The sequence below is a fragment of the Elgaria multicarinata genome, chromosome 2 (assembly GCF_023053635.1).
Source record: "Elgaria multicarinata webbii isolate HBS135686 ecotype San Diego chromosome 2, rElgMul1.1.pri, whole genome shotgun sequence".
Lineage (NCBI taxonomy): Eukaryota > Metazoa > Chordata > Lepidosauria > Squamata > Anguidae > Elgaria > Elgaria multicarinata.
The window spans coordinates 111,327,463-111,862,232 of record NC_086172.1 but is presented as its reverse complement, the minus strand read 5'-3'; the positions used below and the strand labels follow the sequence as shown (position 1 = coordinate 111,862,232).

General features: G+C 40.1%; 3 protein-coding genes, 1 long non-coding RNA gene and 1 pseudogene across 19 annotated transcripts; 2 read left to right on the top strand and 3 right to left on the bottom strand.

The window, feature by feature from the left end:
- Positions 1–56,143: 56,143 nt before the first annotated feature.
- Positions 56,144–409,985, top strand: SHANK2 (SH3 and multiple ankyrin repeat domains 2). 9 transcript variants are annotated; one of them, XM_063117402.1, is made up of 24 exons: positions 65,673–65,799; positions 84,240–84,411; positions 97,893–98,121; positions 104,238–104,441; positions 109,012–109,083; positions 110,673–110,781; positions 110,957–111,108; positions 112,356–112,523; positions 119,326–119,442; positions 128,959–129,036; positions 154,211–154,277; positions 191,747–192,053; positions 196,140–196,309; positions 215,709–215,822; positions 248,290–248,365; positions 273,051–273,133; positions 274,691–274,815; positions 351,017–351,152; positions 354,952–355,032; positions 382,336–382,466; positions 390,907–391,018; positions 392,946–395,358; positions 399,793–399,819; positions 406,985–407,063. In XM_063117402.1, exons 3-23 carry the CDS (start codon positions 97,918–97,920, stop codon positions 399,806–399,808), a joined length of 4,935 nt encoding a protein of 1,644 aa, XP_062973472.1. In that variant the 5' UTR covers positions 65,673–65,799; positions 84,240–84,411; positions 97,893–97,917; the 3' UTR covers positions 399,809–399,819; positions 406,985–407,063. The 9 variants fall into 9 exon arrangements, with proteins under 9 accessions (XP_062973467.1, XP_062973470.1, XP_062973472.1 ...); XM_063117397.1 differs by lacking the exons at positions 65,673–65,799; positions 399,793–399,819 and adding an exon at positions 56,144–56,214 and having other exon boundaries at positions 406,985–409,985; XM_063117398.1 differs by lacking the exon at positions 399,793–399,819 and having other exon boundaries at positions 84,240–84,364; positions 406,985–409,985.
- LOC134392787 (uncharacterized) lies at positions 363,431–365,570 on the top strand. The gene is made up of 3 exons (XR_010025060.1): positions 363,431–364,384; positions 364,928–364,998; positions 365,193–365,570. It is a non-coding gene; the product is annotated as an uncharacterized LOC134392787 (long non-coding RNA).
- A 12,524-nt stretch (positions 409,986–422,509) lies between the features above and the next one.
- CTTN (cortactin) lies at positions 422,510–461,643 on the bottom strand. Of its 3 annotated transcripts, none has more exons than XM_063117386.1 (16): positions 461,549–461,643; positions 456,579–456,662; positions 456,247–456,320; positions 451,159–451,288; positions 446,972–447,082; positions 444,481–444,535; positions 443,718–443,828; positions 442,041–442,151; positions 440,676–440,786; positions 436,643–436,698; positions 434,556–434,625; positions 433,494–433,642; positions 427,150–427,239; positions 426,661–426,844; positions 425,598–425,666; positions 422,510–424,338 (listed from the first exon to the last, which is right to left on the bottom strand). In XM_063117386.1, exons 2-16 carry the CDS (start codon positions 456,660–456,662, stop codon positions 424,202–424,204), a joined length of 1,542 nt encoding a protein of 513 aa, XP_062973456.1. In that variant the 5' UTR covers positions 461,549–461,643; the 3' UTR covers positions 422,510–424,201. The 3 variants fall into 3 exon arrangements, with proteins under 3 accessions (XP_062973456.1, XP_062973457.1, XP_062973458.1); XM_063117387.1 differs by lacking the exon at positions 461,549–461,643 and adding an exon at positions 461,451–461,530; XM_063117388.1 differs by lacking the exon at positions 461,549–461,643 and adding an exon at positions 438,251–438,361 and having other exon boundaries at positions 456,579–456,692.
- Positions 451,863–452,026, bottom strand: LOC134393865 (U2 spliceosomal RNA; annotated as a pseudogene).
- A 7,044-nt stretch (positions 461,644–468,687) lies between the features above and the next one.
- On the bottom strand, positions 468,688–530,139 carry PPFIA1 (PTPRF interacting protein alpha 1). 6 transcript variants are annotated; one of them, XM_063117385.1, is made up of 31 exons: positions 529,334–530,139; positions 527,840–528,103; positions 512,567–512,668; positions 509,265–509,429; positions 508,141–508,215; positions 506,765–506,866; positions 506,058–506,279; positions 504,642–504,788; positions 503,533–503,667; positions 502,616–502,699; positions 501,899–502,030; positions 501,315–501,377; positions 499,989–500,068; positions 499,699–499,846; positions 497,969–498,192; positions 495,589–495,823; positions 494,312–494,341; positions 492,162–492,313; positions 489,934–490,106; positions 488,378–488,471; positions 484,523–484,604; positions 484,165–484,365; positions 482,490–482,552; positions 481,721–481,747; positions 480,076–480,251; positions 479,851–479,948; positions 477,213–477,388; positions 476,611–476,679; positions 474,328–474,493; positions 471,937–472,007; positions 468,688–470,096 (listed from the first exon to the last, which is right to left on the bottom strand). In XM_063117385.1, the coding sequence occupies exons 2-30, from the start codon at positions 528,101–528,103 to the stop codon at positions 471,949–471,951; spliced, it is 3,744 nt and encodes a 1,247-aa protein (XP_062973455.1). In that variant the 5' UTR covers positions 529,334–530,139; the 3' UTR covers positions 468,688–470,096; positions 471,937–471,948. The 6 variants fall into 6 exon arrangements, with proteins under 6 accessions (XP_062973455.1, XP_062973449.1, XP_062973451.1 ...); XM_063117379.1 differs by lacking the exon at positions 481,721–481,747; XM_063117381.1 differs by lacking the exons at positions 481,721–481,747; positions 482,490–482,552 and having other exon boundaries at positions 529,334–530,138.
- Between the last annotated feature and the right edge of the window lie 4,631 nt (positions 530,140–534,770).

Here is a 534,770-nt window from a genome sequence, read left to right as displayed (position 1 = left end):
TTGGAACAAACTATGATGAAGCCACCCTGTCAGGTTCGGTCATCACAACAAGCCACCCCGAACAGCCCAACAACAAGCCATGGGTCTCAGAGTGGCTTGAGCATGTTTAACAAACTATGCCAGGTTCGGACACCACAACAAGCCACCCTTAAACAAACATGGCTGACCTGGAAGAACATTTCTGCTGGTGGAATGGAGGAAAGAAAAGGATTCTTGCCTCCCCCTGCAGTGCCCTATCTCAGGACCCTCCAGAATAGTAAGAGAGGGGGCACTGAGGGCTGCAGGGGGAAGATTGCCAGCCTTTCCGCCAGAGGGAGCATTCTGAGCAGCACTCCCCTCAGGGAAAGCTCCCGTTGGCGGAAGAGAAGGTCTGCTGATTTTCTCTTTCCCTGTTACTTAGTGTTTTGTGTACTTTCAGTGCAATGCAGTGACATGTCTACTTGGAAGTAAGCCCCACTGAGTTCAAAGGAACTTACTCCCAGGTAAGTTTATAGTGGATTGCAGCCTAAGTGGCTTTTAATTAACCTTCTGCTGCTGCCCTCATTAGGCAAAAGTAATGGTTGTTAAATAAATAATAATCCTTTCAAATATGCTATCATAATTATTGGGGCTTTTAATGAATGCATAATTAACCATGTAATGCTAATGTGACTTGCATTAATTGCATAGCAACAGGTTTATTTATTAAATAGATATGAATAAGCAACCAGAACAATCTGTTTTAATTTGTTTATGAAAAATCACTCTGGTGAATTCAAATGGAGTGTTAACGAAAAGCCATTTTGAGATTAAATTTGTTGCAAACCAAGTTGTCCTGGGCTTTGAATAATGCACCCAAGCTCAAAAAGAAACTATTTGTACTGTATCTACAAACAAGTAATATCTTCTTTATTGTGACCTGGATGTGAAAGAAATTCAGATCAAACAATACTTCTTTGTTGGGGAGAGGTATTTGTATTTGTAGGTATAAAGTTTATATACAGTTTATATTTGTAGGTTAGAAAGGTTACCTACAGTGAACTGGACTTGGGAAGAAGGTAGATTAGTATCTGTTAGTTGATCTCTGGGTGATACACAGTATATCTGCAAGGATTTCTTACTCTTTGGGAGTCATTCTATGCAGGTTTAGACAGAAAAAAGTCCTACAACTCCCAACATTCTCCAGTAAGCCATGCTGGCTGCGAACGCTAGGAGTTATAGGACTTTTTTCTGTCTAAACATGCATAGGATTGTGCCTATAATTGTTTAACAATAGTGAAAACAAAAAGGGTGTTCATGGTGATTGCAATTAGGTTCCCTAAATAGAGCTTTGTACCCCAGTGTCCATTCCTTGAAATGTTGAAAAAAAATGTATTTAAAATTAAAAGCAATATTCACTTTTGTTGTTTATTTGTTCAGTCGCTTCCGACTCTTCATGGACCAGCCCACGCCAGAGCTTTCTGTCAGCTGTCGCCACCCCTAGCTCCTCCAAGGTCAAGTCTGTCACCTCCAGAATTTCCTCCATCCGTTGGATAGTCTCAGCCTATATACCGGTGTGATCTTAGCTAGGTTCATTATAATACCAGGTCAGAGTATTTACCCATCAAGATCAATATTGTCGACTCTGCATGGCAGCAGCTTCCTGATCCTTTAAACAATGCCAATGATGGAACCAGGAGCCTTCTGCATGCAAAGCATATACTCTGGCCGTGAGCTGTAGGTCCTTCTTTAAGCCTGTCTTGCAGTACTTGTAGAATCCTCACTTTGTAAGTGGGCAAAACTATCTTGGTTCTTCCTACTAGCAGAGCAAAGGTTGCATTAAGCTATAAAGAAAAAAAATGCACACCATATTTTGCACTGTTGGTATCAGGGGTTGAGTTGCTGTTTTGTAAAGACTATCTATGACTATAGGGCCAATAGTGTTATGTAAGTTCTCCACCATTGCGGCACTGCAAAGTTTGCCATGCAAGCCTGCCAGTGTTGCACCAGAAAAAACTACAAAATGTATCCTAGGGCCTTGGAGAATGAATTGCCAATAGATTAAGACCATTCCATTGCTGGCCATACCGAAACAAATGGAATGTCGCCATGAAGTACCCAGACATGGGCCTTCTCGGTAGTGGCACCCACCATTTGGAAAACCCTCCTTTGCATGGTTCGGGTGGCAGAAAATGTGGCATCTTTTAAACACCTCCTGAAGACACACTTGTTCCCCCAGGATTTCCTTGGACCATAAGTCAACTAATTATGGCACTGCATTTTACTGCTCCATTTTACTTTTTCTTTACTGCAGTTGGAAGTGTTTTAACACTGTGTTTTTAATATTGTATTTTAATGTTGTGAACCACTGAGAGATTCTATTATAGTCAGTGGTATATAACTGTTACAAATAAATAAATAAATAAATAAATACAAATAGGTTAAGGCTGAAATCTGAAGGGCATTCATCAGGTGTCATTTCTGAATAATCATTTTTAGGATCACAATGTACATATTTCAGATTTCTATTCCTTTCATTTTTAAAGGTTTTCATAGCAGTTAAATCATTTTTAAATAACGCCATGACACTTATTTTCCTTTGATATTCACATTTAATTAATATCAGTAGTGGGATCAAGAGACCAATAAAAAACATTGCGATACACATTTTCACAAGTTCACTTTAAAAGGGCATATGTCAGTTGCCCCAAAGGAAATAATAAAGAGTTCAAATATGCTGCTGAACGTTGCATTGCCACACAATATGCCAACATGTATCAGTCATCTTGCTTTGAATTATTTACATTATGTGAATGGGAAAACGTTCTTGACTGGATGTAATGATGACTACTTTGACATTAGACATTTTCATGCCTGCAGTGAAGGCAAAATTATGTCACCCTTTCCTTCTCTAACTGGAACTCTATTTTAATGTCATACTAATAAATATTTTGGGCAGGGAAACGGACTCCCTTTAGGATCCATTGCCTGAAGCAGTTGCTTCATATGGCTTCACAAATGGCTGAGCCTGAGCTGCAATATAGTATCGTGCAATATTTGAGACATTCTCATATATTATAATAGCAAATGGTTGGTTAAAATGGCACCTTGACAGGGAGGAAAGAAAATTCATCAAAGGACTATTACCCCATCAAAAGAAGTTATATTTCTTTTGATGGTCAGATCTCTTGACCATTCCACTGATATTTGTAACTTGCCAAAACATAATGACCTCAAAGTCAGTGATGTATATTTACTATAAAACATCAAATAGTTTGAAATATATTTTTGAAATTTTCTAAATATGTTTTTAATATATAAACTAGTGAAGCAACATACTTTTTGGGCTTACCAAAGGTAAAACTTTACAGGGAAAGTGGCTATATTCAGATGTCACTTGCATGCTTTCCCATCTCCTTTGGTGCAGCCAAGAGAAAGTTTTAGAATATTTTACTTCTGTTTTTGATTAACTGTCACGTGTCTAATCCAAATCCAACAATTTCTGGTTAATCTTAACTATGGTTTGTTTAACCATGGTTTATGAAGCAGGCTTTTCCCAACAAACTACAGTTAAGCTTAACAAGAGTTCAGGGTTCCAACATAACAGTAAACTGTGGTTAATTAAAATGTAAACTCCTCTTCATGGCCGTGCCAGAGAAAGAATTAATGGAATCAAACTCCAAAAATCAAATTCATAATTGATTTAGTCATTAAAATGTTTACTTTTGAAATAAATGTACTAAAATATATGGAGTAATTTATACTTAATTTTAAAATATTTTCTTATTACCAGAGGAAAAACCTCTGAAGTCTTTGGGACAAGTTACTTCCCTTAGGAAAAAGGAAGGAGTTGTGTTTCAGAACAATAATTTCCCTACCAGTGTTTCAAATAAGCAGCACTGTCTTAATTGGAGGGGTGGGGAGACAAACAGGTAGCTACTTTGGGTGCCAAATTCCAGAAGGTGCCAAATGACTCCCCCTAGTGGCAGCAGCAGTCATATGGTGGTGATGGTGGCAGCAGCTGGCAGCCCTCTGCCTAGCCAGTGCCAGGACTTGCAGCAACATGCCCCTCTACTGCTGGGAGGAGGATGCACAGAGTGGCAAGCCAATGCCTAGATCTGAGGGGTTCTTAGAGCAAGGCATTGGTCTGTCCAGTGCTCCGGAGAGCTATGTCAGGTGTTCTCCTGTTGGAGAGTACCCAGCACAATTCCTTGGAGTGCCCCACCACCAGATGCCTAACTCTGAGAAGCCCTCAGAGCTAGGCAAGGGGTGGATAGGCTCCCTGGGAAGCCCCACCATCTCATTGCCTGCTGCAGCAAAAGTGGCCGGTGAGGCTCTCAAGAGAGCCCAGATGCCTTGTTGTGAGGGGTCTTTCCTCATAGTGAGGCATTCTGGGTAAGGTGACTTTAGAGTTTGTCCTGCAGCTCCCATCATCTGTCACCATGGGCTCTGCTGGCTAGGGTTGATTGCTGTTCTAGGCTAAAACATCTGGAGGGCTGCATGTTGCTCACTCCTGGTTTACAGTGAATTGCAGCACCTTTATTCTGTAATTCACTAGGTGATGCAATTCATTGGGGTCACTCACCATTGCTATCCCAAGCCAGATTAGACATGCTAGTTAGGACTGGTTCAGTTGACTTCCATCTCTTGGAGCTCCATCCAACGAGCGTTTCACTGCACGCTCGTTACTGAGCATTTGCGAATTACTCAAATGACATTGTCTGCCTCTTGCCTGTCTTCCACCCCTTCTGGCCATTATTGCGTCGCAAAAAAACCTCATTAAGTCCGGTTGCTGCTCTTTCCTACTGGACTGAATGGGGCTAATTACTTCCTGTTTTCAGGAAGCGACATGGGAGTAGTGACAGAAGAAGTGACGGGAGCCGCGCATTTGACTAGATGTGATGAAGCGTATAGTCTGATTACACTGCTACAAGCTGGAGTTCCCCCAGTGGTGCAGTTTGGCACTGGATGCTGGGCTTAAAAGTATTCTAATTTCTAAGGCAGAAAGGCACTTACCCCAGTGCCCAGCTGCAAGGGAGATGTTCATTTGTGAGCAGATGCCACATGGCTGAGAGAACAACTGTTTGGCCACTGAGTGAACAGAGTACTGAACTAGATAGACCCTTGGTCTGATCCAGCATGGCTCTTCTTATGTTCTTAACATTTAAATGACCCAATAATGTGGGTGGTAGCTGATCACATGTGTCTTTCCCATAGAATCAGTAACCCATTTGGTGAAGGCAATTGGCCTCTCCCAATCTGGTAGGGTCATTTAAATAATTTCCCCACTCAGCTCAGATTTCATTGAAAAGGAATGCAGCCATTCTACTCCCTTGTGGATGGAGTAGAATTACCGTATTTCTCCCCATCCCCCCATGTCTATATTCTGCAGACCGCTGGGTTCCTGTGCACCTTTGCTTTGATGCCCAAAGTTTTGGATGAGTGGGTAAAGGTTGAAAAGTAGACCCTTCAGGGGAAGGCAAGTAAAAGGAGCCCACAGGGGCATAAGTAGCATGAAATGTCACTCCACAGATTTTTAGATATAGTGCTAGGCTTGAGAATGGGACCTATTTGTGAAATTGTTGCTGTCCTTGTGACAGGACATGGTTCCAAGCCATAAAAGCACACACTATCTTTTGCCAGCATGCAACAGAGCGACTGAAGGGCCTCTAGCTTATCCAGTTAAATTGTCTACCTGAAATCTGCCACACTGTAGACTGAATAGTAATTCTTCTCCTCATGCTGGGCAGATGAGTATTTCAATTTCCTGGAGAATATTGCCATTTATCTGGCAGGTGTGTGGTATTTCAAAGGGGAACGGGCTGTGGAACAGGACCATGGAAACCACACATTCCCAAGCGGCCCAACAGTATGATGGTAATGTAGTTCTATAGGTAGCATGTGATATAGCAGCTTGATGAGAAATTAGACTTTGAGATTCTGTTGCAAAGACAACAGGTCAGAATCAGTCTGAGACAGGCAGGCAGCTCTCCACAGAACAAATAAATATCTTGAAAATACAGTTAAAGGAAATGACCCACATGCTGTGTCTATTCTTTTTTTAAAGTGTAGGCAGTACAGATCTTGCAGGGCAGCATCCATGAATACAATTTCAATAACTGTGCATGTTACTGGGAGGCTCCCCCTTCCCCCCCCCCTTTCTGAAAAAAAACAAGATTCAGTATTCAGAAGGCCTTCTTTGGTAGCTTATATTCATCAGACCAGCTGTGGCTGAGGTTTGAATTCTTTATGCTTAGAATATGAATCCGCATCTTGCAGCTGATTTCGTTTTCACCATGGAAGGCGCTTGATTATCTTCTGAATATATTCCTAAATAAAGCCACAAGTGGGATACTATTCAAAATTAACAGCTTGATATATTTTGAAACAAGAATTAAATATATGATGAGAACAGGGCAAAGAAAGAAAGACAGAAACTCAATCAGAGGTCTTTGATCTGGCAAATTTCTTTTTCAGCTGAGGACGTGTCCAGGCTTGTGCTCTTGTTTATTTTCACTTGTCCTTCACTCTCCTTCGTTCTCATGCATCCTCCTCCCATAATCATGGAGTTGGGGGGTGTTAACTATGTTCAAAGTTCAACTCCAACATCTACAAAAGGACAAGAAACAAATTATAGGAAAGACTGTCCTTTGACACTTTGGTTGATAGCTGCCAATCAAAGGTAGAGGATATTGGACTTAATAGACCAATGGTCTGACTCAGTATCGAGGCAGTTCAAAGGTAGGTCAGAAATTAAAAATAAATAATAAGAACAATTTGAAATCCGCACATTCAGGAGAACTATTTTAGGGATTGGATTCAGAATCTGCCTTCTACAACAGGAAGAGTCCTTCTGCAAGCATAAAACCTGCAAGACTTTGAAGAAATCTCACCCAGAGCATTTTCAGGGGAATGGAAGTAGCAAGGAAGTCCACCACAGTTGATCCAGAAGAAATCTAGATCACAGGGTTCAAAAGCTTTGACAAGGTGATGCTTTCTTAGTCAAGATTACATTTTTTTAATTCCCTCCTACATTTATTATGTACTGAAGAAATACATGAGTGTGTGTGAAATTCACAAGAGCTCTGGGTAGTAGTTGCCCCCTTTTGGTCTCAGATTATATGTGATTATTATGAAGTATAAGGCTGCAATCCAATATGATCCACCCTGGGCACTCTAAGCCTTCAAACTCGGAGGCTTATGAGTATCCAATGCAGAGCGGGAGATGCATGGCACGTCCTGCTCTGCATTTTAGCTAGACAGGCAATTTCGCCCATCTATTCACAGCTTCAGGTAGGGGGAGGGAAGGAGGATCTCCATGTCCCCAGTCTCCTCTCCACCCGCTGCTGGGAATGCCGCCTTTCACCACCTATGAGCTCAAATTTGCAAGCTTGTAGCAGCAGCTAGCACAGTTTTCTCTGTGCTAGTTGTGAAGGGACGAGGGAGGAGGCAGGGAGAGCAGTTTCTTGGCTCTGAGCTTGGAGCCCTCCCTCTGACCTTGGAGCCAGAAACAGAAATCTCCTGTGTTCTCACACATTGTCTAGGGGGCATATGATTGCTCTCTAAAAAAAAATAATGTAAGAGCTCTGATGGACCAGACCATGGGCCCATCGAGTTCAACATCCTGTTGTATCAGTGGTTACCCAAATGCTTCCGGGAAGTTCACAATCTGAGAGCAGCCATCTAGTTAGCTGTCTTGGCTAATAGCCACTGATGTGTACTATGAATTTGTCCAATACTGGACTACATGAACCAATGGTCTGACTCAGTGAGGCAGCTTCCTATATTCCCAACCACTTATTGTGGCAATTAATTCTATGCTTATGCACAGTGTAACGAAGTACCTTCCTCAAGTAACCAGATGTAAAACAAACATTCCAAAAACACACTTTTCCTTGTGCATGCAATATTTAATCATGAATACCGCCAAAAGCAGTCCCTGAAACTTGCTCAGTATCTTGCATTCCTCTCACTGAAGGCTTAAGTGGCATTCCTAGGGCAGTTTGCGCAGAAATGTTTGTAGAAAGCCATCGCTCAGTGAAATCAAGGTATACGTTACCCTGCAGCTTCCATGGCAGCCGGGTGCAAGATGTAATATTTTAGGCACACAGATGGTTCACGTACGTATGCCGGGCATATTGGTGAGTTGGGAGGAATGCCCCCCTACACAGCAGCTTTATTTTTTCCTGGCACTCTCGTAAACAACACTTTTTAATTGCATATCATATACTAAATCAGTAGTCTGGCTCACACACACAGCAAGCATTCAATTAGAATGACATGACCCAGAGATGCAAAGGGATTTCTTTCATTACCATCATTTTAATGCAGGGGAGAACACGAGCCACGTTTCCAAGGCAACCACCAATGCTAAGGGAGCCAAGCAGACTAAAGAGCAAGTTTTTCATGTGGAGGAAATCAGTTCAGAAAAAAAATGTTCTTTTAAAATGCACCCATGAAATGTAAAGCCTCCTTGCGGAAAATGAGCCAAGGGGGAAATGGCATGCTGCAAAGCTCAGGAAACACCAAGGGCCTTTCCGATCAATCAGTTTATACTTCAGTAAATAGGCAACTGTTAATACATTGTTGCATGAGCATCAAGGACAGTATTTGAAGATGCCATAAAAATAAACTGAAAATGCTGCATTCAAGATGTCTCTTCCTGAGGATCCTATCCACCTCCAAAAGCATTTGAGCCAGTGTGGTGTAGTGCCTAAGGTGTTGGACTGGGAGTCGGGAGATCTGGGTTCTAGCCCCCACTCAGCCATGGAAACCCATTGGGTGACTTTGGGCCAGTCACAGACTCTCAGCCCAACCTACCTCACAGGGTTGTTGTAGTGAGGATAGGAGGATTATGTATGGTGCCTTGGGTTCCTTGGAGGAAAAAATGCGGGATATAAATATAATAATAATAATAATGATGATGATGATGATAAGAGTCCTGTGAAAAGAGTTTTCTATTAAAAATTAAGGAAGACTAGGACACACTCATGTTTTGGTCAAAGGTTTCTAGCAAGCCACTATTACATTGTCTCCCTTATTTGTGTTTGCTAGTAGAACAAGCTAAACTTTTGAGCTGTAGAAAATACCTGTGGATAATAGTCATCATTAGGGTGCTCTCTAGGTTCTTCAGGGCCATATAATCCACTTAAATAACTTTGAAAGTGTAACTTCTTATAACATCAACGAGCTGAAAATGTAATTGTTGTTGCTGCATTAACATTCACATAAAAATAACAAGGATTTGGTGGGGGGAAGTTTTGAGTGTGTGAAGTAAACTTCGTATATTCTCTACATCTTCTGTGAACAATCACTGTAGTAAGAGTTTGCATAATTTGCATAGGTCTGTGCACAATAGATAGATAGATAGATGGATGTATGAGGACAGAGAGTGTCTTTTCTGTATTGCAAGTAGGGCCATCCCTACTATTATTTATTTATTTATTTATTTATTTATTTATTACATTTTTATACCGCCCAATAGCCGAAGCTCTCTGGGCGGTTCACAAAAATTAAAACCATCATAAAACAACCAACAACTTAAAATTCCCCAGCCGCCTCCTCCTCCTCCTCCGTCTCTTCTGGGCAGGTAGGCAGGAATCTACACCATTGTTTTGGGGGCGTACTGGAGGCGCATGCAAGCGCCTTCAGTACGACGTGTAGATTCCCCCTATATTCCATTTCTTCTCCCAACCACTCCTGGCAGTTCCCATCTTCCTGAGCAGGCACCTGGTGGTGGTTATGCTTGCTTTTGTTGATCAGCAATCTCAACCAGCACCTTCTCCCAATGCATGAACAGTGCCATTGGTAAAGGCCACTGCCTGATGAAGCAGGCCGAGAGGCAAGGAGCAGGCATTGCACTTGTGCTCTACTTATATAAGGGGTACCCAATGTGGAACCCACAGATACCCAAAAATATTAGGGCTGTGCAAGCGTTGGGTTAGGATTTCTGACGCCTCAGCAGCCCTTTTATTATGAATCCACCATTTAGTGCAGAGCCCTAGGATTCTGCAGAGGGGAAAGAGACTACAATAACTCCCAGCATGCACTGGGATGTTTTTGTTTTATTTCCCCCATCTTTTTTTTTTTAATATGAACTGTATGAACTGTATACAACTTTCTAGCAATTATACATGGGCTGCATCAAAAATGGACCAAATATCCAAATAAGTATCCATTTGAAATAGGTACAGTATATATCCGGTGTATATATACCACTCTTTCAAATAATGAAAGCGTTGTAAGGTTCTCTATCCATTGCATTATAGGATATGAGTCTTTATCCTTCCAGTATTGTAATATCAGTCTTTTAGCTGTGAAAAAGGTATGAACAACCCATTTAGGGTGACTATTTGTTAATTTCCATGAAGCAGGTTTTATTGCACTTTTGTTTCTTTTAAAAATGTTTTTTTAATTGTATTTTTATTCTTTTATTCGATTTGTCCACCACTCCATTCAAAATTCTTGAATGGGCTGTGGTATGTAAATATAGTAAATAAATAAATAATGATTCTCAGGTACCTCTAGCCATGGAGTTTGTGCTCATGGATGGTGGAAAACAACCATGGCAATACAGATTTGAGAGTTTGAGATCATTTATCATAGTAAACCCACATTTTGCTGCCAAACAGGTACCAACTATTCTTGGATGCCTGAATTTCCTAGATGTCTCCCATCTAGTTAGAATAAATGAAAAATGGGAGGTTTCATGTTAGACTCACAAGGAAAGATGCATTACTATGCAAGAATCTGAAGCTCTGCTAATGGAACTTGGACTCGTTTTACTAATACATTGTTTAAATGCAGTATTGGTTTTTCCTGTACAAACATTTCTGAAGAGACACTTAATCACTCAGCCTATTCCTAATGTGCATTCAATCACTAAATCAGGTAAATTGCTGAGTCAAACCAGTGCTGATTTAAGATTTAATGTAAAAGTTTAATTTTAGCTTTGGCTGGTTGTATTTTATGTTACTGTCTTCTATTCTTTTACAGGGGTATACATTCTTTCCCTACCCATCCCTGTCGAATTGTATGGTTTGCTTTAAAAGAGATGTTCTGCATGAAGTTTCATAATTGTGCGTCTTATTTTCTGGGCCTTGCAGATTTATTTGCATTTTAAGGCATCTGTGGAAAGTTTGGATTCAAGCTACTGAGCAAAGAAAGAAAGGAGGCACAGGACTAGAGATGTGAAGTCCAAGCCAACTTGTACATAATTACATTTTATGCTCCTAAGTAGCAAAGTGACTTTCAATCTGTAAAAAGTGCTAATATTGCATTAAAAAAACCCCATAAAACCCATCCCCGCCCCCAATGGCTTCAAAATGTCTGGAAATTTTACATCTCTACACAGGACAAGAGGGATAATCTCTCCCTTGCTCCCATACTGGAAAGAGGCACTATCTCAATCTGATACAACCAAACTCCCACTGATGTCAATAAGCCTACTCTAAGTATGACTAGGTCTGGATTCAACACATGAAGTTTATTATAGGGTGGAGAATGTCTAACCTATTTCAACTGTGGTTGAGTCCAAAAGGCTGCTTGTATGAACAGAAGCACCAATTTCTACAAATTCTCCCTTCCAACAGCAGCCTCTGAGCCATATCCCACACTATTTCCAATGATCTCCCAACCCTCAGAAGTGGCTTTTTAATCCTCCGCTGAAACACCAGAGCGAGGTTAGATGGTGGATAGAGCGTACTTGCCTCCCTCCAGCAAAAAAATTGGGGTAAGTCCTCAATTTTTTAAAAAAATGCAGCTTTGCACATTGCAAGGCTGTGAGGTGGCTGCTGCATCATATAACCAGCGCAGCGCCACTTCGCAGTGACAGCGGGGCTTTCAAATCATCTAGGCAGCCTCTTAGTGATCTTTAGAATTGAACCTGGGGTCTTCTGCATGCAAAATATGTGTTCCACAACTGAGCTACAGCCCCTCCCATGAATTTACTCAAGCAGAACTACACATGTGGTTATGGGAATCCAACCCAAAGTCTTCTTCAGGGTTCCCCAGAAAAATTATACAACAACGACCATTAAAAGAAAAGAAAAATTTAGTGCAAAGCTGAGGCAATAATAAGAACAGTATTTTCTAATGTTCCATTCAAATAAAAAGGAAGAAAGGAAGAAAAGAAACAACAATTATTCTGACAGGAGGGGGAGGGGGACAAATGACAACTCATACATTATCCTTCTAATTAATATTTACCTCACAGGCTGGCATATGTTACTGCAAATGAAAAATAAATGTCAGCTGAAAGGCACTAACCATCCAAATCAGCTGAAGGGGCACTTGCAACAGGAAGAATGATGAGGGCTTTGGTTAACTGCTAAAGGTCATTTGTGAGGGGATGTAAATGGTGCTAGGAATCACTGCCAGGTGCCAGCTTATGCTAAGCTATCCTGTTGATAAATCTGCATTGGGATATAGAACAAAACATCACATATTGATTTGTTTCATATTTTAAATATTTCTTACATTTCTACTGCAACTTTTTACCAACTGATCATCAAACACAGCGTATAATAAAAAATATGCTGCTACAACATTCAACAACAACAACATATCTAATTAGTAAATAAAGCAAATCCATATAAACAATTAAAAAAACTAATCACAAATCTTGTTTCTAAAAAGCATTTCTTAAACTTTAGGAAATTAGTAGCATAAAAATTACCAAGAGCACAATCTTATGCATGCTGAGACTGAAAAGAAGTCCTACTGCTCTCAGCAGGAACCCTCCCGCTGAATTTTCAACTGATACACAAATGGGTCGTTGCCAATGTGTGAAGCAGGTCTGTGGCCTCATCTACACCAAGCAGGATATTGCATTATGAACGTGGTATATAAAAGGCAGGTGCCACACACCATGCAGGATATAGTGGTATGAAAGCAGTATATGGTATGTGTCAATGGGCCCCAACAGTTGTCAGTGCACTTTAGTACCACTATAAACAGTAGTGTGGTTCCTGCCTTTTATATACGGCTTTCATACATACCACTTTCATAGTGGAATATCCTGCTTGGTGTCTCCTTTTGCAGAATGGAGTTCCCTTTTTTTTTTGTTAAAATACATCAACATCACATTAAAACAATCAATCGAAAAGAACGCGAAAGGAAAAAAAAGAAAAAATATTACATAAATTTGCTCAACTATTAACATTTGTAATTTATCATTATTCATAATCAAACAATACAATTGCTCCCCTTCACCCTTTGGGATCTATTCCTGCTTCCAAAATCTCATTACTTCTTCTGATGGTGGTTTTCCACTTCCCTTAGAGAACACATATACCAGGAACTGGAATGGAGTTCCAAAAGAAGCGTGCTACAGCCAAGAACATCCTGGTTTTAGCCCTCATGAATCTTGAATTTGACAGAGAAAGGTCATAGAAAGGGCATCGCAAGATCTTAAGCTATGGAGAAGTTAAAATGCCATCATGTGGATCAACCCCTACAAACATAAACCCTGCACATTGCCTGAAAAGTCTAAGCTACACACATTTTCAAAGCAGAATGGTAAGGCAACTCAATTTACAGCACAAATTCAAATATCCTGATATTACTTCAGAAATCCTGGCATTTCAGTATCGTTTGTCTATAATCATATGTGTACTTACCTAGCAAACACAGTGGAACTCAATGGAACTTACTTCTGAGTAAACGTTATAGGATCACTCTAAGCTTTGAATTTCAAAACATAAACATATGGTGGATAAATATAACTTTGCTTCTGAATGTGTGGTACAGATCAGTCTGGTTACCTTGCTGCTAAGGAATATTTGTGCCAGCAATGGCCTTATAGGCCCCTTCCAACTCTACTATTCTATGAAGGTACACCGCTCCAGATCAAGATATAAACAGTTATGTATCCTGGATTATCAGCATTGGCATTTGACCCTATTTTTCCACCTGAAATAAAAAAATAAGTGAGATCTGCCCCATAGTCATTTTTCTAATGACAACAGAAGTGGATTATAGGTAGGAAAATGGTAAGTCCTCCAAGCTTTGCTGTGACAGCTGTATGTTGCTTTGTGTTAAGAATAGTCATGTAGATAAAACTTTTACACTATCACTTTTCTGCCTCTTGCATTCTCAGCGCCTCCTTATCCCATACCCTTGCAATGAAGATAAGTTTCAAAGTTCTGTCGCAAAAGCATTTATCGTTGTCATACTGCAATTTTAATTTATCGTTCTTATTCTGTCCATGCCAGAATTTGTTAATTGCATAAATTGCTTTAGTTTATATGGGAAGCTGCCAAATGTGTCGCTTAGATTTTTAATTACTTTGGATAATGTTGGGAACTGCTAATAATATCTGACAGCAGTGTGGTTATTGCAAAGCTGATCATAGGAAACCAAGGCATTCCAAGCGTTCACAGGAAGAGTGATTAAACAATCAACTTCAGTATTTTTATGTTATGGGATTTCAAGTCATGCTTTGGAAAGTAATGATGATGTGCCCAAAGATGATTACCCAGGTAAGGATACTTTTTTTAATTATTTTTTTTTCAAAGAAACAATGAACAAATTTAAGTACAGCATATGTGAGTCAGTTTTTTTTTACCATCTTTCTGATCACACAGGATTTCTATTTGGTACAAGTGAGATTATCTGATAAAGATCTCATTCATCATCCTAACAGATTACACCATAGAGTTCCGTGTGACATGTATTCTTCTGAATATTAGCAAATTCATTAAATGGATACCATATTCCATAAAAACAAATCATTGTTGTTCTGCTATAACAGAGGTGGGCAACTTGTGACCCTCCATATGTTTTGGTCTTCAGTTACCATCAGCCCTAGCCAACATAGCCAACGGTGAGGGGAACTGTAGGCCAAAATATCGAGAAGGACACAAATTGCCCACCCCTGAATTATAGGCTATAAGCAGAATTGCAATTGACTTTCCACATTTCAGTGGATATTGTGACTACATCCCATTATGTTCCATCCACATTAGTGTCCTGCCTCAACTAAGTCCAGCTGTTTGTTATGCAAACACAAAGCTAATTGCAATAGAGAAGTCAAAGTGAGAGAATAGTCAAGCACAGTTTACCAGACAAACTTGGATTTTTGAGAGAGAAATCACAGATGTAGCCAAGGTTAACTACACAAGATGTCAATCAAGTATAATCAGAGTTCAAAGGTTGATATATGGAGGTCCTGGAAAGGTCTTACAGTGCTACTTACAAGACTGATTAAAAAAGGGGTGAAAGTGTGATAAAAACAGCACCCACCACAAAGAGGGTATTGAATGTGTGCTGACACTATAATGGCTTCATGTGCCTGATTGGTCACTGCCCATGTCAAAACCACACCTCTTTTTTAAAAATAACAATAGTGCTAAAGGGATCTACACCTCTGATAGATCTAATTTTCTACACTTCTGTCCTTCTCAAAAAGGTTAACCTTTCTGCAGTAAGAAACCTCCCCCCCCCCATTTAAACAGCACTAGGAAGACATGAGAGTATTACAAATGGATAACAACATTATGTAAAATGAGAGTGAATCATGGGCTATGGCAATTCCACACTAAATTTTGTCTGGAAGCAGCCTTACTTGTATATTCTCCATATCACCCTCAAACAACAGACATTTCTAGGGTGAAAGAATAATCAATCATGCCATAGATATGCACACAGATATACTGACCCACATTGATTGTCTGTTTTGCCTGTATAAGAAGTATCTGCTAATTCTACAACAACATCACCATATTTTGGGGCATCATGTCCTGATGTGAATGTATTATCTTTACTTCTTTGAATCAGAAGTATTAGACATAGATATATCACCACTTTCTAATGTGCATTTATTGAGCACTGAAAATGCATACCTTTGCTAAAATGCAAGGCTGTGTGATTACACAACCAAGTATTCTTAGCATATCTCTCTCTCTCTCTCTCTCTCTCTCTCTCTCTCGCTCTGTGTGTGTGTGTGTGTGTGTGTGTGTACGTACGTACGTGTGTGGTGGAGAACCAATTTGCCTGTTCTGTCAACTTTTTATAAGTGACATTTGCTGGTAGGTGAAAGGATTAAAATATGTTGACAAATCAATGAAGCAATACACATACACACAGCTTTACTGATTTCCTCAATTGAAGCAATCCACTGATTGCTTCAATCTACCAGCAGGTGTCAGACTTATACAAAGTTGACAGAACAAGCAAACACATTCTCCACTACATTTTTCAAAAGTTTTTACATGTTTACACAAAGTACAAGCAAAATGTTTACACAAATTCTATTTTAGAATTTTTTTCCCCTCGATTGAAAAAAAGATACAGTAAATTCATACATTTCATCGCATGTGTACATTTACATGTCTGAGTTGACATGGTGAATTTTGTAGCACAGATGAGAATTAGGCTAAGGACCCATTTAGCTTGTGGTCTAGTTTGGAAAGTTTTTTATGTAAGAAGCTTCAGCAGAGGATGGAAGCTAAGCCTGGCAGTTTTAGGAAAACGTGTTCCTAGGGGATGTTGGTGTTTATTTGTTTGTGTAGAAAGGATGTTGATTTTTATCAACTATGTTTAACTTGCTTGAAAATGCATTCAAACTTTCCTTGCTCTCTTCCTGGATCAATCCACTTTTTCATGGCAGCTCCAGATACAGGACATTTTTAAAAATGCAGAGGCTAATCTAGGGCTGAGCTGAAATTTCTCAGAAAAGAATTCTGGGGGATGCTGGCTAGAGGTGCCAGCAGGCATGGCTTCATTTGGGTGGGTCGGGCACAATGTGTCCAACTCTGACCAGGGCCGGGCAAAGCTGGTAATAGGCCTGGGCCAGATGGGAAATGCTCAAACTGCTCATTAAGTATTTTTAAAGTATTTTTAATCAGTTCTAAACACATATGAACTAGAATGATTTATAAAAATAGTAATGGCAAGCACTTTTATTCAAGATGTATATTAGACATCACTTCTTCACATTCAGAAATGCTTTACGTGCTTTTCTTTGGGCAAATTCATCAACAACAGAAAAATCAAGTAATTTTGCCTTGTCATTGTTAATGTTCAAAACTGCTAATCCATTCAAATGTTCTTGCACCATGACTTGATTCGTTTTAGGACACTGAGGGCCTTGCTAGCCCTACTTTTAAATCCCGGCGTGTGGAGGGGCCAGCCTGCACTAGAAGTAGCGTGGGCTGTCGCTCCTGTCTACACGCGACATGCGACGGGGTAAAGGAAAGCCCTGTTGCGTCGGCCATTTTTTTTACATTTAAAGGGGTAATGTGTGCAGGAGCACACCAACAATAAGGTAAGCTTTTTGTTTTTTTAAAAAAGGGTTTTTTTTTAAAAAAAAAGGTTCCCCCCCTGCCCCCGATTCCCCCCCTCGTGATGTCCGATGCCCCACCTGCCTGCCATGTCCAATGCCTCCCTGGTCACGGTCTCTGCTCCCCCCAGCCACGATCTCCCTCCCCCCCAGTGCAATGTACCCACCCTGGCTCCGTTCTTCCCCCCCTATCTCTCCCGCTGGATCCGCTCTCCCCCCCGGCCCCCATCTCCCCCCCGCAATTCCCCCCCCAGCCCTGATCTCCCTCCCCACGTGATTTCCCCCCCTGGCCCAATGGGCACAGCGCTCCTGTGGTGCGCTGTGCCCAGTGCGCGGCTTCTCCCAGCTACTCACGAGTAAGCCTCATAGCTGGGAAAAGCCACAGAATGGGCTAGAATTTGTGGCCTGGGGCTGCGGAAATACCAGGCCACAACCAGTGCCGGTTATCCTGGCCAAGGGAGGGTTTACCCTGGGCTGACCCCGGAATCCCCTGTGCATCATCTGGACGCACAGAGGTGAGCCCGGGCATCAGCCCGGACTAAACTCTCATCTAGCAACGGCCTGAAGCTCCCAAGCTCCGCTGGGTCTGTTTGCTAGTAATAACCAGACCATTCTATGCAGGCAACCATTTAACAAGTATCGAAGTAACTTCAAGACTAGAACTACTCTTTTATGTACGGCTGCCTCTCAGGAACATTTGAAAACCGCAGCTGATCCTGAATGCATCAGCAAAGTGGATGACAGGCATAAATTAGAGGGGCCACATAACACCAGTCCCCCACTCAAGATCAAAGTCTCTTCACAAAGCGTTCTAAGGGGTAAAATAAGCGGGAAAAGAGCCAGGATATTTTACTTCTCCTACAAAAAGTATAGGTTCTGATCAAGAGAGCACTGGAACACGTTCACAATACCCTCTTCTGACCCAGAATACATTCACTTATGTAGTTTGTGTATTTAATTTATTTATTTATATTTTTAAACTGCCCAATAACAGATGTTATCTGGCCAGATTACATTGATGGCCTTTTGGGAGGAAAGGTGGTATATAAATGTTAATAATAAATAACTAATTTCTTGATCAGCAGGAAAGAGAAGATGGTGCCTGCAATGACTCCGTATCCAGCCCATCCAGGGTGGAAGGAAGTCTCCATGACCACAGCCACAGCATGTGTGCACAGCCTGCCATTGCATGAACCAATCTCTGGGACTGCCGGTGTTGCACATATAACCAAGACGCTTTCCTGTTTTCAATAGTAGAGGAAACACATGGCAGACTGCAAACTGAGATCAGTTAAATATTAATTTGCCATTTCTGAAATTAAACAAGTGTCTCCTTTAAGAGGACCCATAGCTTTTAATTATGCAGTATAACCCAGCCCTTTCAGGCTTTCAAAGCACATCCATTTGTGTGATTGTTTTTGACAGTTGTCTTACTCCATTAAAGCTGACCAAGTATTTTACAGTGTGAAGTCCTCTAGGTAAAATATATCATCTCTTCTATGCTTTCCTTTTTGTTTTCAACAATTCTAAGGTTCTGTTTTCATTCTCAGCCCTACATTGCTGCATTGTGTAAAATATCTTACTTTCTTCAATGAATGAGTAATGCCACAATCCTGTGTGTACTGGAAACTTGCTTGCAAGTTTTTATGTTGTTGTTAATTTTTTTATAGGCTCTGAGAGAGTCTATATACAGGCTGGGTTCACACAACGTGACAACCCACACACAAAGTTGAGTATGGGTTGAGTGTGAGTTGTCGCTGAACATGAGTTATTGTTGAAACGTGGGTTGATGTGTTGTGTGAATCAGTTACACTAAAAAAATGGTTTGTTAACCACAAACAACCTATGAAGAGAACACATGGTTTGTGGATGGGTTGCGAATTGTACATTGTGGTTAACAAACCAAGGTTTACACAACACAACAACCCACATTTTAACAATAACCCACAGTTCAGCAACAACTCACACTCATTCCATACTTGAGTGTGGGTTGTCATATTGTGTGAACCCAGTCACAGGGCCTTGCTAGACCTACCTGAGATTCCGTGTGGGAGGAGAGGCCAGCCCGCGCTAGAAGTAGCACGGGCTGTCGCTCCTTTCCACATGTCAGACACGACGGGCTTCACGGAAGCCCCATCGCCTCCGCCATTTTCTTTTAGGTTTAAAGGAGCTGGATGTGCAGGAGCGCACCACCAAGTCAGGTAAGGCTTTTTTTTAAAGGGTTCCCCGCTCCCCCCATGCTCCGATTCCCCCATCCCCCGCGATCTCCGATTCCCCCCATCCCCCGCGATCTCCGATTCCCCCCATCCCCCGCGATCTCCGATTCCCCCCATCCCTCCTGGCTCCGGTTTCCGCCCCAACTCCCCACCCTGCCCTGATGGCCGCAGCTCTCCTGTGGAGCGCTGCACAACGCCGCCGCTTTCCCTGGCTACTCGCGAGTAAATACGGTAGCCTGGAAAAGCGGCAGAACAGGCTACACGCCTGCAGTCTCAGGCTCAGCCTGAGACTGCAAGAAATACCGGGCCACAACTGGTGCTGGTTATCCCGGGCCCAGGGAGGGTTACCCCTGCCTGAGCCTGGGATCCCCTGTGCATCATCTGGATGCACAGGGGCCAGGCCTGGGCTTGCACCAGGTTAAACCCTGGTCTAGCAATGGCCACAGTGTCTTCTACACATCTCAGTGATTCGCACATGGTGGCAAAATCATTGTTGGGTCCCATCAACTGCTGAAGCCATATGATATGTGTAGTATCCTTCGATGAGGACCTGGAGACTAGCAGCTACAGGCCTCTTAAAGGTATATACATCCACATATCACAATATGCACAAGATTTCAGAGTTGTAATGGCCTAAAACAGGCAACCACATCTCGTTTTTTTCTTTATTTAACTATAAGCACTGTGGGAGGAGGGGGAGAGATTTTTATTGCGACCTCAGTGCAACAAGAGCTTCAACCCCTCATTCTCAGAGCTTCAACCCCTCATTCTCCAGCCACAATCCTGATGAAAATCACCCCTGCCTCTGTGGAATTGCCCTTAAAAAAGAAGCAGCTCTCAATGGCACTGATAAGACCTGGTTTTCTAAGGGAGCCTCATTAAGGAAAAACCCTGCACTCTTACCAGACCTTTTTTGCCTTGGGTCTTTCCATGTTCTCTACAGGTTCCTTTAGACAGCAACCAACAGCGACCACGTGATCAAGGGCAATGCCAGAGGGGAGGCAAGGGGTACAAGCACCTCCCTAAACAAGGAGCTCACCACTCCACTCCCCATCCCATGGCTGAACTCCTGTCATTACCTGAAGAAAAGGCACTTTTCATATATACAACTGCATTAATCTATTATCATTTCTGTTGCTCTTCTACAGTTCAGATGTAGTTCTTCAGCCAACAAAGGCTACACATTTTGTAGGTACTGATATACTCCTCAAGATGTCAAAAGACCAGTGGCAATCCACTGAGGAGAAAAGGGGAACATCTGATATGCAGGAGCATTGACTTAATTTATTTTTAAAATACAGGGTGTTTAATAATAAAAAAGAAAAGAAAAGAAATTCTAACCACAAATTAATATTTTTCAAAATTAAAATTAATTCCCCCTTTTGTGGTGTAGGCCAAAAGTGACCTTTTCCTCATTTGTTTCAGAAATAAAGTTTGGAATGGAAATTTTAATGTGAAATATACCATTATTTTTCTTTCAGGTATCTTAACATATGGGACACATCTTGCCCACCTAGAGATATACTTTGCCCCTTCTGTGCTCCCCCAGAATTGTTTTTTCTGGTGCTGCCACTGCACGTGATTTGTAACTGAAAACATCCTCTCTGAGCAATGCTCCATAAAGTTCATTGAAACAATGCCATCTAGTGGTGGAATTAATCCCACGACTACTTTAAACTCTGCATTATCTCCATTAAAAAAAAAAAAGGCAAGATTACTGGGGGAAAGTGTGGGAGACATCTTGGAGGTTGGTGCTATCATGTAAAGAACACGCAAACTTCCATGAGTGGTCAATCATGAGGGTGCCATAAATCCCTCATGTAGAAAAGATCTCAGAGTAATCACAGTATCATGGTGAGTGTTGACAAGATCAGAGCTCTAGGGTACAGCAGCAATGGAAGAAACTATTGGTGGCACGACCGAAGTCAGGTCCCAATTATTTTGCCCATGCATTTGTACTGATATAAATGCAGCTTTATCGTTAGGTGGTCAGTCCCTTCCTTTGCAAAAGGAATTAAATTTAAATTTGAGCGATCTTTTGCTTCAAGGGTTTGTGACAGATGTTTAGATGGAACTCCTTCAGCTTCTTTTCGTTTCAGGGAATTGCATCGAACTAGTGTCTGCAAGATGTACCCTGTCAGCACCTATTATCTGTACTGGATCTTTCTTCCAGGTTTGCAACAGAAACATTGGTTTTCTTTTTGTCTTTTAAAACAATGCACCTTTGCTATAATAACAAGCAAATGCATTCAGTGAAAGCTGTAAATAAAGTAAAACTACACCTAGAACAAATACAGACAGAAAGACACAAAGGCTGTAAAAAACCTGGTAGGAGCTGTTTTATTCTGGATCTGGCCATAATACTATATATTGATGTTTTCTTTTATCTTTCTAACTCTTTGTGCCTGTGTGCTATTTTGTACAATTTGGTTGTGCATTGAAATGGAAATGTCTGGTTTCTCTTGTTTTCCTATCCTTTAAATATAACAATATTAAACATTTAAACAGAGCTCTTCATTTTCATTAATGGAAACAGACACCGGTTATTGAATTAACCATGCTTGCTTATCCCATTATTAATTTCTAGCTTCATAATGTTTATGCTTGAGTGGAAAACATTTCTGCTCATGGAAAAGGAGCCCCCAATTCCTGCCAATTGACCCTTCATGCTGTAGACCTATGCACTAAGCTGAACATTTTATCCCCATGTGCAGTATTCAATACAAGATGTCCAGGATCTCTGGAGTAGTTTTTTTTTTGGGGGGGGGGCTATAGAAGGAGAAGAGACCTGTTCTACATGCAAGAATCTGCCTGTTATTGTTAAGATTCAACCCATTCACTTGGAGGCAAGATCCAATAGGATTCCAAGTAAGTATGATTGGGATTGAATCCTTGATACCAGAAGCTTACCAATTCATTACCATAGCTAGGCATTTCTGAAGAGTGTTGTGGTGTTCTCCAGAATACTCTGTTAATAAATGCAGTTGATGCTTGGAAGAATTACTAATTACTGATTTATAAGTTACTTTCATTTTTTTTAAGGGAAATGTGTTTATAAACTGGAGAACTCCACCTATTCTCTACATTTATCCATTTCAAGCTTTGCTTTAGTTCTTCACACATATTCATTTTCCTGTGATCCTGTCCTTAAGTTCTTGAATGTAACCTATGTTTACCAGAGGGCTGACCATGGCTGATTGTATTTCATGTGTACTCAGTAAATAAATAGCAAGTTTGGAGTCATGTAAAAGACAGTCATGTTTTACCAAAAACACCACAGATGACATCATCACCTGCTTACTCTTTGATCCCTGTTTATCAATAGATAGAAACGCAAGACAAAAAAATAAAAATACAGGCTAGCCTCTGGACATCCCAGTGTTTTCTTAACCAGATATGAAGTCAATTTTAGCCAGGGTAACCCCCACCCCCACCACCTCACCCATCTCCCATGTCACATTGTAGTTCTGGAAGGTCTCCTGATCGTCAGGAGCAGCATTTTCACAGGTGCAAAGCATGGGTTTCCAATGTGACAGAGCGTTTCACAGGTGGAAGGCACAGATTTCCAATGTGAATGGTGGATAAAGGTTGCAAGTCTCTGAAGATGCCTTTTTCACAAATAGCACAGCTGATACCTGATACCATTTCCATGCGTGAATTCCATCCTCTGGATTGGGGAAACACTTTTCTACTGCAGAGAAGCTGTTTAGCTAACAGCTGTTTAAGGATGTAAGAGAAGGCACAGACTCCTGCAGATATGATGATGACCTAGTTTTGCATATCACTCAATTCAAAGACAAAAGAAGGTGAGAGTGTTTGAGAGAACAGGAAAGTGATTAATTGGCCTTTGCTACCCGCCCCAGAATGCTGAGTGAAATTGGAACAGTATTTTCCCAAAGCTAGAATCACAGAAAGCAGCAGCTGGGGCCCAGGCAGAGCAGAACTCTTAGAATCTGATATTTGAAATTTGACTGCCATTTGGCTGCATCACTCAGATTAAATAAAGTAATGGATTTGCGTGAATTTACTATTTCTCATATTAAACTTCAGCTTTTAGCTTCCCCATAAGGAACATCACTATAAGAACCATTTATCTGCATAAGCAAAAAGAACCGTAAAACTATCTAACAAGAAAGGCGAGATATAAATGTAACAATATATAAAAGGATTCTTGCGAACAGAAAACTGATGCTTGGAATATGAAATAAATTACGCAGTTTGGGCAACCTTGCATAAATGTATGCAATTTGCTTGCTCTACATTGCAATCCTATGCATGTTTACATGTAATTAAGTCCTTATTCCTAGGTAATTGTTCATTGGATTGCACCCTTTTTTTCTTTTCAGTATCAGGCAAAGACTTTTTCATTTTCCTAAGCTGTTTAGGTACAATTTTTATGTTGCTTTGGGGGGTGGGAGTGGCTTTTATTTGTTTATTTTTTATACTGCATTTTAATCATTTTATTCTTTCTTGCAATGTGATTGAAGGGAAGTTTAAATAATAGATAAATAAAATAGTAAAATACATCTTGTCCTCCTAACAAATTCAGTGAAGCACTTGATTACATTAATAAAAGGCTATGCTTCACAGTTCTCATAAAGACAGAAGCATATACCTTAACTGGAACATATAATCTATATTGTTAGACTACAACTCCCATCACACACAGAGCACTGGCCATGGTGACTGGGGCTGATGGGAGTTGGAATCCAATTTCTGGTGGACCATAGTTTCACCACTTCTGCTATATTGTAATAGAAAAGGTACATAGAAGAGATCTCATTAAAGATTTGTCAGTCTTCCTCTTTGGAGCCTTTAATAAGCCTCCTTCACAGCCTTATTATAACAAGCCCCTTTGGGCTATATGACATACATGTCCTCAGCATATAATACACAGTTTCAATATAATTGACCCGTTTTGAAAGTTGGTTTAAAAAAGAGAAAGGAAGAGCCCGAAAAAACATGTATGGAAATAAGGAAAGGGGCTCCTAAAGGTAATAGACCAAGTCCTAAAGTCCATGGATCCAAGTAAGTGACAAATATTTTAATGTTATTCAGCTGCCCAGTTCTATGTGAGATTCTCTGAGCATTTAAAAACAAACAAATAAACAGCAACTAAGCAGCACTGGGCAAAATGAACAGTATGTATTAATGCTTTGGGTATATAAACGTTAAAGTTGTTATGCAACTTAGAACAAAGATGAAATAAAAATTGTATTTTAAAAAATTGGTAGTGGGGCCCAAGAATTGTGTGCACCAAGTCCCTGGTTCAGCCCCCACTATCTCCAGTTTAAAAGGACCCCAAGAAGCAGGTTCGGAAAAGATCTTTGCTTGAGACTTTGAAAGTTCCTGCCATCAGAATAAACAGGACTAGATGATGGTCGAACAGTATGACTTGGCATAAGGCAGCTTCATATGTTCATTATTATAAGGTGATGTACAAATGATATTGGTCTTGGCATGCCTGTGGCACTCTTCAAAGTTGATTTACTGGAGAAGGGGAACACTTTGAAGTTGTTTGTGACACATGACATTGTGGCCAATTCACAGCAAAACTGTCGCTTCCCTCTGGAAAAGGCACAGTTTCTGAAACTCCCTTTACTGCATCCTTTTCCTAAAATGTGGCTCCTATATGGTTTTGTCACAGTGTGCCCTATCACCCCACATTACTGTGATATGGTAATGTTGTGGTCAAGTCTGTGGGACCACCCCAATTCACTCTTGTTACCCCAACTTTCCCACTGAGAAAATCCCAGGAGTGCTACAATGACCCCTCACAAATGCCACAGTACTGGGGACACTCATTCACCATAAGTAGCCTGCTCTTAATCTTTAACATAACCCCCTTGTTTCTGTGGTGTTTACTGGGAAGTAAGAAATAAATATTGCCCACCTGCAATGAATATTTAACATATCCCAATGTATACAGAGCCATGGTATCGTTAAAGGAGCTAAAATGGCTTGCTGGAAGAGATTCGTCAACTTAACAGTCTTCTGGAATTTAAGAAAGCCATAAAGACTGATTTCTTCTGGCAGGTATACCCAGTTGAATTTTAAGATGCCTTTTTAATAATGTGCTGCTTTTAATAATGTATTAGTTTTAAATGTTTTAATTAGTTATATGTATTTTATGGTGTTTGCATTTGTGTTGTACCCCGCCACGATCCAGAAGGAGAGGCGGGTAACAAATTAATAAAATTATTATTATTATTATTATTATTATTATTATTATTATTATTATTATTATTATGTGGTGTTTTTGGTAAAACATGACTGTCTTTTACATGACTCCAAACTTGCTATTTATTTACTGAGTACACATGAAATACAATCAGCCATGGTCAGCCCTCTGGAAAACATAGGCTATGTTCAAGGACTTAAGGGCAGGATCACATGAAAATAAATACGCCCGAAGAACTAAAGCAAAGCTTGAAATAGATAAAATGTAGAGAATAGGTGGAGTTCTAGTCCCCACTCAGCCATGGAAACCCACTGGGTGACTATGGGACAGTCACAGACTCTCAGCCCAACCGACCTCACAGGGTTGTTGTGAGGATAACATGGAGGGGAGGAGGCTTATGTATGCCACCTTGGGTTCCTTGGAGGAAAAAAGGTGGGATATAAATGTAATAAATAAATAAATAAATAAATAAATAAATAAATAAATAAATAAAGTCTAAGCTAATAAAACTAGGCTATTAACAGTACTCTGTTAATAAATGCAGTTGATGCTTGGAAGAACTACTAATTACTGATTTATAAGCTACTTTCATTTTTCTCTAAGGGATGTGTTTATAAACTGGAGAACTCCTACAGGAGCTAAAGACGTGAATTGCTTTAGCGCTATGGCGATATACCTAGTGTCAGTATGCATGGGATAGTTTAAAGGATTCATTGCAGGGGAAGAGTATTTATTCCTTACTTCCATGAACAGCCCCCCTGGACTGGCTCCTCCTTGTTACCATAGCAACCTGCTTATCCTCCTGGTCCAGGCAAGTGTGGTGGTGAGAAGGAGCAGCAGCAGATGCCATGCCTACTTGCTCACTGGCTCTCTGCCTGTTAAACAAACAAATAGGAGAAATATGAAAGAGAGAATGAGGCCATGGCTAGACCAGGCCTATATCCTGGGATCGTCCCAGGATCATCCCTGGGCATCCAAATGACACACAGGGGATCCTGGGAGCGGGCAGGGATGACCCCTCCATTTGCCTGCGATAATCCTTAGGTCTAGCTAAGGCCTGAGAAGCAATAGCACCTGGTGACAATGGTGGTGATGAGACTCACGGGTGGTAGACTCCCTGAGGGTGCTGGCACTGGTCGTGGGAGTTGCCAGTGCTGCACAATTGCTCTTACAGTATGCCAGGGAAGTAGGCCCTCATTGGTGCAGCGATTATTATGCCTCGTTGCTGTGCCAGTTCTCAAGGTAGGGGCTGTACTGCAGAAGAATGCATAGAAATGACCAAAACCTGATAAAACCTCCCATTGAATATTGGTGAATTAAGGGATAAATTGGTGAAATTATTTATAAAATGCAGGCTGTAGACCACTGTGTTCTCAGTCACTTTTCTTTGTGGTTTACAAGTGCATGCCTTAATATGATCGTGCAGGCATTTTGTTCTTTACATAGTTAAGAGAGAAAAATGATTTTACAAATATTGCTAAAGAAACCTGAACTGCCACTTGCTTGGGGCAGGGGTGGGGTGGGGGAAGAGAAAGCACAATAAAAAGTGTGCTGTAACCATTCTTAATTGTAGTCCACAATGTTTTTCATGTAGACTACATCATAACTGCACACAGCATCCTTGAAATGAAAAGAATGTTTTAAATATCTGTTGAAATAGCCTTAGGATAGAAGTACATGTTATGAGAAAAACAGTGTTTCCAATGCTTTAGATTTCTCTTAATATTATTTATTTATTACATTTTTATACCGCCCAATAGCCGAAGCTCTCTGGGCAGTTCACAAAAAATAATATTAATGCAGGGACTGGAAAGAGCACTTTGCAGCCTTGCAGGGGAGAAGGGGAGGGAATATTTAACCTTAGTATTGTCTCTAGATTCTCCTCTGTAAATATTCCTCCAAGGCTATTTTTGCTCCCTGCCAAGGTTTTAAGGCTGTCTGGCAAGAAAAGCAGACAACCTTTGGAGGTGTGTTTGGAAAGAGTTAAACACCTTCCTGCCATCCCACCTTCCTGCCATCCCATTCTCACCTGCAAATATCCCCTACTGCCATGAGTTAGTTTGTTTATTAAGATTCACCCAAGAACTTTCTCTCATTGATGTAGCATCTGTGTTTAATAGAAGTATAATTCTGAAAAGGCTTGGTAATAAGGAAGAAGATCCTGCATAGCATTTCTCCGATTAATATAGCAGTAAAAATATGTTTTCTTTTTACAATTTCAAACAAGAAAGCTAAGCTGGAAATGCTACTCTCCTGTTGATAAGCTAACTTATAGCACAACATTATCAACATGGCTAACTACAGTGCATACTGCATCATAGGCATAATTAATAGCTCATTACAGGGATGTTATTGCCTACCAAGTTCTGGAAAAGGTCAATACATTGCAGCCACTCTGAAAATTGGAGTATGCTTCACATAAATTCACTTTTAAGTTGTGCCCAGCTTTCTTCTGCATGATGTGAGGTTCATGCTAAATGTTACATGTAGACAGAAAGGTCAACTGAGGCAAAGGGTTACATTTTCTTACATTCCAGCAGACCTGAGAGACTGCTGTGGTGGAGCTGCTCACATGAATAACCAAGTTGACTATGAAGGAGGGCATATTTCTAAGCTCGTAAGTTACAAAATGGGACAGAACTAGCACGTTGTAGTGCTGATGTCTAGATATTTTGAGAAATGAGGACACAAGAAATAGAACATCAACTACATCTTCAGCATAAAATAGTGTGAAAACTGCTACCTGAGGCCCAACTCCATCTTAAGTCTAATCCTTACTAATGTGGTATACCTGTGTCTGGAATGTACCAGTTCAGACTGCAGGTGTGGGCTCATATACCAATGTTCCCCCCCTCTCTCACACACACACACATCAATGTCAGAGAGCCAGTGTGGTGTAGTGGCTAAAGTGTTGGACTGGGAGTCAGGAGATCTGAGTTCTAGTCCCCGCTCAGTCTTGGAAACCCACTCTCAGCCCAAGCTACCTCACAGGGTTGCTGTTGTGAGGATAAAATGTTGAAGAGGAGGATTATGTATGTCACCTTGGGTTCCTTGGAGGAAAAAAGGTGGGATATAAATGTAATAAATAAATAAATAAATAATGTCTAAGCTAGTAAAACTAGGCTAATTCTTCACTCTGACACTTAATTTTCTATGGGGAGCAATGTTGTTGTATGGAGAAGCATTCAACTGTGTGAGCCTCAGCCTGTTCTCTGATGTGGTACACCCCAGACACTGACATAGGTTTACCATCTCAATGAGCACTAGTCCTTAAAAGCAGGAATCCATGCTTGGCCAATGGCCACTCACAGGGTTTCTTTTATCGTATGGATTAGATAGGAGGCTCATTTACAGAAAACCCTCAAGTTGTTCCTTCCTCTTGCTTCAGCTTCAGATAAATTTATATCAGGAATGACCAAGTGGCAAGCCACAGACCACATTTTGCCCCATTATGGGTGTATGAGACTGAGGCCTTAGCTAGACCAGCAGTTATCCCGGGCTGATATCCAGGATCACCCCTGTGTGTCCAGATGATGCACAGGGGATCCTGGGATCAGGGAGGGATCATCCCTCCCTGACCCCGGGATAAAGCCCTACACTTTGGGCCCGGTTTTTCCCGCAGTCTTGGGCTAAACCCGAGACTGCAAGCGTGTGGCCCGTTTCCACGGCTTTTCCCGGCTCTGCGTGGTTACTTGCGCAGAGCCGGGAGACGTGCACAGGGTGCAGCGCTCCTCAGGAGCGATGCGCCCATTGGGGCTAGGGTGGGGGGCGCGGGGAAATCATTTTTTTTTTAAAAAAAAAAACCTTACCTTTCTGCTCCTGCACTCATGCGCAACCGGCCCTTTAAGAAAATTTTTTAAATGGCGGGCGCAACGCCTTTCTTCTTGAGCTCGTTGCGCCTTGCATGTAAATGAGGGCGAGATTTCATGTTATTCACAACGCAAGGTCTCCCCTCCTCTCCCCCGGATTTTCAGGTAGGTCTAGCAAAGGCCTGATTCTTACTGACAATCCTGCTTCTTGCTGGCAGGTAGCCTTCAACCCCAATTGGGAGACATTGCCAAAAGTGGTATGTGGTGGAATCCTGTACTGCTTTCAACTGGGCATGTTCCAATCCCATTGGGAAATTAGAGGCTGACCAGTTCCAGAAATGCTGGGCATTTCTACACCATGGGGGGAGGGGACAATGCCATACTTGCCTGCTTCTGGGATTGTCCCTGGGTGTCTATACGGAAGCACAACATCCCGAGAGGGAAGAGCGATGTCGCACCCATCATTTTTTTCCAAAAAAGACAGGGCCATAGCGCACTTGCGCTCCAGCACAAAAGTACGTTAAAAAAAAAAAGCCCTGACCCCACCCCACCCCTGATGTCCCTGGACTCCCCCCATCCCAGCTCCTTCCCTCTGCTGACCCCTGCTACTTGTGGGGAGGTGGGAAGAAGCTGGGGCAGGCATCCACACCACCTGCGGTCCTCAGGATTGTTCCGGGATTGTGGGGAAAAACAGGGGGAAAGTGGTCCCAGTTATCCCAGGGAAATGGAAGGATCATCCCTTCCTGCTCCCGGGATCCCCGTGTGTCATGTGGATGCACAGGGACGATCCCAGAATATAGGGCTGGTGTAGACATGCCCTCTGCTTTGCAGAGGCTTTGGAGCCGCTTTCTGATGGAAGGGGTGCCTGCAAGGATTCTTCAACTTAGATGGGCAAGACTCCCCATATGTCTTGCATGGGGAGCTGGCAATGGAACCAGGGATAAAGAGGATGCTCTGGCTTCTGTGCACTCAGGCCTCTAGGCTCAAAAGACTGGCTATAGACAGTGCTTGATGATCAAGGAGTAAAGTCTGATGTTGATTTGAGCTAAAAACTGGAATGAGTAAAGTACGCTGTGAATAAAATGGAGCTAATTTCTATTATCCATTCTGGTATTATTGACCATGTTACAACAACAACAACAACAACAACAACAACAGTGTACTGACTGAGCACCTGAGCATCCACTCATGTGTTTGCATCACTCTTTGTATTCTTAATTTTTTTGTCCATTTCCCACAAGGCAGAGCAGAGTAGGAGAGCAGCCACCCAGAACAGTTTGAGCTGTTTGGCGTTTTTTTTTTTTTTGTATTATTTATTTAGAACCTAAGAATATAAGAAAAGGCATGCTGATTCAGACCAAAGGTTTCTCTCCAAGATTACGTTCACACAGTGACCAACTTGTGGGGAAACCCACAAGTAAGACATCCTGCTGCTGGTCCCAGCAACTGATGTTCATAGGCCTCTAGTACTGGTGTATATAGGCTTCTGGTAATATTTAGCCATTAGTACTAGTACCCATTGTGTGTGGTAATGACATCATCACCATCCACACTACTTACATGTCTTATTAGTTTATTTATTAATGAAATGTGTTAAACCCTGCCTTTCCATCAAAAATGGCGCTGAAGACTTTAGGCTCTCCCACAGCATTGCTGGTATGGGAAATCAATGGAGGTCTCCTGAGGCTGTCTTCATGGTGCCGGGTTGGTGCTGTGTTCCTCAAAAACCCTGCACTTCCCCCACCCCCCACCCCCGCCTGGGTAATCCTGACACAGAGGAAGGAGCTTCAGCGGAAAGCCCCAGGGTGGGTACACAATTGCAGCAGTGTTGTAAAATCAATGCCACATCACCACCCACTCACCCCAGGGCTTTCTGAATGTTTAGACGGCCCCCTGGGAATGATTTATTTATGGCATTTTTATACCGCCCAATAGCCAAAGCTCCCTGGGCAGTTCACAAAAATAAAAACATTCGAAGTATAAAACACAGTATAAAAACATGATATAAAATACAAAAGCAGATGCAACAGATCCGAGACCAGGGGGGTCAATTCTAAAGCCCACAAGCAAATCTGGCCTACCGTGGTTCCCAGTCCTCTGGGGTTTCCGAGTTGGCCACACTGCTTCCCTTGGCTTCACCCCCTTCTCCAACTTTCAGTCATTTGATAGTTTCTCAGGGCCTTGCTAGACGAGGCCTTAGTGCGCTTTGAGGGCCGGTTTCCCTGCTGTGTGTCCACATGACGCACAGGGGAATTCGGCCCCAGGTCGCACCGAAGCCTCCCTTAACGTGCCATAAGCGAAGTTGCTTATGGCGTGCCTTTTCCGCAGCTCCGGCCTGAGGCTGCGGAACGTCTAGCAAAAAGCCATGGACAGCTTTTTGGCTGTGCCCATCAGGCCTGGGGGGGTGATCCCGGGGGGCGACACGGGAGAGGGGGAGGGAGGGCTGGCACAAGGTGACGAGGGGGAGGGAAGGCTGGCACAAGGCGACACGGGAGAGGGGGAGGGAGGGCGGGAAAAGAGGGGGCAGGGGGCTTAATTTTTTTAAAAAAACTTACCTTGTCCGCAGTTTTCGGGGCGCACATGGCCCCTTTAAAAAAAAATGGCCGACGCTGCAGGGCTTCCATCGTCCCTGCGCGTCAGCCGTCTAGGAGGCGGGGCAGCGCACGCTAAAGTTAACGCGCCGTCGCCCCACCTCCCTGCCGGCTTATCCGGCAGGGTCTAGCAAGGCCCTCAGTTTTTGCATGCCCCTCCTTCTAAAAGGTTTACATGCATCTCCTAAGGCTTAATTACTGGCAGTAAGAACTTTAAGCTAAAATAGGCTGGCATTTTTTTGCTCCTGTTTCGCTCTGCCTGACCCAACACTGGTATTCAAAGCACAAGAGCTTCCCTGAAATTGGCTGAAAGAGTTTCAACACTCCTGCCCTAGACCCTGCCATATATGCCCACTATAGCAACCGAGGATGCTGGAAACCCTTAAAAATATCAACCTATGGTCTTGGATGCGGCAATGGACATGTGTGGCGTTTCTTGTGAATGCTGTGAAGCATGGGGATTACATTTCCCAGCAGACTTGGATGCTTTCATGCATGTCTGAGTTCTTGCCATGGTGATGGCATTCGTTAGAAATTCACATAGAACTGAAAATATGTGGCTTTGAATGAATTTCCCAGGTGGCCATGGGGAAAAATACAGGCTTAATAAGGCATTTGTAGCCCATGCCACTTAAAAAAAAATATGCAGACATGCTGCTGACCCCTTTAAACACAGTACTTGGTAAGATTGTGCTTGCTGTTAGAATTGCCACCCTTGGACAAAACACTTTTAAAAGATCTTGAAATAATTTATAAGGTGACACAGAAAGACACAGGGAAAACATTTGAAAATACTCAAATTAAATAGGCCAGAATAAACCAGGGACTGTTTTACAAGAGCAGCTGAGTGCAGCACTGGATCCCAGATGGGCGAGTTGGAATAGACAGCAAGGTAAATGTAGTTAGGAAATGTCTAATGCCAAATATGTTCATAATTTATATTACAGTGGAACTACTATGTGAAGCCATTTTCTCCCCACCCATCCCCAAAAGTTTTAAATATGCTCAATATATGGCTCTTAAATAGATCCCTCTGGCTTAATCAAGGTCTGTGACTTCTATGGATGTTCATCTGCTTATTGAAAGCATTTCCTTGTCATGTAAGCATGGAATCAGATGAGGTTTTGCTTGTGATCTTACAATGGGGAATGTCTCAAAGCTAATGGAGAAACCCTTAAAATATACATTCAAAGAGAACCTATTGGCCAGAACCATTGGCCAGAACCAGTGACTAAACCCCAGCGATGGAAATCATGAAGTGGATTAAAGGAAATGGAAAAGTTCCTTTATTATTAAATAATATTGGCACTTCACAGCAAGAAAAGAGTACCTTTGGGGGGTGGGTGTTGTTGTTGTGTGTTTTTGTTTTTGTTTTTTTGCATAAGCTTTTGTAGTCCCCTTCACCAGATGCATCTGATGAAGTGGACTATAGTATACAAAAGCTTATGCTAGAATAAATTTGTTGGTCTTTAAAACACTTCAATTGTTTTTGCTACAGTAGACTCAAAGTTCCATCACACCGGGGTTAACGTGCTCTCTACCTTTGCTTTTACGCCCGTGATTTCATTCCTCAGTTACTTCCTCTTCCAAAAGAGGAAGTACACAACGAGCACGAGGCCCATTGAGTCTGCTGTTCTAATGGCGCTGACCCTGGATAATGCCCGGGTGTCTTAGAACTCCTCGAATATGTAGGTTTTGAGGCAGCAGGGGTGGCACATTAGGGATGAGAGTGGGGTCCACATGTGGCCCATGGGTCATGTGTCACCCACCCTACTTTAAATGCATTCACACATATGGGGCATGTCTACTAGTCTTTATTATGCAACCAAAATAGGTTTTAGACAATATCATCCACCACAGCATCAACAAAAGACATCTTACAGTACAATATATAACAGAACATTATCATAGTTTAGTCACAATGAGATATATTCATTGCAGTTCCGTTAACATATTGAAATAAAATTTTATGATGGCCCACCCTGAGCCGGGTCATTGTCCCCTACGCGGTTCTAAACTGAGCTGCTTTAACTGCAAACCTAGCCTTAGAGGTATGTCTACACCAGCCCTATATGCCGGGATCATTCCTGTGCATCATAATGCCACACAGGGGATCCCAGGAGCAGGCAGGGATGATCCCTCCATTTTCCTGGGATAACCCTTAGGTGTAGAAAGGGCCTGGATGTCACATCTCTTTTGGCTCACTGTTTCTCTCTTTTCTCCACAAAGACATTCACGCCCAATGAACGCACATTAAGATGGCCTATATTATTTGCTGTTTCTTAGAGAGTAGATTTAGTCTTTCTTTAGTGAGAAGAGGGTCCTAGTGTAAGGGTAACACTGTTCAGGAGTCTTTACCCAGTTATCCCTTATTGATGTGGGTCAAATACCTCAGTTTTTTCCATCCTCAACTTCAACAGACCAGCAGATATTTATACCCAAGGCATAGAATAGACAGTGTCAGGCGCTTATAAAAGAAATAAATAACAAACATTGATAGCTTTATCACACCAGCGTCATACTGTGCAATCACTGCGAATTGCATGCAAAGGACTCCGAAGTTTTCCAGTTTATAATCTGCTTTGACTGTGAAGTACTCCCGTACATCCTGCTTTAATTGTGCTATAAAGCCAAAAGACCCGACCTATTTTGCTACTACTTTTGGAGCGAATCATTTGTTGTTTTCTAAGCAGCCACTGGGGGCGCAGGAGCAGGATTTGATACTTCAGCTTCAAATTAAACAAATGCTTACATCTGCATAAGTTTTAAAGATAAAGACATCAAAACTGGCACAGTAATAGCTACTAAGCAGAGCTTTAAGCATACCAAATTTGAATCATATTGGGTTATCCGTTGATTTTTTATGATGTTTTTACATTTCCCCCCTTAAACCCTTTTCCTGGTATGCAAAGGATCTTAAGAGCGCTGCCGCCCAGGGTGTGATTTAGTTAACAACAACAACAACAACGACAGCTTTGCGCTGTAGGGGATAATTCGAGGAAAATAGGTACATGGGATGAAGCTCATACTATGCCAATCCAATCAGTTTAACAGTCCTTTTTCTTTCTTCTTTACTTTTTCCAATCTCTCCTTTCAGCTCTTTTGGATCTCTTATTCCCTTTCTCTCTCCTTCAACTCCCCTGGAATCTTCACCCCTTCCACTGAGAAGGCAGGCTTTGGTCCACTGAATTTCATGGAAGCTCATTGTCCCCATTGCTTTAGCTTCTTTAGATGAGCACGTTCTGCCCTCCCTTACATTGCCTGTAATTTAAATTCTTAATAGACACATGCATATTCTAATTTCTCCCCATTTTTCCAACTACACATTTCTCCCCTAACAACACTGTTAAACCTAATTAAACAAAACCAAGGAAAGCAACATAGTATAACATGTCCCTTCCACATGTGGAGAATCTTGAGGTTATAGATTCCCCCACGTCTTTGAATGTCTCTGTGGTACATATTGCTTGGCAAAATGTTGCAACATACAGCAGTGTTCACTTATCTATTTTGTATGTGAAGCACAGATTTTTCTCCAAAGTTATGCTTAATTGCTTGGATTGTTACAGACAGGCTAATAGCTCTAAAAGAGCCAGTTCTATATTATACTTTGGACACATTCCAGATCCATTAAACTCAATAGCAGTTCTGCCATTGAATGCAATATACTCTTTTGCGCCTATTATGGTTGCTAATATTAACTGGACATGGATGCTGAGGCAATTAGTATAATGTCTCAAACATGAAGGTTTACACTGAACACATACTTGTACTTCTCAGCTGGCTGCATTCATTAATGAGGCTATCATCCTTTCTATTGCTTAGCCTTGCATTTGGGCCTATTATCCAAATTCTAATAAATTAGTAAATATTATAATATCATAATATTATGAGTTTGAATGTGCTTTTGCATGCTTTATGGATTAAACCATTAATGCAGAATAACATTGTGTTAGTCATATGCTTGTTTTTCATGATTGCACACTGTAATTGGGTTGAGGCATTGAGAAGTTAATTTAATTATTTTGAACTGATTAGCATACATCAAATAAGAAATATCAAAGATGCAATAGATACGTGGATGTTCTTAGTTTCACTTATTTAGTACATTTAGTCCTATTTGTCCTCAAAAATTCAGGGTAGAGTATATGGTATGGCCATCTCAGAAGTTTGGAGTTTTAAAAACCTTTTGCAAATAGGGGTAGAAGGTTATTTCACCCTATCTATATGATCAAGAATAGATTCTACTCTTTCTACATGACCTAAAATATACATTTGAGTACCTGTGTGAGACAGATTTTCCTCCATAAGAAACCAAACACAGTCATACAATTAAACACTTTTTGAGACTGGAAGGGGAGAAGCTCTGCTTTTGAAAGTATAAAACTGGACAACTTGTGTTAATCAGAAGACACCTTAACCTACAGCTTTAACCATGGTGAATAAGGCTTTTTGCCTTAACCACCATGGCTAAAGCTGTGGTTTAAGGTGTCTTCTTAACAGGGCCTTAGAAATTCAGCCAATTCCATCACATCTAGGGCTTATCCTATTTTATCCCAACCCCCAGAATATTCCTGTAAAGTAGGTTAGAGAAATAGTAGTTTACCCAAATTTCCCTAGTGAGTTCCATTGTTAAGCAGGGACATTAACTTAATTATCCTTAGTCTTTGATTGGGTTCAGAGTCGACAGTTTAAATAATTGACGATTGGTTATTTAACCCAACATGGGCTATCATGTTGTGTGGAGGGAGATTTTTAAACAATGGTTGGCTATTTGTGCAGAGTTGGCTATTTGAACTACCACTGGTTATCGTGTTGTGTGGAGGGCACCATTGGTTATTTCCTCGGCCACCACTGGTGATTTTGTCAGCCACAGAGTTGCAAGGCAAGAGAGATCAAAGTGGTGGCTACCATTCTAGTCCAGCTGGTAGGATAGATTTTTGGCAGCAATGTCTGAGGGGATACTAGCGGGAGGATTGAGGGGGGAGAGAGAGCCTGGGATAAGCAAGTCAACTCAGAGTGGACTAATAGTCAACTCAACACTTATCCTAATCCACAGCACAGTTGATTATTATGTTGTGTGGGGAGTAACCCCTAGATAAACAACTGTCAAATTGATTATTAACTATCATGTTGTTTGAACACAGCCTAAGTGTGCTTCCAGAAAAGCTTTTAGCTTGCCATCACCCTGCCTCATTCACTAAATTGTGTGTGTGTGTGTGTGTCATCTTCTACTTGTAACCTTCCCACTGCTTCTTCCATCTTTTTTTGAACTGCAGAAAATCTGTTGAGAAACAAAAGAAAAAAATAGATGCACAGTGCCTTGTAATTCATAGCATTAGGAGCCCTCTGTCTGGAAGCACTCTGAATTTGACATTATATCCACTAGAGTACACTGGTTCTCAGGAGAACAGAACTTGCCAAAATTGGAACAAGGGAGCCAGATGGAGGCATTGTAAGGATGTCCTTAATTTTTGAGGTTTGGAACCAAGGGAAAGGGCTGAGCAGCCTGAAATGTAGATAGTGCCTGGAGGAACTACAGAGAGAGATGGAGGGAGGGAGGGAGAGAGAGAGGGGGGGAGGCAGGGAGGGAGAGAGAGAGAGAGAGCATTAAATACAACAGAGTAAAAAAAGAGAGCAAAAAGAGAGAACAAGCATAACAATTATACTGAAAAATAATAAGGGGCTTCAATGCAATATTCAATTGTCCAATGTGTTTTGGTAGAAAGCTTCACGAGGGGCACAAGAATTTAATTTGTTGAGTTATTCTGGTAAAGCGACTTTGGCATCAGGGCCATGGCTGAGCTTCTGCCCAAGCCTAATTGCAGAACCTGAAAATTTAGGGGTTCAAGAATTGTGCAGATGCCCCTTCTTGTCTTAAGTGATGGTGTGCAAACAGCTTGCTAAAATGCTTGGTCCATTTGGAAATTCAATTATGGGGCTAGGAAGTATTTAATTTATTTATGTGCTATACTTTTAAACTGTCCAATAACCAACGTTCTCTGGACAGTGTACAATACACTGAAAACACACCATATACCAACATACTGTACAAAGCTTTGTAAAATTGTAGGTCATATCCCATATATTTGATATCCAACTCCACTGAAATGTGTAGATTTTGCAGGTATATACCTTGTGATCACCTCTGTCTACACATCAGCCCTACTTTTTGCCAGTACACTTAGAGATTATGTAATAGAATCTGAGGTTTTTAATTTCAAAGGGAATCATGTGGACAACGGATGGGATACAACTGATTTGCACATTTCCCTGTGTTTGTGTCACAACTAGCTGCAAAATGTGCTCTTACAACTTTCCTAGTTCTCACAACAATCAGATGCTAAAGAGGTATTTTAGGACCTGTAGTGCTAAACCATAAATTGAGAAAAGGTTACGGTGTGCAGTAGATGCAAACTCTGTGTATTTGTGCCACTGCTGAAGTCACTGTTTTGTTTGTGTAGTTCATTTCATTTCCATACTGCCCAATAGCCGAACCCTTCCTGCTAGTATCTGCTCTGCCATTTCTACTAGCAAAGATGAGCACAGTCCCACAGACGCCAGTGTCATACACCCAGAAAAGCCAGATGTAGCTTTCCGTCCTTGTTTTCATATGATAAAAGTCAGTAGAGGGCTATTTCAGGTCATAGGCTGTTCCAAATTCTCACTTTCATTCAAAGTGTCATGCTACAACTCGAAATGACAGCATCCCATGACTCATCCTTGCAATAGCCCTAGTGAGTGAGTGAGTGAATGTTCCTGCTGATGATGGCATTTTTCTCAGTTGTATCTTAACTGGAGACACAAAGGACTAGGAGAGGCTTGAATTCATTCTTGATAAGGCATTTGTTGGTTAGTGTGCCATGCCAATCATATTGCCAAGGACTAGGTACTAGGAAAAGACCCAATCAACTCTTACTGCTTTACTGAACAGTTTCTGTATTTATCAATCAGAAGAGAATGAGAGAACTGATAAACCTTAGAAGGACCTGGACTTGGTGAATTTTGGGAGTTCATGTAAAATTTTGTATGACTACAAAACTGCTCTTTAATGGAGCCAAGCTCCCATCCCTACAATGCAACTGGTGCATAGACATACAACATAAACACCATAAAGTATCTGGGAAAAGTTATATACAATATTATAGCAAAATCTAAAAGGAGAATTTACAGAGCAGAAATTGATGACTGGTCTGGTCATTTCTGCAACATGTCCAAAGAATGTTATTTATGTATTTCACTTCTATGGTTTAAGGTAGGCAGGTGTTTTCACTGTAATCTAAACTCCCTAAGTAACAAAATAGAACACACACTCTTTTTCATAGCTGCTCCTATACTTTCACTCAAAGTGGAGGTGGGTGGAAGTATGGTATACAATTGAAAATACTATTGCACAGATAATTTAATATTTAGCATGGGCCTTAGAGACTTAAATTTAACATTTAGCATGAGTTTTTAGACTTGTGACCTCTGGGTGAATCCATGCCCTCATTAAAAAAACAGTAAAGCCTCCTATTTCTTTTAATAAACTTGTATTGCACTAATTGGGTTTAGCTAAATACTTCTGAAAAGTTGGTGGCCATATATTCAGGTAGTATCTCAACGGTCTGCTAATATCACCTACATATATTTTTATTTCCAATTCTGCCTGACATTACTTAATTGCAATACATTTGACCAACATCTTCATTTCATAGGTCTCTTTTTGTCATCTTTGCTGAGCAATTCATATCACTTGAAACAAAGAAAATGACAGGTCATGTATATATATATAAGAATAAATGGAGGGGAGAATTGAAGCAACATCACATCAATGCAACACTTAGGCTACAATTCAATACACATTTATGATGTAACTTTGCTAGCACAAATCTTCTACCATTTGCCAAAATTGTGTTTCATATATGTGCAAGTATCAGATCAAGTACTTTGATTCTGCTTATACAAGCAATTGCACAAGTCATTGCACAAGTCATTAAACAAGATCTTATTTGCGCTAGTTATGCTTGTTGTTTGCTAGCATTTGCACAAGTGTCACACTGCCACCTTTTGTACTTTGTCCATTAGCCTAACATTGCTCACAACCCTTATTTAGAAGTAAGTCTCTTTAAACGCAATAGCACTGTATCTGATGTTAGTATTAGTTATTACTATTTCATTTCTATACCACCCAATAGCAAAAGCTCCTTAAGCAATTCACAGAAATAAAAAAACTAAAGTAAAACACGATAAAATAATATAAAATCTTATCATACAAAATTTTAAACAACTAAAAACAACTAACAATACAATATTAGGACCCATTAAGTTAAGGGTGGGGAACTTTGAAAGGTCTAGGGGCCATTTTCGCACCTACACCCCATGGGTGCCCCAAATAAATATAATAAAACTTTTGAAATGGCATCCGTAAGAGCTAATTTTGACCCTTTTAGTGCTACATAGTGACTACGATAAATTATACTGTTGCACCATGTCCTGCTTTGTTGTCCCCTTGCCGACGGCTGATTGGCCACTGTGTGAACAGAGTGCTGGACTAGATGGACCCTTGGTCTGATCCAGCATGGCCCTTCTTATGTTCTTATACTGTGGTTATACCATCTATATAGCTTAGAAATGTGTATGTTTCTAAGGAGGATATTCTTAAAGGAAGGAAACTGTATGCAAACCAGACCTCACGGGTAAATTATAGAAAGTGAACAGCTGATTTGGGTTTTACCGTTCACATGAGTGAATTCCCTTTGGTAGAATTATGGCTCAATAATAAACCAAAGTAGAATGTTCATGTCACATTGATTATAATTTTTCATTGTGACAAGCTGTTTGCAAACCTGTTTGCAAGATGTCTATGTTTTTATTTGTGTTTTCATTTCAGAGCATAAGGAAATAAGATTCCTTGTCAGTATCACCATTACCGTCTAGAAAAATGTTCCCAATATATGAACTTACCAAATAATTCTTTATATTTATTCATATTCTTTGCTTGAATGTAAAAATCAAGATAGTTAATAGCACTTAGAAGAAGAAGAAGAAGAAGAAGAAGAAGAAGGGAAAAGTGAGAGAAATTGTTTAAAGTTCAAGGAGATTCCCATTAAATAATTGCCAAACAAAATTCAAGAAATGGTTAGATCTGAATAAACGACTGGTGAAAGTTGTTAATTCATTTACCATCTTTAGAAAACAGAGTAATAAGACAACACACCCATACAACTAGCAACAAATATCAGAATTTGTAGTAGGACCAGCATAAGACACGATGGCACCTGTGATCTGAGATGACACTCCTAAACTCTATGGCTGCGTCCAGATGTCATCCATGATGGGTTAATAAGCTACTCACAGTAACTTATTTTTTTAAATAGCCCATGATTCCCCACTACACAAGTGGGTTAATAAGCGTGTAATTTGACTCTCTCACACACACCGCCCCCTGTCTTGCAGCAGTCCTCCTGCCTGACCAGTGGCACGACTTCACCTCTGAAGCGCTGCAAATTTGCAGGCTTGGGACAAAACTTCATATACAGCCTCCCACAATCAGGATGCACCTGATGCACCATCAAACCCCTGCAGGATCATTCACCAAGGAGGGAAAATCTTGAGTGCACCAAAAAGGAGAAATTGGCTAGACCTTGGGGGTTTGCAGGATCAAGACAAAACTCAACACATAGCCACTCCTAGTCAGGAGGCATCTGATGCAGCATCAAACCCCAATGCATGTACTCCAGAGGAGCAAAAATCTCAGGTGCACCGCAAAGCAGCTCCAAACCTAGGGGTGGGGTTACAGGATTGGGACAAAACTTCATACACAGGCACCTATGTGTATCATCAAAACCCTGCACCCCCTAACACTGACAGCTAACAAGGAGCAGAGTGGCAGCAGGTTTAGCAAGCAAGCATCTCTGTAAAGGATGGTTCCACATTTCTCATAACAATATCGAGTGGAATGGGAACACATAGCAGGATTAAAAGCTACAATGAATGCTGTCTGGGCTAATGAGAAGATTTCTGCTGATAAGGTGAATGCCATTATTAGTAATAGTAAAATATTAGAAACTTTCTCACTTTAATTGCCATCATACCTGTATAGTCATTCCAGGGCTTTAACTGTGTAATGAGTATTGTTGTACAACAGAATTTTAGGATGACCTCATTTCTTTTCTTTCTTTTTGGTTTGGGGAAATTGCCAGCACTGGTAAAGGGTTAATAAGAAGCTAGTTTTGATCTCTAGCAAACAGCTTTCATATGTAAAACCACAGCAACAAAAGCATCCAGTCAGGTTTCCCATTGGCATGAAAGGAAGGACATCTGCTGCCTGGGTTAGAAGAAGGAAAGTCTACAGCTGACTAACTGCGTTCTCAGTAGAAAACATGGCTATAGTCATTGCATAGTAATAGTCTTGTGCTTTCAAGGGGCATGGGATACATTTGAAACCATGAAATTTCCTAATAACTATTTAATTATTAGATAAACATTAACAAACCCTGTCATTATTATGCCCTGATTTAGCAGCAATGTAAGGATGATTCAGCCTTTACCTGGGCGATATTGTTGCCAGTGGAACCATGTGGCTGTCTAAGTACACACTATGTTATTTCGTTATTTTTTTAATGTTATTTAGGCACAATTTTGTGCATGTTTAGACACAAAAAAGTCCCATAATGGTGGGAGTTGTAGGTCTTTTTCCTGGCTAAACATGCCTAGGATTGCACCCTTATTGTAAAAATTATTTCTCCCAGACAGGGTGAAAATCAATCAAACCACAGGGAGATTATATTACACATGTAGCTAGCTAATCATGTGGTTTTGCACCTCTAGTTATGCCACCAGGGTAATATCTGAAGCAGCACTTAGTACTCATTTACATTTAAGCATGTGCTTTATGTCTGCGTGTCACAATGACATCTGCACTGTTATTACATGATGAATACTTATCTATCATTATGAGGTCAGTGATCCTCATCTGAAGTTTAATTTTTGATGGACTTGATAATCTGAAGTTTAGGGTTTTTTTTATGAATTTCCTTCCAGAATGTGGCAGATCAAATAACTTTATCTATTGGGACACAATGATCTATTGGGATACATGATGCATAAAAATCATGTCACACTGACATTAGGGCCAGATCTACACCAAGTAGGATATGGCACTTTAAAATGGTTTGAAAACTGTATATGGAGTGTGTCCTGGGCCCAACAGTTGTCACTACCATTATAAAACCTTTTTAAAGTAGAAGTGTAGATCTAGGACATCAGCGGTTAATGTGGGAATTGGGGCTTAGTCATGATAAAACCAGTTTAATACAATATCTTTGCGGAATAAAGGTAAATATCAAATAAATCCTTTACTTATTTTATGCTAAAATATTAGATTATTATTATTATTATTATTATTATTATTATTATTATTATTATTATTATTACATATCAAGGAAAACCCAGGGAATTTCAGAACACGAGTGCCTTTGTCATATCTGTATACTTATTTATTACATTTCTATACTGCCAAATGGCCGAAGATCTCTGGACAGTTCACATTACTTGGCCCTGCAGTAGCTAGAAGTCCAAGATAGGCATAAATACTAGGGAATTTCAAAGGCCTGTGGCAGGAATGGGAAACCTCTGCCCATCCGCCAGAGGATCAGGGCAGATGGGAGTTGGCTATGCCATTGTCCCAACAACCCTACTTTAGTCAACAACTAGTGAACGGATGGCTTTCAGTGGGTGGGGAATAGCCCTTATGTTGATGCCTTTAAGCAAACTTACACATTTGTCAGAGATCTGGATACATTGTGCCTGCCCCTTTGGCACCCCTAAGCATGGCCCCTTTAAGGGAGGTGTCTGTCCACTCCATTTCCCTGAAGGGCAGCATGGGGCAGGCATATGGCTGTATTATTTGGTTTACTAATTTCCCCTCATGCTTCAAACTGTATTGACTGCAAAATTATGCACTGGTTAGGGAAGTCTGCTTCTAGTGACTGAAAATGTTAGAGGGGTCTGTCAACTCTGTTCCTCTGAGTGGATGGGGCTGGGGGGCTGCCCCACAGTAGGGGAAAAGGGGCATGCATATATAACTTTGACCTTGGCCTACTAATCTCTCATGGCTTCATACTGTATGGATGGCAAAGCTATATGCTGGTTAGGGAAATCTGCCACTTGTGGATGAAAATATTATTGCAAACTTCAAACACATGGACACATTTAAATTAACTGAAATTAATTAATGCATTTTTGGGGGGAGAACTTCTAATGTGTGTACACCTAGGATTCCCTTAGTATGCATGTCAAATTTTAAGTATCTAGATTTACGTCATGGCACTATGGTGGTAACAGATGGACGGACGGTCAGATAAACATTATTATATTACTATAGATGTTGTGCCACTACAGGAAAAAGGGAATGAGGATCATGAGGAATGTCTTTCCAAAGCTTTCTAGAGAAACCAAGCTGGACAGTTTTTGAAGCCAGAATACGTGTACCCAGTTTAACTAGACCAGTGTCATATTTTAATTATATGTGGGTAACTGGACCAGTTTAATCTCATTTATAGAATTGTATATAATATAAACTATATCAAAGGTAAGTCTCTAGGTACACTTTCACACTTTATACTGCACTACTAAAATAAGAAAGTTAATCTCCATGCTTTCTATAAAGTAGAGTTTGGGTATAGTAATATTTGCAGAAACAATTTATCCACAGTAAATTGATTCACAATAGCTGATGTAGTTGAACATTAAATATATTGCATCTTAAATGGAAATGCGTCCCTATGAATTGTTATCCCAAAGAAAGAATACAAATAATGATTCAGAGAATGAAAGTACATAAAAATCTGCCTTTCATAGCCATTCTGTTTTCAGACAGAAAACAACCATATAAAGGGAAATTAATGCTGCAACTTGCTTGCTGTTTTTGTTACTTTATTCTTTTTTCTTTTCACGTGGCATTACATATCCTGTGCTCATTATATTAGGAGTTAATCTTATATAAATGGCAAAAAGGGGCAAAATCAGATTGGAAACTTCATCTCTCATTTGCTTTCTTTTTCTCTCTTCTTGTGAGTTTCTAAGGGTGGAACAAAATGTCATATTGGCAAATGTATGTTCCCAAACTTGCATTTGCTGAAATATTGTAAATGCAGTCATGGGGAACACTTTCAGGGGAAGATCAGTGGGAGGAGGAGAGCATGGCTTAATGCCTTCCGTGCCTGCTGATGCTTTCTACAAATACACCCACCTACCCATCCTGCTGGACTGTTTCACCACCAGCTGGGCTTACTGGCTTGCAGATCCTAGCTGGGGGGCGGGGGGAGAACTGATTTAAAACAGTGCAGTGGACATTTGCACAGCATAATTTGTGGGCTGGGGATGAGGAGTGAGTTAAGCAACCCATTCCTGCTCACTAGTTCTGCCCTGCAAGTGCACCACTGCCCTGCCTTTGTCCTAAGAGGAAAATGTAGGGATGGGGAAGAAATTCCTCTCTCTCTCTCTCTCTCTCTCTCTCTCTCTCTCTCTCTCTCTCTCTCTCTCTCTCTCTCTCTGGTAATGCTTAGAAATAAGGATGTTTTAGGGAAAACGTGAATGTGAGGGAACTTGATCTTGGTAAAGGGGATGATGCATGAATTATTATGCTCCCACTCATAGTTACCAGCCCTGGATTAAGGTGTCTTATGCCCTACCTCCTGACACTGACACTGCCTCCTCCTGCACCTTGTTCCCCTTCTCCTGCCACCACTGTCTCTGCCACCTTGTGCCCTTTCCTGGCAGTGGGGCTCTTGCAAGAACTCGGCCAGCTAGAGCCCCAAAGCAGCAAAGCTAAGGCGAAGAAGGGGCATGCAGCGTAAGGGAAACATAAGGTGAGTGCCTCAGTTTGCCTCATGATAAAGCTGGCCCTGCCAGTTACAAGTATTTGTCTGTTATCTGTATTAGAATCAAGAAACTTTAACTGAGAAATCAGATGTCTGGTACAATATTATGAGATCTCATGCAGAGAACACTGTCAGGCTGCCAAACGGGTTCGTAGTTTCCAAATCAATGAGTGAGAATATTATGACGTGAAATGCTGCTGCTCAGGTTTCCAGTCACTCCATTCTCTCCCCCCCCCCCACCAGTCAGTCAGCATTCCATGGTCATTGAGCATGCTCAGTACCCTGTTTGGGATGGGAGGGGGTCAAAACCTCTCTCTTGGGTGGAGATAGTGCCATTTTGGCTACATAAGCAGCAAGGTCCACAGCCTGAACATTGAGGGAACAAGTAGGTCCTGCAACATCTGGAATGTTCCTATTCATTCATTGTTACAGTCACCATCCATGTCCTCCTCCACAATATATCATTCCATTCCCTTTCCCTACCAGTTTTCTGTCCTCCCCTCTGTCCCCTTCAGACACTAAGAAGCTCAGTCCTCAGTTTTTGGAATCCTGCCTTGTTATTTATTTATTATTATTTATTTATTTTGTATTTCTGCAAACCTTGGAGTTCCCCCAAGCCTACTGATACATCTCTCTTTTATGTATTATTATTATTATTATTATTATTATTATTATTATTATTATTATTATTATTATTATTATCTCTTTTATGTAAGTGGTGCCATTTTGGCTACATAAGCAATGACACTTACAATTGACCTTCGGAAATAGAGAGTACAAAATGTTGTATGGAGTGCTTGTGTTCAGCCACTTCATTCCATTCCCACTACTGCTCCGAGTTTTCTATCTCCCCACCTTCCCCAACACTTAGTCAAGAATCTGTGCCCATTGAGCATGCTTGATCCTCATTGGTTCTTTGATTTTTAAATGTATTTAATCATATAAAATTTACATAGATATCATCCAATATCCATTATCATCTGACAGTAGCCATCTTCAGCCATTCTTATCATCATGAAAGAACATGTGAGAAGATCAGCACCCCCTCCATGGAGGGCAATGTCTGAAACAGAGAGCTTCCTCTATCCGTGGGGGTTCTCTACACAATTAGGAACCCCGATTTTCCATGGATAGAGGAAATTGTTCCAACTTGTTCCAACTTCCACACATACAGGGTGACAGATGCAATGACTGGAGCGCGCCTCACCTCACATGTTCTTTCATCATGGGACGAAGAATACCTGGAGAGGGCTAAAGGGTTCAAATTAAAGGGGGAAAATGGGTATGGTAAGACATTATCACTAAATTTATCATTCAAAAATAATAACAAAAACATTTAATATTTCAACAAACCTGACTACTGACATTGGTTCTTCTCTAGCCCTCATATAGTAAGAATTTTATCATTATTACTGTTTTGTACCTCCACCCTTCCTTTAGGAATTCCCCCCTCTATTTTTGCTTGTTTGTCAGTTGTGGTAGACACACTGGTGCACTATCCCAGCTGCATTAAAACTGTGGATGTCGCCATTGATTTCTATGGGCAGTTTTAACTTCGTCCTTGGGGACATTTAAAAGTAGGTACTCCAGCTGCTCTATTCAATTTCACCTTCCCCCTGGTTTTCAATTTATTTCTCTTCAAGCCCCCAAGATAAATCAGGCTTGTAAGAGTATACTCAGCGCCACATTTTTCAGCCTAGTTATTGGGAACAAATAAGAGTCTGTTAAAAATATTGGATTGAATAAATAGGCTGCAGAATAATTCAGAGCACACACAGAACTCCGAGCAGTTGACTTCAGAGGTGCTCACTCAGAAACAGCATGGACTCATACATTTTCCCTTGGACTTTGAATTCATTAAGAAATATTTCTTTTGCTTTGAGAACAACAACAGATTTTGAATCAGTCCTTTATGGTTCAAAGGGCATTTTCTATAACTGATGAATAGATCCAAGAAATATCCTCTTCCTCTCCAAACACTAAATCTACAATTCAAAATATTGTGGTGTGAAATCCTGCAGTTCAATATTCCAGCCATTCCATTCCATTTCCCCTCCCTCCACAAAAGGCAGTCAGCACACCCCATTGACACTGAGCAAGAACTGGGCTGTTTGAGGGGATTTTCCCATCCTTCTTTGTCAACATACTTTTCTTTTTTTGAATTTTTTTGTGCTTATGGAAATATCAGGCTTTTCCTGTGTCTGTGTCAATCCATTCCTTTACATTTATGGAAGATAAAAGCTCCCTCCATAAATGTGCAGGGGTGGATTAACACAGAACCAGAGGTGTGTGTGCGTGTGTTTACGTAGGTGAATGGTTTGAGGGGGAAATTTAAAAACTTATAAAAAATCATTGGATGAAAGGATCTTGTTCAAACATGGCATGCCTAAAGCCCTACTTAAGAGCTATCATGGTGCCATGTTCAATCTCTTAATTTTTAAAAATGAAGGAGCTGTAAGCATTTTGGTCACATCCATCACATTGGCTGATGGGTCTGGGATTTTCCATGGTTTCCTACAAAGTTGTTGATTGTTTTGTTGGGACTTTGGCTGGGAAGAACAGGTGCAGTGATCCTATGTTGTTAAGTTTTATTAATTAGGATTTGGAGGAAAGGAAAGGAACCTCTTGTGTAAGCACTTGAGTCATTGCTGACTCCTAGAGGGACGCCTGCTTTCGCTGACGTTTTCTTGGCAGACTTTGTAGCGGGGTGGTTTGCCATTGCCTTCCCTTTCCCCCAGCTAGCTGGGTACTCATTTTACCGACCTCGGAAGGATGGAGGCTGCGTTGACCTGAGCCAGCTGCCTGAGAACCAGCTTCCGCTGGGATCAAACTCAGGCCGTGGGGAAGAGTTTCGGCTGCAGTAACTGCTGCTTACCACTCTGCGCCACATGAGGTTCTGATTTGGAGAGGGGGGATAAAATAACTGTGGTGTAGAGCGTGAAAATGGGGGACGTGCTATCTTTAAACGCTGAAGGGGGGGCAGCCTTGGCGATGCTTTTCCAACAAGGCATGGTGAAACGAGTGTGGGAAAGTTGGGAAGCTGGCTTGATTTTAAGCAAAGTGGTGGTGAAGAAAGTCAGCCCTGTGCTGTCACCTGGCTTAAAGTCCTCTTTGCTCCCCCCCCCCACTTTGGGGACTTACCCCAAACACTTTGGGGACTTCTGCGACATAAGGAAGTCCTGCCTGTGATTCCCCAAACTTTAACCATTGTGATCACTCCTATGTTGGGAACACTCTGTATAAATAAATAAATCAGGTCCTGAGTGGAGGTGCCCACATTCATCACCTGACAAGAACCAATGAAATGGAGGGGGAAGGAGGAGGGTGGGCACAATAGCAGGAGAGCAAACAAGTAAAAAGGGTATACTGGTATAGTGACTATCGTAAAAGGGGCCGCTGCTTGCCCCGCTAATGAAACAAATCAAAATTGCAGGTGCATAACAGGGGGGAAAAGTAGGTGTGATGGAGCTACATGTGGGCAGTACCAATGGTGTGTGTTTTCTTACTATTCAAATTGTCTAACTTCTCAGCAAGCAATAATTGAATAGTAAGGATGCACATGGTTTAATTTGTTTTTAACTGTGCATATTTATTGTTTTATACTGTATGTTTTTATTTGTACGCCGCTCTGAAATCTTAATGACATAGGGCGGGATATAAATGTTTTAAATAAATACATAAATAAAATAATGGCCCTACCTATATAGTTCCTGGATCTATACATTATTAGAGATACATGAGATGAACCCATTGGAAAGTTTCTGCTGGTAACATATTATGGTATTCTAAGGATGATTATTTGTGAATAAGGCAAGTGCTATATGCTACTATAGTTATGGGAACATTGGTGTTATACCACTGTGTTATCTGCAGTCAGATATATGTGCACAGGTCATATTTTACTTCTATGCATCACATATTTTCTGAAGAAAACGTCAGAGTAACATAGAAATTTCACATGACAATAATAATAGTGCAGTAATATGTTCAGCTGAAATCTGAGATGTTTGTTTACAATAATGCACTTATGTTCAGAGTTAATCATAAACCTGAAAGTGGGCCTCTGAGTGCTATTTTAATAGACATTCCTCTAAGCTTCTGTGTGCTGGGAACAGTGATAATATATGATAGAATAACTGAGATCAAGAGGAATTGGAGTGTGGTTGTAAACTGACTATCTGAATTGTTTGATGGTAAAAGAACCTGCCAAGCATTTTCAGACTGAGCTAAAAGTATACTATCGTGAAAACAATGGTATACTTTTCTTTATCATCCTGTTCATTGAGACAGACATTGATCAAGTACCAATATCCCAAAGCCTAAAAGGCAAAGAATGCATTCTGATAATGACCTTAACCAGTTTTCCTTGAAAACTGAATGCAAGCTTTTATTTATAACTGTTTGCACAATACAATATGTGTGCATGTGACTATATTTGTCCCTTTATTCAACTTTATCTTTATATCTATATATATGGGGATGTGATTATATTTTACATATCTCCTGAATCTTCTGCATTTTTACTACAATGCACTTCAGGTTCCACCAGAATAAAAAAGAACATTGAATTTTAATTTTTCCTCCCTCGCAGCTTTCAAGGCATTTGTTGAAAATGGAATACAAGGAATCCCTCTTCATGAGCCATGCTGTCCTATTTTCAGTAGGATCCCTAGAGTTATGAAACAGGATTCAGCCAGTCAGTTTCTTCTTGTCAACTGGGAAGGGAAAAAATGTTCAAATGCTTTAAAAATTAAAGACTTTGGTAAACCACTTTAGCTGGAATATAAATCTTAAATTTTAAAATGGATTCGTCTTTTATTTTCTGTTTATGATTTTTTGATAAATTTTCAAGCTACCTTTTGACTTTCAACACACAAAGAAATAAACAACTAATAGCAGGAGCAGAAATAATATGAAACAACTTGATACAGCCTTCCCCAACTTGGTGCCCCCGTGGTGAATGCATGCAAATGCATTTAATGCCTCTGTCTGTAGTTGTAATGGTATTTTCACTTTGCAGCGTACTTTGATCACTGCATTGTTTAATATTTTTTTATTATAGTAATTATGATTGTTATTATTTTGCATTGTTCTTAATACACATGGTGCTATATGGCACTCTTCTTTTTTGCATAAGCAAGATAAAACAAAACAGGTTACAGACGGTGGAGAGAAACAAGGATAAGAAAGAAGGAATGTAGCTACACTAGTGTTCAAAGTGGGAAGAGATGGGCTGGGATACCACCCGCTTTGTTTCTAAGCACCATCTGATGAGCGTTTTATTACACGCTCGTTACTGGGCACTCACAGAGTTTGCTCAGGTCCCTCACATGATGTCGTCTGCCTCCCACACGCCTTCCGCCTCTTTTGGCCTTCCTTGCGCGACAAAAAACCCTCTCATTAAGTCCGATGGATTTTTTAAACATGGAATTGCTGCTCTCTCCTGCTGTGTGCAGGAGAAGCAGTGCCATTAGAGCAGCAGACTCAATGGGCCTCCTGCTCGTTCTGTACTTTCTCTTTCGAAAAGAGGAAGTAACTGAGGAATGAAAACATCGACGGAGAAGTGAAGGTAGGGAGTGTGTTAACCCCCAGTGTGATTGAGCTTTCTGTTAGAACTATAGCCATCCCACTTTTTTTTTTTCAGGCAGACAAAAAAGAAAAGAAAAAAGAAACCAAACATGGAGGGGAAGAGGAGAAATGAGTGCAGGTCATGGACGACGTCATGTGAGTACCAGGCTGAAAAATTGCATACCAGGCATGGCGAGTGTGTGATAAATCGCTGGTGTAATGGAGCTCAAAATTGAGTCTGACCTTAACATCCCACTTCTTTTTTCTGCCACTCTGAAACTACCCCACTGATTTCCAAACCATCCCACTTCCCTCCTGCCCCTTTTTGGGCACTGAGTTACACTTAAACTTTATTGCTGTTGGGAGTGAAGGCTGTGAGGAGATTAAGCAAGGGCTCCACAAGAAAGGTCAAACTTGAGAAGGGTATTGTAGGAAAGGAGACACAGTACTACTATATAGATGTTCTAAAACAGAGTTCCAGGGAAAACAGGCAATGTGGGAAAATGGTGAAAGCCTTAGCGTTTATAGTGCATATGAACTCTCTAGCAAAGACAAGTACTGTATATCTGGCAGGGCAATGTGAGGAAATGCCAGGATTTATTCAAGCAGGAATATCTACTAAAAATCTCCCCCCACCCAAAAAAACCAGAAATATTGTCCTGCTGGATTTATCTAGTCCAGCATCATTATTTTTTGTAACAGCAGCCATCCAAACATCCTAGGAAGTTCAAAAACACAGCGGCTCCATCATTTGTCCCTATAACTGAGTTCTCTGAGGTATTACTGCTTCTTCTAAATATGATGGTTCATTTATATCAGGGCTTATATACCTAATAGTCCCTGAACAGATTGCCAAGGATGATAGGTCGTTTATCTCAATTTCTCCATCCCTCTTAATCTATGGATTCATACAATATTTACTATGTTTAAACCTTAGAGTGTTATCAAACATGATAATTTTATGAACAAAGCAAGTTATGCAACTCACATTTTAGGTTCCTATTTTATGGCTAACTAAAGGGAACTTCAGCAAGTTCCTGAAACATCCTAGAAGCCAGAAAAAGCAAAAGGAACTGGAAGCTAGTGTACGGAACAGCATAAAGACATTTGAAAAATATGTTCAAAAGTACATAAATCTATTAAATACATAAAACAAATAATACAACTTCTGTTCCTATTTGTAAGGAAGTTTAGGGAAATACCTAAATCTGTTCCTGTTTGTGGTCTGGAGTTTAGAGAAATTTGGTCCGAAGGAAAAGCTATTGAGATTTTATTTAGCTGGGGAAGACGTGGAATGGTAAGCAGCTGTATTCAATTGAAGAGCTATTCTTTGAAGAATGACATTTTATTCACTTTTGTACATTGTTTTTATTAATTATGATCTTCTTCTTCTTCTTCTTCTTCTTCTTCTTCTTCTTCTTCTTCTTCTTTTCATTTTGAAAGGTTGTCTCTAGTGGTAGTGTCAATCCCATGCCTATGCCATGGAAACCAGGCTACTGAGTTTCTTTTAGGTAGAGAGGATTTATCATATTGGCACCAATTAAAAGGTTTTATAGCTGAAGCAGCATTGCCTAATGGTGAGTTCTAATTGAGAACATTATTAAAGACTGTGGCAGTGAGTTCTATAGACTCAAGCCACAAAATTAAAAACAATAAAAATAATTTTAAAAGAAACATAGGTGGGATAATTGTTTTGTAGCATCTGGTGGTGGGATAACCTACAATGTTTCTTTCACATGTGGATTTTAGATTAGAACTACATTAACTGACTGCAACAGCATCTAACCAGAGCAAGCCCAGAAACACAGGACTTGATAGAACAAAACCCAAACTGTGAACACTGCACTCCCTCCCACCCATATATTATGATATGGTGACTCTATTGACACATTGGACACACTGAGCATGACTGATCTATCAGTAAAAGATACATTACATCAATAATTTTAATAGGAAATGGAAGAAATAACTATGCTGGCAACCTTACAAAGAACCTTACAAAGAATTAAAAAAACAAACCATTTTCTTCCATGGCTTCATTATTTCCAGACATTTTACATCTCCAGTCTTTCTGTAAAAGTCTTCTTATTAGAAATCATCTGGTGGAGTAAAGGCTGGGTAGCAATATAGAAACAACTTGTTTTAGCGAGCAATCCTAGGATGGTTTGGTTTCCCAGCTCCAAGACCAGGGACAAGGCTCGGACCTAAGAGGCAGGAAACTGTGCTCCCCATCCCTTCCTCTCATCCTCATAGTCAGTGCAGAGAGAACTGTGATGGCTACCTCTCTACTCTCAGAAACTGGAGCATGGGGGGGGGGGCGGTGAGGAGACTGGTGGGGGGGGGGCTGCAATATGATAGATCCTATGACCACCCCAGACTCTTCCTCTCCTGCTCCTCTCTAGCAGCTAGAATGCAGAGCTGAAGATCACCTCTGCTGTCTTCCAGCCCTGTACTGGAGGTTGCTGGCAATGCACCCTTAAATATTTTATTAAGCATTCTAAAAGAAAATATTCCATAATCTAAGAGAAAATAATCCAAAACTGTTGAATTGCTCCCCCCTTTTTTTTTGGTGGGGCAACAATAACAGTCCTTGGTGGATTTTTTAAAAAATATTATTTATTTATTTCATTTCTATACCGCCCAATAGCCGAAGCTCTCTGGGCGGTTCACAAAAATTAAAAACATGAAGCGCATAATAAAACAACCAACAATTTAAAAACACAAATACAAAATACAATATAAAAAGCACAACCAGGATAAAACCACACAGCAAAAATTGATATAGGTTAAAATATGAGATTAAAACAGCAGAGTTTAAATTTAAGTTAAATTAGGTGTTAAAATACTGAGAAAATAAAAAGGTCTTCAGCTGGCGACGAAAGAAAACAATGTAGGCGCCAAGCGAACCTCTCTGGGGAGCTCGTTCCACAGCTGGGGTGCCACAGCAGAGAAAGCCCTCCTCCTAGTAGCTACCTGCCTCACTTCCTTCAGCAGGGGCTCACGGAGAAGGACCCCTGTGGATGATCTTAAGGTCAGGGCAGGCACATATGGGAGGAGGCATTCCTTCAAATAACCTGGCCCCAAGCTGTTTAGGGCTTTGAATGTTAATACCAGCACTTTGAATCGGGCCCGTACCTGGACTGGCAGCCAATGAAAAAAACTGTTTTTCAAAGTTTTCAGATTCTTTTTCCTGGGCCTTCACATCTTTACTGAGGAGTGTGGTTTGGGACATCACCTGAGGCCCCACAAACAGGATGGGCTGTCCTGAAGGACCAAATTTAACCCTTCAGCCAGAGATTCCCTATTCCTGCCATACGTGCATTAAATCATGTGATATTCTAAGTGTGACAGTAAGGATACTATTGTTCTGAACACTCTTAATGCAGGATATAGTCATGGGAACATAGGAAGTCAGACTATTGGTTCATGTAGCTCAGTATTATCTACACTGACTGGTAGGATTTCAGGCAGAGGCCTTTGGTAGACTTAAATTGAGAAGCTGCGGATTGAATTTGGCACCTACTGCGTGCAAAGCATGTGTTCTGCCACTGAGCAATGGCCCTTAGGCTCACACATAATTCTAAGCTGAAAGTACAGCCAATTCAGGTTCTAACATATGAATTTAAGGCACAAGAAATGCACAAAAACCCATTTACGTCACAGTTGCAAATGCGCTATGAATGCCTTTTAATATGGAATGTCTCAATGAGTGTTGTTAATGTGCACAGAAAGCGGAAGCTAATCATTAAAAAATGTATACGTTCTAGTCTAGTCCATTTAGCCTTTATGTACAAGTGCAGGAAATGCCTACATGTACATTGATGGTGCTATATAAATAAATAAATAAATAATGCCTACAAACACACACACACACTAGAAGAAAAGAGTGTATTTTAGGAAAACACCTTTGGCTCCTACCCATATATACTGTACTGTGAATACTGGCCTCCTTCAGTGGGTAAGGAAAGGGATGTGCACAAGCTGACTTGAGAGCCATTTTTTGGGCAGAAAGGCGGGATATAAAATAAATAAATAAGCAACGATAACAGTCTGCCACTTTTTGTTCCTAGTTGAGGCGAGCAGTAAGGGAAACAAGAGGGCTGCTTCCCTTTAACTACAACTGCCCTTTCTGTGGAGAAATTATTTTTGCCAGCTGCGTGTGTACGTGTACTTGAAAGAAACGAGAGAAAGGCTGGCTTTCTCTTGTCATCTGTACCCTCAGGGAGTGTAGCCTCTCGCAACCGAGGCACGGTTCGCCTCGGCCGCGGAGTCCTTCTGCGTGTGCCTTCCTTTATCTGGGGTGAGCTGCTGGAAGTGAGGCGTGAACAGAGCTCTTCTCCCCTCAGGGGGGGCAAGCAGGAGAAGGAGCCGGGCACCGGTCGCCTGTTGTCACATTGCATCCATTTGCAGCGTGTGCACGGGAGCGCAGCGCCTAGCCTCTCTTGCTCTCTCTTCCCACCTCCATTTCCTTCTCTTTCCCAAGCGTGCGCTCCCAGCAAGTTGTAAGGCGCGCCGGCGTTTGCACCGCATTCTTCCACGTCCCCAGTCCACAACTTTTACGTTGTTGCTCCGCTAGGAAAACATGACGGATTACAAAAGCTACGGCGAAGGGAGCAGCCGAGCCAACCCTTCTGAGCTGAGACTGGGGTAGTAGTGAACGAGGGCGGGGAGGGAAAGGGGTGGGGAGACCGTCTCCGGCTGAAAAGACCGCCAACTAAGCCCGCGCCAGTTTGCTGCTGAAGCAGGTAAGAAGCTCCTTCTGCATTACAGTCCTCAGTTTGTTCTCTTCCGCCCCGCTGCTGGGGGGCGAAGTAAACAAATGCTCGTTTGGGTGTGTTTGTGAGATCTGCCTGCCTGCCTATCTGCTGGTTGTGGTGTTTGGGAGAACTGAGGTATTATCAGTTTTCAAAACATGGACTTTCTTGGTGAACTTTAAAACTGTAATTCTATGCACTCTTACTTGGGAGTAAGCCTTACTGGACTTAGTGAGACTGATTTCCCTGCAAAAAAATGTGTGAGCATGCAGTGCAATTCCCCCCCCCCCCCACGCTTTGGTGTTTATTTTCAGCCCCTCTTGACCGTACTTAAGAATGAAAATAGCGTTTTTATAACAATTGAAAAGAAGCGCCTCAGTTTTTAAACCGCAATTCTGTGCAAAGTAGCTTGAGAGCGTGATTGAAATTAGTCGGACTTCTTAGCGAAACAGATTTACTTTGGGGATGTAAAGTCCCATCGATTTCAAGTTGCAGGAAACAGTGTTTGGGGCATTTTAAATCAGGGTTGTTAAGAGGAGGTCTATCCGTGCTCTGTGTAAAGAGTGTGCTGTATGAATACAGCCTAAGTCACCACTGTTCTTTGTCAATGGGAGGAGGTAATAAAGCTATATTAATGTGTGTGTGTTTTAAATATACCACCGTGTAGCCTAATGTATGGATGTTGCCTCTGAAATACACATCTTTGTCCACTCTAAAAAAGGATGAAAACTGATTTGTGCTTAAGGTCCATACAAAAGGGAATGGTCTACCATATTTCTGATAGAAATATCTATCTATAAATACATGAACACACTTTTGCTCACCTGCTTAGAAAGGCTGAAAAATTAAACAGGAATTTTTTAATCCCATGTTTGTTCTTCCTTGTCTTTTAAGTTGTCTTTACCAATTGCTTTTGTTTTGGAAACAAACAATTCATTTCCCAGAGGGGTAGCTGTGTTAGTCTGTGGCAGCAAAAACAACAAAGAGTCTTGTGGCACCTTAAAGACTCAAACAAATTTATTCTGACATATGTTTTCAAGGACCTTCTTTGCTTCATCAGATGTGCATAATTCATACTGTGAAATAAGACCCACTGGAAGTAAGTCAGATAAAAAACAAACAAATGGGGAGTACACAGTGTGTACACTATAAGAAAACAGCAGGTGGCACCTCTTGAAGGGTGTACAATTTTAGCTAGGTACAATTTTATATGTAAAATGTTTGACACGGGAAGAATTGGTTTACTGGAGCCCTCAGTGATGGGGAAGCATTACCTATTGGATTTTTGCCTTTTATGTAGATGTTTGAGGTAAACAGTTTATGTCAGGAGGTTGTAAGCATAGGAAAAGATAGTGGACACTCCCAATATGGTTCCTACCATTTTTTTCTGGCAATGTTCTTGCATCTTTAAAAGCTAGGTGACATACAGAAATTTGACAGGCACAGGTTTTGCCATCATGAAATGCAATGTTGGGGAAATGATGGGAAATGCTTCCTGTCACACAGAAATGTTTGAACTACTCTGCCAGGGAAAAAAGTATAGCAGTTCTAGCTCCCAAAGCTGTCTTGTCATGTTAATAGTAGAAACTAATATTTGGTCTTCCATCTTTGACCTTAAGAGGTAATTTCTTTAGAAGAAATGAGAAGGTCATGAGAACAAAGAAAAATTGTTCATTTGAATTTTCACTTGAAAATTCAGTGTTTGGTGATGAGGCTTTAACTCTGAGAACTGCAAACAAACAATTAGCTTTATCTTCATGTTGCACTGTGAGTACATTTCCATTGCCTCACTCTATCAAGTGCTTGAGGAAAAACTTCGTATTTGTCATTAAGGAATTTGGGGTTTCCCTCATCTAGATATGGCATCCAGTTTAGCAACATGGAGGGGTGGTACTTGATGTTGGAACTTGTATGTGCGCGCGTGCATGTGTGTATCTTCTCCATTCAACTATGCCTAGTACAAAGGGACAAGAGAAAGTTACAGTTCTGCACAGTCCTTCAAATCTTGCTTCTGCTTCACTGCCTGGCTAGAGGCAATAGTGTGAGCAGTAAAACTTCCTGATATTTTTAGGTCACAGTACTCCATTAGTTGCATGTAATAATGCTGCTATCATTCACATTAACCAATAGACAAATCCATACTTTGAACAACCGAGTTGAGGTTTAGGCTGAATCAGTATGGTTCAGTGGCTAATAAGCTGGAAGATCAATGCACTCAACTTCCACAGAATGTGTCTTTTTATGGACAACTTGCTCAGAACTGAAACAAAATTGGACCATTTGCTAGAAGTGATGACGGCCATTTGCTAGAAGTGATGACATTACTACTTTATAGTGGTATTGAAGTGAACTGACAACTGTTGGGGCCCATGACACATCTACACCAAGCAGGATATAACACTAGCATGAGTTATGGGCCCCAACAGTTGTCAGTGCACTTCAATACCTCTATAAAGCAGTAGTGTAGATCCTGCCTCCATATACCGCTTTCATAGTGCTATATCCTACTTGGTGTAGATCTGGCCAATGTCAACGAATACTCTTATATTCTTATGGCCACCTCTTATACCAACCTCCCCACACCCAGGCCAGATCTATACTTCGTGTCATATCTATGTGATCCTTTCATGGTGACGCTGTATCCCTTTTGCACTGGTTAAACTGAGGGCCTCTCCAACATATGCAACAGAATGAAGGGGAAGGGGGTAGAATTCTGCAGTGATAGAATGAACAGTATCACTTCAGAATGTAGGTGTGAGAAAGAAGTTAATGAGGCAGAGACACAAGTATGGACTCCTTTTTTAGAAAGTTGTAACATACTAACTCCTGCATGATGTGTCCGTTCTTTCTATGCCTCTGTAGTTCTGTAGGAATTAATCCGGAAGGTGTGCCTAACCTCTATACCTCTATTTGGTTTTTTTTAATATTCTATTGTTTAAAACTTTTAGATTGTATTTTATCATCTTATATTTCATTGTTGTGAACTGCCCAGAGAGCTTCGGCTATTAGGCAGTATACAAATGCAATAAGTAAATATATACCAGGGTATTTAACTTCAGGCCTGTCTCAAACTGTCTCTCTGGGGTTCTCCAAAATGGCTATGCTTTCTCTCCATCCCCTTTCCCCTGCCTAATGATTGTTTGAGGTTTCCAGGCTTCTGTTAGATTTTTTCCTATTCTAAAAGGACGGAATGCCTCTCCTAAGCTTTAGTTAATGGCCGAAGAGCTTTAAGCTAAAATGGCTGGTAATTTGGCCCCATCCCTTTTCCTTCAGTCTCATCCACCACTGGAATGCAGCCCCTCAGAAGTTCTCCAAAATGAAAATTTGTCCTCAGGCTGATAGACTTCCACACCCCTGCTCTACACTCCTTTTAAGCACAGCTTCCTAACCATATTCACATAGGCGCCCTCGAATACTACATTGGCCCTGTTCAGAAGACACCTAAAGCACTACGGTTTAAGGTGTCGTCTGAACAGCGCCATTAAGTGGAGATAACTTTATTTATTTATTTATTACATTTTTATACTGCCCAATAGCCAAAGCTCTCTGGGCGGTTCACAAAAAAACTTGGAATTCTTCATGGGTTTTCTTACAGTGGCAGTAACTATACACTCTGATGGATGGAGGCCTTCTGCTGCAAAGAGAAAGGGTTCTTTCCTCACGTTATGTGAGGCCTACATCCCTTGGAAACCACAAAATGCTCCAGTCATGTATGTTAGTAAATCAGGGGGTCAATAAACCTCCTGCCTTTTCTGCTTTCAAGAAACTGAATTTGTTGGCTTTATAAGTCATAACCTGTTTGCTTTTGACTCCTACCTCAGTATGTCGAACAGAGGACGGGTTGAGGGGACTCTTGCAAATAGGCCCCCTGACAGGGTGTGTTTTCTTGACAGGTGCCCCCTGACCATTAGTGTTGGCCCTGCCATGTTTACAGGAACAGCTACTTCAGTTTGGCAAACACATTTTAAGTATATAACACTGTTTCTTAATCCTCATATTTTTTTATAGTTTGGAAATAAAGTGAACCCAGACTTCCCTTAACAGTAGGGAATGCTACTTCTGAATCATTCATTCACGTGGATACTGCATAGGGCTTATTGTCCATCTTTGCCTTATGACAACTTTTGGCTTGGTGTTTTGATAGAGAGGAGTGTAATGAGTAATCTTTCAAGCCCATTGATTGAAAAAGATAGTGATGTGATGATGGAATATGTAGCCCGAATGCTTATACTGCTTTGGATTGAAGAAAAAACATAATTCAAAGTATTCAAATTCTCTCTACTCACATAGGCCTTAGCTAGACCTAAGGTTTATCCTGGGATCGTCCCAGGGTCATCCCTGTTCATGTAAATGACACACAGGATATCCCGAGATCAGGCAAGGATGACCCCAGGACGATCCCGGGATAAACCTTAGGTCTAGCTAAGGCCTGTGTGAATAGAGAGAACTTGAATACTTTGAATTATGTTTTGCAAGTAGCCAATTTCATTGTGGAAAATCTCAGCCTAGGATTGTTTTTGTTTTTTTCTATAGAACCCATTGGTGCCAATGGGAACTTCTTTCCTAAGCTTTCTAGTTTCATAGGATGGTGAAATTGATCACTCTGATCACACTGGGGAGGGAAGAATTAAATCTCCCTTTCCTATGCTTTGAAAAGATCCTCCTCCACTTGTGCCTTTAATTAGGTAAGGAACAATGTGATATTTAGCTGCATGCTATTTAATAAAAGAACATCTACTTTTGCCCTCAGTATGTCTCACCAATGGAGCATGCACATGTCTGCTTGGAAGAAAGTTTTATTCATTGCAGGTGACCAGATATATGTGTAAAGTGGTTACAACTCTAAATTCTATTAGTCTTCCATATCAATTAGGAAAACAAAATATCACAGCTAACATAAATCTACAGGTGACAATGGAAAAAGAAATCTGATAACCTGGAACATCTGATACCCTTCAGATGTTTTGAACTTTAACTCCCATCAGCCCCAGCCTGCATGGCTAATGGCTAGGAATTCTGGGGGTTGTGGTGCAAAACATTTGGAAGGTACTAGATTGGGGAAGACTGAACTAGAATGTCTAATTTTGTGAGAAATATACAGTCATCCCCAAATTTCAGAACGTTGTTCTGAAATGAATTTTCATTACATTTCTCTTCAGGGATTTTACAGTTTCAGTGCGTATTAGCCTCAAATAAAAAAAAAAGGAGGGAGGCTGTCTTCTTAAACTGATAGAAATACTCGATTTGGATAGATTGGCACAAAAATTAGCATTGGGGGATTTTCAGCATTACTAAATATTAAAAAAATAGAGATAATAATGAAGCTGAAGTAATTAAAAAAACAACCCTTCTGTTGAAAGGATGAAAGGACTTTTACTACTATAAGAAACAACACATAGACTTAACCTGGATTTTTTTCTGCCTTAATATACTCTTTGAGTAGCATTGGAGGTTATTTTAATTTCTTAACTTAATTTTGTGAACCACTCAGAGAGCTTCGGCTATTGGGCAGTATAGAAATGCAATTAAAAAACAACAACTCTACTTCTGGTGCAAGGAGCTCATAGTGTTAATTTTGTTCTCCGATAGCTTACAGGGCCTGATTACCTTACTTTAAGCACAGAATGGTGCCTTCAGACCATTCTCCATGCATACAATAGCCCTGTTCAAACAGCAAATGTATTTAATGGTATATGATGAGGCATCTATGTTTTGCTTTTTTGAACAGGTCTATTAGGAAAAACATTGTTTATTTAAATTGTTTTTAGCTATTTACATTGTTTTATTTTTTTATGCTAAAAAGTTTATACTATTTTTGTTATGTTGTATTTTTATGAATTGTTGTAAACCACCCAGAGAGCTTCAGCTATGGGGTAGCATATAAATTAAATAAATAAACAAGCAAACAACAAAAATGTGTGAACACGTGGATGGAAGACTAGGATTGTGTCCGATGACCTTACCCTGACCTCTACACATTCTAACTGGAGGTCTGGATAGACCCATGACATGTAACAAACTATATGCAGGTAGGTTTGCTTCTTGTAGTTGGGGTCCTTGCAAAAGACCCAGGGTCCCTGATTGTATGTACACATCTGTACACATCTAAGCTCTGATCAGACCTCCAGATGAATTTGTAGAGGGCAGTGGGAGCACTCCCCCCCCTTTCCCTCCATGTGTTAATTCTGTACACACTTGGGCTGCATTTCTTGTGTTCATGTATAAGTAATGAATGTCCAAAGGGGAACTCCTGCTCTCCCTCATCCTATTTTTTTTTTTTTTTTTTGTAGAGGAAGGTATTTTTCTCATTGTTAATTTTCCTACTTTATATATTAATGGTATACAGAAACACAAGCAGTGCAAAATTACACGGGAAGAGCAATCCTATAGGTTTAGAAGAACGTTTTAAAGGATTTCCTAGAATGCCCCAACCTGCCTCCAGAACCCCTCTTTTCCCCCTTTCTGATATTGGAGAAGCACCAGCTGCAGAGGTTTCCATGGTGGTTGCGTGGGATTTTTGAGGTTGGATCTCTCCTTCCAAAGGGCAGACCTCTCTCTCTGCCCTTGGAGCGGGTGATCTGACATATCTTATGGCTCCTGGGAGGTTGTACCAGGATACATAGGATTGCAGCCTTCTTGTGTTTGTACACATAATTAAAATGCTTCAACATGTGAATCTGGTCATTATGTTTATTCCTTCTTTCTGTTTTTCTTTTTCTCTTATAGATATTCCTCTGAGTCAGTTTTGCTTCTTTTATTCTTACCTTTTTCTGTCTATCTCTCTTTTTCTTGTATCCAGTGTTTCTGTGTCCTTGAATGACCTTGTGCAGTTATGCAGGTTTATCAGGAGGGAGGGAGGGAAAAAATCAACACTGTGTATTGCAACAGTTTTCTCAAATGCTTCCTTTACAAAGAAGTAAATTGACACACACAAAAAAGGTCATGTCCTGGTTAATGTTTAATATAGTAAAGGACAGATGCTTATATGATGAAACTTAACAGTGATAGGGTACCTCAACACTCCCGTTTCCACATGTTCCGCTCTTATGTTGTCCACCTTGCTTTTGGTCTGGTGCACCACTGATTCCATCTTTGTGGCTCATGGATTTTAATGGCTAGAACGGGTGGGGCCTGCCAGATGTTTTGGCCTACAGCTCTCATTTGCCCTTGCCGGCCTAGGCAATGGCGAAGGATCATAAGAGCTCTACACTAATGCACCTAGAGGCCAAGAAGTTGCCTACCTCTGGGCTAGAGGAACAAAAGGCTTTGCCAGAGGATGACCATTGTCATAGGAAGAATTTAGGTCTTAAGTGCTTCAGGGATTTAGAGCTTTAGGGATTAATGCTGAATTTTTATCTGGATACCCAATTATAAAGAAATGAATGCGTGTGAGCATGTGCAAAATGACACCACCACCGCCACTCTCTCTCTCACACACACACACACTTGAGTAATCACAGCCAGGCTGACACATATCTTATATAGCAAGGAGAGGAGGAGGAGGAGAAAAGTATGATTTCCAGATATGTTGCAAACTGGTGCCTGTCACTTTGGAAATGAAGCATGGGTTGCTTTAAGAGTTGATTTGAAATTTGAGAATAGAATTGAGATTTCTTATTAGAAATTAGACATTGAAGGGCCTGGCTGCAAGGATAAGCCCCAAACGTATCTAGCCTCAGAGCAATTACATTCCCCGCCCCCCAAGGAAAGCTCACCATATACCAGATACCACATTAGGAGCTCATGGGTTGCTTTCCCAAGAAAGTTCAATAAGCTGCTTCTTCTGCTGAGAAAGAAGAGTGATGGTAAAAGTCAAGAGGCTTCCCTGCTGTATTTTCAGGGTGTGGGCCCCCAATCTGGATTGAAATACATTTCAGATTAGGGTCTATGGCTGCTTTTACTTAAACATAAAATAAAATAAAAATAAAAGTAGCTATTTTAAGCTATCTTCTTTGTTAAGTATTAACTCATTTCAGGTAGTTGTATTGATATTCTGGAAACAGGTGAATTTCCCATATGCTATACACAAGGTAAAGCATTTAGGGAAAGATGAAAACCCCCTCTCACAAATGACATTGTTCAAATATTGGTCCATCTCATAACTCCTAATGCCTGGTTCTGCAAAATTCAGCAAAGTGCTGAGAAGACAAAATGGACTCCACTGCTTCAGATTGTTGCTGGGGAAAATAATGTTTTTAATGACCCCATACAATCCAAGCTCTCTTCATATCGAAACTCTGCAGAAGAGGCTATGAGATTGCCTACCCTTTCTTCTTCAGGTGCTAGATGGTGATGATTTTTGGGTGACTATTCAAAATGGATATTCCTCCCTGTAGGCAGAAGTGGCACAGTTCATTCTGCTACTTCATTCCCAACTCATTATGCTGCCTCTCTTCATTTAAATGTGATGTGGGTAGGGAAAAAGATTTTATCTGTGTGCCATTGGATGCACCTGTCATCTCGTTTAAACTGTCCTCTACCGCTATGCATTAAATGGCATTTATATCGCACCTTTTTTCCTCCAAGGAACCCAAGGCAACATACATAATCCTCCTCCTCTCCATTTACCCTCGCAACAACAATCTTGTGAGGTAGGTTGAGCTGAGAGTCTGTGACTGCCGCAAAGTCAACTAGTCCAAGTGCAGACTAGAACCCAGATCTCCCGACTCTCAGTCCAACACTTTAGCCTAAGGTGACCATATGAAAAGGAAGACAGGGCTCCTGTATCTTTAACAGTTGCACAGAAAAGGGAATTTTAGCAGGTGTCATTTGTATATATGGAGAACCTGGTGAATCCCAACAGTTAAAGCTACACTAGCTATAGTAGAGTGGCCAGATACAAAACAGGGTAGGGCTTCTACAGCTTTAACTGTTGTGCTGAAGAGGAAATTTCACCAGGATTCCCATATATACAAATGACACCTGCTGAAATTCCCTTTACAATACAACTGTTAAAGATACAGGAGCCCTCTCTTCCTTTCATATGGTCACCCTGCTCTAGCCACTACAACCATACTGGCTCTCACTGGGTGTGAGCATGCTTCACAGGCAAATTCTGCTGTCTTGTCTGTCTCATGTTTATATTGGACTTTTGGCATGTTAGGCATGAACCAAGCTGACTCTCTGGTTCATATTAAGTAGAATGAAGTTCCCGAGTGCTTTGCCAATTTTTTTTCTTTTTTCTTTTCTTTTCTTCTTTCCTTCCCATTCTTCAATTCTAGATGCAGTTTTCCTTTCTCCACTACCTTGTTCCATTTACAAAGTCAGTATTCTACAGTCTACGCTATCTAGCCTCCCTTGGTGTTTCCATTGAGAAGAGCTGCACTTTCCTCACAGCCGTTTTCCGTCTAGTCCTACATATCACTTGGCTTTGATGTGTAGTGTGATTGGCAGAGGAGAGAGGAGGCTGGGCTACCAGACAACCTAGTTCAGGTTCATTGTTCTGTGTTTGCAGCTGGAATTCAGAGCTGTCCCTGGAAAGTTTTTTTTGTTTATATAAATACCTTTCCTCCTTCTTGTGCCAGCTCTGTTAGGAACTATTAGTTTGAAGATTTATCTCTTCGAGACATGTCACAGGTAAGATTTCTACATATCAGATGGATTGTTTGGGACAAGGAAGCTGAAAGATATGGGGGAGTAGAGGTGTATTCCTTCTCTCGACAAATGTATTTAAAGAATGGCCAAATGCATTACGCAAGCAGCACCAACATGATCTTCCTGGCTTCAGTTTTATTGATAGATTTTAATTTTGTTTGTTTTAAAGGTTGTGTGTGTCAGACAGAAGGACGCTTGTGTGTCTGGTGCCATTTTACAGACTGAAAGTCTCTTTGAAAGTGTTTGAGCAAATTCCTGATTCTGTTCAAGAAAGTGCCTTAACAAAACGACCATGTGATCGTTTGCATTTCTTTTCAGAATAAAGAACCTTTACAACCCCGCCAAGTGTTTAATCTTTTAGTAGGAGAAGAGGTGAGGGAATTATTTCTCTGTGACTTTTCTTCCCCCTTCAGACTTTGATGGTTTCCCATATGTACTCAAACACATGGAACCAAAGTTAATGGTTGCTAAAGGTGACCATTGTTTCCTTTGGCTGACTCAAAAGTTTTTTCTCTCTTCAAAATGAAATACACATATAACACAGTGCTTTTCATTACTTCAGACTTTTAGCTTTACTAATGTAGTTTTCTCTCTGTTGTGTGTAAAACTTTTATGACCAGTCAGGTGCAGCTGATTTTTGTAAGGTCAGTTTCTAGTTAAGTTAAATTGATCAGGAATTAATGTATTTTTACATTAAGGATACATTCCTAGGCATGTTTAGACAGAAAAAAAGTCCTACAGCACCCAGCATTCCCCTGGTTGGGGAATGCTGGGAGTTGTAGGACTTGTTTTCAATCTATACATGCATAGGATTACACTCTAAGTATTTCTACGTAGTTTAGTTCATTTCCATTATAGCCCATGTTTCAATATCTGTTGATGACTCTCTAGTTACATCAGTTATTATGTTATTAAATTACTAGTCTCCCTATGATGAAATGAGTAAAGCATAGATAGCACTTAATGTGTAAGTAGAAAGGAACTGCAGCAGAAGCCTGGGTGCCATGGAATCTTTCATAGAAGTCCCATGTTTTCATTCTAAGTGTATGATAACACGATGGTGTGAGAAAATCACCCTGCATGTGCTCCATAAACACTTCCCCCTTCTTACTGCATCACATATTTCAGAATTAGGACTGATATTGAAAGCAGATTCTGGTGCTGATTCTGGCACAATTGAAGCCCTTGATTAAGCAATCTTAATACATGGTGAACCTATGAGCCACATTACCAGCTGAAACATTGACTTAGCCCATATCTTGGCACAGTGTTAAATCAATTACCCATGAGTTAGGAGGTTTTGATGACATGCGGAAATCCACGTTTCTGCTTGTAACAAATTATATCCGTGGCGCAAACTGGACATTCAGTATGGCCAGTAAGCATTTGACCCTTCTCTTTTGAAGCAACTCTTGTTTCTAAGAGTCTGGTTTTTTGATGGAATAGCTTCCTGTGCTTTGTATTGTAACCTTCTGATGAATCATTCAACACCCATCCTGTGAAACTGAATGTATGCTGTATCATGATTCATTCTGATAATCAACACCAAGGGGATCAGTGACACTGAATGTTTTACTCTGGTATTTTTTAAGATTTTGCATTGTATGCTTCATTTTGTTTCCCCAGTGATTTTCTAACCAGCCATTTTAATATAATTCATTGATATTATGTTTTACAAGCAGAATGAAAAAGATTGTGTTGATTGATTTGTATACAGAATTTTTAGAAAAGAATCAGTTCCTAAGATACTACAATTGTTGCAAAGCTGGATTGTCCTTTCTCACTGTGTAAAAACTGCACAGAACCAAAAACCGCATGTTTTTGTTATTTGTGGGAATCTTCATTACTTTTCCCTGCTTCAGAGAGTTTTATTTCATATATCTTCCACTTCTTGAGGTAGCTTACAAAAATAATCATGCAAAAACATATTACAGTTTATCTACAACACTCTAAATATTTAAACAAACAACAATATCATTAAACAGTGTAGAACCACAACACTAATTTAAGCTATAAGTCATTCTCTGCTAAGAGAGAAAAACCCTTCTGAAGAGAGCAGCCTTCACCATTGCCCAAAAGAATGGCAATGAACTGGTCAAGACTGGGTGAAATCCAATGTTATGTAGGCTGATGTCCGCTCAACTGTCGGGATTTTTTCTCTCTGTCCTGTAGCCCCTGTGCCCTTACCTTCCAAGTCTCCAGAGCATATTTTGAGGGTGTAATGGAACAGGCAGTAGGAGAGGGAATTTCCCCCCTTCCATATTCACTGACACCTGTTCTGTCATTGGAAAACCTTTATTGGATTTGTCTTTTCTCGGAAGAGAGTTCCACAGGAAAGAGTACCATCACTGAGAAGGCTGTGGCCATTGTAGCTCTGAAAGAAGCGACAACTCTTTTATTTTTATTTATTTATTTATTTATTTATTATTGCATTTCTATCCTGCCTTTTTTTCCTCTAAGGTGGCATACATAATCCTTGTCCATTTTATCCTCACTACAACAACCCTGTGAGGTAGGCTGTGCTGAGAGTCTGTGACTGGCTCAAAGTCACCCAGTGGGTTTCCATTGCCGAGTGAGGACTAGAACCCGGATCTCCCGACTCCCAGTCCAACACTTTAGCCACTACACCACACCAGCTCTTCAGTGTCCCACACTTTAGTCACAGATCCTTTTATAGCAATCCTTGAATAATCTTAGGCAGTAGGAGAAGGTAGTATGGAAATTACAAGGAATTGAACACATAGTTGTAAGACCAAAGAGAGAGATCAATTTTGTTACTTATTGCTCAACAAAAGCTTGTTGAGTTGGTTGTTTGATTCTTGCTTTAGTGTGAGGGATTCTAGATTCAATTAAGAACCATACTGGATCAGACCAAGGGTCCATCTAGTTCAACATTCTATTCACTCAGTGGCCAACTAGCTGCCCATGGGAAACCCACAAGCTGGACATGAGTGCAATAACACTCTCCCACCCATGTTCCCCAGTCTGGTGTACATAGGCATACTGCCTCTGATACTGGAGGTAATAATAATAATAATAAAAAATAAAATTGATTTATGTAGCGCTTTCTAACAAAACACTACGAGATAAAATAGGTCAGCAGTTTACAAAAATGCAATAGATACAATAATTCTAATAAAAGACCTTAACTGGATTTAAAATATAACAATAAAACCTTAAAATAAAACCCATATAGAATGTGTCGTGGCCACCACAAGGAGGTAGCATATAGCCATCAGGACTAGTAGCTATCGATAGCCTTATCTTCCATGAATGCGTCCAATTGCTTTTTAAAGCCATTAAAAGTTGTGGCCATCACTCTCTATTGAATTCCATAGTTTTAATATGTGCTGTGTGAAGAATTCCTAGATAAGCCCCCACTTGGCACAAATTTACCTATTGGAGACCTCCATATACTTTTTAATGGAACATCTCAATTATATAGAACATGCTTTGTTTGTAGAAGGTACCAGGATCAACCCCCTGGCAACTCCATTTAAAAGCATCTCAGACAGTAGAATCAGGGAAAATCCTTGGAGAGCTTCTGCCAGTTGGATTTGATAATATTGGGTTATAGACCAGTGGCCTGACTCATAAGGCAGCTTCATATGTTTATATATTTGACAGCTTCTGCAATAAAGCATATCGCTTTTGAAAAATACCTATTCTGACAAAAGATATTAGAGGCGTTCTGCCTTGTTGGTCTCTGGTCAACAGCTGGTTAGCCACGATGTGAACAGGGTGCTGGACTAATGGACTCTTGGTCTGATCCATTGTAGCTCTTCTTATGTTCTTCTCTGCTGTGGCATCCTGGCTGTGGAATGAGCTCCCTAAGGAGGTTCGCCTGACATCTACTCTATATTCTTTTAGATGCCAGGTGAAGACCATTTTATTTTCTCAGCATTTTAAGTGTCTATTAACTTAATTTTGACTTCGCTGTTTTAAATTTGTGTTTTAAATCTGTATTAATTTCTCCATTGCTGCTCGATTTTATCCTTGTCACTAGAGGCCCAGCTGGACTCCGTGGCCTGGAGTACTTGGGGTCAGCTTAGTCTGAACCGCCAGCTACGGCCCTTCCTGGACAGGGACAACCTAGCCACAGTAGTCCATGCGCTGGTAACTTCCTGATTAGACTACTGTAATGCACTTTATGTGGGGCTGCCCTTGAAGATGACTCGGAAGTTGCAGCTAGTGCAAAATGCAGCAGCTACACTGCTCACCGGAACATCTTAAAAAGAGTATATAACACCAGTCTTAAAAGAATTGCAATGGCTGTCTATATGCTTCTGGTTGGAATTCAAGGTATTGGCAATGACATTTAAAACCCTAAATGGCTTGGGACCTCAGGACTTGAAGGAACAACTCTTCCTATATATGCCTGCCCAAGATTGAAGATCTATTAGAGGAGCCTTCCTCTGTGTCCCACCAATGCAAGGCATACATTATGGTGGGACATGGGAGAGGGCTTTCTCTGTTGTGGCACTGTGGTTGTGGAATACCCTCCCCTTGGAGGCTCAACTGGCGTTGATACTGGCTTCATTTTGGCACCAAGTTAAAACATGGCTTTGTATCAAGGCCTTTGAGGGCTAAATTCTCCATGGTTGCACATAGTTTTAATTGTTTTTAATTGTTTCTATTGCTTTTTAAAAAATTCTACTGGTTTTAAATTTTAACAATTTAATACATCTTTAGATGCGTATATTATTGTTTTACATTGTTCTGATTTTATCTGTACGCTGCCGTGAGATCCCTGTGACATAGGGCAGGATACAAACGTTTAAATAAATAAATAAATAAATAAATCATTTTAGCATCTGGCATGGACTATTGGTAGGCATTGCCAAAATTAGCACAGACAGAGTCAAGCCTACCTGTATTGAAAATAATATCAGAAGAAAACCAACAATTGAAAGAATGGGTTCTCTTGAAGTTTGTCCCCCTCCCCACATATAATTTTTAATTAAAATGCAAATGTGCAGGAAAATGGGAAAATATGTATCTTAGTGACTGTTTTAGAAGTGCTACTTTCAGAAGACGGATAGCAATCACTCCCCTGCCCCAATATTATTTAAGTGGGCAAATAAAGAAATTACTTGGCTACTTCAAAGAAGACATTTTTACTGTAGATATGAAGTGTTTTACTGAAGTTGGAGACATAATTAATTAACCTGCCCTCATAGCCATCCTGTTGCCCCACCTTCCTGTAGCTTCTACTTTTCTTTCTGGCTCAGTTCGCTTGATTTGTTTACTTTTTGGTTTCCTTACAGTCAATGTAAAGAAGGTTCCTTGGAATCTAAGTAGATTTGGCAATTTTGTGGGGATTGTCCAGTATCTCACCAAAATGGGTTTCTATGGGATCTGCATAATATAATGATTCATTGATCAGGGTTGGGCAGAAGATAGGTGCTTAGAACAAATTCCTGTATTCATAATGCTTTAATTCTAAGTACATGTTTTTTGTACCAGTTTCTGGTTGGTAGATCTTGGTGTTCTGTTAAAAACAACAACCAAGTACATCTTGCGAACAGACATTCTTTAATTTGTTCTCACATCCTAACTACATTTAGGCACAATTCATATGTTACCAGAGTGATATGGGAGATGGAGGTTAGTGGATCTTGGGATTCTAATAAAGATCTAATTATATTCTGCAATCCTGAAGTCTGCCAACCTTGATAAACAGTAGATGGTATGTCTGGAACTTTGAATCACATCCTGATATCAAACTGTTGTAAAATTTAACTACTGATTAAAGAAAGCCGAGGAATTCAGGTTAATATTTAGTTGTTAGGTAGTGATATCAGGGAAATGCCATTCTATTGACATTAGCACAGTTAGATATTGCCGTTTTTTAAAACAAGAAAATAGAGGCTAATCTGGCAGTTGAAACTCACATTACAGTTTCCTGATAAGGAATTACTAAAATCTTCTCATTTCTTAAGACACATCCAAATGTAATCTTTGAGGATGTATTTAAGGTATCCATATCACTGAAGTTTTGTTTAAAAGTTCTTCACCTTTCTCTTTGATTGGCTAAGGATGCAATTCAATGCGTGTTTAGATAGAACAATGTTCTGCAATCCGTACCATTGCTCATGCTTGCTGGGAAATGCTAGGAGGTGTAGAACTTTTTGTTGCTTAAACTTGCATAGGATTGTTCCCTAATTGATTGTCTATGAAAATGCACTGATATGTTTCACTCAGTACCACTGGATGAGCCAAATCTACAATAACCCATATAAAATTAATGAACTTAGAAATGCAGTCAGTCGTAAGCTGGTTTTACCCTCTTATTCCTAAAGTAAGCTATAAGAAGAATACATTAGGATATTACCTTGGGAGGGGCCATAGGTCAGTGTGATAGAGCACCTGCTTTGCATGCAGAAGGTCCCAGGTTTGATCCCCGGCTTCAACAGATAGGGTAAGGAAAGCATCTTGCCAAATCCTGGAGAGTTGCTGCCAGTCAGTGTTGACAATACTGGGCTAGATGAACCAATGGTCTGACTGAGTCAGCTTCCTATAAGGCAGCTTCCTATGCTCCTATGTACCTTGGTCATTGAGCAAAAAAGTTTGTGGATATCCTTAATGCAATACCTGTGTAAGTATTTTAACCTAGGGGTTTTAAGTGACTTGTTTGTTGCATAGTCATCTCAAACTTTGGAGCGCAATCCACGCAGTTCAGAAACTCCACCCAACCCTCTGGAGACACTGGGGGGGGGGGGTAGCGGGGGGGGTGGAGGGAAAGGGAAAGTTTGGTTGCTCAAGCTGGCATCTGTTTCTGCAACAATTGAATACAGTCCATTGAAGTGATAGCCCCAACCTCCAGGTGTGTGGAATGACCTTTTCAAAGAGATCTGCTTAGCATCTTTATTGTAAAAGCTTAGATGCCAAGTTAAGACCTTCCTTTTCCAGCAGGCATTTAATTTCAAATCTAGTGCTGTGATTATTAAGAAGTTTCTTGAATATTTTAAACATTTTTAAATATTTAATATTTTGATATTTTATTGCTTTGGTTGATTGCTCAATTTTTATTATTGTAAACTGAGTACATATCCCAGTTGGGTGGCATATACATTAAATAAATAATAAACAAACAAATAAATTTAATTTGTGTGAACTGCCCAGAGAGCTTGGGCTATTGGCCTGTATAAAAATGAAATGAATAAATAAATAAATAAATTCTGCATAAATCATCTCCCTCTGGAAATAGCTATGCTTGTATGAGCTGGTTGGGATGGAGTTCCTTTTCTCCCCCTCCCCATCCCTGGCCACACATGCATAGATGCATGTAGAGTGATCTGAGGACTTATTCAATAAACTTAGATGGAAGTAGAGTACACACTGAATGGGTGCTCAGTGCGCACCATCATACAGTTATTTACCTGTCCCTCTCCTTCACAGTGTAAGGGCCCACAAGATATTTCTACAAGGAGTAATTGCTGTAGAGTATCTTGTAGATGAGTATTGGAAGAGGCATGAAGCTTTTGTTGTGTTTTTTCAAGTGTGTGTGTGTGTGTTGGTGGAAGAAAGCATGGCCTTTAGCACTTGTCCACCTCTGGCACAATAGATTTTTTTTTTTAAAAAAAAGAAAGGCTGATTAGTTTACTAACTGAATTGGTTAATATATTGGAAATTGTATTATATAAAATTAATTATTTTCTGAAGGAATTAAAAGTAGTTCTGTTTTCTGGATGGCTGGTTTCTTTCCTTATTTTTACATTGTAATTGTTGAGGTTAAATGAGTATTATACTTTGAGAAGAAAAATCACTGTTAGTTATGTAACACACTGATTAAAAGAAGTAGAGCAGTGACTTAAATCTTTCCTTTTTTTAATATCACAATTTACTGAAGTTATCTTTGGGGAAATCTAACCTAGAATGCTAGAATTAATTCATCCATCCAAAAACAACTTCTGAGGCCATTATGGCTTGTAATACATTGTGCTTTTTAATTTTTGCAAACTGCTTGCTGTTGCACATGGGATATTGACCTTAATTACTTTTCAAAAGTAAATTATGGTTTAATAAAAACAATAAATATTGACCCACATTCTTGTTTTAACTTACTGTAATTCACTTGGTCTTCTACTAAGATGACATGAGTAAATTAATGCACTTACCAAAATGTGATCAGAGGGGAAAACAAATTGTTCATCTTAATAACGAAGTGGACATTTTGTGCACCTCCTGAGCTGCACTGGAAGAGCAACTCAGTACCCACATTATGCCAGGACTAGAGATTGGCTGCTGTTACATCTGCAAAATGGCCACCTTAACCAGTGCATACTCAGCCCAGGATGAGAGGGAAAAATAAAGAGCCAGAAAAAAAAAAGTGACATAAAAAATGACACCCACACCCACAGCATCCTAGAAACTCTGCCAGTGCCAACCAAGCAACAATACTCACCTGCAACACAGACACAGAAGAAGCCAATAAACTCATGGTGATGGGGTCACCCCAGCATCACTTGCCTCTGCATACAGCACAGTGTGTCCCAACTGCATCAGATTCACTGTCACAGCCAGCAATGACACTACTACTGTAAGTTTTCAAGCATCCTAGTATCAGGTAATTGCTTATATGAAAATAGTGTGTCTTGTCTGAACTTGTATTGCTCTAATACTTTTCCACCCACAACAATGGGACACACTCTTCTCCCGCACAAGGAGACACTGGTTGTGTTGCTCACAGCCACTCCTTTGGAGCACAACACACAAAGGAGTAGAAGGAGCAATATTCAGCAGTTGGAGATCATTTTTCTTGGAACAGGATGCACAATAGGTTTGTGAAGAGGAAAGAGAAAAATCTAAGAGACACACACAAGATAATGAATGAGAGAGAAGACTCAGTGGTGCCACCTGGGTGTTCAGCCAGGGCTTGTCTATACAGCTTGTTTACCCCAACCTAAATGCACATATTTGCATTTCAGGACACATGACACGGCCGTCCATTCGCCGTAGCAGCGGATTTTTAACTCGATAATCCGCATATTCGCATTTGTGATCTACTGCGACTTTTGGATCACATCCGAGTTTGCACCGCGTTATGGTTATGTGTTGTTGGGGGAGTTAAATCACATTTTGACATGCGGGCAGAGCTTTCAGGGTAGGACAAAGTGATTGGCTGATTCTCTGCCTTCCCACCAATTGCGTCCTCTGGCTGCCTCTTTCCTTCCTGTCGTTTTTCATGTTGAGTTAAGATGGAGCTTTTAAAATGAAAACAAAGAGGGGTGAACGGGCAGCGAGAGAGAGAAAATGTGTTCAGTCTCTCGCTCGCATCCTCCTCTGCTGCCTCATTCATTTCCCCACTTGTTTTTCCTCTTCTATGAATCTGTGGAGCTCCGCAGATAAAATTTATAGCTTGCCTCGTCTGTAATCCATAGCCTCAAATGTGCATATATGTGCATTTGCGCATTAATAGCTGCACTATAAAAAAAAATTCAGGAGATAAATTGCTGTTTATCTCCTGAAGAGTGTGACGCTCTTTACCTAGATTCGAATCAACGAAAATTTGGTTTAAAATTAAATGAGAAGCAATCCTGCTGTCATATAGACGGGGCCTCAGTGTTCTTAACTTAGCCTTCCTCCATCATGGTTGTAGTGGTGGTGGAGGGGAGACTGCAGATACTTCACCCTTGGTGACTGTAGTGAAACACTGTGTGTGCAGTGGCTGCTTTCTCTGCTCCGTTCATTTGGGATATGATCCTGCAAGGCAAACTTGCTCATGAGTATTTGGTCACCAGTTGCAATTTTTAGAGTGAAGTGCCTGGGGCCTCTGCCAAGAGAGCTGCTATGATCAAATTACTGCCTCATGTCCCATCTTCCATTTTTGAACAAGGTGTTGGATCAGATAGTGCCAAGTGTATTATAAGTTTTAGTGATTATAAGTTATTGTATTTTGTTATGTGTTCATAATTTTAGAGTTAATATTTTAACTGTGTTTATATGTTGTACTCTTTTATATGGGTTGTTAGCCTTCCTAGGCGCCTTGTGAGGAAGAGAGGGATATAAATAAAATAAAATAAATTATTTGGTTGGAGCTGAGTCAACCAAAATTTCCATATTTGTTTGTTTTTAATTTAAATATTTGTACACTACCTTTCTGGACAAAGTTGGAAGAAGGCAGTGAACAAAATACAACTATAAAAATAAAAAATAAACTGTAATATAATATTGTAATAAAACTTCAGACTACTTCATATTATAATAAAACTTTAAATATCTAAGAATACATTAAATATCATTCAGTTAATATGAGAAAATATTTCAAGAATTTAATGTCAATAGAACAGCATTTTTTTTAACATTGGTGGGCTTTCTAAGCTTTTTAAAATACCATAAGTGAGATCTCTTCATTGCTACCACTGCCACATGATAGACCTTTGCATGGTCACATTTGGATTGAGACTTAAGCCACCTGGGTTCTAGCAGTCAGTTTCATTGCTCAGGGGTCTCAGAAAGCCAGGAAGGTTTTGTACTCCATGTGGCTCTAATAGCTCTACCTGTCTCACTGTTTCAGTGGAATGAGGGCATTGGCAGGAGCACCAGCTGAATCATCTGGAAAATCCCCCAGAGCATTCATGAATCCTTTGGATTCCATAAGCCACCAAGAGTGGGACATCCTAATGTTAGTTACAGCCGATTCAGGGAGCAATCTGTCCATAACCATGGAGACACATTCACCTTCTCTACCACTGGCTCACTCCTCCCTACAGCAAACATCAGGTTGAGAGTATTGCTTGCCACATGTGTTGTGTCAGCAATGTATTGGCACAGCCCCATCGTTGTCGTGGTGGCCATAAGTCCTGAGCTGGTCCAGCCAAGGCAGCTCTGGCATGAACTTTGAAGTCCTGGGTTTCTCCAACACCACACTGGAAATCCAGTTCAGCTAGTGAAGTTGTTGGGCAACAAAGTGGGTAGTTCACCAGCAATATCCCTGTTCTATTTCTCTACCCAACTCCAGATACAAACACCCTCATCCAGTTCCCAGGTAGACTTGTTTCCTGATGAGAGGTGGAATTCTACATGTCTGGGCCACCCAGCTCTCCTGCCCAGGTCTCAGTTATGCCTGCTGGGTCAGCCCCCACATCCTCAATGAAACTGAATGTATGGACCAATACAAATAGATCTGGAAACCCACAGAATTTTGTGAAGACTAATCAAACCATTTAGCCAACTTTCATTTAGCCAGCATTCACACTAGTAAGAAACATTTTCACCAAATATTTGAAATGGTAGTCTAAGCAGGATTTAGCTTTTCATTATCTCCATGTTGTGTTCGCTCCTTTTTTTACCACAAAACCTTTGGGTTTTGAATATGGCATGATTCTTGATAACAGCATGAGTGCTATTTAACTTGTCAACCATCTGTGCAAAATGAATGGGCAGAATAAAATTATTGATCAGTGCAGGTCCACTAAAATCAATAAAGCTATGCATTAATAATTTATTGAACAAGAACTTTATAGTCTTTTTTAAATACACTGAGGTTTTGGACATTTTTATATTCTGGAAAGGGAATTAGTGGTGCAGTTTTGTATAATGCAGATCATAATTCAGAAAGAAGCACATTACTCCTTAATGCAGAATAAAGCATTCCATTTTGTCCAGTATCATTGTATAAATGTTTTCGGGAGATAGCTCGGACCTGGAATTGTTATGTAATGCCAAATCATTGTTTGCAAAATATCTTGCCATTTGGACTTGTTAAGGTTCTCATGTTTCACTTTCTCCTCCTTTCCCTAGTCTTTTGTTTCCCCAGAAAAACACCTTGCCCTTTCAATTGCTTCAAAAGAGCTTGTGTGTATGCTTTGGCTTTCACATGCCTGTACCATGGGAATGAGGAATTCTGTGCCTCCCAGAAAGGAAAAAGACATTTCATTTGCTTTTTAATGCATCAAGGAGTAGTGTGTTTCTTCCTGAATTATGATCTAAAGTGCATTATGTAAACTGCACCAACAGTTGCCTATTTTACTTGACTTTTTAAAATTAATATTTCTTTTATTTTTCCCACTGTTTATGTAGCCTATTTTTCCATTCTTGACAAATGCAAGTTTTTTTTTTTTTTATGAAACCCCACTGGAAAAATCAGTTTTGTTATTTAGGCCTTAGCTAGACCAGGCTTTATCATGGGGCAAACCCCGGGATCGTCCCTGTGCGTCCACATGATGCACAGGGGATCCCGGGATCAGGGAGGGATCATCCCTCCCTTGCCCAGGGATAGAGCCCTCCCCTTTGGGCCCAAGTTAGGACTGAGAGATACTGATGCCAGTACTACACTTCCCAGCATGCCTTTGGCAGCCCTCAGGTACCCATGTCCTTTGAGATGCGCTCTCCTCCTCTCGTGGCTGATGCTGCTCCGTTGACACAGCATTGAGGAGTAGCATCAATAAGGAGGGGAGGTAAGCGGCTGTCAGTGGACATGCACAACTCTGGCCAAGTCCTGCTGGGATTGCCTCAGCCCACACTTCTCACCCACAAAGTGCTCCATCAGGAGCCTGTACTGATGGGCCGGGACTGGGCCTTGTCAAACTTGTTTCTGGGCATGCACAGAATGCTTCCCTTTCCTCCTTCCTTCCCTCTTAAGAGTGAAGGCTGTGTGTGTGCTTCCCTCAGTTTCTGAGAACAGGACAGAGTGCTTTTGAGCATGTCCAGAGTTCAGCCTCTCAAAGACATGTTGTATCACAAAGACCTGTCTGGATGAACAGCATTAAGGCAGTACCATATGTGGAAGTGGGTAAAGGTTTCAGGACATACGTGACACACACATACTTCCTGCGTTATAGGTAAAGATATACAAGTCTATATCTAGTGTGGCTTTTTAGATGAGAACATAAAATACAATACCAAGTGAAAAATGTATATTTCCTTGTGCAAAGACATATTTCCCAATAAAATTCCAGAGACTGTAAACTCCTTTCTGTGAGTGTAAACTCTTTTTTGGTTTCATATTTACAGAAGGCAGTCAAACACCTGCAAACAGAGAGAGGCTTTGTTTTACACTGTGTGTGCAGTTCTTTATTGACTCCCTCCCTGACTTTGCAGAACACGCTTCTGTGCTGAATTAGCATATGCATGTTATTCTCTGCCACACACCCAACACAAATACTCTTGAAACTTAAGCTATAAAAGAACAACTTAAATTATCTATGTTGTTTAATATTTGACAACAATGCCTGTCTCAGACTCCTTAAGCTATAGCCATTCTCTAATTTCCAACTCCATTCTTTCACTTCTGATTTTTACTTTCTGTAGAAGCTTCTTAACAGACAGGCACACGGGCTTCAGTATCATCGTGTGCAGGGGACTATAGATGCCATGTGAAGAGTTTAAGTGCCATAGATTGCTATGAAATGTCTAATTTGTAAACCTCTATATTAGTATATTTTTAGACCTTTATATTAATCTTAGACTATGTGTGTAACTAATTAGATTTTTCTGTCTGGTGGGGGATTATCCTAGTTTTTTATATATATATGTGTGTCTGTCAGTGACTGGGGGATAAAGTATCTTTATTTTAATTTCCAATCTATTTTTTTTGTATATATAAAATATTCTATAAAAAAGATACTTAGGGGTCCCAAATAGATTGACCTATCTATAGTGGTATCTGAATGATCTGAGTACCCCCCAATGAGCTGGATTCCCAAAATTTGGTATATTACTCCATGATTCCTGAAAATGGGACATTTGTACATCTCTACTACAAAAAAGAAGATAAAGTATGCCCTCAAATTCTTATGGTATTTTCAAGCTATCCAAAAAGTGGAAGTTTTGTCCAAATATAGCCCAAGACTTGCTTATCACTGAAAATGTCTAAAAAGGAGAAATGTGTAAATCTCTTCCTAGAAATGGGATGCAACTACTTCTAGCTGAAGAAACATTGTCTATAGAAATATATGGAAATGGGACATCTTCACTGTTAAATGTCAAAACTTGGGCATGCTGTCTATGTCATAATAGAGACTGGCTTGCTAACACAGAAAACGTCAAGCTATCATGGCATGGAATATTGGATTGTGTGAATTCTGTTGCCTCTTCAGGTTTAGATTTGGAAGAGGGTTCCTACCAAGTTGCATCTGGAATCAAAGTTCTATACCTGCTGGGTTCCAGCTTCATTAACATTAATGCATTCCATTAACCGTTTTATGGTTAAGCAGCATGGTTTAGTGTGTTGTCTGAACTGGGCCAGTGTATGTTTGTGTGTGTCTGCATTTACACTTAAATAAACACATACATAGAGGTAGGATCCCATGCATATGGAATTTTTTTCTTTCTCTCTTCCCCTGCTTTGAATTCACCATGTGGAAGACAAAGGCCATGGCTAGACCTACGGGTTTAGCACGACGGAGGAGGGAGGATCTCACAATATGGTTATCGCAAGATCTCCCCCTCTGTCTACACACGGCGCGTGACGTCCTGGGATGAAGAGGATGTCGTGCCCGCCGTTAATTTTTTTAAAAGAAGACGGAGCGCACAAGCGCTAGTGAGCAGAAGGTGAGGTGTTTTGTTTTTTAAAAATTAATTTCCCCATTTACCCCACCCCCAATGGGCACAGGGCTCCTGAGGAGTTCTGTGCCCCATGCCCGGCTCCCAGCTCCTTGCGGTTACTCGCGAGGAGCCAGGACAACCCGTGACACCCGCCCATACGTTCCACAGTCTCATGGGAAAACCGTGATTAAAAGACCTGCTGATATCCCAGGCCAAGGGAGGGATCATCCCTCCCTGCTCCCAGGATGCCCTGTGCATCATGTGGATGCACAGGGATGATCTCGGGGCAATCTCTAGGATATCAGCTGGTCTAGCTATGCCCAAAGAGATTGTGATCAGGACATTGCACCAATATAAAAGATCTTTGAAATTCAGACAGAGTAAGAGAGTTTGAGTACATACTAATCTGACAAAAAATTCAATTATCAAATCCCAAATATGTTGGAAGCGAGTTCTGACAGAAGAGTTCTTGGAAGTTCATATTCTTGAGTTTTTGCTTGATGGATGCTTTAGCTTTCTTATATCGAAAACCAGCAAGAACATCCATCGAAAATCCCCAAAGATGTATTCAGTGCACACACATCCCCCCACCGCAAGTACTCCTGAATGAATCTGTAGATACCAAATCAACCAGCCTTGTTGAGTTTCCAGTATGGATATAAATTAATTTTACAAAAACGTTGGTTCTGCTTCTTACGTTATCTTGCATTGATAACTGCAGGATTTTACCTATTGGCCTTTGTGTTTCTTATCTTGCTTATATTGTTTCCATTCCAAACTCATCTGCTTGTGTGATTGATCTCAGTTGCTATTCTAATAATATTACTTCCTTTTATTCTGTCCTTCATTGACTTTCTTATGTTGCATTAATATGTTGAGATAGGATTGAGATATAAAATTATATCATCATTTCATTGTTACAAGTGTACATAATTTTATCTCTCCCGTAGGCTTGACTTGACTGTACTTTGTTCTCTTTGAAGAAACTCTTTATAGCTACTCTAGGGACTCTTTTGTTGAATTACGTTTCAAGGTAAACATATTATACATGTTGATGTGAGCGTTATTGACAGCAATAATGATTTCTGTAGTTCCCTCCTGTAAATTATGCCACTGACCCAGTCCTGAAATATGTTTCATGTATAGTTCAGGGTACCCTGATTTGTGGATTTCTATGATTTCCTTAACATGGTGACATTATTCATGAGAGTGAGCCACTTTTGTGATCTGTTAATGGAGGAAGAAATACTCCTCTACAGTGCCAAACTCATTTATATAGGTGTTGCTGGATTGAATCAATTCATGCTGCAGATGAGGGTGAATCAAATGTTTTAATGTCCAAACACTGCAATATAGCATGTAAACTTTTGTAAACCGCCCAGAGAGCTTCGGCTATGGGCCGGTATATAAATATAATTAAATAATAATAATAAACGAGAAGGTCTTTAAGTTTCTATCTGATATGCTGGTTTTTATCATTCAGGGAGTTTTATTTTTCATGTATTCATATATTAATAAACTGAGAATGACAGAAAGTTACAGGAAAATATAATTTCATGCCATTTGCAAGGATTAATTATTTTGTTCTTATGCTAATGAGGCTCTTATGCTGATTGCAATTAATGCTCTGTGGATGAATCTCAATTATCATTGCCTGTGACTGTGGGTTCATCTACACCTAGCAGGATATTGCACTATGAAAGTGGTATATAAAAGGCGGGAGCCACACTACTGCTCTATAAACCGCCCAGAGAGCTTCGGCTATTGGGCGGTATAAAAATGTAATAAATAAATAAATAAATAAATAAATAAAGGTATTGAAGTGCACTGACAACTGTTGGGGCCTATGACACATGCTATATACTGCTTTCATACCACTTTCATAGTGTTGTATCCTTCTTGGTGTAGATGTGGCATGGGCCCCTTCCCCCCATGCTAGTGGGATGCACCACTAGTGCAATGGCAGGCAAGCAGTTCCAGGGGCAGCTAGAAAGAGCGTAAATTCTCATTTCTGAAATGGAGCAGGTTAACAGCGCTTGAAGAAGGAAGCTCCACCTATCTGTCCTGATTGAGAAATAAGCATTTCTGTTTGTTTCCAGGGTTGCTTTTTTCACCACCAGTTTTATATTGCCTGAGTGGTGGGGTCCTGCTTGTATAGTAGATCGAGCAGGAGTGCAGTGGCAGTCTTGCATTCTGACCAGTGTCCTGTGCCCTCCAGTGGGATGCATAGAATCATAGAATAGTAGAGTTGGAAGGGGCCTATAAGGCCATCGAGTCCAACCCCCTGCTCAATGCAGGAATCCACCCTAAAGTATACCTGACAGATGGTTGTCCAGCTGCCACAGAAATATCTGAGGGTGGGGGTGGAGTGAGGTGGAGAAGTGGTCCCCTGCCTCATCCTGAGTCAAGGTTCTATGATCCTAAGAGTACCCAATTATTTCCTGCTACAGAAGTGAGTGGCAGTGGTTCATTCTATGGTAGAAATTGAAGTATTGATGTTAGGTATATTGTGATGCGAACAGAACCTGTTCTCCTCATAAACTTCTGCCATAGAAGTGAATAACAGCTATTTATTATTGCATTTATATCCCGCTTTTTTCCTCCTCCAAGGAACTCAAGGCAGCATACATAATCCTCCTCCTCTCCATTTTATCCTGACAACAACAACCCTGTGAAGTGGGTTGGGCTGAGAGTCTCTGACTAGCCCAAAGTCACCCAGAGGGTTTCCAGGGCCAAGTGGGGACTAGAACCCATATCTCTTGACTCCCAGTCCAACACTTTAGCCACTACACCATACTGGCTCTCACAGTATGCAGTTGCTTATATCAGTAAGTAACTTTGACCATGGCTGATGCTAATAAGTGTTTTCTATTAGCCATGAATGTGCAACCACTTTCTAATCCTGGTTTCAATACCTATACAGTAGCAATCCCTAGTTATTCTTAACCATCTATAAGTTCAAAGTGTAGGCCTTAATGTGTGTTGTTAGCTGGTAGAGGAAGGGCTATTCATGCAGAAGAGAAAAGTTGCTTATGGGAGGAAGTATTCTATCTCTTGGCCTAGTCCTATTCATTTAGCCAAGGTTAGAAAGCTGGAAGCATAATATATGTTCCCTTATGCTGAAATTGAATTTTTAATTAATTATTTTAATGTAAAGGTTATTTTAATGTGGGCCGACTTCTACCTCTTTTTTTATTTTGTCACCTTTGAACTGTTTGCAACCCTTAAGAATTTTTCTGAATACAGCATATTCCTTTTTTAAAATATCAGTTAATCAGTCACTTATTTGTGTATCATTTTCCATATACTGTATGGAAAAATAATATATTCCTCCATATTAAAGGGGGGAAATATCAGCAGAATATTTCCATTCGAGTCAGACTTCACAGAATCATAGAATAGTAGAGTTAGAAGGGGCCTATAAGGCCATCAAGTCCAAATCCCTGCAGAAACATCAATTCAGGTTTTCTGGGCTTAATAAGCCATATTTGAATGAGTGGTTGTGAGCCAGCTCCAGACACTCTTGGATGAGACAGATTATCTGGATCCATTTCAGTCGGGTTTCAGGCCTGGCTTTGGTACAGAAACAACCTTGGTCACCCTGTGTGATGAACTATGTTGGGGGAAAGATAAGAGTGCGACTCTTGATTCTCCTTGATCTCTCAGCGGCTTTCAATACCATTGATCATGGTATCCTTCTGGTACGACTGTCTGAGTTGGGAGTGGGAGGTACTGTATTGCAATGGTTCCACTCCTACTTGGTGGGTCGTCTCCAGAAGGTGGTGCTTGGGAAACATTGCTCAGCTCTGTGGATTCTCCAGTACAGGGTTCCATAGGGGTCAATTTTGTCCTCTATGCTGTTCAACATCTACATGAAACTGTTGAATGCGGAGAATCAATGGAGTCACACTCCTATCTTTTCCCCAACGTAGGTCATCACACAGGGTGACCATGGCTGTTTCCATACCTAAGCCAGGCCTGAAACCTGACTGAAATGGATCCAGATAATCTGTCTCATCCAAGAGTGTCTGGAGCTGGCTCGCAACCACTCACTCAAGTACGTTGATGACATGCAGCTCTATTTTTCCTTCTCATCTTCATCAGGTGAGGCTGTGGATGTGCTGAACTGGTGCCTGGTTGTGGCAGGGGACTGGATGAGGGCTAATAAACTGAAACTCAATCCAGACAAGACTGAGATGCTATAAGTGGGTGGTTCTTCTGCCTGGATGGAGGGTGTTCAACTTGTTCTGGATGGGGTTACACTCCCCCTGAAGGAGCAAGTTCATAGCTTGGGGGTTCTCCTAGAACCATCTTTGTCACTTGAGGCTCAGGTGGCCTCGGTGGCATGGAGTGCCTTCTACCGACTTCAGTTGGTGACCCAGCTACACCCCTCCCTGGACAGGGATAACCTGGCTTCAGTTGTCTATGCTCTAGTAACCTCCAGTTTAGGTTATTGCAATGCACTCTACATGGGGCTTCCTTTGAAGACAGTTAAGAAGCTGCAGCCTGTGCAAAATGCACAAGTGCCTTCTACCAACTTCAGTTGGTGACCCAGCTACGCCCCTCCCTGGACAGAGATAACGTGGCTTCAGTTGTCTATGCTTTAGTAACCTCCAGGTTAGATTATTGCAATGCACTCTACATGGGCTTCCTCTGAAGACAATTCAGAAGCTGCAGCCTGTGCAAAATGCAGCAGCCAGATTGATAACAGGGACCAGGAGGTTTGAACATATAAGACCAACTCTGGCCCGCTTGCATTGGCTGCCTGTATGTTTCCGAGCCCGATTCAAGGTACTGGTTTTAACCTGTAAAGCCTTTCACGACTCAGGACCACAATACCTAACGGAATGTCTTTCCTGACATGAACCCATACACTACACTCAACATCTAAGGTCCTCCTCTGGGTGCTACTCCATGGGGGGCTTGGAAGACAGCAAGGGAGAGGGCCTTTTCTGTGGTGGCCCCCCAATTATGGAATGATCTCCCCGACAAGGCCCACCTGGCACCAACATTACAATATTTTTGGTACCAGGTCAAGACCTTTCTCTTTTCCCAAGTATTTAGCAATATGTGATGAACTTAACCAATCCCCAATCTGCTTTTAGGTTTGGCTGACAGCTTATAGTTGTTTATAGTTAGATATATGTTTTTGTGTATACTGTATGTTTTTAAGGTTTAAAATTTTGTACATCATTTTTAATTGTTTTAATTTTATGTGAATTGCCCAAAGAGCTTCAGCTATGGGGCAATATAGAAATGATGATGATAATAATAATAATAATAATAATAATAATAATAATAATAATAATAATTTTCTCACAGCAAGAAAGTCTCTGTGTTTGGACGCCATGATAGTCAATGGTGGGTTAATAGTCAACTCCCAGTTGATTATTTTGCAGGTACTCCCCACATGATCAGAGAAATATCTACATGTGAGTTGGTTATAAGCAACTGTGAGTGGATTATTAAGCCAAGGTGCGTTGACTAACTCATCCCCTGCACTCCCTCCTCCGCTCAGTCCTCCCGCTTGTATCCTGTCATCCCTTTCTGCTGGCTTGAGTAGAGCGGCAGCAACCACTTTGCCCACTCTTGCCTATTGACTCTAGAGCCGACGAAAATAAACAATGGTGGTATAAGTATCCCACTCTGCACATTGTTTGTGATTGCATGGGTTATTTCGGCAAAATAACCCACTGTGGGTTTAAAAAATCTCACCATACAATATGATAACCTATGATGGGTTATTGTGTTGTCTGAACCCAGTCAGTGAAATTGTACCTAGAGAGAAAATAGAATTTCAGGACGCCAGTTCCTCCTTATAATAATTGCTGATTGATCCGGCATATACTGGATATTTTGTTCTTACTGATCAAACCTGTGCATGTTTACTGTGCATGTAAGTCTCATTCAGTTCAGTAGGATTTACTTTCAAGTAAATGTGCATAGGATTTCTTAATTCTTAATTAAGTGCAATTAAACACACTTCTATTAGTAATTATCTGCCATATAAAGAGAACTTGCACGTCATCAAATTAAGGAGCCTGATTGCATTCCAGATATTATATAGCACTTTTCCATATTTATGGCCTGATGTACGTAGAATAATTTACTTGATATATCCAGAATATGATCATCATAGATTTAATGAAAACAGGTGGTTCATTTGAATTGCATTGTCAAATACACACTAACGAAAATTAAAAACAAATTCAGACTTCTTGTGGGTACTATTTACAATTGATATGCAGCCCAGTTCTTTGGATGTTTGCTTAGAAGTCGGTCCTTCTGTGTTCAGTGGGGCTTACTACTAAGTAAATATGTGTAGGATTGGAGCCAAGTTATTTGGAATTCACCATATGACTTTTTCTAATATTAACTAAAATAATGGTAGGAAACTTTTAACTGTAGGTTTGATGGCTGCATACATCTAAAAATAAGAGCATAGCTTTTCACCCATTTTGTCAGCCATGTTCTGAGTTTCAAATAATTCAGTTAGCTCTGATTATGGTTTTTATTTGTGTATTTACTTATATTTATGCAGTTATTACATTTTTAAACTACCCATAACCAAAGTCCTGTGGACCATATACAAATTAAAACATAACATGTAACAATAAAACAAAGCAGATAAAAACAGGATAAAACCACCACCAGCACATAATAAAACCAAAAGTAAAACCAGCGTCAGGAATAAAACACTGTGAAGATATAAAAGCACTAAAACATGTAAAATGCCCGGGAAAATATCTAGAGTAAAAAATATAATAATGTAGGTGCCAGGAGAGCCTTTCTGCAGAGGACAATCAACAGATGGGGTGCACCCATTGTAAAGGCTGACTCTTCTTGCACCTACCTCATTTGACAGGGCCTGAGAGGATGAGGTCTGGGTAGGTAAATGTTGGAAAGGTGCTTCTTCAGATTACCTGACTCTAAGCCTTTTAGGGCGTTTACGTTAGGCTAGAAAATGGACGGCCTGTTAGTGCAGATGGCAAAGTATTGGCATAATGTGATTGTATTGGCTGGTTTCCCATTAACAATCTAACCACCCTGTTTTGGACTAGCTGATGTTCCAGGACTTTTTTTCCAAAAGTACCCCCACGTATAACACATTGCAGAAATCCAAATGGGAGATTATTGGAGCATGACTGTTGCAAGGCTTTCTCTCTCCAGATAGGTTTGTAGTTGGCATATTTTATATTAGAATCTCAGTTTATTCAGCTATCTCTGCTGCTTGCACGAGGTAACTTTTTAAAACCTTACTAAATATGAAAAAGGGTAGTGGACTCATTGGACCCATACAGGAGAAAATTTAAAAAGTGAATATTGCAGTGAAAAAATCGAGTCAAGTGGACTTCCTTTAAATTCATAAATCAATACTGTTTGATAGCAATTCTGTCAAAGAAGGAGTTTCTCAGGTGTCATCTATTTTTAGACTTTCAGTGCAATCCTACTCAGAAGTAAGCCCTTTTGAATTCACTGACAGTTAGTCCCATGTAAGTGTACACTGGATTACAGTCTCGGTCCATTGAATTTTTACCCACCTTATATCCAGAGGGAGACGCAGGTTGTTGTTGTTGTTGTTATTATTATTATTATTATTATTATTATTATTATTATTATTATTATTATTATTTATGGCTAAAGAGGAGTTCCAATCATTTTAAAAAGGAGACATTTATACAAAGTAGGACCTTCACTGTGATATGTTGAAGCTCTGGAGTGAGCTCTTTATGGAATTCAAGAGGGCCAGTTTTGGGTGGCTTTTGGACAGCTGCTTTGAGTTCTTTTTTTGCTCCTGAATTTATTTTGATGTAGTGTCTATATTCTTAGCATTTTATTTTGCTTTAATTTTATATTGTTTTATTGCATTTTTATTTTATTTATTTATTTATTGCATTTCTATACCACCCAATAGCCAAAAACTGCCATAAGCTAAGAAAAGTAATGTAAATAAATACACAAAAAGCAACTTTCAGTGCTTTCACTGCTTACTATAGATACACAACAATAGTGAAATAGGATGGAATTTGATACTGTAGGGTGCAATCTTTTGCATGTTTAGACAGAAAAAGGTCTGTAACTCCCGGAGTGCCCCAGCCAGCCATAGTGGGGCGTGCTGGGAATTGTAGGCCTTTTTTCCTGTCTAAACATGTATAGCAGTGTGCCTTTAAAAAATTTTTTTCTAGAACTGGGGTGGGGAACCTGTGGTGTTCCAGATGTTGTTGGATATCAACTCCCATCAGCGCCAGCCAGCATGGTCAATAGTCAGAGATTATGGCAATTGTGGCCCACCAACATTTGGAGTGACACAGTTTCTCTGTCTCTGCTGTAGAAAATAGAAGCCAGATGTTGCACATAATTTACAAAATATTAATCATTATTGTAAAAGAAAACAATCAGGGGAAAAACTTGTTGCAGTGTATCAAAAAATTATAACTAATGAACATTTGCAGAACCATGTAAATTATTGCTCACAAATGCGCAGAAGATCAAAACAGAGCCATCTGGACTGCTGCACAATCACACTGTTCGTTAAAATGAAGTGATCCAGAAAGTCATTTTATTTATAAACATCTGTTAAGAGTAAATTAATTGAATATTTGTGTATGTGTGGATTTTTCTGTTGACTACAGACATTTCATATTAGTTTGCCAGCTGACTAACCCAACATTGTCCTTCATTAATGAAAGATTAGAACCTAACATTTTCTGATTTTTGTCTCCTTAAGGCTATGACTATCTTTGGTCCTACAGAATTAATCCATGTTTCAAAGCTCTATGTGTTACAGGGTGATTCCACACAAGCAGATCTTCCTTGTTTCATTTTATGAAGCTCCGCACCCCAGACTGTTCCCACTCCTCATGATATAGAATTTCCCCTGATACTGAATTAAGGGGGGAAACTTTGCTAATGCAAGAATGTTTGCATGCATAAGGAGCTACCAGATTGGGGCAGAAGTGTATAGTCCCTAATTCTCTGAATCCTCTGACTTATGATGTATGTGTTTTCAAACATCTATTTGTCATATGCACACTTTACATTTTAGGCATACACTTAAAAGCATTAACATGTGAAGAGGTCCTTGGCAGACTTTTTGAGAGCCCAGGATCTGTAATTCTTGGCTCTACTTCTTTTGTTGTAAGGGCTTTTCACAATTGGGGTGTGGGTGGAAGTGGGGATTAGGGTTGTTGGGTGTGTGTATGAGGTTTGAACTGCTTTGCTTCATTTTCCAAGACAGAATAATTTTAAACATTCACCTTATCCATAGAGGTCTCTGCAGAAGAAGGTTCCTGAGTGGCTTCTTCTTGAGACAATCCTGAGGAAGAACCAGCACCATGGTCTTCAGTGTCCCAAGATACTTTTGATGGAAGTTGGGCTTTAAAGGCCAAAAAACAAGCACCTTGAATTGTGCTCAGAAACAAACTGCTAGCCAGTGGAGTTTTAATACTTCAATATTATGCTCATGGTAGCCAAATCCCAGTTGACAGCTTTACTGCTGTGTTTTGTAGTTTCGGGGCTGGCTTCAAGGGCATCCCCACATACAATGTGTTACAATAAGCCTAGTGAATAATAAAAATGACAATGCTGCCTTGTAGCAAAATATAGTATTAATACCTGAGAATTCGATCTAGAATGTGTAGTTGGCCATATTCAAGCTTCAAAGAGTAAAACAAAAAAGGTAGAACAGGGAAAGACAAAGTTTGATCTCAGTCAGAAAGACCCTTGTTCAAATCTCACTTCTGCCATGATTCTTTAGATAAGGTGCTATTTTCAGCTGCAAAAAATAATGCCCCACCTGCATAATGGAGATAACAAAGTTTACCTTGCTTACAGGGTTGTTAGTGATCATGCAATATATACAGTCTATTTTTTGTTAAATTTACTTTATTTATTAAGCAAAAAGATATATGTACAGAATATTCAAGAAATTACAGTTAAAAAAAATCTGAGGTGTTATACATTAGGGCCTTAGCTAGACCTAAGGTTTATCCTGGGATCGTCCCAGGGTCATCCCTGTTCATGTAAATGACACACAGGGGATCCAGGGATCAGGCAAGGACGACCCCGGGATGATCCCGGGATAACCCTTAGACCTAGGTCATCCTGCATAATGATCTATCACCGGCTGTGCCCAATCTTTGTTGCTTAAATGAAACCGGGGATATGGTAGGTTTCTTGGGAATACCAGGGCAACAGATGCCTTAAATGAAATGTCAAAATATATGAAATAATAACATAGATAAGACAGAATGTTATATTACATTTTTCATAGTCCTCTTCCATTTAATATATTGTAAAGTTATTTTGTCATTTTTTCTCAAGAGTCTTTGTTAAAGTAGTTCAGAAAAAGTCAACATATGAGTATAAATTCATAAGCATGAGTCCAAAAGAAGAAGAGGAAACTTCCTAACTTTAACAAAGGCATCTTTCAATTTGTACAGATGTAAAAAAATATCAAAGTGAATAACTACATCACTTAGCTATACTTCATATATACATGAGGTGTGATGTATTGAACTTGCTCTACGGTTATGTTTAATAGTTGTTAATAATCAGGAATAGATACCAGCACAGTTCAGCCCTTATTGTCTGTAGTTCTGTTAGGCTTTTACTCATGACAGTGTAAAGTTTTATCTTGCTTTCTCATTCTAGGATGTCTTTTTTTCTTTCACGTTACTGACATTTATGGAGCCTGCAAATGGCAAAGCAGCCATAAATGAGAACACCATGCTGCTTCTTAATCAGAAGCAATGGGTGGATGAAGCAATGTCTGATATGGGTTATAAATCTTCCTTTTCACCTTAGGTGTCATGGTATTATTGTAAGCTTTAAAGAGCTACAGGAAGCAGAATGCTATATTAAAATTGGCAATCAGTTAATACAGCAAGAAATAGCAAACATACAAAAATAACTTTTCATATATTACATACAAAAAATATGAAATTGCCTTGTGGGAATGTGGAGTGTGGGAAATAAGGTGGAAACAAGATTGGAATTTAAACAGGGCCACATCTATTAACAGATTTGCAGGAAGGGAAAACCTAACCGGGGATCTTCTCTAATCCGGCCTCTTGACATTGTTTTATCGAGCGAGACATTCACAGCCTGAGAGTGGTGGCAACATTTGCCATCTCCCAGGCTTCCCCCTTTTGGGGTAGGAAGACCTTCTGTGTTGACCCCCCCCCCTCGTGCCATAAAGCTCTGAGTGGGTGAGGGAGGTTGGCCTGAAAGGTAACCCTTATCCCTGCCAGCTGGGCTGTAAAACTCGCAGCTGGGGAGCCTCAGGTATTACTGATCACTGCAATGGTGCCTCTGAATGCTCACCAACCCTAACCTGCTCAAGATGCCCGCACATACCTGCCACAGGGAGTGACAAGCCTCTTGCTTAGTCGTTCTCCCCCCCCCCCCACCCCCTGCACAGGATCGCATCCAGCAGACCCTTCTACAGATCTACCAAATTCAAGCCGTTCCCAAGTTCCGACATTGTACCCTACCTTCCTATCATGCTCCCTCTGTGCTTCTACAATTGCCAGGTGTTGTGTGCTCCAATCTCCAAGTTTAATTAATTCATTATAATCTCCCAATCTATATTAATTTTTTCCAGGTACCCCTTAAGTGAGAGCATGCCCTTCTTACAGCTCATTCTATGAATCCAGCAAGACCATATACTCATCTACTCATGATTACCCATCTCTGTGAATTGGTCATGATCGCATTGCAATTCTGGGCTGCTGCCCAAGTGGGTGGGTACCTGCTACCTTCCCAGCTCACTCTGGGAATCCATGCTGTCCCCCCTCGCACTGGCCCGGGAATTAGCAGGATCACCTTGCAGTTCAGGGAGGCCGCCCAAGGGGGTACACACCATCTTCCCAGCTCACTCTGGGAATCCAGCCAGGAACTGCAACTGTTTAAAGAAGAAGAACATGCCAGGACATAATCCAGCACCAATACCCTTTGAGACATAGGGAAGATACCAAAGCTTTGACTACATAAAAAATGAGCCCTTTTCGGCTAAGAAGGTTGGGTGGGTAAATGAAGACATTCAGGGAGCAGCATTGCAGAAGCAACTTCTTCCCCTCCATATATGTGTTCATTATATGTGTAGGAACCCCATGAGTTCAGAAGAATATATACATTATAGTAATTGTGCATAGGGAGGGGAAGGAACCTGTTACCATGGTTCATCACTGTGTTTGCTGGAACCCCTTTTCACAGGCTAGGTATTGAGTTGTCCAATAAATTCCATGGGTTAATTGCACATTCACAGTCAAACTTGGCTGCAAATTTGGATTGGTTCACATAGAGCATAAATGCTACACTGAAATCAAAAGATATAACCGACCATTAATCACATCTTTCAGCTGATATAGCATGAATTCATGAAAATATCCCCAACAAGTGGATTATTAGTGTAAGGTGTTTATTAGTGTACTTGAAGATTCATTATCTTGGTACCACTACTCTGCTGCTAGCACTGGGTTTGCACTTTGCAAGTAGCAAACAACAACAACAACCATTCACCATTCTCCCACTGACCTCTTTTCCATTTAGCACAGCCATGGAGGGCACAGGATAATTAAGTCAATTTCATAAATCATGTCCACTGGACAATATCTATTCCTAGGACTTACTGATTTCAACCTCAAACTTGCTGTTAGATGGAGTAGAGGACATAGTGAATACGAAAAAACCCACAACTTCAAAGTCAATACAAAGCTGCAGAAATAGAATTCATAACTGACATTTATAATAAAAGTTCACTTTCACAAAAAGGTGGGGGGAAGCACAGTGCCTCTGTTAAGAGAATACCATAGAACACTGGTGTTGTACACTACTTTTTCCATTTACTCTAAATAAATAATGTTCATTCTCATCCTAGGATAGCATACCTTAAATGAGACGATTGTAATCTATAGGTAAAACATTCCAGGGCTGCAATCCTATATATATATATATATCCTGGGAGTAAGTCTTATTGAACTAAGTACGAATGACTTCAGAGTAAATATGCATACACATTTTTTTTTATTATTTATTACATTTTTATACCGCCCAATAGCTGAAACTCTCTGGGCGGTTCACAAAAATTTAAACCATTAAGAACATAATAAAACATCCAACAATCTAAAAACCCAAATACAAAATACAATATAAAAAGCACAACCAGGATAAAACCACACAGCAGAAATTGATATAGGATTAAAATACAGAATTAAACAGCAAAGTTTAAATTTAGGTGTTAAAATACTGAGAAAATAAAAAGGTCTTCAGCTGGCGACGAAAAAAATACAGTGTAGGTGCCAGGCGGACCTCTCTGGGGAGCTCGTTCCACAGCCGGGGTGCCACTGCGGAGAAAGCCCTCCTCCTAGTAGCCACCTGCCTCACTTCCTTCGGCAGGTGCTCACAGAGAAGGGCCCCTGTGGATGATCTTAATGTCCGGGCAGGTACATATGGGAGGAGGCACATGTGAACTTCTTTCCTTTTAAAGCTAACTATTACAGTTAGTGCTACTTGATGTTGCAGTCCCTTGAGGATGTTTGAAAAAAGCTTTTTTTTTTTTTTGTATTGCCATCAGTGGAGTGGGAGGGGTATTTCAGGGGAGAAATGGTGTATGTGTATGTTAACCCTCCCCTCCTGGAGCATGGTGTCCCCAATCTGAATCAGGGCCATGATTAAGCCTTTGGGAGAAATGCATATTTTTAGCCAGCGGGGTATTGTTGTTTATTTTTCTATGACTAAATCTGTGTAAAATTCCAGAAAGTAAAAATACTGTTCTGCAAGTCTGCGGAATCAGTGCGACTCAGGAAATGCCATCGCTGCGGAATCCACAGGGCTGATTCAGAGAAATCCAAACTTATTTTATTCCATTGCAGATTTCTCTTGATCTATATACACCACCATGGCTGCGCAGTTGCTCCCTGTTGTTTATATGGCGCAGCTGCCAACTCACAGCCACATTGTGTTATTCCCTGCAAAACCGCGTCTTTTTGATGTGTCGTTTTAGCATGACTTTTTACATTGCTCCAGTGTCACCACAGTTGTTTGTTTGTCTGTCAGTGGTAGCTTCAGTTCGGATTAAGAGAGTGGGTGTAGTTAGGGACGGATACCAGTGCAGGGTAGGCATGGGAATGCAGGGCAGGAGGCGGGGGGCAGGCTTGGCATGTACTGGCCGCCATGATGATATTAAAGTCTGGGAAACGAAAGTAAGGGCAGTTAAGATGGTTAATGCTGCTTCAATGAACTGAAGAAGCGGAGATGTGCTGCTACAGGCTTTCAAAGTTACGCAGAGTTACCAAAAAACAAGCAAAAGAAAGGTTTTCATGGTTTTTGGTCCCTCGATATTTGCTGCCCATTCCCGTTGTCTGATAGTGGCACTGCGATTTTTCCTGACTGGATAGCCCACATTCACTCATGCCATGTAACCCTATGAATGCCACTTCGCTGCAGCAATGCCGTGGGGTTTTGGGGAAATCAGTAGGCAAACCAGCATCATATAGATGGGGCCTTAGTTTCAAGGCCCTTGCTTGCTCTTCTGTGGGCATGCTCCAGTTTGTCAGTTTTAATGTTTGCAATTTCTACTCATGGAGAAAGACTGAATAGGGCTTCTGTGCTCATAATGCTGCTGTTTTACTCTGTACAGCACCATGTACATTGATGGTGCTATATAAATAAATAAATAAATAAATAAATAAATAAATAAATAATAATAATAATAATAATATAGATTAGACCTAAGTGACAGAGGATGTGGAGGACCCTGAGTATGGACATTCTGTTAAAAGAAAAAAGAAAAATCCGCTTACATACCCTGTTTTCCTTTATTTTGTAAGGCACGTCTAGTATGGCTCACTGATAAAATGTTTTTAGATGGACTATCACAAATACTTCCCTCTTGTAAGAAGCATAAAACAAAGTAGATATCACAAATAGCATTCTGTGTTACTTTCACACTGGGAAGCAGAACTTGAGCAGAATAATTTTTGTCGGTCCCTTTGTATTAGGATTGCCCTTTACCTTACAGTATATTAAAGTCTTTTTGGTATTTGCATATCTAAATATAGGCAATGGTTAAGAGGACAGACCTGAAAGATAATGTGCTTTTTCCTAGGTAATGAAGAGGAAAATTAATGGGGTAGAAGGGGGAATGGAGAAAAGGATGTTTCTGCAAAGTAAGACTATTTCAACCACTTATAAATAAAGAGTTTAGAAAGCATTCTTATTACTTGGGTTACCAAAGATCTTATGCATCACCTTCCCTGAAGTGCTCCCTTACCACCACTCTGCTCCACTCTCAGCTGATGGATTATGTGTGTCTGTTTGTGCGTGTGAGCGAGAGAGTAGGGGAGAGAGAGTAGGGGAGATAGTTGCCTCTGTGAGTGAATATCCTGCTCATTTTACGATGGCCCAGCTCACTTTTATCCGGGGGGGGGATCTAGCTTTGAAGAGGCCCTGGGCAAGTTGTTTCCTGGGTTCCTCCCACCTACCAGCCCACTGCTGGCCAACCAGCCCCCTCCTGTCTTTTTTTTAAACAACAACAATAACCTGGTGGTGGCAACATTGTCTCCTCCTAGCCAAGATCTGTATGGGCAAAAAATTGCTGCAGCACGTCCCATGGCACCCCATTTTTTTTTTAAAAAAAACACCTTTTCCTTACATGAGTAGCACAGATCTGAACAAATTAAACCCTGCCTTTGGGAAGATAAGACCAATGAAAGCACAGAAGCAGTGAAAGGGCAGACTTTATATTTCTATGTGCCCTCTTTGGTCATGTTTTGTGCATACTGACCAACAAAAATGTTCATTTGTCAAGCTGGCATCTGTGGAAGGGCAGGGAAACCAATGCAGCATTTGTGCCTTTTATTGACTTAAGGTACTTTAGAGAGCTGCATTAATCCACAGCTCAGTGAAGCATAAGAAAATGAAATACTCCCTCAAGGATTCCTTTGCTTAAAAGAAAGCCATTGTAAATTGGTTTCTCCTCAAAAGATGGGATTTTAGAGCAATATTTTAACATTCATTATTAAATATGGTTTTAGCATATCTGAAACAACAATATTCCAGCACCAGTGAAAAGTCTTAGAAGATGCTCCCCATGGACAGTATCCAATAGGTCTCTTTCATGCAGGCCAGCACCACTGGACCAGGTCTGCAAGTGGCCAAGGCCCACCAGTTCCGCTCCACAAGCGCCCCCTACCACTTGCAGAGGCAATGTAGCGTTTCCGGGGGCAAGCCCTGAAATGAGTGGAAATGAGCTGCCCAATTTTCACAGAAGCTATTCTTATAGTTTTCAGACCTTTGTTGCCCAACCTGATTTGTTAATTTCACCATCAGAGTAATGGACCACAAGTAATTTCTCTATATTGGCATTTGGTTTGCTATTTCCTTTTTCTAAGACGATGCTATAAAAAGATTCACATTTTAGAAATAGAGAAAAGAGTCCTAGACATTAGCTCCTTTCATACATTCAGTGAACGCATGTGTGTGAGGGGGACCAAAATCATGGCCACAATCCCCATGTTCATCTTGAATGCCCGCATGGATCATGCATACTGGCTGTGGAGACTGTAAAAATGAATGCCTGGAGGTCTGGATGGGATCTTATTTATTCATTCATTTATTTATTTATTTAAAACATTTGTATCCCGCCCTATATCACTAGGATCTCAGGGCAGCGTAAAGATAAAATTATATAATATAAAACAATAAATATACATAGCTAAAAACAAATTAAACCATTAATCAAGATCTTCCCCTTCCCACACCAGTATGTCCACTAAATGTCTAAAAGCGAATGTTCCTATCACTGACCTAAGACTACTCAGTGAAGTCATAAGAGAAATAAGGGATGAAGGATTGTGTCTCTGGTAGAGGACGTTTTGGATGCAGAAGGTCCCAGATTCAATCCCCAGCACTTCCAAGTAGGGGTAGGAAAGAATCTTGGAGAGCCATTGCCATTCACTGGTCTGACAGTGTAAGGCAGCTTCCTGTATTCAGATGAAAATCTTCTCCATCTGGTAACTTCACTGGTTCATGGAACATCATTAGTTCACTACTGATTGAACTAACCCTATCATTTTTCCTAATTTGTAATGATATTTGAATAGGGGGTGTGCTTTTGAGTTGCTTGCTCTAGCAGTTGTTAAGGAGTGTGGTCTTTTCATAGCTGTCTCTTTATAAAGGACAAATATAGCATTATATATGCCTCTCCTTATTCTTCCAGTGTTCGTCTTAAACAAATCAGGGTGAAATACATATGGGCTTTATATTTGCTTCCAAATACTGTTACATATTTTTCTATGGGTATGTGGTATTCCCAAATCTAATCTCCAGCATTGTCTACAAGAAGAATGCCTGGTGATCCGCTGTTTCATGTACAGATTCCCTACCCCTATTCCTGAAGACTTGTGAATGACGCAATCTCCCATATTTTATTGAACTTAAATATTTTTGTATCTGAGTAACACTTGTCTACCTCATAAAAATAACTTGGAATAGATTAGTTTTTTTTAAAAAAAAATTATTAAAGAACGCTCTCATTGTGCCTGGCTGAACTATGTGTAATTCCTTGTCCTTTGTATTTTTAGCCAAATGCAGTGAGAGGTACTGAACATGCCTCGCAGTCCAACATCAAGTGAAGATGAGATGGCTCAGAGTTTTTCAGATTATTCAGTGGAATCTGAATCGGACAGCTCCAAAGAAGAAACCATTTATGATACTATCAGGGCAACGGCGGAAAAACCAAGCAGCAGAATGGAAGACACCCAGAACAACACATTAGTGATACGGATTATAATACCAGACCTACAGCAAACGGTAAGGTGAACTCCATTACAAAGTTTATTGACCAAGACCATTAAGTATATTGAGCTGAAACAGTCGATTAAAATATGTTAAAGTCTTGTAAAGATTTGTAATGATAAAAGCACGGACTTAGTATTTTTGAACTATAGAATCAAGGAAGCATACACTGAAGCTGAAGAGCATGGAAATAATTTTGGACAGACTTTTTTTGCATTAAGTTAGATCAAATGTGTAATGTACTTTGTCCATGGTACTTTGAAAAGTATTCTGAAAGTCATTATGGAATACTGACATGCATTCTTTCTTTCATTTATTCATTCATATCAAACAAGAGCAAAATAGCTACTACAATACATGGGGAAAAATTCTCACCTTTCGTGACTTATTATGTACTCTGCTCCTTAACACATTTTTCAGGATCTGTTTAAAAGGACTGACATGTAGATTTTGAGCTCTTTTTAAAATTCTTAATAAAAGGGGAGAGTGTTCTGAATCCTTAATAAAGACTCTACTTCTTAAAAACATCTGTAGGGTGTACTGGGACTGAATAAAAGTTAACCAAAACTAAACAATGAGTGTGTTTTTCTTCTAAGCACTGAGCTGTGCACAGTCTATCAGATGAGATGAAAGGATATTTTTGGCTGACTAAAATGTGTATATGATCTCACCAATTTTCTGTTTCAATAATGTACTTTTGCTATTTTTCGATTGCTAATAGTGTTGAAAAGCTAATTAGATTTATTCATCTAAACAGTCGGGAATGTTTTTAGGTCTTCATTGAAATTTCACTCAGGTGCTTAGTTCAGTGTAGGCATGGGTAGGAACTTGAAGCTAGATTCAGAAAAAAGAAATTTAGGACTTAATTTAAGTATTTTTCAGTGTCATTGATGTCAATGAGAGAGTATATGCTTAACTCTTCCATTGAAACCAATTAGATGCCAAAGTACTTAAGTTTGGCTGAATCATGCCCTTATTATTGAGGCCTGCAAAATAACTCCACCATGCAAACCTGGTTAAGTTCACATTAATGATTTCAGCCTTGAACGTTTGCCAGGAGTTAATGATTCCCTTTGCTTGGACATGTGAGCTGTCTCAGATCATGATTAATCCTTTGGAAACAGTTTCCCAATTGCCTATATTTGCATTTTACAAAATTCTGGGAGACATCATTCTTTATCATAAGGCTCCTTTGTTGCTCCAGTAGTTTGTTGCATTATATGTAACTGCATTTTCCTTTTCTTTTGATTAAAATTACCAACCTAGGATAATATAAATCATGTTTGAAAGGTAATATTAGTGTTCTGTTCTGGCTAAATGCAGCAGTCAGCTTTTAGCATTCAGTGTGGCAAAATCTGAGAGTCCAATTGGACACAATTGCAGCAACCATATTGATTTTTTCACGTGTCTGTCTTATTCATGTATAAAGTGATGGATAAGTGGGAGGAATCTGATTTTTGTTTTTTACATCAAAAGCATGCATGGGTGAGGAGAGCTGAACCCTCTTCCTGCTTTACCTACTAATACACTGTTGCCTCAACACATTTCTCTTAATCAATGGTATACGTTGAGGTATAGTTGGAAAGCAAAGTATCCATCTGTGCATTCTTTTTATTGAAAAAACCTAGACTCCCCCATATATGAATGGGACAGAAACAAAGATAGACAAATGTTGTTGCTGCTGTCATGCCTAGTTTGACATTGAGAGTTCAATATCTTCCCCAGAGATAAAGGGAATGTTTCAGGTTCCTGCTTGAGACAGGGAGTGGATTGTTCAGTTGCTGCTGCCTGTAGAGAAATACTATCTAGCATTTTCCTTCTCCTCTGCTTCAGAATACATTGGTGATATAGCTGGATAGAAAGGGAGAAGATGACAACTAGTGCATAGCCATCTCTTTGGTATTTCCACTTAATGGGAAATCGATCCCCTTGACTTTCCAGAGAGTGTAGAAAGGACAAAGGATGCCAGCAGTGCTCCTTCTTCCTAGCTGGAAGCACACCCACCTGTCAGCTGGTTTCAGGCTTTTACCTCAGCTGGGGACAGCAGAAAATGACAGAGAAATATTGGGAAGCCTGGGGATGTCCAGCTGAATATGTTGAGGTGAAGATGTTGAATTTGTTAGTTCTGCCTTGTACTCCACTCCAATCTCATAATTCTCTAATTATGAAAGTTCAGGGCAAGTGCAGAAAATCAAATAGCTCTCCCAAGCATCATGAATAATCATCTTAATCAGTCTCAATATTCCACAAACCTTTAATAGAACTCCAAAAAACTCAGGTAAGGAAGTGTTATCTACTTCTTATTTTTGAGGAACATACAATAACATAAGCAAAGTAGAAAAGAAAATACTGTTACAGAGTTAGGAACTCACTGTCTTAATCACAAAGTAAGAGCCAGCATTGTATAGTTGTTAGTGTGTTGACCAAGAATGGGCAAAACTGGGTTCACATTTCAACTTATCCCTGAAGCTCCCATTGACACTAGATTAGCCCTATGGTATTGCCTGTTTTATCAGGCCCAGAGTGTCCAACCTTACGGAGGACAGTCCACTTGTTTGAAGGTATCCTCTACCTGAAGGGCTGACCAATGCTAGTCCAGTATAAAGATAAAGACCTACCAGAAGTGAAAGCATTGACCTTGAAATCACCCATCAGCAATTTGCATCTGGACAGAATACTGAGCAGGTAGACATATCACTACCTGGTAAGACTTCCCCACTATGGTGAGATATTTTCTATTTAAATATAATAGTATTTATTTTAAATTACATTATACACTAGTGTGTGCAAATTTTATCCACGTTTGTCCTCTGTTTTGGTGGTGCATTTCCATCCTTCTTCATGATTATAAATAGCCAACCTAGCTAGTGTTATTGGCTGCAGTATAAATACCTCAGCTAGAACTGTCTGAAATTCCCTTTTCTGACCATCACTCTTGTTGGTGAAGAGAAAAGACAGTGTACGATCCAAAGGGCATCTGGTTAGATCCTAGCAGTGACAGTCAAAGACATGGGGAGTTGAATAGTATTTCCGGTGCTGTTGTTCCCAGTCTGGTATAAAACGGCACTGTACATTCCATGCCAGGAGTAATTTTAGCCTGCCATTGAAAAATAAATTCCCATCCTGGCAACCAGGCATTCCGAGACCCAAATATTTGTTTACTTCTACATGCAGCCTTTTCCAATATGGAGAGTGGTTGTCATTGCGCAATCTGTGCTTACCACATAAAGGTCCCCTTTATGGCAGAAGCTGTGGAACCATCAGGGATGAGATATTAGCCTGATCTGGAGTGGGACTGGCAAACATCATGGCCCAATTATATCATTGGATCATTGCTACACTGGTTCCTGGGACTTCTAGAAGGTTACCTGCTCTCAAATTCATATCTGGCCACTTATTAGAGATAAAGCCTATGTGCATCTCCACATATTCATTAAGTTTTGGCTTAAGGATGACTTAATAACAATAGTATAAACATACTATATGTCCCCCCCGCCCAAATCAGTCTATAAATCAGTGAGGAATCAGTCCGTGCCACATTTCACAAGTTTTGATGCTGATCTACTTTATATTTCCCAGTCAAAGATAGTTTAATGAGTTGTACTTACAGCACAATCCTATATGTGTCTCCTCAGAAGTAAGGCTTGTTGAGTTCAGTGTGGATACTCCCAGGTAAGTATAGGATTGCAGTCAGGTTAATCTTTTAAAAGTCTATATATTTTCTATACAGCATATTGTAATTCAACATTCACTGTTCTTGAAATTACAATAGGTATCACTGAGCAGATAATCTACTGGGAATTTAGGGGGCACATACATTGCCTCCACAATGGTTCTTCAAGCAAGACAAACAACTCACATAGCTCAATTTTTGTATTCCTCTTTGGAATAATATTTTCCAATGTGCTCAAAATAAGTAAGCCCAACTCTTCTGGCATATTCACTGACATTGCGATTTCCTCTTTGGATACTAATTGACATTGTTTTGCTCTTCTTTTGGCCTACAGACAGTAATGATAGTTCATTCACTATATAAAAACAAATCTATTCTCTCTGTGGCTCAGAGGGCTAGTTTAGACCTGTCTACTCCATGGAAGAGTTATGTCTGCCAGCAAACATATTCATATATCACTACATTAAATGGGCTGCCTGCCTGAAGGTTAATAAGGCTGTTCAAGATGTATACCAAGGTGAAAATCATATTTGAGAGAGGTTGAAAACAAATGCACACAGCCTAGGAATCGATACAAAGTTCCTCCTTCTACATGTTATTTTCTTTTTCAACGTAGCTCATTCAAACAGTTTATGAAGGGAAGATTAAATCATACCCCACAAACCTCTGCCAGATGTGCAAGTGGACCCCCTTGTGCAAACTATCTTCACAATTAAGTTATACGTATGGCAGCTTGTGCAAGACTTGCTCTGTCCTTTACTTTAAGCATACTTAAGCCTCTGTGTGCATACTTTGAAAAACTTATTTGTAGATGTTTCTCTGTCGGAGCATCTCTGCTAATTTTGTTTGATCCCTAAAAAATCTAGGTCTTCTTTATAGAGAGAACATTTTAGTAGCTTTATTTATTTTTGGTAGTTTGTATGAAATGCCAGGATTCAGTACTTAAATCTCCCATTTAATTTTACTAAGGAAGTTTTGGCAATAGGTAATTTTGGTATGTTGAAGAAGCTAGTATCATTATTTTCTTCCTTCTATCTTTCTTTACCTATTTTATATTCCTAAATCCTTTCTTATTTCTTATTTATTTTGTCTATATGTTTCCTACATGAGCATGAAAACATTACTACTATAGTTATTAAAGAAGCCTAGAGTGGAGAGTTGGATCATACCTGATGTCTCTACTCCATTTCTACTATGCCTCAGAACTTATACGTATAATATATGTAGACTGTTTGGGACTTCTCTAAGCTTGATCCAAGGTTGGTCATTTTGCAGACAGAGCCTATAAATATAAAATTTGTACACATGTCATCTATGTTTGAAACAATTAGTGTGTGTGTGTGTGTGTGTTTGAGCATGTGTATGTGAGTGTAAGCATGTGTATGTGAGGGAGGGTATGTGATCATGGCAGCAGGCTCTCACCAATCTACATACAGTCATTAGAATTTTTATAGAGGGACCCCTCTTGTAACAAGGGTAAACATGAAAAGAGCCTGTAAATTCTGTTTGTACATGCAGAGGACCTCTAATAAACATCTATATATAGGAGGCAGTGCTTATGACTGTAATCTTGCTTTCCCATCCCGGCCCCACATGCATTTATTAGAACTTGAGGAAGAGGATAGACATTATATTGAATATTCATAATGGAGGAGATAGGGCAAGCAGGTATGATCCTTATCTTTCCTCTCTGTGTAGTCAGTAATCATGGTTGTAAAACATATGCACAGATCTAATGAGGTTGCAAGATTGCCCAGTGCACTGGTTGGCTGGAAAGAGCAGCACAGGGCTATCTTAGCTTAGAACAGCTGGGACCAATATTACTTTATGCTAATAATGTTATTCTTCTTTGTTATTCTTTGAAAGGTTGCTTATGTTGCCAGATTTTATATGTAAAATGGACAATTGACCTTTACTTAGATGTGACATGTATAAAATGCTCTAACTGGGATATGCATAGAAATCTAGAATTTCATCAACGGTTTCCTTAATGGTCTCCTACTGTTAACTTGTCCCAGACTTTACAAGTCACTCGTATCCTCACAACAGGTATATTTCCAGTGATAGGTCACTTTATGACTGAGCAGGGATTTGAACCCACATTTCTTTAATGAAGGCTGACACTGTATCCATTGCATCCACACTGGCTCTCTAGCCTAGTTTGAATAAATAAGTGTAAATGGTTATGTATTATCTTTAATGACATATCTAATATACACTGGGTTAGAAAGTATGAATACAGTATACCTGTGTAAAGGAGAAAAGATATTATGAAATATTTATTTTATGGGGATAAGCAAAATTGTCTGTTTTGGATAAAGCAAGAGGATTTATATCGAATAATCAAAATAACTACTACTCTGATGTAGGAATGCTAATATTATTCATGAGAATTATTATGTCCTATGTGTACTAATAATCTTTCTCTCTCTCTGTGTGTGTGTGTGTTGTTTTACAGAAATGTATTAGATTTAATCCTGAAGCTTCTGTGTGGGTAGCAAAGCAACGAATTCTTTGCACATTGAATCAAAGTTTGAAAGATGTTCTCAATTATGGGTTGTTCCAGCCTGCAAACAATGGAAGAGATGGGAAATTTTTGGATGAGGAACGACTTCTTTTGGAATATCCGCAACCTGTAAATAAAGGTGTTCCATCCTTAGAGGTAATTTAATGAACGATCCTTTGTTTAATGTTTGGAAACCAGCAACATTCAAGATAATTGTATAATGTAGATAGCAGCAGAAAAAGAACTAACTCATATCCTATGCATTACAAGGACGTTTCAAGCTGTTCTAAGCTAGAACTAGAGCAGTAGAAGAAGAGAGGATCTGGTGAAAGTTACATCTGAGAAAAAGGGGAGCTCACGATTGCCAATAACTGTTCATATGTAATGACTCACATGAATGACAGTTACATATTCCTGTTAGGGCTGGATTCATGCTTTTGGGGCCCTGGGCAAAGTGCCTTTGGTTCTCCCCCAACCCCCATGTTGGTAAGGTGGCCGCATTGATGACTCCTAAGGTAGACGAGTTGGTTCACGGAACATCAAAGAATGACAATAAAATTAAAATGTGTTCTAAGCCCCACTTTCCACCCCAAAACTAGCACAATGTAAAATACAAAGGTAAAATTTTGCTTAAAGGATGTTTTGTAAACATCTACTTTTTCTTAGATAAACAAGAAATAGGTTCCTTAATTAGCATCTATCAATGTTGGTAACAATGGGGTGGAAATTCACAATTCACTCCCATGGTGCTGTAGGACATATATTCTGCCAAGAATACAATTCCCAGACCGCAGTGACAGACAGGGAAGGAAGCTCCAGGCACAATGTGAAGAAAAAAGAAAAAAATATTTTTAGGTCTCTTGGGACAGCACATTGGTTGTACTACATGAATTTTATGTTCAGCTGGCTAATTTGTTACTAATTTGGTAGTTGCTATCTGTGTTCCAAGGAATAAGTGTTTAGACCAAAGAAGCAAACAGATACACACATATTGAAACCACAATTTAGAATTTAAGTTCTCCATTATCTTCATTCTAGTAGGTACTTCAGTATTTAACAGTTGAGAGGATTTGAGGGATAGCCTGTTATAGTAGCAGGGCCTATTCAACAGTAATCTCAAATCTGTTGGACGGTAGAAATAAATGCCTAGAACATGTAGTTGCTCGTTACTTATTCCCCATAATTCATCTGCCTTGTAGTAGTGTTCCTTCCAGGGGCACCACTTATCTGTTAGGATGAGAAGAAAACAATTGGACCAAGGCCGTTTCTACACCTGCCTTTTACCCCAGGATTGTCCCAGGATCATCCCTGTGCATGCAAATGACACACAGGGGATCCCGGGAGGAGGCAGGGATGATCCCTCCATTTTCCTGGGATAATCCTTAGGTGTAGAAAGGGCCCCAGTCTCATACACAAGTGAGGAGACATGCGGCAGGGTTTTGCTATTTTCTTGTTTTACTCTGTTCAGCACCATTATTATTATTATTTATTATTATTTATTTATATAGCACCATCAATGTACATGGTGCTATGTACACTGATGGTGCTATATAAATATATAAATAAATAAATAAATAAATAAATAATAATGAGAGGTTTGGGTAGTGGTGGGGTGTGGGGGTGGGTGGGGGAAGAAATAGGGCAGCAAGACTTTCTTTCTATAAAAGGAAAAGGTGGCAACCATAGTGGTCATTCTCCCCATCATCCATATTGAAGTATATGGTTTAAAAACTATAAGGAAATATGTTGAACCATAGTTTTTCTACCTCATCAATACATTGTGTTTTTTTTAATCCCATCTAGTAAACAGAAGTCTATTTTCATCTTGGGTCACAATGTATAATTACTAGTTCAGGGGAAATTGTAGCACAGTATGAACAGCATTGGCAGTAGAATTTTAATGAGAAATTCTTCAAAGAAAAGTAAAATGATTTGAAAAAGACGAATAGGATAAGAATATAGATATAATTTCAGACATAATTATGGCAGATGATGTACTTCCCTTCAAAAGACTACCACAGGTGTACTCTGGGAGTTTCCATTCTGGAGTACAGGATGACAAAAACTTGCAACTCCCCCTTCTCATTCATCTTTGCTGAAGGGGCTGGTGCTGTTGTTCCTCCTGAATAAGAATAGGTTTATTCTTTGTGGCCACATACTATTTATTTCTTGTCATGCTGCCATCTATTTGGAGCTGGAACTCAAAATTGGACCCGGAGGATGTTAACAACTACAGGCCGGTGGCTAATATCCCTTTCCTGGGCAAGGTGCTTGAGTGGGTGGTTGCAGGACAACTCCAGGCACTCTTGAATGAAACAGATTATCTAGATCCATTTCAATCGGGTTGCAGGCCTGGTTTTGGAACGGAAACTGCCTTGGTCGCCCTGTGGGATGACCTCTGTCGGGAGAGAGACAGGGGGAGTGTGACCCTGTTGGTTCTCCTGGACCTCTCAGCGGCCTTCAATACCATCGACCATGGTTTCTTTCTGGATAGGTTGTCTGAGCTGGGAGTTAGAGGTACTGCACTGCAGTGGTTCCGCTCCTACTTGGATGGCCGATTCCAGAAGGTGGTGCTGGGGGATTATTGCTCTGTGCCGTGGCTCCTAAGCCATGGGGTTCCACAGGGCTCTATCTTATCCCCTAGGCTGTTTAACATACACATGAAGCCGCTGGGGCAGGTTATCCGGAGATGTGGACTGAGGTGTCATCAATATGCGGATGATACCCAGCTCTACCTTTCCTTTTCATCAAATCCAGGTGAGGCAGTGACTGTTCTGAACCAGTGCCTGGGCACGGTAATGGACTGGATGAGGGCTAACAAACTGAGACTCAATCCAGACAAGATGGAGGTACTGTTAGCGGGTGGTTCATCTGTCCGGCGAGGTGATGTTTGCCCTGTCCTGGATGGGGTTGCACTCTCCCTAAAGGATCGTGTCCGTAGTTTGGGGGTGCTCTTGGATCCAGAACTGTCACTTGAGGCACAGGTGAACTCAGTGGCAAAGAGCACCTTTTATCAGCTTAGGTTGATATACCAACTGCGCCCTTATCTGGACAGAGATAGCCTAGCTACAGTTATCCATGCTCTGATAACCTCTCATTTGGATTACTGCAATGTGTTATACGTGGGGCTGCCTTTGAAAACGGTCCGGAAACTTCAACTGGTACAAAATAGGGCAGCACGTTTACTAACGGACTGGCCGGCGAGATCATATTACGCCAGTCCTTTTACAACTTCATTGGCTGCCAGTCCAGGTCCGGGCCCGATTCAAAGTGCTGGTATTGACATTTAAAGCCCTAAACGGTTTGTGGTCAGGTTATTTGAAGGAACGCCTCCTCCCATATGTACCTGCCCTTCTTCGTGAGCCCCTGCCAAAGGAAGTGAGGCAGGTGGCTACTAGGAGGAGGGCTTTCTCCGCTGTGGGACCACGGTTGTGGAATGAGCTCCCTAGAGAGGTCCGCCTGGCACCTACACTGTACTCCTTTCGTCGCCAGCTGAAGAACTTTTTATTCTCCCAGTATTTTAACACTTAATTTTAACTTAAATTTAAATTTTACTGTTTTAACTCTGTATTTTAATTTTATATCAATTTTGCTGTGTGGTTTTTATTCTGGTTGTGCTTTTTATATTGTATTGTGTATTTGTGCTTTTAACCTGTTGATTGTCTTGCTATGATTTTAATTTTTGTGAACCGCCCAGAGAGCTTCGGCTATTGGGCGGTATAGAAATGTAATAAATAAATAAATAAATAAATAAATAAATAAATAGAGCAGGCACCCTAATCTTCATGTCTATAGGGGGAGGGGGAGGCAACCTGGAGCCCTCCAGATGTTTTGGACTACGACGTCCATCAGCCCCTGACAGCATAGCTAATGGTCAAGAATGGCAGGGACTGTAGTCCAAAACAGTTGGACTGTGGCTCATTTGGCACATAGCCTGTGGTTAGAACCGAGAAACAAGGAACATAACTGATAAAACGGAGCCCATCTGATATCATTTAGCATGTGATATTGCACTTTTGCCATACATTTCTCCTTGGGGAGGATACCCAGATTTTGAGGCTTCACAGAGTTCTTCGGGCACAAGACTCCATCATGAAGCGCTCTTAGAGTATGAAAGTGCAAATACATTATCTATCAGATATCTAATAAAAGATACTGTTGAGCACTTAACTCCCACCTTTTTAATGGAAGAGTTAAGCACATGCACCCATGATACCAGACATTCATGGGTTTAATTCAAGGCGAAGCTTAACTGTGGTTTGGGTGACATCTGAATGGACAAATTATGTTTTGTGATCAGTTGGCAATTAGTTACCATGAATTAGTTACCATGGCTTGAAGTTTGTTTGCAAACCCTGATTTGATTTAATTATGGTTTGTCATGATGTCTGCAGTGACAGACCATAATTATGACTGATTCTCTGCATCTAGAGACCAATATATCTAGAAACTGGAATCAGTTAAGAAATGAAAGCATATAAGCAGTTTTAAACTATATTTTGTCTGTATGTATGGAAACTTAAACCATAGTTTTGGTTCTAAAGAACACCTAGTGCAGACTATTGTTTTGTGTGATTAAGCTGTAAGCTTTCTGTTAGATGTCCTGATAACTTGATGATTACGTGAGCTGACCCTCAAACCATTTCATGATTTACCTCTTGCTTTTAATAACACTTACCCAATCTCTGAAATGAAAAGTACTATTTTAATACTGTCACCTTTTCAGTTTCGATACAAGAAGAGGGTATACAGACAAATGAATCTTGATGAAAAGCATCTAGCTAAGCTTCATACGAAGGTATGTCCAAGTGCAGAGCAATGTATTAGAGACTACCAGAAAACAGTAATCACAGTGCATTTTATTGACCTTTAATTAAAATTCATTGATTTTAATAACAAATAAAATACTATACAGATTGCAACCTGGGTGTTAATAAGATCTGGTCCTGTGCACATTTATTCATTTATATAGTCTTTGGTCTTGTCTCAACAGAGAAAAGTGAATGGTTGAGCCTGAACCCCCTGAGTGCTAAAACTCAAGATCTATTCCCAGTCCCCTCCTGTTTACTGATCTAGTAGGAAATGGATCCCTTTTAACATGCCCTCATATTTATTTAGTTCATTACGTACAGACCCTGCCCTATCCCACAGACTCTGAACAAAATGCTGGAGCTCCAGGACACACCCAAATCCTCCAGTCATGTGTTGTAAATAGAAATGTGTATTTTGAATGTGTGATGGGACAATGGAGCTTTTGTGCCTATTTGTACTGCACTGGCAACATATTGCTCATACATATATGCCAGCATTAGGGTTGTAAAGGCCTGGGGGGGGACGACGACAGATTTTTTGAACAGTTTTAGATTATGGAATTATTATTATTGAAATTTAAGACAGAGTATTTATATATTGTCACCCAGCCTTTACTCCCCCGAAAATGATTCCTAAAAACTATGTAATTGTTTATAGAAAGCCTAGAGATGAAAATGTTTGGAAATAATGAAGCCATGGGGGTTAATGTTTCCCCCCCCCCCAATTTTCTTTGTAGGATTTCCAGCATAGTTAATTCTTTCTTAAAATTATTGAAATAAAGTACATTTTTACTGATAGACATTTATGCTGTTTCCCACCATTGTGCATTTTTGACTGCAAATGTGCACTCTTGACAATTTGGTTTTGTTCTATAGAGTCCTGTGTTTATAATGCTGTAGCAATTACTTAAGGTAGTCCTAATCTATCCAGACAATAATTACAAATTTACTGAGTTTACTTTTCAAATATAATGATAATTTTATGAGCAAACTAAGTTATATATAAAATAACTTTAGGAACAGAAAGTCTGATTTATGTTTCTGAATCAGCCCCCCCCCCCCCATGATCTCCAGATGTTTTGCACTACAGTGCCCAGCATTCCTGACCATTAGCCATATGCCTGAGGCTGATGGGAGCTGATATCCAAAATATCTGGAGGGCATTAGGGTGTGGAAGGTTGTCTTAAAGGAACAAAGTGACTTTAGGTCTATAAAGAGTGCTTAAAAATGCATTGCTTTCCCCCCCCCCCAATTTCCATTTTTTTCTGGGGGGAAAAACACACTCCACCCTTTTTTCCCCCAGGGCCTCAAAATTTCCAGAAATTTTACATCTCTAGCCAGGATGTGTATATACATATTATGTATGAAATTGTCTCTTGTGCACATTAGTTTGAAAGAAGCAATCCAGTTGTAAGTGGGCAGTAAGTGATAACTGAGATGTGCAATCTGTGTACTCCATGTATTCTCAGTATGCACAATTTTATTAATGTTTATACTTTTATGCATCTGAGAATTTTTCCTATAACTAAAATGTATATTTTATAGTAATAATGTTTTGCATAATGCTCTTTTCCAGACTAATTTTCGCAAATGTATGGACCATGTTCACCACCTCTCAGTTGAAAAACTAACAAAGATGCTGGACCGAGGACTTGATCCTAACTATCATGACTTAGAAAGTGGAGGTATGAAAAAAAAAAGACAACATTTACACATATTTAGTTAATTACAAACAAGAAATACTAAGCAGTGTGACGGGAGTTGGTAATAATCCATTATATTCCTGAGAAACAGAAGGATTACAAAATGCCATTTAAATATGAATTCTAGAACTTTTTTCCCCATTTTTGTCCATTTTAGAAACCCCACTAACTTTGGCAACCCAGCTTAGCAATACTGTTGAAGTAATCAAAGCTCTGAAAAATGGAGGAGCTCATTTAGATTTCAGAGCCAGAGATGGCATGACCGCTTTACACAAAGCAGCTAGAGCCAAGAACCAAGTAACCCTGAAGGTAAATTCTTTCGGAGGCATATTGTATGTTGTTTTATATAGAAGGGTGTATGAAGAGAAATGCTCTGAGTTAATTATCAGTGTCCTCAAAGGAACTTTTAATCTGCATATGGTCAGAGGTTTCTGTCTTTGGCTTTTGACTTTCAAGACTAGCTTTCAACAAAGAATTCATTATAGCAGAAAGAAAAGTGGAGGTAAAACTTTGCCGTGTTAGTTGACAGACAATGTAATATCTGTCTGTAGGAAATAGGAATATACAACAGCTGATTATCAGAGTTTGAAAGTGAGTATCAGTTTCAGTGACCTACCTTTTTTAAAAAAACCTTTAACATGGTTTTTTTTTTGGTTCTCTTTGCCCTTTGGGTTTCTTTTGCTTCCTTAATTTATCAGCGTTTGTAATCTGGCATGTTGTACAGAGTCTTATTGTAACTGAGTCAACGGGTTGGATCCAGATTTACATCGTATCAACTGTGCTGATGAAAGTGGTCTTCCTTGCTCTCTTCTTCCTATGGCAGCCTCTTCTGCTCTCTGAAAATACTACATGAGAGAGTCAAGAGACTATGCTGAATGGGGTGAACTGTAGAGTCGGCGGGGGAGGGGTAAGAATCCCAAAAAATCAGGCAGAAGGACCTGCTGCAAGTGGAGTGTTTCCTCTCGCAAAAAGTTCCTTTCTCTTGTGGAATATAGTTCTTGGATCCAACCCATAGAATTTTGAATAGATCTAGAAAGAGTGGTCTTTTGAATACCAGAATTATTAGAAACTAGATCATAAAATGGTGTAACTGGTCTTTCATTGAAAACTGGACAAGTCCTTCACATTACCTCATCCCAATTGAATTTCACTATAGAGTGACTAGACTTTGTAATGAAAAAAAGAAGAGGTGTATGGATTCTCTCTCCCCTCCACTCTCACCAAAACATATTTATTTGTAAATGAATCTTAATTATTTATTTGTAAATAAACTTATGATTGTAGCCTGGCACCCTAATCCTGAATATATGTAGTTGGAAGTAGGTCCTATTGATTACAGTGCACTATATTTACGAGTAAACAGTGTTATAACTCAGTACTTTGCATGTTTACTCAGTGAGAAGTATGGTTCGCTGTGTTCCATGAAACTTATTCTTAAGTATACGTAGGACTGCACTCTTAGTGTGCATGTTATGAGTGTGTATTGAAAAGATCACCTTTATTTAGTTATTAGCTTACATGTTCAAATATTCTTCAAAATGTACAATTACTTGCAGACTCTCTTAGAGCTTGGAGCATCTCCTAACTACAAAGATAGCTGTGGACTGACACCATTGTATCACACTGCTGTAGTTGGAGGGGATCCATATTGTTGTGAGCTGTTACTTCATGAACATGCTACTGTTGGTTGCAAAGATGAAAATGGATGGCAAGAGATTCACCAGGTAGGAGAGATGTCTTAAGAAAAGTGTATCTGTTCAGTGACTTCCCCCCCTTTGTAATCTATAACAATCTATGTAGTTACGAAGGAAAGAGATTCTAAATACATACCGTACTGAATCTGTTGAATTAATGTACTTTTAATAATGTTTCTTACTATGGAGGGACAACCTGTCTATATCCCTAAATGTATCCTGCCTATATCCCTAAATGTAAAAAAAATGAAGGTTTCTTGGCACTTTATGAATGAAGGCACTTTATGCATGCCACAAGGCATTCTCAACTATACAAACTTTTAACTGCTGCCACCAAAAATCAATCCTCTGTACCTTTTAGAAACTGTGAAGCTCAGTTTCTATGGTGTAGGCATCATATTGACACCACCACTAGAGTCAAGGTGGACTTTTTAAGATATTAAATGGAAAATAATGTTGTTTTTCAAATAATAGGATGTGATTGTGTAAATGTACTTAAGTTAAATATCCTTGGTTACTGTTTGTAAGATTGGGTTTCCCTAAACTCCACTCCACCCAGGCCCTCAAAACCACTAACAGATGCTGTTCAGCAAACTTCCTTTGCCTTTGGCTTCTAGGATGTTTTTTTTTATCTCAGGGCCTACTTGCTGAAGCCACCTCTGGACAGACCTCTGACTGCGTCCTTCTGGTGCTGGGTTCTCCACCTGCTTGAAACTTCACCACAACCACACAGCTTTCATCTCAGCTACTAGTTCTCGTATTCAGACCTTCCAGAGCCAAAACAGACATTACTTTAAAAATGTAGCTACAACCACTTCTTTTTAAGTTTTTACTCTTGAGTATGCACAGAGCCCTTGGTCTGGTCAAGACTAGCCAATAGGGCTTTTTTAAAAAAACCTTTCTCCCCTGCTTGATAAGGGATCAGAGTCTAGGCCTGCAATTTCTATTGCAAAATAGTGATCCATAACACAAATGGATTCTATTTTGCTGAAGAAATTGCAGGTGCAGGGATGGTGGGCCTGGATATGTTTAAAGCTCCCCAAACTAAGCTTCCAATCTAGATCAGGGGGCCCTGTGCTTACTGTACAGTAAAAATTAAAAAAAAGATGTAGGGGCTAGCTATGTCTTTTAACTAATGCCTGTTTTAGCCTTTGGAGGCCATAGCTACACGGGGCATATCCCGGGGTGATCCCTGGGATCGTCCCTGTGCATTCACATGACGCACAGGGGATCCCAGGATCAGGGAGGGATGATCCCTCCCTTGCCCCGGGATATGGCAGTACACTTTAGGCCCGCTTTTTCTGTGGTCTCAGGCTGATCCTGAGACCACGGAACGTGTGGGCGGGTGTCGCGGTTTGTCCTGGCTCCTCACGGTTACTCTGCGCCCATTGGGGGTGGGGTGGGGGAAGCAGGATTTTTTTTTTAAAAAAAAAACCCTACTTCCCTTTTGTGCACGAGCTCTCATGCGCTCCTTCCTCTTAAAAAAAATGGCGGGCGCGAAGTCCTCTCCCTTTGAGGTCGTCGCACACCGTGTGTCAACAGAGAGGGAGATCTCGCAATAAAAATATTGCGAGATCTTCACTCCTCCATCACACTAGACCAGTAGGTCTAGCTGAGGCCAGAATGAGCTTTTTCCTTCCCCAGCTTTGAACACTCTTTCAGCCAGCAACCATTCTGTCTCCTACTGTCCCACTGACACTACTGTCTTTGACAGACTTCCAACTGATGTTTTTTGAAATCTCTTGGCCAGCTGTCAATTAACTGGCCAATCCAATCCAAAGTAGCTTCTCTCAAAAGACATTTTAAAACTCAGCTTGAAGCCTCCCCTCATGGCAGCTATATTTCTTCATAGTTACTATGAAAGTTAATTTTAGTTAAAAACACACATACAAAAAACACTGAAGAACAATTAGACCATCTTTTACTAAAATCATAGAAGGTTATGAAACAAACTCCTACAATTTTTATTGTTACAAGTACTGACACTTGACCTTCATTGGTCTGCTAACAGCATACTTTTTTAGTGCATGCTCATTTCTTTAGTTTTGAACTGGCATCACTCTGCAGCAGAAGGCTATTTAAATTAGGGCAGAGCTGAAACTATTTAGCTTGCTTTGTGTTTTATTTTCATGAGTGTTGAAAAACATCATCTGTCTTTGGTGATTTTTGGCACTCATTGTAAATACATTCATGTTGCTTCATTGTTGTTCTTTTCTCTGCCATTTCCCTTCTTCTTTGCCCTTACTGTCTTCAGCCTCATTTGACCACACTACCATTATAGGAGGAGAATGGTTCCAAGAAGAAACAGCAGCAGCCAGGGGAAATAAATGGTGCAAAACAAAATTGAAACAATACAAATTTTCAATGTAGTAAAACTTTTTGAATAACTTCTTCTGTTGCATCAAATGTTCTTCTTTCAAACTAAATACTGAAATGTAGAGATTATATGGTACACCTTTACTTTAAAATGGCATTTTCCCTCCCCTTCTGGTCTTCTTTTTTGATAATGAAAAAAGCCTGTCTAAATCTCATTTACATGGGTAAAGCGGTGTAGATATATCAGATGAATGACAAATGAAAATAATGGGATAACACACAATTCCTGACATACCAGATGCTGTTTTCCTTTTATGTGCTGCAGTAAAAGGTGATCCTTTGGTATATTTTTACAAATCCCCGCGTTTGAGCCCATGAGTGGTGACAGAAAGTTAAGTGACCCTCTAAAGTGTCATGTGCCCCCTTTCTTTGTAAATGGTTCTCTGTCACTGTAACAGCTGAATATGCTTCAATATTTAACAACTGGAAACATCTGCTTTATTTGGTTAGAATGATAAAGCATTCTAAATCTCATCTCAGTGCTTCTGGTGCCCTCTTGAGCTACCCATTGGAATAACTCAATATTCGTTAGGCAGTGCTAAAGTTTGCTGAGCTCCATAACATCCATTACTCAGGCTGTCTTCACTGCTTTTAGAGCTGTAAATGCTACATGCCTGGGAAGTTCATATGCCTAAATTAGTCCCAACATGTTCTAATTAGTGGTTCTTTGCTCCAGCGAAGGGAATCAGTAACAGTTTCACAATCCCAGTTGCTATTTCTTCCAGTTCTGGAAACTAAATGCAGATAGTCCTTCAGTAGGAGCTAGTTAGGTTAGTCAGTGAGGGGAGCAGATTTATATAATTTTACATTTGGCCCTTAGGGCAGCTTCAGACTCTGTGGGGCAGACATGATTGCTGTGGGCATACTGGTGTAAAACCACTTTGTCTCACTCTGTGTTTTGTATATTGTGTGGTTTTGTGAAAGTGTATATGAGGGTTTTTTGTCAGGAGTGGAAAAATGATGGACTGATAAGACCTTTAGACTAATTTATCTTATGCTGACCTATCCTGGAAAGAAAATAGTGTAGAAAAATATATTGGGTCTGCTCATCATTCTTTTCAACCAGGAAAGATCCTAAGCTCATGTAATGGAACCACATTATTATACACTTGTACTTTACTTCTCATGAAAAGAACTTGGTTTTAGACCCATCCAGCATATTACCTCCATCTGCTTAAATATTTTTATACCCTCTGTTAAATCCAATTTTGCACTAGTAGACTTTCACTAATGCAACAGGACTTTCTCTCTCTGTCCTCCCCACTGAAGCCTTCTGTGTCTGCATTATGGGAGACCCCTCTTTCCCAGTTCTGTTAATGGAATTGCTTCTGACAGTGGAATGGCAATGTTGGATCCAACTTTCTGAAATTGTGCCATACCAAAATTTTAGCCCACTCCAAATCATGGCTGCCAGTCTTTGGTTTGTTTATATTGCTCCATTGCTCTTCCAAACTCAGCATCAAAGTTGTGACCCCTCTATAGAGGATGATGGAGGCCTCACATTGGGACAGATTAATGGTATTTTTTGAGGTGTGTGTATGTGTGTGTGTGTGTGTGTGTGTTTGCTTGCGTGAGTTTTCTTCATTGTATCTTCTTATACTAGTTGAACCTGATACATTTATTCATAATTTTCTGTTCAAAAGTCTCTGTGCTGGGAACTATTGCAATAATTTGAAAGCAGTCTTTTGTGGTTGTAATCTGAGACAAATCAGGTTGGTTTACATCAAGAATGTAGGCTAGTTGAGCACTACAGCTCAATAAGAACAAAGTCATCATTCAGAACAGTGAAAAGCAATCCCATTTTCTCATCAGTTGTGGAAAGTGTGGAATATCTTGGCACAGTGAAGAAACCATCGGTCACATCTTGGTTTTTACTAAAATGGTGCATGTGTGGGTGTGTGGGTGTGTATATATATTCACAGTTTTCCTTAGGAAGCTTTCCACTCTTCATTTTAATAATGATGAATAGGACACAATGGCCAACACTTAGGTGTTTTTAGACAATCTTAATTCCTGCTTATTTAATTAAGAATGATATTTTTATCTCAGGGCTGGGAGTACTAGAGGAGAAATTCAGGTTAGTCTTTATTTTCAAAGGTGGCATTATTTATCTGAACTGAATTAATCTTTTGAGTTTGTGATGCAAATAATAGTTTAACTGTTCCACCAAAGCAGCAAATTTTAATTGAATGGTGCTGCATAAAACCTACAACAAAATAATTTGTTAGCATGTTAATACATGCTAATTAAGAGGGGCAATACTCTAGAAGTATGTTCCCAAGACCAGATTTTTCAGTGGCAGTTGCATCCATACCAGAAAACCTATTGAAAATCACAGCATTGTTCAAGTAGATGTATTGCTGCTGCGGTCTGTGGTGGGTAGGAAGTGGAATAATGGTGGGAGAGAACATTTTTGCACCACGTTATTTCTTTTCAGGGTATTAGAAAGTATTTTGTGGTTCTGTAACCTGATTTCTCCCATGATGGAGTAGCCCCTAATATGTATGCATGTGGTCTGAAGACTATTGTTCATCTACCAACAATACTGCCATGAACTCACAGGAAGCTGGGAATTACAGGCAGGTGGGTAGGTAGATCCTACTTTAGAGCTTTCCTGCTTATAAAAAGTAAGCTACATGAGTTCTCTTATTTTGACATTGTGGAAGGCGTTACTCTGAGGCAGTGGTCCCCAAAGACTTTCTGGATTTCGAAATTGCACAAAAGCAGGTAGAAAATAGAAATGGAAATTACTAATTTTCAGTTGAGGTGTGTTCTTATTTTTGTGTAATTTCTTCATGGATTGCATATGTAATATATGAAAACTGTGGGTGTCAGAGAAATTTGATTCAAATGACTTTGGATTACTATGAATTCGATATCTGGATTCCACAGCGAACTTGTGTGGATTCTGTGTGCTTGAGGACAGTTTTTTTTTAACTTTCCAGAATTTATGCAAATTTGGTCATGCAAAAGTTACTGGAAAATACATTAATATATATGTCTTTAAAAAAAACAAAAAACAGCACAAACATTTTATACAGCTTCAGTTCCTCTTCAGCCTTTGCTGTGTAGCACAAAAACACATACAGAATAGATTAAACAAAATCTGCACATTCCTAATCAAAACACACTTTACTTACCATCATTATTGTGAATTTGTTACATCTACAATTCCTCTCTGCATGCTAGTAACATGCTGTCATCCACACCTTTGTAGTTTGTATTTTGGTTGCGGGGCAGAGAATTGCATTTCTAAGGGAAGCCATAATGATAAACTTTTGAAACATTTTAAATAAATGTTGATATTTGTCAACAACCCCCTTTAAAAACTCGATTCAGAAATATGATTGTTAGTGCCATCTGGTGGTCTTGGTGTTTTCTTCTGCATGCTCACGAGCGGATAATAAATACATCTCAGCCTCAATTTGTAGCGTAACCTACCTTCTGTAATTATAATTTTGTAGGTACATTGATACTTTTTATTTTTAATAGCTTACGTATGTACCTAAGATTTATTATAATGATAGGAATAACAAATTGTCTTACAGCTTTATCATAACTCACACAACTGTAGATTTACTTCTAGAATTATTATCAGTTACTACAATTCTGGCTTTTCTGGTTGTAGAGAAAAGTTTGAACAAGTGTCTTAAAGTCCCAGAGTCAAAAAGACTCACAAATCCCACATCATTGTTTATGATGTTAGTGTTAGTATTTAGTTATAGTGCCATTTTGGGCCAATTGGTGTAATAAACTTTCACATGATGGTCTTCCTGTTGATCCTGTTTGACCCAATTAATTATCCCATGGCTTATCAAATTGTGGGTTGTCATGACATCTGAATCCTACCCTATGGGTTAACTGTGGGTTATTAACCACAAAGACAACCCACGAGTTGTTGTTGGGCTGTGAACTGTGGGTTGTTCAAACCATGCACTTTTGTTAGGTCTGCACCCAGAATCATGGGTTCTGTGTGGATTGTTTCATCAGACTACAGAAGCTGCTCTTTGGTGTTTATCTTGATTGTAGTGATCATTCATTTATAAAATGTCTTCCATGTGTTTTCCTGATAAGAGGGATGAAGTTATATTTGATTTTGTTTAGTTTTTGATGGCATTTTCTAGAATGCTTAAGGAAACAGTGATGTTGAATTTCTGCTAGTTGTCTAATTGTTTCACCACCAAGCCATATGGAAAGAATGACCAGCCAGAAAGAACTTCAGGTGCTGCTGTTACAACCAACAACAACAGATAACCATTCCAATATGGAGTCTCAACTTACTAACATTTGGTAATAATATGTATCTCACTGAATACTATGAACACAAGCAAAGAGCTTGTGTTCATAGTATTCAGTATTCAAAGCTTCTGAGTAGATTACATAGTATGTAATTGAGATAGATTATGTTGTATAGTTGAGGTTTTGTAATTAAAATATGAACTTTATGTCTTTCTAGGCTTGTCGATATGGTCATGTCCAGCATTTAGAACATTTTCTGTTTTATGGAGCAGATATGGGAGCACAAAATGCCTCTGGAAACACAGCATTGCATATCTGTGCACTTTATAATGAGGTTAGTTATAATTTCACTGTTAACATAACAGATACTCGGAATTTTTCAGACAAGCTATGTAATATGGGTGTTGCTTGCTAGGGGTGTCACAAGATTTTGAACAATTCTCAAATCCTTATGAGCAGAATTGAGGAAGACACAGACTATCTCTTTGAACCCCACACTCCTCTCCATGGTTAAAGGCCAAAAAGCTTACCTTGGGAAAGGGGATGACAGAAGGGCAATCCACAGTGGAGGGTCTTTCTCCAACACAGTATGGGTTGGGACTAAAATTCCCAGAATCCTTGGTGGGAAACAGATGCTCTGCTTGTCATGCTCCCTATCCTACCCCCAAACAGAAGATGTTGTTGGGTGCTATAGGTTTTTTTTTCAAGTGTTTGAGTGGAACATTTGTAAAGCCTTGACCTTCTGATAGATTAGTTTTCTTCTTCCTCCTCCTCCTATTACTAACGTAATGATGATAATGATGTTGATGATGATTATTGCTGCTGCTGTTGCTACTACGACTACTATTGCAAGTTGATGAGAAGTGCTGCTGTTGGGGTGCCAGCCAGCCACTCATAGTTTCATACCCTCTTCGAGGATAATCCATCCCATTTTCTCTCCATTTGGTTTACTGTTCTCTAGAATTTTTCTAACTTATTTTTAATTGCACTTCTGCAAATTGATGGCTTTCTCAGAATTGCTGATATCTCCTTGTTGTGTGTGGATGGTACCATTTTGGCTACATAAGGATCCGCACATGGAGAATTGAGTTCCCTATTAGTATATAGGATATATATATATATATATATATATATATATGTCACACCTGCAAGAAAATGTTGTACTGTAGAGCACTTCTTTTCAAGGTTACAGCAAGCTAGCAAGTCCCCTTTTCAGGATACTCCATACTGTTCCCCACCCACCCCAACTCTTAGGAGTCCATGTCCATGAACATACTCACTCCTCATTGGGGGTTCTACAGGATTTTTGTAGTTCCGCAAATCTTGTGGTTCCCTCAACTCTGGTGATACTTCCCTCTTGTGCATTAATAATGACATAAGAAGAGCCATGCTGGATCAGACCAAGGGTCCATCTAGTCCAGCACTCAGTTCACACAGTGGCCAACCAGCTGTCATCCAGGGATCCACAAGCAGGACATGGTACAACAGCACTCTCCCACCCAAATTCACCACCAACTGGTGTATACAGGCTTACTGCCTCTGATACTGATGCTGTTTTAGTTAATAAAGAGCTCCACTCCAATAATCCATTCTCTATGTATAATGAGTTATTACCATAATTATTGTTAATTAAAAGTTACAATCTATTGACTAGCTCATATGGTTCTCAGAGTTGTTTACAATAATATTAAAGATTTTTTAAAAAGAAGCTGAAAGACAATTATAATTGTAATCTGATGTTTTTGACAAACCATTCATGACAAAACTCCAAGATGAGCAGTGATGTTTTTATTCTTGTTTGAGTGTGTAATACTATCTGTCTTATGGTGATAGCAGTTTTTAAACAATTAATATTTGGAAGTGCGTTTCAATGTGCCATATTATTTTATGATACCTAAACATAAATATGTGTTTTCTATGATACCAGAAAGTATCATAGAAAGGGAGGTTGTGGGCTCTCCCACACTAGAGGCATTCAAGAGGCAGCTGGACAATCATGCAGTATTTGGATGCAAGAATTGGTTCTAGGGCCATAGGAACTAGCTGACTAAAACTCAGGCCAGAACACACCTATATGAAAATGGAACTTCTTGGTTCCATTGGGATTTATTTACATCTGGTGCCAGGTGCTTGAATCATCCCTGGGCCATGCAAGACGAAGCTAAAGCAGCAGAGATTGATGAGTTAAGCAGTCTTGGCTAGATGAAATGCTAAAATCAGAGTAGTGCTCTGTGGGCAAAGGGATGAGGCAGTGTTCATGGCAGGACAGATCACAAAAGGGCAAGCTGAGAAGTAAGCAGACACAGAAAGCAGTCAGACAAGGGGGAAAAATGTTGAGAGGCCAAGGGCACAATCATATGGGTTGCACCCTTGTTAGATGGAAGCCTAACAGAGGCTTCCATGTATCCAATGCCCTGCTGGACTGCTGCTAACAGGGCGAGAGGAGGGACAGAGATTATTTTTGCCTTTCCATGCTCCTGGTGTTTTGTTTTTTCTCTAGATGGGCCTCTGAGTCCATCTAAAAGAGGCATGCTGGTAGGGGTGGAAAGGCCATAGGAAACCGTATCCTGCCCTTTCTTCTCCCTGCCCACTGGATGCCCCCTTTCTGACTTCTTCAAGGACCTGGCCACTTTTGTGACTTTGGAAATCAGCTGAAGTGGTTTTTTCCATGGCAGTTGCAAGGGGGCAAAGGACAGATCGTATTTCAGACCCCCCTTTCCGAGGTTGTAAACAGTGTCTACCGCTTCAGAGGAGGGTATTCCTGGGATTATAGAATTTCTCTCCCCTGACTTTACTTGGTTAGGGATTGTTCAGCATAAAGAATACAGCACTCCATGGTGATCATATAGAGGAAGTAGAAGTTATTGGTTCTCCCCAGTCACTATTTTCCAAGCTTAGAAGGAAAGTAGTAGAAAGCAAGTTAGCAATTTGCTTATAACAAGCATGTTTTGTATAAGTGGAGTGTAACATGAGATTATTTAAAATGACAGATCATTTTGATGTGATATCTAAAAATATAAATCCTTATTTGTGTCACATCAGGCTCTCTTTATTGGATATGCTAAAACCAATAGGTTTGATTATCATAAACTTATGACAAACAAGGCTTTAGTTTATTTTAGCATTTGATGTTTTACAACACTTCAATGCTGCATTGCATTAGAAATACACAAGTAATGAGGCCTGTTATAACTAGTGTAACATCTGTTAAAGCATCTGCTTCTTCATTAATTGCTACTTCAGTTGTAAGAACCTTGTCAAAGCAGATATCTTTCCTTTCCTTGGTATGTCTAAAATATCTCTTAATTTTGGAAAGGGTTGGTATTTGGAATATACTGTGCCAGTATGCTTTTTAAAAATGCCAGCGTCTACGTGTCAAAACTGGTATTAGTTATTAAAACTCTGATCCAGAACTTGCATAAGTAGCACACAGTGTTATTTGAGTTACTGCAGGAAAACAAGTGAAATAAAATCACCAATCATTTTGCATTGCACATTTTTGTACTCCGCCTTGAGATCTTAATGATATAGGGCGGGATACAAATGTTTTAAATAAAATAATATTTTTTAACACACACACACACACACACACTATCACACTTTAATCAATGGGGCAAAGTGCACACTTTTGAAAAATGTGCACAGAAATGCACAGTTTTTTCATTCGCAATGTGCACTTTTCCTATTTGCATGAATTGAAAAGCATGTCACAAACAAAAATGGGCGGGGTGTGTGTGAGCCAAAACAGGCTTGGATGTGAAGCCATCGCTGGTTCTCCCATCTTTAGGTGATCCTGCTGTCACATTCAACCCACATAGAATCATAGAATCATAGAATAGCAGAGTTGGAAGGGGCCTACAAGGCCATCGAGTCCAACCCCCTGCTCAATGCAGGAATCCACCCTAAAGCATCCCTGACAGATGCTTGTCCAGCTGCCTCTTGAATGCCTCTAGTGTGGGAGAGCCCACAACCTCCCTAGGTAGCTGATTCCACCGTCGCACTGCTCTAACAGTCAGGAAGTTTTTCCTGATGTCTAGCTGGAATCTGGCTTCCTTTAACTTGAGCCCGTTATTCCGTGTCCTGCTCTCTGGGAGGATCGAGAAGAGATCCTGGCCCTCCTCTGTGTGACAACCTTTTAAGTATTTGAAGAGTGCTATCATGTCTCCCCTCAATCTTCTCTTCTCCAGGCTAAACATGCCCAGTTCTTTCAGTCTCTCTTCATAGGGCTTTGTTTCTAGACCTCTGATCATCCATGGTTGCCCTCTTCTGAACACGCTCCAGCTTGTCTGCGTCCTTCTTGAATTGTGGAGCCCAGAACTGGACGCAGTACTCTAGATGAGGCCTAACCAGGGCCGAATAGAGAGGAACCAGTACCTCACGTGATTTGGAAGCTATACTTCTATTAATGCAGCCCAAAATAGCATTTGCCTTTCTTGCAGCCATATTGCACTGTTGGCTCATATTCAGCTTGTGATCTACAACAATTCCAAGATCTTTCTCGTTTGTAGTATTGCTGATATACACACATACATGTCACATGTCACATACATGTCACATGTCACAAACTAAAACTGGAAGTTATTTCAGCTAGAAACCATAATCTTTTTTTATTATTTATTTTTATTTATTTATTTATTACATTTTTATACTGCCCAATAGCCAAAGCTCTCTGGGCAGTTCACAAAAATTAAAACCATCAAGAACACAATAAAACATCCAACAATCTAAAAACCCAAATACAAAATACAATATAAAAAACACAACCAGGATAAAACCACACAGCAGAAATTGATATAGGATTAAAATACAGAATTAAAACAGCAAAGTTTAAATTTAGGTGTTAAAATACTGAGAAAATAAAAAGGTCTTCAGCTGGCGATGAAAAGAATACAGTGTAGGTGCCAGGCGGACCTCTCTGGGGAGCTCGTTCCACAGCCAGGGTGCCACAGCGGAGAAAGCCCTCCCCCTAGTAGCCACCTGCCTCACTTCCTTTGGCAGGGGCTCACGGAGAAGGGCCCCTGTAGATGATCTTAAGGTCCGGGCAGGTACATATGGAAGGAGGCGTTCCTTCAAATAACCTGGCCCCAAGCCGTTTAGGGCTTTGTATGTTAGTACCAGCACTTTGAATCGGGCCCGGACCGGCAGCCAATGAAGTTGTAAAAGGACTGGCATGATGTGATCTCGCTGGCCAGTCCCTGTTAGTAAACAGGCTGCCCTGTTTGGTACCAGCTGAAGTTTCCGGACCGTTTTCAAAGGCAGCCCCACGTATAATGCATTGCAGTAATCCAAACGAGAGGTTAACAGAGCATGGATAACTTTAGCTAGGCTATCTCCATCCAGATAAGGGCGCAGTTGGTATATCAGCCTAAGCTGATAAAAGGTGCTCTTTGCCACTGAGTTCACCTGTGCCTCTTGGATCTTCTGGATCCAAGAGCGCCCATCTCTACTATTTATTTCAATGTTTGAGGTCCTGTTTGGGGAGAAATCTCAGCCTAGTAAATATCTTGCGGGTGCATGTGCCCCCTCAGTTGTGGGGGAAAATAAGGTCTGATACAGGCTGTACCATGTTTGTTAAAACATTTTTCTTTTTCTGATCATAATTTTTTTATTTTTTCCAACAGCATCTAGACAGACATCACATATAATACATACAAACAAAGGTATACATACAACAACTACAATTACACTAAAAACTTTTAAGGGTGAGGTTAAGATATATTTTTCTTTTGCCCTCTTCATGCCAAAATGCCCGCTAATTTCTTAATTACCGTTTATATATCCATCCAATTCAATTTTTCTTATAATTTATCTGAGTGTCATACATTGGATTCACAGAGTTGTGCTTCTTTCCTCTCTTTCCCCATCTTAATAATAAAATCCACAAACAAGTACATCATTTTTCTCTGTCTCTTTCAAATATTCTATCAAAGGTTTCCATTCCAACATAAACATAGCTGTTGACCTTTCTCTCATTATCGCTGTAAGTTTTGCTATCTCTGCAAATTCCAACATACGTTGTTCGTGTTTCATTCTTCCAATTCTGTGCGAATATCAATCTTGCTGCTGTTACCATTTACAAAAACAAAGTTTCCCCCTTCTCTTTTATTTGTTTGTCCATTAGTCCAAGTAAGAAAGCTTCCGGTTTCATTTCCATGTTTGTCTTTAGTATTTTTTGAATTAAGGAATGTATTTGAGTCCAAAAAGTCTTGGCTTTTTGGACTCAAAAGTCCACCAAAGATGATAAAAGGTTCCTTCTTCTTTTTTACATTTCCAACACTTTCTTGAGGCCCCTTTAAACATTTTAACTAATTTTACAGGTGACATATACCATCTATACATCATCTTATAAAAAATCTCTTTAAGTTGATGCTGCAAAGGAAAAAAAAATACCAGTGATTATTGAAGTTGTTGTGGAGATAACCAGCTTAAAATAAATAGACATCCTAGATCAGGTATATTTTCTTCTTCAGCCTTGTTCAGGCATTCACCTGAACACAGGTCGGCTTAAGGAGTGTAGGGCACAGGGTGTGTGTTTGCAAGCCCTGCATGTGTCCTCTATAAACCTTTCCACATTTGGCACAAAGGTCTGAAAAGGATTTTAAGGGCCAATTCAAACATTACTTCAAGTTTGCATCTAGCAGCTTTAAATGTGTAACTTTTAATTTTTACTCTAGATTACGTGCAGGAGCCCTGATCCAGATCTTAAAAGACCCCACCCCCGTGCTAGGGTCCTGATTTGGACTGTCCCCCTGTGCATACTCAAGAATAAGAAAAAAAGAAAGGCATAACTGCTAGACACACATTTAAAGTAATGTTTGTTTTGGCTAACAAGCTTAGAAGTTTCAGAGCAACTGAGTACAGGTGCCTCTGCTCCCTACACAAACCTGGCCTATCCATGTTCAGGGGAATGTCTGTACATCAAAAGAGCATGGGAGGGGTGCAAAAAAGTTGAAGTCTCTTATAAGGCTCAGACTACTCTTTGGTAAGTAATAAGTGTCACCTGACCATCATTCTTTTCTTTTTAAAATAAAGCTGCTACCCTCAGGCATTTAACAAAACACATATCAAAAGCACACATAAACAAAGTAAAGAGAGTCTTCTATCGAGTGTTATTGATTTTCTTACAAAGATATTTATTTTTTTGAAAATAAATAAATGATGGTACTGTTGTGCACTAGGCTGTGTTGGAGTCTTCTCTGGCCCAACAAAATGTGTATATGGACAAGACAGAAGGGTCCTCAGCTCAGTTTTTCTTTGTTTGTTTTACTGATGTTTTCATTTATATAGCTTTTAAATATTGAGTTTGTTCTGACTCTATACTGTTAGCTTCACCCTACCCGGTGCCTGTTTACACTTCCCTGTGCCTGTTTGCATTCTCTTTCCCTCCTTATTGTTTACTACAACTTTATTAGATTGTAAGCCTATGCGGCAGGGTCTTGCTATTTACTGTGTAATCTGTACAGCACCATGTACATTGATGGTGCTATATAAATAAATAATAATAATAATAATTTAATAGCAAAGTATTTAGAGCTATTGTAGAGTGACCATATGAACCTGGTGAAATTTCCTCTTCATCACACTAGTTAAAGCTGCAGGTGCCCTGCCCCCTTTTAAATCTGGTCACTCTAGTATAGCTCCTGCTGCTTTAACTGTTGTGATGAAGAGGAAATTTCACCAGGTTCTCTATATATACAAATGACACCTGCTGAAATTCCCTTTTCTATGCAACTGTTAAAGATACAGGAGCCCTGTCCTCCTTTTCATGTGGTCACCCTAGCTATTGGTACTTGATACTAATGGGCATACATTATACTGCAGCAATTTTCAAACTTGGTTCCAGGGACCCATGGTGTTATTTTGGATTTTTATCAGGGTTCTCAGTAATGGTAGCCAAACTGTTTTGAAGGGCAGCTAATCCACCAATGCAAATATTCCTCTGTAATGTTTAGCTCTAAGGCAGTGTTGTTTTTTTATCTAGGATGCTCTCTTTGTACACAAAAAACAATGGTATGGAGGAACACCTTATATGATGTATGCGTATTCCCTAGAACCTTACCCAGAATCTTCTGCATTGTGCAGGGATTCTGTAGTGGAATGAAAGAGTGCAAAACCCTGTAGAACGTTTGAAAACTAGTATTACAGTTTATTACAACCTTGTAAAAAGAATTAAACATAGTACCAAGTGATTATTTAGGATGCATTTAAAGACCTGGTGCAGATTTTCCTGCAGCTTGCACTGACTCTTTACCACAATCTATCTGCCTCCACTCCAAGCCTAGTATCAAAGAAAGTGAATAAATTTCAGGTGCCCTTCTGAAATAGGTCATTTATTGTCACTTTGCATTTTTAGTTGCAGCAACCGTGCCTGCTTTGTCAGATGAAGAGAGGTGTGAACTTCCCTTGCATATTTCTTCTGCATCCATTTTCGATCAATAAACTGTCATTATTTTGCACAAGTGGATTTGTGTCATCCGAAGAATCTATTTGACTGGGACCTGACAGGATTAGGACCCCAGATCAATTAGAATCCCACCCTTCTTATAGGAGCCTGCACTTTCTAACAAAACATACTTCCCCGGGTGGCTACCAATTCTCTCTCATTGAATTGTTTCCCTTCACAAGACAGACAAGACACTTACAAGGTTGCTCCAGGACAAGAGTCTTCCCAATCTTTCCTATATCTGCTTCTCCAAGTCAATTACATTTTGGAATGGTTTGGCAAATGAAGTGGGATTTAGCTTGCAGTATCACACCAGTCTAGTTTACTTGATTAGGAAAAACATGTTCATATTGACACAAAGAGTTAAAAGACTCAAAGAATATAGGCAGTCAAGAAATGAAACTGAAAGCACTACTAACTTTTCTCTCTAGCTCTACATTGTTCATACTGTGCTCAGCTGGTTCTAAAAATGTTGCTAGGATGATATGATGGATGGCAGTTTCTCAAGAAAGGGCAAACTCTGACATTTTTCAAGACACCCATGACTTTTCTTAAAGGGATTGTTACGAAATAAAGATGTAACTTTTGGGGCATTGACCCTATTGGTGTCTAGGTAGCTGAACTAGAGTAAGATGCTAATTTTAAATCAGCCAATGATAACAAGACTCCTGTGAACAGGGCCAGATCTACACCAAGCAGGATATGATACTGTGAAAACCATATGAAAACTGCATATGGAGTGTGTCCTGGGCCCCAACAGTTGTCATCATCATCATCATCATTATTATTATTATTATTATTATTATTTATTTATTTATTTATATAGCACCATCAATGTACATGGTGCTGTACAGAGTAAAACAGTAAATAGCAAGACCCTGCCGCATAGGCTTACATTCTAATAAAATCATAATAAAACAATAAGGAGGGGAAGAGAATGCAAACAGGCACAGGGTAGGGTAAACAGGCACTGGGTAGGGTAAAACTAACAGTATAAAGTCAGAACAAAATCAAGTTTTAAAAGCTTTAGGAAAAAGAAAAGTTTTTAGCTGAGCTTTAAAAGCTACTTTAAAAGTCACTACTGTTATAAACCATTTCAAAGCAGTAGTGTAGATCCTGGCCAGGTCACCATGTTAGAGCTAATAACAACCTCAAGAGCATGATTAACATCTGGACCACAGTGGGGGGTTAGTAATAGTGCAACTTCGAGTGACACATTTAGCATCATTTCACTTGGCTCTAAGCACACATTGAATATCAACAGTATTACATGATTACAGAAAGTATCCTTCCCTAACTTGGTGCTTTCCAGCCAGTTGTGGACTGAAACATTTGGTGGTCACCAGGTTTGGGAAGGCTGGCATATAGGATTGCAAGATTGTAACAGATAATTTATTTTATTTACAGGATAGTTGTGCCAGAGTTTTGTTGTTACGGGGAGCCAACAAGGAATTAAAGAACTATAACAGCCAAACTCCATTTCAGGTAAAAAACAAATTCAACATGCAATGTTTCTATGTCTATATCTATATTGATTCCAATTGTGTATGCATTTGGGACAAAATGGGATACAAAAGTATGAATGCAGCAATCATATTATTTATTTATTTGTTACATTTGTACCCCACTCTTCCTTCAAGTTCAAGGACATCAAGGCAGCTTACATGAATTATATTTTGTATTCATAATAATCTTGTGATGTAGATTAGGCTGACAGCTGTTCTGCACATTACATGAAATGAAATAGCAGACTGAGGTGGTAGAATTCTGGACTATAATTTCTGACTTCAAGTTGGGGTTTATATTTTTGAATACTTGTCTACATAATGAATTATCTGCATCTACATAGGAGTCAAGACATTGGTCCATCTAGCCCAGTATGGCCACAATGACTGGCAGTGGCTCTCCAGGGTTTCAGGCAGGGATTTTTCCAGTCCTAGGTGGAGATACTGGGGATTTAAACCTGGGTCTTTCTGCACTCACCATCTTTATCATCAGGAACCACCAGAACCATCAGCTCTATCACCAAGAAACCACTCCATCTTGGAGCAGACCTTGAGGGGTTGCACCTGGTGTTTTACCATAGAGACAGATTGGGGATGGTGCTGGTGTACTGCCCACCCTGCTGACCAGCATCCTCACTGACAGAGGCAGTCTTTAGTGTGGTATTGGAGGAACCCAGGACAGTGGTTCTGCTGATTTTAACTTCCATGCTGAAGCTGTCTCTGGAGTTTCAGCTCAGGACTTCATGGCCTCCATAACAACCATGGGGCTGTCTCAGTTCATCATCGGCCCAACACATGAAGCAGGGCATACCCTTGATCTGGTTTTTGCTCTAAGTTGTGAAATGGGTTGTCTGGAAATTGAGGGATGGGTGAGAGTCCAAGTAACTTCATTGTCATGGTCAGACCATTTCCTGTTGAGATTTGAAGTTATTGTGCTACTTCCCTCTTGCAGGGGTGGGGGACCCATTCAGATGGTCTGTCTCAGGAGACTGATGGAATCCAGTGGATTCCTAAATGCTCTTGGGGATTTTCCAGTGGAGAGAGTTGGTGTTCCAACTGATGCCCTAACTTCACTGTGGAACAGTGAGATGCAGAGGGCCATCAACTTGATTGTACATGAGTGCCCTCTCCAGCGCTGTGGAGCCCGCTCTGCTCTTTGATATACTGGGGAGCTGCATTCAATAAAACAGGCTGAATATTGGCTAGATCACAAATGGCGTAAGACTCGAAGCGAAGATGACCGGACACGCCTATTGTGTGGCAGGGCAGGCAGCAAATGGGGCCCTTGCTCTGTTGAGGACCCACTGTGACTTTTTTGTATCACACTTTGAGGATAAAATCACTTGTCTCTACAGCAAACATGATGCTGTTGTTAGTGCAGTTCCAGTCGAGGTGTCTTCCCAATTTTGTGGCATCAGTTTAAGTTTCTGCAGCCTCATGAAGTGGACAAGGTGCTTGCAGCAGTGCAATCAACCATGTGCCCTCTCAAGCCCTGCCCTTACTGGCTAGTAAAAGCTAGCTGAGCAGGTATGACTGGGTGGGTCCAGGGAGTAAAGGACACATAGAAAGCGTGTTGTGCAAGGTTTGAAAAAGCAGCTGGTTTGCGCATTACTTTCTCTATTCCTTATCACTAATGAGGACTTGGATTAGTGGATTAACTTTATTTGTCGCATTCATGCAAAACCAAGGCATTTCAGACTTGAGCCCTGCTGGCTGAGTCTTCTGCCTGAACACTACACTCTGCTATCAAAGTACATACATAATCCTTGGCCCACAGTTTTGTGAGGCAGCAGGAGATGCCGGGGGCGGGGGGGGGGGAGAGATAATGCTTCATCTCCCCATTTGTTTGCAAGGGTGAGAATCTCTACAGTGGTTACAAACCCCCATCAAACTTGTAGAACCCCTAATATTGCTTCTTTTATATCTGCAAGCTCAGAAAGGTCCATATAAATATATAATTTTGCCTGCCACTTTAAATGCTTTTTCACACGTGACGCTTTGTGGCCATATTCAGATGAACAACAAACCATGATTTGTTAGGGGAATGTGCCTCAGGCTCACCCCTTCCTGGTTCTCCCTCCTTTGTAGATGAAGATAAGAGATTAGAAACTTCTGTTCACTGTTGGTATCATACTCCATATTCCACATCTTCTTTTGTCTGAATATGGGAAACTAATTTGTGCAAATCATCTTAATTAGCAAATCAGGATATCAATCCAGTCGTGAGGGGTTGTTTGAATGTTACGTCTGAATGTGGCCAGCAAAAGAAGTGGCAGAGAGGTATTTTCAAATTGAATGTATATTGTAGCTAATGGTTTTAAATTTGCATTACAGACACATGATAAAGCAAAATCCATTGATCTCATATATGAGATGCCTTACAAGATTGTGGAGAATGCTTGCATGTATGTGAAATGTTCATGGTGTATTCCTTGTAAAGCATACTAAGATGGGCTTCCTGTCTTGTGTGTTGTGGCTACGGAGATAAGCATGAATATGAATAAAGTAAGAAAGAAAAGACAATTGTTCTCAAACCCTACAGCGTTTGTCATTGTGTTAGGAAAAGCATGCGTGGGAGAATACGCACACATGCACACTCGCTCACTCCTACTCCCTTTTCAGAAACTGGTTTGTTAACTTGGTTGTTGTCGATGTGTGAAACCAATTCACTGAGAGGATGTTAAATCACACATTTTTTTGTTTTAGATGTTACGGGGGATAAAGAACAAAGAGTCATGAAATGGCAACACCCTAGTGTTTCTGATAACCTGTAGTTTGGCCCTTAATATACACTTTGTGGATGATTTACTAGGTGACATATCTGCAAGAGAAGAAGCTTTATAGGTAGTAAATGTAAATTATTTTAGTAAATCTATAAAATAAATTTATAGTGGCAACTGTATAATAAAGGAATGCAGTTAGGGTGAAGGCAGAAGTAATATAAAAAGGAGGTCAGAGCATTTTTTCCAGACACACTGTCAGTGTCTCTTCACAGCTAAACTGACAGGCAAGCATGCTGGCAAATGAAACTCTGGTTCAAACATTTCCCTACCAATACCTGAAACGTGAGATGTTTCATCTCAGGCATCCTGCTGCAGGGCAATTTGATAATTTTACCCAAGAGGAGGCAGATGAAGACACTCAGGCCTTAGCTAGACAAGGCTTTATCACAAGGCAAACCCCGGAATCGTCCCTGTGCATCCACATGACACACAGGGGATCCTGGGATCAGGGAGGGATGATCCCTCCCTTGCCCTGGGATAGAGCCCTCCACTTTGGGCCTGCTTTTTCTGCGGTCTCGGGCTGAGCCCGAGACTGCGGAACATGTGGCCCATTGCTGTGGTTTGACTCAGTTCCGCGCGAGCCGTGCACTGGTAGGGTAGGGTGAGGAGAGCGGGGAAATTAAGTTAAATTAAAAAAAGACCTACCTTAAGCGCACAAGCGTTTGTGCACTGCTTCTCCATTAAAAATTAAAAATGGTGGGTGCGACACCTCTCTTCCTGAGGTCGTTGCACCTCATGTGTAAATGGAGGAGGGATCTCGTGTTAATCGCAACGCGAGATCTTCCCTCCTCCATCCTGGATTATCAGGTAGGTCTAGCTAAGACTAGAGACAGCAGTGAGAGAGGAAGAGAATGAGGTGGGAGGAATAAGGTTGATAGATGATGATGATGATGATGATGTTTATATCCCACCTTTTTTCCTCCAAGGAACCCAAGGCAGAGAACATAATCCTTCTCCTCTCCATTTTATCCTCACAACAACAACAGCAACAGCAACCCTTTGAGGTAGGCTGGGCTGAGAGTCTGTGACAGGCCCAAAGTCACCCAGTGATTTCCATGGCCAAGTGGGGACTAGAACCCAGATCTCCTGACTCTCAGTCCAACACTCTAGCTACTACACTGCCACAGTTGATAAGTATACTTATCTGCTAGTTAAATTGAGTAGGCTTTCTGTAGATACGCCAAAACAGATTTATTTGCAGACCGGTGAGCCCTCATTTTTGATTACATCTATTTTCCTCAATTCATTGCCATCTGCTTTATTTTACTAACTCACTCGATGCAAATGATACTATTACAAAATTACAAGGGATCCTCTTGAGTTAATAGGATTTTTCATACTAAAATTATATTCCTGTAATCAGTGAACTCTTTGTAATATATCAAGTTCCCACATTTATTAGCTGTTATCAAATACTGCATTTAATTTATACAAGACCTCTAATTTAAAATACTCTTTTTGAAAAGAAAAGAGCAGTGGAAGGCTGAATTGTATTTGGTGTTTCTGTGTCTGTTGGGAAATCACTTTTGTCCTGTCTAACTAAAATTGGAAAATAGAGTTTTCATAATAGAAGGAAATGCAATACTAGATAAAAGGGTTCCACTTACTTTGATGAGATGAGGTCATGATAGTGGGGTTTCTCTACCACTAGCTGTAAATGGAAGGGCACTGAAATTACCTCCGACCATTAAATGAGATGACAGACAGTAAAAAGGTGATGATCATAGAAATGTTGAAGAGCTCCATTTCGGGTATTTCAAGCAGGAGTATCTCTAACATTAAAGAAGTTAGTTTCTTTCTGGTTCTGTACAATACCTAATATATATTTGTTTGGTCAATGTAAAATATATTAAATCTATTGCTGTTGCCCAATTGCATAATTTTTATTGATTAATTAACCTTTTAATAAATGTATTGATTCATCCATTACATTTAAATACATTTACCAAAACCTCAATATGAGGTGTCTTTTTGAAATATTAAAAATATGCAGAGTATCTTTCAATTTAATAAGTAGCAGATACCATTTTCTTTTAAATTCCATATTACAGTGGCAACCAAAACCAAATAAGCTGAAAATAAACCAGCGTGCTGTAGCTTCATTGCCAGATCCCGGTTTTTCAAGAGATCTTTGATGAGATGCTCTCACCGACCCTCCTTCTTTCAGTGAGCCCTCCTCACCACCACTGCTACATATTACCTATTTGTTCATTTGTCCAATAGGCACCCCCTGCTTCTAGGGATTGGCAGTGCCCCCTCCCCCCACTGTAATATGAACTTGGTGGGTGCTCAATGATGCCAACCCCTGACACTGGCCCTGCTTAGCTTGCAGCCCTAACAATCACAATTGCTCCATATGGTTAGTCATTCATAGTTGATTAATTTACCAACGAATCTACCAATTAATCTACCAATTTTTTTTTCATCCTTTATTAAAACCATTTTGTCAGGACACATGGAAATTCTGGGATCCTTCATGTGTAAGATGTTCTCCATTCACTTCAGTATCAAGAGAGTGAACATATAAAGATGCTTACCTGTTCAATTGTATGGAAAAGTCTATGTATTCTGCTTTGGAGTCATTTTTTGTTTCATAAGCTGTGAATACTAAACTTATTTCTAAAGATATATGCAAAAAAATTCCCCTAGCTTTTGAAAAATAGGATTTTAAAGTTCATTTGCAGTGGACATTGTTTTATTTGGGAGAATGTTTCCACATCCAGATTTTTTCCTCCATGTCCTTTTCTAGATACAGTTGTGTTTCACATTCTTGTTCCCTTAGATTTCCAAATGATAAGCTTTGTAGTTATGTGTGCATATATAGGGGTTGTGTAATACAGTTATTCCTAAGGCTGTGTACAGAGAATATTTGATAACCTAAACATGTTTACTTGGAAATTAGCTGCATTGAATTCAGTGGGTTTAATTGTGAATACAAATACATAGGACCTTTGGTCTCATCCAGTATGGCTCTTCTTATGTTCTTTTCAGATTTATCACCGTATTAGGGATTTTCTTGGGGGAAAGTAATATACCTCATACATTCTGTAACTTTCATGAGAATTGTACTTGGAAGTATGTATCTGAAAGATGAGATACCATACAATACTAGTGAGAACTGAGAGCTATATCCTTTGTGAGAGTTTGGGTTAGAAGTTAAAACCATTTTGTTGTTTATATTATATTGTCCAGTGACATCCGAGATGTCAGGTTAATTGTTGAAGTACAAAGGGTCTAGTGATAGCCAATTCACACAACCACAAATGTGGAAAAGGGATAGATCTTTAGAAAATTCCTTATCCCTATCCAGACACTTCTCCTCACATAATCATGGTTCTGGATCATGGGGAAAGCCTATGCACATTTGGTAGGCTTCGTTCTGCCTCTGCAAAGAAATCCCCAGAGCAGGATGGCAATGAGGATGTGATAATGAGGGTTGGAGCAGTGGGAGAGGCCCCAGTCATGCCATTGTCATGCCATTGTTCATTGCGTGAGTCAGAAATGACAGAAGAGCGCTTAGTCAAAATGGTTTATTCATGGGTTATTTCCTTGGCTTGTTGAGGAAGAGACAAGCCAGAGTTCCTGGTTCACACATAACAGCAGCCAGACTATGTTTAGCTGTTCCTCCTGCTTGCCACAGGGAATGATTGGACATGATGCTTTATTCAAGATAACCCGTGACTGTGAATTGGCTTATTATATTTACAGTGAAAGGAAATTTAAAGGAAGTTTTATTTAGCATTGCTTATATTTTCTTTTGAACCAAATTCAACTGGATTTTATGTTCTTTTGCTTTAAGATACTTTTCACAAAACAAAAGAAAAAAATGGAAAGTTAAACTCATAATGTATTTTCCTATTAGCTGTCTATCTCTTTTGTGTTTCATCTTGAGTTACAACCAGACTTAGTTTCAATTCACCCTCTTTTAAAATTACTGTTCAGTCATGTAAGTAGTAATAGGGATTATATAATCACTTGCCTTGATAGTTCTTTTCATTATGAACTAGATTTCTCTACAAAACCCCCCCGTAGTTCTAAATGTACATACATTACAGTATTTGCTCCTTTGTCCACATCTTAATTATTAAAATCAATTCATAAGGGATTTCAGAATGCATTTTTCTTGTGAATGGTTTGCTTGGTGGCATTTTAATCCAGCAAAAGGCATAGGAAGGCATAGGATACAGCCTTGTGTTTCTCATATTTAATTAAATAAGAGACATTAGGGTTTCATAAGCTTGGTGTTTATGTATCCTTATGGATACATTAAGGTTTTATTTATTTTTTAAGGTAAGTAATCTAAAATGAAATATTTGTATCTAACCTTCCCTCTCCAATTATATTTGGGCAAATAAATATATTAGTTCTGAGCCATTCTTAGGGTGCTTCCAGGCAAGGTTTTATCTCACCATTGCCCTGCCTCATTTATGGGATTTCACGGAGGATCAACTTTCCCATGTTTTCCCATCACTTCTTCCATACTTTTTCTTGCAGTGGAAAATCACTTAAGGAAGAAAAGATGGAATAGCGGCTCAGTGTCTTTGGACTGTTAGTGTCAGGACCGCTCCTTCTGGAAGTACCTTTATTTGCCTATTGATTTTAACGTATGAAGAGTAAGACTGCAGATTGCTAATTTTTATTTGACATATTATGTAGAATTATAGAATTCTGGAAGTCAGTCCTGATTCAGATAGACAAAACGGCAAACCATAATCTGCCATGGGAACCTTTAAGGGTATTGTTCTGTATCATGTGGGATTAACAGTTCCAGTAGGGGACTGGGAAAACCTCACTCAAGAGTGATTATTCGATATAATTTGGAAAATAAAGATACCTTACCAGTATTGGATTGTTAACTGACATCGCCAGTAGCTATTCTGGCAGCCTATACAGAGGGAGATGAGAAGGGAAGCAGGGCCATTCCACCAGTCTGCTGAAAGACTACTTAATTTTTTACTCTTCCTTTCCCATCCTCTTTTCCTTGTATATTGAGTCTTTTTTTAATTTTATAAGCCTGCAGGCAGGGGCTGTCTTTTTTTTAATTCTTTTTTTTTTTTTTTTACTAATTGCATATAAACTGTTCCAAGACACTTCTTTGGCTGAGGAGTGGGATTAAAAATTATGTATTAAATAAATAAATATTTTGAATATTTTATATGTGGACAAACTAACACATTTTCCTCAAGATGTTTGACAATTGGATTACAAATTTGTTGAGAAATAGAAGGAACAGGATTCAGTATAGCCATATGTAGTATGAGGAAAAATCCAAATCTCATGTTAGCTATGTTCTCAGTAATGGATTTATGATGATCTTGTGTTGAATTGGGATTTGCTGACTGAGAATTACATTAAATTCTTTAATATTGGGGCCAACTTCATGTTTCTGTGGGCCCCAGGCCTTAGTGTTTCCTCTCCCCACATACATCTTGCAGCTGCTAAAGATTTAGTCTAGCTGGTCTGCGTCTCGATCCTTCCTCCCATGTGGGTATGTATGAGGAGCAGCAGCAATGAAAACATTGATAGTAGCAGTGTCCTCTCCTTTTTGCAAATGCTACGGTGGGAGAGTGGTCAGTGGGGCTGTTCAGAGCACCTATTTGATGCAGGGGCAGGGGGAGTGGTGCCATTTGGCTCCCTTCTTGCTTTGCCACCTGAGGCGGGGGCTTCCTCCTGCTTCATGAGAGGGCTAGCCCTGCCTGTTCTAACCCATGGTCTGACTTTGTCCACTTGCACTTTGTAGCTACAGCTCCATCCTACCTCCCACCATATGGAGCACTGGGCCTTCCGTTTCCATGGGCTGCTCTGTTACTCAGCCTGACTTAACCCAGAATGCAGCTTCCCAGGTAGGTGCACTGCAGTATCTCCCTTTGGTCTCAGACAGGCGACAGTGTATCTAGACAGAGGGAAAGGCTTGGCCTTCCTGAGCAGCTGTTGCCTGAGCTTTGGAGGAGGAGAAGGTAGCCCAGGTCAGGCCATCAGGCTTTCCAAAATATTTCCTCTGACAGAAACCCACCTTAAAACCAGTATCAATAGTTGGCACTGGTCTCCTTGCTGAAGAGTTGACCCTGGCAGATGCCCAGCCATGCCAGTTGCTGACAGGAGGCCTGATTAAATCAGTATCGGATTCAGTTAAAATACATTTTCCTTTTCAACTTTCTACTGGTTTCACACACATCCAAAAGTAGCCCAAACACGCAAGACTTATATTATACTTAGGAGTTGACAAGTCTCCAGTGGCATAGTTCTATAACTGTAGACCAGTCACTTTGAATGCCTGTCTTCCCTAGCTTTTTGAATCTGGCATGTAGAGGCAGTATTGTTAAGAGGGTGCCCTCTGTCACACGTGGTAGAACAATAGAGGAAGCAGCAGTCTAAGTGAATATAGAGCATTCTGAGTGAAAAACCAGCATGCTGTGCTGTGCTTGAAAGATAATTAATGGACTCCAGATCCATCAGTACATCAAGATGTGAGATGTCATGTTATGTACAGGATATTGCAATACTTCCATTTTTATTGAAGGTGGGGAAAAACCCCAAAGGATTAATCACTCTATGGGTCAAACTACACAATATGTGTTGTGTACATAACTGTCTGTCTATTGTGTGTGAGAGAGAGTTTTTGTTGTTGCTGTTAAATAGTAGCCATGCACGGAAGTTGGGGAGATCAAATTGTGCAAATAGCAGCTTCCCTCCAGCATCAAATTGCAGCTTGGGAAGATTTTTGTCAGGACTGTGGCACAGGGGGAAAGGGTGGACCCCCTCATCCATGCTTTGCAATACTGTCCTGTCCTCCACCCCTTCCAGCTGCTACTTAATAACAAGACAGACACATTACATGAGATCATGCATTTAACGTTAATGTATAGTTTGCCTCCTTTCCCTCTAAAATAGTGGTTTTCAGACTACTTACTTTTAGACTTTGCATATATAGAATGCTGAGAAGCTTTGTTGTGATGGACAGGAAGGCTTGTCAGTCATTACTCATCTTCTTATTGATGAACCTCAGTTTGAAAACTTACGTTTGAAAGCATCCAAAAGTGGCTATTCTCAGATAGTCCTTGGATCACATTTGGCAGTAATTATATTTCTAAAGTGTCTCTGTACACCACTGAAATACAGTACATATTTATCTTCACAGAATTGCATAGTGAAAAGGCAGCTCTTTGAATAAGTAATATTGCAGTGTTTTAGCAAATGTAAACTAGTTTGATAAATAAATGTTGGACTTTTCCCATGATTTATATTTGCAGATGCTAAAACTAGTTGTTGAACAAATGTATAATATCTATTCTGAGACTACTGCCTGTCAATATCTGACTACAGATGGCACCATGAATCATAGCTTGAATAAAGAAAATGTTAGACGCTAAGCCAGAGTTGCTAGGAGAATTTTTGTGCACAGTATACCACATGTACTGCTAAATTTTGGAACAGTCTCAGTATGCATTCTGACTGAAAAATGTTCAGTGGTGGAAAAAAATCAAACTCAAAAGACCAGTAAAAGGAAGTCAACGCTAGCATGCTACGTATTATCAAGGATTTTCAGCCAGATAGCCTATTGAAAGCATCCAAAAGGTAAATACTCATCAAGAGCACAGCAGTCCAGGCAAGAGAACCAGGGCTGCACAGCAGAAATGAAAATTTAATTTGACAGGGGATGGGGTGATCGTGCAAACTATGTCTCTCACAGATGTTAAGTTAATCAAATTGCTAATAGTTTTCATTTCCTTGGATTATATCCATAGAAAAAGTTACATGTCTGTTTCAAAATTAAATATTTTAAAACTGTAAGCACTCCCCCACCCTGTGATTTCATTTTACTGATTGAGACTCAAATTTTGTACCATGGAGCCAGCTGTTAGTGTTAAAAATGTTGAGTACTGTTTAGTAGTGTTGTTTAACAACATCTCTGGTAGAATATTCTGGGACTAGAATATAGACAGTAGTAGAGTTGCAGTGTATAATCAAAACTCTGTATTAGGACAAGATAGTAGAATTTCTTGTTTTGAAAACTGTTGGAAAACTTTGCAAATACTTACATGTATAATAGCTATAAAATATCTAACATAAATATAATTCTCAGCTGACCAGTGGTTTTCAGATATTTCTTGTATGCTCTAGTTGTAATATGTGATTGGGACTCAAAATATATTATGGTAGGAAATTTAGCTGCTGAAGAACAACCACACAATAATGAATCTTTAAAGTTATATGCAAATATTTTACAAGTATAGGCATTTTATTTTGTTAGGATAGTCTAAAACTGTAGTTTAAAAGTGTAGATATAAGCTAAATATAGCTATGTTATACCAATGCACATTTCTTAAGACAGTCAAACAGGTTGCTTACTGTGTTGAATAAATGTGGTGTTATATTGTAACAGGTTTGAATATAACCTAGATATGTACTTTGAGTTAATATATCTAGAAGTTGAGGTACCCTAAAAGACGCAGACAAATATAAGATTTAAATTTACCAAATTAAGTTGAAGTTTGCTTTCTGAAAAGAAAGTGTGGCATATGAAATTCTACACTTTCATCTCTACGGCTATATTATTTTTGATGCATGGGCCTTGCAAGCTGGTTTGTCATGATTTAAGGTGGTAACCCTATATGGCTCTTCCACTGTCGTTCAACACAGAAAGACAGAGCTTGGAGAATATTACCACATTTTAGTGAGCTGTTGGGCTTCAGCATGAGTAGAGGAGCCCTTGAAGTGTCAATATTATTTGAATGATTATTTGATTCAGTAGCTACATTGTTTAATACTCACCTTATTGGGTGGACTTATGTAAATAAACAAATATCTAGATCTGATGAAAAAAGAGATAGTCAGACATCAGCATGCCATCATTCTAGATGACCTTCCCCAGTGGTTTTATATAGATGTTAAACCCTGGGCGACAGAGTTGATAACTGAAAAACCTTGTATGACAATTCCAGCACCAGGAACAACAGTGTCCCATCATCTTCTGGAACCTGTGTTCGTGAAAGGAGCAGTATGAGAAAGAAGCACTGACCCCAAACCCTAAACCAGGAAGGTGGACTAGAAAAATACAATAAACATTGATATTTATTTATTTATTTATTATTAACATTTATATACCGCCTTATCTGCTAAAATGCCATCAAGGCAGTATACAATTTAAAACAATAAATTTGTACAACAATATAAACAAGAAGATTAAAAACAATAAACACATTAAACCTACGGATTTGAAAGGCAAATTTGAAAAGATGTCATGCTCTTTCTAAAGGACAAGAAAATGGGGGGGGGGTAATCATGAGGGCTGGCATGCCTGACAAATGGGCCCATGCAAATAATGGTGCCCTCACAAGTATTTTTCTTGCAGATCTTAATACCTGGGAAGATTCATAGCAAGACAGGCAGTCCCTGAAGTATTGAGGTACTGAGAGGTCCAGGAGAATGAACAGGGTCATATTCTTGCAGTCCCTTTCCTGGCATAGGTTCAGGAAACTGGTTATCCACCAAGATGGCTAAAGAAGTTAAAGTCCCAAAAGCAGTCCGGAAATCAGTTTGAAATGGATCCAGATACTCGAGAAATAATTGCATTAAAGCTTTCATCTAACCGGTCTTTCTAGTCTTTTATCATCTGTTCAGTAATCTGAAACTCCTCCACAAATTCTGGAGTTCAGTGGAAACCAGCCGGAGATTGCTGCTTTATTACCTAGCTTAACACATGACCATTTTACTTCTCCTAAACTAACAATAAATCCATGTTGGATTTGGAAGTTATTTATTAGAAATGAACTTGTTATTTATTTCAAAGTCACTTTGGCCACCAGTTCTTGTTCCTAAAACTTTTATTATACTACATTTTTCTGTGGCATTATCTTGTTTTTAATGTAGTCAGGACTAGGAGTATCTGTGTGTCTCAGCCAGGACAAGATATGGATCTGAGTTGCAGGCAGCCTTTCAGTTTTCAGAAATGGTGGTCAGACATCTCTTTCTCCCGGAAAGTTAGGGGTTATCTAATACCTGCAACTCCTGTCTGTAACTCATTCAGTCTGCAGTCACCATTTTGAAACCAAGGCCTAATCTACACCTGCCAGTTATCCCAGGTTTAACTCTAGGTTGTCTAGATATAACGCCTAGCTAGTTGCTGGTGTAGATTGGGGCCTGCCCAGTTTCCCTTTGCTGATCTTTAATAAATATACAGTTTATATAAAACTGTATATTTTATACCATATACAGTTGTTTTATCTTGTTATGTCCCCCTTCCTTCACTCGCAACACCCATTGACATGTAAGGTCTTGCTGGGCCTTGCAGCCTCTTCTGGCTGGGGGTGAAGGAGGATGCTGGTCGGTCACCCCTCTGAACTGATGCTGTTGACAGGGACTGGGGTGGCACAGTCATGGGTAGTAGCAGCTCAGTATAGTCACTCAGGTATCTGACATACGCCCACAGCACACTCTGACAGCTTGTCTACATCATGGCTGAGGACGCTGCATGATAAAATAAAACTGCAGGAAGCAGGGACAGGGTATAAAAGAAGAAACAGAGAAGTGGGGAGGTGAGATGGGAAGGTAGATATGGAACAGAAAGAGACTAGAACATTGAAGATGGAAAAGAAAGGTGAAAGTCAGTGAGACAAATGACAAAGGAAGGATACTGAAAAATGTCAGAGGGCAGGAAGAAGGGACAGGGATTTGGAAAGAGATGGGATCCTGTGAAGGCTGTGAGAAAGTACAAGAGATAAGAGGAGATACCGAGTAGGAAGAAGGTAGAGTGAAGAGTCTGGAGAAGAGGAAAACAAGCCAGAGGTTTCACATACCTGTCCAGAGGCAGGGGAAGTCTCTGCATGTTTTTAGTCCCTGGGGAGAAAATAGCTGGCTCAAGACAGAGAAAGCTCTCATAGGTAACATCTCTCTGGCCTTAGGACTACTAGTCACTCAAATGCCAGAACTAGGAGGTCACTAGAGAGAACCTGAGTAGCAGCACATCTACTTCCTTTGAGCCAGTCTGGAGACCTTTGATACCCATCCAGGATACTCTTTTATAAGAGAAACATCAGGGGAATTGCAAGCAAAAAAATGCAACCACTAGCTAATATTCCTCATGATTGGAGTGCTACTTACCTTTATTCATGAAGAAGGTCTCTGCTTTAAGAAGCAGGAGATCAAATGAAAACTTATTTTCTTTTGATTGAACTTACCAGTGACATAGCAATTAAACCTCAATTTGAGCATATTTTGAACTTAGTGGTTTTATGGAATCCATGAAGCTAGGGGAGAGGGGTTGGCATGCCCCTTCCTAGTGACTCACTGACAGCATGAGTGTTTTTTTCTTAATTGTTTGCTGCTGGCAGCCGCCTATCTATGTATGTAGAAAAGTATGTTCATATTTGACCAGTTCTAAAGCAACTGCACTGGCTTTCAGTGAGCTTCCAGGCACCATTGAAAGTCCTGTTTTTACCTTTAAGTGCCTTACTTGCTTATGCTAATCATATTTTTGGGAGCCCTCCATCCCCTGTGAGTCCCTATGACCTTTATGCTCATCAGGATCAGTCCTCTTTTTTTTTATAGAATAGTGGAGTTGAAAGAGGCCTATAAGGCCATCGAGTCCAACCCCGTAAGAATGCCTTCATTGGGGTATGTACAGAGCAAGAGCAAAGCATAGGCTTCTCAGTAGTTTCCCCAAAATTATGCAGTATTTTACTAAGAAAAACCTATGTATTCCCAACTTACAGGCTTGTAGACATGTTTTTGAAATATTTTTGTATCTCTGAGAATGCAAGACTTCAAAGTTGTTTGTTTGTTTTGAAGAACCATCTTGGATTTTTGAACAGTTGACATTCTTATAGTAGATATGTTTTAGGGGAAAGGGTTGTTGGGTCTTGGTGACCTATTTGAAACCTTGTTCCTAATCCCTAACTTTTATTCCTGGTCTGTGCCCCCAACAATCCCACCCTCACTCCATTTCTTTTACCACGTCTGAAGACTAAGTTGGCATAATGTAGGGGGTGTTGTTGGGCAAAGAGGACAGGACTCCTGTACCTGGCAACTGAGGAAATTTGAGCAGATTGCATCTATTAATATTCCTTGTGCTACAGAGTGATTTAAGATACAGTAGCCCTGATGTCCTCTACATCTCATCATAGCTGGTCGGTTTTGTACCTCCTGACCACTACCTTAGAAATGGTGTTGACTTTCTCACCACATAATATTTTACTTTATTTATTGAAGTCTTTTTTGATTCTAACATGAAAAAATGGAATATAAAAACAATTTTGACATACAAAATGATACATTTCCCAGAAGAATTGAGCCAGAAATATGTGTTCTTTGTTTATTAAACAACCATACATTAATATTAAAATGATCTGAAATTATGTTAAGCTCTGGTACTGGCTCATTTCATTTTATTTTGCTTTTGGGGGGGGTATCTTTTATATCAACCAGAGATTAGAAACAGAGTACTTTTAATGATCACCAAACAATATCCAATTTGTATTCTTGAATTTGTTCTTCTTATAATATATCAGGTAATAGATATCACTTAGAACTTGTGCATTTCACCATATTATTATAATCAGTCACTATAGCATTGAGCTCATTTTACTAAAGACTGTGCAATTGCATACAGCTGGTTTTTAACAGAGTTTAGAGTTTATTAAACCAACAATACAAAGATATGCTTACTCTGCTTCCTTATACTTCAAAGGAAGTAATGCTTTCCATAAAATATTTGCATAATTTCATGGAATAGTATGGCCCGCTAGAAGAAACATTAGCACAGAACCAGGATGGAGATAAGGAGTCTCTTCCTCCCTCCTCCACGCAGCAGAATTGCTATTCTTCTACCAGTTACCTGAGTGATGTTTAGTTTTTTTAAACTCCAAAGTATGATTGTCACTTTTCATTTCCAACCCCTTTATATCTATATAAGAGTACGTTAGTGTAATGGTTATTACTAGAGATCTACTAGACCAATTTTGCTCATTTTTAAAAAAACTGTAGCTTGAGCAGTATAGACATGAAGAAAATGTTGAAAGTTTGAAAAAGTTCAGATCTCAAGCTTTAATAGCCAATCAGTATGTTTCTGTGCCCTGGCCAGGATCCTGAGGCAGTTGGATAACTACAGCTCCCATGTAGCTCTGCTGCTACACTGGGAGAAAAACACAAAAGCAGGGACAGAGAGACAGCCTTGGGCTTTGCGAGTTGATCCTGCTCTCGGAGTGGCCCTATTGGCAGCAGGGATAATGGTGAGGCAGCAGTAAATACTCTGAGGTGGTGAAGGAGAAAAAGAAGTGGTCCTAGGAAAAGCCAAGTTTTAAAATGTGGGGGGAGAGGGAAGGAGATGGGCTTGAGGCCTGAAGGGAAGAAGGGAATGTCATTCAGTGGCAACAGTAGGGTGACCGTATGAATAGTTATATAGAAAAGGGAATTCCAGCAGGTGACATCTGTATGCATGCAGCACCTGGTGAAATTGCCTCTTCATCACAACAGTTAAAGCTCCAGGAGCCCTGCAGTCTTTTGTATCTGGTCATGCCAGACAGGGCTCCTTCAGCTTTAACTGTTGTGGTGAAGAGGGAATTTCACCAGGTGCTGCATGCATACAAATGATACCGGCTGAAATTTTCTATACAACTCTTAAAGATACAGGAGCCCTGTCCTCCTTTCTATATGGTCACCCAAGCAACGGTTGTGGGGAGGCAAAAGGAAAAACTCCATGCTTGTGTTTAAGGAAAATAACCTTACGCTGTCATAACTGGATTTAAGGAACAGTATGTTTTGCCTTCAGACTGCTAGCACCCATGGCAACATGGGCTTTTCACTAGTAATTAAAACAGTCTTCATTGTTAGAACAATTGTGTGAATGATCGATCTGCAGGGCCAGGCAAGGGTGGATTGCTGGAGACACCAATATAGGGCATGTTAGATAAAGGTCTCAGCCCTGTACAAGAGCGCAGAAAGAGCAGGTAGCATTCATTTGATTTTGTCCAGCTCCTTTTGATTTCTATGGGACAAAGCAAATGGTTTGCATTCTGGACACGTCTGACTGAAGGCAAAACTTTTTTCTAATTTCAGACCCTGCCAATAATATATAGCCAGCTGTAACACACACATATGCACAGAACTCTTGAATATGTTGTTGTTGCTGCTATATTATTACATAAACTTATTTGTATATTACATGAAATAGGGCTCCATTTTTAAACATTCAAATTGCTTAAAATCTATGGGCAGTATCCAATTGGGCTCTTCTGCCCACAACATCTGTGATGTAGCGCTTCCAGGGGCAAGCCCCCAAAGGGCCAGAAACGCTCGTTTCTGAAAGGGGCAGGTTGTGCCTTTCAGAAACCAGCATTTCCGCTTGTTTCGGGCTTGCCCCCAGAAGCACTACATCGCAGCTGCAAGTGCTAGGGGTTACATGCAGACCGCAACCAGCGGTGCTCACCATCAGCGCAAGGCCCCTATTGGATCTTGCCCCATGTTGAATTGGGCTTCTGGCAAGGAATCTTCTGACAAAGTATAGTGAACTGGTATGATGCACAGAAAGCTCATGAAGCTTCTAATTGCTTAGCGGGAAGAGAACAGGAAGCTGTCAAACTGTTTGTAGTCCAGCTTCTGAAAAGTAAGGGGAAACTAGAACTTTGGCTGGGATTTATTCCATGAATAAATGGAATTCATGTGAGCTTGTGACCTCTGGCCATCCCTGCCAATTGAGCATTAGAGTGGAAGGGCCCTATGCTTGTATAGCACTGTCTTATGATTGGCAACTCTTGGTGTTCCCACCCATTTCTCACTGTGAAATGTGATGTCACTGAGGGGCATGACCTACTGACATATCGACATTGAGCACTTGGTGAAATTCACTCTCCCCTTATAGGTTCACTAAGAAACAGAAACCTAAAGGAAAGGTAGCCCAAATTGGTGGTTTGAGTAAAAGGTCAGGCGAATGATGGTTTTAATTTTTGTGAACCGCCCAGAGAGCTTCGGCTATTGGGCGGTATAAAAATGTAATAAATAAATAAATAAATAAATAAAATTGAGGGAACCGTTGCAATCCTTCTGAGAGAAGCAACTCGCCAAGCTGTATTTTGTTTTTATGTCACTTTTTATCTATCCTTTGCATGTTTTGGTGTTGATTTTGCTGGTCTGCGACCGTAATAAATAACAATGAAAATGAAATTGAGGGAACTGAAGGAGTGGGTTCTAAAGAAACCTCACAATGCTTAAAGTCAGGAGGGTCCATATGCTGTGGAGCACATGGGAAAATAGCAATGTTAGGGAAGGGCTAGCAAGGAGTCAGGGTGGCTTCATGATATGAAAAAAAGTAGGCAGGGCTCTGAAAAACATGGGTGGAAACATGGAGATGAACAACTTACATTTTATCTAGTCAGCCAATTATTTGGTTTCAGGCTTCTAGTAAATAATTAAATTACAAAGGAACGTAGCCTTTTCAAATGTCTGTCCAAGCTGCACAGACACTGAAATAATTGTGTTAAAATGTTGTATTTTTAATTACACTTAATACTCAGTCATGTTTTGTCAAAAGGTGTGAAAATATTTTCACCTTTTTTGTCATTTTACTATGATTACCTATTGCAGTCACATTCAAAGAAATTAAACTGAGATTGATGAGTCCTTTGGAAATGAGAGTGGCTGTCAAGTTCAGAAGTGAACACTACACTTCTTCCATTTTAATCTTTGAGCAGTCTTAATAAAAAAAACTCTTGGAGCTATAAAACATATTCACCATTTTTGTGGCTGAGATTTACTGCTTCACATAAAATATTCTATCATCTTAATAACATGTCTCAGATTTTATAGTTGTACCTCTTTGCTGTTTGTGTTCTGGGTGTTAAGAATGAGAGGTCGTGTTACTTAAAATAAATTGTTGTCGTTGGATGAGTGTGAGGTGATGATGAGCCTTTACTTACTATCTCTAAATGAATGTCACAGTACTTGAACTTGTGTGAATGGAACCTGCCAAAAGCAGCCTGAATTAAAACATGTTTATTTTGCACAGTTCCATTGCTACATAAGCTTGCAGCCCACAAAAAATCATGATGTACTTCTTAAAATTATGATACATTCATTGCTAAAGGTCAGGTTCAGATATACTTACATTGATTGACTGCTTATTTTATTGAGGTTAATTAATGTATTTGTGGAATGGAGTCCTATTTAGTTTGGATACATTTATAAAACTATCACAATGAGTAAAATTGTAATTATGCTTATTGCAGTGGGAATTGCCAAATAGTTCATTATCTCTGTACCTTAAGTATAATGCATGAGGCCCATTGGTGTATTAGCTACTTTGCACTAGAGTAGCTAGTGGCACAATATAAAAATGGAGCTTTTCAGTCTTTACCATGACAACATGGTCCCTGGCTGACAGGTTTGGTTTTGTTATATCTGTGAATGCTCTTCCTTATGTTGTTTCAGAGGATAAAAGTAACACAGCAATTAAGTGTTCCTTGAAGATGTCTTAGAGGTGAATGAAGCAAATTAAACATGAAGAAGCTTAGTATACCTTATATTTATTTTATGTATTTACTATACCTTTAAACTTCCCAATAACCAAAGTTCTCTAGGTGATGTACAATACATTAAAAGCATAAAATACAAATATTAAAACAAAAAATAAAACCAAATTAAAACCAGTAACAGGATAAATACTGAAAGCATTAAAAATAGTTCTTAAAGTGCCTGGGTTAAACCAGTCCTGTTTAGCATAGGGTAGCCAGATGGTCTTCATCTGAAAACATCACTGCTATATAGAATAATACTGCTCCCTTTGTTTTGATACCACAACTACATGATACTTTAAGATTTCAACTTTTTTAAAAAGTTGTTAAATCCAATGATTTCTGCACTATGTAATTTATAAGGCTGTAACCCAACAAAAGACATCTTAAGTTGACTGAGACCTTACCTAGACCTAAGATTTATCCCAGGATCGTCCTGGGGGTCATCCCTGCCTGCTCCCGGGATATCCTGTGTGTCATTTACATGAACAGGGATGACCTAGGTTGATCACGGGATAAACCTTAGGTCTAGCAAAGACCTGATTTTGGCCCCATTATTATGGGGCCAATATTATGCCATGTTTCTCGCCTGCCCAAGGGCCTCTACTTCCCTTGCTCGGCTTCGTCCATTCTCTTCTGCTGCCCCTTACGCCTGGAACGCTCTTCCAGAACATTTGAGAACTACAAGTTCAACCGCAGCTTTTAAAGCTCAACTAAAAACTTTTCTTTTTCCTAAAGCTTTTAAAACTTGATGTTGTGCAGACTTCTACTGTTACTTTCTACTGTTAGTTTTACCCTACCCTGTGCCTGCTTACCCTACCCTGTACCTGTTTGCATTCTCTTCCCCTCCTTATTGTTTTACTATGATTTTATTAGATTGTAAGCCTATGCGGCAGGGTCTTGCTATTTACTGTTTTACTCTGTACAGCACCATGTACACTGATGGTGCTATATAAATAAATAATAATAATAATAATAATTATTATTATTATTATTATTTATTTATATAGCACCATCAATGTACATGGTGCTGTACAGATTATACACAGTAAATAGCAAGACCCTGCCGCATAGGCTTACAATCTAATAAAGTTGCAGTAAACAATAAGGAGGGAAAGAGAATGCAAACAGGCACAGGGAAGTGTAAACAGGCACCAGGTAGGGTGAAGCTAACAGTATAGAGTCAGAACAAACTCAATATTTAAAAGCTATAGGGAAAAGAAAAGTTTTTAGCTGAGTTTTAAAAGCTGTGATTGAGTTGGTAGTTCTCAAGTGTTCTGGAAGAGCGTTCCAGGCGTAAGGGGCAGCAGAAGAAAAAGGACGAAGCCGAGTAAGGGAAGTGGAGGTCCTTGGGCAGGCGAGAAGCATGGCATCAGAGGAGCGGAGAGCACGAGCAGGGGAATAGTGTGAGATGAGAGAGGAGAGATAGGCAGGAGCTAGACCGTGAAAAGCTTTGAAGGTCAACAGGAGAAGTTTATATTGGATTCTGGAGTGAATTGGGAGCCAATGAAGAGATTTCAGAAGTGGAGTGACATGGTCAGAGCGGCGGGCCAAGAAGATGATCTTAGCGGCAGAGTGGTGGACAGAGACCAGCGGATTGATGTGAGATGAAGGAAGGCCAGAGAGAAGAAGGTTGCAGTAGTCCAACCGAGAGATAACCAGTGCGTGAACGAGAGTCTTGGCAGAATATTCTGATTCCACTGCACCTCACACACTCTCATGGCATTTGGTGTTTCATGCTGTAAAACCTGCATTTTTTCCAAGTCATTTTGTGGTGGGTTTTCCCATCACACCAGCTTCAGTGCAGTTTGGGAGTCTGGGTGACCTCACCTAGCATTACTGACTTCAGTGCGGGCTGTGGGGGAATAGCCTGATAGGAGGAAGGGAAAGCTGAATCATCAAAGGGTGGACCTGAGGAAATGAGGTCTCTTTTTGACCACCTTCCTGAAGACAAATGTGAACTCGCTCAGATTTTCTAAAGTGAGGCAACAAACACCTCCTGGCATATGGCATACTGCAATACAAAGGTGATTTGTTGACTCTTTTGTGCTTCAAGGACACAAAATAGAGCTTCACAAACTCTATATCAATGCAGAGAAGTCCAACTTGCAGTGCATTCAATTTATTGGGGTAATACTGGAACGCAGTATAAGTTGAGCCTTTCTTCTCCCACACTGCATATCAACATTGGCATGCCTGGGCCTGGCATGAGAACTAGCCATCCAAAGGGATGATACTGCTATGCATATTCAGAGGCTGCTTAGCATTATGGCAGCTACAACCGTTGTGATCTGTTCAGTGCATATGCAGATGTGAACTCTTCAAAACTGGTTTGTCTGTGCATTCAATCTGGCTTGGGATGCCATGCAGATGTGATTGAACATCTCAACTTCTGTGGCCATTTCTCCAGCTTGGAGGACAGATATCCCTACTTTTTAACAGGGCGTGGTGTTTTCTCCCTAATCCCCGTTACTAGTACTGGCTATGGATGCCACTTTGCCAGGCTAGGGTGCACACTGCGAGTGCATGTAGGCTTTGGAGAACTCATGGGGGGGAGCGTCCCGTGAGCTTGCCGAGCCCTGCTTGTGCAGCCCTGCTTCAAGGAGCCAGGCCGCATGAAACTTTGCTGAGTGCTAAGGAGGCTGCGCAAGTCGCCCGAGCCCTCAGCAAAGCTTACTTTCCAGGGCCTCCGGAAGGTGCACAATTCCTCTGGCCAATAATTGTGCACTTTCTGTAGGCCCACTTTGCTGTCCCCCCCCCCCCCCTGTGCCAATTTTGGCTTTAAAGGCCCTCTTAATGCAAGGTTAACAGGGCCTGTAAGGCCCCGATTGTCACCGGAGAAAAATATGCAATTTTGCCAAGTCTGGGGAAATTGCGTATTTTCCCCCTCCACTCTAATAGCAACGACTCTAATGCCTTGGGGAAATTGTCTGTTTCTCCCACACACACATACTGATGGGGGCCTTAAATGTCCTTCAAAGCCTCCATCGGTAAGGGGGGAAGAGAAACACAAAGTTGGGGAAATTGCGTATTTTCCCCTGCTATGTTAATGGTGGTTGCCATTAATGCAGCAGGCGAGAAGGGGCAAAGGGCATATGTCAGGGCAGACCCATGCCCCACCACTCACAAAGGCTTGAGAGCTATCATGCGCAGGCCTGTTCTAGTGCGAGGTGGGTCCTCTTGAGCCTATGAGAGCTGGATGTGGGGGGGGGGGGCGTCCTCTGCCTTTGTGGGCCCAGGTGGATTTTTAATCCAATACTAGGTGCATGGGATGTGGTCCAAGGATGAGTCCCAGCTTCATATCAACCTGCTGGACCTCTTGACTGTTCTGAAGGCCTTGAAAGCATTTGAGACAGAGCTATGCAGACACTTAGTTCAGATAGTATCTCACAACACCACTATTAACCAAACAAGCAAGGTAGACAAGAGCCTTCCTCCTCTTCAACCTCAAACTTCGGATTTATCACTGTTGCATCTCTCATTGTATCGTAATAGCGGTTCACTTAGCAGGGGTAGAGAACCTCCTTGCGGACCACCTCAGTCCAAATTATGCAGTGTCCCATGAGAGGACAGTAGTGCTGTCAGTGGTAAACATTTCACATGTGGGACACTCCTCAGATATACTTATTCACTTGAATGGAGAGCAGCAAATTAAGATTTTTCTCCAGCAGGGCAGGTGTGGACCCAGGATTGTTGGGGGAGGCCTTCCTTCCGGACGGGACTATTGCTTTACACCTTTCTATTCCCCCCCCCCCGCCCAAATACATCAAAGCTTATCAGATTTGCAGATGACACAAAATTGGATGGGATAGCTAATACCCTGGAAGACAGAAACAAACTTCAAAGCGATCTTGATAGGCTGGAGTGCTGGGCTGAAAACAACAGAATGAAATTTAACAGGGATAAATGCCAAGTTCTACATCTAGGAAATAGAAATCAAATGCACAGTTACAAGATGGGGGATACTTGGCTCAGCAATTCTACAAACGAGAAGGATCTTGGAATTGTTGTAGATCACAAGCTGAATTTGAGCCAACAGTGCAATATGGCTGCAAGAAAGGCAAATGCTATTTTGGGCTGCATTAATAGAAGTATAGCTTCCAAATCGCGCGAGGTACTGGTTCCTCTCTATTCGGCCCTGGTTAGGCCTTATCTAGAGTATTGTGTCCAGTTCTGAGCTCCACAATTCAAGAAGAATGCAGACAAGCTGGAGCGAGTTCAGAGGAGGGCAACCAGGATGATCAGGGGTCTGGAAACAAGGCCCTATAAAGAGAGACTGAAAGAACTGGGCATGTTTAGCCTGGAGAAGAGAAGATTGAGGGGAGACATGATAGCACTCTTCAAATACTTAAAAGGTTGTCACACAGAGGAGGGCCAGGATCTCTTCTCTATCCTCCCAGAGTGCAGGACACAGAATAACGGGTTCAAGTTAAAGGAAGCCAGATTCCAGCTGGACATCAGAAAAAACTTCCTGACTGTTAGAGCAGTACGACAATGAAATCAGTTACCTAGAGAGGTTGTGGGCTCTCCCACACTAGAGGCATTCAACCAGCTGGACAACCATCTGTCAGGGATGCTTTAGGGTGGATTCCTGCATTGAGCAGGCAGTTAGACTCTATAGCCTTGTAGGCCCCTTCCAACTCTGCTGTTCTATGGTTTTATGAAGGACGGGGAAAAGTTCAGAGTAGACGGGGAAAAATACCTGCTTGTCAGGTGGCCCCAGCAGCCTCTGTTTCCTGAACAGCATACTTTAATGTCACATGACAAACTACTTTTTGAAACTGATCAGTTTGTAATATGTCACTGGTAGCGGGGTGGGTGGGTATATAATCCTATGCTAAAGCAACAACCTCTACCTCTTCTCTGCTAGACATTTTTTAAATCTAAAGATCAATATTTGCCATAAGTTTATTGAGCCACAACGTTATAAAGTTCAAACTGAAACTGTTTTTTTAAAACTTTTGCAGTAACCTGGTTCACACATTAACACTAACCCATGGTTAAATAAACCATGGTTTAGCCTTGTTGAATTCTGGGTTGTTGTGATCTGTGAACCTTTTTAACCATGAACAAACCAGAAAACCCATGGTTTGTTGGGTTGTGAACTCTGGATCGTTTGCTGTGATGTGTGAACCTAGAATCATGGGTTGTTTCATTAGGCTATGAAGGCAGAGGGCAAGAGTGGTAAAAGCAAACAACCCCAGACACTACATGTCAGTACTATAGCCCTGCAAAGGCATTTAGGATACAGGAAGGGAGCAGGCAAAGGAGGAAGGAAGGAAACAATCCAAAGATTGAAAAAACAAGCCATGGTTTGTTCAATCATCTGCCAGATAGGGCAGTAAATAAGGTGTTAAATAAACCATGGATTAGCGTTATGTGTGAATTAATAAGATGTCCTTCTCCAGTGATTTTTTCTTGCTTTAAGATTGTAATTTGTTACTTGTTTCTCTATTGATGGAAAATACTGTTTTATATTGATGGAATAATATATCAATATTTGGAAATGCTGTTGCAAAATGTTCCTGTTAATTCTGTGGCCAGCAGAGACAAACTATTTTGATGAATTACCACTTGACCAAATGAGTTCTATTCTTTTAAAATAATGTTTCCAGAATTCAAAGCATCTGTTTTACAGGCAGCAAAAAGATGAGTTGCCAAAGGTGCAAAAATATATGGTCACCCAAGGATGTAATATTGAATAAGTATCTGATTCATACATGTCTGTATTTGTTCCTGGAATTTGAAACATATCATTTATACTTTTGTAAACCGCCTAGAGAGCTTCGGCTATGGGGCGGTATATAAATGCAATAAATAAATAAATTATAGGATGCATATTAAATATATCTGCTCTCTCATCTTTCAGGTGGCAATAATTGCTGGAAATTTTGAGCTTGCTGAATATATCAAGAATCACAAGGAAACTGATATTGGTATGTAAGATATATATCAACATGTAAACTAGGATTTCCATCCAATATTGTATAGAAGTAATTTCATAGAAATTAAAGGTATACCAGTTATAAGTGAAGAATATAGTACATTTGTGTTCTTGTGGAGATACAATTTCCCCCTGTCTTTTAAAATTTGAAGGAACAGGGAAAAGAAGTTAAGTTCCACCTCCGCATCAAATGAAGTAATTTTTAAGGAACATAGATCTATAACAAAACCATTAAAATCTAGGAAAATATTACTTTGAATTGGTGTTTGGGACCAACATTGTTTAGGGGGGACTTTCTTTCCTCTAACCTCCACTCTCAACAGCTGATCTCAAATGTGAAATTGTCAAATTTCTAACAAAAAAATGCATCTCATCACTGAAATTGGTCTCTATACTAGAGGGATTTGAGTCTAGCCAGTGAAACACCAACTTTAAAAAAAGGGGTGGAGGGTATCCAGGAAAGTACATAGTTAACTTAATAACTCTTCAGTGTAACATGATGGAAAGCATTAGTAAGATAAAATTATGAAGCACATAGAAGAGCAGTCTTGCTGGAAAAAAATCAGTGTGGCTTCTGCAAAGGTAAGTCCTGCATCCAATGTTTAGTGTTCTTTGGGAGCTATTGTAAACTTGAACTTTCAGACACCTTTTGACACAGCCCCTCACCAAAAACAACAGATATGTGATAAGACGACCTGCTGTCATGGATTCTCACCAAGCTAAAGAACAGAAAGCAGAGAGTGGGACAGTTCTCTCAATAGAGGGACGTAGTGTCTATATTGGAACCAGTGCTTTTCAACTTGTTTATAAATGGTCTGTAATAAGGGATCAGGTGGCCAAGTTTGCAAATGACACCAAATTATTCAAAGTGGTTAAAATCAAAGTAGACTGTGAAATAGTCTTACAAACATTGAGGGGGAATCTCCTCTACATTCACATATACACTGAAAGGATGTGAACTGACAGTGAGTAACAGGATAGAATTCTCGGGGTCATGGTGGATTGCTTAATAAAGATGTTGATCAATTTTGCAGGAGCTGTGAAGAAGATGAATTCTGTGCAAGGCGTTGTCCAGTATTGTAATGGCCTTATACAGAGCTGAAAAGTGTGCAGAAAGGGCATCCAAAATGATCAGGAGGGTAGAACACTTTCCCTATATGGAAAAGCTACAATGATTTGGGCTTTTTAGTTTAGAGAAAAATTACTGAAGGTTAACATCATAGAGGTTTATAAAATTATTTATAGTGTGAAGAAAGTCACTGGAGAGAAGTTTTTCTCCCTTTCTCATAATACTAGAGTTTTAGGCCATCTTTTCCCAACCTGTTGCACAACTGATGCTTTGGAATTCAACTTCTATCAGCCCCAGCCAGCATAGCCAATGATCTGGAATGCTGGAAGTTATAGTTCAAAATATATGAATAGCAACAGGTTGAGGAAGGATGCTTTAGGTAACCCATTGAAATGGATCAGCAGACAAAAGAAAGGTATACTTCTTGCTGCCCTGATGGAGACAGTGGTGAAACTACTACTGAAGAAGCTGTTAGATCTGTTGGTCTTAGAAAATTATCGCCCAGTATCAAATATGCAAGGTCTTGAAGTGAGTGTTATGTCTTCACCTTCACATAGTCTTGGAGGACACGTGGTTATTTAGATCAGCGGTGGGCAATCTTTTTGTCCCCAGGGGCTTTGTGTGATGCCAGATGGTGGGTCGGAGGCTGCAAACACTGTTTTCTCACTGCAAACAGTGAGAAAACAGCAATCTCTGCATTGGGATCATTGAGAGGCGGTGAGGTTAAAGCCTCTTCTCCTCATCAAGGTTGCAATTTTCTCTTGCTGTTAGGAGTTGAACAGTGATCTTTTCACTGCTGATCAACTGGGCTTCAGAGAAGCGTGAGTGGGGCTTCCCTGGTTTCCAGAAGGTTGCATGGAGAGAGGCCAAGGGTTACAGATCGCTCAACTGTGATTTAGATTCTTTCCAATATGCCTTCTGATCTAGGTTTGCAATAGAGTCTTCGTTGGTTGCTGTGATGGATGACTTGCACCAGGGAATCAACAGGATGGGATGTGCGGAGTGCAGCCTTGTTGGTTCTCCTAGACCTTTCTGCGGCTTTTGATACCATCAATCATGGTATCATAGGAACATAGAAAGTTTCCTTATACTGAGTCAGACCCTTGTCCATCTAGCCCAGTATTGTCAACATTGACTGGCAGCAACTGCTTTCCAAGGTTTCATGCAGGATCTTTTTCTAGCCCTACCTGGAGATACTAGGGATTGAACCTGGGACCTTCTGCATACAAAGCAGGTCCTTTCATTGTCTCATCAGGATTGGATTTGGAGGCATGGTATTGCAGTGGCTTCCATCCTCTCTGGTTAGATGGGTCCGGAAGGTGATGCTAGGGAACTTCAGTCCTACCCTTTGGCTCTTGCATGGTGCAAGGTTCAGTTCTGTTTCCCATGGTTTTTAAACATCTACATGAAACTGGAGAAGTCATCTGGTGGTTTGGCTGCAGTGTCATGAATATGAGGCTGTGGAAGTTCTGAACAAATGCCTAGAATCAATTTTAGGATGGATCAGAGCAAACAAGTTAAAGCTAAATTCTGATAAGATGGAAGTGGGTAGATTAGGAAATCTGCTGATCTGGATAGACATGGACAAATGGAGATGCAGTCCCATAAACAGTTTATGGGTTCTCTTGAATTTAGTGCCATCAGGGCCACACACACAAGGGGTGGCTTTTACACTGGGTGCCAGGCTGAACATCTTAAGTGTCAGCACCACGTCACACAAAATGCTGGGGCGGAGCGACTCCCATGCCCAACTTCCTGCTGATGTTGTGAAAAAGTGCATTCACACTTTTGTAGTTCACAAAAAATATTTTCTTTTTGATATATTTTTACCACTTGCATAATAGTGACCTGTTGTTTCTTTCCTCTATACCTGCTGACAGTGACCTTCAGTCAAATCCATATCATAGTCTGCATATTGTGAGGTTTGCTTACAACCCAAGAAAGATATATAAGGCTTAGATATTTTTTTAAAACTTTGGGTTAGGTCTAGACTTGCCCTTCCACAAATGGAAGAAATTCTTCCATCTGTGAAAGGGCCTGAGATCCAGTAGAGGCTTCCTTCTGGTACAGGGGGCTGCAAGTGGAAGGGGGATCTAAGAAAAAACCCTTCCTCTAGCAAGGGCATCCCATGAGTAGACATTTGCTCATGGATACCATGGATCCAACCCTTTATACAAGGAAAAACAGCAGCCCCAAATTATAGCAATTTTTCATCCTAGATATTTGTGCCAACCTGTAACGTTAAATTAAACATCCTGTAACGTGGACATTACAACAGAGGGCCTGTTTGGATGTTATTTCTGCCCATCCTTAAAGGACTGCTCTATGAGAGAGATCTTATGCAGGCTTCAGGCTCTCACACTTACCCCATACTCCGGGTTCCTCATCTGAATGTGGGGTCTCCCTGACCCTGGGTCATTAAACTCTCCAATAGAGAAACAGGCTAGGAGAGCATGTGAGCCTGAGTCCTGTTTGCAGTCTCTTCTCTTATAAGGAAGAAATAACATCCAAACGAGCCCTTGGTTTATGACGTTTTATACAACACTTGCTGTGGCCCACTGTAGGTATTTAGGGACTGAGAATTGCACTAGAAAGAAATTGGAAAATTTATGATATTGTCAGTTTCATACTGGAAGATCATATTATTCATTGGAAATATATGCTTCATAGAAAAAAGATAAAATATTAAGACCGAACATCATATTTCAAGTTTAATTATTTTATAATATGGTTTTGAAAGTACAAGTCATTTTTATTGTCATTTAAGACATCCTGGGCATGTCTACACCTCCTGGCGGAGGGGGGAGGATCTTGTGATTTGCTGATTGTGAGATCCTCCCCCTGCATTCACACGCGGCGCGCGACGTCCCAGGAGGAAGGAGGATGTTGTGCCCACCATTTTTTTTCAAAGAAAAGGAACTGGAGTGCACCTGCACTCCAGCGCAAAAGTACATTTGGGGGTTTTTTTAGAAAAAGGCCCGCTCCCCTCCACACCCACGATGGGCATGGAACACTTGAAGAGCTCCGGGCCCTGTGCCTGGTTCCCATCTCCTCACATTTACTTCCGAGGAGCCAGGAAGAAACCGGGATGGCCGCCCACACATCCCACAGTCTCAGGACACTCCCAAGACCGTGGGAAAAACCGGGGTAAAAGCCATCCCAATTATCCCGGGGAAATGGAGGGATCATCCCTCCATCATGTGGAAGCACAGGGATGATCCTGGGGTGATCCCCGGGATAAGACATGGTGTAGACATGCCCCTTGTCAACGTTACATACATTTCCTTTACAGGCATTTGTATTTTAAGCATCACACTAAGTATGACCTATAACCTTAAATTCTTTTAATCTCACATTCCCAATAATAAGCATTTATAAATATTACAAATGCATCAGAGCATCTTCTTTAATAACTAGGTACTGTCAATCATTATTGAGATGTGGGGAAAAATTCAGGTATTTTAAAACACACTGCTTGTATGGTTTCATTGTATTTACGTTTTGACAGAAATGTTGCATCTTTAAATACGGCACATGAGTAATGAACTGTACAGTAGCTAAGTCTTACTGATTGACATGTTGTTCTTTCTCTTCTCAATGCAATTAGTTGTAATATTTTATTTTTATTTATCTATTTATTTTTATTGAAAACTGAAGGGAAAGTAATGGATTAAAAACTGTGATGAATAGAAAAGTTAATCCCTGATTGTTTTCATCCAGTCTACAGCTGTCTGCGAGTAAATGAGCACAGAAGGTTTAGAAAGCATTTGCAATACAGCATTTACTATGGCTTCTATAGGATGGAGATACAAAAAACCAGCAATAATATATATAGGAGTCTTGAAGGTCTCTTTAAATACAGCTATGCACATACTAAATATGTTGCGAACCGAGGATCCTTTGACTTGGATAACCTATTTTTAAAATCTTCTTTTTATTTTGTTTTGCCTTGGCTCTTTGTGATGAGATGAATTATCAGATGGATTAAATGACATGGGTTGTTCCTCCTCAAGTGAACAAGGTTTGTTTTATCGTATACCTTCTCCTTCAGCAGCTCTCAAGATAGAAACAAGAGAGATTTTATTTTTAAATATGAAACACATTGAGGTGGTGGTGTGTGAGTTTGGTAGTTGATTAGCAGACTAACTAATACTTGGATACTGTTGCTAGGCTTCAAGTCAGAGTTCCTGTATTCCTCTATAATTATGCAGAGATGTGTATTTGTGATGGTTTGTGGGTGTTTTCAAGCATATATATATTTTGTAATTTTGTGTGTGTGTGTGTGTGTACCAAATGGCTGCTGATGCATTAAGGTTTTTCTTTATGTTATGTGCTTTTAATATGTGACATTTGCTTTGGAATAAAGAAAAGTATGTTGGTTTTCCAGAAATCAGGGCAATATACATACTGATGATGATGAAAAATACATTTTGTTTATATTTTGAAGGAATTGCTGCTGTTTATGCCCATTTGCTTTTTGAGGTCTTATTCTGAAACTGGTGTGATTGAGGTCAATATTGTTGAATCCTGAGCAAGAATTTAAATTAACTACCATCTGGTTTAATTCTATTCATTTATTTATAGCTTCTTTTTTTAAAGAACTGTTCAGCAGTGAGATTTCTTTACAAATCAGATTCTTGTAGACTATTGTATATGTTTCGTTTCCTCTCCATAAACCCCAGGTATAAACTAATAAAAAACAGAAACACAGCTTTTAAATAAAAGGGGTATAAATCCCTAACACAGTGAGCAGCATGTGTGAGTTGCTCTATTTTTATCTTGTCTTACTTAATAGAACTAAAAAGGGTAGCACAGAGCAAGCATGTATTGTAGCCATGTTCATTCACCATTTCAGTTATGAGTAATCTTAACCTTTATCCATATGCTACAGTGATTTTTTTGTGGCAAAGGAGAATTTTATTTCAATAATAACTAGAATAAGACTGGTACTGAAATCTTCTTGGTTTTATATTTTAGGTGTAAGAATTATGAATCCAAAATTGTTATCGGTTTAGTCATCTGTGGCCCTGTAAGAACAACCTTTTACAACTTTTATTTTGTGTCCAGTAATAATGTCTCTCAAAAGGAATTAACATGCATAGGAAAGTATCACCTGAATATCTAAAATAATTCTGTATTACATCAATAGATAAATATAACAATACTTGCAGTTATGAATTAAGGTAATATTAAATATAGAAAAACGTATTTGACATGCCAAAACATGTATATTAATTAACCAAGCTGGAAGGTAGATAAGCTATTTGTTCCTATCTTGTGTAGAATTCAGAATCTGAGAAAGGTACAAGAGTTCCTCTGTGTCACTGAACACATAAATAGTACTTTCCTAGTTCTGTATTATTTATGTCTTTTATTACATTTTTATCCTTCTTCCTTAAAGCAGATCAGGATGGTGTATATGCCCCCTCCTGTTTTATCCTCAGAAGAACCCTATGATGTAGCTTAGACAGGGGTAGAATGACTTGAACCATTAAACCTCTGTATTTAACATATAACGGTTTAAATAGTCCCTTCCTACAAATTAAGTAGGATTTACTTCTCTCCCTGCAATAGACTCTGGTCAAGTGGGAAGGTGATCCCTTCCTGTATAAGTTGGGGGTTTGGGTGCCAGCAGGAGTAGGGGCAAACTAGATGTGATCTTGTAGGCCGTTTGCATTTAAACATGGTACTGTCCCAGTCACACAGAAAGTAGGCGTTGGATCCAATTTTAAAATCAGAAGGTGTGTACAGATGAGGAACCCTTGCAGGCCTTCTCTCCAGGCACTTTTCTCCCAGTCAGGACTCTGATACTGGAATTGATCTTGGCTGAGAGAAAAACACTTTGGGAGAGGGGATGTAAGGAGCTAAGACACCAGAGCGGGGTTGGTTCAGTTCCCTTGACCCAGTTCTCTTTTTCTTTTAACTGTTTCTATATCTTGGGGGCAGTGCTATGTTTCAACACAGCAGCCATTTTCTTTAAAGCTATTACCAAATCCTTCCTCAGTGATTTTTAATCTTGAAATAACAAAAAGTTCTGTCTGCTTGTTTGGTGGAATGGAAGGTCTATAGTCAGACCAATTACTGTGGGGTATTTTTTCTGTTCAGTGATCCATAGCTGAAACCTGATATTCTGGCTTCTCTGTTAAGCTCCATGTGGTGGTCTTCAAGCTCATCCTTGTGCCATTTATTCCTCATCTTCTGGGCTCTATTCCCAGGTTTCTAACCTCTTTTTCATGTGTCTCTGATGCCTGTTGGTTTATAGACCCCTTTCTCACTCCACCTGAGATTATACCACAGGATTTGCTCTAATTGGTTAGTTTCCCTAAAAAATGCTAATAATACCATGAGACCTATCTCTCTTGTAGCTGATTCATCTCCTAGCTCCACCAACACAGAGCTTTGGATAAAATTAAACCAGGATTTTCAGAAGCATAGCTTTTCTTACTGGCTATGTTAAATTCAGTTTGTTTGTTTTTACTGTATGTGTGCCTTACATTAACTGTAGAATAAAATGGTCCTGAAGCTGCAAAAAAGGGGAAGAAGCAATTGCAAACATGCAGTAAATAATGAACAAAGGAAGCAAGGGGAGTTTAAGAATGTCCCCTTACCCACCCACATCCCACCCCATTCTATCTGTCCTGCACAGTTTTGTGGGTTTATCAATGCAGCCCAAACAAAAATATATGCCACAAAAAAGAAAAAAAGACAGAAAAGTCTTTTTCTGCAACAAGGTGATGACTTGTGCATCCCTAAACCAGCTTCCCACAACCCAGTGCCCTCCAGATATGTTATTACAACTCCCTTCATCCCCAGACAGGTATGGTGGGCACCAGGTTGGAGAAGGCTGCTCTAGACAAATGTCTAACAAAATGTTGAAAGGAATATTTTATTTATTTATTTATTTATTATTGCATTTATATACCGCCTTTTTTCCTCTAAGGAACCCAAGGCGGTGTACATAATCCTCCTCTTTCTCTCCATTTTATCCTCTCAACAACAACCCTGTGGGGTGGATTGGGCTGAAAGTCTATGACTGGCCCAAAGTCACCCAGTGGGTTTCCATGGCTGGGTGAGGATTAGAACCCGGATCTGCCGACTCCCAGTCCAACACTTTAGCCACTACACCACATTGGCTTTGTGAAAAATTATGATCTCCCTGTATTCCTGTTGGAATAAAATGTTCAGTAAAAATACGAGGAGCTGTTTTTTGTCATGTAATCAATGGCTCTAAAAATTATTAGATATAAACTTATAGGAGGGAAACTATCTGTATAGTTTGAACGTTGGTTTCTTACAAATGAAAAGATACAGGGCCTGCTCAGATGGCACTTCAGGCTCTGTGGTTAGCAAAACTGTGGTTCTCTGGGGTTAGCACTAACCATAAGTTGTGCTTTTGCACACAACACTTTAAGCCACGGTTAGAGCTGCTAACCCTGCTGCAGACAGTCTGACTGTGGTTAGTGAGTGAGCAGAGTTTAGCAAAACATCACACAAGACACATTAAACCTTGCTGCTTAACCAAAAGCTTTAACCAACAGATTTTAATGTCTTCTGAACAGGCCCACAGAAAATATAACCAGCATAAGCACTAATGAAATGGAGTGAACTAAATAGCAAATCATATGTGTGTGTTATAGATTATTTATTTATTTATTACATTTATATACCGCCCCATAGCCGAAGCTCTCTGGGCGGTTTACAAAATTTCTTCTTGTTTAAAATACGAGCTTTCAAACTCAAATTTATTATTATGTAGTATCTATATGAGTGCAGAATATTTAAAAAGCCTGTAGTGAACACACAGTCAATTATTGGAAAGCATTTAAGCAAAAATAAATAAATAAATAAAAAATGTGACTGTGGATTTTTAAAGAAATCTGTCAGTCATAAATGAATAGCTAAGGTTTTTGGTTGCATAGTTTTAAAAGGCCCATCAAGCCCCACAGTGAAATTTGAGATGGCAAGGCAGTAAAAGTGCTGCTTTGTGAGGCACCAGTTATTTTTATGCTTTGTGATAGTCCACTGACTTCAGAGAGCGCAGGATTAGTAACAAAAGAATTTCTGGACTGCAGTTATCTGAGGACATTGTATTTGGGACTTTGTACTGTTCTGAAATTGTAATTATTTTCTGTAATTTATTATGAATGTGAGAGTGATAACTTCATATGAAATAATGGACACCTTTCCTGGCTTTTGTTTCCAAGAAGAATGGACTTCACACAAGAAAGTCCATGGGGAGAGTTTTGTAATGAGGTGAAGAGGAATGAATCTAGAGAGACAAAAGTAGGGTAAAAACAACAATAAAATGAAAGGTATTATTTCAGTTTACTTTTGACGAACAAGAGCATACTTTCAGTGTATCTTCATAATGACTCTTAGTATTCTTATTGGACAGTCTGTGAAGCACTACATTGACACAACCCACTAAATTCATGTCATAGTAGGACATGATGGAGGGATTTGATGGCCATGGTTTTCTGTGTCTTTTAGGAAACAGGATATCTAACTATTTATGTATCACTTTGCTGAACAAGGGCAAGAAGAAGAATAGTTTTGGTACTGAATCCACACAGAATGTAATAATGTACTTACTTTGAAATGGACCAAGGCATTTGTACAATTGTACATCTCCAATATAGGGGATGGACATCTTTTAGGGTAGATGTCAGCATATGAAACATTCTGGGCCAAATGCAACTTAAAGGCAGCACCTGGCTGATCAATTGAACACTGAACATTCTGCCTCTTTGAACTGCTGCTTCAACCACAGCTTCAGTCTCTGTGCCTTCATGAATCCTGTTCTGTGAAAAGGGATGGAATGGGAGAATCACATAGATGGTTGTTCCCTATGTCACTTTCTGCTGCGAACTACAGGTGATTGGGGAGATGTGGATTGTTGATAAAAACAACCATTTACATCAATACTATTATTATTAATTAAACAGCTGTTGGTTTTGGCTCTGATGTTGTGACTCTACATGGTTCCACCTCTGACATCCACATTGTGAACATGGATGTCTGAAGAACAGCAGCCTATACTCACAGAGCTCTACATGTGTAGGTTTCCCCTCCTTAGATGTTCCTTTGCAGCACACTGTTGCAGAGAACACCAGCTTATTTCCATTTTGAATCCCCAAATGTTCACTTTTGGTTCCAATCTCCATTTTGTCTGGAAAGGTTATGTGGCAAAGTCTAATAAAGGAGTGTTTCATCCTATATGCTGTGGCTGAGGATTTCTTCGAATTTCTAATGCTTACTCTTCCTCCATTTCCTAATTCAATCAACACCTTTTTACACTGAAATCACTTTCAAAGCTTTAACATAACATAGATTCTGTCTTTCCTTATAAATCCTTGGGTGTTTTGGGGAGATGATATTTCTTCAGCTTTTCACCTTCTCTCACTGTTCTCTCTTGCCTCTATTTCTATTTCTGTCTTTTAATTAAAAAAAAATATATAAAAATCTTCACCTTCATCCTCCCCTGCTCTACATTTTTGCTAGACAGGCGATTGCATGAGGCATGAGGGAGGGGGAGGGATGGAGAAGGTGGAGGCTGGAGGATTTCTCTTGCCAGCCTTCCCAGTCTCCTCCTCTTCCCACCATAGGAATGCCCCCATTCTGTTCTCTTCAGGAATGGCGGCATGGTTCTCTCTGTGTCTGCTGCAAGGCAGTGTGGGAAGAGAGCTTGGACTCCTGAGTCCAAGGTCGGAGCTCTGTCTTTGGAATCCAGGAATTCAAACTATCCTGTTCCCACCCAGGCAATGTCTAGGGGGAGGGGTTCCCGCCCCAAACGCCTCAGCTTTGGAATTTTCCTGAATTGGGGGCCCATGCAGGTGCAGAGCCCATATTTGTGAATGCACAGATGTCTACTTGAAGAACTACAGTTACAGGTAAGCAACCAGGCTTTTCTGCAGAAGAGAAAGTAACTCATTAAAGTGGAGTGTGTTAACCAATTACCACAAGCACAAGACTTATTAATGTAACTCCAAACCATAATTTGGTGTTAGATGTGAACTTACTCATGGAAGAACAACCCTCGCTGAAAATAAAGGTAAAGGGAAGTCATTTCTCAGCAGACTTTTTAAAGGCATGATCCTATGCATGTTTAGACAGAAAAAAGTTCTGCAACTCCCAGCATTTGCTAACATGAATGGAGTCCACCCTTACTGATGTAAGAGTGTCCACAAGCATATAGATAGGGACAATCTGGTAGATATTATATGTTTGAATTTTTTTAAAAAAGACCTTTGACAAAATATCTCACCAAAGGCTCTTGAGTAAACTTGTCAGCCATACGATAAGAAGACAGGTCCTCTTATTGAATGTGAACTGGTTAAAGAGCAGGAATCAGAGGAAAGGGGTAAATCAAGAGTTTTCATAATGGAGGGAACTGAGCAGTGAGTTCTCCCAAGGGCCTGCTGGTGTTTAACACTAATCAGCAATCTGAAACGGGGGTGAGCAGTGAGGTAAATAAGTTTGTGGATGGCAGCAAATTATTGAGGAAATCCAAAGCAGCCTCTGAAGAACTCCAGAAAGATCTCTCCAAATAAATGGGTAGCAAAATGGCAAATGAGTTTCTATGTGAATGCAAGGAGATGTACATTGAATCAAAAGAACAGAATTTCATATATATGCTGATGGCATATGAACTGGAAGTGACTAACCAGGAACAGATCTTGATTTTGTGCTGGATAGCTCAGTGAAAGGGTGGAACACTGTGTGATAGCTATATATTAAAAAGGAAAAGTTGGAATGATAAGGGGAAACCTTGAAAAGAACTGCCCATACTATAATCCCTGTTGTCTTATTTGTTCATTACAGTTTTATATTGCCTTCCTCCAAGGAGCTCAGGGGCAGTTCTTGAATATCCCAAAAGGTTTCCCCCCACTTGTGAACTAGATTAGGCTGAGAGAAAGAGTGACTGTCCGAAGTCATGAAGTTCATGTCTATACCAGTGTTTATCCCAGGGATCATCCCTGTGCGTCCACATGAAGCACAGGGGATCCTGGGAGCAGGGAATGATGGTCCCTACATTTCCCCAGGATATCTGGGAAACACTTTTAGCCTGATTCTTTCCATGGGCGGTGTGTGGGAGCCCATCCTGGCTTCGTCCCGCCTCCTCGCGAGTAAATGCGAGGAGGCAGGAACCAGACATGGGGCATGGAGCTCTTCAGGTACTCTGTGCCCATCAGTGGTAGTGGGGAGCAGGAGCAGTTTGGGGGTCTTTTTTTACTTACAGTTTTGTTGGAGCGCAAGTGCTCTCATCTCTGTTAGAAAAAAGAAAATGGCGGGTCGTGACATCCCTCCTTCCTCCCAGGATGTTGTGCGCACGTGTGAACAAAGGATCTCGTGAGCAGAATATTGCAAGATTCTCCCTGCTCCCTCCCCTGGTGTAGACATCCCCTAAGTGAGCTTCATTACTGAGTTGGGATTTGAACCCAGTTATTTCTGCTCCTAGTTGGACAACGTAATCCCTGCACCATATTAGCTTCCTGGTTATGGGTTTCCCCTGTGGGAAAGAAGGTGGTGATTGAGAAGGACCCTCAATCTGATCCAGTAGGGCTTTTCCTATGTTCTTGCAACCCACCCACCCTTCAAGGATACTTTGAAGAACTTTACTGTGAAGTAGCTTGGATTATGGGTTGTCAGGATTTCATTTGTTGAGCGTTTTCTATTCTTGTTATAGTCTTTGTAATAAACGTCTGTAGTTGTACCATATTGTGTTTTTATTGCAATGTGCCGATTGCTTTGAGAACTGATTAGTTTTGTGAGAATTTCTCTTCTTGTCAGAAACTGTCATGACAATTCTTTAATGAGAAATTTTAAAAACCTCGTGGGTATTTAAACTTGTTTTATCTTTACCAGATAAACTTGTTCATGACCACATAGCAAAGAAGTAGCTTTTGTATAAATGAATAATGACAAAAAAAGCAAAGAATAATTTGGTGGGCAAACGGAATTACCAAACGTTTCATATAGCAGGGATTTTATTTGGAGGGGGTTGTTGACCATACCCCACCTCCACTTGATTGCTCAACTTCGCATGCCAGTGTGGTTTTGGAGATTAAAGACACCTTCAGTCTCTACTCCCCAACCTGGTGCCCTCCACAAGTTTTGGATTACAGGATTCCCAACCGCTGGCCATGCTGGGGCTGATGGGAGCTGAAGTCCACAGCACCTGGAGGACACACAGTTGGAGAAGATTGCCTTTCACATTAGATTAAAAATAATGGTTAGGCAGCCCCAGAGCTGGGTGCTTTTAAAATAGTTTTAATATTTTAAAAAATCTGAGCCCTCTTTTGAATACAGCTCAAGAAAGATGGACACATGGTCAGGTAAAGAATTACGATGATCTTAGAAATGGATAACTTAGTTTGTTGCTGCTCCATTAAATAATGCTTATAACAAATTCCAGTCTCATTTTATTCTCAGAGAGGTGTTGGGGAAATCAAGATTTTTAGGAATACCATTCAAACTCTGAAGCAGGCATTTGCTAAGCTCAGACTTTTTTTTTTTTAAAGAAGGGTTAGATCAGGACACATCATGTGATATTATCTGACATTACACAGTGCACCCATCACATTGTATCATCATTGAAACATTGTTCTCAATTTCCCCCTCCCTTCCACAATAGCTAAGTCAATGTGATTCTTGCAATTGTCCTCGAAACTAAGAAGGGACTGACTTTATCCATTATCTGATAAAAATAACTCTCCATATAAGGTTGCTGCCAGTTCTTAATTTTATGAATTGTTAATATTACTGGTGCTTTTTCTAGATGGTGTTTGTCAATATTTTTTTTGGTCAGGCTGGCTTAGTTTCCACGTTAATTAAAACTAGTTCTGCCTTCAGTTTATGATACATGAAACTGAAATTGTTATGTATGATAACGTAGTACATATGAGCTAATTACCTGTTATATGACCTATTATATGACCTATCATTATATTATGTCCACCCTAAGGTTTTTGACAACCTAATTCAGGCCAGCACAACTTCTGGCTTAGTATTATTATTGTTTCATTATTTATTACATTTCTATACAGCCCAATAGCCAAAGTTCTCTGGAAGGTTTACAAAAAGGTAAAAAACCATATCAATATAATATAAAACATAATATAAAAACCATTTACATAGAAACACAATTTAAAACAACCAACAATTTTAAACAACCACAATTTAAAACAACCAACAATGAGGGCGTGTCTACACCTCCCGGCAATCCGGGAGGGAGGGGGGAGGATCTCACGATACGCTAATTGCGAGATCCTCCCCCTGTGTTCACATGCGACACCCAACGTCCATGGAGGAAGGATGTCACACCTGCCATTTTTAAAAAGAATGCAGGAGCTGGAGAGCACCTGCACTCCAGCAAAAAAGTAAGTCAAAAAAGAAAAGAAAAAAACCCTGACCCCACACCCGATGGCCCCGGACTCTTCCCGTCCTGGCTCCTTCCCTGAGATGACCCCTGCTACTCGTAGGGAACAGGGAAGAAGCTGGGACAGCTGGCCACACCACCCGCAGTCCTCGGGATCGTCCCATGTCTGCAGGAAAAACTGAGAAAAAAGGGTATGGTGATAACCCAGGGAAATGGAGGGATCATCCCTCCCTGTTCCCGGGATCCCCTGTGCGTCATGTGGATGCACTGGGATGATCCCCGGGATATCGCCTGGTGTAGACATGACCTGAGGCTTTTACAGCGTCTCATTCCTCAAGTTTTGTTTTTTCAGCCTCTGAACCCATCTGGCTAACTTACCTCTTAGTGGATAGGAAGAGAGAGGTTTGTGGATTCAGTGGATCCACGTCTCCCCCCTCTCCACTCTGTTCTTCCTCCCTGACCCTCTTCCAAGGTTGCTGTTGAATCTTGGAAGTGTTGACTGCAAGGTTTTTAGGGGATCCCTGTTTGGATTTTCCCTTCCTGAGGTTGCAGTTGTTTCTACCAGCTCAGGAAGGGGTGGGGGGAATCCACAATATTCTATGGTCTCTGGCATGCTATTCCAGGAATCAGATGATTGCTCTGAGAAGGTTTTTTTTTTTTTTAACAGTTTGTGATATAGCATGGGTGTCTGCCATTCAGAGATTTTTTTTAAAGTAGACTTTTGGGGTTATCTAAAATAGTGGTTTTTTTCGATCCATGTAAACAATGTACTAACTTGTCGATTCTTGTTTGCAATCTCCAGTCATATTCTTACAAATTAACTGATATGCAGGTAATATGATGTGCATGATACAGCACTATAAAATTTTATGAACTGGATGTGCCACTAGTGGATGTTTATTTTGTTTTTGGAGTCAAAAAAAGAAAGACAAGCTCTGGTGCTTATAAAAATATTTTTTTTCTTTAATGAATACTTAGATAAGCATTTTTGGAGTGACATATTCTTACAATTTCTTACAATGACACTTTTTTATAGTGATGTATAAGCCATGTGGGCTTTCATTCAAAAACGAACTTAGACTTATAAGTAACATTTAAGAGAACTCATAAGCAACTACTCCACTCCGAAGAATCCTAAACGTACTTACAATTGCTGCCCCTCAGCCCTCAATACCCCATGCTGACAGTATACCCCATGAACCACTGAACCTCCATAGCTGCAGGGCTCCAGTGGTTGCTGGGCTCTGGAAATTCCCCCCACTGCTTCCCTCTTCCTACCTGGGGCTTGGAAAATTGCTGAGTGTCCCTAGGAAAATTACATGTCCCAAGGTTCCTGGTGCCGGGGTAGATGCTTCCAAGAACCAGGTAGACAGAGAGAGAGAGAGAGGAAAAAGGGGACAAGAAAACAAGAAAGAAGGTTCCTTTTATTTGGGCAGCTGCAGCCAGAGCCATGTAACGATGGGTGGAAGTGGGCAGGTGGAGAAGTCCACCCTTCACCCAATAGTTCATTTCCAGCTTGCACATGCACAATTCACATTCCAAACCAGGTAATTATGAAGTACAGCAACAGCACTACATTTTGTTTTGCCATGCATATCTAATTTCCCCAAACCTTTCAAGCAATGTTTACTAAGCTTTTTGTTCTTCTGCCTCCTCACATTAGCAGATATCCTCAGAACATATTTTCTCCCCTTCCACTTTCTCTTTTAATGATTGGTAGTTTCTTTTTCAATACTTTTTTTTTAAGTGAAATAATCTGTAGTATCTTGAGAAGAATAGTGAATTTAAACACCAAAATATATCTGTGTCTGCTGTGTTTAGAGACCGTCCTTGGGTCTGAGCAATTACTTTTTTTCTTTTTGGCCGATTAGTTTCTAGTCACGTTTCCTTAGTATATTTCAAAACTTTTATATAACAAGAATAAACTGATGTGTATTTCTAGTTCCTTACACAGATGTCCCATCTGACTTACAAATTTATAAATCTTAGGATTATTCTCTAGTTTAGAAAGCCAATCTGTCCAACTCATAATCTTCTAGAACTAATGTTAGAAAGAAAAATACAAGGAAAGATACAAATTAAAAGGTTGATGAATATATCAGTAAATCAGTATATTGTCTGTTCTGGGTTTGCCCTTTTTCTTATAGAAGATGGATGCCTCAATCAGATATGACTGCATCTTCATAAACTTTCTTAAAAAGATAAAATCCTGCCAATCAGATGCTTCTGTACATGTAGCAAAACAATGCTAAGCAAATCTATTTATAAAATGAATTATAAAATTCAGAGTGCAAGTTAACCTCAGTGTTATTTGTTATTTGTATGGTTGCATACTTCCCTCTCCCCCTTAATGGTTAAATTGTTTGTGTGTGTGTGTGTGTGTGTGTGTGTGTGTGTGTGTGTGTGCATAACATTACATTATATTATATCCAGCCTTTCAGTGGCCAAGTGGCATTCCTGAGGCAGTTTCCAAAAGAGGGAAAAATGGAAAAACAGATTAAAAAAATGAAATAGCACAAAACAGAATCATCATCATCATCCAATTAGTAAGCTTTACTATTTATCCAAAAGTTGGAATACTTTCAATTATCTTTCCAAAATTGAAATATGTATTCAAACTTACTGAACTACTTTGGCATGAAATATGTTATCCTGTATCTAGGAATGAAACTATATTATTAAATGTATGCAGCTGTAATCTAAAAGAAGGAACACTTAACATTTCAAGCTACAAAGTCTGGGCATATTTCAAAAGGTGCAACCTGCACCTATGAAAGTTTATTCAGGAGAAAGTCCCGTTTAATTCAATGGATTTACTCCCAAGTAAGTGTTCACAGGACCATAGGCTCTAACTGCACAATCCTATGCATGTCTATTCAAAAGTAGTTCAGTGGGACTTACTTCAGGTAAGTGTGCATAGGATTGCAACCTAACAGCAATCCTGGCAATGGTTGGGTAGGAGGTCAGAAGGTGGAGGAACCACCTTATCCAAAGCCCTGCTAGGCTTTAACTGACAAGGTGGAAGGGAGGAAGGAATGGATTTTTTCTTTTTTCCTTGTATCTTTTTTTAAAAAACCTTTATGTTAAAAAAAAGTCAACCTATTGTTTGCAATAGAATGGAAATTATATACCCAAGCTCCAGTACTGCTAAATATTCTACATAATTCCAGGGGTATGTCAAGAGAATGGGAAGACTTCCTTTAGTTCACCCTATCACTCTCACCCCAAAAGCCTTCTTTTGCATTTACCAACAACTGTAGAAGTTTCCACAGCAACTAGGAGTCCTGTGTGAGGTTTCCCAAGGAACTAGAATGATAGTTGTGAGGGCATATCTTCCTCTCCAAGGTTGAACCTGTCTCTCTGCCCTCAGAGGGATAAAACGAATACATCTTATGACTCCTTGGACATCCCAACAGGGACTGTTTGATTGCAGCCTAAGTGCTGAAAAAAAATCTTAGGCCATAGCTAGACCTAAGGTTTATCCCTGTATCGTCCAGGGGTCAAACCTGTTCACCTAGGTGACACACAGGGGAACCAGTGCTCAGGCAGGGGTGAACCCTGGATGATCCCAGGATAAACCTTAGGTCTAGCTGTGGCCTGTGTCTTAGTCGAATACTTCATCCCAGCACTAATATGAAGGGATGGGACCATAGCTCAGTGACAAAGTACATGTTTAGCTTGCAGAAGTCAATTTGCAAATACCTTACCAAGAGAGAGGGAGAGATTGTGCCTAGGATCACCTTCATTAAAATAGAAGGTGCAAACCTTTATTCTAAAGGAGGTGATCTGCAGTGCAATCCCTTTCTTTTCACAATTTACAAATACTTATTTGCTTAGAGAGGCAATGGATTCCTAATTGTTTAGGATCATTTATATGACCAAAACAGAAAGCACTGACCTTACTCTATCCCAGCATCATTTGACCTCAGTGACGTCATCGCACTCACTATGTGATCGCTGATTTGCTGGGATCACTCCAGGAAGTAGAGATGAGAAAACAGCACAGAACTAGGATCCCATGCTGCAAAAAGCTGCGAACATCACTGAAAAAGAAGGGAACTGTTTCAGCTTCTTAAATGTACAATGCTTGCCCCCTCAAAAGTTCATAATTAAACAGCCCTAGACTTTCCCCCTCACCATGGCCTAGTTTGGATATAATGAGAAACAATGCTTTGTCATCATATGCAGAAGCTTCAGGCTTGTCCACTGCTTCATCCCCTCTGATTTGGCACGGCCAAGTGGTGGAGATTGGGATCTTTCTTATTTAGTTTCAAGAATGCATGCTGATACTGGAAACAAAATAAAGGAGTTTAATGCCAATTCTGAAACCCCCAAGAGCTTAATCCAATGGACCACTGTGCCAGGATAAAACATTAGACCTACTGTTACAAATCGTCTAGTGTTGCACTTGTGAGTAAGACTCTTAGGACATTTTACCACATGACTTGTTGAAAACCTTGTATGAGTCATATGGGGTAGTTAGGAATTGTGATATAAACAGAGTAAAAGAATGACAACCCAAGTGTTACTATGTTCTTGTTGACAGCAGTGCCCTTTTGTGACTATTATTAACACAAAATATAAGAGTTCCAAGTGCCAAATCTCATAGATCAAATATGAGCAACCACCACAGAGCATGTGTAGAAACACAAGTGATAAGACTATGCCACACAGTTACCATGCAATTTGATTGGGCACCTCTAAACACTCCTCCCATCACATCCTACATGCCAGCTGAAAGAGGAAGAGTCAGAGGGAAGACCATAACCTAGTTTGGATGATAAACAATGCTTGGTCATCATATGGCACAGCCAAGGGGAGGAGATTGGAATCTTTCTTATTTGATTTCAGTTAACCACAGTTTAGCATTATGCCCTAAACTGTAGTTAATCTTATCTAGGATTAGGTGAAACAAGCTTCATAACTCATGGTTTGAAGTCGGATTGTTTCAATTATCCCAAATTAACCACAGTTTAGGACATGTCTAGATGAGAGCTTATCCTGGGGATTGCCCCAGGATCATCCCTGTGCATCCACATGACGTACAGGGGATCCCAGGGGCAGGGAGGGATGATCCCTTCATTTCCCTGGGATTACCGGGACAGCTTTTAGCCCAGTTTTTCCCACAGTCCTGGGAAAGGACTGCTGTCCTGGTTTTGTCTCGGCTCCTCGTGAGTAAATGTGAGGAGCTGGGAACCAGGCATGGGGGTGGGAAGGGGGAGCGGGATCATTTTTTAAAAAAACAACAACCCCAACCTTATTGTTGGAGCACTCGTGCGCTCATCTTCAATAATAATAATTTAAAAAAAACCAAAATGGCAGGCACGACGTCCTCCTTCCTCCCAGGACATCACACGATGCGTGTGGACTGAGGGTGAGGATCTCACAATCAGCATATCATGAGATCCTCCCTTCTCCTGGTGTAGACATGCCCGCAGTCTTCAAAGTTGGGTTGTTTCAGCTAGTCATAGTTTGTTTGGTGTGGATTTGGATTTCATGACAAGCTGTGATGACTCTAAAAAAGAAGCAAAAGCACCTGAATTCCTCTTTCTGTCTTCATGAGAGGAGAAGGGAGAGGAAATTCAGAAGCTCTCAGGGAGGCTAGGCTCTTGAAATGACATAACATATTTTATCATTATCTTTGGATGAGGCCTATGTATGAGAATCACATATATAAAGGATTCATGCAGCAAACATGATCTACAAAAAACATTTTCTCTACTTTCTACTTCTACTTCTACTTGTGGTCTGTTTTTGTTTCATCTAAACTGTCAGCAAAATTGCTACAGTATGTGTAGTTGCTGGTGTGGTGTAGTGGTTAGACTGTTGGACTATGACTGGAAAAACTCAGCTTCTAATCTCCACTCAGCCATAAAGCTAACTGGGTGACCTTGTTTCAGTCACTATCAAACTGACTTCTATTATGTATGCTACCCAGAGCTCCTTGGAGAAAAGGTGGGATATAAATATAATAAAGAAATAAATAACAATACTCATAAACCAATATTTCCTACAGACACCCATGGGATCAAGCTGTATCTTAGAAATTCTGTCAACGGTGAACTTACATATGAACTTCCTTGCTGAAATTTTATTTTGTGTCTCACATGAATATCTGGGTGCATCTATAACGTTTTTTAACTAAAATATATGACAAATTTATGAGGGGAAAGAATAATTAATGGAATCATCTTTCTTTACACTAATAATTTGTTAGTAATAAAAACTGTTAACCCAAGAACACAATCCTGTACTTGAGATCTGTCAGCTGAACAACCATAGAGTTTGGGGGAAGCCCTACTGCTCCAGTAGAACATTGGCTAAACCAATATCATAACCAATATACTAGTGGAACATCCCTGAACGAGCTTTCCATGCAGTGAAAATACATGGGGGAGTCATAGGTTGGGCAGAATAGTACAGGGGAGGTTCACACTAATCCTCTACCCCTTTCAATCCATGCCCATGCACCTGTTGACAGTACATCTTTACACCATCTTTACCTTGGACCTGGCACAAGAAATTTCCCTCATATCAATTCCATGTGTAGAGATGCCAGTTTTGTCTGCGTCTCCTAGTACTGTTTTGTCACTTGTCTGATCATGCAGAAGGGGGAGCCAGACCTTGTGCCTGGGAGGCAATCCCAAGCAGCAGTGGCCAGAGTCAGAAGTGTGCCTGAGCCATCTGCTGTTGCAAACAAATGACCTTTTGCCCACCTCTTAGCCCATGACTAAATTGGTGTCTGGGCTCTGGGGCTGTGTGGAGCACACCCATATTGGATGTAGTGACAAGAGGCAATTGCCAATACCCACCAGGGTCTGGAGAATGTCCTGGAGCAGATTCCAGAGCAGGCAGTGGGTGTGTTTGCTTCCCTAGAGGACTTGCAAGTGTTCGTGGAAGGTGGGATGAATGCAGTCCTTGTACATAGTGATCGACTGGTCCAGTGAAACAGAATTTGGGGGAGGGGCTCCAAGCAGTAGCGATCATGTGGGTATTGTTGCTCTTTCGTTCCTCATGCACAGTGCTTCGTTCCCATCTCCAGATTTGGTAAACCCCCCTTGTGAGCTTTTCAAGAAGCACAGTGTGGCCCTGGCTAGACCAGCAGGCCTATATCCCGGGATTGTCCCGGAATATGCTACAGGATTGCCTGGGCTTTGGCTGTTACCTCTGCCTGATTCTCTGCGCTTCTTTAGTGGTGAGGGTGTGGTGACATGACAGGCAGGCCCTCAGCTCATCCTGTGCAGATTTCCTCTGTGTTCCCTCTGTGTCCTTACTTTTTCCATGCATTGAATATATTCTCATGAAATTAATGTAAATTGTTGCTTCATTATCTCTCCCACTGAACATTTAAGAGAGAGCATGCAATTATTAAAAGTAATATATATACAAAGTTATTTTGACATGGGGTTGCTCCTTTGTTTCTTATTACTGCCATTGTATTCTTGCTTATAACATTTTTGTTATAGATGCATCATTTGAAGTCTGAGAATTTGAAAATGAAAAGCAGACAAGTAATTTATTTATTTTTTGCATATAGCAAAAAGTAAATTACAGTGCCTCCTACTATAAATAGGTTTAATTTCAATTCAGTTATTCATCCATCCCAAATTTCTTCACTTCCTCCTTCTCTCAATGGAGCTGACCATATAGAAAATTACAAATGCTACCAACCAACACCTACATATTTGTACAAAGATAACCCCGCAATACTGCTGTGAGGTTCTTTTTTTAATCATCTGTTATTTATACAAGTATGATTCATTCACAGTTATTTTTACAAAGGGAAATGCAGCCTACTAATACAGTTTAAAATGCTCTTATTTTAAGGATCAGAAAGGCCAGCATCTCAGGTTTTTGTTTTCTCCAATATTTTTCCCCAGAAGAAAGATGTGGATACGTTTGTGATTTAAACTGAACCTTCACTCTCAAAAACCAGATATCTTATTCTTCTCCTTCTCAAATGTGTTTTCTGTTTGATGGATCTTACCAAGAAAGTGAATTTCTACTAAGCAGTGATTATACAACTTGAGATCTGAAGCCCAAAGCTTGTTTTGGGAGATTGTTTGGAATCAACTCTGGAGCTTCATTAGCCTTCTTGAACAAAGGGGAAGTGCCAAGACGCCCTAGCCGATCCATAGCGACAAGCCACTGGCCCTGTGTGAGGCTTTTCCACCCCATCTCCTTGAGACAGGGAGGGCTGATTTTCATAAATCCCAAGCTGCCTGGGAGGGAAGAGAGTAAGGCAAACCCAAGCAATCTCCCTCAAAGGAGTGTAAGAGAGCATTATAGTAGGTAGTAGTAGCAGCCCTATGCTTTACTTTCCTTTTTATATGGTGTGACACCTCTGTCTTTTGAGAGGCACATCTGCCCTTGCTGCTGAGTAAATGGGCAAGATGTGGAACAACTTAGTGAAGAACCTTTCGGATTGACTCTGTCCACCCAGGCTAACTTCTGGGCAGACAGGTGTATAAAGGGATTCCTGTTCCAGCTTGAGCAATAACATATTCCTGAACTTTGATATGTTCCTATATCCTTGGTTATTCTTTGGTCATGACTTCTGGTTTGCTCCTCAGTCTTGCCTCCTTGATTGTTTTCTGGTCCCAAGTTCTGGCTTGCTCCTCAACCTTACCTTCTGGTTTGCCCTTTGATCCTGCTCTGGTTCTTAAACTCTGACTCCAAGCTTTCCTCATTGTTTCTGGCTCACCTCAGCAGTGAGCAATTAACAATTAACACAATCTAGCCTAGCAGTGTTGATTGTAATAGAAAAAGCGGCTCTTTTCATCAGATTGGGTTAAAAATGTAATTGTGCATATATCTATCCTCATCTATATTTTGTCTATTCATGTTTGATATAGGTAGGCAGATACTTAATATGCACATTCTTTGATTCCATTGAGTGATCTAAGGCAGATACCAGCATCTGCAAAACCTGGGCACTCTGCTGCCAAATATCATATTATTATTTATGCTAAGTACTTACCTGTTAAGTATATCTTTTGATCCAGAAATCAGCAGGAAAATTGTTCTTAATACACATTGATGAAAGCCTTTTTACACATCTACAGCTTTCCCACACACCACTATGGAGAGGTTTAAAAAGGATGGACACCTTTAGGTGTGCTGGCCGATAGTCACAGTGTCAGATTGCGTAAATATAGAAGATAGTTCAGCTCTGTATTTGCAATTGTTTCATAGATTTTTTTTTTTGGTAATGTTTTACTGTTGATGCCTTGTTATTGTATTGGCATTTTATTATATGAGCTATAATGTTGTAAACTGCCTTGAAAGGTGGCCTAGAAATATATACAAATAAATGAGTTTCTCTTCTACCGCTAGGGTTGTGAGTGTATCAGGACAAAAGACACTGTGTCAGTAGGAAAGCAACATTTTCCAGGGGCCACTGGAACCTGTTGTCCTGGTGCATTGCTACATAGCACAGCAGACATTGGAGAATGTCTTATCCCCTCCCCAGCAACTGGGGCAACATTGCTGCTGGTAGTCCAGCTAGTAAGTAGGGTTTAAATGGAAGGGAAGTGTGTTTGGGGAATATGGGAAGTTCAGTGGGAGGGATTGGATGGATGGGTAGGGGTAGTCTAGGAATTCTTCTCTGGTTCAGCTTTTAAACCAAACTAGAGAAAAATTGTATGGACCCTAATACTAATCTCTTACTTGACCCTATGGAACTTGTATTCATATCCCTGAATTATGCTTTTCTCAGCATCTCTATCTTTAATATATGCCTGGGGGATTCTTGTAGGCTTCTGGCTTTCAACAGTCTTTCTTTCTAATGCCGCATGCTGTTTATAACCAGCAGAACAGTGCTACTCTTTGAAATAAAATTGACTCTACCAACATTTTGAAGCGCAGATGCTTTGTCCTATTATTTACCAACCCAGCCTCACACATAAAGTAAAACAATATGGCATGCCATCAAGCAACACAGAATAAACTCTGAGCACCATATTTGAATTATTAAAAGCCTTTTTAATACCTGTACAATTGTTTTATTTATTTATTTAATATTTATATACCACTTAATATAATACATTAAATGCATTATTTAAAACAATTTCAGTTACAATAACTGTACGATACAAAGCAATACAAGGAACGGTAAGATGAGGCAGCATATGAGCAATTAATAACAAGCTAGAGAAAGCCTGGATAAACAAGTGTATTTTTAGAAGGCATTTTAACCATACCACCTTTTCTGATTCTTGAACTGCATGGTGGAAGGTATTCCAGGGGGTGGGCACCACCACTGAGAAGGCTGACTTTTGAGATATTACATAGTGACATTCTGTTAGTTGTGGAATAACCAACAAGGACTCCTATAAAAATCTTAAATGTTGGCTGAGTATGTATAGTAGGCAGTGGTCTCCTGGTCTCAAGTTGTTAAGGGAGTTGTATGTCAACAACATAACCTTGAAAAAAAGCTTGGTAGCTAATAGACAGCCAATGCAGTTCTTTTAGTATAGTGTAATGTGACATGGTTGAGTGTCCCACTTAGAACCATAGCTGATGCATTCTGCACTAGCTACAGGTTCTGAATGCAGAGTACATTACAGGAATCTAGTCGCAAAATTACCAGTGCATGAACTATCGTGGCTAGGCTATCCCTATCCAGGAGTGGGCATAGTTGGTGCTACTACCAAAGTTGGTAATGTATGTTCTGAATCACTGAGGTCACCTGGGCCTCCAGTGACAAAGATGTATCCAACAACAATAGATTTCAGTGACAATGAAAGTAAGGTAATGTCTACATAAGAGAAGATACCATGTTCATTTTATTCATAAAATGAATATACATTTGTTTCTCAGTTTGTTTGTCTTCTTCTACATCTAGAGATGTGAAGGCCTGCCAAAAAAAAAAAAAAAAACCTGGAAAAATTCAGAAAAAAACTCATTTTTTTTCTGAAGCCTATTTTGTTTTTTTCTGAAAAATTGAAAAAAATGAAGAAAAAAATAGATTATGGAATGTTTTATTTTACTATGATGAATAAATGTTTAAGACAAGGTGTTCATATATTTACTTCTCCAAATTATTTCTAAAAACTATGTACAGTAGCAGATTATTACAATTTCTGTGCACCAAGGACAAGGAAGTGCTAATATTGCATTTTTTCAATTTCCCCCCAAAATTCTGTTTTTTCCCGAAACCCCCCAGAAAAAATAAAATCTCCATGGCTTCAAAATTTCTAGAAATTTTACATCTCTATCCACATCTGATCTCTCCTCTCCCTTCACTTTCATCTTCAATCTAGTTGCTTTTCCTCCTAAGAGCACAAAATGCACTCAAATCTAATTACGTACTTTTGCTGAAAAAACCAGATGTAGCCCTACTATTTGATCATTGTGTCTTAGCAAATTGTCATTATACACAAATACAGCAAAAGGAGAAGGACAAAAAAAACCTATACAATTTAGAACTCTACTAATAGACCATTAAGAGTTGAATAATTTCCCACACAGTCTTTAAACTTCATGGCATGGTTATTTGATCAGAGAAAAAACATACTTACTCAAATGGTAATCATATTGATACAACCTGGCTTAGAATGTTTGATAAGCAAAGCTTTCAAGCTGAGCGATACAGCTGTCAGAATTGGACACATTGTGTTCACCCTTCCTGAGTTAAGTCATGCCTGCTGGTACCCCTAGGCACAACCCCTCCCATGGTGCACCCCTATAGTCCTCTGAGAGAGGGATCTGTCGACTCCATTTCCCTGAGGGGGGGGGGAACCCAGAGCAGGAATTAGGGGGCAGGCCTATAACTCTGTTCATCTACTAATCTCTCTCAGCTTCAAACTGAATGGATTGCAATGCTGAGTGCCAGCTAGGGAAGCCTGCCATAGTGGCTGAAGATGCTACTGTAGGCTTCAGTCACATGGGACACACTTAAATTAATTAAAATTACTGTGTTTTAAAACAAAAGTACTCTGAAATGCACATTCCTAGGGCTTCCTGAGTATACATGCTTCTGCTGCTAAGAACATTTTTAAATCAATAAATCAATGGTCTTGGAGTTATGTTGATGATGGACAGACAGAAACACATCTTCTTTTATGATTATAGATAAACATATGGTTAAAATTTGCTTGCTGCAGTTCTGAATCATCATGCCAGGTTTGGTTGCAATCAATGAAATGATAGGCCGCTATTTTGTTTCAAGACAGCAGACACAATTTTTTCATGGTGAAAATCTGGTTGCTGCAGTGCTGAATCAAGATGCAAACTTTGGTTGCAATCAATCAAATGGCATTGAAGCAGTAAGTCTTTTAAAAAAAATGTTTCAAGATGGCAGACGGATTTTTCACTATGCCTAAAACCATCCCAGAAAGAGGTAGAACAACTCTTAAAAGTTTCATAACAATCAGATTTATGGCTTTTAAGTCCATCAAGGACATACAAAAACACACTTCCTTTTATATTTCTCCCCTGTGCAGATAAAAGATATAGGCTGCAATAATATTTACACTTACTTGCAAGTAAGTCTACTTAAACTGGGTGGGCTTTATATTTTAATAAACCTGTAAGACTGCTTTGTGGATTTTATTTCAGTCTTAATGTAAAAGCCCAACTTCTGATAGCAGGAATTCTTCTTCCTTTGCAAAGAACTGTAGTTCTGTGTAGCTCTGCACTTTTGCAAAGAGCTTCCTTAACAGGTTGTTTATCCCATTGTTTTCTTCAGAACACTAAGGATGCAGTCGTATGCATGTTTAGACAGGAAAAAAAATCCCCATGCTCACTGGGGAATGTTGGGAGTTGTAGGAATTTATTTCTGTCCAAACATGCATAGGATTGTATCTTAAAACACTAATTTTAATGAACTTCTATTTGATTGTCCATATTACCGCTAAATTCTCAAATCCAAAGAGAGCGAGAATATGTATTCTTTCTCATTTTTGAGCTCATGTAGAGTAATTTTAGAGATTTATTTATTTATTGGAAATAAATAAATACATCTAGTAGATACATAGATGTGGCAGTTGCTGAAGGGCAAGGATTGGCAGCAATTTGTTGGAAGACAGAGCTGTGTGTCACAGTGCTTTTCTTGTGTTTCCCTAAGTTGGCCTGCTACCGTCAGGTTTGATATTGAAGTAAGATTCAAGTCTCAGTCTGTATGTGGAATGGGTGGGGCGCCATCTTGTCTTTGCCTTAGGCAATACAGTATTTTAGGCCAGCCCTGGATGCTAGATTCTTGTGCTGTGCCTGTCTTACCCTAAGTGTGTGCTACGTTTTGCGCAGCACTCCCTTGTAGCTTATTACAGGGCAAGATCAGCAAAATAGAGACACTCCTAAGCTTGAGTGGGTGGAGCTAGGGGTGAAGTCTGACAATTGAGTGGTGTGGCATGATGTGGTGGACAGTGGAATGAAAATGAAAATTAGGAGGGGAAGAGAACATATATTTTCTCTGGTTGTATTTTGCTGATATTGTTTATTAATAAATTAAGGGTGGTGGTAAAGGCTGAATGAAGCACTTACCTCCCTCAAACTCCTCCCACTCCTCTCTATCAGTTCCAGTTCTGACTTGCATTCAACCTATATCTTGCCCTGCACTCCACTACATTTTCCGTTTTTCTCCTCCTCTCTGTTTTTCCCAATCTCAGTTGAGTGGGTGAAGTAGAGAAAAGTAGCATCTAATAAAAGCATCTAATTTGTATTATGGAGGCTCTTGAAATGAAAGTTTAGAAGAAAAAATTCTGAATGTGCCTTGAAAAGAATACAGTCACGCCAGTTTCTTTGCTTTTATCAGTGACAACATGCAATTAAATGCTCAACGATTATAGCATTTAGCATTGCCATAAGGCGAAATATATCAATAGTAGAGAGGTTTATACCCTGGGCTTTAGATAACCTAGCCAGGGGTTGTGGTAGAAAGAAGCAGTTACATCTTTATAATAGAAATGAATGAAAGGTGTCCATTATACAGAAAATGGTCTGGGAAATGTGGCTGCCCCAGCTAAATTGGGTGATACAGAGGGCAAGAATGACATGCATGTATTTGTAACAAATAATGGAGGGTCTTCATTCTTTTCATATTTCAAGTGATTTCCATGTGTATTTCTGACCTCTAATTTCCTCTGACTATGCTGTGTGTATTTTTCATCCTGTTCAAAATCATTTTGCTGAATTATACAACAACTTAGTCCTTTAAAATAAACTCTTGTTGTTTATCCGTTCAGTCGCTTCCGACTCTAAACTTAATAATATCTTGTTTTGGGGAGTGGCTCTTTTCCATTGCAAACTAAGACCAACTTAAACTCTGTAAAATATTAAATGAATAAAAAACTGTTTCATTTATTTATGCTTGCTAATTCTTTACTTGTTACTTTTAGATGCAAAGGAGGGTAAAATATAGATTAAAATGTCTTTTCTCTCTCTCTCTCTCTCTCTGTTTATTCATGAGGGATTTGATCTTAGCAACTAAGAGATCCAGACTTTAACTTAGGTACCTTGCCAACCACAGGAAGTAGTACACTATTATTAGCAAATTATCCATTTATTCACATTTAGGACATTTGTTTTTATTAGATCACAAATCTAATTCTGCATATAGTACTACTGAAATTTTCTGTTGTTTTATATAGCTGTGCCTCAGTTTTGTGAAATACAATGTGTGACTTCTAATATACTATATATGGAAAGAGATACATTCCTTCCAGTTTCGGTTTCATTACCATTATCTCTTATGTTGCAGTCCTAAGTAAACTTATTTGGAAGAAAATTGTAATGCAAACAATAATATTTCAAGTGAGCATTTTATGACTGAACTATGAAGGACAATTGCATAGACATCCAAATGCATCCGTTGAAACTTCTCCCAAATGAAGCTTTTGAAAAGCTATAGAAGTTTTCATAATAAAGTGCATCTTTGTTAACTGTGTGGTAGAATATTTTCATAAAGTAGAGAAGAATTAGAAACAATTCTACTTTTTTAAAAAAACAAAATTAAATCTGGATTGGGAGGTTTCTTCAAATGTTTAGGGAGGGTTGAAACTTGGAAGCAGTTAATTGCATACCTACAGGGACTAACCACTGGAGACTAGAAAACATTACTAGAAACCAGCAAACGAGTATCGGGAAACATTTGGGGGCAGGCTGCTGCTGACTAAGCTTCACCAGGTCCAGAACTCCCACTGCTTTCAAAAAAAAAATTTCTTTAGCCTGTGAAATGCTGCCATGAGAGAAGATGAATGATGCTCCCCTCCCCCTCCAAATGTTAATTTTGACCCTACTTGGCTTGCGCTGCTTCTCCTCGCTTCAGTCATCCCTATTCTCTTACTCGTAAATGTCTCAGTTACAAAAGCAGGGGAATGTCTGAAAGACTGTGCCGGTGGTGTTCACATGACTAATACTATGAAAGATAGCAAGATTTTTTTGAGCCGCTCCAGTCTGCGCACAGTTGGCTGCCAGCTGACAGACAGAATGTGGGGTGGGCTTTGTCACCAGAATGCTGGGAACTGGGTGCCTGGCTATGCTTGTAGTTATACAGCGCACGGAAACCTGCTGCTTATGTCAGGGTGCAAGCAGTTAAAACACATAGAAACTGGGTAGCCTTTATTCCTTCCTCATTTCAGCCAAGGTTATATAATGAGGGGATTGCTGCTAAAGTAAAAGAGAAAATGAAGTCTTTGTTAAATGCCTTAACAAAGAAAGAAGGTAAGCACTGAGCGCAAAGCACTTGAGGCTTGAGAACTGCTATTTTCTTGTGCACGCTTAATATGATCTGCTTAGTTACTGTGTAATTATACTAAGTTCCTTCCGTATCTTTTCCAGAATTCCTTTATGTTAGGCTGTCCTTTTAGACAACTCATTATAAGGGCTTGCGTGTGACTTGTTCGTTCTGCGTGCCTCAGAGAAGCTTTGTGTTTCATTTTCGGAAAACGCTCTGTATGTATTTGAGTAAGCATAAGGAATTTATTGGGTTTATATTATTATTGAATGTTTGAGGGGGGGGGGAAATATTCCAATAGATTTTGATATAGTATTATTTAATTCATAAGCGGTGGTAATTACTTAGAAGCATGCTGTTAGTTCTTTTTTATATCTTTTCATCTGAACTATAATTTATTTTGAAAATCACTGAATATAAATGGAAGTCAATCCAGCAGAATTTAAAGAATTCATATTCTTGTTCTATAGCTTGTTTTTTTAAAAAATACAGTTAAATTTTATTACGAAAAACAAAATAAATAGTGCACGCAGGGAGCATATCGGAAGTATCTTTCCACTTGCAGTGTGCAAACTGACATGGGAAAGGGAAGAAAGCAGTTGTATAGTGGGGGAGATGCCTATACAATATTCATGGTATTTACACCTTACCTTAAAAAAAAGTAACTGTTTTAAATCTAGTCTTTAAAATAATGTTTTGTTACCATCGAGTGAAAATTAACTCAGAAACTATTAAAAGACCTTTACACTTGCCATATGGCGAGGGAAGGGAACCTGAATTCTGAAATATATAGAAATCACTTCGGTGTGGCTTTGTTTCTTCTGAAATTTGGAAGTCCTAATGTGGAAGTCATATATATAGCACAATCCGTGAATAAATTAAATTGGAGTATTTTGATTAAAACCATTTAATCTCATTTGTATGTTTGGTTGCCCTACACCTAAATTGAGATCCTTCCATAGGGTTGGATCCAAATTTGCCCTTCCATGAATGGAAGAGCAAGGGAGAGAGTTGGGATCTAGTGGAGGCTTCTTGCTAGATGAAGGGGGCAGGGTGGCAATTTTCTCTGATTTCCTGTTCCCCTATAGCCCACAGTGCTGCCTTCCACACTCTTCTGGCAGGCCCCTCTAGAACAGCATGAAAGTGGGTGCAGGGGGAAGAAACTTGGAGAAAATTCTTCCAGTATTTATTTATTTATTTATTACATTTTTATACCGCCCAATAGCCAAAGCTCTCCGGGCGGTTCACAAAAATTAAAACCATCAAGAACATAATCAAAACATCCAACAATCTAAAAACCCAAATAGAAAATACAATATAAAAAGCACAACCAGGATAAAACCACACAGCAGAAATTGATATAGGATTAAAATACAGAATTAAAACAGCAAAGTTTAAATTTAGGTGTTAAAATACTGAGAAAATAAAAAGGTCTTCAGCTGGTGACGAAAATAATACAGTGTAGGTGCCAGGCGGACCTCTCTGGGGAGCTCGTGCCACAGCCGGGGTGCCACAGCAGAGAAAGCCCTCCTCCTAGTAGCCACCTGCCTCACTTCCTTTGGCAGGGGCTCACGGAGAAGGACCCCTGTGGATGATCTTAATGTCCGGGCAGGTACATATGGAAAGAGGCGTTCCTTCAAATAACCTGGCCCCAAGCTGTTTAGGGCTTTGTATGTTAGTACCAGCACTTTGAATCGGGCCCGGACCTGGACTGGCAGCCAATGAAGTTGTAGAAGGACTGGCGTGATGTGATCTCGCCGGCCAGTCCCTGTTAGTAAACAGGTTGCCCTGTTTTGTATCAGCTGAAGTTTCCGGACCATTTTCAAAGGCAGCCCACAAGAGATTATCAGAGCATGGATAACTGTAGCTAGGCTATCTCTGTCCAGATAAGGGCGTAGTTGGTATATCAGCCTAAGCTCATAAAAGGTGCTTTTGTGTTGGTGGAACGTCTTTCAGTGCCAGCAGACCCCCCTGAGTGCAAGTATGGATCCAAACCGTTAACTTCAGTAGGCCTGAATCAAAGTCTGGGTTAAATGCCCTAGGGTTTTGTCCAAAGCATAAATGGAAACTTCACATAAAGCAGAATGAACATTTAGGGGATAAAGGTTCTATTCCACAAATTTGAAATATCATCAGTAATAATTTAAGGATATATCAGTATTTTCAAAATACTGTTCGAAAAGCTAGTGTAACGTAATATGTCATGAAATATATTCTGTTGAAAAATGAGACTTAACTCATTTTTCAAGGTTGGGCGGTATTGAAAAATGAGGTTAAATGGATGTACAATAGGATAATCAGTAAAAACTACAGTGAAGGGCCCTTTTTGTATAATGTAGATATGTATGCATTTGGAGCCAAGTGTATGGTGGGGCCGTGTACCTTATATTTTATTTATTTATCTATGTATACTCCATCTTTCAGCCTGCAAGGCCTATGAATGTACAAATAGGCATAAAGTATATATACAAATATAGCTACAAACTTACAAATATAATTTTTCTTTGCTTTTTTAAAAACAAAAAACAAACTAAACTCGAATTTACCTAATTGCTAAGTGGCTAAAACAGAGATTTGTTAACAGATCAAATAGAAGTGAAGTAATCATACTGATTGTAATCCACTCCTTTCATCATTATAACATTCTGTGTTTTCAGAATATTTCATGGTGGTATTTTTCTTATTTAAAATACAGAAGGAGGGAAGAAAAAGCATGTTCTAAATTTAACTTTGGGTAATTCAATTCCACGTAGTAGATGCATTCACACTTTCTAGGTCTATTGAGTCAATGACAATTTTGACATTGATTTCACTAGGATGTGGACTCCACCTACTCATCCATGTCAAGTAACAGCAGTTTATAAAGCTAAACAATCATGCATATTAGTCTTTCTGCATAAATACATTCCATCTGTGTTGGAGGAGGTAATTTTCACATCAAACAACCAACTTAGGTACCCATCACAACTACATGGGGAGGCTTGGTTTTGGTCTTCCGTGCAGCATCTTTTTAGTGAAACTTACAGTCTAGCTGGTGACAGCACAGTTACAAGGTTCACTTGGAAAAATCTTTTAGTGTTGATCTGCTGTTGCAAACTGGAGGGGGAGAGGCTTGCATATTGACTCCAGGAGCCCCCTCGGCACAATATACCCCATGCAGGATATTTAACCTGAGGCTGTGTGAGGCTTTTCCTGTCCAGCTTGTATTTTGACTGTAGGAACAGGCAAACAATCTTCTTAAATTTTCCATGCTCTCAACTGGTGCCACTGTTTAGAAGACCTTAATAACAGGAAGGTGTCATTATGATTTTGCTCTACAGTAATATACGTCCTTTCTGGTTTATTACATCTAAAAAGATTGTGCCTGGTGCAAATACCACTGTCAGTTATAGCTGTCTACCTATACTTGGGCCATATTGTCTCATTCATTAGGGAGAAAAAAGTTTTTTAAAGAACAACCTGACATTTGGTGCATATGTCATCGAATTATGAGAAAAATCTAAAAGCGGGACATTTTAAACTCTCTCTTTCAAAACTTGGTAACATAACCGCTAGGAATTGACTTTAGCAGAGATTTAAGCAGTAACACAGCGGCTTCAGCGTTTGATTCTTCTGTATGGTTATTGAGCTCTTGTCTCTCAGAGAAGAAAATATACTCACAACACGTATAGCTTTTCTTCAGTAAAGATTTTACTGAGGCATAACGTCTTCTGTACAAAATCATCCAGCATACAAAATATCACCATCCAGCATCCACCCACACCACCATTACATCTGTACAACTTTATATACATTTCATACAAGGTCTGCACACAGTTTCATCAGCCAATTATTCAATTAACAGTTGAGTCAGGAGGCCTTGACATTTTACAGTCCAGTAATGATGTGTAACACCTGTAGAGAATTGAGGATCCAGAGATTGTGCAAACGTCCAGTTTTTTCTTCTTCTTCCAGGGCTTAACCCTCTGTAGGTAAATTTTCCAGCCCTGACAATAACATTGACCAGCATTCTAGGAGAAAACAAGGCAAGGCACTGATCGAACTGGATTTGGGGCAGTAGAAGCATTCTCAGATTGGGGAGGTAGAGTTGCAATAGCAGACAGAGACCTGGTTTGCATGGTGGACTGCGGCATGTGCTGGCCATGATAGTGGTAAATGAGGATCAATGTCAAGTAGAGCAATGTTGGATGACTACCCCACTTGCCAAATTTAGGATTCAACTTTAATTCCCGTATTCGAAACCACTGAACAGTTTACCCAATGCAGCACTTTATGGTTTAGCTGATAGTCCTTAAATCTTACACTTCTAAACAACTTTATATGGAAATAACTGGAATGTTTTTTTTGGATATGTACTTTTTTTTAAAGTTAGGCTAGACAGTAATGTGAGCATGAATTTTACAATTCGTTCTGTGATGATTTAGTGACATTAAGTAAAATCCTCTGGCATGTGTTGTTGTGGACAGACAAATGGGAATGCATAAACACTGTAGTTTCTGCTAAAGAGGACCACAGATTTAGATGACTTTAAATCAGCATCTTGGGTAATACTCTTAATTCCAAGAGCTGCAGAAAATCCAATATTGTACTTACAAAAGAGGTGAGAACCCTTCCTTGATTTGAAGGCTTCTGTGGCATAGGTCAACATGCAACAACCAGCATGTTTTATAATCTGCCAATCTGCTATTCTGGGGAGAAAACTCAGTCTGATAACCTCAACAGCCTTATGCAAGTTAATTGTCTCTCATCTTTCAAAAAGAACAGTTAATTAAAAGCCTTGATTGGGTCTTCAAGTATCTTGTTCCCCTTCATCGTCTTCCTCTTGAGGAGATATCTATATGGACTGAAATGCCTCATTCAATCCTAATTATGTTATAGTTAAAAACTTCATGGCCAAGGGATAACCATGGATAGTCACTGTGTCAGTAAGATCTATCTGCCAGAAAATATATTTCCCAGGCAATGCAATCTGATGACTGGCTCATGCCCCTAGTGTGAATTGATGTGACATCAAAAGGCGAGCATGTAAGAAAAAAAAGTGACATGACATGAACACACAAGATTTGGTAAACGAAATCAATATTTTCTTGAAGCATTCTCTTTGTCACATCATGAGGTCTAGTCTTCTGTGCACGAACTGGTTACTCTGTTGTTTGACTTGGGCAAGGATGTGTCCAACCTTCTAGATACTGGACTCCAGCTGCCATCAGCCCCAGCCATCATGAACAATAGTCAGGGTTGATAGGAGTTGCAGCCAAACAACATCAGGAGGGCCACAACTTCCCCATCCTGGGCTAGGCACTGGTGTAATAATATTTGGTATTTATTTAGCACTTTGACTAACTTCTCACACATAGATCATCTCAGTAACCCCAAGCCAATGTTATAACCCAGCATATAACAGAGGCAGCTGTGGGGAACCTCTGTCAGCCTGAGAGCCAAATCCAATTTTGGGAAATCTCTTGGGGGCTGCATTCCAGTAAATGTGGCTAAAAATACAAAAATAATACCAGCATATTGTAGTTTAAAGCTTAAAAGGGAGTGGGGCTCAGGCATGGGGAAGTTAGTGTGGTTAGCTGGGCAATCCTGGAGGGCCAGATTGGGATCCCTAGAGGACAGGACTTCGTCCCCACCCCTGGCTTAAAGCCAACCCAGTGAGTTCATAGATGATGTGAGGTTTGAATTGCAGTCCATAGGTCATGTGCTAGTCCACATGGCCACAGCCCATTCGTTTTTTGACATTCAGTCCCTGGTCAGCTGCTGGAAACCTAGCCAGCAGGTCACCCTTCTCTTCTACTTAGTGGCCCGTAACACCTTCAGATGTAACACAAAAAATATGGTTTAGCATTATGTGCATGAGCCTTGGGCCCATGTGCTCCTTCTCACTCTCCTTTCCAGCATGACTGCAAGAAGATCACTTGCATTTCAATAAATCACCATTAATTATTACATCCAAACCTTAGAATTGTGATTGTTTTTACCTATGCTTTAGGGAAACAAGCCACAGTTTGAAGTTGGCTTAGTTCAATAAACCGTACTTAATTCTAAACAGTTTGTCATCATGACAAACTGTAGTTAGTTAATAATGGAAATGAAAGCTTTGAATCTCTTCATGGTGCCATAGTTTAGCATTATATAGGAATGATGCCATGATACTTTTCCCTACAGTCATTCAGGCCATGGCTAATCACTCCCCAAAAGGTTCAGGGGCTCACCACACCTAACAACCTCTGAATAACCAAGGGCAGAAAGAGAGAGAAGATCTTTTTCAGAAAAGTATTCAGCTAAGAATGGATACAGTTGTTTTCACTTACTATAATTAAAATGAATTGTGTTATTTACAACAATATATTAGCAGGGTTTTATTTCATACATATGTGATTATTTAAAGACCGAAACAAGTTGAATGTGATGACACATTTGTGGTTCCTTCCGCAGCAGTTCAGAACTCAGGCTTAGCAGGATCCAGAAGGTTCCATTCTGGCTCTAGATGGTCTGTTGTTGTTGTTTATTCATTCAGTCGCTTCCGACTGTTCCCTGATATTGTAAACTGATCTGAATTGTAAGGTGTATGTACCTTGAGTAGGCCTCTTTGAGTGCTATTTTTTATTGGTAGAAAGGTGGGGTACAAATAAAATAAATAAATAACATAGACATATTTATAAAATAAATAAATAATATAGACATCCTTACTAATTTGTGCTGGCATAGAGAGATTCTGAATCATTTGGAGAACAATGGGTGATAACCATTTATATATGTTACGAGCCCCATATGGAGCCACTAACCCAGAAGAAAGCAATTCCCTTTCATATATTTAGGGTAGTATAAATCTCTAAACTTGTGCTAAGGTAGAAAGAAAGGAAGGTTCTAGTTCTAGTATGTCAAAACTGCTCATCATACTACAAACCATTCAGTATATATTTTTATTAGATTTTGCACGTTTGTTGGTGAGTTCCACCACCAATTGCTTATTGTTCATAAGTCAAAGACTGTCAACAGTCACTGTTGAAAGTTAATTTCAAATTCTGGACTCTTACTGTGAGATATGATGTTACTCAGGTATTCAGTAATGTGAAGCTTCATCGCTTATTAATTCTCGTTTTTAAAAAGTGATTTCCTGTGGAAATTATATTTAATTTTAATTACCATTTAAATATAATTCTAGTGCTCATCTTGATTAGACAATCAGCTGAGGCATAGCTGCTTTCTTTTTTACATCATAATTGGAAGGGCACCATATATTGCTGATTTTTTTTTTAATGGGCTGATAAATGTGCCTAACATTAGATATGTCTACGAGAGAATAATTTTGTCTTCTTTCCCCTTTCAATTCAGTGCCATTTAGAGAGGCTCCTACGTACTCAAACAGAAGACGGAGGCCACAGACTACCTTGGCAACACCTCGTGTTTTGCTTCGGTCCAATAGTGATAACAATCTGAACATCAACATCCCTGACTGGTCAGCTTCCTCTTTAGCTTCTTCACACCGTAGCCTTTCGCCTCACCTACTCCAACAGATGCAGAATAATCCTAATGGAACTGTGAAAACTGTTGGGAGCTACACCTCAACCTCTCGGAGCCGCTCACCATCATTAAATAGATTAGGAGAAGATGCAAAGCGGCAGCAACACCGGCACATCAGGTGATCTTTCAATATTCCATTTTTAATTTTTTTGATTTTACTGTGATTTAAAAATGGTTTCTAATACAAGCTTGAATACAAATTAACCCTGCCCCCATGTCTCCTACCCTTCCTTCCACCATGTCCCTGTTTTCTTCCCACTGCCATCAGTGCTATTTATTTATTTATTTATTATTGCATTTATATCCCGCCTTTTTTCCTGCAAGGCACCCAAGACGGCGTACTTAATCCTTCTCCTCTCTACTTTATCCTCACAACAACAACCCTATGAGGTGGGTTGGGCTGAGAGTCTGTGACTGGCCCAAAGTCACCCAGTGGGTTTCCATGGCTGAATGGGGACTAGAACCCAGATCTCCCAACTTCCAGTCCGACACTCTAGCCACTACACCACACAATTAGACCCTTTCCAGGATTAATAGTAGCTTTGGGGGACAAATTTCATTTGCATTGTGGCTGGGAAGGAAAGGGTTATCTACCACCACCACCCCTGTATGTGGCTGTTATTTTGGAGGGGAAACACTCTAGATGCATTAAATTCATTCATACATTTTATAGTATACCTTGTTTGATCCTCAAACGAAAACTCATAAAGTTTGCTGTAAAACTCCACCTCTTTCCATGCCATTTCTGTGTATCTCTATGTAAATTTCTTTGTATCTATAAGGTGCATTCAGATCTTATAAGTTGTGAAAATTGCTAGAGCAAATTATTATTAGTATTAGGACAGAATAATTAATATTATCTGTTCTAACACTAGTTCTGACTGACTTTAGCTTTCACAACATCTTATAAGATTTTGACACCCCATATAGATACATAGTAATAAGTTTGCATATACTTTCTCAAATGCCATCTGTAATTTAGCCCCATTCCAACCCCAACCCCCGATATGTTCATGAGGTTGTAGACCAGGCTGAGGACCTTTGGTAAATCTGTCCTGTCACCCCCATGCTTGCTTGGGCCCTGCAGTTAACAAATCTCACCATAGGATATGGCATACCAGGTGTTGCACAAGCACATCATAAAGCAAAACATTTCTTTGGCATGGCACAGCTATGTGTAGCTTTCCATAGGTTAGACTTCCAAAAGGATTATGTTTACCTTAGTGCCAAGTCACAAACAGAGAATCATCCAATAATATATTAAGAAGAGAGAGGGAGAGTGCATATGTGCTTCAGTGGAAGGGGAATAATGGTTCATTCTTACTTGATTTTCCAGTTCTTATAAAGAGCTATTGGAAGATAATGACGACTATATTCCATATTAATAAAAACATGCCACTGCTGGCAAATTTCGAAGTTGCATCCATGTAAACTTGCAAAAATAAAAATAAACTCCAGTTAAATTCACTGCTGCTTGAGCAGGAATGATACTATGTGGCTTATTCTCTTTCCTTCCTCCTGTCCCATCTTAACTACTGGGGTAATACCCAGCATCCCATGTTCAAATTATTCCTAAGTGTATTGTTGTGCTCTTCTCTAATCAGTTATTTTTGTGAACCGCCCAGAGAGCTCTGGCTATTGGGCGGTATAGAAATGTAATAAATCAATCAATAAATATTTTATTGCAGATGTTCCATTGCAAATACGTTTAGCCTTTTATTCTGATCCACAGGGATGTCTAAATTATGTATTTCCCTCCACAGTTGTGACTCCCTTACCAGTGGTCATCCAACTTTTTAATTACTATTTTTATTTTAACCTGTGAACACTTGCACATGTGGTCAAACATCTTCTAGGCATGGTTCTTCACTAGGGAACATCAGCAACAAAATTAACTCCAGCAATATAGCCGTGGCTAGAATCTTCAAAAAGACCTTCTTAAGCTTAGGTACCTAACATCTTTTGGGATTCTCTGTGAGCTGCATTTTGCATTTATATAAAGTTTTTAAATAAATAAATAAATAAATAAATAAATAAATCCCCTTCTGTGCCAATTATAATTGCTGCAAATAAACAGTAATAATTGATCAGGATGATGGGTCCAAATGTTGTAAATTTGTTCAGCTTCTAGATGAATCATATAAAGGCTGTGTTGTTAGGCAATGTAGTCAGAATATTCCAAATGCTGACACCTGCCGCTTTCCAGTATGTAATTGAAATCAGACATTAGGAATGTTTACAGTAGGATCCACACATTTGTTTTCCTAAAAAAAGAAGCAAAACAGAATCTGGAAATAATGTTGCCTGATAAAATTTTGCAAAAATAAATATAATAATAATGTCAAAAATGGTGAAATCTACCAATGTTTTTAAAATGTACTGCATGAACCTAAATCTTAGATTGGAAAATTACTGATTCTTGAAGCATTCTTATGTTCACGTTCAGAGATCCTTTGCTTCCTAAATAATTGCTATAGTTCCCAGCTTCCTGTGCACATGCCTTCGATCTGATTTAATTGAGCCACATATGGAGCAAACTGGATGTTATACACAAATGTTAATGTTGTTCCCTGCCTCGATCCAGAGGGAGAGGCGGGTAAGAATTTATTTATTTATTTAATGAAGAACCTACAGATTAGAACAAAAAGCAGGAGGCTGCAGTTTTGAGTGAAGAACTGGTAGGGGGAGACAAGGTGCTTAACCCTTTCTCCACTTGTACTTTTTCACTCAGTACTCCCTAAACTGCTTTTCTACAAGTGCAGACATACCTCTGGACTCCCGTGTAGTGTGGTGTAAAAGCAGCTTGGAGAAAATATTTAAGCACAAAATAGGCAGTGCAGGATGTGATAGGCAGCACCTTGCAAGCTGTTACCCTTCCACTCAAAGTTTTATCCTCCCTGGGCTGCTTTTATTTTTAAAAAAATAGTAAGAGTTTATTATATACAATTGCATGCCATATGTCATTTGTCCTTACATTTCCTCTAAATCAGTGAAATTACTTGAACAAGTGCATAAAAGAACTGGGTTTTTTCACAGCATAGAGTTAAATTATGGAAGTCATTTTGGTTAATAATGTATACGGTTTTAGAAACCCGTAGATAATTGGGTTATATATCCATAGTAAGGATTATATATCCATATGTGGTGGATATGTCCTATTGTGTCACAGTTTTGGAACATAATATTTTCTGAAATGGCAAATATTATACTTCAAACCATGCATGTAACACCAGCGTTGGCCTTATTAACAATATGGGAAGAAGAAAATGCAAAAATGTCATCTAAGGACTTAATTGAGTTCATGCTGATGGCTGCCTGAAGAGTCATAACCAAAAGCTGGAGAACTGCAGAAATTCTAACGTTGAAATCATGCTATGTGAAATTATGGCAAATAGTCATTGTAGTAGAAATTAACATACCAACTGAAATTAGCTTAATGCCAAGTCAAAACATCTGATTTTTATAAAAGATCCTCAGATTATGGAAAAGGGACTAAATATAAGCTTGATATAGTGAAAAATTATAGAGAAGACTTCTAAGCAGCCCATAGACTTTACTTAAATCTTGGTCTGTAAACTCAAGTGGAAAAATACAAATAGAAGTTAAATGCACTACTCTCTGTCAATAATAAAATTTAAATTCAATGCATTTCTGTTTGTTTGTTTGTTTGTTTACTTCCTTTCTTTTTAAGTTTTATTTATTCTTGTTTGGTTGGTTGATTTTATTTTGGAAAACTAATGCAATCTTTTTTTAAAAAAAGAAAAGAAACCTGTAGATAAAATTTTTAGAAGGTAGGGACATTAAAAAGTTGGTCTGGGAACTAAACTTTGCCTGCCCTTTACAGTTTTGCCTCCCACCGTATTTCTGATGTAGTGTAACCATTAAGCACTACATGCACCTTAATCATATTCTCTCTCTCTCCCAGTGTGTCATTTTCTTTAACCAGTGGATTGGAAACCTGGAGTTTAGTTTCTGCCTTTTTGTGTTTGCTGTGAAAAAATTATTATAATTAACTGACCTTTTCTACTTTATTTGGTTTATTTGAAGGTTAAAAAGAGATGTCTAGGCTACCAGACAAGTGGTGCTTATGCAGGAGAAGATGTCTGCCTGCTGTGGCTTTATGACATGAGGAGGTGAGGGATGGTGGTGAAGATCCCTAGTCTAAAAGGTAAACTAATGCTGTTTCACTTTGCTTTCTTTCTAGTGCCAGTTATAACCCCAGTGCCAATAAGGATACTATATCTGCCTTGGATTATCAGGGTCAAAAACGCAAACTTTATAGTGCTGTACCTGGAAGACTATTTATTGTCGTGAAGCCATATCAACCTCAAGGAGATGGGGAGATTCATTTGCACAAAGGAGACAGGGTAAAAGGTCAGTCCTTTACTTCAAATGTTCCTGAATGACCATGTATTTCTTTTCATAGTTTAAACAGGAATCTGAACATATAACTTTGATGGTTCAGTTGCAGTTTTGAATCATTTAGGACAAAGGTTAATGTAGGTCAATTCCAGTTCAGGTAATGTACACTTGAATAACTGGTTTGATATCCCTCAAACGCATTTGAATTGGATCCCATAGCAATAAGTTCATATTGCAACAATACTAGCTTGTGCTGCAATAGATAAATGGATCTAGATTTATCACTGTGAGGCATGCCTTCAATTAAAGAATTAATAATTAGGTCACACTAAATATGTAATACTTATAATTTATATACAAAGAAGCTGCTTAAAATAATTAAAAGGAGAAACAGTTCACAGGAACACCATTAAAATATTGCATCCCAACTGTGGTATTACCAAGTAAAAACATACTAAGGATGCAATCCTAAACATCAGGGTTGAGCAAAGCATGGCCTGCAGACCATACTGCCTGCTGCAAAAATTTAGTGACAATCAGTGGTTTACCAGATTTTAGTGGTTAAGCATTGGTAAGAAACATCCAAAGTTGGAACACTATGGCCTTAGCTAGACTTAAGGTTTATCCTGGGATTGTCCCAGGGTCGTCCCTGTCTGCTCCCGGGATATCCTGTGTGTGTCATTTACATGAACAGGGATGACCCCGGGACGATCTTGGGATAAACCTTAGGTCTAGCTAAGTCCTATATCCAATAGGCCTTCAGGTTATTAACAGGGACTGGCCGGCGAGATCACATTACGCCAGTCCTTTTACAACTTCACTGGCTGCCAGTCCAGGTCCGGGCCCAATTCAAAGTGCTGGTATTAACATTTAAAGCCCTAAACGGTTTGGGGCCAGGTTATCTGAAGGAACGCCTCCTCCCATATGTACCTACCCGGACCTTAAGATCATCTACAGGGGGCCTTCTCCATGAGCCCCTGCCAAAGGAAGTGAGGCAGGTGGCTACTAGGAGGAGGGCTTTCTCCGCTGTGGCACCCCGGTTGTGGAACGAGCTCCCCAGAGAGGTCCGCTTGGCGCCTACACTGTACTGCTTTCGTCGCCAGCTGAAGACCTTTTTATTCACTCAGTATTTTAACACTTAATTTTAACTTAAATTTAAATTTTACTGTTTTAACTCTGTATTTTAATCCTATATCAACTTTGCTGTGTGGTTTTATCCTGGTTGCGCTTTTTATACTGTATTTCGTAATTGTGTTTTAAACTGTTGGGTGTTTTACTGTGGTTTTAATTTTTGTGAACCGCCCAGAGAGCTTCGGCTATTGGGCGGTATAAAAATGTAATAAATAAATAAATAAATAAATAAATGTGCTGTGGTCTTCATTACCTGTGCTGACTGACTAGTTCCTTCAGGCTGCATGCAGCCTGTACAAACAAAGAAGAGACAAACTCTCTTATCACTGTTCAGAAGTTCAGGCAATCTCTTCTTCCATTGCTAGGTGATAGTGGAGGTCTCCATGTTTTCCTAGCATCTCCTGACCTGCATATACCACTAGTGCTTATTCTTAGGCAACCTATTTCCCTAATGTCCTCCTTTTGCCATCAATTGAGCAAACTCTTTACTTTCAATTTCAGTTTTATGACTTTGTTGGACAACAACTTTAAAGCAACAGCACCCATATGTTGGGAAGGAAGAGATGCCTTAAATACAATCCCAACATTCCTCCAATGTGGTTTATTATACTTGTAGTACTTCTGCATGGGTGGGCTTTTGGAAAAGAGCAGCAGAGACCCTTGCATGTACAAAAGGTTGGATTAGGAGGTGACAACTAATATAAACTATATTAATTTAGTTTTCAGAGCAATGTAATTTTCCATTGTTTGGATATGTGGCACTAGCAGTACTAAGGAATCTTGGCCATGATGGTGAGGTGGAAGATTAGTCCATGAATGGCCCATCATTCGCTACATTCATGAAAATTATATTAATTATGTGCAAATAGAATATGCACTTTTCAGTGCAGTCCATGCTACTGTATTAGAAGTCTTTTCTTCTGTGCGAGCCCTTAACTGAATCATTCCTTGATTAGATACTAAAAATACTTTTGTGGTTATATATTTTCTCTGCAGAGATGGCAAGGCAAAACTTGAGGTCAAATGACCAAACATGACTGCTTAAAGAGCAGCACAGTTGAGGGGATAGTTGTACAGACTTGAAGGATGGTCAGCTAAACTTAATCTCTAATAATCATAGTACCAGACAGAAGGGAAAGACCTATATTAATAGAAGGAAGACTTGATTAAAACTGCTTGCAAACAGACGGATTGAACTAATATGTTCTAGCCAAACTTGGGAGGTTCTTGCATCTGTAATGTCTTACAAGCAGCAGGGCGATGAAAATGTGTGGCTGTGTGTAGAATGTTTGTATATGATGTTTATTGTTATGCAGTGTTTATTTTGTGTGGCCTCTGTGAAGTGACAATGTATCTGAGTAGGCTTGAAGTCTGCTTTTGTTATTGTCAAAGGCCTGTATAGTTGTTGCTTTGGGACATTCTGAAGGGGGAGAGAAAGAGAAACACTTTGAATGTTGTTATATGGGGCATGGATCAGGTAAGCTGATTGTGATTGGCTGGGGAGTCTAGCTTGGTAGAAAAGAGCGGTTGGGAAATGGCAATTGACAGTTGTGAGAGACAGTATGTGGTAGGGAGAAGGTCTATTGCCTAGTGTGTGGAGTTATAAAAGGATTAGGAGAAAGCTGACAAGAAAGTGAATAGCTAAGGCCTGGATATTAAGTTATTCTCTATCTGGGAGGAAATCATATGTGGCTGGTAGAGATGGATGTGCTGTCCCTCAAAGGGGTGAAAGGCTCGCTATACCGGCACGTTAATATCTAATCAAACACACGAGGCTGGAGAATGCTCTTAATCGTTTTTACTTCTGATACTGCAGTATGGGGGTGCTCTCCGGTTCTATAAAATGGAGGCACCCAGAACAAAGGAATCTTACAGTATATATATGCTCTGATTACACAGGGGGTGTTACTTTCTTTCTAACCCCTTGATTGGTTGGGGTGGGGTTAGCAAGTTAAATTACATTCAATTAGCAAGTTAAAGTGCACAATCTCAATGAGTCATAGGTTACATTTGATGCTCCACTGGTTGAAAGTTTTTCTCTTTGTGTGCTAGCACATGATGTCCACCATTAAGGAATGTTTGGCATGTTGCCACTTTTGGCAGAGGGGCGGTGGCAGAGGGACAGTTCTTAACTCTTTACCTGGCATATTACATTCTTTCACAAGATGAAATCCCCCCCTGCCACTATCAGATGGACTCACTCACGTCTGATTCATTGGACACTTGCCCCACCACTGCCGGCTCTGCTTGCAGCGCTGTGCAAACTTCTTTCAGTGCTCAGAGTGGCCTTAGCTAGACCAGGCTATATCCTGGGGCGAACCCCGGGATCGTCCCTGTGTGTCCACATGACACACGGGATCACGGGATCAGGGAGGGATCATCTCTCCCTTGCCCTGGAATAGAGCCCTCCCCTTTGGCCCCGTTTTTTTCATGGTCCCGGGCTGAGCCCAAGACCATGGAACATATGGCCCATTTCCACAGGCTTGACCCCGCTCCGCGTGATTACTTGCGCGGAGTCGGGAGCTGCGCCCATCAGGGTTAAGGTGGGGGGAGCGGGGAAACCAAATTTAATTTAAAAAAAACTAACCTCGTGCGCTGCCGTCGCTTTAAAAATTAAAAAATGGCGGGCGCGACGCCTCTCTTCCTGAGGTCATCGCGCCTTACGTGTTAACGGGGGAGAAGTCTCACGTTAATCCCAATGTGAGATCTCCCCTCCTCTGTCCCAGAACAAAAGGTAGGTCTAGCTAAGGCCAGAGTGTCCAGTGATATTGTGAGCTCATTTACCCTCGTCCAGAGCCTCCATTGTGCACAACAATAGAAGCCCCAAAGCAGTCATGCCTTAACTCTTGCATAAATGGGGCCTTTACAGCCGCCATTTACACAACATAGCAAATATGTAATTTCTGGACCTTCATTGTTGGACACAATGGAAGCTCCGGACAAGGGCAGGTAGCTGCCAGGTGCTCATTGGGCTGTGTGGGCATTTGAAGCACAGGCCCATGAGCATGCCACAGGCACCCTAACTGGGTCTTGGGGGTGGGGGTGGCGGATGCAGGGTTTTCTGTCGGACTTTTGGATCCAGTCAGGCACATGCAACATTTCTAGTGGCTGGTGAAGATCAGGTGTAGGGAGCAAGTGGCTGTGTTATGCCAGGAGGCTATTCTAAGATTTTACCAGAAGAAGGTTATACAAGCAGGGACTAAAAATCCAGGCCAGATCTTCACCAAGCAGGATATTTCACTATGAAAATGGTATGGAAGCGTTATATAAAAGACAGGAGTCACACTACTGCTTTATAGTGATATTGAAGTGCACTGACAACTGTTGGAACCCATTGACACATACATTATACAACTTTCATACTGCTATATCCTGCTTGGTGTGGCTCCTGCCTTTTATATACTGCTTTCATACCACTTTCATAGTGCAATATTCTGCTTGGTGTAGATGAGGCCCCAGATAAACTGTCCAAGCAACCAGTAATACAATGGGAGGAGCTTGGGTGTCAGAGGAAGACTGTACCCAAGAGCTGGACTTCCTTGTAAGTGTATTTGTCTGGAATGGAGATTTATGGAATTTGGCCTGAGGTAAAAGAAGTCATTAAGAATCTTGTAACAGCAACAGTATCTCTTGAGTCCTTAAGAATTGTCACTAAGCAGTCTTTTGAAAACCTCTAAGTAAATATTAGTTACCTCTTACGTACAAAATATCCCTTTAAAAATTACTTGTTTAATAGTTCATCTGATCTCTAGTGCTGGTGCCTGTCTCATGCCTAAACCTCTTATACCAGTTAGTGGAAGGTTTTAAAGTATTCTAACAGAACTGGTAGCAGCGGAAAAGGGTCAGCTTGTAGAACTCAGAGTGGGATTTCCACTCAGATGGGATTGCCCAGTGAAAGAGCAGTTTCTCCATGGGTGGTGGCAGTGTTGAGGAGAGGAAATCCCCCACAGGCTGCTAAGATCCACATTAATCTCTTAAAAAATAAAAATAGAATTTTGGTAGCACAATTCTATGTTGAGGCCACAGTTGCTGCCAAAGGACATCTTGCTTTCTCCAAGGCAAGCTGGACAATATAATATTCTCACTCTGTAGTCAGCTCAGAAACATTCTTATAATGCTAAAAGAACGAAAAATGTAGAAAAAGATGAACTGTTCACAAAGAGTAGATGGCAACTACTCAAAATTCCTTTCAATCATAATTCCTCACCTATAATTCCTTAGCAACTTCCCAGGGAAACAAGCAAGCAACATGTGGCAATGTTACTTCATCAAGGCTGCTTCCGCAATCCTTCCCTCCCCTTCTGCAAACCAAAGCAGGGTGTGTAAAAGGCATAGAAGTTACTTATTTGTATGCTATGCTTCTTATTCTGTTCTTAAGTTTATGGTGAAAGCGTACCTGTAGTTTGCAATTCATTGCCCAGAATGACTTCCTGTTGTGCACAAGCAATTCTGCTCACTTGACGAGGGAGCAGATTTCTGCAGATTCTCCTCTCAAGCTTCAGCCCCCTGCACCACTGGCCATGCCATTGCTGACAGTCCCCTAACTGAAAGGTGGATTTCCAGGGTTGCACGAAACTGGAAGGAAGGAGGGGGTGGGAAAGCCCCAATTTCTGAGCAGAACTCTCTTCACAAATGCCTGATCCAATTTAATATGTCCTGTTTGAGAAAGCTGTTGCTACTACCTGCTGAGAGAAGAAATCTTTTTTTGTCCTTCATTTGCTCTCTCATTGTTAGTATTCAAAGCAGATTATGCATTCTGCTGCCAAAATTATTCACTGCTTCTATTGCTCTGATCACATGATACACTTCCCCAAATCCCTTCCCTGGCTTCCTGCCTGTTTCAGATCCAGCACAAGATCCTTTTCCTTACTTTCAGAGCATTCCATAATGATGCCCTCCCCTCTCTTTCTACTCCTATATCTTGATACATCATGATATTCCTCCAACAGCACCATGTTCAGCCATCCAAAGTTTTCCTGCTTCCTCAAAAGACTCCACTCTTTTCTCCCTCGCTTCCCTGTATGCTTAGAACTGCCTCCCAGAATCCTATATGACGCCACCTCAGTTCCTTTCTTCAAATCTTTCCTCACAACCCATCTTCTCTATAAATCCCCTTCTCCAAAATATTTCTCTCCTGGCAGAACAGTCTTTGTTCATTTCCTAGTCATTCTGGCCCATCAGCTAATCTTACCAAATCGAAAATCTGGAAATAGGTATCAATGAATCTCCCTAACACAGAGGTTATCCACAGCTAGACCTAGCCAAACTGGTTTTGACCTCTTAAACCCTTCTCCTTTAAGAACCATAGTGTTGGAAGGGACCCCCGCACCCCTGGATAATTCAGTCCAACCCTAATCGCGCAACACTACTTACAGACGAAGGCTCATTTTGCCACAAGGAATGTAGTGTTGCAGGGGAGTTGTTGAACTCTACCTTTGATATGTTACTATGACAGCCTTGTTCAGCCTAGTGTCTATTCGAAACACATCCACTGTGCCTGCCAGCAAAATTGTGTGCTATTAGTAGCAGTATATATGTATGAGGATTTCATGTTTTTACAAGGATGATGGAGATTGAACAGCTGCACCAGTTAAGAGTGTTGTTAACACTGCAAGTGGTTGCTGTGCTGGGAAAGCAGTGCACAGGTCAGCCCATGCAGAAAATATTCATTGAAATGAAACAGTATGAAACAGTGGTAGGAAGTAGGAACGGACAAATCAATAAGTTTTGGTCCATATCAGTTTCATATGTATTCAAGCATAAGTCTGTTCCATTTAATTTCTGCATCAGTGATTTTAAAAAAAGCATAATTTTTCACATTTATTTTTGCATGCAGTTTCCTATAACATACACATTTGGTACATAATTCCCTTAATATACACATTTTTGTAAGTAACATTCTCTAATACTCACAATTTTATATGCAGTTTTCTCCAATATATATATGCTCTACAATATCTTTTTATATGCACTTTTGAACTGAGACCTGCATTGCAAAATTTGGAAAAAAAATGCATCCAAAAGGATAAATGTTTTCCAATCTGCATATTAGTCCAAGAAATACAAATTAGGTCAGTTTGTTTAAAAATGTGGACCAAACAAAATTATCTTCCATCCTGTTTTGTTGATGGCTTCTTTCTGATGTGAACAAGTAAAACAACCTCTAACCAGACAAAGCAATGGTCCCAACATGTTGAACCAGGGGTAGGCATTTTTGGGGAGCTTTACATTTGGCAAAATGTAAAGTACATCAGTACAAAATGGCTGCTATGGGAGATGTAGCAAAGGACAAATAACCTGCCCAAAAGATTGAGGATAAAGCAGAGTGGGGTCTGAGCCCCAACACATTAAACTCCTTTGAAGCCACAATTTTCAGCACCAACAAAATATTTCACAGAAATCCCAGTTGTTCATAAGAAAATACGTTGCTTTTTTTTTTTTAATTTGGAGGGGTAGGGCATCTAGTTGAGCACCATGTTTCCTACTTATCTGCTGATGGGACACTTACACTGGCATATATATGCCCAGCCCAAAAGTTGAGGAAAGAAAAAGATCCATTTCAGAAAGTAGTAGTAACTTTGCTTGTCACATTCCCAATATCCATGGCAACACTACTGACTTTCTCCAAATATGGGGCAGCACCTGCCACAGAAGAATATAAGAAGAGCCATGCTGGATCAGACTGTCATGGTCGTCTGAGAAGGAAATGGACTTTTTTATATATATATATATATAATTTTTTATTTTTTTCCTACAATACTTAAACATACACATTTACATTATCACAAAAAGAAATAAAAAAACATAACATACTACATAATATTGAAATGTTGAATACATAATATCTTATCTAAATAACATAATCAAACTTAACATATAAGTGCACCCCCCACCTCGGGATCTCATTCCTGATTCCAGAATCTCATACTTTCTTCTGCTGGTGGTTTCCCACTTCCCTTAGAAAACACAAATATTAGGAACTGTTTCCAAATTCCTTCAAAATCATTTGATTTAGCTAAACCTCTTCTCCATTTAATATTACATGTCAATTTATCATTAATAGCTATATCCCATACTTCTTTATACCATTCTTCAATAGAATATTCCCCTTGAATCTTCCAGTTCCTAGCTACAATCAATGTTGCTGCAGTCAGCAAATTCGTTATCAATTCCTTGATTTCCTTTTTACATTTTAAATCTTCAAATAGTGACAGTAATGCAACTTTTGGTGTTCGTTCTATCTTCATTTCCACAATTTCTTCAATCTCCAAAAACACCATCTTCCAAAATTTTTGAACATAGTCGCATTCCCACCACATATGTAAATACGTTCCTTTACCCCCACATCCTCTCCAACAGTTTGCTGATTGCTGATTATTTATCTTATTCAATCTAACTGGAGTTAGGTACCACCTCCATATAATTTAAAAATAATTCTCTTTTATTCTTACTGACATATTTCTCAACGCTCTTTGTTTCCATAGTCCCTCCCAGCCCTGTTGTCCTATTTGTACATTCAAATCTGTCTCCCAAACCATTTGGATAATTCGAGAAGGAAATGGACTTACCAGAGGCTGTACTCTCTCCTTCCTCTGAGGACATACCAGAGGCAGCGTTACAGGGAGAAAGGGGCCGTGCAGCCGAGAATAGGGTGACCATATTTTGGAAACCAAAAAGGAGGACAACATGGTTGCCGCCAAGGGGGCATGTCCAGTACCAAGGGGGTGTGCCCACCCGAACATAGCTTTGGTCACATATCTGATTTTACAGCACACATTTAAGACAAATCTGTTCTACATAACATCTTCATGTTAAAATCACTGAAATAAAGAACAAGTGAGAGATTCAATGTATCTGAAATTAACTTCACTCACTCCTATTTTTGTAGGTTTTGCTGTATTTTGAAGCTTTTGCTATACTCTGTGTGTTACATTCTCCCCTTCCCTCAAATATATTTTCTGACTGTATCTTCACTCATTGCATGCTGCTGTTGTTGTTAACAAGGTTTGCTACTGGCCCCAGATCTGTTTCAAATTTGGTATGGCTAAAGGTCTACCTAAAAGCTATCATGGTGCCAACTTTCAGCTCTTTATCTTTAAAAATGACAGTTTAAAAATAATAATTTTAAAACCTCATTTTTTAAAAAAATCCTAAAAAATCAATGGATGAACGTATCTGTTTCAAATTTGGTGTGGCTAAAGCTCTACCTAAATCCTATCACGGTACAAAGTTTCATCTCTTTATATTTAAAAATGATGATTTTAAAAATAATAATTTTAAAACCTCAATTTTTAAAAAATTCCTAAAAAATCAATGGATGAACAGATCTGTTTCAAATTTGGTATGACTAAAGCCCTTACTAAGAGCTACCATTGTGCCAAGTTTCATGTCTTTATCTTAAAAAATGACAGAGTTATAAGCATTTTTGTTAATTCTCATTAGAGCTGCTCTTTGGGGGGAAAATCCACATTTCCCCTTCCCCTCCCGGATTTGCCATCAAGAACCCGGACAAATCCGGGCAAATCTGGTCATATGGTCACCCTAGCCGAGAAGGATGCAGGCCCCTTGGAAGAGCTCAATGAAGGCCATAGTCCTTCACCTCCTGTCTCCAACAAAGCAGATTCTGAGCCAGAAGTAAGTCATCCACCCAGCCCTCAGGAAAGAAGGAGTTTGAGGCGTGCAGAGCAGGTCCAGCCAGTAAGAAAATGTCTGCGGCTGCAGAAATGTAATGCTGTGAACGCTGCACTTAAATAGCTGGCTGAGATGGAAGGCTCAGTAATGAGCCATAGCTGGTGATGGGTGGGTCCAGGCAGGAGCACAGCATAAAAAGGAACAACAGAAGCTGCCTGATGCTGGCAACAACTTTTGTGAAATTGCTAGGTCTGTTGCTTGCTCCTTGACTCAGGCCTTGGAATCTTTGTGACTTTGACCCCGGACTGAACTTTGGAACTCCTCTATATCTCTCTGCTATCTGGACTGTGACAACCGAGCATTTTGGACTTTTACGAGTTGCCTTCTCACTGTTTAGCAACCAAGAGCATCTCAGTTGGCTGCATTCCCGGAAAAGACTGATAAGCTGGCCGACTGCACAGGCAGGACGAGATAACCAGGCGAAACCCGACACAGACCAAGGGTCCATCTAATCCAGCATTCTGCTCATGCAGTGGCCAACCTTCTTCCCATGGAAAACCCTCAAGCAGGACATGAGTGCAACAGCACTCTCCCATCCATGATCCCTGGTGTACATGGGAATACTGGCTGTCATGCTGGAGGCAACATATAGCCATCAGGACTAGTAGAAATCAGTAATCCTTTATGAATTTGTCCAATCCACTTTTAAAGCCATGCAAATTGGTGGCCATGCAAAATTGTGGTGTTACATTGGCCATTCTTCAGTCCACTGGTAGACAGGCTGATCTTAGGGATATGTTGCATATTTTGTTAGAAGATCAACAATTTTGTATTTGAGTTCTTTGAGAACTGTAGGATGGCTATCATCTGGGCCTGATGATTTATTTACTTTCGATTTGTCGATAAGGTTGAGAGCTTCATATTTTGTCACCAACATTTGCCTCATTTCCTCAGACTCCTTTCCTGAAAACATCTGTTCAGGCACAGATTATCTGTCCTATATTTTCTGCAGTGAAGACAGATGAAAAGATTTCTTTCAGTTTCTCCACAATTTCCTTATCCTCCTTTAGTACTCCTTTAACTTCATTATCACCCAGTGGTCCAACTGCCTCCCTAGCTGGTTTCCTGCTTCTGATAGGTTTAAAGAATTCTTTATTGTTTCCCTTGATGTTGTTAGTGATATGCTCCTCAAAATGCTTTTTTGCATCTCTTATAGTTTGCTTGCATCTCCTTTGTGCAAGTGTGTGCTTCCTTTTGTTTTCCTCGTTTGGGCAGGACTTCCATTTTCTCAAGTAAGCTTTCTTTTCTCTAATACCTTCTTTGACATTGCTTGTTAACCATACTAGTGATCTCTTCGACTTGGTTCTACCTTTCCTAACCTGTGGCATACACTCTAGTGAAGCTGCTATTGTAGTTTTGAGAAACCTCCAAGCATTTTGATGGGAGATAATCCTCTTGACTCCCCCTTTCAACTTCCTTTTTACCAGTTCCCTCATTTTAGAGAAGTTTCCTCTTTTGACTATGACACTGTTGGATTTCCTTGGCAATTTTCCACTTAAGTATACATTAGGTCTGATAACACTGTGTTCACTGTTTCCGGTTGGTTCTACAACATTCACATCTATTACTAAGTCCTGAGTTATACCATTTAGGAATAAATCTAAGGTTGCCTCCCCTCTGGTCAGTTCCATGATCAACTGCTCTAGGGCACAGTTGTTTAGAGCATTGATTAATTTCACCTCTTTATTCTGATTGGAACATTTATTTATCCAGTCAGTGTGGAGGAAATTGATGTCACCTATGATTATAACACTTCCTCATTTGGAGGCCTCCCTGATTTCATTTTCTATCTCTAGAGCACCCTGAGCATTCTGGCCTGGGGGACGATAGCATGTCCCTAGTACTAAAGGAGCCTGGTAGTGTCACATACAGCACTTCAATGAAAGAATCTGTCTCATTTAAGTTTCTAGTCTGCTTGGCTCTATGCCCTTTTTGACATACAAAGCAACACCTCTTCCGGTATGTCTTCCGCTGTCCTTTGTATAGAGTGTATATCCAGAGATGACCATATCCCACTGGTTCTCTCCATTCCACCAGGTTTTGGTAATGTCCACTACATCTTGGTTCTCCTTTAAAAACACTCCCAGTTTTCTTGGAGGCTTCTACCATTTGCATAGAAACACCTATACATGATGTCCCTCTCCAGATGTCTCTGGGTGTGCATGTTCTGCTATGGTACTTCGGCGCATGTTCTGCTATGGTACTTAGGCCTCTTTGACTTGCTATCTTGTTTTACCACATGCTCATGGCCTATTTAATCCCCTTCTACATTTGGGCATCAGAAATATTTTCATCTTTACCCCCAAAAAATGATTGAACTTGAACTGGATGTTTCCCAGCTCCTGTTGGCTTTCCCCCAGGGTTCAGTTTAAAAGCTGCTCTGCGCACCTTTTTTATGTCTAGTCAAGGTGATGGGGAGACAGCCCCATGATGTCATCCAAACAGTACAGAACCTACCAGACACAAGAATTCCTCAATATTTTCCACTGGATGAACCAGTGTGTTGCAGGCAGAAAAGGCCAGAAAGCATCCCAATGTATAGGGTTTGGATCTCTTTATTCTCCTCTCACTCATTCACTTATTCACTCACCATGCTGCTCATAACCACCCTCCACCTTTTTGATAGGTCTCAGTGGGGATGGGTGGGTTGGTGCATATATAACCAATTTACAGTGTAATAAGTGTAAAGCATATTCCTCATAAACCTTTTAGAATAATGTAAGTTGGCTGTTGCTTTTTCTTCCTAATCCGTTGTTATGGGATGAATACATCAAATGATATGGGATACAAAGATTATTCAAAGAAAGCTGAAAGTGGGTCAAGTTCAGGTAAATATTTAAAAATGCACATGAAATTGTATTAATAGAATATGATGTAATCTAGCTAAAAGTGCCTGTTAGTTTTTACCATTAGTCATGCCCACTGACATCATTTGTGTCTATCACTCATGATATAAAGAAAACCACAGCTAACTTCTAAAAATAATCTTGATATTATTATCTTTTCCAAGTAATATTCTTAATCTAGATGGGCAATGGTCCATCCACTATAACATTTTTTCTTGTTCCATCCACTGTAACATTTTACCTTTAGTAGGTCTTCTACTTTGTTGCTCTTTTAAATTACCTTTTTTAACAATATGGATATATCTAGCTTACAGCTATCAAATAGTAGCACATGAGACAAACCTGACTCATAGTGACATGTTGTACTGGTTTGTTAAATGCCCCATTAAATATTACAATGTATTTTTGGAGTGTTTTGTTGGACACCTCCCATAAAACTCAGAGGATTTGGTTAATCAGGAATGATATTGCAACTGCTTACAAGCTAACTGTACTGTCTGATCAGGTGGTAGGCAATCACACACGGAGCTATTTATTTATTTATTTATTTATTTATTAAACTTATATACCACTCCCATAGCCAGGGCTCTCTGGGCGGTTTACAGAAATTCTAAAATTGAGGTAAAAACAAGTATACAAAATTTTAAACTCTAAAACACAGAACACACACACATAAAGCATTAAAAACCGATTAAAAACTAAACATGTGGGTAATTAGGATGTGCCGCCATATGCCTGGGCAAAGAGGAAAAAGAGACTGAAGGTAGACTGGCAGGCAAGAGAGAACATTTGTGTGTATGTATCTGTGAATGGGTGTGCATGTCTGTGTTTATATAGATATGTATGAATGTGTGTGTGTGCAGATGTCCTGCTTTTGCCCAACCATTTGACCTGGACCCACTCACTTTTCGTTCTGACCACACCTACTGTTGGAATGTAGATCCCAGCAAATTCCATACAACAGGATTGGCCCTAGTCATTTTGCTGCCTGAGGCAAGGACGAGATAACACTCTTACAAATGCTGACTGGGCTGGTAGTTGAATCTCTCTTACACACTGGCAGTGGAACAGCATCTTCACCACCATACCTGAAGGAAGTAAGAACATAACAACATAAGAGCCATGCTGGATCAGACAAAGGGTCCATCTAGTCCAGCAAAGGAATCAAGGCTGGAGTCAAGGCAAAACAGGCCGGGTTTCTTGGTCATGACAGGAGGAGTCCTTGCAGCTGGTTATACTTTTCATGATTCTGTTGTCTTTGGAAAGAATGGGCCCATTTCGAATTCAGATGGGCAGGTTTAGCCTATTTCTATTACCAGGCTCCCATTTCCTATATTTCCAGTCAACTACGGCCACTTCTAAAAAAGCCCTCCCTGGACCCTCTGGATCGTAACAACTTATCGACCAGTATCAAATCTTCTATTTCTGGGCAAGGTGATCGAGAGGGCGGTTGCTCACCAACTCCAAGCAGTTTGGGATGACACAGATTTTCTAGACCCATTTCAAATCGGCTTTAGAGCAGGATACGGAGTTGAGACCACTATGGTCGCCTTAGCAGATGATCTACGCCTTAGTATTGACAGGGGGAGTGTGTCCCTGCTGGTTCTCTTGGACCTCTCAGCGGCTTTCGATACCATAGACCATGGTATCCTTCTGGATCACCTGAGGGAATTGGGATTTGGAGGCAGTGTCCTTCGATGGTTCCAGTCCTACCTCTTCGGCAGGTTCCAGATGGTGATGCTTGGGGATAGCTGCTCCTCAAAAAAGGAGCTGCTGTGTGGCATACTGCAAGGTGCCATCCTTTCCCCAATGCTATTTAATATTTACACGAAACCGCTGGGAGAGATCATCCGGAGGCATGGGGCGGGGTGCTATCAGTATGCTGATGACACCCAAATATATTTCTCTATGCCTTCGACAACAGCTTCAGCTAAGGATAGTGTGTCTCCTATGAATGAATGCTTGGAGGCGGAAATGGGCTGGATGATGAAAAACAAACTGAAGCTGAATCCAGACAAGACAGAGGTGCTCTCTGTCAAAGGCCACAACCTGGGTTTGGAGGTGTGTCAACTGGTTCTGGATGGGGCTACACTCCCCCTGAAAGACTGTGTTCGCAGCTTGGGGGTGCTTCTGGATCAGTCGCTCCAAATAACAGCCCAGATAGATGTGACGGCCAGGAGTGCCTACTATCAGCTTCGGCTGATATGCCAGCTGCGCCCCTTCCTAGAGTTGGAAGACCTAAAGATGGTAGTGCACGCACTTGTAACTTCGAGGTTCAACTTCTGCAATGCTCTCTACATGGAGCTACCTCTGTGCCTAATCCAGAAACTTCAATTAGTCAAAAAATGGCAGCCAGGCTGGTCACTGGTACACCTAGGGCTGACCACATTACACCAGTTTTAAAATCTCTTCACTGGCTGCCGATTAGTTTCTGGGCAAAGTACAAAGTGTTGGTTATTACCTTTAAAGCCCTACATGGTTTGGGTCCAGGCTACCTGTGGGATCGCCTTCTCCCGTACAATCCGCACACTCAGGTCCTCTGGGAATAATCAACTTCAGCTAGCAAAAACTAGATTAATAACTGTTACCCAGAGGACCTTTTCTTCTGCTGCTCCCAGACTGTGGAATGGCCTGCCGGAGGAGATTCGTCAACTTGACAGTCTTTTAGAATTTAAGAAAGCAATAAAGACTTATCAATTCCGGCAGGCCTATCCAGTGAAATTTTAGAATGTTTTCAGGATGTTTTCAGGATGTTTTAAAGATGTTTTAATCATGTATGGTATGTTTTAATCCATTTTAATGTGTATTTTATATCATGTTTTTATAGTTTGAATTGTTTTAGTTTTTGTGAACCGCCCAGGGAGCTTCGGCTATTGGGCGATATAAAAATGCAATAATAATAACAACAACAACAACAACAACTATAGAATATTTGTAACTAGCAATGTCAGTTGCATTCAACAGCCAGGTCGCCATCCCTGAGCTGTGCCGTGCCATGCTGCAACCTGGTCTAAGCCGTCTACATTTGTTCTATACTATAGGTTAGACATTCAGATTAGAGCTGACTGTTCCTTTGGTTATTCAGTCCTTTCTTCTGTTCTGGAAAAGATAACAACCCATCTACAGTAAGTCAGTTTGCAACTCAGCCATATGTGTGAGGCACAGAGACTATGGCCATAGCTAGACCTAAGGTTTATCCCTGGATCGTCCAGGGGTCAAACCTGTTCACCTAGGTGGCACACAGGGGATCCAGTGCTGAGGCAGGGGCGAACCCCGGATGATCCCAGGATGAACCTGAGGTCTAGCTGTGGCCTATGAAGAAGAAAGAGGTTTCTACCTGTAACTGTAGTTCTTCTTTGTGGTCTTTGTGTTCCAAGGGGTTCCCGCTTATTCCTTCAATTCTTTGTCGACCACCATTGTGGCAGCATTTGATTGAAGAAACTTCTAGGTTTTCCTACCTTGCTGAGGAAAAATCTTGATGTTCTTCATTCTTCTCATTCTAGTATTTCTTCAGTCTTTTGGATTTTGCCTTTTTTACAACCCACCATCCGTCCTGGTTTAGGAGTCATGCTTGGTTTCAGTGTTGGCAGCAAAGGTTTTCTTGGTTCCGAGGCATCAATATTGGTTTCAATGAAGTGAGGGAATAAGCGGGAACCTGCTAGGGGCATGCACACTGGGATGGTGGGGGAGGATTCCCACCAACAACTCAGCTATAGAAGTTTACTGATTTGAGGCTCGGTGCAGGCACAGACCCATATGTATGAATGCACAGATGACCAGTTGAAGAATTATAGTTACATGTAGCAAACTGTTTCAACTCTGGGCTTAATCAATGAATATTGCTTCATTGTGCATCTGAAAAATGGGAACATTAGGATTGTGATGTGCATAAATGTTAAAAAAAATCTGTTTGCAATGCATCCAGAGAATGCTTGTTATAGGGTGGATTAAATAAGTAGCTAATTTTATTAATAAATATTCTAATGGACTCCATACAAAATAATACTACAAGGTGAATATTTGATAACTAGTGAAAGGGGTTATTTTAAATGATTCAGGAATCTGAATCCAAAGAATTGTGTCTGATAGATAGATAGAAGCTCCTTCATGCATTAATTGTGTGGAGGGGGCAACACATGATTAAGGGGAAGCAGGGCCACACTGCTGACCCCACCCCTAATGTTGTCTGGCTTCCTCTGAAGTTCATGTACTGAATCTAGAAGTCTGTAGGGGGAAAGTCTCGATGGGTAGACCTCTTTGTGTGTAAGCTTCCAAACTTGTTTGGTTCCAGGTTGAATGAAAGTCTACCTGTGTCATACTTTTCCTCCTCAAATGTCTGTGCTCAACTCAGCCCACTGCTCCTTAATCACAATGGGCTCTCTCCACAGAACTAGTGAAGAACAGCCATGTATATGTGCTGTGGTGTGTGTGTGTGTGTGTTTGAGAGAGAGAGATTTAGATCAGGACTGTCGTGAAAGGGGAGGGGCTTAACTGCTTTTCCCAAGTGTTGGTTTCCTTATGATAGTTGCCCCACAAAGAAGGCCAGTCCAAGACATTTTGCTGCCTTGGAGAAGCAAAAAGTGATGCACCCTTCCACATCTAGAAGCTCACCTGGCACCTACAATGTGGTCTTTTGGGTGCCAGGTAAAGACGCTTTTATTCAGCCAGGTTTTTTCATTCTCCAGTTTTTTGTGTGTGGTTTTTTTTAAAGTAGGCATTCTCCTGAATGCATGCCAGCTTAAAGTGAGCAGAGGTTCAGAACCATGAATGCTGGCCCCTCTCCCTACATCTCCAGATATGTTGGTCCCATCCCCCCTCATTTCAGACCTTGCGGTGTTGAATTGGCAAGGCCTGAAAGGGAATTCTGCTTGCATTTGCTTAAACTCCAGTAGAACTCTTTATGTGAATGGAAACCCTGCTAAGGCATTGTCTGCAATCACATGGAGAATTCTGCTCACGTTCAAATAAACATGAGTAGAACTCCCTTTCATACTTTGCTGAATCAACTGGAGGGGTCAGGGGTAGCACACCCATAGATGTAGGGGCCAAGGCCAGCGTGCATGGTCCCAACCCTCTACTCACTTTAAGCCCTCACACATTCAGGTGAATGCCTGAACAGGGTTAGCATTCTTGCATTTTTATATATTTACATGGCTGCTGGCTTTTACTCTGGATTTATTTTGTTGTTTTAAAGATTTTTCCACGTTGTTTTTTATTATGTTGTTATATTTTAAAGAAAGAAAGAATACCCAAGGTCAACCAAGTTATTTTGACACCTGAAGCAGAAAATGCCATCAACACATCGCCCCTCCCTGGGAATAAAAAATATATAATGACTAACTTAAACCCCTTTGATTTCAGTTGATCTCCTCTATGTATGATTATTAAGTCTGGATCCAACCCCAATAATAACAAACAATAATAATCATTTGCTGCCTTTCATGACACCAGATTTCAGCACTCTGCTTACCCTGTTTCCCCGAAAGTAAGACATCCCCTGAAAATAAGACCTACTTCCAGTTTTGCCTCTCGCTGTAATATAAGGCATCCCCCCGAAAATAAGACCTTCTTTTTGTTCAACAGTAAATGTGTACCGTATTCTTCTTCATGGAAAAATAAGACATCCCCTGAAAATAAGACCTAGCACATCTTTGGGAGCAAAAATTAATATAAGACACTGTCTTATTTTCGGGGAAACAGGGTAGTAGTAGGATCTAAAGCTACCATTTGCCCCATTAAGGAGCAATTCTGCAAGTGGCAGGAAACCAATTTTAGAACATTGCCTAAATTTTAGAAGAGCCTTTTAGGTTATCTTTATTTATTTATTTTTAAAATCTTTGGTAATGGCAAGGTTTTTTTCCTGCACTTCTTTGTGGCTCTCAGTTTCCCAGTGCTTGCTAAGTCAGGATCAATTTCAGACTTAACGCCTATGCCCATTTGTACCTTTACTCTTTTTAAAAGGTCACGCACTTCCCATTGTCATTTTCTTCTGCTGTGAAAATCAGCAGAATGTTGAAAAACATACTCCAGCTGTGTATACTTACTGTGGGTTATGTGAATATCCTTTATCAACCAAGGCTATTGCAGTTACAGAAACTGACCCAGATTCCAAGTCTCTGGCATTAACTATTAAGTACTGCATTTTCTTTTAGTATTATTAAATCTCTAAGTAATAAAGCTTGCAACCCAGTTTAGGATAGACTTAGCACTTGTAGGTCACAATTCATATAACACATACTTTGGAGTAGTCCCACTGAAGGCTCAATTGGAAGTTTCTATCAACACTATTGTGCATTAACTCATTTTATGGGTTCCATCATCAGGATTCACTGATGCATGGGAACGTGCTATTTTCCCCTATTAAAATATAATTATATTTTAAGTATAGCAGAAAAACAGAGTGTAATCATAGAATCTTGTTCACTTTGGAAAAAATACTTTTATAGTAAGTATGCTCACAAGCTACTTCTGCACCAATTTAGTCTTTTCTCTATTTTTTCCTGATTATCCACTACTTCTCTGCTAGTCCTTTATCAATCTGACTTTTGTTCAGTCTAAATTTTATACATTCATACAACTGCTTATTGTATCCTGTTATGTGTTTATTCCAACGTAAACAGAGGAAGTCTGGTTCTTTGTTGTAGAGTTACTATTTAAGCTTGTGAGTTACCATTTGGGCTTGTGCATCAAGGAAACATGGAAAAAAAACCAAAACTAACAGTGTCTTCCTATTTTATTCCTAGTTTTGAGTATTGGTGAGGGTGGATTCTGGGAAGGAAGCACTCGAGGACATGTTGGATGGTTTCCTGCGGAATGTGTTGAGGAAGTGCAGTGTAAACCAAATGAAAGCAAACCAGGTAAGATGATGCAATTAAATAATATCGCATATCAAATAAATATGTATACTATTTTCCCACATAAAATTGTAAATTTTCATATTTTATTGATGATATGACTTTGTCGCACTAGAATTAGTAGAGAGCCCTAGAGAAAATAATAATTTTATGGTTTTTTTTAAAAAAAAATATAGTTTTATAGGTATATTTTTTTCTACCAGTATATGACAACAACTTACAGCACAATCTTTTGTGTGTCTACACAGAATTAAGTCCCACTTAGTTCAGTGGGGCTTACTCCCAGGTAAGTGGGTATAGGATTGCAGCCTTAAAAGGCTTGGTTAAATATGTGGGGAAAGTTTGATGTTTCATCTACAAGAGAAATAAAGGATGTGAAGTTTTTCTCTAGAATAATACATATATTTCCTTTGATACATATTTAATACATGCCTTATGCAAAAGTTTTGATACAATGAGTACATCATTGGTAGTGATTCTCAATTATTATTTTTTAAGATATGCTTCCTCCCCTCCAAACTGCAAAAATGACACTTCCTTCATATTTAGCAACTAAGATTGACAAATATGTCTGCATTCATATTTCCCACATATTTCCGGTTAGATGGTATTTGGTTTTGTCACTTTTTCTAGTGTTAAATAAAAGTAGTTCGATGGTGTTTTAAATTTTTTAAGTTTGGAATTGAGAACTGTCATAGTCGATAACATTGACAAAATTGTGAAAAATGGGATATGAATTAGAAGCTCATGATTAAATTCACACACGACAGTTATTTATTTTCTGCATTAGAAGAAACTGCAATGTCGCATAATCTGTTTTCAAGCAATCAGTTGGACTGAACTAAATATACTAAATAATCCTGGGAAATGAATTAAGAAGAATAGCAAAAGGACTAGTGCTTGAATATCATCAACTGGGGCTATTAAAAGGATGTCAGCTGAGAAGGGTCAAAAACATGAATAAATTGAGAAAATTCACACTATGGTTCTCTGCAGTGTATCAAAGCTTCCACACACTTTAGAGATAAATACTCCAAGAGTTCCAAATAATATTGTAATATTCAGCATTTCTTTTGCACATCAATTCATTGTCTTCTAGAAAATTCTGTAAATGGAACTCAAATGCCTTTTTTGTGGAGTGGGGGAACCTCTTTCTAGCTAAATATATATGAGAATGACTATCAAGTTACAAACAAGGACAAGAAGGGTACAGTATGAACAGGTCATCCATGAAGGACTGGTGTTAAATTCCCCTCTAAGAGCTGTGGCTATCAGACTATATAACCCTAATTCTCTATGTTATAATGATGTAACTTTTCCTGTCACTTCTATTGGATGCTTGACTGTGAAATAGTTGCTTATCTGAATGCCCACATGTCATCACAAACTGCTTCCGTGTTTCTCTTCCAAAAATGTAGACAAATATTCTCTCTGTCTCAAAGACACATATATTATATTGTGAAAGCAGGCAACCCAGGAGTAAGGATAGGGGGGAAATTGTTTCACATTTTAATATGTACTGCACTAATACTCACTTCCCAAACTATGTGAACTGGAACACAATTATCCTATGGTTTTCACACTTCTCCCAAGTTTTCTGATTAAAAAAATGCATCAAAATAGCATACAAAAAGGCATATATTTGGGGATAACGCTTGTGTAGAAAAGACCCAAGCGATGCTGTGTCCACATGTTTTTAAAGAAATCAGATAGAGCATAAACTATTTGATAGTGCAAAATTCATGAGCAGGATAAATCTGTCCATACTTACAGCCTTGCAATAAGCACCTGCCAGACTACATTTGTATGGAGCAGAAGTTAGCCACATGCCGGAGCACTCTACATCACAAAACATCTCTTTGTCACTATAAACTGCAGCTTAACCACAGTTATTTTTCCATGTGATCATAATTAATGTCTATGATTAATTTAACAGTGAGTTTTAGGAATACAGTTATCCTGGAGCTACAGTATGCCCTTTATGGTTAAGAGAATCAGTAATATTTTAACAATGACATTTTTTCCACACCTACCATCTGTACTCTTTAAATCTATAGGCAGAAATGTAAGGGCGGTTTCAAAGCTTTCATGTCAAAATCTAAAATACCTTTACAAACTCAGACAACAGGGAAAGCAGGTGAAGATACAGAAAACTCCTATCTTACACTATGGTAGGGTGACCATATGAAAAGGAGGACAGGGCTCCTGTATCTTTAACAGTTGTATTGAAAAGGGAATTTCACCAGTTGTCATTTGTATATATAGAGAACCTGGTGAAATTTCCTCTTCATCATAACAGTTAAAGCAGCAGGAGCTATACTAGAGTGGCCAGATTTAAAAGAGGGCAGGGCACCTGTAGCTTTAACTGTTGTGATGAAGAGGAAATTTCACCAGGTTCTCCATATATACAAATGACACCTGCAGAAATTCTTTTTTCAATTCAACTGTTAAAGATACAAGAACCCTGTCCTCCTTTTCATATGGTCACCCTACACTATGGTGGCCTTGGTGATATTTCATCATGTGAAGTGGATGGGGCTGTACAGCCAAATCATTCTGACTGTGAGTGTGGGTGAGATTAGAGTTGCTACTTAAGTTGTTCTCTGTATTCAAAGGGCAGCTTACATTGATTTTTTTAATCACATCATGCTTATTCAGCATCATTGTAAACCAAACTGTAACTTTCTCAGTCAGGCCAAATCGCCAGGAAATGAGCCAAAATCCAGGGCTCCAAGCTGCTGAAAGCTTGGCAAGCTCCATCCCTCAGGCCGATTCTTCTGACATCCCTACTAGGGCTATCACCTCTTCTCCTTCCTGTCAAAGAGAAGTTATATGTTTAACAGATGCATAAGAAGCTGAAACTCATTGTATGCATCCTTCTCCAAGGCTGCGTCTTTTGACATTCTATCACACAGCTGCTAAGGACCCAAATTTTGTCAACATAAGATGTGGCAGCCTTATTACCATCTTGCAAAGACATGAGTATTTTCTCTACATTTTCAGGATCAGAATCCTATGGTGACTAGGTAAAGAGGCAACTAATTTTTAACAGTACTTTTCATCATAAATGCTATTATCAGGAAGTCTTCATTCATCTACATGCAGCCATTGTTGATTTGTTTTTTAAAAAGTTTCAAACAGGTAAATGTTGTACTTTAAAAACGCACACACTAAAATACCTCTCATCTTGCTTTATCCATCCATGAATGAAGAGATAAGGCAGTTGCACTGAAAACAGTTTTATTACATGGATACAGTTCACTTATGCTACCAAAGGAATGCCAAAAATGGATCATGAGGAAATTTCGCTACTGAAATATGAGGTCACTACTCATGTCCTTAGATGGTTGTCTTTTGGTGTTTAAAAACCCTTTTTAGCTTTTAAAGAATATTTATTTATTTATTTTATTTATTACATTTCTATACCGCCCAATAGCCGGAGCTCTCTATTTTATCTCTATTTTATAGAATGATCTATTTTATCTCTGGAGACTAGAGGTATATTATGATTGGCTGTCCACTCTGAATGATTGTAGGAGAAAACAAACTGAACTGAAGACACAAAAGAAATAATATAATATTATTTTAGGATATATTACCAACATCAATTTGACATCTGATAAAACAGAAGACATATTGTCAAGAATGAGCCATAGTAGTTTTCCCATTAACATTTCCAATCTTATATTGTTGTGTAAAGTGCTTTGGACTTGGTGGCGCTATATAAATAGTAAAGATCCTACGTTCTTGCTAAGAAGCCCTATTGAACCCAGTATTCAGGATGAGGCTTTGTAGGTTGTCCAGGTTACATCCAGTGATTCACTCTGTATCTTTAAATCCACAATTGTATCATAAGATGAGACAGCTGTCGCTTCTTCTACTCGTCTTGCTTCCAGTTCTTTTGTGTGCTTCTCCCTTGGCCAGCTATTTCTGGTTAGGTTGAAAGTATACTTTGTTGTTCATACAAGGAAGAGGTATATTGAAGTTGAACTTCAAAGTCTTTTCTCATAATGAATTAGCAATACATATTTGATCTTTCTTATAATTATGTATCACTGATCTCAATGGAGCTTATTCCTGTAAGTGTACACAAAATTGCAGCCTTGGGCTGTAAAGCTGTGTGTGTGTGTGTGTGTGTGTGTGTGTGTGTGTGTGTGTGTGTGTGTGTATATATATATGGGAATAAGCTCCATTGAATTTGGCAGGATTTACTTTAGAGTAAACATACATACGATTGAACTGGTAGTTAAACATTTAACTTAATATTTCTTATTGTTTTTGTGTGTGGATGCAATCTGTACAACTAAAAGTTAGGTTTAAAAGCCAAAATGAGCAAAACTTTCACCCTCCACTCCAGTCCTACGTGCACAAATCTTCCCATCTCAAACAGTGTATGGTCCTTTTTATTAGAAAATCGCAACCAAACGACAAACATTTGGGGCTCTAGTTTGACTCAAAACAAAATGTTATGATGAATTCCACCTCCTAATATATAACATGAATACTCCTTTTCAGGGTTCCAGCTAGCCATTCCTTCCTCTAAAGTACCATTCTATTCTCTTCCCATCCATTTTTCATTTTTCTTTAATTAACCCATAATTTGCCAGGCTGCATGCTTTGCATTTGCTGCAGCTGCTGCTTTGAATATGTGACTTCTGATTGGCCCAATTGTAGGTTGCTTTGTGATGTGTGAACCCGGACACTATGGATTGTTTCTGGGTTAAACAACCCAAAGTTAACAAACAATTAGTTTAACCCATGAATAACCCATAATGGTTTTCATATCATGAAGCAACCTATGATTTTGGATTAATCAATTAACCCATGATTTGCTACAATTATGTGTGAAAGGGCCTTTTTTGTGTAACACACTCACCGTTTGTCCTTCAGTAGAAGAGCTGACTCTTCACATCAGTCCCAACCTGCTCAGGTGACCAAATGCTTCCTTGTGAAGTGGCACAACTCATTTTCATGGTAGGAGGTAGGGGAAAAACAGAGAGTAGCAACATTCTGCCAAGGAACTTTAGACCTTGGAGCATGGAAGCCAGCTCCAATAGCCCTGCACCACTTTTTGGAACTGAGGAAAAAGCCATGACCTAGAGTCCTGAAAAGGCAGTTGTGTCAACTTGATGAAAGTATCTTGAGAAGACAAAGACTGCTTCCAGCTGAGGCTTTGCACTGCCTCATTCATGGATTTTTACGGGTGGTCCAGAGATTGTTGACTTCTGTTTGCAACCTTTCCATCTTCCCCCTCCCACACTGTTTTGGTCTTTTTACTTACCAGAGAAAATCTGTTAAGGACAGAAAAGCTGCACAGTGTCTAGGAGCCATCCGTCTGGAAGCACCCTTAGGATCTAGTATTGCAGCTTCCCTAATTAAGATGTTATGGATAAATTTTAACCAATGATTAAAGTTTTGCTGTGGACCAGATGACAAACCAGACATATGCGCCTTCATTAGAATGATTTCCAGTCCATTGCATTAAGGCAGAATTAATTAAGCCTTCAAGATGTTGGGGATTTCATTTTCTGCATAATGGAAACAGTGTTGTAGAACAGCTGAGTGCCAGTAATAATAGCACATCGAGCAGTTTCCCCTCTGGATTCGTTAGCATGCCAAGATAAAATTTACAAGTGTGTAATAACCACCCCAGTGCAGCAGTAAGAAATATACCTGTATTCACACACACGGACTAACAACTGTTGGATGGGGACAATGTAGATCAGGAAAATATATAGGGGATAAAGGGATAAAGCACTCCCTTCCCAAATAGGTTGCTGAGCAAATTGAGAACCCTCTGTGGTGACACATTAGTGGTGTGTGTGTTTTTAAAGTTGGGAGATCCAACTGTGAATGTCCTGCATATTATTTAGTTGGCCTTTGTATATTAATCAAGCAGAATTAAGAAAAAGCAATCTATTTAAATAGTTTGTAATACTTTAGTGCATTTCACCATTAGTGACTTTCCTGGTGATCTGAATTAAGCAAACATGGCTTCCAGGTATGGCCCCGTTTATAAAAGAGGACCTATCAGAGAGATAGCATTTTCAGATTGCTGCCTGTGTGATTTCTCTTCTTTTCCCTTACTGGGCCTGTTCAGATGTCACTTCAGGCTCTGTGGTTGGCGACACTGTGATTCGCTGGGGTTAGTGCTAACCACAAGCTATGCTATTGTACACAACACTTTAAGTATAAAGTGTTGGTTATCACCTTTAAAGCCCTGCATGGTTTGGGTCCAGGCTACCTGCGGGATCATCTTCTCCCATACAATTCGCCCCGCACACTCAGGTCCTCTGGGAAGAATCAACTTCAGTCAGTCAAAGTTAGGCTGACGGGTGTTACCCAGAGGACCTTCTCTTCTGCTGCTCCCAGACTGTGGAATGACTCATCAACTTGACAGTCTATTAGCATTTAAGAATTAAGAAGCATTTAAGACTGATCTCTTCCAGCAGGCCTATCCAGTGGAATTTTAGGATGTTTTTGAACTGTTTTTAGATGTTTTAACAATGTATATTATGTTCTTAATTCAATTTTATGCGTTTTGTATCTACTGTTGTTCCCCGCCTCGATCAAAATGGAGAGGTGGGTAAGAAATAAATATTGTTGTTGTTGTTATTATTCCATGGTTAGAACTGCTAACCCTGTTGCAGATGGTCCAACTGTGGTTAGTGAGTGAGTGAGTTAGAAAAATGCATTGCACATCATTATTATTATTATTATTATTATTATTATTATTATTATTATTATTATTATTTCTTACCTGCCTCTCCCTCTGGATCGAGGTGGGGAACAACATTGAATATAAAAATATAAAATACATAAAACTGATTAAAAACATAAAACCAATACATTATTAAAATTCTAATATATTTTAAGACATTTTAAAATTCTACTGGGTAGGCCTGCCAGAAGAGATCCGTCTTTATAACTTTTTTAAATTCACAAAGACTATTAAGCTGGCGGATCACTCCTGGCAGGCTATTCCACAGTCTGCGAGTGGCAGAAGAGAAGGGCCTCTGGGTAATGGTTGTCAGCCTAGTTTTGGCTAACTGAAGTAAATTCTTCCCAGAGGACCTGAGTGTGCGGGGCAGATTGTACAGGAGAAGGCGATCCCACAGGTAACCTGGACCCAAACCATGTAGGGTTTTAAAGGTAATAACCAACTCTTTATACTTTGCTCGGAAACTAATTGGCAGCCAGTGAAGTGATTTTAAAGTTGGTGTAATATGGTCACACCCTCAGTGTACCGGTGACCAACCTGACTGCCATATTTTGAACTCGTTGAAGTTTCCGGACTAGGCACAAGGTACCCCTACGTACAGCACATTGCAGAAGTCGAGCCTTGAAGTTACCAGCATGTGCACTACCATCTTTAGGTCTTCCAACTCTAGGAAGGGACACCTTAAACCCTACTGCTTAACCAAAAGCTTTAATCAGCAGAGTTGAAGGTGTCTTCTGAAAAGACCTACTCTCTCTAGAAGCAGAGGGAAGGTAAGCGAACAGCTATTCAGTCTGAGAACAAGTTAACAGTTAGCTCGCAATCTAGAGATTCCCCTTACTTTTACATCTGCTACTGAATTGGAAGATGAGGTAGCAGTGCTACTTGTGTCCATTTTTCTCAAGTTTTGTCACCTATCCTCTCTTCGCCTGCAGCACTGCACGCTTGAAGTCTTCTTCATTGCAGTAGGTTGGGAGGATGTGTAGATAGCAGGACTAGACAGCTGGCAAAATGGAAGTTGCCCCTTCTCCTAATTGAGCAGCAGATTTGATGATGAATGTAGTAATCTCTGGATTGTGATCTTGTAATGAAAGGCAAGTGGTTCCCATCCTATCTTGTCCTCTTTACAATCTTCTGGATTTAAGGTATTTAGGGGTGCCACTTGTTGTCCCAATTCTTTAATTCGTATTCCAGTTGTCCAGAAGAACATTGTTTAACAGTTAATTCTATAAGGTTGGCTGTATAGTCTTTTGCAGAAAAAACAGATCCTATGGCTTCTTAAAAATTAATACATTTATTATGGCACAAGATTTCATGGGTAATAATCTGTTTGGTCAGATGTGTAGCTGTAGTTACAATATATTTTGTTCTATCACTTCAGTTTTGTAGATGAGCACTAGATGGCATTGTTTATATACAAAGTAGAAGCAAATCAATATAATGTAGCAATGTATGAGAAATTGGTTTTTGATCAGGATTTACCCGGTTCACACCTTCTGGACTGAATATGGACTCTAATGCAATCTGAGGTTGGTCCATACATTTTGACTTACAATGCAATTCATGGACCAAAAAAGAAAAAAATGCACTTGACAGCATGTGTACATTTAAAAATGCACATGAAAAAATCATACTTTTGAAAAATGCACACAAATATGCTTTATTCAATAGGAGAAGAATGCATATATTTCAAAGGTGTGTACAATAGATGTGTACATTTGTGGGGAAATACATGGATTTTCATGTGAAAAGAAAAAAACAGTGCTCGCAGTCTGATACAGGCTTGAGTCAGAATGAACTTCAAGATAGAATTTGGAAAACTTCCGTGAGCTTATGCTTTGCTGATTCGTACATCCCTAGTAATACAATGCTTTTTCAGAGTATTCTTAGCTTTTGCCATATGCACATAAAAAGCAGTGAGAGCTCATCTAAAGTGTTTTAGAGTGTTAGTTATTCTTTTGAAGTAAAGGTTCGCAACTTGGGGTAAGGAGAGACAATGGTATAACTACTGATGCTGCAAATAGGTAAATAAGGAGCTATGAAAAGTATTTATTTATTCAATTTATATCCCATCTACATACAATTTTGCAATCTCTGGGAAAATAATGCAAAGTTATTCTTAAGGTATTTTTGTTTTAAGGATGGGGGTTGTAGGAACATATGAAACCAGTGGCCTTGCTTTCAGTGAGGCAATAAAACTAGTCTGTAGCAGGGGCTCACATGATGGAATGTCCCCTTGCAAAACAAAATTTACACCGAAGACTAATATATAAGATAGAAGGCAAGGCTAGTAACTTTCTCATTGGGATGTAGTTTTCCGCATGGAGGGATTTCTTTCTACAAAGGAGCATTCAGTCATGTGAGTCCCCACCTGCAGACTGAAATGATACAGCCCAGGCTCAGTGAGAGCTATGCCAATGTTCTTGCAGCACATGCATTGAATTCTAAAAGATTTCTAGGTTCTATTGAAAAAGATGTTTTTGACTTTTGAATTCTTGCAATGGTCTAGTACCTGCATATGTCCAATATAAACATTCTGCTTGCTGGGAATTGCATGCCTCTGGAGACCTGACAGTGGAAAGGTCAAGATCTGATGTGAGATGGATCTTTCTTGTTAATGGTCCCTTGGAGGCCTGCTATGATAAGTTTGCAAGACACTTTGAGAATAAAATTGCTCACCTTGATGCAAAAAGGTCACAGTGGTTCCTGGAGGGCACAAGGTCCCCATTTGCAGTGGAGAGTGTTAATAGATCTTTCATGAAAGAGCTCTGCTGGACAACTATTTGAGGACACAATGGAGGCTGCCTACACCCCCACAAATGGGCACAATTATGTGCTGTAGAGTATGCTAGGTCATCTTCACTTCGGTACTTGCACCATTTGCACTCTAGCCAACATTCAGCTTGTTTCATTGACCTACCAGGGAGTAGAAAGGGCTCCACAGCACCAGAGGGCACTCAGATGCAACCAAGTCGATGGCCCTCACTGGTTCCACAGTGTTACTAGCTCCTCAGCTGGATTTTAAAGCTTTTAAAACTTGATGTTGTGCAGACTTCTACTGTTACTTTCTACTGTTAGTTTTTCCCTACCCTGTGCCTGCTTACCCTTCCCTGTACCTGTTGGCATTCTCTTCCCCTCCTTATTGTTTTACTATGATTTTATTAGATTGTAAGCCTATGCGGCAGAGTCTTGCTATTTACTGTTTTACTCTGTACAGCACCATGTACATTGATGGTGCTATATAAATAAATAATAATAATAATAATAATAATAATAATAATAATAATAATAATAATACCAGCTTTATCCATTGGAAAATCCCCAAGAGCATTCAGAAATCCATTGGATTTCATCAGTCTCCTGGGGTGGATCATCTGAATGTGTCCACCACCCCTGTAGGAGGGAAGTAATACTAACAGCAAATTGTCTAGCCATGAGAAAGGGGTTACTTGGAAACCACCACCACCCATTTTCAGATCCCTCATCTCACAGCTTGGAATAAATACAGAATCAATGGTATTTCCTCCTTCATCTGCAGGGCTAATGACAAACTGAGACAGCCGCATGGTTGCCTTGGAGGCCATGAAGTTCTGACCTAAAGCTCCAGAGATAGCCTCAGCATGGAAATTAAAATCACCCAGAACCATTGTTCTGGGTTCTTCCAATACAATACTTGGTATGTGTCAGGCTTTGCTGGCTGACTAATGCTGCTTTCCCAGGAATAGCCGTAAATTTCCTGCTGATAAGCGGCAATAAACCCATCAAGGCCAGGAGAGACGGGAGGGAGGGATGAGGTAAAGTAGGGCTTGGGAATTTATTGGGTCTTCGAAGCTGATTCACTAAGGCAAAGAAGGGTCATTGTCCAGTCCAGGGTCCAAAATCCAAAGAAGACACGGTGCCCAGATGGGGCAAGGTTCAAGGTCTAGGAGCAGGTAAAAGAGCGCCAGCGGGTTGATCTGACGTTGCACTCAGTGCCGGCCTGTGGGATTCCAGCAGCTTTATCTCCAGCATCCTGGAGCAGCTGCTGTTAATTAGTCCCCAGTTTCCTGGCAGGCTTTCCCCCTTAAATGGGCCAACACTCTTCTCCATTGCTCTTTTACATTAAGCCTCCTTCGCTCTGCTGGGGTCAATGGGGCTTGGTCCCCTGAATCCGACAGAGGGGCTGTGGCAGGGCATTGGTCATTATCTGGCAGTGAGGGCTCCTGGGCTATTTCTGCGCTAGAACCCTCACCCGGATCTGCCACCTCTCCTTCCTCTTCATCCTCAGATGAATCTGAGGGAGGCATGACACTGTGATTACTGAAGTATAATTTGCTCTGTTTTCAAACAGATTTTCACCCAACCTTTACGCTGCTTCTTTAACTGCATAATTCTATAAGGGTTAGTGAATCCTGCTAATAAATAAGTATTGTTATTAGACTGTAATTTGTACTACATCTTTTCCACAAAGCAAGTAATATTTCTGTAAGGCAAAGAGCAATGGGTGGAGCTGGTGGGTCAACAGACTTTGGGAGTGGGGAAGAGTGGAGTGGAGCTTTAAGCACCTGATAATCTTGTGTGAATCTCCACTTCCTCCAATCAAGTTCTTTTCCATTTTTCCCCAGCTATATGTGATATTTTTCTATTTTAAATTAAGTTTATTTCCTAGTTGTTCCCAGGTCAAGTTATGAAGGACAAACTATACTAGATGTTAGTCGCACTACTTGGGCCTTAGCTAGACCAACCGGTCTAGCGGGACGGAGGGGTGAAGATCTCGCAATATTTTTATCACGAGATCTCCCCTCTGTTCACATGTTGTGCGTGACAACCTCAGAGGGAGAGGCGTTGCACCCGCCATTTTGTGTTTTTTCTTAAAGAAGAAGGTTTTTTTAAAAAAAATATTTTCCCCGCTCCCCCCACCCCACCTCCAATAGGCGGGTCCTGGCTCCTCGCGAGGAACCGCGACAAACCACAATGCCCGGTCACACATTCCTTGGTCTCAGGATCAGCCCAGGACCATTGAAAAAACAGGCTCAAAGGGTAGGGCAAGATCCCGGGGCAAGGGAGGGATCATCCCTCCCTGATCCTGGGATGCCCTGTGCATCGCCCCGTCTAGCTATGGCCTATGATGAGCATCATTGCAGAAGTATATTATTAAATGTGCTCGTTTTACACCCCTGTTCATTTGCTTCAGTTTAGTTTGCAGAAGCGAACTATGAGAATTAAGATTTCTCCTTGCTATATTGAGAATGTTCATGTTTCTTTCATAAGAGTGTCTGAACCAAATAAATGGAATTGGTTTTTTGTTTGTTTTGCAGCATTTCATTTCATCACACAAAAGATTAATGTTCCCAGGTGTTTAAATATCAAACTCAGCTTTGGACGAGCTGTGTCTTATTTTTGCTTGGCTCTTTAGTAGTAGAAGAGTCTCGCTGTGGGGAAATAGAGCAAAGCTAAACAGAGCAATATGTCCTAATTTCAAAGTATCCTTCTATTTGTAAGTGAGAGTGAACTAAGTTGGAGACAAATTGCTTCATCTAGTTTCCCTGCCATGACACACACAAAATGTTTTGGGAACAGGGATTCAGGTTACCGACTTTGAGAAGGCCAGCTTGTGGATAATTACTGGTTGTACAAACTGTTTTCTTTCTGCTTTGATTAGACAACAGAGAAGAGACCTTTTAAAAATCAGTCACTGCAATGACAAACCCAGTCATTAAAACCCAGTGAATGCTGTCATGGGAAAATACATCTAAGAGCAATTCCTTCTAGGACCTGGGTCCTAGAAGGGTCAACCAGCCCATCAGCTACATACCTATTAATATCAGAAGGCAATTGTCTATGTCTGTCTAAAAAGATCACAGAGAGTTCTGGAGTCAACTGGATCCGTACATTTCCAAGAACAGCCCCCAACTATTCTGAAGGTGTTAAACTTCAGTAACAATAACGTATGCCTTTAGTAGGCAGGTAATGATTGTTCATTGGCAAGAGAAGTGGAACTGTATGTGAAGACACAACATTTTTAGTACAGTGGGGCTGTTACGAAAGCTCATGTGTAGTTTGTCCCTTGAAATTCTCCCAGGTCAAGTTATGAGGGGCAAACTATGCTTGATGTTAGTCTCATGTTTGTTTAAATGTGCTTAACTTGGCTGCTTTTATTTGCAAAAACGGGGGAGGGGGAAAAGCAGTCATGGGATCCTGATCTGGAATGTACTCCTGAATCAGATTGGGGTCTGTGCTGTTTTCTGCTGAAAATTTCTGCCACTTAACTGTTTTTTGCCCCCAAACATACTGTTTACTGTTGCAAGTTACAGAGCTGATTGTATTCTAAAACCTTCTGGAAGATGGAATCATTAATCTTCTGCATAGATGACCTGTTGGTAGGCTGATGTGAACTGCAGGTTGACATGGAGAATAGATACAGGTGCATCTCATTTGTTGTTGCTGGAACAGTATGACCTTTAGAAGGTCATTGTGGCAAAATACATCTGCAATGCATTGACCAAGTATTACCTCTGAAATTATTCATTAATGGTCTTGGTTTGGGGCATTGTTATTAAGGGCACAATCCTACAGCTTGCACCCTCATTGCTTGGAAGCCCCTGAGCCTGGAGAATTCCAAGATTCCTATGCCCTGCTAGGCTAAAGCCAGCAGGGCAAAAGGAGCTGCAGAGGCAATCTACACCTGCAGCCCTTTGGGGAGTGGGGAGGGACGATCATGGAGCTTTACACTTCCGGGATCGTCCCTCAGGGACCACATGCCAGCGAGTTGTCCTGGAAGAATAAAATGGCCAGTATCATACTGCCCTTATACAAATGTATGGTGTGACCACACTTAAGAGTACTGTGTACAGTTCTGGTCACCACACCTAAAACAGGATATTATAGAGCTGGAAAAAGTGCAGAAAAGGGCAACTAAAATGATTAAGGGGCTGGAGCATCTCTCCTATGAGAGAAGGTTACATCAACTGGGATGGTTTAGCTTGGAAAAAAGGAGGCTAAGGGGGAGACATGATAGAGGTGTACGAAATTATGCATGGCATAGAGAATGTGGATAGGGAGATATTTTTCTCTCTCAAAACACTAGAACCCAGGGTCATCCCATGAAGCTGATTGGTGAGAGATCAAGGACAAATAAAAGGAAGTTCCTCTTCATACAGCGCATAGTTAAATTATGGAACTCACTACCACAAGATGTAATGATGGCCACCAATTTGGATGGCTTTAAAAGGGGGGGGTGGATAAATCCCTGGAGGCAAAGGCTATCAATGGCTAGTAGCCCTGATGGTTGTGTGCTGTCTCCAGTATTCGAGGCAGTAAGCCTGTGTGCACCAGTTGCTGGGGAACATGGGTGGGAGGGTGCTGTTGCACCATGTCCTGCTTGTTCATCCCTGGCGGATGGCTGGTTGGCCACTGTGTGAGCAGAGTGCTGGACTAGATGGACCCTTGGTTTGATCCAGCATCAGGGCACTTCTTATGTTCTTAAGTAAAGAGAGACGTTCCGGGGCACCTTTTTTGAAAAAAAAAAAAAAAAAGAGGAGGCATTTGTGGAATTGCATGAGCACAATCCTGCGTGAAGGTGAGATTTTTTAAAACACACACACACACACACACACACACACACCAAACTTGGTGCTGGAAGAAGCCAAGTGACATCCTAAAGATGGCAAAAATGCTCTCCCCCTCACCTCCAATGCCAATGGATTCCCCCTGCACAGCTCTGTGCCCATTTCCTGAGCCCTGCTAGTGGGGAAGAAGGAGGAGCCCTAGAGAGAGAGCCACACTGCCTGTGGAGCTCGGGATGGTCCTGAGACTGCGGGTAAAAAACAGGAAAAAAGCAGCCTAGCTTTTTTCCCAGGAGAACTGGGTGCTCGTCCCTGGTTCACCCCGGGATCAGCTGTGCGTCATTTGGACACACAGGAATGGCCTCATGACCACCCTGGGATAAATGGCAGGTGTAGACTAGGCCTTTGTTTCCCCATCCTCTGATATTTGGTTTTTCACTTAGACAGGCCTTTTAGCCCATCTAGTGAGGGTGCTGTGGAGGAGGAGGGAAAGAGGCTGGAGGAAGTTTAGAATAAATCATATCCTCACCTCTCTGGTCTACTGTCCTCCCTGCCCCTGGAATGCCCCTTTTCCAAAGTGTATTTTCTGACTCTAGAGTCTATCATGCATGACCTACTGTCACCTCTCATGTGTGTAAACTGCCCAGAGAGTTTCGGCTGTGGGCCGGTATATAAATGTAAATAAATAAATAAATAAATAAATAAATGTGGCAACTGCAATTTTAGGGGCTAATAACAACCTCTGAATGATATCACCTATGCAGTATGACCATATTGCAAAAGGATGCAAGAAGGTTTCCTTGTAGAACTTTTTTTTTTACTTAGAAGACTGCCAAATCTCCTAGATGTTCTGTAAGCCTTATTACGTACCTGTGAATTTGTATTTTGAATGTAGCACATCAGATCTGATGTGTATGTAATACCAGCAAAATGGCCATTGTTGTGATTCTGGTGGAGATAGCAGAGGAAGGTCAAGTATATTGCAGAGGCCAATAAGGAATATGATACTGTCCTGCATGCAAAGACAGAATGTACTCTGGGATCCCTGTCAGCAGAGGCAAGACTGCCTAATTGCTGCTGCAGACGACACGTTTTGCTCCAACCACAACACAGGCCATTTTTACACCTAAGGGTTATCCCAGGAAAATGGAGGGATCATCCCTGCCTGTTTCCGGGATCCTCTGTGTGGCATTTGGATGCACAGGAATGATCCTGGGATGATCCCGGGATATAGGGCTGGTGTAGACATGCCCACAGTCTGCAAGAGCAACATGTTTTCACCTTTACAAATCAGGTGGCTGCCAGTCACTTGAATTAGAAAAAAAATAAACTCTTTCAGGGATGCTACTTAGCTGGGGGAGAACCTTCCTTTGGCTCATGATTTTAGGGGAACCAGTGTTTGGGTACAGGTTTTGTTCTCATACCAACACCAGCCCTGAGAGAACTGGTTAATTTCACTTTTGTGCTAGGTTGCTCCATAGTGATTTCACTCCCATGACTTGGCCTTTTAGGATGCCACTATGATGAAGGGTAAGAGGACTTTACTTCTCTTGCTCCTTTCTATTGGTGACACCTTACCTTGAGTTCCTGCTTCAAGGCTGGGGCTACTTTTAAACAGTGTTGCTGTTTGACACAAGTCTTTCTTTGCTTCTCTTCATTAGCCATTGTAGTGTTCCTCAGCCAGAACCGCTCCTACTGCTAAAGAAACAGTTCTATCTGAGGATATTGCCATGGTTGCCGAAGGCAGGAAATAACTTTCCAGAGCTAGCAGTTGTTCTGAAGGATCCACCTCTCCTGTTGACCTACATAGACCTCCCACTTTTGACCACCCTGAGTTTTTACATTAGAGCAGTGCTGCTCATCCTACATTCAACGTGATTGGAAATGATATACCTAAAGAGGTTCATCTTGCTTGCCTAATGAGAACTATAATGTTTGAGTGGGCACTGATCTTGTATTAGTTGGGAATATCTGCAGTCTTTAGGAAAGCAAAGTCACTCCCGAAATGCTATGTTTAGCCTTGAGAAGAAAAGACTGAGGGGAGGCATGATAGCACTCTTCAAATACTTGAAAAGTTGCCACACAGAGGAGGGCCAGGATCTCTTCTCGATCATCCCAGAGTGCACGAAACGGAATAATAGGCTCAAGTTACAGGAAGCTAGATTCCATCTGGACATCAGGAAAAAATTCCTGACAGTTAGAGCAGTACGACAATGGAACCAATTACCCTAGGGAGGGCGTGGGCTCTCCCACAGTAGAGGCATTTAAAAGGCAGCTGGACAGCCATCTGTCAGGGATGCTTTAAGGTGGAATCCTGTATTAAGAAGGGGGTTGGACTCGATGGCCTCATAGGCACCTTCCAACTCTACTATTCTATGATAAATTGGCTTCTCTCTTGTTTTTGTATCAGAACTAGTAGTGAAATCATTACACCTTTTTCTTCAAACATCTTAAATCATGCTCTTCACCATCCCGTGAAGTTTAAGAAGAGTATCTGAATGCTCAGAATACATGCTGAGTCAGTGTATGTAATAGAAGTTAATGATTGTCACGCTACATTTTTCTACTAGCCCTGTTGAGACTTCTTATCAACGGTAACTATAAGGGGTCATATGCTGAGGACCAGCTGCTTTGGATTTTGTGGCCCTCGTGGGGTTTAAATTATTTCCATATATCGTTAACAGCATTACGAATTAGTGCTTGCTCCTGTGTCCTCTCCAAGGAACTGAGAAATACAACACATGTGTGTCCCAACTGCTTCTAGCAGCATAGCCTTCTGGCAGCATAGTCCCCCGACCCCCAAAATGAGACACAGTATGTCCTTTCAGTTGAAATGTTTTATTCACACTACTCTTCTCTTATTGTCCAGGATTACCTTCAGATCATTGGCATGTAAGTTGTTAACATACTAAATAAAGCCATGTGTTACGTAATGACGGCTTCTCGGAGTTTATAGCTATTAAGTGTGTCTGTAGCTCCACTGTCACTTGTATAAACTTCTTCTATGTATTTTCTGATGTACATTCATTAATTGTGTTGCTGGAGCTAAATGTATTTTGAAAGCACAAAGGATCACTTAGATGAAAAGTGCATTTGCAACAAGCCTTAGCGTGTGGCATAGTAAAGCCTTGCTGGTACTGTACCATAACTTTAATATACCTACTACTTATTTGCCTCTTTCTTTCAGAAAGAATAGGATATGGTGGGGCAAAATGCTTCACACCGTAGCCTAAAAATGAACACTTAGCAGGAAGCAAGCCCCAGTAATAAAGTAGTACTTTTGAATACCCACCCATACCTTTTTCTTTATCTTCTCTACTATTAATGGAATGCTGTTGTTGAGCATGTCACCTTCATGGTTGCTCCTCTCTAATTCCAGTTAATATCTGTACCTTTTCCACACATGGTTAGAGCAGGGAACACTGAGATGGTCTATTCAAAGCTGCTGCACCTTTCGGAGGCTCTGTGCTTCCATAAGTCTAACTGGGTGCAAGTATTCCTTTGGTATCAGTTTCTAATTGCTGTTTATCTTGTATCCAGTCATTCTCTCCCCCCCTCCCCCTGGCGATATGTAGGCTAGGACATGTAGCCTGCAATAAGTTTGCTGGTTCAACTGCCTCTCCCTGAGTTTTGTAGTTTCCATGGCTACTATAGCCATTCCCAGTATTTATTAATGTTTGAGGTCATGTCGATTTTGTTGCTCTTAATAAAATGCTTAGGATTGCTAGGTACTGTGCACAAAAAAACACAAGACTTATCTTTAGGATTAGAATCTAAAGGTAAAGTCATGGGTGGGGGAGTAGAGTAAAAGTTAAGGAGAATCAATTGGGGAAATCCACGGCCAATGGAAAGCTCTCTTCTTCTGTCCCATGCAGAATTAAAGCAGTTGGGGCAGACAGGCTGATCTACAGGCTTCATTTCTTCCCCTACACCCATCGCTTAGCTGCAGACAGCCAGGCAACATGAATGCTCTACCAGTATAGCATCACAGTCCCAGTCTGAATTGGGAGCCGCCCCAACAGCTATATCTAGTCCTTTATGAACAATGTGGGAGATCTAATAAACACATTTCCCTGTGTCTCATTTAGTTATACCCTTAGTGTTGGTAAATCTGTGTTTTGGAATTCCTCTGCCCCAGAGGAATTAAACCAGAGCAAGTAGATCATACGATTATCATATGGGTTACTAGCAGGCCATATATACTATATGTTTATGTTTATCATAGGGGAAATTATTGTGGTAGTAAAAGAAACTCTCTCAAGTAGAATTCATTGGAGGAAGTTATGATCCACTAGCAAAGTTGTAAACAAACCACTGTATAAATGTGTACATCTCTATCACTTCTTTAAGTTATATTTGATAGGCTATCTTCTTCCATCTCATTGATCTACATTCTCTTATCAATCAATGTTTAAAACAACCTTAATTACTTTATTCACCTGGTAACACTGTTAGCTTCACCCTACCCGGTGCCTGTTTACACTTCCCTGTGCCTGTTTGCATTCTCTTTCCCTCCTTATTGTTTACTACAACTTTATTAGATTGTAAGCCTATGCGGCAGGGTCTTGCTATTTACTGTGTGGTCTGTGCAGCACCATGTACATCGATGGTGCTATATAAATAAATAATAATAATAATAATAATTCTTTGGTCTTAAAAATATATGTATATACAAATACATATATTTGTATATATGAAGAACCTGGTGAAATTCCCACTTCATCACCACAGTTAAAGCTGCAGAAGCTATACTAGAGTAACCAGATTTAAAAGAGGGCAGGGCACCTGCAGCTTTAACTGCTGTGATGAAGAGGGAATTTCACCAGGTTCTTCATATATACAAATGACACCTGCTGAAATTCCCTTTTCTATGCAACTGTTAAAGATGCAGGAGCCCTGTCCTCCTCTTCATATGGTCACCCTAACTAAAGATCACATAGATGACCCCAGAAGTCTTGGAACATTGATGGACATGTAGAACTTTTTTGCTTCAATGAAAAATGTTGTTTGGTGAAAAACAATCACTGACTTGGAACAGAAGAAGCTCATCCCAACTATCAAGCATGGGGGTGGAAATGTTATGATACGGACCTGCTTTGCTGCCTCAGGACCTTACCATCATTGATGCAACCATGAATTCTGCAGTATATCAGAGGATTCTAGAGAAGAATTTCAGACTATTGGTCCATGAGCAGAAGATGAACCACAAGTGGGTCATGCAACAAGACAATGATCCTAAACTTACAAGCAAATCTATAAAAGAATGGCTGCAAAAGAAGAAATTTGATGTTTTAGAATGGCCTAGTCAAAGTCCAGATCTAAATCCCATCAAAATGTGGCAGGACCTGAAGTGTGCTGTTCATGCAAGGAAGCCCTCAAATGTCACTGAGGTGAAACAGTTCTGTAAGGAGGAATAAGCCAAAATTCTCCAAAACTGATGTGAAAGACTGATCAACAGTTACAGGATTGCTGCTCAAGGTACTGGATCTAAAGGTTTACATACTTTTTCTCACATGGATACTGAATGTTGAATCAGCTGTGGATAAATAAATGTTTGCCATTTGTTTAATCAGGTTATCTGTTGTTGTTTCTCTAGGATTATGGGGTTAGATTAAGATCTAATAACACTTTAGGTTGGAAATGTGATCCTCCTAAGGGGTTCGCAAACTTTTTCTCCGCACTGTAACCTAGCTCCTTTCCTCAATTGAAATGTCTTTTCTCTCTTGCCACTGATAAGTGGTATTGTTACATACTCTTATTTGTGACTGAAACTGGTGTTTTATACCAAAATGTTTCACATTTTAAAATCTGCTTGTGTGTGTGTGTGTTTTAAAAAATTCAAAGCTATAACATTTTAATTTAATTTTAATTTTAGATTTTTTTTCCAGTTATAAAATTTATAAACTGGATGTGTTACTTGTGGTAGTTTGTTTGACTTCTTTGATTAAAAAATATGTATTCTGCCCAGCTCAAGGCCAAAACATACATTATTTTGAATATGTATCTACCGTATTTCTTCGATTGTAAGACGCCATTGATTGTAAGACGCACACTAATTTCAGTACCATCAATAGAAAAAAAAAACCTAAGACACACTCCATTTTTAGAGATGTTTATATGGGGGGGGGGGGAAGTGCGTCTTAGAATTGAAGAAATAGGGTATGTCTTTTTCTCATTTTTATTCTAAAGTAAATGCAGGGCCCCAGGCTGGCATGGGGAGGACAGAGGAGCACACATGGTTCCTGTGCTTACTCTAGATGAAAAATGGGGGGTGGGGTGGGCAAAGTATAGCTGCTTGGTACAGATTTAAAGTAATGCCTGTTTTGGCCCACAGCACTGTGATGTGTGTGTGGGGACGACTGTTTTCTCTCCTTCCCTCCATGAGTGTTTGATGGTTTGTTATCTGTTGCATCCTACTCTTGAAGAGTGCAAGGAACAAAAAGCCTGTAGAAAACCGATATGTATTAAAATAATCTATTTGCTGTACATGCTTGTAAATCATTGCAGTTGAAACTAGGGAGTGTACTCTTACAGTTCTTGTTGAACTTCTACTGGTAACCTGAAATATTTTCTTTGGCAAGCAGTATCTCTGCTTGTGTTCAGATTCAATTGGACCCCTTTAGGTCTATAGGGATTTATGTTCTTACCCATACATTACTTATAATATTAATTTGTACCATCATCCATTCAAAAATGGTTTTTAAGTTGTATAGAAAAGAACATAGCAAAACATGTTGGAAATTATTATTTTTTAATAGAGCTGGCTTCTCTTAAGTTAATTTAGCATGAGTTGCTTTTCTTGCTCCAAGCAGTAATGATGACCTCACATCTGACTACTATTAAAACATTGACATTTACCACTTGGTGCAACTCTAAAATTAAGAAATGTCACAAATATATTATCCAGATCACAGTGGATATGCATCTTCTGCATAGTTTGAAAGAAATCTGTTTGGAACAAATAGTGTATTTTTTTTACTTAATATAATCAAAACCAGACCCCAGAAATCATCCCTACCAGGGGACAGGAGAACAGTGTGACAATATATATAGTGCTTGATTTGATTTGTGCATTCTAGACTGGGCTACATTGGGGCAGGTGTGCATGCTCTGCTGATGTACTTAATATTTTTCAAAACACTGTTATGGTAAAGAACGCATCCCCTTGAATTCAAGAGGAAGTTTGGGATTAGCTTTTCTTTCCCACTACCTCTACCAGGCTATTTTGTCTTGCAGCCTAAAGGGAAGTGAGAGGGCAAATAAACAGTGTGTGTACAACCAGTAATTTTCCTTTAAATTGCTCTTGTACCTAATTACAAAGTACTTTTGAACTTGGGAGAGCTTAAGAGTAGTTCGTGGTTTCTTGGGCCACTTCCTAAAAGGGAAACCCTGGAGTAAAAGCATGTGTGCATCCAGAATGTGCCCCTTGCATGTCCTAGCTATCAATTTTGAAGTGTGACATTTTATAGGTTTTGTTTGTTGACGTAACACATCTGATAAGACATTTTTTATTTCCATAAATTATGAGGATCAGAGACTGGTTCAGTGCCAATAAACCAAGTAAACTTATGATAGATCAAAGCTGATTTAAACCAAGGCATCTTTGGAGCATAGTCTAACTCTTAAGTATTGCTCTATGTCTTATGCTTCTTTATATGAGGCATGCCGTTTATGCAACAAGGAAACATGGAGATGTATTTCCTAAATCCTAAGGGGGGGGGGAAATCATTTGGAAACTATTATTTGGTGAGATACATTGCTAAATTCCATGTAAATGCCTTGGTACATATTTTTGCTCACTGCCATCTTGTAAACTCTTAGTTTTCTTAATAAAGCAAGTGTAGCTGCACTTCATAAAATACAACAGCACACACTTCTTACACCCTTGTACTAAACATATGTTGGAAACTTTAACCCATCTATATCATGTAGATACAATCAGAAATCACAATATTTGATTGCAACTCAGAAATAATATTTGTTGCAACTCAGATTTGAGTATTTAAGTAGATAAGAGGCAAACACCTCCTTTCTTATAGTACTAGTGGATTGAAAATAACCTCGTGTTTCAGAGGAGGAAATTAACATAGTGTTAAAGCCATGGCAAAACAAGCATATTTGGCATTTGTGGGAGGAGAGAGGATTTGCATTTGAAGTGCTTTAACTCCTAGCATGCACTCATCAAGGTTATTTTTATTATGGGCGTGTTAGAGACAGGGCAAGCAGAGTGGGTTTTCAAAGCTGCTAGAACAGATTTTGTTTGGCGTCGAACAACTAAAATGTAGAAACGATAGCTATTAGTAACACGGTACAGCTGGGCTGAATCATTCTTTTTCCTCTCTAATGGCATGCGTAATTGCTCTAGGTTTTCAGGCGTCCTTCACCCGCACTTATTTAGATTAGTGACTGATGCATTTCCATGGAAACCTTTACTAAAAGAGTGGGGAATCTGATGGTAGAGTGTGAAACTGGAAGGATATGGACTCTATTGCTGAGCCTATAACTTGCATAAAATAACTGAATTCTTGATTTACACTGATGTTTTGATCTCTGAAAGTTCTTCTCACATTCAGCATCATGATGGATTTAAAAGTCTGAAGCCTTTTCTCCTTCTTTTCAAAAGAGCTTTCACAGTAGGGCTGAGAAATTGAGTTCAAGTTAACTGGAAACTATGTTTTGTGTGTTGATGGTGATGCAAAAACACAACAAATAGAACTGAGATGGTTACATCTAAGTTAGAAATCATGGCTGAAAATTCAAGATTCAAGAAGAAAGTTCATTTTGGAGGTATTGTGTAACTTTGAAAAGTATAATAGTTGTGTGTGTGTGTATGAATGAAGGTGTAGGTGTGTATGAAGGTGTAGGTTAAAAACTAGATGTAAAAGTATAGTGATGTACTCTCCTTCTGTGTATGCTTCACATTGTAGTCCACTCCCTACAATCTTTTTAATTCTATTAATTTCTGTGAGAATTGCAGTTATAGGATTGCATTTATAGTTCCTTTAAACTATTTGGTATAATTGTTTTCAGTATAAAATGTATAAATATAGAATATTTTATAAATGAAGAAATATATGCAGGTCTTCATTGTCAAGAAACATTTACATTTTTAAAACAGGATTTCTGTATTTTTTCCAAGTTTATGTTCAAAATTATAGGAGATCATATTTTTGGAAAGAATAGCAAATATATTGTTTATGACTCCATGTGATCATTACGTTGACACTGTTGTTATCAACTCTGAACTATACATAAGTATTCATTTTTTTGTGGGGGTCTTGTACTGGATTTCTCAGCTAAACTAATACGATATCACTTCTGAAATAGTTATCAATAGTTATATGAACAATTTCTTTATTTTTTCCCAATAGTATTTTATTCACACATTTTTCTTTGACTAGTCAGCATTTAGAGTATTCTGGTTTATAAAGAAGCAATAATTTGGGGGATGTTCTTGGTTGAGTAAAATCTAAAGGCAATAAATACTTTTGTTTCCATTTTACACCAGTTTTTAGAATGTTTTTGATAACATTAAAGGATTCGAAAGTAGATACTAAGGTGCAAGGTTTCATCTTTTATAAGTTAATCCTTGACATGTTGGCAGTAACATATTGAATATTAATGCTGGAAAACTGTCCACTGTAAGTATTGTTACAGTGGAATGTAAAGCATTGTGCTTTAATTGTATAAAACGGTTGAGATCAATAATTCTAATTACTCTTCAAGGAGTTAAATAGTAGTCACATTATCATGTTAGCTGTACAACTGCATTAAAGAATGCTATAGTTATCTTTGAAGAGGTTTTCAGGCAGACATTAATTAGAAAAGCAGCTTTATTACAGAAGTACTCATAAACACTAACATGTTATCTCACTTAAAAAAATAACTACTTGGGTAGCATTTGTTGGATATTTAATAATTAAATGTTACTGTTTTTCTATGCAAAACTTCTATAGCTTAATTATCTAGTGTCTTTTTATTTTGAAATAATACTGCTGGGTGCTTGTTTTTAAAACCCCAATATTATGGCCAGTTCTGAATGTACAGGCATAGCAGGTTTTTTCATCCTCTTCCCCAAATGCTAGATTTCCATGTTTAAATAGCACTTGTTTTTTGGAGTGGGACATTTATATTTAGAGGTGATAGGAGACGGGAAACAGGAGAAATGACCCACTACATGCCCTATTGTATTTCTCTGATCCATAGCCTATGTATGTGTGGTAAAACAATCATTTGAGACTCTAGATATGATAAGCCTCATACCACAATTTCATATGAAAAAGCCATATTTAAGGAAAGCAATTGAGCAAGTTCAATAACTGTATAAAAGAATTGATCTCCCCACTATTTTAAAATGAAGTTAGTGGTAAAATAGATTAGCATTTCAATGTTTTGATTCTCGGTATTTCTAATCAAACTGTTGCCATTAATTCAAATTAAGCAACGAGGAGTAAAATGCTGTGGTAGTAGTTTAAATTACAAAAGTCTAATCTCTACTCTCTCTCTTTCTCCTCCATTTTATTTCTTAATGACAGCCCTTCCTTGTGCTCTGGCCATATAAACTTGGCTTGTTTTTTTCAAAATACTTTAAAAGCAGGCTTAGGTGTTTTATCTCTCTCTCTCCTTGACAGTTGTCAGTAGAATAATTAAAATACACAGTGTGAAACAGTGTGAAACACATCTGACTTGGGGATAACAGGATGTTGTCACTATTAATTGGTCCCTTACTGTGAGTACAACCCTACAGAGAATGACAGATAGTAATATCATGGGTGATACGTGAGAGTAGTGTCATGGGTGATACGTGAGAGGTGAATTGATTGCGGGAGTTGACCTTAAATGTGAATGTTTCATTCATGTTAATATCCAATAGATGGCATTTTCCTTTTGTGTATCAATGCCAATGCCACATTCAAGTATAATTGAGTGTGCTGAAACTAAAATAAAAAGGACACATAGTTCTTTAAGGTTTACAATTTACAAGATTAGCATAGCCAGTTTTGGGCTTTCTGGACCACCCAGATTGTGTGGATTATAGGAAAATACATTCAGTATGGAGATGATATGACTTAGTTTAGAAAGTATTTGTAGAAAACTTGCTTCTCTTAACCAAGCAGACGTTTCTTTTGGTTGTTGTGCATTTATCTGTACCAAAACCACATGGTGCTGAAAAGAAATTGTATTGCTTTGGAATCACAACTAATATGAAAAATGCAGTTCAGAATAGATGCTTTTTAAAGGAAGTTCCTTCTCTCCCCTCTTGGATAAACCCTTTAGGGATAGAATTTTCTAATTGGTTGGGTTGAGCTTGGGTGATACATGGTTATCCATATGAAATTTATTTATTTATTTTATTAAATGTCTCATAAAATACATTTCTCCAGGCATTTTACAATAATGATAAAAAATACAAATAAAATAATATATGGCACCCCTATATATTTTTTTAATCTTAACTTTTTTAATTGTAAACTGCCTTTTGGAGGCTTGCCCTAAAAGGCTGGATAGAAATAAATAAATCAAATAAATATCCAATATTAAAGGAGTAAGACTTCCATGCTCTCGGTGCCTTCAACTTAGATTGTAGTTGCTACTGCAAAAAAAGGACATACTATTGCATCCAAAATTCTCCAGTGCAAGGCTAACCCTGTGAGTTTTTGCTAAAACTAGAACATGATGTCGTGGGAACAAAATGCCCCAGAAACATGCACTCTCTGTGACTATTGTGCCTTGGAGATGGTCACTTAGTAATCTAGTGCCTGCATTGCTAGAGCTTCACTTAGCAGGCTTGCTGCAATTATTCATCTTAGTTGAGAGAGGTCCTTTGATGGTCCTGATACCTTACTTGAACAGGCACCTAAAGGCACCCTTGTACCATTGGTTTGAGGCTCCTGCCAGCTGTGTCTTTTCTACCTGCTGCTATGAATCTTATCCACTGATGCCTGCTTATTCATTGTATCTTCCCAGACCCATCCGCTATGTTTTCTTGAGGTCACCTTGGCTGTCTTGCATTGCTTAGGCCTCTGTGTCAACATGGAGAAATCCCATTTTGTACTGTCTGGCCTACCTCTACAGCAGGGCCTACCTGCCAGTAGATAGAGCCCCAGTCCTTGCTGGTACAGTACACAACATCTTTCACAGGAGCTCTATTTTGGCAGTCTCCATTTGGCCTGATGGGGGCGGCTATTACTGCAGTTACCCTGTCTCCCAAGCTATGCCTGAGAATCTACGGGATTGATTTCTTTGGACTTTTTGATACTGCTTAGATTCGCAGGACATCTCTCTCCTTCTGCCAGGGTTGGTCCATTGTTATCTTTCTTGGTGGACCAGCCACCAGAACTGCTTGCAAAGTCTCCCATTTACACTGCCATCCACGTTCTGTATAATCACCATAGACACATGTCCGTGAACATGTGTCACAATTCATGTCTGTTGTGTTTCTCAAAACCTTATTTGGAGGCAATAAAGAGGTCTGCCATGTAATCCAAAAAGCTTTATTCAGGCAATAAACATCTCTTCCCACCTAAAGAGCGTCTAACCTCTAGGAACTTTCCTCTAGGCAAAACTATGCAAGCTAAGCCAGACAATTGTCTTTTCAAGAAAAAGGGAATGCCTTTTTTCAGAATGCTTTAACTTCAGGGAGACTGGTTCCAAAGAAGCTTTTGGTGAGAAGCTAGCCGGGCCAACCTCCTCTCGTATTCCTTTAGCTCCATCCGTTTGAGTCTGCGGCGGACTCTAGGATCAGCTAGCTTTGAAGTGCCCTCCCCCTCTGAAGAATACTGATTTCCCACAGACTGTGTGTTGTTAATGTTTTCGTGATAAGGTCTGGCAAAGGTTCATTCCCAGCTGGTGAAGAGTCACCTCCCCCATTCCCCATGTAGGCCGATACATTTCTGGCACTGTCTCTTCTGCTTCAGAATCTGATTCCGATTGATTGCCTGAAACTCCTTCCCCCAGCCTAAGGGGAATGGTGAATGCATTCCTCTACAGCTTGGAGGGGCCACTGCTATATACCTTTCCCCTGATTTCATCAATAATGAGGATGCTCAAGAAGCCCCAGCACATGCATGGTAACCCTTTGGTGACATTAGCAAACTTGGTTTACCACTCTCCTCTTGTCTCACAGGAGATATCAGCTGTTGCTGCATGCACTGGACTTGATCTCTCAATAGCATAGGTGGGTTCATCATCTGAATCTGCAGCCCCTTTGCCTCATAGCTTGTTTAATACACCTCACACTGTCCTTGAGCTGGGCCTCCAGTGAATCTTAGATGTGGCACAGAAGCCATCTACCTGCTGATTCTACAACCTGAAGCAGGCCCTTTTCACTACATTTGTATCAGACAGCCTTGCTGTTTGCTCCCTTTTCTGCTGCACATCTTCATCTCTTTGCCTCGTGGTGCAGTAAATTGGCAGCTACGTCATATAACCAATGCAGTCCTGATTCACAGCCACCACAGTGCAAAGATGCCATTTAGACAGCCCCTTGGTATATGTTCACTGATTGCTGATGGAATTGAACTTTAAAATATGTATGTAATTTATAGAACAATATCCTGGCTCATGAACTCTAATTCAAGCAATCAGTTTGGCCAGAAAAAGTCCTGTGTGTGTGTGTGTGTGTGTGTGTGTGTGTGTGTGTGTGTGTGTCTGTCTGTCTGTCTGTCTGTCTCTGTCTCTGTCTCTGTCTCTCTCTCTCTCTCTCTCTCTCTCTCTCACACACACACACACACACACACACACACACACACACACAGGTCATGCACTGAGGGCTTTAGAAGCTACACAGCTTAGAACTTTGATACCAGTCTTCACCATATGTGTCCTGATTCAAAGGAGAAAGGTCAGGTGAGTGGACTAGCTGATCAGATTCTGCTCCAGTAAACTTAGAATCTCAGAACTGGGCAAGTTCTGGCCACTTCATCCTCCAGACTGTGTTTTGTATTTGTAAGTTTTTAGGGCCAAACTAGATATTCCCTGGATAGGTAGCTTACTGCTTCATGTCTTATTTTTTCTTACTACATTACAGGCATATGATGGGGCAATGCTTATAGGGACCACAATGCATGGGGAAGGAAGGCTTACTTATCGCCCCCTTTGTGCTCCTTAATATTCTGCTTTCCGCAGCAGCAGAAAATATAAATACTATTTGCAGTGTTCTTATTCACTATAAACCACTAAACTTTTCCCACAACTCTGACAACATATCCAATCAAAGATCAGCCCACAGTAGTTTCCTTGGTGACTAGCATACAGCTGCTGAAATGGACTGCAGTGCAAATGGTAGAAAAGGGGAAAGCAAAGCAGGAAACAATCCCTAGGAGTCACCATTTTCTTAAGTATATTACCTCTGTAAATTCTACAAATGTTTGTGGTCTTTTTGGATATCAAGTGCTGTAGTTAATACCTTTCAAGAAATGTTCTGTCTTGGGAATTGCTAGTGAATTACCCCAGTTTTAGGTTTAACAAGAGTTTAAATTGTAAGGACAGAAGCAAAATGTTTGAAAACATTACTAGTATTATGGTTATACCCTTTGAAGAACTAGATATAATTTCCTTTTAATCTGAACACATACCTTCTCTAAAGGAATGGCATGCTTTTTGCCTGTGGACGTTTTAAGAACAATATTCAAGACATTAGTAGTTTACTTATTCCAAATGCCTTTTGAGAATGTATTCGTCTGTTGCTTACTGTTTTGTTAAGATACTTGGCCAACACAGTATTGTACATGCACAGCAACCTTCTGCACCCTTCTCTACACAATCCACGTGTGTGGAAAAGGGTGCAGCAGGTTGTTGTGCATGTGCTTTCAGAGTAGAAGATTGAGGAGGTGGGGGGGGAAACAGTGATGTGCACTGCAGGTCAGCTGAGGAGGGGGCCTTGTGATATCAGTATAGAATGGGAGATGCAACAGAATGGGAGATGCAGTGGGAAAAGGTTTATACCTAAACAAGGAAACAACTAGGTTGACAATTCCACAGTCTGCAGATTGGACTTCCTGTTTTACAGGGAAATGGCAATGTTCCTGTAGTTAAGGTTGGAGAGTAGATAAAGTATTCTTCCATTATAAAGGGGTAATGGGGGATGTTTCACCAATCTTCCTGAAATGTACATGTGCCAGAAAGAATAGTTGGTTTTACGTACCCTGAACATTTCAAGAAGATAGGTGAAAGATTGAGGGAAGGAGGGGAGTTTAAAGTACAAAAGAAAAAATATATCTCTGAATCAAAATGGTTCTGATCATTTAGGCTGGTGATTTTTTTTATCCATGAAATTTGGAGTATTCAGCCCCTTACCCATTAATCCAGTGGTGGTAGGGTGACCATATGAAAAGGAGGACAGGGCTCCTGTATCTTTAACAGTAATCTAAAAAAGGGAATTGCAACAGGTGTCAATTGAAGTGGGTGAAATTCCTTCTTCATCACAACAGTTAAAGCTACACTAGCTATAGTAGAGTGGCCAGATACAAAAGAGGGCAGGGCTTCTGCAGCTTTAACTGTGTTGATGAAGAGAGAATTTCACCCACTTCAATTGACACCTGCTGAAATTCCCTTTTCTACATTACAGTTAAAGATACAGGAGCCCTGTCCTCCTTTTCATATGGTCACCCTAAGTGGTGGTGTCTTCTTCCTCCTTCATTGTAGTTGGTGGAATGACTTTTCTTTTTTTTTAATTCCCTTTGGTGTTTTTTTTAATTAATATTTATTCATCCTATTAGAGTGAATACAGAGGGCTTCTTCAGGGATAGTGCAACACATGCTCAGTAGCATCGCTCTCCTCCCTCCTGCCTCAGATAGAATAGAATGTTGAAAATAAAATAGCCACCTGCTTCCTTTAGCACAGACATTTCCTTAGTAGAATCATCAGTGTCTTCTCAGAAGTAGGTTCCATTGAGTGTGATGGTCTTACTCTCAGGTAAGTGTGTAGGGGATTGTAGCCTTTTAAAAACTGCCTGAAATCTTAAAAGTCGGAGAGTGAGAGATGTTACTGAAAATTTCCTCTCCTTTCCAGCATAATCCTATAATTAACAACTTGCTTACTGTGGCTGGATTCAGATGACATCATAAGCAACGGTTGCTTAATTGACCATCCATTGCGTTGCTTATTGTGTCATGTGGCAGGCAACACACAGTGCACACACAACCGAGAGTTTGCTATTTTGCCATTTTTAACAATGGAGAAAAGCAATGGGCTGCAACTTGATTATCCAAACGCCCGTTGCTTAATGTGTCATGGGGTGGGCTCCATTGCCTAATTGCATACGTCAAGTGCACTATTTCAGAAGCCCATAGAGTCCTCTGGTAAGAGTGACCAAAAACGCCCCAGCCGCTCTGCTCCAGATGCCAAAGCTGCATTCCGAACTCTGCCTAGCAACTCATGGCGGCCGCTTCCCCGTCTCCACCCTCAGCGCTCCTAAACAAAGAGCTGCATTCTGAAAGGAGCACCTTGGACTGCTGCAGCAGCAGTGGGGAATTGCTCGGCAGGAAATGCTCGGCAGGAAAGGCGGGGGGCTGGAGCTGGGTGTGGTGCCCGCGTGCACTCTTTGGCTGGGCTTTGCACAAGGCTTGGGGAAACATAGGCTAGCAGCGGAGCAGGTGGAGATGAGGAGGGGTGGTGGGCCAGGCAGTCTTGTGGGTTGCCGCCAGGTTGAGTGGCTGAGCAGGCATCCAGCAATGAAGGGGCATCAGCGGTCGTGGGTAGCTGGGAGCTACTGGGCAGGGGAGGCATGAACGGGGATAAGAGTGCAAAATCTGGCAGCCAGGCTGGTTAAGGGGCTCCCAAAGTGGTCTATTACTCCAGTACTTTGGGAGCTCCATTGGCTGCCAGTGGTTGGTAGGGTGCGCTTCAAAGTCTTACTAACTGTATATAAAGCCCTGCACTACTTAAGCCCTGGTTATTTGAGTGCCTGCCTCACCCCGGGGTCCCAGTACTAGCAGACTCGTTCACAGGAGCAAGGTGCCCTGATAGTCCCCGGCTACAAATTAGAATCTGAGGGGGCCAGGGCTTTTTCAGTTGTTGGACCCTGGCTATGGAACGATCTTCCAGTGGAAGTTAGACAGGCCCCCACTGTACACTATGTAAGGCATTTTTATTTACACAAGAGTTTGGGGGGTGGCGGCGGCTTGAACTTTAATGTGGACTCTGAGGGCTTTAAATGGTAAGCTTCCTTGTATTTAAACTGCTAAACTGTTTAAATTGTTTTATGTGTTTTATTGTAAAGCGCCACGATGCCGGAAATGGCAAGGTGTCGCTATAAAAATGTTTTAATAATAAATAAATATATCTCAATTTCTTGGTATGGGAGAGCTCAACTATCTCTGCTGTACAGCATCATTCACACACACACACACACACACGTGTGTATGTGTGTGTTTTCAGTCAGCCCACTTGAGCCTGTGGCGGACTCTGGGATCGGTCAACTCTGAAGTCCCTTCCCCTTCTGGCGAAAGTGGAGTTCCTACGGATTCTGAGTTGTTAGCATTCTCTCTGATAAAGTCCGGTAAAGATTCATCCTTGGCTCCTGAAAAGCCTATGAGAACCTCCTCCCCAGCTTCCTGTGTTGGCTGGTAAATTTCTAGTTCTGTTTCTTCTGGTTCAGGATCTGTTTCCGATTGATAACCTGAAACGCTTTCCCCCACACTAGGGAGAACAGGCCTGATCCTGACAATATGATGCATGTAACTGATGACCTAATTGGCCATACAGTATTGTCTGGATAGTTTTAATTTGGTAAAAAATGTAGAAATTATGGTTTTAAATGTCCAAACAAAGAGCCAAATTTGAGATGTAACATGAATCTACAATTCATTGTTCATGTTAACACCTTAAATGCCTTCCCTTGATAAAGAAGGGCAAAAGAGGTTCTGGTTCCGGTCACAGGTTCAAGAACACCCCTGTATCTATTATCTATCTGTCATGAAAGGCCAGCCATGTTATGATTTTACCTACTGCAGTTTAATTTAAACTAATGTTTGGAATTTCTTATTATATACTTGTGTGTAAATAATGCATTTGTCTGTCTTCATTAGCCTAAATTAATGATATTAGGTTATAGTAAATATTTGGACAATAGCACTGATGATTAACAGCATTCTCTTTTCAACCCCCCCCCCCCCGCTTTATGGCAATTCATAAAACAAGAGCACATTATTATTTCCTGGCCATAGAAAATTCTTATTAAACATATTCTGTCTTCATTTTGAACAGAAACCCGAGCAGATAGAACAAAGAAATTGTTTAGACATTATACTGTTGGATCATATGACAGCTTTGATGCTTTAAGGTAAGATGCCTTTCTTTTATTTCACAATATTTGGATTACATGTTTTTTTTAATACTTAAAAAACCCTTTCTGTTCAAGTGTAGGGTTGGTCATCAGAGCTCAGAGGGCTGTGTGCATCCTCCACTTGCTCTGTTTTTGTTTCATTGCACTTTTCCCTGGATAGAGGGTGGCCAAACATCTTTATAAAGTGAGCAGAGGATAATCCCAATATGTGTTCTAAATGTCCTGTTTGGAGGAAGGTTGTCTTGGCCAGATACTTCTCCAGGAACAGCAAAGTACTTCTGGGTTACCAGTCTGTAGTTTCTAGTAATGATGTCTGCAGGATAACTTTCTTGATAGTATTGATACATGAATGCTTGGAAGTTTAGCAAAGTAGCTCCTTTGTAGATAGATCATGTGAGGGACAGAAATGCCGGGCCTACAGTAGTATCCTCTCTGTAGTCAGAGAATTGCCTTTCGCTTCCCCCTTTTTTTATCTATCTCCTGTCAGTGCCTCTTTTAGGCTTGCATCCTAATGCCATTTGAAACCATCAAATTTCTATGCAGCTTGATACGCTTGTTTTGCTGACATTCCATCAGTCTCTCTAAAGGGCCCCATTGATCTCTCCCTATTTCCTACGTGTATTTTTGGGTTGTGGCAACCATGCAATAGGAAGAAGAGAAAATAATTCAGATTCTGAAACTTGAGTGATGTTACAGTTATTTGAGTAAATGAAGTTGAAATTAATGGTGTTGTTTTGATAACCTATCATTCAGCTGAAGTTCTCACTGTATGTGCAATTCAGTTGCAGCATGTGACATGCATGGCGCTTACTGCTCAAAGTAGATGGGTTGTACAAAGCATTTGTAACCTCATTCTCTTTCAACAGCAACATTTGCACATAACAGCAATATTAGCAGCTATTACAAAGTGCACTTGGAGATACTGTTAAATTTACAGGTGCAATTTTAATTTTAAAAACCTCTTGTGTCCATTATTCATTTGTTTCATTGATATTCTTCCATCCATCCCCTTCAAGCTTCACAACATCTGATGCACTAAGCTGAACGAAGTCCTTCAGTGATGTATTTTGGCCTGATTAGTGTTTTGACAACCCCACTGTTTTTGCAAATCTAGTTGGGCAGGCAAAAGGGGTATATTGAGCCTTGGTGTGCCACCATCCTTGACTAATGTACTGCAGTGGAGATGTGGGTCCCAAGTTCTGTAGGCCTGATTTAGTCCCGCTTCATTCTATGTATGTGAAACCTTGTGTTTTATTTAATTTATTGGTCATTTTAAATACTGGAAATGAGATGTTGTTTTTGGGGTCGCAGAACAAATATATGCTCAGAATGGATACAGAGTCATGGAATAACTGTTTGGTCAGCTGCCATAGGAAGAACGATACAAGCAGTTGTAAGATACTAAGACATTAAAACTGGGTTTCTTTTCATACCTAAAATTCTAACTATTTCAAATACAGTAAAGTATGTCTAAAATTCTGCATTTTAAAAGTATTTTAACATGAAAGTAAGGAATCTGGATTGAGGGCAACTGTTTGAAAACTGTAGAGGTCGGGAATATGATGTAAGACATAATATGATTATGCTTCCAAAGGCCCAGTCAATTCACCATCACCTGGAAAGGAAAGGGGAGCTGTGACAGCCAAACTCAGTGCAGGAAGAGTAGGAAGTCATAAGAACAGAAGAGGAGCCATGGTGGATCAGATCAAGGATCCATCCCTTCCAGCATTCTGTTCTCAATGTGGCCAACCAGCTACCTTTGGGAAACCTCTAAGCAGGACATGAGTGTGATAGCACCCTCCTAGTTGTGCAAATAGCACAACCTCCCAGTTGTATCAGAGCAAAGGATGCTGTAAAGAGAATTGTGATGTGTTTCCAGGAGGGGTTGGCACATTAAATTTGAGTCTCAAAGCCTAGAGAGTCCCTCTGTAAGTACCGCACTTCTGGTTAACTGGAAAATGGGGAACAGGCAACTAGCCTCTGAACATGGAGTTTTCATTTAGCTATCATGGCTAGTAGCTGTTGGTAGACCTACATGAATTTATCTAACTCTGTTTAAAGCACAGGTGGGCAACGAATGGCCTTCCAGACGTTTTGGTCTACAACTCTCATCAGTTTTGGCCAGTATAGCCATTGTTAAAGGAAGATGGGAGCTGTAGGCCAAAACATCTGGATCGCCACAAATTGCCCTCCCCTGATGTAAAGCCATTACTATTGGGGCTACAGGAGTGTCTGTGTTATGCCTTTAACTAAAGCCCCGTGCTTTCATAGAGCCTGCTGTCTATCTCTTATGCTAATCTTTGTCTTCCCCCCCCCTCATTTGGTGGTGGTGGTGGGGTGATTTGCAAGAGGTATCCTAGCACTATTTGACTGTAATCTCTTTTAAAGGTTCCTCTTTTTTTTAATGTCTCAGTGCTTTTGTGCTACATCCAACATTGCATGAATGGACTTAATGCTTGCACAATGGGGCTTCCCCCTTTCTCCTCCCCACTGCATCCCCCAAATCTGCTCTGACACTCAAGAGATAGGTGCAGGGAGGAGAAGCCTGGCACTGTTGGATTTTACCCCTTTTGCTCTTAATGTCTTAATTCTTCAGCTGTGTCTTTGTAAATTTGTATATAGTGGAATATTTATAAGGTGGGGCAGACTTTAATGATTCTTTAACTGTGACTTCATGGTGCTGGGTTGGCGCTGCTCCGCTGCCAAACCCCATGCTATCCCTGGTGCATGGTGGCAGCAAGTTGTCCTAATGAGAGGAGGCAGCACAGGGTTTCCAGCTGCTATTAGGCTTGCCAGGCCTGCCCCCTCCCACAGCTTCCAGCGACCAATAGGAGGCCACCTTCTGTCTGGGAATGCCCCCAGAGTGGCTCTGAGCAAGGACAGACCAGCAGAAGAGCTGGGCTGACCTCAGTTGGCTGTAAAAGTTGGGGTAAGTGGCGCGTATTTGCCTCTTCGCCCCGGGATGGCTTCGAATCTGCAGCTGCGTCGTCTGACTGATACAGCGTGGATTCGGAGCCACCACGGGACAAAGACAACATCGAGACATGCCCTAAGTGTGCTTCTTGATGGAGGGCTTTTAGCCAAAAGTCATTGTTCAGCTATTCCATCTTTTCTTTGTTAACGGATTTTTTCTGTTAAGAAAAAAGATGGAAGAAGTGTCAGGAAATCACAGGAAGGGTACAAATGGAAGGCAACGTCATCTGGATCCCCCACAAAATTCTGTGAATGAGACAGTGAGATTGCCATCTTTGCCTGGAAGCACCCTTAGCTGTTCTGCATTATTTATCTGGTGAAATACAGTCTTTTCTTTTCATTCACCATTTAGCAAGGGTTCAGGGAGCATGAGTTTGTTAGAGGCCTTCACAGCAGGAAAATGTTTAAATGCCAACTAAGGGTTCTTTGTATTGCTTCAAGCATTGTATTGTAGTCTCTCTCTCGTTACTTTCCTCTGTAGCCCTGCAAAGTTAGGTTTGTAAGAAAAGTATTATTAGTTGGGAGGAGAGCTTCCTGGTGAAATCTATGGCCACATGTCTGTTGCACCTGTTAATGAATAGTTGAAAGCATATGTTTGTTCAACACATTTTTTTCTTTTAACGATGTCATGGAGAAACTGACTTTCTCACAGAGTTCACACAACTCACTAATCCACCATGGTTTATTGTGTTGTCTGAAAGCACTGTATTTTCTGTAGGATAGATTAATGTGTTTTCTCAAAGCAGGGTGCTTTCCACAGGGTGGCTTGTTAATTATGTAGTGTGGTTAATTTTTTTTCAAACAAGCCACCTTGAGAACACGTACATCTTTTATTACTTTTGAATATTCTGTTTTTATGGCCTTTTTACTTCAAGAAGTCATTTATTATTTTGTTGTTTCTGCCTGTGTTTTGCAGTGTGTAGGGATGTAAGGATTTTGTTAAATCCATTCCGTCTATTTTCGCAGGTTGTCAGGCGTCTTTAGTCCCATCATATGCTCATTAATGGAATTAGATTTTTTAGGGATATATGAGAATTTTGTTACATTCTGCAAATGCACATTTGCACTAATACACACTTGTGCAACCCCAATCTCCCACCACCACCACCACCACCAAAAGTTAAAATAAAAGTCCACATGTCCATGGAATCCATGCTTCTTGGTAAAAGCCAGTCTACTGCAGAATCTGCAGGATGAATTAATAGAAATCCAAATTCATTTTAATCTGTTTCAGATTATTCTAACATCCCTAGATCTGTTACTTTCAGATGGATGCTGATGTCTAGATTCAGTTTAGTATTTGGCAAGGAGGAAATCTGTTTGCAGTTTGTTTTCTCTAGAAGTACTAAAATCCAATTTGCTAATAGCAAATTCCTTATCAGTGTGTGGATCTGTATGTAGCCAAAATGGCAACATCTGCATATGACAGAAGTATCAGGAGAGTAGGTTTTGCAAAAAATACCCTCTCCCTGTATTAAAAATAAAAACAAGGACTGTGCATAGGGGAGGGGGACAGAAAACTTTTGGCGGGGGGAGCATGGCTGGAACAAGGCATGGCTGGCCGGCTGGCTGGCACCCTGAACAGGAACATTACCTCTAGTCTTCCTTAAAATACTAGCCCTTCTCCCTATTAAGAGCTGCAGACAGAAGTCTGTTTAGGATTGTTTTGCCAATCAAGAGCTTTCAGTCCATATTAGTGAGCAGTGTTATTGCCTTTATTTGCATTAACAGTGAGCTACTGCTCACATGAGTACTGGTTGTTTTGAAAGACAAGACAGCACATACAGAAATCAGTACACATTGGGTTGAATCCAGACTAAGTTAGGTACACTTAATTGCTTTTAAATAAATGTAATGACTAAGGGCAAAACTACACATACTGCTAATTGCATAGGCGTAGCTGAGCCTGAAATTTTTCTTTACTCCAGCGTAACTGCACGTTATCATGATTTGGATCAGGACCAATTCACTCCAAAAGGGAGGGATTAAACCTTCCCCCTCCCCCAAATTCTATCCATTTTAAAAAAAGGGTCTCCATTGACTTCAGTTGAGACTTCTATTTTATTTTAAATACCCTCCCATGACGCATGTGTGGAATTTTGGGGGAAATGAGTGTGGGTGGGGAGTTTAATCCTTCCATCCAGGAGTCCATTGGTCCCAATCCAAATGTGTTGTTACATGTAGTAAAGAAAAATCCAGTGTCAGCTACGCCAATGGAACCAGTTAGCTAGGGAGGTTGTGGGCTCTCCCACACTAGAGGCATTCAAGAGGCAGCTGGACAACCATCTGTCAGGGATGCTTTAAGGTGGATTCCTGCATTGAGCAGGGGGTTGGACTCGATGGCCTTATATGCCTCTTCCAACTCTTCTGTTCTATGATTCTATGATAAACAGAACATATAATTTGGCCCTATTTTTCCTTTTGAATTTTAGTGGAACCTAAGTGCAACTAACTTATTCTAGATCCAATCTGTAGATCTTCAGTCAATTGTCCAGGGAAGCTATAGCTATCATGAAATGCCTGGTATAGAACTTTTTCAGCGGCAGTCCAACAGAGACCCATCCAAGCCCAATCCTGCAATAATGAAAACATATAAAAAGTAAATGAAAAGCTTTCTGTTTTCGGTGTTGGTTGCTCAGGCTTTTAAAATAAGCATGTTTGAACTGTTAAAAAATGCTGTATTTAGAAACAAAAATAGAGCGGTGAGAAGAATAAATAGAAAATATGTGTTCGGTTGAAACAATGGGGAGCACATGCTAATAGTGAAAATTAAAAGATTTGTGGGAAAGATTTACCATGAAAATTGACCTTGGAATGACTGTGTGATGTGCTGAGTTTGGTTATTTATAGTGAGGCTATTCAGACATAAGCAGTATTTTTGCCTAATGAGAATGAGGTTCAGATATGTCTGCTTCTTCCTCCCAAAGAGAGGCTGAGATTATAATCTTCTGATTCCAATTTGTGACAAACCACAGTTTTCCGTTTTGTCTGAATCTGCTAACCAGGTTTTCAAACACAGTTTCTAAAATAGAATTCAAACTAATCTACTGTGTTTCTGATTTTAGCATGATAAGACAAAGAAGCACACAAGCATGATGCTCATGCCTCTTCATGCTTGAAACTCTAAGCCCATTGTTTGGTGTTATGCCATAATAGCTTCATATCTTACTAATTCTCTGTCAAGAACCAACATTTAGTAGGGCAGTTAACCTGTCATGCAACAAATATACAGATGTAACGGTTGTTCTCCATTTTCATAATTAAGACCATATGAAATGCTACCTTACTTCCCTCTTGTTTTTCTTTTTTTCTTTTAGTAAGGTGGTGTAATTACTGTCTTCCAATAGTGAAAATTTATCTTTGTTCCACAAATGATGCATATTCATGTATGTCATTGGTTATTGAATTTTACCAAGTATTTATAATAATACATACCATTTATGTGTTAAATTTCATTATTCATTATTTTAATGTTCCTGCTAAGTGGAAGCTTCCTTCTTTCCCCTTTGTTTTTTGTTTTTAAAACCCCAAAGGCAGTAACAACCCCTCCCCTCACTAACTCAATGAGGACTGTGCATGCTCAATGACTTCCAGGAGGCCTAGGATGTTGAGTGCCATTGGGGGAAATGGGAAACTGGAGAGTTGGAGAGTACGTTCATCTGCTTGTAGCTTTTAGAAGGGAGGAGAGCATGACTGGCTGGTAACCCAAACTGACATTCTCCTGATAGGGAGTGAGGATACACTGCAGCATTTAATTGCAGATACCCCTTGTGAAATCTATTATGGAATTGGTCTAGAATGCTGCAGGTAAATTGATTGGTATTTTATAAATCACACCCTCTGCACCAGAAGCAAATTCATGCCAGAAGCAAAAAGAAAAATGGGACACCATACATTAAAATTTGAGAGTGTTATTAAAATTAAAATGGAAGAATGACAAACATTATACAAAGCCTCATGGAACAGAACAGTCATGATCACATGTCTAAAGCAAAGTAGGGATGAAGTCAATCTCGCCTCCCTCATGAGAGAGTTTCACAATAGGGGTGCTGCTACTGAAAAGGCTGTGGAACCAATTACCTAGGGAGGTCGTGGGCTCTCCCATTCTAGAGGCATTCAAGATGCAGCTGGAGAGCCATCTGTCAGGTAGGCTTTAATGTGGATTTCTGCAATGAGCAGGGGGTTGGATTCGATGGCCTTCTAGGCCCCTTCCAGCTCAACTATTCTGTGATTCTATGTCTCAAATACTCCCAATCTAGTCACTCTAGGTGGTGGGATATATAATGGCTTCCAGTGATTAATGTAAATTACAGGAGTTTCATATGGAAGGAGGGAGTCCTTCAGATTGACTGGTTCTAGACAACATAGAGAAACCATGAAACATATAGAGAAAACTATTTCTCAAAGAACTGCATCAGTGTATGGTGAATTTGGAAGTCCAAATCTTGGTATTAACTTTTAAATTCCTAAGTAGCCCAGATGTTATTGATATTTGAAACAATGCCTTCTCCAGGACAGGACAGGACAGGACAGGAGACTTCCCCTACCTGGTGCCCTCAAAATCTGATAGACTAAAACTCCCAGCATTCCCACCCAGCATAGCTATTGTAGGATGAAAATATGAAAAGGAGGACAAGGCTCCTGTATTTTTAACATTTGTATAGAAAATGGAATTTCAGCAGGTGTCATTTGTATGCATGCAGCATCTGGTGAAATTCCCTCTTTATCACAACATTTAAAGCTGCAGGAGCCCTGCCCTCTTTTGTATCTGGTCACTCTGGTATAGCTCCTGCAGCTTTCACTGTTGTGATGAAGAGGGAATTTCATGCATACAAATGACACCTGCTGAAATTCCCTTTTCTATACAACTGTTAAAAGATACAGGAGCCCTGTCCTCCTTTCCATATGGTCACCCTAGGCTATTGACCATGCTGGGTGGGAATGTTGGGAGTTGCAGCCCAATTCATCTGGAGGCACCAGGTTGGGGGAAACTGCAGTATAGTCTCTTTGGGAGGATCTGTTGTCGGTGACCCTATTGTCAAGGTTTTTGTGGATGGCGATCAGACCAGGGCCTTTTTACCTGCTCTCAGAAACAACTTTCCTACAAAGGCCCAGGTGATTATGTCCTCCTGCATGTTAAGGACTAAATCATTCCTTTTCAGAAAGGATTTTCCTGTTTAATGACTAAGGGGTGCTGATTTGAAGTGTTTTCATAATATTTTATTTATACTTTCATTTTTTGTTGTATTGTAATGTACAGTAAGCTATGGTTGACTGGGAAGTGAGATAAATATTATTAATGAATAATAATTCAGAAAGGGATTGTTTGAGCCATGTCACTTGGAGAAGCATTTTGCTACATTCCACTGTTAGTGCTGTCTTTGGGTTCTTACCTCTTTTTGTTCCTTTTAGGTCAGCTTCCTCCTAGAATTTGTCCCGGAAATGACTGGTAAAGCTGCTAGCCCTTTCCTAATTAGCACTCATCTTGATTGTTGCATTGCTTCCAGCATGCAAATGGATCTGATGTCTCTTAGCTGGTTAAGGGTGTCAGCAGTTCTGTTTCACTTCTCCGTTGTTTAAGTTATTTCAGGCTGTCTCATCCAAAAGCAATAAAAGTATGTTTGCAGAGATCACTCTACTTTATTGTTTATAAAGTTCTGCTTCATTTACAAGTTAGATCTATTTTCTCTTCCCATGAGGAGGATGTTCCATATCTTGCCCTGCAGCTGAGCAAGAAAAGACAAGTAGTGGTGTGGAATGGATAAGTAGGTTTGTAGCAATGGTGGCCCTCTTGGAATATGAGTTTTTGATATCACTATGATTTTGACAGTTGTTGCTTTGGGGGAAAAGGCAGAATACTACAATGCCCAAATTGTTCAGTGAGTGTTTCCCAAACATCATGTCAAAACATGCTTCTAAACTTACTCAACGGGAACAAAATTCTACAGCTTTTCACACCTAAGAATTTTCCTCTAGTGGGAGGAATGTTAGAGAGAAAATAACGTTCACTTCAGATTCATGAAATATAGAGCCAATTCAGTCAGTATCTGATACCTGATACGAATTTCATTTTGCTTTTGGAAATTTTGACTGTTGAGTTGGGGGTGTGGATTAATGTGGCCACTGAAGGAGATGCATGCATGATTGCTGGTGTGGCACAGCAAGATCATATGAAACCTAAAGACTTATGTTTGATAAGAGGTTTATAGTCCACAAACAACAAGAATTGGGGTGAGTTCCAGTGTAATCTTGTACTTGTGATTCTCTTGTATTTAAGTCCTCTCAAAGATTATCCCTGGACCTTTTCAAAAGACCTGGGTCTTATACAGCAATCCATACAAAGATGGCACCAGATATCCCAACAGAACTGTTCCAAATATAAATATACTTGGAAAGAGATTATTCACACTTGGTTTCCACTACTACTGTTTATGTTGATGAGACTACAAATGGTCACTTACGTTAGTGATACAAGGGTGTGTGACACGGAGAGAGTAGGAACAATGTTTGCAACTTATATGTCTCACTTCAGGATGACTTTTTCTCTTTTTTTCATATTATGTTGCTCCTTCCATAGCTTCTTTTTGTCCAATCAGTTCTTTATTGTACATTTTTAAATTAAAGCCAAGTGTTGAATCTTCACAAAATATACAACTAGAATTCCAGTGACTGCATATTTGTACAACTCTGTTTTTTTCTATATGATTAAAGAAGTTAGGGCCTGAAGGAACACTGAAGCTGTCAGCTGTTGTAGAGTCTTACATATTAGTACTTAGCTCGTATTGGTACCCCTCAAGTACTGCTGATCACTGTTGAAGTCCCTGAATAATTTTGGGGGCAGCGCAAAAGACCGTTCTGGAATGCTCAGTATTAGAATGGTAAAGTTCAATTGTTTACAGTACATCAGGTAATATGGGTGTGAAAACCAGCGTTTGGTGAAATAGTAGCTATGTTTTCTGTAGCAGCCAGGAAGGGGCAAAGAAAGGGCAATATATCTGGTGACATTATTAAGTGGATTTCTCAGAGGGGAGGGAAGAAAACATGAAGATATTGCACTCATATTCACCACTGGTATCACCTTTGTCCAGATAACTTGGGCAAAGTGGCTTATTTTTAGACTATGATACTCTTGTAACAGAGTGGATGACTGTAATGGTTGGTTGGGTGATAAAAGATGGGGAAAATGAGTGCACGCCATCTAGAAAAGTAGTTCAAAATGAGTAATGATGAGCTGGCCTACCAGTGTGTCAGAACAAGTATTTCAGCACCCTTTAAGTGTAATAGAGTTTTCAGATAACTTCTTTAGCTGCTATTTGGAGGCTTAACCACTCCACCAACCAATGCCACCAAACATTTACAAATATAAACCTCTTTTGCACATAGTAATACTTTAACAAAAGGGTCATATTGAGCAGAGGATGAATGGTGATGGGTCTGATCTCAATTCCACTGCCCAAACTGGATTGCCTATAAGTCCTGTTGTTAAAGCAAACTGTTCCTTCCACATACCTTTCCTACCTATAAGTGGGAACCTGTGGCCCTTGGCCTAATTTCAAAACCCCTCTGCATGCAATCAATTCAGACCTTTGGTAAGCGTGATCTCTCCCTTCCCTGGCAGCCCATTGCATGGGAAGGAAGAGAAAGAAAGAAAAAAGGGTGCAGCAGAAAGAAGAAAAGGGGTAATCCACGAATTTTTGGGCCTGGCCCAACTCACTGCTAGTTTCTGTCCCACCCACCAGTGACATACATCCCCTAACGGATTACCTATGAGGAAATGCAGCCCTTGACCCACCCACCCCAAAAGGTTGTCCATCTTGCTATAGGTTGACAACGGAGGGCCAGTTTGTACTTCTCTGGGGGTGCAGGGGTGGATTTCACCCTAAAGCCTGCAGTTATTGGTCCATGTCTTATAACCTTATCTGAATTACATTTTGATGATCTTCCAAACAGTAACACTTGATAATATATGTGATATCTCTAACCTTTGAAGTTTATATCTAAATTGGAAGGACGAGGCCAAAGGAGAAACTTAGAAATTAGGGATCTTGCAACTATGATTGGATTGTTTATATAAGAGCCTCTCCAGAAGACCTTAAGAACAAGGCTCATATGGGAGAAGGTGGTCTTTCAGGTAGCTTGGTCCCAAGCCCCATAGGGGCTTTATAGATCATAACCAGTGCTTTGAATTCTGCCTGGAAAACATACTGGCCACTAGTGAAGCCCCTGTAACAAGGGAGGTACATGTTCCCTGGAACCAGCCCCAGTCAATAGTCTGGCCGCAGCATTCTGAAGTTTTTGAACAGTTTTTGAAGGCTAGCCTTTCTCTATTCAGTTGTATACCAGCATACGTAATATTGTTCTGATACACCTGGCAGTATCTTTTTCGACATTATTGCTAATGTAAATTACATTGCACTACCCTAAGTGATTTCTGGCACAACACCAGTAGTGTTTGCTGGCATGACTGGTATCCCCAGAAAAACTTTTTGCATCAGCAAACACTATTGGTGTTGTGCTGGAGGTCATTTACAGTAGTGCAACATGCAGTAATTTATATTAGTGGCAGTGTCAAATAGGATACTGCCCACTGTGAAGGGTTTGGGGCCAAACATCATATATAAAAATACAGTTTAACTTCAGAAATGAGAGATTAATGTTAACTTGCCAAGGATTTTTGATTTTCTGATATATATTAAGATATATAATATCTTACAAAAAAAACCCTGACACTGAAATGTCTTGTGGAGTTAATTTATAGAGTTCTGCTTTTTAATTACAAAAGATTGTGTAAACATTATTTGAAGAGTTAATGCACACTGTCTTTGGAAAATGGTAGATAAAAGTAGCATTAATTGTGAGTGCTTTATTCTACTAATGGGGGAGAAATTGCTGAATGCTTAAAGAACACTTTTTCTGGCATTTATAAAAAGAAAACAAATTAGACAACGTCTCTCACTAATTTAGTATTTGTACTCACTCTAGTTATTGGCTATCCTCTGTTTTGGGCATGCATATTATTGTGACGAACTATTCTTGCTTTTGCTTGTATCGATCTCAGACTGGGGTCCTTGAGGATATGGACAGGTAGATGAGACTTGCCACTCCTGAGAGACTAAACCCAATTCTGGTTAGCATTGTCAGTGCCACCTTGGTCAAGAGATGGTTTAGAGCAGCCTTCCCCAACTTGTAATCCAGGCAGGTGTGGACTTGCTCCACTTCTGCATTCCGGGTTGTCAGGCTCAGAGTTGTCAGTGCAATTCTGAGACATCTCAAAGTCTGGAGTAATCCATACACAGGAACTGCTTGGTGCTGTCATAACCCTAGCAGATTTCGCCCATGTTGGACAGGGCCTGCAGGTACTCATTGGGCTCCTTGAGGTTGATGAAGTGCAGGGAATGCTTTTTCCAGGGGTCCCCATTGGAGACTGTGAAGTCAATGGCCACCATGAAGGTGATTTGTAAGCCACTGATAATGTAATCTAGGAGGTTGAGGACTTTTCCCACTTCCGCACTCCAGGTTGTTGAGCTCAAAATTACCAGCGAAATCATGAGGCATCTCAAAGTCTGGAGGAATCCTTGCATCACAACCAAAGGCCAGGAACTGTTTGTCGCTGACAAAATTCTGGCAGATTGGCTTTGATGGCTTGGACTGATGGGAGTCCAGGTCCAAAACATCTGGAGGACACACCGGGTTGGGGAAGGCTGGTTTAGAGTTAAGAGGCAGTGATTACAGTTCAATTCAGGAAATTATTCGTGTGAAGAGAGGATGGTTTATAGACACTTTTCTATTGTCCTCCTTTTTAGATATGTGAGTGAAGGCAGCAAATTTTGTGATTCTTCCTTCCCCCACCCTTTCAAAGCCTGATATCCCATGAACATTGGGTTTGAAACTAGTACCCATAATGCTTTTGTTTGGCTTTGTGCTCCATTCGGCATGATATCCATACTATTTTAGGAACAGACTATTGGTAGGGGGTGGAAGAAAGGAGGGGAATGGGACTTTTGTATTCATATAACCTGGTCTTCTTATATGAAGACATAAGCTCATGTACTTAGTCACATGGAAATACACATTTTTTTCAAGAGTGGTGGTCAAAATATAGCCTTAGGTTTCTGCACTGTTAGAAATTGGTATTTCAATCCTTTCAGTATATTTATTTATTGTATTTGTTGCATTTTGTACCCCCCAAAAGCTGAAGCTTTCTGGGTGGTTTACAAAAATTAAAACCGTGAAGACCATTCAAAATATAAAACAAATAGTATAAAAGCACAGTATAAAATGCAATATAAAAACACAGCCAGGATAAAACCAAGCAGCAATGCAGAAATTAATACAGATTTAAAATACAAATTTAAAACAGCAAGTTAAATTTAAGTTAATAGACTGTTAAAATACTTAGAAAATAAAAAGGTCTTCACCTGGAGTCTAAAAGAGTATAATGTAGGTGCCAGGAAATCCTCTCTAGGGAGCTCATTCCACAGCTGGGGTGCCACAACAGAGAAGGCCCTCCTCCTGCTCGCCACCAGCCTCACTTCCTTTGTCAGGGGCTCACAGAGAAGGACCCCCTATGGTAATATTAGGGTCCGGGCAGGTACATATGGGAGGAGGCGTTCCTTCAGATAGCCTGGCCCCAAGCCATTTAGGGCTTTGAATGTTAATACCAGCACTTTGATTTGGGTCTGGACCTGGACTGGCAGCCAGTGAAGCTGGAAAAGGACTGGTGTGATGTGGTCTTGTTGGCCATTCCCTTAGCAAATGTGCTGCCCTGTTTTGTACCAGCTGAAGTTTCCAGAGTGTTTTCAAAGGCAGCCCCACATATAACGCATTGCAGTAATCCAGATGAGAGGTTATCAGAGCATGGATAACTGTAGCTAGGCTATCTTTGTCCAGATAAGGGCGCAGTTGGTATATCAGCCTAAACTGATAAAAGGTGTTATTTGCCACTGAGTTCACCTGTGCCTCAAGTCATAGTTCTGGATCCAAGAACACCCATAAACTATGAACCCGATCCTTTAGGGGGAGTGCAACTCCCTCCAGAACAGGGTAAACAACACCTAGCCGGACAGGCAAACCCCCCGCTAACATTACTTCCATCTTGTCTGGATTGAGTCTCAGTTTGTTGGTCCTCGTCCAGTCCATTACCATGCTCAGGCACTCATTCACAACAGCCACCGCCTCACCTGAGTTTGATGAAAAGGAGTAGAGCTGGGTATTATCCACATATTGATGACACCTCAACGCACATCTCTGGATTATTTATTTATTACTTTTATATACTGCCCCATAGCCAAAGCTCTCTCCTAGCGATTTCATGTAAATGTTGAACAGCATAGAGGATAAAATAGAGGCCTGTGGAACCCCATGGCCTAAATGCCATGGCACAGAGCAATAATCCCCCAGCACCACCTTCTGGAATCAGCCATCCAAGTAGGAGCAGAACCACTGCAACACAGTGCCTCCAACTCCCAGCCCAGACAATCTATCCAAAAGGACACCATGGTCAATGGTATTGAAAGCCGCTGAGAGGTCCAAGAGAATCAACAGGGTCACACTCCCCCTGTCCCTCTCCTGGCAAATGTTATCCCACAGGGTGACCAATGCAGTTTCTGTTCAAAAACCAGGCCTGAAGCCTGATTGAAATGGATCTAGATAATCTGTTTCATTCAAGAGTGCCTGGAGTTGTCTTGCAAGTAGAACGTTAGATTGATAAAGATATAGCTATATTAGAGAGAACTTGTATTATCTAAATATGGCTTGTAATCAAATGCAAGTGCAGTATGAGTTCTTCAAGCTCTTCTTTTTTCCTGGATGATATTTTTCTATGCAATTTCCAAATCTTGCTTTTTTATATATTTAGTGAGATGATATCACCTCAATTATAATCACTTGTATTATTTGTGATGACAGGGTCTTTGGAGAAAAGATCACCAGTTCATTGTTGTGGGCTCTCTTGGAACACCAATTTCTAGTACCATTTCCAGTTGTCCATGTATTGCCATATGGCAATTTAACAAAGTCTCTGCAGATAATGAATATAAATTAGCCGAGATCATGTTCCAATTCCAAGTCTTACCATTTTGATAGCATTTTGACATGTCTATGCCTGCTTTCAGGGGATCTAATATGCTGTGGTCTATACCTAGCATATAGTGTGCTGTGGTTCATACCTAACCCATCCCAAGGAAGCAATCATAGTTTGCTATGACATTTTTGCCAAATAATTGGCTGATTTGAAATCCCATGTATCCAATATGTCTTGCATACCAAAGATGGAACAGAATCTAGGCCAGAAGCATATGTACTTGCTTTTGCTTGGGTCAATATTAGCCTGGGGTCTACGAGGATGTGGACAGGTAGATGGAGCTTGTCCCTCCTGAATGCATTCTAGGAGAATAAATTTCATTCAGGGCAGGAGATGGGTTTGTCTCCTTGAAAAGAGGTAGCAATTGCATCCCAATTCAGGAAACCTTGTGAAGTGAGGCTGTTTTCTAACCAGTTCTTTATGGGGGGTGGGGGGTGAGCATGTGTTGAGCACATGTTGTAGATCGATTTTAGCTTTTCTTCATTGAGACATCCTTCCCATGTCTATTTCAGCCTGCTTTCAGTTTGACTATGAGAGATGATTTTCATAGACATTTCTCAGCAGCCGTTGTAATTGTAGACAGTTATACACTTTTTTTATTAAGTATTGTGTTATCTGACATCTATAGGAAGCCTCTGGGTAAGTTTCTACAAAGCTTGGCATAAGATGGCATCAATGAGTTGTCAGGACCCCAACATGATCTTTGGTTCCAAGGACACTGTTATGTATTCAGGCCTCCCTTTAAGAGGTCCACACCCTGGTCACATGGCAATCGCTCAGAATCCCTCCCCCTCCCCAATTATTTATGTCTTTAAATGAATGGGAAATAATAGGCTAGGATCCAGATGAACATGCAAATGAACAGGTGGAAAACCCTGCCTTTGCAAAAATGGATTTCTAGTTTTCTGGATAAATGTGATAAATATACAAGATCAGTTTTCAGCAACCTTGAAATATACACAAAAATAAGAGGAAAGGTTTTACACATTCTGTGCTCAGATATCCCATATGTGACCTTAAATAGGCTAATACATTTTGCACCAGTTATACTAAATACACTTCAGTGGTGTTACATCCGCCCATGTATAGTGAATTTATAGTGAATGTATAGTAAATTCTAGAGGTTGAAAAGATGGATGGGAGTCGCAACCCCCCTTTCTGAAAAACACAACATTAAACCAGATCTATTTTATTTATTTATTTATTTATACATTATTTCTATCCTGCCTTTCTACAATGTAGTGTACTCAAGGGAGGTTACCATAACATGATAAATTTAAAAATTATCAATACAAGCCCATAATAAAACAGTAAAATCAGGGATCAAACATTAAAGAAGTCAAATTAGGAGAATATTTGCTTGAATAAAACCATCTTCATCTCTATCTTCATGTAGTAATAGGGCCAAGCTTACTTTCCTGGATAGCAAGGAAACACAGAACAGGGTCTTCTTGGGCAGGTTTGCCTTGGAGGAGGCAATTCTGAAGGTACCCTGGCTTATTGGCAGAAGACACTTCATTCTTAGACCTCACCAGATAAGCCCAATTAAAATTATTTTTTTCATACAATATTATTTCTTTAGTCAAAATAAGATGCAAGAAACAAAATTCTTCACTGACCAATCCTTAACCATGCTGTCTCAAATAAGCTAAGATTCATAATTTATCCAGTTGGAAATTACTGGATTTGCCTGTCCACCCCATCCTCTTTATTTCAGTGTGCATGTTTGTTCTCTGAGGGTAACAAAAGTCTTATCTGCCAGAATATGAATGAAAAAGGAGAGCAGATCTGAAAGTAATCCTACAACAAAGTGTCAGTTTTGCAGACTGCTGGGCCTTATTTAAGGCAGCAATAGATTCTAGGCATAAATGTGATTTTAAGGGCCACATGTCATGTGGGAGATCTGTGATTGGATCTGAAGGTATATCTTCCTCCTTCTGAAAATAGCTGGTGAGGGGGATCCCACTAGGGTGGCCATATGTCCTACCTTACAGAGGACAGTTGTTCATTTGAACAGCTGTCATGGGAAAGTTGCAGAAAAGGGCAACTAAAATGATCAAGGGGCTAGAGTAACTCCACTCTGAGGGAAAGTTGCAACAGCTGGGATTGTTTAGCTTGGAAAAAAGGATAAGAGGAGAGATGATAGAGATGTACAAATTATACATAGTATGGTGAATGTGGATAGGGAAACATTCTTCTCCCTCTTTCATAATACTAGAACCTGGGGATATCTCATGGTGGGAGATTCAGAACAGAAAAAAGGAAGTACTTCTTCATATAGTGTATAGTTAAACCATGGATTCATAAGATGTAGTGATGGCCACCAATTTGTATGGCTTTAAAAGGGGGTTGGATGAATTCCTGGAGAAAAAGACTATCAATGGCTACTAGTCCTGTTGGCTACCTCCAGGATCAGAGGCAGTAAGCTTATATACACCAGTTGCTGGGGAACATGGGTGGGAGGGTGCTGTTGCACCATGTCCTGCTTGTGGGTCTAGGTCGACAGCTGGTTGGCAACTGTATGAACCGAGTGCTAGACTAGATGGACCCCTGGTCTGTTTCAGCATGTCTCTTACATTGTTATGACAGTCCTCTATTTGAAGGGCTATCTAAGTCTAAGTCTGATTTAAAGATAAACAATGATGGCACTTTCAAGTCTAGGGTCTTGAAAGTACCATCAACAGTTAACACCTGGCCAGCTCAGACCTAGCAAGCACAGGACACCTGGCCACAGTATTCCCCACTACAATGAAATGCATTCTATTGTTTTCATTGAAAGATGGTTATTATTTCCATATTTACATCTATACATATAATATTTATGCAAATCTATTTTGCCCCCTGTTTTGGAAGTGCATTTCCTCCTTTTAGGTTAATGTCTAATTATTATTATTATTATTTATTTATTTATTTATTTATTTATTTATTTATTTATATAGCACCATTAATGTACATGGTGCTGTACAGAGTAAAACAATAAATAGCAAGACCCTGCCACATAGGCTTACATTCTAATAAAATCATAATAAAGCAATAAGGAGGGTAAGAGAATGCACCAAACAGGCAGTATAAAAGTCAGAACAATTCAAGTTTTAAAGTTTTTAGCCGAGCTTTAAAAGCTGCGATTGAACTTGTAGTTCTCAAATGTTCTGGAAGAGCGTTCCAGGCATAAGGGGCAGCCGAAGAAAATGGACGAAGCCGAGCAATGGAAGTGGAGACCCTTGGGCAGGTGAGAAACATGACATCAGAGGAGCGAAGAGCACGAGCGGGGCAGTAGTGTGAGATGAGAGAGGAAAGATAGGAAGGAGCTAGACAGTGAAAAGCTTTGTAGGTCAACAGGAGAAGTTTATATTGGATTCTACGTGGCCATCCTAACCATCTTCACCCCTGCAGCTGCACTGAGAGGGAAAAAAAATACATCTGGAGATCCAGTCATGGATCTCCAGCATAATATCTAGCTTGATTCTTGTTGCTGTGAAGTGCAAGGGGACACTTGATCAAGAACTGACAGCAGGACCCAGGTACTTTATCCTCTGTGCAACTATTGTAGCTTATATGAGTAAGGGGATGCTGGTGATAAGGTGATAATGCAGCTACTAGCACAGAAGGGATTAGGTGACAGAAGAACCAATGTGGTCCCAGATGGTCAAGTAGAACCTCTGAGACTGTTCTGAACAAGCTGCTGCTGCTCAGAGACAGACTGATGTGGTCTGACTGTCCGTCCCTTTTTACCTACTGGCCAGCATGACTGTCTACCGCTTTCCCAGCTTAGCTTGCCTTTAAAGTGCCAGCCCTAACAATTACCATTATCTGTGGTCTTCCAGCAAATAGAACTCGAAAGCTGAATTCTCTGATACACTGACATTTGGCCATCTGCAACAACAAAAGTATAGGTGTCTAGCAGTAGCTTCTTTCATTCTTTGGATCTAGAACCTTGATTTGTACTGCACTTACAGTGCAGTCCCACATACTCACAAGTAATTCCCATTGAAGTGTGGGACTTACACTCAGATAAGTATATATAGGATTGCATCCTTAGGAATGTAACGTCATATGCTAATCTTTGTTAAGTATTTGTATATATAAATTATTAATGCATCTGTACTACATGAAGTTATACAGTATCATCTGGTTTATTACCCCAGAACATGAGTACGGTTTCTTTGTCCTCTTTCTTGAACATTCCCTGGAATTTGGTTTTTTCTTCATTTTAACATATTACCTATTTTATTTTATTTATTACATTTCTATACCACCCTATAATTTAGCCCCTATGAGCGGTTTACAAAAATTGAAAAACATAAATATTAAATTACAATAAAAATATTAAAATACAGTGTAAAAATTTAAAACCGCTTATATGAACACACAAACAAACAGCATACAGAAGGACAACATACATCTAAAAGCAACATTGAGTTATCAGCCTAAAAGATGAATCCAAGATGAACTCATCACATTCTGCCAAATGCCTGAGAAAAGAGATCAGTCTTAACCTGGCACTGAAAAGATAACAATATTGGCACCCGGTGGGCCTCATTGGGGAGATCATTCCACAGTTGGGAGCCACCACTGACAAGGTCCTCTCTGTTGTTTCCACATTAGCATGTTTTTAATAAGAATAACATCCTATTTTCCCCAGATGCAAATATGCAATTGTTACAACAAAATAGCTTCTAAAATGCTGGTAAAAACATGCATGCAATGCTTCCTATTAAATAATGAAAGCTTCTCTTTCCCCCATTCTCAACTCCAGAACTGATTTTCCTCTTTTAACAGATTTCCAGAAGCAAACACTATTTTTAAAAGCAAACAAAAACAAACCGTAAACCCTGTCATATATGTATGCAATGAAGAAAATGTGTTGAACACTAGCTAAATAATAGTAAGTATTGCAGTGTCATTATACATTGCACAAACTTTGCTAATTTTATTCAGTATGGTTTCAGATCACCTGTGGCAACATGGATTCAGGTCAACCGTATTACCAACAACATATAAGATGGCAGGGAGAGACCGTATAAACACAGGCCTCCTTTATCAAGTCAGCCTTTCTTTCCTGTCAGCTCCAGCTGACCAAGCTTGTTTCCAGGTCAGCTGCAGTCTTTTTTTAAAGGAATAGGCTGCCACAGTATAGGACTGCTGTTTTCGCATCTCATTTAGTGCTGCGATGCTAGCAGCAACTCAGGTCAACTAGACTCAGGCTGCCATGGGGCCCACAATGGTGACTGAAAGCATGCATACATTGGAACCTGAAGCTATTGCAAGTTTGCTAGTTGTAATGAAGTTTCTAAATAGTTTGAGAATTGTGGCTTTATTTCCAATTTAGGACTAGGGACTGTGAATCTGTGGTGAGGGAGTGATTTTAATGCAGGATTGAATACACTATTGGGATTCAACAAATAATTAGTATTTCCTTCCTGAATTATTTCAGCGTCACGTTTTATATAATCAGATTGTGCAGCTAGATGATCAGTGCCCAGGGAAATGCAATCAATCAAATGCAGGGTCTATATTAATCTTGAAGTTGTTAATTATTAGGATTATACACTCATTCCTGAGTTCATTGCAATAGGGGGAAGGCTACAAATAGACACCTTTCCCCAACCCACAAGTGGCTTCAGAAACCCTATTTCTGTACATATATTATTCTGATGGTATTGTCTCAGGTGCTAAATGTTATAAAAGTCTGTAATATTGTTGGACTGTATTAGATTTGTACTCTTGCATGTATGATATATATTATTGGTTATTATAGTACCCAACATTGTGATTGTTAACCACTTCGAGACACATCAGTTGGTTTTATATATCCTTATAAATTGTAAATAAATGGGTTATTTGATAATTATCACCTTTTATTGGTGTTTGGAGTAGTTGTGTGCCTTTTTGGCACTTTATATAGTACTAAATAACTACTGCCTTCCATTACTTGTGTTTCTTTTGATAGATAGCAGACCTCTGCAAATCCAAACCAAAGATCTCTCTAATGGTTATCTAATATTATAGCATATTATAATTTGTCAGCATTTTTGAAAGAAGTTAGGGGACTGCAGTGTTGCATCCCTTGCTTTTCCTGCAATGTCTTATGGTACAATTGAATAGTTGTATAAGAGCATGGCTGGTATGTGTGACTTTCAAAGATATTTTTAAAATATCTCATCTACTGGAGAACCTTTCGGGAGGGATTTACATATTGTATCCCTACGTGTTCCAAATAGAACACTGTAAGTAAAACCTAGTTACATGATGACTAAATATTTAGCCCCTCCACCCAAGCTTAAATTCCATGAGTTAGAAGATGTTGCCAAGAAATCTCTTCCTCTGTTTTTGCACTCTAATGGTAGCATTGACAGGCATCCATTTGGTTATCAGACCTTGCTAGACTATAGATAACGTCAATGCTGTTATCAATAGATAACGGTACTTAATGATCTCAAAATGCCTCAGAAAAATGTGTATCCAAATTAAAGCAGAGTGTTTTCACTTTGGGGGACCAGAACTAAGCCTATAGTATCATTACTTTTCTGCTGCTTGAATAACATTTTTTTTAAATACTGATGATTATGATTTACATATTTTGTGTGTATTATGTGTGGCTTGATTGAGCTAAAAGGAGTAATAACATAGTACTGACTTCCTTTATAATGGAGAATGGAAGGTTATTGCATCCAAACCAAAGTTTCCTACCACATCTTACCTGTATGCCAAGGATTGGAACTTCAGTAGTTGCATTGCATGCATCTCTTAAGAGTGACCTCAGTGTACTCAGAGAAAGGAGAAGAGAGGCCATTTTGAAAAGTTTGCCCTCTTCTTGTATCCTGCTCCTCAAGTATTACCTACGAAGCTGTCCTTAGACCGGAGTTGTTCAATGAACCTGCATCCTCTCTGAAGTAGGGCTTGTCTGAAGGATTATGAATGAAAAACATGCACTATACTTCAATAGTATATTTTTTTCTGTTTGCATCACTAAGCTGGGATGACAAATTTATCATCATCCATCCTTATTTCTGTTAATAATGAACTTGATGATTCAGCAGGACAGTCAGTGAAAAGACCATCCACAGATGAGTTAGGGTAGGATTTCTGCATACATGGAGATTTTCCAGTTATGCAGAAAAAAATATTACTGTGTAAATTTAAAACATAAAAAGAAATTCAGACATGTCCAAATGAGGACTGAGGAGGTCCATCGTCCTCCAGGAGCCATAGAATATTGAAAGCAGTTAAGGTTTGATTGGGGTGGGCAGAGGGAATTGGAATTGGCCTACTTGAGCCCTAATGCATATTTATTTCAGATCCCAGTCTAGGATGGTATATACTTCTTATGCCTCTGTTCTGTTAAAAGAGTTAGGGCCCATTGGATTTGTTAAGATTGGAAGAAAGCCTTCTGTGTAATAAATCCTCTCTGAGAACTTTCAGCTGCAAAAGGGACAGAGCACCTAGCAACTTAAGATACTCTGGAATGGCGATGAAATCTGGGTCGGGATGAGCCACATATCCCCTGACTCCAGTTAATCCCCCACTTTTAAAAAAAAAACCTCCCATATAGAGTGTGGGAAAGAAGAGGCAGAACTACTCCCCTCCCTAACATTTACCACAGGTTCTGGCAGTTTCATCACCATCTAACCCCAAACCTCAGCGGTAAAAGTGCTGTCAGTGCTACTACTAGACTAACCCCAGTCACATGCTAGAAAGAGGAACAGACAGACTAGTATATCCCAATTGAACTGCTAATTGAGCTGACAGGATAATCAAAGGAATTACTTATTCTGGATGAAGGTGGTTATTTCAGATGTTGGTACAAAGCCCCTCCAGGTCCACAAGTCCCCCCCCCCCAAAAAAACATTGTTTTTCTGGGTAAAAGAGTTTGGCAGGAAAGAGAGTCCAGCCCACCTTGGTGCCATTGGTGGAACTGCTTTGAAATGTTGCAGAGTGCTCTCTAGGGAAAGAGGTACAAAATACTTAGGAAAGGAGGAGGTAAGAATGTATGGAACAAGTGTTTTCTGCACCTCTGCTGAAAATCCTGCTGATTTAAACTGCAGATTTTGCTTGGAATCCAATGGGATTAAGATCTTACTTCTGGGCTCTTAATCTAGACCCTATCAACATGCATTTCTGTAGCATCAATTAGGAACAAAAGGAAAGAAATCCTGGCCCTACAGCCGCTGGGGGACTAATAGCAGCTGGCTACTTGCCCTACTTCTCTCCCAGAAAGGACTCCATCATAACTGCCAGCTACTCTGTGGATTTCTGCCAAAGGATGCTGGCTATTTTGGGTCTGTTTGTGGAATGTTGAGGGGACTATCCATTTTTCGACTGCGAATTTAGAAATATTTGTGCAAGCTAACCATAGCCTTAGGGATATGATGGAAACCTAACTAAATAAGTGTCTGTAAATGGGTGCAGAATTGTATTCTTAGCTATCAGAACTGTGAACAGTAACAGCTGGTTACACTTTGCAAGAGAGATTCCAGAGTTTCCTTGCATTTCTATTATTACCAAAGCAGTGGTTTTATGCCACTGCACCACCATATTTTTGTAGCAGTTACTTCCTTTTTCTAAAGGGAGCATTGCCTACTGTATAAAAGAATTGAGTTTGTCCCTTAAAGCTGTGCATTAATAATTTCTCGAAAAATGGGTTGCTCTTTAAATATATAGCCATAATTTTATCTGATCTATTTTATCATAAAAATCTGAAGGTATTTCAACTGAAGTATCTTGAAGGTTCATCATTAGGGTTAGAAACTTAACTATAAACCTGTTATTTGAATAAGTGGAGTTTAAAAAAATCATCTATGCAAGTGTAATTAGCAGAAAAAATATAAAAACTTGCCTTCCTTTTCTTTTCTGTTCTTTTTAAAAAGAATATAATCTCATTAGCATTTCATTGTGCTAGCTTTCATCAACGTACTGTCATTTTTATGGGAAAAGGTGATCATGAACATACATGCCTTGTTACTATTTAAATTATGCAGATTCTTGATGCTGTGAAAATTTGTGCTCGATGACGCCAAAGCAGCTGCACGTTGTTAGCATTGTAGGCTGTCAGATGATCATGTGGGATTCTTGCAGCATGCAACATTCAATAGGATTGAAAAAGGGCTTTTGATGCAAGGCATAGCTTCTGAATATATTTGTGCCTTTTAGCTACTTATAACAGCAAACAAAGCTAACTTTAAATTTTAAAATGCTGCCTCATTTTTCTTCTGGTTGGTTTCATTTTGGCTTCACTAGAAGATGCATCTGGTACATCCACGATTGAGGAGTTTATTAATGCTACTGTCGTTCAGTTCACTTTCTTTTCTTTTAGACTCCTAGCTAGCACACAGATGACATGATCACGTATTTGTTCAGCCACCACCATGCATGGTTTCTTCCTCTGCTTTCTCTGCATTATTCCCTCCGTTAAGTTGCACTGTCATGTTCTCCCTTGCCATTAAGCCTTGTCTTTGTCTCTTTCCTTCTTCTTTTGTTTGCTGTTATATTTTCCCCATGTTTGGTTACTGCAATATTATTTGATTAACTGGCTGTGATGATGATGAACCTGCACACTGGAGGAGCAGCTACTACAGTGGTGATGAAGGGATGTAATAATGGTCGCTATCCTCGGAATTCTCTCTACAGTGACTGCATTATAGAAGAAAAGGCAGTGGTCCTGCAGAAAAAAGACAATGAAGGATTTGGGTTTGTGCTCAGAGGGGCCAAAGGTATGTGGATTTTCTGTATCTATTCGATTGGGTGAGTGCCTATGTGAAAGATGGCATGCATTTCTGAAAATAAACAGGCATTATTCCTTATGCATTTGGTTGCTAGACAACAGTGTTCTCTCTGTGCAGTAGTACTGACATGGATTTTACTGGTTTCTGATTGAGCAGTTTTGAGGGGTGTGTGTATTTAAAAAACATATATACCATAAATTTGCAGAATAATTTTGAGAGGGGGAGTTGCTTGGAAATTTCCTATATCTTACTGTGTAGTTTATCCAAACTGTATCATCCTTACTGAAACAAGTGACAAAATGGATTCAATTAAAGCATTAGTCTGTTAAAATTATTTGCCGAGTGGCATATTGACATTTTGCTTAAAATAGGTTTGTAGCTTGTTCAGGATGGAACTACTGCAGTTTTAGTATGAAAATCAGATCATTGTTATATCTTCAGAAACTGCATGTATGTTGAATGGCCTTTTGCTCTATGTTCTGTTTTGAAGGCTGCCTGGTTTCATGTGTTGTAATGTCCTAATCTTTTTCTTAATGCCACTGGTATATTTTTGTTAAAAGAAAAAAAAAGAAAGGGATCTTTTTAATGCTCTGCATTTTATTCATTTTGGGTTTCATTTTTTTAAAGTGGTGGTATATCCCAAGGCCAGCAACTAACACCCCTCAGTTGCTGGATGGGCTCTCCCTCACACTGACTGGCTTCAAGGAAAGGCTAGCCCATATGTTCTTTATGGAGGATCCTCCACACCCTTCCTCTGGGAATGCCATTTTTATCATTCCTTGCTGGAATGGCAAACAGTTATTGGGCTTTCCTATCTATGTAATAGTTTCTGATTAACCCTCCTGGCTAAATGCACGTTTTGATGGGGTCTTCTGGAAACCCAGTGACTTCATCACTGTGTCGATCAGCTGGCGCTGAGCTATCTATGCAGCAAACAGAGGTCCCTCGCTACATGTGTTAATTTCACATGGGCTGAGCTGTTTAGGTGGAATATTCATGTACCCTTTTAAAACACATGCTTATATCAAACTTCGTGTTTCACATATTGCACATGTGACTTGATATATATCAAACCATATATCTGTAAAGCATAACAGAGTATAGATTTGTAACATGTACATATGGTAGATCATACAGTATACAAATATGTACCTGATGCACAAACAAGTATGGTGTTGTACATTGAAATTAAATGGCTTCATAGCATTTTTGGTGGTAGCTGCTAGAAAGGCTTGAAAATTTTCAAATGCCTTAGTTATCCATGCACCTATCAAAAAATTAAATTAATGTTTTCAAATGCAATTTCTGTTCCATCAGATTGGTTGCATTTTTGGTTATATACCAAAGGCTGAGTATAATTTATTTGCTGACCAAATCCTAGTGATCATAAATATGCAAGAAAAAGATGGAGATCTATAGGGCAGGGGAGCATCTTGCTTAGTTAATTTCTATTCATGCATAAATCAGTTCATGAGATGATTAAACTTTATATTTTTAAAAGGTTGTTTTCCATTATTAAAAAGGTGTCATTTGTTATTCCCAAAGCTGATACACCTATTGAAGAATTCACCCCAACTCCAGCCTTTCCTGCTTTGCAGTACCTGGAATCAGTGGATGAAGGCGGGGTAGCATGGCAAGCAGGCTTGAGAACAGGAGACTTTTTGATTGAGGTAGGAGAATTTGGGGTAATTAATGTTTTCTTTCATGGAAAATACTGTATAATCATGTTGCAAAGTTTCCCAACAAACTGGTCATTCTAACTACTGGTAGAGATGCTGATACAGCAGTTTTGTACAACTCATATTTATTTACATATTCTTTTGTGACTCCATTATTCTAAATTTATTTTTGCCAAATTTACAAGATTGTATTGATATAAATGTGTATGTTTCTAGGCAATATGTTATTACATGTGAAAAGTCTCCATGGGAGAGGTAGTTAGATTGACTCTACTTTTTGTAGTTCTGGATAAATATAACTTTGAAGATGATTGAATAGGTGTTTAGTGCTGTATAATAACATTTAAAGAGTTGTGTTTTAATTATTAGCCTGATCTATCATGTATTTAGTAGCAAGTGGTGTTGTGGTGATATCCACTTTTCCATAGAGATAGTAACTTCATCTCTATGGTGACAGGGATTCTATTATTTCCTTGCCCCATCAAGATTGGTTTCATACATTCAATTTAATGGATAATAACCTAGATTGTTGGTCGGTTGTAGTCACTTAACAGTGCAAAGTGCAACAAGTGATTAGGTTCCAGAGAGTCAAATATGAATGACAAAATGTGTAAATGCAGTTCATAAAGGGGGGAGGAATGGGGGAATCATCTGAATTGGTACATCTTAAGGAATGCTGGAGATTGATTTAATGTTCCTGCTAATGAAAATTCTGTGAAACTAACTATGATTTGGATGGCCTTTCCATCAGTTGCAAGAGATTATCACACATCAATGTGTTATTGCTGTTATTACTGTATTGGCTTTGTAGCATATATCTGAACAAATGCAGATCATTTTGATATTTTGGTATTTATCTTGTCCATCAAACAAGGAATGGTGATATTGCATGCATTATTGTTTACTCATATAATTCTTAGATTTTTATTTGTTGAACTTAAGGCTGGTGGACAAAGGTTATTTTGGTACTTTTAAAGTACTTTTTTTCTCAAGCTTTGTGCTTATTTGTACAACATGTATGACAGCTGGAGTTATCAGATTTTTATTTTTTGAACTTGAGGCTGGTGGACAAAGGTTATTTTGGTACATATGGCATAAACATTTTGAGTACTTTCCCCCCTCAAGCTGTGTGCTTATTTGTACAACATGTATGACAGCTGGGTTAGGCGATCTGGCCATTTCCTCCTGTTCCATCAGTGAAGATATAATTAGTGAGCTTTCTTGTTTCCTTATATTTCATGTTAAGCTTGTGCATTTACATCAGCATTGGCTATAGGGTCAAGTGTCTCCTTGGTTGTATGGTTTTCAGCAGGTATATATGAGGAGTAGTATAATGCAAAACAAAATGTATGAGAAGTTTGCTTTATGGTCATAATTTCTTTCTGCATAGTTATGTTACATGCTTTATTGAGTACATACTTATATTACATACTTATATATGACAGATAACTTAATATTTAAAGTAGTTCCTTGAGAGTTTTTTGCATGGGTTTCAACACTTTAAACTTTAGGATAACTTCTACAATCTAAGCCTTTGATCTTGCTGCCACCCAATACATGCGTATTATTGGGCATGTAACAAGTGGTTCACCATCACTATTGTCATGATCTAAAGAGCTACATTTGGAATACCCTTGGCATAGCCTGTAGAATGTTCAGACTATTTTTTCTTTGAATAATAGCTGTGCAATCTGCCTTTGAATGTCCCCACAAAATGGCTTTGCTTTGTGGCATGGATAGACTGCTTTCAAGAAACACAAGCCCAAAGCTCCCCTTCATTTGTGGAAGTAGTTAGGTTTTTGGCTGCTGGCCAATGCTACAAACTGTAAATGTATGCCAGCACTGCAGTGCTGTTTCTTCAGTGATGCTAGAAGATACATAGGAACAAATATTTATAGCTGGGGTGCCAGTAAATGATAGAATGACAAAATAGGAATTAACAGTACTTAGGAAAGTAGAGGGGATTTTGAACGGGTCTGACAGAGGTCTTTTGACAAACAAGCAACATATTATTTAATTATGCTGAAGGTATATACACACAAACCAGAGTGGATTGATCTAAATTGCCAAGAACAAAGATCAATTGTAATTTATAACAAGTTTCCAATTTTAAAATTCCTTTATTTTCTAAATAAGCATGCATACTAACTGGTGGCTGTCTATAATAAGAAAAGAAGATATTTGTCTGACTGTCAGTTAACATTATATCTCCTTGAACATGAAACTTAGGCCGTCCCTGCCTGCTCCCAGGATATCCTGTGTGTTCATTTACATGAACAGGGATGACCCCAGGACGATCCCGGGATAAACCTTAGGTCTAGCTAAGGCCTAAGTTTCATGTTCAAGGAGATATAATGTTAACTGACAGTCAGACACATATCTTCTTTTCTTATTATAGACAGTTAAGGTCTCTGTCTTTTGAAACTTTCATATTAAAAGTGTGCACCTCAGGATTATTATTCCAGGCATTAATGGATTTTAATTAATTTTAATGTATCTGAACGCTACAGTGCCATCTCCAGTCATTAGGTGGCAGACTTCAGTAACCACCTCATAGTGTTCCAGTCAAGACAGGTTGAAGATAGGGGGGAATAATCCGAGACACAGAGTTGTATGGCAGCCCCCTTCTCCTGCTGCAGAGCAGCTTCCCCCCAGAGGAATGGGATGGGCCAGTACAATAAGCCAGGCAGTGAGCATGCAGATCACTCCCAGCACACACTGCAGCTCACAACAACTCACCCTGGCTTGTTTAAGCCATGGTGGCTTGTTTGACCATGCGAACTGGCCCATTCTTTCTTACTGCAAAGCTTGTTGTTTTGTATGGATTTTGTGTTTGTCATTCCTTTGAGGCAAGTACTACAGGTGCTGAATTAAGTATGGGCAGAAAATTCACTTCTATGTTTCTAAAACCTATTAGATAACCCTACACAGAAAATGGTAGATAATTAGAAACCTAATGGTTACTTTTGCCAGACTTATTAGTAGCTAATTTACAGTACAGATTAGAGTTGTGCACTGACCACAAGATTTGACTCTGACCCTGTTTTAGTGCTTTGGAAAATGGCCTGATTCTAGTCAGACCATTTTGGAGGTTGTCCTATTCAACTGAGGTACCAAACTCAAGTCGAGATATAGAAATCTGAGGTTTCGTACCTCCTATTGACTCTCATGGGACCTATTTAAAAATGGCTATTATATTTTTTTCTGTTTGTCAGAAGTGGATGAAGTTTGCAGGCATAGTAACCTTTAGGAGGGGAGTATGCCTGACAAATTTCAGAAAAGTAGGTGCAGTGGTTTTTATGATACACACACACATATATATATATGCCAATGTGGTGTAGTGGCTAAAGTGTTGACTGGGAGTCGGGAGATCTGGGTTCTTGTCCCCACTCATCCATGAAAGCTCACTGGGTGACGTTGGGCCAGTCACAGACTCTCAGCCCGACCTCCCTCACAATGTTGTTGTTGTGAGGATAGAAATGGAGAGGAGGAGGATTATGTACGCCACCTTGGGTTCATTGGAGGAAAAAAGGCGGGATATAAATGCAAGGGGGGGGAAATACCTTTATTTCTTGGCAGAATCAGGGTCAATTACTCATTCTGAGGGAGAACCAAGACTGCCACGGTCCAGATTGGATTTTTGTGCAACAGCAGTTTTTACATTGTAAGGTTATCAAAAGAAGGACATGTTATCCCACTAGGTTCCTTGAGGACCATTCTTCTGAAAATGATAGTCAGCATAGAGGTGGGCCCATGAAAAAAATTGCAACCTTTCAGAAGGATATATTCAACAGAAGAGGAGTCCTAAAATTGGTTTGTGTGTGTGTGGTGATTTGCTTCCCCTCCCCTTCCAATAGCTTTTTGTGAAATTCGTATAAAAATGGTAAACATCATAGAGATGTCTCCAGGAAAGAAACCTGTGAAGTTTCAGAAGGATAGGTGCTGGGGCTACAGACTTATGGTGATTAAAAACCAATTTAAAGCTTTCTTCATAGTGATGCCTTGTAGTGTTGGAAGAATGTCCATCTCACAGTCCCATCCATGCCTTCCCCAGAGCACAGATTTTGGAGAGCCCCTGGTAAAACGTGCCCTTTGATTTGAAAATGGACTTGTCAGTCACTCAACCCTGTGGAGGGAAGGAGGAAATCCAGTATTTCAGGAGTTCCCTCTGGCTGGCAAAACAACACAATTCGATACTATGGCTTGTGTGTTAAGTATCAGAGAGTGCACAATCCACGCTAACCCACACTCATTGGTTTTTGAACTGTGAGTTGGCCTGTTGTCTGAACACAGCCAGGGTGGCTTGTTAACCACACGCTATGGCTTGTTAACCATTCTGAACAACACAACAACAATCCATGGATTCTCAAGGTGGCATGTTCGAGAAAATAAGCAACACTGCATGGTTACCAAGCCATCCTGGCTGTGATCAGACAACATGCTATAACCCATAGTTCAACAAACAACCCGTGGTTCAAAACAACCAAACTCAGCCAATGGGTGGGTTAGTGTATTAAGCAAACAGCCCTGATACTACTTTACTAAAAGTTTTTCTTATACTTTCAAAGCAGAAATTATGGAGAGTGCTGCCACAAATGCAACATGTGGAAGTAAATACACCTCTCTAAGTCTCTGTAAAAATTAAATTTGCCTTGCCTTGTTTAAGTAACTAGTTAATCTGGCTAATTTGCAGGTGTTTCAATTTAAAGGTTTATTTCTGTCTGCATTCATGACTTTAGTAACAGAACATGTGAATAATACCTTAATCAAATGCAAATTTAATCTTTGCTATCATTAAAATCCCCTTCTGGACCACTTTGTTTATTGTTTATTGTTCCATGATTTGTATAAATAAAAACAGCAAAATGTTCATTTCAGCCCCAAAACTACTTTATTACATAAAATATATAGGCTGTCTTTGGGAGTATCTAGTTATTAAACAGCATCTTACTATGATGTTCGGTAATGTTTAGGGCAAAATCACATGGCTGGGTGGGAAATGGCTGAAGCAAAAGAAATCTATAGCATGATTTTAAGGTCTTCCATAAGCTGTTGCTGTCAGGAGGAGGGGGCATTCATAGAGTGTCATCAGACTAGTGTTTTATTGTACGCTCGTTACTGGCCACTCACTGTTTTTCGCAGGTCTTTTTATTTATTTATTTATTTATTACATTTATATACCGCCCCACAGCCGAAGCTCTCTGGGCGGTTTACAGCAGTTAAAAATGGTAAACATTAAAAAGTATACAAAATTTAAAAACCACCAAAAACATAAAAACAACAGTGTAAAAACAACAGTATCCATTTAAAAACAACAATTCTCGGGTCCATTAAAAACAAACTTAACGTTGTTAAATGCTGTTAAAATGCCTGGGAGAAGAGAAAATTCTTGACCTGGCGCCAAAAAGATAACAATGTTGGCGCCAGGCGAGCCTCATTGGGGAGCTCATTCCACAGTTGGGGGGCCACCACCGAGAAGGCCCTCTCCCTTGTTGCCATCCTCCGAGCTTCCCTCAGAGTAGGCACTTAGAGGAGGACCTTAGACGTTGAGCGCAGTGTATGGGTAGGTTCATGTCGGGAGAGGCATTCCATCAGGTATTGCGGTCCCAAGCCATGTGACATCAGCCTCTCGCCCATCTCCAGCTCCTTCTGCTCTATTTTCTGTGACAAAATAAGACCTGGTAAATCTGATATTTTTTTTAAGTGAAACTTGCTGCCATTTCCTGCTGTGTGCAGGAAAAGCAGTGTGATAAAAACGCCCACTGAATGGGCCATGTGGTCATTGCTGCTGCTACTTTCTTCCCCATGTGAAGAAAGCGAAAGCTGTTCATCCCTTTTGTGAGACAGAATAACAATGGTAGGGAAACGTGATCCCCCACCCAGTCTGATGATACTCCCAATATCTTGTCTGACAAATGGTAAATGGAAAAGCAGGGGGGAGGTGGGGATGGGGGTACAAATTCTTTTTTTTTTTACTATTCTCTTATCAATTAAAGCCTCAGAGTTTATTATGGAGTTAATATCCACCTTGAATCAACATCTTACTAAATTTCTGTTGTTGCCAACTTGGCTGCCCTCCTTTTTTGTGAAGCAAGCATCTCTTGAATTTTAAAAGAGGTTGGCAGAACTGTTTCTACTGAACTATTCCTGGATAGCAGATTTGGTGGCTCACCAAGACAAATGGAGGTCCCTTTCAGAAGTTTCTTTTAAAAGGCACAACTTTTAAATCTGCCTTAAGACGTGCAGGTATCACACGTCTTATATATCAAAATTGTACATATTGTGATCTTCCAATAGATGGCTTGGGTTTTTCTGTGAAAATATTTATGTGTGTGTACGCAGGCGCACCTTCTTTGTGACCTTTGTATACATCTTAAGAAGTGTTCTTATGATTTATATCTTCAAATGATGGTGCTACTGCCAGGCATTTAATGACATATGATGAGGCATTTATGTCAGTTGTTTTATGATGTCCAATATTCTATTATAACTGTCTTTAGCTCTTTTAATTTTTTTTAAAATGGATATTAATGATTTTCTGTTGTATTTTTATTATCTTTTATGGCTTGTAATTTTTGTGAATTGCCCAGAGAGCTTTGGCTGTTGGGTGGTACAGAAATTAAATAAATAAATAATAAAGCATCAAAAAGATTAAGATGTTATAAATCCATAAAAATAACATCACCAGATACACAAAAGACAAAATAAAATCACTGTAATCAGTAGAGCAGAATTGTAGCGAATCCAGGAAATTTAAAAGCCTAGTGTCTTAGCAGCCATGTGAAGGTATAAAGAGGCCTCACCTAGCCATTTTTTCCAGCAAGAGAGAAGTTATACTTGCAGAGTAAGGGACAAACTAGCCATGATGTTACATGCATGTACTAAAATGCAAATAGCAGCTGCTGGGGGCAGGGGTTGATAAGCTTTATTTATTTATTTATTTATTTATTTATTACATTTTTATACTGCCCAATAGCCGAAGCTCTCTGGGCGGTTCACAAAAATTAAAAGCATTATCCTGGGATCATCCCAGGGTCATCCCTGCCTGCTCCCGGGATCCCTGTGTGTCATTTACATGAACAGGGATGACTCCAGGACAATCCCGGGATAAACCTTAGGTCTAGCTAAGGCCTTAGCATCCTAGTCTTTTAGCTCTGCTGTTTTAAATCTGTATTTTAAATCTCTGCATTGCAGCTCAGATTTATTCTGGTTGTACTTTTTATATTGTGGTCCTACGATTCCATATTTTATATTTTATGCTGTATCTTATGTATTGAATTTTTGTGAACCACACCTCTGGCATCAGCCACCATTTGGAAATCCAGAATCAAAGCTAGATTTAAAAGTCCTCCCACAGAGCACATGTGTAGACCACCATAGAAATCTGTGTTCTGTGTTGTTTGATGTGCAGAAGCAGCACAGATCCTGTGGCATGCCTTTAGTCCATCCAGACATAAATGTGGTCAAGCTGGTTTAGGTGTGAAAATGTTGGCATCAAAGAGCAGGAGATTCACCATGTAGTCTCAGCCTCTGTAAGGCGGCTAAGAGTGAAAAGGAAAATCAAATTACAGTGAGAAGTAAAGAGGAGGCATTGGGTTGGAACTCTTTCCATGCAGATCAGAGGATTGTCTTTTGATGCTGAGTTGGCGCACGTTCCTCCTAAACCTAGCAGTTTCACTTACCCAGGGTGCCGTTGGGTAATCCCCATGCCAAGGAGGGAGCGTGGGGTACTGGAGCTGCCCCCCGCCCTGTTCCTGGCTTCCGGCGACCAATCACGATCGCCTTCTGGCAGAACCTCCCCATGGGTCAGCCATGGAGCAAGCTCAGATGGTGGAAGAGCTGGGATGACCTTGCTCCTATTGAAAAAAACCAGTTAAGTCCCTGACCTTTTTACCACGCAGCTTCACGGAAAAGCCCCATGGTGGTTGCAAATTTGCGGTTGTGTCATATAACTGATGTAGTGCAGATTTTCAGCCACTGCAGGACTTTGAGCGTGTATAGACACACACACACCCCAGCGAAAAGGCTAAAGGCCTCACTTGGCTTTCATCCTGTAATACTGTGCCAGTGTCCGCTGTTTTATTTTATTATAACTGTTTTTAACGCTTTTAATTTTATTTTATTTTTATTTTTTTGTGTTAAAGATGTTATGTTACATTTTTATTATCTTTTGTGGCTTGTAATTTTTGTGAATCACCCAGAGAACTTCAGCTTTTGGGTGGTACAGAAATTAATTAAATAAATAAATAATAAAGCATCAGAAAGATTTAAACGTTATAAATCCATAAAAATAACACCACCAAATACACAAAAGACAAAATAAAATCACTGTAATCAGTAGAGCAGAATTGTAGCATGTAACCTGCAAACCCAGGAAATTTAAAAGCCTGAAAGCTATTGCATGCACCATAGCAGTCCATGCCTAGGGGTACCAGTGGGCGTTGCCTCACTCAGACAGGGCAGGCAGAATGTGTCCAACTCTGTCAGCTGCATAATGTTGCTTGAAAGCTGCTTTGTATCAAACTAAGGGCTGTCCAAGCCATGCAAAGCTGAGTACACTCATTAGTAACAAATAAAACATGTATTTGTTGCACTTTATATAATTTAGGAACATAATCCAAAATCTTTGAACTTGCAGCCCCACATGCCTTTTGCAATATGGAATTATATTTAGAGACAAGATACAGACCTTTTTGGTTCTGTTTGTACACATGCAAGGATAACAAGCAAAAAATACTTACTTGAAGGATAAAGCTACAGTCCTATGAACAGTCATTTGGAAGCAGTCCTGTTGGAAAAACTGGCATTTGCTTCCATGTAAACTTGTATAGGAGAGGCCTATAAGCATCCAGAAATTTCTGGAAGAAAGAGCTGTTATTAACTAAACAGAATAGGGTTTCTCCATGAGATGGAAAGTAAATGTCCATTCTGTTTGGTTGGCAGAGTCATAAATATTCATAATTTTAGAACTGAACACACTGCAACGCTAAGGTAGTTGAAGGGCATAAAAACGGAATACAGAATCACCCAGATATGCTCAGTGGGTGATCCTGGGTGGGGGCGGGGGCGTATTTCTTTGATACCAATGCCTGAAATAAATTGCTAATTTCTGGGTCTGGTGTAAAGCCCACAATAATAAATAATATATGACTTTGTATAATTCTATAATGTTTTACCTCAGATATTTTTTGGCATAGAAAAGCTATCTTTAACTCAATATTTGTGTTGGCAGACTTGATTCAGTTTTAAGATACTTTGAATCAACATTAAGATACTCATATTTTTCTATTGTCTGAAATTCAGATTTTCTTTTCAACAAGATTATTTTTAAAAGATAATCTACTAGAACTGATAAAATTAACTTGTAAGTTGTTTTTGTTGTTTTAAAACAGCCTTGGTGGGCAACAACCCTCCAAATCTGTTGGACAACAATCATCCCCAGATAACCATGCTAGTCCAGTTGGAAAAGACTGCTTTAAAACCTTTTGTATCTACTCTGACAAGAGAGCTCTGTAAAATTCTGCCACTTCAGCCATCTTTAAAGTAAAAAAATGTACTGAATAGCTTGCTGAATCAGGCCATCTTTGTCATTGAAATAAAGAACTTTTGCAATATGTTCTGTAAGCAAACTCATTACTTGATACTGCATAATCTCCCTAATGAGATGACCAATCACCTGTATCTTTAATTAATTATATTGATGTTACAGATTCCCATTCTATATTGGGAAACATAAGAAAAGAATTATCAAAAATTATAATGTTGTTACAAAAGGATTTTTCTCTTTTAAATATTGTAGATTTTGTTTTCTTCATTCGTAACTTCATGATAACTTTTTCTGGAATTGTTATGTAGCCAAGAGGGTTGAATATTTTTTTTAAAAAGTATACCTGTTATATTTCAGAAACAGCTATTTTGCAAAATGATAAATTAGTCAGGTTTGCATGTACTTTTCATGGCTGCAAAACCTGATTATGATAATATTTGATGTAGTTGGCCTTATCTCTTGTTGCCAAGTGATAGAAAATCTTCAGTGACTCAGACGTTTACAGCATCACATGCTTTCCGTTAGGCATAAGGGTGAGCTGCCATCTTTCTTAAAGAAAAGTAAACTTCTATAATTTCATGTAGTATTGTTATTTCATGTCAAATTGTTGAATATTTATCTTGGGTTTTTTAAAGCCCTCATTTTAAAGAGGATTTACTTTCAGTTGCTATGATTATACAGTTTGCAGTGTAAAAATACAAGTCATGTCTTTGGATCAAAATGTTGTTAATTATGCATGTGTCATATAGTTCCTTGGTTTATAGAAATCAGGAAAAAAATCCATATCTTTGCAGACGTTATCTCTAGATGATTTTGAAGTTTCCCCGAGAGAAGCAAAACGCTTGAATCCCATGCTAGTGTAAAAGAAAAAAGAAAAGAAAAAAGAGCCTTTGGTTCAGGATCAGAAACATGACTAAGCAGTCTCCAGATAGTGTAAACAGGGCTTAAGATAATTCTCAAGCTTCTTTAGTTCATTCATTTTAAACTCTGCCTTGAAAAAATACCAATTGTTAATAAATACTTTGGCTGTTTTTTTTTTTTTGTTTGTTTGTTTTTAAAAAACACTTTCTGTTTAGGGCGTAATCCTGTGCACGTTCAGACAGGCCTATAGCTCCCAGTATGTCCCAGCCATTTTCTGTCTAAACATGCATAGGATTGCACTTTTAGTCTCATGCGAGTGGCTTGTGCTAGACATGTGATTATTTCTCCACCCCATCCCCTCTAAGGCCATGGCTAGACCAGGCCTATATCCCAGGATTGTCCCGGGATCATCCGTGTACATCCACATGACACACAGGGGATCTCGGGAGCGGGGGATTTCACCCTACCCTTCTATCCCGCTTTTTCCGCGGTCTCGGGATGATGGTGGCCGCGATGTCGTTCGCCATGTGTAAACCAGGGCGACAATCTCGTGATCATAAAATCGCGAGATCGCCCTCCAACCCCCTCGTCTAGCCATGGCCTAAATAACTGTGCACCCTATTTTTGGAATTCCCCTCACTTTCAAGAGCAGTTTGCCATGAAACAGTGTGAGCCTTGCTCTTTGGAGGAAAGAGTCTCTGGAGCTTATGGAGCTAATTTGATCCTTCTTCTAAAAGCAGTTTCAGGCTCAAGTTACAGGTAGTCAGATTCCGGCTGGACTTCCTGACTGTTAAAGCAGTACAACAATGGAACCAGTTACCTAGGGAGGTTGTGGGCTCTTCCACCCTAGAGGCATTCAAAAGGCAGCTGGACAACCATCTGTCAAGTATGCTGTAGGGTGGATTCCTGCATTGAGCAGGGGGTTGGACTCGATGGCCTTTTAGGCCCCTTCCAACTCTACTATTCTATGATTCTACCTTACAGACAAAAATGTAGTGTCTTCCTTCATGCCCATAGCATGGTTCCCATCTAGGAGGGGGAGCAGGTGGGATTTTTCCAAGCAAAACAAACAGATTTTTTTTTAAAAAAAAACTATCCCTTTTATATTTGATTCTCAGAGGCGGGGGGCTAAGTATAGGGGAAATCCAGCATCCAGTCAAGAAGAATTTTGAATTCTCTTAAGTTTCGCTCATACACAAATAGCAATATTTGTCATCCCCCATTAGCCTCTGATGGAAGTGGCTTAAAGAAGTCATGTATTTCTTCTTCCCCTCTCAAACAGTCTGTGTGCACCTGAAATGGCATGCAGCTTACAATATTGTTTCTTTGAAGATTATGGACAAAATGAGTTTTCCTTCTCTTGCTGGATGGAAGAAAGAATCCATGGCAGACAAAGGATTTTTTAAGAGAGAAAGTATGGGGTTTAGCCTGTTAAAATGATAATGTCATTGTTGTGTGCCGGGTGGGGTGGGGTGGCAGGACCCTGAAATTAATAGTTTTCCCCCTCATATTATTTCTTGCATGCATGCAACACAGTCTACAGTTTCTGTTATCAGAAATCAGCAACAGCCAGGGCAGCCAAAGGATTCCAATAGCTCTGAGACAATGTTAGTGTTTAGTGAGGGGTGGGTGGGTGGGTGTTTTCTGGCAACTTCTGAGTCAAATATGCTACTTTCAGAGCAAATTCCAAAATATTTGTTGCAGTTGTATTTGATTCCTTTTGACCACATTCTGATGCCCAAATCGTTTATTTGTTATGCCTTCACCAAATACGAAATGCACAGAATTACACTATACTTCATCACTGCAACATATCATATTTAAAATATCTAGTACAAATGCCAGGAAATAAAAAATTGGTAGAAACTTTGTCTATGCTGTCATACTGCTCCTGATGCAGCTAATATAATGTATTTGCACGGCTTAATGTAGCCTTGAATCAGAGAAAGTGAGAGAGATGCTCAGGGGGCTAGGTGGATTAAATGGCTTTGAGATTAGCAGTCTTCATGTCCAGACATGGGACTGGATTATTATTATTATTATTATTATTATTATTATTATTATTATTATTATTTTATTTATATAGCACCATCAATGTACATGGTGCTGTACAGAGTAAAACAGTAAATAGCAAGACTCTGCCGCATAGGCTTACAATCTAATAAAATCATAGTAAAACAATAAGGAGGGGAAGAGAATGCAAACAGGCACAGGGTAGGGTAAGCAGGCACAGGGTAGGGTAAAACTAACAGTATAAAGCCTCTATTGCTGGATGTGACAATCCAGCATTGGGAGCATGGTGCATAGCACTCATTTTTCAGTTCGGCAAGTAGTTCCCTGCAAGAATGACTGCTTCTGTGAATGGATCACCCCTGCTGAACTGTGTAAAGAATCACAGAATCATAGAATAGTAGAGTTGGAAGGGGCCTATAAGGCCATCGAGTTCAAAAGAGATTGTTAATCATCTGTACATGAGCGATCAATCCAAACTTTGGTTTCATGCTATTGGTTTGCTTAAGCCAAGTATTTTTAATTAATGAATTTGAACTCCCCCATTTTTGCTCATGCATCCGAATTTTCTTTATTTGAAGATTAATATACTTATCTAATGCTAACTGGACATTTCAGCATATCAAGCATAATAATGCAGTGTTCTCAAATTTTGAACTTGGGTCCCTTTTCTGAACTTACTTTGCCTTGGAGCCCTAGTAACAGAACATCCGTCATCTGTGTTCTATAGTTGAACAGTGTTCCATAGGTGAAGATGAGAATCTCCGTATGTACATACTGCCTGATACTACGTGCAAGAATCTAGTGATCAGGGTGAGAATTCAATACCGGCATTAGAAGAGGAACAGAACAGGACTAGGGGTGCTCTGGTAATCCACCATATTCAATTCCTGACATGGATATTACAGTTTTCACTTGTGTAGACAAATTATCTTGGACCCTTCATATGAGTCCAGTGCTATTCAGTTTAATTTCTGTCTGGAAAAATGTGCTCGTAACTGGATGCACATACTCTTTTGAGTGCTGAGGAATTGTGTACAAAGAGCCATGGTGAAAGTGACAGATTTCCCCTTACCTTTGCAGTGATTCCAGAAAAGCTGCATCACTATAGCTATGACATTTATGAGGGTTTTGAAAACCTCTTGTCAATTTCACCTTTATAGCAAAGGGCTTTTTCACAACTCACTGCATAGGTGGGATTGGGGGGGATTTGTCACTTTCACCACAGTTTTTTACACCTTGTGTGAGAACTAGATAATCGAAATTTTCACATTTACAATGCCAACCAACATGAACTTGTCATGCACTACATTGCACATATGATTGCACAATTATTCTTTCAGATTCTTTAAAAAAAAACCATGCAGAAGTTTGGTATGGCAGGGATATCTTTGATACTCCACGGCCTCTCTCTGAATATCAGCAAGCACAGGAACCCCTAAATAAAAATACAATAGATATGTAGGCAGCCAAGAGAACTTTGGTTTTGGTGTACTTGAAAGGCTACAAAGTGGAATACTAGCATTTCTTGTTTTAGCCAAGTCACATCACATTATCTCCTTGGATACTCTAATTAAGGGCATACGTACTTATCTCTTACACTTGAAAGACAGCAGTATATCTACAACATCATTTAACATCCATTTAGCCACACTGTCAGCATATTATCACCCAATTAACAACAAGCTGCTGTTGTAGTAGCCAATCTTCTAAATTTTTCAAAGGTCTAGTGGGCTCTTTATTCTCTTTCTGCTGCATCTGACGCCCTGTCCTTTTAGCCTTCAATAGCATTTTGAACCTTCTATTACCTGCAAGATACTTCCTTTAAATACCGTTGGATACTTTCCTATGAATGTGAATGTTTGATATAGAAAATTGAAGTTATTGATTTGCATGGCCCTATAGCACCACCAGTTCTGTATGTCTTGGACCAACCTTCACATAAGTGGATAAAAAGATTGGAAGAGGAAGATTGGTGGCTTGGAGCTAACAATGAGATAACTGTTCTCTCCAATGAAATCTGTCCATTCATATAACCCACTGGTGGTAATGGATCTGTCAAGGAGTTTGGAAGTTACAGAGGCTGAGGTTTTAATAATACCTGCAGGGTGTGTGTGGCTCTGGAAATATTCTACTGTTTGAAGATACACTATGCTAGTTTCTCTCTGTGTGTTATAGTTCTTGAGGATAGAGAGCTCCATTGTTTTGTTCTCCCATGTGACCTTAGGGGTCCTAAGCAGAGCAGTTTGGAGAATACTACATTAGTTCCCACACTGCCATGTAGTTTGCTCTAATTTCTAATAATGATAGCGATATAAAATGTAGGCAGCCTTACAAATAAATATAATCACTCAGCAACTCTGTTTAAGCTTATAGAAGGCTTCTGCATTCTCCACCATTTTGAGACAAATATCCCTAGGTTACATTAGATATTTGGGTGATTAGCACAATTCCTAGTTATTTAAAGGGCGCAGGACTGCAGCCATAGGCATCAATTACTCCCTGCTGGATACTTGCTTATTTCCTGAGCAAACCTGCAGACACAGTTTAGAGATAGACTTGTAATGATTGATTAGTAATTATATATTAAACTGTGTAAGTTTGTTGCATAAAAAGAACACAAACAAAATGTAGTATTCTCCAAAAGTAACGAAGGCTCTCTGACATTTCTTATTTGCTTATTAGCGTGATAATATTTCCAAAATCAAGATTCTTGATTAAAAGAAGTAGAATGTGTTGCAATATAAAAGTTTAAAAAGCTTTATGATGGTATAATTTGACACTTGAAAATGGCTTCTTCAGTTGCTTTTATGTGACATACTCTGAGTTTGCCACTTTAAATCTCTTTTAGTTTAGCACCTTGACTCTGGAGAATGGTAAACTGAAAAGGTGTGTGACAGTTGTTTGAAGCGCTTGTCTTTGCAAAACCTTATGCTAGCTAGTGCTGGTATACTTATTTGCCTGAGTTGGTGTCAATAGCAGATTGAGTCCTTTTAACATGCACCAAAGCCACTTTCTTGCCTCAAATTTTAAAAGAGATTTTTGTTCTTTGTGTGAAAATTCTAGCATACAGTAGAAGCCAAGTCAATTTTTGTCTAGTACAGAAAGATAAATGCTTTCTGAGGGAAAAGTTCATTTACAGTGCATTCCTATGCATGACTACTCATAGGTAAGCCCAATTGAGTTCAGTGGGACTTACTCCCAGTTAAGTGTGTATAGCAGAGGTATGCAATGTGGTTCTGGGGGGAATCCATATGCCCAAAGACACCTTCTTTGGCACTGGCCACATGCCCTCCCCTCCCCACTTAAAAAAAACAATAATGTGTTTTTTACTCACAATTGGGATTGCTGTGAAAAAGATTTCTGTTGGTGCTGAAAACAAGGGAGTTGTTTCGTTTTTGATGCTCAGAACCTGCCTCTGCCTTGTACTCAGTCTTTTGAGCAGGTTACTTGTCTTTGCCACACCTCCTATAGCAGCCATTTTGTAGTGGTATCCAGGCCAGTTTCTTAAAATTGCCAAATATGCCACGGCTCTAAAGATTGCCTATTTGGATTGCTGTCTTAATTGCTATATTTAACCCATGCTTGTTCTGCTATCTTGGTGCTGTGATTGGTAAATAAACTGTTAGTTCAGTGGAAATCACTGAACATAAAAAGTATTGTTGGATCTCTGTAAATGTGAGCATCTATAAAAGCACAAATTTAACTAGAATTTATATTGTAAAACAGTGATGTTTCTAGGCTTCATTCTTTTAGACATGTGGATGATGTTCAACTGCCTAAGCACTGGATTCCAGGCACACAGTTAGGGTACCAGTACTTGAATTAGAGAGGACTTGGATGCCCCGTTTTATAATGTCCTCACAACTCTTTTTAGAAGAGTATGGAACAGTGGCGTGATTTGTTTGAATATGGGGAAAGTCAGGTTGGGACTTCTGAATTCTCAAACTATCCCCCCCCCCCTATAATTCAGTCACTGTAGGGAATTAAGCTACCACAGGAACTGTAGCAAGAAAAGTTGTGTCATAAATAACTTTTTTCTCCTTCTTGTATGTGTAATCCACAAAAGCTTTTAACACAATAAATCTGTTACTCTGTTGCAAATAGGGGTGAACAATTTGCCAATTTCAGTTTCTCTCAGTTCTCATTTTTCCAATCTTAAATTTAGTTGATTCTAAACACTGAGATTTTAAAAAAAGTTTGCAAGAAAATTCATCTGCATTTTGTTTGAACCCTGATAGCTTTTAGACTTGGTACCATTAAAGAAAATCCTAGAGAGCCATTTGTTCTCTGTAGTCCTACTGTGAGTCAATTTTGGTACTGAAACCCTTTAATATGAGCACCATTAATTCTAAAGGAATTATTTAAGAGATAGTACAATGATGGAGTAGTGCATATTATATTAAATGGCTTCAACTGATTAAATGGTAAAATGACAGATTTGATAATTGCAGAAATCATTTATCATAGAATCCCATCACTATAGAATTGGAAGCCCCTGCAGGAGAAGCCCCCTCTGCTGAGGTAGAAATAATTAAATAATATCCAGTCCAGACAACTGTGTGTTCATGATATATGTTTCCTTAGCAGCTTATGATGATGGGGGTTCAACAACGTTTTTTGTTACTTCTCATCAGGGATAGATGAATTAGTCTATTTTTGGTCCATCTCACTTTTGCATAAGTTCACTCATAAATCCATTTCAGCCCATTTCACATTAATCTGAGAGGTTTTTTTAAAGATCAGCATGAAAACTTCATTTAAAGACATACTTAAATATGCATTTTGACTTTTCTTCCCTCACAAAATATGCATTTTGAAAATGAAAAAGTGTCAAATTCCAGGATCCCCACCTCATTTCACATTCTTTCTTCCAATTGGGAAGGTATTCCTTATATTTTACCTAAATTTCACTTTGTTCAAATTAAATGCATAGCACATTATTGAATTCTGATGAGTCCTGTTTACTGAATGCTTGTGGAAGGGAGAAGAGTCCCAAGTGATTCCCAGACACACAGAGTGGGTTTTCGTTTATGCATTTATTGAAATAATTTGAACTAATTTCTTGCCTTTTCTAGGTAGGACATGTTTTACATTATTTTCATTGTGGGATGCAGGAGTGGGTGGGAATCCATGGCATCTATTTTCTTTCTAAGGTGTTGTGGTTTTTTTTTTATCATAATGAGTGCATTTATCGTTGTCATTTCTCCCAAATTTTTGTTAGCATTTTTTTCATGGTATTAGCAATGGTTCAGGTAAACATTACCTGAAGAAAACGTTCTTTTTGCATAGGATCCCCCACCCAATTTTGGATGCATCCCTATACAACACAGTCCCTACTATTCAGGAGTGTGTGCCCCCCCCCGGCCCACTAGAGAAGGTTTTGGGTGTACAGGAGACTGCAGGGGGAAGGAGGAGAAAAAAAGATCAGTTGCGCGAGCAGCCTTTCACTCACAAAACAATTGCTTACAATCCTGTATCTCTTCTATTCCAGAACTGCTGTCACTTTTTGCATCTATTTTTGCATCTGTAACCACTCTATGAGTATTTCAGTGTGTTCTAGAAGCTGTTTTTCTTTTTCTGGAATTCAAATAGTGCAGGGCTGTTTAAATTTGTGGTTGTTTTTTTCTTTTCAAAAAGGCCACTCTGGAACAATACTGATTTTTAAAAAAAGTGAGCTTGCTTTTATAAACCTTTCTCTCCTTTTAACCCCATAATAATCCAACCTCCAAACTACCCCACATAGTTCATAGTTTGACTGAAAATACTAGCACTTGTTGTCTGCTTTCACAAGCCTGTCACTTCATTGCCTTTTTCAATGACAGTGTCATTGTAATCTTCTTGACTGTTGTCAATCCTGAACACGTTGTAGCCTATCTTTATTGCTTCACTTTAAAAAAATATGTTTCTGCCTGTTTATCACCATGCCTTGTGCAGCAAGGAACAATTTCCTTATTGTGTCTATATAAAACAAACTTGTCTCTCTTGAAATGTGAAGCATAAGATCATCTTCAAAGATAGATTCATTTAATTTTGGGGGGATTATTAAAATTTCCCTTTATGCCTCACCTTATACACTCTGTCATTTTGCTCTGTTTTATTTCTCTGTCATATGTTTGACATGTTTGAGGTTGATGATTGTTTCTCTCTTTCCCTCTTTGAATATATCAGTTTAATTTCAACATGTTCAAAAACTGTCATAGTTGGAATGTTTTGTTTCCAATAATGACAACCAGTGAGATGAAGTGGAGGAACTATTGGATTTGGACCAGGAAGGCTTTCATTTGAATCTATTAAGCCATGGAGTTTATTTGGGTAGCCTTGCGCTAGTAATTCTCTCTCAGCTTAACCTATCTTATTAGTGCTGGGCCAAAACCTGCCGCCTGTTTTCAGGAACTTTCTCTCTCCCTGCGAAAAAGGCATTTTTGTTGTTGTTGTTGTTGTTGTTGTTATTATTTATTTATTTATTTATTTATCATACTTATACTCCGCTCCTTAGCCAAAAAAGGCTCTCGGAGCGGCTTACACTTAGCAAAAAAGACAGTCCCTGCCCTCAGGCTTACAGTCTAATAAAGACATGACACACAAGGAAAAGGAGTCCAGGAGGGAGGGAGGGAGGAGAGAGAAAGAGAGAGAGAGAGAGAGAGAGTCAGTCCAAGAGGAGCAGGCCCCGATGTTACTTCTGCCTGCTCCTGTCCCCTCGGTCTTTCTTCTTCCCCACAGGGCCAAGATGGCAGTTTATTTGCAGGGAAAGGGAAACATTTGGAGAATTTTTCTTTTTGGGGAGGGAGAAAAAAGTATATCTGATTGCTGAGGGGCTTTCTTCCTATTTTGTAGTTTTTCAGAAATAATAATCCATCCCCTTCCTCCAGCATTTGGATGAACCCAGCAGTTCTTAGTGAATGCCTGTTGAAGACCATCCAGTCTCCAATAAGCATCTAGTAAGCACTCCTGGGCTCCTGAAAATGCTGGGGATATTTAAAAAGGAAGAAAGAAAACCTCTCAATAACTGGCTACATTTAAAAAGGTATGTGGAAAACTTGTCTCTCTCCCCAAGGAGAAAATTCTCAGTTCTCCCAGCCTCTTTCAATCAAGTTTTCATTTTCCCCCCTTCCCCTATGAAATGCTGAAAATGGAATAGTTGAAAGTTTCAGCACAGCACTAGTTTATATACAAACATTTATATTCTGCCTTTCCTCCCAAGAGCCCCAAGCAATGTACATGGTGCTATCTCCGTTTTTTTTAACAGAACGACCCGGTAAGTTAGGTTATCTTGAAAGCTGGTGACGATCCCAAGTGGGGATTTGAACCAAGGTCTCCTCCATCCTAATCTGACACTACATCACACTGACTGTTTTAAAGGATTGCTGCATGAAAAAAAGAAAAATGGGAAAGCCTCCATGTAATCTACCTCCTTGGAGAAAGGATGGGATACCAATGTAATAATAATAAATAATGGTGATAATATCTTACCTTCATCCTTTTTCTTCCCCTCCCCTATTTTTTCTGTGTAAATTAATTTAAAACAGTAGTTGTACAATTTTCAGGATTATTTCTATTTTTATTGCAAGTTATTTGAAGAATTCATTTGTAAAACAGTTGTTTTACAAATGAATTACAGTATAAAATCATAAACTAATAATCCAGATAGCATAGTGAAATTGAATTTAAAATAAAACTAATAAAATCAGTATTAGCCAAACAAATCAAACAATCATTTAGCAAACACTGATACCATGGTTTAAACATGTAAATATGTCATATAAGTATATCCTGATGGAAGTTAGGTTGGTTCCATCCTTACTGAGTTTTCGACAGGAGAGAGACTATGGCCTAATCTACACCAAGCAGGATATTACACTATGAAAGCAGTATATAAAAGGCAGGAGCCACACTACTGCTTTATAGCGGTATCGAAGTCCACTGACAACTGTTGGGGTCCATTGATGCATACCATATAACGCTTTTATATACCACTACTGCCTTTTATATATTGCTTTCATACCACTTTCATAATGCAGTATCCTGCTCGGTGTAGATTAGGCCTATGACTCAGTGGCAGAACACATGCTAGTCATGCAGCAAGTCCCAGGTTCAGTCCCAAGCATCTCCAGATAGAGCTGTAAATATTTCTACCTGAAGCCCTGGAGAACCACTGCTAGTCAGTGCTGACCTAAATGAGCCAGTGGTCTGAATCAGTATAAGGCAGCTTCCTATGTTTAAAATGAACAGATAGGCTCTACAAGGAGGGGCTGTAGCTCAGTGGTAGAGCATGTGCTTGGCATACAGAAGGTCCCAGGTTCAAGCTCCAGCATCTCTAGGTAGGGCTGGGAAAATCCTGTCTGAAAGCTTAGAGAGCTGATGCCAATAAAATGTTGACAGTACTGAACTAAATAGACCAGTGGTCTGACTCTGTATAAGGCAGCTTCCTATGTTCTGAGATAGACAGTATATGCTGCACTGTTTTGCCAGGCCTTTGGTGAATTTATTCAGGCTTATTTTAAAGACTTTTGCTCTGTTGTTTTAATTGTACACCACTCTGAGGGCCCTAGCGGTCAGTAAAGCAAATTATAACTACTACTACTACTACTACTACTACTACCACCACCACCACCACCACCACTATGAGCCTTCACTAAGACATCTTTCCCCATCAGCCAGCAGCATTAAGTAGGAAGGGGAAGCTCATGCCTTATAAACTTATTAGAAAACAATTGCAAAATGAATGGGATGTATGTGTCCACAAATGAATATTTAACTTAAAGGAATCTCAATAAATATTTGTTTCAAAACTGCTATTGTTTTCGGGAGCGGGTGGTGATGGTAGAGAATCTGTTAGATCTACTTTCTGTTTTTATGCTTTTTCAATCTGCAAAGTCAGTTGTTCAAGGATGTATAGTTGTGCTTCAGGGCTAAATTTGAAAGATATGATAGATGACTGTGCATGTACCTCCAGGAATGACAGTCATAGCTGAAAGCAGTACATTAATTTTAAATCATATATGGTGGCCTTAATGGGAAAATTTATGAACTTTAAATCAATGCCTAAATTGCAGTATATATGTGTGATATTAGACAAGCCGAACTGACTTTATTTTGAGTTCTAATTATTACCAGATACAAGCACTGACTTTTTAAAAATAATTATTCCTTTCTTACAACTTGCACCAAAATGTAAGAAGTTCATTCCAATCTCATTACTACAAAATATTTTTAAAGGCACTTTCAGATCAGTCATCAGTATATACACAATCCTTTATAATGGATGTGTAAGAAGATAAGAGTGACTGGACAACAAACAAAATGTGAGCATAATAGACTATAACAAATATTCTTGCTAGCAGCACTATTCCGCATTGCTAGTTTAGTAACTCAGAGCAACAGTCTCCTAGCAACGAGCATTGCGCTGTGTCACTAGCTGAGATGTAAGACTTGAGGAGGAGAAGGGGGATACAGGACAGCTGTTGCAGCTTTTAATGCTACCCACTGAACTAAGATGCAGCACACAATATGCATAAAACAGCAAACATCTAACTGATTGCCTCGCAGATATTGATCAATAAATTGATTCAGTTGGTAGAATAAGCCATCTCTCTTTAAATAATCAGAATCTGGAGGCATCTCTACCTTATCCTCATATGCAACAATATTACCTTTTATATAATTTAAGGGCTCAGTTCAGACAACACGTTAGTCAATGCAGTGTGAAAACTCCAATCAATAGTTGTGTTTTTAGGGAGTACTCCCCACGCAACGTGTTCTAACTCCACCATTGTGTGACTGTGGGCTACCATGGAGTTGAGTAAAATCCATCGTGACATTTGATTGACAGTTTCTCCGCCCTCTCTCCTCTCCTGGTCCTCCCGATGGTATCCCATCAGCCATTACTGCAAAAAAACAATCCTGATGGCTCCTTTCACCGCTCTTGCTAGGGAACTCTGTAGCCAGTGGGAAAAGTCAACTCAACAGAAAACTCCACGGAGCCCAACACACAACACAATGGTTGTGCAGGAACTCTCCTCTGCATAGCGTGGATATTCTTCATGGAATGTTTTCCAAAAAAACACTGTTGCATGGAGTTTTCCCACCAGACAACACATTTCTCAACGGTGGTGTAAAAACTCCACTGTGGAGTTCTAAAACCACTGTTGAGAAACATGTTTTCTGAACTGAACCAAAGTCATGCCTAATTATTTCTAGTGTTGTGTTAGACTGTGTTTCTTACACTGCAATATCTGGTCAATATCATGTCCTGAGGGATGTATGGACACAGGTTTTATGTTTTGTCAGCCTGTTATAATCTCTCCAGAATCTCTCTAAAGTTGTTCAGTTGTACTGAGCATAAGGGGAACCTCTCCCCAGAAAACATCACTTGAACCAGGATGCAGATGAAACAATGTCCACACTAAAACAATGCTCTTGGATCGCTGCATGCAAATAGCACTGGTATGCACTACATTTAATGTATGAATATCTCACATATTATGACATCAGGAAAAACTTCCTGATTGTTAGAGCAGTACAACAACAGAACCAGTTACCTAGGGAGGTCGTGAACGCTCCCACACTAGAGGCATTCAAGAGGCAGCTGGACAAGCTGGAGCGTGTTCAGGGGAGGGCAACCAGGATGATCAAGGGTCTGGAAACAAAGCCCTATGAAGAGAGACTGAAAGAACTGGGCATGTTTAGCCTGGAGAAGAGAAGATTGAGGGAAGACATGATAGCACTCTTCAAATACTTAAAAGGTTGTCACACAGAGGAGGGCCAGGATCTCTTCTCGATCATCCCAGAGTGCAGGACACGGAATAACGGGCTGAAGTTACAGGAAGTCAAATTCTGGCTGGACACAGGAAAAACTTCCTGACTGACCAGTTACCTAGGGAGGTCGTGAGCTCTCCCACACTAGAGGCATTCAAGAGGCAGCTGGACAAACATCTGTCAGGGATACTTTAAGGTGAATTCCTGCATTGAGCAGGGTGTTGGATCGATGGTCTTATAGGCCCCTTCCAACTCTACTATGATTCTTTGATTCTGTGTAAGTCTGCTTACCAACTCAACATCAGTTCAAATTCTATAAACTTTCCTCCACAATAGACCAGAGAACAATCCACAGTAATTTTAAGTGTGCTAAATTAAAGCACTAAGCTGAATTAAATCAAAACATTTGTACAGTGGTCTATTGCTATTGTTATATCCTCCCTGACTTACCCAAGTAGTGAGGTTCTAAGGGCAGTGTTAATGTGGCTTCCTTTAGGAGGAAAGATCACTATCGCGTTTTTATTATTATTTACAAATATACAAGCAGAGTGTAGGTAAACAGCATAAGTAATCCTAGTGTGCGGGTAATCCATGCCCTGACATAGATACTCAGAGAGAGATTCCTGCACTCCAAGGTGATTTGAGCTTACAGCTCAGTTCGTATGCGTGTGTGTCCCCCCACTCTGCTTCTGTCCTTCTAAAACAGCAGTTTCTTTCACACAAGACCTTAAGACAGGATCTACACTACTGCTTTAAAATGGTATATAACAGTAGTAGCAACCGTTGGGGGGCCAGGACACATTCCATATACAGTTTTCAAAACGTTTTCAAGGTGTCATATCCTGCTTGGTGTAGATCTGGCCTAAGGTGAATCCCTTGGCTGAGAGTATGGAAGGATGAGTCAAGCTCTTATAGAAGCTCGGATAGGTTTCACATTCTAGGGGTGTTTTCTGTAAATGTCAACCCTTAGCTCTTGTCAAGAGGATGTCCTGAGTCCTTAACAAACATTTTCCTTAACAGAGGATACGGCTCGAGTGGCTGGCCAAAATTCATAACAGTATATTATAGATGGTCCACAAGAAGGCAAAAGTAAGCAACTTTGGACATTCTCTAACTTACTGTGTTACCTCAGGGGTTTTGGGAAAATAGGTTTCACGAAGCACTGAAAAATATTGCATGTACACCAAATAATAGTATGTATAAATATTGCTTTACTGATACAATTTTTGTGTACATGCAGATGGAGGAACATTGTCTTAAAAACGAAAGACAGTTCAGAGAGATATTTGTTCATACAATTTGAGACACGATTCAGGATGTAATTTGAATACACTTTTTTTTAGGCTTGTTTTTATAGATGTATGTTGTCTTTGTGTATATTGTCTGTTTTATGTTGTTATGATTTTACATTCCTTAATTTTTTTAGATAGTCAGGCAAAGTTTGATTCTTGTTCATGATCCTTCCCTGATGACACTTATAAGGTTCTTTTCTAGCATAATGAAAAACTAGTTCTTTGGGGAAATGATTTTAGAAACAAGAAAGTTGCAGAATAATCTGCCCTTTGGTGCAATAGGTTGGATACAATGAATTCATAGTGAGTATGATGCATTCATTACATGCCACCTGCGCTTCATATGAATGTTGTGCAATTTAAGTGCAGATTTGTTCATTTCTTAAAAGGTTTCAGTTTAAGTCACTATGAATTTGACAGTTCTATTTAATGGTTTTATTTACTTTTTCTTTTCTTACATTTGTAGCATTCTTCCATGTTCATTTTATCATAGGATCCTGAATATATACAGTTTGTGAATGGTCTTTCTGTTTCTTCTGTCTCTTAAAACAATCTCTTATCATTTGGGTGTGAATTAAAATATGAATCTATTAGTCATTCCAAATTTGTGAGGAGGTGCATGGTGTCAAATGCAATGCTTTTGTATTTTGTGTAATTCTAATATTATGGTGCTTCATCACCTTTACCATAACATGGCAACAATTTCTAGAGGGTAGCTATATCAGGAAAAGCAGCAAAGAGTGTTATGACACCATAAAGACTAACAAATTTATCCTGGCATAAGCTTTCATGGACTATATATTATGTAGAGTTCCTTTTAAAATAATAATAATACGGGATTGGGGTGGGAATGTAAACAATGAAGTTAGAAGGAAATTAAATGCAAAAGGTACTGATAACAATTGCATTATTAATAGTGGTCATTTACAGTGCAGTTGTTGCTGATAACATACGTCTTGGCTCTAGGAAAGCCAATTAACACATGTAGAGTGATAAAAATCCATTATGTTGATTCAAGCTTCTGATGATAGAATTAAACCAGTTGATGAATTCTATCTCAGTAGTCTCTCACTCTAATCTCCCTTTGAAGTTTCTTTTCTCCACAGTGGCCACTCTAAGATCTGTGATAGGGCATGTCTACACCTAAGGGTGTAGAGGGAGGGAGAGGATCATGGATTTACCTGCTTCTGCGATCTTCCCCCAGCATCTTGATGGCTGCACGACATCCTGGAAGGGAAAAGGGATGTCATGGCAGCCATCACGTGGAAAAAGATAAGTAAAAAAACCTGCCTGTGCGCAAAAACACACACACACACACACACGCCATCCCAGGGATGAAAGGGTTGATCCGGGAGTGGCGGCCACACTGCCCACCCTCCTCGGGATGCTCCCAGGGCCACAGAAATATTGGGAAATCCGCGGTCCCAGATATCCCGGGGCAAGTCCCAGGTCGTCCTGGGTTGCCCTGTGCATCATATGGACGCCCGGGGATGACCTAGAGACAACCCCGGGATATCTGGCAGGTGTAGACATGTCCATAGAGTGTCCTAGGAGGCTGAAGTGTTCTACTGGTTTCTCAATACTGCCATGTCAGATTTGCCAGAGAGTCTGTTCTGTTCATCCCATGTAGAATCTAGAAGAGCACTGCTGACAGAAGATATTATATATCACATTAGAAGATGAATGAGTTTATATGCTATTTATATACATAACAGTAGATCCAATAGATTGGTACTAGTTTTCCTTGTGGGGCATCTATAAGAATATGGTCTTAGTGCTCTATTACTTTTGAATGGATGAAAGAAATGAGGTTATAGATATATGCTTATATAACATAACTTTCTAAATAATGTGCAGCAAGACTTTTGCTACTTGTATATATAAAATGACTATATGTTTGTGCCCCTGTAATGTTTTGTGAAAAACATGTTCAGCTGTATACCAAAAAGGTTTTACCTATTCATATGTAACATAATCAAATTAATATTACCAACGATTCTAAGAAGTCATGAGCACACAGCTGTTCCAGAATCGCATATGGGAAGGAGAAGATGTGTGTTCATGTGTAACTTAGATAGATATTTTTCCTTTACATAGATGGTTGTGGGGCTCCTGTAACCTTGTCTTCTGTGGTGGTGGTGGTGGTGGTTGTAACTTATTTATTTACTTATTACATTTATATACCGCCCCATAGCCGAAGCTCTCTGGACAGTTTACAAAGATTAAAAAGATTAGATTAAAAAGACTGAACATTAAAAATCAATATACAAAATTTAAAAACAAAAACATAAAAACTGCTAACATTTAAAACAATTTTTAAACACTCAGCCAGGCCAAAGCTCATTTTGGAGTTGGTTAAATGCCTGGGAGAAAAGGAAAGTCTTAACCTGGTGCTGAAAAGATAACAATGTTGGTGCCAGGCAGGCCTCATCGGGGAGATCATTCCATAATTGGGGGGCCATCACATAAAACACCTTCTCCCTTGTTGCCATCCTCCGAGTTTCCCTTGGAGTAGGCACCCAGAGGAGGACCTTAAATGTTGAGCATAGTATATGGGTAGGTTCATGTCGGAAGAGGCGTTTCATCAGGTATTGTGATTCCAAGCCATGTAAGGCTTTATAGGTTAAAACCAGCACCTTGAATCAGGCTCGAAAATGTACAAGCAGCCAATGCAAGCAGGCCAGAGTCGTCAGTTGCTGTATCCAAAACTGCTGGTGTGGTAGCACGACCCACTGTTAGCACAATGTGAAGTTAGTGGATCCTGCCAGAAGGTGGATCACCGCAGCAGTATTGTTGAACAGTTCGTTAATTTTAGACATGAAGGAAAATATTTCTTTAAGTATATACTTGTTAAGTATAATACTTAACAATGCAGCACACAGGTCAGAGCTCCACTTAATCATGAAGGTCATTGAGTGACCTTGGGCGAGTCACCATCTCCCTACAATCACACAGAAATTACAGACGGCCCAGACTTCATCACCAACCTTTCTGTATTTCCCACCACTGCTTGAAGAAGAAGATCTGTTAAGTCAAAACAAAACAAAAAAGATGGAATAGCGCTCGGAGATATCTAGAAGCACTCCTAGTTTTACCTACTGATCAGGTGAAGGGCCAAATAACATATTAGGCTTAATTTGGAGTGTGTAACTTCACTTTCTGGTTTTTGTTAAGTAACTACAGGAGCGGGGGCAATTTGCAGAGGGAAGGTCACTGTGCAAGGAGGAGAGGTTTATTCCATTTCCTCAGCATCTGCATCTTCCCAACCCTTCAAAAAAGCACACCTTCTCTATATGGCAAGGAGCATTAGTAAAAAAAAAAGTTCCCATTCACACTAATGGGAATTTTTAAATGAGTGTGCTGTATGTGTGGAGAGTGATCTTTTAGGGGTGCAGCCCCTCAAGAGACACTCTCATGTCTGTAATTATTTAAAGAAAAACAGATGGTGAATCTGCACCAAGCACAATGTGTACCATGGCTGTAAAATATGACATTGAAAAATATCCTTCAGATGACACGCTAGCCCATCATGGGTTGTTCCAGAAAATAAACCATCATGGGTTAACATGTTGTGTGAACCCAGTCATTATATCCCTTCTTTCCTCCAGGGGTTTTAGAACAATGAACATGGTGTCCCATTCTGCATTTTATCCACGTTGTTAGACTGATAGATAGTCACCATCATCTAAAGTAACCCCCTCCCATAGTATAGAACTTAAAGCTTTACTGCTTTAAATCGCAGCTTTTAAAGCTCAGCTAAAAACTTTTCTTTTTCCTAAAGCTTTTACAACTTGATGCTGTTTGGACTTTATACTGTTATACTGTTAGTTTTACCCTACCCTGCTCCTGTTTACCCTACCCAGTGCCTGTTTACCCTACCCAGTGCCTGTTTGCATTCTCTTCCCCTCCTTATCGCTCTACTATGATTTTAATAGAATGTAAGCCTATGCGGCTGGGTCTTGCTATTTACTGTTTTACGCTGTACAGCACCATGTACATAGATGGTGCTATATAAATAAATAATAATAATAATAATAATAATAATAATAATAATAATAATAACTGCATCACGGATTATAAGCATATTCAATAAACAAAAAACCTATGGTTTACAAAACAACGTTAAGGATGTACAGTTTTCAACCAAGCACCAAAAAGCAGTGAAATTGGGAGTTAAGGCTCATAAGCCTTAACGCCACATCCTCCCTAAGGAGGCAGAAAGTACCAGTGAAATTCTTATTCTCCCAAAGCAGATAAACCATGAGGACAGGATGGAGAATAGGATATGCAGAGGTGACTGTGGGGTTGTGGAAAACTGATGATGAACAACTAAGAGCCACCTACTTCTCTTTTTTTGTTTAGAACAGCCCTTCCCCAACCTGGTGCCCTCCAAAGGTGTTAGACTATAACTCCCATCATTGCAAGTCAGTATGTCCCATGGTCAGGGATGCTGCAACTTGTACTTTCAAACATCTGGAGGGCAGCAGGCTATTATATGCAGAGGTGACTGGCTGTAAAATATGGCATTGAAAAATATCCTTCAGACGACACTCTAGCCCATCATGGGTTGTTCCAAAAAATAAACCATCATGGGTTAACATGTTGTGTGAACCCAGTCATTATATCCCTTCTTTCCTCCAGGGGTTTTAGAACAATGAATATGGTGTCCCATTCTGCATTTTATCCACCATGTTAGACTGTGAGATAGTCACTATCATCTAAGGTAACCCCCTCCTTAAAGCTTTACTGCACCACGGATTATAAGCATATAATGTAGCTGGATATGTTATGTGAACAGTTTTGCTTTAAAAAAATCAGTTACCATATACAGTTCATTGAACTGCAACTTCAGAATTACTACTATAACCTTTGCTTGTAAACACGGCTTCCAGTTGTTCATTCCAAATTAAATTAGATTTATATTAAGTATTGATTTAATTGCTGAAATAGAATTATTATTCAGGTTACTCCAAGTTTCTCTGTTACTGCTTTTTTCTTTTCTTTTTTTGAAAAAGGCAGAAATAAGTTTTTAACTAAATCATAAAGCCAATAAAAGTCAAGGGCATTGGTCTTAAGGAAAACACAGAATGTAATTTTCTCACTGTCTGCCAGTTCATGTACATAAATGGAACTCCTCAAGTCCATGGGGCACTTATTGTAGAATGTGTTAAGTCGCCGTTTCACAAGTGGTGGGTGCAGCTTGCACAACAGAATCAGTGGGAGGGGCCACTTGCACAATAGAATCGGCAGGAGGGGACGCTTGCAAAATGGCCCCGTTGAATACTGCCCTTTGTTTTCACTATGTTTCAGGGAATCTTTTGTGTGCATAATGGGGATCCGGCAGTAATTCAGAAACACAGAGGAGAATGGGGAAACCCCTACATTACATTTCTCAGTTTACCCTGAGAAGCAGTGCAGAGTTTTGGATGGCATCCTAGAAAATAAATAAATCTGTGAGATTCTGTTCTGATTTTCCTTCTTAGTGCAGGCCCTAAGTACCCCACTTAGACCTAAAAGTTGGGGGTTCCTTGAAGAATAGGTTCAAGAAACTGCAGTTGGAACAGGAAACTGGGCATGTCTTGTGAATGCCCTTGGATGCACACTTTAAACTCATTCGATGCCAGCCTATATTTTAAAGATCTTGAACTAATAATATGCACACATGGCAGTATAGGACCTGGGTCATTAAAGGCTGAATCACACTTCCTTTTCTACACAAAATGGTCGTAGTATGTCAGTTTTGCAGGATGCTTTAATATGCCCTCACAAGATGCAAAATAATATTTACCTGAGGCAGGAGAGCACACATGTCACCACTGCGTTGTGCCCCCTCCATCCCTTCTTGTTGCTGTTTTTCTGCCTTCCAGCCACTGCACTGCCCCCTTCCTGCTACCGCGCCCCATCCTGTGCCCCATTCATGACTCCACACCCTTGCCCTTACTGCTGCTGCATTGCAACATCCCTTACTGCCACAGCATCGCACCAGAGGACAGGCAGGCTCTTCAGAAACCTGGCCAAAATGTCTCACTCTGAGAGGGCCCTTCCTCAGAGCCAGACATGAGAGGTAGGTCTCAGGAGATCACCTGTACAGGCAGTCTGCTGCAATACCCCTCTCACAATGCCTGGCTCTGAGGAAGGGTCCTCTCAGTGCCAGGTTTTTTCAGCCCGGACAGCTCTCTGAAGAACTTGTGCTGGCTGCTTCCTCCGGTTGCTCCAGAGAGCCCGGACAGCTGTTCTCTTGCTGTGGCATTCTTGTTATAGTGGGAGAGCGGGACAGGTGGGGCTTTCTGGAGTTCCCGCTTGCATCACGAAGCGTGAGGTTGTCCTGCTCTCTCACTGTGGCAAATATGGCAGGGGAACAGCTGGTGGGGTTCCTACAGCTGTTCCTCCTGCTCCACTGCCTGAGGTGGGGGTTCACCCAGCCTCACTATAGACGGTTAGCCTTGCCAGAGCAAATAAACTTCAGTACTTTAATCATGTGATAACCATCAGCTCTCACCCTATGAGGTCTCATTCACTCAATGTGTTCACTGCATCTGTGCTTAATTACCTTGGTGATTAGAAAAAGAACATATGAATCTGATCAAATTAGGAAGACTGAGAAGTATAGTTGAAAAGTAGACATCAATAGTTCATTGAATACAATAGACATCAATAGTTCATTGCGTCTATTGATGCAGAGAGATTTCACTATGGGATGCCATGGTATATTATTATTATTAATAATAATAATAATAATAATAAGAAGAAGAAGAAGTTCTAAATGTAAGGAAGATAATAATATGAACAAAATGATAAGAGTACATTTTTGTTATAATTAAGTAGAATAATATGCCTTACCTGTGGATTTGTTCACACCATACATTTAACAACCTTAGTTTCCCCTTATCTTTTGTCCTCTGTGATTTAATCATTCAGAGACTCACCATAAACATCTCCGTCTATGTTTCTTTCTTATGACACAAGGTTGATAAGGCCTTCTCCAGCTCAAGTGTAGCCCGTTAGTTCTTCATACTACCAAGTTTGAAATTTGCTTGCCTTTGAAGTCCCAAAACATGCTTGACAAGGAGATTAATCCAAAGGAACCACAGTAGCCAATAAAATTGTACCAGCACTTAAAATGTATCATTAGTACCATCTTTGTAATGGGAATGCCGTGTGTGTGTGTGTGTGTGTGTGTTTTAATGAATTGAAATATTGCTGGTTTTTTATCCCACATGTGAATAGCTTTCCCACTTTTTGCAGAGATGCAATTCTTTCCTTGTGTTCTGCCTGCTGCATTTTCTAATTAATAATAAACAGTAGTATGTGATAATTTGAAGTTTAATAGATTACTAGCTGTGGAAAGGATTTTGAGGGAATTGTATGATAAAAATTGATTCCATTCTGTCATTTCTATTTCACAAATGTGAACAAAATGAGAAACATAATGAACTTGAAATATAAATAGCTAGTCGTCTTCAATAATGATACACACTTCACTAGATCAGAACAAGCTTCTGGCTACTCCCCTAGTCACAGCACATGAAATTCACTGGAAGTGTGCATGATTTCCCTCCCCCAAACCCCATAACATATTGCATAGAATATAGCAGTAAATTAAATTGTTACAAGTAGAGTTTCAGTCCAAAAATGGGCACTGAAACTTTTTGAATGTATTCAGAAATAATCAAAGTGAGTGGATGTGGGCAGCTATTCAGGTTCTGTTAGGTTAGCTGATGTTTCCTTAAATGTGGTCTAGATTTTGCTATTTATAATTATTTATTTTATTGTATGATTATATGTGTGTAAAAGTTAAGACCATTTTAAATATAAAAATGTTAATTTTCCTGTCTTTTAAAATTATTTATAAGACTTGTGTATACTCTGTTAAGCATGATGCGCACACCACACACTCATAAACAAGTAACATAGGGTTTATTCAGACAGTACAAGTGCATTCAGTTAGACGACTTGAACCCTGCACCTGTTGTGATAGCAGTTTTTGGCAATCAAGCAGCTTCTCAAGCAATTGATGCAGCCTTTTTTCTTCTCCCATATGTAAGACACGCAAACCATAGAATGTTCAGTGCATTTAAGTCTAATTGAAATCAATAGAAACCATTTCCGCAATCCTATAATGGTTACATTCAATGGAGCAAGTAAGTTATTAATTATTAATTTATTACACTATATCTCACTTTTTCTTCAGGAAATTTGAAGTAGATTACTGGGGACGGGGACTGTCAGGCTGACACTTTGTCTCATGATCCAGTTGTCTATTCTTGTCTATTTGGGGGGAATAGGGATGGGGATGCCTGTCCATGCTACTTTTTTCCCAGTAGGGTGCCCACTTTTACTTCCTAAAATAAAAACTTACAAAAATTTGCTGTAGCCCTATTTTCTATACTCCTCAGAAAACAATCTGAGATTTACCAGGATATGACAAAGGTATGATTTCGTGAATCTTTTAAAACCTTTTAGAACCATGAGTTCACTCATAGCTTGATGAACTGTAATGAACTGTAATTAATTAATGAGCATTTAAGTTCAGGTGATTAATTCAAGTTTGTATCACAGTGCCATCAACTGGGTGATATAAACAAAAGACAAGTAGTGATACAATAATTCCATATCTAAAATGTTTTGTAGAACTTTTGGTATTTAAATTTTTGAAAGAATTTGGTAATATTTGTCCACAATTAAAATAATAGGATCTTAGCCACAGTCCTGAGAACTGTATGTTGCATGCAGAAGGTCTCAGACCATATTCTCTGTAATTCCCAGATAGGGCTGGGGAAGATCTCTGTCTAAAACCCTGGAGAGCTGTTGCCAGAGTAGTCAATAGTAGATGGATCAATGGTTTGAGTTGGTATAAGGTACTTTCCTATGTTCTTGATATCAGTAAGTAAATTAATTTTATGACATTGTCAGAGCAGATTTTTAACAGGAGATAATGCACAAAGAGTTCCTTTCAAACAAATTATTGCACTCTTACCTGCTGTCTTCCTTTTGACCCATGTGTGGACTCTGATGCTCCAGTCAAATAGAAGCCAGAGTTTAATTATCTTATTTTATTTAGTCTGCTCTCCAACTGAATAAAACTGGCCTGTGGTGAGGAAACAGCTGCAGACAGGATTAAAGAATTCAAAATAACTCATATGCTTGGATAGTGATCTGATTTATACAGTTTCTCCAAAATAGAAGAAAAATCATGGGAAACAGCATGGTGTATTACATTTTCTGGTTTGACTTCTCTTTTTAAACTTGTGTCTTCACTGAATACTGTTTAGCTACTTTCATAATTCATAGTAAAACAGAACTCTTAATTTAGTTATGATTTAATCCATTTTATATCATTCATATTTATGTAGGCCTTGAAAGCAATATAAGACTGGCTAATATGTATTTTATTGGTTTTGCTTTAATATTGATGGATTTATCCACTCATTGTTTCAAGTATTATGTGAAATAGAGTTTTGACTTTCCTCACTAATATCCAAAGCTTCCATGCTTCTTTGGATTCTAGCTCCTATTCCATCAGCCTCATTATCTTCCTTGTTTATCCACCTCCCTAACAGCACACAACCCCTTTTAGCCCTAGGCCAACCCTGTACAACTTGTGACCCAGTAACCCTCACGCAGCCCATGCCCCAGCTATGCATTATGGGCTGTCAGGTGCTTGGGTTTATCAGTTTATGTGTTAATGCAGTCTCAACATCAGCAAAAATAGGTGACTTATTGAGGTTGCTTTAGGTTTAGTAGGTAATACATTATACAGGCCTGCCATACATTCTGTGTGAGATTTTTCTTCAACCACTTTCTTTTAGCCTATTTTGCCCTTTTCTTTAGTTTGGTTTATATTTCCCCCCCCCCCAAATGGCCATTTCCAAAGAGTTTCAGGCAGATGACACTTATGGAAAATATGAAACACCCAATGCAAAAAAGGTGATCTATGACTGTTATGTATTGTATCGTGTTGACTAGGAGAATCAAACCAAAATGCAAAAAAGGTGATCTATGACTGTTATGTGTTGTATCATGTTGACTAGCAGAATCAAACCAAACAGTACTTGTCTCTAATATTTTGACATTCCCCGTATCCAATGTTTCTCAACAATTTTCTTCAATTGGACATCTCACATAATTGCTTTTTTAAGCCAACAGACAAAGGTTTTTCCCCCCCGTTAACACACTTCGTGTTATCCAGTTTTTGGCATCCAGTTGTTGATGTGCTTTATAAATAGTAAATATTGTTATTTATTTTATTTATTTTATTTGCAGTTTAAGTGTTATATTTACAATATAAATATATGGCATGAAGTATTTTAAACAGATATACATTTGCCTATAGATTCTGAAAGATTGCTTTGTTGAAATAATAATTAAATATGAGAGTATGGATTGATGGCAAGTTTCTTTTAATTAAAGAGTGACAGATTAGTCCATTTCAGCCCAAATGCTTTGAACATGCATAATCAGTTACGCAGGTGGCATTCTATGTGTGGCTTTTCTAAAGAGCAAGAAGTTCAGAATACCAGCATTTGAAAGAGTAGGAGGATATGGAGTGGAGGTGGTTGCAGACTGTAGAAATTATAGCTATGGCAACAGTGCCCCCTTCTTTTAATCCAATTGAATAAGCTTTGTATGTCTTTAAAATGAGTGTTAAACCTCTGCAGCAAATTAATATAAGCCCTTAATGAATTAAGATACAGCACTACATTTCCATGTTTACATTGCTTCCAATAAGGGTTGTTGCCATGAACATTTATAAACATTGCATAGTACCAAAAAGGCCCATACTTAAAGAGACAAAGTTATTATTAGGCCAAGGCTGACTTGATGTTGAAGTCAAGATGTCTACATGGTCAGAGTCTTAAGATGGATTGGAGGAAGATGTGCATATTTAAATACTACTACTAATCTTCTTACTGGTTTCACTACTGGAAAGCATGAGAGGAGGACACCTCAGCCCCCTCCTCATGTATTTCCATTGACCTGTATGTGTGGAGGGCAACAGTCTGAACAGGAGAGCTTCCTGTATCTGTGGAGGCTCTCCATGTGATCCAGAACTCTGGAAAATCAGTTTCCTGGATTACATGGAGAGCCTCCACGGATACAGGAGGCTCTCCTGTTCACACTGTTGCCCTCCAGATGTACAGGACAATGGATGAAACAATGGTGGGGGCATTCAATAAAGCCAGTGAAAAGGGCCTGAACAGGGCTTCTGTAACACACAGGTTTCAGGTTACACCTAGAACTGTTGGGCAAACAAACACGTATTGCTTTGTCTCCAACCTTAGGTGAAAAATGCAGGTTCCTTGGTAGACAGAGAGTAAAAGTAGCAGAAACATCAAAGTGGGAGATTTTGGGTGGTGTGCTAGGTAAAAAAAAGTCAATAGAGGCCAAATTGGAGGGAAGGAAAACCTTAAGAGTAAAGTCCAGTCTTCAGGTGGTAAATAATATTCATCTTCCTCCAGTTGTAGAATCCCATTCATTAATGGCTTTTCCAAATTACACATAAAACCATGCAATTTTCTGATAGAAAAACAGCTTATGTGGACTTCCACATGCTCCAACATATACACAGAGAGATGGAAGAAAACAAGAGCCACATCCAGTAGGACTGAACAGTACGCCAGGCAAGTATCAGGGTAGAAACCAGCATAGGTGTCCACCGCACATTTCATTAGGGTGTGCACCCATGAAATGTTATTTATTTCTTAAAGCCGAACATTTATTTATTTATAAAACACTGTAGCACTGATGCCCTACTTCATGTTCAGCTTGCCTGACCAAGGGAGGGCTATTGCATGTTGCGGGGGGATGAGGAGATGCTCCTCATGCCCCAGCATTGGTGGGGCTTTGTGGTGACATTGGCTGAAGGAGGGTGTTGCGAGGCAATATTAGCCTACGGGGGCCCTCCTCCTGGTCTCTTTGAAATGCAGCTTCTGGCAGAGAGGGTCCCAGCAGAGCGATTCCTTTTCGTTCCTGCTGCTGGGAGCAATGGTGTTCTCTCAGAGGCAGCAGTTCTTCAGCACAGTGGCGGAGCAGCAGCCATAGGGCAGTGCGTCTGGATCCCCCTCTGGATCCCTGCTCAATGCCCCCCTCAGTTCAGCACTTATTGCTTGGGACATTAGGGTGTGCCTGAGCACACCCTTTGCGCATGCCTAGGGAAACTAGACTGCTCTATTACAGATCCCTTAAGATATGTTCAATATATAGCAGCCAGAATGATTTGTGGGAATCCCTAAGGCCACTCACTGTAATTTAATTATTGTGTGAATGCAAGATACAACTGGCTTTCTGACAGACAAAATACTGCATGCAGGTTATATATGTTGAAGCACAATATCTCTGAGGCAGGTGCACAATATATAGACACTGGGCCAGTTCACATGATCACTATGGCTTAAACAAGCCATGGTGGACATAGCTTGTCTTGTTGTCTAATCATGGGTTATTTGAGGGTTGCTTAAGGCAGTGACTATTCAGATTGTACACACTGACACACACCATGACGTAAATAAGCCACTGTGGCTTGTTTAGGCTGCAGTGATAATTCAAACCAGGTTATTGTATCCACATCATACAATGACTACCCACTTCTTTTTTATTGTTTTTAAGACTTCTTACAAGTCCAACTTTAGATGCAATTGTATATTACAGAGATTTTGTATTGGTCTTAGTGTAAGGATGGACTTCATATTCAGGGCTCTATAATATCCTTTACACACTGTATACACTGTCTTTTGTAGGTGTGTGTGAGTGTGTGTGTGTATTTTCTGTTATTTCATTGCATGTGGACCTGTCAATTTTGTATTGAAGACCAGCATAGAAATATTATAAATAAAATGATGACGAAACCTGAGCTACAGGACATTACTGTGGTATTCCACAGTAAGGTCTTGTAGCACAGATTTCTTCGTCAAAGTCAGTCTGAGGCATAGTATACTATAAACTTTATAAATACATCTTATATTTGTTCCTTCAGGGCTTCTGTCAGAAGAAAGTCCAGTGTATTAGGGTCTCTACCAGGATTATTTAGTTGCTGACAAGATATTTTCACATTCTTTTCAGGAGGTGGAAGTTACTATGTGAACAAAAGTTTTCTCTCTTAAGGTCAGATGATGCCTTTGGTTGGAAGCCTGTAAAAACACATATGCTTCTTATTCCAGAGCGAGGTGCCAGAATTAATTTCATTGTGGGGAGGGCAGACAATATTACATGTTCACAGAATATGTACACTCTAAACAATAGAGAAGACATAAATATTCGGTGAGACCATAACTTACTGTATACAGCAATGTCTGCCAGATTAGACAATGAGCATTTTCTCTTTTAGTGTCGCCCTTTCCTTTCCAGCTTAACACAATGGTTTAGATATACTTGATTAACCAGAAGCAGTCTTTAGAAAGTATGCAAGCCATCATAACTCATGAGAATTCATGAAAAGAGAAGTGAAATGTACTCTGACCATTATTTTCCCAAAATGCATCCAGTGTTGAAGTACAGCTTTTTATAATATTGGAATTTCTCAATATGTCCTTTGCTATTATTTCTAAAACCAGAAATAAAAATACTATTTTTGCAATCTTATGACTTACAAAACTTGATCACCATAGTCTTGAGTTTTCCTCCTCATGCAGTTGGAGGGGAGCTGGCCTTGCTGGCCTCATCCCCTCTGCCCTGGCTGCATTGCCTAGTCCCACCACCCTCCACATGCTGAAGGCAAAACATCTGAGGAGGGAAGCCCACTGTAAACCTACTCTTGATAGGCTATCTCTGTCTAACTATCGACCTGTCTCTTTGTTGCCTTTTGTTTCAAAGATCCTGGAGCGTGTGGTCTACTCTCGTTGTCTTGATTTTCTTTCTAGTAACTCTGCTCTGGATCCTTTTCAATCTGGATTCCGTCCTTTGCATTCCACTGAAACAGCCCTTACTAATTTCCAATGATCTTCTTATTGCCAAGTCTAAAGGTCTTTATTCCGTTCTTATTCTCCTTGATCTAACTGCAGCCTTTGACACGGTTGATCATGATCTTCTTTTAGATTCCCTTCATGACCTCGGATTTTGTGGCTCTGTCTATAACTGGTTTGCCTCCTATCTAGCGGGTCGCTCTTTCAGCGTGTTGGCTAACGGCAGCTCGTCTTCTTCTTTTCCCCTTTCAGTAGGGGTTCCGCAAGGCTCGGTGCTTGGCCCGTTGTTGTTTTCTTTATACATGTTGCCCTTGGGTAATCTTATTCAGTCTCATGGCCTCCAATATCATCTGTATGCCGATGATACACAATTATATCTTTCATCTCCGGATCTTTCTCCAGATGTTCACGATCGTATCTCGGCATGTCTTTCAGATATCTCAGCTTGGTTGCTTCATCGTCGTTTGAAACTTAATATGGCAAAGACTGAATTGCTTGTTTTTCCTCCTAAACCTTCTCCTCATCTCTCATTCTCTCTTACTGTCAATGATGTTACACTTACTCCGGTCAAGGAAGCTCGTAGTCTTGGCTTTATATTTGATTCCTCGCTCTCCTTTATTCCTCATATTGAGGCAGTAGCTAAATCCTGTCGTTTTTTCCTGTATAATATTGCCAGGATTCGATCATTTTTGTCTGTCTCTTCTGCCAAGACTCTTGTTCATGCATAGGTTATTTCTCGGTTGGACTACTGCAACCTTCTTCTCACTGGCCTGCCTTCTTTCTCACATCAGTCCGTTGGTTTCTGTTCACCACCCTGCTGCTAAGATCATCTTCTTGGCTCGCCGCTCTGACCATGTTACTCCACTTCTGAAATCTCTTCATTGGCTTCCAATTCACTTCAGAATCCAATATAAACTTCTCCTGTTGACCTACAAAGCTTTTCACTGTCTAGCTCCTTCCTATCTCTCCTCTCTCATCTCACACTATTGCCCTGCTCGTGCTCTTCACTCCTCTGATGCCATGTTTCTCACCTGCCCAAGGGTCTCCACTTCCCTTGCTCGGCTTCGTCCATTTTCTTCAGCTGCCCCTTACGCCTGGAACGCTCTTCCAGAACATTTGAGAACTACAAGTTCAATCGCAGGTTTTAAAGCTCAGCTAAAAACTTTTCTTTTTCCTAAAGCTTTTAAAACTTGAATTGTTCTGACTTTTATACTGCCTGTTTGGTGCATTCTCTTACCCTCCTTATTGCTTTATTATGATTTTATTAGAATGTAAACCTATGCGGCAGGGTCTTGCTATTTATTGTTTTACTCTGTACAGCACTATGTACATTGATGGTGCTATATAAATAAATAAATAAATAATAATAATAATAATAATAATAATAATGGGTAGACATTCCCCATGTAGTTTAGAACACTAGCTGTGCACCATGTACGCTTATGGTGCTGTATGAATAAGAGCAGGAGACCTTTGCATAGGATGGCGAAGCTCAAAGATATTTAAAATTCACATTTAAAATATTTATTTTCATATATTTCAAATTGTTGTCCTTGAATGGCCGAATAAAATCCACTTACATCCCATTTTAAACACCTGCAAAAACAATGAATCATTCCTAATGACTGTATTGAAAGTCAACAGATTCTGGTTCTGCTTATCTGCAGAAAGTAAGCAAAATTAAGAATGCAGGCTGAAAAAAAGTCTTGTCCTGAGTTACTGGTTTAAACCCTGAGCTTTTATGTTATTGCAGTGTCGCAAAAGTAAAAAAGCTTTGTGGAACAGAAATATAAAATATTTCCTACAGACTGTGTTGCAATATGCATCTTTTAAAGGACATGCATCATTCTTACTGTGTTTGTTTTCATTTTGGATGATAAAAAAGGAACTGATAAAAAGCAGACAGTCACTTGAGATTTTTGGTTTTGTTATGCTCTGTCTAATGTAACCTTAAATATAAATCCAAAAGTGTTATTGGTATTTTAAATGAAAAATTTAACCTTGTGGTGTCCCCGCTGGAAGATTCCTCCTCAGCTGAAGAGCTGGAGGACCAGGAATTACCTGTCACCAGCAATGCCCAGGATCTGCCAGTAGACCAGGATGAGCCTGGGGTAACCACCATGACAGCATCACCTGTGGAGGGCGTGGACTCTGCCTCAGAGGTGGAGGCAGAGAAAACTCCCCAAGCCCTTGGGAAAGACACTGCCTGAAAAGACAGGCACTCAAAAGAAGTGCTAGACTGAACCAGAGGCCTCCTTGTGAGAAAAGGTCTATTTGTACCTATGAGGCCGTCTCAAAAGGAGGACCTCTTCACCTGCAGTCACTAAGAGCTCACAGCTGAGGCTCATCTGTGGCTCTGACAGTCTCTGCATTAGACCAGCAGTGTATGGCTGAGACAGTTGCTGGAAACAAAAGTTGAGCAGACCTTCCTGAATTCAGCTTCCATTTACCTGTGGATTGCTTCCTTGACTGCTTCCTGGCATGAGTATTTCTAGACTGAACTCTGACTCTCCTTCTGCCTGCACTTTGGGACTTTGTTTCATGTTAGACTCCACTGGACTAAACTCTGACCCTCCTGCCTCTTTTCTATTATGTTGCCTTGTAAACCTGTTGCCTGTAACCTGGACTGTTGAGACCTTTCCCTTTGCCCGATCCCTATTTGTGGTGATCATGTTGGAACTGCAACTACTATACTCAGGCTCTGGAAATGTGACAACCCATCCATATGTAATGCAGTGTAATTGTATTTTCTCTTGCGGTGCTGAAGAAGACAGCCATTACAGCAACAGTAGATTGGGATCTACAGGTTTGGAGTGATTCACAATAAATCAGCAAGGGTTTCTGTCTGCCACCTTTTTAACAATAATACCAACAAAAAGAGTCCCACACACTCCAAATTAGGCTTCTGAAACAAAGAAAACTGGTTTGGGGAAGGCTGAACCAGAAATGATTTATTGTGCAAAACAACTGTGAATTCAGTTCTGATATACAAACAGCATTTTGGGATGAGCATGCACTCAAAAGCACACTACTCTGTAAGTCTCTCCCCCAACCCACCACTATTTTACACCTGGCTCCATTTGGTGGACTTTAGTTAAAAAAAGAGCAAAAAGCAAAGTAGATCCACAAGCCTGAAGTTCGCCACCACTGCTCTAGGTAATTGCCAAGGTGAAACTGCTAGGATCCCAGGTCCAATAAAGCCTCCCCTCCTATCGACTCTGTTTTCCTCAACACTGTTACCAGCAATGTAATTGCTCCCACCAATATTTCTCAGTGGCAGTGCAAGTACATTGGAGAGGCATGTTAGCCCCAACGTAGGAGATAAGGAAAGGAGCTTTCTCTCCTAAGATAAAAGTCATCGTCTTGCTGCCCAAGCATGGAAACAAATGCTGGAAACAGGTCCAATAACTTCACTTGAAATTATACCATTTCAATGCACAAGGACTTCTCCCTGGATATTTGAGCTAGACTCCTTAAAATATAAGCAACCTCCCCAAGAGTCTCTGCATTCCCCCGTACCCCCAGCTGCTTTTCTTAGAACTGACTCGTCTTTTCAGGAATCTGCTGAGTAGTAGAGCCCAAATCACACAGAGATGATAGAAAGTTGACTCTGAGTTGGAACCTGTGGGATTTCTGAGCTCTAGGCTAAATATTTGTCTGACAGGAGAACCGAGTTGCACTTTACAATTTCCAAGTTTCTCTTTCGATCTTCCATTGGAAAAGGGTATGTTCTCAGAATTGGAAGAAATTCCTGAGGACAAATGCTAGAGAGGATGTTCGGTAAAATGATTAAGTGACAGACAAAATTCCAACTATCTAGCAATTCTCCTAAAAAGTACCTTCTGGCAAGACACAAACATATTTGAGAAAGTATTTTTGCTGAGTATCACTGTCTCAAGATACCACAGTGGCAAGTACATTTCTGAAGCTATGGTGACCCAGTGTGATGTATGGCTAGTGTGTCATATTTTTACTTTGTTAGGGACATTGGTTCAGATTCCTGCTCAACCAGAGGAATCCCTGGTTGGCGTTCTCCAAATATCTGAGAGATAACTAACCTCTCACTTATCGTGAGGATAATATGGGATAACCCTATGTATATACTAGATCATGTCAAAAGATTAATAGTTGTCATGTTTGTTTGCAAAGTCCAGTATCAGTCTCCATATATGGGAATCTAGCCAGGTCATAACCAAGATTTACCCAAGACATTTAGCATCTTGTTACAGCTTTATATCAGGGATCCTTTTCTTATGGGTCTTTTCACAAGTACTATTATGCTGCAATATAAAGCAGGGGACAACAGGTTGTGACCTTCTTGGCAACAGGTTGGCACCTTCAATTGGGCATGATAGTTCACTGACAGCTAGTGCACAGATTTCGACACTGGTGTGAAATACATCTCACTGATTCTGGGCAGCAGCATTCTGCACCAGCTTCTTTGTCCCACTAGGCCTCCCTCCTTCCAGATGGCAAAATAAGAGGTCTGTTTTTCAAGCAGCAACTTTTTTCATGAATCACCCTTGCCAATTTATTATTTATTTATTTATTTATTTAGAATATTTATATACCACTCCCCAATGAAAAATTTCGGAGTGGTATACAAGATAAAATGAAAATAAAAACAGAATAAAACAGTTAAAACAAAATTTAAAAGAAGCAAAAACAGAGATTCAAGGCTGCATATTAAGGAAAGGCTTCTTGGAATAAAGATGTTTTCAGGAGGCGCCAAAAGGGGTACAAGGTTGGAGCCTGCCTGACCTCCAGAGGCAGGGAATTCCATAGGAGGGGTGCCACCACGCTGAAGGCTCTTCCCCTGGTGAATTCCAATCGGAGGATGGATCTATGTGGAACCACCATGAGCAGGCCCTCGGATGACCTCAGTGACCGGGCAGGTTGGTAAGGGAGAAGGCGCTCTCTCAGGTATCCTGGTCCCTGGTTTAAGGTTCTTGTACACAAGTACAAGAACCTTAAACCTGGCCCGGTAGCGAATAGGCAGCCAGTGTAGTTCCCTCAGCAGTGGAGTTACATGCTGGAAAGGGGCAGCTCCAGACAACAGCCGAGCTGCAGCATTCTGCACTAGCTCCAGCTTCCGGAGCAGCTTCAAGGGCAGCCCCACATAGAGCGCGTTGCAGTAATCCAATTTGGCTCAGTACCACGGGAAGTATTTTAATATGTTGCTTTTTGGTTTTAAATTATGTATTGTTTGTATGTGTGTACATTTTGACAATAAATCTTTTGATCAATCTATTTAACAAGATGAAGGGCGTCTCTACATTAAGGAACAAACTCTGAACCCTTACTGGGGTTTCTTCTTCTGGAGTCTTTTCATGTTTACTACTGGCTCCTTTAGAATGGCAACCACGTGATTTTGAATTGAAAACTTCCCCTCTTGGCAATGCTACTGTGTTTAATGAAACAGCATCATCTAGTGACAGAATTATAATGCTATGCTGGTTTCACACACTGCTGACATCCCGTGATAATTTTAAATACTGTATTATCTGTATTTTTTAAAAAGTGAGATCACTTGGAAAAGCGTGGGAGATTGACAACATTGTTTAAAGGACCCACAAACTTCTGTGAGTGGCCAATCACAATCGTGCAATAAATCACTCATGTAGAGAAGCTCAAAGATGAAGAAGATTTAAATGTTGGAGCAAAGCAACAACATTTGTGATAAGTCATCTGAACCAGTGGGTGGCAATAGACAAAAAGGAACTTATTTTCTTCCTCCACTACTTTCTTCTTATAACTACTTTTTAATTTAGATTGCAACTCTCAGGCTTTCCTTCCTTCCTCCTCCTTTATTAGTAGTAAGTGTTCCTTTGTCTGAACAGTGCAACCATAATGGCTGCACTCAACCTTTACTTCAGAAACTCTTTGTTTTCCCTGGAACTATGAGCTCCTAATACAGTGCTGTTTGCTTTTGAAGTAGCAGTTCGTGTGCATTTCTTTCTATAGCATTTGCCTTGTACCAGTTACATGCTGAAACTACACAGCTATAACCAAATAAATATAAGTCTTGCATTAAGAACATGAAAAGCTATGAAGGATAGGTAGGTATATAATTGCTAGAATTATAATGTTCCTTAAGATGAAAAGATATTCAGGCTGCAATTCTATATACACACCTAGGAATAAATCCCATTGAGCTCAATAGGGCATATGTCTCAGTAGACACCTATAGGATCGCGCTTACATATCTTAATGAATTGTTTTGAATTTATTCTTTCAGAAATATTGTTAGCACTTAAATCCCCTTTTCTGTCTTACTTCCTCTCTCTCTCTCTCTCTCTCTCATGCTCTGTTAGTAATACAAAATATTTTTTCTGTTCATTCAGTAAATAAATATTTTGTATTTGGTGTTGTGAATGAGACAGTGTATCTAATTTCTGCAGTGCTAAATTTTGACATAGTGCTGCAGGCACCCAATTGATCCCAAACACAGACCTTAACAGCTTCTCCTACACTTGTTCTCTGCCACAGTGTCATTTACATCCTGCATATTTTAACTGAAGAAAGTTCTATTTTCAGAATCCATTTAGGCAGTGTAACAGCCAAATTTTAATATTTGTCCTTCAAATATTTGTTGTTTTAATATTGTATCTGCCTCCAGAAGCACATAGTCTATTAACCTTTATTTAATTGTTTATTTTCTATATTTACTTTTGTTGAGCAATGCATGTTGGAATAAATCTGCCTTTTGCATTCATAAATCACTTTGCAACTTAGGGCACAATCCCTATGCATGTTTAGGCAGGAAAAAAAGATTTCCCCCCTAAGCATGCATAGGATTGCACCCTTAAACTATAACTTGTGTTGTTTCTATAATGTCAGTACCCTCGCTTTTGGGGGGATGCAGTTTGCTATTGTGACATGTTATGCTTGAAAAGACCATTATTTGTGCTTCCCTCCTTCACACCTATATAAAACATGTGATACAGCCCTTTCAGAGAATTCAGAATGCAACAAAATTCATGCAAGTGTTTCATGTTGACTACAATCAATATGACTCCACAAGAGTGAATCAGAAACCAACAAAAGACATTAAGACAGAAAGCACAGAGTTCTTAACCTGGGGTCCATGGACACCCCTCCAAGGGGTCCATGAAAGTCAAATAAAAATTCATATTCACTATATTAAGGGAATCACTGGAGTTGATTTTTAAAATTTAAAAAGCTGTATCTTTAAAAGAACTCAGCGACCATTTTGAACTTTTGACCTCCATGTGCTCTCTCATGCTTTCCCTGATCCCTCCTGCCCAGCATGCCTGGAGCCTTGGAGGGAGAGAGAGAGAGAGAGAGAGAGAGAGAGAATTCCTTCTCTGCCTGCTGGCTCTCTCTGTGTGTCTACTCAGAAGTAAGTACCATTGAGGGCAATGTCTCTATGTCTTACTCCACTGAGGGGGGGCCTGGGAGGATTTCCTATCCCCCATCAGCTTGGATTGAGGGGTGGCAGCAAGAGAGGGAGGAATAGACGGACGTAGGAGATGGTGGAGGAGATTCCTGTTTAAGGACCCTGTGCTGGGAGAGGGATTCCTATGAGAAAGAGGGCCTTAGTTATTATTACTGCAGCTGTACCAGCCAAGGTTGGAGACTTCCGACCACCTTCTGACCACAATTTCAGAGTGTGGCTGAAGAGTGATGGGTTTACAGTGTGTGAATATGTGTTTGTGCGTATGTGGGTGCATATGGAGAAAGACGGGTGTGAGTGTTGTGAAAATGCCAAGAACTGTTGGTGCGCTGTATTTATTTGTTTTATCCATTATTTACAACAAGTCTGTTATTATTTATTGTTCAAAATTAGGGACTGGGTGCACGCAGTTTGAGTAGGGATGCATAAATAGAGAGAGAATAGAGAAAGTTAGGGTCTGGGGGCGTCAGTAAGGTAGAAAAGGTCTGGTGAAGCGAGCTATGGGTGCTCTGATTCCGTTTGCCACTACATACCTTTGTGAGTCAGGGCTTTCAGCACTTGTTTCTATCAAAACGAAAAGTCAAAATTGATTGTATGTCAAAGATGACATGTGTGTTACCTTGTCAAAGACCACTCCACAATTTCTTCTTCTTATTCAAGCCAAACAACAACCTTCTCATTGAAATGAACTTTTGAGCAGAATTAAAGTTTTGTTTTGTTTAATTTGCACATGATGATTGTATTTCATTTTTGTATGGAGTGGCCATTAATTTTTGCATGAAAAAGAGTGAGAAACATATTTTTTGTTAAGGTTGTTCACTTTATTCATACTTTGTGTATGTCATACACAGTATGAGGCAATCAATTTTCAATAATATAAAGTATATTCATCACATGCAAAGTTGAGTTTATGTGCTAATGTGCATTTTTCTAGGGAGGGGGTCCATAGTTTTCACCAGATTTTCAAAGGGGTCCATGACTCAAAAAAGGTTAAGAACCCAGCCTTGTGAAAAGAGTCTTGGCCCAAAAGACATCCGGACTTTCTGTGATTCTGCAGTAAAACTACATCAATAAAATCAACATCTTGTTATAATAGCATGCCTTATTTTGTCCAGACTTTATTATGTTATCATCACTGATAGAAAGATGTAGACCATCCTTTTAATGTGAACAAGAGTGCTTGCAAGCCTTGTCATCTTAAATAGTGTAATGTAAGCTGCCTATGACTACTTTTCGAAAACTGATTAAAAAATACTTTCCAACAAATCAGGCTTTTATCAACAAAATACCTCTATTGCTGTGGTTTACATCCTCATAATTTAAAAGTGGTATTTAAAGTGCACATGGTTTTTTTAGGAGCTCCACATGAACTATCACCCATCTGTTTAAGAGTCTGTACCCTGTCACATTGCTGAAGATCAATTGGAAGGCTCCAGATGGTAGCTCATTGGTTTTAACTCAAGGAATTGGGAGAAAGTGTTAAAAAAAAAACCATAATGCTGGACTTTATTTTTTCCCCTATGGTCAAAGCATCAAAGTAAAAACTAACAATATTTTAAGCTTATGGTAGAACCACAAGATGAGCTGTATAGTTGAGGCTGTTGTGTTTTTCTACCATCATAATGCATGCAAAATCTATTTATTATAACATCAAGACAATTTACCTTAAACAGAAATTTGGTATCTATCTGCTCAGAGGCTCAGTATCACCCAAGAAAAGGATGAGTCCAAACTTCTGGTCACCCCACTACAGTGAGAGCCTTTAGCACCCTCTTATATACCTTTCCAGACTGAGAATGTAACCCTCCCATCAATCCCAAATTCTGATAATGACTTTGACCACTTCTCTTGTCCCTCATCACATGGTCCTGGTCCTGCCAACCCTTTTAAGGCCTCAATTTCCTGCAGCCTCTTGATGAGACAACAGCCCTGTTTGCATGATCAGCAGTCAGCTAGCAAGCCACAATGGCTTGTTAGCTATGCTGCACATGCCAGCCCTATACCTGTGGGGATTTGCATAATTATCTTCAGAAGCACAGCTTGTTGTGTCATGTGAACTTGGCCAGGGTGGCTTGTTACTGTGGATAACATGCCACTCAGAACCCATGAGCTGTTGTAGGGTTCTAGGTGGCTTGTACCTATGGCAACAAGCCACCCTAGCCAGGTTCACACGACATGAGAAGCTGCACTGCCAAGGGTAATTATGCAAATCCACTGCATGTGACCGGCACACACAACACAGTAAACATGCTGCCTTGATTTGTTAACTGCCTAACAATTGTGCAAACCCAGTCAACATCTCTCCCTGTCAGGGGAATATGCCAGCTTGAATCTCATGCAGTATGCTCCCCAAGGTCCTGATATTTCTTTGCATTGTTGTAACCTGTTTTACATGTTTCCCCTCTCTACTTGACATGACATAGAACCATCCATGAGTGCTCATGCTATCAGCCACTTCCCCTAGGCCTCTAGCCCAGCCAGGACAAAAGATCCACAAGTTCAATCGCAGCTTTTAAAGCTCAGCTAAAAACTTTTCTTTTTCCTAAAGCTTTTACAACTTGATGCTGTTTGGACTTTATACTGTTATACTGTTAGTTTTACCCTACCCTGCGCCTGTTTACCCTACCCAGTGCCTGTTTGCATTCTCTTCCCCTCCTTATCGCTCTACTATGATTTTAATAGAATGTAAGCCTATGCGGCAGGGTCTTGCTATTTACTGTTTTACGCTGTACAGCACCATGTACATAGATGGTGCTATATAAAATAATAATAATAATAATAATAATAATAATAATAATAATAATAATAATAATAGGAATTTGATATTTTTTAATTGATGTGTAAGTCTCCCATGTTTCTAGTAATTTCTTTGCCCACCCAATACATACCTTCAGTTTCCCTTTTTGCTGGTTTATCTTGTGTCGCAATATCAAGAATATTACACAGATCTCTCTCTTTTACTGGACTTCAGAATATTAGAGGGTTATATAGTAGCCCATTTTATACAGTGGTGAGCCAAGTGTCATTACGTTATGTTCTGCTATTTGTCTACAAATATGAAGCAACTGTAGTTCATTGGCAGTGCTGGTAACTGTCAATGGTCACAGATACACCTGTAATCGCTTTCCTCCCAAATGCCTAAAAGATTCAGGTGGTTTATGTGGCTCAGGGCTTCTAAAAAGAAATCTGTTCTTTGAAGGCCAAGTGCATAGGAAACAAAATACATCAAAATATATCAAACAAAAAACACACTGACCACATCCTGACATTGTAATGGGAAACTATGGTTTAGCCTTACGTAAATGAGCCTTGGGCTCATATGCTGGCCTCTCCCTCTGCTGTAAGGAGGATATTGGAAGCTTTTGCTTCCATTTTTAACTAACTGTGGTTTATTGCTATGTCTGAACCCGGTCAAATTGTGTGTAGTCTTAACTATGAGTCATGCCCAGAATCACAATATGGATAAAATATGTAAACCTTATGACAAATTAGATGAAATGAACTCCAATAGAAAAAGACCCATATAAAATTAATATTTTTTCTTTAACCTGTTGCTTGCTGTTTTTTACATTATTGAATTATATACATTTCCATAATATACCAGAAAAATTAATCCATGTAGCAGTTTTGAAATTTGACAGGTGTTCATTCAATATCCTTGATGAATGACTTTGGCGCCTATCATTGTATTATGTATAAGATCATAATATACAAATACTAAATACAAGTGCCCTAAAATAAATATCGTTTCCCCATTACAGCTCAAACCTCAAACCTTCAAATCTTGTTTTCACAAAAAATGCAGTAGCATAAACCTTTGATAGTAGATTTTTAATAATTTAATTAAAATGTTATCTTGTATACTTAAATTATGTCTTGATTTTATTATTTACAATTTGTAAAATTTGATTATACTTTGACCCTTAATGACTACCGTTGTTTTAGCAAATGCACTGTTGCTTGTTTGGCATGGTATATGGGAGAGGGGCAACTAAACATATCAAATAAGTATGATTGAAGGATCATGTCTGCAACAAATACAGCTGAACCTGTTAGGCAAGTTCACATGTTTGGCAAGTTCAGAGGAGGATAGTAGTAATAAGATAGGGTGTGGTTAAAGATGGAAAGGATTGGCAAGGATGTGTGATCCACCATCCAAAGCCTTTTCACCAGAAGGGAACCTTATAGGGCAGATGAGTTCACCTGTCCAATGCAGGCAACAATATTTTCCTGCAGGATCTGCATGTGAGCCTGTGGGATTTCCCCATGGCTGGTGGGGCATAGCGGGCTGAAGCAGAGGCTTGGCACCCTCCTGGGGCAGGATGTGCTGGAATTTGCTATATTAGAATAGGGACAGTGAGCACTCTGCACCTTTTGGTGATTGACATATCCGGAGCACCTGGCTCCCGTGTCAGGATATGGTATGCCTTTGGAGACCCTCCTACCTCATCTACTCAGAGTCTTTGCGCCACCGGTCAGGGATGATGTGGGGCGGTCTCCCCGCACTTACAAAGTGTCACATAAGAAAGGGGACGGGTTTTCCCAACTCCTGGATTTGGAGAGTGGCTTGACCGTAAAGCCAGGCAAGTTGCCTGAAGGAAGGACACACAGATTCCCTCACTATCACATGCAGATCCAGGGAGGGGTTGAATCTCCCTTATTGTTTAAATAAAGAGGCTCTAGTTTATCCCAAGCTCTGGTGTGTGTGTCTTTATTCTATGCTTCCTTCTCCACTCGCAATAGAGTATGGAGGTTGCATGCCAGTGATGCAGGACTTGAAACAGATTGAAACTCTCCAGCTGGGTTCTAATACATTTTTGGCAATTAATCTTCATGCTAGAAATACATAGCTTGTATGTTGGACTTCAGAGTTTATTATTTTCATTTTTGTTTTGTTTTGTTTACGGCATTTCTATTTTGCCTATCCATTCATTATGGGCTGGTCAAAATTGTGCAAGACACTTTAAGATGCTATAATTTTTACAAAAATATTGTTAGAATTAAATAAATGTCATTATGAGTTGTCATTATTGTATGAGTTCTAAGTTTTTTAAAAATAAATAATGTGACACCCTGAAAGACCTATTTCAATGTTTGTCCTTAATAAAAATCCAGTTCTTATAGCTTTGTTCTTGTGGCTTTGATCTGAAGACACCTGTGCATCAGCGGAATGCACTTCTGCAAAGCCTTGAAGATTTTTCTAGCCCTCCTTCCCATTGAATCCCTTGCTTTCCCTGAAAAAATAATCCTAACAGCCAGGGGACCCTCTGGAACACTGTGGGGTGCAGAAGCAGGCGGCTGAGGCATGATCTTCCATGCATGCACAGAAGTGCCTTCTGCTTGTGTGCAGAGATCTTTGGATTCAAGCCAGCATATAAATCTAAATTATACATATAGAAGTGTGAGTTGCGAATGTGAATATAACAGCTAGAAGGATTTAATGCAATAAATTGTGTACACAGTAGAAACTATGTAAGGTTCACTGAGCTTTTTTTAGTAGCTGTTGCAATGCAATTTTAAGTCCTTGCCGTAGGCCTTTCTTGATCTCCTGCAAGCCTCCAGATGGGCTTCCGCTATGTCAAACAAAATCCATCTCCTTGCTTAGTTAAATTTAATGGTAACCCTCGGGTGAGATAGGAAAAAATTCTGGTTTTCTCCTAGGTGTCCAAGAGGACAGTCTTCACATCTGGGGTAGCGCCACCTCTTCATTGGAAGAAAGGGTCAATCATCTGACTTTACCATGGGAGGAGCTCCCAAACCTCCAAAAGCAGACATATCATTTGGACAGGAAGCAAGATTTTTACACTTAAAAAAAACCCTTTTACTTTTTTAGCTTTTCTTTCTGTAGAAAAGAGTTCAACTGAGGGACACCCATATGCATTTGCAAGTAAAAGAAATACTCATTTCAAAATAAGATAAAACTGTGTCATATAAAAGCACAAAATTCACACATTAGGAGTAATATAATTTATAAATTAGACATTTTTTAATTAATGAATATAAACAATGCTTTTTGATACTATTTAGCTTCTTAATTTTTTAAACTGTGTTTCTGCTGTCTGAATTTAGTGAACTTGGATCTGGTGAGATATTCACAAGGAGGTTAAACCAGTGCCTCCCGTGCAGGAGATACTATTCTAGGATTACAGCAGGGTCTATGGCTCTTAATGGAGAAATCTCCTAAATTCTACCAGGAAGAGGGGGAGTTTTGGGGAAAGAAATGGAGCCCTATTCAATCATGGGTCATGAAAGGCTGCTTCCAACAGAGCTCAAACCTTTGATCAAAGCCTTTGTCTTCTAGAGCTTTCTGAAGATAATCAAGGGGAGGGGACTACAGAGGAAAGGGCTTCTAGCTCTCAACCCAAAGGGGCCAAATCCTTTTTCTCCCAGATGCTATCAAAGCCATCCACAGCTTGAAATGCAGGTTTACATTTTGACTATGCGGTACAGCAGGAGTAGTCTTATCAGGTAGGTTGGGGGAAGACTCTCACCCAAATAAAGCAGTAAAGCCTACATTGTGACTAATTCTGTTAGGAACTGCTTTCATATTCCTTGGGTGCAGTGCCATTGCTCAATGATTCTTGCATCAAAAAACAAGAACATGCTTAAGTAGGGCTTGGAAGAGTTGGGCTATAGCAGTGCAAACTTCCATCTTCAGTTTCCTATTTGCCATCTCCATGTGCTTTTGTGCAGAAGAGGAATACTATCAAAACTCCAAACTTCGCAGCAGCCCTGTTGGCTGAGTCTCAGATGAATATGGGGATACGTTTCAGCTGTGAGAACATGTTGTGACATCCAACATAGCTGTATGAATGAATAGTTGATTGAGGAGTTGGGGAATGGACCCAGATGCTCTCCATGCAATCCTACACCCAAATTAGATGAGAGGAGCCTTCCAGTTCTAATTGATGAGAACACCAGGTATTAGTAATATGCAGGCTTTGTGGTGTCCTTTAAGCAGTCTTCTTGTTGAAGAAATAATAGAGCATATCCATCTTTAAAAAGCTTTAAAAAGATATACTGGATGCTTTGAGGTAATGGCAAAGGTTCCAGTTTATATGGTGAGAGGCGTGGTAACCACAGCAGCCTTTTGGGGAATGATTCTACTAGACCAGGGTTGGGCAACTTGTGGCCCTCCAGATGTTTTAGCCTACAAATCACATCATGTACTCAACAGCTAATGGGAGTTGTAGGCCAAAACACTTGAAGGGTTACAGGTTGTCCACCCCTGCTTTTGAGGCAAATTGTAAAACTAATATAAGGTGCAGCCTGATGTCCTCTGTTGATCCAGCTGTTAGCCAGAGGCTACTGTGGTGTCCTGATTTCCTGGGATGGCTTTTAGACAACAGGAGTTCCACCTTGACAATGTTATGCTTTTGAAAACCCAGATGTCAAAACTGCTATCTGTCAAAACTGTCAAAAGATGTACCCCTCACCTGAGAGAGGGGTACATCTTTACTTACCATAAATTTCCATTCTTCTGTGTATCCAGAGGTCAGTAGTGAGTGTTCAGGCAATCCAAGCCCATAAGCATATGTGGACGTGGTGGGTACGTTAAAAAAAAAGAGCCTCAAAATTACCTAAAGAACATTTATTTATTTATTTATTTATTTATTTATTACATTTTTATACCGCCCAATAGCCGAAGCTCTCTGGGCGGTTCACAAATAAACATGTTATGTTTATTTACAGAAACAGTGCAATTTCTTGCCTGACACATCTGAAGTATTTCTCAGAGAAAACCATTTGGGAAAGCAGTTTTGTAAGAGAAACAAAGTGACTACTGCTTCTGACAAAGAGTACGATATACTTGAAATTAGTGCTTCTGCCCAGAAGACGGAATAAAAATGCCTCCTCTCTTCCATATTCTTCAGAGTCTTGGGAGTGTGATTTTCAAATAGATCCTTAAAGCTGTATCAGGCTGGTAGATGCCATTTCAGGTTTCCCAGAATTCCTTATTCTATTGGCTGCAGCCATTTTATCTGATCTTCCAGTTCTATTCTGAGAAGGTGGAGAGCTTCTCCTCTTGGTAAAGTCAGAAGACTGAGCCTGTCTTCCAACCAGAAAATTGTACTATCCCTGGTGTAAAGTCTGCCCTCTGGATACCTAGAAGAATATAAATTTACCCTAAGAATATATACCCTAAGTTAGGGTGACCATATGAAAAGGAGGACAGGGCTCCTGTATCTTTAACAGTTGTACAGAAAAGGGAATTTCAGCAGGTGTTATTTGCATGCATGCAGCACCTGGTGAAATTCCCTCTTCATACAAGAGTTGAAGCTGCAGGAGACCTCCCTCTTGACCAGATACAAAAGAGGGCAGGGCTCCTGCAGCTTTAACTGTTGTTGTGAAGAGGGAATTTTACCAGGCGTTGAATGCATACAAATGTCACCTGCTGAAATTCCCTTTTCTCTACAACTGTTAAAGATACAGGAGCCCTGTCCTCCTTTCCATATGGTCACCCTATCCTAAGTTAAAAAATGTTTTCCCCATTGGATGCTCTTGCTCACCTGGGGAAAGCAGTATGAATAAGAGAGGGAGGTTATCTCAGAGCATCTTTGGTGACAGGCTACCGTACTTTTTTAAATGAGATGTCTGTATGAATTTTGAACAGGTGGTGCTTGTTTTAAGAATAACCAGCAGCATGAGCTGCAAAATCCATATTGGACATGTTTCAGCAAGCATCTTCGACAAAAAATCACATCCAAAAGCTTATTGGGTGACCTATCCGGCTGAAAATTGTGCTTTCCTCCACAATCATGAGGGAAACCATGCTGTTATTTAACTGAGACTAAGTATATAATGCTTAGTTAAGACTGGAATAATTGGGCATCTAGGGTTCTGGTTTAAAAAACCAAATTCAGTCTTTGATAATAATTTCCCATTAATTGCATCCAAGTGACATATTAGCAAAATTGGTTGTCATTTTCCTAAGAAAGAAAGTTAATCCAATTCTTTGCTTGCCATCACTTGGATCCTTTGTATTTTTCTTCTACTGCATGTGCCTGTCGGAAGCCAAAATCCCTCTTCTTAAGTAAAACATTGCCTAACAATTATTTCTCCTTGGCAGTTTAACCCAATTATGTGAAATGCTCCCTTCCCTCTGACTTGAATGGCTAAATCAGAGATAACTGTACCATATCTATGCTCACATAAATTAGAAATAATTCGTTAGTATGGTTTAAATAAGGAACAAATGAAAATAATCTGATTTCAGCAGTCTGTCATAGCCATAAGGATTGTAAAAACACTGCACTTGTCTTGACCTGGATTAGCACTTGATTAATTTAAACATTCTAAAATACCTTGACACAAAATACAACTTTAATAGCTTAATACAATTTGAATGAGATGTAAACTACTACTGTTGGCTACATATATGGGAGATCACTTTCTTTGTTCCCTTTGAAGCTGAAGGTCATTTCGCTTAACTCAGTATATTATAACATCCATTGATGCAGCTTTTCAAGCTAGATTTTCCCAGTAGAATCTAAAATGCATTTTAAATTAAGCTGAAGCTGTAATTGTATACTGTATATTCAACAATAGTAGCCAGAAAAATGGTTTCTTCTGTAGGACTGATGTATTCCATTCCCAGAAATGTTGGAAACATTTTGTGTACTAAGAATAATAAAGAATATTAGATAGCATCTTACTGGGAAGGACAAATCCAATTTTTTAGGCCAGTGATCTATGATAAATGTAATGGAACGTTTTATCTGAGATGTTTGGCATTGACATGTGTGCATCAAAATGCATTTCATGGAACTTTCATGTCAACGTGTTTATTTTGGAAGGATACTATTCTTATTCTATGGACAACACTATTTTCATTATTTTCTCAATTACTGCAACATTTATAATCCGAATTAATTATGACTAGTTTTATATTTATACCAGATGCTGCATGCATGGACCTTGGGGATATCTGCAAGAACTCAGTTATGCACCACTTCTGAATTCTAGACACAGCATAACATTTTATAAGAACTAACTTCCTAAGAGTTTCCAGACCAATTACCTAGGGAGGTTATAGGCTCTCCCACACTAGAGGCCTTCAAGATGCAGCTGGACAGCCCTCTGTCAGGGATGCTTTAAGGTGGATTCCTGCACTGAGCTGGGCATTGGACTCGATGGCCTTATAGGCTACTTCCAACTCTACTATTCTATGATTCAATGATATGCCTTTAAAGGTGTTATTTTAGCTCATTGCTGATCCCTGCCACCATCCACATCACCTCCCCTTTGCCTATGCCTTGCTTTTTGGTTATTGACACTTAAAGATCACCCTGTAATGCCACACTGGTGGGCACACTCAAGAGGCTTGGCCAGTGCTGCACTGCCAACCCCTGTTGTAGACTATGGGTTCTAGTACTGTCATGCTTTCAACAAGCTGCAATAACCGGGCTTGCAGAAGCCAGCAGCGTATCATATATTGGTCTGTGAAAGCCAGCTTAGTTCCATATGAATTCTACTGTGGTTAATGTAAAAGTCACTGTGGATAAGGATATTGGAGAAAACTGCAACAGATTCAAATGAATTTGGATTTCAATGAATCTGACATGCAGACAGCGGACTTTCTTTCCGACACAGATTCCATGGAATTGTGGAACAGTTTTGTTTTGTTTTTACTTTAGGGGGGGTTGCACAAATGTGAGCTAGCACTAACAAAATTCTCATGCATCCCCCCCCCCCAAAATCAAATCCTGTCATTGAGTGGATGATAGAATGAAAGGTGGCTGATAATCTGTGAAATGCAGACAGAATGGGTTTAACAAAATCCTATATTTAGATAAATTGATAATCAGAATCATTTCTTTTCATTTTAATCTTTAACTCTCCAGGTAAAGATAAATGAAATGTATAAAGAGAAACATCCCATAAATACTTCTCTAAAGCAAAAGTGGATAACCTTTTTTTTTATGGAGGGCCACATTCCCTTGTGGGTGATGTTTAACCCAACTTTGTGGGTGATGTTTGTGGGATTGCATGCTGGTGGTGAGTGGGGCCAGAGGCAGCCCATGCACACATTCTGGGCAAGTTTGTGCTGCACACATTCTGGGCAATGACATGCAAAGCCACCTTGAGAGTAAACCACCATGGGTTGGTTGTTGGCTCTCTAACCCCAAAAAACAACCACACACTCTGTGGCTTGCAGTAGCTTGTTCCCCCCTCATTCCTCCCACTAGATCCCACCATGTATTCCAGGCACTTTTATGGGACTCCTTCTTTCCTTGGTCCCTGTGTCAGCACCTTTCTGCAGTTGGTCCAATTACCAGCTCATGAGGGAAATCTTCCCTTACATCAGGTTGTCAAATGTAATAAATTTGCTGAGCCGTTATGAACATTGTAACAAACTTCCAATTGGGGTGGGGGGAGCGCAAAACCACCTGTCCGCTATTTAGCCAAGCATACCAATATCCCCTCTTGTCAATGTCCTTGTCAATTTTACCCTTCCCTTCTGTGCTTCCCTTGATAGCAAAACCCTTAAAACAAACAAAGAAAGCTGCTTTAGCTGCTGATGAAGTAAGCACACCCACCCACCCAAAATCCTTCCCAGCCACTATTGGCTCCCCTTTCCCACCTTCATGCTTATTGCTTCCCTTCACTGGTCTCCGTTGTTAGTTTTAAGATATACTTGTGGGTTAAAGAACTGTGGATCAGTGAAGATACACAAATGTCAAGGGAAAGATACGCAAACGTCAAGGCAGAGAAGTGAGGCAGATTGCTAAAACTATGCAAATTTCATGGTGCAGCAGTAAACCAGAGCGGAGAATTAAACAAACTGCATGGCAGAGCAGTGAGCTAAATTGCTAAAAAATACCACATTTCATGGCAGAGTAGTAAAGCTGAGGAGAAGATTACACAAATATCATAGAGGCAGACTTCCGCATCTGCACACTTGCACAAGTCCAGGGGAGGAGAAGGTTGTGTACATATTTGGGACACTCTCCAGTGTCATTTCTTCTTGAATTTAAGAGTGCAGAGTGGAAGGCAATGACAAGGGATGATAGAGGATGGTGGTAGCACTAGCAAGATCTTTAGGATGGGATGGGTGTTCACCATTCTTGCTGGGTGTTTCTCTAGCCATTCACAACAACCCACAATGGGGTTACCTTCCCGGGTTCATATGTCACAACAAGTCACCCTTAAAAACTTAGAGCAAGCCATGTTTTGGTTGTTTGTAAAAAAAAAATAAGCTACCCTGTGGAAATCACATCGGATTCAGACATCACGACAACCTGCCATGGCTGATCACCCATGGTAGGTTGATGTGTTGTGAACCAGGTCTCTCTCTCTCTCGCTCACTAATCCTGGGGTGGGAGAAAAGAGTGGAGAGAAAGAGAGAGAGAGAGAGATTGAATCTCTCTCATTCACACACATTCATCCACACCTGTGCTCATTCACCCACCTATCTGAACTGTTAGAGCAAGGATTTATCCAGACATACGGTCATTAACTTACCTCTTTGAGCTGTTAGAGCAGGGACAGAGAGATGTCACTTCATTTTTGAAGAGAAGAAGAAGGCTCTTTTCTCATCAAACATAGAAGTCAAGTGACCTTCCCAAACAGAGACAGTGTGATCTCTCTATCTTTGCTTTGGCACCTCCCTCCCACCAGGAAAGGTGATGCGAGTGAGGAGAGGCCACAGTCTGCATGGGAAACAACCACAGTCTGGCAGTTCCCCATCCTTCTAAATTAATGACAAGTATATACTTTTTTCGTCCTTTTCTATTTCAATATCTGTATTTCATTTCAGTTCATGTATACTTTATTGATGCCCACCCGTTTCTTCAGTGGCCTTCTAAAAACTTGCCCACATATGACACAACTGATATTTTTATATGTATGAAATAATGATTGACCTTCGTGTGGCAGACAGTTCAATAACTTGCATTCTGATTAACTGTTGCTGAGCTTGCTGTGTTTTGTGTGGTTTCCCTTTCTGCTAAGATAAAAGAAGACCTCATAAATGCATTAGCTTCACTGAATACAAAGCTTGAATTTGTTGCTATGGAACAAACCTCCCTAAGGGCAAACTGTAACATCCTATTGGTATTGCTAACTGAGGCATTAGATTCACACACACACTGAAGAAGTAAAGCATAGACCAAATGTTTCTTAGACTTTTTTTGTAATGTTATTCCCTCAAAAGTTAGCTAAGGTTATACTGAAGGCCATCACGATTCATCATGTTTTGTGGTTCATGACATTCCTTTTAGAGTAACATTTCTTTCCCAAATGGTTTACAAGTAAAATCTGGCATAACGAAAGGTTTTGCCTGTGGATGAACCCAGCTGTGACGCACATGAAAGGTTTACTTCACTAAACTGAATAAAAGGCAGCCTAACATGGACAGCCGCTGTGAGCTAATCTTGCGATGTTTGTAAGCAGTTATACTGCTGTAGTCTCCAAGTCTCCTTGTAGCTGGGTAGCGTGAAGGTAGTGGCAGTTGTGAATTTAGGCTGTTTTATTGAATTGAACAACTGCTTGTACATTTGAAAAATATGGTCAAAGACATAGGTCTTCAACCAGTGGGTCAAGACCCAGGGATGGGTTGCAAGGCCATCCCAGGTGGACCCCAGTAAAGAAGAATTCTGGGGTCTCGAATGCAGCACCCTTCGGCACAAAGGCCCCCTTGGGACTTTAGACTGTACCTGTGAAGCTCTCCACTCCCACCTCCCTTTAGAGGTTAGGTCACCAGGTTCTCCTTCCTGTTCTTGATCAGCTGTTCTATTTGTAGAAAGTGTAGGAAATAGTTTCTTCCTGACAGGGCTGACCTCCCCTGAAGCAGCCTGATGCAGGCGCATCAGGTGGCAAAATTTAGAAAGAGCAGCGGGAGCGGGATCATGGAGCCTGCAGGAGCACTCACCACTTCTTGGTCTTGCTGACAACCTGCAAGCAGCCAGCAGGACCAAGAAGCGTCCGCTGCCACAAGCCTCCCAGGTGGCTCCCACCCACCTGGATTTCTCATTTGGGCAGCCGGAAGGCCTGCCCACTGCCCCATGGTCCCAGCAGCCATGTGCTCGTGACCAGCGGGACCAAGAAGCAGTGAGTGCATCTGGCACCAGCTGCCCAAGCAAGCAGTCCGGGCAGTTGGGAGGTGCCTGAACAAGTGGCCACCTCTTGGTCTTGCCACGCACCTGCACACCTCCTGCCACCTGGACTACTCACTTAGGCAGCCAGTGGTACACTTTCCTCTGTCCCACTGCCTTCTGTTCCAACTGCTTGCCTGAAGAAGAGGCAGCAAGCTTTCCTGACTTGCCTGCCTCTCCTGGAGGTCTCGCGAGACTTCTTATTATTATTTATTTATTTATTTATTTATTTATATAGCACCATCAATGTACATGGTGCTATACAGAGTAAAACAGTAAATAGCAAGGCCCTGCCGCATAGGCTTACAATCTAATAAAGTCATAGTAAAACAATAAGGAGGGGAAGAGAATGCCAACAGGCACAGGGTAGGGTAAACAGGCACTGGGTAGGGTAAAACTAACAGTATAAAGTCAGAACAAAATCAAGTTTTAAAAGCTTTAGGAGAAAGAAAAGTTTTTAGCTGAGCTTTAAAAGCTGCGGTTGAACTTGTAGTTCTCAAATGTTCTGGAAGAGCATTCCAGGCGTAGGGGGCAGCCGAAGAAAATGGACGAAGCCGAGCAAGGGAAGTAGAGACCCTTGGGCAGGTGAGAGACATGGCATTAGAGGAGCGAAGAGCACGAGCGGGGCAATAGTATGAGATGAGAGAGGAAAGATAGGAAGGAGCTAGACAGTGAAAAGCTTTGTAGGTCAACAGGAGAAGTTTATATTGGATTCTGAAGTGAATTGGAAGCCAATGAAGAGATTTCAGAAGTGGAGTAACATGGTCAGAGCGGCGAGCCAAGAAGATGATCTTAGCAGCAGAGTGGTGAACAGAAACCAATGGACTGATGTGAGAAGAAGGAAGGCCAGTGAGAAGAAGGTTGCAGTAGTCCAACCGAGAAATAACCAATGCATGAACAAGAGTCTTGGCAGAAGAGACAGACAAAAATGATCGAATCCTGGCAATATTATACAGGAAAAAACGACACGATGAGGTGTCTGAAGTCTCGCAGGCTGTCAGATACTTCATCCCAGTACTCTTGTGAGACTTCCAGGAGAAGTGGGCAAGCCAGGGAGGGGCATGCTGTAAGTTTGCTGTTGGCTGCCCAGGTGGACAGTCTGGGTGGGTGGGAGGTGGACGGCAGGACCACAAGGTGGCTGCTCACTTAGGCATCTCCCAGTCACCTGGCTGCTTTCTTGGGCAGCCGGTGCTGGCCACACTCATGCTGCTAAGTAAGCATAGGGTTGCAGAGCACTTCTTTCCGGTTTGCTGTTTAGACTTCTCAAAGACCAAACTATTAAAAGTCAGTTCTATATGTGTTTACTCAGAAGGAAGCCTCTCTCTCTCTCTGATTCAATTCAAAGATAAGCATGCATCTGATTTTAGTATGACTTGGATGTAAATGCATTTGAAATCAATTGGAGTAAGGGAACCAGCAGATCTGTAGTTTATGAACTTGGAGATGCCCAACTTTGCATGATCAAAGTACAGGAAAAGTGATCCTTCACACTGGTGGACTATGAGGAAAAAGGTTTAAGAGGGGGGAATTTAAAAATTCCTAAAAAAAAAATCAAGAGACGAACCGATCTGATTCAAACGTAGCATGCTGAAAGCTCTACTTAAGAGCTCTCACTTTGCCAATTTTGATCTCTTTATCTTTAAACATTACACAAATGTAAGTATTTTGGTTAATTTCCATTTTAAAAATTCCTTAAAATCAAGGGACGAACTGATCTGATTCAAACTTGGGTTGGCTAAAGCCCTACTTAAGAGCTATCACCATGCCAAGTTAGAGCTCTTTATCTTTAAAAATTAAGCAGATGTAAGCATTTTGGTTACTTTGGAGCACAGGAGGGGACCTAAAAGTGTTCCCCATGTGCTCCAGTTGAAAGGATGTTTCTATGCGTGCAAAGGGATTTAAAAAAAAAACAACAACCCTGAAATGTATATGCTTTGATTAGGGGGTTGGGAAATTATTTAACTGTACAGCCTCCATTACCCCAGGGAGTCAGTGCAGTTAACTCTAAGATTAATATACCTTTGAAAAATTTAGTTATACTCGGCATGTGAAAGAGACTTTTCTGAAATGAAAGATAATATGTAAGGTGATGCTAACCAAAAAAAGCCAGCTAAAACGTTTTGAATTCTATAGTGTAGATCGATTTATAGGAATAGGCTGTGATTTGAGGAATATTCTAGTGTTGTTATTAGCTGCAACTAGGACTAGGCATGTCACATCATATCAAATGATACAATGCATATTTTCCCTGGCAGGATTTTGCTGATTTGTCATTCTGTGACATGCTGAGCCAGTTGTGGGTTGCGTTGGGTTTGTTTTTTTTAATTTGTCTTTTAGAATCAGGCTGTCATTGTAGATTTCAATAGAATATAGCATATTTCTCAAATGTTAGTAATGGAAAACAAGCTGTACGTGAATGCAGAATTGTTCTTGCAGTTCAAGAGACAGATACTCCATCATGAATATTGCAGCACAGTTCTATTTTTAAAACTGGTACTATCAGTAAAATAGTATTGCATTTATATTGAGGAAAAAGTTTTAATATTGGACAACTATAACTGCATGAAAACAATTCACCTCAAAAGCTGCTATAATTTATTTTTGTGACCCTCAAAGAAAATGTAAGCTGATATTGCTGTGCCTGCAGGGACACTTTTAAAAGAATGCACAATGTCAATCCTATTGTCTGGGTAATTCCTTTTTTAAAACATCTAATTGGACACTTTAAAATTATCTAACAATCAGAAGACTTTGATTTCAATCATTTTGCTTTCTTTAGATGAGCAATTTAGAACATACAGACAAGGATTCAGGCCACTTCTTCCTTAAATTAGCCAAGAACTTCTATTATGCTGAGCCATAATTAGGCACATATATATATATATATATATATATATATATATATATATATATATATATATCCATCTCTCAACAAGTTGAAAGAGCTGCTTAAGGGAAATAGAATGTTTGAGCTTAAGGTTCTAAAGTAGCTTCTACAGTACATTTCCTGTAAAGGTTGAGGAAAGGGTGGGAGGTTGTTAACTTTCTTTACTTGGGAAAGTAAGACCAGAGGAGGAATGATCTATTGCAGCATTGTTTTACTTAAATGCTGTCTCTTTTTTAATTTTTTTAAATTATTTTAACAGCTGCTTTTAAAATAATTTATACTGTTCGTTTCATTTATGGGAGGTTTAAAATTTATTTTTAAATGGTGAGCTAGCTTGAGTATGTAGAAAGGTGAAATATAAAATTATTGTAAAGAAATAAATGAAGAGGGTTCCTTACCTCAGTTATTCTAGAATACAGCCACTAGGTAGTTAACTGGGATGAGGTGGTAGGAGTATATATTGTCCCCAAACAGAAGAAAATATATTCTCAAATGTCTGAAAACCTTTTTTATTATGCCTCATACATTTTGGAAAGGAGTTTCCTTCCTCAATGGCTATTTATCTTTCCCCAAATATATTGCAGAAAATCTCTCCAAAGCTTCCTCTTTGTTAAAATGCTCCAAATGGTAAGCGTAATGGAGAACATTGTTTGTTGATGAAATCTCCAGATTGTATCCTGTTTCATTACTTTCTCAAAGCCAAATTGAAACTAAAACATTTCTCATTCATGGAGGACAGCTGAAATTATTCTTCAGCCTCTTATCACAACAACTGTAACCACTGGGGTTTTTTTTACAGCAAGTGCATTATTTTTCTAATTATACCCACTTTATAATCTCAAGGTTAATTTTGAGATTTTTTTTTGTTTTGCTTGCATAAACTAGGACCACAGTGCTACTAAATATAACCAAAAGAGGAGAATCTGACCCTACTTGGAGTTTGAAGTGATGTACAGTTGAAAGCAGGGTGCTTCTGCCCCATACGGCCACACCACCTCTGATATTGAAAGAGTCCACACTCTGTTTACAACCCCCTGAACCCCAAGGTTGTGAGTATCTGAAGCAGATGCTCTCCCTGTGGTCTCCCCAGTGTCTTTCTTCTCTCAAAGCTTCTATTTTCACTCAAAATGGCCTCACAAAACCCTCCTGCCATCTCATATGGCTGCTGCTTGGGGCCAAAAAGTTGCACTCCAGGCATCCTACAGGAGGCTACACTTTACAGCATTACATAAAGTCATGTATTCATCAGTTCACACAACTGTGTGTATTCATTTACAGCATGTACAGCTGTAGGCATGAACAGCATCCTTGATTAAGTAGGATTCTCATACACATGTACAAATCAGGTATGAATGCGCATAGTCAGAAGTCTGCTTCAGGCATTCGCCAAAGAGGGCTTTCCTGTAAGCGTGGAGGAGAAAGAGATATCCAGTCCAGCCCTGCTTCCTTCTCTCCTGACCTCCTCCTGTTCATTGGGAAGGTCTGCAAGAGGAATGTAAATGCACTTGGCTGAACATGCTTACACTGCTCCATGAGATCAAAGCAAACACATAATAACAGACCCAAAATATCCATGGAGATAAAGGCAACTCTACTAGATAGTTAAAACATATAGCAAGAGATAATAAAGGGGTGCCTAGTCCCCCCCCCTAAAAATCAGCAATGAAAACACCAGGTGGATCTCTATACTGCTAAGGCCTCCTCATGAGTAGCCACCTGTCGAATTGTAGTATGGGGACACTTAGAGCTGGCCTCTGATGATGATTTCGGGGCACATGTTTGGAAGAGTCAGTCCTTCAGATACTTTGACTCCCAGCAAGCCATGAAGGGTTTTATAATAGGTGAAAACCAGCACTTTGAATTCAGCCCAGGAAAAAAAGCCAGAGAGCCAGTGAAAATGATGCTGTGCTGGCATAGTATGATCTTAGCACCCAGTTTCAGTCAGTTTTCCTTCACCTGCATTCCAGTTGTCTCTCAGCTTGCTTCATTGCCCTCAATTCAGATGTATACCAGGAAGCAGATCAGGCTCTGCAATGTGGGGGAGTGTCAACTGCCTGAGTCATCACCATATTCAACAGAGTAACCTTCAACAGGAGCATCCAATGTACATGCCAGAAAATCCCTGAGGGCCCTCTGGAATCCATTAGCCTCAAGGCAGACCATCCTAGTATGTCCTCCAGCCTACCAGAGAGGTATAGTTACTATAAGCCTTAATATAATATAAGCCTTAAACTTCATATAAAATACATACTGTGCAACTCATCCTCTCTTTGTTTTTACTCCAAATTTAATGTGTGAGCCCTGATGGAGTATTTTTTTAACCCCTGCACTGGGGAAGGGGGATTTGGGGGAAAGCAAGCAGCTGAGGGAGATTTAAATCTCCCTTCCCTGTGTGCAGTGGTCCCAATCCTGACTGGGGCCCAAATACTCACTTTAGAATAAAAAACAAAGAGAAGCAGTGGCATGGTATAAGTGGAGAAAAGTGTTTCCGTAGTATATTAAAACCTTTCAATGTATACAGTGCAAAATAATAGGCTAGCATATGTCTTTAAATCTTAAATCTGCACTCTCTTATTGTTGTATCTTGCCATAGCCAGGGTGGAAACTCCAAAACTGATTGCCTGTATTAGGCTTGGGGGCAGTATCCATGCTCTGATAAACTCTTGTTTGGATTACTGCAATGTGTTATCAGTGGGGCTGCCTTTGCAAACAGTCAGGAAACAGGCAGTGAGATTGTTAACAGGGATTGCTAAAGCTGCAGTTGTTTATTTGTTGTTTCAGCCATCATGGTCATATCAACTTTACAGATGCAAAACTCTACAATGCAAAGAAGTAAAATACAAAAAGATACTAAAGGTTTTCATTAGAACGTGCCCACAAATATGTAAAAGTTCATTTTAATACAGAGAATTAAAATAAAGGACACTAAGAATAACAGACACTAAGAATTTATAGGGACTGGGCAATGTGATCATGTCATGTCATGCCAGTACTTTCCCAGCTGCACTGTGCTAGTCCATGTCCGAGCCCAATTCAAAGTGCTAGTATTAACATTCAAAGCCCTAAATGGCTTGGGGCCAGGTTATATGAAGGATCATCTAGCATATATGCCTACCTGCTTGGACTCTAAATTCATATTCAAGGGGCATCTCCAGGAGCCCCTGCCAAAGGAATTGAGGTGGATGGCCAGCAGGAAGACGGCCTTTTCTGCTGTGGAACTCTGGCTGTGGCATGAGCTTCCTAGAGAAATTCACCTGGCATCTACCTTGTACTCTTTCTGGTACCAGGTGAAGACTTTTTATTTTCCCAGCATTTTAGTATTCTAGTCTTTTATCTTTGCTGATTTAAATCACTGCATTGCTGCTAGGTTTTATTCTGCTTGTACTTACATACTGTTGTTTTAAGCTTCTATATTTATACTGTTTTTATGCCGTACTTTGTGCTTTTACTTTTAGTGAATTGCCCAGAGAGCTTTTGCTATTGGGCTTTATAGGAAGGAAGGAAGGAAGGAAGGAAGGAAGGAAGGAAGGAAGGAAGGAAGGAAGGAAGGAAAGAAAGAAAGAAAGAAAAAAAATCTGGTGAAAATACAGGGTTCTCTTCAAATTCCAAACATTACAATTTTTTTGACATCCCAAGCCATATTTTATGTTATTTGAGTAATCGTTAAAGGCCATCTCATTGGTATGGGCAATAACTGCAAACAAGAGTACAAAACGTAGAATCTTATTAGCTAAATAACAATTTCAGATTTATTTCTTAATCTTCATATTTTCAAAAAATGTAGACAATTTCTCTCAAAAAAATTCCGTGACCTGCTTTACACACCATGACAACCCACCATGGGTTGTCATGATGTTTGAATCTGGGGTGGCTTATTTTTCACGAACAATCCACCATGAGAACCCATGGCTTGTTGCGTTGTCCAGGCTGGGCTGTTTTTAGGGTGGCTTGCTGTGCCATTTGAGCTTGGCGGGCAAATTCATCATGGTTTGTCAGGAATGGCTAGAGAGCCCCTGCTACACCTCACAGTCTCGCTGGTGCCACTGCCATCCTCCCTCATCCCTTGTCAGTACCCTCCACCCCATGCTCCTAAAAGGCAAGAAGAAAGGACACTGAGGAGTGTCCCAGATGTGTTCACTGCCTCCCCCTACCACCACCCCCGGTCTTGCACAAGTGCACAGATGCCAAAGTCCACCTCTATGAAATTTGTGTAATTTCCCCCTCAGTGTAATTTCCCCCCTTCAGTATGAAGTTTGAATATTTTTAGTGGTCTGCCTCACTGCCCTGCCAGTTAATTTGTGTAATTTTTTCTTCAGCTTTACTGCTCTGCCTTGAAGTTTGTGTGTATGGACCAATCCCCTTCACTGCTCAGTGTATGTTTACCTTGAAATTTGTGTGCCTTTACTGATCCAGCTCACTGCTTTTTCTTGAAATTTGCGTACCTTTACTGATCCACCTCACTGCTCTGTAACCCTCATGTGTATTTGACAGCTAGCGACGGAAGCCAGTAGAGGGAAGCAACAAGCACAAACAGGTGGGGGGATCTCTGGCACTTGCAGGAGAAAGGTCTTTTTGGGCAGATATACTTACTTTGGGAGTAGGTAAAGCAGCCTTTTTTTAAAAAAAAAAAAGGTGTTTGCCATCAAAGAAAGTGCCAAAGGGGAGAATGAAATTGACAAGGACATTGACAAGAGGGAGATCTTGGTACACTTGGCTAAATAGTGAGCAGGCACCCAGACAGATAGATATATATGGAGCAGAGAAAATTAATTAAATTTGATGACCTGATGTGCATGTTTAGGAGTTTTCCTCTTGAATCAGCCACCAAGCAAATCAGTTGCAAAAAGGGTGCTAACATAGGGACGAAGGAAATGAGCAGTTCTGCCGCAAAAGTACCTGGGATACATGTTGGGAGTCAGCAGGAAGACTGAAGAGTGAAACAAGGCATGGTAAGCCACAGACCACTCAAATGTCTGTCAGATTAGTGAACCAACAATCATAAGAACATAAGAAGAGCTGATCAATTGATTGTTCAATTGATTGATTATTTGTTGTTTCAACCATCATGGTCATATCAACTTTACAGATGCAATACAGGTAAGCACACGAAAACTCTACAATACAAAGAAATAAAATACAAAATGATACTAAAAAGGTTTTCATTAGATGGTGCCCACAAATATGTAAAATTTCATTTTAATACAAAGAATTAAAATAAGAGACACTAAGAATTTACATTAAAAGGTCCATAAATGTATAAAAGTTATTGCTACTGATATGTTAACACTTCATGTTAAATTTCATCATTACAGTTCACCATTTTGACCTCTATGAGTGTGCTTACCTGTATTGCATCTGTAAAGTTGATATTACCATGATGGTTGAAACAACAAATAAAGAATAAGAAGAAAAGTTGATCAGACCAAGGGTCCATCTAGTCCAGCATTCTGGTCATACAGTGTCCAATCAGCTGCGTGTAGGAAACCCATAGGAAGCACATGAGTGTAACAGCACCCTCCTGACCATGTTCCCCAGCAATCAACCCATAGTGACTTATTCTCACAGTAGCTTAACATGATGTACGAACTCTGTCTCTTATCAGGAATTTTTTCTTTCATACTAAGTTTAGAACATAGTATTTCAGGGTCTATCCCCATGTTGCATGCTACAGGAGCAAGTTTGGAATCCTGCTGGTGTGCAAGAATTTGTATATGAAGATGCATATGTCATTTAATTATTTCATTTCTATACCATCCAATAGCTGAAGCTCTCTGGGCCGTTCATGTAGTTCTTCCCTAGATCTTGATGGAACTCTAGTCATCTTTGCTTGTAGATGGGAGGGCATTCGAAATCACAGAATGTGATGCAATAGAAAATAACATGTATTTGCTGCTCTGAAACATACTTCTTGTAAGACTTTAAGGGAAACTCATGTATATATTATCTCAATTTATCAGTAAAATGTGAAATTTACTATAGGTCATTTTGTAACAAAATCTTTCTGGGGTGATTGTTTTCCATAAACAGTTGAGAGATGCTAATTCATAACATTAGCCACTCTTGTTCTGCAGCTTTCTGTCTTAAAGGTTATAGAATGGCTGTGGCTGAAATTTGACAAGATCCACATAGACATTGGATTCCAATCGCCTGTAATGTTTACTGCTGTTTCTTTAGAAAATGGCTGCTTTTAAAAGTGCAAATTTATTCAGCCATGTCAGATGCAGCTCAGATGATAAGTTGTTCAAAATGTTGTATAGAATAATTTCTCACAGAGTGTTCCTTTGGCATTTTTATGAAGGTGGTCCATTTGTGTTAAGATCTTTCTTTTTTTTTCTAGTCCTTCTCAAAATTACCCATATTAGCACAAAATCTCTTTGTGTCCCTACTACCTGTGTCAACATCAATAGGATATCATTTTAAAAGATTTCCTGTGATGCTTATAATATTTATTTGTCTACAGAGTATTTTGTTGCCACTACTTGCAAACATAAATGCAGTAGCTGTTTTCAAATTTGGGGACCAATTTACAGCTAATCTTTTTGGTGAGAGGGAGAAAGGAAAATGTAGCTGTAATAGCAGCTGCTTTGTGTGTGGGCTGATGTATTAATGTATTAATCAAAACTCCCCATCTAGCCTGAAAAATATCTCCACACAGAGATTCTCACACCCTCCAAATGTAATGATTCTCTGGGTATAATGCTACTTTCCAAATGTCTGTCTGTCTACTGGTTTTCTAAATATATCTGGTCTGTACTTAATTGCAGCTTCCTGCCTGGTTTCTCAGTTGACGGGCAGTGTAAGAGCTTGTAATAGCAGTTTAAGTATCACCCACATCATCTGTTCTAGCCAACTACATTAGCTTTCCACTATGAAACTTAACTGACCGATTTCTGCACTTTCTCCCCCTACTACACAGATGGTGAATATGACTGAGGAAATCCCTTCTCCTGGTTTGGTAGCTTTTTCCTGTCTCGTGCACACAAGTTTTGGAAACCTTGCCATCTAAAAATGAAGCATGGATTTATTTATTTTTGCATATGATTCTAAGCTTTAGGATGGTCTCTAACGGAGGACTCGTCAAAATGAAGGAGGGGAAAAAACACTATCCGAATCCAATGAAAAAGAAGAGATAGTCTCTAGTGTTGGAAAATAGAAAAAGGTTTTTATTTTTTGTTACATATATCTTCAATCTTTAAAAATTGTATTGTTGTAAAAGGACTAATTGTATAAAAAGCTAGATGTTTCAGATCTCCCGATCCTACTTGCATTGAATTTTATCATAAATTGTATACACATTAACAACATTAAAATATGCAAAAAGCAAATGAAAAAAAGGGGGGAGGGAAGAGAGGATAGGAGGACAAGAGAAAAAGAGAGAAAAAGAAAAAGAAAACAAAGGAACAACATTGCTTTTACTTCCGTTTGTGGCAACCTCCCTCTTCCCTTGAATTACACTTGCCAACCCAAACTTTTTCGATCATTTACTTGTAGCCTACAATGTTGGCCTTGCAGTCAACCTTATTAGAATCACTGGCAAGCGCTTATCACTTATCAGCTCTATTTTGATTTGTTTTAATGGTAGGAAAAACCCCTTTTCACCTCTAGAATTTACTTACTTATATTCCTTTTCTGCTATGCTTTTAAATAAATATCTCCCTCTTTTTTTCTTTGATATATACATTACTCATAATGGGTTCTCCCCTTCTAACCTTAACCAATATTCTTACTAACCTTCTGAAAAGCATAGCAGAAAAGGAATATAAGTAAGTAAATTCTAGCGGTGAAAAAGGGTTTTTCCTTTTTCAATTTATGATAAAATTCAATGTAAGTATTGTATGGGTTGATAAAAAAGATTTTCATTTATTTGTAGCTCCTAAAGAAGGATCGGGAGATCCGAAACGTCGAGCTTCTTATACAATTAGTCCTTTTACAACAATACAATTTTTAAAGATTGAAGATATATGTAACATATATCTTATTTAACTACAAATTTTATATTCAAATTATGCTTTTAATTGTACTGAATTTTATTCTTTTATTAGAATAAAATTCTAATAAAATTTATTTATGGCTCTGTACAATAAATAAATAAAATAAATAAATAAAAATATTTCTTACCCACCTCTCCATTTTGATCGAGGCAGGGAACAACAGTAAACGGTAAAATACATAAAACTGAATTAAAACATAATATACATTGTTAAAACATTCTAAAAACATTCTAAAAACATCTTAAAATTCCACTGGATAGGCCTGCCGGAAGAGATCAGTCTTTATAGCTTTCTTGAATGCTAGTAGACAGTTAAGTTGATGAGTCTTCTCTGGCAGGCCATTCCACAGTCTGGGAGCAGCAGAAGAGAAGGTCCTCTGGGTAACAGTTGTTAATCTAGTTTTTGCTAGGTGAGGTAGATTTTTCCCAGAGGACCTGAATATGTGAGTTCAGTTGTATGGGAGAAGGCGACCCGGAGGTAGCCTGGACCCAAACCATGTAAAGCTTCAAAGGTAATAACCAACACTTTGCTCGGAAACTAATTGGCAGCCAGTGAAGAGATTTTAAAACTGGTGTAATATGGCCACCCTTAGGTGACAAGCCTGGCTGCCATATTTTGAACTAGTTGAAGTTTCCGGACTAGGCACAAAGGTAGCTCTCTCATTGCTGTGGTCAGAGGTTAGCCATCAGTCAACAGGGCTGAAAACTTGCATGCTGGGCTGTGTGCTAATAGCAATATTGCTGCTGTTATTTTTCACCTCTTTCTACTATCTTTGTCCCAACATGTTGCTTGTAAGCACTGAAGGCATTGGGCTGGATCCATTTCAAGGGCTAAGTAGGAGTTGGACAACTCTTTCTCCCAAAAACCCATCCCAGAAGGGATCTCGAGATGGGGCTTCCAGGCTGAGGTCCAGCTTAGGGCTGCATACCCAGGTCACAGGAGAGGCCACATGATGTTTGTTGATGAGGGAGGTTAAAACAAAAAGGCTAGTAAAGATGGACAAGATAAACGCTTGGGATTTTGTGAAAGTGAATAGAGAGAGGGTTTTTTTTATCCCTCTTTCATTTATCATCTCTCCCCTCCCTCACTAGAACCAAGGATCATCCATGAAACTAAATATTTAAAGCTCCAGTACAAATAAAAGGAAGTACTTCATACTGTGCCTACTTAAATTATAGAATTCACTACCACAAGATGTAGTGATGGCCACAAACTTGGAGGGCTTTAAAAAGAGATTAAACAAATTCATAGAGGATAGGGCTATCAATGACTACTAGTCATGATGAATATACGTTAGCTCCAGTATCAGAGGCAGTATGCCGCTGAATACCAGTTGCTAAGAAACGCGAGCAAGAGGGTGCTATAATTGTGATCATGTAGACGTAGGCACCGTGCGATCAGAATGCTGGACTAGATAGGCCTTTGGCTCTTCTTCTGTTCTTTTTGACTAAAGTGCAGTCTATGTTTAAAAATATTCTACTAGCTATGACAATTATCATCTTCCATCTGATATGTAAGAAAAAGTTTGGAATGCTGCAGTAGTCATCTCAGGTTATTCATTTCCAGGATTTTGAAATAGCAGCAAAAAAGAAATATCACAAAATCACTTATATGTGGAGGAGCCTTACAGTAATAACATCACATTAAAATTGCTAGGCAGATCTGAAGACAATTTTATTGGCAGAATTACCATTGAAATTATAGCACTGAATGATTCTTGCATTAAAACCTGCCAGTATTAATAAGTCACTTGTATTTCTTTCTGTGTACTGGTTAGAAAAGTATCTGTTTTTCCCGTATACAAGATAACCTTGTTACTCTTTATACATTCCCCTTGTGCAAGGAACAGAGGATTTGGTTGGTTGGTTGGTTCATTTGATTATTAAAATTTCAATAAAAGAGTTAATTTAAAAGTTAGCTTTTATGTGTGATAACAGGAAGGTTATTAAGTTAATATCAGTTTCCAAAATAAAAGTCATCAGTCTTGACTTCTGCCCTATGTAAATTGGTAGAAAGTATTATTATAAATAGAATTCCTAGAAGCTTGCTACACCTGACATGTGAAACAGAGACCCAGTTTGCATGATTATTTCCGTCCACCCAAACCGTGCATGTATCGGGGGGGATTAGTATAATTATCCTCAGCAGCACAGCTTGTCATGTTGTGTGAACCTACCCATGCTGAAGCCATAGGCTGTTGTAAAGTTCTGGGTGACTTGTTGACCTGACTGGGCTCACATGACACAACAAGCCACGCTGCCAGGGGTAATTAGGCAAATCTCCCCTCAGCATGCCACTGGCACATTCACCATGGCTTTTTAACCACCCTGCGATTGTGCAAACTGCGCCACAGCCTTGATATGGTTTTTATTTTGAAAGAAAAGCAGCTTTGGGAGGGGAATTCGGAACAAAGAAGTAGCATATGTGTGTTCATAACTCTTTTCCTACCCAGCTCTTTCTCCACTTCAGTTCGCTACCTCCACCTCATGGGGTTCCAAATGCCATTTGTTCCACTAGAGAAGAGAAGCACTGTATAGTGCTGCTTTCCTACCATCCCTCGTCTCAAAGCTACCTTTTAAAAATGAAAAGTGTTGTAGTGCTTGCAGATGCTTGTCAGTAACATGTAGTTAGCCCCTTTAAATATACCACGTTGAGAAACAATCAACATGCTTCCTGCAAGAGGAGGTCAGCCCTCACCAAAGTATTGGAAAGTTTTAATAGAAATGTAGGCAGAGGTATATATCCTATATCATCATATATTCTAATAGTGAACTCAATTTTACAAATGCTGGTCCTTATGTAGCCAAAACAGCACATCCATGCACAAGAGGGAGGCATCAGCAGGCTTGGGTAAACCCCAAGATTTGCAAAAGTACATAAAACTAGTATTTAGAAAAAAATGAATTAAGGAGACCCAAAAACAGCCCAGTGCGAACTGAGCATGTTCAGTTAGCACAGAACTCTTACTGATTGTTGGCACCTTATTTGGGTGTTCGATAAAGTATGTTGTTTAAACACCTTAGGAAAGGTAGCTGTTCAGCCCCATCCATCTCGTTCATCACTCTCATCACACTGAATGCATGGAGGGCAACTATCCATTATTATTATTATTATTATTATTATTATTATTATTATTATTATTTTATTTATTTATATAGCACCATCAATGTACATGGTGCTGTACAGAGTAAAACAGTAAATAGCAAATTTGAACAGGAGCACTCTATACTTTGTTGCAGGTCTGCCTTGTACTGTATGTGTCTGCATGAAACCCCTGAAACTTGGCAACCATGGAATAAGTTGAAGACCCTCAAGGGCATTTTGGAAAGTCATTGGATCCATCAGCATTTGGTTGCTGGTCCATTGTCCTTTAAGGGACCATACACTATAGTGATGTATGCCCACCTTCACCCAGTAATGATCTATATATGACAAGGAAATGTATTTATTAGTGATGGATGGAATCCCCATGACCCAATATGTAACTGGCTTGGACTTTCCAAGCTTTCGTGGAGGGTTCTCAAAGAGAGATTGAAAAAACGAAGCCCAGGGAAGCTCCACCCTAGCATTCCACTGTCACTAACTCTCCACCATTTCTGTTCTTCCTCAAACCTACCTTGCTATTGGGGCTGGCAATGGCAGAGACCTGATTGTTAAAATCCCCAACTTTCTGACTGCTATTGATGATTTTGAACATGGCTGGGAGCCTTGCTACTAGGAATTCTGTAAACTATCATTTTCAGTTCTGAAATAGAATTGAAATTTGGTTGAGTTTCAGAATGGAAACTGACATTTTTTGACAGCAATGGATGCTTTAAAAGTGAGACCTCCATTACTGCAAATCTGCTTCAACATTATTCCATGCCTTCACCACCAATGCAAGGGTAATATTGGCCAAGTTAAACCAGGCTCAAACTTCTGTAATAAGTTGTTGGGGGGGGGGGGTTCCTCAGTTTGGCATTCAGAATCTTCAAATATAGGACACCATTGCTAGTTGGTATTATATCTTCTAACTCATGATATCTCTCCTTTTTAACAAAGCTATTTTTCATGTTCAGTGATGGGCATATTTTTTCAGGTGTTTGGGGAGAAAAAAATGAAATAGTGCCTTGTATCAATTTGTTCATACTCCAAATGTTAAATAACATCATTATACATAATGATGCCAACAGATGGTGCACTTCTTAAACCATTTGTCACTTTTTATAGTAAAGAGTTCATGTGTGTGATTAATAGTCTGTCGATCTGCTGTAAAGCTGCATTTTCTCCTAAAATATTATAAAATGCACTCTAATAACTAATTTTTCATCATTCCAAATGTTCCAGATACTAAAAAGAAACACAGTGCTCATATATCTTTATTTAAATGATTTTATATTCTGAGGCTCAGAACCACCCGCTTTGCTACAATGTCTGTATGGAGGATCCTGAGACAGACATCATGATTCATTTAACTCAGTCTTCTCGATGGCTTCAGTTCGGAGGGGTCATGCCCCTGGACAATACAAGTGGCCTCAGTGCTGGTCTAGTTTCCTTTTCTCCAATTGGAATAGGCACTCGGATTGGGAGATGCTATACAGGACAGCTCAAGATTGGGAACGGGATCATACTGATACGTATGGTCATCAGTGCTATTACCAGAGGGCTGACTGCTATGATTGGGAGGTTTATCGATACTGACAACAGCCTCCCAATACCACCACTGGTGACCCAGATGCTGTCACTCTTTTCAATTCCAAAAGGACATTGGCACCACAATCCACTTGGTGCCTAGAGGTGTTAATTCACTTTCTGGACAACCACATTATATCATTTTGGAAGATATGCATAAGATCCCTCTTACCGTTGGGAAGATAGTCAAAGAGCCAACCAACCTTGATCCAAAGGAACAGCTGGTAAATAGCCACCTGGTTGCTCTCACAACTGAATACATACATGTTAAAAGACGACCACCCATGTGGTTTGACTTCCTGGCTTTCTTGACTTCCAAACCACACAAGCCATAGACTTTCCAGGGTGCCAGAAGTAGCTTGTATCCTTTGCCAGGAATTTAAAGAAAATTAATTAAATTATACTAAAATCAATGAACAAAATCCTTTGGCCTGTGCTTCCTTATTTCCTTTACACTGGATTCTTTCAAAGAGAGCAAAAGGTAAATAATTATATTTATACAGCAAAGGATACAGCCATTAACATTCCAGGAGTAATTAATGCCATACATCCCTACGAAAGCTGAAAATGAAATAAACAGTTTGTATTATTCCTCCTTCCCTCTTTCTTACCTCATGCCTACCCTATGTTTGGCTTGGCAAGGGAAAGTTGGTAGCTGTCCTTTTTGAGCTGAAAACTGCATAGAAAAATTTAGCAAGCTGGTGGATTTTTGCACATATTTTAATTTAATCCTGTCCCTTTTTGTTGTTGTTGTTTTCTTTCAGGTTAATAATGAAAATGTAGTAAAGGTTGGCCACAGGCAGGTGGTGAACATGATTCGGCAAGGAGGCAATCACTTAGTTCTTAAAGTTGTCACAGTAACCAGGAATCTTGATCCAGATGACACAGCCAGAAAGAAAGGTACATTCTTTTCATTGTTTTAACTGTTTCTCGTGTTTCTTCATAGAGAGAATGATTTGAATAATTGCTTATTATCATTTGAGTTCATGCTGCACAATGTGTGTCATTCCATTATTTAATATGCATAAAAGGGTTAATTTCTAAATTCAGAGAACACATGCAGTGGTATGGTAGGTGGTTGGAGAGTTTGTATGAATTTCCAACTACATGGGTGAGGCTAGTTTGATGGGTCTTTCCAAGTTGATTAGTGTCCTTACTCCTGTGGGTTGCCACATGGGTAGAATAATTCACATGCATTCCCCAGAAGTGTAGGATTGTACCACAGGGAAGCAGTTACCACGGTGCTAAGCATCTGTGTGAATGAGGACAAAGGCATAAGTAATTCAGGCCGTTTCCTGCATTGCTTCTTAAAGTCCCATATCTTAATATGCAGGCAGGCATCTTGCATTTTTTGCTGTCTCATATTCCCCCAGTCAATTTCCAGAGTTTTGCCACTGCTCTGAAAAAGACATATATTCCCCTTCTTCCTATATATTTCAATTATTATATTTTATGTTGCCAGTCCACTGACCCAATACTGTTTTCCATGCATCTTAAGTCCAGTAAGAAGCAGCCCTCAAAGTAAGCCAAAACCTGATCCTATTGAAACAGTGAGAGTTTTGTATTTGATGAAAGTTTGATTTCAATGTGTATAATAACAAGAAAAGAAATTACAGAATAGTGTGAAATATGGGGTCAGAGGAGAGAGTAGCCTTAAATGCCTGTAGAACTTCAGCTGCTGTCTCTTTAGTCAATGTGTATTCTGCATTGTGCATACTGTCTTGGTCATTTATAGAGAGGACAGTCCTAAAAAGAGAGAATATTCCAGCATTTCCAACATTAGAAAAAGAATGTTCTTTTTTTGTCAAGGTATCAGTACTTTGACTAGCTTTTCTCAAGCCTTTCTAATTCTCTGATCTAGTGGGGCTCATTGCAGTTGCCTTGTTCTGCAACAAGTTCCAGAGGGGTGACTATGTTAGTCTGTAGTAGCAAAAACAACAAAGAGTCTTGTGGTATGGTAAAGCCTAACAAATTTATCTATTTTGGTATAAGCTTTCGTGGATACTGTCCACTTCATCGGATGCATATAGTGTCGATCTCAAATTGGCAGATTTTTATACACGTGTGGGAGTGGAGGGGAACAGTGTTGGGGGGATTGAAATGCAAAAGAGTACAGACAGTTATAGCTATCTTAACAGTTGTCGTTCACAAGAAGTTGTTAGATGATAACACAGACATCATTGCAATGGTGAGCCAATTAACATATGTAGTGATATTTTTTATATATAAAAAAAACTTTATCCCTACTTAAAGCACAAGAAATAAAGTTGTCCAATTCTACATGTCCAATTTCACATTGGAATCTGACTTTGAAACAAGAATGGCCATTTAAAAGTAATTTAGAATGTTTTTACAGGTTGAAATATTCCCCCACTGGTTTCTGAGTATTGCCATTCCTTATGTCAGATTTGCATCCATTTATTCTTTTGTGTAGAGACTGGTCTGTTAGTCCTACGTAGAGTACAATGGGACATTGCTGGCAAATGATGACATATATAACATGGAGCATGAGCAGATGTGTGAACCACTAATATTGTGGATTGTCTGTTGTTGGTGGGTAAGCTTTTTAGGTTGGGTAGCTGTCTGTAAGCAACTCTGGGCGTACCACCCAGGGCCAATGAGAGGGAAAAACCTCGCAATGGAACCAGCTCCTGTAGCAGACCCAGATGGCAACACTACTATAGGACCTAATAATGCCATCCACATTTCAGCCGTGAGGCATTCGGTGATTGACCTTAAAGTGGCCATTCTTGAACAAAGGAATTTCAATGACAGATACCAATGAGAAATTGCTGAAGTACAATTTATTAAGAAATTCAACTGTATTTCCTATGGTTTTATTAAGGATAAAGTTTCTTTTTAAAAAATCACACTACTTATGTTAATTGGTTCACCATTGCAATGATGTCTGTGTTATCACCCAGCAACATTTTGTGAATGGCAACCATTAAGTTAATCACTTCTGGGAGCTGTCTTCACGGCACCGTGTTGGCACCACTCCACCACCATATCCTGCGGCCATTAGGCTTGTGGGGCCTGCCCTCTGCCTGAGTGGATGGCAACCAATCTGGGGTTGGCTGCCATCCACCCAGCCATACCTCCACCACGACTCTGGAGTAAGGATAGATGGCGGATGCACCGTATTCGCCTCGCTACAGAGAAAAAAGTCGGGGACTAACCCCAACTTTTTTTTCTCCTCAGCTTCACTAGAAAGCCCTGGGGTGGCTGTGCGGTGGCTGCTGCATCGTATAATCAACGCAGCAGTGGCACCACCCACCCATCCCAGGGCTTTCAATGTGTTTAGATAGCTACTTGTACTTCCCTGGATTTCAATTTTGCACTTCAGTATGGTAGTCAGGTCACCATTGCAATGATTGTGTTATCGCCCAAAGGCGTTAAGGTAAATATCACTAAAATTCCCTCTGATTTCATTGTTTATATCTCCCCTCCCCCTCCACCTATGTATATAGATCTTCCAATTTGAGGTTGACCCTTCATGCATTTGGCGTGGAGAATGTCCCTGAAAGCTTATGCCAGAAACGTAGTCTTTAAGATGCCACAAAACACTTTGATTTTTTTGTTCTGCAAATTTTTGAAAGTGATGATGAAGAAACTTACGAGCCAAGTGACAGCACTAGAAGCAAATTTTTGGCATTTGCTTCTAGTGGCTTTTATTTGTTGTTTATGTAGTCTAGAAATGGTGTGCCTACTCATTTGTAGTTCTCCACCTACAAATATGTCTGGTCAGAGATGCTGGCTATTTTATGTTTCTAAGAGTCCTAAGCATAAGATTGACTGAAATGTGCATGAGTCATTAAGCTATGCATATCTTGCTTTGCAAATGGCTGACAGGTGTGTGTGTGTGTGTGTGTGTGTTGCAATAACATAGTAAAGCCTATTTGCAAGAAGCTGATTTTGGCAGTATAGCAGGAAATCAGCATGTTAGGCTTTTGGAATGACAATGCTGAGCATTTGTCTCAAGTTTTAAGTTCTGAAATGGTTTACTGCTATGAGCTCAGCACAGCAAACGTATAATTGAAAATCTCTTATGTACACCTGGTACAAAATGGTGATATTTTTATATGGCAGGTACAGACATAAAATTATAGCCTTGTCTTGAAAGCTTCCGTGGCATATATGTCTAATTCAGCCTATTATTGAATGTAGTTTGGATCAGTTTCTTTTTGGTTTCTTTTTTAGTTCCATTTTGCAAGACTTGGAAGCAGTATTATAGAACTATAATTGTGGTTCTTCTGATCACTTTTTATTTCCCATCATGTTTTTGGTCAAATCCACTTGTGAGTCAGATAATTTTTAGGTTTTTTTTCTGCTGTCACATAAGTTGTTCATGTGAAGCTCTACATGGGATATAGAAATAGAGAGTTTATGGGCTTCTACAATACCATATCTCATATGCTTGCAGACATTGTAAGGTACAGTGACATAAGTTTAGTGGAAAACACAAATATATATTAATTGTTGCTGTGTGCTCCTTTCTTAAGTGTGGAAACTACTGTATGCAACTGCTAATCGTTGCTAGAGATCAATTAGTTGATTATTTTTTGGCACATTGAGAAATGTACATTTCCATTTAATTAGGAATGCATTTTTGGGGTTGAATTTGAATGATGCAGATATGAGCATACAGTATACTGGAGTGCTTTTACTTATCATGTATGTCCTTCTGTTTAATGCTAAGCCCCGCCACCTCCAAAACGGGCTCCAACAACTGCACTGACCTTGCGGTCTAAATCAATGACCTCAGAGCTTGAAGAGCTTGGTAAGAAAGTGTTGTTTTTTAATGAGCATGCTGCAAAAGTGGAGATGTAAACACAATATTACAGTGTTTGAAAGTGAACTGCACCCTGTACTGAAAGTTGTATTGAAAAGATTACATGGGAATGTTGCATTTCTAGATATTTCCAAGTGTGCATGATGAGCATGAAGGATCTTGTTTTTAGTTATTTCTGTTTCCAGCTCTGCGAGAGAATGTGTTTATCATTTATATACATTATTATTTTACACATTACCTAAAAGCTGTAACATATTTTATTAGCTTGCTTTTGTTTCCCAAGAAATCCATTTATCTAATATTGTTTTATTTTAAATTTCTGTGGCCTCTCATTAGTGGATAAAGGTAAGCAGCTAGCCCTCAATTGTTTAAAAGCTGAAAAGAAATAAAGCTTAGTAGCTGTAAGGCAGCTAGCTCTTATTGGAGTCCTTTGCCCTGATCCAGCAAAAGCAATTCATGAATGCAAATATGTGTCTGCTCTTAGATCTGCCCTACTACCAGATCAAAAGTGTATTTTCGAAGGGGAAACCTCCATCCAGCATCTGGGAAATGCTCAAATCTATGGTGCAGGAGCTCTAAGAGGTGACCAGTATTAATAGCTCTGGCAGTCCCAATCACTTGTAAGGCAGAGGGAGGGGGATTGGGGTGCTGAATTGATTCAGGGCTCCCTTCCCTGCTCCTGTGCACCTTACAGCTGACCTGGCATGAGATCATCTGTAAGGCAACGGAAGGCAGACTTCAAGGAATGTAGCACGTGGCAGATCACCTTCTACTATCCTCTTAGTTTGGGGTTCATCATTATTTGTTTATCTTGGTGAGATTTGCATGAACCTAAGAATTCTTTACCCTTTGGTTTGCTTATTTTTAATGATGAAAATATAGCTGTATAGTTGGATCTCTCTGTACGCTATTCCAATTGGAACGTTTCTGATATGAAGTCTCTAAAATAAGTTTGACGCTCTCCCACCTTTTAGTAATTGTTGCATGATTATCAGTTTAAATATAGGATAGCATGTTTGGATAGCATTAAGAGTGCCAATATTTAATATATGGTAATTTCCTTTAGAGGCTCTTATTGTGAGCCTACATGGTATTCATAACACTTGTTTTCTAACCATTTATATGTGTTAGTACTCATTTAGACTAAAGTCTATAGGAAGAAACCAGAGCTTCTGGATAATAAATCATGTTCAAAGAGAGCTGAAACATTTGGCAATATAAATTGCAGAGGTTCCTCAAGTAGGACTTACTTTCTGCGCAAATTTAATTGTTTAAATTTGGGTATTTATTGTCTATGAATTATCAGCATTTCCCCCCAGAAAGATTCCTTTTCTTTGTGCCATTTCTTGCTTTAATTAAGACCGCAAACCAGTGTCAATAAAAACTGTTTAGGATTTTGAGTGGCAGTGGTTGTTTTCTGCCCTTCAAGGCAGCCTAAAAAACATTTTAAATACTTGAAACTAGAGGGCTCGTTAGATGAGTATGGTTTGTTTGTTTTAATTTTGCCCTCCTCAAAATTCCCATGCTACTCATAAGAAACATTGTGAAGTTTTTGTATCATAGCACAGCCCTTTTAAATTCATCATGGAAAAATGGGAAAACTTCCAGACTTGCACTTCCACAAACAGAAGGTCTGTTTATGGAAGGGACAGCGATCCAGTGGAAGTTCTCTGCTGGAGGAAGAGGGGAGGTAATTCTCCCTTCTCTTGCTGCCCCCAGTAGCAGCTTCCACACTGTTCAGAGGGTCCTCCCAAACCTTCCAGAGCAACTTTTCAGGGGGTACAGAGGTCTGCCAGGGGAAGGAGGAATTGGAAGTCATCCCCATCCAACAGTGAGCATTCTATGAACAGAGTTCTGCTAACAGGAAGCCTTGATCCAGCCCAATGTAAGCTAATTATGTCTTACATCTGGGCAGAGAAGGTAATCACTAGGCTGACCTATTTAAGTGTCAAAATGTGGAGTACTAAATGTAACTGACTCCTCACATTGCTGTCTTTATAAGTCTTACCATCCTAGTCATGAACTATTTTGACATCCACAAAACAATTTTCCTTTACCACAGCTGCACCTCCTGTTGAACTCATTTCATTGCCCCCCAAATCATACAATCCCAAAATAATGACAATTCCTCTTCTGACTATAAATTGAAAGTAGGTCCTTTCTAATGCTCATTATGGATTGTCCTAGAGAATCTGCTTTTAATTTTGTTGGTATTTTTTCCCTGTGTGACTTTAGCCCTATTCAGGCGTTCATGACCCAGTAGATCAAACATGCAAGAAGGAAGAGCTCTCTAGTCCTTTACTCATAGAGGGCAACTGTCTGAAGAAGAGAGCCTCCTCTATCCATAGAGGTTCTTCACTGCTGGAAAATCCACGCTCTTGCTCATGTGGAGAGAGTCCATGGAGAAGAGGCTGTCCTCTTCTGACAGTCGCCCTCCATGAATAGAGAGCAACAAACGCCACAAGGGAGAGGGTTGGGGCTGGAGCGCTCTCCCCCCTCGCTTGATGGATCTACCCAATAAGTGAATGCCTGAATAGGGCATTTCTCAGAAAAAGAAAGTTCAACGGCAGGTCCAGGTCCAGGTAGGAAAACTGTTTCTTGGGTTTGAAAATAGTTCCTGAGTAGGATGCTAAGACCTATAAAGGCAACTATGCAAGGAATCAATCACTACACATTTTGGTACTTTAAATGAGTCAGCCTGGTAATTATGCCTCTCTGAGCAGGTGTAGCTCCTAATTAGGTCACATTTGTCCTAAATAAAAAACAACACAATCTCTTAGACTTTTAAAACTAGTGGGATAATTATTCATTATTTTATTCTTGAGAAGGTTAGCAGTGAAAGACTTTAAAGGGAAGCAAAAGGAACCAGATAAAATTAACCATAAAGGTAATATTTTCCTGATGATTTTAAGATAGAAATTGAGGGAAGTGATCCCCTTAAGTAACAGGTTATTTTTATGCAAATGAGGTACCTTGACATGATCAAACTTTGTCTAACAGCTTCAGATATACACTCCTGATGAGATCCAAAATACCATGGATGTACACATGAAGCTTAGTGTGAATAGGAGCTGCCCCATTGACCTCAGTCACATGCTAACTGCAAGCGAGAATCCCCCCCTGCCCCGATGTAGAAGTCAAGAGTGCAGCCCTGACGTTCAGGGAAAGAATTATACTGCCTGCAGTATCCTTGTATACCAACCAGTGCTGGTAAATATACTAATGCTGCAATCCTATGCAGGACAGTACTACTGAACTCAGTCGTATATACCTCTGAGGAAAACATTGCATAGGTTTGGGCTGTAGTGCAATAGTGCCTTTTTAGTAGACCACCTTCTGTTGGTATGAGTATACAAGCTTTCATGTTGCACAGAATAGTGGAAAATTAATTTGTATACGTGAAAATATTTTAATCACTTTAGCACAGAGTTAAAGATTATAAAGTTGGTCTCTGACTAGGATTCATGTGGTTGATTCCGTCTAGTTTGTTTCTGACACAAGGGGCTTATAAGACTTTGGAGTTAAGCAACTTGACCACATCTGTTTATTTATAATTGTGGTGGGATAGGTTTTGGATAGTCAAAATATGTAATGCAATATAATACACATTATTGAGCTGGGAATTGTAATCAATTGTGATACTCTAGGAAACCAAGACCACTGTATTCTCCCTAATAATGATCTCGTCGTAACCTGATAAGGCTTGAATGCTCTTTTATCGCCAGAAGCTGACCCAATAAAAGACATCACCTTATTTCTTTTGTATTTTTCCTTGTCTTGGATCAGCATAACTGCATGCTTAATCTAATTTAACTAATCAAATTCATTTCATCAATTAAATCTAACAAGTTCTATGAACTAAATATATTCTGTATTTTATTTCCTAATTTAAATCATTTTTTAAAATATTTTATTATTTATCTCCTTACTGTAAGGGAGTAAAAATTTAAAACATATTGTCCATATAGCTCAGTTCTGTCTACACTGATGGGTAATAGCTTTCCAGAATGTCAGGTGTCTTTCCTAGGCCTACATGGAGATGCCAGGATTGAAATTAGGACCTTCTGCATGTAAAGCAGGTGGTCACTATATATCTTTCACACTGTATTTATACTATGCCTCGTCTTACTATGTTCCTCCTCCTTTTTGTCTTTTTTTCTTTCTCTTCTAAGGCTGGGGAAGGGGGTTATCACCAAAATTTAGAGGATGGGTAAATTTGGGTGGGGAAGTTGGGTGGGGTGGGCTTACGTTAAAGGCAAGGTTGCCTAAGGTTGTTGGGTTTGGTTGGGTATTTTGTAAAACACTCTCATCCACCTTGTCTTTAAGATAAGCCTACCTTCCACTTGAAGGGTCTTGGATTTTGCTTGTCCTTGAAGATTACTGCAATTTCCCCCCGATACCATCAAATACTTCAGCACAGCACTAATTTCTTCATAGATATGTCCAATAATATTTATTAACTGCCTCGAGGCCCCATTAATAGTAATGATCGCTGGGATCCTGTGGGTTCACACAGCATGCTACCCAGTGGATTTTCTGCAGGATGGGTTAACGTGTTGTCTGAATGCAGTGTGTTTTCTGCAGAGTGGTTTTCATATTTTCTGAACACAGCGTGTTTTCCACAGGGTGGCTTGTTAACCATGTCGTTTGGTTTATCTTTTTCAAACAAGACAACATGAGAACCCATGCTTGTTGCTGGGCTGTTCGGGGTGCTTAACAAGGCATGCTGCATGGTTAACAAGCAACCCCGCAGAAAATGTTCTGCATTCAGACAACATGGTAACCCACCCTGCAAAAAAAAGCACTGTGTTTGAACAACAAGATAACCCACCCTACAGAAAACATGCTGCACGGTTCAACAACAACCAACACTGTGTGGGTTAGTGTGCTGTGTGAACCCAGCATGGGGTTATTTATGTTCAGACAAGGAGCTTCTGGTACTCCAGTGGATTTTTTTAAAACACCTGACTACCCCTTTCCGTGATGAATCGCAAACTTTTTTTTAAAACTCCCATCAGTTTCAAAACCATTGTACTATTTGGCATGTTAGGGGGTTGATGTGTTGAGGAACACTAGACCATTGGGCTTATGGAACTAATGAAATGATTCTTTGGGGGTGATGGCTCTTGCCCATAAATTTCTGTCCCCTATGGAATGGCTGTTAATCATCCTCTAATTTTATGTGCACCTTTTATAATCTGCAGGAAGATTATTAGGAACTAATGGCCTAACAAGTAATCACAATTCATTTCCTTTTAAATTCCAAGTGTGTTAAAATATATATTTTCCATGCCGCATTAATATTTTTAAAAATCTCAACTATGCTGTTTAATTTTTGAAACTAGATCTTGTTTTTAGGAATAGCAAATCAGGCATCCTCATTAGAGTTTAAACTTAGCCTGTCCCCTAATTGTTAATAATAATAATAATAATAATAATAATAATAATAATAATGGTAGTTTGAAAAAGACAGGCACGATGCTCAGTGCTGATACTCAAGACTCAAGCAGGGACTTAACATTTTAGAACGATCTTCTCTTCAGATTTGATTTATCATTCATTCCCTTTCTATTTCCAAGCTTCAGTACGGAAGAAGAAGGGTAAGGGGAAGCATTTTGTCTCTTGTTTTTCAATTATTTCTTTTTCTACACCTTTTCATATTAAAGGAGAATAACCAGTTGTCAATGGTCCAGTTTGTCAATCATTAAATAATTAATATGAATATGTTTTAGCTATTTAGATAATGAATTGCAAATGCATAAAATAACTAATTTCCATAGGAAATCATGTTTGAAATAAATGATCCCATTTCTTTCTTTTGTCTTGCCTCCTTCATCCCCACTTCCTTTCCCTTTATCTGTTTAAGATCCTTTCCAGTCGTTCCCCAGTCATTACCTCAAGGTTACTATGCTAACTCGCAACCATTTAGGGCTGTTTCATACATGGCATTTTCTTATACGAGGGAGCCTCCTGGTAAGGGAAAAATAAGCGCACACATGTTACGTTGTGTGTCTCTTCTGCTGTGGTTACATGTATTTGGAACCTCCTGCTGCAGCTTCACAACATGTGTAATCAAGGCAAAAGAGACATTTCGCAGCATTGTCATGCCCAACGCCATACATAGGTGTACACATTTTTCCCTATACTGAGGCTCCCTTCATGTCAGAATATCATGTGTAAAAGCAGCCCTATGCGAAACAGTGGCAAGTAACAAGAGTTTGGTGTAGTCCTGCATCACTTATTTCACTTGCCTGCTTAATGGCCAGTTGTTATTCATAGAACCACACTGCCTCTGTCTCAAAAAATAGGCACCTCACACACACCTTGAGTCTTTACCTGGAGAACTGCTGCTCTGCATAATTTCAGGTTTAACGTAGCGTCTTCCACACTGTCCCGTATGCATGGAATGCCCTCCCTGAACTGATCCATAAGGTCACGACTCTCCTCTCCTTTATCTCCTTGAGACCCACCTCTGCTGCAAAGCCTACTGAGCCTATTGCACGACTTGCAATGACTGATTGCTAAGTGAAAGGACAGATGGGGATTGTTGACATTTTGTAGTAAAATTAAATATATGTATATAAAGGTTGCATATATTTAGTGCACCCCCTTTTCTTCCCCACCCTTTGTATGTCACCTGCTTTCTTCAAGGCAGCAGGGAACCTGATTTTTTTTTTCATATGTGATTGCACAGCACACCACTAATCCTTTACGTGTCATAACAGTAGAAGAAATGAAGGGCAACTAATATAGGTTACAGAGTTGTGTAAAGCACTGAATTCAGTCACATTGTACAATAGTGAAGTGAAGGGGCTGAAATTATTTTTTCTTCTTTTGTTTTTGTTTGACACTTAAATCTTTTACCAGTACACTCTCTTCCTTTTGTTGATTATATTAACAGTGGCCAAGAGCTCCAATGACAGCTTTCCCTCAGTGCACTATCCCTCCAAGTGTTCTACAGAAACTAATATAGAATAAAACCTCTTCACCAGTTGTGAGCCCCCATGATTTGAAGACTTTGTAGTGTAGTTGAGTTATCCGATAAATGCTGAAGGGAGCATAAATGCTCTTGATACAGCCCTTAAAGTCAAGGACAATGTTTAGCCATGCACACCTGGGGCCACCACATGTTATAATGTTAGCATATGTATGCAGTGTACATATTAAAGAACACACTAAAAATAACATTGGTTTTGAAAGATGCGCACACTGATGTAAAAGTCATTTACTCATGCTTATACTTTAAAATACAGGTGTATCCTATAATCTGTAAAGCAGGCCTAACACATATAGAATTAATCTTATGCAAAGCTCCACTGTATTTTGCATAGAATTCAGTCTATGCAGGGGCTATCACACTCAGTTCAATGGCAGGCATACCTCCACAAGCTTTCCATCCATGACATTGAAGGGAGCCCCTTCTTGCACAGAACTCTGTGTCTGAATTGGAGCCCTGTATATACAATTGAGCCACTGGATCAGGGCTATGGTTTAGTCATATTACAAACAGTCACTAAAAAAGTCCTTAAAAGTATAAATCAACATTTATTACTTTTAACTTTTCTTCTGTATCTTGCACAGTATTACTAAAAATAATATCTCAGATGTAAAAAGTCCTTTTACATTGGTACTTTCCCTTTCATCATCTTTGCTGAACTCAAAATTAAGCCATCGGTCTTTAAAATGCTTACTTGCAGACTAGAAATGGCCTCCTTTGTGTGTGGGTGGATGGGGTGACAATACTTTGAAAAATCATTACACAATTGACACATAGCAGCCTGTGACATAATAAATTCAGGCCAGTGAAATGAGTAGGTCATGTGCTCCAGAGCAGGGCTAAAAAAATCTGGAAAAGGAGCAAAATAACAAATAAAAAGGAGGCATTTTGGTATTATTATTCATATAAAACATTTGTGTATGTTGTGTATCTCACACAATTTGAGAGGAATAAATTGCACATCAATGTATTTCCTCTCTATAATGCCTATATCTCTTTGGCCTGGTCCAGAGATAATTTACAGGCATAGTAGGCCCTGTATGTGTATGCATTCTCCCAACTTTTAATGACTTTCTCATTCATTTTAGTGGACAGATCCAATCTACATGCACAAGAAAATGCATATATAGACACGGTGTCTCCATTGAAATTAATGGTGAATTCCACCCTTATATCTGAGAGTGGGGGGTGGGGAAAATCAGGCAAAAGAATTAAACAGCTAGTAATGTAATTATTTCACTAATAGTAGTACAAATGGGAGTAGGATTTTATAAGTGGATGCATTCTATAATATTAATTCATCTTTAAAAATTAATGGGTCTCTCTATAGGTTCTTCAAATAAAACCTGAAACAATGAGGGTTTATGGAATTTCAGTAAATAATTGATTTTAGCAATTTGATTTGTGGGGTTTTATGCATAGATACTCTTGAATATTTTAAATGATTTATATTTTGCTTTCTGAAGTCACTCTATAAGTGCCAAATTTTATTCTAGCAAATAATTTGCTTTATCACACAATATCCTAGTTCTTGAAGCCTTAAATGTAACTTTTAAAAATAGCTTGATGGTTGTAGCTGTGCCTAAACTGGGTACTGTTCCATTCTCCATTTATAAGCTCTCCCAAAATCCATCCTGAACAAAAACAAATAACTAAGAATACATTTCCTTTTTCTTTTCTTTTTAATGCCAGATTGGTGGTTGCCAAAGACTTTTAGGTCTGAAACAGGAGTATTTTTGTCTGTTTCAAAGAAAAGCCTTACTCTATTTTTGTTGATCTTGCCCTTGAAGATATAAATATTCATTCCATAAGAATGATTAAGGTATCACTTGCACATGTAGATTAGATTATACTGCAATTTAATTTGAGATGAAGCACCCCAGAATAGAAGAATGTTTAATAGTGGTATCTCTTGAAAGAAAAGCTTCACTTTGTGACACTTAAAAGAGTAATATTTGTAGTCCATTCCATTTACAATGTCAATTTTTTCAGGGAAAAAGTATGAAATAGTGTCATTTGAAACAATGAAGACATAAAGTAAATCCAGCACATGAATTCCAAACATAACTGGGACTAAAATGTGGCCTCATGTGTGAAAAGGCTACACAATGCAGTTCTGGTTATTTCAACACTGTGGAATAGATCAAAAGTTTTCACAATAGAAATAAAGTGAAAACAAATACAGAACCGGCTCTGTAGAGATCACGCCTTCATATCTGAGGATAATTTTGGAAGAAGTTTTGGACAGAAGTTTTCAAGTCATCAGATACCTTACAGTACAAGATATCGATAACTATTCATGGAGCTACTGATTTTAACGTGGAACCTCTGAAGGATATTTGTGTAAGTGTTAAATGACGTTACCAAATGATAATTTTTAAATTAGGATTACAGCATTTCAGCTGTGTAGTATTAAGGTCTGATGGAGATGTGCTAGGTCACTGTTCTGTCTTGTCTTAGCTTATTATTATTATTATTATTATTATTATTATTATTATTATTATTATTATTATTATTATCCTACTGAGTTAAAGTCAGGTTTATATGAATTCAGCAAAGAACAGGATTCCACTTGTTTTCTAATGTATGTCAGTAAGAATGTGTGAATTAACTGGAGAAGAACAGTTTTGGGCGTGGGGGGAATACAAGAGATAAAATTTTCAAATCTTTTAAGTACTTTTTGGGAATTCACTCTCAATGAAATACTGTGTTCAGCTGCTCTGAAATATCAACATTTAATAATACATTTGAAAATATTAGCAGTAGTAGGCTTTTAAAGGTTCCATGCTGGCATTGTTATTGCTATTATGCACAGAATATTCATACAGTTATAAGTAGTCATGCAACCCCACATGTGAAGTACTTAGTTGTCTTTCTTCACTACAGAAAAAATAATTTTGGGTGATTTTGCCAGCCCAGTGAGGAAGCATTGCAGGAGAAAATAGAACAATGGAATCGTAAGTGTTCAAGAGAATCCTAAATTTGTGACCGTTGTGTGTAGAATTTTTGAGCAAGAACTTTTGAAATCGTTGGCTCAAAAAGTAGTAACTCAGTAAACACAATGGCTGTATTATGTCATTAAGATTTTCAGAATGTAAGGATTGTCTATTTAATGCATTTTCAACACACTTCATCTCTTTCTGTTTTTCAGGTCCCATGGTACAATATGGTCTAGGTGCTGCTGTGCCTTAACTTCAGTATGCCTACCTTTAAGGTACCTGGGATATGGACAGCATTCTCTCCTATCTTTAAAAACAACAACATCCTTTTCCCTGCTACTTCACTTTATTTTTCAGTTGTTAGTAATTCCATGTTCATTTCTGATGAAAATTGTAAAATAAATACATCTAGGCATCTTGTGGTTTGTTTTTATTTCCCTTGTTCAATACTACAAGTCAGTTCAAGTATTGTGGGATTACAAATATTACTTACTGTGTTGTGTGGAAAACTAATCCCAATTTCTAAATTACATTTCTTCAAATGCTGTTTTAAATTCAGCATATCTAAGTTGTTGCTTATCGTTCTCGTTTCTCAAAGCTCACCTTGTTTTAAGAATGGAAAAGTTTTTCTTATTTTGTTCTTGTTGCCCAAAACAGAAATACTTTAAATATAAAACATCTGTTCTACCTATAATGTAAAATACCACTTGCATTATAAGACTATAAACAAATGACACATCTGAGGGTATAATCACACATCACATTTTTTTCATTTGCCTTTGGGAATCTGGGTTGATATTGTATGTGATGAAATAAGGTATAATCTAGCATTACATAACAAGAATACTGTCACTATGATGTTGTCTTATTGTTCTTGGCAGGCTTTTTTTTATGCAGTTGACTAATTTGGTATCACGTTTCCTTTGGTTCATCTTTAGATACAAAACACGTATCAAAAAGTAAGAGTAGAATTAAATGATAACATGTTCATAAAATTTCCCAGTACAATAGAAACGGCAGGCAACATTAGCAAATATTTCAAAGAGGTAGGCAAGCTTAGGTTTGGCCAGCAAAAGGAGCAGTTGCAACCTCTAGATTTTATTCAAATGAACATCAAGTGGAAGGATGTTTAAATCACCCTATTGGACATCTTATTTGTAGTAAGAACTAGTCTTTGAAAATGCCAGCTGTATGTATCCAATATGCCCCAAAGAATCTCATCCGTTTCTACATATTAATGGTATAATACTTAACTAAAATGAAAATATTATATTTCAGCATTAAGGTGAAACTAGGTTACTAAGGCATACATTTTTCAGATAGCTTTTTAATTTGTAGCTCTTCGAAAAAATGTGTCATGTGATGTTTATAGATTTCCTGTAGATTGATCATTTTTAACACAAAATTGTACATAAAGAAGAATCTGTTCTTTTGCATCTTGAAATACCATATAAAAGAATAAGACTTTTATTACATTCTTTTTTGCATCTACAAAAGACATACAAAGTTAAGCAAATTAGCTAGAAACCAAAAATAGTATCGGTGGATATTTTTTATGAATAAATGTCATTAACAGTCTGATCCATAATCCATCTAAAATTAAACACAAGGTTTTGATCTTATTTAGTCATTTTGATTAACCATTGGAACCATATTGGCTGAAATCCAAGTATTCAATTTTTTACTGGGTTATAGAACCTGCTTAAATATGCCTTTTGTGATTTTGTAGACTACATCTTAATGTCTGGCATCTGTTTAAGAGTTGTTCTATGTCTGATGTTTATATCTTATATTTCTATTTTTCATTTAGAAGCTGCCTTAATTTGCCCAGTTGATTTGGATTTAAAATTAATGGTGTGTGTATATATGCATGTGCAATCTACAAACTATCTATTCTGGTGGAGACTTGGGCTAGATCTACACCTTGTGTAAAATCATTAGGAATGTGGAACAAAAAGCAGGAAATAACACTGTGAAAGCGGTATATGGAATGTGGATTGTGCCCCAGCACTTTAATACCGCTATAAAGCAGTAGTATAGATCTAGCCCTGGATTAGACATATATTGGACAGGAAAAAATACTACTTCAAATAAAATTATTTGTGCATTAAACACTTAAGAATTTGGATTTTGAGTTGAAACTATTACATTTAGAGCTGGCTGTTATTTGCATTGGCTGTTAATAGTTTGCTTTATTATATTGTCTCTATCAGTTACTTTTTGCTCAGTAAGAAACATCATGTCACAACCCTTGCTTTGATTAATATATTTGGGCAGAGACTTAAGGATTGCTTCCCTGTGTGCTCCAGAAGACTTCAGGTTTCCACTCAGCACAGCAGCCCATTATGTCCCCCTGAAAAGCCTCTTACGATGTTTGGAGACTCTCCAGTGCAGCATCGATCATAATCTGAAAGGCTGCAGCTGTAAGCAAAAATTAGCAATGTCCCACATGTGTTTGGAAACATTTCAATCATAACATAGGTCTCTTTGGTTTCTAGCCATAATTGTTCCTAGTAAAAATACTAGTTTGCAATGTCCCACTTACCCTCTTTTTGGTGGAAGGGGGGATCTTCCTGAAGCTTCATTTTGATTATAAGTCTCTTCCAATTACTAACAAAGAATTATTTCAGTATTGCGGACAATACCTTAAGGTTCCTATTTCTTCTTGCTTAATAATGAACATCTCAACAATATTAAAATCATCATATTTAAAATGTCTTACAAATGTTATGGGTACAACCAGCCAAAATAAAGCCACTTCGTTCCTATTCAGAAGTGTTACTAGGCAGTTAAAAGATTCAGGGTTCAGTCCCACAGAACACACATCTGCATGAAATGTGCGTATGTTGATTTATATCTATATATGCAAATTTAGAATTAAATATGTGGGTTTATTTAAATTTCACAGAAGGCAAAGTCAGCCAATTAATTTTGATTCCAAATAATCTCAAATAAAATAAATTCTTCAGTAAATTTGCACCTGCCCCAAATCAAGGGGAAAGGTTTTTTCTTTCCTTAATTGCCATACAGAGAGAGCTTTCCATATGTTTGTGGGGGTAGTGTTAATCCTTCCCTTACCAGCTGCAGCCCCCCTTGAAAATCCCATCCTACATGACAATTCAGCAAATAAAATCTTCCATTGGCACCAATGGTCAACCAGGGTTTTTGGAAATAGGTCTGGGCCACAGTAAGTAGATTCAGGGCTAGGTCCCCATAGGCCTAAGCCTAGCAATACCTCTGATCCTATGAGTTCCAGTGGGAAAATGAAGGGCATGCTTGAAGTTGCAATTTTGTGCATGCTTTCCTAGGAGTAAACATCATTACACTCAGTGGAACTTGCACCCCATTAAATATGCCTATGATTGGGCTGTATATTTCCTCTGTTGAAATCAATAGTACTTGAAAATGATGAACTTTGATTGGGACTGGCTACATTTTCTTCATCGTGTAACCCAAATCCTTTTCTCTTTCAATACCATTCCCTCCTACTCAACAGATTAAGTAGAGATCAGCAAGAAGCTTCTCCCCATTTGTGTTTTGATAAGAGCTTATCAAACTTCACACATTTCTTCGTAAATAAAAAAGGAGTTGAGGGTTTGTTTGTTTGTTTTTTAAAAAAGTGAATGTGGGAGAAAGTGAAGCTGACACATTCTCCACTGAGGCAGAGGGCTTTGAGTGCTTAACTCTTAGAAGTCTAGGTTTGATTAACTTGGGCTGTCAGTTATGTGACACAGCAGCCACCTCGCAGCCATTGTGGGGATTTCCTGCAAAGCTGTGAATTAAAAAAAGTTGGGGACTTACTCGACTTTTTCACTGGAGTGAGGTGAGTATAGCACAGTCACCATCTAACCTCTCTCTTGTGTTGCAGCGGAGACATTCCAAGGGATGGCAATCCCTGATTGGTCGCTGTCCGCCTGGGCAGAGGGCAGGGGGTGGGCCTGGTGAGCCGAATGGCCACCAGAAAGTCCGTGCCCTCCCTCTGTGTGGGGGTTAGCTGCTGCCATCCTGCAGCAGAGAAAGCGCAGGGTTTCCCTAAATGTGGTGGCAACCCGGCACTGTCAAGACAAGCCCCCCATGTAATCAAACATGTTTGTGACACTAGATCAGCATTGCCACCACTTCTTAATGAGAGGCTTCTTATCGTTAACAGCTAGTAGCAAGCAGGTAAAACATATTCCATGCTGGAAATAGCTGTATCTATTGGATTTATGCAATAAATAAATAAATTCAATGGGTACTGATAGGTGAAAATTTAGTTGGTTCATATTTTCAGAAGAACTTAACAAAATTTGCAAATTTCTTCATAAATGGGACTGAATGTGTTTTAATAACATTCAACTGGGGGAGGAACAGAAAAGGAAAAATTGGTCCATCCCTACTGTTCAGAGAGGGCTCATTTCTTCTGTGGTGTACATGCCCCTGCATACTGCTTTGCAACTGAAATGCCTGTCAGAAAAGGAGAATGATGACAGAGTTGTTGTGCCATAGATAATGAAATATGCACAGAATTTGCAAATCAGTTTTAATTGTGCACTTGTGTCCTAATATTTAGGTATAATTCAGTATTCTGTTAACGGCAATTATGGAGGGGCTGTTACTGAATTGTAGTTTTGTTTTGGTTTTTGGTTTTTGGTAACCTTATGTTACTCCAGGCAAATAGTAGATAGCGTTAGAGACTTCATTAGTTGATTTATTTTTTTAATTGCGAAGAAGTAGGAAGCACACTTCAATTGTAGTATTGAGCGGGAGGCGGAATTGGATTTTGTGATCTTACACTAACCTGAAACATGGGGTCTAGAACCCGAATGCTGCTTCACACATTTTCTCACCACATGCATATTTTTCCACTACTGTAGGGTTAAATTTATACAAAGCATTTTACATCATGAAAGGCTCACAGGCCAATACATTTTCAGCAAACTTCAAGATTCAGATTGTCAGCATTCATATGTGTTGGTGGGGGAATCACTTCACAAGTTCTACTTTTAAATGGAACTCTACTGTATTTTCCAAACATCAACATGCAGTGGAATAATATGTGCATGAATCATCCCCAGATGTGTACAGTACATAAGACGGGTGCACTGGGAAGTCATAATATGATGGTGCAATGGATATTGCACTCAGTTTTGTGTTACGTATTTTTCTTGGCAAAGTATTATCTGTATCTATCTTAGGTATTCAGAAACTTTCATCATATCTGAAGCAGCTTGAATAGTGTAAGAAGAAGGGGCATGATGCAAATGTGGGTCCAAATGCAGAGGAACAATTCAAGGCTCCAAGAAGTTCCGTAGTTGTGCTACTACGGCTGTTGCATTTCTAGCTGTATTTATTGTGCCCAAAGAACTCTCCATATATCTCGCAGCAAGAAGATCATGCCTACTTCTTCAATCCTGCTGTTCATATGGGGGGAAAGGGAAGAATATATAAGGAAAAGAAAATCCAATAGTGGAGATGAAAAATCTTGTGGGAGCTCAAAAGGAGGGACTCTTTGAAAGCTGCACATCTCGGGGGAGGGATCAGCTGCCAATACAAGTGGCAGGTAAGACTCAAGATGAGCATATGAGTCAACTATTCTCAGTGAATCAAGTTAAGTGTCTTTCTTTTAGCTAAAACCTCTGATTATTATAAAAAATGTACTGTAGCTTGTGCTTTTTCTGTGGACTTTCCACAACTAGGTTGCCCTTGCTGTTTTTCTGTGGACTTTAAAAATAAACAGTAAAGTCTATCCTGCATTTTCTGAGAAACTCGAAGCACAATAACCATATGAGTGTGACAGTGACTTCCGTGATGCAAGGAGCCAGCAGTACTCCAACACCATGATCCTACCCATGCATCTATGGAGCTGGTGTAGTCCTGACTTCTGGCAACATTTGACAGACATCTTGCCCAGAACAGACAGCTTACTCTGCAGGTCAGGGAATGAGCAAACTATGAATAACGAACACACGCATAAAAGATATGTCAAGTTTGTCACTCTGCTCACCAGAAGAAGTTACAACTTTTGATGCAGATCACCACATCAGAAAAGCATCACGCACATGAAGGTATCAAAACAATATACCCAGGTGTTCAACCAGTTGTTTACTTCATCACAGGAATGGAGACATCTGATTGCAGAGAGGAGAGAGACTGTGAAGTCTTATCACTGCCGCTTTGCTTTGAGCATTTTAACAGTCCAGGCATTGTCAAATAAAATAATGCCCTTACAGAAACAAAAGAACCCCAATTACACTGTCTGATTTTTTTTGTTTTTAATTCAAAAAACAGATAACACTATGGATGAAAAGCTAAAAGAGCAGTGGGGTCCAAAATTGCCAGATCTTTGATAGAGTCCTCTCTCTTTTCTTTTCTACATCTGTCTTCAAATGCATCTTTCTAGTTGAGAACTCTGAAAGACAGTTTAGAACAAATTAAAACTAGGGAATATTGATGAGGAAGCCGTGAGTCCAGATACTGTAAAACACATTAATACATTTTTAGAAACAGGCTGTGGAGTTAACAGCTGATCAGTTAGGTGGACTAATAAGTGATGGTGATGGAGGTCTGAGGCAGAGTGCAGACATAATGCTGTTGATTTCTTAATCGTGGTTAAGAGAGTAGGTGATGGCCATGGGCACATACACTCTGTCCTTTCTCCCCTTTTGTTTCAGGTATGACAATGTTCCCTGTCTCCCCTTGTCAGTTTTAACCATTTTTTAGCATTACATCTGGTTTGGTTTGGTTTTTTCTAATTTTTCACTATTTTAATTCATTTTAGAGTTGTTATGTTTTCCTTGTAATCGTATTAATGTGTTTTTGAATAGTATATCTGCTTTCCTAAAGAAAGTGAACTACTTTCTATTATTATTATTATTATTATTATTATTATTATTATTATTATTATTATCACCACCACCACCCTGTGGAGGCACTAAGCATGGTTATAAGCTTAACTCCAATTACTGTTTATCAGGATTTAAACCAGGTTTGAATCTGGTAAACCCTGGTTAAGATGGAAAGCTGTTTAGCATTAGCCATGGTCAGGTGATGATGCAAATGTAACACTAATAAACCAGGGGTGCAGAACCTCAGGCCTAGGGGCCAAATCTGCCCCTCCAGGATTCCCAGTGCAGCTCTCGGCGTTTCCCAGATAATCACGCCTCCCTCCCACCCTGTTTCCCCCAACTGCTGATAATTTGATGATTTCTCAGCTTTTGTGTGTTTTTCCCCCCATACTAAAAGGTTGAAAGACCTCTCCTAAGGCTTAGTTATTGACAGTAAAAGTTTTAAGATAAAATGGGCTGGCATATTTTTTTGGTGTTTTGGGCTTCTCCCCTTTGTCTTTGACCCCATCCCGTTTTTACCTTTGGCCCCACCCACCACTGGAGCGCAGCCCCAAGAGCTTCTCCAAAATGGAATTCAGCCTTCAGGCTGAAAGAGGTTCAGAACCCCTGTACTAAACCATAGGTAAACTGATTAAAGTAAATGTGAGAGAGCTCATGTGCCCACAGCTTGCTCCCAATCTCTTAACCATGATTAAGAGAGAATTGCTTCATAAAATTTGTTTCACTTTTTACAACCAAGAGAATCTAGTCACAAGATAGTGTTTTTGTCCTCATAGTGAAACCTAATCTGGAGAAGAATGTTTTTTAAGTTAACACACACACACACACACACACACACACACACACACACCCACCATGTTTGGTCCTTGGAGTATGCCTGGTTTATACCCCTGGTGAAAAGCCAGCCAAGGATGTGAGATTGAAGCACCAAATTCAGGAGAGAGGTTGAATTGATTTTAATCTTTCTAAGGATCATCCAATCCTGCTGTTGAGCAGCACAGTTTCTAGGCACACCAAACTTCCATTGCCTCCATTCTACCAAATGCACTTCTTCCACACCACCAACATAGCAGCCGGTGCCATCATCTTAACCAGTTCAAGTCCTGAATTTTATCAGGCCAATTTGCAGACAGCAAGACAAGGATCTCTCAAGCAGAGCCTGATGCATTCAACACAGTGATGTCCACCATTATCTCAAGTTGCCACAACCACTCTACATTGAATGAAAATCAGCTTAAGGTCATGCCTACAACATTATTTTTGTTCTCTGTGCCCCATATTAATATTAAATAAAGGCTGCAAATCCTAGTTATTGGAGGTGCTTGAACTCTTTGTTACTGTTAATGTTAACTCTTGATTTATCCCCTTCTTTGTTAACAGTCAGTTTAACAAATCATCCCAGCATCTATGAATGTATTCATGATTCACAAGTATTCAATAGTAGTGTCAGAATTTAAGTCCATTGGTTGTTTTAAACTGTTTACCCTGTTTGTTATTTGTGTTATTGGCCACCCATGCCATGTAACATTGTGTTTTCTCTCTGATTAGAAGGCTGAAAGTATTTACATAGGAAGAGATTACAACAAATAACGATGGTATTTCTGAGCAATAAACATTTATTTTAAAGTTTGTAAAATTGGATTCACAAGCAACTGGCAGATGAAACCATAAACATAAATAACAAACAATCCTGAACTATAACTTCACTTGCGTAATCAAAATAACTTGACTCACAAATCAACTGGGGGAGGGATACATTTTATTCTTTTAGATTATTTTATGAGTTCTACTATTTTTGATATTGGGTTGGTTCTGTTCTAAATGCTCAGAAAAGGAGGATTTTCAAATATGAAAGATGTCTGACTTCATATGACCAATAACATACCAATAATAAAATGCATTCTCTAAAACAGAGGTGGCTAGCTACAGTATTGTAAGAAGCCACTGTTCTCTATACACTGTTCCAAGGGGTCAGACTATATTTTGATGTCTAATCTAACCCTTTCATAGCTAGCCAGACTCTATATTCAGCATGACCTAGCAGAAAGGACTTCATAGTTACGGTGCACATATGCTGAGGCATGACTTGGGGTGTTACATTCAAAAGTGTGAGAGATCCATTCTGTAATAATCTGGAAGGCCTCTCACATGACAATTTTAAAAGCAATTTCCCTTTATATATAAAATATTACAAATTTGGTAGGCCAGTGGAGGCTGTGCAGAGAAATTTATATTTTGGGACACATCTTCCTCATCTTGGCTGACCCTGCTCAAAAAAATCAGTCAGAATCTTGAAAGTGATATTTGCTCAGGTGGTTATAACATCCCAGTTAAATCTGTGTGCCCTAGCAGAGAATTTTGGAAAGTGAATGTCTGGTCCTACACTGTAACTTTGTCTAAAAAATATTTGAATCACTGGTCACAGCTACTGCTGTGCTGGTGGAGCAAAGGTGGGAATAAAAATGCAAAAGCAGCAGGTATTACATTGAAATTACCTCATGAAGTCCCTTTTCAAAATATCCATGCACTGGAAGATCCAAGGTTTGCATGCCACTCTGTCCCCACATCCATTTTCATAAGGATCTCATACATCTTATATAAACACAACTTCATCCTCACTTTCCATAAACATGCAACTGGACAGTCTAACACAACACAAACAGAACATGAATACTTTGAATGTGAATACTTTAATTACCAGATAAAGAAATAATTAGTGCTTACAGCAGCATCATTATTGAGATAAATACTTTGTTATATTGAATCATGAAATGTACAATGCCCTTTAGATTATATTGCTAGTGGGCTCAAGATCTGAGGTGGTGAGATAGATTATGGTTATTGCTGGGAGTCACCCCAACATTCCTCTCTCGGCCCTAAAATATGAGGGATTATATCAAGGAACAATCAGTAAAAGAACATTATATTCATAATCTAACATATACACCTATGCCCCTCTGATGCAAATACACAACTCCAAATAAAGTTAATAAGAGCAGCATGTGGTGTGTGTCAATGAGCAGGAGTTACACCCAACCAAATACAAATGTTTGAGATTATATAAAGTAGGTGCTAATTACCTGGCACCAATCACACAGCAATCAGTTCGCCAAGAATGATCAGAAGTAGTTACTGTTATTTAATTGTTAGATTTAATAATGATAATGCTGTTCACACACAACTCTTGCTTGAGAGTGGGAAGTGTTGGATCTTGAAGCAGTGGTTATTATGATCATTCTAGTGAACATCTCAGATTAATGTAAATGGTGTAATTGTCCCAGAGGCAGATGGCTTATTTTATTTTTTCAACATAGGATGTTTTCTCATTCTTCACTAGCCTGCATAAGATATAGAAGTGCAGAACAGGCAATCTAATTAGAAAATGCATGCAATATATAATCATGTTCGGGGATACATTTGCTTCAGTGTAAATGTGAATTTAAATCACATACCTGGCTAAACGCCCTTATTTAATACTTAATATGTCTTTTTAAGCTATATCATACATGGAAAACATATGCTTATATTTCCCTTATAAAAGTGAGCAGGAAGTCAGCAGAAAAGCGCAAGGCAAATATTACCTTCAAAAAAAAGAAAAAGCATCCTGGTGAACAATGCCCTTGTGAATAATTACCTTCATTTTAGAAATAGCAGCAAGGAAATAAATGTATATAGAAAATGAAAAGCCTAAGAGACATTGTTCACAGGATAAATTTGATTGACTGTCACATTGACTTTGTGGCAATAGTTCTGGAAGGGGTTTAGGGGTGAGATGAAACGCCGGACAAAAGAGAAGATAGCAACCAGTGCTTCAAGGGCTGCCACACAAGCCAGTGGTGGAGCACATCTGACACCACAGGAAGCTCAGGTCGCTTGGACAATTGACCCAAAGTTCATCACAGAGATTTCTGACTGTGACATCACTACAATGCATAGGTGAGCTTTTTGATAGGTTCACAGACATTTACTGTCACAATCACAAAAAGGTGTATTGAAAGTTGTGCCTTGGGATCCAGCATAGTTGTATGTGTTATGGGTGCAGGACAGTGTGCATTGTATGAAATTTAAGAAATTTCAACTGGCACTTCCACTTTTCAGTCTCTAAATTTTAATCTGCCCTACTGTTTGCCCAAACACAAACACTCTGGTTTCCCAACTGGCTTCTTTCTGTGTGTTGTCCAATGTATGTAGATTCCTCCATCTTCCTGGCCTCAGATACAGTGGTTGTTGCTCCTCTATTTGATTGCCAGATGTCACTGGGGAGCAAGATGGGGAGGCTCCTGGATCTTCGGGGCAACCCAGGCACCAGAGAGGAAGTTCACCATCCACACCCGCAGAAGACCAAGAATCCTCAGTGCCAGCTTCTGATGAAGATTCACCAGCCAGAACTACAGAGAGTTGGCCATGGCCATTGTCATCGTCTGAAACACACAGCAATGTTGGGGAAGATTTTGAGGGATTTCCAACACCAGAGCGGACTCCACAGTGTACAATGGACATACAGTCTCCTGGCGATCAGTCTCTCAGTAGAACTCCCCAATATGAAAGTGACTCTCCTGAGGAGGGAAATGATGAAATGAACGAAGAGCACCACGGTGTTCAGCCTGTCCCTAGAGATCGGGGTTGGAGGGGGCAAACTCAGCTGACAGAGGGGGAGAGGTTATTGATGGAAACCAACAGTAGGATTGTGCAGCTGCTGGAAAACATAAAGAGAGAGCATGCACAGTCCATGGGTCTCATGTCACAGTCCATGGGCCGAATGGAGTTGCAGCTAGGCATTGTGGCAACGTCCACAAGAGCCATCCATAACTACCTGTCTGAGATTTTAGCTTTTCTCAAACAACCAAGGACACAGGTCCTTGAAACACGTATCTCCCAAAGAGCCACCCCTCATGTTGAGTTAACCAGTGCCTCAACGTGGACTGGTGAGGATGCAGTGGCAATGCCCACTGGATACTTACCAGGGGATGAAGGGATTAATGACTCTCAAGAAACACCACAAGCCACAGTGCCTCGTCGCAGTGGTCGAATGCAGAGAGCCATAACAGAGAGGGCCTCATTGCCCATGCCCATGCGTCAGGCAAAAGGGGGAGGGAAGAAGAAATAAATGATCACACTCGTGATAGTATTTTTAAGGGTTTTTTTTAATGTGCCTGTCCTTTTAATTCTTAGCCATAAGGCCATGAATGGCAGAACTTGACCATTTTTACATTTGGCTAACATTGTATTCTGGCTGACTAGATTAGTCTAACATTTTGTAGTTTATATTTGCATTGTTAACAATGTGTGCTGCTGGTATTTGAAGAACATTTGCTTCTGTTCCTTCACTTTAGCTTCATGAGAGCATTTTTTTACACTGTGCCAGACATTCATTGCTTTTCTTACAAATACAAATCATTTCTGGACACAGCTGTTTTTTGAGTTTTCTTTTTCCATTATTCCCCCCTCCCCTCATTCCCTCTGAGCAAGCATACTGAAGTTCTTGGTAAGTATGTGGGTCTTGGCAATATTCGCCTCAGAAATTGTGTTCAATCAGTCTCTGCCTGGTGTTTCTGGCATGCTGGCCTGAGGTGTTGGGGTTAGCCTGTAAGTGCCTTTTTGGATCATGATAATTCTTATCCTCTGTGGGTCTGACCAGATTAGTCTCTAGCCCATTGTGTGGAAATAACCAACATATCTTGGCTGGGTTGTGTAATAGGCAACGTGCCAGAACGATATTGCAGCATTTGTGACTTGTACAAAACTGTGCCAACAGATCTATCTAGGCACCTGAACAACAGTTTTGAAAGCTCCTTTTTTGTTGGGTCTTGGTGGGTAACATAATTATCCTGTGAGAGAGTTTGGAGATTTAGGAACAGAGAAAATGGCAATGTGTTTATTGTATATTAATCAGTTCTTGCAACAAATAAATATTATTTATAGATAAAACTATCCCTGATAATATCACAGATATTAATTATGCAAGCCAAAGCTATCACCTTCCTTGTAGCCAGACCTCCTCAGAATTTAAGAGTCATGACATGCTGTTGGGTACTGTGCCACAATGTCTGAAAACCAGTTTTGCATCACAGAAGTGTATGCATGGATAGTATAGAATTGCCTTGCCTTTTAGGCCACTTCATTTACTGGTGCTAGAGTGGTCTGAATGGAACCAGGGTGAATATAGCACACCAGGCAGCTAAACAATGTATTATGGGATGTGGGGGGATTCTTATTATGCTGGGACTGCCTCTATGGGACGGTTAACACAGTGGAACTCAAAATCATCTCTATGCATGTGAGGAGTACAGAGTGGCTACCTAAATGGTACCCTATATTATTATTTAAAGATCCTGTTTAATCAGCAAACTTGGCAGTGGCTGATACCACTGTTAAACTAACTTTCCTAAAGAGTCATAAGGGCATATTTGTCAAACCCATAATTAAATCTGGTTTGTGGATATATCTAAACTCTCTGTGGACCATAACGTCCACCCCACCCCACCCCCACTTTTTGAGACTGAAGAAAAATGGGAGTAGGAAGCATTTTGCTGCAGTACAAACCAGCCATAATGTGCTCCTTAGTGAAAGATTTGCTTGTGGCTGCTTTTTGCTAAATGACTGGGCTATGATGAAATGCAGCTGGTGTGGGCTAACCCCTGATGCAGGCACTTTGCAGGCGCAACGTAGGATTCAAAATATTTGTCCTGAGACAAACTAGATCTAGATGTACTCTTATTAAGAATACTTCCATGGGTTGGCTATCCTAACCACGTGCTGAAACATACCCTACCTGTCAGGTGTGGCTTTTCACACCTGCAATACCACTTGCGCCCCATCTGTGCCTGTTTTTTATTATTTTTTGTTTGTTTGTTTATTTAACATGTTATAGATACATTCATAAATAAATACGTTTCAAATTGAAGCATGTAAGAGTCATTCTCACTGATGCAAGAATACACATTTTTACAAAATTACGTAGTATTAAAATCAAGGGGGGAAAGTCAACTAGCAAGTGTGACAAACAAGCTCAATTTGACAGCCTTTGTTTTCAACATTGCTTTCCAACTCCTACACTGAAACAAGTTACACAGCTCTTTCAGAATTAGCCCTAAGCATCTTTTTCCCCTCATACTTTTTTGTATGTTTGAAAAGGGAAAGACATCAACAAACACCCATAGGACTGTTTCAGCCTAACTGTGCAATATAATGAAATGTTTTTGTTTGCATTATGTCACTCTAAAAGTGTGGTGGAACTGGGAGGGGGGCAGTTGTAGGGATTTTAAGAATTTGGCAAATATTGAAGAACCTATCAAAATGCTGCTGTAAATTTTAATTACTATTCAGTAACTTAAAACAAATAGAATATAACTATTGTTTAAAAGGTTGGATTTCCCTCCTAAATTTAATACATTAAGTGTATCGGGATTTACTACATCCCATTGTATAACTTCAGTATGCTGTTTTTTTAAAAATCAACGCAAAATTGCAAGCCTATAGGTATCTAGCAATGCTGTCAGAACTGCTGTTACAATTTCTGCTGAACTGAGGTACCCCTTTATACTTTGTAGTAATATATAGAATTCACTTCCCCATTCCAATTTGCTTCAGCTATGCTTGTCTATGATTAGAAAGGGTCACAGTATACCATTTTAGTGAGAGAAGCCATACTATAGGGCAAGGAGAAATGAGCTGACAACGATAAGGCTATAAGATCAACAAAAGATAGAGCTTCTCACTAACTCACTGTGTAGTGGCAATATCAGATTTTGTTAGAGTACTTGCAAACTGATATTGTGGTCCGATCCAGTGCTCGGATCAGACTTCCAGTACTGTCTTGCAAAATCAGTAGTTGAAGGTACGCATGGTTTTTATCATTTTCAAAGCAAATATTTCCATGCTTTAGTTTTTTCAAGTGTCCGTCAAAGCCTCTTCATTCTTTCCCTGTAGTTCTCATTGTCTGGCTAGTATATGGTTATGTGTGTCTGCTCAGTTACAAGAGTGATGAGTTTTTATGTGGAATTTTACATAATTTACAGACATTGAGTAACAAATATTTCTGATCTTCAAAATCTTTCACAATTGATCCCAAAAGGTTTTTGTGGGATCATTTACAGGGCTGGAGAGGCTTAATATGAAATCTTCCCTCTTGATGTTCTTGGTGGTGGATACACCAGCATACCCAAATGTCAAAGATGAAACGAGTAGGGTTTATGTTTCACTGCATATCAGAAAGACTTTTTTTATTACTGCTAAATGGAATATAAAGCTATGATATTGTTTTAATTTTGTTTAAACTAAGCAAACAAAAATTATAGAATATAGGAAGCAGATACTAATATTTGCTAATAATCCTGTCAGTTGCATTATTCAATTTCATAACATTAATAGTTGATCTAGAGCCTTCTATATGACTTAAGAATCTCCTTTTCCAGGACAGTTATCTTTTCAACTAGAGAAGTTAACTGTGATACACCATTGCCCTGATCCAGCTATACCTTGTGGGCAGAAGGGCTCTGACACACTCACAGAACTCACCCAGCTACAAGACCTTCCCTGTTCACTTCAGTGTTGGGGGAATCTCTGGTCTTGTGTGTAAAAAGATATGCACATGAATCTGCCCCTTCCACTGAAGTGAATTGAGAGATGCCCTAACATACAGGGGCCTCTTGTGCATATTGCCAGTACACATGGGGCTCTGGATCAGGGTGCATCTCTGCATTTATCTAGATTTGCTACATTAAAACCCATTTCCTTTTACTATTATCCCATTCTAAACCAGACTCTTAGAAGCTGAATATGCTCTTCACCAGTGAGAAACTGATAATCGTTCTCTAATTCCAACACTCTGCATGGGTGGAATTGCCTGTAGAAGATTAAGGTGGCTGTATTTAGTTGATAATTAATGAATCAGTTTTTTCTTTCTTAAAACACTTTGCAATGCAGGTATGCTATATTTAATTCTAGGGAAGTTAACCAGGAAAGTATGATGTCTTTAAGACTCCAGTTGTCGAAGAAGAGAAAAAAAGAATATTGGCAGTCTATGGAGTTATTTCCATTTGTTTCACAACTTTTTATGTATGCATTTATGCTGTGCTTCTAGAGCCCTATGGTTAGGATGGATGTTTCATTAATTTTAATATGATAACCTAGGATTGTTTGTTTGTTTTTGTTTTTTAAAAAGACATCCATAAAAAGTGCATATAATGAATCTGATTGCATGATCTAAATGTTGATACTGAAGGTGTGGCAAAGAAAGAATAAAGGACTATTTATTCTAGCATAGGTTGAATCCTACGCCAAGTGCAGAGACTAAATTGATTGTGATTTTAGATGAGTACGGCGAATCGCTTTCAGCATTAATACAAAGAGAATGGTAGCGGTCAATTGTAATGCTGTAATCCAATTGCAGTCTAACACTTTATTTGAAAATTCCTCTTGCGTCTTAAAAAGAATAACATTCAATAGTGGTTGCACTTATTTTGGTTTGTGCTTGTAATTTGGTGTGTCCCATATTGTACTGATTGTGTCCAAATTTTCTTGAGCTACAAAGGTTCTAGATATAAAATTAGTGTTGTTGGCTTCTTTTGTGCATTTCAAATTGAGGGCTGTTTCTCATCACAATTTTGTCCATGATGGGCTGCTTGCTTGCTTTTCTCTAGCCCAGATTAATTTTCCTATCTTTTGTCCATGCTGAAATGGTCATACCATGACTTCCACTATGATCTCAAATCACATTTGATAGCCATCACCCAACACACTCTTTGAATATTTTTTTTACACACTATAACACAATTGGAGTCCATGGTGGAAGTCTTCCATGACTATTTCCTCATAGACAAAAGCAGGGGTATTATACTCCGGGCTGAAAGAAAATGGTTCATTACTAGCAATGTGTTAATGAGAATCAGCCCTGAAGGATTAATTACCAGACTTATATGAAAATTCTAATGAAGATTTGAATTTTGCCTCATTTGGCCGAAACATAATGCACTTAATTAATATTTAGAAGTCAGAAAAAATGAAATTATGAAACACTTCCATATTTAAGATACTAAAAAGGTGCTATTAATGCAGTGCCAGATCACTTTGTCTCATAGCCTGACATCAAGAGGAGATTATGAAGCAATAGTATAAAGAGCACTTAACATATTTTTATTGTCTAAAATATCACTACAATTCTAGTGACTGTTGTGTGCAACAGTGCTCTGCAGGTGTACTATTTCTAAAGGTTTTCTTTCCATTTCTATATAGATATTTTCCCTTCACATTTTGAAGGTTTGAAGAAGAGGATTGTTTTTCGAGTCACCCTAAGTAAACATTAAATGCATGCAGGCTTAAAACTAAAGCATGCATGTTACGCAGCAGCAATAAAAGTGCTCGGCTTGCACGACTTACGATGCTCAAGCATTGCCTTGTTAAAATGCCAAAATCCCCTTTTTATTTGCATCTTTTTAAAAAGTTACATTCTTTATTTTACATTGCAATATTTAGATTTTCAGTCTTTGGACAAATTAGATTTATTTTAGCAAATAATTTTGTGTTTCAGATAAAGTTGATGAAATAGTACCAGTTTCCAAGCCATCAAGAATTCCAGACAATGCAGCTGTGGACTCAAGAGTGGCAACAATTAAACAGCGCCCTTCTAGTAGATGCTTTCCCTCAGCTACGGATATGAATGTGAGTGATGGCTGTAATAAATGTCCTTCAGAATTGTGATATTTTGACTGAATAAAGATATTTCCAGATTCCCTAAAATAGGGGATAATCCTCTAATCTTTCATATTCTTTCTTTTTATGCTGTTATCATTCATTATTCTAATTTGTGCCCGTGATCTCCTTCCACTGTGAAATGCCTCACAGCAAGGAATTAATGCTGCTATCCTATGGAAATGTACTTGGAAGCCAGTCCCAAGTCTATGTGAGGTACCACTGCTTAAATGCGATGCATTAGTCTTTGAGTTTTCTGTGTCTGTAAAATTAAGTCTTTGTTGCAGAATATTCTTGAACTGGATTTATAGCAATGGCATTCAGGTTTAAGCACCCCTAGATGGTTAACCTCTGAAGAGAACCTTAAAATCCACATCAAAATCTTGCTCATGGACTATTGCAGGGGTGTAGAAACTGTGGCCCTCCAGATGTTGCTGTACTACAGTTCCCATTATCCCTGGATGTTGAGCATTAGAGTCCAACAACATCTTGGAAAGCTCCAGATTCTCCACCTCCTGGTTTATTGTATTGTGGAATTGGAGTCATCTGCTCTAAGTTGATTTTTTGGGCATTTTGATTGGTAGTAGTCAGTTGGGAGTAAGTAATGATATCCCTCATGAGGGATGGCGTGCCAAATAACCATGAAACGGTGATTGCTCAACACTGGCATTGATTTTCTAGCTAGTCTTCAGTTTTCCCTTTTTCAATAAGTTTGTGGAAAGAGTGATCACTTCTCTGTATAATGTATGGTTTCCCAACTTGCTGTTGCTTTAAGGCTTCATCTCAGTTACAATCTACAAAGTGACGGGTGAGATTGTATCCTTTTCATCTTATTAAACATTTTGGGAACTTTTGCTACAGTGACTTTTAGGTGCTGGAGGCAGATGTATTTAGAACAGCTTGATAGGTTGGTTTTTGCAAATTCTGGAAAGTGCAGTGCTAGAAGGTAGGAACCTTCATTTGAAAGTGTACCATCATATCGTTAATCCTTTATCAAAGTTTTGAGACTGCACCGTGATTATTGTGAGGAGACTATCAATATACCAATGACACCAACGTTTACCTGTCCACCTCAATTTTTCCCTCTCAAACCCTTTGTTCCTAAATGGTTCCTACACAGAATGGCTGAGATAAGTGAAACTGAATTGAGGCAAGATTGTAGCAACAATGTTAGAAGCCTTATTTGATGGGCCCTTGTCTCCCAGATCTTTTTTCTGAAGTGTTTCTGGATCTAAGACTTTCAGTGCAATCCAAACCATATTTACTTAGAAGTAAATCCCTCTGCTTTCAATGGGTTTAGGATTGTACTCTTATGCTGTTGCATTCATACCTAGGATCCCAGGTACCCGAAGTGGCACAATCAGTGAAAGTCTGCTTCTGGGTAAGAGCAGGAGGGTGTTTGAATCTAGCTATGGTAGTATGAAAATGGGTTTCATAGGGTGATTATGCGTTGTGTAAAAAAATTCTTCACCTTGTTTGAATAACCTAACAACTATCAATTACCTTGTTTCTTCTCATCTAAAAATCCCAGCTGTTTAAGACCAACTTCCATCCCCCAGAGCATTTTGTACCTTCTTTAGATGTACTATATCAAGTGGTGAATAAATGTGGATACATTTATTGGTTTGGGGGTTTGAGGGTGTTGATCTTTAAAGCAAGAACTGAGTCTAGTGTTTGGGCTGGAGGACGGCCAGAACACCATTGTTAAAATGAAACACTTGTGAACTATTCTCAGGTCACATAGTAAAGCTATACATATGCGTGGCAGAGAACCATGAAATATATTTCCCCCATGGTTGTTTGCGGAGGCAAGTTGCATTTAAAACTGAAAGGTGCTTGCAGATTCAATAGTGTGATCTACTGCAGTCAAAACTTCCAAGAAACCTCTAGCTGTGTGCATAGTTCTCCTGCATATATGTATTTAATTTTGTGTGATCACAGACGTACCAATTATCTGCTAATGCATGGATAACACTTAGGCCTAATCTACACCAAGCAGGATATTGCACTAGGAAAGCAGTATGAAAGTGGTATATAGAAGGCAAGAGCCACACCAAGCTGGATATAGAGGTATGAAAGCAGTATATGGTATGTGTCAATGGGCCCCAACAGTTGTCAGTGCACTTCAATACCACTATTAAGCAGTAGTGTGGCTCCTGCCTTTATATACCGCATTCATAACACTTTCATAGTGCAATATCCTGCTTGGTGTAGATTAGGCCATAGTGAGCTGTATTTAGTATTGTTTCTGAAGGTATTCTGAGGGTATCCTTACTCTACTGTATGTCTGTGCTAATGCTGACCTTATGTATTTTTAAATCTTTGTTACAGTAACTATAAAGCTAACCAAAAAACAGATTTAGGGGAAATGTTGAAGAGATACATGGTAGAGAGACAGTGCCTAATCCTTTCCCTGCATGCCATTTCTCCATTCCATCATGTTTTGAATCCATGTGTTTTGAATTGTTCTGGAGAGAAACCTACATTGGAGGGGAATATTCTCACTCGGAATTAGGATACCTTGAACAAAATAGGAACTCCCTCTTCTCCGGGATGACAATAAGCAGAACAAAGTGATAACTTCCTGCTTCTGACACTAGCTTAGCTAGGTGACTTAGGATAGGATGGAAGGTTAGGAATGCTGGCAATTCATTGAAGATGGTTGTAGACTGTGAGTGCTTTGAGCTCTCACTCAAGGACAGCAGCAGCATCTCTTCAAGAATTGGCATTTGCCCATGGGACTCTAAGTCCAGTAAGCTCAGAGGGGACTCTCTGGCAGTGTGTGCCCTCTGTCTGGGCAGTGTGCTGGCAGTATGTTTTGAGGTGGTCATATGCACAAATTCTTCAAAGCCAATGGAGGGACAAGAAGATCTCACAGTGAATTCTGATAAACCCCACAGTTCCCTTAGGCCTACAGAGCCCCTCTTAGGGGAGAGCCTAGATCCATTCTGAGACCGCCACTTGGGTCTAGAGCCTAGGGATGGGTGAGAAACTTACTCTTACATTTTTAATGCATTTGCTCAATTCACATCTCCTGAACCTTTCAGTGAGCAGACAGAGTTGTGTTCCAAAATCCCAGTTTTTGCAAGCTTTCCAATACAGATCATCTCAGGAAAAATGCAAACAGAAATGTGTATATTAGGGCAATGTTTGCACAAAATACATATATTTGAGAAGATTTACACAAAACAGTATTTCAGCATTGTAAAGTACTTGAGAAATGTACATTTAAAATGTGCACAAAAATATGTACATTATGAAAAATGTGAACAAATTTCCAGACAGTTTTTTTTTATTGCAAGCTTATGCTTGAACGGGATTTAATGATTTTGATCTCAAATAAACAACATTCTTAGCAAGACCAAGATTTACAGGTTTGCCCATCCTTACTGGGACCCAGTTGCCCAGAAGACTAAGTAGTAAAATGGGAGAAAGGTGAACAGCAAAGGGGTCCTCGAGATAAGAGATCACCTAGCTCTACTGCTTTCCGTCCTCCTCCTTCTCCCATCGGGCCTGAACCTCTTCAAGGTGCCAGCACAGATCCACCACTGCAAGTGGGATCACAGTGGTAAAAGCATATGAACAAGAGACTGTGGTTCAGACTTTGCATTGTCAAAAATGGAATTTCACAATCTTCTTTGCCCCCATGGCCACAAGTGTACATGGATGGATGCCCAGCAGCCATGCTAGTATCCAGCAGGGCCCAACATGTCCCTTTTTATTGTCCCGCCCTTGGTTCTGCACACTTAATAGAAGGTGAAGACCCAATCCAATTGAATTTCTCATCCTATTGGAGATGGAGACATTATCCCACTCTCAAAACAAGAATCCTGAATAAGGTTTTCATAGTTCACATAGTTTTCCTGTCAGCAGGAATCTGAAGGAAAGCCTTCCGCTAACCCAACTTAACCCAGGGGTGCCATGGAAGCCTTCCCAAGACTCTTCCAAGTGATTGGATTAAATTTTAGTGGCTTTTGATTATCTGCTTAAGAAAGGAAGAAGGCACAGCACACTATTTCCAGATCTTAGCCATGAGTAGTTCATAAATGGAACAAATCTTCCCAAATACTTTAGAGACCTGCCAGCAGGGGGTCGAAATATTGATGATCCAGTTATAGCTCTGTTGTCCCAGGCACACAATCCAGTTGGATTGCAATGAATCCCTTAGGAATCCTAATGACAGGGGGAAGGAATCAAAGACCATAACAAAAATGGTCCAAGCCTCACTTGCATCGATTTTTTTTTTTTTTTTTTTTTGCTGAGCATCTTTGTGCATGTCAGGTTCCCCCCCCCTCATACTGCATCAATTCCTACAAGCAAGTTCAGATAGCATAGCCCTTGCTGCAGTGTTCATTGAAGGTGCAAAAGTGGACATTATTTAGTTGAAGTATTCACTTTAATTACCAAAATAGTTACAAGAAGAAATCTTTTGCTTTGAGCATGGTCAGTGGATATGAAATCCTAGCATGATCTCTTTACATCTTCTTACCTGTCTCTACATTTCTTGGTGACACTTTGAATGCAATATTGGTGGGATTCAAGGATAAAAAGAATCTTTTGTGTCACCCATTCCAAAGAAAGAAGAGAAGAAAAATCTCAGAGTTGGTTCTTTCAGGCCTCCAGTTTCTTTAGAGTAGGAGTATGAATCTGTGGCCCTCCAAATATTGTTGGACTCCAACTCCCATCAGCACCAGTCAATATGGACAATGTTCAGGAATTCTGGGAGTTGTAGTCCAACAACATTTGGAGGGCCACAGGTTCCCTACCCCTGTTTTAGAGCAAGCAAGCAACTCTATTACCATGCTCTTCACTGCAAGATCTGCAGGGCACTTGCAACTCCCAAACATCCCATTAGTGGCTCCCAAATACATTGCCAGTCCCTCTCCCTGCCTCTCTCTCTCTCTCTCTCTCTCTCTCTCTCTCTCTCTCTCTCTGAAACAGCCTTGGCAGCAGCACTGCTCCAGCGGAGGGAGCACCTCCAAGAAGGCTTTCCAGTGGTCATTGCCTTGGGCATCCAGGGCATGGTCACCAGATCCCATATGACCAAACTCACCAATGAGCTTCAAAGACAGACAGGAGGAAGGAATTAAAAAAAAGATATGGAAGCCTCAGCCAGCAGAGATTGTAGCAGTAGCAGCTTGCAGTTTATCTAAGGAGGAGGAGGAGGAGACTAGGAGCTAGTCAGTGACTGTCCCAGGCTCACCTCACTTGAACCTGAGCAGCTGGTTTTATTTTTGAAGAGGAGAAGGGGAGGGGGAGCTTGAGAGAGAGAGAGAGAGAGAGAGAGAGAGCACTTTCAGTTTTTGGGTGAAACTCAGGCCAAGCACTCAGGAACTAGCCACGCACACAATGGATATCTTAGTTGTGGAGAAAGAGGGAGGATTTGGCAAAGTGGGGCGGTTAGGGCAATTGCTTTGCTATACTATGTGCAGGTGGGGGGTATATATGTGTGTGCGTGCGCTCCCTCTGTACATAGAACATAGCTTGCTGGTATAGATGAAAATTCCTGGTGGAATACTTAAAAAAAAATAAACTAACATGGTGGTGGTTGCTGTGGGAGAGGAAAAATGAGTTGTATGGAAATGGGCATTGGGGAGCTGCTGTGCATTTGACGCGCTGTGCTGTGCTCTCTCACACACAGGCACACCCTACATAGGCACACATCATTCAGGAAAGGGGTCATTCCTATGGACCTTTGGTGCTGCTTCTTCCTGAGGAGAGGCTCTACCATCTGGAGGCTATGGAAATTGCTTGTTAGATTAGGTTCAAGGGTCTCAGCATGCCTGCTCATTTGTGCTACCCATGCACCTGGATATGAGATGCCCCCCTTCATTTGAGGGAGAGGTGATTGGAATTCAGAAAAAAAACCCGTGTTTGCATGCAGCCCACACCTTTGTCCCATTGGAGTTCAATGTGTTGATTGTTGTCACTGAGGGGACCAGCGAGATCTTCTAAAGGAAGAATGCATTCTAGTTTCTCTCTTTTCTGCCTCCCTAAATGCATCAGTACTATTATGCTTCTAATCGTCCTAATTGCATTGCATGTAGTCATGTGTTTTGCTTGTTTTATGGTCGTGTAATTTGTTATTCTATAATACTGTTTGAGTAATAAATGTATATTTTGTGATACCACTTTGTGTTAACTTGAGAGAAGTTTCAGGGACCACAACCCATATATATTAATTCTTGATGCCCAGAACACTCAGCCAGATTCATACATCTATCACTGAGTGGGGTCTCTCCTTTAAAGCTTTTATATTCTCTCTTGATCTGGTGAATCTCAGGTACACCTATTCAAGTTTGAGGAACAAGCTACTTGGATAGAGTAGGAAGGAGTTACCCATCTCACCCGGTCATAAGCAACAGGCTGACATACAGGGTTAGCATAAGGAAAGGCCTACACTTTCCTGCCCACCCTACATTTCTTTGGGGGTTAGTATTTGTTGTAGTCTCATTCATCACCTAGTACCAAAGGGCCAGTCCTGTGGCTATGACCTGAATTTCTCTGTGTTATCATTTCCCCAAGAAACCATATCTGTCAAGGGCGGGGGCAGGGGGGATGAACAATATAATTTTGCTTTTTAAAAAGGAAAAACAAGATTGTTTTCACCAAGGTTGGACTCTAGCACACTTAAAGGCTGTGAACCTGTTGTTTTCTTCTTTGTCTCTTTTGGATAGCACCTTATAGCTTACTTGTATATAACCTTTATTCCTATCTTCAGCTATTCAGGAGAGGTGTACAGGATAAATGATCAGATACATATCTTAGATATAATCCAGAATCTGGAGTCCTCTCTTGCTCTCTTTCAGCTTCTCTTGCTCTCTCTCTCTCTCTTTCTGTCTCTCTCTCTGTTCTACTTTAATGGCTTCTACCCTTGGGAACTTGCTAGTCATGTGTGACAACTTGCATGATCACTGCAGCTTGAACAAACCATTTTAAGCCACGGTACATGCTGGGTGCTATTTGCCTAATAACCTGTCCAGGTGCGGCTTGTTTTGTCCTCCAAACCTGGGCAGCATGGCATGTTTGAGGAAGAAGCAACCCACAAATAACCCAATTACAGGCTTGTTTAAGCCATGGTGATGGTGTGAACCTTGCCATTATGTATGACTCTGATCAGGGTCACACAATTGAAATGACCCATGGTGGCTTAAATAAGCCATCATGGTTTGTTTGTGGGTGCCTGCAAGCATTAGTTCCATAAAACAAGTCCCCCTCATAGGTTGTCATGTCATGCAAACCTGGTGAGGATGGGTTGGTGGCATGGTTAACAGTGATCCACAACCCTAAAACAGCTTATGGATTCTGAAGTTTGTTAACCACGCCAGCAGCTCACCATTACCAGGTTCATACAACACAACAACCTATGAGGGGGGGTTGGTTTACAGATTGGGCACCTATGGGCATTTACAAACCACAGTGGCTTATTTAAGCCACTATGAGTCATTTTGATTGTGCGAACCCAGCCAATGTGTGGCACCATTGGGAAAAGTGAATAGATCCTTACTTTTAAGTACCTTTTTTCAAGAGTGGTCTACCCATAAATATACACTGGACCGCCAATCTATATGAAGCCATTAATCAGGTTTTTCATCATCCCAATGGTCAGGTTCTGAACTGCTCCCACCTCTGCATAGCCTTGCTACTCCAGGCAGCTAATAGTTTGATAAGAGCCTCTAACAGCTCTGAAAGGGTTTTTTGCCGAGTAGCAACCGACCCATATGTTACAGAATGTGTATGGTCCACGCTCAAAGAATGACAGTTATAGGTATGAAACTGTTTTCTTGCATACATAGCTAATGTCATTCTTTCTCTTGAAGGTAATGTGCCTATATATAGAAATACTTCCCACTCTATCCCACACACCCATATCTAAAGTTCATTGGTACCTTCATTCACCAGTTTACCAGATATTCCCTGTATAGCTGTCTTGCTATGTGTAATATAGAAACAGCACTTCCAATTTCCCAAACGTGATGGAACAACTATTTTGGAAATATCACACTATTGGCCACATTATGTGTTTGTACCTTTTTTCTAGATTACCATTGTTTGAAGTGAAGATCAAAACTTTGGCCCAGGTTACATATTATCTTGCACAGTGTGGTTGCCATTATCTTCTGCAGCTGCTCCTATGCTTTTCCAATAACGTGTATATCTGGTTATGGCAGATTACATCACTGCAAAGCACTCTATTGATATCTGCCCCGGTGATGATCACTGAAGATGCAATCTGCTCTAATAACATAGTCAAAAACATATTTCCAAACTGGCGTGGGAGCATCAATGAAAATATGGGACCATCCTAGTGAAGGTATCATGTAAACAAGGCAGAAATGTAAGAATGAAGCAGAAGTTTATATATTTGGGTCTTTGGACATAATTTTTCTTTTTTGTTTTGTTTTCATAGTCTATGTATGATAGACAAGGGATTGCTGTGATGCCGCCTACAGTACCTGTGAGTCCTCAAGGCCCATTTCTGGGTGTACCACGAGGTACAGTGAGAAGACAAAAATCAATAGGTAAAATATCACTTTCTGCATATGTACTGGGTAGATCTTTCTTTTATTTTTTTACTATTGCTTATAGTGTTTTCTTCAAGTTTGCTTCAAATGCATTTATTCATGAATTAACATTTCCTTGATCAAATTTCATGTAACAAATAACCATTACATGTGAACACAGTGACTGGTTTAATGCAACATGACAACCACATTCAAGGTTGAATATAGGTTGAGATGTTGTGCGGCGTGAACCTAGCCATTCTAACAAACCATGGTCCGTTAAGTACAAACGACCCATGAAGAGAACCCATGGTTTGTTGTTGGGTTGTTAACTGTGGGTTGTTGTTGATTAACAAACCATGATGTGCTAGTGTGGCTAGGTTCACACAACACAACAGCCCACAGTTCAACAATAACGCATGGTTCAATGACAACCCATACTCAACCCGTACTCAACCTTGCATGTTGGTTGTCATGCTGTGTGTCTATTTATAAACTTGATGGAATATCTGAATTGAAATGTATACTCTTTACAATATTAGTCATTTATAATGTCATCTCTTGAGCACTTGCACACTTTAGTAAATATAGTCATTCAAAGACCAGTGTACAGAAGGCATTTAAACATATAAATTTGATAGGCAGACTGTCCCTATCAAGGGGCATTTAAACATATAGGGCCTGTTCAGACAACATGCTAAACCATGGTTAGGCCACTAACCTTTTTGCAGCAAATGGTTAGTAGGCATGTTTAAACCGTGGTTATGTAGCCACCATGGTTAGGAATGGCTCACACAACATACTAAGTCATGGTTCACCTGACACATTAAGCCATAATGTTTAGCTCAAAATGCTTAACCCCTGTGGCTTAGCGTGTTGTCTGAACAGGGTCAGAGACCTGATAGGCAAACTGTAACAAACTTGATAGGCATACTATCCCTATCAAGAATTTCAAAATCCAAACCAAATTGAATTTGCATTTTTCATTTATAAGTTCTTTGATTCAAAAATAGCTGTACTTGCATATTTGTACATTTTAGGATTCTAATCTTCACTTCTCTTTTTTTATTTCACAAGGCTAAATACTTACAAATAAAAGGAGAATAAAGAATGACAGTATTGATAAGAGTTACTCACACAGATTAATGTTTAAATAACATTATTTAATGTTACAAGCGCATTGTACATGTGTTTTATAATCTATTCAAAATAATGACAGTCAGCTGCTGAAATGTACATGTATATGTGTATCTAATTCTGTTAAATTTATCTACTTTATTGGAGAGGTTATTGGTTATATATAATAAGCAAGTTGCATATATTCAGCAGAATTAATAAAATATTTTGGTTTTTGAAAATGACTTCTTTAAATTATGTTTTATCCATATTGGAAACTGAATTCCATTTTTCATGCCCACTATCGCACATTTTATTTTTACAAGAATAGCAATGGCAAGAAAGGTCTGAAAAGAGATATTTAATAAAACGGTTTTTTATTAGATTTGATTGCTGAGACACAACACTTTTCTTGCCCTTTCTGCTCCTTTTGATGTGAGGGAATATTCAGTCCCTTGGTAAAATAATGTTTTTCTTCCTTGGAGCTCTCCACATAATTGTAGTTGAGGATCACCTAGTGTGAGAAATGTATATTCTCTGAACTTACATGGAATGGTGAATTATCCATAGCTAAGTTTTTTCGTGGAAGAACTACCTGTAGGGATGCCCAGTTGTCTGTAAACATATGTAAGAAAAAAACAGCAGATGGACACCTAGACAAACCCAGGTAGAAAGATCTGCAGAAGAGGAGCGCTAGACATAATTTTAAACCATACAATACATAGCATATGTAATACAATATTTGCTTTACCCTTTTTACTATGCTTTAGTGATTAATGCGTGCTATTTAAAGGACAATTTAAACATTGTAGTTTGTTGTTTTTTAAAGGGATAACAGAGGAAGAACGACAATTTTTGGCTCCCCCCATGCTAAAATTTACCAGAAGTTTATCCATGCCAGACACCTCTGAAGATATTCCTCCTCCACCACAGTCTTTACCACCATCACCACCACCACCTTCTCCTTCTCTTTACAACTGTCCCAAATCTCCAATGTCTAGAATATACGGAACTATTAAGCCTGCATTTAATCCGAATTCAGGTTCAAAAATGGCTATTTCAGGTAGATCTGAAAATATGGGAACGGTGATAAGGGACAAAGGCATATATTACCGGAGAGAGATGGACCGTTATTCTCTAGATTCTGAGGATTTATATAGCAGAAATGCCGCAACTCAGGCAAACTTCAGAAACAAGAGAGGTCAGATGCCAGAGAATCCATACTCTGAAGTCGGAAAAATAGCAAGCAAAGCAATGTATGTCCCAACCAAACCTGTGAGAAGGAAGGGAATGTTAGTAAAACAATCTAATGTTGAGGATAGTCCAGAAAAAACCTGCTCCATTCCAATTCCTACCATCATTGTTAAAGAGCCATCTACCAGTAGTAGCGGGAAGAGTAGTCAAGGAAGCAGCATGGAAATTGATCCACAGTCTTCAGAGCAACCAGGGCAACTCAGACCTGAAGATAACTTGTCTGTCAGTAGTCCATTTGCGGCAGCTATTGCTGGAGCAGTGAGAGACAGGGAGAAAAGATTAGAAGCCAGGCGGAACTCTCCAGCTTTTCTTTCCACAGATTTGGGAGATGAGGATGTTGGGCTAACACCTCCAACACCACGTATGAGACAGTCTAAGTACAATGAAGAAGTAGTGTTTGGTAACGAAGACAGTTTTAGGCAACTTGTATCAGCATCTCCTATCCCAGCACCAAGAGAGTCTGAAAACATTTTTAATAGTAATGAATCAAGTAATCAAAGTGATGCAAGGACACCTAATGCTTCAGCCCAAACAACAGCAGTTTCTGAAAACAATACATTGGCAACTCAGAATGCTGGTATGTCAAGTTTGGATAACTATGTTCATCCACTCACAGGGAAATTACTGGATCCAAATTCACCTTTAGCCCTGGCCCTTTCTGCCAGAGATCGGGCCATGAAAGAGCAAACCCAACAAATTCCAGGGAAAGGAGAGCCTGGCAAAGCGGACCTTAATAAACCACTTTACATAGATACGAAGATGAGGTCCAATATAGAAACGACATTTCCAGTGACAGCTACAATTGCTAGGCAAAATACGCGTGGTCCACTAAGAAGGCAGGAGACAGAGAACAAATATGAGACTGATACGGCGAAAGAGAGGAGGCCCGAAGAAAAAAAGAACATGCTGATAAATATTGTGGATACCTCACAACAAAAGTCAGCTGGTTTGCTCATGGTTCATACAGTAGACACAACGCAGTCCAGTGATACCCCTGAAAATGAAGAAGAAAGTGCTGAGGTGGATATGAATACTGAAAAGCCTGTACCGGAAGCACAAGAAAGTACAGAAACAGCAGAAAGTGGACTAGATGACACTGGCATTCCTGAGCCACCTGTATCTCCCTGCAAAACTATTGTAGCCATTGGCTCTGTCGATGATCCTATCATTTTGCCATTCCGTATCCCTCCACCCCCTTTAGCATCTGTTGATCTTGATGAAGATTTCATCTTTACTGAGCCATTACCTCCTCCTTTAGAATTTGCTAACAGTTTTGATATCCCTGATGACCATGCAGTTCCAGGCTCTGCACTAACAGACTTACTCAAACAGAGAAAAAATGGAACTCCATCCACTTCATTTAACCACATTCAGTCCTCAAATTCAATAGACAGTAAGAAACCAGTGGGTCTTTCCAACTGTTTGCCTGCCTCATTTTTACCACCCCCTGAAAATTTTGATAATGTCACTGACTCTGGGATTGAAGAGGTGGACAGTCGAAGCAGCAGTGACCATCACCTAGAGACAACCAGCACTATCTCAACTGTGTCCAGCATCTCTACCTTGTCCTCTGAAGGTGGTGAGAACTTGGATACTTGTACAGTCTATGCAGATGGGCAAACATTTCTGGTGGACAAACCCCCAGTACCTCCGAAGCCAAAAATGAAGCCCATAATCAACAAAAGCAATGCACTTTACAAGGATGCGCTAATCGAAGAAACTGTAGATAGTTTTGTTATTCCTCCCCCTGCTCCTCCCCCACCTCCTATCAGCGCACAGCCCAGTATGGCTAAAGTTGTACAGCAAAGGACCTCTAAGCTATGGGGCGATGTAACGGAGGTTAAAAGCCCAGTTCTCTCAGGCCCAAAGGCTAATGTTATTAGTGAATTGAACTCAATACTACAGCAAATGAACAGAGAAAAATCCTCAAAGCCAGGGGAAGCATTGGAGTCGCCTCCAGGAACAAAAAGTGCAAGTCTTAGTACAAGGTAAATGCAACTACAGTACTTTTTTTAAGTCTATGCTGCTTATAAGTTTCAGTTAGCTTTGCTTTCATCAAGCGCTGAATAAGAAATTGTTTTAAATAACATGTAACCCTCTGTTAAAAATGCGTGGTACTAATGCTACACTATTATTTTTTTACATTCTAAAAAATCTACAAAAGAAGGTAAACATATAATGCAGTAGCTAAATTTTGCCCTTCCATGTTTTCCTATGATAGATAGATAGATATTTGGTGGACAACATAGGGGCTGTGATTCAAAACCCTCATATGGTGTTCCATGCATGTACCAGGTTTTTGTGCTTCCCTTGCTGTCTGTCACACCCTCCAAAAAACAGCTCCTGAGCATCCAGACACACCCAGATCAGCATGGGGTGGTGCAGCTGTGGAGAAGAAGGAAATCAGCACTCCCCATGTGCTTTCTGCTCACACTGAGGGGTCTTTGGATCCCAGCCAAAACCTTATTTTGCTTTTTTTCTTAAAGAAAAATATATAGAAAGAAATACATCTTCTATCTGATGCAAAAGTTGTACTGCAGTTTGTGTTCCCTGAAACGTCATACCTTTGAATAGCAGAAATATGCATTTATTTCATGGACTTCAGTATTTGAAAGCAAGAAGATGCAGAAATAGGCTACTGCTTTTTTCTTTTCTTTTTTAAGGAAAAGGTTCAGGTACTCCAGTAAAGTGAGCAATATATGATTTGTGTATCGACGTATTTGGTTTTAATTGTTTGGAGAACAGTAGCAATGAAACGTGACCTTTAGCTTTTTCTAGGGTGGCCAGAGGCAAAAGATGACAAGGTTTCTTTGCCTCTTGTGATTGTGTAGAAGGTGGGATTTTGGCAGGTGCAGCTTGTCATGAGGGGTGGGAGCAGCTGCACTTTGAGAGCCAGTGTGGTGTAGTGGCTAAAGTGTCAGACTGGGAGTCGGGAGATCCAGGTTCTAGTCCCCACTCAGCCATGTAAGCCCACTGGGTGACTTTGGGCCAGTCACAGACTCTCAGCCCAACCCACCTCACAGGGTTGTTGTTGTGAGGATAAAATGGAGAGGAGGAGGATTATGTACGCCACCTTGGGTTCATTGGAGGAAAAAAGGCGGGATATAAATGCAATAATACATACATACATAGTTTGAAAAATTCCATTTTCTACACAGCTATTTAAGATCTGGGAAGCCTGTCCTTCCTTCCTCCTCATCAGTGCATAAAGGTGCCATGGCTTATACTGCATTACGCCTTAGAGAATGTTAAGAGCATGAGCCATGCTGGATAAGGCCTCCCTGATTTCGTTTTCCATCTCAAGGTCACCCTGCGCATTCTGGTCTGGGGGACGATAGTGCGTTCCTAGCACGAAATTAGTTTTGTGGCCCTGTATAGTCACCCACAGCATTTCTGTGGAAGAGTATGACCCATTTAGATGTTCTAGTCTACTTGACGCTATGCCCTCTTTGACATACAGACCAACACCCTTCCTTGCCCTTCCTTGTTGTTCCTGCAGAGTCTATATCCAAAGATGGCTGTATCCCACTGGTTCTCTCCATTCCACCAGGTTTCTATAATGCTCACTATGTCCAGGTTCTCCTTTAAGACTAAACACTCCAATTCTCCCATTTTGGCTCGGAGCCTTCTAGCATTTGCATAGAAACACCTATACATGATGTCCTTCCCCAGATGTCTGGCATGTGCGTTTTTCACTGTGGCACTGATGCATCTTTGATTGGCTACCATGCTCTATCATATACTCATGGCCTATTTTATCCCTTTCTACGTTTGGACAATCAAAAACGTTTTCATCGTCATCACCTTCAGATGATATAAGCAAAACTGGATTCTTCCCAACTCCTGTCAGCTTTCCCCCAATATTATCCACACTGGTGGAGCAGGAGAGCAAGACCAGCTGTATTCACTGTACTGTGTCCCATCTTCAACCAACCTGCCCTACAGCCGCTACCACTGAAAGCCTTCATTTGGCATGCTTATTTTTGAAATTGGCATTCTGAAATTTCTTGAGTCTTTGGAAGGGATTCTTCAGCTGACTATGAGATTGGTGATAGGTCTTTCAGCTTAAGAAAATTGTAGCCCAGGGGAAAGGAACATTACAGTGATGCTTGAAAGCAAAACCTGTGAACCTACCAGAACCAATTGATTAGCAATGTCTCAGGTCAGATCTTTACTAGATAGTTAAAGGTTTTATATAGTAGGGGAGAGGGACAAGCATCTCTCCACATCACAACACATCTTACACAATACAGATGACTCACAGGGATGCCCAGTTGTTGTGATTATTCTCTCTTGAAGTAGGGATGGCGATCACACAAGGAGGCAGTGTTGCATACAGGCCTCTGTTTGGAGCTCCTACATCACAAGTTATTTTAGGGATGAAAGGGGGCACTTCTGCTGCTCCATCACTGTATAAAGACTGTTGCTGCCCAATCAAAATCTCAACTATAAATGGATACCATAAAATTATATTTGTTCTATATGTGCACCTTGTGTGAATTCTTAATTGTTTTTCCATTGAGAAATAAGAGAGAGGTTCTTTATAAAGTATCTATTTTATTCAACCCAACCCCCAAATAACTTATGCAACTATGGATACATCTGCATACTAAGTATGTGTATTTATTTATTTTTATCCCCTCCCCCACAATCTAATGTTAGATTTGTAATATTAAAAGTCAAAACACCAAAGGTTTCTGTTATTCTGGAAAGCAAAAATCACACATTTAATCCTACAGAAATGTTCTCCTTGTTAGTTGTTAGGGTGCAATTCTGGGCATGTTTAGGCAGAAAAATGTCCCACATCCATCAGCCAGTCATGCTGGCTGGGGGATGCTGGAAGCTGTAGGACCTTTTTCTATCGAAACATGCCTAGGATTTCACCCTTACTAAAATTAATTTGTTTAAATTCCACTACAGGCAAGAATTAGCTCATATATGAGAAATGTGAGCATTCTCAATTTTTGTTCTATATCAGATATAACTTGTTTATCTTCATACCATTCTTAAGCATTTAGATGACCACCCTTTGCAAAATTATTCTTTAGTCAACTACTGTGACTCCCCAATCCATATTTTGTTCATATTTGTTGATATTAAGTTTATTCTTTGAAAACAAAATGGGTAGTAATGTGTTATTGTTCTTTTTTGACAAAAGAACAATTTAGTCCATGAGTGAATTCAATCCATAAGCATAAAAAATAAATGAGTCAAGTTGTTTGTTCTCTGTGCGCCAAAACCTGCTTTAATTTCTTTACGGAATGAAATCTAGTGTCCCCAACACGTCATTTTTGTTAAGTTTATCTTAGGCAAACAGCAAGTTGTGAAAACCTGCACAAGCTAGTTGCCACTGATTATGAGAGCGGCTGCTTGAGCGCCTTCCCCCCACCCTTTGTTAAAAACTCTGTACCTCCACTCCCAAATAAGTAGGTAAATAGATTAATGTTTAATCTGTCTCTGAACCAGATTGTTGCTTGGCAACAAAATAATCAAGGATCCAGTGGATAATGATAGTGGGGGATTCCACGCGTCGTACTGAGGCTGCTTCCATGCGCCCCCAGTGCGGCCCCCAAGCGATCGTGTAACTTGCCTGGAGAAGAGTCGAGGAAGAGGCGTCCTTGCCGCCACCCACCTACCTCCTCGCCAGCCGGGTCGACCCGGCCAGCGAGGAGGTAGGTGAGTGGCGGCGGCGGCAAGGACGCCTCTTCCTCGACTCTTCTCCAGGCAAGTTACACGATCGCTTGGGGGCCGCACTGGGGGCGCATGGAAGCGGCCTCAGTACGACGTGTGGAATCCCCCAGTATCAAGAGAATAAAGCAAGTGGCTATGAAGATGGAAAGAAAAAGCCACTGAACGGTTTAGAGAAGAATGAGCTTTGGTTTTTCCTGCAGGTTTATTGCTTCATTCTAATCTAGAATGCGATTGCTGCTCTAACAATGGAACGAATGAGCTTTAACAATAGTCACTGTGGTGCCAACCTGAAAAGGTTAACTGAATATCTCATTCAGGGTAGATTCTGTTCTTTTGATTCCCATTGGTGAATGCTAGGAATTTTTCTCCTTGTTACCTGGGTCCAGTCCTTACTGAATCCAGGGGATATTCAAGGTATTTCATTATCATTCATTAATGTACTGAATTGGGAAATCCTCAGTGTCAACATAATTTCACCACAGTCAGGTAAGTGAAAGATAAACCAAGACATTGATGGCATGAATTGGGACATTTTTAATTTAGCAATTTGAACTTCATAATTAAGTCATCAGTTAGGAATTTCTTTAAGTTAATCTTTGTGTCCATTACTGTCACTTCATCTTGTTAAATGTTTGTCGACCAACTTTGCAGATGCTTTTGCTTTGTAATTTTACAGTGTCTCAGTCATTCCATTTTGTCATTTTATTTGCTCTCATGACTGCCGTTAACAGAAGAGGGTCATGCTGAAGTGCCATGAAGTAAGTGACGACCAAAAGGCATAGAGTATTCTACATTGTGGCTTCTGTGTTTTGGGTTATTTTTTAAATCCATGCATTATACCACATTTGTTATTTTTTGTTTTGTTTTTTTATTTGTAATTTAGATTAGATCATTCTCCTATCCAGAAGTAGTAGCCATTTTGTAAAATAAACTCTGCATCTTCAACATTAGATGATCTCTTTTATATGTTTCAGTGGCATTCAGTAGGCAGTCTATGTAGGAATGAATGTAGGAGTGATAGAAGAATTTAAAGTATGGGGAATTGATGCAAATGATACATTTAGCGAAGGTTATTCATATCCCATTGAAATCAATAGGAGAATTAAATACTTGATATATGCTGCATTGTGCTTGTAGTAGTGAAGCTTTTGGCCTAGTGTGATGGCGTGGAATGTTGAGTTGTTCAGTGAGCTAAAAGGTTTTCAGTCTAGTTTCTGTGAGAGGAACTGAGAGTTAGTTTGGCTGGAATTACTAATTCACACTGGGCAGGACTGGAAAGAGGTCCTGGGATGCAGAGAAGCTAAAGGACAGGAAGCCCGGAGGCTGGAGAAAGGTTGCAGAGTAGCCAAGGCCCTGACAGAAGAATAAGTGGAAAGTGATGCTTGAGGAATGGAGCAAAGGTGACAGAATTACAACAATAAATGCTAATGAGAGAGAGGGGACTCTGATGAAATTTCACATTGCTTAAGACAGGAGTGATGTTATGGAGGTTAAAGGAGGAAGAATTTATTTATTTATTTATTTATTTATTACATTTTTATACCGCCCAATAGCCAAAGCTCTCTGAGAATGAGTGCTCGGTAGATTAATCAAGGGACATCATAGCAAGAAAGTGGTTCTTAGATCAAGAATCCAGACATGCCAGGAGAATTCTGCCAGCTGTGGTTTCCGCCCTTGCTGCAGCATTGTGATCTGGCAACAAGGAGCACCAGATAGTTGGATCAGAACCCTAGCATTGGGGATAGGGTTTTTTTAATATCCAGATTGAGCACCCTGAGACTACTCTAGAGTAAAAATTAAAACAAGACAACTATTAGACACAGATCTAAATGTCTGTTTTGACTAGGGTGACCATATTCTGGAAACCAAAAAGGAGGACAAAAAGGGGGCCGTGCCCACCAACATGTCCAGCCTCCAAGGGGGCGTGCCCACCCAAATACAGCCTTGGTCACATGTCTGATTTCACAGCACACAGTTAAGACAAACCTGTTCTACATAACATCTTAATGTTAAAAGTCACTGAAATAAAAAACAAGTGAGACATTCAGTGTATCTGAAATTAACTTCACTCCTACTTTTGTAGCTTTTGCTGTACCTGCCCCTGCGCCCGACGTGCCAGGGCCACCCACCCACCACCACACCAGTCCTACCCACTGCACCCGCTGCTTGTCGGCTGACGGCGATGCGCCACCTGTCCCAGAAGTCTCGAGAGAGACCCTGGAACCTATCCCAGAAATCCCGTGAGACATCTGGGAACTCATCCCAGAAGTTTCACGGTGCGTTGGCCTGCCGGCCAACCAGGCAAGCAACAGGTGTGGCAGGCAGGCAATGGGCATGGCAGGCAGGAAATGTGTCAGTTGTAGCATTGCGACCTGTAGCGCAATGAGGGCCAAGAAGCAGGGGATAGGAGAAACTGAACTACTAGTTAGTAGACATTATGAGAAAAGGGGAGGGGAGCAAGGAGAATAAGAAGATGCTTTTTACCAGGCCAGGTTACTTGTCCGTCTAGTCCAGGGCAGGATCTACACTACTGCTTTAAAACGGTTTATAACAGTAGTGACAATTGTTGAGGCTGAGGACACACTCCATATACAGTTTTCAAACCATTTTCACAGTGACATATCCTGCTTGGTGTAGATCTGGCCCAGTATTACCTACTCTGTTGAGCAGCAATTCTCTAAAGTCATTCATTTCAGCTGCACAAAGCAAGTGCTTTACTGCCTCCAAGCTGGGGTTACCTCAACAGCTTAACGTAATAGCTCCCTTTCCCTTACCAAGCCTGGCATCTTGGGTCAGCACCATTGGGCCCATGCTGATGGCCCAAGAATCCTCTGGGAGTCCCGCCACCCCAGCCACAGGAAGAAAGCCGATTTAGTGCTGCTACTAGTGTTCACTGTTTTAATTTCATCACTATCTCTGGAGCCCTGTCAGAGCCTTGCTCCAGAGTGATGCTCTGTCAGAGCCCCCGAGGGAATTAAAATGGCAGGCACCAGCGGAAGCATCAGACTGGCTTTTGGGGGCTGCTCCTGGTACCTACCGGCCTCAGGATAATGAGAGACATGCCCATTAGAGCTGCCACATACACTCAAAAAAGGCTTTGCTGATGCCACAGGAGGAGGGATTCAACCCTTTCTGAAATAGAGTGGAGTGGAGCTGCAGTTGCTATTGCTGCCTCAGGAGGGCTGCACCCGCTTCTTCTTCTCCACTACTGCCCAAGGAGGCAGTTTAGCCGCCTCTGCCACTGAGAGGCCTACCTGGAGAAGCTGCCAAGGCCCTGCCAAGCTTGACCCTGGCCCTGTTCCTTAAAATGCCAGTTTATATCCTTAGGTACACTTAACCTTAGGTACACTGTTGTAGAGATTACAGCAGGGATTCTTGTTCCACAACCATTTATGGGGGCACAAGACTTTGGGGCAGGGAGGGGGATCAAGATTGAGGCCTGGTGGGCTGGAGGTTCCCCATTCCTTCTCTACAGTCCACTGTGTAGGGTGACCATATGGAAAGGAGGACAGGGCTTCTGTGTCTTTAACAGTTGTGTAGAAAAGAGAATGTCAGCAGGTGTCATGTGTATGCATGCAGCACCTTGTGAAATTCCCTCTTCATCACAACAGTTAAAGCTGCAGGAGCCCTGCCCTCTTGGTCATACACAAAAGACGGCAGGGTTCCTGCAGCTTTAACTGTTGTGATGAAGAGGGAATTTCGCCAGGTGCTGCATGCATACACATGACACCTGTTAAAGACACAGGAGCCCTGTCCTCCTTTTCATATGGTCACCCTACTGCTGTGTCACTTGAAAATCTTTTCCAGGGGTTTTGTGGACTCTGCATCAGTGGGGGAGGTGGTGCTGGGGATAATTTTTTAAATCATCTTAAAAATAGCAACACGGAAGGTCAAACTAGGCATGATGTTAAATGTGTCCTTGCTTTTCAAGTGCACATTTTAAAAATACAAATAGTAGCTGCTTGCAGGAGGAGGAGCATAATTATCAGGATCACAGCAGGTGAGGAGGGGAGTTTAATCCTTTGATACCAATGGGGGATTTCTTTCCCATGCAAATAGCAACTAATTCTCCTTGTCTGTTGCAATCCCAATAATTATCACACCCCTGCAGCTGCTATTTGTACGTATCTAAAAAACGTGCATCTTAAATGCAAAGACAAATTTAATGTTGAAACTAGTTTGGCCTTAAGCCTGTAGTCATAAACTCACTTACTAGAGAGTAAATTCTATTGAGCTCAATTAGAATTTAGTTCTGAGTAAACATGTTTAGGATCATGTTGCACCTCTTAAAAGAATATAGAAAGTATTTTGTTGCAAAAGCAGATTTGGGGCAATAGGTTTGACTATGAGCATATGGCTTTTCCCAGCAGGACAAACTAGTGCATATTGTAACAGGCTGTCCAAAAGTAATTTTTGTTAAAATCTGAAATTTGCAGTGTGTTTAAATCCTGATGAAATGGTTCAAAATAATTTAGTATGGATTCATGCTTATAGACTGCTCATTTACTGGGATGTTTGGTGATCTAGCATAGTAATTATATACATTGTTAAAGAATATAGGGCAACATAATGTGTATTTCAATGAATGCTTGCAACAAAATACTACTCTACGCTGATTCCTAATAGAGTCAGCATTATTTTTTAAAATGTCTAACCTGTTTCTGAGCCATAAAATCTCAGGTAAAAATGGTCCCTGGCAATATAAAAGGCCATAATACAAAAGTAAATGTAAGCAAAAAGTATTATCCCAAGTCTAATAACCTTTTATTGACAATTTACCCCAAAGGCCACAATCAGAAATTGCTAGCATTCATTCTCAAAAAATAGTTTTTCCCAGCTATGAACACTGATTTATTTGATCATCCTAGAAGACAATCTTTTACTTCCCACTGCTCAGAATCAATGTTTTAAAATCTTCAGTGTAGTATTTTATTATTTTTGATCAATTTTTATAGCCGTGACTGCTCTCTGTTAAACAATTTAGCACAGCTTCTCTCTCGATGTCATTTACTACAATTAATTTTGCCAAATAATTCTTCTGGGTAAATAATTCCAAGATTGTTGTCAAGTGCCACATCCGTAATCTTTGTCTAGTGTTTTCTTCACAGTAATTGTAATGTAATTATCACATAAGCTGAAATCCAAAGAAACTATTTAGACATGTGGTGGGAATTGCTAGTGACTTTTCTTTGGAGTTTCCTGCAGCAATTTTGACTTTTTAAAAACTTCACAGCTGTTTTTATCTTTGGCAGTGGAAGAGTTGCAGCAAAAGCATCAAGATCGTGACCTGGTTTGCACTTAACGAGAAGCCAGCATGAGTGAATTTCCCTGTGGGGTTTCTTGTTGCAGCAACAGCTGCCATTTTGAATATTTCAGCCATGGCAGGGGCACACCATATATTGTCATAATGTGCAAACCCAGGGAGGGTGGATGGTTGACAAGCTACCCGCAACCCTAAAACAGCTCATGGGTTCTGTGTGCCTTTTCAGCCACCTCAACTACCCATCCTTGCCAAATTCTTAACAACAAGCTACAGTGAGCCCCCGCAGTGACTCAAATATTCAAAATGACTGTCACCACCACAACAAGAAGCTCTGTGGGGAAATTCACATTATGTGTGGCTTCTCATTATGTGTGAGCCAGGCCACATATCCCTTTTATGCGCCTAAATAGCTCCTTTGAATCATCGTCAAGGTAGCCTTTGAGTGGATTTTGATATAGGTTTTATTGCTCCTGAGTTACATTTTTCCCAGAGCCTGAGCTTGACTTGGTCATGGGTGTGTTTTTTCCAGAACAGGTTTTTATCATGTGATCACCTTGCCTCAAACACAAAATTTTAGGGAGGGTCCAGATAGTGTCATCTTCCATTTTTCAGAGGGGCTTGAGTGCATACACAGGTGCCCAATCCATGCTACATTAAAATCTTGGATTTTTTTCTTGATTTATATGGGCAGCTCTTACTCATGTCCCTGGGGCGTTTAAAAATAGCTTTTCAGTATGATCCAGGTAATGGTTGCAGGGCCAGCCCAATTCAGTTTGCTGCCTGTGGTGGAGGACAAGATGGCACCCCTCCCATTCAACTGCAAGCTGACCAGGCTGGCAGTTGAATCTTTGTTCAAATTGACAATGGGACAATAACCTCCATCACACCTGAGGGCAGCAGGTTAGCTTAAGGAGTGCAGGGTACACTACATGGCACACACAGTTCTGTCCTTCAAGAGCTTGCTGCCACCTCCCAGTACCTTGCTGTCTGAAGCTATCACCTCACTTTGCCTAATGGTAGGGCCAGGCCTGGATGCATTCTTTATATCTATGTGTCTCTTCCTCTGTCCTCTTTTGCTTCTTTCCCTCTGAGAAGGAAAGAGAGCAAAAGGCAACAGAGGAAGAGACACATCAATATAACTGCCTACTTTACTCTGTCCTCCTTATCTTGTCCCATGCTTCTTGCACTCTCATTCTCTCTCATCTAGTTTCTTCTGTTTAGAAGTGGTTTGGAAGCCTTCGGCTGCTTCATCTACACCATCCTCTTCACCATCAGATTCTATTCCCCGCTCCCACAGTTGTCTTTTTCAACTGATTCAGTGATTCATGTCTGAGTATGCTTAGTCCTCTTTGTCTTTGGAATATTTGCCCAATTGGGGATATATACTTCTGCAAACCTTGGGGTTCCTCAAAGCATGGTGATACCTCTCTTTATGGTATGGATGGTGATAATTTGGCTACATAGGTATTGGCATTCTCTTCCTGTATATTGGAACAAGAATATATGACAGTCAACAGTTCTGCTTGAATGTGTTTTCCTTTGTAAGCCATGTTTATGACTTGAGGTAAAGGTTGATTTAGCATTTAATTTAAAATAAAGTTGAAGCATAACTAATCATCCTTGCATTATGGCCAGGATCAGAAGAACTGCACAAATTATTGTTTTATATGTCAAAGAAACGTTGGGCTTATTTGTTTGTTTATTTGTTTGTTTGTCTCCTTTTTGACAAACTGCATGGAAACATTGGAACATAAAAAGAGAGCCAGTGTGGTTTAAGTGGCGAAAGTGTCAGACTGGGAGTCGGGAGATCTGGGTTCTAGTCCCCACTCGGCCATGGAAGCTCACTGGGTGACTTTGGGCCAGTTACAGACTCTCAAACCAGCCTACCTCACAGGGTTGTTGTTGTGAGGATAAAATGGAACGGAGGAAGAGGATTGTTTGCCGCCTTGGGTAGGGTGACCATATGAAAAGGAGGACTGGGTTCCTGTATCTTTTAACAGTTGCATAGAAAAGGGAATTTCAGCAGGTATTTGTATATATGGAGAACCTGGTGAAATTCCCTCTTCATCACCACAGTTAAAGCTGCAGGAGCTATACTAGAGTGACCAGATTTAAAAGAGGGCAGGGCACCTGCAGCTTTAACTGTGGTGATGAAGAGGAAATTTCACCAGGTTCACCATATATACAAATGACACCAGCTGAAATGTCCTTTTCAATACAACTGTTAAAGATACAGGAACCCTGTCCTCCTTTTCATACAGTCACCGTAGCCTTGGGTTACTTGGAGGAAAAAAGGCATGATATAAATGCAATAAATAAATAAATAGCAGCCTTATGCAGAGTCAGATTGTTCTCTTCTTCCTGTGTAGCTCCTGGAGGCATTATAAGACACGATTTGGGTCAAGCATTAGTGGCCAGAAATTAGTAATGTGAATGTTAATAGTGTATTTAACATTGCCTTTGGTTTTTTAAATATTTTTTAAAGTTGTTTGTAATTTTTCTGCTATTATTTTTTCATAAACTTGTGTGGGATTTCTTTAGCATTTATGACTTTTTAATACGTTATATATATTGCAGAAATGACACGAGTTAGCAATAAACTGAATCATCTATGCCATGTATGAAAAGTCTGAATATATTCTGTTCCTTTATGATTTCAGGAGCACAGAAGTCATGAGCACTGTCTCAGGTACTCGAAGTTCAACCATCACTTTTACTGTCCGGCCTGGGACTAGCCAGCCAATCACACTGCAGAGCAGATCCCCAGACTATGATAGTAGGACATCTGGAGCAAGACATGCTCCAAGCCCAGTGGTTTCACCAACAGAGATAAGTAAAGACATCATGCCAGCTCCTCTGACTGCTTCTGCTCCAGTTGCATCTCCTTCTCCAACTCTTTCTGATGTTTTTAGCCTACCCAGCCAGCCTCCTTCTGGGGACCTCTTCGCTTTGAACACAGGGCGCAGCAGGTCTCCTTCTCCCTCAATTTTGCAACAGCCAATCTCAAATAAGCCTTTTACAACTAAGCCTGTCCACCTGTGGACTAAACCAGATGTGGCAGATTGGCTGGAAAGTTTAAACCTAGGTGAACATAAAGAGACCTTTATGGATAATGAAATAGATGGCACTCACTTACCAAACCTTCAGAAGGAAGACTTGATAGACCTTGGAGTGACTAGAGTTGGTCACAGAATGAATATAGAAAGAGCCTTGAAACAGCTATTGGACAGATAAGAATGGCTGCTCTTGCCTCACAAACCTTTGTTATAAATAGAGATGGGCTGGTACTGAAACACCCCAAATGCCTTGACTCCCTAAGAGTACCACTAAATTAAAGCATCACTTAGTCCATGTAGTTTCTAATTTGCAACAGTGTTGGTTGTAGTTTAGTGCCCAACAGCAACCCTGAGTAAATTTTCATTAATGGGACCGTATATTACAAAAAAGAAGAAAAGTGGGGGAAAGGATAAGGAAAGGGAAAATTGCTACTTCCAAAAGTTATGTAAGCTCTGGTCATTGAAATTATTTTCAAAATTCCTTTCTTTTCTTTCTTTTGTTTACTTTTGTGCGGGGGGCAGGATATAATATTCATCCCTTGGTATTCTGCCCTTCAAAAATGCCCTTCTGCTTGAACAACAAAATGCCAGTTTCTTTTTGTTTTTAAAAATATATATTTCTCCCTTCACAATAAAATGTCACGTCTAGCCCTTTTTGTAATATCTGCTTCGTCCACCACTATTCCACATGCCCGTTACACTGTAAGTTAACTTCTCAGTGGGTTTTCCCATTTTGATTGTCAGTTCAGCCAACTAGTGTTTCATACTGCTGTTCACATTTTTCATGATGTATTTATGGCTTTTAAATTAAAAATCTGTACATTTGCAGGGTTCTCAAATCAGAGTTTTCACAAACTACTTTGTGACATCATATTGGTCTGATTATTATATTTCTTGGTTTCACAGTAATGACATTCGTTCTTGCCATCCAATGTCACTGTGTTGTCTGACTTCTAAGTCTTTATTTTTCCACTTATCCTTAGTGCCTTTCCAAGTTGCCAGACAGCTTTCATGCATGCTTTTTTTTCAAACATGGTATAGTAGAATGTGTGGAAGTTACGTGAAAGACCTATCCTAGCTTTCTATGGCAGGGAATAAACCACTTCTAAAAGACTGCGGTGGAAGACATCTGTTCACACTTAGATGATAATTCAATTTGAATTTCTCAAAGGCTTCTTTGTACAGGATTTGGGTAATAGATAAGTAATTTTATGACTTTTATTGTCACGTTTTCAAAATAGTAAAGACTATCAAGCCTGTTTCCTTCTAGCTTTCTGTCTTTTCATGGTTCTGAAAACCAGGGAACTAGAGATGTGTAGCAGGAAGTGACCTTTGCAGCTTTCTAGTATTAAGGAAGTGAAAGGTTTTGATAATGGCCCCAGTCCAGAGATCCTCTCGTACTGGAGAAGGGTGTATGACCATTACTACACTCAGTGCTCTTCCTTTTCCACTCTTCCTCCAAACAGAAGACCAGTGCTGACAAATATCCTGTAGGATGCAAGGGTGGGTTCCAAGATCTAGTGTGTCCGCCTTAAAGAGGTCGTCAGTGGGTGGTTTCTTCACCCAAGCACAGTTAGTTCCAGATCTTAAATAGCAATGCATAGGGTTGATCTTGGTGGATCAAAGTGATCACATGTGGAGGTGGGCTCAATTACAGCTGTGATCCAAAGGATTATATATAGATTATCTCAAAATTATCACTACTGTCATTCTGTATGTGGATGCACAAAGCCTTGTACAAGATATGTGTTTGATTAACTGCATGCAGGAGCTTCTCCTCTTTAAAGAAGCATCTTTAGATGGTTATCCGTACCTGCATGAGGAAGCTATCTTTTGCGGAATCCACATGGCAAAACCCATTTTCACATGCAGACATGTATCTTTAGGTCTTAGCTTTTGTCTTGGAGAGAGCAATCCTATGGTCTCTAGACAGTGTTTGTGGGGCCATAGGATTGTTCAGAGACAGCACTTTGAGACAGTGCTCCAACCTCAGAAGGGGAAGTCAGAGATCTGACCCCCTTCCCCCTTATAGCTGGTGTGGAAAGAATTGTGCTGGCTGGCTGGCTGCCCTCGGAGGTTGGGAACTCTAACTCAGAGAGGGGGAAATGGGGTGTTTCAGTGGGTATGGAAGGGGGGCCTGGAGATACACGCTATCCTGAGCTTTTGCGAGCCTCCTTCTCTCCCCCTCTGAAACACCTTTGCTAAACAAGCAAAAAAAGCACATCTAGTGAAAAATGCAGGGTGGAAGCAAAGATGACCACTGCCTCTCCTCCTGCCCTGCCTAAGGTGATATGATAGTAAGGCTCTGCATTCAGGGGCGTACAGTAACTGAGGGCACAAATCTGTGCATGTTTAGACAGAAAAAGTCCTACAATCTAAGCATTCCCCAGCCAACAGGGCATGCTGGGAGTTCTGGGAGGTTTCTTTTTTTTTGTCTAGACATGCATAGGATTGCCACCCTGATGTGCTAGGAAGAGGAATGTTTAAAAAGGATTGCCTGCAGTCTAAAACAAATTAACAAATGAAAACATAAATGTAGCATCTTTTGAAAAGTAGTTTAATAAAAATGGCGGATAGCTATTACAAATTAATAGCTTCAGTTTTTTTTTTAAAAAAAAATGTATTAATTTTTTACTTAACATCTAAGAATCCTGCAGGTTAATTCTTCATTGCCACATTTCAGGAGAATTCACTCATACTCACAACCTGTGTTCGGAGAAAGATGACAGGGTTAATATAAGATTGTATCCAGAGGTCAGAGTGCATAGTTATGGAGGTCAGAGTGCATATTCAGAATGGTAATCTTTTGTGGTATGTATATTTCTAGATTTGATAACTTTTATGAAGATTAACAATATTCCCTCAACTTACCCTCTCTCCCATAATTAGTAATACACATTAGGAATTTTGTGGTTCCCAACTTCCTGGAGAGTTTAGCCTTTACTAGAGGATTAAATGGTACATGGTTGCTCAGTCATCAAATCACTTAACTTTCAAAAGGCCTCCTATTTTTGGAAAGCATCTAAATTCTTTATTTAATCTATTCCAGCCTATCTCTAATTATAATTTTATTCTCTCACAATCAAGTGTCTAATTAGGTCTGCAACAGCCCTAGCATTAGTACATAAAGTTTAGCAATTTCAATATCTTTCTTTACTGCAAGTTTAAATAGTTGTACAGATAGTTTATAAGCACAATATTTTAAGAATATAAGTGGCTGGTCTACTAGGCAGCCTTTGTGCCACTTCAATGCTAGAAATTTAAAAAAATAAAACTTTTGTGGTTTACTACTATTTCTGTGGAATAATGATTAAGTCTTGACCTTTTTAAATCAACCTCATTTGGATGCATCTGAACCAGCAGAGCTGTGTTATATTTTCTATCTTTGCTAGAACTTCTTCTTCAGAAGATACGTGTTTCTTCAAACATGGTTACAATTAACAATGCAGTGGTTAATTATGAAAAACTAATATTCATCTCTTTTTCTTTCCCCTCCCCACTTCCTGCAAAAACTGGTCTTTTGACTTAACATCTGTTGTTGTACCCTTCACAGGATTCTATTTGCATTTGAAAGTTCCAAGTAACCTTGTAATTAAAATCTAGTTTAAATGCAAAACTACTGAAATTTCCATAATTACATGGATCTTTATGTAGAGAACGACATTCAAATATTCGGTGGCTACAAAAAGCCATCAAATATTTGGGGTAGGGGGAATGTAAAAAAGAAAAAGAAAATTCAGCCATCGTTGTCTTCCATTTGGTGATATTGCAGAATTCAGTAAATAAACCATGAACGCCATTGCTCCTTTTTGTTACTTTGAATGCAGTTGGTGTTACCTCTATAATATGTGCCAGAAAATACGTTAGGACAAATGGTAGGAAAAGAAAATAGGGGAAAATACTTTTAAGCTGCTGTTAATCATATCCTTTTACTGTTTAATATATGATGATGTAAACAAAGTTACAGAGGATGGTAATCCCTTGCTGAAAGGGGGTCTCTTGCATATGTATCTTTTTCAGGCACTTAAATAGTAGGTACAATATAATTATTAGAGAAGAGATTTAAACATCAAAGAGCTAATGAAATAGTTTATTTTTACATTGTGTCTTATGAACTAAAGAGTAATAGGGCCTGCGAGAAACTGCTTTTATCAATAAAATACACCTTTGCCAAGATGAAGTAGTCTTTAGCACTGTTTGATGGTTTTAACACAGAAAGCAATAGTAACAGATACAGAGTTGCCTCCTAACATTTTTCTCCATTTTGAAAATGTAGGGGGGGGCAGGGTTGGCCCTTTTAATGTCCTGCTACTATGATGGTGCAAAAATAAGGTGTTAGAGATAATCTTGTTATGATATTCCAGGTTTTAGGATATAACTTTTGTTTATATACTGTAATTTAAATAAATTGCATTTACATGCCTAGTTTCTGTAATATTTGTGTATACAATACCAAAATCACACAAGATGTAAATTGTGTATAACTGCACAGACTCCTTTCCCTGGGTGTCTAGGAAATTTTAAGTTTTAATTCATATATTATAAAATGACTATATGTGACTGTTGATTTTCAGAATTTACATATCACAAAAGCTAACTATTTGTGGTACTTAAGTTAATAAAAGTGATTTTCTGAGTTCCTTTTCAAACAAGCATTACCCAGTTGATCTGGCAATGACTCCTTGTATGAGCCTCTAATACTGATAATTTCCCATTACATTTTATTTTATTTTCTAGATAGTAATGTTTTTCGCTATGGGTTTGTGTAACAACTTGTGTTCACGTTATCTATGTTGCTGTAATTTTTGTGCTTTAATTCCTCTTATTTCAAATTGATTAAAGCAAAATTGAGCTCCTGTAACTTGCACTTTCCCTAATCCTTACAACTCTTGTATGGCAACCAAAATTACTGTAAGAAATAAATATAATATTGCACTAAGGTTGTGGTTCTGATTATAAACAGTAAATGCAGTCTGAATCTTTTGTTTTTCAAAAAAAGTTGCCAAACTTGCTATTTATTAATATTAAACAGCTTAAAAAACTAATTTCACCTACCTTTAAATTAGTTCCTATGAGATAGCTGAATTGGAGTTAGAGTTAAAGCATACTGAAATGTATCATTCTGAATGCCATATTTATACTTCAGATGAGAAATGTGTGTGTTGTAAAAACATGAGAGATAACATTTATTATGTTGGGCTGATTTGATTTCTTACTTTGAGGGCTATTTTATTAAGCATTTTTCTAAACATGAGGTTTTCCCTGTTTTGAGCTTCCCAAAGGAATATCGGTTGTCATTCCAGACATTAAATCATTACTTTGGTGACTTGCTAAAATGTTGTATAAGAACACACTTTATAGAGAAGAAGCAAGGGCCCCGATCAAGAGGTCCTCATGCACACCACCAGGCTGCACATGAGGATCAGCCCCACCACACAGATGGCTTACCTCTGCTGTAACCTCTGAGCATGCTGATCACTAGTTGGAGAAGTAACGGGGTTGCAAGATCCTGTTGGATGAAAGCTATCAAAGCAGATCGTTTGGGGCACTTGTTTTTCAGAGTGTATGCAGCACAGGTCCACAGTATTCTTCTACAGAGCTGAATGAGGAGCTGATGCCCCCCTGCACACATCCCTGCACACACCTTGTGCAGTCACTTTTTGCACACATGGAATTACTTTCTGAAGGAGTGATGAGGCAATAGAAGCCTGTTTCCAGATGCTGTTCATTTATCAGCCTGAAGGGGATGCCTTTGTCAGGGCTATGCTTCCCGTTACTAGGATTCTGCAGTTGGAGTGCATCAATAACTAAGGAATGGTTCCATTTTTCTTTCCAAAAGAAAAATGTTGAATATTTAAAATTCTCTGTCTTCATCTGATTCTCTCCCTTCACCCATGGTTTAAATGCTAAACATTTCTGGAAGCAAATGCCTTAACTGCCATTTAAATTTATTGAATTTTTTCTTTCATTTGTTGGACGCTTCACTTTTCTTCTATATGTGACTTTTTGATACATTGCCATTGTGAATAATATTCAAGAGATTCAGTAGCTTTGTTTTATGAAATGTTTTAATTTTTATTCAGCTATTCCAAGAACCAAGAGACATGGAGGTCTTTATATAGCTAGAGTTAGTCATAAATGCTTAAGTTAAAAGAGAGATTTAAAAAAAAAAAGGATTCCCACCATGCTATGAAACTGTGGTAGGGTTCCAAGTAGTAGCTTAACAAGTTTCCTGAATGAACAAGCTTTAACACAGAGATATTCCAAGTTGTACTGGTGGTTCCTCTTTTTCAATATTCCCATCTAACGGCAAAGGTCAAACTCAAGAACAGTACCAGCACAGGTCATAAGTTGTATACTGGAATTGTACATTACAGCACAGTAAAATAACAAAGTGTGAGCCTCGGATGCTTTGAACCTGACTTGTAAAAAATCATGTAACAAAATTATGTATTTTTAATGAAAAGGACCATTTCAACATCAATGTATTGTAGTTTACAGTGCCTTGTTTTATGATGAAGTCCAGCAGTGCAGAGCTAAAAACAATAATAAATTGCTTAATATTGAAAAATATCAAAATATTATTTTGCAGTCCTCTCACACTCACAAAACTGTGACTTGATGAGTCACCAAAGTGAAATAAAAAAATTTAAATAAAATTGTGTTTCAGTTGTTTCCCAGTAATAAATCTGTACATCTGTTCAATGCGTAAGGATATAATTTCTGTACTTTAATGCAGATAGACATGTAAGAATGTATGCTGTTATGTGTCAAACAACAGATCTTAAAAGATCATGCTGACTCCTAGTGGCATTTGCTGGAGAACGTCCCCGTGTGTAATTTATATAAAAGGTATCAAATGAATTTATAAAGATATCTGATTATTATTATTTTAAAACACCTCTTTATTATATTTTACTTACCTATTCTTTGAATATATATTTCCATGTTATTAAACTACCTGACAGCACAATCCTAAGCATGTTTACTCAGAAGTAAGTTCTACTAAGCTCAGTAGGAGTTATTCCCTCATTAGTGTGTTTAGGATTACAATCTTAGGGCTAAATGTGCGGGGATGCCATTGGATCCAACCCATGCAGTGCAATCCCATACATGACTACTAAGAAGTAAGCCCACTGAGTTCAAGGTGACTCTCAAAGAAGTACCGTATTTCTTCGATTGTAAGACGCCATCGATTGTAGGACGCATGCTAATTTCAGTACCACCAACAGAAAGAAAAAAAACCCTAAGACACACCGATTCTAAGACGCACCCCATTTTTAGAGATGTTTATATGGGAAAAAAAGTGTGTCTTAGAATTGAAGAAATAGGGTAAGTAGAGGGTTGCAGCTTTAGTTTCATTGTTTCAATTTGACAGTTAAATATATGATTTAGAATCTCCCATTGAAATGAGGGAGCCTCAAATGTTTTAAGGCAAGATCGAGGAAAATACTGACGTTTGAAACCTTGTTAGATCATCAAAATAAGCTGTGCATAAGATTGTGTACATATTACTGAAAGTTTATGTTGTATCTTCCCCATTCTTTGTTGGGAGAAGAAGAGGAAAAGAAAAGGAACATCCGCCTCAGGTTTCAGTTCCAAAACTGAACTCTCCATCCTAGTGAGGTGGTGTGCAATATGAGAGAAGTTTTGTAGGAGCAAACAGCAGTATACGGGAGCCAGGGCTCCCAGAGACCAGCGAGGGTACTTTTTGTTTAACAGGGATGCTTACTTCATCTACCGCCCACACACTCTTCAGAATTCCCTGTTCTCTTTGAGTTTAGCTGCAGTCTTCGCGCTACCTGAAGGAAATGGATTTTCCCAGCAACACTATATGGTTGTGAGCTAGTCCTGCTGTAACCCAAAGTATTTTGGCATGGCACAGTCTTGAATATATCCCAGCCTCTCCTCTCCCTATCCACCCTTCCTTTTTCTCTACCTCCAAGACTGCATTTATGATCTCAGGAAGCAGCCAGCACAGTTCTTTCTGCAACAACTGCAAAGGGGGCAAAGGTGACGGATCAGAACTCAGTCCCCCTCCCATAGGCGTGCGCAGTTCATTTCATTAGGGTGTGCACCTTAAAGGCCCCAATTAGAGCAGTGGGTGTTTTGTTTTGTTTTTGAGAAATTGTGCTTTCCAGGGCCTCCAGAAAATGCGTAATTCTCCCCCACCACGCTAATGGTGGCTGCCATTAGCATGGCCAGGGGGAAAGGGTGGAATTACACACTTTCCAGAGGCCCCAGAAAGCACACTCCAATTGGAGCAGGGAGGGCCAGGAAAGTGGAGGCTGCCCTGGGAAATTAGGGTGTGCCTGGGCACACCCCATGTGCATGCCTATGTCCCTTGAGGTTGTTGCAGTGTCTACAACCGGGACACTCCCTCAGGGACCATAGGATTGCTCTCTAACCGAGCCGTCCATTTGATCGTTAACCATCATAGCAGGTGCTTATTTTTTCAGTTACTGTGTTTTCTTTAGCTCTGAAATTCGATGGGCCATTTCAAACAACCCATCTCTGTGTATGTGTGTTTCATACATACACAGAGATGGGTATGTATGAAAGCAATATCATACATATCCAAGAGAGGAGGAGGAGTAAAGGCAAGAGGGTAGCCTCACGCAAGGGCTAAGAGCCAGTTGCTATTTCTTTAATTTAAAGAAGGGAGAATGAGATTGAACTAAGGTAAATGCTAGGAGAACCTGTCATAGTCACGTTAAGGTGACTACATTCATAAATTAAAAGAAACTCATGGTGGTCTAGCTGGTTCTCCATTTTATCTTCACAACATTGTGAGGTCTGCTAGGCTGGCAGATAACGACCCGACCAAGGTCATCTAGTTCCTTGGCTAATGCATTATACGTGGGTCTTGTTCACTTGTCTTGTATAACTTCCAGTGCAATCCTTGCCTACATGGCTACTCAAAGGTAAGTATCATTGAGTTCCTCCCAGTGCTGGCGACTTGCCACCCACATCCCTGCTGTTATATCTGATCAGACATAATAGTGGGGATTCCTCCAGGGGCTTGGAGGTTAAGCCCTGTCCCTTCGAGGAACTCGTAGCGGCTCCATGGACCAGATGTAGATTTTCTGCAGGCCAGAGATTGTACATCACTGTACATTTATTTATTTGTTTGTTTATTTATTTATTTCATTTATAGACCGCCCCATAGCCGAAGCTCTCTGGGCGGTTTTGAATATGCAACCCCCAATGGGGCTGCAGTGTGGTGTCTGAATCAGCCACCAGCAGTTTAAGCCATGGTGGGTTGCAATGCATTCTGGTTGCCACTGTGAATATTCAAGCAGTGGTTGTGGATGCTGCAGCTTATCAGGATGTGCGAACCTAGGATATTATTATTATTATTATTTATTTATATAGCACCATCAATGTACATGGTGCTGTACAGAGTAAAACAGTAAATAGCAAGACCCTGCTGCATAGGCTTACATTCTAATAAAATCATAATAAAACAATAAGGAGGGGAAGAGAATGCAAACAGGCACAGGGTAGGGTAAACAGGCACTGGGTAGGGTAAAATAGGATAGGTGGCTTGATGCCATAGTTAACAGGCCACCCCAGGATTCTGAGTGCTGTTGATTATGTGAACCAGGTCAGACTCTCAGCATGAGGGCCAGCTAGAGAGCTGCCCGTACGAGTGACCAATTACGCCAGTGTAGGTCCTATGCCTACCCAGCTATCAAAGAACTGTCAGCACACCAAACCACACAGCCCAATAGCTAGGACACTTTTGACCCAAGAAAGCCTCATTCTCTTCCCCTCCACCACCTTCCTCTGTTGCTGAAAGGCAGCCTCATTGCCTCCACTTTCATTGCACTCAAAGCTGCACAGATGAAGGAGAGCTACACACACACACACACACACACACACACACACACACACACACACACATACACACTAACCTCTCTCCAGCAAGTCCATTAGCTAGCCACACACCTCCATTCTTTTCCTTCCTTAACCCCATTTTCCTGAAAGATCCAGCCAGCTTTTATCTGCACCATATACCATCATTCCCCAAGTTTATGCATGGCTCCAGAGAGGCAAGCAGCTTGCTGATGGCCTCTGTTTGCTCACAAGCTCAGCTAGGTCCATTACCAGGCCCCTTCCCTGCCCATATCATTCGCCACATCTATCCTTCTTCTGCTCACTGCCAGGATTTCACACACATGCACAAACACACACACACACACACACACACACACGACCCTAAGCCATAGTTTTAAATGCTTCTGTCTTAATAATTAGAATTCTTCATTGACTAGAATTAATTGAGACTAAATTATTAGTTTGTATGCATTAATTTTAACCATTTGCATTCCTTTAGTCTGACCTTATGAATGTATGTTTTCAGTAAAGCACTCTGGGGTTAAACAACTGTGTCTTTTATTCTACAGATCCCCTCAATCCTTAAGGTGCCAGGCTTTGGGACGCTCAGTGCTCAACACTCAAAAGATCCCTCTAAGAGTCAGGGTTGCATTTCTGAAAGCCCGCATTCAGGTATACCTGTGTGTTAATGCTAATGGAGAGACTTGGTAATGGGTGCGTTGGCCTTGCATCCCAGCTGGGGTAAGAGAATGAAGAGCAGGGTTCTAAGAAGTGTTCACAACCTGCTCTTATATATTGTCTGTTACATTACTATCCTACCTTTTCTTCCAAGGAACCCAAGGCAATGCACATTATCCTCCCACTCCCTCATTTGATCCTCACAACAGCCCTGTGAGGTAGGTTAGGCTGAAAGTCAGTGACTGGCCCAAAGTCATGCAAAATGCCTTTCCACCATGATCCCCGTCACCAAAGTCGCACTTGTGTGCAACCCCAAGAGCAAAGTGATACAGTCCCACGCCATGGGCCCTATCATCTAATGACCGGTTCCCTATCAGAGATTTATATACTGGTGTTGGTGTACTGCAATCGGATGCAGAGAGAATAGAGGAGTCCAACTGCTACTTTTTATGGGTAGAGTGGGAAGTTGTCCATGGCAATGCATTTTGTCTTTCCATTGGTTCAAAATTTAACTTACACTAACACATTTGTTGATGCAATAACATGCTAGCAAAGGGTCTGGAAGTGGGTGTTTAGAAATCAGATTTCCCTAACACACACCTGTCTCCAGTGCCAATTAATTTTAGCCAGGATAATATTACACTACAAGTATCCATCAACATAGAGTCCCTGCTGATAGCAAATCTCCAAAATACTTAAGAGGAAATCCTAAAGCCCCCCAAGCCATGTCGTTGAAGCATAAGACTGTCCTGTACTCTGCTTGTCATATTAAAAAATGTTCTCTTAAATTGTTTTAAACAGTCCACAGAGAAGCATTCTATATACCTCTTGATATAAGCAATTTAAAACTCCTAATTTCTGAAAAGCAATCTTCACCCAGTAGTTCTGGGTACATAATTAACTTACTTAACTTAAAAGCATGACTAAAATCCACAAATAATTTGATAGCATTAATTTTAAAATGAGCCTACAACACATTATGGAAGATAATATTTATATTTGGAAAGGTAGTAGTACCAGCTGTGGGCTTTCATTCCCTTCCCATGGCCCAATTTATCCTGCTCTTGAGTAGCTATCATGTTAAAATCCAATTTATTTAATGTACTTACTGAATTAGTTCATTTTTCTTCCCTTTTAAGCTGAAACATAGCTTTGAAAAAGAACCCTATTATAGGAAGTAACTACTTCTATCCACTGAAAGAGAAAATTATAACACAGAAAGCGTTTGCTGTGGAAACATTTATAAGCAGTCCATCCCAAATTCACCAATCTCAAGGGTTTCACTTTCAGGGCGCTTCCAGATGGAGGGCTGAAAGCCCCACCAGTCAACAGGCGTTGGGCAGCTATTCTGTCTTTTCCTCCTTAATGGCTTCTTTTCTGGTAAAAGTTGGAAAACATGTTGGAGGGTTACAAATTCAAGACAACATTGTCTCAACCCTCCCTCGATAAAATTGCATGAATGAGGTACTGCAATGGCGGGGGGGGGGGGGGCACGGAATCTAATCTCGAATCACCTGAAGAACCTGAAATTTGTTTCCTGGGGGAGGGGGGGGGAGGAAGACCACACCAAGATGTGCAAGGACTAGCTATGCCCTGAGGAAAAAACAGGCTAACTGTACTATGAGAGATCTCTGACCCATTCGTTGTCATTCATTTGTTCTCAATCCCGAACCAATTTAGATATATCCCCACTATTGAATAGCCATTAAAAAGTAAATACATTGGGAAATAGACCACGTCCTTTATTAGTCTCCCCCAGCCTTAGGGCTTTATATAAAATAAATTGGATGCAAGAACATTCTTCACCATGTTCTTAAAGCTTACCATCTGTGCAAGCTAAAAATAAAAGTAGCAGCTTAAAGAGGGGCTTTGTAAAATGCAGCATGGAAACTCCTTAAAATTGGCTGGACAATTTTAAAAATATATACCTACTAGGCTACTCCCAGCACTGAGCATTGCTGTTATGACATTTCTCCGTTTTTCTTCACAGGTTATTGAAATTTTCAAGGGTTTTGGGGGGGAGGTATTTATTTGGAGAGGGGTGTTTGAGTGAGCAGTTGTACTGAAAAATCAGGAACAGCACAGGGAGCTGTTGTTATCGTTACATGGGAAATAATGAAAAGAAATTTCCTTCCTTTTAAGTTGCAATATCAGCAAATAAAGGAAGGTTGTGCTGAAGAAGCACCTAGCATTTTCAGAGTCCCCTCTTATGAAGCTATATTTTTGGGATCGCTGGCTAATGATGCATGGTCTGAGCTCCTCAAGAGTACATTTTGTGCTAGTCATGTCTACTAGGGAGGAGGATGAACGGGGTAATAACCACATTACTGTCAAGACTGGGTTCAAAATGGGCATACCTTTCATAGGCTACAGGTTACATAGGTTTGGCATAGCATAGGACAAGGATCCAGTCATTGGGCAGCCTGTCCACTGTCTAGTTCCTTAGCTGAGTCCATGTGCTGTGCTATCATTGGGAGTAGCAGAAGTCTAAGGCCCATCATAGCATGGGCTGATAAATAGTCCCCCTCCTGCAACCTGGTTGAATGGCCAGCACCCAAGCTGGGTTAGTACCTTGAAGATGTCCCAAAAGTTCCCTTGTATTGATCACCCCCTTTTACAAAGTGGGGTGCCACCAACCCTGGCTTATCCCCGAAATAGATCCAACCCAATTTATTTATTTATTTAATAATCCTCCTCCTCTCCATGTTATCTTCACAACAACAACCCTGTGAGGTAGGTTGGGCTGAGAGTATCTTTCAAGTCACCCACTGGGTTTCCGTGGCTGAGTGGGGACTAGAACCTGGATCTCCCGACTCCCAGTCCAACACCTTAGCCACTACACCACAATGCCTCCAGCACCATAAAGGGTCAGTGAAGCATACCCAATGTACCACCAAACCTCATGCAGTTCATCAAGCAGGACCCTTTGAAGATCATGGAGCCACACTTTAGTGCCAGTATCGGAGAGGTCAACACCATCAGGCCTAAATGTCAGGATGCTGTAACGTGCCATTCCCTGTAACTGACAGAAAGCAGTTTATAGCTTAGTTCATTTTCTTGCTGGCTCCATCCACTTCTGCAGGACTTGTGGCCCACCACCCCATCCATCTCTCTAAGAGGTCAGACCATGGGCCTTGCTAGACGAGGCTTTAGCCCAGTGCAAGCCCCGGGCTCACCCCTGTGCATCCAGATGACACACAGGGTATCCCAGGCTCAGGCAGGGGTGAACCCTCCCTGGGCCCAGGGTAACCGGCACCGCTTCTGGCCCTGTTTTTCCTGCGGTCTCAGACTGAGCCTGAGACCACAGGCATGTAGCCAGGTCCACCGCTTTTCTCGGCTACCGCATTTACTCCCGAGTAGCCGGGAAAAGCGGCGGACGGGCTGCAACGCTTCACAGGAGCGCTGTGGCCATCAGGGGTATGGTGGGGACATGGGGGGGTGGGAATCATGGCCTACAGGACATGGGGGCGGGAAACAGAGGCCAGGGGACATTGGGGGGAATTGCAGCCCGGGGGCCTCTGGGGGGCATCAGACATCGCGGGCAGGAGGATCAGACATTGCAGGCAGGCAAGGGAGGATCGCAGCCGGGGTGGGGAATCGGGGGCAGGGGAAGCGGGGAACCCATTAAAAAAAGGGGGGGAAGAACCTATCTTCATTGTTGGTGCGCTCCTGCGCACATGGCCCCTTTAAGAGAGAAAATAAAATGGCTGACGCGATGCGGTTTCCTTTACCCCGTCGCGTCAACATGTAGACTGGGGCAACAGCCTGCGCTAGCTGCAGCCCGGCTCACCCCTCTTCCTGACCGGACTTTCAGGTAGGTCTAGCAAAGCCCCATATGACAAGTGAAACTGGACTAGCATCTGACCTGCATCCCACCTGGCACACAAGAAAGATTGAAGCCTTTTCTCCTTCCAAGGTCATTCTTGTCCAGTAGGGTGACCCTGGTGTTTTGGTAGCTGTACAAAGTGCCAGTATCATCAGGTCCCCAAATCAAGCTGAATACCCAAGTAAAGGATCAGGGTATCAGGGCCTTTAGTCTTACCTTGCACCAAAGTTATGTGCCAACGCTTAGAAGGCCAACTCTATCTGTGGCCACTCATTCCAGAATGTGTTAAACGTTTCAAAGGTACCACAAGCAATGAAGCAGCCCATCTGCATGGCTTTGCCAGACTGACAGGTCATTGAATGTAAAGCCAAACAAGTTAAAGCCCAGATGATGGACTGGTAGCAGTCTGAAGGCAGATTGGATGCTGTGGGATGGCAGTGGCTAAAGACGTGAGTGGGGCACCTTTATGTGGCCTAGGACTGAACCAAAGAGTGAACAGGTAATCAAGGTAATCCTGGATGAAAGATCTGATGCCAGAAGTATTTTGGTCTTCAGCATGCTCTGATCATGTCTAGAAACTAGTGCAAGAATATTCTTGCAAAGTTTTCACCACTAAAGTTCAGCGTTACTAGCCAGCACAAGTTTTTGATCTTAAGGTTTTGATCATAAGAGTGCAGAAGTCATTCTACCCAATAAGGATAATCTGATTAGCACACAATGAAATCTGTCTCAGGACCTGGCTGCACATACACCTTAAGATAGTTAAAACACATGGATAACCTGTGCAAATGGTTCCAAAAGTTTATTTGAATATTTAATTTACAAAAAAAGAAAAAGAAATACAAGAATCATGTATCCTATGAGGTGTCCTATGCAAAACTGGGTAAGGTAAACTGCATATAAAATCCAGCCCAACCCAACATAATACTATTAATGCAATGGTGAGACAGAAAGGAACCAGTGGGAAAGATAATACAGTAAAAATGACATTCTTCTTGAAGATTGTCCCAACTAGCCAATTCCCCCTCCTCTTTTTCCCCAGCCCATGTCTTCTTCCTAGATACACTGTACACTGCCATTTGATAGAAAGGTTTTTATATTCCACTGGGCTTGATTAAGAGTCTCTCTCTCCCCACAACTTTTTTTTTCTTGTTCAGTTCCTCCCTGAAATTCTCCTTTCAAATAGAAATGGACAAGACACACACTGAACACACGTCTTTGGTAGGGATGCTTATTGGTGAAAATTAATAACTAGTTTTTTTTTAAATTCTATTCTGTTAATGGAGTGGCATGAGCTTCAGCTTCACATTTTGGCAAAAGGCAGTGATACCTATACTGCTTATTCCAAGTGTTACTGGCAGTTTCAGCTGAACATATAAAAACGTGGTAGTTTTCTGCACATTGCTTAGAAGTAGAGATTATCTCCATGGTTTTAAGCTACTCTTATTAACATTCCTTGACTCAAACATATATGGCTGCATAACAGTTTTGCTACACAGCAGTCTTTCCCTCCCTCCAAATCATATAAAACAATATCTGTAGAAACCATGATGCATGTACACAATCCACTGCTCATAGCGGCACTATGATCTGCAAGCAGCAGCACAGGCCTGAAGGCCAGCAAAAGGGTCCAAGGGAGACAAGTGGGTCTCTTCAAGTTGACAACAATAGAAACTTCTAAACAAACCTGGGTCAAAAAGCCTTCTGGGAAAAGTGACACAAGCAGAACCTGCGTTACGTTGTCGGAGGCCTCTCTTGAAGTGGGTATAAATGGGTAGCAAATGCTTATGGCCTGGCCTAAGGAGAACGTCTTTTGGATGAGTCCCACCAGAAATGAGATGCCCAAGAGAGCTTTCTGCTGGTTTGCACAGTTACTTCTCAAGAAAACGAGAAAAAAATAATACCTGCACTGCATCCTTCCTATTATCAATATTTTTAAAAAGAAGAACTTTTCCTGTTAAGTAATTGCCGTCAGTGCAACTCTCAGGGCTTCCTACTATCTTCCCCCATTCTTACTGGCAGTGTTCCCTATAAAGGGAAATGCAATATAAGCTTGCACAGCTAAGATCTGGAAAACGGACAATGTTTGATACAAGTGTAGCTGGACATAATCACTTGGGAATTCAGTACACGCACAGATACAAAATGAAACATGCATCACTGTCAGAAAGAGCTAAAAACTCCTTGAAAGAAATTATGACCACCACCACCAATTTGGCAAAAGAATCAGGAAAGCCCAATTTTCAAAATGCATTAAAAACCTATGGTAACAGGCTGTAGTGGGGAACGTAAGAGTTGCAATATATTAGCGATTTCTGAGCCCAAAAACATTTGTAAAAGCATCAGCAAAGTATCTTAAATATAAAAGGAATATGTATAGACCCCTGCATCCACCCACCCCAAAAGAACATGATTTGTAGTGTAATAAATCAGGTGAATGATCACGGTATTAAGGCATAAATGGCAGACATTATTTCCTATTGCCTCAGCTCAACATAATTAGCAGGGAACAGCCCATATCTGCCTTTGCACACTCCTCTCCACCAGCCGTCATCGATCATTTCAATGTTAGTGATGATGTCATCAGGATCAAAGGAAATCTCATCATCACCAGCTGTAGAGAGAGCAGACACAACCTTTCGTTAGTGTCTCATAGAGCACTGTTAACTGTGGTCAGGTCACACAGATCATACTAGTGCATCCCATTCAATGAGCCAGTTACCTGCACTCAAGAAGAATCCCCCCATTGATAGGAAAGGGAGAGGAGTACAAGAGGGCTTGGAACGCAAGCATGCAGGTGTGTGCAATGTTTAGATTCCACCCAAGATATGGGCCTTCCATGAGTATCACATTTCATAAGAAGCATGATTGAATCTTTCACCAAGGTGATGTACTTATAAGCAGAAGCTAGTGGAACAATCAATCAAATCCCAAGGTGCTTGTTTTGCACGTCAGGCCACAATGGCCTGGTTCAGACAACACGCTAAACCATGCTATTTTGTGGTTAAGCAGCATGGTTTAGCGTGGATAGCACCCCTGCAGTGGAAAGACCTATGAAGCAAATTCTAAAAGGTAGGGCAGGGACCCACCCTTTAGATCAGGACATGGAGCAGGATATTCTTGTGTGAACTGCCCAGAATCTATTGGTTTCTGAAATTTTACCAGGCATGGTCTACACACTTATCAGCAGTCTGCCTTATGTCTTAGATTTTTTTTTAAAAAAAAAAAGTAAAGAAAATAGAAAGCTGAAATTCTCATATGTGGAATTAACATTCAGTGCCAATTTCTGTGCTTGTCATTTTCTGTGGTGCAGCTAGATAATTTTAGGCCCTGGACCTAATGGTCTTATGGGAGCCCGCTTTATACAGGGTTGTGTATTACTTCACTTGTGAAGCACACAACTAACATTTATCTTTCCCGCCTCTCCAACTGCCATTCCACACTTTAAAACTGCTACTACATGCCTGATGGTATAACAAACACAAAACCAAAACTGTTTGCCAGCCGTGATTAAAAATAATAATAATACTCCGAGCATGTGTAGCTTCGCATGTTAAGCTCATGTAAATCATAGCACCACCATGACTGCAGGGATAAAATGTGAGTTTGTTCCTGCTGTCCTGATTTCTTCATTACCTGCCATTCTCTGGGTGGGGGCCTGGAAGGGTGGGCTGTGAGGCCCTGAACTTTGGCCCCAAGATCCAGCCCTAGGTGCCCCATTGGCCATTTGTATTCAGAGAACTGCAAAATTTAGAGAGCCTTGAAAATGTTCTGCTTCATAAAGTTCTGCAGTTACAAGACAGCGGCTATTCATGGCCAGCATATATACTGAAGATAGCCCATCACAAAATGAAGCTCTGCAGGATTGCTTACCAGCTTGATAATCATAGAGAGCTATTGCTGTTACTCCAAGGTCATTTTCATACTCATAAGTATTTTCATCTAAAGAGAAACAGACACATTACTATTGTAGAGTGCACAAAAGATGGATATATGGGTTCCCTAAACTCATGTACTAGCCTGTGGTCTGGCACTTAAAATAAGTCACCTCTGTAATCAATTGGTTCAACAGCAGAGCTTCCAATCACTGTCTACGGCTGTTTTTATTGCATGAAGTCGAGAACTGGTAAACTGATGCAATCCTAAACACACTTGCTAGACAGTAAGTCCCATGAACATAGGACAAACTTATTTCCAAGTGCTTAGATTTGTGCCACTAGTAAGCCTATATACACCAGTTGCTGGGGAACATGGATGGGAGGGTGCTGTTGCAGTGCTTGTGGGTCTCTCGTCAACAGCTGGTTGGCCACTGTGTACACAGAGTGCAGGACTAGATGAACCCTCAGCTTGACCTGTTATGGCTCTTCTTATGTTCTTATGTTTCACCACTAACAAGTGAAACCTTGCAAGCCAAGGTAGTGAGCATTTTCCCTAATTCCCTTTTTCAGAAAGCACTGTCCCATAATATTCCATTTATTACACTTGTATACTGGCCTTCCTCCAAGGAGCTTAATGTGGCTTCCCAGTATTGGCCCAGTATTGGGCAAAAGACAGAATACAAATAAATATAATCATAATCATAATAGTAGACACAGCATTGCTTAGCTTTAAAAGGTAAGGGAACGGCTACCTTCTGGGTCCTGCCAGCTGTTCAGTATTTCTAGTCTCAATATCTCAAACTACCAGATATCAGACCAAGAGGACAGGGCAGGGAGAATGTCATTGTGTTTCCCTTCCCTCTGCATCACCTCTCATGCTGCTCCAAAGGTTCCCCCCACCCCTGAATCCCACGTTGAAGGAGGAATCGCAAAGACTGCCTCCCCACCCTCTTCCTCCAGGGCAAGCAGAGCTCTGCTATGCACTGATCTGGATACAACCCTATGTTGCCTGATGCCATAATGGAAAGGGTCCTGGTGAGAAACAGAAGTTGTCAAACCTGCTTGATACTGGTTTCCTGCCCCGGCCACTTCATAAACTGTCTCAGATTCATACTGCGGTTCCCGCTGACTGATCGCTTCTTGATAGTCAGATTCCTCAGCTTTGCTATTGGTTTCTGGCTCATGTACAGTTGAGTAATTAGTGTTTGAATTCTTGTAGCCAGACTCAAGGGAAACAGCATCCTAAGGGAGTGAAAGGCAGCCATTACACAAACGCAAGACGACGTTCATATTTGATGTCACTACTAAAGGTGGACAGTTATTGCTGTCAATAGCCTGTTTATTATGTAAAAAGCACTGGAGAAAGGCTTCTTCTATTTCGGGACTGCAGAACCCCTTTCGATGTGAGGGACAAATTCCATTTTTGAGACAGGAGCGTGGCCATCTGGGGAATCCTTCAGTGCCAAATTGGGACCCCAGGAGGTCCAGTTTGGGTTCTTTGGGCCTGAGGCTCCAAACCCTTGTTCAATTTAATCTACTAAACTGACCTCATAGACGGGACTGGAAGGCACTTTTTCTTCCACTGGCTGAGGGGTGGGAGTTTGAGGAGGAGTTTGTTTCTTGACTTTGGCTTGTTCCTTTAGCAGAAAGAAAGAAAGAAAGAAAGAAAGAAAGAAAGAAAGAAAGAAAGAAAGAAAGAACAAATATGTATCAAAACAAGAACTGTAGCACGGACAACAAGAGGCAGTTTTTGAAACACACCAATATGCATCCCCCCTCAAGAGCCCTCAAGATTTAAAAATGGTGATTTGTGGGGAGAGAAGCTAGTTTTCTGCAGCTGGGTTAAACTAATCAATGGATCCACATTAACACTGCCCTAGCCTAAGACCAAAGGCAGCCAAAGTGGAGAGAATACTAAACAAAGACATCACCATACAGTAATGGGCTGGTTCATGTGCTTTGAAATCCTCCACGAGGTGTTGCCCAGTGACTACAGTCACAAGTAGCAAGGAACGTATGAGCCAGTGCCACCATATTGAGCGGTGCCACTTCCCAGCAGCAAGCTGCACAGATGGGGCAACACAATTTTCAGCTGCCCCACTCAATGTTGCCTCTTCGCCCCCCCCCCCCCCCACACACACAATGAAGCAGCCCCTTGTCAGTGTGGTTGGACTGGCTAGTGTGTTACTTTCTCTGCAGGGTCTTTCTGTAAGAAGAATTAGACAACATATAAACCAGACCCTCATCTTCTTCACACGTGCTCCATTCTTCATTTTATCCCTTTCTGCAGAAGCCAAGGATGATGTGCTGGTTTCCCCGGCATTCAGTCCAATTCACAAACCATGCTTCAAGATGCTATTTTAGCACTTGTTCATGAAGTATAACACACGCCGCAGTCAAATGCACCAAGCAAAATTTCCCTCCTCCTCCTTCAATACGGGGGCTAGCAGTGAATTTTACCTACACTAAACTTCTATATGTTATGCATTATCTTGATTTGTGAAACACAATGTGCAGAAACGTTAACTTTAAAAATTGCTTACCACAGGGAAAAGATACAGAGAGAGTAATCAATGGGGAGGAACAAGTCTGTAAAATGTCTTCCCTTGTCTGGTTAACCCGCTAACAAGGCAAGACATACTACAGGGCTGGGAAAAGAAGTGATTCCCATTTGTAGTCCCAGAGCTGTGGTCTGATGCACTAAATTGTTACCATGTGTGCTGGATGTGAGCATTACTGTACTGGTAAATTTTGTTTCACAGAGCACATACAATCTGTAGCAGACAGGCAAATTCCTTTTCACATTAATGGCTCAGTCAGGAGTCGGAGTGGGTGGCACTAGGCAGACCCATGCTGGGAGGTGCTGCCGGTAATTTTCTCCAGATTAAACTGCAGGGCTCTTTTTCTGACGAAAGACATTCCAAAAGAGGCAGACATCTAAGGGCAATAATCCAATATATCTTTGCTCATTAGAAATAAACACTAAATCACCCCCTTTCTTAGATTTAAATGATATTTTTTCCAGGAACACGGGAAAAAGCTTGGGAAAAAATGTATCAGTTTAGAACAAGAACACAGCCAAATTATTTTCATTAGTGGAATGCACCAAAGAGCTCCAGCTATTGGGCAGTATAGAAATGTAATAAATAAATAAATATAAATAAAGAGAAGCTGACACTTCCCATAAAAAGAAAAAGCCCAGTACATCCGTTCCAGCTGGCTCTGCATACTTTACAGAGGACTTGACTCTGCATTTTGCCAACTACTTAACTCAAACCTTGCAACCTCCCTTCCTTTCAATAGTTTTAATGGTGCAGCACAGTCCTGCGATTTGCTTCTCTGGACAATGACTCACAGGTTCAAGCTTTCAGGTCCCAGAGGAGTCAAAGCTGCTGCCTCCCAGTTAGAATCCAATCCCAATACATGGATTGTGTACATAAGATTCCATGCTGAACGGAGGGGGCTGAATTTCTCGGCTGCAAGCTGCCCAAGGGGATTATAGGATGCTAATGGCATTAAGGTTGCATGAGCATCTCCCAGTGGTTCAATAATAAAATGCTGACTGTAGTTCAGATCACGAACTTCTTATTGCACAATTTAGAATCAAACTAAAGAGAATAGGGAAGACCCACAGATCAGTTAGATATGAGCTCACTAATATTCCTAATGAATATGCAGTGGAAGTGAAGAATAGATTTAAGGGACTAGATTTAGTAGATAGGGTCCCGGAAGAACTATGGACAGAAGTTCGCAACATTGTCCAAGAGGTGGCAACAAAAAACATACCAAAGAAAAAGAAAACCAAGAAGGCAAGATGGCTGTCTGCTGAGACACTGGAAGTAGCCCAAGAAAGAAGGAAAACAAAAGGCAACAGTGATAGGGGGAGATATGCCCAATTAAATGCAAAATTCCAGAGGTTAGCCAGAAGAGAGATAAGGAATTATTTTTAAACAAGCAATGCGCGGAAGTGGAAGAAGACAATAGAATAAGAAGGACAAGAGACCTCTTCCAGAAAATTAGAAACATCGGAGGTAAATTCCAGGCAAAAATGGGTATGATCAAAAACAAAGATGGCAAGGACCTAACAGAAACAGAAGAGATCAAGAAAAGGTGGCAAGAATATACAGAAGATCTGTATAGGAAGGATAATAATATCAGGGATAGCTCAGACGGTGTGGTCAGTGAGTTAGAGCCAGACATCCTGAAGAGTGAGGTTGAATGGGCCTTAAGAAGCATTGCTAATAACAAGGCAGCAGGAGATGACGGTATCCCAGCTGAACTGTTTAAAATATTGCAAGATGATGCTGTCAAGGTGATGCATGCCATATGCCAGCAAATTTGGAAAACACAAGAATGGCCATCAGACTGGAAAAAATCAACTTATATCCCCATACCAAAAAAGGGAAACACTAAAGAATGTTCAAACTATCAGACAGTGGCACTTATTTCACATGCCAGCAAGGTAATGCTCAAGATCCTGCAAGGTAGACTCCAGCAATTCATGGAGCGAGAATTGCCAGATGTACAAGCTGGGTTTAGAAAAGGCAGAGGAACTAGAGACCAAATTGCCAATATCCGATGGATAATGGAGAAAGCCAGGGAGTTCCAGAAAAACATCTATTTCTGTTTTATTGACTATTCTAAAGCCTTTGACTGTGTGGATCATAACAAACTGTGGCAAGCTCTTGGTGGTATGGGGATACCAAGTCATCTTGTCCGCCTCCTGAGGAATCTGTATAACGAACAAGTAGCAACGGTAAGAACAGACCACGGAACAACGGACTGGTTTAAGATTGGGAAAGGAGTACGGCAGGGCTGTATACTCTCACCTTACCTATTCAACTTGTATGCAGAACACATCATGCGACGTGCTGGACTTGAGGAATCCAAGGCTGGAGTTAAAATCGCAGGAAGAAACATTAACAATCTCAGATATGCAGATGACACCACACTGATGGCTGAAAGCGAGGAGGAGCTGAGGAGCCTTATGACAAAGGTGAAAGAAGAAAGTGCAAAAGCTGGGTTGCAGTTAAACTTCAAAAAAAACAAGATTATGGCAACCAGCTTGATTGATAACTGGCAAATAGAGGGAGAAAACGTGGAGGCAGTGACAGACTTTGTATTTCTGGGCGCAAAGATTACTGCAGACGCTGACTGCAGCCAGGAAATCAGAAGACATTTACTTCTTGGGAGGAGAGCAATGACAAATCTTGATAAAATAGTTAAGAGCAGAGACACCACACTGACAACAAAGGTCCGCATAGTTAAAGCAATGGTATTCCCCGTAGTAACCTATGGCTGCGAGAGCTGGACCATAAGGAAGGCTGAGCGAAGGAAGATAGATGCTTTTGAACTGTGGTGTTGGAGGAAAATTCTGAGAGTGCCTTGGACTGCAAGAAGATCAAACCAGTCCATGCTCCAGGAAATAAAGCCAGACTGCTCACTTGAGGGAATGGTATTAAAGGCAAAACTGAAGTACTTTGGCCACATAATGAGAAGACAGGATACCCCGGAGAAGAGGCAGCTGCTAGGGAAAGTGGAAGGCAAAAGGAAGAGGGGCCGACCAAGGGCAAGATGGATGGATGATATTCTGGAGGTGACAGACTTGACCTTGGGGGAGCTAGGGGTGGCAACGGCCGACAGAAAGCTCTGGCGTGGGCTGGTCCATGAAGTCACGAAGAGTCGGAAGTGACTGAACGAATAAACAACAAGGGGATGGGGGGACCTGACAGAGGGCAGAACCACATTGTTGGTTCTAAGGAAATTAAAGCACACCTCTAAGGGCCAAAGCAGACGTTACATTTTCACTCCAGCGTAAGTACAGAGGTTGTGATTGGAATTGTGATCCTAGCAGGGGGGACTTCAGCTCTCCCCCTGTGGTCTCAACGTGGATGGGTGGGGATGTTTGCAATTTATATTAATAGTGATCTATTAAAGCAAATCACTTCCACTGTTGTTATAACTGCCTCTCCTTAATATAAACAGGGAATGTAAATGAGGAAATAAGAATTGGTCAAACAGGCAGAGATACAGAAAAAGAAAAATCAGTCAAAAGGGTAATTTGTGCTGCATAAAGAAACAAATACTGCCTAGATGTTTATTGAGTGTCACACGTGCAATGCTATTCATTCTATGCCATGGTGTTTTTGAAGAGACCTCTAAAATCCCCTAATTCATCTAATCTAATTCATCTAATTCATCTAATCCTTAGAATACAGCCCTAATTCTATGCCCACCTTTGCAGAATAAGCACTGGGCGGGTTCAGATGCAACAGCAAGAGCAAACCATAATTTACTAATCTGGGCAACCCAGAGGGAATCAGAATGAGCAGGGGAAGGAACGGATACTTAGACCTGATGGTCAAACTATGTTTCAGCTGTTGCATCTGAACCAGCCCAGTGAGGATTTAACACAGCTGGGCATAGAATTAGGGACATATTCAAGGGATGGGATGAATTAGGTAATTTTAGAGCTGTTATTTAAACACCATGACATAGAATATTTAGGGCTCATGCGTGATATCCAAACACCATTCAGGCAATACATAGCATAAATTACCCTTTCATGTAGCACAGATCACCCTTCTGACTGGTTTTTCTTTTTCTGGATCTCTGCCTGTTTAACCTTCTGTTCGGCACTAATAAACCCGTGAGGTCTGCAGGATCAGGACTACACTTCCTTGGCAGCCATCCCTAGTTGGGAGGTGGACAATCCACCTGCAAAATCCTGCACAATTTCACCTAGGGGAGAGAAAATCCTTGCACACCAAACAGGGCGGCACAAATAAACCTTTGGAAAATAAGCAACAGTAACAACAAAAAGATAAAAAAAAGAAAAGGAAATGGTCAAAAATGTGCATTTCTCTCAGCACAATTATGCACAATTGCACAGGTACAAATTTGCATAAATGTGAAGTTGCGCAATTGCAAATTTGTGCAAATTTGTACCTGCAAAATTTTCTGTCCCCTGGATGCAATTGCGCAGGATCGTGAAGGTGGATCAAGTACCTCCTAATTAGGGGAGGCTACCTATGAAGTATGTTCCTGATTCTGCAAACCTTCAATGGTTTATAGAGCACCAATCTTATTGTGTGACTCTATAGGTGAGCAATCCTGGGTGCCCAACAGATGACACGAAACCCACAGTGGGTCAAACAGCCCCTACTGCAGGCTGTGGGTTATTTCAGGCAAACAACCCATCGTGGGTGAAAAAATTCCTAACAGGTGACACAATAACCTGTGATGGGTTATTTAACCCATGATGGGTTATCCTGTCATCTGAACCCAATCCATTTCTATCACATGTAGTATTAGGATAACATTGGCTTTTAGAATTATTATTAGAAGTGCATAAAACCTCATAGAGCCAAGAAAAGATTTCTCAAAATGAATAGCCACCGATGGCTCAGAAACAAAATCCACAATGGCCACAAATATAGCTCAGATGCCTCTCAGTACATTCCTAATAATGACAGGTATTCTATGTTGATGGGTTCTAACAAGTTTTTTTAAATCCAATTTGTTAATACACTGTAGACATATAATAGCAAGCTGTGTTGTTTTAATTTCTCAGAATCTAAGATACTACATAGGGAAACAATGGTGCATTAAGTAAACCCCACAATCTAGTCTTTGACCTCTTCGGCATAGATATTCTAAGCATATTGCTATCTGAAAAGAGATTCCCCTCTGCCCAGCAATGTTCAGTCTTGGAAGAATTACTGCTTAATTAGCACAGAATCTGGAATCAGGTAGAGTTTAAGCAAGCTGACAAATCTCTTCAACCCTATTTTTTTCCTCTAAAGCAAGCTCTGTATCCTGCCCACAAGCATCCACTTCAACCAAAAGGTGGGGGAGGGGGAGAAGAGATAAGAAGATTAATTTCACTGACTTCCAGTGTCCGCCTAGCTTCCTCTTGTTCTTGCTTGTCCTGGGCCATTCTTTGAGCTCTTTCAACTTCCGCCTTCCTTCTGTCCTCCTGCTCTTTATCCTTTGCTAGATTTTCAAAGTTAGCTCTGATGTTGCTGGTTTTGGCATTCGCTGTAATATTAGAAATGCTAAATGTTCATTTTACAGGGTATTTTCTTAAGCAAATCTCCACAACATACAATTCCTGAGGTAACTGGCAATTAAAATGAAGCCTTGGGCCTAATCTACACCTGCCTGTTATCCCAGGGTCAGCTTGTGGTCATTCCTGTGCATCCAAATGACACACAGGGGATCCCTGGGTCCACCAGGGATGACCTCTCAGTTGACCTGGGATAACCAGGACTGCGGTTATCCCAATTTTTCCCACGGTCCTGGGACAACCCTGATTACTGCAGCAGTGTGGGTCCTCCCTCCTCCCCACAAGTAGCAGGGCTCTTCAAACGGGCATGGAGCTGTGCGGGGGGGGGGGACCCCATGCCCATCAGGTTGGGGGGGCAGCATTTTCACCAAACCTGGGATGGCTCTCGGCAGTTTTGGCACCGATTTTTTTTTAAAAAAAGTTAAATACTTACATTTGGCGCAGGATCGTGTAGATGAGGCCTAAGCAAATTCTTTACATGTATAAATGATCACAGTCATGTAATTCGCTGAGGAGCACAAATTGCTCACCTTCCCACTAGAAGCAGATGCTATGAACATCAGCACTGACTTTAAGTTTGAATTCAATGAGTGACTTAAATTTAGGAATTCAGGAGTTCCAGTAATATTGCTAAAGATAATTTGATACATTCTATTTAAATGATGCTCTCTTCCTCAGTTATTGCAGGCCCAAAGCAATTGCATCAAATGGTCTGTTGGATTTCAATTTCAGTAATACAAGTGTAAAAACTTAAAAAGCTATCTAGAAGCTTTTGATACTGACATAGTGAGAGACTGGTGATATTTAAGGTACCAAGCAAACTGAATTATCCAAGAAGGAAAATATTAAAGAAGGATATATTCAATACTTAAAATATAATCCTACCAGCTTCCACTGGCTTGGTCTTCTGGTACGTTGAAGACAATTTCTCAATATCTTCAAAAGTTGATGCATTCTTTCAAGTCGCAGATGGAATCAGGTTCACAGAAGAGACAAAAATTACATCACTAAATTTGACAATATGTGTAATCATTTACTTCCATTTTGCATTAAACCATCAGAAACACACACAACTTTTATTCAAACAAGTTATTTTTCTGTATCAGCTGTATGATCAAAAGGCCCAATTCACCAAACTAGACCCTTTTAATATATATATACAAGCTGTGCCTGTTCAAAAGTGAGATGCGTAATCAATGTAACAGAAACAAACAAACCAACAGAAAATACTGTGTCTCATGATAAGTAACAAGAGAAACCGAAATGTCATCTGACATTTGGCAAACTAGTAACAGATGCCAATTGGGACACAGGGAGATTTTTAATTTATAACTGTAATATGCAAGAACAATAGGGAAAACTCAAAGGTAAATTTTCACCAAGTAGAGAATTCAAGTTGTGCTTTCACAAGCCAAAAACAACCTAATGCAAAAGTCAGCAACTCCTGCTTCCAACAGCCAGTCGAGTAACTTCTCTCACACACAAAACACAAGCACACACAAACATTTTGACAGTAGCTGTGTGATGCGTAGGTATTACCAATGTTTTGTTTTATTTTGTTGTCTCCCTCTACATGCATGTTTTGGCATGTTTTGGCTGTCTTCCTGCTGCCCTCTCCAACCACCCAACCTTAGCAAGCAACAACTGGGTCCCTTTTCCAAGTGATTTTGGCAAGCGGTCAGGCACACTGCAAAACGAAGTACCAGCTTTCCACCATCTTCATTTCAGAAAAATGCCTCTGGAGCTACATAGGGCACAGAAGCATTCTCGGCAAATGAAGTTGGTGGAGGGCTGAAGACTGGCACTTCACTACACAACATGCCGGGCCACCTCCATTTTAAAGAAAAAACCATTTGTAAAAGAAAATTATTAGGGGCAGCGAACCTCCTGGACACCAAGAGAGATGTCTGTGGGTGCTGTGTTGGAATAGGCAGGCTTAGAATATGCACTATTTCCTCATATTTACCAACACAGTAACAGGATGGCCATATGAAGGGGCAGGGAATGGAGGATGCGGCTGAGGTTCCCCTCCACTGGCAAAGAGAGGCTCTGCTACTGAGGGGCATGTGTGCCTGCCCTGGAAAGGGCCCATGGGTAGGTCAAAACAAGCTTTGGAGCCACTTGATATGAAGTCCAGCTTGGAAAAAAGGAGGCTAAGGGGAGACATGATAGAGGTGTACAAAATTATGCATGGTATAGAGAATGTGGATAGGGAGACATTTTTCTCCCTCTCTCAAAATACTAGAACCTGGGTCAACCCATGAAGCTGATTGGTGGGAGATTCAGGACAAATAAGAGGAAGCACTTCTTCACACAGCGCATAGTTAAATTATGGAACTCACTACCACAGGATGTAGTGATGGCCACCACTTTGGATGGCTTTAAAAGGGGGTTGGATAAATTCCTGGAGGCAAAGGCTATCAATGGCTAGTAGCCCTGATGGTTGTGTGCTATCTCCAGTATTCGAGGCAGTAAGCCTGTGTGCACCAGTTGCTGGGGAACATTGGTAGGAGGGTGCTGTTGCACCATGTCCTGTTTGTTGGTCCCTGACTGATGGCTGGTTGGTCACTGTGTGAACAGAGTGCTGGACTAGATGGAGCCTTGGGCTGATCCAGCATGGTGCTTATGTTCTTATGTTCCCCCCTCCCTTTTACAGTGAATTTAACAAAACAGAACAGAAAATAAATTGTGGGGAAAACCCCACCACCACATTACATACATGGGAGTGTCATCATTTTTCCCCATTAGATACACCATTCTTAACAACAACAACAACAACAACAACAACTACTACTACAACAACAGAGTTATTCATTGGTTTCAAGAAAAGCAGACCAAATACCCATGTATTTATCCACTTGCAAGTCCATCTTTTAAGAAACACTGTAAAGACAGCCTTCGAAGAGCACAGCAACCTCTAGCGCAGGAACAGAATTTTAGATTCTTAAGGAAATTTCAATTTATGGTCCTACCTTATCCATCCTGTCCTTCTGCACACCGTATTTTCCTCCAAATCCTTTGGAATAGTCTAAAAAGAGGACCAAAAAACATCACTTTTGGTGGTGGTTTCTATCCTCCTTTTACATTTTATCAAATGCAGATGAGTACAATGAAGAGCTGCATGCACAGAGTTCCCAGTGACTGTGGCCAAGCAAAGTAAGCAGATGCAAAAAGCAGGCGGCCTATACTTTCAGACGTCAGTAGGAGCATGGGCAGGTGTGCAAGATAACACAAAGGGGCAGATCCATGCTTCCACATTCATTGGCAGAAAGGAAACTGTATGATGGTTGGCATGAACCAAGCAAAGAAAAAGCGGCTCTCCCTCAACCCACTGCGTCCCACCGTCCCTGTCCCATACCACGTCTATAGCACAGCCTTGGATTACTCTCTGTAGTTATACCAGTTTTGTAAATCAGGATATTCTGTACTCTCAGTAATGCTGAAATTTTAGGGTACCACAGGCCACTTCCGAGAATTTACCATTTCAAAAGAAAAAGTATTTTCAGTGCCATAAAGATATGGAAATATTGGCCATGTTACCTCATTAAAGATTGCCAGCAATACAACAATTAAAGTCAGGACATACAAGTTTCTACAAGACAAACACACTGAAGAAAAACATAAGGAGTGAAATAAGTTTTTAAAGGTTACTTTAGACTTGTTTTCTTGGCCTCATGGTTACCTTGCCTTATCTCAACAAAGAAGTTCTACGTAATGAGAGAGTTTGCGTATGTATGTGCGTGCCAGAAAACTGGAACCAAATCACCTTGGCCTACAATTTTAAATGAAGCTATTAATCCACATATTTTTATATTGATATATTGCACAAAGCAATAATCTAAAAAAAAAAAACCATCAAAATTTCCAATGGTTATATTTCCAATGAGAACAAGTATGACTTTAGTATAATACTGCAACATATGATGACTGCTAATCTTAGGAAAAACACATGCATGGAGCATTTAAAGGAGACATTAATATTTTGGTTTTTAAGCAGTAAATCGCCTTGATCATAAAGGTGAATATGGCTTCTTGTTACAACGGAAGAAACCTGAACTTAATTCTAACATGATGGATGCCCCAAGAGGCATTCCTGGAAAGGAGCAGAATGGCCCAGTGGCTGGGCTATGGTAAACTGTCAGGCTCCAAAGGCTCCCTCCTCCCTCCCCATCCCCTTTCCTTTTGTGTCATGTTTTATAGATTGTAAGCCTGTGGGCAGGGCCTGTCTTAAGAAATATTTTTGTAAGCCACCTTGAGAGCCTTCTTGGCTAAAGGGCGGGATAAAAGTGCTGTAATAAATAAAATAAATAAGCCGCATGGGGCACTCCAGACATACTGTGGAGTGCACATGCAAGGGATGCTAGTTCATGCTCCTGATGTGATGCCCACTGGCTTAAATCACTCAAGTTCAGTTAAAGATTGCATGGATGTATTTGCACAGAATGATTCAATGATATTTATATATATATATATATTTGCCATGGATTGCCTGTGGCACATGCAGGCCATTCAAAGTGAGCAACTTAAGTCTGCGTTAGAAGTGGCTGCTCTGGGTAAAGAGTTACAACTGGAAACCCTGCCTTGCTGCGACTCGTGTTTCGCTAGCTTCTCCTTGTAGTCAAACCCCACAGCTGATGGGTCCTGTCTCTCAGTTTGAACACCGAATTTCCCTCCGAAACCACTCTTATAGTCTGAGAAATCCAGGGTATGTGATAAGGGAAGAGAACCAAGAGTAGAGAAGGAAAGGGACGGGGAGGGGGAGAAGAGGAACATATTTAGATACAACATATACGAACCAAACCCAAACCCTTTAACGGCACCTCTGAAGTGTGCAAGGCAGGAAGAATTCAAAAACAGTTCTTACATAAAGATGTTAATAGATCACTTTGGTTAAAAAACAAACTACATATTGAGGAATATCATATGGTAGAGCCCTTTCTAGACCGTATCACTTCACACTGGAGCAGAGGGGTGGGTGGGGAAAAACACACAAATTTGAATGTTTTCCCCCATGCCAACAGATTTCCTGCATGCACAAAGCTTTAGGGTGGATTCCTGCATTGAGCAGGGGGGTTGGACTCAATGGTCTTATAGCCCCCTTCCAACTCTACTATTCTATGATTCTATGAAACATCAGGGAGAAGGCCATGCTAGAACCTTCTCTAATATACCAGTCGTTTTACAAGCAGAGAAAGTTTGTGACATGGGAAAGCATTCAGATGTGCAATTTCTTCCCAACCTACCCTACCGCAGTCTGAAGTAGTATAGTCCCATGTAATAGTTTGGAATATGCAGTTTGGCTCTAAAACTAGGAAGAATGCTTTCACAAGGTTCCACGTAACATACAAATGTTATTTACAGGCATGAGTGTAAAACAGCAAGTACGCACTCACATTTAGTCAGTGAAATATGAACCATAGATATACTAAAACATATTATTATTATTATTCTCTGCTATTTGTCCAATGCTGGGCCTCAAGGAGGCATTATAAAATTTAAAACATATACATGTACAACCTATAAATAGAAATATACAAAGTTAAAATATATTAAATATATTCCAAAAGTTTGAACTTTCATTTGGACCCTGTCCACATCAGGCTTTTAATCCCAGTTCAGTGCAAATTAGTCACACACGTAATATCCGTTAACTTGAAGTTTCAGCATTGCAAACAACTGCGTATTTAACAAGACACTTTTTGCATGATGAAATATAGATTGGCTTGATCCTTGCTGCAGCCCAGTCCATAAGAAAATAGCTGTAATTGCTGCTTCATCACAATCTGTCAGGCATTTAATATTCCTCTATCCATCTACTTTGGGTAGTATTGCACTGGCAATGTAATATCCCATATACAGAAAAACACTCCATGGTTAATTCACCCTTTGGTCATATGAAGTTACTGACTGTTAGTGACTGGGCAGAGGCAGCTCCTGGAAGCTGCCTCTGCCCAATGTTTCCCAGGTCCCCACTCCCATGTGCCACACCTGGGACCTTTCCTTATGGCCCTTTGGCCCTCAGGAGAGGCCACAAGGGATTGCACTAGGGACGAAGGATGGAGAACTGCCCTTGTGTGAGTATCCTCGCAGCTCTGCATACTGCCTATTATTTATTAGCAAGTTCTTCACATCTTGAAGAACTTGAAAAATCGTTTAATGGAACTGGAAGGCAGATTTGAATCCAAAGTTCCTCATGCATGAGTAAAACATAATTTTCAGGTATAGGGTGGATGCACCAATTTCTCCCTCCCGGATGCAGCCCCCAGAAAACCTATGCCAAAATATTTGGCACTCCAGAACAGTGTCAAATGTAACAAGGCACACACAGCCCTGCAGAAAAAGTGTCATGCAAAAGCAGAAGCAACTTTGTGCCAAGAAATAGTCAGCTACATCTGTTTAGCCTCATTCCAAATTCATTCATTCAAAGTATTTATAAATAGATTTCCTGCCCACCAGGGACCTTAAAGTAATGTACAATGTAAAACAACAATAAATAAAATTACAACAGAATAAAATCCATAACAAAATATTCTTTAAAACCAGAACAATATTAATATATACCAAAGACCCAAGTAAAGCAGTGCAGTTTGCCCAGCTATTTTTTATTTTTATGGTCACATTCAGTAGGATTACTTCGTAACAGCTCATGGATAAAGCAAATCACTTCATTCTTTCCATTGGTTTTTTTTTTACCCTTTCTTAAGTGAGGAGATACTATGATTTTGACTAACCCACCAAACAGACCATAGATCATGTGATCTTTACATACCCACCTTGTAAGCTGAAACCAAGTATAGCATTACACACTGCGGTAACTTTTGTCCCTCAATGGCCCCGTTCAGACAACACGCTAAACCATGCTACTTAACCACAAAATGATTAACAGAATGCAATGCATTCCATTAACCATTTTGTGGTTAAGCAGCATGGTTTAGCGTGTTGTCTGAACTGGGCCACTATGTACAACCAATCTGAATTAGGTGTTGGTTAAGTAAATAAACATACCTTTCTGAGATTCATGCAGTTGTACTTTTTCCTGGTGATCCCAGCCAAGCGCACACTTGTCTTGTCTGTCTGTCTGTACACCAAACTTTCCACCAAAGCCTTTTGTATAGTCTATGTACAGAAAAAATCACAAGATGCTACTAGGACCTCATTTTTGTCTTAGAGACAAGCAGAACAGTTTAAAGTAGATTTGTTTAAACAAGAACAATTAGCTAGAAATCTAACTAGATGTATGCATAGGACTCCAAGAACAGGCAAGAAAATATTAACATACTAAGGCAGCAATCCTTAGCACTCACTGAACTCAGACAGTGGTATCTAATTAAGTTCTGCTGATGGAACTGCTTCATCAATGGGACAAGTATTGCCCCCTCCTCCCCTGCACTCCCTCAAAATCTGTCCCAGGAAGTTGGGGGACCCTCCAGAGCAGATTTTCAGGGGTGTGGAGGAGTGCAGATGGAGGGAGGGAAAAGTCCTGCCTTGGGAGCAGACATGCATTCGTACAATGATGAATTCACCCAGAAGTAACTACCGAATAAACAAGCTTAGGATTTTTATTCATTTTGCAATTCTAGCATGGTACTAGGTCCAGAAAAGCAGCTTATACCTATTCTAATAAATAAAAATACTGCATAGATCTCAACAATAATATGGCCTAATTCACACAAACCACCAGTTCTCAAGGGTGGATGCTGCTGATCCAATACAATAGAAGCTTGTTGCAGACAGTTCATTATAACAAAACAAACACTAGCAGGCTTTTGCCATAGCAACAGGTACCAATTTTATCATCCAGCTTTTCTACTGGATAGAATATATATCAGCCTGAGGGAATTACAGAGTATGAAGGACCTTAGGTACTGAGAATATAATTTAAGATTCAATACTCAACAGGGCTCTGCATTATCATACGGGCCCACTTTAAGCACTCTTCTGTGGATTTTATTGTTGTTAGCTGCTTTGGGTATTATTGTTATATTTTTCTGGAAAGGTGGAGTATAATTAAAGATGTGAAGGCTTAGGGGGGAAACAGGAGAAAAAAGGGGGGGCAGAAAAATCAAGGACCTCCCCTAAATTTTACAAAAATATGGGAAAGGGTGTTTTCCCCCTAGTTTCACCTATCCCCCAATTTTCCTGCTGTTTTTCTCCAGTCCTTCATATCTCTAGGTACAAGTGTAACAAATAAAGAAGATATATTACAGACAGAGAGCAGAATAGAAGAAAGATAAATGGATTTTTCAAAAACAGTTTATATTTCTACAGTTGAACACCTCAGTTTATGCAGAAATACTTGATTATATTAATAGGTCAGGTTAAAGAAAAGTGTTCACACATAATTCCATGGAATAAAATTGTAATAAAGACCTTTCTGTGATTCATGCTTTTCAGTTTTGCCTTGGTACTCAAACCCAACAGCACTTTTGTCCACTTTCTCCTTGTCCACACCATATTTACCACCAAAACCTTTGGAATAATCTGGAGACGGGAGTAAAAAACACACATTCATAATAGTACACACTAAGACACTAGACTATTTCTATGCATAACTATTTAACTAGGGATCAGTTCACACAGTCATGTTCATTGCTCTAATCGAAATCTCAAGGGCTCACTTGAAAGAATCATTACAGGTCAAATACCACAGAGCTTTCATATCACTTGATATCATGTCAAATCATATTTCCTAATGGAGGCAGTTCAACATTCATCTGTGGCCTATAAAGTAACGAGACATGTAGAATCATCAGTACGCAATGGGGAGCAGGCTGCAAGATCCCTCTCCCCCATTTGGAGTATAAATTCCCACTGCTCACCTCAGGGCCAAAGTACACGTTACACTAATCGCATTGCAGGTAGCCAAGGCTTGTCTTACTTCTTACCCATTGTGTAACCACATACAGCCCCAATTTGGGTTGCGATCAAACCTTCCCCCACCCATTTCTTTCCCTTGAAATTCCACACATCCTCCACCCACCCCCCACGGCACAATAGGGGGTAAAGAAAGAGAGAGAGAGAGAGAAAGAGAAAAGCCTGTAGTGACTCCAGTGGAGACTTTTTTCCTTGTTTTAACCCTCCTCCCATGGGGGTGGGAGTTCAGGAGATAAAATGGGGGGGGGGAGGTTTAACTCTCCCCTCCTGGAGTGCCATGATTCTAATTTGAACTGGAGCCACACGTGCTTACAGAAGAGTAAGACAATAGCCAAGCTTTAGCTGCAAGCTACACGATTAGCATAAAGTTTGGCTTTCTGTATTTTGTCCTAGTTGGCTCCAGGCCAGTGTCAGATCTTTGTTAACCAGTAACTCAGGCTAGCCTTATTATGGTCAACTTTGCTGCCAATGTAATAAGAACCATGGCGAAAGCCAACCAGGAAAGAGCTTGGGTGTGCTCCAAAAAGGAAGGGCCGGGGCAGGAAGCGTGTGATGCCAGAGCCTGCTACCTGATGCTTAAACATAGTGATGTAAATGCAACCAGCCCTTATGGGGATGGGGGTTCATCTCTATTCCTGTCAGGTGTTTGAAAAACCACAAGTAACATGCCAGTGCTGCTTTAAAAAAAAGAAAGTATTTTATTTTACAAAACCCCAAATTGCAGGAAGGAATGCATCTTTCCTTTTCTGAACATAGAACCAGGAAGAAAAGATAGTTTCCCACACACAGGACATCTGGTGGGCACACAGGTGTGCACTAGCTAGGGGAGACACTCGCCTACAGCAATGAGGAGAGTGGATTTACTGAATCCTGTTACCTATGGAAACACACTGTTTTAGAGGCACTTTTTCTTGTTTTTATCCTATTCCAAACAAGAAATCTATTTGATATGCTTCTCACATTTCTACTAACAATTACATTTGGATGAGAGATGCTCTCTCCATTAGCTAAACCATGATAATTGATTCCCCTCAAAAATGAGTTGGCAGTACAACAATGAGGTGAATCCCTGCCCAATTTTGTGAAGAGAAGGAATATTTTACAAATGTGCTAGCATATCACAAGTTACGAGAACGAAGCAAAAAGTACAGAAGACAGTGCGGTGTAACAAACCTTTCTGTGATTCATGCTTCTCTGTTTTTCCTTGGTAATCAAATCCCACTGCACTCTTGTCTACCCTGTCAGCCTGTACTCCGTATTTCCCACCAAATCCACTTGAATAGTCTGCAAAAAGAAAACCAAGCAAATTTAAATAATGTCAGAAATTGCCGTGGGAGTAGTAGAACAATTCTAAACAGGAAGAGAATCAGTAGCACGTCTTTCAATAATGTCTGGTCCACAGGCAAGACTAGATACACTATTGTATCACACCATTGTATTTGGCCTCAGTCCAAAATTACTATCCCATCATTTTACACTGAAAATCACTAACTCAGATTACAATCTCCACCCTCTACAAACAATGTATGAAAGAGATGCATTCATTTTTATTTCAGCTATACTGCTTATTAAGTATGAAAGAGTAGTTGGCGTGTGTTAAATAGTAAATATTTGTCATTAAGTGATAATCACAGCTACAGGAAGATTCTTGAAAGGTAACTTAAAATTTATGGCACAGCGGAAGCTGTGTGCCACAAAATAGTCTCTCACAGTAGAATACAGGAGAATCTTAGAGTAGAATATGAAGAAACAGGGCATATTATTAGAGAGAAGAATTATTCCATCCATATCATTCACTAACAAGTATATCAGACAGATTTGACAGTTCCCTTCCATAAATGTTAATGTGAATAGATTAGAATCCTCAAGGTAATGTAGCATTTGCGGTGTGGGTGGGGTGGGGTGGATTCTATGCAGATTCCTCAGAATGTTTTACCTCTTTGAGAAGCGTGTTTCTCTGTTTTTCCCTGGTATTCAAATCCCATAGCAGACTGCAGAAATGAAAAATTGGCTTGAATGAGAAGCATAAAATTATAAGAATATTCTAAATGAAGACCACCCCAAATGGTCTTAAAAATGAGAGCTACTTATTAGCCATCTTAATATCTACACTATATTAAAGATACCTGATGAAGTCTCTTTTAGGCATGTTTAGCCTTGGAGAAGAGAAGATTGAAGGGATAGCACTCTTCAAATACTTAAAAGGTTGTCACACAGAAGAGGGCCAGGATCTCTTCTCGATCCTCCCAAAGTGCAGGACACGGAATAACGGGCTCAAGTTAAAGGAAGCCAGATTCCAGCTGGACATCAGGAAAAACTTCCTGACTGTTAGAGCAGTACGACAATGGAACCAATTACCTAGGGAGGTTGTGGGCTCTCCCACACTAGAGGCCTTCAGGGATGCTTTAAGGTGGATTTCTGCATGGAGCAGGGGGTTGGACTCGATGGCCTTATAGCCCCTTTCCAACTCTACTATTCTAGGATTCTAGGCAGTATCTCACAATCCCTGCCCAAGCATAATGGACATAACAAATCCCAGACAAACACTTCCAATGCAAGACCTTCTCAAGTTTCATGAGAGTCTGTATATCTAAAATCAACTTCTTGGGTCAGATTGCAATACACCAGGACTATCCCAAACCAATCCTATGTTTCAAGTTCTACATATTCCTTAATCAAGCTCTATAAAGCAGAGGTAGGAAAACTTCTGTGAGCCAATAGGCACATTTGTCATTTTGGAAACATATCCCAGGGGCCACAATACTGTCTTTTCTTGCACCTTTCTCTACTCAGTAAATCAGGTGAAGGCAACCTGCAAGTCCAACTCTATTAAAAGCAATGGGGATGGACTGCACCTCACATGATGCATTCAACTACATACTTTCAATTCCTTTCATGCGCTAATCCCATATAGCCACATTTTCTTCACTTATAAAGCAAGGTGCTTTTTATTCATCTTTCATCCCCTTCATTCCATTTAAGTTCTTCCTATTAATTTCCAAGGAGCTCCAGTGTTGCCCTCCCATTCCACTCATCTCCCCCTACTCACTTTGACCCTTTGTGGTCATTTGGAGAGAGGAAGAGAGCACAATAAGCAATTCACCAGGTCATTTCTTGAAGGAGCCATAGCTCTGTAGTAGAGCACAGTAGGTCCCAGGTTCAATTCCCGGCTTCTTCAGGTAGGGTTGGAAAACTCAAGCCTGAAATCCTTGAAAGCCACTGCCAGTCAGTGTTGACAGTACTGGGCTGGATGGACCAGTGGTCTGACTCGGTATAAGGCAGCTCCCTATATTCCTATGTTCCTCAGGCAGTGCTATTTCTCTCCACACCCCTTCTTGAGGAGATCTTGCTGCAGTAATAACAGTGACAGCATGACCAAAGTGTGAATGAGTATTTCATTGAGAGGATGGTGCACCTCACACTGTACTTTGGGGCTCTGCTCTTTTTACCCAGCTACAGCCACAGCACCAACTGTTTGGCACAGTAGGCCTACCAGGCTTGGTTACTGCCACGAGGGCCCCCAGATCAGTGGCGTCGCTATAGAAACTGGCTGCTGCCACCAGTGACATTGAAGAGTGGCCTTTAGCTGTTCATTGAGGAGTATTAGGTTTCCATCCTTCTAACTCCAGCAAAGCGAGGGGGCGAAATCTGCCACCTTCTCACATCATAGCCTTAAACCTATCTTTACCTCACCCATTACTGTTTTACAGGGTCAACCTGCATAAACACATTCCATTTTGACTTTTCTTCCTTGGGTTCTCTAAGTGCTGCAAAGCAGCAGCTTTGAAATGATGAGAAAATCCCTTTTTCAAACACTGCCCTGAGACAAGAAAAAATGGAGTTGTTGCCCAACCACAGACATGAAGATACATGTTTCCCTTGACAATTTAGATGGGATGTCATGTCCTAAAAAGGAAGCAGGAAGTTGGAAAATTAGGCAATAGAAGTCTCCAGATCTGCTGAGTTCCTGCTTCATGGTTAGAGCTGCTGAAGTGAACATGGGGAGGGGGGAGATGCCAAGCTGGATGTGGGGGGGGGGAGAGAGAAGGAAATCCTAAGCAAGGGCTAAGGAAGATGAGCAGTGGGGAGGACACGGGAGTCTTGCCAGCACATTCAGGGGTCTTGATGGGTGGTAGTGTGCCTGAAAAAAAACACTGCCAACCCAATATGCATTTTGTAGGTTTTTAAAGCTTCTCTCTCAAATCAAGCATGCCCACCCTTATCTTTATTTTCTTTAAAATCGAAGTATCTGGAACTGATATAGAGCACCAGTTCAATATTTTTTAAAAAAATATATATTGAATAACTGGGAATGTTATTTACATATTCTAAATGTAAAACCTGCAGTGATTACACCAGTTTATACCACGTGCAAATGTAAGAGGCAGCCACTGAAGGGAATTCTAGAAATACAAGAAGCTGTTTACCTGGTCAACCCGATCAACTTGCACGCCAAACTTCCCACCAAAACCTTTAACCGAGTCCACCTGAGAACAGTGCTGAGAAAGCTTAGACTGATATTCATGACCAACGGCTGACTGAAAGAAGAAAAATTCACACATGTATTATATTATACCTATACTGGTTGACTTTAATCTCCACCCGATTCTGATGCAGTTTAGATTAAACCTCCATCCAGCAAAACCATATCACCACCACCCCATTACTCCTCCTTCTTGCTCAGGCCCAGCTACTGAAATGTAATTAGGACTGGGCTCCTGAATTAGTTCGTTGAAAAGTTTTTGATCTATAAGGCACTCCCAATTAATTGGGTAACATGTTATTAAAACAAATATGAAGTTTAACATAAATACTTCTTTTCTAAACATTGGATTCTATTCAATCTCACACAAAAAGAAATGTCCCTTAAAGATGGTGCCCACTGTGACATCACATTAGCCACAGGTAAAATTCTGTCTAGCAGGAGGTACACATATTTATATATCATACTTGTACCCCTCCCTTCCTTAAGATGAGCTCAGGGAGTAATGCATGGATTTTCTCCTCTTGCCTCCTCACAACCACTATGTAGGATGAGAAGGTTAAGACACTAGACCTATGCAGGTGTTGCAACATTGAAAGCATGGAGGTGATGTAAGGAGCTAGGTGCCACTCCATCCTCTCCATGCTTGATCTCCCAATATAATGACCAAGAAGGCCTGAAGACTGAGTGCAGTTATTTTTCTCTGCATAATGGGGAAATCTGCCCATGATCTGAACACTTCTCTTTTACTCTCAAATTCAACAAGTATTTAAGGTTCAACCGGAACAAGCATAGCAAGGCTCTGTCAGCTTGGAGGGATCAGCATATCATTAATTGAGCCATACCAGCTCTCAACTGTCAATGGCAAAAAATATCAGAGCACTAATATCATATCGCTGCACATTGGCTAGAGATGCAAGTAGGTCAGAGGAAAGGAGATATCCCTTATCGTTGGGTTCTCCAACTTTTGGGGCCCCTTCAGTGCATTTGGGGATTTCAGAACCTGCTCTGGGCACCACAAAATGGCTCCCACAGAGGATGTGGCTAGTGATGTAATGGCTGCTGTGGGGCCTAGCTAGTCAGAAGTGAACTAAAAGGTGGCAGGGCGAGAGAAATAGTGAGGCTAGAGGTTAGGAGGGAGAAGGAAATAGCAAGGCAAAGGAGAGAAACAAGAAGGCTAGAGGCTACAAAGGGAGATAAAGAACCCTAACACTTTCCAAAGTTTTAATCAAAAACATGTTTCCGAAAAGGGCGGGGAGGGGGAGAGCTTTGTGGGCACCATTGGATGCCCCCGTGGATGCCATAGCACCCATGGGTGCTGTATTGAAGACCCTTGCCTTAACCACCACAAATTTCATCTCTTCCAAACTATAACCATTAGCTAACATAATCGTTGGCACATTATTTTACCAACAAGCATCTTCTAATCTGCACATGCATTTGTATTATTGTGCCCTCAATGTGCAGCATTGTGCCATGTAACTCTGCTACAGGAAGCCACCAGATACTCTTCCTTTCCCAACGTCTCTATCAAGCTTTTAACAACTTCCTCCACATTTGGTCTGCAGAAGAGAGAAAACAACTATCCTTATCAAATAGCAGCTTTTCTGGTGCATGGTTTACCATTTCTGTTTCTATTTTTTTTTATCTTCTTTTTTAGGCGTGGGAGAGGAGGGAGGCAGAATACTGTTTGCCTCTAAACTGCAATGAACAAAATCTATTTGAGTGTAGTAACACGGAATTGCACCTGGCTTATATAAAGTCAAGCAGCACACATCAGATGCTTAAAAAAGAGTAGTTACATGCTAGAAAATCACAGCCTATTTCATCAGCTAAGAAGTTTCAGTTCCACCCAAAAAGTAGTTCCTCAAATCCTGCATTTGGAATCAATATATTTGGGAAATTTTATTGTCACTAATCTTGCACTAAGGTAAGAATAAGGACTCCGATTGCTTCAGCAGGTCCTATATTTACGAATACAATTCTCCTTCATGAATTGTTAAGGATCAGTGGCCATTTGCTTTGTGCCACAATATAAAGCCAGATCTATTTATAGTAGTGCATACATTTCAGCTTAAACCAGAGCAACCCACATCAGTGGAAGTAATTTTTCTTTTTTAAAAAATAGAAATAAATGCCCCCTGGTAAGTTTGGAACATGGCCTTTTTGCAATTCTTACTTTGGACTTCTGCTTCTCTTCCTCACTCAGTAGAAGACTAGATGCCTCACCACCTAGACATTAAGCTCTTCTGCTCACCACCTAGACATTAAGCTCTTCTGCTCTCACAAGAGGAAGGCCATTTCCCCCCAACTTAACCTCCATCTCCATCTAACAGATTTCACACCATTCTCAATCCGTTTTAATTGGTTTTCAGGCCTGGCTTTGGCATGGAAACTGCCTTGGTAATCCTATGGTTAGACCTTTGCTGGGAAAGAGGGAGGGGAAAGTGCCACATTGTTGACACTCCAGGACATTTCAGCAGGGTTTAATATCATTGGTCATGGTATCCTTCTAGTAAGGCTGTCCAAGCTGGATGCTAGAGGAATTGCTTTCCAGTGTTTTTGCTCCTACCTGGATGGCAGATTCCAGAAGGTGATGCTGGGGGATTTCTGCTCAACTCCTTTGCATTTAGGCTTTGGGGTCATACTGTTTTATCCTTCATGCCTTGCAGCATCTACATGAAACCACTGAATGAGGGCAACTGAAGGTTTGCAGTGATGACACATCACTATACAGATGACACTCAACCTACTTCTCCTTTTCATCTCATGCAGCAGAGGCAGTGGGAGTGCAAAACCAGTGCCTTGAAAGCAGTAACGGGCTGGATGAGGGCCAATAATCTGATGCTCAATTCAGACAAGACAGCCGTGCTGTTAGTGGTGGTTTGCGTGCACAAGTAATTGGTGCCTGACCATTTCTACAGAGGGCTGCACTCTCCCTAAAGAATCAGGTTCATTCTCTGGGGTGCTCATTGATCCATCTTTGTCACTAGAGGCCCAAGGAGCCTCTGTGGACTTGACTACCTTTCACAAGTATAAGCTGGTAAATCAGCTACAACCCTTCCTGGCCTTGCTCTAGCGATCCATGCTCTGGTAACTTCCCATTTGGATTGCCGCAATTTGGATTACCACGTGGGGCTGCCTTTGAAAACAGGTCAGAAACTTCCGTTGGTTCAGCAATTGGCTGAGGGATGGCTCCCTGGGGCTGTGGAATAACAAACGTATCATACCGGCGGCGTGCTACCATCTTCATTGGCTCCCAGACCATTTCTGAGGCCATTTCAAGGTGCTCGTTTTGACATTTAAGGCCCTTCTTGACTCGGGACCAGGATACCTCAAGGTTTGCCTCTCTCCACATGTATCTACCCAGATCTTTAGGTCTTCACAGGATCTTGAGTGCCCCTGCAGAGTGAGATGCGATGGGTGGATACAGGAGAGAGGCTTGTCTGGCACCTGTTGTGGGAGCATCAACAGCTGGCAAAGATCTTTTTTATCTTCCTGGGCCTTTGAACCTGTCTTAGATTTACACAGTTTTTACTCTCTGCAGCTCTTTTATGCTGTATTTATACTTCTTAGCATTGTTTTTATTGTTACTGAATCTTAAGTTTTATTTGTTATTTTTTTCTTGTCCTAGAAGCTTTGTTATAGGACAACCTATAAATACTATAAATAGATAAATAATCCTCATGGGTCCCGCTAGCCTCAAAAGCTGCTTTTTGGTGAGGGTAGAGGGCAAAGTCGTGTTCCACAAATGGAAAAGAAATTAGGATCCAAAGCAGTGCAGTGTAAGCATTCGCTCAACTTTAGAAAGTGTACTGGAAATATTAAATACTTTTCCAGGAGAAAGAATGAATGAGCAGCACACAACACAAATTACATTCAGCATCTTATAATCAGGGGAGAAAAATAAGAGCTGGACAGATCGCCAAATTGAGTTGGACCAATTTTTCCACCAACTCATGATCTTTTTTGAGAGAAAGCATACAGCTGCAGAATACTCTCAGAGGCTGAAAAGGGGACATGAGAGGTGCACATGTGGCAGGATTTAAGAAAATGTCACAATTGTCCTAATAACTTGACAAATCAAGCCCACATACAGCACGTCAGACATGCAGGAAATTCTACACTTACTTTGTCCATGCGGTCTTGTTCCACACCAAACTTCCCACCATAGCCATGAGAAGCTTTTGGTCCTGTTAGAAGTTCTTTCTCCTTCAGAGACTTGTGCTCTTGGGATACATTCTCCCTCAGTTGATGAATGCTTTTGAAGAAAAACCAATAAAATTAGCAGAATGCATAAATGGTATATTATGTAGATTGTTTTATTGGACTACTGGTAACAAGTTAGACAGTAGCTTATATTTATTTTACGTTGTTTAAATTTAAGGGGGTGGGTGGGAAACCAAGATATTGGAAACTGTTGACATTCCAATAAGTTTTAGCAAATTAAAGAACTGCACATGATATGTTGACTACCACTCATCTATTGCAACAGAGCATATTGGGGCACTTTCAGTTCCATGCTAGTTCCATTTCACACTAAAACATAAATGTACTTCAATGACATGAATGAATTCTCTCACATGATTGCTAGGGATAATCACTCAAAAACATTAATTACAACTTTGAAACTGCCAAGCTTTCCTAATAACTATTTTCAGTTGGCATGCAATTTAGTGTTACCAATGAACTTAGGAAATGGGGGGAAATTCTGTGGAAAAATTAAACACTGAAAAAAAATTCCGGGGGAAAAAATCAATTTTCGAAAATTTTCAGTCCCACATCACTGACGATTTTTGTCCTTAACATTTTTAATTGTATTTAGGGAAAGAAGAAAAGAATTACCAAATCCCTCCCATATTTCAATAAAACACTGGCTGTGTTCAGGTGTGCTAGTTCCAAAAATCCATTTAATATATAGTCCTCAAATAGAGGACATATCAGATATTAAATTGATAAAAACAGTTTGATCTTAGCCAGGTGTGCTAAGCCATGATTTAACATGATGAGAATCAGTCTAGCCCCTCGGGCTCACAATCATTCCTCGGCTGTGGCTGTGAGGAGATAGGAAACTTCGGAGTCCATTTCAGATTAAGTGCAGTTTAACATATCATCCAAACCCTAAACAAGTCAGATTTTTTAAAAAAAACAATGGTTTGAAGTTGGCTTGCTTTCACTTAACATATTTATGGTTAATCACAGTTTGCCCAGGTTCAGATGGTATAGCAAGCTGTGGTTCATGTAAAATGGAAGCAAATGTTTTCAATCTCCTCCTTGCAGTCATGCCAGAAAAGGAGAGGAAGTGCACAAGCCTGGAGGCAAGGGTAGGCTTGTTCATATAACACCAAATAATGGTTTAGCGTTATGGCCAAACCAGCCCACTATTTACATGACTATCACAGAACCGTTCCTCATTATTTTTCCTCCTTCCCTCTTTAAAAGGGAAGGAAAATTAGAAATCTACGACCAGGAAATTCAACTTCTAATTCTAATACAGAGTTGTATTATACTCTGTACACTCACCCCCTAAAATGCAAATATGCTTCAACTTACAGGCTTTTTCAGAACATAAGAAGAGCCATGCTGAATCAGAACACCGGCCTACCTAGCCCGGCATTCTGTTCACACAGTGAACACCCAGCAGCCTGTGAGAAGCCCACAAGGAGAACATGATTGCCACAGCACCCTGCCACATTCCCCAGCAACTGGTATATGGAAGCATACTGCCTCCAGTAGCTTTATCTTCCATGAACTTATCTATACTTTTAAAGCCATCCAAGTTGGTGGCCATCACTACATCTTGTAGTAGTGAATTCCCTAGTTTAACTATGCACTATTGCTGGTGCAGAATTTGTCGCTGACAAAAAAGGAGAACTGTATTGATAAAACATTAACTCATCAATCCTATGAGTTGATGTGGAAGGTTCTAGTACAGCAACTGCTACACCCACTTCTCTTGCTCTTATGTGGAACATGAGTGCTTCAGAAGGAGCTTTACTGGATGACAGCAAGTAAAAGCAGCAACCTCTTAAGCAATTATAAATGACATTTATTTGGGTGCAGCTTTTCACCATCCAACAACTTGTTGGTCATGACAGTTAATGGATCCACAAAGGAAGAGAAAGGATGATAACATGCAGGGTAAAAATAGTATTTCTTGATCTGACTGAAGTACAGCCATATGCTATTCTTCCAAGAATTTATCTCACACTGTCTTGTATAGAGATTCTCTGCCAATGTGTTGTTGTTGTTGTTGTTGTTCCTGTTTCCACCTTTAATTCATCCTTCTTGAACACTGATGAGTAAAACCTAAACTACTATTCTTGATATGGCTTGAGTGACTTATGCCATAAAGGGATAGCATTTTCCATTATCCCTACCAGAAAAGTTTCACCTCATGACTCCAGTAATTGAATTTTTGCAGCCACATCACATTGGCTTATAAAATAGGGATTGATCAGAATAAGATTAAGATCTCATTCAGCCTGGGCTATTTCTAGCTGATAGAGCTCCCAGCTAATAATGGCCATGAAACTATTTCTCGCTCCATCCAACTAGTTTGTTTCCCTTTAATGAACGGATATGTCCCTGTGGTGCTGGACCAATAGAATCTGTTGAACATGTTCTTTTGTATTGTAACATGTATAAGGAATGCAAAAAGAAGCTAATTTCCACATTATTAACAGGCTTTTTTGGAAGTAACTCTACAACTCTGGTACTAATTTGTTTAAGGGATGTGTCCTCCTGTATCACTCAAAGGGTTTCTAAGTTTTTTTTATGACCTCAATGCAAATTACGGGGGAAATGTTGATATCCTCCCGAGAGAAGGAATTCTACAAAACTGCATTTTGCTATCATGTCACTTTTTAACTATGTTTAACATGTTTTGTATTAACTTCGCTGGTCTGTGACTGTAATGAATGAAATGATGAATAGCTTGTTTCTCAAACATGAATGGGCAGACTTTAAAAGACAGACCCCACTCAGTCCTAGGTTTACAAATCTTTACCAAGTGTTTGTGGCTTCAAGAATTAATGTAAAGGTAGTGGTCCCTGAAACTTTTCTCAAGTTAAACAACACAATGATGGTATTAAAGAATATATATCTATTGCTCAAACAGTCTAAGAGAATAACAAGCTTTGGTTAAGATGAGGCAGATCACAAACATTCCTATAATCACTAAATAATAATAATGAAAATAGTAGCAAGCATATTGTTAACATAGTAAGACCTAGGTTCCTCTCAATCCGACAGTCAATAACAATGTTTCATATTTACCTAAATGGAAGGCATGGTGGGCAAAACCAGCCTAAGCACATACTGTGTGTTTTTAATTTTCACAGGATCTCTCTCTCAAACTAATCAAAACCTGGCCTTATATAACTCCCACGATGCTGATGACTTCATCCTTAGTTTCGGACCTGCTAATGCCACTATTCCAATTTTTCTCAATGTAACGAGGTCCGCCACTGATACCAGTAACACCGAGATGAAGGTATCCCTGCAAAGCAAAGCTACGTGCTGCTTCCTGCACTTTGTGGCAGGTTTCCTTCATTTCCATGAATATAATCCATTATTCATAGTTATTTCACAATACATACAGAACGAGTCACACCTACAAAACGCAAAAAAATCTTATCAATTCTATCCACTGCAATGCATATTCTGCTACAACAATGCTTGCTGGAGGATTCCTCAAATAAATGTCTAACAGTACAAAATGCATCTTTGTACTATTCCAGAAATAACTGTATTCCAAGAATAGATGGACAATGCCAGAACCTATGTAATTAAAACATTCATAATACTGGTGCTTTTAACATACCCTTAGGAGCAGGTAACTGTTACAAAAATTTCCAAACTATGTTTTGGAGCAAACCACACCAGTTAACCTGAGCAAAGTAGAAAAACTGGTTTTTCAACTCTGTCACATTCTCAAATAATATTTCTGTTCAAATATTTAGTCAAAGCAACTATAATGCTCTCTAGATGGAGCTACCCTTCAAAACTACCCTTTTGATTTCTGTTAAGTTAAAAACTTGAAAACTCTTTGATCAAGTACAGAAAAGGGCAAGTAGTGCAGAAGAGGGCAACTTAACTGAACAAGGGGCTGGAGCATCTCCCCAAAGAGGGAAGGTTATAACAACTGGGATTGTTCAGCTCAGAAAAAAGGAGGCTAAGGGGAGACCTGATAGAGGTGTACAAAATGATGCATGGTGTGGAGAATGTGGATAGGGAGACATTTTTCTCCCTCTCCCATAATACTAGAACCCGGGGTCAACCCATGAAGCTGGTTGGTGGGAGATTCAGGACAAATAAAAGGAATTACTTCTTCACACAGCACATAGTTAAACTATTAAATTTACTACCACAAGATGTAGTGATGACCACCAATTTGGATTGGTTTAAAAGGGGGTTGGATAAATTCCTGGAGGAGAAGGCTAGCAATGGCTACTAGCCCTGATGGCTATGTGCTACCCCCAGTATCTGAGGCAGTAAACCTATATGCACCAGTTGCTGGGGAACATGGGTGGGATGGTGCTGCTGCAACATGTCCTGCTTTGTTGGACCCTGGCCAACAGCTGCTTGGCCACTGTGTGAACAGAGTGCTGGACTAGATGGACCCAATGTCTGATCCAGCATGGCTCTTCTTATGTTGTTATGTTCTTATCTTAGTATAATTTTTCACCATTGAACCAACTTTAGACCCAAGTTGAATATTCAGCAGAGAACTCAGAATAACCACCATATAAGGTACTTAGGTTGGAAGATCCTAAGACCTGTAATTCACCCTTCCTGGTCAGAGACATTTTATCTCTTGCAGCTAAGATGGTAGTTGGAACTATTTGCCACTTCAATAAAGAATACCAAACATTAAAAACAAAAAAACCCAAAAAAAACCCTGCTGAACTCTAACAGCGGTGGGTACAATGATCCACTGGGCTGGTGCAGTTATGAGTATCCACAACTAAAAGATCAGGAATGAACAGAAGAATTCCAAGGCAAATCTTCCCCTTGCCTTATCCAAAGCTAAGAGCCATGTCAGCAGTGACATTACCTTCAATTAAGGCGACCTAGGCTGTCTGTTGAACCAAGACTTCTTGACCAGCTTCAAACCCTGGTTAATAGCCCTTGGCTCTAGTGAATGGATAATGTGCCAAAACTATCACTGTGGATCAGCATAACAACAGTTTTAAGACAATGAAAGTAGTAGCGTACTTAATGTGTTCTTGGTGGCCAGATCCTTGCACAGTTTTAGCACCCCAGCGTTGTTCCTTTTCACTCACATCATTCTGTCAAGTATATTGAAAAAAAGGTTACATAGCAGTTACAGTTGAAACAAAGAGTTTAGAGACAAGCTAGTCCCACAATTGCATCTTCCTTGCACTCATCCTTCCCTTTTCACTTCTACATCTACGAATTCATGTATTTCTGGGCCACAGACACATGCACCCTGCTCCCAATAGCCCTCAAACTTTGGCTTAGCAAGCCCTACATTACTTGTGGTATTTATGTCTTTGTAGTAGTATTTAAATAGTTTGCAACTATACCACAAAGTCAGGATCTGTCTCCCAGTCATCAGCGCCATCATCCTGGCTGACAGAGATGGTGTGGCCTGCGGTTGCCTTCCACATCTGAAATAACAGAGCAAATATCAGTGACATTAGGTAAAAAGGTAACCTCATCTACTGCATTACAAAATAGTCCATGGTTCCACAAGAAATACATTAAATGTTAGGAAATATATTTGGATTCCATCCTCTGCCCTTCAGCTTGGACATGGGTTTCACTGGGATTAGCTACTGCTAACAATACCAGGACCTATTTATTTTAATTTAATCAATTTCTTAGTAGCCTTTCAAGATCATAGTCTTTCCAAGAAGTCTTACAGTATAAAAACTAGTGCAAACATAAAATGCAATTTTAAACTATCCATCAGTAGTGATGGAATTAATCAATCCCAAATCGTTTAAGCAAAATTATCAGACTAATTTGAGGAAAAGAAGAAGGTATCTTTGTTTTAAAAACCTCTTGCCATTATTCAGCAGCTAGAAATAGCTATTGGCATCACTTCAAAGAGAAAAAAAAGGAAGTTTATTCTGGTTAAGAGTCAACTTGCATATGCTTGGTTCAATCATTCATTCGAAACACATTGAGAACCACAGAAAGGTAGGGTTGTTCAGAGAAGACACTTTATAGGCAGAGCTGTTTAGGCAACTCACCTCTATGTGTTTACAGCAAGAGAAGATTTTTTTTAGCTTCTGCCAATATTCATGATTGTGAGAAGGGGTTATTAAAAAGGTAGCCTGCATATGCTCTTTGCACATTTCCAGCTGAGACAAAAGCTAAAGATAAAAGCTCTCACAACTTTAAGTGAAGCCATGTGTACAAATCTGGCACAACTCCTTGTCTCCCCGCAGACGGTTTGAAGGATGCTGAAACTCCCATAAAGCTCAACTATGAAGTCCAACTACTTCTTCTCCAAATATACCAGACGTGGAAAGCTGCTTTACAATGAATCAGACCCTTTGCCCATCCAGCCCAGTACTGTCAACACTGACTAGAAGTGGCTCTGCGGTGTTTCAGGCAGGAGTTTATTCCAGCCCAACCTGGAGATGCCAGGGATCGAACTTGGGACCTACTACATGCAAAGCAGATGCTCTAACACTGAGCTACGGCCCCTCCAAAAATAAGGCTACAACCCTACATACACTTACCTGAAAGCAAATCCCACATAATTCAGTGGGACTTACTACTGAATAAACAGGTTTAGGATTACAAAATGCAAGAGAGGGGCATCAACGTTCAAAAGATCCAAAAGAGAGGCTCAGAGGAGCTGTACTGTAGGCAACATTTCAGCCTTTCTGGACTTCAGCTTAGCACTAAGGAGGTATGGGGTATTCCATTCCAACTATATCCTTTCTAGTTTTCCACTGGGCATGGTTAGCAGCACAGCGGCTTTCCATTTCCTACGCAGTTTGCTGTTCTGGCTGATTTCTTTCAAACTAGGCTGGAGAGAAATGCTCCCCATGCCGGCTCCATGAGTCATTGACTCACACAGTAATTTTGGGTTGGGTTGGGGGGAGAGAAGAGAGAACTCATAGAGACAACCCGAAACTCTGTCTACTTTGTCCTACTGATTCAGCAGCAGCCAAGAGTAGTTTAGATTTTATCCAGACTATAGTGAAGAAAAAAAGGATGGCATGAAGTACAAAGAGTGTACAATATAAAGTGAGCAATGGCAAGTTAACACGGACTATCCCGGAACAAATCTTTCACATTAGCCAACTATCACATATATCAGCTTTCTCCAATCTCTCATCAGCCCTGGCCAGCATGACTAATGGTCAGGAATGCTGGAAGTTGTACTCCAGAACATCCAGAGGACATGTCTAGCTGCTGTTAAAAGAGGAGGGCTAGGAAGATGTCGATCAGTCCAAGTTACCTGCAATTAAATTAGTAATTGGATTAATGCAACGCTCCTGGTTGGATTACTGCAATATATTGCATTTCGAACGGTCTTTTAAGGCAGTCCAGAAACTGCAAATGGTACAACATATGACAGCTAGGGCAGTGACTGGGTAGTATGACCATATTATGCCAGTACTGTACCATTTTCATTGGCTACTAGTTTATTTCCAGGCCCAGTTCAAGGTGGTGATTTTAATCTACAATGTCCTTTATGGCTTGGGGCCACAGTATCTAAAGGACTACCTCTTCTTATATGTTCCTGCCCATGCCCTGAGATAATCATCTGAGGCTATGCTCCAAGTGACCCCATACACTGAGATTTGGTTGGTGTCTACTCGTGAGTGAGCCTTTTCTGGGTGGCCTCCAAATTCTGGAATGCCCGCTCTTGAAAGGTCCACCTGGCATCTACTCTGTTGACTTTTTGGCACCAGGCAAAGACCTTTTTATTTTCCCAGGCATTTTAAACTTCTGCTTGCTTTATTTTTTAATATGTGTACTGCTGCCTTTTAAAACCTGTCTGTCACAGCAGCTCAGAACAGGCACAATGCTGAACAATTGCTAAATTGTGGATCGCGTGCTCCTCCTGCTTCTGCCTCCTTTTCTCCCCTCCCCCCTCACACGCAAGTATTTTCTCCCATTCCTATTCATTTCCACTTCAGCGGAAGAATATGGTTAGCATTATGCCAGCACCAACATTTTTATTAAGCGTAGTGAGCCCAAATTGCACTTTGGAAACTTACATCTGATCATGGCTTTGAACTGTGGTTTGGCACCAACAATAGTTAGCAAAAATGTAAATGCAGACATAATACTAAACTCCCAAACTGAAAAGGGCAGAAGAATCCCGGCAGTCTTTAGGACACTCCTGATTAGTAAACCATGGTTTAGCCATGAGGTAGCATATATCTTCAGCAACGACACGTGTTGATATTTTAACATAAACATATCAGGGTCATTGACTCTCAGTAGTCCAAGTGCAATCAAACTGAAGCTGCTGGAAGGAAGCTTGGAAGATGAGAAGGAAAAGGTATTGAGAACAATTATGAGAAAACCTACAAAACACAGGTGTGGGTGTGAATCCTACAATGTGATGAGGGGAACAGAAAAGCCCACTCAAATAGGTCCACATTCAACTGTAAAGTAAGACGGTGAATACATCAGAAATAAACACCTTCCCTCAGCATTGTTATCTTAATTTTGAACAATTTCATGTCTTACGTACATATTTAAATGGTGAATAGTCCAATGCTATGAAAATTTCAGTCTGAAGGAATCAAGCTTCTGCCCACAGCAGTAACCAATGAGTAAGATTTTGTGTGACTTACTGAATCACAGGCAATGAATTACGATTCATTTCCAGAAAACTGTTTCTACTTCCAATGGAACAGACTCGTGTTCCTGACTGCATTCCAACAGCAGGTTCTCACATTAGGATGGTGCAGGTTTGGTACACATAACAGTTACATCTACATTCACAGATGCAGAACACGCTAGGCAGCAGTTTACAGATATGAACTTCGGCAATGTCCATGACCTGTCATGCTAAAATAAGCAGCATTTCTGAGATCACAGACATTGCCATGGTGGGCCTCCGTGAATAACAGGCCCAAATGTTGTCGCCTTTTTGTAAATACATATGTGGAATTCCCACTCCGGGCCAGAGTATAAGGCAGGATTCTTTCCTAGCCCTACCTGAACAAGCCAGGAATTGAACCCGGGACCTTCTGCCTGCTAAGGTCCACCACTGAGCTATGGTCCCTCAACACTCAGTCACACCCCAAAGACAGGGACTTCAGCAACTTTTCCCCAGCCTGGTGCCTTCCAGATGTACCAGCTTCAGCCAGCATGACCAATGATCAGGAATGCTGGGCACTGCAGTCCAAAACATCTAGAGGGCATCAGGTTGGGGGAGGCGGCTTTCCAGGGTTAATCTGACAGTAACCAAGACAAGATTCCCACTGGCTTTAAGGCTGCCCAGCACCTCCAAAGCAGATCTTTAGAGCTGAAGCTGCCCCGTTCCACCTCCCAGAGATTTAATAAACCCTCCTTTGCTAGAAACCACTAAACATGCATACAAATGACAGCCTTCTACTCCGGGGTGGGGAACATGTGCCCCACCCCCACGTTGTTAAGACTGCAGTTCCCATCAGCTCTATCCAGCAGAGCCAATGTTGGGAGTTGCAGTCCAACGACACCTGCACGGCCATGCGGTCCCCATCGCTGTTCTATTCCAGATCCATCAACTCCCCACCCCCCATCTTGCCATTTTTATATTCAAGGCCACTAGTGTGAATTAGCATCTTCACTCTGCCCAGGGTCTTGCACTGCCAAGATTGGAGGCCAGTCCTTCCTTCCGATCTCTAGGCACCATGATACTGAGCGAAAGAGGGAGCCAATGCGAGAGTCAGGCCCCCTCGGCGAAGGGAGGAGGAATCGGGAAAGAGCCCAGTCGCACCCTCCCCCACCAAGACGATGAGTGTCCCACACCAGGAAGGGAAGGAAGAAGAGCTCGGCCCCTTCTTTGATCCGCTGCCTCTCCACTGGAGAACAAAGAGCCATCAGAGCAGCAAGGGGAGGAAGCCCGTCCGCCCCAGCCATGCCATGTGGCACTCCAGCCCGCCCCGTCCCTTTGCTCAATCGGCGGGCTTCCCCTCCACTGCCACCTCCTTCCCTCAGCTCGCAAGGTTCGAGCTGTTCCAGGTGCGGGCCCCGCCTTGTGCTACGGAAGCCTGCCACGGCGCCCTGCTGCTGCTGCTGCTGCCCTAGTTGTCAATGTTACGCGCGGCGCCAGCAATTTCGGGAGATCAAAGCCCGAGACACCCTTTCTCTCCACCCCCCTCCCCAGTCCCAATCTCGCAGCCACCAAGCCTGTCTCGCCTGCGCCATCCCGCCGGCAGAGAGACCCACAAGCAACAGGAGCGAGGAGGACGGGCACCGCTCCGGCTATCTACCTTGCCTGACCGCTCTGCCTTCCCGGGGACCAAGGAGTCTCCTCCGCTCCTGCAAAGGGAGCCCCACGCGAGCAGCTCGCCCGGCTCCTGCCACTTACTTTGTTCCCAGCCCACTTCCTGGCTGCCTTCCTTTCCTGATGCAGCGTCTCCTCCTCCTCCTCCTCCTCCCAGGGCTTCCGAGCTCTGCTGGTGCTGCAATTTCCGCCTCTCCCAAGATCCCGTTTCCTGTTTTTCATCACGGCGCGTCATCAGGTGGGAGATGGCCAATGCATCCGGCGCTGGTTGGCACTCGGCTGCACGGTGGGCATTGGTGCAAGCCCGGAGAGACGATTTCCTATAGAGACCCGGCGACCGCATCCCGTTTCCTAGGCAAGGGAAAAGCTCCCCGGCAGTGGCGGCTGTTGAATTCTTGCAACGCGTTTGCTGGTCTCCCGACCCACACGCGGAGCATCTCGCCTTCTGCCGCACCGTACAATGTAAACCCGCGTTTGCCATTCACGAAAAACAAAACAAAAACCTAGGTCAGCCTTCCCCATCCTGGTGCCCTCCAGACGTCTGGGACTACAACTCCCATCATCCCTGACCATTGGTCGAGAGATAGTCCAACCCATCTGGAAAACGCCAACTTGGGGAAGGGCAGTTCAAAGCCAATGAGGTGGATCCAGCAAACGCCTTGCTGGCAGGGGGATGCTAGGAGTTGTAGTCCATCTGGAGGACACCGGTCTGGGAAGGCTGACCTAGATTAATGTGAATCGGGAGGCAGGCCGGGGGAAAAGAGATGGTTAGCGCTCAATCCTCTATGCACGCGTCCGCTCAAAAGTTCAATGGGATTTGCTCCCAGCTAAGTGGGCAAAGGATTTGGACCCTCAGGGTGCCCTTTCGTGTAATAGCGTAGGGCCATCATGAATGAGCAAGAAAGGGGCTGGGACGACGCGGCAGCTCGTGAACAGCAATAAAGGGTCGCTACTACACTAGCACACACACCCCGCTCCCCCTCGGGCATCTCCCTCCGGCTACAAGAGGCTCTTGGCAGAAGGCAGAGTGAGGCGCTGGCCCTCTTTCTGCCAGGCATGCGCAGAACAACACACAACTAACCAATACCAGCCCGCCAGTCTATGTATAAATTTCAGAAATATTTTAAAAGTTACACTCTGTTGGTATCTAGCACTTTAAAAAGAAAAAAAAAAACCATGTTGGTAATAGCGATGGCAAATGTTGGAAATTATCGGAGGGAGAATAACTTTTACAAAATCGGGCAGCATCCAATGTTAGCCCCACTAAAATTAATGAGACTTAAGTTAGTTTATTTCAATGGTTCAACTTTATGTAGGATTGATATTGCATACTACCTTCATAAAGGAACACTTCTTTTTTTCCTTTTTAGAAATCAAATAGATAGATAGATATAGATATTGATATTGAAATTGATACAATTGCCCATAGAATCAATTTGTTAAGATAAATTAAAGATTTTATGCCATCAGGGAAAACGAGAGATGAATCATGAATACTCACAGCAAAATTGTGAGGAGGATTCTAGAAAGGCAAACTGGTTTCATTTATGGAATTTATAGCTGAAGTACACTTAGAACAGCATGGCTATGTACTAGTTTTTGAATATGATAAACATACGCACAAGCACTGAGAAACACATGACCTTTTAAAATCAATATGAGAATATAAAATTGGCCCAAGTTTATGTCTTCAATGATATGGAAAAAATTGTGCAGTTTTACCCCTTTGCTCTACTTTCACATTAAATTGTTATTTTAAACATTGTTCTAATGTTTATAAATTATTATTCTAAATGAAATACTAGCAACATAGTACTGAAACCGCACACATATTAACATGATTAATTTAATCTGAAATACAGGGTGCTTCCAGATGAGGCTTTTATTATGCAATCGCCTCACCTCATTCACGAAATTTTATGGAGGTTGGGGTGGGATGGGGGGCAAATGCCATTTTCTATTTGTAACCCCACTTGCTTCTTCCGTCTTTTCTCATTGCACAGAAAAGTCCTTTAGGGTGCAAACATATGCATGTTTAGGTCCTACGGGGTCGGCGGGGGGAGCCCTGCCAATTCCAGCATGCCCCAGCCAGCCATGGCAGGCAGGCAGGCTGGGGATTACAGGACTTTCCCCATCTAAACATGCCTAGGGTTGCTCCCATAAGAAGGAAAAGACGGAACAGCTGCACAATGTCTTTTGATTGGTAGCACTAGGAGCCCTCTGTCTAGGAAGCACTTGCGGTCTCTATTTCTCAAGATACGCTTAAGTCCTGCTGAAGGGATTCTAATGCCACTATTCATGTTGTCTCTAACCTCCCATTTGATCATAAATCTTCTACATGTGAATTCTCCTCTGTACACATATTGCTTTGCGGTCCCTATTTCTCGAGATACTGTCTTTTTGCACCGTCTCAGGGTCTTTCCCACCGCATCCCACCATTCCTACAGCCAGAAGCCCATAAAACTGGGTTTCCCCAACTTCCCTCTTGTTGCTATTGTCCTTGCTCACATGTCAATCTTAGTTCCTAATTTTATAATGAAACCAGAAGTGTGGAAAACTGTAACCACAAAAATCCCTGTGTGGTACACATTTCCCCATGTACCACTCACGTTAACCCTGGGATTCCCCTATTCCAACCTGTAAGCTAATGGAGGACTGAGGTAGATTTCATGAGGCTTGTGAGACCCAGCAATTATTTTATTTATTTTATTATTGCATTTATATCCTGCCTTTTTTCCTCCAAGGAACCCAAAGCGGCATACATAATCCTCCTCCTCTCCATTTTATCCTCACAACAACAACCCTGTGAGGTGGTTTGGGCTGAGTGCGTGTGACTGGCCCAAGGTCACCCTGTGGGTTTCCATGGCTGAGTGGGGACTAGAACCTGGGTCTCCCAACTCCCAGTCCAACACTTTAGTCATTACACCACACTGGCTCAGAGAAGACATGCCTTCAGCAAGTTTCAGATACAAAGATTTTATTTCAATCCCACAGGATTAATTGGATCTTTGTCCCTGAGTGAGGGACTTCCCTACTGAAGCTACCATTCTTCCACTCAGGTTCACTTCTGGGGTCATGCATATGACACAAGGAGAAGAATAAGCTTGCCAAGTATCAGGCAGGCAGAGCTATCTGGATAACTTGATCAGAATATTTGAATCTGATAAAATATTTTGGGGTGCATTTACTCATTTCCCCAGCTTTCCCTGCTTCAGTGTGTGTAGTGGTAGAGGGAATTAAATCCACCGTCTGTTCCACTGGTGGAAGGACACCATTGGATTCAATCCTACATTTACTCTTCTACAATCAGACACTGCTTTCAAAGTGGATGCAGCCCTACTAATATTCAGCATTTGAAACATTACTTTCCATTTTAAAGTACTAGCAATGGGAAATCCTCCAGATCTCATATATAAGGAATCCATCCCCCTCATTAGAAGACCAGTCCACTCAATTTATTTATTTATTATTTATCATATTTATACCCCGCTCCTCAGCCAAAAAAGGCTCTCAGAGCGGCTTACACTTTGCAAAAAAGACAGTCCCTGCCCTCAGGCTTACAGTCTAATAAAGACATGACACACAAGGAACAGGAGTTCAGGAGGGAGGGAGGTGGGGAGGAGAGAGAGAGAGTCCAAGAGGAGCAGGCCATGATGTTTCTTCTGCCTGCTCCTGTCCCCTTGCTCTTTCTTCTTCCCCACAGGGCCAAGATGACAGTTTGCCCTGTGGGGGTGGGGGAGGAGTCCAAGAGGAGCAGGCCATGATGTTTCTTCTGCCTGCTCCAGTACCAGGTTTGAGTGTTATTGGGCCAGAGAGAAATTTAGGGATTTTGGTGTGCAATCCTGTCTTGCAACCCTGTCTTGGCTGGCTGAAGTATAGATTGACAATGGACATTCCCCTCCACAGGGACAATGGGCCCATTGAAATGGTCATCCCTAGGAGAGTGATAGAATCCAAGGGATTCCTATATGCGCTTTTTCAGTAACAGGCATATTTGGAATTTTTTATGGAGTGTCATGAGCAGTCTCAGAAATGGCTGCCTGATGGTGGAGGTGGGGGGCTTGCCCATTCACAGGCATAGCCTGTCACAAAATAGCCATTTCCCAGAAGGCAAACTCATTAAATTAAAAGAAATCTAACTTGCCCCAGAACCTAAGTGCAAGCAGAGGTCAGTTCTGAGATCCAAAATACAAAACCACGCTTTGTATTTTTGAGCCCACTCTTTAAACCCAGTTTTCTGCTCCAACACCCATTTCACTGCTGACAAACTGATGAGCCTCAGATATGAATAACTTGGCTGAGGAACTGCATACAGGGCAGAAGCCTGATCCCAAATGGATTTGCCCAGTTCCCGGCTTCTCGCAGTTACTTGCAAGGAGCCAGGACGAAAATGGAACACCCGGCCACACATCCCACAGTCTTGGAATGAGCCCGAGACCATGGGAAAAGTCAGGATTAAAGGGTATACCAATATCCTAGGTAAAGGGAGGGATCATCCCTCCCTGCTCCCGGGTTCCCCTGTGTGTCATGTGGATGCACAGGGATGATCCCGGGGCGATCCCTAGGATATCGGCAGGTCTAGACATGCCCTTTGAGATTCATCAGATGAGTGTTTTATTGCATGCTCACTACTGCCCCTTACAGATGTGTGCGTAAACATCTGCCTCCCGCTCCTTCTGCTTGTTTCACACAGGGGAAAACGATTGCTTACCATCGCTTCTCCACCCATGTATTTGTCCCTCATTACTTCCTGTTTGGAAAGAGGAAGTAAACAACTTGCATATGGCCTATTCAGTGAGCTGTTTTGATCCCACTACTTCTCCCCCACACAGCAGGAGATAGCGACAACTTCCATTTTAAAAAATAAGTCAAAATTACTGAGATTTTTTTTTGTTGAGCGAAGAAAGCTAGAAGGGGCAGGAGGCAGACAATGTTGTGAAAGGGACCCACGAAATCCATGAGTGCCCAGTAATGAGCATGCAATAAAACGCTCATCTGACAGAGCTCTTTCTGCAGCAAAATAGACCCCTTTTAATCTGACTTTTTTAAAAAAACCAGAATGTGCCATGATCTCCTACTGTGTGCAGGAAAAGCTGCGCCATAAAAACGGCCTCTGACTGGGCCATGTGGTTTTTACTTCCTCTTTCCCTTCCAGGAAGAATGAGAAAATGCAGAGAAGCCACGGTAAGGAAACGTGATTTCCCCCCGTGTGGTGATGCTCCTAGATGTTAAGCTTCTTCAGGGCAAGACCATCTTTTTCATTTATCTCAGTTAATTTATGTAGTGTTATTTTATACTAAACATTTGCAGACAATTGTTAACTCCCTAGCACAGGGGTCCCCAACCTTTGTGAGCACAAGGACACATTTGGCCTTTTTAAAAATTGGCTGCTGAGGGTGGGAGGAAGCGTCACTTCTTGGCAGTGCTCCCTCTGCCCCTGGCTCCTTTCTTTCTCTCTCTTCAACCATGTGCAACTGAGTGGTGCAATTTGTCTATTCATTTGCATGGGGTAAGAAGCAGCTGCCTGGTTGAAAACTGGCTAGGATCTGGTAGCCCCGGGGTCCAAGGTACAGGAGCTGGTGTACCCCCCTCCGGCCATTTTTCAGCAGGGAGGCTGCCCCCTCTCCCTATTCAAGCGAATGGAGTTATTACATCTTAGCTGCTGCTAGCATCCTCCATGGTTGGGATTGACAGGGAATGAGAACAAAATCAGAATATAGCTACGGAGTGCTGGTTTCACTGCAGGTGTGGCGGGGGTAGGGGTAAGGCACCAAGGAGAATTAGTGCTCTTTAAAACGTATGTGGTTTATGTTTGCTGTGCCTGGCCTACCATTATCTCAGCAGGGCTTACTTCTGAGTAGGCATGTACCAAGTGTGGTTTGCATGGAAAGTAAAGAAAGAAGGTCTGAGTCTGTCTGCTTTCCTGTTTTATCTTTAAACTAAGTAAAGGGGGAAGGATTGCCATTGTTAAAACTGAGGATTGTAGCCAATGCAGTCATTCTATTAGTGCAATGTTTCTACCACTTGCAAAACACATTTTTATCTTGCAAAAGGCATTCCAACTTCAGTCTCCTTTGCTTATTGAAGCTGACCAGGCATATTAACCCACAATAAATGCTTATTTGTGAATAAATATGATACACAGGGTCTTCAGAATGAATGGAACAGGTAATTGGAATGTCCTATTTTATTTATTTAATTTCTATTCCGCCCAATAGCTGAAGCTATTTTGTCTAATCAATGGACTGCCATGCCTCTGGACCTCGTTACAGCTTATACAGCAAAAAAAAACCTTTTGTTTTGGGACTACTGGATGCCATGTTTCCTTAAGAAAGGTTTGTCTAACTCAGCTAATTGTTGGAGGTGTCATACAGTTAATGCTCCCCCCCCCCTATGCTCTGGAAATATCCAATAGTTGCTTCCTTTTGGGAGGAAGTCATAGACGGATAAACTTTGTATTGGAAAGCTCTTTAATATTTTCTGATGTATATGTTCTCTTAAAGTATGTACCTGCTTCTTGGTAAGTAACACATTGTCAGTGTAAATGTATGTTTTGCACCCTCTTTATATTTGGTCTTTCTTTACTGAAAATTGTGTAATGTACTCCCTTTTCCTTTCCTTTTGTTTTAGAATGTTGAAATATCTGAGGACTTTCAAGTATGTAGTTACACTTGCATTTTTATTGTTTTGTTTTGTTGAAACTCACAGTACAGAATTTAAAACCCTCTCATTAGACTATGTGTCGCTTGCACTAGATAGCAGTTGTGCAACTGCTTGCAGAACAACACCAACTCTTGTAATTTTACCACAAACTTCATGTTGGGTCTAAGCCGGAGCTTGGTTGATGCTTGCTTTCCTTGCCTAGTTTGCAGATAAGACAACCTGCTGTATTATGAGGTGGAGGAATGAGCAAGGGAAAAATAGTGGAAAAGATTACATGGTTTTTCGACTGGTATTCTACTGTTTGGGGAGGATAAGAGGGGAAGTGTATGTGTGTGAACACATGAGAGTGAGGGTGTGTGTATAAAAGTTACACATATGCACATGAGAGAATGGGTAAAAGGGTGCCAGCCATGCCCACTGTCACCTTCAGTTACTACCTACTGCTGCATATGTTCCTCAGAGGCAAAAAGGTTGCTCATGTCTGGTTTAGACAAAGGGAAACATGAAATCGCATTTGCATTAACGACTGAAATCTCACCTTAAAAACACTTCAAGCCCCATCACAAGAGAATAGCATTTTATTGGCAGTGGAAAAAATGCTTCAGTACTTTATTGAAAGAAAGCAATAAATAATACTGTGATAAAAATAGTTCAAAGTACTTAGACTGTACATAATTTGTTACATAGTCAGAAGTATACATACAAGGTTAATAGAAAAAAACAGTAACAATGAATTTCAGTTGTACAATTAAAAAGAGCCAAAACTAAAAACAGAAAAAGACATGCTGTATATATTATTGCATAATAAATAATGCACCATGATCTGAACGTCCTCTTTGCTGGCTTCCTAAGATGCTTTAAAAAAAGTGAATGATGCATTTTGAACTTAAAAGTGTTTGAAATGGCTAAAACTATTAACAACTAAAAGTTTGTCCAGAATTTAAAATATGTTTATAAATATATGCAAAAGATGACGTAAGAAAAGTAAGGCCTTTTTTTCAATAGTTGCACTATTACATGCTTCAGCTTATTGTGCCATCAGCATCTTTGCCATGAGACTGAAGTGCATCATGATTGGTCCACTTAGAAGAATTGCATCAGTATCTTTCTGCAAACATTTTCACATCAAAATACAGAAGAACACTCTTGGTTGCCCATTGGGTATTATTAGGAGCTATTCTGGGTTAACAGAAAATATTTCCACTTATGGCTTATGCTCAGTCAATGAACACAGACTGTACAAATACAGCCACACAAATAAAAGTTATAAATGACCTCACCAGGCCTCGCACATTTCATAGTGTCCTAATAATTCCCACATTTTAGAATGTAATGCAAGTTATATTGAACAAAAGACATAAATAAATCCACACTAAAATCATATGCTATGTGGAAAAGGTACAGTTATGAACGGAAATAGAAGCAGGTACCATACCTGTTTTATTAATAAACGTATGCTTCTCTGAAAAAAAATGGAATTTATTTATATTTTAGAGCTAGCATTTTTCCAATGGCAATATATATATACTGCTTGGTGTCATGATACCTTTACAAAGATAGCAAAATCCTTTTCACCTTCACTTTATTAAAAACCATTAACTGATAATTACAATAACTGCATAATTTACAAAAACCCTATATTGCTTATAGGGGCAGAAACATACAAGCATTACAGTACATTCAGATGAAAAAAACTAAAATTAACAAACCAGCAATAATTTGATTTAGAGACTAACAGAAAGTTAAGTAATGGGACTCACATACACTTACATAAATATAAGAACATTTAATTCTAAAATACTTTCTCTATAGTACTCACAAATTCATCTGCTAATTAAAAACTCTGTAATAAAATATTTCAAAGTGTTGATTTAACAAGTATTAACAGATTAAAGATTTCAGTTGTTTCCAAAATATGGTCTTTGAGTTCAAAACTTTTCAGATCATCTGTAGAAATAGTGGGGATAAACTGAAAATAAAACAAAATTCTGTTAGCGCCAGAAGAAAAAAATAGTACGCACTATACACCACTTCCCTGATGCAGGGAACAGCAAGTGTCACACAGGAAGAGTGCATGCTAATGCACTCATTCTTGCAGCATCAGTCAAGGCAGGCAGTAAAATCCTCTCACAGAGCCAAATGGCTATTAGGCAAAAGAATGGGAAGGAGCAATCAGTTATACAAAACCTGATCAGTAGTATGACAGAGGTCCCCCACCCTCAGAAACTGTATCAGATGCACACAGTTATTTGTGGAAATCCTCCCTATATTTGGCTTTTGAATAATCAGCAAATTTGATACACAAAAATATAAGGTGTCATCTTGGATAGAATACATCTTTTGGGGATGGCTGGGACATGTTCTGTGGAAAGCTGACAGCAATGATGGGCCACTAACAGAATTGTGTATGGATATGAACCAGCCTTTAAATTCAAGCATACATTGTATACGAAAATATGTTCTATATTCTCCTGCTTGTCACTTTCCAAATATACACTTAATAAAGATAAGTCTTTAGCAAAAAAAATCAATCACCCCTACTTGTAGAGGTTGATCCAGCTATGACCGCCCTTTCCCCTGAAAACAAGATTCCAGCCCTTAAGGGTTACATAGAATATCTAAGGATATAGCTTTTTGTTCATTAGCTTAACTAGCAACAGCAGAATAAATTAGGCATTATACAAATGTATGTATTTGTTGCATAATATGTACACATATACAAGTTTGATCCAGACCTGACCCTCTGCAAACAGGGGCCTGCTTCCACTTTGGAGCAAACTGGTATCCAGTGGGAGCTTCCTACAGGAGAAAGCGGGTAAGGGAGTGATTATTGCCAATTTCTCCCTTCCTCAGGCCACCTCCCACACTGTTCCAGAGGGTCTCTCAACCCTCTAAATCAGCTTCTCAGGGGGCTGCTGAGAGTGAGGAGGAATTGGTGAAAACCACCACACCACCCCTCTTCTTGCAGCACGAACAAGCTCTGCTGAATGTGTCTGGATGCAATGTAATAGTTCTCCTCCATTGCCTTCTAATCTCACATGTATAAACTAGGAGATCTGACTGAGCCAGCCCAGAACGTTTTATTCAGATATAAAAATACAAAGTACCATTACCAAAGAGCCAATATATTGCAATTAATATAGTAAATAAATTTAGAATCTGAGAAATGTAGAAAAAAAATCTGCTTTAAATCAAAATCACCCTGAAAATCAGGAAAGTTGTATAACTTATTACAGACAAGAGCCTATAGTTTATGCATAACACATGGTCTACAATTACATGTTGTTATTTCATATCTCATTGTTGTAGAGAAGTAAATAAATCATCCAACTAGTTGGTCTTTCTTCACTAACTTGTTCCTCTAATTAGGACACTTGTCTTAACTCTGGCATACTTTCAGAAGCCATGAGTGGCATCCCACCTTCTTAATATACATTACTCCCAATTCTCACATTATGTTGGGTTTAAACTTCTATCCTCAGAACTCAAAGGTACATTTAAACTACTGAGTTTAAAAAAAAACAGTTTGGAGACTAGGCATGAGAACTGTTCAAAAGGGAATTATTGCTGGTGAATATGAAGTATTTTGATTGATTTCCTCTGAGCGGCTACTCTGTGTAATACCTAACCTGCTTTCTAAATTGACAAGGCTGGGCAGCAGTTCATGGTTTTAGGTAGCATCATCTGGATCTCAGCTGCTTAGTGTAGTCTTCAGCATGCCACAGATAGCAGCTGGTATAAGGTCACTTTACTTATCAAGAATAGTTTCTTATCGTTGTATACTGAATCAGTGTATCACTCTTACTTACCAATGAAAGGCTTTAACATGAATAAGTCCTTACTGTAGCAGAATCCAATCTTTGTGTTGCTGATACATTGCCTAGTTCAATGATCAGAAAGACATGCAGAATACAGCATGCAGTTAGAATCACAGATCAATGCAGTTATAGTAACACCATAACGTTACAAAAGGTTAGCTACACAGAATATAAAGTAACTGGATACATATTCACTTCCTCTAGTTTCAATGTATATTTGGAATCACTTTATAATATGGTGGGAAGACTTGGTACATATTGAAGGACATGTTTAATTAAATAGGTGTCATCCAGTCAACCATACCAGCATATACTTCCCATTCTCCTAAGTCGGCCAAAACAATCTCTTCAACCATCCCAAATTTGGACAGGGCTGGAACTCAGTGGTAGCGCACATATTTTGCATGCAAAAAGTCCCAGGTTCAAATCTTGGGCATCTCCAGGGATGTTTGGGAAAGACACCCTGGAGAGCTGCTGCCAGTCACTGTAGACAATTTTGAGCTAGATGGTCTGATTTGGTATAAGGCGGATTCTTTGGTTAATTAACAGCTTCATCCCTAGAATGGCGTTCAGTGGAGAGCCTGGGGCCAGGTATCCAGCAGCTTCCTACTAGCAATACGGTAGCTCTCAATTTATATTGCAACATCTCCCTCTTTGGTGTTTGAGGCCAGGGCCTTCCTACCGCTATGGTTCTGTGCAGGTCAATATTGAGCCAGTTCCTCCTTCATATCCCTCATTAATAAAGAATCAGAACCAAACCAACGTAAGGGAGGTGAAGGAAAATTAATAGACATTGAGGAGTTCTAAGAGACTAGAGATGGCACTGTGACATGTGTGCGTGTGTGATGAAATTAAAAGTACATAATTTACATAAATATAGAAAAAAATCTTTATAAACTATAATGCTGATACCAATATACAATGAAACATTACCATTTCTAAAATAAAATAAAATAAAATACTGTTTATCCATTTCTTCTACAGACTCCAATGGATAGAGATTTTGGGACCTGTGGAGAGGCTGAAGGTGGGGAGGAGGAATCTGATCTGCCAGTGGTGTTCATTCTAGGGGTGCAGAGATACCATTGTATACAACCTCAAACCTGTCGGTTTACCTAGTTCATGAATAAGCTGCAGCCTATGTCCAGAGACATACCCTCCACTACACCTGGAACTGTGGTTTTCCTCTCACCCAGCCCAGCCCATCCAAACCTACAGCAGTCACGACTGACAGCTGGTGTTCCTGCTACAGAGCAGGATCTTGCCAGTGATAATCTACCTATTTACTGGGCAGCGTTCCGAACACCACGGCATCCTGGAACCCTGCTCTGCCCTCTCCGCAGCACCCCTTTAACTAAGAGGCGTTTCACAAGTGATTGCCTGCAAAAAGCAGTGTCCTTTGGATGTTGTTTTGGACTAGCTGTTTATCTCTCAAACCATTTAATTTCTTTAGGCTGTGACAGAATAATTAACATTTAGAAGAACTGTTGTAAGCGCTCTTACCCCCTGGGATAGAATATGTATATGGTACCAATTGGTCATGAGGAATGAAAAGAATCTCCTACATTAGGTCAGAAGATAGCAGCTTGCTATGGTAGGAGCAAGTTCAGTGAGGTGGAATTTATGAAACACTATTGCAGGTTGACAAAAACAACGACCGGGATCAAGCAGCAAAGGTCACAGGTAGAAAACAAGAGTTCAATGAGTTCAGGAAAGAAGGAAGAAGATATGATCATAGCCAGGAGGAGGAGGAGGAAGAGGAGGAGGAGGAGGAGGAGGAATACAGACTATAATTTTAAAAGAAAGGATAAAGTAAGCAAGTGCTTGAAGGCAAGTAAGCAAGCACAAAGAGTGAGAGTGAAAAAGTAACTGGAAAGAGATAAAGGTGATATAGAGTATTAAGAAACCAGGTTTTTGGATGAAGTAATTAAGATCTTCATAACGAAAACAGTTGGTGGAATCTACCAACTACTGCTGCTGAATACCTCTATTCGTTTCAAAGTGAATTGGAGGAGTTTGCGACAGGGGGTCAATTGAAATTGGATTACATACAGCAAAACGTTGTCACTTGCATGCAACATTGTTTCATATATGTTCTATTTCTAAATAAAGACCAGTATTTTGAAAGATTGCTAAATGTTCATCTGAACACAACTTGAAAGCCTGTTTAATTAGAACTCACAGAAAGCCAGTTGTTAATACTGCAGAAATAGAAAATACAAATATTGCCATCATTCACTGAGTAACTAAAGCAACACTGTAAGTCATGCACAAGGTAAAGATCTTTGCCCAGCTTGCAAAGAAAGCAGACGCTTCAGCTACTTAGTTCACTTACAACTTCAGGCATAACCATCATGCTTAAATAATTAAGCAATACTTTACCATCAATTTGCATCTTCTTTGGCTGCATAGAAGGTGAAGACATTGAGGTGGTAACTCTGAAGTTTGCAGGGAGAGTCTCTGCCGATCCAGCAGCTAAACCTCTTATGTCCTTTGGTCTAAACTTCTTTCTCCATGAAGGTGCTCGTCTAAAGCTTTTATCATCATCCTGTCAAAGCAAGCATAACAAAAGTTCGACATGATAGAAAAGAAAGCTAACAACACACTTTTAAGATATGATTAACATACAACACAACCATAATATTCAAGAGGGCTCAGAACATCACAGTCAGGGGCACATTGCTTTGAACTGTACATTTTGCATGCTGCTGGCCTTTTTGATTGATGATGAGCCAATGAAGCATGTCATGACCTTTTGAGAGCCTGATCTCCATGCCTCCTTTTCAAAGACATTGGGTGAAACCCAGTGAAGTTTTTCCACTGATGGAACTGCTTTCATCAGTGAACTCAGAGGGGGCCATTCCCCCCTCCCCACTGCAGCCCTCAGCATCTTATCAAAATCTACTCAGGAGGATCCTCCAACCTTCTGCCGGAGATTTTGAGGGAGCTGCAGGGAGGAAGGGAATAGCCCCCTCCTAGTTCCACTGATGAAATCATTTTAGTGGAAAATCTTCACTGAGAACATCCCTCCAAAATGGACTAGAGCCACCACAAAACTTTGCTTCCCAACCCAATCAAGCCAGTCAACTGCCCAAGAAGGATACAGTGGTTAATTGTATCAAAAGCCACTGAGAACTCCAGGAAAACTAATAGAGTTGCACCTGACACATCTATTCCATAGCATCTGCCATTTAGCAGTGCAAACAGGTTATTTGCATCCCCAAACGAGGCCTGAAGCTGTATTAGAATGGATCGAAATTAACTGTTTCCCCTAGGACTACCTGGATTTGAGAGGAAGCATGTGTTCCAACACCTTGATCAAAAATGGAAGACACTGGGCGATAGTTATCCTTGCTATGAGAATCAAGTTTTTTTCTCTCCAAAAGGGGTCTTACTATGTCCTCCTTAAAGGTGGTAGAAACAAGCCCTCTCTCAAAGAAACAGCAATCAGGGTGAGCAAGGGTCGAGAGCACATGGGGGATGTCTCGATCCTCCAAATAGCTTGCCCACATCCTCAACCTGTACAAGCTGAAGGCTTTCAAGGGCTCTACCATTTGATGCCCCAGATTCAACATGCCTTTCATCACATGGAACAGCACTGCTAAACCAAGTTATTTGGAAATGATGGTGGCAGATTAGTAAAAAAAAATTGCTGCCATCAGCACCACTTGTATTTGGTCATATTCATTTTGAGCCTTCTGCTACTAGCATTCAAGTGTTATCATCTTTAGCTGCCCAGAATACCAAGAAACCAATATGGCTCTACGATTTGGTTGAGGACATTTGGGAATGAGCATATTGATGACCTGAGTCATCTCTTCATTCCAAGCAGAGGTTAGGGCTTCAGCAGGACTGCCAGCATGAAGGAAAATCCCCAGGGAAGTCAGAAAGCATTCCAGACTCATCAGTCTTTAGGGCAGACCATCAAAACTGGTCCCCCATTCTTTCAAAGCTTCCAGGTAGCCTGAAGATCAAACTTGATCAGGTAAGGAGCTGCCCATGACAATGGAATTATCATTGACTCCCCTACCATAAGACAATTTCCCTCTAGTCCATTACAGGAAACCAGATCCAGAGTATTCCCTACCACTTGTTTTGTGCCCAACATAATTTGAAATAGGCCTATGGAAACTATGAAATCCCAATGCAGTTTGCAACAGCTGCATTGCAGAAGGCTGATAGGAGTCCTCCTCACCAGAGGCATTTGTCCCTAGCAAATTAAATTATAGATGGCTGTGTTAAAGTGTATCATAACCAATACACATAAAGAGGGGAGAAATGAAAGGTTCTTGGAGAGATATTCATGCTGGATATATAATAGCAAACAAACTACAAAACTCTTTTCTCAAAATTCAAGATAAAGAAACAGAGAAATAGTAGAAATGTCTTTGATCTTAGTGAGTCAGCTATGTCTGCACAGGGAAACAGTTGTTAATCCTAGATGCTGTGACAGGAGACAGAAAAGATGAGTCACTCAGTTATCTGGGAAGTCCATTACTGCAGTGAGTGGGTAGGAAGAAAGTACCTTATAAACCAACCATAATTAAAAGCCTACTGTAACCATAGCTCAAGATTTGTTGCAGGATGCCATTAACTTATGGTAGCTGTCTGTACAAATCGTAACAGACTAGGGAGAATTGTAAAACCAAAAACAATAAAACTCACTTCATCAAACCTCCTGTCTGTGCCCATCCCAAGAAGGTTATTGAATTCCCTCTCCAACACAGCACGAGCCTAAATTAAAAAGAATCATCAAAAAACCTCAAAATATTTCAAACATTTGGAATACATTTTGAGAATCCAGATTTATAAAATACAATTTTAATCACAGCCACACATATAGGTGATATGATACCAATAGAGCATTACTACCACCGGGTCTACTTTATTTTCTGAATGTCCCCAAATGCTATTAAATATTACACATCACCATTTTTGTAAATTTGCACAGATTTACACTGTGCCAAATTAAAAACACACTGTTTTGGAATCTTCTCCAGATGATAATACTGAGACAAAATTTATACATTTGGAAAATTAATTTTAATGAGAAAAAAACAGTCTTAATAGGTATGCCAGAAGTGGTATGCCTTAGAAAATGTGAAAAGTTTTGTTGAAATTGCTAAGGTCTTTGAGACCAAGGTAATAATTCAATGTTAAAATGGGTCATAATTTATAAAAGCTTATTCACTGCCCCAACATTAAACACTACAGTGTTTGAACATGCCTCTTAAGGAACATTCTCCAAATGATTTTATTGTTATTACCTGTGTATTCTGAGTGGGTATTTGTAAGGAAAGGGCTAATGCATTGTGATCAAAAGTTTCATCTAAGGCCACAAGCGCACCATGAACTCCACTTTCTATGAGGTTATTTGCATATTCTTTAAGACCAATTGACACCACCCAGTGCATCATTCTGTCATTGCTCCAGACAAGGACATCTATAGGGGGGCGGAAAGTAAAAGCTTATGTCACAAAACAGTTTAATATATGTACTAGCACAAGACATAGGATGTGATCCAGACTTGCCCTTCCATTTGCAGAAGGGACCGCGATCCAGTGGAGGTTCCTACCTGGAGAAGATGATTTTCACCATTCCAGAAAATCCCCTGACTCTCCAGAGCAGCATTTCAGGGAGGGAATTTTCATTGATGGGGAAAGGGGAGTGTCAGTAAAATCCCCCTCCCCTTTTCCTCCAGTAGGAGACTCCCATGGAGAGTCTGGATCCAACCTACGTTTCTTTGGGGTGAAGTTCCAGTACCAAGTAGTATTAAAGTTCATAAATATAACATTATGTATTAAGATTCTGCACTGACATACAGTACACTTTGATATTAATTTTGGTATTGCCCACAGTTTGTGTTTTACTGCACCCAATACAGATGGGACTGGAAAAATCCCAGGGATGAAATCATCTAAATGCTGATGCTGGGAAATAGTGGCTATGAAATGTTCTTCCAGCATTGATTATAGATTTAGTATTTTAAAAAGATTATAGATTTAGTATTACAAAGATTTCTAAAACAGGTTTTTTAGTAAATTTTAAGTACCGCATAGATACAAGAACATTCACAATTGGTAAATGCTGTAGTGTTTCATCAGCCACACTACTACTACTACTACTAAGCGTTTCACAGTATAAACTTTTTAAAGCATGTGGGTTAGTGATCTTACAGCACACACTCAAGCATACCGAGTCAAGCATGAGGGAGGGCAAAGGTACTGAAAAGTTAAGGGCCGGAAGCGAAAAAGCTTGATGTGTCTCCTTGTGTGTATTGATTTTCCTTTCTGGTTGTAGCCCCTTGGCTGTTCCAAAGGGTACCCTGATCTTTAGAAGCTTTTGAGAGGTTCCCAGGAGAAGAAAAAACCTTGTGCTTCTGCTTAGAATATGCACAGCCCTAACCACAATTGGCGGCTCCCCAGGCGCTTCCCGGGACGTGCACGTCCAGTTCCTGAGTGGGGCAGGGTGCTGCGATCAGCGGAAGGATTTCTTCTGCAGGTTGACATTACATGTCAACCCGCGGGAGACATCCCCCCCACCCACAATCTGCTTCGATATGGGGTCAGGAGGATGGCAGGAGAGCTCCATCCATCTCCCCAATGCCATATCCAAATGGATAGCGAGGTGGTGGAAGCATCTCTCCTTCTCGTGACAGCTGCAGGAGAGAATCTTGGGTTGCCGCCACTTGCCCCTTCGCCACACTCACCCCTTCTCCACAAAGAACGGGCAGGCAGCGACGCAAGGATGTCTCCTGCAAGTGTCACAAGCAGGAGAGATGATTCTGCCCCCCATCCCCATTCGCCACAAGAGAAGGGGGACGGGACGTGCAAGGATTTTTCCTGCGGCTGCAAAGCAGCAGAAGAGGTGCTTGCGCATCCCGTCCCCCTTCTCTTGTGGCGAATGAGGACTGGGGGCAGAAGCATCTCTCCTGCTCATGACAGCTGCAGGAGAGATCCTTGCGCTGCCGCCTGCTTGTTCTTTGTGGAGAAGGGGCGGGCGGCAGCTTGACGCCCCAATCGTGGTGCCCTGCCGCACCTAGGGACGGGACATGCACGTCCCTGGGAACACATGGAGCTGCATATCACAGCACCCCACCTAGGGATTGCATGTCCCATGAGAATCCCCCTTTGTGCCGGGTTCCTGACAGTGGGAAGACCTGGCGTGAAAGGAGATTCTCATGGGAAACAGCATCACTATTTGGTGGGGAGGGCAGAGAGGGGGTGGGCAATAAGTCAACCAGGTGTCAATAGTCAACTCCACGGATGACTATTTAGGGAGCACTCCCAAGACGACATGATAATAGTCATCCATGGAGTTGACTATTGACACATGGTTGACTATTGTGTCATCTAAACACAGCCAGTATTTGGGACTGAGATGCAACTACTTTATCTACCTTATTATAGGTAATTTTAGAATATCTGCATTTTGCCCCACTGGGTAGGTCTATATGGGTGAGATTAGATATGCACTTTCTAGTTCTTCATTACACCAGCTGTTTAACGTCCCCAACCACACACTCATTCCAAATAAATAGGGGCAGCAGACAGCACATACAAGGGTTTATGGAAGAAGATAAACATAAACGATAGTTGGTTCACATTTCAGGGGCTTTAGAATGCTTAGGACTTGCTTAATACAGGCATCTTCGATAGACACAAACAAATCTTTGTTATGCTATCATGCAGTCAAAAAGTGCTGAACACAAAACCTAACAATACTAAGGCACCTTAACAAAATCATAGACCCTAGACAAAACCGAACACAGGTATGTATCTTCCATTGAAAATGCTTTCAATTTTGCAGTTTTTCAGCCAATAGAAAATATTCCATAAAGGATTAATGTTATGAATTCATATACTGTTGAGAGGCTGTGTCAAAGACAAGAAAGCAAATGGTTACCTTTAATCTCATTCAAACTTTCTTCTCTTCTTCTTTCAAGTTCTTTTCGGTCATAATTTAATCTTCGCAGACACATAATCCCACACTGGAAGCTATTTCTGTAAAACATTTAAAAAGGGGGTGGGGCATTAGGAAGTACAACAAAAATGTTTGTTAATAATGATTATTTCAAATATATTTACCACTAAAAACATTTGTTAAGAATGACTATGTAAAATATATTACCTGTGAAAACTGTCAACCATTTTAAGTTGACCACGAAGATCTTTTTTAGTTAAATGGTCCAGCATTCTAGCATCAACAAGACATTCCATAAAATAACTGCGATACTGAGGGAGCCCCAAACTGGGAAGCCACTCATTGCCAATCCACTCATGGTTCATATCACCGTAGGCTAAAGTCTATTTAAAGACAAACATTAAAGTGCAATTTAAATATAAGAGCTTTTAAATATAAATTGGAGGTTTCATCAAGATTTTTATTCTGCTGGAAGGAGCATCCCTGAACAGAGTTCCATACAGAATGCTCATGCTGGCAGAATGTGTGTGTGGGGGTATTTTCCCTGTTTGTCTTTCCCTCTGCAGCCCCCACCCCCAGTGCTACCCCTCCCCATGCTCCAGAGAGTTCTCCAACCCTCTGGAGTAGTTTATTTGGGGAGATACATGACTATACGGGGAGGAGAGGAATGGGTAAATATTACCTCCTCCCACTCAGCCAGTAAAAAAGCTCTGCAGGATCAAAAGCCTCCCGCTGGAGGGAGCCTTTCCATCCGCAAGAGGCTTTTACTGGAACGAACCCATAGTCTGTGTCTGAAGTTCACACTAGGTAGAGTTTTTAACTACTGAAAAAACACACAATATCTTAAACTTAAATCCAGTTCACACTTAATATAGTAACTAGTGTTCATCTAAACACGTGAAGGGGAGATGCACATCTCCAAACTTTCAGAGACCATGGTAGGGAGCTGTGCAGCTAGAGACATGCATCACCCTTTCATACCACGTAAGACACCATGGGACTACTGGTGCTTGCCAGCTGCCTCAAAGTAGGAAGCAGCTGTTATTAGAATGATTTTAGTCAAATATTTGAATATGAATGTGTTAGCCAGAAACTGAAAAAAACAGAAAAAATCAGAATTAGCGGCACACATTTGATCTTTGGTTATGCTTTCACAACTTTTTGCTTATTTCACACAAAATCCACATCCTCTAAGGCAGTAGTCTTCAAATGATCCAGACTGAAGACCCACCTCGGACTCCCAACCTGCAACATGGGACCCACTTTCACAATTTTCTCTATGCCCAATATGACAGCAACAGCTTCGCCGCTACCCATCTGTACTGATCTTGTGACCCACTTTTGAGTTGCGACCCACCAGTTGAAGACCACTGCTCTAAGGAACACCAGTTTGGCACAAACATAACTGATTCACAGTGCAATCCTATGCATGTCTGCTTAGACATATGCTCCATGGAGTCCCATGGAAATTACTCCAGTAAGTGTGTATTGCAGTCTGAAATCCTCAAGACCAGTGACCATACTCTGGCTTTGATCCAAGGAGCTGTGTTTTTAGCTCCATATTGCAGCAGGACTTCTGACTATTAATTCTAGCTTCAGGGTAAGACAATTTCTTCATATGCCTGAGACAAATTCCTAGAAAACATGCCTCAATTATAAGTCAGTATAATGCCAACTTCTAGGCGAAACAATTTTTCAAAATTTATTTTGGTTGAGAACATTTGAAAGGAATAAAAGTTTGATCATTATATTTCCCTCAAATGTGCATATGTATGTATCAAATTTGGATTTATGGTTTAATAAGTCTTTAATGGAAGTTTTACACAGAAGGTTTAAAAGAAAGGTCTCCAACCTGAGCCCAGCTTCCTTCCTCATCTTCCTGATGTTACGTTATTAGAAAAGCAAAAGAACACACAAATATTAGTATTTATAAGTGTATTAAAGCAAGCAAGTTCAAAGTAAAGGCCGTAGTCCAGTATGCAGAGAAAGGCACATAAATGAAAAAAATGTGCAAACCTGTATTAAGGTCTGGATTAGATAAACCTCTCAACAGAGGTGTTATGGCTGCCTGGATTGTGGCATATTTAGCATGTGTCTCCCGGCACTCAACATTGTACATATCCCTTTCTGTGCATAAAATTACTCTTCTGGATTGTGGCCAAATGGTAAAGGTGAAACAATGTCATGCTAATCATTTAAGAATGCATGCATCATGCATCCAAAGTTATGTATACATGCACCTTTCTTTATATTTTTATACCATTATGGAAATTAACCACCACATACTGTTTAGTTTTTCCACACAAGAAGTAGCCTTTAGCTGTAAACCCAAATGAAAGATTAAGCAATTTCCTCTCATACAGTTCAGAAATCAATGCACTGGTTTTGCTTGCAATACTCCTAATCTCCTCACCCCCATACACAATGACCTTGGTGGAAAAACATCTTACAGCATGATACATAGATTTCAGAGAGGTTAGTATTTAAAATCAGTCAAAACCAAGGAAGATTAAGTTATATTAATATTTCTATTCTTTGCAGAGACTAATGAGGCACATGATTCAAGCACTCAAGAAGAGGGAAAAGCACTGTAAAAACAGAAGCTTCAGTGCTAAACTAACCGTTTGTGGTGTAGATGTAAGATTTTCCATTTCTTCATGTGTTACCCAGACATTTCCTGTGGTCTAACATGACCCCATAGTGAACCAATCACATCCAATGAAAGGAAAGCAGTAACAAAGAGGAAAGGTGGCAGAATATATAAGCAACAGGTACATATAAGGAGCAGGCATGGGCAAAAGCAATGGTTTCTAGACTGTTAAATATAGATCGATGCAAGATGCAAGCCTGTAGGCAAATACATTTGCCTTCAAAAAATGCATACAAAACTAACACAGTATTTAATGCACACAGAACTGCACAGTATTTAAGCAAGCTTTGGGAATTGCTTGCAATATGCCATATGGCAACTCCAAATAAGATTATTTGGGGATGCTTTTAGTTCCTTACAGTTCAGCTATCTCTCTGATCAAAGAGATTATGAACTTTCAGGAACTGCCTAGGGTGTGGAGGGCTCTCTGATGCTGGAGGCATTCCAGCATTGACAGAACAGCCATGTGTCAGGGAGGCTATAAAGTGGATTCTTGCACTGAGCAGGGAGTTGGACTTGATAGCCTAATGGCCCTTTCCAACTCTGTGATTCTATACTACACCATATAGTACACTACACCATTCAGTTCCTCCCCTTGCGTACCCCTTCTAATTACATACTTCCTGGTTAGGGGTAAACCATGTAGTTTGCTGTTATGTCCAAATAGTAAAACTATGGTTTGCAAGCCAGAGTTAGAAACCTGTTTGCAATCCTAGTTTGGAGAACAAGTGCAAATCATGGTTTGCCAAAGTGGATAAAACAATTAATTATGGTTTATCACAAATGAGGAAGTAATTAAGTGGAGTCTGCAAGCACAAAAGTCAGTCATGTAATATAGGTAGAAATCTTGGTTCTGTAGAAACAGAAACTCTGGATCCTAACCTTTTTACATCATTCATATTTGCTAATTCCTTGTCAGATAGTTTTCTTTCAACCTCCCCCTACAAACACAGCAGGGCATTCATAAGAGCCAGTTACCCTAATCCAGGGGTGGGCAACCTCAGGCTTGGGGGCCAAACCCAGTTCTTCTGAGGTCCCAATTTGGCCCTCTGGAGTTTCCCAGATGACCCCACCCTCCTTCCCATGGCCCCACCCCCTTCCCCCTAACCACTCATTGTTTGGTGATTCCCCAACTTTTGTGCAGTTTTTTCTCCATTCTAAAAGGTTGAAATGCCTCTCCTAAGGATTAGTGACTGGCAGTAAGACTTTCAAGTTACAACGTGCTGGTATTTTTTGTGTGTTTCTGGCCCCCACGTCCTTTGCCTTTGGCTCCACCCAGCACTGAAATGGAGGCCTGCCAAAGGGAGCTAAGACACTGGTGAGGTTGCGCAGAATTGTAAAACTGTTTAATTACCATAATCACTTGGATGACAAAGAGAGAATAGTGGCATGTTCTTCTCTCAGTCTAGTATTTCCTATAGACCAGCTTTAAATTGGCAATTACTTTTAGCAAAACATTACTATAATCTGCTGCAAAAAAATTAGACCGCTCATTTTACTTTGTCATTTGTTTTACTTAATTTCCTCAACCTGATTTTTTTGGGTTTTATTAGAATATTTGGCCTTTTTGGTGCAGATCTCCACAATGTAAAATTCTAAATGATTTGCTAATTTCTCCTCAATCAAGTAACATAATTGTCTCTTACCGTTCTGGATGTAGGAGGAGCAGATGGACTTGTTAAAGACATAATCTCTTGAATGGCAAGTCTCAGCTTTAACCTATGTAGAGGATTACTGATGCCAATTTCACGCTGTATTTCAGTATCCGATAAGGCTGACATTATAGCACCACTTTTCACATTTGCACGGCAAGCAGCTACGTACCAGGCTGGCATCCCAACCCACAACTAGCCAAGAAAAAACAACAGAGAAATTATCTACAAGTTTCAAGTCAAAAGTAAACCGCCCAGAGAGCTTCAGCTATTGGGCGGTATAAAAATGTAATAAATAAATAAATAAATAAAATAATATTGTGTTGAGTCCAATACTGTAAAGATTCCTTACCTCTAACCAGACAACCACAGTGGGCCCATCCCATTGTGCAAAGGGTAGGCCTTGCCTCCGGGCTTCCTCAAGCAGTTCATGCCTAAAAAAAAATACAGAAAAATATACCTGTGAAGCGGTTTCTTCAGCATATTTGCTTCAATGACTGTCCTCCAGCAATTTTCCCATTCTTTCAACAATTCTAAACACAGCATAATATTTACAAAAGTCAGAAGGCTATGATAAACACACTACATGAGATTAGTAGAATGGGAAACCTATTAGAATAATAGATTGCATTCATCGTATAGAAAACAGAGTCCACCACACTGCAGAGATTCTCAGCCTAATTTATTTATCATGTACAGGTGTGCCAGATGAGCATCATGTAGTACCGCACAGCCTCAGTATGAAGATAGTTTGAGAACCTGTGGTTAGTGCTACTGAGAAACCCTGGCAAGTGGGGAAATAGATTGGCCCTGAGGGCTGGAATAATAATAACAACAACAAGAACAAGAACAACAAGAACAACATCATCTAGCCCCCTTTCTCCATGCAGAGAGAGGCACAGACTCAGCAAGGTGGACTCAGCTAGCTTCTTGAGGCACTGGTTGAGTCCCATGGCAGCTTCACTCCCTTCCAGCCGCTTCATAGGCCCTTTGGAGGCGTTATTCTTCTGCCCCATCTCCCTTCTTGGAAGAGCTGGGGCTTCAGGGAGGGGCCTCTGCAACTTTGATAGGGTGGGCTGGCAAGCTGAATTTGGTCGGCAGGTCAGAGGCTCCTCATGTCTGTACTAATCAGTTAGAAGGTTCACAAATTCTGTACGCTGCAAAGCTATTCTGACGTATGAATTTTGGCAAGTACACTTGAGATATATAGCAGTGCCTGTTTAAGTTTCAATTACACATCTAAAAGAAAGCTTATCTCCTTCCTACTCCACCCACACAGTAGGGAGCACAGCTCACTGGTAGAGCACGTGCTTTGCATGCAGAAGATCCCAGTTTCAATCCGTGGAATCTCGAAGCTGGGCTGGAAAAATTGCTGCCTAAAATCCTGGAGAGCTGCTGCCAGTCATTATGGACAATGCAAGGCTAGATGGACCAATGGTATAAGGCAGCTTCCTATGTTCCAGTGATACTGAAAAAAATATTTCGCCCCAAAATAAACCAAAATAAACAAAAGAAGACAACAGCATCTTCACTACTGCACTCTTAACAGGAGTGTACTTTTCAGTACACTTATGTTTCCAAATAATGATCCACATATTAATGTTTCATCAAAAACTTTGTTCAAGTATGTCGGGCAAAGTGACTTCCCTTCATGTTTTTCACAACAGTTCACATAACATCATTCCATGGGATTAAACACTCAGACACACTCAACAACATAATGGTTCTAACAGGCAATTTTTGCACGGTCCAATTTTTGCAACGTTCTTTTGAACGTTGGCAATGCAACCTCTACAAAAATTTAGTACTGCAACATAGCTTCTAAAAACCAAGTCAAATAGTATAAAATCAAATGCTAGGAAGCTTAATTGTGTGACTTAAGAACCATGCAATCAGATTCTAAATCTTTATAGTATGATGTTGGGCAGGCCACAGACAAATAATGTTATTTGTAATTCAGGAAGATATTTACACTTTTGCTGAAAGTGTTTCAGAAGAATGTTCTTTCATATCCATCTTGCAAGGAAAAACATTTCATCAATGTTATCAATGATATTTAAGGAACAAAGAAAAGGAAATTGAACCCAACAATAAAAACAAAGGATGAATAATAATGTTGAGATATACAATATGAACACAGTAAATGAATTTCACAAACACTTCAAAATTCAAACAAGTTTTATAGCCAGGGTACAAAATTTTCCAAACCAAAGGCAAATTATAAAGAAGCTATCGAACGTGCTATTTGCAAAGTGTTTGTGAAATTCATTATTTCGTCGATATGGGTTGTCTTTAACGATTTCAGTTTGCTGACAGAAGCTGTTCTGTCAGTAGTAACGGGAAAGGGCAATTTCTCCTGCCTTCTGAGTGCCTTCAAAATCTGTCCTGGAGGGCTTGGAAGCCCTTCTGTAGCAGATTATTGGGTGATGGGAGTGGGCTGCACGAGGGAGGAGAGAAAGTACCAATGTGCTAGCAGACGTCCCCTAGTGCAACACTGGATTTAATGCTATGTATCCCAACTTGATTGTTGAACTTTTGATGACAAATGTTTAATACAAGTCTATTTTATTTCCCCAACACATCACACTTCCACAGTCTGCATAAATTAAATTAAAATCAACTTACCCTGATTTTGCACTACCACACCAAATGGAAAATTAAAAAGGGAATAAAGCAAATAAAGGAAATAAAATGTAAAAATGAGATTAACACACGGCACTTACTATAGATTTTTAAAAATGATAATGGGTGTGCACGATGGGTGAAGAAAAAACAGACAGGACACTGATAAGATGAAGAATTCATCTAGTTTTCTACATATAGTACAATATGAAATAGATTTCTCCCCAAACATTCCCCAAAACTAAACTTTAGAAAGGATTTAAGCCCATTGGAAATTAAGGTCATAATCCTATATTGAGTTACACCAGCTGAGGAGCTACAGGACATGGTGAAAGTCCTGCTATCCCAGCAGAACATCTAGTTGCATGTAAATTTGCATAAGTGTGCTGTCCTGAGCGTGTCACTTCCACTTTCTGTAAACAAACTACAATCACCTGTTCATAGGTGAAATAACACACTTGAATTATTTCGGGATTAAACAACCCAGAGTTAACCCAAGAACAAACTATAGGTTAATGGCTCGCTCTCAACAACCCATGGGTTATTGTTACATGCAAATATGCCACTGCTCAGATAGATAGGTTGGTCAAACAGCAAGGAAATGCAAAAAATGAAGTCAGTGACAACTCAATTAAAGCTTAACTGTATGCAAAGCAAACATCGTTAACTGCTGCTGCAAATAGTCACTGTGATTATTTTGGATACATTGAAGTTAAAAAAGACTTAATTGAATTGTTACTGGCTTTACTTTTCGCATTTATTTGCCATTTTGATTCCACCTTTTTACATTCTTTGTCTTCACATCCATGTCATTTACTCAGGTTCTAAGGTTCATATTTGCTGTTGCAACAAATATGTATTTCATTATTTCAATTGATGGCTGCTTGTCAACTTTGCATACAATAAAACAGATAAAACTATAAAGAGGCATCATAAAATATGTGCAATAAAAATGTTAAACTTTGTCAAAGTTTAAAAGGCTGGGCAGAATGAAAGAGTTGTTTGTACTACTTCAAACAGAATCAAGGGAGGAGATTTGGTGAGTTTCTCTTGGGAGATTCACAAGAACAGGCACTACCACTGAGACTGTAATCTCACTTCCCTTGGTTGTGAAAACCTTGATAGGCACTCTTAAATCTTGTAGGTAGTCATATGGGACAAGGTGTTACCTCAAGTAGTCTGGAACCAGGCCTTTTAGGCCTTTAAAATGTTAGAATCAGCATCTCAAATTTCACCCAGAAACTAACTGGAAGTAAGTGTAACTCTTGCAGAGTTAGTGTAATTTGCTTCTTGCAGGCAGCCTCTAGGCCTGCTGAAGTTTCCAAGTTGTGTCTAAGAGTAACCACACATATATGTGCTCATGATGGGAACACTGACTACTCTCTTAGAGCAATGCCACAAATCATGATATTACAGAAAAATTGCAGACAGATGCATCAACACAGATATTTACGACAGTTGTACTATAATAATTTTGCATTCATACATATAAAGGTCTAGTAGTAAAGTTGCAAAAGGAAAACAGACATTTTTTAATCAGCATAACTATGAAAAACTGGTTTATGTGCCAATTTCTTTAGCTTACTTTTTTTGTAGTTTTCTATTCTTTTCTGCTTGTCCTCCCAGTTTTCCAAGTCCCAAGCCATCCTGAGTTGAACTGTCTGCTTCTATTACACTAACTGCAATAATTCAAGAAGCTGTTAGCATACAGTAATGAATAGTTTATGACATTTGCGTTTACCACTAACTGTTTCAGCATACAGGTTATCTATGTACAGAAATGGCCCAAGTTATTTTGCAACCTCAGAGTAACATACATAAGTAGTCTTCAGATAATCTACATAACTATATAGATCAAAAGTCTTGAAATCTCATAGCATTTGAGAATCACAGAAGCTGGTGGTTTGACCTGAACACGGTAGGGTAGGTGTGAGGATCTGTCCCCAATCTTCTTACTGCATCCTGTAGCAGGTGGCCTGACCCCAACCCATGTGGGGAGTGCAAAGGCCAGCCACTGCTCTTGCTACAACAAGGCCCAAGCCAATGGTGCACTTCTTCAATGTGGGACATGGAAGACTAAACTTTTCTAGCTTGTCTTGTAAACTGTCCAGAGAGATTCGGTTAATGGACAGTACACAAATGTAATTATAATCCCTCTTTAAGAAAGAAAAAAAAGGGCAGTTTACCAATGTAAACAGTTTACCAATGTAAACTTTTTTCTTTAAAAAAGAAAAAAAGAGGGAGTTCTGTGGAGCTCACCCAAACCCCTGCTTCACTGTAACTATGCAGGGCTGGTCTGAGAGGGCAGGACAGCTTCTCCCAATAAAAGAGATCTGTAGAAGCAGACCCTGCCTGCTCCTCTAGGGTGAGGAGCCAAAGTTCCTGGAATGTCCCCCAGGAGCCACAGGAGAATGAAATGTGTGGAATGGAAGTAGGAAAGAAATTGAAAGTAGCAAAAACATGAAGCCAATCATATAACAACACACATAAGTCCTTATATTTGAAGTACTAAAAGACAGCCCTATAGCGCACTATGTATATCTACTTAAGTAGTAAGTCTCACAGAGTTCAATGAGACTAGTTTCACAGATAAGAGTGTACAGGATTGCACCCCTAACTTGGTGTATAAACTCATATTTTATATATTATATGGGCTTTCATCCAGCGCCAGGTTTACCTGATAGTATATAAACATACATTCTAGCTTGTGACTTTTGCTAGCTATGGATTGATCTAGGCATAAATACCAATGAGCATGAGAAAATTTTTGAACTCTAGCAACAAAAGCGATATAACACGTTTATTTAGGTCTAGAGCTTTAAGTATTCACAATGTAACCTGCCTCAAATTTAACATCATGCACATTTGGACTTTCAAGTAAAATCATAAAGGTTCTTAAGCAGGTTGTGATCTATTGATTTGCACAATATCTGAGAAGCAACTTACACAATCATCTGTGTCCCTTGAGAGTGTTCTTTTGGTTAAGGCTATGCTCCTTATATTACTAGGAAAGAACAAGTTAGGAGCAATCTGCAAACTGCAAACCTAGAAATTAATCAACACTCTTTACTTTGTACTCTATACAGTAATTACTCTTAACAATTGCTCAACCTTCTGCTTTGGGTACAACAATGTACCAACCTTGTCCCAAGCTGTCTTTGTTGATCTGTCCAGGTCGACCCTTTTCTTTCTTACCAAACAGGCGACCTATTGAGGATTTGATTCCCTTCTTTTTAGGGGCCTTATGAAGGGAATCTTGGCTACTATTACTGCTGCTGGGATTGCTTACTTGTCCATCTTGAGAACCTGTGGAACTGTAAAACAGATACCATTCAGCTTTTTACAAAACATGCACGATAAACATTTTGATTGCACACTGCATTTTCAGGCTGAACCAAACTAAACTTTCAGGAGCAACCTCAGGTTCTAGTGAAAGCTAGGTAGGATTGTCAATATTTTTATTAGTTTTTATAATAATATTGCTTGTACTGAAAATAGGAAAATAGGAATAGAACATATCCATGATATTTTTAAGGCAATGGATCACTATCACCAGATTACGTTCTACCATCTTATGCTTAATGACTGCAGTTAAAAGCTCAGAAACCTGTACTAAAGTAGGTTGCTATTAATTCAGTTATAGACTGGCTTTACTTAACTAAAAGATAGTTAACTAAAACTAATCCACAACTCATTGACAGCAATCTAAATTAGTACAGGTTTCTGAACTTCTGACTTCTGCCATTATGCTCAAGACATAGCAGAAAGTAATGTGGTAGTGGTGGTAGAGATCTGTCTGAATGGTGGTGAGCTAGTGAATGAATCTAGCTTTACACAGAGTGAAACAGGCTCTAGTTTTATACAGTGAGCCCTTCAAGCAACATTACCCAGCTGCCAAAGCAGGACACATTGCTCCCGCCCTGCCTGAGTGAAGCCATACTTGCTGGTACCCCCAGGCACAGCCCCTGCCATGGTACACCCCTATACACCCTCAAGGAAGGGGTCTGCACGCTCAATATCGCTGAGAGGGCCCCTGTCCCACAGCCGCAGGGAGGGGGCCACCATATAACTGTCCTTTGGCCTACTCCCGTCTGGCTTCCAACTGTTTTGATTGCAAAACTATGGACAGATTAGGGATGTCTGCCACCTAGTGACTGAAGATGGTACTGCAGGTTTCAAATACTTGAGACACATTTAAAATTGATTAATTCACTCTTAACAACAAAATAACATTAGTTAATGTGTGGATTAGAAATGTAAGGAATAAATAAGCCTGAGGTGTACACCTCTAAGGTCTCCTTAGTATGCATGCCCTATTTCCAGTGTCTAGGTTTCACAGGTATGGAGCTATGATACTGATAGACAGAAAGATACACATCCTCTTTTATTATTATAGATGTTTGTAGGAAATTATAGCAATTTTATTATTTATAAAACATGTAGACTGCCTTTCAGTCCTAACAAAGGCCCCAAGGTGGTTTACAATACAATCAAAACAATAAAATCACTAAAACAATACTAACCAGACTTAAAGACAACAATTAAGAAGCCAAAGTGTTGAAACTTGAACATCAAAGTTAGGCATCACTGAAAGCCAGACATATTAAAAACTTTTACCACCCACCTAAAACACATCAGGGATAGAGATAGTCTAACCTCTTTCCCACCCCTTTATGGAGTTCCATAATCAAGGTGCTGCCAAAGAAAAGGTTCTGCCTCTGCATTCCTACCAAGTAAACCACTTGAGGTGATGGGAAATAAAGCAAGACCTCTGAAGATGTACATAACCTACAGGCAGGTTCATATCCTGGAGCCAAGCTGTTTAAGGCCTCATCGTTAAGAACCAGGTAAGAATTTGTAAACCTCCTTAAGAACCTTTTTCAATTGTAAGACAGGATAGACATCTGAAACAAATACAGTTCAGTTGTAAGCATATTTACTCAGAAGTTAAACTGAATGGAACTTGCTCCCCAGTAAGTGTGCTTAGAACTGCAGCTTTAGTCTGAAGCTAGAAATCAGTGATGGTGTGGATGTTATTAATATCAGCAGCTCCACATCTCTTCTATCTTTTCAAATAGCGCAACAGAAAAATGTGATCATTCAGGGAAGGGCAGGAAAGTGATACTGGGCATATAAGGAGGCAACAGGATTCAGGAAGTAGAGACACTAAAAAGACAAAGAGTCCAGAAGAATGAGAAGTAAGGGGCTGAGGGGAAGAGTAGGGGAAGGAAATAAAGGCCAATGAGGAATGACAGTTGGGAAAAGGAAGGGCCTATGAGAAAGGATAAATTTAAAAAACACAAACATAGGGACATTACAGGGTGTGGGCTGCTGGAAGGAAGTAAACCAACAAGGAGCCAAACACTTACTTTCTGAGATCTCTTATATCTTCATGGCTCACTGTATGCAAGGCTCCTTTATAGGCTCTATCCAAATGCAAAGATCGAGGTGAAGAGGGTGGTGATGTCTCACATTTTATTGTGGTCTTGTCATCTCTAACCTCTTCTCTAGAAACTGGAGACTAAGAAGGGATGCAAGTTGAGCATTACTGTATGTTCACTGAAAACCAAATATCCCATTAAAGAGTTCTAAGTGTTACAGGTATTATAAATTCAACAATTGCCGTTTCCACATGTGAATACATGTAATCTTATTTCAACAAAGAAAAGAACATGAAGACTATGCAGGTTAGAGATGAGTTGATATATTTCTCTTGTTCTGTCCATTTTTTGTTTATCTGGTGGAAAGTATGGCAGTTTACAAGAAACATATTTCTTGCAATTATAAACATCTGAAATTGACTTTGCTGAAACTGATGAAATTAATCCCAATGTTAAGGGGTGAAATTGAGAGGGATATTTCACCAGATTAGTCTTTTCCAAGAGCTTGCTTTGGAACTCTAATACTCCTCTATAAACTTTGTTCAAAACAGAAATGTAAGGGTTTAGGGAAAGATCTTTTCAAAATGAGAAAAACTGCTGCTATATGCCTCCCCTTTGACAAGTACTAATATCTAAACTCCTTTTAAAACTCTTAGAAATGCAAATGGGCTGAAAGTTTGTGGAGGAGAGATGGTAGGGCATCCTTAATATATAACAGAGGGTGGGGAGGGCACAGAATTGGTATCCATGTCTTTATGGTTGGCCGGGCCATCACAAGAGTCACAACTATGAATTTGTCCCAAGGTTCTGAATACTGAAGCTTACTGCAATCTGACATAAAGGTTTTAACTAACTAGGTGAGTTTGGGATCTAGATTAAGTAAGTCATACTTTGGTTTCATTGAGATCAATGTGAAAAGTTTGTCAAGATTTGACTAATTTGTTTTCAATGTGACTTAAATGTAATTTGATGTGGATAATTAGCGATTAATTGGTGAGAAGCTGTTCCTGCTCTCTTGTGATCCTAATGACTTTGAATTACTGAAACCTGGTGGTCAATAATATGCTATCAGTGCAGAGATGTGATTCCCCTGTGGCTATTCCAGGGTAAGCAACACATTAATACTTTAGATTTAAGCTGTTTGGGTGTCCACTTATACTCTAAAGCTCCATGCACACAAAGCGCGCTACATCAACAAGTAACAAGAGGGCTAGGGAAGAGATAACTTTTATATCACTGATCTACCAGTTCCTCCACCAGCCTCTTCCACCAAGACTTCTGAAAGTCAGGAGCTGCTGATGCCATCTGCCCATTAAAGTCAGATGAAATTGTAGTGGAAACCAATTTAGTTGAAGAGCAGTATATTAATATTCTAAAATATCTAAAAGTTGCTGTAAGCACTAAGTTTAAGTATGAAATGACAACTTACACAAATTAAAGGTATGCTTAGTAATAGAAAGCTTCCGAGGACCACTAAAACAGGAGAGGGAAGCCCACACAACACCAACAGAATGCATTATGTTCACGAAGTACTCACATTATAGAGATGCATCTGCCCCATTTCACTTTAGAGGATAATATGCAATTATGTTTGAAATGTTTATGATTAGCTAAATATGCATGAGTATGGTGGGCAAGGATGAGTGTCTGTTGTTCTATGCCAGCTGTGTGTAATAGCCTGGCATGGCTCAGGTTCCTTTCCACTTAGCTTTTGGCAGGAGCCAAATGTAGAAACAGAGACTGAATCCCTGCCTGCTAGGATATTTGTACCACTGCTATAGTGAGACCATGAGGAAGATGTAGAGAAATACTATGCACACAGTCTCAGCCCACATAGCTCTTAAATTGGAAGGGAAGACTTCACTTTGGGAATGGCGAGTGTGCAGTCATGCAGTGCCCTGTTTCTACTTCCACTTGTCAATATGGAAATGCTACCATTGAAAGAGCACAACAAGGCAGGCCCACCTGGCGAGCAAGCACGCAAGAAGTGGAGGTGGACATGAAGACCTGTTCTGCATAGTATCACTCCAGGTTTTTTAGTCATGCTGATCAAAGGCCCAGTAATATACTTTTAATGTACTATAAAACCGCATAATTAATTTACAACACTCAACATATATTCATTGCTGATGAGTTACCTTTCTATGGTGTTTCCTTAAATCACTAGGCTGACAGATGCATGCAAAGAAGAGAAATTAAGATAAAGCAGATTTGCTGATGATTCAAAACTGGAAAGCATTAATGCAAGGAAAAGATTTCATTTGTTATAACATTCTCTGGGGGAAGCCAAGCCATATTCCCCCCCCCCCCAATTAACTTGTCCATTAAACCATTGCTTAAACCAGAACATAGTTCCTAAAAAGGTGTGCATGGTCAAAGTACCTTATTTTTACCTTTTTGCTTTCTGGAATGGTTTAAATGTAACCAACCTTGGAGGCCAGCTTTTAGGATTGTTAGAGAAATAATGGTGGGAATTCCTTAACCAAGAGTAAGAGATCACTCGGAGTGGGAATTCACTTCATATATTATTGATGTACTAGTATGTTTGTCACCATAAAATACATTTTGATTTATAATTCTTAACTAAGCATTTCTATAAATACATGACATTTTCAACATGAAATATAGGCATTTTCGGTTCTTATCAGACTGATGTTTTGAAAGCTAGATAGCAAAGGGCAGAAGCAAAGTTTTTTTTTACTTTTTAATACAGAATTAACTGTTCCCATCTGAATACTTTACAAAACAAAGTTCAGAGTAAGTATTAAAAGCGTAGTTTGATGATCTTCCTATAAGCTGAAATTTATTATAGAATGGTTGCTGGAATGGAAAGAGAAAGACACTGAACCATCTCTCATGAGATATGATTATCAGCCTATTCTGAACACAAATAATGTCAAAGTCCTAGAAAGTTTTTACACACAGAAACAAGCAGCTTGAACTTCATGAAGGATGTGGACAGCACACAGAGAGCCAACTCATATCTCCTATCATATTATTAAACCCTTTCTGTCCTCCCCACAATTAAACTGGGAAGCCCCCAATTAACCAATAATTTCCCATTTCATCCAAAGCAGGAAGCTATGGTTACCAATTCTGGAACAAGTCAGGATATTAAACTAACTTCAAACTATTTAATATTGTGGCTTGTTCCAAAACCGTTAACCATAACATTCTGATTCTGACAAGACAAGAAACAAGAGGCTTCCTGATTTAAATCATAGCTAAAGGAGGAGTGATGGGGCTCTAGGCAAAAGCAAAAAGCCTGCACCTATCTTGACTTAATAAGCTGAGATACAAATGTCCAAACGCAGGCAAAGAATAGGAGGACGTGGAAAAAATGAGGAACAAAACAAGAGCTAGTTATTGGCCTTTTTCTCCTATGAGGAGAAGGAAGGAAAAAGGAGATACTTACTAGTGTCATGACGCCTAGTCTGTCCACTTCTCGAGCAGGACTATGTGGCATTCGTCGTGGCGTAGAGCGGCCACTGCCAGGTGGAGAAGAACCAGAAAGGGAGCCACCAGGAAAGGGAGGAGGAATAGAGCTCATTGACCGAAATCGACCAAGATTGTCTAAGCTTCCGCTACCAACACGGCTTTCAATTTCCTCTGCTCGTTGCTCAGTGTTTTCCTTTTCTTCTTGTATCAATCTAAAGAATCAATAAATGATGCAATTAATTTATACAAGCACATCTGCCACAAGAGACAGAAATGAGTCAGGAACCAACCAATCAAAATAGTGCACCTGTATAAATATTTGTACAGAATCTTCATACACAGTGGTGGTAGGGAAGTCGCATGCGCGCATACACATGCACACACATTTTAAATCCAGACAGAACAAAATCTAATAAGAAAAGCAGTTGAAATACACATTTTGATATAAATTGTCAACACTTCTTGAATTCCTATAAATAGTTAATTTCAACTTATACTAATCTAATTGCAAGATTAATTTAAGGGGTCACTGCAGCATTGTTTGGCAATATAGCAGGAATGAAAAGGAGAATACAGATACAATGTTTTTAGGGAAAGACCATTGGTTTTAGATTATTGCACGCTGTGAAAAAACAGTCACTTAAATTACTTGGCATATTTCTATGAGTGTTTTCATGTCCTTTCTATATATCTGGTTCTGTACATAACGACTGGGTTCAGACAACACGATAACCCACACTCAAGGCTGAGTATTGGTTGAGTGTGGGTTGTCATTGAACCGAGGGTTGTTGAAATGTGGGTCATTGTGGTGTCTGAACCCAGTCACGCTAACAAACTATAGTTTGTTAACCGCAACCAACCCATGAACAGAACTCTTGGTTTGTTGTTGGGTTGTGAACTGTCAGCTCCCATCCTCAGTAACTGCAGCAGTAAACGCTCTGAATGGGAGCCACAAAGATGGTGTGGGGAGCCTAGATCTCTCCTTAAAGGACTTGCTGGAAACTCAAGGAAGTGTGGAATGGAAGCAGGGCACCCGTAAGTGTCAGGTCAACATTTAAAACCCTGAGGATCATCTTGCTAAATGGGTGATCTTGTCCCCTTTTCCCAACCTGTCACACTGTCAAACCGTGCGCAAATTAGTCTATATGCAGTCTTGCCTTGTCAATTTCCTTGTTTCATATTGCATTTTATTCCCTTTGACAACTGATACATACAAGGATATTGCCAAGGTAAGACTACACATATACATATCTGACAGCCACAAGTGCATACTTGCACAATTGTGTAAAACTGACAACCCATTTTCGCAAATTCCAGGGGCCATCATCATCATCATCATCATAGTGTGACAGTCCCTCCAATGTGCCATTTGGACACTGGAGGGGCTGTCACTGGCAGGGGAAACTTGAGGAAGCTTGGACAGGTGCAATCAGGAAGAGCTGCAGGGGGTTTGCCACTTCTACTGAGTGGCTCTTTTACCCATTCGCTGAAACCTGTGATGGGTTGGCTCTGCCAGGTTCAGACAGCATGCCAACCCGTTGTGGTTAGAACAATCCTTAGAACAAGCTATGGGATGTCAGGGTGGCTTGTTGGCTAAAAATAATCCACCCTGATGGAAGTAGTCCAGGTTTGGATGACATGACAATCCTCTGTGGATTGTTACCCATGATGGGTTGTCGTGCAAACCCAGTCATTGAATTGCAGCTCCCATCATCTCTAGGCAACATAGCCAATGGTGAGATATGATGGGCTCAGTCTCCCACCCTTCCTTTAGTCCCATTGGTTTCAACAGAATTAAAGTGTGACTAACTAAGCTTGGATGTGTCTGATTAAACGTACGTTCAGGTCTGCACTAAGTATACCTATTGTCCAGTCTTAAATACTGTCTTGATACAAACACAGGCTCAAAACCAGATAAGGTTGACCTCCTTTTGGAGACTTCTATTAAAGCTAGCATAACGCTTCCTACAAGCTCTTCATAAAGAATAATCTGCTGCTTGTGTTTAGGGCCAATAATTTTAACACTCACAGTAGAAGTGTATAGAAGCACATACAGGATTGGGCCCTAGGACTTTCTGTTCACAAAAGGAGTTTTAGTCATGCAAACAATCCTTTATGGAGCAAAAGTTACAATCCAAGCTACTAAAGTAAACCATATGACGACAGACACAAACAATCTTTCAAGAACTCTGGCAAATTGCAATCACATCTATATCAAGACACACACAATAAAAAAGTATTGTGTAAATTATATTTATCTTCTGTGAACAGAAATGAGAAGAAACAAGTTAGCTTACAAGTAATAAAAATACTATTATTATAATATTGGAAGGTAATGATAAAAATATAAGCTATACCTAATTTCTTTGTTAATAGCATCCAACTGTTCCTGAAGCATCATGGCTAAAGTCTGGGCATCTGCCTGACCACTAGGTGACAAGAGATCAACTGAGCTGAATATAGTTTCTCTGTCATCCTCACCATCCGAGATATCAGCATCACTCTCAAAAGCTTGTGCAACATTTGCCAACACACTTGCTTGTTGTGCACGCTCCCAGTCTTGCTCATTAAGAGTCTGAACCTGTTTAACATACACGATCGCAGTTTTAATTGCAGATTACTCTCTAATTAAAAATATGTAAAATATAGTCAATATGACTTCACTTACATGCTGCAGTAATCCATCAAGACAGCAATAGTTAGAATGCAGTAAAACCAAAATAATGATCATTACAACAACATATATTCAGAGGTACTTAATTTATTCTACTAAGATATATGATCAGAAATCAAGATATCAGAGTACATAAATTCAACATTATTGAAGTTCAACAAAAGATAATTCATTACTTCTTAAATCAGTAACTTCAGATTTTCTTAAGGAGTCTGGTTTGTGTAATTTTTAAGCACACAGAAGACCTTATTCTATAGGTCTGTGCACAATGTAGTGAATTATGACTGCATTCTCATGGACTAGCAAAACTAGAATTCTGGTGAATCAGTCTTACTGTGAGCAAGTTGTATGCTGGTACACACAGTTCATTTGCTCTTGCTAGCAGCTAAAGAATCCAGAAATTGTGTGCTTAGTACGTCATCTGAATCCTGGATCCTAGTTTGTTGCTTTGTTTACAAGTCAGGACGCATAAACTAAGAACAACCCTGGCTTGGGAGCTTGGTTTGTAAAGGGAGCAACAAGCCAAACTAATTTTGGTTTGTTTAACTGCTCGCACTAAAGGCAGAAGACTAGTGGGAATAAATAGGCTGCATGCTCATTCATAGTACAGGGTTTCGCAGAATTCTGGATAACTGTGCTGGGCAAATGAGGTCTGTGGGTTGGATCCAGACTTCCCCCAAGAAAGTTTGGCTCAGGGGATGCTCCCACTAGCAGAAGTGGTGGGGGGATACTTTTGTTGATTCCCCCTCTCCCCTGCAGCCATCTATGGAGGCAGAAAATCTGTTCTGTAGGGCTGAAGATGCTTTGGAACAGTGGAGATAGTGAAGCTGTGAGGGGAAAGAGAGAATTAGCTAAAAACCACACACACACTTTCTCCAGCAGAAGCATCTACTGGATCGGAGTTTGTTTTGTGTATGTGAGGAGTCTTTCAATTTGCGGAATAGCAAGTCTGGGACCAACTATTTAGTGCTGTATACACCCTCCCAATCCAATATTTGGAAACAGATGCTCAGCTCTGGGATTCCCTATCCAAAAAGATATCCACATGGAGCTTAATTCCATGCATGGATTGATGGGGTAGGGTTGAGTCTGTATAATTTATGCACATCATCTTGACAGATCACTAAATCCAATTGGCAGAACTACAATAAAACCTTTAAGAGATCAAACAGATTCACATAGCATTGCTGAGTTTAAAGATGAAAATAAAATGAGCACTCCATAAAAAAAACTTTTTGCAGCTAGTACTTCTGACCTCTCTACCACCATTAAGGCTTAGATATATGTTCATAACCCTACGTTTTAATATAGAAATTGACTTGTATAGAGATATGGAATATTTCCACAACCTTTTTGTAAAGTGAAGTTTTTAAATTCTATGAATGATTTTTTTTTTAAAGAAAGCCTTCTTACCTTTGAAGGTTCATCTCGCAAAGCTGCCAAACGTCCTTTTTGTGGACGCCTTAAAACTGAGGTGCTATAAGAATCTATTTGATTGTCAGCTATAGCTGAAGGTGCCAGTGGGTATCTAAAATCCGGAACGCTACCCAAATGTGGCCGACTAAAACAAGAGCAGATACCATATCAGCATTAATAAGATACATTCTCTCAAAGTTCAGTAAATTAGATGCAGGCAATGAAAATTATTCATCTAGTACTACTTTATAACTTTGCACAGAGCTATCTTCATTAACAATATATACCTGTGTTGAAGGGAAGGGCCTCTGATCCTCATCTGGTCATTTTCAGTTCTCATTGTTTCAATGTTTAGCACCAGCTGATCCTACAAAGAAAATAGATATCAAAGTTTTGAATAAATTCATTTTATTAATTATATACTTTTTGGAACACAAACAGTTTTAGTTTAGTTTGTGCATATATACATCAGACTAAAAACGCAAGACAAAAAGAGTGTCAATATAAAACAACATGCTAAATATAATAGGAAAGTAAGTGTGAAATTAACAAATCGTAATATTAAATTAGCTATAATAGCTCAATGACTATACTATCATTTGTTGAGATAAAATACTTCCTCTTCCCTAGAGCCAAATTAACACATTTAAAAGTACAATATGTCACAAAATAATCTGTCCCAGCCAATAAAAATAAGTTTTTGTTTAAAGAGGAGTTATCTCTAATACCAACAATAAGGCAAATCAAGGAATTGAATACTCAGAACTACATATAACGGGCATTCCAAAAGAAAGTGAACCAGATCCTGGCATTCAACTGGACAATGTCTATTCACCTAAATTGTACCCTATAAACTGACCTTAATCTCAATGAACTGCATTTAACGTGGGTTTAATTAAGAGCCATCTAAAACAATGGGCATATAAAAGATAAATATGGGAGCAATTTCCCAGGGAGAATTTCTATGCAGTAAACTGTTTGTCACTTTTATGGACTTGAAGTCTGCTTTCGACTCCATCCCCAGAACCAAACTATGGGAGAAATTAGATAGCTCAAAGCTAGTACAGTTCTGACTTCCAGTGTTGAATGCCCAATTCAATGAAAAGTTCAAAAATATCATTGTTGTCATTAAAATACCCTTAATTTGTTTACTTGTCAAATGGCAGTGAATAAATAGGTTAGACCATATCAACTGGTGTACTGAGCATAAATTGTGGGGATAGGGTAGTGAACCAGAAGGGCTACCTCTGAGGAAAATGGGCTAGTTTCCATCCCCCCCCACCCCAACACCAGAAATAGATTTGCTGTAAGGAAAAAAATGACCAATTTTCTGGTAATTATAGTCTAATAATAAAAAGAATCTATTAAACATATAGTATTTTCATTCGCTAATGTCATCAAGTTGCTGCAGCATGGCATGAGGTTCAGTAGTGCAATAAACCTTCAAAGCTAGAGAAGTTGAAATAATCTTGTCTAGTTGTTTATAATTACTATCACAAATAATTAGTTCAATAAAAATGTTCAATGCATGTGTATGTGTGATACGTATATACACATACTCACATTAATAATAGTGTTAATTTATTCAAAAACATTTTATTTTCAGCTGATACCTTTTCATTTTGAAGCTCATCGACTTGTTTCTTAGCAATTTCAATTTCACGAAGAAGAGCATTCTAAAATAAAATTCAATTCAAAAGTTCATTGGTACTTAAGAATTAAAACATTCCATTTTTAACATTTATACTAGGTGGTATAAATTTGTAATATTTATACCATAAGTTATAAAAAAAATGTATATTCTTCTGAAACTTTATTCTTCTGCTTACTTTATTCCATTGTTTGAGGTTTTGACTTTAGTTAGGATTAGGAAGCTGTCAATCTTAATCTCGTACAGGTTCACATTTTTCCATGGCCAACCTTGTTTTGACTTGGATCAACCAATTTCAACCCCTTGTTTATCATACTTAAATAGAAGAAGTATGTTCCTTTGTGCCAATCACAAAGCAGAGGTTCTGGAGCTTGTGTGCACTAAATCTTCTCAACTACCTTTATTGTCTGCATCATGGTTTGTTGTCTCACCATAAACAGTTGGATAAATGTCCATCAAAATGTGTATCAATAAATTCTTAAAGTGTATTACTAAATTATACTGTTATAGCATTTCAAGCATTTCAAGCATAAACTTCACAATTACTTTATCTTCCAGAGCTGCCATTCTTTCTTTAAGGTGAAGTTGAAGTCTCTCATTGGATTCAGACAAAAGTTTATCAACAGTATCAGATAAACGTTTATTATGCTCTTCATTCATTTTCTCTCTTTGGCGAGCCTACATTGGAGGGACGGGGGGACAGTAAGAAATAACATTAGCAATATCTTCTTACCTATGTTTTACACACATAAAACACCTCTCTAAGCCAAGCATTTCCCACATTTTTCTATGAAGTTCCTAAAATGATTATTCTGTATGTATTTTCATGTTTCTCTAGTTTATAGCAGGATGTATCTTTATCTTCAAGTTCAGATAGCTAGCAAGTCTTACACTATGATGTAGAAAACTGAACCAGCCCTAAAAATAGCAATGTGATTCTGAGGAATGTTGATTCCTAGAACTTCCAGCCACTAGTAATTTTGTGGGGTGCTGTACAAAAGATTGTTTCACTAATAATGTACTCCAATTAGCCATTTAATGTTTAGTTACAAATAGCTAACTTTGTTCTAAGAAGCCAATTCACCCACCAGTGCTAGTGAACATTTTAGCCCTATGCAGGTATTTCAAGTTAGGTAAAGCTCAGTTCAATTTCATGTAAAATATAAAGATATACTTTCCATTACCAACCTGCCATTTCATCAAGTTTGTTTGGGGTGAAGGGGAAGGAAAGAGTGAGATACTGTAATCACAGCCTTGACATACCCTTAGCAATTCCTGATTTTTCTCCTCCAACTGTGCTTCCATTTGCCTCAATCGTTCTTCAATGTTACCATGTCTTTCTTCAGCCTGCCATTTTAAAATCATACTGGTAAGTAAAATCTGAGAAAGTATTATGAAAAGGAATTCGCAACACAGCATATCATGCTTTATGCAGACTTGCTATTTTTGTTCATACATTGCAAGATGTTTTAAATGCCAATTTCCAGCAAAAAACTTAGTAGATGGTTTCATATGTAAAATGAGCAATTAATTCTCTCATCCCAGGACATCTTTTTTGATGACTGATGGCAACTGAACGACTCAGGAAAAAAAAGAAAAAGACAAAAGACTTCACATTCACTCCTCTTGCAACCAAAGAAAATATATTGCTTTTTCTTTAAATTCTTCCCCACTTTCATTTTAATGTGTGTGTTTTTTAAAGCAAGCAGCAGGCAAAAATAAGGACTAATGTCCTTTGTGCAAGTTCTACCTTCCTACGCTTGGAAGTATGTTCCAACAGTTTAGCATCTTTAGCTGCAGAATTCCCAGAAGACAAACGGTCAGGCTAAAAAGCCAATAAGGAATAGGAGAGGTAACAAGGGGGAAAAAATTAACGCAGACATGAACCCATTTATAAATATTAGACATAACATTGCTTGAGGATATAATTTACTCCACTAAGAACTGGAAGATAATTTTATAATGCAACACACAGTGCTGACACAAGAGCTGGTCAAGCAACCTCCAAACAGTTTTGAAAAATGAATTGTTATATTACAGAGCATGAGGTCTATATATACACAACTTTACGTCAGGCCATTTTTTAAGAACCAGGAATACAAGGAGAACTAAATTACTAAGAACAAATGGTTGCAGCTGAAGAGAAGAAGATTTCTTGGTCCTACACATTGTACACCTACCTTAGTAAGTGCTGCAACTCTCTGAGCCAGTTCAGCCTCCACCTCTGGCAGAGTCTCAGCTTTTCTCAGAGTCTGCTGCAATTTTTGCTCAGCTAGTTCCAATCGCTCTTGTAACTGCCTATTTTTGTCTTCACTCTAAAGGCAAAAACACACACAAAAATCTTATATCGGCTACTGCAGATATTAGTCCAGGTGTTACTTTCAATAGCTTTTTCCATGGGTGGTAGTAGGGTTATCTTTTAAGTAAAGTAATGTGAGAAATTGTAGAGAAACGTTATGGGCTTCAGAGATCATGCAAATTAACCCACATACAATATAACTCACATAAGTAGAATAATTCCATGAGTAACATGAACATACTCAATCTTTATTTCAAACAGAAATGGAGATCATTTTTCCAACACGTAGTATATATTACAAAACAATGGGTAGTCTACTTCCACAAATTAGAGGTTCATTTTAAGATTGGAAATAAATGGTGGAACCCAATGAAGCTTTTCCACTGATGGAACTGCTTGTCTGTGGAAACAGGAGGGGGCAATTTCCCCTCCTCTCTGAAAACTTGCTCCAGAGAATTGGGGGACCCTCTGGAACAGATTTTCAGGGGATGTGGGGAACTGCAGGGTAGAGGAGGGAGGCAGAATGTCCTTTCATGTGAGTAGATATCTGCTCATGTCACACTAACAATTGGTACAATATACAAGTCATAATTCAAGTCATGGCCAGGTATGTATTAAGCCCCTCTATTAAGTAGTGGTATCAGGTACAAACCGAACATTTGACCTATCCTGCAAGCCATTTACAGAAGTGTAAGCTGCCCTGCATTCCTGCTGTATCTCAGGCCTTTCTTGAGCATCCACCAATTCCAGCAGAGGTTTTTGCAGAGTGCAGAAGGTGGGAAAGCCCCATTATCCAACCAGGCTTCTCCTTGTACAACTGTTGAATACCACCTATTAAGTAAATCCTGAAGGTGTGACTGACCTGCTACTTGCACTGCTGCAAAGGTAACCCCTATATATTCCTCAACATCAAATATGATTAGCAGGTTATTGGGTGCTACTATAGTTTGAGAAAGTTTTCTACTATTCATTTAAAGTAACAATTCCTACCTGTCGATGTAATGAATCTTTATTAGCAATTTCATTTTCAAGTTTATCATTGAGGTCATGCACAGATGTAGCTTCACGTTGTGCAGCGAGGTAGCGTTTTTCAAGGGTTGTGATTCGCTCTTCCATATCTTCCTTTTGAGCCATTGCCTAAATTATGGAAATTGCAAGGAGATTGAGGAAATACATGGTTCGTAGATATTATGCAGTCTGTCTTGAAAATTTGGCATGGAAACATAAGCGAATGACTACAAGAGCCATTTGTAATATTTGTAATAATTACAGCTTTTCTTTATTTCATGTGTCTTGACAGAGTGCAAGTTGGCAGTAGTACAATGATTTGTTATTGATCTCAAGATGTTCATCTCTAAGACCTGCAGGTTTTAGATCTGTGGTCAATTGCTTTTGATACTGAGTTTCAAAACTAATTGAGAAGGAATGGGAGTTGGCTGTTCAAGGAAAAACAAAGTAAGAAATTTCACTTGTCAAATCTCCAAATAGTTCATTGAACCATTGGTCTACATATGTATCTAGTACTACAACATGTGCTGCGACAATTTAGCCCTCTTAATATGAAGGGCAGCAGGACGTCTTCCTTTTAAGATCTAGAAGTAATTATATAATTGAGCTGGCCCTTGCTGAATTGAATAAAATCAATAGACATGAAACTATCAAATTATTGATTTAAAAAGCAAACATTAAGTAACTTATTGTGGTAGCCAAACTAAAATTCATACTGCCTGCAAAATATAGAAAAATGATTATTATTTTTAATTAAAAGAAACACTGGCAACTACAAATGTAAGCTGATAATTGCTCTTAAAATAACTGCTGGATATATTCTAGGAACACAGAAAACTGCTATACTGAGAGCCAGACCATTGGTTCATCTAACCCAGTATTGTCAATACTGACTGGCAGCAGACAGCACCTCTCCAGGGTTTCAGGCAGGAATGCATTACTACTGAGCCACAGCCTGTCCTAAGCACATAGATCTGGTTCGCACATCATAATGAAAATTGCGAGTTATTTAACTCATGTTTCGTAGGGATGGGTACCACTTGCAAGCTGCTTCTGGTTTCTGTAAACAACGTCCAATTGACCCAATTGGAGGTTGTCACCATGATGTGTGAACACACACCGCTGGGTTGTTGTTGGGTTAACTGCTGGGTTTATCCCTTAAACAACCCATCAGTACAATACACATGTCATGCTGACAACCTCCAGTTGGGCAAATTGGAGGTTTTTTTCAGAAAATAGAAGTGGATGTGCAGAGTGTATATCCTGCCAAATTTTGGGTTAATTAATCCTCAGTTTGGAGCTGAGATGTGAGACCTGGCCCATGGTCTCAATCCTTCCATCAATCCATAAACAAATAATTTAGTCCCTCAAACAAAATGATGGAACTGACATTCTCACCTCTCGTACATCTCTTTGCAACTTTGTATTCATTTCTTCAGATTTGATTAGATCTTTTCTAGCAGTGTCAAGATCCTCTTCCAGTTCTGCTACTCTGTTAGAAAGGGCCGTGATCCGTTCTTTCATTTGAGTCTGCTCCTTAGTTTGCTTCTCTATGGTGTCTTGAAGTTCTATTACTTTAGCAAGGTCTTCATCATGACTCAGAGAGCCGTTGGAAGATCTCTATTGAGAAAAACAAAACAATTTACTTTTTTAAAAATTAGCACAGTAAGATGGCTGACTACACTCTCTCATAATTTTTCAAATTAAGTCATCATAATTCAAGTGGAGAGAAAAGTCATGACTAAAGGCCTGTTCACTTTCTACTTTTCAGGGAGGAAAGTTTCAACTTGGAGCGAGTATCTGGCTCTCACTGCCAGATTTTCAAGCAACATTTAAATCAGACTGCAGCACATTTATTTGAAAATGGCATTCCATCACCGCCTAATCATCCCCTGGAAAAAAAAGGGGATTTTAATCAGGCGATTAAGTAGATAACATATCCAAATTAATGTGGTATATAGCTCCTTTGCTACTTTCTCATTGTAATGAACTGGACAAATATATGCACAGATACCTATACAATGTCCAGATTTCTTCCCAAAAAAGTGAACAGGCCCTAAGACAAATAACATTACATAACCCTACTACAAAGGGTCTGTACCTACCTTCCCATTAGTGCTAGGTGTATTCTCCAGATCATGATTAATATCAGGCATCCCATCAGCTTGCGTTCTTTTCTGATTGTTCTGTTCTTTCAAAATCATTAACTGAAAAAGAAAATTAAAATACTGGATCAATTGCCATGAAAAAAGGAATTAATTTTGAAACAGAAACAGGAGTCTTTAACAAATGTTAATAATTTACAGTAACAATATCTCCAAAACTAGAAGACTGCATTTATTCATTAATAGGTAAGAGAGTGAACACATAAGGCTAACCTATGGGTTGTTGAATTCTGGGTTACCATGATTTGTGAACATAACAAACCATGGCTTGTTATGATGGCTAACTATGAACAACCCAAAAAGATAACTCATGATCTGGTTTGCATGGCATGGCAGGCTCACTGTGGGTTATTTAACCCATGATAAGCTGCAGCACATACCAGGTGCCATTATGAATAGGCAACCCCCAACCGGGTTATGGTGTGTCACCAAATCCTGCCACTGTGGATTATTCAAGGGTTAAACAACCCTCGCATAATCCTACTACAAATGAATGTTTAAATAACCCATGGTGAGCCTGCTGTGTCATGAGAACCAGGTCAGTTGGCTGCTGGGTTGGGAACTTTGGATTGTTTAAAACCATGGGTTGTCGTTTTGTATGAACCTAGAACTGTGGGTTATTCATGGGTTGTTTCACCAAGCTATAGAGGCAGTGGGAAAGAGTGATAAAAAAACCCTAGCCACTCTACATACCAGTACTACAGAACAACAAAGACATTTGTTATACAGGGAGGAGTGGGCGAAGGAGGAAGGAAACAAACAACCCAGGGCTTGAAAAAACAAACCATCTGTTACAAACCCTGAGTAGGGCAACAAACCTTGGGCTAAATAAAGCATGGGTTAGCATTGTGTGCGAGCCAGGTAGGAGTAGCTGATACATTACTGCCTCCAATTTTAAAATTCAGTTATGACCAATTCCCATAATCTATTCAGAGGATATTTATCAAGCAACAAATGCATACTGAACTAAAAGACAAGAAAACTATCCATAATAATCGAACTGTGACTGTTTATTGAGTTAATTGGCTTTTAGGGCCAGTTGAAACTTTCCCAGAGTGACATGTTTGCTGATGAAACTGCTTCCATTTAGAAAGAAGATAAATGGGAAATGGATTCCCAAAATTATAACAACTGCACATTCTCAATCCTACAGAATTCTAGACAGGATCAAGAATGCTGCAGCAGCAGATTTCATGGCTTCTGACCCTTGCCTCCTTTCCACAACAGTTCCTTGGGTTTCCTGCAAAATTTTTCCATCAAGTTAGGGGCCCATTCAAAACTAATAAACTGGCTTTTGCTTAAAGGAACAGACCTACCTCCTTGTGTGTAGTACCCAGTTCTTCTTCCAACAAGCTGCATCTTTCAAGTGCTACTCGTAACCTTTCCCTTACCTAAAAGATAAAGAGATAAAGCCAATCTGTAAATCTGAAGCAATTTACTAGCATTAGAGAAGCTGAAATATCTAAAGGTTTTGGCTGACATGTTGATATATGTTTATTCGTAATAATGAATGGAAAACATTGTATTTTCATTCTTAGAAACAAAGTTGTCACTGACATATTTCATTCATATAACTGGGACCACTTAGAACAAGTGGCTTATACAAGACTGATGAGCAGCCAATATGCATTTAGAGATCCTATTGCATTTGTTAGTAATGACCCTCTGGATCAGACATGCATAAGAAAAGAGCACTATCTGTCACCTCAAAAATCTGGAATCATAATACAGTCAGAGACCCAATGCTTAAGCTGGGTGAATTGATTTTAATGATTTAAAATTAATTTTCTTATTTTGTCATCCATCTTTCCTGATCAAGAATGCATATTTATTGGTTGGCATAACAAGTAAAACATTGATTAACTAAAACCTTTATATTACCCGGGAGCACACACAGTGTGTGGGTGCATGTTAGGACACCCATACGCAGCCCCTGGAGCACAGCAGACACCTGATGTGGCCTTCAGGACTGAAAAGGTTGTGTACCCCTAAATTACATGAATGAAAAGGGAGTGGAAAAGCACTATAATGATGTTCTGCACTCCAATTTAACAGCCACCATCCTCCTTGTTCCTATACTGTGGAGGAAGCAGCAGTGCTATCAAGATTCAATTTTACAGAGATAGAAAGCAAATATTTTTTCACTTATTATTTTGGTTTTACTAAGGGAACCCCCTCAGAAGCTCAACTCACTGGCCAACACCTACTTCCAGCTTCCCTCTATTACTTACAAAGGCAAACAAACTTCACCAAGAAAAACAAGTCTAACTAGTCTGTGCTCTGCAGCTAATTTTTGCACTTGCATTAATGACTTGAGTGACAATAATTGTGAATTACTGGTTTTTACATTTATGCTCTTGATTAACCATAATCATGTAATTAAAAAACAACAGAAATAATATGTTGCATACTCAGTACATCACCAGCCACCTTTCATTACCTTTTCATCAAGGGCTTTATGATGTTCAAATAGAGACTTTAGTGCTTTGAGAACTTCAACTTCACTAGAAACTCCTGCTGGAGACTGGGCTTGTCTCTTTACTACAGTCATTCTAAGAGACCGCTCATGCCGGGAGACAAGGCATTCCAGATGTTCTAACAGCAACTGAAAAATAATCAAAATTTAGTAAGAAAAAGAGCTTACATCCATTTTGAACAATTAAACAGAAGTATTTCAAATTTATTTCTTTTTAAAAGGAAGAGGCAAAGCAATTACAAAAGAGAAGAAACTTGGGAATTACTTTGTTTCTTTCAAGCTAGATAAGTTACTCAAGGTTAACCCAGGTAGTAGTCTATTTTCACATTTGTTAATGTTCCAAGTCCATAATGACTACCACCCTCCTGTGAGCTCAGCCTTTTATAAGAATTCTTCGGCAAAGTGGATAAAACTTCACATTTCACCTCGGCATCATGCCTTGAAAGCCCAGTGCTTCTTCTCTGCTAAGCAGTGTCACTTACCACTTTTGTCCAGTAAACTCCCCTCCCCAGCTGCTCTTCCCACCACACAGCAGAGGTTCCACATTTACAGTGAATGAAACTGAGAATGCTACTCTATAAGGGTAAATCATCTGCAATGTTTCTAGGTCTTCCACGCCAGTCTGAACATAAGACCATAAGGAAAGCCATACTGGATCATACCAAGGGTCCATCTAGTCCACCACTCTGTTCACACAGTGGCTAACCAGCTGTTGACAAGGGATCCACAAGCAGTACACGATTCAACAACACCTCCCCCCACCCATGTTCCCCAGCAGCTGGCATATATAGCCTTACTGCCTCTGATACTGGAAGTATGTCAGGGAACATGTTGGGAAAGGCCACTGATAAGCCTTCTCCTCCAGGAATTTATCCAACCCCCTTTTGAAGCCATCCAAATTGGTGGTAGTGAATTCCATAGTTTAACTATGCACTGTGTGAAGAAATGCTTCCTTTAATCAGTCCCGAATCTCCGACCAATCAGCTTCATGGGATGACCCCGGGTTCTATTATTTTGAGAGAGGGAGAAAAATGTTTCCCGATCCACATTTTCCACACCATGCATAATGTGGTAAACCGCTATCATTTCTCCTGCATATGGATGTTACTTGATTAGTGGCAACACCGGATATGAGCACCATTATTGCATCTGAGTCCCTGTAATTATATGCAACAGATTTGTTATGCACATACATTCCATACATCTTCAAAAAGCTCAGGATTTGATTATCAAGTATGACGTTTAGTAATGGACATAGAATTCAACATTATGAAGATTTAAGCTAGCTCTCTCACTCCTACTCACTTAGTTAGAACTAAGTGAGTAGAAAACTGCTCATCTAGCTCTGAAATCGGGTGATACAATGAGTAAAGGGGTACTTTTTACTTTCTCCCCATACTGTAGACTTGTTGTCATGTTCATGGCAAATTATGGTCTGTCCTATTTGGATGCAATGGCTACTATAATTTGAGGACACCGCAGTTTGCCTCCAAACCAGAATGGGAAACTGCATTAAAAACTATGAGGCCAATGCATGCAAGCCCAATGGCAGCAAGCCATTATTGGCATTAAATATGAACGGATACATTGTGTGCCTGAACATCTGGAGATGTGCATGAACCCTTCACACCTTCTGTGTTCCCTGCAGAAAACTGTAAATGCAGCAAACATGCTTGTTGCCATAAAGTGTGAATCAGCTCTAATTGTTAGTCTAAGAGAACTCTTCGCTACTATTTTCAGGCTTTTGCTATACAGTGGTGAGAAAAAGTTTGTGAACCCTAATGATAATTATGGAAATTCCATAGTTTTACCATAATAGCCTTTTGTGATCCAAAACAAATTTTTTTCTAAATATCCAACAGAGTTTATATTAACCAATTCCATGTCTTGTGAAATAAAATGATGTATAAATTAAGCAAACAGTAAGTACTTAACAGTCAGGGTATGTGCAAAAGTAAGTGAACCCCTGGTTGCATCAGCCCAACTAAAGAGAATAATTAGAATCAGATGTTTAAGTAATTAGGTAGAACTTTAGGGGCGAATTTGGGGGGCTTCATCCTATAAAAGGATCGGAAACTTTGTGGTTTTGGTCCTCACCATTCGGTTGTGTAACACATCATGTCACGACATATTTGAGGATCTCAGGAAAGCAGTTATTGCTGCTCATCAGTCTAGAAAGGGTTACAAAACCATTTGTAAGGATTTGGGGCTCCACCAATCCACTGTCAGACAGATAGTATACAAATAGAGAAGGTTCAAGACCACAGTCATTCTACTCAGGAGTGGCTGTCCTACCAAAATCTATTGAAGAACAAACTGGTGCATCCTCCAAGAAGTCAAAAAGAACCCCAGAGTAACATCCAAGGATGAGCAGGCCACTCTCGCCTTGACTAATGTGAGTGTTCATGACTCAATGATCAGAAAAAGACTGAACAAGAATGGTGTTCGTGGGAGGACTGATCAATAGTTACATGAAACACTTACTTGAAGTCACTGCAGCTCAAGGGGGTGCCACAAGGTACTGAATAGGTTTACATACTTTTCACACATCAATATTGAATGTTGAATCAGTTGTGGGTAAATAAAAATTGAAAAACCATCATGTTCGTGTGTCATTTGTTTAATCAAGTTATTTATTGTTTTTTATCTAAGATTATGGGGTTAGATTAAGATCTCATAACATTTTAGGTTGAAAATATGTGACAATCCTAAATCGTTCACAAACTTTTTCTCATCACTGTGTATCACCTTAAACTAGCCTGTGTTGATTAAGTAGCAGTGTATCAGATGACAGCTTGTGCTTATGACAGGCAGACAAATCAGACGACCTTCCTGTCATATGCATTGTGTAATATCAGTTAGTTAAAAGATGTTGGGCTACTGAGTGTGGTTGCATGAATCAGCTTTTTGTCTGTTGTTTTTAGAAAAGGGATTACAAGGATGCTGAGAGGTTGTATCTTTATGTATTTGGAGTGATATAGTTTGTAGGTTTTGCCTAAAAAAAAAAAAAAGAATCTCTATGAGCTTCAAAGTCCTTCCAATTGTAAAGAACCAGGGGTTGACTGCAGAATTTATTCATATTGTACACATCACACAGAAGCACTGTACTCAAGACATAAAAAAATAACCCAAGGTTCTGTTCATTCATTTCCCCCATTAATTTGAAAACAAATGCAAGAACACTGAATATACTACATGTAAGAATCCATCTCAAAAACCATTCCTAACATACAATACCAACAAATGATACCAGATCATGAACTAACCCTTGTATTGTTTCGTTCTGCTTTCAGTTCTGCAATTTCTTCTTCCCTTTCAAGGAGCTGTTCTCTGCATACATTAAGCTCTTTAGTAAGTGCTGCAAATTCCTAGAGAAGAAGAAAACAGGAATGAATTCATAATAAATATATCCAATCATATGCATTACACAGTACGCTGAGAATAAACCTTGACTGAAAGAAAGGGAGGCTGCACTATGCAGGAATAATCCTACAGTCACCTCTCCTAGCAATCTTGGTTACTCATTATAGAATAGTAGAGTATAAAAAACGAGTTCTGGTAATAAACGTAGGATAAAAGTTTTGTCCTACTGTGTCATAACACTAAGTTAACTAAACTTCATTAGAAGAGCTTGCATTGTTCTGGTCCAGCTAAAAGCTCTACGAAACTGCAACTTTTAAAATGCTATTATATTTCAGAGTAGAACTACCTATTCCATCTTGTCTGCAGTAGAGGTTTGCACAGCCCTACGGTCTTTTTACCTTCATAACTGGGTTGTTTTTTTAATTGCTATTATTGAGTTTGTTAACTTAGAAAATGAAATTATTTACTAGGGGAAAGTAGGGAATATAGTTATGGTTTGTATTTATTTATTTAGAGTCGCTTACTATGAGAATATTGGGAAGAGTCAACTGCTCTGGCCTCCCTGGCTTGTTGCTAAATTTGCATGGATTTATGTGCTGATAATTCATCACGGAGGCTGAGACACTTTTTCACTGGATCTCCTCATGCTCGGAGAGCTCGCTCCCTCGCAAGTCTGCCTCCTTATATAATTCTAGCTTGCTTGCCCCAACTGCTGCTGTAGCCAATCTGATTAGACGGCCTTGTTTAAAAGACAGGGAGGCTGTGGCTCAACTACTGGTCTGGTCTAGCTTCCAGTGAGTGGAAATGTAGGTCAGCTGAGCCCTCTGTTGAGTGGAGATTTTCTTCTCCTCGCATCGGTGCTTAACTCACTTTTCCAATGCAAAAGCTTTGTATATATTACTGAAAAAACATAGTACTAATGGATGAATGAATTTAAATGAGCTTCCCAGTGCCTTCTGACGCCATATTGGAGACAGTCATTTGTCTGAGGGTACTTCTTGGAATCACACCAGATGCAAAGAGCAGAACCATGTGTCAGCCTACTGCTTGCAGATGCTTTACATACTTCTCTTTAATTACATTTCTGGCTTTGTCCTTACAGACAAAAATAAGCATATCTCCATGCTATTCTGAGAACATAGGGATGCATTGTCTTCTTAATTTCTATAGTACATTTCAGCATATGTACTTTGTTATTATAGCAGTATACCAAAATCTTCACGTCTATATTGTTTTAATGGCATCAATATAGAAAGTAGGTATCCACTAACAAAGAAAAGCCATTAAAGATGATGATTTAAACAGTAAACCAAAGAATTCTTTCTGGCATACTTAATATGAATACAGTTTTCCATCACACTCTAGCAGCAAATCTCACCTATTACAAAGGAATGGGGCTATTTAAAAATGCTTAAACTAATACAATAGCTAATGTCTTATACAAGCTAGAATTCTATAATAAGAGCTGATGTAAAACTTTCAGCAACACCACAGGATCCTTCATAACCAGGGCTCCTTCATAAATCAGGGTTGTCAATGCCAATGTACTGTTTAATAATGCCAATGGGGAGAGGCAGGAGCATACAACTCTGTGGGGCACTGCAAAATGCTTAGACCTAGGTTGAACGCAGAGATACCACAGCAGAAGGCAATGGATGAAAGGTCACTTTCCCATTACATCCTCTCCTGGCAGCCACCGCCAAAGCCTCTACCAAGGATTAAGAGGACCCTATTGAGTGGAGTGGGTCTAAAGGGGAATTCTCTTTAGAGACATCTTTGATGAGCAGAATTAAGCCATAGTCTGTTGTTGTGCAATGAGTATAGATTACATTTTCAAATTCACATCTGATAGCAAAGTAGAAAGCTATATTGTAAAATTATTTCATTTCTCTACCCCACTCCCCAGACCCATGTTCAAATCCTCATTCCACCATGAAATTCATTGTTGCACACAACAATTAAATTAGCAAGGTAGGAAGAACTATGTTCACTGCCCTGAACTCCTTGGGGAAAGAGCAGAATAAAAAAATATAATAAAATACATTCCAATTATTTTTAAGTTAATGCCATTGTTTCAAAATAGCTGCAATCTTATATACTCTTACCTTGAAATAAGTTCCATTGAATATAATGAATATAAACATGCATAGGATTGCAGTGAACAGCTGCTATCTAATTTGGCTTTTGTAATTAGCATAACTATCAAAATTGTTGGATGAGTATCTTCTTTGTTGTTCTTATAAAATTAATGCTTTCCAAATTCTTGACCATTATTTGACCCATCAAACAGAAGACTCTTGTTTTATTTGATGTGCACTCATATTTTTTCATAAATCCTATCACCACATCTATAAAATTATGAAAAAGCTTATCACAAAAGGCCAGTGGCAACTGCATTTTACCATATGAATATGCTCTAGAAACAAGTATGCTTTGCATAGTCTAGCAGCCTACATTTGACTTTTCAACACCAAGAATGCTGTATTTCTCATTAAGACTCCCCACCCCCCCAGCTCCCCAAAGTCAAGTCCAAGAGTCCCAGGGAGTTTAGAGAAAAACTTTCCAGGATTTCACAAAAGGAACATTCATTCCCTTATAGTGTGTTTTGGTTGGCAACTGATTGCGTAAGGCTGTGCTACCTTTAGGCATTTATCTGCAGTACTCACAGGGGAGGGGGAGCCTTTCCCTAAATCACCTCTCTTCTTAATGCATACTGTAAAGTTGAAGGCAATTTTTTAATTAAAAGAAAAATCCAGTACTTCCAGTTCAACAGGTTTTTAGCAGAATCCACCCTGCCCCCCCCCCCCCCATTTTCAATGAATCTTTGAAGTTGTTACAGGTGTTAACTACATTTCACTCCTAGCTGACAACACTGAAATTAAGTATTCTGGGATAGCAAATGTTAATGGCTCCTGATATCTTTTCCTCCTTCCTCCTGTGCCAGTTGTTTAAGAATTAATTTATTCAGATCTAATTAGAACTCGTGCTAAGACATCACATTAAAAGTTAGCAAGCATATCTATGGATATTGAAGACAACGTTCTTTTAAGACAAATCTTGTTGAACTGTAAGGACTGTAAGTTTCTTTGTGCAAAAACCAAGTTCATGCTTTTTTGTGGTATGCCAAGCACACACTGTTCAATAAAATAATTCTAACTGGCACTATGCTATTAAACCTCTGGACATTCTGCAAAGTTAACATTTGCCTACTAAAAGAACATTTCCAAGCATTGTTTAAGTGATTGCTCGTATAAACATTGTTATTTCTGATCTTGCTACTTTTGTTTCTCTGTTTCCTACTATCAAGCATATAAAACAACAGACATCTACAGGAAGAATGGAGCAGTTGATATGAAACTTTGAGGGGCATAGAATTAACAAGGATTCTGGTGGTACTTTTAAAATTGTATAAATATAAAAGCCTTGTCAAGTCTAAACTATGCCAAACAAATTTTGCTTTCCATAAGTAAAGTTTGAAAAGCAACTATAATACTTCAAATTATTTATATTCCAAGTTGCTCGTGAATTGTTGAAAAGTGCAATGGATTGGAGACATCAATTTAATAGAAGCAGAAGATCTAGAATTCTGCTATTGGAATCTGGGGCTATACAGTCTGGATTATGCAATGATATCTCATTAACATATTAAACAATGAACTGAGTTTCAAACTTGGTGCGAACCAGATACACTTTACTAGGGAAATATACTTCAAATATTGTAATCACGAGTTAACATCCAATATTATTAAAATAGTTACGGAAGCAGCTTAGCCACTTTATAAGTTTAATATTTCCTTCTATATTTACAGCTTGCAAAGTTCAATACTACTTGGTGTGCAAATGAATACTTGGCAACCTCCAGTTTCATAAGTCTTTCAGTCATAGTTTACACAGAAATTTAATGTGCACTCGTTTCAGCATTAATCTCATATCCCAACCTATTTGTCAGCAAGAAAGAGCTCCCGCTATGAACATTTTCTGAAATGAGCTGTGTCTTTTGGGGTTTATAGTTTAGTCTGGTCATAATCACAAGTACCACTTGAATAAGTTTAAATTTACCATGTCTAATATAAATGCAATTCCTACACTAGCTATAACGTTATATTTAAACAGACCCTTCCCCAGTGCTTCACAGATGGCTGAGCCACAGTTTTTCATTCCAGAATTTAAACTGCAAGGCACACACCTCTTTTTAAGGGGCTCAAAAAAGCTTGTCTTTTAGAGTAAGAATGACACATCTTCAGTGGAACCCAGCCCCAATACATTCCTGCATGAGTCACTATTATGGGATTACTACCTGACTGGAAGAAGCCATACCCAGTACAGTGACTCATGCAGAGATGCAATATGAAGCCTTCTTTAAGGACAGACAATTACACTGCATCTCCACACTGGGAACACCTGAATTAACCAAAAGCAGAAATGTGCTAGATTAACCCAACTCCCATGGAGGCTGATTGGAAGGAAGCAAGGCTAAAGCAGAGAATTATGCAGAGATTGGGTGGTTGGGTTCTTTGGGCTTATAGGAGTAATTAGTTTCTCACAGTACACAAACTGGTCTCTCACAGCACATTAATGCACCCTAGCTGTGGGAATTACTGTGCTCTTCATGAACAACATCTGCATGCACTCACAAAAGTGGGAGGGGCTCAAATCTCTGTGAAAGTGTCCTTTCTCTTGAACAAAACCAAAAGGCAGGTAGAGAAGTTTTAAAAAAAACCTTATAAAGTATAGCAGGGAGCTCCATTCATGCTTCCCTGGGACATCATGTCAGAATATAGGCAGAGTGGTTCCGGAAGTGGGTAAAGCTTGCTTACGTTGTGTATCAATGCTCACAGCTTGATCTGCATGGTGCAGGTCTATCAGGAAATATTTTGGGATTCTTGCTTGCTGGTAGATGGAGAGTATGGGATGCGGACAGAAGAACTTTCTTCTACATCAGAGTTTGTGGGTAGGGGGAGAAAAGTTTAAAAAATTAAGAGTTCTATGACAAAGAGGCCAATCCAGAATGAATGCCTATATTTAAAGAGCTTACTGAGATGGTTGAATGATCTCTTCTTCACTCAAGATACTAAAATACACAGCAAAATCTAACATGGACACTCTAAATCAAACTGCCTGAAAAAACACAACTGCCAAAAGTTTTCAGTATTATGGGATGTTAGAGGTAATTAACTGGTTGTCCATTTTATGTTTCCAGAATAACATGAAGGGACCTTGATAAAACGGACAGTCAAAGCTTTTAAATTTTAACATTCTTCTCTGCAGAGTTCATGCTATTTGTCACAAACTAAATCACTATAATCAGCCATGTAAGAGCAATTATGACGATTTCTTCTACAGCTTAATCAGGATTCCCTGAACTTACTCATCCTGTGATTTTCTAACAGCAGGTCTATAAAACTGAGCAACTTCTTATGACTACAAATTCAAACAAGATGTTTTACAAATTCTGAAAGGTATTTTAGTCACTGTACATCTACAAGATAATTATGGCTGCAATTCTATCCACACTTACCTGGGAGGCAATTTAATTGAACTCAATGGGATTTACTTCTTAGTAGACAAATATAGAATTGCACTGTAATGTTAACAAAACATCAAATAACAACAATAAAAACAGGAAACAAAATAAGATAGCTCACATCAACCAGCTTAAGATAAACCAGCTTAAAATGCCTGGGCAAGCAAACAGCTTTGCTGAAAAGAACATAATGTTGCACTTCCATGGGTGGGTGTTCCACAATCAGAGCACCAAAACAGAGATCTTTCTACTTGTTGCCGCATAATGTTCCAATACTTGAAGAAAAGCCTTCCCTGATGATCTTAAGTTATGTGAGCGCAGGCTGATCTAGAGGTTCTCCTGCAGATGTTTGGGTCCCAGGCTGTTTAGGATTTTAAAGGTACACACCAAACAGACAGTCTGTGCTTTTTCAGAATCTATTAAATGATTCTGCCTGGCTATACCAGTTACAATTCTAATTGCTTCCTTCTCTTTAGCTGAAGTTTGCAAGTTGTTTTCAAGGGCAGACCCATGTACAAAACATTAATCCAGTCAAGAGATTTCTAGAGCATGAACCACTGTGGCTAGGATTGGTCATAGATGGCCAGAGGCACTGTTAGTCACTAACGTCTCAAGTGACAATGCTGGATCAAGACATACCCCCAAGCTATGCCCTTCTCTTCCAGGGGGAGTGAAACTCCATCTACAACAGGTAGTATACACTAATTCCTGGACATGACAAGCACCATCACTGCAGGTAGGAGTGGAAGTGCCTAACAATCTTATCACAAGTGCCCAGGAAATTTATTATATCCTCACCTAGATCTGATTCAAACAACATATTCACCACTTGGAAAACCTCTACCGGATGGCGAGCCCGACATACAATGAAGGAGAAGTAAGTCCACTTCCCCAGTAGCACTGCCTCAAGTAGGCATGATAGTCTGTTCTCATTTGTGAATATTGAAATGCCCCAGGATTTCCAACACTAGAGTGTGAAGCACCTCAGCCAGAGAGGCAGAAAGAATCCTGTCTGTCTGGCCCAATATCAAATACAAATACTCAAACCAAGCACCCGAGCAGATTGGTCTTCTGGTGAGAGTGGAAGACTCCTTGAAGATGACAGTACCCTCCCCCTCCCACCCACCAAATTTCTGTAGCCTACATTGCTGCTGCCCCCGCCTTCAGAAGTTAGCTAGATGGCAACAAGGAATGAAGCACCAATACAGAGAAAGCCTAGAGGGTGGCATTCCCTCCCTAGAAGCTGCTCACATGGCATCACCCCTCCAAAATTTAGGTACCAGGTTAAAAAGATGCCATTTGCCCATGCTTTAAACAAGTAGGTATGTTGATTTTAGTGTTACAAATCTGTTATTTTTTATTATGATTTTATTGCTGCCTTCACATTTTATGCTTCCTGTCTTATATTAATGTGGATTTATTTAATACTTCCATGTTGTAAGCAGCCTTTAATTTTACCATAAAACTTAAACAAGGTGGGATATAAATAATTTAAATACATATACATAGCAACACTTAATGTAATATGATTTCTAAGGGGATGACAGTTGCCTTGCAAATGCAATGTGCTCTATAGTGTCTTGTAAATGTTATAATTAAAATGAGTGCCACAAGAAAATAATTACTTTTAATAAGCTAGACCAATGTTTATAGAGTGAATAGTCAACAACTTGCTAGGTTAGGATTCAGCTCCACTCTTGCATTGCAAGAGCCCAATTCCAACATCATTTTTTTCATTGAGGCGTCTGTCTAACAGTGATATACAAACTGCTGACAGATCTTATCTAAGGACAAAACGTTAAAATTCTCAAATTCATCTAGGATATGGATCAAACCATGAATGAAATCATTTTGTCAACAACTAACATTCAAAGTAAGTATCCAGTGTGGATACTCATTTCTGTATTATTGGCAAACTGCAAAAACTGAAGCAATACAATCTTTAGTTGCAGCCACAAGCAAAAAGAAAATTAGTTAATTATTTATTTATTATTTATTTACTGCATTTCTCTACTGCCCAATAGCCAAAATTTAATCAGAACATGTAACAACTTCACTTGCATCAAAATTGATGAAGTGTCTATTTGATTACAAAAAGGTTACATATTAACACAAATACATTCATCACAAATATTGGATGAAGACATAGTGATGCCTAGAGTAGACCAACTGAAATAAATAGGACAAGCTAGTCATGACTAACTTAAGTCCCATTGATTTCAAAGTATCTACTTTAAGTATGACCAGTTTGCATGTAATGGCAACTCCTTGGCTGTTTAACCCAGGAGTTACTGTGACCAAGCAGGAGTGAGTGTTCAGCGCTTCCATGTTCAATTAGCAAACCAGGAACACCCTGTTTAAGGGTTAAACAACCCAGAATTCCTGAGTTTGGACATCATGTTAACAGTCAGGAACGAGCAAATATGCTGCCTCCCCTGCATTGATTGAAAGTGGAAGTGACAAGCGCATGGAAAGCAGCACACTTACTCATGTCCATGCAACCACCTGAGTTAACAATCCAGGAATTGCTGATACATGCAAACTGAGACAGTGGGCGAGTTTGTACAACTGGCACAACTCTCCATGGCTTATTCAAGCCATGGGGGGCTGCGGTGTGTGCCAGTGGCCATTCTGAATATTCAAACAGTGGAGGTGGGTGCTGTGACTTATTGTGACATGTGAACCGGTGAAGGGTGGGTTTCTGACATGGTTAACAAAACACCCCAAATCCTAAAACAGCCCATGGTGTAGGTGGTTTATTAACCATGCCAACAACCCACACTGCCTGGGTTCAGACATCATGATAAACTGCAGGAACTGCCTGTGGCTTGAATATTCACAATAGCCGCCAACATGTGCTGCAACCCGTGCAACGTGTGCTGCAACCCATTACTTGTTGGTCAATGTCTCCAACAAGTAACTGATCATAAAATAGCATCAATCTACTGAGCTCTGGGGCCTCATGCCATAGGATATATGACTAGCTCCTAATCCCTTAACATATCAACTGGGTTCGGACGTCACAATAAACCATGATGGGTTAACTAAGGCATCATGAGTTATCCTGTTGACTGGTGGAAGTTTAACTCATGATGGCTTATTTGGCCAAAATAATCCACTCTGATAACCCATGGTCTATAGAGTGGGTTATATAACCTGTCATGGGTTATCGTGTTGTGTGCTGGCCATTGTGGGTTATTTTGGCTGGCTACAGAGCTGTGCAGCAAGAACGGTCAAAACCGCTGCCCCTCTGCTCTTTGCTGGCTTATTACTTAGAAACACATTAAATCAACCAAGCCAGCAGTGTAGAGAAGGCAGGCTATGAAGTTTGTGTGCCGTGCTTGCTCTTAATATTCCTCTTCCACAGGATTAACGAAGTTAACATAAATTTTAAATCTGAACATGCATTCCAAAATTACACAATCCATTCTGCAGTTCAATATATTCTATTTTGTAAACAATGTCAGTTTAGACAAAAGAATAGTTGTTTGTATTAAGCACATTAAATTACATATACTGGATTGTCAGAACAAACCCCTTAATTAGGGCTGCATTTAAATAAGCCTTTTCTGAAAATATTCCACTAAGAAGTTTGGCTCTGTTTCTCAAATTCTCAAAATCTAAATAGAATTAGCCAAAATATTAGAGTTTAACCTGAAGGAATGAAACTGTAATTTAAAAAATGACTCAAAAAATACCCGAAATGTTATGTTTTGTTAGATTTGAACCACAGGAAGTATAAGATCAGTCATTAACCTATTTAGAATGTTCTTCTTGGTGAAGAGGGGAGGAAATCAATAGTTAACTCTATACAACTTCAATTTTAATATGACTGCCATATTCATACACAAACAAGTCCAATGCCAGAGGGTGGTAAACAATATAACAGAGTTCTTAATCTTACACTATTAATTATGAAAGTGCTCATTTGGTGTCTCTCCCTCTTTACACAACACTGTTGTAGACAGCATCTTCAATAAACAAGAATGCCATGGAACTCCATTACATCATTCCTTCCTCACACTCAGTTATGTTCATACTCTGAATACATCAGGCCTTAGGTTCAATCTTCAACATCTAGTTAGCAACAATGAAATTGGATTTGAGTCCCATTGCTAGTTCAGTCTACAGGGAATATTGATTCACTGATCTGACCCTACTCAAGGGAAATATTTATTTCTTTTTCCTTGTTTTTCCCCAGTGATATTTAGGGTGTTTAATAATCAGCACAATTACATGCATTTCATGAAGGAGTTCAATTCTATTTCCCGTGGCTTGAATTGAGACAATTTTTTTTTTTATCATATTATGTGCATGAACTGGCCTACCCTGTGCCAGGATGTTTGTGTTATTAACAACTGTTTTTAGAATAACCGCTGTTAATAGCCACTGTCACTATTTGAAGTTTCTGCATTTCCTTTCCTTTTGACCAACTGTTTACGATCCCCCAGAAAAAAGAGATCTTCATACACACACTTACCTCTAATTCAGGAAAACATGTCATGCTTATGATGAAGTGAACTGTAGTCCATGAAAGCTTATGCCACAATAAATCATGCCATATGAATCTTGATTTGATTTTTTGTTAAATGAGGTATTATATAGGCTCAGTTCAGACAACATGTTAGTCAACACAGTGTGAAAACTCCACTCAATGGTTGAGTTTTCAGGAGTTAGAACACAACATGTTCTAACTCCACTGTTGTGTGACTGTGGGCTACTATGCAGGAGGAAAGGAAGGAAAGGAACCTCTCGTGCAAGCACTGAGTCATTACTGACTCTTGGAGGGATGCCAGCTTTTGCTGACGTTTTCTTGGCAGGCCTTATAGCGGGGTGGTTTGCCGTTGCCTTCCCCGGCCTTTATTACCTTTCCCCCAGAGCTAACTGGGTACTCATTTTACCGACCTCGGGAGGATGGAAGGCTGAGTCAACCCGAGCCGGCTGCCTGAAACCAGCTTCCGCTGGGATCAAACTCAGGCTGTGGGGAGAGTTTCAGCTGCAGAAACTGCTGCTTTGATTGACAGTTCCTCCGCCCTCTCTCCTCCCATGGTCCTCCCAATGGTATCCCATCAGCCATTGCTGAAAAAAAAAACCCTCTGGTGGCTCTCCTAGAGTGGCACTCACTTTTTTGCTGCTCTTGGCAGGGAACTATGTAGCCAGTGGGAAAAGTCAACTCAACGCAACAGAAAACTCCACGGAGCCCTCCACACAACACGCAACAAAACGGTTGTGCAGGAACTCTCCTCTGCACAGTGTGGATATTCAGTATGGAGTGTTTTAAAAACACTCCACCATGGGGTGGAGTTTTCCCACCAGACAACGTATTCCTCAATGGTGGTGTAAAAACTCCAATGTAGAGTTCTAAAACCATTGTTGAGAAGCATGTTGTCTGAACTGAGCCATAGTCTCATGCTGATTATTGGAGTGGTGCCATCTTACATACAGTAGGATAAAGTTGTGGCAGGGTTGCCAAAAGGTTGCCCATCATTCATATACTTGAGAGAGTATGAATCACATACTTTTATCTGGCCTTTCTTCTTGTCAATACTTAAGGCAAATTCTTAAGACCAATGCACACTCACATCCCCCACAACTTTTTATAAAGGAAGATGTCCCTGAAAAATAGTGTTAAGTTCCTCTGACTCAACAACAATACATAGTGCTCTCATTTAATGCCACTACCAAAATAAGGAGCTTTTCTCCACAGACTCTGCATTCCATTAAAGCTCTTGACACATATGTCACTATTTAAGTGGCAGCTTAAAAACACACACACACACATACAAAGATACTGTAAAGAGACCTAACACAGAAGCAGTATAAGGAAACAAGGAACTACCCATAGTCGTTGCTCAAAAGCAGCTGTGATGGTTCAATTAAGACAGGAAATATTAGAGAGCAATAATCTGTATTTCACCAAGCATTAATTGGAGATATGCTATATTGCGTAAATGTAAATTTTACTATGATTTTCCCAGCTAGTGACTCTACTATGTTTGATGACAAGAAACCCAGTTCAAATCTCCATTCAACTGTGAAGTTCACTGGGTGTCCTTGGCCCTTTACTCTTTCAGGTAAGTTAGGCCTTTTCTTTTCCAGGAGGAAGACAGAATACACATTTATGCTTGAGTGCCTCACTATTCTCCCATCTAGTGTAACAGAACAGCATACTGTGGCTACTGCTAATATGGAAGTTCAGTCTCTCTGGCAAGAGAAAAAGAAGCACGCTAATTGCAGGGACAGGCCCGCACTATGCTGTGTTTTCCCATACATAGAAACATGAATGTGAGTTGGGGCTACTACTCCATCTCTTTCCTAACAGAGGCAGACCATGGTGACAAAGTACCACTACATTTCTTCACATGAGGAAGAGCAGTGAGCCACTACAGCTGCTGCCTCTGCAGACTCTCTCTCTATTTCTCCTCCTAAGAAAGAGTGGGGCACAACCAGAATTGTCATTCTATTAGGGTGAATGCCAGGTCGGTGAATAAGAAAACAGCTGCTATTCACGACTTGATCCTAGTGGAGCATGCCAACCTGGCTTGTATCACAGACACCTGGTTGGATGAAGCTGGGGTGGTAGTGGTGGTGGTTAATCTCTCTCAGCTTTGCCCACCAGGGTTCTCTGTCCAGCAGCAGACAAGGCCTGGGGGGAGGGGGAGGAAGGTGGAGTGGCAGTAGTCTATCAAGATTCTATCCCCCTGACCAGGTGCCCAGTCCCACAGTCTGAGGGGTTTGAATGTGTGTATCTGAAGGTGGGTGCCCAGGACAGAATAGGGATTCTGTTGGTGTACCGTCCACTCCACTGCTCAACAGTCTCCCTTTCTGAGGAGTTTATACTTGCTGGCACTCAGAGCCTCTGCAGGGGTGGAGGACCGATTAAGATGGTCCGCCCCATGAGGCTGACGGATCCGAATGGTTTCCTGATGGCTCTTAGGGATTTTCCTGTTACCTCAGCAGGCGATTCTGTCGGAGCCCTGGTTGATCTCTGGAATGGAGAAATGACCAGGGTGGTGGACACAATTGCTCCTGAGCATCTTCTCTCACAAAGTGGAGTCACACCATTGCCCTGGTTTTTCAGGGAGCTGGCCGCGATGAAACAAGTGAGATGGAGACTAGAGCGATGCTGGCAGAAAACTCACAAGTGAATCTGATCGAACAAGGGCTAGAGCCTATTTGATGACCTACTCTGTAGCAATACGGGAAGCAAAAAAACCCTCTTTTTTCCTGCTACTATTGCATCTTCAAAGAGCCATCCAGTGGAGCTGTTTCAGGTGGTCAGGGGCCTTTTACACACTGGCCCCCAAGAGAATCCAGACCTTTTGACAGCCTGCTGTGACCAATTTGCCCAGCATTTTCCAGACAAAATTGCTCAGATCCACTCTGACTTGGATGCTATACTTGGATACCCAGTGGATGAAACTTTGCACTTGCTTGTCCAGTATAGATACCATTCAATTTGTACAGCCCGATGATGTGAACTGGATCCTTGGGATCTTTGCCCTTCCTAGTTTATAAAAGCAGCCAGAGGGGAACTGGCTGAGTGGATAAGTGTAGTGGTCAATGCTTCCCTTTGTCAAGGCAGGATGCCAGCTTGCTTGAAGGAGGCAGTGGTAAGACCCACAATGAAAAAGCCCTCCTTGAATCCCACTGTATTGGATAATTACTGGCCAGTCTCCAATATTCCATTTTTGGGCAAAGGTTTGGAGCGTGTGGTGGCCTCCCAACTCCAGGGATTCCTGGATGAGACGGATTATCTAGATCTATTTCAATCTGGCTTCAGACCTGGTTATGGGACAGAAACAGCTTTGGTAGCCTTGGTGCATGACCTATGCCGGGAACTGGCTAGGGGGAGTGTGTCCCTGTTGGTTCTGCTGGGGCATTCAATACCATTGACCATGGCATCCTTCTTGGCCACCTTGCTGGGGTGTGTCTTGGAGGCACTGTTTTACAGTGGCTCCATTTCTTCCTGGAATGGCGGACCCAGATGGTGGTGTTGGGGGACTTCTGCTCCAACTCCTTGGCCATTGGCCTGTGGAGTCCCTCAGGGTTCTGTTTTGTCCCCCATGCTATTTAACATACACATGAAACTGTTGGGAGGTTGTCTGGAGTTCTGTGGTGTGGTGCCACCAGTACGCTGATGACACCCAACTGTACTACTCTTTTCCACACAATTCCAAGGAAGCTGTTTCGGTGCTGAACCGATGTCTGTCGGCAGTAATGGACTGGATGAGGCCAAACAAATAGAAACTTAATCCAGACAAGACAGAGGTGCTCCTGGTCAGTCGAAAGGCAGATCAGGGAATAGGGACTCAGCTTGTGCTGGATGGGATTACACTCCCCCTGAAGACACAGGTTTGCAGTTTGGGTGTACTCTTGGATTCAGCCCTGAGCCTGGTTGCCCAGGTTTCAGCAGTGGCCAGGACTGCATGTGCACACTTAAAGCTAGTGCGCCAGCTGCACCTGCTCCTGGAGATATCTGACCAGGCCACGGTGACACATGCCTTAGTTACATCCAATTTGAATTACTGTAATATGCTCTACGTAGGGCTGCCTTTGAAGAGTGTTCGAAAAAAGCTACAGCCAGATTGTTGACCGGGGCTGGTTACAGGGAGCATACAACTCCCCTGTTACAACAGCTCCACCGGCTTCCAGTCTGTTTCCAGGCACAATTCAAAGTGCTGGTTATCACCTATAAAGCCCTATATGGCTTGGGTCCAGGTTATCTGAAAGACCACATTCTCCCATATGAGCCTGCTGAGATCTTCTGTGGAGTCCTTTTTCTCAGTTCCACCAACATCAAAGGCACACCTGATGAGAGTGGCTGCTCCAAGGCTCTGGAACTCCCTTCCCAGGGAGGCTAGACTGGCTGCCTCTGTCTTACACTTTCAGAGGCAGGCAAAAACTTTTTTATTCAGGCAGGCTTTTGGAAATACTCTGGAGCTGTGTTAATGTATTGGATTTTATTTTTATTTTTTTAATTTGTGACTGTTTTTTAAATTATTTAAAAATTTTTTAATTTTTCTGTGTGTTTAATTCTATTTTAACTTTAGTAAATTTATATTTATACGTTTTAATTGTACATGGTTTAATCATGGAAACTGCCTTGACTCCCAGTACTGGGAAAAAGGTGGAATATAAATAAATGTAATAGTAACAATAATAATAATAATAATAATAATTTTTTTAAATACTATTTCTCCTGTTGTTGCTTCTGTACTCAAGCCCATCTGTGTAAATATGATTCTTAGCTACTGTAGCTATTTTATCTTTCATGAGGTCAATTTCTTTATTTTTCATTATTTCACCAGAACCACACAAAAGCTTTGATTATGCAAGCCTTAGAATCTTGTTTCCCACTTTGATTAGCAGCTGTTACTTCAGCAGAGGAAGATTAGATCCATCTAAAACAAATTTTGCAAGTCTTTGAGAGATTACATTGCAATGCCAATGCAGAAGGAAGCAACCATCCAAGTTTTGCCACTCACAATAAAGGTTTTGACCTAGAAGGTTTCATTAAACAAAAAAGAAATCACTCCTGAATAGCTACTCTATAAGCCCTTCACAGTGTTTTATTCCTATCACATGTTAATTGTGATGAAAGCAATCTGAACTTTAATGGTAGAAAATATCTCATTCAAGAAAGTCATACCTGGGGAAGAGCAGTATTCAGCTGTCGTTGTAGAGAATCCCTTTCATGACCAACTTCATGCAATTTACCCTGGGTTAATGCTAGTGTCTCTTGAGTCTCTCGCAGTGTGTCCAGGAGGCGATCTCGTTCCTCCAACATGGATACCATTAATTGCTCGAAATGGGAATCCGCATCCGACTGTAGGGGAGAACCTGAGCCATGGCTTCCACTTCCCCCTGAGGGAATCTCTGCCTCACTGATGGTTGGCATCACCTCGCACATCATCTTGAAATGAGATTTAAGACTTATGTAGTTATTCCATTAAGAAGACAGAGAATACAAATCTAAACCAAATAACAGAGCTTTTATGTGCTGTGACTAACTCCATAATAAAAGCCCCCAAATCCTCATTTAGATTATTAAAATGTGCCGCTGTGACAGAGCAGGCACATCACTGTTTTTTACAAGTATGTTATGCCACAACTGAAACCTATAAGCTAAGTTTAAACTGAATACTTGTACTTAGGTTATACTTGTATAACCTGATACTTGGTTTTCTTGCAAAATATTAATGTGTATCATAAAAAACTTCTGTAGTAATTGCAAGTAAGAACCACATGCAGTATCTATTGATCAATGCAATTACATTTATTCATATGATATATTATAAACCAACCAATCTACTGCAACTCTACAGTGATATGGAAGAAAAAGGTACCTGCTAATTCTTAAAACTGTACTCAGCATCATGAAAGTTAGCTGGATTTATTGCCTGCATCCACTACTCTGGACGTACTATGGTGGCCATACATCTGTTAGTGATTTGTCATTACAAAAGTAGACAAAAAGGCACATTAGAGCCTTTTTGCTGCTGGACACAGCCATTGATTAATAAGAAGAAACTCCTTAGGAAGTACAAGGCAAAAAGCAAACGTAAGTGCAGCTGATCAAAGCAGTAACACTAAAGCATAACTAGGCCCTACAATGTATTACAAGGGACTACCACAGGAACTGAACACAAGGTCCCTTGCTTACTGCTCTATGATAAAAGCAATACAGTGATTATATAGCTCTGCAAGCTTGAATTAAGATGTATATGGATTTATATATGGATTTGTACATTTCAGTACAGTGCTAGAGACTTAAGAAAAAACATGAATGAATCTGTCAGCCATAAAAACTGAACAGCTATTTTCTATTAAAGCCAACCAAATTAAACAATTCTTCTAATAAAGCTATTTACCCTTCTTTAGATGTTCATAATTATTCAGTTAAACATAAGCAACTAATTTTCTCAAGAGCGCTGCAATGGGACCAATTGTACTTTCCATAAGTTAATGATTATATATATAAAAATGAGCTTCATACACATAAACAATTAACATTAAGCAACATAATCAGAGTTAATCCAACACACTCAGAGTGGAATGCATTTCAAGTTATTTTTCAGGTAATCTCTAGTTTTATAGCTGTAAACGTAACAAGTATTTTATAAGCTTCCACTGCTTAATTTACCTTGTTGATGAAATAAATGGTTTTGCCAGAGGCCAACGTTTTCCAGCAATATCAGCTCTTTTCAGTAACTTTGCATGGTAATTTCCAAAAACATTTCAAGTGGTAGAGCAGCCATCCAGCTTGACTACATTGTCCATTCATTAAATAATCCGCAGCATAGAGACTCACAGGAGGAGATAAACACTCTTGCAGAGAAAAAGAGATGGTCCAAAAGGAGCAGCAACTAGTCAAGTTCTTCGGAGCAGACAAATGGACCCTTCCCAGCACCCTTCCTATTTAATCCTGATCCACAGGTTTTTCAAAAATCAAGAACGGAGAAACATGTGCAAAAAGGCCAACTAGTTTCAGTGCCGGCAATCAACAGTGCATGGTGTAGAAAACTCACTTTAGGTCAGGATAACGTTACTTAAAAAAAAAAAGGAGAGAGAAATAAGTTGAGAATATTACTCTTCTCTCGGAGGAACTCCTCTTTTTCGCCTCTTTTTAGGCAGCGTAGGACCTTTTACTTCCTTCAGTTTCTCGGGTCTTCTCTCGCGCATTTATAATTCCTCTTATGTGAGGGGTTTTACCAGAGGTTGATGTGGGAGGAGGAGAATCTGCAGGGGACTACAAAGACTATTCGTGGGATCTGGGGGCCAACCATCGTAATTCCCTACAGGAAAACAAGGGACCCCCACCCACCCCTTTCTCTCTCTTACTCACACACACGTCTTTCCCGTAACAGAGGCCGGATAACGACACCTAAAAGACCAGGAGTTGAGAAGTTGGAGCAAGGAGGTGGGGACCCTGAAGGTGGGTTCCTCGGAGTTCCCCCTCACCCGAGCGCCGGCCGACGGAAGTAGGCGGAATCCCCCTTCCCGGAGGCCTCAGGGGACAGGCAAGCGCGGGTGTGGGGCTTTGCTCCCCGCTTTTCGCTCTCACGTTCGGCCTTCCCAGCCCAGGTCGCTCCGCCTCCGGCTCCTGCCGCCACCTCCACATACGAGGTGGCCAGTAGTAGTACGGCGGCGCTCTCGAAGGCTGCTCACGCGAGGCTTCCCTGTCCCGGGACGGCGGCGACCAGGGGCCCGGGAGAGTCCCGCCGTGCTCCTGAGGAGATGGACTCGCTGAGACTGAGCGGGTCTGCCCGCTCTTGCCTCCAGCCGGGCCCTTAGTCGCCGCTCGGAGTTTCGTCTCCGCCTCCCGTTGTTCCCGGCAGCCTCTGCGGCTTGTGCCTACAACAGTGCGTGGCCCACAATGCACCGCGACAGGCCCTTGGCCGGTGTCTCCCTTCTTCCTCCCCTCCGCACACGCCACCCCGCTAGCCCAGAACGTGGAGTTGCAGCTTCGAGTCTCTGCTAACTGCGTCTGCGTACAGCCCGGCGCAATAAAATCCAAGTTCTGGCGGTCGCCGGGCTTTAAAGCGCTCCTTGCAGGCTAGTATTTTCCCCGAGAGAATAGAAATGGAATTGAGTTCCCCGGTATACGGGGAAGGGACCAGACTGCAGTCCTCTGCGCGCTTACCTGGGAGTAAGCCCCATAGAATACAATGGGACTTGTTTCCGAGTTAGCACGCACACACACGTCACACAGATGGTATTTCACCGTTATGTGGTCTGCGGTCAGGTCTGGCGCTGGGGGCGTGATCCGTTCCCTCTTGGTATTTGTTGATGCGCAGATGGTGCAGTTGTACCATGCTTTCCTGCGAATAATATGAGTTTGAGACGCTAAGACCAGAGAAGCTAGCAAGCATTGGGGCTAAGACGAGAAAAGAAAACATACTCCCTAGCGGGGTTTTCTGAGAGCTTAGCCTCAGGGGATTAACATTTTTGAGAAGGGGGAAGGGGAGGAAAGGAAATTTCACCAGTTAATGAATTACAGTGTTCAGCTGTCCCAGTGCCTTTCATGTTTCTTAGTTGCAAATAACTTCAATCTTGCGGTAACAAGTCGTGAATTCTAAGATGTCATGTTTGTATGTAATGTGTATTGCAACCATGTAAAAAGTTTTTTTTTAAAGAAAAAGATAATTGTTCCCCCCTGCTCCACCGAGTGGGACGAGATTAGAAGGAATAGTGGGATGTACTTCTGAGTATATATACCTGCAGCTGTGTGAGTAGTCCAATCAGTAGTATATGGCTTGTGAGTACATGGCTTAGTGTTTTTGGTTTTTCCCTTAAAAATTTCGGAACGTTTGTCCTTTGGAATTGAGCCTTTACTGATTTCATGAAAGGAGAATATTTACAGAAGTCCATGTTTACTGTTGCTTTTAAACAAGTACTGTGCGTCTTACTGCTATAGAATGATTCCAGATTTAGATTAAATAGACAAGGTTGGGGTGAGCAGTTGGGGATGGGGAGAAGACAGAGATTGTCACTGCCTAATGGGAGTGGGTGGTGAGGGGAGAAGGTCAAGACTGTCAATGCCTAGTTCAGAGTAGGTTGACCAATTAGGATCAAAACAGTCGTTACTTTAAATCTGTGTCCAGGGCCCCTGCACCTGCCCTAAAGTAAAAATGGGGTAAAGTACAGTAATGCCTTTTTTGGCCCTTAGTCACTTGTTACCTCATCTCTCAATTACTATTATTATTATTTATTTATATAGCGCCATCAATGTACATGGTGCTGTACAGAGTAAAACAATAAAATAGCAAGACCCTGCCGCATAGGCTTACATTCTAATAAAATCATAATAAAACAATAAGGAGGGGGAAGAGAATGCACCAAACAGGCACAGGGTGGAGTAAAACTAACAGTATAAAGGTCAGAACAAAATCAAGTTTTAAAAGCTTTAGGAAAAAGAAAAGTTTTTAGCTGAGCTTTAAAAGCTGCGATTGAACTTGTAGTTCTCAAATGTTCTGGAAGAGCGTTCCAGGCGTAAGGGGCAGCAGAAGAAAATGGACGAAGCCGAGCAAGGGAAGTAGAGACCCTCGGGCAGGTGAGAAACATGGCATCAGAGGAGCGAAGAGCACGAGCGGGGCAATAGTGTGAGATAAGAGAGGAGAGATAAGAAGGAGCTAGACAGTGAAAAGCTTTGTAGGTCAACAGGAGAAGTTTATATTGGATTCTGAAGTGAATTGGAAGCCAATGAAGAGATTTCAGAAGTGGAGTAACATGGTCAGAGCGGCGAGCCAAGAAGATGATCTTAGCAGCAGAGTGGTGAACAGAAACCAACGGACTGATGTGAGAAGAAGGAAGGCCAGTGAGAAGAAGGTTGCAGTAGTCCAACTGAGAAATAACCAATGCATGAACAAGAGTCTTGGCAGAAGAGACAGACAAAAATGATCGAATCCTGGCAATATTATACAGGAAAAAACGACAGGATTTAGCTACTGCCTCAATATGAGGAATAAAGGAGAGCGAGGAATCAAATATAAAGCCAAGACTACGAGCTTCCTTGACTGGAGTAAGCGTAACATCATTGACAGTAAGAGAGAATGAGAGATGAGGAGAAGGTTTAGGAGGAAAAACAAGCAATTCAGTCTTTGCCATATTAAGTTTCAAACGACGGTGAAGCAACCAAGCGGAGATGTTATCTAAGTGTTATCTAATGTTATCTAAGTGGTGGTGAGTGATGTTGGTTGCAATCCTATAACACTTGTGTAGAGGGAAACCCCATTGAACACAGTTGGACTTACATCCAAGTAATCATGCATAGTGTTGTATTGTTAGATAAAGAAGTGGGCCTTCTTGAGAATTTACTTCGAAAACTGGGGAATGGGTCAATAAATAAGAGGCATAAGAAGCAGCATGGCAGAAGGCACAAAGAGGAGCAAAAGGGGGCACACAGTAGGTGAAATTCTGGGGATAAAGGGGGAGAATGACAATTGTGAAACAAGGGTTAGAGAAGGAAGGAAATTGCACATAAAATAGCCATTTTCATACAGGCTATTTTCAGCTGCAGTTCTGTGCAGAATTGGGCATGCTTAAGTCCCTAAGTGCCTAAGTGCATAGGGTTAGTCTTGCTCCCCATTTATGTGCAGGGATAACCACATGAATCAGGCAAATTTCTTCATACTACGAGATCTTTTCCACTTGCAGAGCAGGGTGATATGGTTATAATAACAGGAAAGAAAGATTAGGTTAACAGAATCTTCACATGTATTCATTCTCTGCATATTCTATACCTGTAAAAATCTAGCAAAAATGCATTTTTTCTTTTTAACAGCTAGATCCACAGCATCTGGGAGGATAGCATTGTCAGTTATATTAAATACTTTTTAACCAAGTAATGAGAAACAATTACAGGAAACCTACTATGTGGAAAAATAATTATGGTGTTGAAGTAATCGTCACCTAATGGGATAGCTCTCGTGGTCTGAATACTCCTATCGTATTCAGAGAACTTGTCCAGGAAAGAATAGCAGTAGTGTGTGAGTGGCACATCTGTTCAAAGTGTTCAAATAAAAATAAAGGGAAACTGGTTGATGGTGGTGGGGAAGAGTGACATCATGATGGGGAATCTGTTTTAGACCACCCAATTAGGGGAAATAGTTAAACAGATCAATCTGTAGTTTTAAAACTGTGTTCCAGAAAACTGTGGTATTCCCTGGAAGCTTATGAGTTTCCTCTTTGCGAAGATCAATAATAGAGGACAGGTTTCTTAGAAGACTACCTTGCCCACTATTGTTGGTGTTCCTTGTGATACAGATTGCAGAAAAATGTTGGGTATGTTCTGGGGCACACTCTTGATTCATTCAAGGCCATGATGAAATCCAACAGATCCAGGTAGAGGAAACCTGCTTAAGCAGAGTGATTCCCAAGAAAAGGGCAGTGTTTTGCATTGGAAACTTAGAAGAACAACAAAATAAAAGGATCATTTGTTTTGGGTTTGATGTGACAAATAAGGAAGAATTAGTTTATCACATGAAGATGGAATTGCTCAGTTAAGAAGGTCTGAAAGCAGCAGAACAAAAAAGATTAAAAAAAAACCAGCAGATTTCAACTGGGGATTTGCAGGGATATTCATTGAAGGGGGAAAAACACTAAGGTAGAAACCTGTCTAAACTGACAGTTGTTCTAAACTGACAGTTGCTCTAGAAGATTTTATCAGAAGCACAACTTCAGGCTATTCTGATCCAAAGGAAAGATAACAAGGGCTCATAAGAAAGCCATCTGGATGAATAAGGAGCTGTCGGATGTCCTGAAAACCAGAAAGGAAACATACAGGAAACAGCAGGGCACATGATTACTGAAGTACATAAAGAAAGGCTTTTGTCACAGTTTCACTAGAAATACTTATATGTCTGTATTAAGTAGACACTTGGCCCAGTTCACATGTTACAACAACCCACAATGTTTTAAAATTGTGAGTTGGTGTGAGTGAGGCAGTGTGCTGATGGGTTCTTTCACTGGCTTATCAGGGAAAAGACAAGCCAGAGGTCCAGGGCTGGACCCAATGCAGCAGGAGCATTCAGGTGCACCCACTATTCTAATAACTGGTGGGTTGTTGTGATGTGTGAGCT

Coding starts and splice junctions, on each gene's coding strand:
- SHANK2 (XM_063117397.1), top strand. CDS start 97,918: ATGCCTCGCAGTCCAACATCAAGTGAAGATGAGATGGCTCAGAGTTTT. Junction 119,443..128,958: donor TCTGTGCACTTTATAATGAG/GTTAGTTATAAT, acceptor TTTTATTTACAG/GATAGTTGTGCCAGAGTTTT. Junction 196,310..215,708: donor CAAAGGAGACAGGGTAAAAG/GTCAGTCCTTTA, acceptor TTTTATTCCTAG/TTTTGAGTATTGGTGAGGGT.
- CTTN (XM_063117388.1), bottom strand. CDS start 456,692: ATGTCACTGATATTTGCTCTGTTATTTCAGATGTGGAAGGCAACCGCA. Junction 447,083..451,158: donor AACAAGACCGCATGGACAAA/GTAAGTGTAGAA, acceptor TTCTTCTTTCAG/TCAGCCGTTGGTCATGAATA. Junction 443,829..444,480: donor GAAACACGCTTCTCAAAGAG/GTAAAACATTCT, acceptor TTCTTTTTGCAG/ACTATTCAAGTGGATTTGGT.
- PPFIA1 (XM_063117385.1), bottom strand. CDS start 528,103: ATGATGTGCGAGGTGATGCCAACCATCAGTGAGGCAGAGATTCCCTCA. Junction 501,378..501,898: donor TGGCAGCTCTGGAAGATAAA/GTAATTGTGAAG, acceptor ATTTTATTTTAG/AATGCTCTTCTTCGTGAAAT. Junction 479,949..480,075: donor ATGGTTGACAGTTTTCACAG/GTAATATATTTT, acceptor AATGTTTTACAG/AAATAGCTTCCAGTGTGGGA.